Source organism: Anolis sagrei, chromosome 3, assembly GCF_037176765.1.
Source record: "Anolis sagrei isolate rAnoSag1 chromosome 3, rAnoSag1.mat, whole genome shotgun sequence".
In the NCBI taxonomy this organism is placed as follows: domain Eukaryota; kingdom Metazoa; phylum Chordata; class Lepidosauria; order Squamata; family Dactyloidae; genus Anolis; species Anolis sagrei.
Window position 1 is genome coordinate 107,330,146 of NC_090023.1, and position 538,623 is coordinate 107,868,768.

The 538,623-nt window shown below is 39.8% G+C and overlaps 4 protein-coding genes and 1 long non-coding RNA gene across 14 annotated transcripts; 2 read left to right on the forward strand and 3 right to left on the reverse strand.

The window, feature by feature from the left end:
- Positions 1–1,337: 1,337 nt before the first annotated feature.
- On the reverse strand, positions 1,338–87,046 carry EDAR (ectodysplasin A receptor). 3 transcript variants are annotated; one of them, XM_067466843.1, is made up of 13 exons: positions 86,950–87,046; positions 86,725–86,856; positions 24,587–24,655; positions 23,796–23,918; positions 20,622–20,803; positions 18,427–18,512; positions 13,391–13,477; positions 11,393–11,518; positions 11,221–11,295; positions 10,571–10,643; positions 9,168–9,327; positions 7,044–7,104; positions 1,338–5,435 (listed from the first exon to the last, which is right to left on the reverse strand). In XM_067466843.1, exons 3-13 carry the CDS (start codon positions 24,635–24,637, stop codon positions 5,116–5,118), a joined length of 1,344 nt encoding a protein of 447 aa, XP_067322944.1. In that variant the 5' UTR covers positions 24,638–24,655; positions 86,725–86,856; positions 86,950–87,046; the 3' UTR covers positions 1,338–5,115. The 3 variants fall into 3 exon arrangements, with proteins under 3 accessions (XP_067322944.1, XP_067322943.1, XP_060625670.1); XM_067466842.1 differs by having other exon boundaries at positions 86,725–87,044; XM_060769687.2 differs by lacking the exons at positions 86,725–86,856; positions 86,950–87,046 and adding an exon at positions 64,935–65,132.
- Positions 87,047–119,002: 31,956 nt separating this feature from the next.
- Positions 119,003–423,140, forward strand: SH3RF3 (SH3 domain containing ring finger 3). Of its 2 annotated transcripts, XM_060769684.2 has the most exons (10): positions 119,003–120,042; positions 333,964–334,239; positions 347,214–347,309; positions 362,788–363,135; positions 378,931–379,031; positions 384,198–384,368; positions 386,018–386,265; positions 389,602–389,927; positions 408,855–409,192; positions 417,475–423,140. In XM_060769684.2, the coding sequence occupies exons 1-10, from the start codon at positions 119,284–119,286 to the stop codon at positions 417,641–417,643; spliced, it is 2,832 nt and encodes a 943-aa protein (XP_060625667.2). In that variant the 5' UTR covers positions 119,003–119,283; the 3' UTR covers positions 417,644–423,140. The 2 variants fall into 2 exon arrangements, with proteins under 2 accessions (XP_060625667.2, XP_060625668.2); XM_060769685.2 differs by lacking the exon at positions 347,214–347,309 and having other exon boundaries at positions 119,454–120,042.
- Positions 423,141–457,798: 34,658 nt separating this feature from the next.
- Positions 457,799–491,948, reverse strand: SEPTIN10 (septin 10). Of its 7 annotated transcripts, none has more exons than XM_060769678.2 (12): positions 491,572–491,945; positions 484,863–484,931; positions 483,620–483,728; positions 481,977–482,172; positions 480,576–480,762; positions 475,112–475,273; positions 472,176–472,272; positions 471,769–471,937; positions 467,644–467,679; positions 464,702–464,834; positions 461,332–461,522; positions 457,799–459,067 (listed from the first exon to the last, which is right to left on the reverse strand). In XM_060769678.2, the coding sequence occupies exons 1-12, from the start codon at positions 491,599–491,601 to the stop codon at positions 459,052–459,054; spliced, it is 1,395 nt and encodes a 464-aa protein (XP_060625661.1). In that variant the 5' UTR covers positions 491,602–491,945; the 3' UTR covers positions 457,799–459,051. The 7 variants fall into 7 exon arrangements, with proteins under 7 accessions (XP_060625661.1, XP_060625660.1, XP_067322946.1 ...); XM_060769677.2 differs by having other exon boundaries at positions 483,620–483,731; positions 491,572–491,934; XM_060769683.2 differs by lacking the exon at positions 457,799–459,067 and adding an exon at positions 460,812–461,132 and having other exon boundaries at positions 483,620–483,731; positions 491,572–491,948.
- On the forward strand, positions 491,939–500,308 carry SOWAHC (sosondowah ankyrin repeat domain family member C). Its single transcript, XM_067466844.1, has one exon. The coding sequence runs from the start codon at positions 492,133–492,135 to the stop codon at positions 493,627–493,629; it is 1,497 nt and encodes a 498-aa protein (XP_067322945.1). The 5' UTR covers positions 491,939–492,132; the 3' UTR covers positions 493,630–500,308.
- An 11,607-nt stretch (positions 500,309–511,915) lies between these two features.
- Positions 511,916–520,640, reverse strand: LOC132771536 (uncharacterized). Its single transcript, XR_009631082.2, has 5 exons — positions 520,535–520,640; positions 520,328–520,427; positions 514,759–514,908; positions 513,110–513,181; positions 511,916–512,233 (listed from the first exon to the last, which is right to left on the reverse strand). It is a non-coding gene; the product is annotated as an uncharacterized lncRNA (long non-coding RNA).
- Between the last annotated feature and the right edge of the window lie 17,983 nt (positions 520,641–538,623).

The following is a 538,623-nucleotide window of genomic DNA, read 5'->3' on the forward strand; positions in this document are numbered from 1 at the left end:
GTGAGAGAATTACTCTGGTTTCTGAGGCTAGATGTACACTATATCCCAGAATCTGATCTCAGATTATCTGCTTTGAAGTGGATTATATGACTCTACACTGCGAGATAATCTGGGATCAGATTCTGAGATATATGACAGTGGAGAAGGGGCCTGACTCTGCTGAGAGGCAGAGAACTAAGGTGGCTTTCATTTGACTAGCTCTAGGATAGAAAATTAAGATTTCTCATTTTTTTGGCCATGCCCAATAAGGCCTCAGATCTGCCTCATGCTGAGCACTGGAGAAGGATTTCTAATGGTGGTATCACTTCTGTATGACATGCCTCCCATTTCATATTGTATATGGTGAAAATGTAACCATCGTCATCTCTGCTTCTCTCTCCCTCATATGTGAGATTGGAATGGTTCATATTTTTGTTGAATCGACCAGTCGATGTGTGAAGAAAGGAATTTTGAGATTATTTTTTTCTGATTCAAGATCATTTTGTCAAAGGCCATAATGGTTGTTGTGATCAAAGTTCTGCATATGGTATAGATACGTGATGGTTTCTACATGAGTTATGAAACACCATTAAACTAACAGGTGTACAAGTTACAACCAGATGTCATCATACCTCTGCAAGCTAACTTTAAACAGTAACCTATTTTTCAGTGTGAGGATTGACATTTTAAGACATAGGTACACCGGTCTACAGTGGTTTGAATAGTCTACATTAAATGGGGAAATATTTACAGATTCAAACCTTAACATAAAAGAAAGTTCAGACATTAGCTACATAATTCATTTGTAATTTCCAAGGAACTTCTTAGACCCCGGTGGCGCAGTGTGTTAAACCATTAAGCTGCTAAACTTGCTGACCGAAAGGTCGCAGGTTCGAATCTGGGGAGAGGTGTGAGCTCCCACTGGTTAGCTACTGCTGTGAGAGGTTCAAGCTACTTCAAAATGGAGTTTTTGTGTGAATGGATTACATGTTGGTCAGCTGCTGTCCTCACCTTTTTGCCTTGTTTTTTACTCATGTTCTATTTTGAAATAGTCATATGACTGATCAAATAAATAAATATTATTATTATTATAATTCAGCAGGATTACGTGTTGTTCTCTGTTGTTTCAGTCAGACTTGTCCAATCCTAGGACACCTATGAATGTGGCCTGACACAAAATTGTAAACTTACTTAAGTGTAAACATGTACACATACCAGCAAGAAAAGAAAAAAAACATTAGGAGGAGATAGAAGATAATGTACCAGTTTAGTGGTGGGACTAATGGATTTCCAATCCATGTTTTATCATGGAAATTATAAACTGAACTATAGAATTGAAAACAAAAACCTCACCATGCTTTATCGTATTAGATTATTTATTTGTTCATAATGTACAATAATAATAAGTTATATATACAGAATTACACAGAATTGTAACAACAGAAGTAATGCTGGCAAGAAATGAAGAACTAGTCTTGCTTTTTGCCTTTAAAAATGCTTTTGCGCTCTTGGTAACACAACAACAAGCGTATTTATAAGCTAGACAAAATAACATATAAATAGCACAGTCTTCACATTGGTACTATTCACGTCAAGGTCCTGATGCTGCCCATGAATAGAAATAGCTGCTGCATATTTTGCCTCTTAAACTGTATAGCACAAAACTTGGAAGTATGGTAGAGTCTCACTTATCCAACATAAATGGGCCGGCAGAATGTCGGATAAGCAAAAATGTTGGATATTAAGGAGGGATTAAGGAAAAGCCTATTAAACATCAAATTATATTATGATTTCACAAATTTAGCACCAAAACATTATGTTTTACAACAAATTTACAGAAAAGTGCAGTTCAATATATGGTGCCGTTCTGTAGTAAGTACTGTATTTACAAATTTAGCACCAAAACAGACAAGGATTCTTTCTTTCTCCCACCCTGGACATTATTCCACAGATAAATATATACTCCACTTCCCTCACCTGTGGATCTGGGTGGGAGGCAGATTGCATTGGATAATATGGAACGTTGGATAAGCGAGCCTCTACTGTAATATGTTTTTAAAAGGAAGACAACAAATGTTCTTCTTTGACATGAGTTAAGTATACTCATTATTCTTGAGCTACTTTATTAGAATGAATGAGAAGATTTTTTAAAATTTGAGTGTATTTTTAAAATAATAATGAAAAGTACTGTAAAGGTAATCAGCAACTTGAATCACTAAAAATGAATTTCTTTAAGAAAATTACGATCAGTGAACTAAATGACAGATAAACATTTAGTGGTAGAGAAATGTGTAAATAGGACACAGGGATGGGGATGAAAAATTACACCTACAATTGATGCAACGGTGCAAAATGGAAGGACTGAAATTACTGAACATTTTATAGTAACCCCACAGTTATGTTCTGCCAGCAGAAAGCAATCTGTGCTGGTGGATTTCCCCAACCAATAGAACAGAGCAAGAGTGAGAATCCAACCTTGATGTTCAAGACTGTGGACAGGATTAATGTGCTATATTTCCATCACTGACTGTATTTTTCATCTAAATAATTATAAAATTAGAAGGAAGACCTCAGATCACTAGGTGGAGCATCTATGACAGTAGTCCCCAACCTTTGGGCCTCCAGGTGTTTTGGACGTCAGCTCCCACAGTTCCTAACAGTTGGTAAACTAGCTGGGATTTCTGGGAGTTGAAGTCCAAAACAACTGGAGGCCCAAAGGTTGGAAACCACTGATCTATGGCATAACCAACCACTGCATCAGACATTTCTGAATTGGGTCCTTTCTAATCCAAAACTGTCTGGTAGCTTCAGCATTGGTAGATGTTTTTCTCCACACAAAGAGGAGCTGTCACAGCTCAACACAGTGTTCAGATTTGTTCTGCACACAAATGAATACTAAACCTGCACACAGGACCAGAGGGCATGGTTTCAGCTGTTGATCCAAAGGGTGTGTCTAGTTCTTGTATTTATTTAGGATACTGTAAATGGTACTGGAAAGAAACTGAACTGCACTCAAAAGTACCTTTTTCAGATTTCAAACACAGCTATATATACTTTAAGCTTAGAATATAAGAGCTCACAGACTAACAAAGACACACTGAAGGACAATATTAAATATTCATTACATTGACCCTATTAAAGTAGTGACTTTTTAAATTCTCATTTCTTCAGGGCTGAGCAAGTAGGGGGTAGGCCTTTTTATTATCTTCAAGAATATGAGTTATCATTTGCTCAGTCATGCAACATGTAATTAAAATATTATTGCTTTTTAAGTTGTGAAGTTTCTTTTAATAATAATAATTTCTGAGAATTGTCAACCTGGCACTTTGTGACAAACCGAATAATAAATTAACCAGCTTGGTTATTAAGCTAGTCATTGGTCGATGTACTAGTAATTATGGTTTCGCAAGGGCTTTCTGTTTAAAATATAGGTTGCTTATCCTTTTTCTTTTGTAATTTAAAAAACAGGAGCATAAATTATCATATCACTGGCATATGCTTTACATGGGAAGGTATTTGCATAAGGCCCCTCAGTGCAGGAGTAATGATACATAGATCCACTGGTCAAACTACAAAGTATTCAAACTGAGAGAAGAGCAGACACGGTGCCTCCTGTCCTCTTTCTCAGTGTCAATACTGAGGGGCACTGTGCCAACACCAGAATGGATTATGTTCCACAAAAAAGTTCTCAATGCAAGGAAGGATAAAATACATTTGCTTTTCAACAAAGTGTAGCTTCCTGTTTTGTCTCAATTCAGGAAACTAACTTTTTAAATAGTGGGTAATCAGGGCCTGAACACCCTAATGGCACCTGATCCTGTCTAATCTTGGTTAACACTTGGATGCAAGGCTGCCAAAGAATACTAGATGATGTGGGCTCTATTTCCGAGGAAGAAACTGGCAAAGCCACTACTGAGTATTACTTGCCTAAGAAAATGGTACAAAATGCATGGAGTCTCCATAAATTAGTAGGTGAATTGAAAGCCCATACAATTAACAGACGTTCTCACCTTGCTTATTAATTAATTAAAGTAAAAGTAAAGTACAGTTAAGGGGTAACAGGAAAGTGTGATTCCTTCAAAAGTGGATTTGACTCTCCTTGTGCACAGGAGAGAAGGAGGAGAAAAGAGAGTTTAAAGCCTTAGACTTACACTCTTGGCTATATGGTGTACTGATTGGTACTGATGGCCCCATTAATAGTTCCTCTTAGAGTTGCCCATGGAAACTATTATTTTGGTTAAAGAAGATCATAAATGCAGTTGACATCATAACAATCCAACATAGTAGTAATATTTTTGACTATTTTCTATTAATTGAGTTTACTACATTCGAACCTGAAAACTGTGTAAACACCAGTTAGAGATGTTTTATCAACGAATCTCTATAGTTATCTATTTTGGAGAGTTAGCATAATATCCCCAGATATCTTATGATTATTGATGTATAAAATATGGCCACAAGAATATTTTTCTTAAAGCATTGATCATATTAATAGATATATCCTGGTAACCTTATAATTAGTACATATTTGCATTAGTATATATGTATGTGTATAACAAATAGTTCTGAAATGTCTGTGTGGACCACACATGCCAAGAATTTTCATGTCCTGAAAACTGGAGATATAGGCTTATAGGCCAGTCCATATAAGTAAATATAGTTTCAAAGTATTTGTTGCTTTTGTTTAAAAAGTGATGAGAAGAAATTGAGATGGTGTATACAGAAACAGAAATTACATTCCTGTGTGTATCCATGTTATATCTAATAGCAGTTACTAACAGTTGCAGACTGGAAGAGAACAAGCCACAATAAGACAATAAAATTTCTTCAAAACCAGTCATGATATGGGCAGATTGATGTGTATACTTGTCAGCTGAGTAGGAAATGAACCTTAACATCTTTTCTCAGTCCACTTGTCCTAGTTGTTCTCATTCAAGAAGTCTACTGGTTTAGCTCCTTGCATTTGTCTCTAATGACAACCATGGCAAACCTTCAAGCATTTAATTCTCGGAAGTACATCAAATGCTATTGATGTTTGAAGGCCATCTTTGCTTCCAAGATTCTGCCCCATTCTGGGTCCCCTTGCTCTTGGAATCCATTTAAATTCTTTGGAAATGTACATCAGAGCAATGCATGTCACGAAGCCACCACTGGTTCAGGTTTGGGCATAACTTGTGCCCACTCCAAAATATCCGCGCAGAGAGACTCCACAGCATCTAACCGCTCAATTTGCACTAGTTTTGTTAAGAGTTCTGGGATACTGTAGCCTGCTGTGCTGATGCGATCAAAGAGTTGCATGCCATCTGTCATGCCCCCAATTTCATCACGCTTCAGTCCAAAGCTTTCGGCAAGGTGACGCCAAGTCTTCACAATAGCTTTTTCAGTGTTGTATGTAGAGCTGAGCATCCTGCTAGTCTTCTCCAGACAATCAAAAGGCAGCTCTGTGGGACTGAGACCTAGAACAAAAGTTTGAAACTAGATTAACACCAAGATAAATCCACACATTTTGCTTCTAAAGGGTAATACCTTTACATTTAAATCTGGGGTAAAGATGTGAATTACACAGCAATTCAGTTGTTGGAGTGCATCTGTTTGCATTCATTGCAAGTGACTATATTGTCTGTCTGCTGGCAGTCAAAAAATGTCTGGAGGGCTCCATGATTCCCACCCTGACCTATGAAATTATCTTCATTATCATTGTGTGCAGGCAAAATCCAGTGTTTTGTCTAAGGTTGAGTAGATCTACCAAAATCAACGTGGCTCATCTAAATAGTAACTAACAAATATAATGTCTCCACTCAGTGGGACTACTATACTTGGAATGTACACTTGATTTAGCCCTATGCTGAATATTTTTTCACACACACGTACACACACATCCCCCTTCAGTTTGTTTTTGCTTCTTCTTGCAATGAAAATAACAACAAAATGTTGTTTGGTTACACAATGTTCTGCTTGGGCATCAGGTAAAGCCAAAACATTCTTTCTTTCCAAACATATTTGTTTTACCCAAAGCTGTTGATCCATTATTTCTCTCATCCTCAACTTGCTTCCTTCTTTTCTCATCTTCATGTCATTTTTACTACTGGTGTAAGTTTACAGCAAGCCATCATATAAGGCAAGAAAATTTAATTGGAGGCTTTTGCCCAGGGGGAGAGATACAAGTTCCCTCTCCAGTCAAGGCTTGGAGTATCCATTCACAAGCATCAAAAAAGAATCTTTCTTTTAAAATGAATCATTATTTTCTCCTCAGGGGCAACACATATCTCAGGTAAAGGGTGACATTCCTAGTGAGGCCTACTAGCTTTCCCCATCTTATTTGAGGCTAACAACAAATCACACCCTGAGAGAGAGCATTTCTCAAATGCGTCAAAAGGTTATTAAGACAGTATAGCAATTTTGACAGGTGAAAATATATAGTCAAGGTATTCCATCAGGAAATGAGGCATAAAAATTCCATGGAGCTGAACAACGCCCTGTCTCCTATTTAACCCCTTCCAAAAGAAACCCTAACTATTACATGCTAAATGTGCCAACATGACCATTTATTACCCATGGAGAGAGTTGGGGCTGAAGCAGAGAACAGCCAGGCTATGTGCCTGTAGCTTGATGCACAGCACAGAGATCCTGGCGAATCCCATTGTCATTCTGCATCTTGCTGCAGGCCCATAGTTGGATGCTTCTCTGTTGCCCATTCCTCCAAACTATACAGAAACAAACTGATAAATGAAAATCTTGAGAAATGCAGTATGGAAAGGATAGGTTACTGGAGGGGTTTTGTTGGTTACATGAGGGAAAAAGAGAATTCGAGCTTCAACAATAATAAAAAAAATTGGGCCATGCAGATGTCACTAACAATGTCAGATCTATATAACCAAAGTGCCTTTCTAGCTACATTCCCAAAATATGTAAATTATTCCAAAACATTTTTTTTAAAAACTTCCCCTTTGAACTGGCTTTATCAATAATCGATTGATTGAGTCGTATCAGCAGTTTATTATTTCAGAAAGCAGGTGATGAGATGAATAGGGTAATATTTTCAGTTGATACATATTTTCACTTACCTTCTGCAACACTGCATACATTAGCATACAGATCAAGAATCTTTTTCCTCCGGCTTTGTATCTGAAGAAAATAAAAGATAAAAAACATTTATTATTAAAGCGTGGACTTTCAGAACTTCTTTGGAAATGTGTGAAGAGAAAAATAGAGACAGTGTGTTTTGTGTATTCTTCAACTAGGATGGAAGAAAGAAATTAATTTAGTATGAAATGCAAAATGTACTATGCTGTGAATCTTTGATGTGGAGGTTCTTTAAAAGCAGTGTTTAGCTTTTGTAGTTGTGGAGACAGGTTTGTTGTCATTGAAGTGCAAGCAATGCCTATTGAAATATGAAAAAGTAGCTGAATATAATTATTCAGAGAGCTCAAGGCAAGACTTGAAGGTCCTACTTCATTTTTTTCCTTTCCATTGCAAGAAGAAGGAGAATAGATTATGAAGAAGAAGCTAATGTAAAAGTAACTGTGTATTGCAGCATACCATTTTGTAGAGCAGAATATTTATTATGAGTGGATCAAACTTGTAAGCACACAAGGTGCTCCACCAAGAAGTCTACTAAAGTCATCCCATGCCATTCCTTCTATGGCCCACCTCGAAGGTTAAAATAATCGGGGGAGGCCCTGCTCTCGGTCCCACCCCCCTCACAAACGTGGGGACGAGAGACAGTAGTGGCCCCTCATCTATGAAACTCCCTCCCCATTGAAATTAGATTTGCCCCATCCCTCCTGACCTTCAGGAAAAAACTGAAATCATGGCCCTGGGATCAGTAAAGGAAGTAGTGCAATACGACACTACAAATCAACTTAATGACAACTCAGACCAGCCCTGGAATATGATTTGGATCATGCAATTTTAATCAATGTTTTAATTTTGTTTATTTACCAATGTTTAAATATGTGGCATTGAATTGTTGGTTTTGTAAGGCAGCCCTGAGTCTCCTTCGGGGTTGAGAAGGACAGAATATAAATGGGGTAAATAAATAATTAATTAATAAACAAACAATAATTCAGTGCTGCAAAATAGTGCTACATCCTGTCAAGGTGATGTGTAAGATTGCATAACCACTGGTGTCACACAATTGCAATACCTTGGCTATACAAAGATACACTTTTGGGTGAGTGATATAACTTTGCCCTCTCACTGTGCTACTTCCCCCTTGCGTTTTTTTTCTTTTCCTTTTATTTATTTATTTATTTACATTTATAAAAAAACATTTTTAGGCGAGATGAGTGAATGCTGCCATAGAAGCTGGGAACCTCATTGCATGAAATATGCCCTGGCCCTGTGGCACAATCAAGAGTTATTGAGGGGCTCTGGCCCTTCATCAAAAATTGGTTTTTACTGGCCTGTAAATGGGGATAGGGCAAGAAAATCCTGTTTTAAAAGCAGAGTTCCCAATGTGTGTTTAGATCCATCAACCCCTATGTACATATATAGCTATGCATTTTAGTTCAGATACATTTTGTTTTGTTCTTATTCTGAGCATATATGCAGGAGATTTACGGCAAAGAACAATCACAACATTTCTATGAAGATTTATTTTTCTCAGTCAACATGATGGATATAAGTAAAACTAATTGTGCTCATTTTGTTGTTATTTTTCCCTGGTTCAGAATTCTTTCATATCTGTATCCAATTGTGTTAGTATGTGCTTTTGTTATTTTGGCTCTGCTTTAAGCTTCATCTAATCAGCTCATACAAATTCTGGAATAAGGCAGGTTTTCTCAGCCTTGCCTAATTTCATTTTCAATCTACTGTTCAACTCATTATGTTTTAATTTTCCTTCATTGTCTCCAATATATTTTTTATTGTGGTTCTTTTGGTGTTTTGATAACCAACAAGGGTACAGCAGACACATATCTTAAAGGGAGTTTGCATGTCATAGGAATTGTAGTTTTACAAGATCTTTAACTTCTCTACCAAGGAGTGCTGGTGCCTCACCTAGAAGTTCCATAGCATTGGGCCACAGCAGATAAAGTGGAGTCAAATTGCATTAATTCTACAGTGTAGATGCCTGCTCAGACACCAGTGATTATTTTATGTACTGTATTCTTTCCTCCAATATCCTTCAAAAGAGCAGTTCATCACTCTATCTGGCACCATTTTAAAGAATATATCCAAAGACTTACGCCAGTAGATTTGTTGTTTGTAGAAGATTTATCTCGAGCCAGATGGACTAGAGACAACAAGCACAGATCTGGCGTTCCTTGTTTGTCAATTGCAGCTTCTTCATCACTGTCCATGCTTCGACTTAAAAGTCTCTCATTCTCTGAGGAAGCGTCATTTTCACTGGAAAGAAAATATAAAGATAAGGTTCTGTAAATATGACATGAATGACCACCAGTAGTGGCTTTGGCTTGGTTATTGATTTAAGTAAATATTTCAACAGTATTCCTTGTCTTAAACTAAATCATATGGACGTGTCCCCCCAGCTATATCCTAATTTTGAGTGAATAACATTTTCTGGCACAATTCCATAAATTTCTATTGAGAACAAAGTTTTGTTGAGATTATTAGGGGTTTACTCCCAGTTAAATAGGTCCTAGCAAATCCACATTTCAGTTCCCAGGGATTTTATAAATATGATCAAATATACTCTTTGAATGATGCATTTATTTGAACAGACTTTCTATTCCTTTGCACACATGGTTTGGCATCTTCAGTTGAAATTAATTTTCGAGCACCTTATATGCAGCATATTGCTGCTTGCATGTGAGAATGAGTAGGTTGCAATTTTAATTTTAAAGCATTCAAGAATAGAAGTTTAAGTCCTTCCCTTTCTAAGAAAGCTTTGCTAACTCTAAGGACTTTATTGCATGAGGCAGGCAAACAAGCAAACAGCTGGACCATTGGGGATAAGAGGGTGTGTGGAAGTATGATAGGAAGTCCACAAAATGGCAAAGTGACACAATTGCACTCCTGAAGACAGGTGTGATATTGAATGTTCAACCTAGTATTTATCCCTAACCCTACACTAATACGGCTGTAACAGAATGGCAAGTTGTTGTGATAAAGTCCTCAGTTGTTTTGGGAGTAATTACATTTATCCCTTGGCCCCTTGTGGCGCAGCAGGTTAAACCCCTGAGCTGATGAACTGGTTGACTGAAAGGTTGGCAGTTCGAATCTGGGGAGCGGGGTGAGCTCCCCTTGTTAGGCCCCAGTTTCTGCCAACCTAGCAGTTTGAAAACATGCAAATGTGAGTAGATCAATAGGTATGCTTCTGTGGGAAGGTAATAGCACTCCATTCAGTCCTGCTGGCCACATGACCTTGGAGGTGCCTATGGAGAATGCTGGCTTCTCAGCTTAGAAATGGAGATGAGCACCATCCCCAGAGTTGGACATGACTAGACTTAATATCAGGAGAAACCTTTACCTTTACCTTAAGTTCGCAATAGCACACCTATTACAGAGACTCTGAAGTAAATGGGACTGAACTAAATGAGACCTAATTCAGAGTTCAGGATTGGGCTACACAAATTTCTTCACAATTTCTGTAGACAAATTACAGCTAGCATGTTTTTATGTTTCCTACCTCTTGACCACTTTTGCAGGAGTTGCTGTTAGTTTTCCAAATTCATCTTTCTCTGAGAAAATAACTACATTTTCTGCAAAAACAAACAAACAAATACATTACAAAGATAAAAATCACAAGCCCCTCCAAAACATCATAACATTGTAGACACAATTATGGAGGGTCCCCCCCCCCCCCAAAAGGTACCAAAAATTGAAAAATGAGTTACAGGTGGCAGCACATTGTTGGCTAGGAGTAGAATACTATGTACAGATCAACACTATTAAAATATTACAGATCACTTTTGTACAAGGCTTAGAAATGGCATCTTATAGCAAAACAATCCATATCCTCAGCAGGTTGTTTTTGATTCCTCTAAAATTTGTTCAGATGGATTTGGTACCTTTTGGAAACAAACTCCACAGTTGGTTTGTTAGATTTTCTGGGTGACTGTTTCAACAAAACATGATTTTAAGTGTTATTTCGGGAAGTGGGGGCTCTGTTCAATTAGATTCTTGATTGCCTTGATGCCTTTCCAATTATTCTTCTACTAAATGGAATTTGAAACCAGGCAGTTAAAAGAATGACTTTGCATGGGACATTGCACCAGGGCAACATAATCCCTGTGAGATTCAGTGTGTAAAACCCCGAAATGATAGAACATTTCCAACCTTGTACTTCTTTCTTTTCTTCCTGCATAATAGCTGGAGCTTCCACAGTCTTCACAGGATGGCTGGTGCAGCATGCTGGAAGAGGAAAACATGCCTCTTGTTAATACCCTCTCTCAGCAGCAATTGAAGCCTAGCCTCAGGACTGGAATCCTCTTTCCTAACTCCAAGTTACCTTGTGCTGATGTTTTCGTTTTGACAATGTAGAACATGATGATCAGGACAATAGCAATGGCCATGATGAATATAGTTGACATCGCAATGATGAGAGCTGTAGCAAGATGGCCTTGTCCAGTCAGATCTGCAAGGACAATGATAAATCGTTAGGAGCAAGGAAGCAATTCAATTTTAATTTTAAATTATTTGCCATATGGGTTTTTGCCTATTGAATTAGATTAGGGACTCTTGGGGCACTTTTATAGTTTTTTTTTGTGGCACCTTGATTTATTTGGAAAGGAGCATTAGTGACTCACATATTTTGCTTGGTGCACAATTATATAGGCCATGGGCAGGGTTGTCTGATGAAATAAACTTGCCTGTGAAAGATTCCATCCCAAATGCATGAAAATTAGGCTGCAAAATCATATGCATGTATCAGCTACTGCTCCTGATATAGACCTCAGAAATCATTACAATATGCATACATGAAGAATTTCTAGTGACCATGTCTTCATGTGCAAAATTAGAGGCAGTTATCACTTTTCATTGAGATAGTTCTGGTTAATCAGGGCAGAAGCCGGGGGGGGGGGGGGATTATCCCCTCCCCTGGGTTTCAACCACACACACACCCCCGGAAAATTTCAAGTAAAGAAAACCTGGTTTATTTATGAATTTTAACTGGTTAACCAAATCCCCATGCTAAGTTTATGAGAAGCAAAAATTAAATGAGTCCCTCCAGAACTGCAAGCACTATGTCAAGCAAATTTTGACAATTTATTCATAGCCATTACTTGCAGCAATAGCTTATATAGTAAAAGCAACCAAGTTGGCCCAACCATGACTGGGAGGCAAAACCCATTTGAAGCCCCCCCCCCCCATGAAAGAGATGAGAAAATTGATTGAATTAAGTCTATATAAAATATGGAATGAATCATACTATTTAAATTATTTTCTGTTACGGAACTACTTTTCATGATTCTCTTAAACAATTTCAACACCCCCCCCCACCCCATTTTTTTCTGGCTACGGTTCTGCGGTTAATCCTTTGTCATCCAGTTTACAAAAAAAATGCAGTTTCTCTCTCCTCCTCCTTCTCTCTCTCTCCTCCTCTTCCTCCCAATTCCCCCTTTGTTCTTCTGTTTCTGCAAACTGAATTCTCAATGCAATAGTAGTTTACATTCTATGAATTTAGTAATAGGGTCGGAATCTTGCACTTCCCTATAGAACCAGGAAAGAGTAAACTGCTGCAGCATCTCTGAGCTTGTATGCTATTCCTCATGCCTAATTTGTGTCATCTTGACCACTATTTAATGTTGCTTAGCTGCATGTGCCCAATTTTAACTATGAAATTGCATAGGTACCCAATATATACCAATGGCTCATTAAAAACAATAGCTACACAGGGCTTCATTTGGGAACATAAAGTCAATAAATCCTGCTTTGCATACGTAAAGGTTTGGGGCCTTAATGAGCACCAGCAATTAAAAACACTTTTGCCAATTTGTGCTATAAAATTGCAACCTATTTTAGCACACACATATATATACACCAGTATTTGCTCCAATAGTTGTGATGTACTAAATTCCTGTACTCCAAATAATCCATACTGATGATCAAAGAGTCAAATTAACTTCTAATCTAATTTAATATATTTCAGTTTTGCAAAATTAATCACAGAGCCAAAATACCCTGTCTGCTGAGGAACTGTTTTTGAAGATTCCTCATATATGAGAAAATAGAAAAATGAATTCTAAATAGAAAATATATCCTTTTAAACTCAGACATCTTAAAAGAACAACTTTTACACTGTTTAAAAATGACTCATACGTAAGACTCAATTTTCACTGTCATGACAGAGAACAAGCGAACTTTGGTTCCCTGATTCAGATTAGCCAGTTTTTCATTGGGGCTCCATTCTGTCTCTCCTCTTGACCCACATGCCAAAGGCCAAATGTTAATTTAGCTACTATGGTTTTCTAAACAGAAAAATGAAATCTGAAATTACTTGTCTTACCTTTGTGCACAGGCCGGAAAGGAGATTGAGTACTTGTTCCAGAAGTACTTGAGAAACTGACTGATGCACCCGAAGTAATACCTATACCTGTAATCGTAAAAATAAAATTTGTCATACATTTTCCTGTTTTCTTTATAAAATTTCAGCTATGAGTTGACACATTTTGTGCACTGGCTAGAGCTGTTACTTAGCTGCTGTTTAAAAGCTAACTTTACAATTGAAATGTCACCTCAGCTAGTGGTTTGTAAGTTTATGATACCAAGCTATGAAATATGCATTTTGGCACATGGTTATTACCCAACTAGATATTTGCCAGATTTGATTTGAGCATCAGAGTGGAAGAATTAATATTGAAATCCACTGCAGTTTTGTCAGAAAGGAAATCATTAGTTGCAGGGACATGCCAAGGGGACTCTTAGGAATGCCACCACAGATTTTTTTTTGCCTTCTTATAAAAAGCTCAGCTACACCTTTCTCCTCCTATTTTGTTTTCCCAGGAGCCTATCCAGTAAGTTAGAATTATTCTGTAACAACTTTTATTTAACATGGTAACTTTATGTGGACTTAGCTAAGTAGTTGAGATACTAAGAAATTCTGCTAGTGAAGATGCATATCAGAACACCAGTGAATATGAGCCCAATGCACATTTTACATTAGTGCAGATTGTTGATTTTGTTGGCTCTGCTTTGTACTAATTCAGCTGCAGCCCTTTATTGGGTACAAACTGACCATGTCTACTTCCCACATAGTCCAAAAAAACACATAACTCCCATTCAGGATTTTGACCAGAGCTTTTAAGAGTTACGTATGGGGTCAATAAGTCCCAGAATCCCCACGCCAGTATGGTTATATGGTGATTTACAATAAAAGAAAACAACTTTTTCAAGATCTGGTTGCACATGAGAAATCTAGATACCCAATATATACACCAGGGCCCTTCCACACAGTGATGCAACCCGTATTATCAAGGCAAAAAAAATCCCACAATATCTATTTTGAACTGGGATATCTGAGTCCACACTGCCATATATTCCAGTTCCTAGCAGAAAATGTGGGGGGATTTTTTTCAGCTGAGTGGAAGGAGCCTAAGACGCAATTAAGACTGATGCCTTCTTAGCATTTATGCCTTCTTGGTGTACCAGTAGATCTAGAGGGATCCTTGGAATGAAGTTATCTATTTGTCTAGCTTTTTTTGCTTTGTTTTTTTTTGTTGTTGTTATAAAGTTTTAAACATAACAAATGTCATTAGGTTGTTCACTGAGTTTAAAACATCTCTTTTGGTGTTTAAACCCAAGCACTGAATTCCTCAAGGGAACCGCAAAACCATGCCTGCTTTTTCATGTGGCCAGGTATTTTGAACTGTGACCTTAAAGACAGATTAGTATGTTTGGATTCAATTATCTTGAATACGGAGTTCAAAAAGTGAGAAGGCACGTTGGTTGGCATCAAAGCTAAGCAAAAAAAGTGAGTTTTAAATTGCACATATGAAAGGAATTATTGATTATTATTATCAGTGTTTAAAACCTTGAATCTCTAGCAAAATAATATTGTGTTGGGGAATGTGGGACTGGAACATTTGTGTGGATAACATTATGCTACAATGAAAAAAAAACCCTGCTGTTCGTCAGTTCCAGTAAATATAAACCTTTCTTGGCCAAGCTCCGTCAGACAAATTTGACAGGAAATTAAGTTCTCTAGTAGTGCATGAAAAATGCCTCACAGCTTATGAGGTAAAGACATGTGCATGGCCTAAATAAAATGTATTTTAATGAAATAAAACTATTATAAAACATAAAATATTTTAGTCAAAGACAAAGACAAATTTTAAACTTGGCCAGCAAAGTATGCAGTTCAGTGACTTTTCCCCAAAAAACCTAATCGATTTTCCAAGCATTGGTAGCTATTAAGCAAAGTATATATCCTTTAATATATGTCCTTTTAGGCAAAAGCCAAATAGTTATTATTCTTATTATGATTTTTTTAATATGTTGGTTTATTTTACTTGTTCTTTTGAATAAATCCTGCATACATTATGCATAACCTGGCTTTGTCCTCTAAGGCCCCTTCTACACTGCCATATAAAATCCAGATTATCCACTTTGAATTGGATTATATGGCTGTGTAGATTCATATAATCCAGTTCAAAGCAGATAATGTGAATTATATGGCAGTGCAGAAGGGGCCTAACCAATGTTATTGGGGGGGGGGGGAAGCAATATAGGTATTAGCCCAAAAGATTGAAACATTTAATCCTGGTGTACGTGGATGAATCACATGTCTAATTTCAGCAACAAGAATTCATGCATAAAGACACGATCATCATTATTTTCATCATCAGTTAAAGGCTATTTTCAGTTTTTGGGATGTTATGATGTCCAGATTTCCACTCCATTAAGAAGTTCTCGGGTTAAATTAATTATAATCCTAAAATCATAAACCCAAGTCAAATACCTGGTCTTGTGTTTAAACAAAATAATTAAATTGTTAGACAAAGTATATATAGTTGAATTATATATATAAAAAAATACTTCTACATTATAACTGATGAGAATCTGAAGGCCCTTCCACACAGCCATATAACCCAGAATATCAAGGCAGATCATCCACAATATTTGCTTTGAACAGGGTTATCTTGAGTCCACACTGCCATATAATCCAGTTCAATGTGGGTTCCTACAGCTGTGTGGAAGAGGCCTCGGAGCAAACTGGAGCACCAAAAGGGATGGCATCATTTCTCCAACCCACTTGAGTTTCTCAGTTTGCTCTGGGTCTAAATAACAGTCCCCAGATGCTCTGGGTTTTTGTCTCTACTCTTTATCCCTACCACTATGGGCCTTTCCACACAGCCATATAACCCAGAATATCAAGGCAGGTAATCTACAATATCTGCTTCAAACTGGATTATCTAATCCCTCATTGTTATATAATCCAATTCAATATGGATTTCATACAGCTTTGTGGAAGGGGCCTATGAAACCAATCAAACACTAGCAGAGGTTGGTGCCATCCATTTTGACAGCAATGAATGCCTGTTGACAAAGTGACAGCATCAAGTCCAGATTGATCTGTGCAACCCTGCCCAAAAGATACATGGAATGCTTAAAAAAATATCTTTGGGGAATGTACGTCATGTGCAATTCTAGAAGGCTTAACAGATCTTCAACGTTGGATAGTACCATTTTTAGATATAACTTTGAAATTCCTGCCATAATATGCGTTTGTGTCCTCTGCCCCATTGTTATCCCTTTCCCACCACTTTTCAACATGAGCTTGGTGTTTTACAGTGTTTATTGGTCAATGATTTCCATTATTCAGTGGTTTAAACTTTTCAGTTTGGGCTTTGGCTCATCTGTTTGACAACCCATCAACCTTGTGTGGTTTCTCACACTCCAATGGAAGATATGACTTAAGAGATCTGGGATCTCACACCATCATTACAAGTTGCAACAGGTCAATAGCAGTCTGTTCCTTCTCCCTCGTGCTCCCCTCCTCCCTATCCCATTACACTGCATTTCAGTTAATCCAGGCAAACAATGTGGCATATCATTTGCCTACTGATAATCTAACAGGTTGTATCTTGTTTATTTCAAGCAAGCTACTACACTTGTCTTGTTCCATCCATCGTAATTCAAGATATTAAGCAAATCAGCTTTGTTTTGCTACTACTGGTGATGCATTTATATGACACACAATAGCTGAGATCCTAGGCTGGGAGATACATCCCTCTAACTGCCCAAGTTTGGCAGGGACAGTGCTGTTGTCCCATTTTAAGCTGTTTTGAAAATGTCCCAATTTCTTTAGCTTTCCCCCCTCTTTCTTCCTTTGTGCTCAACTTACTTCAGTTGCTGCAAACTAAACTACAACTGTGAAAAAAAGTTTTCATAAGTAGTTTGAACTTAATTAACTCAGGCTGTATCTACATTGCCATATAATCCAGATGACCAAAACAGATAATTATTTGCTATGAACTGGACTAAATGGTAGTGTAGACTCATATAATCCAGTTCAAAGGAGATAATTTGGATTGTATGGCAGTGAGGGCAGAAGAAATAGTGAAACTCAATTTCCACAAATAATGGAATATTGCTCTTTGCAGTAGGTTGAGGCTAAACCTGAAACAGTTTTTCGTTGATCTATTCTTCTTATTCCATCTCTAAGGCACCATCTACAATGCCATAATGCAATTCAATTGCACCGAATTGCAATATATGAGTCCACACTGAACATATAATGCAGTTTCAAACTGCATTCTAGGGCAGTGTGGATGGGGCCTATGATTCTATTATCAAATTTTGACCATAGTGAGATGTCACTTAGCCACAGATATCCTAGTTTTCATCTGTGAAAGGTGGAAGGTACAGAGATGTGTCACATATCTGTCACAGCTGGAACTATGACACATCTCACCACACAACCCACCTTTTCAGCTACTAAAGGTTTCCAATATGGACCTTTATTTGTTGGTGGAGAGTAAGGGATAGAGGAGCAGTGTGCATTTATGTCAGTCAAAAGCCCAACTTTCTTCCTAGTTGAGTCACACATGTAGATCCCAGTTCCAACAACATTTTTCTAATTTGACAGCCATTCCTGAATTACTTTTATCTTATTTTCCTTTACATATCTGTGCAGAGGAGCTTAAAGATATGTTGCTATATATGGAAATGCCTGCATATTAGCCTTTGAAAGCTGATGACTAAAATATAATGATTACCAATAGAAGTTTTTGATTTTGACCATCTGTATGTAATACGAAAAGAACTCTGAAAAAAACTACATTATTGCTATACTCAATGTGTCTTTTTACAATATGATGTACACTGCTTGGGATGATCTTTTTGGAAGAAGTAGAGTAAAAAACCATTGTAACATTGTCAATGTTACACAGAACTTTGTACAAAAATATATGAACACAAGGATGCATTTAGTATACAGACTGACCATGAGAACCTTAAGCACACCTGGTACGTGAGGAAGAAAAGGAAAGAAGCAGATGGAACAGTTTTAGAAACAGAATTCAAACTAAATGGTACACTTACATTCTTTGGTGTTTGGAGGTGCCAGGGAGCATGAGTAGCAAACCATCCCATAGATATTCCGGGGCCGGTTTTCTAACATGTAGTAACTGTAACAAAAACACAAAACAATATAACTCACTCTGTTGCCATTCAATAAGGTTGAGAAGTAATTGATTATCTTGGGAGATAAAAATTGCTGTTTTTAAAACCACATTTATGCCTTTATCTACTCTTTTTCTGGCTAGAAGTGGTTTCTCTTTCACTGCCTTATTCAACTAGTTAAATCAAGCATTAAAGAGGATTTCATTTATTTATTTATTTGGGGGTATTTATACGTTGCAGCCACTCTTTGCTGCAAAGGCTTTCTGAGTAGCTTGAAAATTGTTAATTTCAAATCCCCTGTCCTCAGGCTCACAATCTAAATAAAACATGGCACAAAGGGAAAAGAAAATGGCAGTGGAGGAAGAAGTCCAAGGCAGTAGCAGCTGGGATGGAAGCCTAGGCATGGTGTAGTTGTGCCTACCTCTATTTCAACCTCATTTTCATAATTCACACTATTTTGTACTTAGGATAAGCATGACACATATTGAAAACTAAACACTGGTGCACAGGCACCTGTCTGCTGCTAGAATCAAGTTTTTCAACAGGTTGTTCTTTGAAACTTTCTGTTGCTCTTAGATTGTTCAGTCATGCTCTGTCATGAGTAGGAAAAAAACCTGGTACCAACACTGGTTGATCCAAAGAGCCATTCTATTTTTCTGCAAATTAAACTCTAAATTGCCGTTCCTTTTACAGAATGCACATGGCTTTGGGAGAATTAAGACTATTGAGTATTTGATATGGGCAAATGTTATAAAGATTGGCTTGAATCCAGACTAAAAATGCAATCCTAACTTGCTCTGACAGGTAGGGAGTAGGCTTGTGCATGGCTTTGGTTTGGTCAATTCTCCTTAGACAATCCGGCTTGCTCGGCTTATTAGGATGTCTGTAATGGTAAGGGCTCAACTGTCTTGCTTTTTTGGCCGAAACAGCCCACATGACTGCTGGGTGCACTTTCTTCCCTTCTATTCGGGAATATGTGGTGCATGCTTCCTTAATTCTGTTGCTCAAACCAAGGCTCCCTTGAAGGAAAGAAAGGAAAGGGTCCCAGGAAGGGTGCTTCCTTAACCCCGTTGCTCAAACCCAGACTCCCTTGAAAGGAAGAAAGGAAAGGATCCCAGGAACAGAATGAGGGAACCTTGTAAGTTCCCCATTGCTGCCAATTGGCCAGATCTTCCCAGAACTTTCAAATGACTAGCTGAAAACAGAATTTTCGATTAGCCGATTTCTGGGAGGTTCCCAATAAAATTCCGATACCAAAAACGGATTGCCCTCCAGTCGAATTGCACATTGGGTAGTATATGATGGTGTAGAAAACAGTGCCCCCCCCCCCCAGTGGTGGAGCACTGCTGTACCAGATGTGGAGAACATATATGTAGAGTAATACTGTGTTAATGTAAAAGTATTACTGGCAGCATGCTAAGTTACCACTGAAATCAATGGGACTTAATTTAAGGCATAATTAACTTTTCATATTGATTTCTGTGGGCCTGAAGTGCAACTGACTTTATCTGGATGCAGGCAGTTTTCTTTTTTAAAAGATGCTTTACCTTTATTGTGGAAACAACAGTAAATTTTACTGATCTCATGCCTAGTGATTTATTTAATGTCACCTTAGATAAAAATCTAGTAATGCAATCAAGTTTTTCACTGGAAATGTTTTAAGATTATATTCTGTCCCTGTTGATAAGTCCAATTAATCAGGATGTTAACTCCCCTTTATTTCAGAGGAACCAATGATAACATTGATTTCCTGTTTTGCTTATTTTTATTTTTTAAAAATGTCTTGTATCACAAACTTGGGATTGAGTTTGTACTGGCATTCCCATTTTGAACACATTCTTTTTCTTTTACCCCCTCCATCTGCCATCCAAAACGTTCCTTCGAATTCTGACACTTGTTTCACATTTAATTTGCTTTAATAAGCATCTGCTACTTTCTTTGATTTCAAACATGTTTCTTAAAGCATGCCTATTACTTATTTAGAGCTAATTATCATTCTCTTAATCGCATGCTGAAACAAGTGTGGCCAGCAGCACAAAAGTGACAAATGTGTGTACATCTTCTAGCCTAAGTGATTTTTTGCAGATACCAAAGTCTCCTAATTAAAATCTTACCCGGGGAGACAAGGCCCACATTCTGCATCATTCTCTTGATCTCCAGGTGTCATAACAGTTGCCCGGAAGAAGCCCTCACAGTCCTTGTGCCGCCTGCAGATCTGATAGCCACCTTTAGAAAACTTTTCAGATGGACAAGGGACACAGCCGTAGTCTTCATCTTTAGTCCCATATCCACATGTCTGTGGGAGGAAACAAGTCTCTCATGTCAAAGAGTCACATTTTAAAACAATGCTTTAAAGAAGCTTAACATGAGCAGCTCATTCCCTGCAGTTTTTAAGGCAAAGCTTGAAAAATAAATAAAGGCCTTTCTGGATTCTTGCCTCTAGAAACCTCCCACCAACCAACATGGCTGCGTTGAGGGATAATTTGATTATCCTTTCTTGTAGGATTCCCAGATCTCACAGCCTGACTCCCTCTTTAAAACAGTAAATTGGGGAGATTTGAGTTGCCATGAAAAGTATACATATACCATATGTTCCCCATTACTTAGACTTATTGGTCATAATCTTATATCAGCTTGTACTTTTATAAGTAACTTCTCCTGGCCAGATCCACAAAACCCAAAAACCTGATGGAAACATATTTCAACTATGTTCCAATTGTTGGCAGAATGGACCTCCTTCTCACCATGCAGCTGATGCTTCATAAAGTAAGCTGGGAGGGTGATATGATTGTGGCAACAGTGTCCAAATCATAACTATGTAGCAATTATGAACATGAAACAGTTACACAGTTAAGTAATTGTTCCATATTCATCATCACTATTCACTTACAAAATTAGCATTATTGCCCTGATTGTAATCCAACTCCCAGCATACTGGGCATCAGCTGCATGGGAAGAGGGAGGTCCATTCTGCCAATAATATCTCTGTCAGCTTTGGGGGCCTTGGGCTGGGAGAAGATACTTGGTATAAACTGATACAACATCCCATCCAATATTTTATTTGAATTCTTTGTGTAACTTTGGTTGACATCTAATTTATCCTAGGGTAACATGTATTGTATTTTCATTGAAATCAGAGTATTTGTTCTAAATGTACAGCTACACACGCAAATGTCACTCCTCTTTTTAAGTGGTGTGTCTCCTCTTTTTTTTCACCCTCTCCCCATTTTTGGCAGGCCATAAACTGCTAAATAACAACTGAGACTGTCCACAACTCCATACACTGAGAACAGAAAAGAAGATGCACTCTTTTGAAGCCTGTCCATTAGGCCCCTCTGCCATTTGTTGTGATTCAAGGGCAATGCTAAGCTTGAATTAGCACAAATAGATGTGTAGAGAGAAGACTAGTCGACCCTCAAAGTCCCTTCTACACTGCAATATAAAATCCATATTATCTTATTTGAACTGGATTATATGGTAGTGTAGAAGGGGCCTGAGCAGCAGGGCTGAATGGGGCTATTGCTTCCATCTTGGCTCAAATGGAAGAGCGCAGAGCTAACCTTGTTGGACTTTCAACTCTGTTCAATTTGAAATATGGTACCCATTAAACAGTAAATGCTGAACAGAACAGCAAGAGTGTGGGCTAAATAAAAGTGGTTGTAATTTTTGGAAATGCCTGTGGAGGAGGGAAACTATTTTGACCTGGCTCTTGTCTATGCCAACCTGCTTTGAAATTCCATTTGGAACATAAAGGCTGTTTTCTTGCCTCATAACAATCATGTGGTGGCCATTTTCTTGAGAGTGGGGGAATTCAGAGTAATGATAGCCTGTATCTCATGAGCAATCACTTTGTCCAGCAGTATTTTAGAAGACCGTGCTTTAAAAGAATGTGTATGTTTGAGTCCCAGGCACATGATTCAGTACAGATGCTCTGAGACTTGCATGAGAGCAGAGGAAATGTCTCATTCAAGGTCTTATGTAGTTCTCTTTCATTTATTACTCTTCTGCTAATAAATTCCCATCTCATGGATGGAGGCACTGAAAAATATTGCTCTCCTTTTGACTGCCAGACCAGAAATTTTGTGTGTATTGAATGTCTTCATATTATCCGGTAAAGAAGTCTTCTCACAAGTAAAGATGAGGCATCCCAAAGATAGCTTTTGACAAAAAGCACATCTTAAATTTTTTTTTGAAGGACAACTACTAGAATCCCCCAGCAAATACAATCACAGCTCATATATGACTAGCAGATTCTGAAACGTGGAGTTCCAAAAGTAACTTCCCAAAGCTCTGGTCCAGATGCTATCACCTTCCATTGTAACTTCCCTATGTTTCCTATCATTTCTTTGCTGGGTTCTTCCCACCCCCTTCTTTCCAGAAAAATAAAGAAGAAAGTATTTGATATGTGGTGCTCAAAGCTTTCCATTTGGAGACACTCCAACAGGCTTTCTAGGGACTTTCCCATCACATCACTCTTTGAAATGAAAATGGCAGAAACAGATCCTGAAACCCTTTGCATGCAAAGCATGTATTCCATCACTGAGGTACAGACCCTCCTCTCTTGTAAGGTGGCTTACTGTGTATGTTGTATAGCAAACAACTTCTTCCATTTCAATGGTGAAGGGAGAGAAAGTGATCTGGGTTGTTTTTTTAATTGAATTTTTGAAAGAGTGTGATAGTATTGGGATGGAAAGACAAATCAAAGTGGAGAATAAATAAATGGTATCAGTATATGGTGGACCAAATGGAATTTGAAATTATGGATGTAAAATTAAATGATTCAAAATGTAATGAAAATAGAAGTTGAAGAAAGATGGAACCGGGTCAAGAATTATATTATGAATACATCTAGAGATCAGGCCATAAGAAATAGGATACAAATGTTATACAGTATGTAAATCTAGAAGGATTGTCTTAAAAAGGATTAATATGTAAAAGAAAATAATCCTCATGGTGGTGGGAATTGTAAATGTTGTGTTTGTGTATGCGTATGTCTTAAAATTTATTTATTTATTTACTGTATCTGAATACCGCCTTTCTCAGCCAATTGGCAACTAAAGGCGGTTTCCAACAAATCAGTATACATAAAAGATAATAGACAAAAAACATTGAGCAGTATGAGACATCATAAAAACAATAAAAGCGAAATTAAAAAAAAGATTTTTAGAAGAGTGTCTAAGTATTCTGAGGACCATTACTAATCACTGTTTTGCATGGTGCACATTTCATATGCGCATTTGTAGCAAAAAAAATTGCCACATGACAAGTGCAATATGTGATAAACTCACCATGTATGGTTCTTCTCCTGGCTCACACTGTGGACACTCATGGCACATCCCAGTCGTCTGGTTGTAGTACTCATTTTCACCACAGTTAGAATATTCAGCATTAGCAGAATAAACAAGTGATACCTGTCATCAAAGGGTAAATACAATTTCATTGCCCATTCCTTTCAATATGATCCATTTACTAAAAAGCATACTCTTAATAGTATCAGGCCAGCCCTGGCATTGGCTGCAGAGAGGCAATCACATGAAGCAGATGTTGGGGCAGTTTCTAGCCATTCCTTCTGAAGACCTATCCCCTTAGCCATTTTTCTTTCTTGATGGATAGAGCTATATGTGCCACACAGTCTGTCCTGCACCTCTGAACTGTTGCAAGTGATTCCAGACATAATGGCTTGAATCCTATTGATGAATTATGTGCGTGTAACCCTAATGGCCCCTGCCCACACTCTAATGACTCCTATGGCCACTAAATGGCTGTGGCAGTGTTCTGTGAATGCTTAGAGAGGTGCATGGAAGGTGGAATGGTACACTCTCCCTGCACATTGTATGATGCTGGCCATGATATAGCTGTCATGACTACCAACCAATCCTCCATTAAATTTGAGTAGCCCCTTTAGAGCCATCCAGTTTGGTGGCTATCACTGCATCTTAGAACACATGACTTCATGAATCAATAAGGACCAGCTTTGAAGATACTGTGCAGATAGTTTAGGTCTAGGTTAAACTTTAACATATGCCCATAGTTGAAATTTCTGCTTTAGCAGTCTTAGTTTGACACCTATATTACCTACCATGAGGAATGGAAACATGTGAAGCCATCGGCATTCTCCCAGGCACACCATGTTATCCTGATTATTTCTCTGAAAAAGAAAGATCACTTGTTATTGGACAACAGAGGTCACTGGGACATTGCAAGTGTAACGGCGCGAGTGGCGCCACCTATGTATAGAACTGTTAGTTGTAAGATTTAAACTGTTGTATCATGCTTGATCCTGCCCCTTTTTACCCTGCTTATGTATAGTTGTATGGATTGGTTGCTTGTAGCTGTCAATCAGTACTGTTTGGCTCCACCTCTTCCTGCAAGAGGGGAGAACTTCCTTTTTCTTCTTCATTCTGCCATCAGAGTTCCTGCAACATGGACGTGAGTAAAAGACTTGATTCTAAAGGACCCTGATTTAAGTTACCTCTTAGCACCAGTTCTGAGGTTTTTTACCCCTGGGACTCATGCTTTATGTCCAGATTGTCCTGGACAATTATTGGCACCAAAGGAAGATCCTGAATCTTCAAAACATAGGCCATCTGAACTGGGGTTGTGGTTTGCTCCGGCATTCACAGCCATTGAGGAAGGAGGAAACTTGGTGAGGCTTCTCAGCTTCAAACCCCTTGGACCCAGGACTAATTGAGACTGTAACGTACGTTTTTCTTCACCCCTCTAAAGTTTTCCAGCTCATTGCTTTGAAGAAATGACTTTGTGATAAATAAAACTTATCTTGAGCTATTTACAGCGTTTTGGGTTTTTGGGAGTTCCAGTTTCCTATAGGAGGGCAAGAAGCAAAACCCTGGGGGAAAGATGCCACGTCCATCCCTCCTTTATTGAGAATAATAGCCCCCAGGCACGACGGCACAGCAAGACATGTCTACTTTGAAATCAAATGGGGCATAATCATTTATTAGGGAATACAGTAGCGCTGTAATCACGAAGTCCTCTAAATATTATTTGACTAGAGCTCCAATCTGCCCTAACCACCATTAAGGAATGTTGGGAGTTACAATCAAATATCCAGTGGGCTGTGTTACCATTTCACAATTTCTGTGATCCAGGCTTATAATCAAATGAAATCCTTTCCATTTTATCTTCTATTTTCAAAAATACTCCATGGATTTTTCTTTTTGCAGGGGAGGTCTGCATGGATTAATAAGTTCTATACATTTTGGTTTAAAAGCTTCACTGCTGGAGGCATGGATTAATCAAGACTGTTTCAATTTGTAAAAACATTGCTATGGAGGGAGGAATGGATGAACTGCTATCACTGTTAATTACTTTGGTCTGTACACATGAATCATTACTAGTTCAGTAAAAGGAAGCAATACGGCGCAAAGGAGTGGGAGAAAGTAATAAAAAACTTCGCATCCCAGTGGACAAAACAATGTGTTCCCCTGAAACTTGAAAAAGACAAGGAGGGGGGTGGTCCAATTTTCAGTTGATCTCCACCAATTAGAGCATATTATTCCAGGAAATGAACAAGACTGAGCAAAACTATTTAATACAAGACAGCTTAAGTTATATTTGGTTAGTATTGGTTTGCTTTCTCTCACAATCCATCCCAATCATCACAAAACAGAAGAAGTAGTATTTTTAAAATGTGTTGTTAAATAGTACAATAAAGCATAGTACATTTTCTATGGCTTAGCAGGGGAGCATCAAAGTGCTATTAAAATTGTAATGATGGCAAAGTATTAAGATAATTAAGGTAGAGGAAACCAGTAGGTCCAGGCCCTATTTCCATTCCTGGCTCATTACAAGGAAATGAAAAAGGATTCTTCCCTTTATGTTGTGCTGCACCAAACTTTTTAGAAACCACTCTTTTCAAATGAAGCTTTATTTTTCGGTACAGTTGCACCAAAAATTCTTAATAATGCTTAATACTAGACTGGCTGGGATTTTAAGCAGAGGAAAAACAATAATTTGCATTCACAAAAAAAGTTGGCAATGCTGAAGCCTGAGTTATTCATTAGAGAAATGAATGAGCAAAAGATACAAATCCAGATTTAATTATTTATGGGGAATACTTCATATTTCACTTGATTGCTGAGTTGGTGTATTTTGTAAGGGAGGAGTGAGCAAGCTTGTTTTCTGCTTCCCTGAAGACTAGGAAGTGGAACAATGGCTTCAAACTACAAGAAAGGAGATTCCATCTGAACATGAGGAAGAACTTCCTGACTGTGAGAGCCGTTCAGCAGTGGAACTCTCTGCCCCAGAGTGTGGTGGAGGCTCCTTCTTGGAAGCTTTTAAACAGAGGCCAGATGGCCATCTGTCAGGGGTGATTTGAATGCAATATTCCTGCTTCTTGGCAGAGGGTTGGATTGGATGGCCCATGAGGTCTCTTCCAACTCTTTGATTCTATGATTCTATGTGAGGGTTTTTTTTCCAGGGAGGAGGGCTTTGTAAATCAGCCACTTAATTCTTCTGTACTTTCATTTGTGAATCAGGACCATTTTCACTAGAAGTTACTCTTTTGCAAGTGTGTACATTTTGACTCTTAAGACACTGGGAGACACAGCAGGGGGGGGGGGGAAATCTCATTTGTGCAATGTAACATACGCGAATATATACACAGATCTCTATCAGTAAGTGAGTATAGTAGAGTGTTCTGAATGCATTCATTACATGGAGATCTCTGAGCTTCGAATATGGTTTGCAGTTGGGTACATCATTGCTTCAGTGTCTTGATCACTAGTCTAATTCAACAGAAATTAAACAGAATTTAAATTTCCCATCTTTCTCCATTACTTATCTTTATGCCAGGAACTGCTGTACGAAAGGGCTGCTAATAGCATTGGATTGCAGCCAATGAAAGGATGCCAACCTGACACACAGAAACACACACTTCAACAGTGATGGTGGTCCAAGTAGACAGCCTAGGCTGACTATGGAAGTATATGAGACATAATAGCTGCTTTGTTTCTATGATTAAGTAGAAAAAGATCTGGAATGTAGTGGAAGATAATTCCCCAGTTGTAGTAAATCAAAAGTGGAACCACAGTGAACAATGGTAACGGTTTGACACCACCTTAATTGCCATGGCATGAATTTTTGATTTTGTACCATGGATATCTACTCTAAGTATAACATCCTACTTTCATCCAAGACATGACAGAAAACTGATTACATTCATTAATTGCTTTCCCCTTTCTTTTTTGAAACTGTGTTTGCGGGCTGGGAAGAAGGAGAGAGGAAGACTTTAAAAATCCTTCCCTGTAGCATGATTAAAAGAGAAACAAAACACACCAATGTTAATGATGTTGCTGCTCGAATACAGTACACGCTGCAGGGTCTGAATAAATTAAAAATCTTCTGAAGTTTGAGGTGTGGCTCTTGACAGTGTGGTCTGAGCAGAAAACATTAGTTACCTTTCTGGAGGCTCATTTTGGAACTCCCTGACACAATAAGAGCTTACAGACCCCAAATATGTGTTAATACAGTCTTCAGACAACTTGAATCTCTGTCTCCCCCTCTCTCTTTTATTCTTTCACCCACCCACCCACATACACACACATACACATATTTTCTCACATTTAAATCTGACACACTTTAGGCAATGATTAGAGTGCCTAACCAGCAAGCACAGAACTTGCTGCATATGTTCCTTCCAGCGATTGGACTAGCTCAGACAAGTTACTATATGGATGGGGAGTGGAAAGAGATAGACGCCTCTCTCTCCCCCTCTCTCTCTTTCCCATTCACTCTTTCGCTCTTCCTTTAGAATGCAATCTAACGAATCTTGGGCTCCTTTTGAAGCCCTATTGATTTCCACAGGAAACAGGGAAACAAGCCCTGAACTTTCTTATGGAGATCCATGCCAGTTCAAAGGGCATCACTTTTGCACTGTGACTCTGAAAATCACTCTATTAAAAGATAGAAAATAAAAACCAGAATGAACAGAGAGGAGACACCCTGTTTTCTTTCCTCTTCCGTGTACCTTCCTTTCTCCCCTCTTGCACTTTTTTGAGGATCGAATATGGTCATACTTGTGAGGTTCCTCGCTTGCTGATGTGATAAGGGTTTGACTGTAGTTTGTGTTTCAAACTACACAATCACAGTACTTTGATATCAGAACTTAAATGGTTACATCCTATGAAATGCTAGGATTTGTAGTTTGGCAAGGCATTACAGGTCTCTGGAAGAGAATTTTAAATAGCTTACAAAACATCAAATCAAGGAATTCCATAGAATGGGTTGTGGCAGTTGGTGAGGCATCAAAGTGCTATAACTGTAGTGTGAAACACCTTGAGGCAAATTAATTTTAATTATTTTATCAGTTTCCATCTCCTTGATTGTTCAAAGATTTTCCCTTTTTTGGATTAAATCTCCCCAGCAAGGTCTGATGTATCATTACAAAATCCCTATGTTGCAAAATGATTTCTCTTTCTTCTTATGTGTGAATTGGGGTTATTCGGGAGATTGAAACCACACTAACATGGGTTATGTTTGGAATCTGTTCAGCTGAAAATGTAGCTACTAGCTCTGGTACCTTTGAATTGAGAATATTGGCACAGGTTTTATGCTGTCGTTTTTAAACTTCTGGGGAGAGTGCCTTTCCTCTACCAGCTTGCCACCCTCTCGCTGCAAAGCATACAATTGCTGTGTTTTCTCCATAATTGGATGCACAAATTTAAGTACATGGCAAATTAAATTCAATTAATCTTATTCCCAGACCTAAAGGAATCTTATTCCCAGACCTAAAGGAATCTTATTCCCAGACCTAATGGAATGTTTGGTTTAGTTTTATGAATGATACTGGATACCAATAAAGAGCCGATCTCTTGTGAAAACTTGCTATTGTTACAGAAAGTGTAAGGTTGATTCTTACAGAAAATCCTCTTGTATTCAATCAGTGTGAGAGCTCATTTTGTGCATAACCCCTTTCGCCCCATGTGTGTAGTAAAGGTAACGTTTTCCCTTGACATTAAGTCTAGTCGTGTCCAACTCCAGAGGTGGTGGTGGTGCTCGTTTCTATTTCTAAGCTGAAGAGCCAGTGTTGTAAGTAGACACCTAGTGCCATTACCTTCCCACAGAAGTGGTACCTATTGATCTACTCACATTTGCATGTTTTCAAACTGCTAGGTTGGCAGAAGCTTGGGCTAACAGTGGGAGCTCACTCTGTTCCCTGGATTCAAACCACCAACCTTTCAGTCAGCAAATTCAGCAGCTCAGCAGTTTAATCCACTGCGCCACCAAGGGACCCGGTATACATGCCAAATTCAACCCAATCCTCATAAAATGTTCTACATTATACTTTCTTCCAAATTGCAAATTGCTTCTGTAATTTTGAAATACCAGAGATGGAATTATGAATCTCAAATGCATAGAGAAACCAGCTGAAAACATCTGTGTATAATATTTGGGATTGATCCCAGGACATTTATATTTTGCTTTTCTACCATGGAATTAAAAACAAGAAACCACTTTTTAGGAAAACGTGCTCCCTCAAGTAGTGAAAGACACCTATTTGTTTTAGCTCATGCTTTTCCTTACTTCCATGCTTGCATTTAGTGAGCTTTTGTTTTGTGACTGTATCATTGAAAGATATGCATTATCTAAAAGTCTGATTACTGACGTATATATCTGATGAAATCTTGTTATGGGAAGAGAAAAGGGTAGACTTAGAGTATACATATCTCTTAATTTCTAGTTTGAACAATATTTGAGCATTCTATAACGTTCTAAATCTCATTCAGCAGGTCAAGTTTCAAAGTCATTGGAGAGAGAGGCTAAAAACTAGGCCTGGGTAACAACGGAAAAATTTGTTTCTAAAATCGATTCGTTTTTTGGGGGTTTTTGCATTTTGTTATTTAAAATAATTACAAAATTTTCCTTTTAAAAAGTTCGATATTTACGAAATTTCGTAAATGTGAAAAAATTACAAAACATTAACGAATTGATTTCCGAAACAATAACGAATCGATTCGTTAATGGCGGACGCGACCGCGAAATACGCTAAAAAATCTCCAAAAATTTCTGAAGCTTCCCTCTCCCTCTGTTGTTGACTGTTGGTGTGATATTATAATTTTTTTTCACTAATTAAACAAAAAACTTGCCCCAGACATGCGGAAATAATAACGAAACGACCTCAGAACAATAACGAAACGAATACAATAACGAAATACGAAGCATTTACAAAACGTGTTTAAAAATTCGTTTTTAAAAAAAATTGCTCCAGAATGGTTCGTTATCGTTTTGTAATTAAAAAAATTAACGAATTATTAACGAATTACGAATTAACTAAACGAAACCGCCCAGCCCTACTAAAAACCATTTCTGAACAGCATGGGAACTAGAATGCGGTGTAGAAGTGTCAGCAGCTCTTGAAGAAAGAGGCCAAACATTACAGGTCTGTTTCCTTGAAATTACAACATGGTTGTTTTTGTTTTGTTTTGTTTTTTAGTATTTTTCTGCATTTGGGAAATGTTGTAGAAATGAAAACATACCCATTCCAATGCTTTGCCCTCTCTTCAAAGGATGAACATACAGTGTCATATTACCAATGCTTTCCATTCATCTTTCCATGATAATTCCCCTGTCATTCATCCTTCCAATGTCTCTTCCAGTCCCATCCTTTATATTCCTGAGTGCATTGAAGTGTTTAAGGAAATCCAAGCAGATTCCATTTCCCCTTGAATTAGTCCCATTTCTGCATCACAACTCATTCTTAGAAGTGCTACTTATTGATAACTCTTAGTATAAGCAATCACAGTTTACTACAGGAATACACTAATTTTCTCCTCTCCTACCCTAGAATGTATGTAGAAGTGGGATTCTTTTCCTTATGAAGAGCTACGGACAAAATAGACAGTGTTAGATTTGCCCAAATGAGGGTAACATGTAGCAGTGACTAGCTGAAGAAAATTATCCACCAGGGTCCAAAGAGTTTCAAGGTAGTCACTGCCAAATTGCAGAATGACAAGGTAGTCATTAGACCATTCAAGGCATTATGATTAATGGTGCTAAAGATGGGTATTGCTTCTTATTGACATCACATATTGTTCTTTCCCCCCATTTTTGCAAAGAGATTTTGCAAAGATTCTCACAGTTCTGTGTTGCTTTATTTCAAAGCAAGTGGCAAGGAATTTGAAAGAGCATAGGTAGTTTGAAAAATATTGGATCCGACAACCCTCAGGGGGTCCATTTTCCTGGTTGCATTCCTTGGTTTGAAATGGTCTTCATCAGTTCTGAATCAGATGAACTGTCAGTCTAATCCAATGTTCTGTTTCCAATGAAAGTCAGGAGAAGATCATCATGAGAAGCAGATGGGGGGAAATGACAAAAATAATTAGAAAAATGCCCATCAAAAAGATATAACATCAGCCCTCTGTATCCATGGGTTCTTTTTCTCCTGTTCCTCTAACCTGCTTCTGGTTCAGACTGCAAAGCTGGACAAACAAGTCAAAGGCAAGCTAGGGTTTTGAGTTCAAATGCAACGACAAGCTATGTTTTAAGGAAAACAGAATACGTAAATGAATGATACTGGATACCAATAAAGAGCCGATCTCTTGTGAAAACTTGCTATTGTTACAGAAAGTGGTTTCTAGGTAAATAGCTGGCTAACAAATCATGGTTTGTTTGAAAGGGCAGATTTACTCGCAACAATATAACGTAAGTTCTGCCTGTTTATGAAGGCTCTGGACATTTAGAGTGTGGACTGCACATGATGTAAGAATGAAAAGGAGCCTTGCTTGACCAGCTCAAGTGCTTCATTATTCCAGCTGACAACCAGATACCTACAGGAACCTCACAAGCATGGCATGAACTGCATTTAGTCTAATTTATGTAAGAGAGTTTGAGTACCAAATAAAGAAACAAAAAGAAAGCAGACTTGTTCTGTTGATGTTCATATTTAGCCATCATAACTGGATGCCACTATCTTGAATTATATTATTCATCTCAGCTACAGGAATCCCATTGAATCACTGAGCTTTACCTATGTGTTGACTGACTGTTTCCAGTACGTTTTTATCACTACTGTTTCTAGCTGTTTGCTTTTCAGGACAAACATTTTGTTGTTTCTTCTGATATTTTGTTAATCTGCTTTAAAAATGATTTTTGCCTCCTCACTTCAAAGGAAAAAGTGAGATATAATATTTTTAGCAAATAAAAAGATCACCCTGTTTCTTCTCCACTGTAAATTGGTGCAATTATGATGTACACATTTGGATTATGTCAGGAAGCTGGATCAGTTCTGGGTGGTCCTGCGTCATGTCATAATTCCTCTTCAAATATCACACATGGTGATTTATCCTGTCATGATGCCAGTTGCTGAAATCATGGTCTTTCAAAGGGGATTTTTTCTCTTACTTTTTCCCGAGAATCAGCATTACTCAAAGTCACTGATATGAAAAATAAAATGCCACACAGGCTCAGCTGTTTATACGAACATACATGTGTGAGAAGACAACCAGGAGCCCTGCTGGCTTGCACTAAATGTCTATTAAGTCCAGTATTTTGTTCCCACAGTGACCAAAAGATGCTTTTTGAGAAGCTCAAAAGTTAGGCATTAAGGAAATAGTCCCCATCTACTTTTTTCCCTTCTAGCAGCTGGTATTCAGAAAAAAATCATGAAAAAACATTATTGTCCAAATCGGTGTCCAATACCATATTCTATGCTAGTAATTTTCATGGTTTAACTAAGTGATCTGTGTAAAAGTGTTTTCTTTTCCCCTTGTCTTGAACCTCCTATATTCAGTTTCACTGGGTAACCCCATGTTCTGGGAGATGGGGAAAAAAGTTCTATCTCCTTTCTCCATACCATGGTACATGCTGCAAAGGACAAACTATTTTTAAAATGTTTTAGCAATTCAGAATAAAAGAGAGGAGAAGACTGCAGGAAACACATTGACTTAAACCCACCTGAATGATTCCCTATTTCTTGAAGATGGTTGATGAGACTGGCATAGGGGACCATAGAGCCATGTGGCAATATCTCATGGGTTTTCATCTGCTAGTAGTGAAGTGTCTGTGGATAGCTGTACTGTTTGTCATGAGTATTGAACCTTTTTTGAGAGCATGAACAGCTGTCATTGCAAACTTGGTCAAGAGTCACATTGGTGCACTACACTATCATAATGGTGCCATGAGGAATTCAGCTCTGATCACACACACACCATTCAGAAGAAGGAATAGAGTCTTACCCTCTTGACATCAACTGTGCCTGCCTTCCCTCACTGCTGTTACACCTATGGCCTTTCTCTTCTTACTAATGTGCCACTGGCATAATCCAAGAGGACCTTGATCATAGGATGCCATTAACCATAACATCAACCCATGGCTTATATTAGCCATAATTTGCAATTTGTCCAATAGATAACCAAACATACTACTGTTTTTGCCCCCACCTTGGCTCTGTTTCTTTCCAGTCCCTCTTGTCAGTTTCAGTTTCAGGATGAAGCTGAGAAAAGTTGGAGACATGCCATGATTCTGGGTTCAGACTACACGATTAACTATATTTTAAAGCAGAATGCAGAAGTCAAAAATCATGGCTTTTTAGTATGGTTTGTAGCTAGTGAGAAAAAAAAATTGGCCACAACCAGAATCCACACCTGATTAACTTAGATGCAAATCCTCAGCATGAAGTTATAGAAAGGTTTTCATAGCAGCAGTTATTATGTGCGTGTGTATGCCTGGCAGGAACCCCATAGAAAGTCTAGGTGTGCAATCATAAGGCAGAAGAAGGAACAGCCTTAGGAAGGACTGCTGTGTTTGATCCCCTTCCAGTGCCAACTCACAGGCCTGAGCAGGATCTCTAGGAATCTGAAGCCACACAGGCTGCAGGCAGAATTTGTATCTACCATGAGCTTTGCAAGCAGTTGGCTGTGCTGCTGAGGATGGTCACGTGCCCAGTTCTAATTACTTAAATCAGGCAATATCTTTTCAGTTAAGCAAACTGGGCTGTAAATCAGTGCTGGAAAACACTGAAAAGACTGGTCAAGTGAAGAAAAATTAATCAGAAGCACTAGGCAAAGAACAAAGAGAACAGGCACACCTGGGTACTCATGTATACGTGTGTATTATTATATTATAGATTATATTATAATATTAAATACTTGTATGTTATATATCACACACACACACACACAGAGCAATTTTGAATGCCAGCATTATGGTTATCATATAAGCATCAATTAATTCTTAATTAATTATTTCTAAATAAATATCCAAATGATAATTCTTCCAGATGTTGTTGGGTATCTCCAGATAAAGAGGCAGAGAATGCATCAACATTGTAGAATTAATGCCATGTGGAACCACTTTAACTACCATGATACAATGCTATGGAATCCTGGAATTGTATTCTTACAAGGTCTTTAGCCAAAGAGGGCCGTAAGTAGGAAACTCACTAAATTATAACTCTCAGGATCCCATAGCACTGAACCAGGGTGGTTATAATGGTCTTGAACCACATTAATCAAGTGCTGAACATGCACACAGAGTGAGAATGAGATGACCAGCATGTAAAGTGATTCAGAAAAAGATTCACTACCATATAATTCAGTTTCTGAATCCAGATTATCTGCTTTGAAGTGGATTATATGAGTCTATGTCATATAATCCAGTTCAAATCAGATAATATGGCATTCAGCAACCTGTTTATATTGCAGTGTAGATGAGGCCCCAGAAAAGGAAGAGTTGGACCAGAGCTTCCAGAAGTCCCCCCATCTAACATTATCATAATGAATGGGGGATTCTGCAAATTAGGGTTCCCAACAGCACTTGGAGGTCCTGAAGACAAGGGGCAGTGGGGAAATCCGTCGGGCAGTGGGGCAAAGCCATCAGGCAGTGAGTGAACCAGCGTTAAGTGTCCCGTATCACCCCCTTCCCCATCACATGGGAGGAACAGTTGCTGCCCAACTTCCCCCACACTGTCCCCAGCTTAGGTAGTGAGCACACAGGCGGCCATCGGTATTCTTAGGGCTCCATCCTACAGTGCTGTCAGGACAGAGGCCCCCCTCCCAGAAGTAGTTCTGTGTCATGTGATGGGCTCCTTCAGGCTCCATCCTGGAAGAGTAGAAGGGTGAAGCCAAAGCCCCATGTGGTGAGGTGATAAGATGGAATTTCCTTATTGCTAGAGATACAACACTGAAAAGTTTTTTTGGGATGAAACAGTACAGAGACTCCTCAAGAAATTCAATGTTTTCTGCCTAAGAAAGAGGCAGTGAGGTTTTTTTTTTATATAAAATAGGGACACCGTTGGATCTCAAGTGAACTGATGCTTCTTTTGAAATGTGGCCAATACAACCACTCTCAAATATGATTCCTTTCCACGAGGAAGTAGTAAACTAGCACATGGATTAGCATAACTTCTTTTTGGTCCTGCTTCCTTCTTCTTTACTCCATCAAGCAAAATCTCAGCTCCCTCAAATGCATCTTCTCATACAGCACAGAAAAAGCACAACCATGCTAATAAATGTTGTGAGAACCCATTCTGCTACACAAGCAATAGATGTTAATTTGATAGCGAAAACATCCCCCCCCCCCCAGCAGAGCTGATGTATTGGCACCAGGATCAATAGATTCTAAATTAGCTACAAAGCTGCAGGGAGTAATAAAGCATTCCCCCCCCACCTTTACTTCTTAATATTATGTTTGCTGGGATTTTTTACACTCCCCCTTCCCGCCTCCCCTGGAGGAACCGTGGGAAGGTTTGATGTTCATCTGGAGGGTTGTCAAGACTACTATAGCAATTTAATAGGCTGCCAACATGGGTGGTTGTTGCTGGAAGGCATTCTAATGTGGTGAAGGGTGTTTTTGTGTGTGTCTGCAAACTAAAGATGCATGTCAGTCAAATTTTGTGTAGAACCAGATGAAAAGTGGAAAATATAAAATATCACTACCAACTGTGCATAAGATTTGTGGGGCAGGGAGTGAGCTTAAATCTAGTGTACCTCTTTTGCTAAACATTAAAGAGGCTTTATATGATAGTGCTGTTAAATGAATTAACAGTAACTTGAATTGAAAGGAAAGATTCCATCAGTAAAATGGGCAAGCTGAACATGGATGAAGGAAATGGGCCGAAGCTTGTGGATTATCGGCACGAGAGTGTTCTCGTTTTTGGTTTCACGATCAAAGCTTGAAAACATTACTCTTTGGAGCTTCAGTTCTTAGGAATCCCCAGTCAACATAGGGTTTATCTCCACTGTAGACTCAATGCAATTTGACATAGCTCAATGCTATGGAATCCTGTGAGTTGTAGTTGTACAAGATCTTTAACCTTTTGTGCCAAAGAATGTTGATGCATCACTGAACTACAGCTCCCTGGATTCCATATCGTTAAGCTAGTAAAAGTAACATCACATTGCATGCATTCCACAGTGTAGATGCACTCATAGATGTTAAAAGTTTGAAAAAGAGACTTCTGAGACTTATAGTTCAAGTAAAGGATTCTGGAAGTTGTATTTCTTCTTTAAAAAAAACTGGCACCAAGTTGTAAAACTAAAGAGGATCCTATCTTTCTCTTGGCCTTAGAAGAAAGCAATGACAAAACTCTTAATAAATCTTGCCACAAAGCACACATATCAAACGCAAGGCCCATAGGCTGACTCTGGCCTGTCATGGCATTTATGTGGCCCATGAGGCTTTCAATGCCAGGACAGAACTGAAACCCTCCATAACACAGCGGGTTAAACCATTAGCTGCAGAAAAACTTGCTGACCAGAAGGTAGGCAGTTTGAAGTCGCGTGTTGGAGTGAGCTCCTGCTGTTATCTCTATATTCTGCCAACCTAGCAGTTAAAAACCATGCAATGTGAGTAGATCAATAGGTAGTGTCTTGGCAGGTAGGTAAAGGACGCCCATGCAGCCATGCCAGCAACACAACCAGGAGGTATCTACAGACAACAGGCTCCCTGGCATGGAAAATGGAACAAGAGCAGCTCCAAATGGCCAGAGTTGACCATTGCCTACAGATGCCAGAGATGGAACGGGAAACCTTTCCCTTTATTTGTGTATTGTATGTCATTGTTCACTGTATAAAAAAAACATTGAACGTTTGCCTATATATGTGTATACTGTGATTTTATATGCCTTTATTATTTTAACCTGGATTGTTTTAATATTAATATTTTAATAGTCTTTTAATATTTGTTTATTTGTATACAAATTATATATTTTAAATTATATAGAAATGCTTTTAGTTGTGAGTCGCTTTGAGTCTCCATATGGAGAGAAAAAGTGGGATACAAATAAACATAACAACAACAACAACAACAATTTCAACCTATCTGTGCACAAAATATTTATTCTTTTCACAGCTTATTTTTTACTGAAGCTATTGGTGCAGAATATATAGCAAACTGAATTTTTATATTCTAGTGCAAGCAAACTCTGGATTATATTGTAATCTATATGTGTATGGTGAAATTTATCTTGAATCATTGCAAACCTATACTTGTATAACTCTGTTTTTAAAATCCCTCTATGCATTTAAAATGCTTTGTGGCAACTAACACCATTAGAGACTCAGCATAGGAATAATTTGATTTTCTGCGTACAACACACCCAGGTGGTGACTATAGACAAAGTGTGACCAGTTTCCACTCCCAGAGATTAAAATACTTTGATTTACAGCCTGAGTAATTTGAAAGTATGAATATCTATCTATCTATCTATTATCCATCCATCCATCCATCTTCTTTCCTTTCTCTTGTATCACAGTATTAACACAAAACCCAATTTACTGTCTTTGTGCTGCAGAAGCATTTTGCAGAGTTGTCAAGGGGCTTATTATATATAATTTTAATTATGTGCTGCCTAATGCTAGACATTCAGAAAGACATAGAAATCAGGGAAGAAAGTGCCTGGGAAAATTGCATGCACAAAATTGCAGCACAAAATAATTTATCTAAGTGCCTGAAATTTGAAGATAAATGGACGTGGGAGTGGGATTGACAATTTCAATGGTCAATGTGTATATGCTTCCTTGAGTTCAGTCAAAATGGGTTTAAAATAATTTCAAACTCCTACAGTAGTAAGGATCTGGAAAACAAGTTGCTGAATGAATTGTGTGGGTTACTTTTTCCACCCACAGGATTCAGGAACCATCTGATTTTACATGTATGGACATTGAACTGTTTAGTTGTAAGTGGTATTTGATCATGGAAGTGACTGAGATGTTCAAAAGTTGTAAATAGCCATGTGACGGCCTCTCTTGAAGAAGTCATACTGAAAAATTCAAGTCCAAGCATGAATCAAGGCATAATTTTTCCCCCCTGTCAAACATGATACCTCTTTCTCTGGTTTCAGGAGAAAAGCACCAGAAGATGTTATCAATGTTTTCTCCCCAAGAATAATGTAGATTACAAAAATATCTAAAGATCATTTGGATGAAGACTTGAGCTATCATTTTGTCTGTGCCTTCAGCTGGCAACCCTTTCAGATACTGTTTAGAGAAGAATAGAAGCTAGGAAACATGTGGGTATTATTGGGATTCAAAGTTAATCCTTTTATTAATGTCTTAATTTCAAAAGTAAGGATTACTGCTATTGAAATTCAAGATATAAATGTGTTGCTAAAACCTCCTTTTAAAAAAAAACCCACCAGGTCGTCTCATTCTGTGAAGAGACAGAAGGGTATTAATAGATTCAAAGCTCTTTCAGAATAACATTTAAAGAATTTTTTGAGAGCAGTTGTCAAAATGTCTAGTGAAGTAAGAAATATGCAATATGTGTAAAAGTATGTAACATCTGGAAGAATCAACCATGGAAATATTCCCTTGTCTTCAGGGTATTCTTTTCCTCTTGTATTATATCAAGCATTTTAGCTAATACATTGAGAATTGATATTTTTAAATTTTTTGTCTAGTATGTGACCCAGGAAGTATTGACATCCTTAACGACTTATTTATATCACAATTACCATCGTTACCTTTTGCTTCCCTTCTGTATTATCTAGAGATAAGGGTTGGGCTTTAGCAGAGCTGGTTAATCACCAACAGCAATCCATATTACCAATCAAAAGGTTGGCAGCTCGAAACCCAGGTCTGGGTGAGCACCCGACCTTCAGCCCAGCTTACTGTCCACCTAAGCACTTCAAAAACAGCTGGGAACTATGAATAGAGAAATTAGGCATGGCTTAAGTGGGGAGCTTTTTTATAACACCATAAAAGAAATACCAGAAAATGCTGGCAATCAAAAGGAAGGAGGAAGTCTGTGATCAAGGCTTTTTGCCATAGAGGATGGAGCAACAGCACCCCCTGTGGTTGGAATTTAGCACTACCTCCAGGATTCCAAAGTTGAGAAAAATGCTAACATAATACCTCTATCTGTTGTCTGTCCTGTCTGTTTAACAGCATTGAATATTTGCCATGTATATGTTCTGTGATCTGCCCTGAGTCCCCTTCGGGATGAGAAAGGCAGAAGATAAATGCTGCAAATAAATAAATAATAGAGATGAATGGGAATACATCCTGTTGACCCTTTAAAAATAGTAAGCACTTCATAACCGTGAAACCCATATTCACAGTTCTGACCAAAAAAATTAATTCAATTTTTTGATAATTACTGTTATCTTTTTCTCTTTGAACTGACGTTTTGTTCAATCCCAAGGATCATGCAAACATTGACCAAAGGGCCTGCTAAATGTATAGTCAATGTTTGCATATTTCTTGAACTCAAACAGAGAGCAAAAAACTAGGCCAAATGAATTTTTACATATTTTGAAACTTTTAAGGTAGAGCAAAATGCCAGCACCACTATTATTAACTGCAGGCCCGAGCAAATGCCCCCATACATAAAGTCATAAGTCTTTGAAAATATGTGATTCATTTAATAATAATAAAAGATTGCATGTCTTTAGCAAACAACCATAAACTGTTCCTATTGTAACAATTTTCAAGATAAGTACACTGCACGCAGCCCATCAGTGGAAAGTGTCCAACAATAGTGACTTTTAACCTTGTCAAGAAAAAAATATATAATATGTCCCTGCCGTGCTATTAAATGCAAATTGCCAGTATTTTTCATACCAATACACTTGGAAGCAGAGGTCAGCCTTTGAATATCCCCAAAGCCTGGTGATCCATGACAGATGTGAAAACTGGAATGAGATGGTAATATATCCCCACTCATTTTCCATAAGATTCAATACTGTACAGAAAAACTATTGCAATGCACATAGGAACAAGGGTTGTTGTCCATCTCCCTGATTACCCAGAGCAGTGCAGTGGTTAGAGATACAGGATGAATTTCCCACTAGATTATAAAGCTCCCTGGGGGCCCATTCCCATTACACAGTTATAGTGTGGTGCTCCCACTTTAATCGCCATGGCAAGATCCTATAGAATGCTAAGAATTGCCCTTTATGTAAAGTGACTTTGGATGATCTACAAATATATATCTTCCATCCTTGTCTTCCATTGGGGTATTCTAGGTACTTGAAGGAAACAGTCTGCTTCACAAGGAATTCCCCTTTCTTGTTGTTCATATGACCAACATTTTACATCTCCCCACAAGAAATTAATAACGGATATCCAGCGGAAGAAAAGGATTGTGCTTAGACAGGGACACCAGTGGGATAAGAGCTGAATATCATTTCTGTTCATGGTCACCAAAGCTGGATTGTCAATAGTACAATATCAGCAACTGCTCCATGCTCTCTGTGGCCAGATGCCTTATGCTGCTGTGTGTGGCACACATATGCATTTAAATACCTCTGAGGCTGCCAGATCAGGACTAAACCCAACTCTGAAATGGCAAGACCAGCACCTGAAGCTTCAGGACAATTCCCTGTAATGCCATTGGGAAGTGGAGATAGACCCTAGTGATACTACTAGCAACTGCCTTGAGAATCAACTACAGTTTCACAGGATATGCTAGTCCAATAAACAATACTGAGCTGAATGAATGAGGAATACATACACCCATTTCAAGACAACACTCTTGCCCTGAGTTTCCTTATCCTTGCTCTGCGCACCAGACAACAGTGGACATCCATGAATCCTACTCTAAAGACACAGATCAATACAAGTTTCTCTCCTATTCTTTTCAAGACGTTCTAGAGTTTGCTTGTTGTTGTTGTTGTTGTTGTGTGCCCTCGAATCATTTCCAACTCATTACAACCCTATCAAGGAGCTTTTCTTGGCGATATTTGTTCAGAAAGGAGTTGCCATTGTTTTCCTTTCAGGCTGAGGAACTGTGATTTGTGCAAGGTCACTGAGTGGACTTTCATAGGTGAACAGGGATTTCAACTCTGGTCTCCAGAGCCATAGTCCGGTGTTCAAACCACTAAATCATACTGGCTCTCTAGAGTACATTGCTTATGCCGTTGCCCAACTCTGATACAAGTTACGAAGCAGGTGATACATTGCTATCCTCTGAAATTCTGGCCTAAGTTGCGCCAGATGGTACACAGGCAAGGAAGGATGCCTAGAACTGATCTCCCCATAGAGGAATCCTACTGGCTAATCATGCAAGGACTCTTTGCATACAGATGATGCATCTACACCAGGGGTCCCCAAACTAAGGTCCATGAGCCAGATACGGCCCTCCAAGATCATTTTCCCGGCCCTTACTCAGGGTCAACCTAAGTCTGCAATTACTTGAAAACTCACAACAACAATCCTATCTCATCAGCTAAAAGCAGGCCCACACTTCCCACTGAAATACTAATAAGTTTATATTTGTTAAAATTGTACTTCATTTTAATTATTGCATTGCTTTTAAGTGGGGTTTTTTTTGCACTACAAATAAGATATGTGCAGTGTGCATAGGAATTCATTCTTTTTTTTTCAAATTATAATCTGGCCCTTCAACAGTTTGAGGGATTGTGACCTGGCCCTCTGTTTAAAAAATTTGAGGACCCTTGATCTACACTGTAGAATTACCACATCGATACTACTTTAACTACCATGGCTCAATGCTATGGAATCTTGGGACTCTCATGATTCCATAACATTGAGCTAGAGTGGCATCAAACTGCATTAAATCCACAGTGCAGATGTCTTAAGAATCCACATAATTTTACAAGAACTCCCCTCAGCATTTGCTGATTTCTCTCTTAAGTTCCAGTCTCAGTCTTCAGAACTAAACTGTCCCACAGGTTTATACTACCTAATATATGTACACGCAAACCACAGTGAGTTATGTATCCTTCATCTCCATAGACCCCAGAAACGTGAGCCCCACTGAATATTGGCTGTGTTTTTGAACAAAAACAAAAGAGTGAAGACATGCACCCGTTGAAGATCTGGCCTCTCTCTATAGGATACATGTTTACAATGGCCACGGGGGTATTTCTTATACACTGCTCCAAAGCACTTAACATGCACCTTGCCAACAAAAGAATTACTCAGTACACGCTGGAGGCAGTACAATTGATGATGAGGCCTAGGCAGAGACACTAAAGGAGAATTTTATAGAATGTTTGCCAACTTAGATTTACTGGGAATTATAGCCCTTGGGAACAATATCACAAGGGGAGAAAACCACTGCAGCCATTATATACACTACTATAGGTGCCCTTAAAAATCTGGAAAACCTGTAATTAGCTTAGCATTGTAACATTTTAAAAATAGCCTGCAACAATTCTTTTTTCATTTTCCTTCTACAGCTCCTATCCTCCCTTTGCATGATTAGGAGAGGTGGCAAATACATTATTAACATTTAAATCTCTGCCGAGTACCATGGCTACAATCCTCTACACATTTACTCAGGAGTAAATCCCATTTAAGTGTACAGGATGAATTTCTGAGGAATGCTATTACTGATGGTTGACCAATCTTAGAAGTAGCGCGTTACACAGTTCTGTGAGGAAATACTTTAATATTGGAGCTGTTTTTAGGTAATTTTGGCACTAAATTTGTGAAACACAATACAATTTGATGCCATACATGGTTCTTGGTCCTTTCACAAATTCTACTTCTCTTTAAATAAATATAATTTACAAATAGTATAAATTGTTACACAAAGTTCTCATATTTCCTTTGTGAACAGGACAGTGGATCAATCAGTCAAGGCTGGGGACAAAAACATCAGCCTCTAGAACAGTGGTTGCCAACCTGTGGTCTGCAAGAACTAAAATAGTGGCTGAGAATGTGGGAAAAGGGTTGCCCAGTGAGTTTTCATGGCCAAGCCACTTCTGTTTGACACACCACAAATCACTCACAAGAATGGATGGGAACATTAGTCACAAATCTACCTTTGCAGGTATTTCCCTAATTTATCAGAAGCAAAATTAGAGGAAGATATGTTTATACAATGACTAAAATAGAAAAATAGGCTTGAAGTTCCTTCAAAAGTGTGATTGCTAAAGTCCTTGGGAAAAAATAAGAATCCAATTATGCATTCATTGTTGGAAACATCTTGGAAGAATTCAAAGCTTTGTGAATCTCAGTGAATAGTAAAATTAATTTATTGACTGTGCACTTGGACTTTCCCCCCAGAACTTAGGTGCAATAAATGAGGAGTAGGGTGAATGTTTTCATTAAAACATGAAAGAGATGGAAAAGAGATACCAAGGAGCGTTAATATGATGGGGGATTATTGCTGGATGCCACATCATGAAAACCAGGAAGCAGGACACGAAAAGAAAGGCAACAGATGTAACTTCACTGGCAAAAGAAAAAGGAGCCACTAAGCCTTTTGAATAAGGTTCAGATGCACATAGCCAAGTTTTATAGTTTTTGTAAATCAATATATTCGGAATTGGCCACAAAATAGTTTTCGTGTGGTGATTCTTTCTCTACTAATTTCATTCAGTCACATATTGCAACATTAAAAAGTCAAAGCAAGTTATGAAACATTATCTTTTTGTGATCTGAGGTCATTTTTGGATTTAGAATACCAAATTCCTATGAAGACAGCATACTTTTGTTAATGACCTTCAATTTTGCAGGCCTGTGTTAGAGCTGAAACCAAGTTGGTTACAACCATTGAATTAACTGCCAAATGCTGAGTTGGCACACAGATGCAGTCGTTCTACTCTAGCTGGCAGTGGGATTTAGAATATAAGTAATTATGTTTCTTACAACATATTTAGGGTTTTTAATTTTTTTAATAAAGTGAGTAAACATTGTTACTCTTCTGAAGTTGAAACAATAATGATGGAAAGTTATAATTTTAGCCTAATCAGCAAATGTTCGTCTGTCTGCGAAAAATGTTACTATTGGCCAAATTATATCTCTCCCTTGGAACCTGGCAAGGGATGAAGCTGCTGCTCGCCTCCTGAACTCATTTCTTCCCTCTGAACTCACCCCTCTCCTCCTTCCTTTTATTCTTTACCAAAATACTGCATGGGATCACAAGCCTTCTCTGCAAGTCTAATAACTTTGCAGGAAGCCTCTGAGGAATGCTAATGACCTTGTAAACCAGGGCACAGACCTCATCCATCATCCAACCGCTTTACTCCCAGTGGAATGTCACTTCCAGAAATGTTAGCCTAAAACAACAAAGAATCTTGTGGCGCCTTAAAGATGCAAACATTTAGGCTTTCATGGACGATGTTCCACTTTGCCATATGTTTGAAATAGTCTCTTGAGGCATTACGTATGCACGCACACATACATACAGTCAGAATTGTCTATCACCTACATAGCTACATTAACCACCCTAGTTATATAGCTATGTAGTGCCTGGGCCTGCCCCCACTCCCAACCTCACTTACTGGTTGGCAACCACTGTCACTGATGGGAAGCAGATGACCAATGTTCCATCCATTCTTGTGAGTGATTTGTGGTGTGTCAAACAGAAGTGCCTTGGCCATGAAAACTCACTGGGCAATCCGTTTTCTACATTCTCAGCCACAGAGGAAACCAATGGCAAACCCATTCTGAAAAAGGTTATCCCTATGGGCATCATAAGTCAGAAATGGCTTGAAGGCACACAACAAACAAAGTGTTCCAACACAGGTTTACATGTATTTTTACACATTAAATCAGTGGAATTTGTTTAGATTGGTTTGAAATGAAGTATATGATGACCAAAATTATCCTGATTTCTCAAAGTAGCATTAGGAGTCTGCAGTAAATTAGTATCTTTGGTTAGTTACTGCCATGCTCTCACCATTAGCTACAAGTCGTAACCTTCTGTAGTTCCAGCGTGGACTGTGCATTCTAGCACTAGACACATTTTGAGAGCTGGTATGATGTAGTATACATTCAGTCATTATTGACCACTAACGTGAACTCCTAGCAATTATGAAATCATTAGTCTATCTTATGTTCTCGTAACTGCTAAACAAGATGCCAAACGTTGTGATTTTTTTTAAAGTTAACATTCTTGTTCCAGCCATGGAAGATAGAGTCAAACCCCTTGATTAAGTGTAGCTCAGCTATTTCAGGGTGCTTTGGGTGACAGAAAGAGTACACACACCTAAACATTGTATCTTTCCATTATCTCAATTCATATTATTTTAAAATAATTTGTTCAATCCCTGGCCCAGTTGTATATAAATGAAGCATAGAACACATTGTAGAAAGCTGCCTTGTACTGAGTCCGAAACTGATCCACCTATCCTAGTATTACTGATTTGGTTGACCGTGACTCTTTAGGTTTAAAGCAGGACTTTTCCTAGCTTTCATAGAGATCCTTGGTGGTCTCCCATCCAAATATCATTGAATCTTGCTTAGCTTTGAAATCAGACAAATGCCAATTTAAAGTGTTGTGCTGCAGTGGATCAGTGAGGAATACAGCATAATACAACTGGGATCTGAACTCCACTGTATTCCTTGTCCCAGTCATCACTTCTTCCATAGGGGAAAAATGAAGAGCAGCCAAGATTGAGCACTGGTTCTCCTATGTTCCCCATCACTTGCCATGTCTGTTCTTTCTGTTTAGTGGCTTTACTCTCTGTAGCCTCTGTTCTGAAAGGTTTCAATAGCTGGACCTTCTAAATTTTATTTAATGACATATTTCACATTAGCACATCCTAAATGAAATCAGATGGTTTCTGGACCAGGTAAGAGAACACAGGAGTTTTTATCACCTGCTTTCTGGCACAATTTTTCAGATTTTATTATTAACATTTAGAAGGTGTCAGTTTTGGCTAGGAAAATAGATGTAGCAACATTTATCCTCCAGGAATAATGTCATATGTTGATTCCCAAGAATTTGATGCAATGGCAATATGCATATTCTTTGGCATGTGGCATGTCCCAAGTTGTCTCTGCCAGATGTTTCATGTGGTAAAGCACAAATATGCACATCCTAATCTACAAAGAGGACAAAGATTAAGTATAATTGCACTAGACACATTTTGAGAGCTGGTATGATGTAGTATACATTCAGTCATTATTGACCACTAACGTGAACTCCTTTCATTGCCCCAAACAAAAGTTCTTAAGACAAACTTGTACATTTTTGACTTTCAGGATTGAAAATAAACAGTGTTCGTACTGCACTCCTCTGTGTAATCATTTCTGCTTATTTTTACTCTTGTTTTATATTTTGTTTTAATATTGTTTTATGTTGTTTTAACTTGATTTTATGCATTGTCATGTGCTATAATTTAACTCTGTTGATTGGGCTTGGCCCTATGTAAGCTGCCCTGAGCCCCCTTTTGGGAGATGAAGGTGGGGTATAAAAATAAAGTTGTTGTTGTTGTTATTGTTGTTGTTGTTGTTGTTGTTGTTGTTGTTGTTGTTGTTATTCCTCAGATAGTCATCTAAAAATTGCACTGAAAGGTTGGGTCTTACCAGTGGATGTTCATCCCTGGCAGAAGGCTGTGACTGCAACAGTTTTGTGGTTGGTGTTGGGATTGTAAATGGTTACATCACAAGGGATGAGTTTACAACATACTGTCCAATTCTCCCATGTTTTCAGCAGTGACTGTTACAATTAATCCAGCTCTTATTAAAATGTATTGGTGTCCCTCTCCTCCTCTCACTGTGCCATTGATCCTTGGTTTAGCCCAGCTGCTATAAACTGGGTTCATAGTACAAAAGTAACTTGAACTCACTTGGTTCAGGCAAAAGCAAAGTTCTGCAGCATTTCCTAGCTTGCATGTTTTTCCTCATTAATAATGTTTGCTGTCTTGACCACACTTGTCCTGCGTGCTTGAATATATCATCCTCAGTAAAGAAAATATCTGAAGCTTTCTTCAAAGATTGTCTTATGATATACAACTAATGTTAATTTACACATCTTGAAGTACCCTGGATGGAGTTATCCCTAACAATAGATTTCTTTGACTTTGACTGGAATTCTGGCACACATGAAACCTCAGCTTATGAATTCATAAATACTGGATGATATTAAAATCTGAAATTGGCATTGTCTTGTTAGCCAGCTTCAATTGCACCATGCCTTTATTTGCTAAAAATGAGTTTCCCACTCCCAAACATCCCAGCTGTGAATGCTTTCCTTGAAAAATAACTTAGGCAAGTCATATATATTATTTGAAAAAAATGTATTACTAAGGAAGATGCACACTGCTTGCTGATTTTATGTCTTTATAGAAAGCAATCATTCTAAAACCATGTCAAGGCACTGAAAACACATAAAACTGAATGGAATGGCATGGACTGATAAGTTTCTTATTTCTTTCTCTTCTTAAAATGAAACATAACTTCATAAATATTATGAGCTCACCTCTGGTAGATGCCAATAGAGAAGGTGATGTCAATTTTTTCATATAATGTATCTTCTGGGAAGCTGTTGAAATCTGCTTTTGTTTGCTTTAATTAAGCTTTAGGTAATATAATTTTTCATTCTGTTGCCTCTTATTACATCAGGAATTACAGTGTGTGGATAGGATGTAGTTTTCTCTTATTGTTTTTTTTAAAAAAGTTATTGGGGGAATAACTGATCAACTCCAGTGATTTTAACCTTTTTGTCACAATGAATTTCTTTGAGATTCTGGTTCACAGTTTCTAAAAAAACAAATATAGTACTTATTTTTAAGATAACATGAAAGAAACCAAGGAAAACAAATGTGCCCAATTTCCACGGACCCATCTACATGGTCCAAAGCATTGCTACTTAGGACTGGTTTCAGAGTCAATGGAAGTGTTTTCACACTCTGCTTCCAACCATGGTAGAAATAGGAGTGAAGCCCTGATCATCAAGCCAGGATGAACCTGGTTTGCCGCTGCTGGATGGTCACCTTTTTGTCTTATGTCACTGCAGCAGCAATCACGGACCCCTGGATATCTCTTGGCCATTGCCACATGCCTTTGCTGATGACAGCAAAGGCGTCCGCATAACTTGGGGGAAGAAGGGGACATCTGACAATGGTAAAAGTAGCTGGTGATGGCCAGGAGCTCTTTGGAACTCTGTGGCTGCTGCTGTAGTGACAAGCTTTAGAAGAGGTAAATGCTATCTGCAGGTAAATACCCTGCAGAGCACAAGTAAAACAGGATAATGGCACTGGCTTGTGTGAACAGCGGGCCAGTTTGAATGAGAACTGGCCTAGCAATTAACACCAACTCCAAAGTGCAGGATTGCTCTGGAGTATCAGGGAAGCCACAGAGCATTCCTCAATTTCTGCTAATGCTGAACCTATTCACGGGCTTTGAGATCAGCAGGAGTGGCCCTTCTCTCAGTTCCACTAGCGTCTCAAGCACAGTTGATGGGGAGGAGAGAGAGGACCTTCTCTGTAGTGGCTCCTCGGCTCTGGAATACCCTCCCAAAAGAGATTATGTTAGCCCTCATCCTTGACTCCTTCCAATCCAGCCTAAAAACAAGCAGGTTTTTGGCCTTGAGTAGGCTGAAATGGGCCCATATGAGGCTGACACCTTGGCACTTTAGCTGTGATTTGAAGGCAGCTAGTTTTAACTACAGGTGGTCTGTATTTTAAATTGTGTTTTTATTTCATTTAATGTGTTAATAGTGTGTTAATAGTGGCTGTATATTATGTTATATACTGCACTTGTAGTGCCTTGCAAGCCACTCTGAATCTCTTTTGGGAGATGGTGGTGAGATATAAATAATAATAATAATAATTATTATTATTATTATTATTATTATTATTATTCGTGAAAGCAAAACCTATATTCTCCCTTTCCTTCCAGGAACTTTGCTTGGCAAATGGAAAACATTGTGTTGCCTTTTGTCCAATTTGCAATTATATAACAGAAAATTACCTTAGAAGCATTAAAAAAGCAGCCGAATATTGGAAGGTGACTCCATGAAACTATTAAACAGGATCAAACCACAAGGCTGTTTAACTTATTAATCAGAGCAGGGCTGTCTGTGGAAATGCATCACAATGACTTGAGAGCAAGTTGTTTTGTGAACACTACCTTGAGTTCAAAGTCTGAAGGATCAAGGGAGCTGTATTCCCCCTTCCTGCCTCTGTGAAACAGAATTAAAAGAACAACCTTTTCTGGATCCATTGCAATTTTAAATCTTTTATGTGTTTTGAGCCTAAGCAACAGCTGGCCTTATATTTGCTCCACTGATTTATTGAAGAACCAAACTCTCTTCCTGCAGCTCTTTGAACTGAGGTACATCATCAATCACAATCCCCATGCGTCATTCATTTCACATCCATTTGGGGGGTTCTTTTAAAGTTACTGTTACTGTTATGATGTCAAAGAAAATGGAAATCTGGAGTGACATTTTCAATAGAAAACTGAAGTTTGCAGATTGTTTTGGGTTTATAGGTTCCAAAATATGTTTTGACTTATTATTTCTTATAATTAAACATTATTATAATGATGCCAACTTCATTAAGCAGCAGAGAAAAGATAATCTGCTCTACAAAGTAGCAAAGGCATTTGGGATTTATTCTTTTTGGGGGGAGAAACATGTAAAATCATGAAACTTCACTGCATTCCTTTGAAGTTTTGAGCTATGCATACATTTGCCTGAAAAGTTACCTGAAGGAAATAAATCTGTTTAGGAGTCAAATGAGGGGTGTTCTCTGTTCCCACTTAAGGCAATTGGTTTTGGTACCAACTTACAGATGGTAACCTTTTAAACCACAGTTGTAAAATAGGTGTTTCATTTTCATGGCAGTGAAACAGCCAGAGGCCTGCTGCCCTTTGTGAAGGTCTTGCGAATGCAAAGTATTTGTTTCCAAAGTCTGTAGGTCAGGAAATACTAAGGGATTACATCCATCATTGGAAGTGCAGGCATTGAGACTGAGTCTGTGGGATTCTGAGTACAAAGCAGGTTTGGGGGCCCTATTCAGTTATGCAGCATTAACACATGGACCATGTCTATGTTTGCATGAAAACTGAGGTCTGGATCTAATCTTGGAGTTGTTCTACACTGTACAGTTAATGCATCTTGACACCACTTTAACTGTCATGGTTCAATGCTATGGAAGATGGGTATTGCAGTTTTACAAGGTCTTTAGCCTTCACTTCCAAAACTATAAACCCTAAAATTTCATAGCATTGAGCTATGGAGTTAAAGTGGTGTCAAACCACATTAATTTTACAGTGTAGATGCAGCTTTGGTAAGATTTTAGTGAGATAAAGCACCACTAACACACATTTCAATGGGTCTAAAGGATTGCTAAATCCAAACTACAATTATCACACATAACACTAAGAAGTGTCTTGGAAGCTAAAGTAGTCATCACACCAGGGCTTTAAAGCAGGAAGCATTGCATTTCTGCTGCCTGCAGAATTCTGGGAAATGTAGTTTAGGGTGGGGCCTTTTGAATTCTCAGCTACAGAGGTCCTCGCCGTTCCAAACTACATTTTCCAGAATTCTGCAGGTAACAGAAATGCGGGACTGCCCGCTTTAAAGCCCTGGTGTGATAACGTGATTAGTTGTCCCTCATCCCAAGTTGTCCCCATTCTATAATAAGAACAGTGTTGGAGCCATCAGTCAAGAAACTGAGTTGGATAAGGAGATGGAGTTATAAGAATGTGGTTTCTATTGTAAGATAGCAGTCTCTAATTTTACAGAGAAGAAGAACCAGATATCATGGTCTTGAGAGAGTCTTGAGATGTCTATTCAAATCATAGGGAAATATACATCAAGCCTGTATGTGGTCCTTCAACATTACTGCAAACTGAACTATTCTCTAATAAACATGTACTGTATTCCCATTTTAAAGAAAGATATCATCAACATATAACTTTGAAACTGGCCCCTAAACCCAACGTAAAATATCTTTGCAACAAAGATGTGTGGGAATCAGGGCAGTAACCACATCCCAGTGTTTACCCATCAAATTGTTTGTACATCTCTTTAACTGAGGGGGAAAAAGCAACATAGCTAAGAATACGAAACACTGTGAACTAAATCTGAGTGCTTTTCCGCCTGCGCTTGTTGTAAAAATGTTCTGGTCTGCCTTAGATTGTTAAATGTTTCATCCTTGTAACCATTTTGATCTCCATTAATTATAGGTCAGGGAAGCTTATAGAGGCACCCTGTCTTTTTTAATACACACAAGATTAATTATATGGTTCCTGCATAAAATGAACCACCAGTGGTTTTACAACAACAACAAAAAAATCTGTTTCCTTTGAGAAGCCCCTGGATTTAAAGGGGGGGGGGGGAGAGAAAACTGTACAAAGTTAAACTGTTACAGGAAGCAGAACAGCTGCCAAATTACTTTGCCTGTGAGCTTTACCCTCATTATTAGACTAAATGAATGCCCCCACCCCAACACTTTCATCTTCTTCCAGGCACAAGGAAAAGTAAAGGAAAGAGAGAAAGAGAGAAATCACTTTGCACAAAGAAGTGTCTCTGAAGTTTGGAATGTACAGTGGTTGTTTGAAGGCTTGATTTATACCTGACACCTTTCTTAAAGCTCATTGTTGAGACTCGTCTGTTTGCAAATCAACCGCAGACTGACTGCTTGAGGTACTTCATCTCATGGCGACCACATAAGCTACGATAAAGCGTACAGGGAATGGATAATGCTTTAGCGAAAGGTGTATGTGAGATGCGGTAGAGGAGGATGTGTGTGTATGTGTATGTGTTGAAGAGTCAGATCCCTAATGCAATTCAGAAGCATCATGTAGAGTTCTGAGTGAAAGATGGGTAGATAGGGCATGCAAGGAAAAGAAAGTATCAGGGAAAAGCGAGATGCAATAAGTGTGCTACAAGGAGGTCTAACAGGTTAGGCAAAATGATATACAAGTTGTGACACCTGGGTATGTCACAGAAATATAAAATATACACATAGGTTGGTTCAGAATGATATCAGTTCCTCCACAGGGAATAGCTCAGCAACATGGCTAGAACCTGACCGAATGCATCTAGAGATAGAAATGCTTGTTGTTGTTGATGATGGTGATGATGATGATGATGATGAAAATGATGTGTGCTTTCAAAACATTTCCAGCTTATGGCCATTCTAAGGGCAACCCATCACAAGGTTTTCTTGGCAAGATTTCTTCAAAGGAGGCTTGCCTTTCCCTTTCCATGAGACTGAAAGAGTGTGACCACCTGAGAGAGTGTCATCTAGTGGGTTTCCGTGGCTGAACAGGGATTCAAACATCATAGTCCAATGCTGAAACCATTACATAATACTACTTCTTCTTTTTAAGGGTTCATATAAATCCAAAGGCACAGTTTTGGCAGCCATATTCAAGAACAGAATTACTTCTCCCTTTTGGAAGCAGACCTAGGAAGTGCAACATGAAAGAACTGCCTTATATCCAGTCTGGCAAATGTCAGTCACCAAGACCATTATAAACCTAATGCCTTTAATCTACGTGTAGAAAAACAGTTGCATAAATGGACATAAAATTGCATAGGATTCTACTAACTGAAATGATCTGAAATTGCATAACTGGACTGTCCAGCTAATCAAACTTTCTCTTTCAATGATACAAAGAGTATCTGGCAGAAGGAATACTCAGTTAGAAGAAGTCTTCCTTTAATGGAAGGATGCTTTTCGCTGATGAGAATGTTTGATCGTACTTTATATTTCAAAGCCATTTGAATGAGTTATTGGAGAATGTAGACTTTTATTTCAAGTTACTTGGAGTCAGTTTTGTAGTAGAAAAAAAATCATTTGTTTCTTGTGATTGCAACAGTACTAATGGTAATCCCATGAGGCAAAGTATAATTTTAAAAGACATTTTTAGTGAAACAAAATAGTTTAGCTGTCAAGCACATACAGAAGGGGAAGAGCTTCTGTATGGCAAAATACACCAGCAGATTACGTAAAATACAAGGTAGTAAAGCTTTTACACTTAGGGTGTCAATCAGTTTTGTTTGTCTGCTTCAAATACTAAAACTGTCTGACTTCCACTTAACTTAAATGAAAGTTTTCAAGAAATGTTGCTAAAAGGGCAAGCTGACATCCCACAAGATGACTCTAACTGAGAGCAGTTCATGGTCTCCATATCAGGGATGTAGCAAATCCACTCTGGGTTTTATTCTAGACTTTAATGGAACTATACATGGTACCGGTCTATCTCCGAAAGCAAGTTCAGCATCTTTGTCATTCCTTGAAAAGAGAGATGAAATTCAATGATGATTTATTTCATCATTGACTGTGAGGCATTTCTTTCTGACTCTAAGGACCTCATCACATGGAGGCCAAGAAGTCAGGGGACAACAGGAGAAACCACAGGCCAGTGAAATGCTGTGTTCCCTTAATGTCATGGGGTTCCTTCCCATGATGTTTCCCCGCTGTCCCCTGCCTCCTCCCCAGCTTCTCTTTAAGGTGTTGCATGTACACCTGACTCCTCTAGACTCAATTTCTCAGTGCTGCCATCATGCTCTCAGCATGGAGCTCCACTGGAAGTAGTCCATTTGATGGGCTCCGGGGGACTCCAGCCTAGCAGTGTGCCAACAACTCAGAGAAGTACAGAGAAGATGCTTCTTGATTTCAATGTGATGAGGTCCTAAGTGCCATTCCACACCATAGAATTACAGCTCTATGATTCCCTTTAACTATCCTATAGATCCTTAAATGCAGTTCTTAGGATTTTATAGAACTATTCCTGTTAAAGTGACATCATAGCACTATGACTGTATAGTGTAAAAGGGCACTTAGTGGCTGTAGCAATTCTTCCCCAAGGTACTGAAGATGACCCAAGGCATTTGAATGCAGAGGAAAAGAACAAAATGATGATGATGATATTTTGCCATGTATAACAGCCAATTGGGCTGGCAGTCAAATATTTCCCAAATACTGCCAAAGGAACAGTGATTTCAGCAGTGCCAGAAGGCCCTAGGCTAGCTTAAGGGTGACAGGGCCTGTATGCCTTGAGACATAAAGCTTCACATTTCTTTCAGCCATCCCAAATTTCCTACTGACAAAGGTGGATGCTTTACCCCGGCTTGGCCCACAACTGTAATAAAATTTGCCCTCTGTTATATTCATGGAGAGAAGATGAAGTTAATCCTTTCTTCTTTTTTGTATTTTTGTGTGTCGTATCATCATTTTCAGTAAATATTTACAATTATTATACCATTACAAGGGAGAAAGGGAAAGTGTATGTAGCTAAATTTAGTAGTTTCAAATACTCCACACTTAATATAATTAAGGTGTGTTATCATTTAGGTTGAGACCATATGATGTTAAAATCCTGAGTCTATTGACCCAGAAAATTCCTCTTTTGTCTAAAACGACTGAATGAGATTGCACCTCAATTGCAAATAGGGACAAATCAGAGATTTCCACCTTGGCAATGAGTTTTTATTTTAAGCATTTGCGGAGGATGAAACATTTGGCTTATTAATTGATCTATTAGGTCTTATTTATTAATTACTTTCATATATATGTGTGTGTGTACTACATACACACACACATGTACATATATTTATTTTTGGGGATTATGTGCATCTTACTGTCATCCAAAATAAACTTTAAAAAGTACTGTTTGTTTGTAATTATGTACTGTATATGTGTTTGTGCATGTGTGCATAGTGTGTGTGTATTCAGTTTTCATATTCCGAAAAGGCCTTTGAAGTGAAATGACCTTAATGGCATAATTGGAAAATAGCTTCCAGGGACTTAGAAAAATACAACCCATGATTCTATGGCAAACCAATCTGGAAATGCTAGAGTTTTGTCTGATGAGAGATGTTTCCTCAAGCTGTGAACACTGAATTTTGTCAGTGTTAGAATTCATCACTCATTAGGAAAAGCAACATGGCTTTAAACCAGTGTTTACATTTGATAAGCCCCTTTGGTGGAAGCATTAAGCAGAAAGAGGCAGCCACCTGAGGCAGAACATCCTGAGTGTCAAGTAAAAGCAGTCCATTGTTAGTAGTGTAATTTTTATTGTAATTTTTTCTGTCCTGGGTAAGAAAAGGTACTTGTGGGTACTCATTTGCCAAAACAATTTGACTAGTTCAGAGTAGTATGTATCTACACTTGAGTGGCAGATTAAAGTCTCCATATGTCTTGGTCCAGTCCTTCGTAGAAGACCATGGAGACAACAGGATCAGAAAATGATATTTCACATTATGATGAGTTTTGGGGAATGGATAAATAATTGCTTTACATCCAGAATGAAGCAGATCTAAGGCTGGATCTACACTGCCCAGGATCTGTTCCCAGATTATCTTTTTATTCCATTTTATCTGGTAGTGGACACTCATATAATCCAGTTCAAAGCAGATAATCTGTGATCAGATCCTGGAATATAGGGCAGTGTAGATCCAGCCAGAGAGAGATTTTGAAAAATATTATGCTACTAAGCAAATTTTGGAAAAATACTTTTCTGGATGACATCTTCCAGAATCCCATGGCCTAAACTGAGCTCTCCAAGCTATTCTCTTAATATTTCCCCACCTAGAAAAGACGGCAACATCGGACAGAGCTTGATAAGGTTATTTTTTGGTCTATAACCTTTTGAATATTCCAGATATAATTGCCAGTAATCCATAAAGTAACTTCTACAAGCTCTCCTTTTTAAACACACAAGTAACGAGCTTGCATGCCGTCATACAGGCTGAACAAACAGGATTACAGCGCCAGCAGTTTCACAAACGCCACATCTTTGCTGCCTGTAGGCATAGCAACGATAGTACGTCTTGCAAATTCTGTCTTCAAAAGAGGCGCTAACTTGCAGGAACATATTGTGTTGTCTGCAAAACATCTGAAAATGAATTACACATAATACAGTAATCAGATAAGTATCAGGCTGGGCTCCTATCCAGCCAATTCAAAGAACAGGGACAAATGAGAGGAGCTTGGAAAACAACGAGGCAGAATTGACTGGGAGTATGACAGGACAGAGAGGCAGCATTTGTTACAGGTGTTTTCTCACATTCCTATTGTTCTGAAGTGAATATAGCAGAAGGTATGCTGTGGCAAACCACAAAAAAGTCATAGAAATGAGAAAACAAGGAAGGCAAAAGGACAGAGCACTGCTCTTTTTCAAACAGGTAGCTGCATTAGCCTGTTCCAGTGTATAAAAGTGCTGCAACACTTCTGTTGTTGAATATGTGAACTCGTTTTAATTAAAAACTTGGTTAATAATGTGTTGGCAGTTAAGATTCATATAACAGTTGTCTCTTTTGTGGTTTCATATATAAATCACCCTTACTTGCATTTGTCTATTGTGTGATATAAAAATATAATGGGAAATAAGAATTGCATTTAATAGTGCTCTCACCTGTCTTTCTGAGTACAAATCACTCACATGTTATCAAACACTTTGACTAATCAAAGCATTAAAGCAATTCACAGCACCCAGTAGGGGTTAACTCCCTTTTCCAGAAATCTGAAACCGAAAATCTTTTCGTCACCAGCTTCTGCCCGTGAATCTCATTTATCTCTTAGATCCTCTCTCTTCAGCATTGCATCTCATACACAACATAAGTAGCAAACAAATGAAACATGAGGCTGGGGATAGCAAGGCAAAGGTAATGAAATGTCACATGTATAGACAGTCTCATTATGTATATGCAAACACAGATATTCCCATTTTTTTGTTTAAAAAACCAGCATACCCTGAATATTGAGCACATCTGGTTCCAAGCATTTCATATTAGAGATACTCAACCTGTACTTAAATGAAATAAGAAACAAGAAAGCAGTCAAAGTTAAAGATAAGCAAATTACATTTAACCCAACCTTCCTAATGCTGTGACTCCTTAATAAAGTTCCTCATGTTGTGATGACCCCCAACCATAAATTATTTTTGTTGCTTCTCCATACCTGTAATTTGCTACCTTTATGAACTACTTTTATGTAAATATCTGATATGCAGGATGTATTTTCATTCACTGGATCAAATTTGGCACACATACCCAATACGTCCAAATTTGAGTAATGGTGTGGTTAGGGGGATTGATTTTGTCATTTGGGAATTGCAGTTGTTGGGATATATAGTTAACCTACAATCAAAGAGTATTCTGAACTCCACTAATGATGGAATTGAACCAAAATTGGTGCACAGAACTCCCATGACGAACTGAAAATACTGGAAGGGTTTGGTGGGCATTGACCTTGAGTTTTGGAGTTGTTCATCTACATCAGGAGGACACTGTGGACTCAAACAATGATGGATCTGGACCAAACTTGGTACAAATACTCAATATGTCCAAATGTGAACACTGGTGGAGTTTGGGGAAAACAGACCTTGGCATTTGGAAATTGTAGTTACTGGGGTTTATAGTTCACCAACAATCAAAGAGCATTCTGAACCCCACCAACAATAGAATTGGGCCAAACTTCCCACACAGAACCCCCATGACCATCAGAAAACAGTGTTTTCTGATGGTCTTTGGCAACCTCTCTGACACTCCCTCATGACTCCCCTAAGGGTCACAACCATCAGATTGAGAAATGCTTATTTAACCAAATGCAAACTAAAATAAATGACATATGAGGTCTGGGAGGAAAGTTCAATTTTCCTAATACACACTAACCAGATGTCTTTCTTTCATGACCCCAGGCAAAGAGAATGGGAAGACAATGCTTCAGACAGTTTTCCTGTAAGAGTGACACCAAGCTGCAAAATGGCAACTGAATAGACAATAAAGTTAGAATGAAACCATATGGTTTGATCTGTTTATTCTGTTTCAATGATCGATGGCCTTTACTGAAAGGCAGGAAATTCAAATTCTTAATGCTTTCTGTCTGAGAAATTTCCCTAAGAGGTGAAAAATGTCAAGAGGAAATCTAACTGATTCTGGTTTCCTTTGGATGAGAGATCACTGAAAACATCTAATTTCTGTTTTTATTGTGTGGCTTCAAGTTATTTCTAACCAATGGTGATCCTAAGATGATCCCAAAACACCATTTTCTTGGCAAAATTTGTTCAGAGAAGTTTTACCATTGTGTTCTCTGGAAGCTGAGTGTGACTTGCTCAAGATTACTCAGTGGGATTCATGTCTAAGTGAGAATTTGAAGGTTTATTGGCACGAAATATTATTTGTTTAATTTACAAATATATAAGGACTGAATAGGTGGAGGTGAACAAACGCTCTTAAAAGAAAATGAATCCATATTTCACATCAGATCTCCAGAAGAGATCATCAGACCACAAGTCTCTAGATCATTTTCTCTGCTTGTATTACTTTCCCTTAGATGTGTATTGAGGTGGTTGAGAGTGAGAGAGATCTTTCCCAAGTTCTGAGAGATATGGGATTTCATTAACAGTTTGTGGTATCTCTCAATGCAGCTCAACTACCCCAAGCAAAAAATGAAGTCCACAAATTCACCAATTGGGTTTTAAAAACATTACGGTATATAAACCATATAAAGTATCACACACAAACACAGATAAGAGCATACTAAAACATCAAGTTTATAAAACAGATTGAGTTAAAAATAATATTTTCTGGATTTTTTAAAAAAATGTATATTTCATATTGGATAATAGATTTTACTTCCAGTTATATTCCTAAGAGTTTTAGGGAACAATTTTCATTGCACTAAAACAATTTCTCTGGTGGTTTGTTCTGGGTCCTTGTGTATATTTGTCACTTGGTATCTTGACTGTACTACTCATAGTTGGACAAGCAGGAAAAAATATCAGATTACTTATGCAGCAGCTCACCTTTTGTCTCACAAAGATTTGACAAAACTTAGCAGTTTTTAAGGAAATAATTTTGGCCTGGATATTTCCGTTTCAGTAAACAAAGAGGAGGAACAATGGCATTATTGTTTTAAAATATGACTATCAAAGGTTGCTTATGGGGAAGCAGAGAGAAAAATAGAAATGCTGTTTCTAGCAAATCACCCAACATGGGGGATGGTGGCTTATTAACTCCAAGTCGTTGCCAAAATGCCATGGGAATCTAGATATGAATCTCCAATCCACTCGTTTCCAAGGTGAGGTAAAAGATGGAAGTCTCTCTCTCTCTCACTCACTCACTCTGGCGCCTTTAGCCCTCACAGCAAAATGCTTCATTACAAGGACCCAACCTGTGTGTTTCTCTGAACACCGCACCTCAGCCCCAAGCAACGTTTTAGTGTTGTGCTGAGGTAGTAGTTTAAAGCGCAAATTAGAGTTGATAATAGTATCATCTTGCACAATTCAGTTATACTGGATAATACTTTAGAGAACAACTTCTCCATGGATGATGGCACACCTCTCTTTCCTCAGGGAAGGGGAAGCGATAGTATGCGTGTGCAGTGCAACCAGCCAAATCTGGCACACAATTGTTACATCTCTCTAGTTTTCTCTTTGCCTTCTCAGCCAGGAACATGTCACAGATGGAGTCATCATCCATGGCTATGAATAGCTGTTGCAACTGTACCATTAATGTAGAAAACAGCTGTAAGTCGAGCACAAGGTTTGTGGGGTTTTAAAGCAAGCGAAAATGAGGTGACAGAATATGGCAATGTCTGTAAAATGCAACAGCATCAGTACTTTCTCTTCCTACAAGTCTATAAAGATGCCGCTCTGTGGAGTCCATAACCAGAAACCAATTTCCTCTCTGCTCTCCATATACACAAACACACTGAATGCTTCAAGATGGTGAACTATCAGAATGAAACTGCGCGTATACATTGAAAGAACTAGCAAAGCAACAAGACATTTTGATTTACTCAGCCAAGTAAACTCTAATACACTGAAGTCAGTGTCAACTCTGTTGTAAAACTATATTTTAAATATTCCTGCTTGGATCAAATTCAAAGCCTGTCTTGTCTGCTGCTCTTATTTGACCCCTTACATTTGGTTACCAGGCCCTTCTACTATAGTTACCATTTCCAAAATAACTGCTGACTGCATACAAAAAAAAATCAATTTTATGCCATAATTCTGGAATAAACCCACAAGGCATTGATATCTCACATCCCCAACCTTTGCGTTTGGCAGGCAGGTTACCATATATTTTGTATACACCATCAGAGACACAGCTATCTGTACTTGTATCCCATCTCCAAAAGGGCCCACCCACACCCAGAGGTATCAGCTAAACACAAAGAGATCATGGCGTAATAAAAGATCCTCTTTCATCACTTTGACATTCTCCAACACAGTCCCTTAGGCCTTCATTTAATAGAATAGTACAGGATCCTATATCACTTCCAGATTTCGACAGGATTATTGCCATGGCAGTTGAAGTGGAGTATAGTGCTATAAGAGTGTAATGTGACAAGGCTCTTTCTCTTTCTTGGCTGTTGCACTTCATCCATTCTGGCCACTATGGGATGGATGCATTTCTTTTCCAAGGCGCTTCAACATGTTATCTACCTTGAAGAGTACAGAACTGAACTGGGAAATACAACAGGATGTAGTCTACAGAAAAAGGCTCTTATGTGGTGGCGGTAGTGATTGTTGTGTACATAATTATTGCCACTGAAGAATTATGATGCTTGCGGCTCTATCTCTAAACTAATCTTGTTGGTGCATTTATTTTGGGATGATATTGTGGGAATAACAATTGGTCTGAAGAACATAAAGCTCTGGTACAAAGCAGAACTTCAAAGGCTTATAGTTTGAGAATACAACTCTCCACAGGGATCACCATGGGAGAGGACACACTGCAGAATTACAGCAGTTTGATAACACCTTTAACTTTCATGGTTCATTGCTATAGAATTTTGTACCAGAGCTCTGTGACAGGGAAGGTTAGATACCTCAGAAAACCACAAATCCCAGAATTCTCTAACAGTGAACTGTAGCAATTATGGTAGGGGCTATAATTCTTCAATGTGGCTATATCCTAGCTTCAACACTGAATTGTGAGCATCCACTTATCATAACATGGTGCTGGTGTAAAGCAAATATCTCAAAGTACCTTGAGAGGGTTTTCTTGCACCAGAGCTTGGAGAAGTTAGTATTTGAGACTACAGTTCCTAGAATCCCCTATCCCCAGTGCCACTGATAGCATTGCTTGGCAAATTTCAAGGTTTTGTTTTGCATGAATAGCCAATGTTCTCCAGATCAACTACTATCCCTGTGACACTGAGTGAAAAATACTAGAGATCCATCTAGTCCACATACTGAATGTCTCTCTGCACTTCTTTTATATGCTGACAAGGAATGTGATAGAAGCAGTAACCCTCATATAGTTAGCTCCTTGCATTTGGGCACACTAGGCTATACTACATATTAGTTCTTAAGTGGCTTACTTTTCCTTTAAAAAACAATTTCTATGAATGCATTTTGATGCCAAGCAGATATAACAGTGTATCCTATGAGTACACTCTGCTGCAAGTGAAATTTAATTGAATCCATAAAATTAAAGTGCTTGTCATGACCCAAACATAGTGAACACTGTTATGCTCCGCTAATCCCATCAGTTTAAATTGCTGGTGTCCCAAGAAAGAGTGTTTTCTATGTTGTTAAAACCTGTTCCATATGTTGCTTGAACTTGGTGCTCGGGAACAGAATGCAATGTACATCTTGGTCATGGTGATTTAAAATCTATCAATACTATGCACAGTAATCCAAATGAATGATTTTCTTCTCATTTTCATCCCCACTTCAAAATATTTGAGTAAGTGAAGCAGTTGTGGGTATACTCAAACTGTTACAGAGGTCAAAATATTGGAGAACCTGTTGGTCTCTATGTGATTGAGACTTCAGCCATGATAGCAGGAGATGCCAATGACAAGGCTCTATAGGAGACATCTGAAGAGCAAATGATCTCCCATCTCTGATTTACAGCATACTGTTGATGTGATTTAGTTGATATACATTTTTTATATGTTCAACATCTTGCTAGTGGAGATCTTCTAGGTTTGATCATTGTTGGCATAGGCCATTTTGGTATCCTTCAAAGAGGTTCATTTGAGGGAATGGTTCCGCTATATGATACAGTATATCTAATCCATTGCTGTGCTTCATTATGAATCTTCCCCCCTTCAGGGTGCAAGTCTTCCGCTACTGTGAGGTAACGCTTGAATAATTTGACTCTAGGCCCTAGAAGAACACACATCTTGCTGGAAGCCACTGGGATGAAAGCTCCTGTGTGCTTAAGGAGGTAACCTTAATCCGCGGAAGTCTGTAAGCATTTGGCAATGACTTCAGTGAATCTGGCCATTCTGAAGTTGCGAATTATGCCCTCCAGAGCAAACACACACTTCTGCAAGCATCAACACAAAAGATTTGCTCACTGTTGCTAGATATGCCAGCATATACTTGTATCTTGAAAAAATCATTAAGAGTATATGGCATTTTAACGATATGGCACATTGGCAAATTCTTGCCTCAATCTAAGGACGCCAGCAAAAAGCTAATGAATTTTATTTCCAACAAATGTATTGATGCTGTAGGCAAAAATAATAAAACATTATTTCAGTTCTCTGAAACTAAAAAACGTGAAATGCTAAATATAAACAAGTAATATGTTTTGTAGCTATATTTAACTTTTTTCTCTCTCTGCAGCTAAGTGCAGATGGATTTACCCAAAGGTTAAGATAAATGAATCAGCTCTGACAGCAATATCTGAAAGAAGTTGCCCTTGAAAATACATCTTGGTTCTGTATTCACAACCTGTCATTCACATCATATACCTTCTTTACTATTAACAGTTCCTTGAAAAGCTCATGAAATTCCACTATTTCACCTCCCTGAGAAAAACACCATCAATGTTTAGTGATAACCCTTCTTCAATTATCTTGAGCAGAGTATATAACTGATAACAAAGCAACAAGGTTGTTACAATTCACCAACATAAGGACTTTTTGAAGGATCAACGTTAAGTAGCAAATGCATTTCTCCAGTGTTGTTCTCTCAAACTATCCTTATACTGTGTGGAACAGAGTTTGGAAACATGACAGTAACAATCTGAATGCCACAAACCAGCATGGTGTTATCTGAAGGGAAGAATTTTCAGAGGACATCTTTCCCTGCTGTTCAATCTCAATGAATTTAAAAATGGCTCATTAAAAGATCCTCATGTTGGGTTTATGTAAGTGACTGTCCAACTGCCCAGACAAACTAGCACAATTATGAAAAAGAACCAGGAAGCTCCTATGTTGATGCCTTCTTCTAGATGGTTTTAGGGAGTCTGAAATATCATCCACTATTTCTCTTCTAAGGCTAGAAATAGGGCTATTAATACCTTTGCCCATGATTCTTGCATACAACCACAACTTGTATGAATAAAAATCCTTTCCTCTTTTCCCTCTTTGTTCCCCCTTCTCTCTCTCTCTCTCTCTCTCTCTGCATTTTTCCTGTAGACATACTGATGATGAGTTCAAGGAAGTGGAAAGGTCCATTAGATGGAGGTTCCGCCTCAACAAAGTTTGGGCAACACTGAGTTACCACCATCTATCACACTCTTTCTCACATTCTCTCTCATTCTATCACCTATCAAAATGATAATACATATTTTATACAGTTTTTTTTTCCATTTGTAAAGCTGGAGACAGAAAAAATGAGAGATCTATCAATACTTGCCAATGCTACCTTTTCAATTGTCTCAATTGCTATATTATGTTGAAAAGCAGCTTTTTGCACACACCATGCAGAATCTTACCCCATTTAAGTCATTTCCAAATGAATTGAGATTTTCATAGGACATGAGTAGGGCTTGAGCAATAAGCCCATGAACATAACTTTCACTAATACCTCCATATTAAAATGTCATTTCTTCCTTTGGCAAAATGTTATACAGTATCATTAAGGAAGAATGTTTAATGTGATGATACAAAAGCCTTATTTAAGAGCGAAAAAATCTAAAGACTGAATTGCAGGTCAGAGTGCATCAGTTTGTTTCCACATAAACCCTTCATTTAAGGTCATGTTGTCTGCTTATTGAACAACTGAAAATACACTGGTTACATCATAACATATTACAATATACGAAGCTGCCAATATGACTTCATGCAGTAATACCTACAAGCCAAAATAGGATATCACATTTCTTTCAGGTTATTGTGCCACAAATAAATACCAGTTTTCAAAAGCCATTTTCTTTTACCACTATGAGATTATTTACCTTTGGCTAAAATGCTTATATCAGCATATAATTGTATCCATGTCTAAGATGTAAGACAATAGGGCTTACTCCTCATCATATGATGAATCTACATGGCTGTATAATGTCGTCTGGAACATAATGCAGTTCCAACCAAAGATGCAAGAGTGAAACTTAAACTATGACATCTCTAGAAAAATATCAATTTTATTGTAAAACTATAAAATTAATAAAAGTCTTACCATTGCTTCTCTCTCATCCTTATACTGTTCCATCACAACAGGCAAATAACTCTAAAGTTAAGTAGGTGTTTTCAGACCCTATTTCATTTTAGCATTTGATACTAAGAAGGCGGAGCAGTTCTCTATCTTGGAAAGGTGTGCAAGATGAGAAGAGATAAATCAACTTTTTAATTTGTCTTCTGAAAGGAAACCTGCCGAGTTCAAAAGCCTCAGAGTCTAACCCACGGTTAGACAACTGATTCTGTGCAACTTTAGAACATGCTGAAAGGCCTGGAGGCTTGTAGCATTTTACCTAACATTCTGGTTACATCTAATTACCAATTTTGCATATTTTTATTTAACACCCTGAGTGCCAAGACATAGGCAATGGGCACAGAGGTCTTTGCTTATGTCATTTGTATTTGAAAATTATTAACTTTCATGGGGAAAAGCACAAATTAAAGCCTCAATAATCATCAAATAGGTTTAGGAATGGTGTCTTCCATCTGGGATTTTAAATGGGACAGGAAACAGCAACAAGATAAAACCAGAAGAACGCTACAGAGCTATGTTAAATCCAAGGACGTGCCTTGTCACTCGTACAAGACTCCTCTGGATCCATGTCAATGGATTTTTAACACATTACATGTGGAGTCAATATGGTAGACCAAGGGATTTATTCACCAAATTGTTCTCTTTAGAAGCAGCTCATGAAACGTGTGTTTGGCATGCAGAAAGCCCCTGGTGTTTGCAGGTAGGGCTGAAAAAGGACCCTCTCTCCAAATTCATAGTGAGCCCTTTACTAGTTAGTCTTGGTTATCTAACTTAAAATAAAACTGTTTCCTGCTACAATGTGTGAAACTTACTTTTTTAAAATTACCAAACACAAAATTCTCCAAGCAGCTACACTGGCTGCAGGATTCTGAGATCTGTAGTCCAAAGATTAAGCGCTGGTTAGGGCATGCTTGTTTTAACTACCTGGAAAAACCCTTTTCTCCCACAAATTAGAAGAAAGACATACATATCATGAGCTTCCATTTGCAAGCAATTAAAATAATTACAATGCTTCTTATCTAGACATGGAAAGTAATTCTCTGAAAGACAATATTCTGTACTGGGGTGCTGCTCTCAGAAAATGCATGGTCCTATCCTAAAACTTGTTGAACTAAACAGTAACTTGGTTTACAATTGGGGATTACTAAAAAAAATAATTAAAAAGTGCAGTGATCAAAACTAGCAATAGCTCTCCTTATCCCATACAGCATTCATCACACATAGGTACCCTACTGACAATGAGATAGATGGAAGAGTATACTTCATACCACAGCAGTTTGTAGCATCCCAGTGTTAGAAAAAGTAACTGCTTCAGTTGTTTTTATTAAATGTAAAAGTACAGGTGGTTTCTAAAAATTAACTGCAATTTAGCAGTTCTTGCACCTATCACTGTAACTCAGGCATAAGTCTAAAATACCTGGAGGGCCGAAGTTTTTCCATGCCTACTGTAACTCACTTCAAATGCTATTCCATGTAAGCATTCTGGCACAAAGTTGGCATTCTGGCACACTGAACAAGTATGCCAGAATCCTAACTTTCTAAATTTTGGAAGAAATTTGCAACTAATGCAATCCAGTCTAAAAACAATACCCGATAACATAGCATAGCAGCTAAAACTTGGACCATCCTTACAAAGGATTGGCAAGACTTTATTAGATAAGTTGCATCAATATTTAATCATGCTTAGAACAACCAGTCGAAATCAATGACATGGATTAGTTATGACTATTGTTTTCAATAGTAATACTCCAAGAATGTCCCCTCCAAGGCTCCTGGCATCCTTTTGAAATGCCAGGAGCTCTGCAGGAATCTCATGCCTCTGTTCAGATGCTTTGAAAGTAAGCTATACCCCTGCCAGAAATGTGAAGTTTTGGCCCCCATCCGGCTACAAATCTGAGTGAAATTGGCATTTTAAATGAATTTAGGCCAGAGTTAAAAAAATCCATTGTTCTCAGCTCCACCTGGTTGAGGATGGTAGCTACCTTGCTATCTGGGCTGAACTGCAAAATCAACTAAACATCCAGTTACCAATGGTTCCAGCTCCAAACTTCAATGGGAAGATGATAATGATCATTTATCTACTGCTATGATTCCTGCAAGAAATATTGCACTAAAGTTCTTTTATTCTGGAAGACACTTGAGAACTGACAAATGTTAGAATAGTTTTTAGCTGATATTTTGTAAGAATTGTAATGTTTAATCTCCTCACCATTCCCCAGACAGTCATACGTTATTGTTTTATTGTCTGAGAAACATATGCTGGCTGCCTAAGAGGCACCTCTATCCAATTCTCACCTTTTGTGGTCAGAGATGGTTAAGACTGGTCTACTCAAGGCATGTCGAACTCATTTTCATTGAGGGACGCATCACTTCATGGTTGTCTTCAAAGGACAGTTGAATCCATGGATGGAGAATCCATGTATAAAGGTGCTCTTTAGTTTTTACCCAGTTGGGATCCTCAGATGTTAGTGAATGACAAGCCCCATCACTTTTGATCATCCACCATGTGAACTGGGGATAATGGAAATTACAACCCAACAGCACTGGCGGCTCTGAGGTTGGGGAAAATTTAAAGGAAATTGTAAAGTCAGACATCATAACCACAAGCTTTGATTTAAATTCAAAGCCCATTATCCTGACTAAACCAAACAAACGGCAGCCTTCCAGATGTTACTGTATGACAACACTCATCCGCTTTAGTCATGGCATCTAATAATAAAGGATCCAGCAGTTGTAGTCCAGCATCCAGAGAGCCACATAAAATGACGCAGCAAGCCGGATTTGGCCTGCAGACTTTTGAATTTGACAAATGTGGTCTAACTTTTTAAACATGCTCAGAAGGGGATGTAAAAACTTCGATCCTTACACCTCTGTCTGATCTTGTACTACAATATCCACCTTAAAAATATATCAATGTTCCACTATTATTGTTTGTAGAGCTCAAGCCCTCAGGCAGAAACAAACATCCTACATTGCACATCTTCAAAGCCTTCATTTAAAGTTTTCATTGCTTTTAATCTCCCACCCCCCGTATCTATAGGTGAATAAGCCTACAATGATCCTGCTACAGATGGCTTCCTGTTCTTGCTGCCAAATGTGGAACAGCTATAAAACTTGAAAAGAGCTGGAGGTTGTCACTTCATGAAAAATTACACTTTAAGGGGAAAATTAAATATGAGCCTCATCCTTTAATTGCTTAACTTTCATCTTGTTTCAGAAATGGACTTCTTTACCCTAAACCTTGCCTCAAAGCTTCCGCTAACATCACCTGAAGGGCAAAATATAGCTATGCATTTCAGTCAGGTCTATGTTCTCAAACAGCAGCAGCAACAACAGCAAAATAATAATTACCTATTTCCATTTGAAATTGTACCAAAATGACACTGAAGAAGTGACGTTCCTTTGGCTCAACTTCACAAAGATGTGTAACATCCCAAGTAGGGAAGATATCTTTATTTTTGGTGGAGGGCAAGATATAGATAATTTTAAGAAAAATAAATAATAATAGAAGGTGAGTAAAACAGTAAGGGAAACATTTAGTCCTTTATGCTGCTGAATTGCCTTTTGAGTTCAGTGGGGTTTGATTAATCTTACATACAAACATACTGACACTATGAAGACTACGATTTCGTGCATAAAATTACACAGTCTTATGCATCCTTATCTTTTTGGACTACAACCCGCATGGTCACGGCCATGTTGTCTGTTGAGAATTGAAGTCCAAAAAAGTAATTTTTAAAATTATTGTAAGTCATTTTAATTCCATCTTGGGAGAAAGATAGGATATAAATTAATTAAATAAATAGGACCAGCCCTGCATAGAAAAAAAAGAACAACACTACATAATTACCACAACAAAGATCAGGTGGAGAAACATTACAGATATCAAACAATGCTTTCTCCATCTGCAGCATAGTAATTCTCTAAGCTTTTGAAGTCGAAGTCATATTCTATCAATTTTGATGCTGCCAGTCTCCCAATCAGTTGGCTAAGTGTTGCCTGTCATTACTAAATAATGATAAACTAGAATGGCAACTTGATGCCAGTCTTCCCATTCCCCATCTGATGGCGTCACACCCTATCTGAGCATCAAATGAAATTAGGAAATGAAATGGAGAGAACAGAATTGTTGAGGGAAGTTCTCAAAACTTCATTTCCCTCCTCTGGCAGGGAGAACGATGACATCCATTTAGGAGCTTCTGAGGAGAGCTTTCTTTCTTCATGTAGTTTCCCCCATTCTACGCCCTATTGGCACAGTAAGATACACAGGGAGACCCTAGTTTTTGAAAAGTGTTCATTATGCTCAACCCTTCAGGCTACACATAATGCCAGGGTAGGGGCAGAGAGGTGATTTATTATTAATGATAAGAATCCTTTGCAGGTGAGATCTTTTGTTTTGTTTTCTCACATTTAATGATTTATTTATCTTAAGCAATCTTAAATAGCTGTTTTGGAATTATGCAAGTCGTACATCCCTCTGGCTCTCAATAATCTCCCTAAAGCTATTAGCATCATGATAGGTGTTCACCACAAGAGCTACTTTTGTAAAACACTCATTATATTAGTCAAGAAAAATATTGATTAAAAAACATTTAGCATGGCCCCCTTAAAGAGTTACAGAGGCAAAAAATGCGTGCCTAAACTCATAAGAGGTACCCACTCCAATATACAGAATGAAAAATAATGAAACCATAATCAGTGGTTTAGGTCCTTAAGAAGATGCAGTTAGTTGCAGAACTTTAACTAACAAAGCACCGCTATGAGCATGCCCCCCACCCCCCCAAGGAGGAGAAACAAAAGCCTGTTAAATTTTTAATGAAACTTATGTTCTTAAATGCAGATGCTAGGGTTAATATGATGAAGATCACACCTGCCATGCAAAGACTATAATGTGTGCAAGGAAAACATTAAATTAAATTCAAAATATGTGAAATATATGCAAACCTAGACCATGATGTAGTGAGTTAGTTTTCAGTCTGCATCAGTCATGAACTTTCCAAATGAAAAACAAAGTCTGAGAGAAAGGTAGGCTCTAGGATTTGGAAATCTCTCAAGCTCTGGGAGGCTTGAGCTATTGCTTCTCTCCCTGCCTTTGGCTGAGCTAATGAATTACTTTTGTATTCTCATGAATATTCTGATTACTAGTTGATAAACGTGATCTTGATAATTAATTGTAAAAATGCACAACTAGTAAAGGGTTATGATTATATGGCAGCCACTTCTGTGGATAAAAGTTCTCTTCTACTGGCAGAGGCCTCTTCTGACATTTGGTCTTAGGCACCTGGTTACAGAGTGATCTGTCTAAACAAATTCAGAATTACTGTTGTCTTCAGCTGCTGTTGTTGCTATTATTATTATTCCTCTCCTCCAAGGCATAACTTAAACATCTCTCTACTCCCTCCCTTTTTCTGCCTTTGCTCTCAGCTTACTACAGTTGCTGCAAACTTAATTCAAAGTCCTCCAGTCCAGGGGAACACCCTCAAGTTAGGTAAGGCAAAAAATAATAATTCTAAATGATCCATAGATTGGGTGGCGTTTGGATTCAGCACAGCTCCAGTTAGCTTAGCTCATCCAGCTCTCTGCAATCTTGGCTAATTAGGGCTGCACTTTAAGTTCACAACCACTGTTTAGTCATTATTTTGATACCATTGTCATGATTCTAATTCATCCCCACAACCTGCTTTTTGGACATCAGCTTCAAGAGGAAAAGTAAATCTGTTCTGCCAACGATCAGAGCACAGTTGAATGATCTTTCCATCAGTTTTGGAGGGGTTGTGACTAGAAATGGAAAGTCCTGAAAAAAACCTGAAAAATTTGGAGGGGGCAAAAATGGAAAAATTGGGGGTGGGGGAAACAGAAAAAAAAAACCCTGTGCCCCCCCCCCCCAATTTTTCCCCAGGCCTTCTCATCTCTAGTTCTCACTGAAGAAGTTATTTAGTTCAGGATGATATGGTGATACAGGAGCCTGATTGGTTTAACAGCTTACTCTCGCATACAGTGGAATCTCAACTTAAGAGCACCCCACCTTAAGAGCATTTTACGAGCAATTGCTTGGCCCGGGTTTCACTTTAACATACGAGCAGCATTTTGAGTTAAGAGCTAGCTCCCTCTTAATCAAAAACGCTCTTAAGGTGGGATGCTCTTAAGTTGAGGTTCCACTCTATGTAAAAAAACAAACATAAATATATAAGGAAGGAAATAAGTCTTCCATCAGACTGAGTCTGGAGAAAGAATACGCCAGACCAGATTACATTAAAAAATATTGTGGGAACTTTAGTCAAACACAAACCAAAACTAATATAATCAAAAGTGTATTGTTGATATTAAGTTGTACAAATCAACATTACAAGGTAGCTGGGATTCATCTAAAGCACTTCTACTTACAACACAACCTAATAATTTCAATGCAGCTTGAAAATATCTAGGAAAACATAAATCCATAGACCAGCATATTATCTAGGGGTAAAAAAGCTAAAATTATGTAGACCAACAAGATCATTCCAAGGAAAAATGTCATAAATCAGAATCAGAAATTATGTAAAAGATGGAGCTCTGGGGAGCTAGCCATGTCAAAAAGAATATATATCTAGAATCTATGCCAAAATAGGGTTTATATTTGTATGTATGTTTTTAAAATCATGCCTTTCAATAGGCTCCACAGAGCGCAGCCACTAATATTGGCATATATAATATCTTTATTGTTGTTCAGTATATCCCAGATGTTGTTATTTGTATCCAAGTATCAAATCTCAGAATCCCAATTCTACTGAAAATACAGAACACAAATAGTATGATCTGAGTACAACTGCAGTCTTGTGTGATTCTAGTATATATTTTAATCTATTAAAAGTAGACATGTGGAGACTCAGAGATATGTTCTCTTAAACTCAACAGGCATACACTAAAACAATTGGATATTAGATTGCAGTGCCACAAACAGTATAAGTTTTCAGAATATACTACTCTTTATATTTTATGGTGTTATTAATTTCTTCTAGAGCAGTGGGTCCCCACCTTTTTTTTGACCAGAGACCACTTTGACCAGGGACCACTCTCCAACATTAGTACCAAAAGGGTTACAAATAAGTAATAAAGTTTTGATCAACTTTAGATTTGGTTTGGTTATTTGGGGTGCTGATTCAGAAAATTCCATTGGCTAGACCACATCAGCCCTAGATTCTGATGCAGAACATTTGCCATCCAGTAGTTGCTATCTGCTCACCCACAGAAAACCATATTTAATAAGCCTCGGTATTATAAGAGAGTTTCAGAAGACCAGTCATTCTCATTGCAATGGTGTAGTAACCTTGAGGTCATGGACCATATTTTAGTTCTTGCGGACCACTGGTGGGAACCACTGTTCTAGAATGTCAAAAGATACCCTGCCACTGTAAAAAGGAGTGAGAATTTTCATACCCATAAGCACTCACACAATTTGAACTGTAAAAGGGTAGTTGTATAAGCCTGCGTCCAAGAAAAAGCACCATATCCATACCCCATCACTAATTTTATTTCTTTCAGTACTCAACAATACAATCTTGTACATGATTATTCAGCTGTATCACTGAATGTGGACAAAGTTGTTCAGAGGTACATTTGTTTTTTTTTTTGAAAATAGTCTTTATTAAGCGTTTAAAATTTTATGACATACAGTTAAATACATTTACCCATAAAACATTCGAGCGAGAGAGGTAAGGACTGAGGGGGGAGGGTAACAGAGGAGGGGGAGGGGAAGGAAGAAAGGGGGGAAGGGGGCAGAGGGGGGGTTATAGGAAAGCGGGGGGGGGGGAATGAAAGGAAGTGAAAAAAAACAATGAAATGTATACAGATTAGGAAGGAATCCTACAGTAGAAAACATGCGTACAACAATCAAACAACAACAGGTGAAGGTCGAAAGAGCAGTCGACCACAATTGAACTTCCCAAAGTGGATACAGCAAGGTGTATTGCTTAGAGCAAGCTCAATAAGGAAGGGGATAACTAATGCATATTGCTATGTCCTCCAAGCAGCTTCCCTAGTCTCCTAGGTTAATGTTTTTCCTCTCCTTTAAATAACGCCTAAACGGCTGCCAGTCGATCCTGCGTTTCTTGCTGGTGTCATATGTCATAGTCGCTAGAGTGTCCAGTTCCATTAAGTCTCTGATCTTTAGAAGCCAGGTATCGATTGATGGTATCTCCTTGGTCTTCCACTTACTAGCGAGTACTATTCTTGCAGCTGCGGACAAATGAAACAATAACATGTCTTTATTAGGGTCTAACTGGAAATCTATCAGATGTAGCAAGAAATATTCCGCTCTCAGGTCTATTTTTAACTGTAAGATCGTCTGCACTTCCCTATGAACCTCCCTCCAAAAGCACCTAACTCTTTTACATTGCCACCAGGTGTGGTAGTGGGAACCTAAATGGCGCCCACACTTCCAACAGTCACTGTTGGCTCCTTTATAGAATTTTGCCATCTTTTGAGGTGTCAGGTACCAGCGATGGAAGACTTTTTGCCAATTTTCTGTTATGTTGGCGGATTTTACCAGTTTTAATTTCCTTTTCCATATGGTCTCCCATTCGCTGAGGAGAATGGAGTGTCCAAAGTCGGATGCCCAGTTGATCATATTCTCTTTCACAATTTCCGTTTCAGTCTCCCACTCCAGCAACTTCTGATATAACGTTCTTACCACTTTTTTTTTCTTTTCCCATAATTGTGTCCCAAATTGACTCCTGACAGGAGAAGTCCTTTTTTTTGTCTAACTTATAACAATCGGCTATTTGCATATAAAGAAGCCAGGAGATCTTCTCATCCGTCTTACGCAGAGATTCTAAAGATTTCAGTTTCCAATGTCCTTCTCTTCTTTCCAAGAGGGTTTTATATGTGTGCCATCTTTCATGTGGTATTTCTCTTTTATGTACTGCTTCGATAGGGGAGAGCCAGAGGGGAGTTTTGCAGTATAATTTCTCCTTATGTTTCTCCCAGACCTTCAGCAACGCGGCTCTTATAAAATGGTTGGTAAAATTTTTTTCTATTTTGGCTTTGTCGTGCCACATATACGCGTGCCATCCTCTTCTGATATTGAAGCCTTCTAGGTTTAGGAGTTTTTTCTTTTTTAGCGTTGACCATTCTTTGACCCAGGATAGAGCGCAGGCCTCGTAGTATAATTGGAGGCTGGGGAGGCCAAAGCCTCCTCTCTCACAGGCATCTATCATTATTTTGTATTTGATTCTTGCCTTCTTCCCGCACCAGATGAATTTCATTATGTCTTTTTTCCATTGGATGAAAAGATGATTAGTTCTAATCACCGGAATCGTCTGGAATAGGAAGATCATTCTTGGGAGGAGGTTCATCTTGATGAGGGCTATTCTGCCCAAGAGGCTTAGGTTTAATTGCCTCCATCCTTCCAACTTCTTCCGTAATTCCTTCCAGGTTTTCTCAAAGTTGTTCTTTACTAGTTGGGAATTATTGGATGTTAGGTTAATCCCTAAATATCTTATCTTGTTGGTTGTACTGATGTTTGAGATATTCTCTAATCTGAGCCTCTTCGTCTTTTCCATGTTCTTTGTTAGGAATTTTGTCTTTGACCTGTTAACTTTGAGCCCCGACACCTTTCCGTATTCTTCTATCTTTTCCATCCATTTTTGGATTGTCTCGGAAGGGTTCTCTATTATACACACTATGTCATCCGCATAGACTTTTAGTTTAAATTCATCCTTCCTGATTCTAGTTCCTCGTTCAGAGGTACATTTGTATAGGATTTCACTCACTCATTCACTCTGACAAGACTGGGGCAGAGGAATCAGAAGAGAGGACAGGGGGAATTTTAAATATTGTGACCTAAACTGATTCCCGAGGTGATAGAAGAAGGAAACTCGGGTGAGGGAGCCATCCAGTTGGAGTGCAGGTGTGTGGTAAAATTGACAGAAAGAGAATAAAGGCTATTAGTTGATAGATTTATGTGGAAATACCTACATCCACCTGTATGCAGGGAAGAAGAAAAAAACACAGCTCATGTGAACATGGTAGGAAACTCCCATTTGTACCAATGTGGAGAAAGGGGTGGCTGTCAATACCAAATTGTATTTGGATTATAATGGTGCATACACTATTAGTGGCATTAAATTGGGGCAGAATACTCTCACTGGAGCTGCGATGTAGCTCTGGGGTGGATTCAGTCTAGGATTAAAATAGCAATACAATTACAGTAGAGTCTCGCTTATCCAGCCTTAGCTCATCCAACATTCTGTATTATCCAACACAGTCTGCCCCCCCCCCCCGTCCAGATCCACAGCTGCTTCAATACATTGTAATGTTTTGATGCTAAATTCATAAATACCGTAATTACTACATAATATTACAGTGTATTGAACTGCTTTTTCTGTCGATTTGTTGTAAAACATCATGTTTGGTGCTTAATTTGTAAAATCATAACATTATTTGACGTTTAATAAGCTTTTCCTTAATCCCTCCTTATTATCCAACATTTTCACTTATCCAACGTTCTGCTGGCCTGTTTATGTTGGATAAACAAGACTATTCTGTAACAGCAAAATCACCCATAAACAAAAATCAAGTCAAACTGTTGTGAGCCAACAATACAATACAGTGAAATTGAATCCTTCTGAAAAGAACAAGAAAAGAACCAAAATAAAGGTATTTCAGGGATGTTGAAGCATCACTGAAAAAAGGCTTGAACTTCATGCCAGCTACACTACTCTCTTTCAGCATTAGACCAGGTAACCACAATTCAGGTCAAACTTAAATCTTCAGGTCATCATCAGGTGATCCCTCATGGCTGAGTATAATAGTCTTGCAAAGGTAGAATCTTGACAATGGGTCCATAGATTAGGGCCCTTCCAGACAGGCCCAAATTGCGAAAGGAGACAGGATTTAAATGAGAACCCAAATTCTAGGTTTTCCCTGGAGAGGTGGCTACATGCTTTTCTGGGTTAACTAGCTAGCATCTAGCTAGCCCCCCCCCCCCAATTTCTCCTGTCAAAATGACATGTGAGGAGCTTTGGAGAGGGAGGGAACTCTCCTCCCTCCAAAGCTCCCTACACAACATTTTGACAGGTCAGAAGTTTCTCCAAGGGGCCTGAGAACTACACCAGGCCCCTCCAGTAAGTTTACAGGAGAAACCGGGATGTTTTAAAAATCCAGAATAAATCGGGAAACCACACTTTACTTTGGATTAATCTGGATTAACCTGAGGCATTGTTTGGACATCTCAGGTTAATCTAAAACCCATCACAGGGTTTGGGGCCTGTGTTGGAAGGGCCCTGACTATAAAGACCTATTCTGGATCCACATGGTCTTTCACATAAGATTTCCAGATGGAAGGTAGTCACAACAAAAGTTTGCTTGATATGCCTCTCTCTTTGCCTGTTTCTTCCTTTCACCCTATATTCATGCCTCTTCAAAATACATATCACTGTTGTTAACAGGTAGCTTTTAAACAATTATAAGTTTAAGGGTTTATATCTTGCTTTCTTTATCTGAGACCAGTTGCTTGAGCAGATGACCTGAGGCTAGTCACACTAGAACAACATAACCCTAACAAGCAAGCAGTCAAGGAAGCCTCCACCCAATGCACAGAAGCAGCTTTACCTACAAAAGGCTACAGTCTTAGTTCAACGAACTCTCTGCAATATCTCTCTGGGACAAATTAAAACAATCACAACACCACAAAATGAAGACTTGTGACTTTTTGCCAACTTGTTATTGAGTAATGGCAACCCTAAGGAAAACCTAACATGGAGTCTCCTTGGCAATGGGTTGTTGTAGGTTTTTTTGGGCTATATGGCCATGTTCTAGAGCAGTGGTTCTCAACCTGGGGTTCCCAGATGTTTTTGGCCTTCAAATCCCAGAAATCCTAACAGCTGATAAACTGGCTGGAATTTCTGGGAGTTGTAGACCAAAAACATCTGGGGACCCCAGGTTGAGAACCTGTTCTAGAGGCATATATTCTTGGCAATATTTATTTGGAGGCGGTTGCCTTTCTCTTCCTCCAGTGTAGAGAGAGTGGGAGTTACCCAGATCATCCAGTGGGCTTCCATGGCTGAGCGGGGATTCACAATCTGGTCTCCAAAGCCATTGTCTAATATTGAAACCTCTGCTTCGCCCACTTTATACATCTTTTAAAATGTCAGTTGAAACAGTGAGGTCTCATTATCCACTGGGGTTTACTCAGAGATATTAGAGACACCAAAATCCATGGATGCTCAAGTCCTATTATGTACAATGACATTGCAAAATGTCTTCCCTATATAAAATAGCAAAATCAAGAGTTGCTTTTTAGAATTTTTTTAAAAATCAGCAGTGATTGGTTCAATCCATGGACACAGAATATGTATATATGTAGGACTGACTGTAATTAAAATTGAATATTAAATTTTAAACTCTAAATTAGATTCCAAACGTGTTGGCAGCACTTATTGGCAGTGTTCTTGTCTCAAATCTCATGAGCTGCCAACTGTCAAGGAGTAATTACTGTTTAAAGTTATCTCTCAGATCACACCAGCACACCTGGCATGCTACCATCCCCACTACCACCACCAGTTTATAATGTTCCAGGATATGCCAACACAGAGGTTTTATGAGGACCCCGCTGGGCTGCCTTGTGTGGGCAGGTGGGTCTGTTCAGGAGCTTTCTCACAAAGATCAATAGCATTGTTTTGATGTGAATGCCCAAATCCTGTAACTAGAAAACTGCTATGAAGCTATTCAGCTACATTCAGTGTGCCCCAGGGCATTAGCAAGAGGGCTACAGAAGTAAACACATCTTATTTGCTTCACACCTGTATATTCTGAGTGTGGAAGGGTGTGCTATGACAGTATTATGTCATGATGACTCAGTTGTTTCTCCTAGAGAAGGATTACTCTTATTTTCCCACAAGCCTGCCCATGATCTATAAAGGACTAAAATCAGTGAATTATCTTTATTCCTTCATCAGTTCACTTGTTATATTATAGGCTAATTTGGTGACACACATTTGCTTCTGGACCTCATATGTTTATAACAGTACCATCCTTTTTGGATCACAAACCCTTTAAAAAAAGTAATGAATGGGAGCATTATTTCCCATTTCCATTTTCTTATCTCCCCCTTTTAAAACAGACTTAGGTATTAATTTTGTTTGCCTTCTCCCATGTAATTGGGAAGGAAATATGGGCAAAGAATCCAAAACTTAGCAGCATATGCATTGTGGCTGGCCAAAATGAGATTTACAATAACAAGTAACTTATATTGGGCAAATGTTGTCCCTATCTTCAAGGAGGGAAAAAGGAGGATCCAAACAATTATCATCCAGTCAGCCTGACATCAATACCAGGAAATATTCTGGAGCAGATCATTAAGGAGGCAGTAAGCAATCTCTTAGAAAGGAATGCTATGATTATTAAAAGTCAACATGGATTTCTCAAAAACAAGTCATGCCAGACTAATCTTATCTCTTTTTTCAATAGAGTTACAATGTAGGTGCAGGGAATGCAATGCATGTAGCATATCTTGATTTCAGTAAGACCTTCAACAAGGTTCCCCATGACCTTCTTGCAAACAAACAAGTCAAATGTGGGCTAGGCAATGCTACTATTAAGTGGATCTCTAATTGGTTAAGTGACCAAACCCAAAAAGGTTCACCAATGGTTCTACTTAATCCTGGAAAGAAGTGACTAGAGGAGTGCCACAGGGTTCAGTCCTGGGCCCAGTACTGTTCAACATCTTTATTAATTACTTGGATGAAGGTTTAGAGGGCACACTTATCAAGTTTGCAGATGACACCAAATTAGGAGGAATAGCTAATACTCCAGAGGACAGGCTTAGAAATTAAAATGACCATGGCATATTAGAGAGCTGGGCAAAAACTAACAAAATGAATGTCAACAAGGAAAAATGTAAGATATTACACTTTGACAGAAAAAATGAAATGCAAAAATACAGAATGGGTAATGCCTGGCTCAACAACAGTCCATGTGAAAAAGATCTTGGAGTCTTTGTGGACATCAAGTTGAACATGAGTCAACAGTGTGATACAGCGGCTAAAAAAGCCAATGGGATTTTGGGCTGCATCAAAGTCTAGATCAGTGTTTCTCAACCTTCCTAATGCCGAGACCCTTTAATACAGTTCCTCATGTTGTTCTGACCCCCAACTAGAACATTATTTTGTTGCTACTTCATAACTTTAATTTTGCTATTGTTATGAATTATAATGTAAATATCTGATATGCAGGATGTATTTTCGTTCACTGGGCCAAATTTGGCACAAATACCCAACACACCCAAATTTGAATAATGGTGGGGTTGTGGGAGGGTTGATTTTGTCATTTGGGAGTTGTAGTTGCTGAGATTCATAGTTAACCTACAATCAAAGAGCATTCTGAACTCCACCAACGATTGAATTGAACCAAACTTGGCACACAGGACTCCTATGACCAACAGAAAATACTGGAAAGGTTTGGTGGGCATTGACCTTGAGTTTTGGAGTTGTTGTTCACCTACATCCAGAGAGCACTGTGGACTCAAACAATGATGGATCTGGACCACACTTGGAATGAATACTCAATATGCCCAAATGTGAACATTGGTGGAGTTTAGGGAAAATAAACCTTGACATTTGGGAGTTGTAGTTGCTGGGATTTATAGTTCATCTATAATCAAAGAGCATTCTGAACCTCACCAATAGAATTGGCCCAAACGTCCCACATAGAACCTCCATGACCAACATAAAATACTGTGATTTCTGATGGTCTTTGGTGACCCCTCTGACACTCCCTCGTGACCCCCCAGGGGTCCTGACCCCCAGGTTGAGAAACACTGGTTTAGATCAAGGGAACTCATGGTGCCCTTGAATTCTGCTTTGGTTAGACCTCACCTGGAATACAGAGTCCACTTGTGGGCACCACCATTCAAAAGAGATGACAAGCTCGAAGGTGTCCAGTGGAGGGTGATTAAAATGATCAAAGGTCTGGAGACCATTCCCTATGAGGATTGTCTTAAAGAACTCAGTATGTTTAGCCTGCAGAAGAGAAGGTTGAAAGCCATGTATAAATATCAAAAGGGTATCATAAGGAAGAGGGAGAAGCTTGTTTACTGCTGCCCTCAAAACTAGGATTTGGAGAGAAGAGCCTATTGCCTTTCCCAATAGGCTCAATCAAAAGCAAACTTCAACAATCTTTCCCTGAGACCTCAGAACCCAAGAACAGCTATAGCCAAATTGCACTTCTATGGAAATGTTTTTGTAATGTTTAATCATCTTTTACATTAGAATGTTTTTAAATATTGCACCCTCATCTGCTAGATTATAGAGCATTTCATTATGAAATATGTTCTTCCCCCATAAAGTATTTCTAGCCTGGAGACAAATCATCTCTTCAACATATTTTTGAAATGCTAAACAGCTTGATCATGTTTGGTTGCTCGCTTCTAGGCTTGTCTGACAGAACTTGAAACTTCAAAGCTCTTCTTCAAATACTTTTCAATATTTCTATATTTTTGTACAAGTGAACATAGTCTTAAACTCAAGTTTTCTGCTGTTCGTTCCACAAATAATTATGCTGAAAAGGGAGCACCACCACTTGCCCGGCACATTGCTTCACATTTATTTTACCTTTAGGTTATGGAAATGGGTTTGGCTTATTGAACGCTCAATCTGTGATTGCATTTCTGTGTACACTTACCTAGGATATGTTCACTGAGCATAGGAATACTAAAGTAAAGGTAAAGGTTTCCCCTGACATTAAGTCTAGTCATGTCCAACTCTGGGGGGTGGTACTCGGCTCCATTTCTAAGTCAAAGAACCGGCATTGTCTGTAGACACCTCCAAGGTCATGTGGCCAGCATGACTGCATGGAGTGGCATTACCTTGTCATAGAAGCGGTACTTTTTAATCTACTCATATTTGCATGTTTTCGAACTACTAGGTTGGCAGAAGCTAGGCCTAACAGCAGGAGCTGACCCCTTTCGGTCAGCAACTTCAGCAGCTTAGCAGTTTAACCCACTGTGCCACAAGAGGGCCCATACTATCTTATATAAAATTTTGGGTTATGCGTTTTCATGTTGGCATTCTATTCCCCTTCCCTCAGCTGTGTTCCAGGCTGCCCCAAAATCTGTCCCAGATGATTTTCTAGCCTCCCTCCCCCTCTTTTTTTGAGGCTGTATGGCAGACGGTAGAGTGGAGAGGAAAGAAAATGAAAGCTGAGCTGGATATTGTCTACAGACCTACATTGCATGGTATTTGTACTTCTGCACGTGGTTTAGCCTGCTGTATGATATGCATATTAGCACATGTGATTGCCACTCCAGTGAATTATTGCTTTATTTATTGTGCCCACTGAATTCATTGGAATTAAAAGTAAAGTCCAGATTTCTCTCAGTTTAACTAAGGTCAGAGAGAGCTGACCCTTTAAAAACTACTGCTGGAGCCAGTTTCTTCCTTTTTCTTATGAGTTGGTTTATTTTCTTCTTCTTCTGCATTTATATTTAGACATGGGGAAAATGTCTTGGGGGAATAATTAGAAACATTAGCGTTTAATCATTATTTTCTCCTTGGTGGCTTCTTAAATGAAACATTTGAGAATTTTTCAGCCAAGGAAGATTAAATTAAATGCTTCTGATCTTAGTCATTCAGCTGACTTCCTTTTGCCCACCTGAGCCAATTAACTTCTTAATGTTTATGACGTTTGGCTCTGCTACAGTTCTACTGACTCTGCAGCTGTCCCAAACTCATAATTCAGTTCAGGGTGATATTGGCCAGTTCGGTCTCTCAAAGGAACAGGTGTGGGAGTGAGACTCATGCTATGCCAAATCTTGTAGCCCTTCTTCAATAAATATTACAAGATGAGCCTCATGGTGCATTGGCTGGTTGTCTTTAATGCACAGAATATATCCCAGGAGGAAAACCCAAGGAACTCAAAATTATTTATTTATTTATTTATTTATTTATTTGGGGTTCTTGTACCCCGCCCTTCTCACCCCGGAGGGGACCCAGGGCGGCTTACAGCTGCAAGGCGCACTTAGACACCTGCCACACAAAACAATCATCACAAAAGTACAACAATACAAGTTCCCACAATTCAGCCATTATCCCAATAAAATCAATAAAATGATAAAAACAATAAAACAATACAAACCTAGTTCTTCCTCCTACCCATCAGTGTACACTAACTCAAAGATCTGTTTTGATTCCACTTTGACAATCCTGCTGATCTTACACATCTGATTGTCTTATTTAGTTGTCTTATTTAATTGCCTGGTTGCCCAAAGGCCTGGTTCCACAACCATGTCTTCACCCTCCTCCTGAAGGAGAGGAGGGTTGGTGATGTTCTGATTTCCCCCGGGAGTGAGTTCCACAGGTGGGGGGCCACCACTGAGAAGGCCCTGCTTCTCGTCCCCACCAGCCTCACTTGTGAGAGTGGTGGGGTCGAGAGCAGGGCCTCCCCAGATGATCTCAAATTCCGAGGTGGGACGTAAAGGGAGATACGTTCGGACAGATACACTGGACCAGAACCGTATAGGGTTTTGTAGGTTAAAACCAGCACCTTGAATTGTGCTCGGAATTGAACCGGCAGCCAGTGGAGCTGGCATAACAGGGGGGTGGTGTGCTCCCTGTATGTCGCTCCAGTGAGCAATCTGGCTGCTGCTCGCTGGACTAGTTGGAGTTTCCGAACAGTCTTCAAGGGCAACCCCACGTAGAGCGCGTTACAGTAGTCTATTCGGGATGTAACAAGAGCGTGGACCACCATGGCCAGATCAGACTTCCCAAGGTACGGGCGCAACTGGTGCACAAGTTTTAATTGCGCAAAAGCTCTCCCGGCCACCGCCGAGACCTGGGGTTCCAGGCTCAGCGGCGAGTCCAGGATCACTCCCAAGCTGCGAACCTGCGTCTTCAGGGGGAGTGTAACCCCATCCAGCACAGGCTGTAACCCTATACCCTGTTCGGCCTTACAACTGACCAGTAGGACCTCTGTCTTGTCTGGATTCAATTTCAATTTGTTCGCCCTCATCCAGACCATTACAGCGGCCAGGCACCAGTTCAGGACCTCAACAGCACCCTTAGTAGCAGGTGGAAAGGAGTGACAGATCTGGACATCATCCGCATAGAGATAACACCGCAGTCCGAAACTCCGGATGATCTCCCCCAGCGGCTTCATGTAGATGTTAAACAACATTGGGGACAGAATAGATCCCTGAGGGACTCCACAAAAGCAAATCATGTCCCTATATTCATTTGCTCCACAAAAGCAAATCATGTCCCTATATTCAACATGGCACAACTCATAGCACATGTATAACATCCTTGAATGTTTCATTAGTACACAAGAAGAAATAAGAATAATCATGATTACATATATTGAGAGGCTAGGAAGTAAGCATTCTCCAATATATGGAAGGAAGGAAGGCTGGCATCCAAGAAACACGTGCCGTCTGTATAGAATGTAGCATGATACAGGTTGAGAATTCCTTATCTGAAAAGTTTTGTACCAACAGCACTTTGAATGTTGTGTGTGTGGGGTGGGTGGTGGGGTGGTAGGGTGGTGGGCTTGGATTTTAGAATCCAACCTCATGTCCTCTTGGAGGCATACACATACATTGTGAGATCTCTGGACCCAAAGCTAAACAACACATTCATTTATATTTTATATACACCCTATACAGTTAGCTATCCTTAGGGTAATTCTATACACAACAGTTTTAATACAGTTAGATGTGAAATTTTTTTTGCGTACATTGAATCATCAGAAATCAAAGGTGTCAATATCTCAGCCACACAGGCGGACTAAACTGAATTTTAGAGTAATTTGGATTTGGGCATTCTGGATAAGGGGTGCTCAGCCCAGCCTATAACAATAGAACCTGAAAATCTTATGTTTATCTTTAACTCCCAGAATCCCTAAAATAGCATGGCCATAGGCCAGTGAATTCTGAGAAATATAGTCCAAAAGTAGTAGAATTCCGACTGTTACTCAGAATAATATAGTATTCTGAACAGTGCTGTGAATAATAATAGCAAAATAGGTTCATCTGTAATAGTAAATGATACTCATAGCCACTGCTTTTTCAATATTTTTTTCGGTAATTCAAAATTATTGAAATAAAAGTTAAAGACATAGATATTTATCTTTCATACACTTAGATCCAATGTAGAAGAGTAGTTTGAGTAGTTAATAAGAACCCCAATATTATGAATTGGGGCAGAGAGCATAGAATTGTTGACTTCCTCATGCGCCCAACCCAAAAAAGGTAGTAAACAACATAAGCAAAGGTAAGAATGGTTGTTAGTGGTTGCCTCCGTCCTTTGTTGGGTTCTGTGTGAACTAGGATGATGAAGAACCTTTTCCCTGTGTGTCAGACTGTTAAATGATGCTAGGAAACAACCAGACTGATGCCTGCATTATTTTGTTGGCTTGTTTGCCTCTCCATTTGACTAACTTTAGTAACCAGTGACTACAGTTGTTATGGTTTTTTGGGAGATATAATCTCTAAGCCATTTTTTTTAGTTCTGCTCTGCATTAACATTCAGGTGGTACACTTGTTGTCATTATAGTATTTTTGCATGGCTTGACAGTGGCAGCCAGGTGATTGAAGGACTATTACGTGTAAGTGGTATTTTTGGATTGAAATTCCCAGAATCCCCAATACAGCATGGTTGGTGACAAGGGCTGGATCTAAAATGTCTTGTATCACAGGATCTGATCCCAGATGATCTGATTTGACCTGGATTATATGAGTCTACATTGCCAGATTATCTGGGATAAACAGATTATCTGAGATAAACTCCAGGGATATAGGGCAGCGTAGAAGGGGCCTAGGATAGTGACCAAGATAGCAGGCATCTTGGCTCAAAATGGGATCCTCAGGTTCTATGATATGTATGTTCATATTGCTACCAAATATAGTGAAAGCAATTCCTACAATTGTGTAAAGGTGGGGGTGGGAATAGCAGTTGTTCTGAAAAGTTGGATTGAAGCATGCCAAATCCCTGCTTTTCTATGCTGCATCTTCTGTGCCATCCAAGTTTAATTGCAAGTGCTAAACAGATGGAATTCAAAAGTAAAAGTAAAAGTCTGCCACAGCAGAACAACTTGGACACAGCATATTATTAGAGGACACAGAAATACTGGACCACTCTAACAACCACCTCGTCAGATTACACAAAGAAGCCATTGGAATCCACAAGCATGTGGACAATTTCAACAGAAAGGAGGAAGCCATGAAAATGAACAAAATCTGGCTACCAATATTTAAAATCAGTACAGTAAATAAAGAGCAACACTCAAAACACAGGGTAATTCCAGGATCAATTGGGGCCAGCTAACACCTCTCAACAAAGAAGAAGCCAGGCTTTGAAGCTGCAAGGCCATTAAATGCTTATCAAAGTGGCCAGCTGCAATATTCACATTTACCTCCAACAGACATGAGTTCTTTCTCCCACCCTGGACATTCCACAGATATATAAACCCCACTTGCCTAGTTTCCAACAGATCTCACAACCTCTGAGGATGTCTGCTATAGCTGTGGGCAAAATGTCAGGAGAGAATGCTATAGCTGTGGGCAAAATGTCAGGAGAGAACATGGCCATTCAGTCTGGAAAACTCACAGCAACCCAGTGATTCCGGCCATGAAAGCCTTCGACAATACATCAAAAGTAAAAGTCTCTGGAGTTTGCCCTATCCATTTTCAGTAATGTAGTGACCACTGCTGGCCAAAAGTTGCTCGGCTGAATTGGCTTCATTTTTTCTATGTGTTTGGGCCATGCAAATCAATGGGTTTCAATAGATTAGTGCTGAGAATTTCATCCTTCATCATTCCACTGCTTAATGAAACACCTTCAATTTGCAGTGCTTCTTCTTCTTTCTTTCTTTTTTTTTTAAAAAAGCATTGTCATAAGCTCATAAATGTCCCTACATCCCTTTCCATATTGTTCACTAACTAAATTAAGCAACATTCTCAAAGATATAAGAGGACAGGGTCATTTTCTTGTATCTCCTGTATTCTAGTTCCCTGTCTTTCTTGCCAAGCAATACTGAAGAAGCTTTCTCCTTCAAACAAAACCATGCATGCTCCTAACTTGTATTTACAGGTACGTAATTCCCCACATTCACTCAAACCCATTCCAGCAGGCACTGATGCGTCTTGCAGTAATATTCTTTGTTCTATCCAATGTATGAAATATTATGTATTGCTGAAGGCTTTCATGGCCAGAATCATTGTTGTAGGTTTTTCGGGCTGTATGGCCTTGTTATAGAAGCATTCTCTCCTGACGTTTCACCTGCATCTGTGGCAAGCATCCTCAGAATGTCTGCCAATGATGCAGGCAAAACGTCAGGAGAGAGTGCTTCTAGAACATGGCCATACAGACCGAAAAACCTACAACAACCCTATGAAATATTATATTTGTCTTCCATATATGGGTTGAATAACAAAAGCGGCAGTCTCCCCATACGAAGAATTTAGCTTCTAAACAAATTAAAAAAACAGTCCTCAAGCAAAATCAAATCTGTTATGACCAACCTTTATTAAGTGTCTACTTTAAAGGAAAGACCATACTTGAATCAAACTCTCAAAACAATTGTTTTAGTCAGATACAAGGAGGAAACATGGAGATCTTTCATTGAGTCATCTCTTCAAAAATGGTACTTTCCCACCAGAATATTCAAAGCGACATACTTTTTGCAAAACTTTCTGCACAATTGTTGCCGTGAACAGTATCTTGATTTCCCAAGCATAAATTCCTTATAGGAAAACAATTCCTTTATAGTAAAAGAAAAACAACCTTACCTTTCACGGAATTAAATCACAAAGCTGAAATCCAGCCAAAGAATCAGTATAGCAATAAAGTGTCGACAGTATCCAGTCTCAAGAAGCTCCAGCGGGTTTCACAGTTGCCAAAGGGCATCCCGGTGTCAGGTCCTGCAGTTAGACATATATCAGGAATGTCCCCAGCCCTTGGCTTCTTTTAGAGGGGTCAACAGGTACCCTTGACTCTGCTACTCTTACACTTACTTTGTCCTCTCAGAAAACTAGTTTGCTACTCATGAAACTTTCCTGAGTTGCTTTTCTTCCAGTTTGAAACATCAGAAAACTAGATCATGCAAAAGGGGCTTCCCTTTAGTGGAAACTCTCCTCTGCCACCTAGAGGTCTCCCAAAGACAGCAAAGGCTACGGGAAGATGCACGATATACATTGTGGATATATCACCCCGATTTATACTATGGAAAGGGTCCACGTTACTTCAATTATCGTGTAACTTTCCTGGGGACACACAATTTCTCATCTTTATTTGTTTTCCCCTGGAAATGGTAGTAGTTAGCATATCTCAGATTATTTTCTTATATAATTAAGACTACTAACTGTAATACTTTACAGAGAATTGAGTAGAGTTTAATTCAGGATGTCATTATTAATTAATTTGTTGACTGAAGCATTGACTGGATCCTGTGGTTGAGATCTTGTGGTTTACAGAGAACAACACCAAGGTTGACCTCAAAGAAGCACATTTTGTAACCAACTCCTTCAAAGAAATAAAAACTCTTTTGAAGTTGCTTTTCTCCAATCCCCTCCCCCCAACCTTCACTATTTTTTCTCTGCATGGACTACAAAACCCATAATAGGGCAGTTAGCTTTAAACGATGAACCTGGGACACCATCTACACTGCTTCAATGCAGTTAAACTGGATTATTTGAGTCTATACATGAGTGTAGACTCAGGCCCCTTCTACACTGCCATTTAAAGTCCCTATTATCTGCTTTGAACTGGATTATATGGCAGTGTAGACTCATATGATCCAGTTCAAAGCAGACAAAGTTTCTCCCCCACAAATAACCCGCTCCATTGTTATTTTGCCCCGTGTTTTTAGCTGTGTTTTTAGCCATAGTATTTTATTCTGTACATGCGACCTGCTCACTGTTCTATGTTATGAATGATTTAATTGTAATTTTATTTTGTTTGTTGTGTTTTTATATTTTATGTTTTATGTAATTTATCATGTTGTTACCTGTGTTCTGATTTTATTTATTGTATTGCGTTGTTGGGCTTGGCCTCATGTAAACCGCCCCGAGTCCCCATTGGGGAGATGGTGGCGGGGTATAAATAAAGATGATGATTATTATCTGCTTTGGTAATCTGGATTATATGACAGTGTAGAAGGGGCCCCAGGCTGCATCTATACTTCCATATAATGCACATCAGACACCCCCAACTTGCAGCCCTCCAAGTGTTTGGGCCTCCAACTCCCAGAATTCCTGACTATTGAACAAGATGGCTAGGGCTTCTGGGAGTTAGAGGACTGCAATTTTAGGGTACCTGATTCATATTATCAAAGAAGATAATCCAGATTATCTGCTTTGAACTGGATTATATGAGGCTACACTGCCATATAATCCAGTTCAATGCAGATAATCTGGATTTTATATGGCACATTAGGCCCCATCTACACTGCCATATAAATTACAGATTATCTGCCTTGAACCAGATTATATGTGAGTGTAGACTCATATAATCTACTTCAACCTTGGCCTTCAACCCACGCGATCCCCACCCCCACCCCCTGCCTCCTGGCATGTAACTTCTACACACCAGGAAGCCTGTGGAGATGTACCATGGCACCCAGTAAATTTCTTCTTATTTTAAAGGCTTGAAGGGAGGGGAGCTTTTGGTAACAGCTATTCAATAGTAAAATACTCTCCTCTGGTGAACTTTCCTTCATGACACAGTTCAGCAGGCTACCTGTGGACTTCTGCGCTGGGAGGGGTGGGATTAGGCTACCTTTGTGGTCCTTCCAGTTGCATGATTCCATACTTATATTTCTTCCTATATTGTTACAACACGTGTTTACCTAGTTGTTCTGGTCCTTGTCTATTTACTCAAAAAGTCCCATGTACATTGACAGTCCCTCAATGTATGTTTGTTTAGGTAGGAACATTATCTATACTCATTTATTCAGTAGCAAGTGGGTTTTACTCCCAGCAAAAGTTATGCACAGATGGAGTCCTAATCCTTTTGTGACTGGGCTGCATCAGCTTTAGAAAGTTTTAGAGTTGGAAATTTACATGCTTTTTGGTCTACAGTCCAAACTCCCATAGCCAGATGGCTGCTGTTTCCGTTCTCTAAAGGACTCTAGGAATTGTAGTTTGAAAATTCCATTTTCCAACCACTGCAGCAGCTCATAACATTCCTGTGTTTTGTTGTTGCAACTGATATGCTGTAGCTGCATGTTGTTACTTGTGTCTTGTCAGTGTCACAGTTCTGGATAAGGGACTTCTGGAAGTTAATTCAATAAGAGGGGTTAGGAAAGGCACAGCTGACATTGTTTCTGGGACTGACATCTCTATCCTGGGTGGCACTGGGAATGTCTGCAGAGTGTTCTACCTGCTCAGCTCCAGGGGCTTGACTCAGGTCTTGGCCCAAGCTGAGCTTCAGCAAAGACAGCTCCACCAGGAGGCAGCTTGGCGCCACCTTTGAAGAAAGAGAGCCCAGCAAAGCACCGAACAGGGGTAACCAATATTTCTGCAAGCAAGGACAGAAGTAAGGAAGACTATTCAGAACAAAGGAAAACATGCTGCATTGCAGAAAATAATTTTGAGCAATTATTTTCTGCCCTGTGGGATACACAGGGAAAGTTATGCTCTAGGAACCAGTATTATATCTTTATATTACTCCTGCCCTGATTAGTAGTTGCTTATTGATGTTTAAAATTTTTGTCTTTAGCAAAACAAAAATAAGAATTTGGTCCTGCCTGCAATTATATGGGTTCAATTAAGGGCCATTCATTTCAAACAGAATTCATGTGTGTGACTGCAACATGCTAAGGGAAATATAACATTTCTGCATGTCCTCTCCAGTGTAGCCCATGGTAGATTATCATAAGACTGATATTTTGCATATTAGTAGGTCACAAATTCTGCATAGCAAGTGTAAAATTGTTGTCAATAGACAAAACAGCCTTGCAATTGGGGGTAGATTTCACAGAAAATAAATTGATCATGAATCAGTGCAATCTCATTAATCATTATGCTTTTGCTAAAGATGGAGAAAGTTACTCTTTTGGAATTCTCTAGATAACATGGATGTTGTCCAGGATAGCTGTTAACTTTGATCTAAAATGCAACCTTTTCTCCAAGATCTAGCTTTGGTAGGGAATTTTTAAAAGAACTGCTGGTGTTCTTTCTCATGTGTGTACAGAGAGATGCACTTGGTGAACTGCCTCCAAAAAATAATGAAGAATCTAGTTTTGTGGGAGATCAATATTATTTCCTACTAAGTGGCCTTTCACAATTATTCTTCAGCATAAGGCCATCTAATTTGGTTGGCCACCTAGAAAGAGCATAGAAAATAAATGGAGAATAAGTCTTTATGTGGCTACTAGTCAAGAAGGTTATATCCTGCACGTAGAAGACTGAATACTGAAGGACAATCATGGGACATTGTTATTGTCCTAACATTTTGCTTGTCGATGTCCCAGAGCAATCTGGTTAGCTATTGTGGAAAACAGGATGTTGTTTCTCCAGATAGACTCCTGCTCTGATGTAGCATAGCACTGAAGTTGCTATGTTGTATTCTTAACAAATATTTCCTCAGATATACTTTGACCAATTCCTCTACTGCCCTTTGTCCTCTGATATAAACTTTGGGAGTACCTATCTTTTGTTTGTTCTTAAAACATTTGGCTATAACAAGCATGTTCATTCAGCCAGCAATCAAAAGAACTGCATCCTTTCAAGTTTGCTAAAGAAAAAGTCTTATTGATAGCCTTCTGCTGCCAGAGACAGTAAAGCCATCAGCTAATGGGCATGACCAAATGTTCAAAGTGCTAGATATATGAATTCCAGCAGAAAAGGGGGGAAAAAACCTGTTTTTCTCTTCTGGAATTCATATCTCTAGGATTCATATTTCTGTAAACAGAGCTCAAATAATAAAAAGTTGTAATCACAGAGCATGCAGGAGTATAGGCTGGTTGATAGATAGGGACTATAGACATGCAGATATATGGAAGATAGCCGACCAAATTGTAGTCAAGGCAAACAATTCCTTCCATATAGACCTCAAGTTGTTGTTGGAATGAAACTACTAGCCATCATCAGCATTGACTATGCTAGTTTTGGTTACTGAAATATGCAGTCAATCAACATCTGGAGGGCCATATCTTTGCTACCCCTGCCTTCCCAATACCTGACTAGTAGAAACCAACAGATAGGTTCCCAGGTGGCATTGGGGGGGAGGGGGTGTCACATTTTGTCTTTCCTGCCTCTCTCCTCTCCAAACCTTCCAGATGCTTGGACTCAAACACATACACTCCCTCATGATCAATACTATGTGTTTCTAGTGGTAGTTGTAGGTCAAAACATTTGGAAAGCCTATTTTCCAATGCTGGTTTATAGAACTGAGTACCTTTGGTGCGCTATAATAGAAAATATACCCTCTTCTAGCCTTGGCTGTTTCCATCTCTGTCTGCCCGACAAAAGATATTCTGTCCTGGGAGAAGATTAGATGTCAAATGATAATATATATTATTTAGGCATGTGGAACATTTACCAAATCTACCATTTTTATCTTTGCAATTTCGTTTATAATCCCAACTCTTAGAAAACAATCTGACTAGTTTTGACCAATATTTGAACAATGTGACATATCATTTATAATATTTGAGGCTGGAGCACCAGGGATGTCAAGAAATGTATTGTCAAGTCTCATCTCTTAGCTGGTATGGAAAGACAGGGGAAACAACAAGACAAAAGCGTATTTCTTTTCTAGATGAGCATGAATGCTCTTTGCAATAATGTAGCATCTAAGTATGCTTTTTTTTTTTGTGGAAAGGCATGACCTGTTAAAGACCATAACCTTTTGGGAAACCAGAAATCTCCATAGCCTTTTGGAAATGTGACCCTTTTGGAGATTAATTGGTATCCACACTATTTGAAATAATCATAACCCTTTTGCAAAATATGATCTTCCTAAGAAGAGTTAAATACTCATTTGAGTTAATCTTCTGCACAGTGGTAAATATCCACCAGTATTCATGCAAGGCAAATTAGTCTCTGAACTGTTAGAAACAAAGATATGCCAATGCCCCAAAACAGCAGAGTTTCAGTAGTGTCATTTCAGTTGCCCAAAAAACATCTATTCTCCCATAAAATATATTTGGTTTTAAATCATGCTCTCAAGAGACAAAAATAAGTAGTCTTCATTAAAAGTAACATAGTTGATTTAGTTACAAACTTCATGTATTCAGCATACAGGTATATATCTTATTAGTTGAGAGTTTTAAACAGTAAGTTCTCTAAAGCATTCTGTTTCTAGTCTCTTCTCTGTCTTATGTCTAATGAACCTTTACATTCTGAGTGCAATCAAGTCTCTCTTTCTAAAATGGAGCCTGAGATCTTAATAGTCCCAGATCTGGTCACATGGTCTGTAGTCCCTCCCATAACACAGAGTTAAGGAAAACTGCATACTAAATCCTATACATACAATAAAGTAAGTAATCACAATTGTATACAAAACAAATAACTAGTATAGGAGGCTTGTAGAAGGTTGCTGTTTCCAACATGTTTCCCCTCACTTTGTTTTGTATATAGAATTATGCTTGACAATGAATTAAAATACTCATCTAAGATACTACAGGGTTTTCTCCCCTGAAACAGTGGATGACATAATTAAAATGAGAAGTATTGGTTTTTTGCGTATAATTTACCATTATCCTTATGGTTTCTATATTAATTGCCGATGAGACAGTGAAAATGACTAAAATCAAAATGAACAGCAATTTAAAAAAATCCCCCCATTATTGCTGTCTTGAGCATTTAAATGCTTTGTATAGTTGTCCTGTATGAAGCCAGAGTTATGATTGAGATGTACACCTTGAAATAATTGGCTAGCTCCTTCATTTTGCTGATAAAATAGTGCTCATCTTAATATATTCAGTAAAATGTACAAACAAATATTGACACCCAAATGACTGCTTAGCTGAGCACAGGTTTTTGCAGTGGAACCTTTTTATAATTAGTTCTATGTGTTAGTTAGATGTGACATAAAACCAATCAGGATTGTTACACATTTCTGTTTAATTTCACTAGGGACCATCACACCAACCTGTAGCTGTGTGGCTATAGCGTTGTTTAAGCAAATGGAACCATATAGTTACTTGAATGATTACCTTCACACTTCACTGCAATTGTGCCATGCTGGTGCTTTGGTGATGCAAATTCCAACACTCTTGCTTCCTACTAGAGCACTGGTTCTCAACCTGGGGTCCCCAGATGTTTTTGACGTACAACTCCCAGAAATCCCAGCCAGTTTACGAGCTGTTAGGATTTCTGGGAATTGAAGGCCAAAAACATCTGGGGACCCCAGGTTGAGAACCACTGTACTAGAGTTTCCTCTACCTAGTGCATGTGTGCCCCCTCCCTTATTTTGCCACAACTGCATAATTTCACAGTTTTAGCCTTGTTGTGAGACCTTCTTGAACTTCACAATATTAAGACTGCAGTGGAAGGAAACTATCACACAAGAAATAGTAGTGGAGCAATTATGGATCTGTTGGTGGTTTTTTTTTTCTGTCGACGAAAGTTCAAGTGCAATGCAATGGGGCACAAGGGAAAGACACTGAGAGAGAAACTAAGCATATTTCAGACTAGGTACAAATCAATAAATATGTAGGTTGTGGTTGGAGACACTAAGGCTAATCTTAATGTCACAGAATTTTCTTGGTCAGATGGGGGTTTGCCTGTGCCTTCTTCTGAGGCTAGAGGAGATTCACACTATTATAATTGGGGCTTCTGTAACATCACCCAGTGGGTTTCCCTGGCTGATTGGGCTTTCAGACCCCAATTTTCAATGTCATAGTCCAATGCTCAAACCACCACACCATGCTGGCTCTCAGTTGAATATGCAGCTACAACTGCTCAAAAATAATAAGAAACTCTCAATGCTTTTTCATCAGGCCATTGTTAATAAGAGCTTTAAATTAAACATGCTAATATTTTACCAATTGAATGCAACCACAAATAACGTATCTGAAATTGACTTTGGCCCTTGGGCTGGTAGGCGTTCTGCTTCCTTGCTTTAGAGTACACAGACACAGTTTCTGTACCAAGCAACTTACACTCCGAAGTTTTTCACATTATACAGTTATCATGCACCATTTTAACTGATATGGAAACATGCTATGGAATCATGAGATTTGCTATTTAGGGAGGGACTTTCTTGACTAAATAACTCTCATGCTTTATTTGTTGTTGCTGTGCTCCTTCAAGTCATTCATAACTTATGGCAACCCTAAGTCGGCCCATATCATGGAGTATCCTGAGTCTGAGAGTGTTGAGTCTCATTTAAGAGAGGAAAGGGAATGATGGTGATGGTGGTAGTGGTGATGGTGGTGGTGGTGATGATGATGATAGGCTTCCATGACCTAGTGAGAAATTGAACTCTGATCTCCAGAGTCAATGTGGGGTTCACCAAATTAAAAAGTCAGGAATCTCTAGGATGCAACCATCACAGTTAAAGAAAATCATACTACTATAATTGTCTAGTGTGGAAGGGATGTCAATAGAAGTGGGGAAGTGGGTCAGAGGTAAACAGTTTGCAACAGTTACAGTTATTTAACTATTCATTACAAGCTTAGCTGCAGCATTGCAGCTGTCCCCATCTAGTGGCCTTGGATGTTTTTGGATCACATAAGGAATAGGAAAATACAGTAGAGTCTCGCTTATCCAACCTTCACTCATCCAATGCTCTGTATTATCCAACACAGTCTTCCTCCCATCCAGATCCACAGCTGTTTCAATACATTGCGATGTTTTGGTGCTAAATTTGTAAATAAAGTAATTACTACATAAAGTTAACATGTATTGAACTGCTTTTTCGGTCGATTTGTTGTAAAACATTATTTTTGGTGCTTAATTTGTAAAATCACAGCATAATTTGATGTTTAATAGGTTTTTCCTTAATCCCTCATTATCCAACATTTTCGCTTATCCAACATTCTGCCAGACCATTTATGTTGAATAAGCAAGAGTCTACTGCAGTTCAACACAACTGGATAGGCAATCTCTCCACATCACATCATAACTGCTATAAGTTATATATTTTACAGAATTCTGAAATGTATTTCAATCTCCTCTGCCTGGTGTTAGAGTGGTCTCTTCCAGCTATGTGGTTTTATGTTTTTATACCAGGCAGGGAAGACTGATATGAAATGCAGAATTCTAAATTAAACTTAGACAATTCCCTGCAAATACATCCTAGAGTGCTCAGAGAAGTCCAATTTTTCCAGGTTTACCTGCAGATAAAGTGTAACATGAACAAGTTACTTATCTGGACTGCAACTCCCGGAACAAACTGTGCAGCCATGTATGCTGCACAGTTTGTTGTGAAAGAGAATAATCTTCTATATCTCATTTAACTCCTTTTCATGCCTAGTGCAAGTTATCTGTGCTTTAGAGCATGAGTAATGTTTTCTTTCTTTGCCATAAAATGCACAGGTCACTTTGTGGCTTTTCTGCCCTTTTCGGCTTACGATGATATATTTTACCTCTCCATACAACCTAATCAAATCTTTTCTGTGATATAATTGGTTTGAATTCCTTCCCAGTAGACACAACCTATAAAGTCTGGGGACATAAAACTTAATAATCTCTCATATAATTTCAGAGTGGTACTCATGAAAATTAGGTTAGAGAAGCTGCAAAACATGTGGAATGATGGGGATTTGTTCTTATTACAGCAGTGATGACATAGTATAGAATGATACTTTCTAATATATTTTATTGACCGCCTTTGGATCATAGAAGTAATAGATCCTGTGGCATAGCCACATGCTGATAATTGAATTCTTTCAGAAGGCTGAATGGGGGGAAACATGCTGTTCTCAAATGGCTTTTCCTTTAATACAGCCTAAATCTCCTTTTCATTTCTCTTTTTAGTTAAGGCAAAATGTTATAAATTATTAGATGGATAGACTCCTCTAGCAAAAGAGCGATTTATTCCAAGTTCTGTTTGCCTGGAGGCCAATGAGCAATGCAAGAAATATTCAGTAGACCTTCTGGTCTTATCCTTGAAAATGAAGTCAAAATATCAAATGGGAGGAAATAGAAAAATGTAACTGTGGAAGTTCAAAGTATCCACAGTCTTGCTTCAAAATGGCAGGGCTAGTCTTCGCATTGGAGAGATTGAGGCAAGGATTACAAACAGACAGGTTAGATGGTTGGGAAAGCAATTATAGTAGCTCCATACATTTTTTTTCATTGGAGAACTGAGTTGGCTGTGTCATGTGATCCATGTTACACCCCACCTCACACCCAATAACTAAACTATTGGCCTCAGAAATGATGGAGAACTCCATCCTATTAGCAAAGTTTCAGTAAAATTCAGTTTCTGGTCAGATGTGTTTCTCTGTGTGTGCAGATCTTATCTTTTGAGTCAGCTAGCAATGTTTCTTAGGCCGGCTCTGCACCATGCTTACCTGCCACTTTCCTAACATGCCCATGCCATGTAATATATCTTTTTTTTGTCAGTAACTAAAAAATCACAACAAAAATAAAAAAACACATAATTGCAGGTTAAAACTGCTAATAAACAATGGTAAAGAATGCAGAACAATAATCAGCAGCAGAGCTCCAAATGTTACTTTCCAAAAAGCAATTATTTACAGTTACAGCTTCAACACACACATACCCTAGCTAGTTTCTATTTGAATTACAATGTTTGAAAAGTAGGTCTTTTTTTGCCATTCCTCAAAACAAAAGAGAGACATCACGTTTTGTTGTTGCCATGTGACTTTTTAGACAACTCTTAACACATGGTGACCCTATTGTAGGATTTTCTGGGAAAGGGTCATTCAGAACAAATTTGCCATTGCTTTCCTTTAAGGCTGAGAGAATGTGACTTGCACAAAATCATCCTTTGGTTTTCCGTGGCAGCATGGGGATTTGATACCTTGGTTAAACTGGACTTGCCAACAGTTTAGAATCAGGCAGCCTCAATGACAGCAAGCATGGAGCTCTCCTCAGCCTGAATCAAGCCTGAATCAAGACAGGAAATCTAATTAAAAATTGTTTGTGGGATTAACATAACTCAAAAACCAATTATTATTATTATTATTATTATTATTATTATTATTACTTTATTTGTACCCTGCTAGCATCTCCCGAAGGACTCGATGCGGCTTACACAGGCCAAGGCCTCAAAACACAATACAACAATACAATACCTAAAGCAAATTAAAAACAATTAAGCAGAATTAACAACAAACAGTAAACAATACATCAAGACACTATAAAACTGGGCCGGGCCAGAGTAATGGGTACAAGATTAAAAGTGCTGATGTGGCAGGAGGTATGTAGGATTATAAGTAAGTGCAGTGTGCAGTGTGCGGTAATCTTAGTTCTAGTAAAGTGCTTCTAGGACTTGGTATTGGAGGTTCCTAATCTGAAAAGGTACATCGGAACAGCCAGGTCTTCAAGTTCTTTCTGAAGACTGCCAGTGTAGGGGCCTGTCTGAGATCTCTTGGGAGGGAGTTCCAGAGTCGAGGGGCCACCACAGAAAAGGCCCTGTCTCGAGTCCCCACCAAGTGCGCTTGCGACGCAGGCGGGATCACGAGCAGGGCCTCTCCAGATGACCGAAGTGAACGCATGGGTTCATAGATGGAGATGCGGTCACGCAGGTAGGCTGGTCCCAAACCGTTCAGGACTTTGTAGGTAAGCACCTGCACTTTAAATTGGGCTCGGAAAATAAACGGCAGCCAGTGGAGCTCCTTGAACAGGAGGGTTGACCTCTCTCTGTAATGAGCCCCGGTTAACATCCTGGCTGCTGCCCGTTGGACCAGTTGGAACTTCCGAGCCATTTTCAAGGGAAGCCCTACGTAGAGCACATTGCAGTAATCCAGTCTAGAGGTGACCAAGGCATGGACCACCCCGGCCAGATCAGCCTTTGCGAGGTACGGTCGCAGCTGGCGCACAAGTCTCAATTGTGCAAAAGCCCTCCCAGACACCGCCGACACCTGACCCTCAAGCGTGATGAATTGATGAATTGATGAATTGACACGAAATTTGGACACAATATCAGGCCAACGAGTGACCATCACTCATAAAAACACTGAAAACTCAGTGGAAGGGACTTAAAAAAGCCAAAAAAGCGAAAAGATACTACAGCAAAATGACTCCCCCAGCAAACAAAACACACAATAGCATATCCACACTCACTCTCTTCTGGACTACAGCTCCCAGCATCCCCTAGACTAGGCCCTTTAGGAGAGGAGGATGATCCAAATGCACTGCTTCCAAGCTGCAAGCTTTCTTCTCCTTGGCGTTCTTTGAGAGCACACCAATCCCTGCATCATTCCAATTTCTTTTTCCTGGACTGCAACTCCCAGTAATCTTCCAGATAGATGAGACAGATAGATTAGATAGATAGATAGATAGATAGATAGATAGATAGAGAGATAGGTAGTTAGATTGATCAGGAGGACTGCTGGGAATTGCAGTCCAAGAATAGGTAGAGAAGGAAGAAAGGAGAGAAAGAGGAAGGGAAAGAAAAGAGGGGCAAGGAAGGGAAGAGGAAGAGAAGGAAGGATAGAATGAAAGAAAAAAAGGAAGGAGAGAAAGAAAGAAAGAAAGAAAGAAAGAAAGAAAGAAAGAAAGAAAGAAAGAGAGGGGGGGAGCGGGGAGGTTGCCACAGCAACACGTGACAGGTACAGCTAGTAATAAATAATAAATAAATCTTTATTTGTACCCTGCCACCATCTCCCCAAAGGGACTCGGGGCGGCTCACAGAAGCACTTCAGGTGCCACATACACACAACAATACATAAGTATAAATACAATGACATAAGTACAATCAACAGCACATAAAAGTCTCACCAATAGAATTATAAAAATATAAAATTATAAAATTGCTAAAACGCAGTAGAACCTGCAGGTAAACCAGCTATCTGTCGTAACAGTCAAAGTGCGGGGCAGCACTATCAATTATTCATCACATTGGCCATGAATTATTTAGGATCAAAGGCCTGTCTGAAGAGCCATGTTTTTTAGACTCATCTGGAAGGCCTGAAGGGAGGGGGCTAATCTAATTTTTTTAGGGAGTGTATTCTAGAGCCAGGAGCCACCACCGAGAAGGCCCTCTCTCATTCCCACAAACTGTACTTGAGATGGTGGTAGAACCGAGAGAAGGGTCTCTCCAGCAGATCAATTTGTATACTTTTATTTTGTTTGTTAATCTTATGGTTTTGTTGTTTTTACTTTGTATGTTTTTGTGATGTTACCTGGGAACCACTCTGAGTCCCCTCAGGGAGATGGAGCGGTATATAAATAAAATGTTATTATTATTTATTATTATAATGCTCTCACCGGCTCATAGAAGGAGATGTGGTCTCAAAGATAGGTTGGACCCAAATCGTATGGGGCTTCATAGGTAATCACTTGCACTTTGAATTGGGCCTGGAAACTTACGGGGAGCCAGTGGAGCTGCTTTAAAAGGGGCATTACCAGATAGAGATCAGAGAACTCCAGGACGTATATCTGACCCAGTTTTGGTTTGCTGGTCTAACAGAACATTCCTATAGTTCTGGCAGTACACTTAAAGGTCATCTGGATTTGCATGCACAGCATCATACATTGGGCAAGGAAGCATGCATCATCTAATAGCTAGCAATTGAGCTTATGCCTGGAGAAGGGATTTAAGATCACTTGGCTGGGTTGCAGACATATGTTATGGGATGCTTTGCTGCCAAGCATGCTTAGATAAGCAGAAATATCAAGCTGACTGGATACTTTAATTGTGTAGCTGGGTGACAATAATCTGGAATCATGGAAGGGTCTGGACTTGAACCTGACTATAAGAAAGGCATTAGACACAGGGCACAGTGTATTCCCATTAATGATATTATTCAGGTCAGAGCTGTTGGAGAGGCATGAAAGGGAGCCCAGTATCCTCTTGTTGTAGCCCCATCCCATTTGGGGTCCCTGTAGTGCAGATGAATGGGGTAGAGACCAGCCCCGCTCACAGATGCCCAAAAATAACATGTGTACCCACATGATTCCTGCTGTCATCTTTTGGGTTCTGCCTCCCCAGCAGGCAGAAAAGGAGAGGAGTGTTTCAAAGGAATTGTTTGATGCCTGTATCTGAGTTGCAGGCCATGCCAGCTCTTATTACCTGTAAGCAATAGATGTGTGGTCATTTTCTCTCCGGTTAGGCTTGTCTGTTTTGGCTGGTATCCTTGGCTGTAACCAGGCCAGTGCTCAGTCCAACAATTAATTAGCAATAACTTAACAATTTAAACAACTGAAGCTAGTAGTTTTTATACTAGAGCATTGATTTCCCATTTTTCAAAAATTCAGAACAATCACATTAATTTTCAAAACTTGATGTTTTCACATATCTTAAGCTCATTTCTAGGCCCTCTGGTAGCGGAGCAGGTTCAACCGCTGAGTTGCTGAACTTGCTGACCAAAACATTAGTGGTTCAAATCCGGGGAGCAGGGTAAGCCCCAGCTTCTGCCAACTTAGCAATTTGAAGACATGCAAATGTGAGTAGATCAATAGGTATCACTTCTGTTGGAAGGTAATGGCTCTCCATGCAGTCATGCTGGCCACATGATCTTGGAGGTGTCTACGGACAACGCTGGCTCTTCGGCTTAGAAATGGGGATGAGCACCACCCCCCAGAGTTGGACACAACTAGACTTAATGTCAGGGGAAATCTTTACTTTTTTAAAGATCATTTCTACATACCAAGGATTTGCAAACTAAAAAATATCCAAAGGAAAGGTGGGATCAGCTGATGCCTGAGTAAGAAACAAAATTCTATTGATAATCAATGTCATGTTCAAGTCAAATGGTATATGAGCAATTGACTGCCATACATCCTTTGTTGCCTGTTACTCTTGCTGGTCTATAACAAGCCTACTGCCTCTTAGCTCTATATTAATGCAATGTTAGTGAAAAGTGCAATTTCTTTGCCACCATTAGTGCTGCAGCTTAAGAGCTTTAAGAGGTTTGACCCGGGCTTTATCAAATTTGACTTGAGTCTTCTGCCACAACTGTGAAGCTGACAGATTAATAATGCCTAGGAGGCAATGATACATATGGAGAAATAGTACTATACTCTGATTTATAGAACAAACTATCGTCAGGAAAGAAACAGTGCTAGCAAACTGCTTTTCCCCTCATGTAGAGTTAATAACAATTTTCTGTAGCAGTAAAAGGAAACTTGCAATTGAATACATAGTGGCATCTCCTGCTGGGACATAAATTTAGATAGCTTTCCAATAGGAAACATAGAAGAATTTGATATCTTCTTGCATTCTGAACAATGCTGGTTTGGCGTATGTGTTTCTAAATCTCTCTTTCTGGGTGACATTGTTTTTCTTTTCTTACCTGCTTTTACTTAGCGCTCTTTTGATGCTCTCCAGCTGGGTGTCTCACTTAGCAAAGCTGCTACGCATCTATCCCCAGAACCAATGCCAGGGCCCTATTTCTCCCTATACCACAGAAATTTTAAAAGTATATCTATATATTAGATATGCTGGGGCTTTCACTGCTTTCATCTCATTTCCTCCCCTTTGACATAACATTACTTTGCTTCTTTCAAAGTGATCCTTTAAAAATAGGATAAGGAATACACCGAAAGTCTCTTTCTTTTGAGGCAGTGACTATTCAAACTGATTACAATGTGTAACAGCCATTTGCATGGAAAAGGAGAAAGGTTTGTTTGGTTTGAACATCTCTAGTAAGCGTATTTCTTTCCTTTTTTTCAATGTAGAGTATAGAATCATAGAGTTGGAAGAGACCTTGTGGGCCATCCAGTCCAACCCCCTGCCAAGAAGCAGGAAAATCACATTCAAAGCCCCCCAGACAGATGACCATCCAGCCTCTGTTTAAAAGCTTCCAAAGAAGGAGCCTCCACCACACTCCTCGGCAGAGAGTTCCACTGCTGGACAGCTCTCACAGTCAGGAAGTTCTTCCTAATGTTCAGGTGGAATCTCCTTTCCTGTAGATTGAAGCCATTGTTCTGCATCCTAGTCTCCAGGGCAGCCATTATTTATTTATATGCCATCCTTCAGTCAAAAAAGTCTCCCAAGATGGCTTATAGATCATTAATTCAACAGTTCCCTGCCCTTAGGCCTCATTGTTTTGTGCCTCCAAATCATTTCCAATTTATGACAATCCTAAGACAATTCTGTTTTAGGGAGGAGGGTGATATTTGTTCAGATACAGATCTGACTTACCCAAGATCATGACCCATTAGGGATTCAAACTCTGGGCTCACTTGTCCCAAGGCCCTTCCACACAACCATATAATCCAGAATATCAAGGCATAAAATTGCACAATATTTCTTTGAACTGAGTTATCTGAATCCATATTGCCATATATTCCAATTCAAAGCAGAAAATGTGGGATTTTATTCATCTGTTTAGAAGGAGCCCCAGAGCACATCTACGGTGATCAAAATAAAACATTAGGCACAAGGAATAAGGAATGCCTGTAGAGGGAGAGAATTTGGTCTGGCAATTGCTAACTATTCTTCTTTCTCTCCAAACCCAGAGTCCTGGGAGTTAGAAACTGGAGAGAGGGCTTCTCAACCAGCTGATGCTCCAAGGGATATTGGAGCTGTGTCTGGCTGTCCTTTTCTTCTTCAGAGGTCATTTTTCTCTAGCTTTGGCTTGGAATGAGTGGAGATGACGGGCTAAATCTTACTTTGAGACTACCAGTACCTGTATATATACCCTGCTCATCCTGGTCTTTTAGAATTAAACAATTTATTAGAAAAGACATACCCTTTCATTGTGCTCTTTCCCCAGTGGAATCTGTCCTTGTAAAAGGATCTCCTCAACTCCCCATTGCTCAAGGAATTAAGGAGTGTGAAATCGAACCCTATTCTCTGATGGAGGAAAATATATAGCAGCCTTTCCCAAACTGGTGTCCTTCAGATGTCTTGAACTTAAAGCACCAGCCAGCATGTTAGCAGAGATAATGTGAGTTGAATTCTAATACATTTAAAGCATGTACTGTGTTGAAGAAGGCTGATTAAGTGTACATCTGTACTGTAGAACTAATGCCGTTTGAGACCACTTTAACAGCCATGGCTCAGTGCTCTGGAATCATGGGAGTTGGGATTTTACGAGATCTTTCAGTGTCCTCTGTCAAAGAGTATTGCTGCCTCACTAAACTGCAGCTTCCATAATTCCAGAGCATTGAGCAATGGCAGTTAATGCATTAATTTTAAGTCTAGCTGCATCCTAAGATTATGGCCATTCACCTAGGTTTTTGTAATACGTGAGCAGCTTTCCAGTTCCAGTATACATCATTTCATAAGGTAACACAGTATACACAAAGGGTAAGATACAATCCCTTCACACACTGGAAAGCTCCAAGACTGTAGGAGGCTTGTGCTGTAGCTCCCCTTTGGGGGAGATAAAGCAGGTTATAAATAAATATAGTCAAACAAACAAACAAACAAACAAACAGCTTGCTTTATAATAATGGCTTCCTCATTTCCAATGACAAGAACAAATTCACATTTTAAAACTACCAACCCTGCTGAGATTACTGGTGCTTTTTCGCTCTGTACTCTGCAGGTTGTTTCCAGCAATGCATTTCTCTTCCTTTGGTTGTATCTAAACCAGAAGGAGCACATGATTTCTTGCTTATCTGTTTTTGTTTTTCAATTATCCTACCCTTTGAACCAAAAAGACAGCTCACAATGAAACCAACTGTATATTAAAGCAATATAATAGCATAATGTGATATACAACATAATCAGCTGGCGACACATTAGTTTAATTAAATTCAGCAGGAGAAAGCAAATGAAAAGTACATGAAGAAACAGTCACAGAAGAAATATGGATGCTTTTTCAGAAGATAGAGAGCTTTAAATGCTTTCTGCGAGGAAATATCCATTAGCCACCATGAAAACACCCAGAAGGGAGAAGGTGGAACAAGTTTCTGTAAGACTGTTGGTGCTACTATCTTCAATATTCTCCACCACTATGAGATTTGAAAAGCAGAAGGAACCAAATGAGATATTCCATATATCCATATGAAAGAAGGTAATGCTTTAAAGCTCCAGTCTTTTACAGTGGGCCCTTGGTATCTGCTCAAGTTTTCATAGAATTTTAGAATCATAGTTGGAAGAGATCACATGGGCCAACTAGTCATTTTAGTCACCATCCTCTGGACACATACCATCTTATCAATATCCCTCTTGAATTGGGGTGCCCAGAATTGGACAGTATTCCAAGTTGTTATGGTAAGCCCTTGCAGGACACAAGTTTATGTGTGAAGAAAAACCTTTCTGTTTGTAATTATCTTGTTCAGCTGACTAAGTAGGTCAAGCAACAATCATGTGCCACACCCAAGGGGCTATAAATGTCTGAGGTTTTTTAATACAATGTGGTGGGTGCTTGTTTTTTGGTGGGCTGCTGTTGCAGTTCTGTTTCACCAGTGTGGAGTACCAGCAGGAGATGCTGAGGGTGAAATGGCTATTTACTTCAGATTGTTTTGATTTTCCCATTTGCTGCTTAGAAGATGCTTTATTTTATGCATATTACAAAGACTGTAAATATGTTGCACTGCTAATTTTTGTGTGCAAGCATTGCCAGTTTTGTTTTATCTCTGCAAAGTTAAGAGAGTAAAATTTTTCTGTTTACCTTGACTAATGGTCTAAGACTATTTTGCGTCTGGGTTTTTGGGCGTTAGGTTGCTGGAAAAAAACATGCTGTGTAACACAAGTGAGGTCTGACCAAAGCAGAATAGAGAAACATCATTACTTTTCTTGATCTAGACACTTTTCTCTTGCATCCCAAAATCTCATTGGCCTTTTTAGCTGCCACATCACATTGTTGGCTCATGCTCAACTTGTTGTCCAGTGAAGACCTCATCACATGGAGGTCCTTGATGCAGGGGACAGTGGGGGTAACCATAGGGCAACAGGGCAAATCATGGGGGAGGGAGGGGAGGGAAAGACTTTTAGAGAGAGAAAAACCCAAGGAAGTGAAAGTGGTGAAAAAAGAATGGAGAGGAAAAAGCACACATGTTAAGTTTTCATCACCAGGTAAAGCTTGCACTCTGTCTGTTAATGACAAGTGTCAGTAGCCTTAGACAAGATATTTACAATTTCCTATTATGACTAGTTACTTGGTCATAACAGGAAATTGTAAATATCTTGTCTAAGGGCACTGACGCTTGTCATTAAAGCTTAGCAGAACTCAGCCCATAAGCTGTTTGGAAGCCCTGCGTAAATTCGGTTGAAAGCAGATGTAACATTTGCAGAGCCATAGGACTAGTTTGGAAGGGGCCAAGTTCACAGAGGAAGCCAGTTGTGGACACTACATGTTCCTCTGAAATTACTAAAAAGCTTTGGCAGTTTTAGTGTCTTTTAAAACTGTTTGCGTGCTGCTTCTAATATGGTAAAACATGGGCACATAAGTGGATAAATATAAATGTGGCATTACATTTCTCACCAGAGACATCATTCCTCATGTCACATTGCTATTGGAAGTTTGATTAGCTGAAATATAAGACAAGTTGTTTTCTGTACTAGTGTTCAAATGGTCTTGTGGTTAAGTTATTTTCTAGTGCTTACTCTTACTTTGAAACATCTAAGAGAAAGTCACAAAAGGGATGCATTGCATACCCAAGAATAAAGTTTTAAGAAAAAATGCGATTTCTAACAGATCTTACCATTTGTTCCACTTCTTTCATTTGCCTCAATTTTTGCAAACATCAATTGAGCTATACAGGCAGTCCCCAAGTTACAAACATTCGACTTACAAATGACTCATAGTTAAGAACAGGGTGAAACAACAGGAAGTGAGAGAAATCTACCCCTCAGAAGGGAAATTCACTCCTGAAAGAGTTATCATGGGGGAAAATGTATCTCAACTGAAGCTTTCTCACCAATCCTTCTTTCCACAGTAAACTAAAATTTTCACTATCGAATGATCACAGAGACAGAAAGTGAGGTGAAATCTTCTGATCAGGGAGACAGACAGCAAAACAAACTCCATGGGATGTTAATCCTTCCCTATGCCATCCAAAGCTTTGTGTGTGTGTGTGTGTGTGCATATGGATATGTATGTATGGCTGGAGTTACTCTTTAAAATGTAGCTATTCTGACCTACATACACATTCAACTCAAGAACAAACCTACAGAACCTATCTTGTTTGTAACTTAGGGACTGCCACTACTTCAAATTGTATGTGGAGCTTACAGAATTTAATATTTCTCATACTTTTAAAGAGAAAATCTCCAAGTTAGGATTCTTTTCACTGATTTTTATCAATAAATATTCATCATCTGAAGCAGGATAAAGAATACATACTATCACCTAATGAGGGAGCCCTCCGTGGCGCAGTGGGTTAAAGCCCTGTGCTGGCAGGACTGAAGACCGACAGGTCGCAGGTTCGAATCCCGGGAGAGGCGGATGAGCTCCCTCTATCGGCTCCAGCTCCTCATGCCGGGACATGAGAGAAGCCTCCCACAAGGATGATAAAACATCAGAAATCATCCGGGTGTCCCCTGGGCAACGTCCTTGCAGACGGCCAATTCTCTCACAACAGGAGCAGTTGCTCCTGACACGACCAAAAAAATCACCTAATGATGCCTTTTTTGGTTTTCTGTAGCCCTCAAGATGTTTTTAAACTACAACATCCATCGTCCTCACCATGCCAAGGACAGCTGGTAATTGCAGTCTTGATAGCCTCCTAATTTTTTCTCTGATGCATATAAATTCTTGGTATACCAATGGATAAAGCAACTATATACACCTCTACATTTTCTCTCTGGAATAAAGTGGGGTTTTCTTTAATTTTTGCTGAGAATTAATTGTGCTGCTCTAAAAAGTTGTGTGTTTATGCATATGTTAATAAGTTGGTTGGTAGCTACTCAGTATTCTATTATGAATGTTTTGCCTCTGGCTCTAGATGGTCTAGTAAAGACCCTCCAATAGGACTACTGATAAATATTTCATGCGCATACATACAATTCAAGGAATCTAACTGGACAATCCCAACATAAATTAGTTTAATCCCCTGGTGTACACAATACTGTTGTATGCCTTTGGCAGCTCCTTTGTTACAGGGGTTTAACTTTGATTTCTTCATTCCTAACAAAAATACAGATTAGCCAAACTTTTTTCATATTTCGCTTTTGGAGAGCTGGGCATCATGCATCCCCAAAGACCCAAAAGCTCACAGCTCTTCACTGTCTCATACCATGGTGGTATATAATCTTATTTTGTTGGCTTGCAACATCTGGTGTAGTGGGCTGGAACCAAATTCAGATGCATGCAAGTGAAATGGTAGAGGCAAATTTCCCTAATCCCTCCATCAATTGTCAGTCCTTTCAGTCTCTTGAAAATTCTGCACAGAATAGTCCTGAACCATCTCATAATTTTCATCATATCCTCAACTTCTCTAAGAACTGCTTTAACATGAAAGCAGACTGTAAGGTAAACTTGGACTACCTGAGCACCAAATACATCAAGTAACCTAAATGGTAATTTGCATGTAGAACAGATATTGGAAATACGTTTAAATCAGCAGCTAACTATGAGTAAAGAAGCCTAAGGGACTATTAAAAACACTGTTACCTAGATAAATGAGAGCCAGATACCAGAGCCTTTTTCTTTAGCAATAGTTGTTTTCTGCTATTGGGAATTTAATTGCTTTGTGTTTTTTTTTTTTTAGAACAATGATTAAACTTGGTGCTTTTATAGCAGTTTACAAGTTTCTTTTAAAAACATTATACAAATTTTAATTGGACATTAATCATTGCTATGTATTAAAATGTTTTTCTGGTAGTGTAATATACTTGCTCACAAATTGACCTTACATATACAGGAAATATATTATCGTTGTCCAGTAGATCTTAAACTTTTATTTCCTATGGACCCCTTTAAATATCTTTTGATGCTGTGGACCATCAAGTATAACTTATGTGATATATATATATATATATATATCTGTGTGTGTGTGTGTGTGTGTGTGTGTGATACACACACACACACACACACTTACATACATATACATATAAAATCCCACAGGCTGAGCTGATTAGATGTAATCTGTTCACCCCTTCCAGCCATCAAAGACCTCTCTGATGTATTGTCACTGCTATGTATGTGCCAGTAGAAGTGTCAAGTGATGTAAGGAGCGGGAACTTTGTTTACTGGGTATATCAATGTGTGTATATAAGAGGTGGGAGATTCTCATCCTCCACCCTGTGCACTGCTTTGATGCACACAGGAATGGGAGGGAAGGTCCTGAAGGCAGAGCCACACACTTACATGTGTTTATTAAGTAAAGGTAAAGGTTTCCCCTTGACATTAAGTCTAGTAGTGTCTGACTCTGGGTGGTGGCACTCATCTCCATTTCTAAGCAGAAAAGCCAGCATTGTCCGTAGATGCCTTCAAAGTCATGTGGTCTGCATGACTGCATGGAGTGCCCTTACCTTCCTGATGGAGCGGTACCTATTGATCTACTCACATTTGCATGTTTTCAAACTGATAGGTTGGCAGAAGCTGAGGCTAAAAGCGGGAGCTCACCCCGCTCCCCAGATTTGAACCTCCAACCTTTCAGTCAGCAAATTCAGCATCTCAGTGGGTTTAACCTGCTTCACCACCAGGGGCTCCCATGAGTATATTAGACATGTGTAATCCACCTCCTTGCTCACAGATATCTAGAGCACATTCCCTTTTGAACTGCTGCTAGTGGTGCCACTGCTACCTTTATCACTGGTTATGGCAGTCAACCTGTCTGACTGCCAATTCACCTGCCTGTTGTTGTCTCCCTTCACCTGGTATCCTTAAAACCTGCCATTTTCTATAGCAATTTTTTTCACTCTGGTGAGGGGAAAACACTGAGCACTTGCATGGTAAAAAGAGAATCGTGGAAGTATTGCCTGGGAAGCCAGGCCCTACAGCCAGCCAAGTATGACTTTAGTGGACATTTATGATGTATGCTGCTGGAATTTGACTGCACTTTTTTCGAGGATATTCAGCAAAAGAAGAAGAAGAAGAAGAAGAAGAAGAAGAAGAAGAAGAAGAAGAAGGCGGCGGCAGGCAGGCAGGCAGGCAGGCAGGCAGGAAGGAAGGAAGGAAGTCAGAGAGCCAGCAAGCTTGGAAGGATATTCAGCTGGGGCTGCAGGAACTTCTTTGGCATCTCCTCTTCCTCATCTCTGTCTCTTTCTTTCTCCACTTTTCAGTGTGAGGTTGGGCTCAACAGGCCTTGGGAGAAGTGCCACCACAGGATGGGCACCCATAGGTCAGATAGTACACAGAAAGCGTTCTGGATATCTGTCTTCCTGGCCAGTGCTTTTCTTAGTTGCACTGGGTTGCAGAAATGTATACAAAGTCAGAGGTCCTGCCAGCTGTCTTATTCCACCACATTTCTTCTTTTCTTCTTCCTGCCCCCCCCCCCCCCCCAATGCCAGCACTTTCTAGTCTTCTACCTGAGGGCTGATTAAAGCAGAGGAAGGAGATGCATGCTGGAAGTATTTTCTTATAGCTGTCCTTCCTTCCTTCCTTCTTTTTCTCTTTTTGTAAAAGCTCATAACATTTCTTCAGGCTTCCATGAATCTCCTATAAGAACACTATCTATATCAGTGGTTTTCCACCTGTGGGTCTCCAAGTTTTTGGCCTACAACTCCCAGAAATCCCAGCCAGTTTGCCCGCTGATAGAGTTTCTGGAATTTGAACGCCAAAACATCTGGAGACCCACTGGTTGAGAACCACTGGTCTACATGTTTGTTTAATATGCACATAAAATCTATATATTGTAATAATAATAATAACTTTATTTATACCCCACTACCATCTCCCCGAAGGGACTCGGGATGGCTAACATGAGGCCAAGCCCAAACAATTATAATAAAGTGAAAGTGAATAGAAAACAGACAGTAACATCAAATAAAAATGCTTAACAATAACATAGTAGTGCAATAAAATTACAAAAACACAATAAAAACAAATTATAAAATGCTAAAGAAATTAGACAGAGCAAGCAGGGCCAAATGTGATGGATAAAAATTGCTGTGATTTTGGGAATCCATTGTCTTTTGAGTAAAAATTATAAAACCCATGGGTGAGATAGATAGAAGGTGGTATTGTATAGGGATGGGATGAAGAGCAGTTCATCCATGCAAATTGCTGCTGTTGGAAATATGATACATGTATTGGTTTTACTGCATGAACCAATTATAAATGCCTTTTTTGTTATCTGGTCAGTTAGGATTGCGTAGCATTGCAAATACTATTTTGGGCAGCAATACATCAGCTTGAAAAACAGAACTAGCCAGTTCATAGGAATTATGAGATGAGAAAGCAAATGTCTACGATAATTCCTTAAATTAGGTTGCTTGTGGGAAAAGCTTAAGACAGCAGAAAACACCCCAGTTTATCACCCAGAAATAGCAAAACCTAATATAATTTCACTTAAGCATTCAAAATAATAACATAAACTAATAAAAGAGGACAAAAAGATACATATTTTTAATTGGGGAGGAATCAAACAATCTAAATATGCACCACTCATTTCTTTTTAAAATATGGTACACTCTATTTCTGTTTATCTATGAAAATATCTCCATTTCCATTAATGGAATATGTCAAATTAACCATAACAACTGGGTGTGTAAATAGCTGTTCAAAATGTGTGAACATCTCTTTCCAGGAACACTGTCACATTCCTTAATTGGTTTACAAATAATTGTTTTACACATATAGCGTTTGACACTACGTGTTTTGTCAGGTGAGATAGAGATGCGGTTTTATTTGACACAAATATTTTTAGCCACATATCCTCCAGCCTACCATGTGAACACTCATTTATTTCCTTCCTTTTCTTGTTCACTTCCCAATCTCTCTGCAAGCTTATAAGAGCATTTCTCAAATACTGTATTGCCCAAGCGACAATCAGAGCTCAAAGTAACACCTTATCGGTAATAACGTAACTCATGGGATGTTTCTTTTGGGAATTAACAAAGGCAAAATGCTTTTTAAAATATAAATAATAGCAAAAGAATGGCCTCATTTTTGGCACACGTTGAGGATTTGTCTCTCTCACGCATGGCAGCAGTTACAGTTGGGCAACTCCTCCCATAGCTGCAAAACCTCACATTTTCCCTTCTTTTAAATCAGCATTGAACATGCATGACTTTTTGGCAAGGTCAATAACCTCCTAGATGGGATCACAGGCTTTTAAACAAGGGTTGTTTGCGGGGTTTCCTTCCAGTGAAATTCTACCAGAATAATCAAGCCGTGGTAATTGAATGGTGCTTTGTTTAGAAGCCTTTTAGCATTTCCAGGAGGTCTCTCAGAGTGCTGTTTGCCTTGCTGAAGGAAAAACATACTACTAATGTTGTGGTTTACAACAAAGGAAAGTCATTTATGCCACTGCAATGCTGCTTTGAATGTTAGGGTAGAATAATTGTTCAATAAGGGTTGGAAAGATGCATTTTGTTTTTGCTGATGTTGGGGAGAATCCCAAATAATGCATTATGTGTACCATGTCAAAAATGCATTATTAACTTGTAGTGTTACGCGATGTTCATGGGTAAGAAGTAACCAAAAAAATTAATATTAGTCATAAGAATTAGTGACAAGAGTTGTGTTGACTTATACACTAGTCAATGCTGAGATAGGAACATAAAACGACGGTAGATAGATTTTTACAGTAACCCTCTATTAAGAAAATGGCCACTGTAGACTCCCTGCAGAGGGGCTTACTGCAGTAAGTCCTTGTTATTTGTAGAGTTGTGGACATTTTCAGAACAGCTATGCAATTTAAGTGCTCCCTCTCCTCCTGTCTAATGCCTCTTCTCTTTAACTCTTCCAGAGTAAATTGTATTTTCTCTAGGCATTTTTAAAGGAGTAGAAAATACAGTAGACTCTCAGTTAACCATAGAATCATATAATCATAGAGTTGGAAGAGATCTTGTGGATCATCCAGTCCAAGTCCCTGCCAGGAAGCAGGAAAATCACATTCAAAGCACCCCCAACAGATGGCCATCCAGCCTCTGTTTAAAAGCCTCCAAAGAAGGACCCTCCACCACTCTCTGGGACAGAGAGTTCCACTGCTGAACAGAATATCTCAAAATTATGAAGTTCTTCCTAATGTTCAGGTGGAATCTCCTTTCCTGTAGTTTGAAGCCATTGTTCCACATTCTAGTCTCCAGGACACCAGAAAACAAACCTGCTACCCGCTTCCTCTGACTTCTCCGCACATATTTATTTATACATGGCCATCATGTCTCCCCTCAGCCTTCTCATCTGCAGGATAAACATGCCCAGCTCTTTAAGCTGCTCCTCATAGGGCTTGTTCTCCAGACCCTTGATCATTTTGGTCACCCTCCTCTGGACACATTCCACGTTGTCAACATCTCCCTTCAATTGAGGTGCCCAGAATTGAACACAGTATTCCAGGTGTGGTCTGACCAAGGCAGAATAGAGGGGTAGCATGACTTCCCTGGACCTAGACTCTATACTCCTATTTATGCAAGCCAAATTCCCATTGGCTTTTTTTAGCTGTCACATGACATTGTTAGCTCACGTTTAACTTGTTGTCCACAAGGACTCCAATATCTTTTTCACATGTACTGCTGTCAGGCCAGGCATCCCCCATTCTGTATTTTTGCATTTCATTTTTTCTGCCTAAGTGGAGTATTTTGCATTTGTCCCTGTTGAACTTCGTTTTGTTAGTTTGGGCCCATCTCTCTATTCTGTTAAGACTGTTTTGAATTCTGCTCCTGTCTCCTAGCGTACTGGCTATCCCTCCCAGTTTGGTGTCATCTGTAAACTTAATTATCATGCTTTCTAACCCTTCATATAAGTCATTAATAAAGATACTGAACAGAACCAGGCCCAGAACAGAACCCTGCTTATGGCACTTCTTTCCAGAATGTAGATCAGTGGTTCTCAACCTGGGGTACCCAGATGTTTTTGGCCTTCAACTCCCAGAAATCCTAACAGCAGGTAAACTGGCTGGGATTTCCAGGAGTTGTAGGCCAAAAACATCTTGGTACCCCAGGTTGAGAACCACTGATGTTGCTGAAGCATTGGTGAACACCCTCTGGGTTCGTTCACTTAACCAATTATAGATCTGGGTGTGCCATGAAATGCCAGCAAAGCTTTTGGTTGCTATGATTTTAATTTTGCTGCTGGGGAAGTTTTATCCCTCAGGAGCCAATAATGACTTGGCTGGCTTTAGGTACTGCGTGGGCATCCCTCCATTCATATGGAGGTGCTATTTGCTTCTCCATCTCAGCTGCAAAATGTCTTGGATCTTGAAGACATATTTTGTTCTTTTCCAAGATGTTGATGCAGGAAACAAGTCTCTAGGGAGCCCAGTTTAATGAAAGACGAACTGGTGTCTTTGGGTTGCTTTAAGATCTTAACCTAAATCCATTTTTATAAAACTGGTGAAGGATTCTTCCCTGTCACTCAGACAAGATTAATGATGGTTCACTCCCCAGAGTTGGGCTGTGACCCCTGAATCTTAGGAACTGAAGAGTGATTTCTCTCTGCCAGTGCAGAAGTTATAATTTCACCAGCCAGGGAGCTTCAGAAGCAACCCTATCTTTATCCTGCCGGTGTAACAGAAGGATGGTATACCATCGTAATGCTAGCTTCTTTAGACATATAATGTATCAGAATTAGATCTAGTGAGTTTGACAAAATTTAAAAGTCTGCATCTTTAAAGGAAATGATCTGAAGCACAAGGCTTCCTATATTTCCTTACACTCTTTCCAAAGCAATACACATTATCCTTAAATGTTCTCTTTAAGTCACTGTTATTCCTGAGACTGACAGTTTTACTGAGGTAGTACTTTAAGTCCTTGATGCTTGTATTTCACATTTCTCTGTACACCAGTATTATTTATAGTTTATCTTCTTGGATGGTTTGGTCTTTTTCTACAAGGACACTGCTGAGCATTACTCAGCAACAAAGGAGCATCTGACTTCTAAAGTAGGGGAAGCCTTATCCACAAAGCCATAGGTTAGCTTGAAGCTCATCGACTGAAAAGAGAGACTTTCTCAGAAGGCATGGTTGGAGAGCAGAGCTTCGTGCTCCCTCAATTCTGTGTTTAATGTTTTCCTTGGGGGCAGTGGTTCTCCTGTGACTGAGAAGTGGCCTTATCAATATTATGCTGAGAAGTGGCCTTATCAATATTAGTTATATGTAAGAGGCAGGCAGACAGCAGGACTGTTTGGGTCCGTAATTGCATGCAGGCGGCATTAATGGATGATTTATTAAAAGTGCAGCTCAAGGGACGGGCAGAAGAGTGACTAAAAACCACAAAATGTTTTCATGCACAGGAGGGTGGGATGGCATAAAGCAGTGATTTGCAGTAGGACAAAGACATGAAAGGTTAGTTTTGGATTATGCCCTTAATCTTGTTACTAAATAAATCATGGGCTGTGAAAAAAAATTACATCCCCTGCCTGCTTCTGTTCATTTTCCTCTATATTTCCTCCTTCATCTATGTTTTTGCTTCCTGAGAGGTCTTTGTGTTTTCTCAAAACTTTTGGCAGAGAAAATTATAGGCACAGGGTTACATCAACTCCTTTGAGAATAGTGTGTATGGAGGTAGGAGGGAAGGAAGGAAAGGGGAAAGGTTGACATTGATAGCTGGGACATGTGCAACATTTTTAGTCTGGTTCAATGTTAATAGCATTTAAGCAATTTTAATACATTGAGCAATGCTCTTTTGTTTCTCTTGGCACTTACTTACTTTGGTGATCCCTTGTAGCCTGAGGATGATGGTCCTCCAAGTGTAGTGTCTTAGCGATGAGTCCGTAGGTGGCTGTGGAGCCCTATTCTTGATCTGCATGTTCTCCTGCAATGAGGACATTGGTTTACAGATAAAAAGTAGTCCCGGTCAGGGTTAGCTTGACACACCTTTCTCTTGGTACATTTCTCCCTTTTGCCCTCCATTCATGCCTCTTCGAATTCTGCAGCACTGCTGGTCACAGCTGACCTCCTGCTAGAGCACTCAAGGGCCAGGGCTTCCCAGTTCTCTGTGTCTATGCCACAGTTTTTAAGGTTGGCTTTGAGCCCATCTTTAAATCTCCTTTCCTGTCAGCAACATTATGTTTCCTGTTTTTGAGTCGGGAGTTCCGTTCTTGGCATTGGGACCAGTGTGAAGAATCAGGTCAGAACTTAAAAAGGAGGCTAAAATACCATTGTTATATAAATATATATGTGTTTATATTATATATTAGTTTGGGTACCCGGCAATGCTCAGGTTATTTGCAAAATGCATTGTTTGTTTTTGGATGTTGGGTAATATCAGTTTGGTAATTTGTAAGGTTATTTATTAGAAAAAAAGTTAGTATTTGCTTTTGTTTTTTATGAATGCTGCCATTAGAATATGGGTGAACTGCAATTCCCAAAAATTCAAACTTGCCGATGTTGGGTCTGTGTGGCAAGTATGGTCCAGGTTCGATTCACAGCACTCTCTGGATATAGGTGAACTACAACTCCTATATATCTCCACAAAGACTTCCAGTGTTTTTTGTTGGTCACGGGGGATCTGTGTGCTGAGTTAGTTCCAGGTTCATCACTGGAGGGGTTCAGAGTGCTTTTTGATTGCAGGTGATCTATACATCCCAGTACCTGCAACTCCTATACATCAAGGTCAACGAACCCCCAAGCCTCTCCAGCATTTTTTTTTGTTGGTCATGGGGGTTCCATGTGCCAAAATTGATCCAGGTCCATTGTTTGTGCAGGATGAATTATAACTTCCATCAGCTCACCAAACCCCTCCAGTATGTTCTGTTGCTGATCAGTTTCTCTCGATTTGCTTTGTGCCATAAAGAAGACTAGGAAAGGGTTATGGGAGAGGCAGTGGTGAGAGTAAGAAACACTAAGGTGTCTATGGTAGAGGAAAAATATAAAATCTAGGAGGAAATTGTCCTCAAATGAAAACATTCACTTGGTGATGGCATTTGTGGAGGACATGGGAAGGCTCTTGTACATGTTCATGGCACTCGTTATAACATGCAATGTCACTGGAGGGAGGACCTTTGGTGTCTCCTGTGTAGTGGAAGTTATAGCTGTTTGTGGAGGCAGGAGCTTGTGTGTAAGTGGACATCCCTGCCACATACACACATATTTTCACTTTTATTATGTGTATAGGAGATATACACATATACACCAGAGGTAGTAGTTCAGACAATACTTTTTTCTTGGTGTTTTGGGTTTTAGGCCTATTTCTGGGGGTTCCTTGGGGTGCTGATTCAGAAAAATGGTGTTGGATAGACCACATCAGCTCTAGTTTCTTTGATATGGTTATCATACCTTTTAGTGGGCAAGCAGATGGCAACTGGTATAGGAAGGAAGGGACTTCTCAAAAGAGACTTATTTGGAAGACCAGTCCTCCAGTTGTGTCCACCCCATGTTTTACAGTTGGCATGAGCAACCTTGTGCCCTCCAGGTGCTTTGGACTTCAACTCCCACCATTCCTAACAGCCTCAGGCCCCTTCCTTTTCAGGAAAGGGCCTGAGGCTGTTAGGAATGGTGGGAATTGAAGTCCAAAACACCTGAAGGGCCCAAGTTTGCCCATGCCTGCTTTACAGCAGTGGGATTGTGTGTGTGGCTGCACTGTGGTCAGGCTTTAGTTTGTAAGCGGGTTGGTTTTTCCCAAGATGCACCAACCCAAAGAAGCTATTCCAAATGACCCACATTTGAGACATTAGAATCCAAGATGAGCTGAGAAATGTGTCTGGAGAAATCCGAATGGCAGTCCCAGTGTACCAGCCTGGTGTAGCTGTTTGAAGGTTGGACTATTATGGATGTATTCAAATCCTCACTCAGCCATGGAAATCCTCTGGATGACCTTGGGCCAATTTGTCTCTCTCGGCTTATTGGGCAGCAAGTAGCAAACCTCCTCTGAATAAATCTTGCCAAGCAAGACAAGGCTCCCATATGTCACTGCTGACTTGAAGGCAAATAACACCAACCGCAGCATTTCACATTAAACAAAAAAAAATCTTGGCTAGTGCAAGCTTTTGTTTCACCACAAGATTGTACGTGTAGTGTGTGGCTGCATTTTCTTGATGATAGTCTGAACTGCAAATCAGGAAATCCTTTCTGATGTATTGCTGGAAATCACACAAAGATCTTCCAGCCATGGATTTTATTTACCCTATTTACACCTCTCCCGTGTTCTGACTTACAAGAAGCACTGCTTGACTATCAAGCAAAAACTGGGTGCTAGAAACAATATCATACGAAGCTGACTGGCACAACCTGGGATCACAACCAGACACAGTGAAGACATCTGCCTTTGCCCTTTGCTACTCTGCTGCTGAGTACACATGCCCAGTGGGGAACACATCTCACAATGTTAAAACAGTGGCTGTGGCTCTTAATGAGAAAGGCCGCATAATCACAGGATGCCTATGTCCAACACCATTGGAGAAATTATACTATTTAGCCCAGGCATGAGCAAACTTTGGCCCTCCAGGTGTTTTGGACTCCAACTCCCAGGTTAGGAATTGTGGCAGTTGAAGTCCAAAACATCTGGAGGGCTGAAGTTTGCCCATGCCTGGTTTAGCTGGTATTGCACCACCTGATATCCATCGGGAACTGGCAGCCAATAATGAAAGGACCAAGGCAGTGACAACTCCAGTCCATCCCCTGTTTGGATATCAGCCAGCACACCAATGCCTTAAATCAAGGAATTGTTTCCTAAGATCTACAGAACACCTCAGCAAGCGAGAGTCCAAAAGTGGCAGGCTAAAACCTGGAACCTCAAGCCATGACCAATACCAAATGAGAGACTCTCCCCTGGGCACACAGAATATTTGGAAGGTGCTGAACAGACTGTGCTGCGTCACGAGGAGATGCAGAGCCAACCTTAAGAAATGGCGCTTCAAAGTGGAGTCCTTGACATGTGAATGTGGAGAAGAGCAAACCACAGACCACCTACTGCAATGCAGCCTGAGACCTGCCACATGCCCAATGGAGGACCTTCTCACAGCAACCCCAGAAGCACTCCAAGTGGCCAGCTACTGGTCAAACGACATTTAGTCTAATGTTTGTGTTTTTAAATACATTGCAACGGTACCCTTGGTTCGCTTCTGCTAGGTAAAGGTAAAGGTTTCCCCCTGACCTGGTCCAGTCGTGTCCCACTGTGGGGTGTGGTGCTCACCTCCATTTCTAAGCCGCTTCTGATACGAGAAATAAATAACCCCGCCTTTCTCTACCCCGAAGGGCACTCCTGTCCTGTGTCCCACCAGTCTGCTTCTCGAAAAGTTAAGTAATGAGGCGGAAACCATGAGGAAGCCTGGCCCTTTCCAGGATCAATGGATCCCCCCCCCTCCCGTCCCTCCCTGGCTCATCCAGCCGGCCAGATGTTCTGAGCCTTGGAGGCCACTAGAGGGAAGCCCACGGTAAGGAATGGGACGCTCCCGCCTCCGAAGGGAAGAAACTTCGGCAAACTTCCCCGGCAGCTGCGTCTTCTTCTTCTTCTTCTTCTTCTCGGATTGCTCCTGGGGGAGGTCTTTCCGTTGCTCTGACGTTCGCCGAGAGTGGCGTGGAAGAGGAGAGGAGAGGAGAGAGGAGGAAACGAAGCACCCCTTCTCCCTCTCTCTTCCCATCCCAACCCACCGCCTCCTGGATGGTGAGGCCCGAGGTGAGGGCTCTGGAGCGTCGCGATGGGCTGTGGGGGTCAGGGAGGCGCTCCATGGCGACGATGAAGGGATGAAGACCACCGAGAGGTGTCTCCGGAGGAGTCGGGGGAGGAAGCACCCTTGAGGCGCCTTGGCTTTCGCCTCAGCCTTGAGGGAGGAAGAGTCGGAGGAGGAGGAGAAGCAGGCGCGCGGTCCAAGGCGGAGGAGGAGTGGGCGTCTGCCATCCTTCCGCCCGGAGTTGCCTGCGAGAAGGAATCGCGGGAAGAGCGGTGCCCCTACGCTGGGGGTCTCCGTGCCCTGCCTCTTCCCACTTAGGAGGATTCCTCCCGCGTCGCCACCCCTTTGGAAGGAGGATGCCAGCCCCCGAGGCGGAGTGAGAGCCCTGGCCTTGCCTCGCGGTCTCTGAGGAGGAGGAGGAGGAGGAGGAGGAGGAGGAGGAGGAGGAGGAGGAGGAGGAGGCGAGGCTCCCAGCCCTGAGGGCGCGCAGAGGGATCCTTCGGCTGGAGGGCGACTGAGAAGGAAGGAGAGAGAGAGAGAGAGAGAGAGAGAGAAGGAAGGAAACAGGTGCGCCCAGCCTCCTGCTTGGGGTGTCCCTCTTGGAGCCATGGAGGCGAGGAGGAGGCTACAGTGAAGCCCCTGTGAAGCTGCGGGCGAGGGTCGCCCGGCTCTTGTGGCTGGCTGCCGTCCCCTTGCTGGCCATGCAGCCAGACCCATGCTGCTAGGGGCGTCCTGGCTGTGCTCCTCCAAGGCGGCCGCCGCCGAGAAGCGGGCCGCGGAGGAGAGGCGGCGGCGGCGGGCGGCTTCGGCTCCCGGGGCGGCGGCGGCGGGAGGCGGAGGAGGGGGCGGCGGCGGCGGCGGGGGAGAGGGCGGCTTGGCGGCCCCCCCGTTGTTCTCCTCCTCCGCCGCCGCCGCCTCCTCCTCGGCCTCCTCGGCCGCCCTCGCCTCGGCCATGGACGAGTCCTCCTTGCTGGACCTGCTGGAGTGCTCGGTGTGCCTGGAGCGGCTGGACACCACGGCCAAGGTGCTGCCCTGCCAGCACACCTTCTGCCGCCGCTGCCTCGAGAGCATCGTCAGCTCCCGGCACGAGCTGCGCTGCCCCGAGTGCCGCATCCTGGTGGGCTGCGGCGTGGACGAGCTGCCCGCCAACATCCTCCTCGTCCGGCTCCTGGACGGCATCCGGCAGCGGCCCCGCGGAGGGGGAGGCGGGGGAGGCGGAGGGGCGGGCAACGGCAACGGGGCAGCCCCGCCGGGAAGCCCCTCGCCCCGCGGAAGCAGCAGCAGCAGCAGCCACGCAGGCCCCGCGGGCCCCGCAGCAGCAGCAGCATCGGGAGGAGGAGGAGGAGGAGGAGGGAGCGGCGCGGCCCCTGCCGCCAACCCCGGCGGATCCCCGAGTGTGGCCTTGGCCGCCGCCTCCGCCGCCGCCAGCCTCAGGGAACTGGCCGCCCTCAGCCGCAGCAGCGCCCACCTCAAGGTAAGCCTTTTTCACAGAATGGTCCCCCCCCTCCCTCCCACGGAGCCTTCTTTCCCGCTTCTCCACGTTGGGGTGGCTGCCCTGTCTCCCTTTCCTTTCCCTCTGGCATCACTCTCCGCCTTCAGGTGTCCTGAGCTCTTCCCACTCAGTCAACTTTGAATGTCTAATCCTGAAGGGGTCTTTGGAAGTGTTGTGAGGGGAGAGTCACACCTTGCACCACTCCCTTTCTCCTGAGCTCTTCCCAGTTAGTCAACTTGGGACGTCGAACCGTGACGGGATCTTTGGAACTCTCGTGGGGAGAGAGAGTGGCACCTAACTAGCCTGTCCCCAAAGTCATGAGAAGCATCAAACCCAATTTTCCTAATTTCCAACAAACTTCACAACCTCTGAGGATGCTTGCCACAGATGCTTTTAGAACATGGCCTGAAAAACCTACAACAACCCATCAAAAACATGTTGTTGTATTGAACATCCATGCAATGACAGCTCCTTCCCTCGATTTTCCTTGTTTTCTGCTGCCCTGGAGACTAGTAGTTCATCACACTAGAGAAGGGAACAATGGCTTCAAACTACAGGAAACGAGATTCCACCTGAACATGAGGAAGAACTTCCTAAATGTGAGAGCTGTTCAGCAGTGGGACTCTCTGCTCCAGTGTGTGGTGGAGGCTTCTCCTTTTTAGGCTTTTAAAGAGAGGCTGGGTGGCCATCTGTCAGGGGTGCTTTGAAGGTGATTTTCCTGCTTCCTGGAAGGGGGTTGGATTGGATGGCCCATGAGGTCGCTTCCAAGGCTATCATTCTATGATTCTGTGAAAACAGGCTGCTTGTGATTGATTGCGCAATCAAAGCACCCCCCCCCCCCCCAAGAATGGCCACTAAACTGGGTGGCCATCTGTCAGGAATGCCTTGATGGTGCTTTCCCTGCATGACAGGGGGTTGGACTGGATGCCACCGGTGGTCTCCTCCAACTCTAGATTCCCGGGATTCCAGCCTTGTTGCCACTCTTCTTAACTGTAGCCTTCCTTTGAAGACTTCAAAGCCCTCCTTGCAAAAGAGTCTGGAGCAGCTTTCTTCAGCTTCAAGAAGTTTTTTTTTTTGATGTCAGGAGCGACTTGAGAAACCACAAGTCACTTCTCATAGAATCATAGAGTGGGAAGAGACCATCCAGTCCAGCCCCCTGCCAAGAAGCAGGAAAGTCTCATTCAAAGCACTCCTGACAGTTGAAAGAGAATTGGCTGTCTGCAAGGACCTTGCTCAGCAGACACCCAGATGTTTAATGTTTTGCCATCCCGTGGAAGGCTTCTCTCATGTCCCCACATGGGAAGCTAGAGCTGAGATAGTAGCTCACCGTGCTCCCTGAATTCGAACCGCCAATCTGTTGGTCAGCAGTCTTACTGGCACAAGGGTTTAACCCATTAATCCACTTCAAGAAGTGAGAACAAGGTGGCTCAATGTGTGAAAGCCCTGACTTGGCTCTGTGCAATTTCTCTCCTGAAGCTCAAAACCCACCTCAAAGGACATCATTTTGGGGCAGTTGAAAACGTCCAGGCAGCTGGGAGGTGGGCATTGAGCAACATCTCAAGTGAAGACTGCTGTGTGAAGAGTGGCAACAACACTGGAGTTACTATGTTAAATCACAAGGAGTGCATTTACAAGGGGATAAACTGTGATTGCATAGATGTTCAATAATGTAATAAAAATCATTCTCCTTGCTTTGGGGACAGACCAAGTGCAAGGGCATTTTGTCATCTCAAAGTGTCATTTCGCTCTTGTACAGGTTAGGGCCAGAAGTCCTGTCGATCTGGCATGGGCAAACTAATAGGCACCCGTGTTAGACATTTCATATGCAACTCATGTCTGTTTTTGATTATATATGTTTAATGTTTACACATCCTACTTTATTGTCTAATTAGTTTATCCCCCATCTCAACATTTAATTCTTTCATTATAAGTCTGTGTCTATTATTGTATATTATTTTGTATTATTCCTGATGTTGTTTGTTACTTTCTAAGGCATTGAATGTTTGCCTGTTTTTGTGCTGTCAACTGCCCAGAGTCCCTTTTGGGAGAGAGGTGTGGTCTAGAAAAAAAAGTTATTATTATTATTATTATTCAAAGGGGTTTCAATGTCTAATGACGCCTTTATTTTTTGTTGTTTTAATATACAATACCATAGCAGCAGCATCTACAGCAGGCATGGGCAAACTTCGGCCCTCCAGGTGTTTTGGACTTCAACTCCCACAATTCCTAACAGCCGGTTTAAGTCCAAAATACTCTTGAGAGCCGAAGTTTGCCTTTTCCTAATCTACAGTATATAGGAAATGATATTACATTGTATTACATTATTTTTTTAAAAAAATCAAACATTTTCCCCATAAAGTTATCAAAACATAAGGCACTCTTGTGACTCGTGGCTCCCCCTTAAGGAAAGGTGCACTTGCCATTGATTTCCCTAAATTCCTTGTGATTGGACAGAAGGGTGGAAAACTTAAACACTTGGCTCCTTCAATGCTTTAAAAAAATCCCTTCCAAAATGTGCATGCACTTTTGTGAATCCAAATCCTGGTTAAGATGATATATGACTGATGTGAATTTTGGGTGCAATACTAGTTTTAAGACAGTCCGGTTTGCCAGAGAGCATTTCCTAGAGAAGACAAGCTGCACCTGTCCAAGTCTACCTTGCCAAGCAGTAATTCAAGACTACATGAGACCTAGTCTTTCGTGTGTCTGTTCCCCTGGGATGGTACTTTGTTCATTTAGCTTGTGCATTAGCTAGCTGTGTTTGCATGATTCAGATAAATGGCTTACTGCCTTTTTCCAATAATGGGGGAATGCATTCTTGATCCTGCGTGCTGACTTGTTTCTGTTGGCAATAATGAAAGTATGTTGCAACCTGGGCTTGCATTTTGCACTCTATGTATTCCGTGAAGTGGACCCGAGTTTACGAAAGCTCGTTTCATAATTAATATCTTAGTTCTTAAGGAAGAGCATGATAATGCAAGCCTGCATTGTTTATAGTGAGTTGGGTGCCTTTTCAGAATTACCTCTCCTTCCTTCATATCCATATTTTGATTTCTTGATAGTATTCAGTTCTGCACAATAGTCTTGAAGTAGTATGTTTTCTCGATCTATACATTTCTATTCAGTTTTGCACAATAGTCCTGAAACAGTATGCTATCTCAATCTATATATTTCTATTTAGTTCTGCACAATCGCCCTGAAGCGCTATACTATCTTGATCTATATATTTCTATTACAATGGATTGTCAAATGCTGGATGCTTTTGAAGAAGTAAAGAATGACACTGCTTCTAATGGGAGAGCTTATATGGAGCCAAAAAAGTATTTCTTAAGAACAGATGTGGTTATGTGTCTTTCTTCTGTGCAATTCTTGTGCCTCAGAAAGGTCAGTGGCTAAAATGGGTTCATGTTACCCTCCCAACTACAAACCCAGGTTGACAAAAGGTATGGCTTGACAAAAGGCATGGGAATCATGTGGCTCTCCAGAGGTTGTTTGGCACCAATAGTCCTTCCCCGTATAGCCAGTAGTGAGGATGTTGGGATTTGCAATCCATCACCATGTGGGGAACTATATGATTATTACCCTGGCTTAAAGAAAACCTCAAGATGTTGGATGGTGTTGCCATTATTTATTTAATTGTTTATTTACTGAATGGCCACATGATGAAGGGTACTGGCATTTAGATGTAGAACTAATGCGCTCCATGCACAAGGTGTCATATTCAATCCCTTGACTCCCAGTTAGAAATTTTAGATGTGAAGTCATGGGATGACCTTACTCTGCCTCATACCCAGAGGAGTGCCAACTAATTTAAAACTCCATTAATCTCAGTCAGTTTGGTCCAGGTAGGTCTAATAGTGGATTTAACTCAAGATCCGGCTAGATGAGCCCAGACTGTAATCTAATAAAAGACAGTTTTCTGTGCCCCTGTGAAGTGAAAATGCAGTGGCTACATGCTATAATCTGAAGATATTGACTCAACCTGTTTCTTCTCTGCAGCAGTTGGATTGTTTAAAGTGATGTCAACTCTCTTTTTTTAGAGAGTATTGTGGCTGTGGATAATTAATAATAATAATAATAATAATAATAATAATAATAATAATAATTTTATTTATAACCTGCTCTATCTCCCTGGGGGGACTCAGCATGGTTCCAACAAAGGATGTCAAACACTCAGTGCCATAAAACAATACAAAATGAACAAATATCCCCATGGATAAAAAAAATCTATTACAAACTATAACAGCTACTCACCAAGTTGCTGTTAAATATGGTAGGCATCCTCAGAGATTGTGAGGCCAAAGATGCAGGAGAAATATAAATATATATCTATTAAACTTACAAAGTGAAACAACTAATCAATATAAAAACAATTTAAAACTGTTAAAAGAACCATTGTTATATATTTTATCCGCAGTCAACAAGCCAGAGTAAGGTGCTGTGTTTCAGTCAAAGTTGTCAAACATAATATTCGAATCTTCCTCCTCTCTGTAAGCTAAAGACAAAAATATGTTTTAAGTAGATTTTTTAAAGAGAGAAGTGAAGGGGCTGTTTTTCCTTCTTTAGAAGGGAGTTCCAGAGATGAGGGCAAATCACAGAGAAGTCCCCCTCTCTCATTCCCACCAACCGTGCTTGAGATTGAGGTGGGGCCAAGAGCAGGGCCTCCTCCACCGATCACAGTGCCCAAGCAGGTGTGTATGAGGAGATGTGTCTAGTCAAATAGTCTGGACCTGAACTGTTAGGGCTTTATAGGTAATAATCAGCACTTCGTATTTAGTTCGGAAGCAGACTGGCAGCCAGTGGAACTGCTGCAACATGGGAGTGGTTCTCTCCATGTACGGTGCTCCAGTTAGTAATCTGGCCACCAATCTCTGAAAAAATTGAAGCTTCTGAACTCTCTTCAAAGGCAGCCCCACATAGAGAGTGTTGCAGTAGTCAAGACAGGATGTAACTAAGGTGTGGACTACTGTGCCCAGATCTGGCATCTCAAGGTATGGGTGCAGTTGGTGCACAAGTTTTAATTGTGTGAAGGCACACCTGGCCACCGCCAACACTTTAGGTTCCAGGGCCAGCGATGAGTCCAGGGTCATCCCCAACCTAAACCTTCGAGGGAGTGTAATCCCATCCAGCACAGGCTGCAACCCTATACCTTGATCTGCCTTCCAACTGACCAGGAGTACCTCTGTCTTGACTGGATTTAATTTCAACTTGTTAGCCCTCATCCAGTCCATTACTGATGACGGGTTTAGGACCAGGACAGCATCCTTGGCTTTGGGTGGAAAGGAGTAATAGAATCACTGCAAAATTGCAAGTCATTGCAAACAATGGTGGGTCAATGAGGTCAAGTGGGAAAAGTTGCTAATCTACGAATACATGAATGGCCTAAGAACTACTCTCTATTAATAATATATATTGTATTGGGTTGTTGCGAGTTTTCCAGGCTGTATGGTCATGTTCCAGAAGCATTCTGTCTTGATGTTTCGCCTTCATCTATGGCAGACATGCTCAGAGGTTGTGAGGCCATTGATGCAGGAGAAATGTCAGGAGAGAATGCTTCTGGAACATGGCCATACAGCCCGGAAGACTTACAACAACCCAGTGATTCTGGCCAACAAAGCCTTTGACAAGACATATATTGCATTGTTTTGTAGTGCAATGAGCAGATATCCCCTCTTTTAAAAATAATTAATTTGAATTTTAGGGAAAATTGTGGGTACCATTGTTCCTGCTTCCTTGCTTGAGCAATATCATTTTATTTGTTTTATACACCAGCCCGCTTTGTTTGATGGAACATCTTGCCTAACTTTTAAAGTCACTTCTTTGCTCTCATGATCAATGGTCCCATTTTTATTCCCCTGCTCAGGCTAATGAGTTTGTAGGCACAAATGCTTTTAGAAAACTGTTTGTTTAATCTTTTAAATGACTACAGAGTTTTATCTTTTAAATCAATGCAATGTACCCCCGATCCTAACAAGGCTCATTACTGTGAAAGAAATCTGAACAGATCTGTTTTGCTTTTGCTTTGTAAACAAAAAATAGTGAGAGATAATAATCTTTCTTGGAGCTGCCATTACAGTTGGCCAGCAGATTTCCCTGAGAAAGGAAATGGTAATATATTTGTCTGTTTGCTAAGCAATAAAAAATTGAAGATAACTTTGTTACTGTTGGGTTGCTGTGAGTTTTTCGGGCTGTATGGCCATGTTCCAGAAGCATTTTCCTGATGTTTCACCTGCATCTATGGCAGGCATCCTTGGAGATTGTGAAGTCTCACAACCTCTGAGGATGCCTGCCATAGATGCAGGCAAAACGTCAGGAAGGAATACTTCTGGAACATGGCCATACAGTCCGAAAAACTTACAGCAACCCAGTGATTACAGCCACGGAAGCCTTTGACAATACATTTGTTAGTGTTATTACTTTTTTGTGCCTTCAAGCCAGGCCCGTAGCCAGGATTTCGTTTCGGGTGGGGTGGGGCTGAATTTTTTTCAGGGGGGGTTTTGGGGGGGGGGCTGAGTTTCAGGGGGGCTGAGTCTGAGTGAAAGAGGGTCTAGCCTAGCAAACCTTTTGTATCATTACCCCAATACAACCATGCATATGGAATATATTGAGTATGGTGATCAGATCATGATATGAATAAACATAACAGTTTAAATATTGCACCAGTAAGGCCTTTTCGCAAACCACCATGAGAATTGGGGGGGGGGGGGGGCTGAAGCCCCTCAAGGCCCCCCCCCCCCCCCGGCTACATGCCTGCTTCAAGCCATTTCTGACTTACGATGATCCTAAGCAAACATATTATGGTGTTTTATTGGCAAGATTTGTCTTTACTTTCCTCTGATTCTGAGATAATGTGACTTACCTGAGATCATCCATTGGGTTTCCAAACCCAAATGTGGATCTGAATTCTGTTCTCAGAGTTATAATCCAGCACTCAAACCACGTACCAAGTTGGCTCCAAGAAAACGTGGTCACCATGAAAAGTAGTTGTTAACCCAGTAAAAGCCCTTATTTTAATTCTGGACATATTTTGCTGTGCTTTATAATTGGTGCAATGGGTTAAACCCTTGTGCTGGCAGGATTGCTGACCAAAAGGCTGGCGGTTCGAATCCAGGGAGTGGGGTTAGTACCCGTTTGTCAGCTCCAGCTTCTCATTCAGGGTCATGAGAGAACCCTTCCAGAGGATGGTAAAACATCCAGGCATCCCCTAGGTAACGTCCTTGCAAATGGCCAATTCTCTCACACCAAAAGTGACTTGCAGTTTCTCAAGTTGTTCCTGATACACACACACACACACAAATTTGCAGAGAAAAAATACAGATTGTTCTCACAAAAAACTGAATTCAGAAAGTCACTTCACTTATTCAACATAGAAAAAAATATGTAGTTGTAGCAGTGTGATGTCCAAGTCCAAGATAAGTATTGACACATTTTATTGCAGCTCAAGAAATGATGGTAGTCTTTAAAGTCATGAAGAAATAGGAATTTGATTCCAAAGTGTTGATGCCTGCCATCCCTCCCTTCTGTCTGTAGGAAGGAGAACTAGAACTCAGTAGAATAAGGAACAAACTTTACCAAGTAGCACATTGCAGAAGGAATATGTGTCAACCACCTGCTCTACAAATGGCAGGTACAGGCAAGCTACTGGTACAAGCACTGCATAGTTTGTGTTTTGCTTCTTGCTAGTTTGATCCATGCACCTGTGTCATTCTGTGTGTCTCTTACAGTTTACAGTGAGCAAAGGCATATCTTTGTTACTGACGTAATTAAGAAAATACTGATTTCTGCTGTTGAGATGTACAGCCTTAAGAACATAATAGCTTCCTCTCTTCAACAGTTTTCCAAGGCTAGTAATATTTCATTTTAAAAATAGCTTCCAAATATAATTTTCTTTTATCATTTCACAAATCTTTGCATTTGCTGGAGCTGGAACATTTGATACTTGGCCAAGACTAGCATAATATCTCCTTTAACTGACAATTGATGCATTAGGTTCAACATTTTCTAAACGGCTTGAAATATTTTAGGAGCATATTTTGCATTCATATAACATAGTATGTTTAAAGAACTAGTAGCAGCCCCAGAATTTTATTTGCATTTTATGCTTCATTTTGTTAAAGGAATCAGTGGGAAATGGGAACGTGTTTGAAAAAAGATGCCTAGTGCTTTAAGATGTTAGGCGTTCAAGACATTCTTTAGACATTCTTTAGTTTCTTTTCCATTATGTCTGTTAAAAAAGTTCTGAAATGTCTAATTTTGCTTTGGTTAGTACTTGGATAAGATATCACCAATGAATCCCAGATATTGTAGGTTATATTTCAGAGGATTTTTTTTTGTGTGTGTGTCAGGAGGGACTTGAGAAACTGCAAGTTGCTTCTGGTCTGAGAGATTTGGCTGTCTGCAAGGACATTGCCATGGGGACACCCGGATGTTTTACCATCCTGTGGGAGGCTTCTCTCATGTCCCCGCACAAGAACCTGGAGCTGACAGATGGTAGCTCACCCCATTGTGTCAGAAGCAACTTGGGAAACTGCAAGTGGCTTCTGTTCTGAGAGAACTGGCCATCTGCAAGGACATTGTCCCGGGGGCGCCCAGATGTTTTACCATCCTGTGAGAGGCTTCTTCCATGTCCGCGCATGCAGGCCCGTAGCCAAGATTTTGATGGGGGGGGGGGGGCTGAGTCTGAGTGAAAGAGGGTCTAGCCTAGCAAACCTTTTGCATCGTTACCCCAATACCCCCATGCATATGGGATATATTGAGTATGGTGATCAGATCATGATATGAATAAACATAACTGTTTAAATAATGCACCAGTAAGGCCTTTTCACGAACAACCATGAGAATTTGGGGGGGGGGGGGCTGAAGCCCCTCAAGCCCCCCCCTCGGCTACATGCCTGCCCGCATGAGAAGCTGGAACTGACAGACAGGAGCTTACCCCGCTCCCCGGATTCAAACCGCTGACCTTTCAGTCAGCAGTTCTGCCAGCACAAGGTTTAATCTATTTAACCATCGGGGACTCCTATTTCAGAGGAAGAAACTGGCAAAACTAACTCAAGTATTCCTTGACTAAGAAAATCCTACAGTCCTTGGGGACACCATAAGTCAATAGGGAAGAAAGTGCTTCTCCTGGTATGTTCTACCTGGCAACCAGGATCAAATTGAATTGATCCCTGGAAGATAAGAGTGCTTCTTGTCCAATCTAAAGTTGTGGGATGATAGTAATTATAGGAGGGAGTTAATTGTTCTTGGGGAACAGTAAGAGGACATGTCCACAATTCCAAACATGCTCATGCTCATGAAATATATGGAAATTTAAGCATGTATGAAAATGTTTATACTATAATGAGAAAGTTTAGGCCTGACTATGGTTACTCCTGGTCTTTTGGACAACCTCCTTGCAGTTCCTGTTCTTACCAATGAATGAGCTAGATGTGGGAATTTTGAATCTCATTTGGCCATATCTTTTGTTGATTCAACCAAATTATGTTTGAAGTAGTGCCACAATGAGTAATTTTGTGAAGATTCATGTCCACATGTCTATTATTGGTAATGGCACCAGTAGAGGTTGAGATAAACAGCTATTGTTACTGTAATAAAGGTGACAAGAAATAATTGGTGAGAGAAGGGCGCATCAGGGAGCAGAAATTTATCCCTGGGATTAATAATGCAGTGAAATTTAATTAGGAATGGGTCCATCCAATTACCTATAATATTTAAAGTAATTATAGATGCATAAAGGTTGTGGTGGTTGTGGTGGTTATGTCAAATAAATCAATTGTTTCCATGGGTGATCAAGACACAACAAAATGAACTATAAAATAGGATAAGGAGTAGGGTGGAGTTAGACAAGGCTTCTGGGCCACCAGTGAATCAGGGCTATTGCATGTTTCTTTCTTTACCATCACTCCTCAAATTCCATTATGGATGGAAGAAATGGGCAGACAATGAGAAATATGACAGCAGCAGTTCCCATACACTGCTGAAACAGAATGAACAATTGTGCTGCAAGGGTATATTTGATTTTACCAGCTTCTCCCTCCCATCTTCCCTGCTGCTTGGCTCTGCCAGGGCTCTCTGGAAAACATGTCCTACAAGGAATGACTTAGAAATCTTGGATTTTTTTAGCCCAGAGAATAGAAGGTCAAGAGGTGACTTGATATTCATTTTTAAACATTTGAAGATGGGGATATACAATATCAATGATGAATAAACTGTTATTTGCAGTATTAAGTGAAATACAGTTACTACAGAATTTACAATTACAATTGTATTGCTCTGTACATCTGAATAACTTAAACAATGTGTGTTCTATGCATAAACATGCAGCTTGTTAAATCAATATGTTGAACCTATGAGCACGGAGACCACAACTGGTTTTGACTCTAGGTCTTCCTCAGGTGAATGTATCTGTTTGTTTAAATTAGAAATCATTCAGACGTACAGAGCAATACCATTATAATTGGAAATACTGTACTAATTGTATTTCACTTAATACCAGTATATATTGCAAGTAATATTTTATTCATCGTTGATATTGTATATCTTTGTGTTTGGGGGTAAATGCTGCCTTGGCTATAGTCAGGAACCCATTTACATAATATTGAACACTTGTTTTCTCTTACACCATAGTGTTTAGTATGGAACAATGTACTCAAAACACGTGAAAAGAGATTCCACCTAAACCTTAGGAATAACTTCCTGATGGTAAGAACTGTTCAGCAGTGGGATATGTTGCCTTGGAATCTCATTCATTGGAGATGTTTAAGCAGACTCAACAGTCATTTGTTGGGAGTGCTTTGATTATGTTTCCCTGCATGTTAGGGGTTTAGACTGGACAGCCCTTGTGGTCTCTTCCAATTCTGTGCTTCCCAGCAACCCTTGCAATATTCTCTCTCTTCCCCCCCCACCCCCCCTATGAATGGATGTAAAGGTGCTGCCAACTCCTGCTCTTCCATCTATGGCAGGGAGGAATGAGCAGAACTGGAGAGGGCACATTTGAGGTTGAGTTTTGTCTGGGTAATATTGTAAAGATTTCTTGCCAGTAATATGTATAAATAATACTGTAAGCTATTCCAGCTATTTGTATTATTTCAGAAATATACAAGCCAGGGCAGGTGTTTTGTAGAATAACAAGAAGAGTTAAATACTTTAGTTTCATAAACAAACTGGTGTTCCTATCTGCTTATTCTTTATGGCTGAATGTCTAGTAGCAGGTCTCTGATAGTCAGGACATTCAGGAAAAAAATATAATAACATCTATTTTAGTAATGTAAATGTGCAGGAAAAGCACACAATGAACTGCTGAATAGTCTACATTGTGAGAGCGCCTCTTTGCCATATATATATATATGCCATACAGCAAGCAGAAAAAAATCTTCCCCAGTATTTCACTAAGATAATATAGCCTTAAAATATATTAGCCATTTGTGATAGTTGCATTGTATTAACACTATAGAAATTCATAACAAGATTTTGTTGGGGGAGGTGTCTGGCCACTATAATTCACATATTTCCTATAAGAGAGTGTTGAAAAAAAAATAGGTGAAAAGTAAGATGTGATCCAAAGGAACACAACAACCTCGAATTAATTTCTGTTTTCTGTTAACTCTTATGTGTCCATGTCTCTCTTCTGTGTCAGGTAGGCACTGGCTGCATTGATATGGTTCACAGGATCAGGAATAGGAAAACCTGATCCTTGAGCTTCTACCTGAACCAGAGGGAAAGATTAGAAAACCCACTTCTTGTTTGCAACAAACTATATTTTTTGCGCAGATGACTCGAGTGTTAAACATGTTGGCTTCAGTTTTGAAAAGAAATATAACCAGAATTTGGTTGTTGTTTCTATTATCTCCAAGTGTCCAAGCTGGTGGGTTTTTTAAACTTATGAATAATGCTTTGCTTAGACCAGTGGTTCCCAACCTTTCTTTGACCAAAAGGTTACAAATCAGCTTTTGGTCAACTTTCGATTCAGTTTGATTATTTGGGGTGCTGATTCAGAAAATTGCATTGGATAGACCACATCATCTCTGGTTTCTGATACAGAACATATGCCATCCAGTAGTTGCCATCTGCTCCCCCACAGAAAACCATATTTAATAAGTCTCGACACTATGATAAGAAGGTTTTGCAAGACCAGTCACTCTCGTTGCAACGGTATAACAACTGTGAGGTCACGGACCATATTTTAGTTCTTGTGGACCACTGGTGGTCCATGTATCACAGGTTGGGAACCACCGGCTTAGACATAGTAGCATAGAGTTTAACATGGAAGCTTCAAACCTCCTTGCTTTGCCATGTAGAGAAAGAAAAAGAAGCGATGCATGTCCCAATACTTGCTGCTTATGTTCATTCTTATTTCTCCATACCATAAGTTGGAGAATAATTCCAATTGGCCTATTATCTTCCATTTAATATGTTTACTGGCATTCATAATCATCCATGGCAATACATGTAGATGTACAGCTTCTTGGCAGCAGGGTTGTGTATGCTCTGTTTCATGTAAGGCACCAATCACTGTCAGATTGTAAAGATGGGCCATTACTAACATTTTCTGCATTATTGGATTCCAAATGAAATGCATTTAATTAAACAAAGTGATTGCTGATTTAACATTGATATTGAATTTGTGTGGTTAAAAAATGACATGGGAAGAAGAATCAAGTGCAGAATGTTGTTTGAGCTTGACCCCATATACTCAGAAAAAATGTCTTGAGTATGTAACAAGCAGATCAAAATTATTAGATATTTTTCTTCCATCTGAGATAATACCCAACAAATGTCCTTAGGCAATATGGTTTAACAGTTGCCGGCAAAGTAGGGCGGGAAGGAAATTATGGAGACTGAGTTTTATTGCTACTGAACTTTAATGAAGTCAACTGAGAAAGTGGATATAACTAATTAACTAAATAATAATAATAATAATAATAATAATTAAATGGAAACATAAGCAGTGCCAGATACCAAAACAGAAGAAACAGAAAGTCTCTCAGATATTTTTAACTGGTTCATGTAACCATTTCTCATGGTAACACATTCTGTGTTGCTATTTTAGTGAGAATATATATATATATATATATATATATATATATATATATATATATATATGAGTGTGCCGTTAGAAGTCAAAAGTTCTTGTTTTCATTAACACCTGTAACAGAGATGTAAGCTGCCCAATTCATTTTGCCATTTGAGTTTATATATTTCGTTTGTTTTTCATCCTTCCTCCAAGCTGTTGGAAGTGATTTGTGTTGCTACTTTATTGCTAAGTTTTATTGCTCAGTTTATTGAATGGTTTCTTTTTCTTGCTATGTATTAACAGAAGGCTGCATTGGCAACAAAATTAAAAACATTTAATGAGAGTTTTTTTTTTACAATATAACATTATTACATTTTTCTATTGAAAATGTAAAAGTGATGTAAAATTACTTAATTTTGGCTGGATTATGACTTCTACTCACAAAGTGATCTTGTATATAGATATTACAAAATATGTGTTAAAGGAGAAAAATCAAAAGTTTACTGGGTCGTGTGGTCATTATTGTATTTCTCCCCTTCCCTAATTCAAAAATGGCGAAAATGTGTGTGAAGCATTTAATATTGAAAGAATGTTGCAAAGTGAGTGAACAATGACATTTTTTAAAGATTCGGACTATCTTATTGGGCCAAGGTGGTCCACACCTTAATTATATCTAGACTGGATATCTAGACTGCAATACACTCTATGTGGGGCTGCTTTTGAAGATGGCTCAGAAACGGCAACTGGCACAAAGGTCAGTAGCCAGGCTACTAACTGGAGCTATAGGGAGCACACTATGCCCCTACTAAAGCAGTTCCCCTGGCTGCTGATAAGTTTCCAGGCCCAATTCAAAGTGCAGGTTATCACCTATAAAGCCCTAAACCAGGGGTCCTCAAACTAAGACCCAGGGGCCAGATACACCCCTCCAAAGTCATTTACCTAGCACTCTCTCAGTGTCAACCTAAGTCTGAAACGACTTGAAAGCACACAACAACAACAACAACAACAACAATTCTATCTCATCAGCCAAAAGCAGGCCCACACTTCCCATTCAAATACTAATAAGTTTATATTGTTAAAATTGGTCTTCATTTTAAATATTGTATTGTTTTGAAGTGTTTTTTGCACTACAAATAAGATACGTGCAATGTGCATAGGAATTCATTTATGTTTTTTTCAAATTATAATCCAGCCCTCCAACAGTTTAAGGGACTGTGACCTGTCCCTCTGTTTAAAAAGTTTGAGGACCCCTGCCCTAAACAGTTTGGGTCCTGCCTACCTTCATGACCACATCCCCCCCCCCCCTCTGAACCAGCACGGACTTTAAGTTCTGCTGGGGAGGCCCTTCTCGTGGTCCTGCCACTGTCTCAAGGGTTGTTGGTAGGGTCGAGGGAGAGGGCCTTCTCAGTGGTGGCCCTCCCCAGGGAGAATGCCTTCCCCGGGGAGATTAGCCAAGCCCCCCACACTGTCCTCCTTCCATAGGGACCTGAAGACCTGGCTATTCAAACAAGCTTTTGAGAATGCCTAGTCCCTAGTTGATCTATGAATTTGTTATGCAGACTTCCAATTTATCTCATGCCCTTGTACCATGGTTACAACTCTGCATTTTTCCCATTCTCTGGCCTTATTGTTTACAGCCTGACCATGTTTACATCAGCTATTGCTACTGACAGATGTGCACTGTTTTAATCTGAGTTTTACGTTGTTGTTACATGCTTATATTGTTTATTCAATTGTATTTTATATTGTGTTTTACGTCGTGTCTTGTTTCAAGCACCTTGTGCAAGCCACCCTGAGTCCCTTCGGAGAGATGATGATGGGATACAAGAATAAAGATGATGATGATGATGATGATGATCATCATCATCATCATCATCTTTAGATTTGGAGGTATATCTCAAGTCACAGTATTTTTAGGAGTTTGGTCATTCTGTAGCCCTGACCTTTATCCCAGTAGTAGTTAAAGAGAGTAAAGCATACTAGAATGAAACGAGAAAGCCTTTGCTTTATTGATCTGAGAGAGCACACTTGTAATTTCAGTCAAAGATTCTATTGAGCAGTAAGGTGGATAATATGCAAGCAGAGTGTTTAATCTGTGCATGGGACCATTGTTGTTGCTGCGTGCCTTCAACTCGCTTGTGAATTATCATTATTGTAGGATAAACCTATCATGAGGTTTTCTTATCAAGATTTGTTCAGAGAGGAGTTGCTGTTGCTTCCCTGAGGTCGTGACTTGGCCTAGGTCAACCAGTGGGTTTCCATGGCCAAACGGAGAACCCTAGTCTCCAGGATTATAACGCAACACACAAACATCTATACAACACTGGCTCCATTGCATCAGGTGCACAATATCAGGAGGCTCTTCTCTTAGCTCTCAGCTTTCGTCTCTAACATCTCCAAGACATATCCAATAGGGGAGGAAAGAGAGATTTCTCAGGGATCACTTCCAGGTCCTTGAAACCCCTGCAGTAGATGACTCTTCTCCCAGTTGTATTTCTGTTGGCATGCAAAGATTTATTCATTTAATTTAGGGAAAGTTTTGCTAACTTACTGCCTGCTATAAAAGGGACTTGTTACTATTGGATACTATCCATTCTTCACCGTTTTTTAAAATTCTGTAAAAGTTATTGGCCTTAATGTTCAGTATAATGTAACTTTGCTATAAAAGATAATAATGCCAGTCCATTACTTTCTGAGCTGAAATTCTAGGTGTAAAGCCTATTTCATTTCACCGAAATCTGCCACCTCTTCATTATACTGTATTGAGTGTTGCTCTCTGTACAATGATGGAACGAATGGTTTGTTGAATCCATTAATGAAAAAATGGATAAACATTGTGTTCACTTTGCCTTTTATTGCCTGGCATATTACAGAGAAAAGGGGGGAATGTTTGAAAGTAAATAATAGAAGTTACATAACAAAAGCATTTGGGTTTTGTTTTCTGTGTAAATCTTATAGTAAAATGAAGCTATGTTATGAGTGATTGCATGTGTTTATGATTGTCTCAGAAAAGTCGCTTTGCGTAACCCTTGTGTTGTGCCTGATTGTACTTTGTGGATTTCCCCACAAGGTTTACAATAAATTATCTTCATTTATTTTCGACTATGTCCACTTCTGCTTCAGATTTGGGGGCCAGTTTCACTGTGGGCAGGAAGCAGAAGGGGGAAGCGCTTGCCAAGTCATAATAACATATGTTCCAGATTTCTTCTTCTCCACACCAAGTTTTGATTTGTTAAATATTTATAATACTGAGCAACTGTTGACATCCTTTTCAATCTTATTTTTTAAGATGAGTTCGTTTAAAATGTAAAATGTAATATATATTTTTCAAAAAGTCTCCAAATGTCCCTCGCAACTCTTCTTTGGGGTTCAAATGATGTGACCTCATTGAGGAAAAGCACAGCAGGGCCATATATATGTTCAGTACTCCACAAAATGGATTTGGAGAAGATAGGAAATACAACGTCCTACAATGTACAACTGGAAGATAAGTCCTTTTAAAAACTGTTTTCAAGCCGCTCTTCCAGAAGCCTCAGTAAAAAGAGGTCGGGAGAGACTGCTAGTAGTTTAGTCCTACTCTCAATTTTGAACAATTTGGCTATGTCTTACTTTCAACCTGCATATTCATCACACTCTGCTTTACTCTGTTGTGGCCATTCCTGAATTTCTATTGGCCTGAATCCTTCTAGTGTGCTTACATGTTTCCTACTTAGTTCCTATTCATTTTTCTACTTCTTTCTGACACCTATTGCTTCAGATTTCCGTACTTTTGAATTGCAGCTGGTTTGCTTTTTTGACAGAAGCTCTTGAGTACAAACCGTACTGTGCACCCTCTATTCATTTTACTAGACTTGTGTTCGTGTTTATCAAGGTTGCTTCCTGTTGCCTTTTTTCAAAAAAGGATGATTGGTGACTGATTATTATACTGATATTATGACAACTTTTTTGGATGGTTTAATATAGGCATCATTGTTATTGCTGGATAATGATCTCATCAGTTAGCGCAATGCAGGAGTTAAAAACCTCTGTCATGCTTAGTATGGAATACTGGTCTTTTTTACAAATGTACTTGAGGCCTATGAATTGAAACCTTGTTTTAAATATCTGCATTGTAACTTAGATCTAAATTAAAATATTACAGCAATGGTATTGTGCACATAAATTTGAGAACAAGCCTTACTGAATATAATGCAATTTGACTTGTGTATAAATATGCCTCAGATTGTGTTGTCGAAGGCTTTCATGGCCAGAATCACTGGGTTGCTCAAAAACGGGAATTCCTGACATGAAACAATCAGGGCCACCTAACACCTCCCAACAAAGGACCCCCGCAGGAAACAGCTAGGCTTTGAAGCTGCAAGGCCATTCAATGCTAATCAAGGTAGCCAGTTGCAACATGCACACTTGCCTCAAACAGACACAAGTTCTTTCTGGACATTCCACAGATACATAAACCTCACTTGCCTAGTTTCCAACAGGCCTCACAACCTCTGAGGATGCCTGCTATAAATGTGGGCAAAATGTTAGGAGAGAATGCTTCTGGAACATGACAATTCAGCCCAGAAAACTCACAGCAACCCAATGCATCAGAATGTTCTGGAAGGTTTTTTTTAGATACTATATCTTTATTTTCTTCAGTAACTTGATGGTGTAAAATATAATAAATAATTTAATTATTTTTATCTGGTTTTTTTTTTATCACGGGGCTCTTTCATGCATGCATATTTATTAGTTGTTGACAGTAGCATCAATTTATACCTTGAATCACAGAATATTTAGCATAGAATAGATGTATGAATCTAATCCCATTCTGTCTCAAAAGAGATAGTTCACACATGTATATATTAATTAATACATTGTCTAGGTCAGCGGTCCCCAAACTAAGACCCGTGGGCCAGATGCTGCCCTTCAAGTTCATGTACCCCACCCCCGCTCTAAACCTTAGACTGAAACGACTTGAAGGACACAACAACAACCATCCTCATTAACTTGACTCTCTCATCAGCCAAAAGGAGGCTCACACTTCCCATTGAAATACTGGTAAGTTTATGTTGTTCAAAATTGTTCTTCATTTTAAATATTGAATTGTTCTTACATAGCCCCCCCCCCCCACTACAAATAAAATATGTGCAGTGTGCATAGGGATTCATTCGTATGTTTTTTCCAAACAATAGTCTGTTCCGTGAACGAGCTCTCATCTTAAAAGTTTGGGGATCTTTGGTCTACATCAGGGATCCTCAAACTAAGGCCTGGGGGTTGGATATGGCCCTCCAAGATCATCTACCCAGCCCTCGCTCAGGGTCAACCTAAGTCTGAAATTACTTGAAAGCACACAACAACAACAATCCTATTTCATCAGCCAAAAGCAGACTCATACTTCCCATTGAAATACTAATAATTTTATATTTGTTAAAAAAAACATTTTAATTACTGTATTGCTTTTAAGTGTTTTTTTGCACTACAAATAAGATATGTGCAGTGTGCATAGGAATTCATTCATGTTTTTTTCAAATTATAATCCGTCCCTCCAACAGTTTGAGGGACTGTGACCTGGCCCTCTGTTTAAAAAGTTTGAAGACCCCTGGTCTAGATGTTTATTATTTATTACATCTACACGCTAAAATGTTTCTCAAGCAATTTATGAAACAAAGTAAAACTTAAACAGACAACAATACATTGAAAGCATTCATCATCACCATAGGCGATCATTCGTGGCTGAGTATGAGTGTCTTCCAGCAAGCAGAGTGGGAGTTGATGACCATACTTCTGAGGGAAGTGGGGTCTACATTAGACAAGAAACCTGATGGGATAAATCTCACGATTGCAATGTACCAAGAAAGGACTGTAACCAAATTCTGAGAAATACACCAAGCGGGAAAGGGGGTGAAGTGGCCTTATAAGTCAAGGATGATGACATCTGTGAAGAGGTCCGTGACTGAAATCCTAGAATTCAGATTATCTGGGTAATAACAAAAGGAATATCATTATGGGGGTTTACTATAGACCCCCCAAATCCAGACTGAGGACTTGGATGATGTGTCCTAGAACACATGGCCAAATATTCAGAAAGGAGAGCTATAATAGGCCATCTGTTAGGGGTGCTTTTCCTGCATAGCAGGAGGTTGAACTGGATGGCTCATGTGGTCTCTTCCAGCCTATGATTCTCATAGTAATGGGGATTTCAACTACAGTCTTCTACTATTTGTTGGAAGTTAAACTCTGTCAAGAATATAAATTCCGGCAAATTCCTCACTTGCATTGAAGACAATTTCAGTGTTCGGAAGGTGGAAGAAGCAACAATGGTATCATCTCTTTTTTATGGCTGTCTGTCGGGAGTGCTTTGATTGTGTCTTCCTGCATAGAAGGGGGTTAGACTGGATGGTACATGTGGTCTCTTCCAACTCTATGATTCTGTGAGTTCAGGATTAGACTATTACACATATCAGTGAAATAAGATATCGCTATGTATTTCACTCTTTTTTATTTTTCTGGAAACTTGTCTGTTCTCAAATTTTGCTTTGAAATTTGTTGACCTATTTCTGGCTTATATTTGTGGGTGGTTTTTACTATTGTTATTGCTGTGATAAGAAAATGGAGTGAAGTAGTTTAATAGCTGAGGAAGCTTTTTATTGAACTTGGCAGGCTTCAGCAGAGATAACGTAGCTGCTTTGGCATTGGTGTTGTAGGGGGAGAATAGCGCAAACAACAAGAAGGTCAGAAAGCTGAGCTCAGCTCAGAAGGAGAGCAGGCACAAGAGCTTATGGGCTCACATATGAGTCATTTCTCCTTTTCCTATCTATAGTTTTTGAGCTCTTGATTTTTCTTATACTTGGGATTTTCTTCCTTGAAATGTACAGTGCTGCAAGGTCATAAAAGAGAATAGAAGTTAACAAAGATCAACACCACATATACGCATTCCTAAGGATAAGTGCTCCATATTTTCTGTTTGTTCACAATACAGTGAAAACACAAGGAAGGAAAGCTTATTTTGGAAATCAGATTAACAGTTCTATTGCAAACCTTGATTGTAGCTCTTCCTATGTGGCTCTGTTGTGCAAAAATGTAATATTTGAGAAACTCTCTGCTTCTCCAGCCCATGCTCCAGTTCTTACTTTCTTGTGGAAGAACAAGAAATCTTCCTGTTATCACGTTCTACAGGCAGCACTCCACAAAACAACATATTAATATGTACAGCTGATTTATTTTATTTTGACAGCCTCCCTAATCTTCCCCTTACTTTTATTCTTATGAAAGCTAGTGTGTTTCTTCTAACTTATTAAAATATTTTAAATAAGCAATGTTAGAAAAGCATGGATTTGCTTTATAGAACGAAGTAGAAAACACTATAGAAAACACAAATTCCTGACTGCATGATAGTGGCTTGCCCGAATATGGGCCAGTCTGTTTGCAGATCTGTTTGTGATCTGTTCCTACAAGAAAAAGAAGATAATTTATACTGTATGAAATTCTGACTTCCTTGGATTTTATGCTTCCTTTTCAAAACTTCCACAAAAAGAAGCATTCTTTATCACTATAAGCTATATGTGTATAAGGATGGGAAAGGTGCCTATTGAAAGTACCTAGAGAACTTACTGAGTAAGAATCATAGTTGTTAAGGAAGGGACTTCAGTGCTTTGTGTTTCTCTTTGCCCTTGATTGACAAGTCAGCATGAAGTTATAAAAAAAATGTGAGGATAAAGGAATATATTTCTGGGTTGCTGTGGGTTTTCCAGGCTGTATGGCCATGTTCTAGAACAGTGGTTCTCAACCTGTGGGTCCCCAGATGTTTTGGCCTTTAACTCCCAGAAATCCTAACAGCTGATAAAGTGGCTGGGATTTCTGGGAGTTGTAGGCCAAAACACCTGGGGACCCATAGGTTGAGAACCACTGTTCTAGCAGCATTATCTCCTGATGTATTGCTCACATCTATGGCAGGCATCCTCAAAGGTTGTGAAGTCTGTTGGAAACTAGGCAGGTGGGGTTTATATAGAATCATAGAATCATAGAGTTGTAAGAGACCTTGTGGGCCATCCAGTCCAACTCCCTGCCAAGAAGCAGGAAAATCACACTCAAAGCACCCCCAACAGATGGCCATCCAGACTCTTCCAACTCTATGATTCTATGATTCTATGAGGTATCTGTGACAATATTAATATTTAAGTGTTTAGCTAGGAATAAGACCCACTAAAGAAAATGGGACTTACCTCAGATTGTACAGACACAGAACTTCGATTCTTGCTATCACCTGAATGACTTAATGAAAAAAATCATGTTGGTGGAGTAATTCCTGAAGAAAAATGTTTCTTCTGTCCCACATGTTCCTTGTTGGTACAATGGAAGATCAGAAGGACTAGTTTTGATGTTCTATTGTATGTTCATCAAATTAATAAAATTTAGAAGAATTTTTCTCATCATAACTTTGCACTATCCCTTGCCCAGCCCTTTTATAGTTGGCCACCTTCATTTTGTAATCCTGGCCATTGGTTTGTTGAACCTCTACTGATGGAACAACAACAAAATGGGTTTTTACCATATATTGTCATATTTAATTTTTTTTAGTTTGTTTTAACAGGATTTTGATATTTTATGATTCTTTTAGTAGCTGTTATTTTGTTTGTTAAATTAAGTTGTGTCATATTGTCAAATGTGTTTATTTTATATAATTGTCTGTATGGTTTTCTTTTAGGCAATTGAATGTTTGCCTTATATGTTGGAAACTGCCCGGAGTCCCTTCAGGGAGATAGGGTGGTATACAAATAAAGTTTTAGTATTATTTATTATTGTTCTATACTGAGCCTTTGTACTTGGTTTTCTACCACTTTTTTATTTAGCAAGGGTATAACAAACATAAAGAAAAGATTAAGGTAAAGGCTTTCCCTTGACATAAATTCTAGTCGTGTCTGACTCTGGAAGTTGGTGCTCATCTCCATTTCTAAGCCGAAGAGCTGGCGTTGTTCGTAGACACCTCTAAGGTCATGTGACTGGCATGACTGCATGGAGCACTGTTACCTTTCTGTAAAGAAAAGGGGTTTAAAAGACCCCTTAGAATACTCTAGTTTCTTTATATAAGTAATATGAAATTCCTTTTTTATAGGAATACAGGCATATTTTCACCATCTGCGACTATATATCAAACACAAGTTGAATCTGAAATTTATGTTAGAGATGATAAGCAAAGTTTGTCTCAGCTTTGCCTTATTTTTCTGAAGAAAATAGCTCAGCTTTCTGGTGAATTTACAGTAGAGCCTACAAAAGTGAGAGCTGTCTATTTATATGGTGACAATATTTATTTATATTAATTTATATCCTGCCTTTCTCCCAGCATGGGATTCAAGGTGGTGCTGACCCTATCTGAAAGTGTCACATTACAGAAAATCATTTTTTATCACAAGAGCCTTATGGCATAGATATATAATATTCTCCTGTTATGATCAGGAGCAGAGGTTAGGAGACTGTGGTTTGCCAGAATTACTAAGTAGGTCCAAGGTTGAAAGGTAATTTGAATTCTTTCTGTTCAGTGCCAACTTTGGCTGAACCTTTAAATGTATCTTTTGGTTGACATCATCTTCTATTTCCCATTGTTTTCAAATAACTTCAGACTGTCAGGCTTCAGAAATATGTTCTTATGCTTCATATAAGAGCACTGAAGAGTAAATACATTCTTTTGATATAGGCATGCCGACTCTTAGGGCAAAGTTTCATCTACATTTTCTCAGCCTCAGAGAAAGGCTTGCTAAGGAAACCCAAAGGGCCCTTCCAAACAGCCATATAACCCAGAATATCAAGGCAAATAATCCCCAATATCTGCTTTGAACTGGATTATTTGTGTCCACACTGCCATATAATCCAGTTCAATGTTTTATACAGCTGTGTGGAAGGGGCCTCAGATAAAGTTGCTTGGAAGTAGTGAAGTCAAAGTAAGAAATGGAACAGAAAATTGCCAATCACCGACTGTTCAATGAACATGCCAGTGTTTCCCAGCCCAACATTTTCCAAATATGTAGTACTACAATTCCACTGTCTTTGGCCAACAGTTGGACAGAGGGTTTACATGTCTGGAGTATGCCTAGTTTGGAAAGCCCTGGCCCTTGAGGACTTTGACTGGAGGTCAGCTGTGACCAGCAGTGTTGCAGAATTCAAAAAGGCACAAATGGAGGGTGAAAGGGAGAAATGTGTCAAAGCGAAGGTGCATCGAGCCAACTCTGACTGGGACCACCTTCCACCTGGAAACTGATGCCCTCACTGTGGAAGAACATGCGGGTCAAGAATAGGGCTCCACAGTCACCTACGTATCCATTGCCAAGACACTACACTTGGAAGACCATCATACTCAGACAACAAGGGATCACTTAAGTAAGTTAGGAAAATAATTTACATTCCCCAAAGAACACATTTGGTGGAGTGGAGGCAATAAGATGTAACAGTGTCAACCAATCATATGCCATTCTCTCTTCCAATCCTCTGGCTTCAAATAGTTATTTATTGATTTGATTCACATTTTATCTTTCTCCCAGAATACCCAGACACTGTATACCTTAATGATTAATGTGGCAATTAAAATGGCTTACACCCCTCTACCCAGCAACAGCATAAATACATCCGGTTTTGGCGTTTATTAACACTAGTGGTTAGAAATATGCTAGTGTGTTTCTATGAACATTACCTCCTGAGGTTTTCGCCTTTAGATAAGCCTTATCAGGCTACACATTGTCCTTGAAGACTGTTCAAAACACAAAGGCTCTAGAATCAATTTCATTAAAAAAAAAAAAGAAACATTTCTGACTTGTATGCATGAAATCACTAAGGAGAAAAGTGTATTTGCTAAGCTGGTACAGAACTGTCCTTGATAGAGCAATTCTGGTAATTAATCAAAGACAGAGCAGTTTTCCACATGTGCAGTTCTGATCTGCTTAAGAACTACTTTTATGTTCGGAATGTCGGATTGAACTTTGAAAACACATTTCTTGCTGTCAGGGCATATTCACAGCACAGGATTTGCACGCTCTTCTCTTACACGAACAGAGGTTTTTACTGTTAATTTCTAAGCCCTGGTCTCAGTAGGCAATCCCAATCTATTTCTCATTAGTATATATAGCAATGGTGTCCTGCTATTAAAAACTGGGAAGGCGAATGGAAAGAAAGGCAAATCAGTATGCAGCTGTGGAATTTTTAGGCATGGATGATCTTATAGTATAAAATACAGTCAAGCGAGTGTCTATAAGTGGCTCCTCGGAGCTATCTTTCCAGCACTTTAACCAAACAATTTCCGGTCCATGAATAAAATCAAGACTTTGCAAGGTTGTTTAGTCTGGCCATTGGGGAGTTTGGAGTAGCTAATGTGTTCCAGAAGGTTAACCGCTGAGAACTCCCTTGTCTGGACAACTTCCTCCCCTCGTTCCCATTTTCCCCCTCCAGATGGGTTGCAACTCATACAAATCCCTCCCAGGCAGGTAGCACAAGTTTGGTTGTCTTCAGCATAACATGAAAGCAATCAGTCTTTGGCAGCATGAAAGTTTGAGCACATATATTTTCTGTCTGCACTGTTACCTGGAAAGGAATAGAAGTGGGTGACTCCTTCATAAGTTATGATTTATTTTCACATCATAAAGACATGATATAGCTTCTGGTATTTGGAAAGCTCATTTTTGTTCTCATGCACAGTACAAGCATATATAGTTCACACTTTGAGGAAGGATGAAGGTATTATTTTTTAGCCAATGATGTAAAGTGCAAATTTACTTTCGCAAATTAAAGAAAAATCCAGAAATAACATTAAGTTGCAAATCAAAGGGAATAATGCCTTTGAGAACTGGCAGTGTAGTGTTTTACACCTTTAAAGGGTAAAGTTTTCCCCTGACATTAAGTGTAGTTGTGTCCAACTCTGGGGGTGGTGCTCATCTCCATTTCTATACCAAAGAGCCATCATTGTCCATAGACACCTCCAAGGTCATGTGGCCAGCATGACTGCATGGCGCACCATTACCTTCCTGCAGAAGCAGTACCTATTGGTCTACTCATATTTGCATGTTTTCAAACTGCTAGGTTGGCAGAAGCTGGGGCTAACAGCAGAAGCTCACTGTAACCTTTAAGTTACAGTTGTCCCTCCGCATTTGCAGGTTTCACTTTTGCAGATTTAATTATTTACAGATTTGATTTAAGATGTTATCTCTAGGATTCTCTAGATTCTCCACCGTGACTCTATGATCAACTTTCCCCAGTCATGCTGGGTGAGTGTCCTAGATATTTCTAGAGAGAACAGGAATCTCTGGGTTCTCCAGCTAGAGAAAACAAAGAATCTCTAGGTTCTCCAGCTCAAGTCTGTTGTCAGCTTCCAGCAGAAGTTGAGCATATAGTTGTCCTGGAAGACATAGAAATTCCTAGAGATGTGTTCTCTCAGGTAAAAAAAGTAGCAATTTATTTATTTCTCATTTTTATACAACCATCCAGAACTCAAGACCATGCTTGTATAGGTCACCCTAGTCCTTACATGGCGGGGGTTGGGGGGGTGGGTGTAGGTGGCGGCGACACTGTATTTATTGTACCACAACCAAGAAAGACTTGTTTGGTTGTGATGAATGCCTCTTAGACTGTTGCTCCTATGATTTGAAATTGTCACTTTGTTTGAAATGGATCTCAGTGTTGGATATTTTTGCTATTAAGTGCAAATCTATCTGTTTATCTGGAAATTTTCTTAACTATTAATTCTATCAGTTGCTCTTGATTTTTAATGAATAGTTTACAGTTTGTGCATGTGTATGTCATAATATGTTATCTTTTAAAGCACCGCTTTATTCTGTATGTGTTTATTGTGATCTGTTTTTGGACTTTGGAACAAACAAACAGGATGTGAATGTGTACAGATGCCATAATGCTGCACCACTGGCAATGCTGCCTGAAACGGATGGAAGTTGCAGACTTGAAACATCTGGAAGGCCACATGTTCCCATCCCCGACTTAGAAGGTAGCCTTGCAGCATTGATCATGTGATGGGCATGTTTGCTTAGATCCTCATGAGCAGCATGGTGAATTCAGGATCGTTCTTCTGCCTAGGTCATGACAATTCAATGTGAATTTCTTGTCTATGTGGCAGTCCTGAACTGTGGCTCATGGAAGTGTTATCTGTCCACAGTGAGATTTGTGACATAGTAAGAACTTAAATGTCGGCACAGCAAATCTTAGCACTGAGCTGCATGTTCCTAATCAAGCGTGGAAGAAGCCTGTCAGTGGTTGCCACTAGCTATGGTTCTACATTTGGCTGGTACATTTTAAACATCAGCTCTTCTTGTAGTTTTCTTTATTAACTTCATCTCTGGGCTTACAAAATGTTGTTGTTGTGCTTCTCTTGTTTACTTCTTTTGCTGCCTATTATTTAGCATGTATAGCATGATATAAAAGGGAATATTTATATTTTTTGTTATGGATTTATTCCCTTTTTGTCTGACATTACTTCTAAATTTCTCACAATTGGTCTATACAGAATTTATTAATTAATGAAGTAAGATAAGGGTTTCCAGATTTACTTAGAGTAATGATGTTCCAATCTTATGTTCCAACAGTTTTTGAAGTGACTAATATCATTTCCAACCTCTCACCCAAATTTTATAGTATATCAGTGACATTATTTATTTATCTCCTATATTTATACCTCACCCTTCTCTCTCCCCCCCCCCCATCCCTGTCTTCTCATTTAGTTTTACTTAAAACGAACAGCATTGCATTTATCTGCGAGAAGATTATATTTTGTCAATCTCAGTATCCCTTGTGGCTTACTATATATGGTTTGCAATGACTAATTCTACATAAGGAGAATGTTCATTATTTGCTTTGCTGGAATAGGTCTTGGTTGCTTTTTTTGCTGGAGTAAATGAACAAGATTATGTGTATGAAATCCCCCCCCCCCCCCACACACATATGGTATATTAAAATGTAGCTACATTCAAAAAGGATCTCAATTACAATATCTCAAAAGCAGGAAAATAATAACTTAGGGTGCTTCCAGACAGGGATAAAATCTGCACTGAAGCATGTTTAAAAAACTACTTTGTCATGAGTTTTTGTCCCCACAAGAGCCTCAAATCTGGAACACCCAGAAGCCCCCCAAAACTACCCTTAAAAATTTAGAAATCTTACCTAGCTGCTATTAAAACACTCCTTACTTATTTATATATTTATGACAGTTCTACCCCCCCTTTCTCCGCCCTTGAAGGGACTCAAGATGGCTTAAACATAGGCAACTATTCAATGGCATGAAATAATCTACCATAAAAACAAGCATTTAAATAGAATTATAAAATATATTAAAATGATTAAAAACATTTAAGACAATATCTTCATAATTAATCATGTAATCCTCAAGTGTAATCAGGGCCGTTCCAATCGTCATTGCACATCATTCCATATCTATTTATTGCACAAGTTCCCCAAAGGCTTGTTCACAGAGCCATGTTTTCACTGTCTTACGGAATGTCAGAAGGGAGGGGGCTGATCCCAGGGAGGGAATTCCATAGCCAAGGGGCCACCACTGAGAAGGCCCTGTCACTTGTCTCCACAAGTTGTGCCTGCGAAGGAGGCGGGACTGAGATCAGGGCCTCCCCCGATGATCTGGTTCAGAGGGGGAGATCTGTTCAGACAGGTAAGCTGGACTGGAATTGTTTAGGGCTTTATAGACCTTGAGTCCTCCTGGCACATAGAAAAGGCCGGGGGGGGGGGGGATTGCTCCTTCCCCCTCCCTCAAGTAAGTTTTTTTTTAAAAAAAAATCTAAGGCTTATTTTGGGGTTTTGGGGGAGGGGTGGGAGCCCTCTTGGTTTTCTGTGCTCATGGAGCCCCAAAAAACTCAAGATGGCTGTGTGAATTGGGTCAGGGAATCATGTGACAGAGTCCCCAGGCCCAATCCACACAGGGCCCACACCTGGTAAGGTCTTACCTAAGATCCGGGTCTTACCAGGTGTCTGATTGGTTAAAAAAAAACAGGGAAGCCCTGCTTTTTTCCGAATTTATTCACTTCTACTGGAGGCATTGCTTGAATGCTTCAGTAAAAGCATGACAAGTAGTGCATTTTTGAGTCTGTCTGGAAGAGCCACTTTGAATCCCACTGATGGAAGAAAACAGGATAAAAATAAAGAAATAATACTAGTAATAAGTCAGTTGCTAAATTTCATCTATGCAGTCAGCTCTCCATATCCACAGGTTCTGTGTCCATGCAGTCAACCAACCATAGCTTGAAAATATTTTTTTAATTCCTCTTGATTTTGCCATGTACTGAGCAGCATGTTGATATGTATGCTGCTGTAGCCTCTTATCATTTCTCAGATCCTCAGGTTCTGTTCGATATTCATTTGAGTTTCTTCACATTTTATAGAAGGAATGCCATTTTGCTATGCTATTGTATAGAACGAGACTTGAGCATCCCCAGATATCCTGGAAACCAAACCCCAGCAGAAAGAAAGGCCCATTGTGCATCATTATTTCAAATGTTACATGTGTCATTTCTACTTATGTCATTGGATCCCAGATGCATTAATGAAGTATTAATCTTTAAGCAATCAAAAATCCACTTCCATTGTTCATTTCTTAACTTTCAGAGAAATGGGTATCCAATTCAAAAGAAAATGCACATTCTCTAATATCAATGAACTTTCTAAAACTAAATTTACTCCTTTGACCAATCCTCCAAAAATGAAACAATTATGGGACAACTCCAAAATACACTGATAAGGTAGCATTAGCACTATTGCATTGCTAATAATTTGCTGATTAAGAAAGCAATTTTTTAATAGACATGGAAACAAAAATATCCAAAAGAGCAATTTCTGGTGTATGATAAGTAGTGTAGATTCGTAACCATAATAGTTACAGGTGCTAAAACGGATGGCCATTGATTAGTCAGAATTGGGCATTCCCATTCTCTATTCTATTCCTGCTACAAACCTTATTATTTGTAGATATTAATGTATACACAACAGAAATGTGTGTGTGTATGTGTGGGGAGGGGGTATATAGGACCTCATCACACTAGAGAATGAATCCATTTTCAATCCGGTTGCTGCTTCCTTCAGAATTTTGCAGTTTGTAATTTAGGGAGGAGTCTTTAACAGCCTCAATAAACTACAAGGCCCAGAATTCTGCAAGAGGCAGGAACTAGATATAAAGAGGATTCATTCTCTAGTGTGATGAAGTAGGTAGTCTGTATATTTGGTTGGTTTCAATTAATGTCTCCAATATTAAGGGAACCTCCAATGCACTTAAATCTTCAGGTCCAAACATGGATTGTAACAAATGTTTCAGTTGTAAATAGTGCCATTCTGCAAAATTGAAAAAGGTAAAAAAAATACAGACAAAGTGTCTTATTTAAGGCAATGATCCCATTATTGATTCTGCTTGCTATGGTTGTGGATTCCTTACTGACTTAGTGAATTCTGGCCACACTTTTAAAGAAATCAACTCGTTTAACTTATGATTGAATGCTGACCGCTAAATAAAATAAATGTTTCTTCAAAATGTCTTTATTACTTCAATTTAGTTAACTTAATGCATTCTAATAACTGGTGGCTGTGATGAGATGCTCTGCAGATAAGTGACTTGCTTTGAGCTTGGGGTTTTCCATTTCTTTCCATTCCTCCCAGCGATGTAACCTTAATGAACTTTCTTGGCTTGGGTAGATTTATGGATGGGATGAGCAATGAAGGCAACTTGGCAATAATATTGTGAACATGATTGGCTGCTCTCCTGAAGTCAGCAGAGATTTTTGGTGTGTGTATATGTGTGAATGGGAAAGAAGGGGAAGAGAGAGTGAAAACTCAGAAACAACATCATGGTAGAGCAATCTCCGTGTGCCATTTGACATTACACATTTGACATTGTAACACTGTGACTCCACTTTAAGTACCGTAATTGCATCCTCCAGAGCCCTAGAGTTTGTAGTTTCATCGCAACACTCGAGCTATCTATCTGTCGGAAAATTCTGAATAACTCACAGAACTACAAAACCAACAGTTCCATTGGAGTCATGACAGTTAAAGTGTTATCAAAGTGCTATAATTTTGTAGACTGAAAGAGCTTTAGTTCAAGGTTCAGGTAGCCATTAACGTGAAAGACACTTTTTAACTAGAAAGGCACTGCCACTCATAATTGACAATACTGGGCTAGATGGACAAATAGTACGGCCATGTATAAGGCAATTTCCTGTATTCAAGGACTGCCATTCTCTTATTTTCAGCTTAAACACTTTCTAGCAAAGTAGGGAAGGATTAATAGCTGAAGTAAACTTTCACACTTTCTCCATTCTGGCAGAATTTCAGAAAGGCAGGATTAAATTTGAGAGTTCTGCTACAGAAGGCAACATAAGACACCAGCTTTAGTAGTTTAAAAATGTATATCCACTTACTCAATATGCATAGCTAATGAAGCCATAAATTCAGTGTCAGTCCCAAAATGTAGACCTCCTCCCTGATTGTCAGCAGAGAATTCAGTTACTGTGTTACCATCTGTGAAAAATAACTTTTACTACTGCCTGCAGGTTGTCTTTTTATTACACATGCCATCTGTCCTGCTACTCATGTGAATCCTGAATCTTTGAAATGCTCTGGTTCATTGTTCTTTAAGCATTCTACCTTTCCTGTTTTGCCACATAAAACTGAAGTAGGGCTCTAGTGAATCCTCCTGGAAAGTGTACTTTAAATCACCTCCATATTGTGTATTAATAGCCCTTAGTTCTGGGAATTGCAAAGAACAAACAAGGCAATGATCTTTCCTTACTTTTATTAAGCTTATAGTTCAAAACACTTTGTAACAGAATTGTTCTGGTGTTACTCAAAGGAAAGACATTGGCGATAGCCCTTCAAAGCACAAAATAAGTCATTGGGAGGATCTTAAAAAGAAGATAACAATTTCATAATATTCTTAGCAAACTAAAACTGATTTGTTTTTCATGCCAGGAGCAACTTGAGAAACTGCAAGTCGCTTCTGATGCGAGAGAATTGGCCATTTGCAAGGACGTTGCCCAGGGCATGCCCGGATGTTTTGATGTGTTACCCTCCTTGTGGAAGGCTTCTCTCATGTTGCTGTATGGGGAGCTGGAACTGACAGAGGGAGCTCATCCACACTCTCCCTGGATTTGAACCTGCGACCTGTCAGTCTTCAGTCCTGCTGGCACATTGCACCACCGGGGGCTCCTACTAAATCGGATGCTAAGATTTCATTACCATTGGGTCTTTCTCCCAGCCTTTTATTGTTGAAATTGCAGCAATAAGAAATAAGGAGACTTAAAAAAAGAATAAAAACATTACTTGTAAATTTCAATAAAATCAGACCAGATATATGAAAATAAGAATCTTTGTAAATTACATTGATGCATCACATTCAAATGTCGCAAATATTGTTAAATCTTCTATTAATTTGGTATACATGGGGATATGCTTTATTTCCAATGCTGGAAGATCAGTGTTGTAGCTGTCAAGAAGGCATGAAAGAACCGTTTCTGCTTACCATGTGTTATGCGCCAAGTCATGGATAAATAGTTTAAAAGAATATGGCGATCACTGAATATTAGGCCTGTCAGTTTCGTTTCGTTAATTCGTTATTTCGTATTTAAATCGTTATTTTTTGCATATCCGAAGCGATATCAAAACATATTTTCAAACCCGGAAGGGTTTGAAAATATCGAAGCAGCAGCCCCATTTTTTTTACGAGCTGAAGCTCCGCTCGTTAATGGGATGGAGGCTGCTGTGCTGCAGTGCTGGTGCCTGGGAGCCAATCCGGCGCTCCCAAGCACCCCAGCAGTAAATGGGGCGGGCGGGGCGAAGGGGCGGCGCGAGGAGGAGGAGGGCGCAGGAGCGCGCGCGCGATCCGATCCGCTCCGGCTGCTGCGCCCTCCTCCTCCTCCTCCTCCTCCTCCTCCCACCTGTGTTGCAGGAAGTGCGGGGGGGAGGAGGAGGAGGAGGAGGGCGCAGCAGCCGGAGCGGATCGGATCGCGCGCGCGCTCCTGCGCCCTCTTCCTCCTCCTCCTCCTCCCCCCCGCACTTCCTGCAACACAGGTGGGAGGAGGAGGAGGAGGAGGAAGAGGGCGCAGGAGCGCGCGCGCGATCCGATCCGCTCCGGCTGCTGCGCCCTCCTCCTCCTCCTCCTCCTCCCACCTGTGTTGCAGGAAGTGCGGGGGGGAGGAGGAGGAGGAGGGCGCAGCAGCCGCGCTCCGGCTGCTGCGCCCTCCTCCTCCTCCTCCTCCTCCTCCTCCTCTTCCTGTGTTGCAGGAAGTGCCGGCACTTCCTGCAACACAGCTGGGAGCTGGGAGGAAGGAGGAGGAGGAGGGAGGCGGCGGCGAGGAGGAGGAGGAGAAGCGGGCGAGAGAGGCCGAGCGCGGGGCCACAGGCAGCCCTTCACGGTCCGGGATGCCCTACAAGCTGAAGAAGGAGAAGGTGAGGAGGGGCCCCTCTACCCAGCAGGGAAGGGCTTGGCGCAAATGGGAGGGGAAGCAAGGCTGGCCGGGCCTCACAGGGAGAGAGCCAGGAAGGCAGGCCTCTTCTCTGGGCCTTGGATGGGCCACTGCAGCAGAAGCAATTTGCCTTTCCCATGGCAAGAAACAGGATTTGCTGCGATGCCAGCCCAGTCCCTCCCCAGCACACAAACATTATGTCTATTTGCCCTACATAGGCCTGTTTGATCAAGAAAAAAATTGTTTCTAAAATGTTTTATAAATATTTACGAAAATTCGTAAATAACAAAACATTTTTTTTGAAAGTTTTGTAAATATTTTAAATATCGAAACAAAAAAACACCCCAATTAAGAATCGAATTTAGAAACAAATTTTTTCTTGATCAAACAGGCCTACTGAATATCAAAGAATATTCTAGTACTATATTTGTGCATTTGCTTCCCTCCACTGAACTGCTGAACTTGCAGACAGAAAGGTCGGCAGTTCCAATTCAGGGAACAGGGTGAGCTCCCACTGTTAGCCCTAACTTCTGTCAACCTAGCAGTTCAAAAACATGTAAATGTGAGTAGGTCAATAGGTACCACTCTGGTGGGAAGGTAATGGTGCTTCATGCAGTGTGTCAGCCACATGATCTTGGAGGTGTCTACAGACAACGTTGGCTCTTCGGCTTAGAAATGGAGATGAGCACCCCCCCCCCCCCAAAAGTTGGACACAACTAGACTTAATGTCAAGGGGAAACTTTTACCTTTTCCCTCCAGAATAAGGCAATTACAGTCACTTCCAAAATATAACAATATTACACATACAACAGTTAGCCACTTTATATAATATTTATTAAAATATGTGTTTTCTGGTATACATGGAATAACAGTTTTGGTTTCATAAGATGTAATTGAAGATCGATATTCATACTAAATATAGATGGTAAAGCTGCTGACCACTCATTGGCCAAAATTGAGCATTCACTTCCCTATCCCCTTCCTGCTGTAAATGTTGCATGCCATATATTTTTGGGAATAATAGTTTATATAATATAATATTTTGTACTATTTTAACCCACCCTTGTGCCAGAAAAAAATTCTCAAGTTATAGTCTGTTCAGGCACAGGATCACAAATGTATTAAAATTTAAAATACAAATATTCCCCAGTAAAACTTAGAACATTTTTTTCTTATAAATGGTTGCAACATGTCCTCATTTTTCATGGTGCTTTTCACTGAATGTTTTAGAGAAAAACAATAACAGAAGAAAACACATAAATCCTTTTTTTATTGCTAACAGCAGCTGGTGCTACCTTTTTCTTCTTCTAAGAAGTCCCAGGGTAGTTTACAATATAAATATATGACAAATAAAACATTAAAACCAATTCTGTTCAGTCTGTGAACAAACACAAACAATAAAAGCAGCAGCAACATCAAAACAATAAATAATAATCATGGAAGCACCCGGAACAAGAATGAGATCCACAGCAAGGTCTAACTTACTACAGAATTCTTCTTTTGTGAAATTTAAATAATATTGTTCTCTGCTGGAACAGTATAATGACGGTCCAGTAAGTTTTCTTTGATTTTAAGGGCTATTTGGGGGAGGGTTGAGGTGGCCCCATACCATCCCAGTAGTTACCAGGATGGAATTGGGGGACCCCCCCCCCAACCCCAGGAAAAACTGCGTTTTTGGGAAGGGCTTGGGGACTTAAACCAACACTGAAGCGGGTTTCTGAAACCTGTTTTGGCATAGGTTTAAGCCTGTCTGGAGGCACCCTAAGATTAATCCTTGATTTATGGTGATCTTCAATTTCTTGGAAAGATTGGTTTGAAGGAATCAATTCAGAGTAAACCAAATTTCCAGTTTACTCTGTATTAACCACCAGGAAAAATTGAGACCTTAATGTAGGGTCCAGATCTTTCCAGGTGTGAGCCGTATGGGTATTGACTTCAGGGATCACTTCAGTGGTTTCGGTACTTTGGGCTCCTGGAACCCAGGGTTTGGGATGGAGGTGGGGATTAAATCCTGGGAGGAACTGTGATATAATATCCTAGTTCTTCCCAGGATTTAGTAATGTCTGGAAAGGTCCTGAGAATATGTGAGCAGCAAAACAGAAAAAAGGATAGAATAGATAAGCCTGCCTACCCAGCCTCCCCAGCACATTAAAAAGGTATAGCTCTATAAAGTTAGGTACTGAAATGGAAATCTTAAAAAAATGGAGGCTAGTGATAGAAAATAAATCCCTGGATGCATTTTGGGAGAAGTATTCAAGCTATCTCTAGAATGTTCAAATGTTTTTTTTTATTTATGCAAGGCTTATTTGACCTTTGTTTCATCTCATATGTCCATACTGTTTTGAATAAAGATTTTGCTGAAGCATATTAAGCCTCACTTTTGGTTTTTGGAACACACCTACTTTGTTAATTGAGGTCTAGGAGTGGCGATTTCACCCCCTCCCATTGGATAATTGTGTGGATTGCTCTCAATGGGAAAGAGCAAGTAGATAAACACTGGTCCCTTATATATATGACTGAGTTAAAAATATCACATCTTCACCCTATGGAGCCCTGGACCTTGTAGTTTGTTGAAGCACTAGAGCTTTTGCTTTTTTCTAATTACTTCAGTCCCAGGAATTGATAGCATGAAGTCACATAATTTAAAGCAGTATCAAAGTGCTATAACTGTGCCATGTATAAGAGATCAGTGGGAGCCAGTGTATCTATATGTAGGACTTCCTGAAAGCTAGAGTTGGGGATGAATTGAGAAAATGTTTGGCTTTTAATGTATTTCTCTTTTAGAAAACATATTGGTTGTGCTTTATGGTACATGCATTTTTACTGAGTGTTTTGATATTTTATTTACTACTTGAACCCTAATTTGCCTTTTCAGATATGTCCTCAATAGGGCTGTTAGCACATGAGGAAATATCTCTCCATCCTGTGCCATTTTTAATAGCAAAAAAACAGCAGTTGAAATTTTTCACAATCAGAAATGGACAAACAAGTTACTAATAATATTATACTGATAAAAGCACAGCTGTACATGCTAATTTTGTAAAAGTGACATCCTAGTCCTAAATGTGCTTACACAGACGAAGTTCTATTGAATTAAATTGGGTCTAATGTACTAAAAATATAATTATGAGGGTTGGCTTGATTAGCTTGGAGATTTCTATCCCACTTGGAGTTTATTTAACTCATAGTTGTCAGTCTTACTTCTGGGATTAAGTTGTTTCCAATTTTTTTTAAAAAAAAAAGTTCATTAAAAATGAGCTCAGTGAAGTAAAAGCAGTCTGGTGTGAGATCAAAGTAAAGTGGCTAAGAGTATTATGCCAGGATGCCAATAGTCTTAGAGGCTCTCTCCATTAATACTGGCAACACTCTCATTTTGGCAGTAAGCATAGCCATGCTTTCTGTGATGAGATGAGAGAGGACTAAAAAAATGCAGGTTTTCAATTTGGCACAATGACAGCCACAGAAATTACTAGATGGTGAATGACGCTTCCTGCTGAGCACAGTGTTGTATCACATTTCCAAAGATCTACTTGCAGCATGAATTCAATTGTGCTCTTGGGAAAAGGTATAAATTAAACACTGGTCTGTTTCAATTTTGTACTGTTCCGCTTCTTGGAGCATAAATTCTATCAACACGTTGATGTCTACATGAACTTCCATAGAAGATGAGTTAATTCATGATGTTTATATTTGGATGACAAATTTGTAGGCAGGCTGTCCCATTTATAGATGGTAGACAAGTATCAATTTGATAACATTCAGCCTGCACTCTTACACATATGTGCATGGGAATAAATGCCAGAGAAGAAAGTAAGATTTACTTTAGTAGAAGCAGGGAGCAGGGTGAGCTTCTGCTGTTAGGCCTATCTTCTGCCAACCTAGCAGTTCAAAAACATGCAAATGTGAGTAGATCAATAGGTATTGCTTTGGCAGGAAGGTAATGGCACTCCATGCAGTCATGCCAGCCACATGACCTTGGAGGTGTCTACAGACAATACCGGTTCTTTGGCTTAGAACTAAAGTCCCCAGGGTCAGACATGACTGGACTTTATATCAGGGGAAACCTTTACCTTTACCTAAGCAGGCACCAGGCATGTAGCCGGGGGGGGGGGGGGGGGGCTCGGGGGGCTTCAGCCCCCCCCCCCCGAAATTTTCATGGTGGTTCACGAAAAGGCCTTACTGGTGCATTATTTAAACTGTTATGTTTATTCATATCATGATCTGATCACCATACTCAATACTATATCCCATATGCATGGGGGTATTGGGGTAATGATACAAAAGGTTTGCTAGGCTAGACCCTCTTTCACTCAGACTCAGCCCCCCCGAAACTCAGCCCCCCCCGAAACCCCCCCTGAAAAAAATTTCAGCCCCCCCCCCCCCGAAACGAAATCCTGGCTACGGGCCTGGCAGGCACAAAGACTTATTGGATAAATCTCTATGCCACATGGGGTGCATCTACACTGTAGAATTAAAGCAATTTGATATCACTTTCACTGCTATGATTCAGTGCTTTGGATTCATAGGATTTGTAGTTTGGTGAGGCACCAGGCCATTTTGGCAGAGAAGGCTAAAAACCTTGTAAACCTACATCTCCCATGATTCCATAGCATTGAGCCATGGTAGTTAATGTGAGTTAAAATGTCGATATAGGATTGGATATTCAAAACAGAAATATTAATTAAGCATGAGCTGGGAGGTATCTTTCTTCCTGTGTAATTTAGGAGAGAAAGCTATTTCATAATGAATTAAACTATTATTTATTGAAAGAAGTATCCCACGGTAATTTCTAGCTGATGAAAGACTCGGCAAGTTTTGGAGAAAGAGCTTCCTTTTCTAGGTGGACAATTGTGGGTGATGACACTGGTGTTCTTTTCTTTTTCTGTTTCTCAGACCTAGAAATTCTGCAAAATGGATGCAGAAGACATTTTTGGAAATGTGAAATTTTAAGAATTGACTCCATTCTATAAAGCATACTTTCTCCCTTGAAAGCTCTAATCCCAAATGTGTGGATGAGGTTTGTGGTTGTTTTGTAACAAACAATGGTCACCCTTTGTACAGATACACATTGTATAGATATTATGTTATTTCTGTTTTACTTTAGGTATTTCAGAACAGAGTTCTGCTACATGGAACTTGTTTTGAAGCCAACTCCTGCTGTAACAGGCAATTTTCAGAAGAATTAAAAGACAGTTGCCAACTTTTTTTGGACAAGGTTTTCATTCTTTAAATAGCTGTGTGACTAACCAAAATGAAGCAAGGAAGCTTTTCTTTGCTTCTGTATGCAAAACCTTGCTGCATGATACTCTGTATATCATGCTTACAGTAAACACATAGAAAGGAAGAATGGGGGGGGGGGGAATATTGCAGCACCTTTAAGCATAATGGGTTTTACTTTTGCATGAGCTTTTGTGTATATAAACCCATAACCTTCAGATACAACATGAGCCCTAGCAATTTTTTGGTCAAATTGAAATTTTGTGTGTTTGTATTTTCATCAGAGGGTTTTTAAGATCGTAATATTGTTATTTGCATTCGCAAATAGTTATAGCTGCATCTAATCCTCTGACCTTTACCATACAAATCATGTGTTTTGTTACTGAGGCTGGATCGATATACAGGTCTATCCAGACAGATCCAAAATGAGGGACCTGCCTCAGGTTTACCTCAGGTGTCTAAATGATGCCACAGGTAAACCCAAATTAATCTAGTGCAGTTGTTCTCAACCTGTGGGTCCCCAGATGTTTTGGCCTTCAACTCCTAGAAATCCTAACAGCTGGTAAATTGGCTGGGGTTTCAGGGAGTTGTAGGCCAAAACATCTGGGGAGCCACAGGTTGAGAACCACTGATCTAAAGTAAACTGGGATATCCTAGTTTTCTACAGATTAATAAAACACCTGGAAAGATCTGGACCTTGATGTAAAGTCTGGATCTTTCAAGGTGTGGGCCTTGCGGGGATTGATTCCTGGGATTGCTTTCATGATCCCAAGGATCAGTCCCTACAGTTCTTCAGGCTCCCAGTTCCTCCCAGGATTAAATTATGTCGGGAAAGGCCCTAAACTGCTATAGAAAATCCAGACTGCCTGCTTTGAATTATATGGCATTGTAGACTAAGGCCCCAGCCGTAGATGGGACCTTAGTGAGTCTGGTGTATTAAGGGCCTTGGGCATAAGAGAAGAGAGCTTTAATAATCTAGATTATACGGCAGTGTAAATACATCTGTAGTGTAGCAAACTCTGGAGACTAGGGTTCTAATCCCCACTTAGCCAAGGAAACTCACTGGCTGGTGACTAACACCATCTCAGCCTGAGAGGGAGGCATTGGAAAACAACTCCTCCCCAAACAAATATGGCCAATAAAACCTCAACATATGTTCTTGGTAAATTACAAATGACTTCCAGACACACAACAACATGGGAAGAGAAAACTCAGTATGACACCTGAAGAAATGTTTTATATCCCTGAAAGCTCATGTAAAAAAATAAAAACTGGTCAGTCTTTTGATAAAATAGTGCTGTTCCTGTTTTATACAGTTGCATGGGATTTTGTGTAACTTTAAATAACTTTCTTAAAAAAACAATTCACAAAACACTTCAGAGCACAGAGTTACTAGCAAAAAGTTCCCATGGAGATTAATAGAGATTAATGGAGGAAAGAATAGCAGATGGATTCCATGTCAGTGGGTCAGAGAATTTGATCTATGTTTTAGGATCTCATCACATGGATGTTTGCCACCGTGTTCTCTCTGTTTTTGCATACTGGCAAAATGGAGTCTCACTGAGGCCATCCCATGATGCATGGTGGCCGCCCGTGTTACTCCTTTCTGCCAGGGAGCTACAAGGGAAAGAAGACTCTTACTTCCAGAAAGCAGGGGGAAGCAAGTCAAAGTGAAAAGAAGATGGGGGAAGGTAGTGGGATGGCTGGCCATCTCTGAAGATGGACCCTACTGGGAGAGAACGGGATAAGATGGTTTCCCCACTTTTCCCAATGCTTTCCTCCACTTTCCCTTGCTTCCCTTCTGACTGTCTGATGAAGTCCTACGTCTGGACGTTAAACAACTGATCCAGTATACTGAACCATACACCGAAAAAGACTTCATTTTCCTGTATAGGTAGGTCTCTTAAAGTTTGGATATTCCATTCACTCCTGTATTGTCGAAGAAGCCACAATCAAGCATTGGCTTTACCTGACTGATTGTGAAAAAGATATTTAGTCTTTAGTGGCTTTGGTCAAGTTCAATGGCTTCAAGACACTGTTAGATCCCACATTGCAAAAATGCCATAAACTACTGAAAAGGCAGCAATATTACGATCAAATCGCAATGAGCAATGCTGGCTTGCATTGTCCAAAGCATAGTTCACTACTTTGTACATTGCAGGAAACTGATTTGAGGAATCAATTTTTTTTATTAAAATATATTTTAGTTTCAGGATGGAAATGTACCTTAATGAAAAGTTGGCCTTCTATTTATGGTTCCAATTAACTGCTTGTCTATTTACCTATGCTCAAGGGAACTATGAACATCACACAAAAGTTTTGGAACCTGTGTTTTCATAAAAACTGCCAGAATGCTATTTGTAGGAAGGTTTGTTAAGCAGTAAACAGCCTTCATAAGAACTTTCCAAATAGAGTTTTACAATATACCAATGCACAATTAAATTTAATTGTCATGATTGAACATTACCAAGCAAAATTGCTAATGAGTCTTGGAAGCATCTGTATAGATTTTCCATTGCTGATGCAACACAAAAATGGAGAAGGAAAAAAAAAACTGTGCATGCATTTTTCTGTACCCCCAGAAAGAAAAGGAGTCTTGCTTCAGCCACAGAAATACCTGTCAATGGCTGTTGCCAAGTTAACAAAGGTTGTGTTTAATTGCTATACAATGCCAACGAGTTTTTTTTTTTGCAATGGACTATTTAAAAGAAGTTACAAAGTGAATGCTCCTTTTCTGTTGTGCCAGCATCAATAGTAATTGCTAAATGAAATAAATGTGGTTTCATAAACACTATAATGCTTTCCTCACTTGCCTAAGCACAGAGAAGTCCAGAGGGCAATGATACTGTGTGCTGCTTCATTGGGATGAAAGAGCACTAGAAACTGATAATGGCTGTACAGCATTTGTTTTATGTACCAACAAGCTTGAATAGGTTCATAAGATCTGCTGCCTCTTTTAACCTAAGGAATTTTGTCATCAGTATTTCAGATAGTCCTTTCTTATTTCCTTGCTTCTTCACAAACCTCAGAAACCTTAGCAGCAAAGATATAGCTGACTGAGGTGCTGTAAGTTTTTTGGGCTGTATGGCCATGTTCTGGAAGCATTCTCTCCTGATGTTTCTCCTGCATCTATGGCAGGCATCCTCAGAGGTTATGAGGTACCGCCATAGATGCAGGTGAAATGTCAGGAGGTCATGCTTCCAGAACATGGCCATACACCCAGAGGCGGCCCTAGGTAATTTTCAATGGTAAGCAAACAGTATTTTGGCGCCCCCCCCCTCCCCCAAAACCAATCTCTATCTATCTATCTATCTATCTATCTATCTATCTATCTATGGGGGCATGGACAAATTTTGGCCCTCCAGGTATTTAGGACTTCCTACTGGCTGTTTGGAATTGTGGGAATTGAAGTCCAAAACACATGGAGGGCTGAAGTTGGCCCATGCCAGCCATACATACACACACACACACACACTACTCATCCCCTGCCACGCGTTGCTGTGATCCAGTCTAGTGATCTTGAAAAGAAAGTAATAAGAAAGTTGGTTTCTAATATATGTAATTTCTTAATGCTTGTGGGTAAATAGTATTTCTTGTTGTTTCTTTGTCAGTGTTGATGTAGTTCCAACACAAAATACTGAAGGGATTTGGGGAAAATAGACTCTGATACTGGAGGGGTTTTGGGGGAGCATGTACAATAATTTAGATTTGCAGTACCTTCAGTCACTTCCATTCATGAAGAAACCTCCTTGCCGCCCTGAGAGGGGTGATGGCACAGCTGCCTGGAGAGGCACTTGCAATGCTGCCCCTCTTCACACAGGAGAAGAGGCCCTGTGCTCCATCGGCTCCTGGGTATGCGCTTTGCATTCTCTTCCCCCACACGCTTTGCAACTCCGGGAGAGGGACACGCGCCGGCATTACCAGGCGCACGGAAAAAGAGCCCTCATGCAGGGAGCATGCTCTCCCTCCATCCTTCCCTCACAAGTGCGCACGTTGTCCTCCTCTCCTCCTCCTCCTTGCAGGCCAAGGGAGACAACAACGCCAGTGTGCATCCTTCTCCCAGCGTTAGGAAGTGCATGGAGAAGGAGGGAGATGCAGAGCGCACATTTCCTAATGCCGAGAGAGGGATGCGCAGCAGCATTGCCGGGCACGAGGAAAAAGAGGCCTCGTGCATGCCTCTTTTGTGTTTCATCTTGGGTGCTATCTTTGAAATGTGTCATTGTGTATGTAAACAGCTATCCCATGATCCCAAACATTTTATTTATTTATTTACAGTATTTGTATACTGCTTTTCTCACCCTCAGGAGGACTCAAAGTGATTTACACACTTCTAGTTCAAAGCACTTTGGATCAGGGACACTCAACCTGTATTACATTACAAACTGCTAGACTGGCTGTTAGGTATTGTGGGAGTTGAAGTCCGAAACACCTGGAGGGCTGAAGTTTGCTCTTGCATGTGTTTGACCCAGAAGCAGATGAAGAGCCCTCCTTCCATCCAACTGCCACTGCTTTGGCCTTGGAGAAACAGGTGGCATGTGAAGCCATGGAGCCCTTCCAGACAGGCCCTATGCCGCATTATCACAGGGTGTTTACGCCCTACACCACTGGAAAAATTACACTGTCTAGCCGGTATTGCGCCACCTGACATCCGCCGGGAAGTGGCGGCCAATAGTGAAAGGACCAAGGCAGAGACATCTCCAGCTCATCCCCTGTTTGGGTATCAGCTGGAACACCTCAGCAAGCGAGAGTGGAATCCTCGATGTGCGAGTGTGGAGAAGAGCAAACCACTGACCACCTGCTGCAATGAACCATGAGCCCTGCCACATGCACAAGGGAGGACCTTCTTGCGGCAACACCAGAAGCACTCCAAGTGGCCAGATACAAATGACAAATCAGATAAAGGAATACTGGGGAAATTAATATAAAGCAGTGTGTATAAAGGGACATTACATTTGGTAATCTAATGCAGGCTTTAAAAGGTTTTAAAGATCAAGTCAGGGTCTGCTGCAGTTTTTAGTTTTGGATATGTTTTTTATGGATTTTAACTGAATTTTTAAAATACCAATGATATTTAATTCCATTTTAATGTTTGCATATTTGTGGATTTTAAACTGTACTGAAATGTTTTTAATCTAAGCCAACTTGAGTCTTCGTGGGGAGAGAAAAAGCAGGGTATAAATAAACATAATAATGTGTTGTGGAAGGCTTTCATGGCCAGAATCACTGAGTTGCTGTGAGTTTTCTGGGCTGTATGGCCATGTTCCAGAAGCATTCTCTCCTGACATTTTCCCCACATCTATGGCAGGCAACCTCAGAGGAACAAAATCTGGCTACCAGTACCCTCTAAAATAACCCTCTAAAATCAGAACAATAAATAAAGAGCAACACTAAAAAAAGGGGGGGGGGAATTCCTGACATGAAGCAATTAGGGCCAGTTAACCGCTCCCAACAAAGGATTCCTGGGCAGCAACTAGCTCGGCTTCGAAGCTGCAAGGCCATTAAATGCTCATCAAGATGACCAATTGCAACATTCACACTTACCTCAAGCAGACATGAGTTCTTTTTCCCACCCTGGACATTCCAGATATACAAACCCCACTTGCCTAGTTACAAACAGACCTCACAGCCTCTTGAGGATGCCTGCCATAGATGTGGGTGAAACATCAGGTGAGAATGCTTCACCAAGCACCAAAGAGCATTCTGAACTCCACCAATAGAACTGATCAAACTTGGCATACAGGACTTCCATGACTAACAGAAAATACTGGAGAGGGGGTTGGGAAAAATAGACCCTGACATTGGGAATTGCAGTTTACCAAGCACCAAAGAACATTCTGAGCTCCACCAACAATAGAATTGAACCAAGCTTGGCATATAGGACTTCCATGACCAAATACTAGAGGGGTTTGGGGGAGGCATATACAGAAGATGACATTTGCAGTACCTTTTGACCAGGCCTCCTTGCTGCCCTGAGAGGGGTCCAGGCTCAGCTGCAGCAGGGAAGGAAAGGGAAAGCCAAAGAGCCTGGCAGGCTGCCTCCCTCCCTCCTGGCAGCACGTGGAGGGAGGGAGGACTTCCCTCTCGCCTAGGGGGCGGGGCCTGCGCTTCTCCATTAGAAGGCTGTGCCTCCCGCCCTCAATCCTCTCTCTCTCTCTCTCTCTCTCTCTCTCTCTCTCTCTCTCTCTCCCTCTCTCCCTCTCCCAGGACCCTCCGTGCTTCTCTCTTTCTCCTGCACATGTGGCGAGGCCTCCAGGCTCCTTGCGGCTGCCTGCCTTCCCTTCCTGGCTGGAGGGCCCAAGAAGAGCGAGTGGGAGAAGAGGCCTTGGGAGCATGCACGCAGGAAGGGAGGGAAGGCAGCCGCATGGCGCCAGGAGGCCTCGGCACATGTGTAGGAGAGTCAAGCACGGAGGGCCGGGGTGGGGGGAGGCACAGCCTGCTGCTAATGGAGAAACGCAGGCCCTGCCCATTAGGTGAGAGGGAAGCCCTCCAGGTGCAAGGAGGCCTGCAGCTAGGCTCTTTCTCTCCTCTCTTCCCTTCCCTTCTCTCTTACACGCTGTGGAGGGCGCATGGGGCCTGCAGGAGGAGGCGTGGCCTAAGGACAGAACAGCGCCCCCTGGCAAAAAAAGTATTCCGCCACCGCTTACTTCGCGTAATGGACGGGCCGCCCCTGCATACACCCCGAAAAACTTACAACAACCCAGTGATTCTGGCCATAAAAGTCTTTGACAATATATAGCTAACTCCTGTTTTTCCTCAGTTGTTTTCTGCCTCAGAAATTTTAGCAGCAATATTTCAGAACCCTGACCCTCTATTTTCTACCCATAGTTTTAAAACTATGGGTACCAATCCCAAATGGGATCCCTTTAGCTCAGTAGTTCTTAACCTGTAGGCTGTGGGCTGCAAGGACAAAAGACTGGTTCATGAGCCCCCTTACTCTTTATTTATTTTACTTTTATTTCTGTTCCTTTCATGCTGCCTGCCACTCCTTCCCTGTCACTGACCATGGCATATATTCTGTATCAGAAACTAGAACTGATGTGGTCTATCCAATGCATTTTTCTGAATCAGCACCCCAAACCGAATCTAAAGTTGACCAAAAAACTGTTTCATAACACTTTTGGTACTAATGTTGGAAAGTAGTCCCTAGTCAAGTGGTCCCTGGTCAAAGTGGTCCCTAGTCAAGTGGTCCCTGGTCAAAGTAGTCTCTGGTCAAAGTGGTCTCTGGTCAAAGTGGTCCCTGGTTAAAAAAAAGTTGGGAACCACTGCCAGGGCCAGTCCTAGGTAATTTTCAAGTGTAAGCAAGCAGTATTCCCCCCCCCCCCCAACCAATCATTGAAAAATAAACAGTAGAAGGTAGAGGTGAATAAAAGAGTTATCTTACAAACCAGAAGTTTACTTACAACATAATGTTTTGATTGTGCTTTCCCCACATGGGAAGGGGTTGGACTAGCTGGCCCATGTGACTTCTTCCAACTCTAGGAATCAATTATTCTATCTATCTATCTATCTATCTATCTATCTATCTATCTATCTCCTTTGGAGGCTTTGAAACAGAGGCTGGGTCTACCTATCTTATCTACCTTATCTACCTTATCTACCTATCTATCTGTATCCCAACTCCCATTCGCTCTCATGAGTAGAGCTGTAGTCCCACATCTGGAGAGGATTTCATGTAAGGAGTGCGGACACTGAGGAGCTCTAGTTCCTCCTCCCTTTTGCAAGAGGAAGGGGAGAGAGAGAAAGAGAGAGAGAAAGAGAGGGCTCCCTTGCTTTCCATGGGAGATTAGAAAAGGCGGAGTAAGAGGAAGAGGAGGCAAGAAAGGCAAGCCATGGGTCGGGCGTCTCTCTGTCTCTCTCTTTCACTCTGAATCTCTTACTTGTGTCTCTGCACATTGCAAGGAGGGAAGGCAAGGCAAGGCAAAGGGGGGGATCAATAATCCCATGGCAACTAAAACTATGTCTCTGGCAGCGCGGTGAAGATGTCAAGCCACTTGCTTCTGGAGTGGCGCCTCCTCCTCGAGCTCCTCATGGGTACCTTAGACTCACCTCCGCTGTGGCTTGCCTCGCCTCGGTGTTGCTCTTGCTGGGCTCCGGAGATGCTGGCTGTCAAGAGTCCTGCCTCTCTCTCTCGCCTGTCTTACCTGCTGTGTGTGTGCAGGGGTGCCTCAAGAGTGCCCCTCGGGGATTTGTGCTATATGCAAATGCATATCTTGCCTATTGCTTCTGCCGCCCCTGATCACTGCTTTAGCTCAATATTGGAGTCACAAAAATCTGGCAACAGTAAAAGATTTCTGAATGCCACCTAGTGGCTGCTTTCTGCATTTACTCAACTCTGTTAGCAACAATGTGCAGTGTTTACAGTGGACTCTGCAGAAAATACTTCAGCAGTTGTTGTTGTTGTTGTTCATTCGTTCAGTCGTCTCCGACTCTTCGTGACCTCATGGACCAGCCTACGCCAGAGCTCCCTGTCGGCCGTTACCACCCCCAGCTCCCTCAAGGTCAGTCCAGTCACTTCAAGGATGCCATCCATCCATCTTGCCCTTAGTCGGCCCCTCTTCCTTTTGCCTTCCACTTTCCCCAGCATAATTGTCTTCTCTAGGCTTTCCTGTCTCCTCATGATGTGGCCAAAGTACTTCAACTTTGTCTCTAGTATCTTTCCCTCCAGCAGTAGTCCACAAAAAAGACAACCAGCCTATTTATCTATGAGTTTTTAATCAGTAATTGCTTGATCTAATATCTATTTTATATACCGATATACATGGAGTTACGTAAAAATTTCTCAAGCAAAAACGATAGTGAGTGGGAAAGGTTTAAGAAGCCCTTTTCTAGAGAGTTAAAGGGGAGAGTAGCTTTTGATCAAATTTGTTTTACAAATCTATATTGATTTTCCATTCGCTTAATTATCACACCTTTGACTCAACAATCCTAAGAATTGCTATTTAGCAAAGATTATCACAATGCTTTCTCCCTAAGTCTTTCCACAAAGCTAGTTATAGATCCTTTGAGAGTGGCGATGACAATGAATTGTTTCTAGCAGCCCGGGGCCTCCTGTTTTCCTTACCATCTTTTCCCCACTCTCTTCCAAAATACAGAAGAAGCCAGCAGTAGTAGTAAGGCAAATAAAATTATTTTGTCTCTTCTAGCTGCCACAGTGCCAAGAAATCATAAAGCACACATTCCCTTAAAAAGAGCTAAGGATAAAACCAGGAATTGTAGTGATGTGAGACAGTGTACACAGTCTTATTTAAAAGTCTACCTGTGACATCATTTTTCTAAATGATTTGGTGAGAGAAAATATATAAACACATTTCTTAACTATTTCATTTATCATTATGAAAGAAACGATACCATGATCCACTTTTCCATAAAAAGGTCATTAGAAAAAATGGAGGAACCCCCTGTTTTTTCCTGAAATTTTCAGTTTTCCCCCCTAGTCCATCACCTCTCTACAACCAAAAGCACTGTCATATGTGTAAAACATATGATTTTCTAATAAGTTATGGTAAGTCCCTCCTTTTGGAATTATCTCTTTACAACTTGAAACTGTTCACTGCAGCTTGATCAAAAGTCTGCTTAAATTTTGAGACATCTTATACAATATCCCAATATATTATGGCTGCCGCAGACAGACTTGCAAACAGTCTCAGCACTTTGAATGGCTCTTTTAGACTATCCGGACATCTTGAGTCCCCATGGGGACAAAGTCGGGGTAGAAATAAAGCAGTGGTTCTCAACCTTCCTGATGCCGTGACCCCTTAATACAGTTTCTCATCTTGTGGTGACCCTCACCATAAAATTCTGTTTGTTGTTACTTCATAACTGTAATTTTGCTACTGTTATGTCATTTGGGAGTTGTAGTTGCTGGGATTTATAGTTAAACTACAATCAAAGAGTATTTGGAACTCCATCAACGACGGAATTGAACCAACCTTGGCACACAGAACTCCCATAACAAACAGAAAATACTGGAAGGGTTTGGTGGACATTGACCTTGAGTTTGGAGTTGTAGTTCATCTACATGCAGTGAGCACTGTTAACTCAAACAACGATGGATCTAGATCAAACTTGGCATGAATACTCAATATGCCCGAATGTGAACATTGGTGGAGTTTGGAGAAAATAGATATTGACATTTGAGAGTTGTAGTTGCTGGGATTTATCATTCACCTACAATCAAAGAGCATTCTGAACTCCACCAACGATGGAATTGCGCCAAACTTCCCACACAGAACCCCCATGACCAACAGGTTTTTTGGTGACCCCTCTGATACCCCCCTTCTGACCCGCTTGGGGGTCCCAACCTCAAGGTTGAGAAACACTGAAATAAAGGAAGTAAATAAATAAATAAAATGTTGAGGGGATGATAATACAGGTTCAGTACATTTCTATCTAAGGGTTAATTTTGTCATTAAATCTGAAATCCTTGAGCCAACCTTGAATTAAAATGGTCTAATATGGTTTAAGATAACTCTTGTACTGATAAATGTTTGATGATTTTTGTTGATTACTTCGACTATTTCAACACCTTGTCCTTTTTCAATAAAACCATAGCCAGAGGCATTTCTGCTCCACATAATACTATCTGATTTCTTCTTTTTCATAATGAATTAATCATATCATCTTCACTATACTGGCATTTGTTTCCATTCATTTGTCATCTCAGTTACTGAGGAGATTTGTGGTATAGATTAATAATCAAGATGAGCTTTTTATGTATTTGACTGAGCATATCTGAAAACTTTAAAGTGCTTAATAGATCTAAGGAAATATTAATGGGAATAATATTTGAAATAAGCAAGCTTGTCTCTGCAAATATATAAGTCAAACGTAACCACACTTTCCTGCTTTAGTCCAGTCTTCTGCTCCCCTGGACAGAGGTGGAGTTCAGCTTCCTAAGGCAAACACAGAGGAGTCATGTGAATCAGGGGACCAATTTAAAGCAGAAGCCATGTTTGCACTATCTACTGCAATCTCATAGGTTTTGAAAAGAAGTTTAGCATCTTAATGCAACATTTAGAAGCAACTATGGGAATCGCCAGGAACCAATTTGCAAAGCAATTGAGTCCCATTTCTAGCCCTTTGTTGATACATGGCATTTGCTGACTCCCAAATCAAACCCCATTTCTTCCTATTTCCACGTGTTCGTTTGGGATTTTTTTTTTTTGTCGTGTCAGGAGTGACTTCTGGTGTGAGAGAATTGGTCGTCTGCAAGGACGTTGCCCAGGAGACGCCTGTATGATTTTGATGTTTTTATCATCCTTGTGGGAGGCTTCTCTCATGTCCCTGCATGAGGAGCTGGAGCTGATAGAGGGAGCTCATCCGCCTCTCCCTGGATTCGAACCTGCAACCTGTCGGTCTTCAATCCTGCCAGCACAGGGGTTTAACCCACTGCGCCACTGGGGGCTCCATTTTATCGTTTGGGATAAAAAAGGATTGTCTTTTGATCAAATTTTCTAGAACAAATTGTAACCTGGAGATAGTCAAGTAGGTCATGTTTACAATTAGTCTGTGTCCCAGTTTACTTTTAGTTTTGATTCTGCATCAGAGGTTGGGAATGAGCAGAGTGTTGGTGTTTTCCTTTGAAAAGGAACTGGCTTTTTCCCACTTGGGAGCATGGACTCATACGCACTCACTGCTGCATAGTATTAGTCTTGGACTGGTATGCCATGGGTTTGTGAAGGAGCAAGGGAAGGCATTTTTGCCAATAAGGACAAGGGATGGAGGAAGTATGAAGGTACCGCCTCTTTGGGATGAATCAAAGGGATCTGGGGCTGATTGGCTTGGAGGAGTTTCCTCCGTATCTATAGTGCTGCTTCTTGCTTCTGGCAAACTGTGCCTTCACTTGCTTTCAGTTTAGAAGGATCTTGATGTCTTTGCAAGGCTGCTTCTCACACCCAATGATCAAAGGACAAGTGAAAAAATTTCAGCAGGACCCCTCATACCATTGGGCTGCTGGAAGAAAACTCATCCCCTGCTGATAGAATCAAATAATTATAAGGTTGGAAAAGATCACAAAGGCCATCCAGTCCAACCTCCTGCCATTCAAGACTACATGATCAAAGCACTCCTGGCAAAAGGCCATCCAGCCTCAGCTCTTTTCTCACTAAAACAAAAGGAGGATGAAGATATAGCCTTAACTGAGAGTAAATTCTACTCCAGTATACATTTTTAAAAGAGGCAAAATAGCTTTTACAGGAAATCCCTATTAAAATTGACCACTGCCCCTCTGCTCCTCCTCAAGCCCCCAAATAATGGGTGCACCACTGAATACAATGTGGGGCTGAAAAGTAAGGTTGCTTACCTGTAACCATGTTTCTTCGAGTGGTTATCTGTGGAATTCGCACCTGTGGTATTTCCTTCATCCACGCAGCTGAAGAACCATGTTGAGGAATGAGGAAAGAAGTTGGAACTTCCTTTCTTTCTCTGGTTTGGGCAAAGTAGGGGTAATTGGATAAGAGCATTGCTTCCATACCACACCATGCTAACAGGGGCTTCTCATCTCTCCCTCTTTTCATTGTGTTTGTGCTGGGTCCTAATCCTTGGATAGACCCATGTGTAAATCAACCCAGATTTTTTGAGTTGATTTTTTGTTTGACATTTATGAATACATTCAATATGTTGTATTATTTTAAATTATATTACCATATATATTTGATTCTTCATGTATAAAAATGTGTGTGTGTCACATATTACATTATACTATATATTATAAGCACAAATGTAAGACTATATGAATAATCTTATAAGCACAAATACCGTTCAGTACTGTGTCAGAATGCACTACCCACAATTTCTAAGATGTATCATGAACGACTGCACAGACTGAATGAAAAGATGGCACCAAGTTGATTGAAAGGGGAAAAAGCACACAAGTGAACTGAGAAAAAAGAAGCAGTGCATGATAGCAAAATCATCAAAAGAACAGCTCACAATGTGGTTCAGGTTTTAAATTTTAAAAGGATCGAAAGAGTTGGTCATTGAAAAGCAATTTGTTGAAAAGCAGGGGATGCCCATAAATCAAAGTATTTCCTAGAAAAAAAAACCCTCACATGTGCACGCATGAAGGATTTAATTCTTTTTAAAGCCAGGGCCTGCAACTCAAACCAATCCATGTGGATATTGGCTTTCATGCTAATGAGAAATCCACATGCACACTGGTGACACACCTCCTTGCCCCAGTTTTACACTTGTACATAGCTTACAAAGACTCATTTAGAGTTGGACTGAAACACTTGTGCGAGATGCCAGGGCCTGACTTGATTCAAAAATAAACTAAAGCAGATTCTGAACGGGCTTACACCACATTGCCATGTAGATTGTGCCCTAGTGAAACCTGGTAGTTATTGTGCAATGACAATAATAAAATATCCCTTTCAGCCCTTTGATCTTCAGATTGCAACTTTAGGACTGTAGTCGTGTTGAGAGACAAAGCTGGCATGGCTTTCAACTAAAGATATCAGACTGGATAAAATCTAGGAGAAGGGCAGTGCAAAACTGAAAACTCTGAAATACATGATGATCACTGTCCTAATAATTCTTCCTCATTACATTGTCAGCATATCACATATCCTATATTGGTAATTTCTTGTTAATTTCTTGTTAAAGCAACTTTCTAGATAGGTTAGCAAAATTTACTTTCACTTTTTAAAGCACTACACAGGAGGGAAAGAAGTTGGTGTAGACATGAGGTAATGTGTATACAGAGAAGTATACAGAGAAGGTATGAGAAGTCTGCCTCTGCAAATCTAAAGATTTCACTGAACAGCAAGTTCATGAAGGGTGTGAAGTGGAACTTGTCAAGGGTCACTGAAGGTATGTTCCTGTGCAACAGTAGTTGCCTGAAAGGTCTTGTAGTAGAAGTCTTAAAAAAATTTGACAGGAAAAGAACATATGTGTGTAGGAGTAAATGTTTTCTTCTATTTTTGAGATAAGAATTGGGAATGCTGTTATTGCAATCATATTAACTCCTTACAGACGTTAGCTATGGATTTCTTGTTTGAGCTTGTCCACCTGTAATATAATATTTCTTTTTTTCTTCATCCCACCTTAACAAGCAAGTCTTCTCATGATATGTCCACAAACTATGATAGCTACAGTTTAATCATTTGGGCATCTGTGGAAAAATTAGGCTTCTTCTGCTCTCAATCCAAATATTATTAATAATTTTTGGCAGTCTACATAGAAGCCTCTTGTTGCCCAATACTTCCAATGAGTTGATTCTCCTTCCATTGGCTTTCTTCTCTGACCAGTTTCTACAATCATATAGAAAAGTCAAAAATATTATGATTTAGACTAGCAGTTCTTAAAGTGTGCTCCGCAGAGCCCTTGGGGCCCCACAAAGCATACTGAGGGTCTCTACACATTCCTCCTCCTCCTCTCCTCCAGACTTTCCTTCCCCTTTTCTGCTCCTTCCCGTCCCCCTGCCTCCCTCACCACCAAGAGCCTTCCTCCCTTGCTGCCTAAAGCCTTTTCCCTTCAGCCCCTTTGCCACCAAAAGTCTTCTCCCGCCTCCCTCACCATGAAAAGCCTTTTTTCCTCACCCCCCTTGCCATCAAAGCTCTATTCCTTTGCCTTCATCACCGCCTTTTTCCTTTCCCCCTTGTCTTTCTTTTCAAAATCCTGTTGTTGTTATTGTTATTGTTATTGTTATGTAGGCTGGGTGGCAATCTCTTGGGGGTGTTTTGATTGTGCTTTTCCAGCATGGCAGAAAGGGGTTGGACTCAATGCTTCTGTTGCTATTATTACAAAGGCTGGGTGACCATTTGTTGGAGTGCTTTGATTGTGCTTTTCCTGCATAGCAGAAGGAGGTTGAAATGGATGTTCCCTGGGGTCATTCCTATTACTATTTTAAGTCACTAACTACTTCTCTATACAATTATTTTTATGCCAGCTGAGGGGTGTAGATCACCTTCCACTCTTTGATAAGGAATGGTATGCTGGTGAATGGAAGAAAGTCTATCCTTCTATAAGCAGTGGTGCAATGGGTTAAACCCTTGTGCCAGCAGGACTGCTGATCAAAAGGTTGGCAGTTCGAATCCGGTAAGCGGGATGAACTCCTGTCTGTCAGCTCCAGCTTCCCATGCGGTGACTGTGAGAGAAGCCTCCTACATGACATCCAAGCATCCCCTGGGCAATGGCCTTGCACACGTTCAATTCTCTCACACCAGAAGCGACTTGCAGTTTCTCAAGTTGCTACTGACACAGAAAAAAAGTATCTGACCCTTGTTGTTTATGAGGGAATAGATGAACTAAAGTGTTGCTAGAGTAAAGCAACAGTAAGGGGGAAATCAGAAGTGTTTTCTAATTAGGTAGACAGGCTCCAAGAAATGATGCAGTTAGGGTTGGGAAACCAGAATGTTATCAAATAAATTTAGTTTGGATTCTCATTCAAAATACAGCCTGGAGAAATGTAGTATGAAGCAGAAATTGATTTGAGCTGCAACGGAGATGTGTTGGACACATATTTTCCCATTTATTTGCTTTGAAGAGTGAATGTATAGCAAACTAAATATGTTTCTACCACCCAGAGAGGGAATAGATAAATGCATATAAGTGTTTCTAAATTTCAATTTGCAAAAGAAATATAATCTATTGTAAAAAGAAAAAGAAAAAGAAAAAAGGGATAAATCTGCCACCCTTTTTAAAAATCCCACTAACAACAACAAAATGACAAAGAGAAAGGCAAGGAGAAATCAATCTTCCAATCCTTCAAGCAGTGTTTCATTTTAACTTGAATTGGACTAACACGTTTCATCTAGACATCATTGCTGAAAATACCACCTGTTCAATATGACCCTTATTTCTTGTCTTTTCAGTTGCTATCATTTTATCAGATCAATATTACTTTGATTCTGATTTTGCAGAGACAATTTACTTCAGCTGTTATTAACAGTTCATTTGTCTCAATTTTGTTTTGTTTGCAGTTAACTGAAATTTTAGGACATATGCTACGTGTTGATTTGAATTTGTAGTTGCAGTCAAGACTTGCATGAATTACAAATACTGTGCTTTGGCTTTAGTGAACAATGTATTATTTCAATACAGATATAGCTGTTTTAGAGACCTGCATTATGATGTGCTTTAAATAGCTCCTCTAGAGGCACATGGTTATATCAAAAAACTAAATTCAAACTACTATTGCTGTTAGTGCCTTTAAGACTGAAATCTCTTTCTGACAGAAATTCTCTGCCTTTCCTGCTGCAAGTTTGGAGGAAAATTAGTTCTTGTATCCTGCTCTGACATTGACATGTTGTTCAACAGACTGATCATGTTCACATGTACATCGTTTCACCAATTCTGCAACACCGGATGATCCCAGGCTCAGTTTTAGACCACTGAAGATTTTTGTATGAGTAATAAATGAATATGCAACGGGAGACTACGCAGGCATTACACATTTGTCCTAACAGGTTTATTCATAAGAGCTATGAGTAGTTCTTCACTAGATTTGAATGCTCTTTCTTTTCATCTTCATGTAATTCAAACCATATCTAAGGAGCAGCACCACAATCAGAGTTCTCCTCTATTTTTGGAACAAGACAGTGGTTTTGACAGCTAGATTGGATCCACAAGATACTAAAAAATGGTTTCAAATTACTTACTTTCACTAAGGGCGTATCCACATAGCACCTAAATTGCATGAGTGCCCGCACTTTTAGCTGAGGCATCCAAATGACGTCTCAGGTAAAAGCGAATTAATTCAGGACAAAGCAGGAAAATCCTACTATCTGCTGAATTAATTTGACACCTGGAAAGATCCAGGTCGTTCAAGCTGTGGATGCTGTGTGGATTGGACTCAGGGATCACATTGCATGACTTCTGGTTCCAATCCACACACCTGTCACAAGAGGAGAATTGCTCCTGCCCCCCTTCTTCTGGCGCATAATTTATATGCATCAGGAGAGGGCTGGCTGCAGGGAAATGCCAGCCGAGTAAGTTATTTTCTCTTTTTAAGGCTTTTCTGGGGGAGTTCTTTTGTGTCTGGATTTCTAGACCCCCTCCAGGAAAGCATGGATGTTGGGTCGGTGTGTGGACTGTAATGCAGGCCCAATCAAATTTTTAAAACCCGATTGGGTGTGCATTAAATTCCTGTCTGGAACTGCCCTCTGACACATGTAAGGAACCCTTAGTCTTCCAAATGTTTTGGATTTCAACACACATTTTTTTGCCATTTCCCATTCTAGATGGGATTTGTTGGTCCAATTAACCACACTCCTGCTCTTCTGTAGTCCTCCTCAGTTCTGTGCCACTCTTTTTTTCTGCTTCAATAAACAATGTAGCTTCACTAATTATTCACTTACTTGTAATATGAGTGATCTGACAAGTTTGAGGAAAAACCAGCATGTTGATTTTAATTGGAGAAGAGTGCCTTTTTGTTTCTGAATAAAATATTCAGAATCAGACTGAATCAGCAATATGTGCTATATATGTTAAACTAATTAGGGAGCACTGTAATATGGATTAAATTGATCTTATGCTAATATACTATAAATCCTTATTGGTTGTGATCTTCAACCTGAATTTAGACTACAAAACATGTTCTCTGGTCAAGCGGTATTTGAGGGTGTATCTACACTAAACGATGAGGTTGGATGCTGCTTTAAATTCTGAAATTTGTAGTTTAGTGAGGCACCAACACTCTTTAGCAGGGAAGGCTAAGCACCTTATAAAAATCACAACTCCCATGATTTCATAGCATTGAGCCATGGCAATTAATTTGATGTCAAACTGCATGAATTTTACACTTGAGATTATGCCCTAAAACCACATTTTTGTTTCTGCAGGCTAGAGAAACAAAAACTTGCACAATTCATTGGTCTGCATTCAGTTTGGTGGACTACATCTTGGGCAGGTCTTGCCTAATTTGTTTGTTTTATTACTTTGTTTTAAGGATTATCAGAAAGTTGGTAATTATCGTCATAGTTTAATATAATAAGAGCTCGTTATTTTGGAAAATCCAACCTCAAATGCCTTCTAAATTGTCCTGGTCATAATTTTTTTCTTCTTTGTGTTTCCTCCAAATCTCAGTCAAAGTTTTCACCAAGGCTGTGTTTTTAATTATTTGAACTTTTTTCTTTCTAATCACAATATTGTTGTTTTAAATTAAACTTGACATTTGTGTAATCATCACAGTTCACTACACGATTAAACGTGTAATGGTCACAATCTATCGTACTTTTGCTGCAAACTATACTGAAGTCCAAACAGCAACATGCACCCACCTCTACTGAGGTCTGATGTAAACTGAATACAAAATTCTATATCTGTCCTATATCTGAAGCCCCTCCCACACCAAAGAGACGCAGTCAAACTGGCAAACCAAAATGTACATACAATATAGGTCAACAATTTTACACATTTACAGACAATTAGCGGAGGCTTGGAAGGTTGCTATTTCCAACACTTCATTTTTCTAGTCATTGCCCCACACTTCTTGATTAAAAATTCTATTTCGTGGACATTCATTTTTTTTATGGTGGTAGGTTTTGGAAAGCTGATCCCACCTTTTCCCCATTTTATGTGTGTAATCATACCTGAGTGTGGCCTACATTTGTATGAAATAATTATGGTGGTAACAAAGAAAAAATGTTCACAATGCTGAGTTTTTTTGACAAAGGAGGAAGAAACGGGGGAGGGTTAAATTAAGGCATAGAATCACATTTTCCATATTGTTATCCCTCTTTGTCCCATAATGACAGAAATGCATTGATTTAAGCAAGCAATATTAGGCTTCATCATTTTGTGAAACCCATTTACCTTGTGGTTTCTTTCCATTCATTTGTGAGGCATCATTAGCTTGGAATTAGTAGGAAACTGAATTGTATGTGGCTTGTATGCATTATTGGATTATTCAATTACCTTAAACCACAAACTAGCTTGTGGGATATAAAATACAGAGGGAGACAATATTTGATTTAACAGAAATATTAAATGAAAGAATGATTTTTATATCTGGATTTCCTGTAACCTGTAAGGCTACATCCCTCAGAGACCTCTAAATTGTTTCTTGTAGCTCTCCAAATACGTTGTTGCACCCAATGTTAACATTTTATAGTCTTCAGCTGCAGACTACCTAAGCATACAGTAAATCCTCTTGAAATGAATGGGATTTATTTTATTAGATGTAAACCTGGTCAGTATCAGTCTTTTAGAAATACAGAGTCTCCAATTTTTAATGGTGCATTTGTTCTAGTGAAGTACTCAGTTGAGCCCCCGGTGGTGCAATGGGTTAAACCCTTGTGCCGGCGGGACTGAAGACTGACAGGTTGCAGGCTTAAATCCAGGGAAAGCACGATGAGCTCCCTGTGTTAGCTCCGGCTCCCCATATGGGGACATGAAAGAAGCCTCCCACAAGGATGGTAAAAACATAAAAACATTCGGGCATCCCTTAGATAACATCCTTGCAGTCAGCCAATTCTCTCACACCAAAAGCAACTTGCAGTTTCTCAAGTTACTCCTGACATGGAAAAAAAAACCCTCAGCGGATCTTTTCTTATCTATCAAACAAAGTTTAATCACATCCCCGGTATCAATATCTCCTCATTTTTAGTGTTTTCCTGCTTCCATTGGGGTACTAAACTGAATTGGACAACTGTGTTAGATTTAATTTTGTGAGACCTTTTAACCTTTTGGTTCCCTCTAGTTCAATTGTAAGACATTTAAGCTTAAAATTAGTAAAAGTCAGATATATATGTAGCCATGCTTCAGTCTGCAGATAGTGATATACTGTATATGATGGTTTGGTCCATATTATCTTTACATGGTAAACTAAAAGCTAGACTAGATATCACGGCTACATTTAGTTTTCAATGACAATGGGATTTCATTAATATAGTAGTGAAATATAGTAGTCCACACTCTGGTTACATCCTATATAGATTACTGCAATGCACTCTACGTGGAGTTGCCTTTGAAGACTGGCCGGAAGCTTCAAATAGTCAAACGGACAGCAGCCAGATTGCTAACAGAAGTGCCGCTCAGGGAGCATACAATTCCTCTGTTGCATCAGCTCCACTGGCTGCCAGTTTGCTACCTGGCACAATTCAAAGTGCAGGCTTTAGCCTATAAAGCCCTAAATGATTCTGGCCCAACTTACCTGTCCGAATGCATCTCCCCTTATGAACCATCTAGGACTTTAAGATCGTCTGGGGAGGCCCTGCTCTCGTTACCTCCTTCGTCACAAGTACGTTTAGCGGGGACAAGAGACAGAGCCTTCTCTCTGGTGGCCCCTCAGCCATTGAACGCCCTCCCTAGGGATATCAGATCGTCCCTTTTAACATTCCAGAAAAAAGTCCAGATGTAGCTTTTTGAGCAAGCATTTGCAAATGCAGAGTATCTGACATAGGAAAATGGAACGACTAGACAATGGGACTGGACATGTTTTTACCACGGGCCCTATGGATTTATGTTTTATTGATTTTGTTATGGTTTTTATTATATGTTAATGTTTTTAATTGTATTTATGGTATTGTGGACATTGAAGTTTGTCCTGTAAACTGCCTTGAGTCGGCTACGGGCTGAGAAAGGTGGTATACAAATGCAGTAAATAAATAAATAAAAAATAAAAAATCCTGTTTTAGAGGAATATTCTGTCACAAATTTGCAGCATGATACAGAACAGCTCAGTGAAAACTTGGCCATAGTTTTAGTCAGTGATGATTAATATATATTATATAGTTTGGATATGCCTTCAAATGCAGTGTGTGAGCAGATGAACATCCTAGTACAAGTATAAGCCTCCATATCTCAGTGCTGTTTTTTCTATGTTATTCTTTCTATTGTAAATGTAGCAGTGTGCAAAACACAGGCATGTGTATTGTTGTGATGATACTGAGGTCCATAGACCTTCATGCTTTGTGCAAAAACTTTGACTCATATGACTTGAGACATCATCTATGCAAGAGATTACATACTTACTTAGGCGATCCCTTATTGTCAGAGTATGATGGCCTTCTAAGTGCAGAGGCAGTGTATACATAGGTGGCTGTGCAGACCTATTCTTGACTCTCATATTCTTCCATAGTGAGGACATCAGTCTCCAGATGAAAGGCTTGGTTTGACATTCCTTCCTCTTGGCACGTTTCTCCCTTTCACTCTCTATTCATGCCCCTTTGAATTCTACAGTGATGCTGGTCACAGCTGCCCTCCAATTGGAGTGCTCTAGGGCCAGAGCTTCCCAGTTCTTGGTGTTTATGCCAAAAATTTTAAGGTTAGCTTTAAGCCCATCTTTAAATTTCTTTTCCTGTCCACCAACATTCCATTTTCCATTCTTGAGTTGGGAGTACACTGCTTTGGGAGATGGCGATCGGGCATTCATGCAATGTGGCCAGTCCAATGGAGTTAATGGCGTAGGAGCATCAATTCAATGCTGGTGGTTTTTGCTTCTTCCAGCATGCTGACATTTGTCTACCTGTCTTCCCAAGAGATTTGCAGGATTTTTCAGAGGCAGCACTGATGGAATCATTCTAGGAGTTGAATGTAATGTCTGTTGACAGTCCACGTTTCGCAGGCATATAGCAGGGTTGGGATGATAATAGCTTTATAATTAAGCACCTTGATATCACTATGGATGTCCCAATCCTCAAAAACTCTTTACTTCATTCAAAAAAAAATGCTGCACTCACAGAGCTCAGGCATTGTTGTATTTCAGTTTCAATACTGCCTTTTGTGGAGAGGTGGCTGCCAAGGTAGCAGAAATGGTCAACATTTTCTAACATCACACCATTAAGCTGTATTTCTGGCATTGCAGAGGGACTGGCTGATGACCGCTGGAAGAGCACTTTGGTTTTCTCGATGTTCAGTGAGAAGCAGAGCTTCTCATATGTTTCTACAAAGATGTTTAGAGTAGCTTGTGGTCTTCTTCTGAATCCGGACAGACTACGTTATCATCAGCATATTGGAGTTCTATAACAGATGTTGTTGTTACCTTGGTTTTGGTAAGAGAGGACCTCAGTGAAGAATGATCAGTGATAAATCTATGCCTGGGGAATATACAGCTGGACATATTCCCTCTGTATATTTACAGAGAAAGGTCAACCTTGATGTAGGCCTTTTCTAGCTTTTGTTGTTGTATCCTACATGTGAAATCCAGCTGCCTTGAAGTGAGAGCACACAAACTTCCTTACTGTTCCTTCTGGTATTGTGATGTGAGGTTCGATTTACTTTTATTGCAAGTAATTGAAAAAAATGCTTTTGTTAGTTCTTGGGAAAATGCACACCTTGTGTTGTTAGTTTTGATGTTTATTCTCATCCAGGTAAAAATTAAAGGAAAGACTTCTAAGAGTTCCAAGGTTTTTTATTTTGGTAACTACTGTTACTATCGAGCACTTGGGAGCCCTAACCTAAGACGCTTCAAATGTGTTGTACTATAGTTACCATGATCCCCCACCCAGCATGGCTTAGTGTGCTGGAAGACGTGTGTCAATGGATCTCATGTGCCAGATTGGAAGATGCTGCTCTAGATATTGAGAGTTGAAGGAAATTGTGCCTTGCAGTCATGTGATAATGATAAATGAGACTGGAGAAAGGATTAAAAATATACCTTTCTTCACTTCCTTGCCAGCTGTATTTAGTTAGTCTTTAGTTTACGTAATTAAAATTAAGTTAGCTAAGTTAAGTTTAACTAGCAAAACCAGAAGGAATAGTAAGGAAGTTGGTGTGCTCCGTCATGCAGGCAGCTGGATTTCATAGATTTCACTCCTTTATCTAAGGAGAACACAATTCTTCATTGCTTCCCATTCAGAATTCAGTACTTGTCCAAAAAAATGTGGATTGTTAAGAAATTGCCTTTGTAAAAAAAATCAAGAGAAAGCGTTCTGTATAATTCTCTCTTTTGTTGTTCAGAAGCTTTTACTTTCAAATACCATTATTTAATTCCTCAATGATTTTACTCCCATCGCCACCTTTTGAACATTTCCAGTTGTTTCATCAAGAAACACCAAGACCAATATTTTGGAGGACAACGTGTAATCATCCGATGCTTCTTTATCCATGGTTGCAGTCAGTATTTGTTGTTGTTGTTGTTGTTGTTGTTGTTGTTGTTGTTGTTATTCATTATAGTAACTTCAGGATATTGTATATGTTGGCAGGACAGTTAGACTCCACATATGGAACAAATATTTTCAGTTGATTAATTATGTGCATGATTCCAACAAAAAGTGGGGGTTTCTTCCCTCAAAGCATATTTTTCATTCAAAATAACTTTGCTAGTTCATGGCTATTTCACCATTATTTTTGAAGGATTGAAACCTGAGCTCAACGTCTACTTTCATGACGCCATATCAACAGCAAGCCAATAAGCAGAGCCAAACAAAGTCCAACAGGAACCCAAATGAAACTAATCTTTTTTCCTGTATTGTATCTTTAAAAAATAAAGTAAACAAATGTATACCTAAAATGACTGTTTACACATTTGCTTCAGTGCGTACACTATATGGCATAAATCTCAATACAGAAATAATGAGAAAAAAGATAAATCTGAGATCTTTGGAGATATCATATGTTTTGCATATATGTGAAAGATAGCTGTTGTTTTCATTTTTAGATCAAATAGGCTTAGAATGTGAGCCTTCAAGTTGCCTGCCAATTTATGGTGACTCCATGAATTTCATATGGTTTTTTGAGACCCCCATTCAGAGATGATTTTGCCATTTCTTCCTCTGAAATTCATTGGAATAAAATTCATCCATCCCAGCCATTTCCTAATAGGGTTGATCCTCCTTAAGTCCCCAGACTAAACATGATCTTTAGGCTGCTTTTGCAGTTGTAATTATATATATATTTAATTTGTGCCCGCAAATTGTAAAAAGGGGTTGAAAAAGAAAAAAATGGATGTGGTATTGATCGCAGAAGCATAGGGAGTTTAGATATCTAATTTTTCTGTTTGAAGGATTGTCAGACCTCTGTTTGAAGGTGTCTTCAGACTGAAAGGCTGTACTGTTCTGGACTAGTTTAAAGACAAGGAAATAAGATGTTCCCCATCAAAGTGAGCCGTTTTACAGATAACTAGGACATATTTTAATTCATAATTATTTCTATATTTGTATCTTTTTATTAAATTATACATGCAACTTTTATGAAATTATGCATCTTTTTTGTCTTCTTTTTAGGGTGATGTGATATGCAAGCATGAGAATAACAATACTGTAGAAATCTTGACATTACTATTGTTGTCCCTGACGTTGCTTACATAGCTTGCAACAGTGATCTTCTTTCCTTAGCCATTCAGTTTCTTCCATTTTTTTTTCATAACCTGTTTCTCATGTGCAGCATTTACTCTATGCTGTTCATTTCCAGAGAAGATAATGCATCCAAATCAGCCACATTGCACTGTAAAATTAAGGTACTTTGACACCACTTGAACTGTGGGATCCTTTGGAAGAGAAGGAAAAGACATTATAAAGATTCCATAGCATCGAGCAATGGCAGTTAAAGTGGTGTCATACCACCTTAATTGTATAGTGTAAATACACTCATTCTCTCTGTTATGGGAAAATACTTTACGTGCCCATTTTAAGATGCGTGTCAGTGGTTCAAGCTTCCATTCTCAACCACCGCAGCATCTTTCCCCTATATTTTATTTTTTAATGAAGTTAGAATATTCCAGACATGGCTTCTTTAAGTTTCTTTTCCTATTTCATTTGGCATTTTACACAAAATAAGTTTTGATGTAAAGTCTGTTTCAATGCATAGTTCCATATTTTGACACTCAAATGAGTATTTTATATCATATCATAACATCAGCCTGCAGTTAGAGAAAACAAGTACCTCTGAGGTTGATAGTGCTTAGCCACAGAACATTGACACTAACCGCTCATTTCATATTTTGTGGTCTGCATGGTTAGAAACAAGCATTTGAAGAAAATAAGTATTTCTAAGTACCTTTTGTATCTAGCCATGATTATAATTCATATATTTTAGAGAAGTGTCTGCTAACATTGTGATACTGCATTTTGTTTTTATGTGCGTTCAGGTTGACTCTTGGTAATAGTGACCCTTTGCAAGTTTTATTCAGAGGAGGTATGCCATTGCCTTCCTCTGCCCACTGGATTTCTTTAGCTGAGCAGGGATTCAGACCTTGCCCTCCTAAAGTCCTAGTTCAACACTCAGATTACTACATTTACTGGATGTAAACTGCAAAATGCAGCAAACTTAAAGGTTTCCCCTGACATTAAATCTAGTCGTGTCTGACTCTGGGGGTTGGTGCTATTCTCTATTTCTAAATTGAAGAGCCGGTGTTGTTCATAGATACCTCCTAGATCATGTGGCCCGCATGACTGCATGGAGTGCCATTGCCTTCCTGCTGGAGCAGTACCTATTGATTACTCATATTTGCATGTTTTCAAACTGCTAGGTTGGCCTAACAGTGGGAACTCACCCTGCTTCCTGGATTCGAACGGCCAACCTTTTAGTTAGCAAGTCCAGCAGGTTTAACCTGCTGCACCACCAGAGTCAAAATAGTAATCTAAAACATGGAGCATCGTTGGTGAATTTGTGTGTCTCTTAGAAATAAAAAAAAATATTTTCCCTCAATGGGGCCAGTTTATGAACAACCAAGATATCACTTCTGTCCTGTTGAATCCTGATAATTGAAAAGGTGTTATGGAAAATTTTTATTGCAATACTTCATACTGGCTTGACAGTAATGTTTAACCTCAAGTTTAGCCTAGTTTTGAAAACCTCTGTATCTTTGGCCAAGAAGAGGGCCACCATAGCTTTCGACTCACCATCTCAACAGATGCTGTTTTGGTCTGCTTTTGGAAGAAGGAATAACAGAGGAGACTACTCACCAGTCGAAATAAGGAAGGTAACTGGTAAGAAGGAAAGAATGAAGTTCATAAAGCTGCCTTGTGATGTGTGAAACCATTGACTAGTCCAGCCCAAAAGATCTCTGCTGGGTCAGGCAGTAGTCTTCACCAGCAATTTTACCCACTTAAAAAAAAAAATCTCCAGTCGAACTACGGTTCCTTTCCTCCCACAATAAGAAGCAATATTACTGTGATAATAGGCAGGGAATTGCTATACTGTTTCTTGCCTGAAGGAAGGAAACAAACTTATCTGCAGGGACATTCAGGAATGCTAGGAGATGGGAAAGTGATTCTTTTGGAGTAAAACTCCCAGAAAATGGGTTTACCAACAGGAGGATTCTGAAAGTTGTGGTGCAAAAAGCAACCTTTCCAAATTATTATGGGGCTTCTTTAAGACACCAAGATGTGAATATATCTGTCACCTTTGAGGTCCTATATCAGGAGAATGATGAAAAAGAAAAATGTAAATAGAATAAAATAACTATCTCATTCACCATTTTGATAAATAATGAATAAAGAAATAAGGAATCTCATAGACAAAGCATTTCTTATCTGTAAGGGAGGTGAGAACCTTGTTAACATTATTCTGGAGCCAAATCCCTCACCACATTAAGTCTGTGTTTAAACTTTGTGCCTTAGGACCACCAGTTATGTGTGATTATGCAGGTCTGTTCTCCAAGGGCGTCACAAAGCTTATGAATATCAAGGTAGAATAGAATGCACATTTAGTTATATTTTATTATTCTGTTAAGATCTTGATGAATATGTAATAATTTTGTTTCTATGTAAAATGTTGCATTCATTCCTTTGTTAACCCTGTTTCTCAGGAACCCATGTTTACTATATAGAGGCCATCCAATTGTGGGTACGAAATTCCACCGCACATGATACAGAAAAGGTCAAGCTCATTTGAGATGTAAAAGTTGTGATTAACTGGGCATTGCAGAAATGAGATTCATTACTTGTAATTAATCCTCAAGGTTTCTGAATGTCAGCTTACATAGGCAGCAGTAGATGCAGTTCATAGGAGGTAATTAATATTTGTTATTACTCTCAGTTTAAAAGACTAGTCTGTGTGATTTTATGACTATGAACTTTATTTCTATGATGATGATCACTGTAAAACTCTAAATGGACTTTTTCTTGATAAATGTGCTTGCATTTGCCATAATGTATTGTGTCTTTTCTAATGTTGGTTTGTTATCTCAGTTATTGTTCTTTTTAGATGAAGTGCACCTGCGTATTTTTATATTTGTATCTGTAAAGCTATCTGAATTTATCTTAATGAAAATGCATACTGGGTCTGAACAACCTGACCGGTCAGATTTAAACCTGTGGTGAGCTGGCAAAATATAAAAGACCTCCTGCATCTTTAATACATCTATAGAACCAGAAATAGAAATAGAGGGAGAAAACGTGGAGACAGTGACAGACTTTGTATTTCTAGGTGCAAAAATTACTGTAGATGCAGACTGCAGCCAGGAAATCAGAAGACGCTTACTTCTTGGGAGGAGAACAATAACCAAGCTCGATAAAATACATGGTATATTTTAATATTTTGATAATAATTTTTAATGTTTATGTATGCGTATGTGAATGTGTGTCCCGGCATTGAATGTTTGCCGTGTATATGCTGTGTTCCGCCCTGAGTCCCCTTCAGGGTGAGAAAGAAGGAATATAAATGTTTTAAATAAATAATAATAAATAAAATAGTGAAGAGTAGAGACATCACACTGGCAATGAAGATCCGCATAGTTAAAGCAATGATATTTCCTGTAGTAAACTATGGATGCAAGAGCTGGACCATAAGAAAGGCTGAGTGAAAGGAGAAAGACGCTTTTGAACTGTGGTGTTGGAGGAATATTCTGAGAATGCCTTGGACCGCAAGAGGATCAAACCAGTTCAATAGTTCAAGAAATAAGCCCAATTGCTCACTGGAGGGAAGGATATTAGAGACAAAGATGAAGTACTTTGACTACATAACCTCCTCTAAATAAAACATACCAAGAAAACTCTATGATAGAGTTGCTATAAAATGGAGTTGACTTGAAGACACATAGCAAAAACACAATAATTATCTCTGGACACTATGATGTTTATTTGCTGGTTATACCCAGTAAAATGGAATCATTGACTGAAATCCTATCAAAAGTTGCCTCTCTTTGTAGAGATTTTCAATTTTTAAATACATTCAGCTCTTTAGTATGATCTATAAATACTTTAATTAACAACAGATCATTGTCTTATCAGCAGATAGTTTAAGGAATGTCTTAGTTCTTGTGGTAGCTCCAGATTAAGTACCCCTTATCTGGATTTCCAAAGTCCAAAATAGTCTAAAATCCATATGGGTGTCTGAGATAGTGATATCCTTGCTTTTATAAACTTGAATATTTTACCATTTTAATATCTTTTAACTTAGCCTTTACTATCATTTTAATTATCATTATTTTTACTTGTGTTTTACTTGGTTTTGCCCTGCTTTTTCATAACTTCACCATTTTATACATTTAATAAGAGCCATATTTTTGGAACCCCAAAAGCAATAGTATTAAAAGCGCAAAGCACAGGAGGACTAAACTGTTTCAGTTCTGTTAGCTTGCTAAGCTTTCAACAACTGGGGCAGTTTTTACAAGGGCTCAACTACACAAAGCCTCAGCTCTGAACACTGTGCCTAACTTAGTTCAGAAGTCAATTCTAGAATACTATGATTCAGCAAACACCTAGAAAGAATCAGAAGCAAGTGAGCACCAGCTGGATCATGAATTCCTGAATTTGACTGCATTGGTCAGATCGGGTTCCTCAAAGACCATTCATACAACAGCAGAAGAAGTGGATGATGACGATGAGGTGGTGTCTAGTTCTTGACTTTCCCTTAATGAAGGTGCTACTAATTGGTTCATTGACGCAGGTTTGATGGAACTGACTCCTCCACCTCCATCAAAAAGACAATCTGCTTCATATAAACACTCTTAAAGAGAGGATTGGCAGACTTGACTGAGCAGCACTAGAGAATGTCAACCCTTCATTGCATGACCTCATGCAAGACCAATGTTTCCTAGTAGAGCAGACAGCAGAAAAGTTATTTCAGAGAATGGATATGTTGCAAAGGGAAGTTTCCCGCCTAAGAGCTACTATTGGAGCTTTAGTTGGTCTGGTAGAGCTTGGGATTTTTGACTGCAGCATCTCCAGGAAATTGCCCTAGCCAAGAACGTGAGGTCAGTATTGGGCCAGCAGATTGCCAAGCTGACTCTGAACCAGAAGTAGCCAAAATATCTGCAGAATGAACAGGTAAGCAATTAACCGACATAATGAAGGATTGGAACCTGAACTCCAGGAGTTGTCCCCTAGATGGTAAAAATGAGCTACACCCCAAATGAACTAAATCATCCTCAGTGCTTGGGCTTACTCCCTCAGACCCAAAATTCCAGCTAATAGATGAGTACCTGGATGGCCATTCAGACACTCCCTCTCTGCAACCAAGGGACACACAATGACATGAATAATACCACACTAGATATCGTGTCTAAAAAATCCCAACAGCCCTGCTGTAAAAGTAGTCTGAGACATGAAAGTGAACGTCCTACTCTCTTGGCACCCCGAAAGAGACTCAGAGAAATGGTAGAGGGTAGAGGAGAAATATATCACAAGCTCCCTAAACAGATGAAAAAAATTATCCCCCAAATTTTGTCAACATAGGAAGAGTCACCCGACTAGAGGGCAAGTGATTATACATAATTAACCAGTGAGGATACAGAGTTGGGCAATGATATTGGCAAAAGAACACCTATCAGAAACTACAATCTGCTCTGGAGCACTCATTGGACTTAAACAATGGATATCTTTGGTTTCTGATAGTTCCTTGCACACAAACTTTGTTTCATGCACACAATTATTTTAAAAATTGTGTATAAAAATACCTTATGCTATAAGTTATATTTGAAATAGTGAATTTCATGCTTAAACTTGGTCCCATCTTCAAGATATCTCCTTATGTATTTATATGCAAATACAGTATTAAAAATACATCTTGAAATCCAAAAAACTTTCAGTCCCCTAAGCATTTTAGAAAAAGCTTACTCAACCTGTATTATCATTATTAGAATATTTATACTATGTAACAATGCATGTTAACTGTTTTACTTAGCATTGTTGTTAACTTGGATCAAAGTGTATCTTAAATATGCAAAAGAAGGATATTAACAGAAGTGAAGCCTTTCCATTTAGATTTCCAAATTATTCCCTTACTCTGCATCCATGGTGCCACATCCTATGCTGTGCAGGGATAACCTCACAGGTGCCTCAGTGATTGAAAGCCCTTATTGTGTGATAAAGCTTTACTTGTGGGCCCTTCCACACAGCCAGATAACCAAGAATATCAAGGCAGAAAACCCCACCCTATGTGCTTTGAACTGGGTTATCTGAGTCCACACTGCCATATAACCCAGTTCAAAGCAGATAATGTGGGATTTTATTCAGCTGTGTGGAAGGGGCCCGAGAGTCTTGGAACTAAGCCATTTGACTCATTTTTTGAAAAATGAAAGAAAATTCTCTATCTCAGAGCAAGCAAGCTAAAAGCGTAGCTCTAATGTCTTGGTTTAGCTGGTATGCTGAACCAGACCCCATCCTACCTGCTACTTGAAGATTAAGGATGATGACAGGGAGACACACTCCAACGTGATTTAATTAAGAGTACAATTCAGAAAAACGAACGGCAGCAAGAATTGTAATGTGTGAATCTTTTTTCACTGAAACGAATTGGCATAAAAGGGCATTATGTTCATTGACATTAACCTCAGTAGAATTAAAGCTTCAGCCTTTCGTCCATTACATCAGCCTACTGATAATGCCACTTTACAGCACAATTTCATGTACAAGTTATTTGGCTTTAAGGGTTGCACCTGATAAAATTACTGGAAGTGGAGGTGTCTCCCATTTTCAGTGAAGTCCATCAAGACTTTCCAACCACTATTACTAATATTACTAACACTGGGACAATAGTGACTGTGGGAACCAGGGAACATGAGTTCTTTCCACTTCACACAGATGGAGAGAGAAGATCCTACTTTTGCAGATTGTTGGTTGTACACTCTTACCACAAAGGAGAGGTGAGGAAAATGCAAACCACAGACTGCATGTGGTTCCTAAAGCTGGTAGTCACCCCAACTTTTTTAAATGCTTATAATTTTCAATCAAAAAGCCACCAAGCTCCTCAAAACTGTTTTGCTCTCACCCAATAATGCCTAAGACAATTCCACATACATACTGCCATTAGCAGAAAACCAACTGAAAATGAAAACATCACACCAAGAGTGCTGGTACTTTACTCTGGGATATTGTCATTCTCTTTGAGGGAGATTTCTCTCCCAAGAGAGACCAGGAGGGCACTATCCCTGCTGGACTTCTGCAAGCAGGTCAAGACCTTTCTTTGTCAGCAAGCATTTGGGGAAGCATATGGAGCCCTCAGTGGCACAGTGCATTAAACCGCTGAGCTGCTGAACTTGCTGATCAAAAGGTCGAATATGAGGAGCAGAGTGAGCTCCTGCTGTTAGCTCCAGCTTCTGCCAACCTAGCAGTTCAAAAACATGCAAATGTGAGTAGATGAATAGGTACCACTCTGGCGGGAAGGTAACAGCACTCCACGCAGTCACGCCGGCCACCCACATGACCTTGTAGGTGTCTAAGGACAATGCCGGATCTTCGGCTTAGACATGGAGATGAGCAGCAACCCCCAGAGTTGGACATGACTGGACTTTGTCAGGGGAAAACCTTTACCTTTTAAGGGGCACCTTGCTGCGGAGGTTATGGGAGGAATTTTGCGGGGGGATTTATTTGTGTGTGCTTAAATGCATTTTAACTGTATTTGTTGTATTTTACTGTATTTTAACCTAACACACAATACTGGTTTTTTTGGGGTTTTTTTGTATTTCCTTTGTTTTGAATTGATCAAAGTATGTTGTTGTTAGCCATTTTGAGTCCCCTCAGGGAGAAAGGAGGGATATAAATAATTAAATTAAATTAAATCAGTAAAATATAAAGTGTGAAAAAGAGGCCAACTGAAAAATCAGGGTTCTCAGCTATGTGAAGAGACTACATGTAGTTTACACTCTCTTCTGCAAATTGTTGTTCTCCATATGAAGAGAGTGATGACAGACAGAGAGAGGACTGGCTTTTTCTCTCTGTTCATGGATCTAGGGCCCTTCCACACAGCTCTATATCCAGGAATATCAAGGCAGAAAATCCCACATTATCTGAGTGTGGACTCAGATAACACAGTTCAAAGCACATATTGTGGGATTTTCTGCCTTGATATTCCGGGATATCAAAAGGAATATCAAGGAAACAGTGAAGGAAATATCAAGGAAACAGTGAAAAGGGGAGATATGCCCAGTTAAATGCGCAATTCCAGAGGTTAGCCAGAAGAGATAAGGAACTATTTTTAAATAAGCAATGCATGGAAGTGGAAGAAGACAACAGAATAGGAAGAACAAGAGACCTCTTCCAGAAAATTAGAAACATTGGAGGTAAATTTCAGGCAAAAATTGGTATGATAAGAAACAAAGATGGCAGGGACCTAACAGAAGCTGAAGAGATCAAGAGAAGGTGGCGAGACTATACAGAAGATCTGTATAGGAAGGATAACAATATCGAGGATAGCTTTGACGGTGTGGTGAATGAATTAGAACCAGACATCCTGAGGAGTGAGGTTGAATGTGCCTTAAGAAGCATTGCTAACAACAAGGCAGCAGGAGATGATGGGATCCCAGCTGAACTGTTTAAAATCTTAAAAGATGATGGTGTCAAGGTGATGCATGCCATTTGCCAGCAAATATGGAAAACACAAGAATGGCCATCAGACTGGAAAAAATCAACTTATATCCCCATACCAAAAAAGGGAAATGCGAAAGACTGCTCCAACTTCCGTACAGTGGCCCTTATTTCTCATGCCAGTAAGGTAATGCTCAAGATCCTGCAAGGAAGACTCCAGCAATACATGGAGCGAGAGTTGCCAGATGTTCAAGCTGGGTTTAGAAAAGGCAGAGGAACGAGAGACCAGATTGCCAATATCCCATAATGCTCAGGGATTCTTCAAAGCCACAAAGGTCATCTATGGACCAAGAAACCATGGCATACAGCCTCTACGCTCATCAGATGGAACCAAACTCCTGAAGGACCAAAACTCAATTGCACTACGTTGGAAAGAACACTACCAAAGCCTCCTGAACCGCAGCTCCAATGTGGCCGACGAGGTCCTCTCACAAATCCCACAACAACAAACCAGGGATGAGCTTGCAGCACTGCCTAGTTTGGAAGAAGTCAGCAATGCCATCAGCCAACAGAAGAATAACAAAGCCAGTGGACCAGATGGGATCCCTGCTGAAATCTTTAAAGAGGGAGGACCTGAGCTAACACACCAACTCCACCAGCTCATAGAAAAAGTGTGGGTGACCGAGAAAATCCCAGCAGATTTCAAGGACGCCACCATCATCACCCTCTTCAAAAAAGGGGAAAGAACAGACTGCGGAAACTATCGAGGTATCTCCCTTCTAACCTCCGCTGGGAAAATCCTCACAAGAATCCTTGCAAACCGCCTTCTGCCCCTCTCAGAAGACACCCTCCCAGAATCCCAGAACGGCTTCCGCCCCTCCAGAGGAACCGTGGACATGATCTTCACTGCACGACAACTCCAAGAAAAATGCAGGGAACAAAACCAACCCCTGTACATGGCATTCATCGACCTTGCAAAGGCATTTGACACAGTGAATCGCAGCGCTCTCTGGACCATCCTCCACAAAATCGGGTGCCCTAACAAATTTGTGAACATCCTGCGGCTCCTCCATGATGACATGATGGCAACAGTCTTGGACAGCAGTGGCTCCCAAAGTGACCCATTTAAAGTGGAATCCGGTGTCAAACAGGGATGTGTTATCGCCCCAACTCTATTCTCCATCTTCATCGCTATGATACTTCACCTTGTTGATGGGAAGCTTCCCACCGGAGTGGAAATAATCTATCGGACAGATGGCAAGCTATTCAACCTCAGCAGACTGAAAGCCAAAACCAAGGTTACAACAACATCTGTTATAGAACTCCAGTATGCTGATGACAATGTCGTCTGTGCGCATTCAGAAGAAGATCTACAAGCCACTCTAAACACCTTCGCAGAAGCATACGAGAAGCTCGGCCTGTCACTGAACATTGAGAAAACCAAGGTGCTGTTCCAGCAGTCGCCAGCCAATCCCTCTCCAATGCCAGTAATACAGCTTAATGGTGTCACATTAGAAAATGTGGACCATTTCCGCTACCTTGGCAGCCACCTCTCCACCAAAGTCAACATCGACGCCGAAATACAACACCGCCTGAGCTCTGCAAGTGCAGCATTTTCCAGAATGAAGCAAAGAGTGTTTGAGGACCGGGACATCCGTAGGGAGACCAAGGTGCTCGTCTATAAAGCCATTGTCCTCCCAACCCTGCTATATGCCTGTGAGACGTGGACAGTCTACAGACGTCATATGCAACTCCTGGAACGATTCCATCAGCGCTGCCTCCGGAAAATCCTGCAAATCTCCTGGGAAGACAAGCGGACAAACGTCAGTGTGCTGGAAGAAGCAAAGACCACCAGCATTGAAGCGATGGTCCTCCAACATCAACTCCGCTGGGCCGGCCACGTTGTCCGGATGCCTGACCACCGTCTCCCAAAGCAGTTGCTCTACTCCGAACTTAAGAACGGAAAACGGAACGTTGGTGGACAGGAAAAGAGATTTAAAGATGGGCTGAAAGCCAACCTTAAAAACTCTGGCATAGACACCGAGAACTGGGAAGCCCTGGCCCTTGAGCGCTCCAGCTGGAGGACAGCTGTGACCAGCAGTGCTGCAGAATTCGAGGAGGCACGAGTGGAGGGTGAAAGAGAGAAACGTGCCAGGAGGAAGGCGCGTCAAGCCAACCCCGACCGGGAACGCCTTCCACCTGGAAACCAATGCCCTCACTGCGGAAGAAGATGCAGAGCAAGAATAGGGCTCCACAGCCACCTACGGACCCACAAGGAAATCCATAATGGAAGACCATCTTACTCGTCCAACGAGGGATCGCCTAAGTAAGTAAGTAAGTATCCGCTGGATAATGGAGAAAGGCAGGGAGTTTCAGAAAAACATCTACTTCTGCTTCATTGACTACTCTAAAGCCTTTGACTGTGTGGATCATAATAAATTGTGGCAAGTTCTTCGTGGGATGGGCATCCCAAGCCACCTTGTCTCTCTCCTGAGGAATCTGTACAAGGACCAAGTAGCAACAGTCAGAACTGACCACGGAACAACAGACTGGTTCAAGATTGGGAAAGGCGTACGGCAAGGCTGCATACTCTCACCCAACCTTTTTAACTTGTATGCAGAACACATCATGCGATGTGCGGGGCTTGATGAATGCAAAGCTGGGGTGAAAATTGCTGGAAGAAACATTAACAACCTCAGATATGCAGATGACACCACTCTGATGGCCGAAGGCGAGGAGGAGCTGAGGAGCCTTCTAATCAAGGTGAAAGAAGAAAGCGCAAAAGCCGGGTTGCAGCTAAACGTCAAAAAAACCAAAATTATGGCAACAAGAATGATTGACAACTGGAAAATAGAGGGAGAAACCGTGGAGGCCGTGACAGACTTTGTATTTCTAGGTGCAAAGATTGCTGCAGATGCAGACTGTGGCCAGGAAATCAGAAGACGTTTGCTTCTTGGGAGGAGAGCAATGTCCAGTCTCGATAAAATAGTGAAGAGTGGAGACATCAGACTGGCAACAAAGATCCGCCTAGTCAAAGCCATGGTATTCCCTGTGGTAACCTACGGATGTGAGAGCTGGACCTTGGGGAAGGCTGAGCGAAGGAAGATCGATGCTTTTGAGCTGTGGTGCTGGAGGAAAGTGCTGAGAGTGCCTTGGACTGCGAGAAGATCCAACCAGTCCATCCTCCAGGAAATAAAGCCCGACTGCTCACTGGAGGGAAAGATACTAGAGACAAAGTTGAAGTACTTTGGCCACATCATGAGGAGACAGGAAAGCCTAGAGAAGACAATTATGCTGGGGAAAGTGGAAGGCAAAAGGAAGAGGGGCCGACCAAGGGCAAGATGGATGTTTGGCATCCTTGAAGTGACTGGACTGACCTTGAAGGAGTTGGGGGTGGTGACGGCCGACAGGGAGCTCTGGCGTAGGCTGGTCCATGAGGTCACGAAGAGTCGGAGACGACTGAACGAATGAACAACAAGGGCTGTGTGGAAGGGCCCCCACTTAGCCCTCTCTGTAACATTCAAAAGGGTGTTTTATCTTATCTTTGGCCCCATCTGCACTGCCATATAATGCATTTTCAGAATGCAAATCAGTTGCAAGTTCAAGTGAACGTTGCTGAAATAGTGAGCTCTGTATTTCTCTACTAGGACCAGAGCCATCGTAGCTATTCATATATAATTAAAAAGAGCTTTGTCTAAAATGTTTTTGCCAAACATCCCATAAGCCATCTTTGCCTCCTGTTATACTTTCCTTTCCAATGCTTTGGAAGTGACAGCTAAAAAGGAAGGAAAAGAACATTTGTGGAACGAACAAAAATGCAATCTTGCACATTCCATCTGCACAAATGTTTGTGTGAAGTAATGTATAGATATTCTCTTTTCATTTATAAGCTATTTATTCCAATAGCCTAGCAGCTATTTTTCAAAAGTATTCCTTGCAAGGATGAACACTCATAGTTTGTGTGGCAATTAAAATTTAGTTAATAGTTGCATTTAGCATTTGTGTATGCTGTAAACAAATAATATTTTTATTTATTATCCACATACTATTACTTTTATTGCATTTATTTATCTATAATTTTCCCTTGCTGGAGGTTTTGCTTGAACATTAGTTGGCTGGTCTTTCTCCTTTGGTCAGTGAATGAGTTACTCCTTCTTCTGCAGTTTCAAGTATCATCTCTGGCAAGGAGCAGAGAGAAAGCTCCCTGCAGCTGATCCTTCAGTGACAGATGGATGAGTCAATTTGCTTTCTCTTTTGGTTTTATGCTGCTCCCAGGAGACAAGAGAGGCAGTTTCCAATAGCACTGCACCCCTGGCCGATGGGAAAATAATGCTTCTTCTTTTCCTTTCCAGTCTTAGGGCAACATCAATTGTGCCCTCAATTTCTATAACAATTTCTGGTGATCTTAAGAACTGCAATATAATGTAAACAAGCCCCAAATCACGCCAGTTGCACATGCCAGTTGCAAATTGCTCATGGAGACTTTCAACTTGATTTGTTCTGCAAAGTTTGTGGACTGTCTTCAGCATCATTAGGTAAGGGGTGGAAATAGGACACAACAATAACAGTGACTCTTCAGAGAATGGGGCTATGTTCAGGAGGGTAAAAATGAAGAAGCTGTCCTTTCCTGGGATGAATTGCATAAACTGTTGCTTATTCATGATAGTAATCTCCCATCTTCCTACAACAGTGGGAGATGACACTGAGGATATAACCCAGACTTTCCATTTGTGAGCGACAGCACTAAATCAGTGGGGTCACCAATGCCAAACACACAGTATCAGCCAATAATACACCAATTGTTTCCAAATATAAGGACTCGGGAAGTTGGATTCAACTTCAGAAAGGCAGATTGGTCTAAATTCTCATATTTGATTCATATTAATTTATTAATATTTGTATGTATGTATTTTATCTTGTATAATTTCTGCTATGTAAATCGCCCAGAGCATCTTGGATGGACGGCGATTAGTAAGTAATTAAAGATGGTGATGATGATGATGATGATATATGTTAGATGACAACATGCACAATGGAGGACCTTTTTAAAGCAACACCAGAGGCACTCAGAGTGGCCAGTTTCTGGTCAAAGGAAATTTAGTATAATGCCAAGTGTTTATTTTAAACTCTTGTTTGTGGTTTTTAACTATGTTAGTGGTTTTTAAACATTGTGGTTTTTTATACATTATAACGGTATTCTCAATTTGCTTCTGACATGATAAATACATAAATTCAGATAATCAAAAGAATGTGTAAGGGCTTCAAGTTGGATAGGACAAGGTTGAAAACCCTGTCTTCAATCCCACCATGTAGAGACTCATGTAGCAAACAGGAAGTATGTTTTGTGTCCAAATGGTGGTGGACAATGCCACCCTGCTTGTTTCATAAGCTATCTACTGATGCCTCCTGATTTTCTGAGTTATCCTACACAGGGTGTATCTACACCGTAGAATGAATGTGATTTGATACCACTTTAACTGCCATGGCTTAATGCTATGGATTCATAGAGTTGTAGTTTAGTGTGGCACTATTTGCCTGAAATGCCATTATTCCATAGCAATGAGCCATGCCAGTTAAAGTGGTGCCAAACTACATTTATTCTATTGTGTAGATGTACCCAGAGTGTATAGTGTGTGAATGCTACAGCGGGGAAAAACCAATATTGTTCCTGGGCAGTAATATTTAGTTTTCGGCTTGTCTTACTTGCCCAATGCCATTTGTGTTCATCCCCAACTTGTTTTCCTCCCTGAAACCTCAGAAGCAATAGAATCAATACTTTGCAGAAATTCTGAAACAAGGAGGATCACTCCATGTTCTCAAAGTGACTGCAGAACTTAAGTGATTGATTCCACCTCCTCTGAATGTCAGAAAAGTTGGGGAAAGAATGAGGTTATTTTTCATGCATTCATGTCAAAATTCCTATCCTGCCTTTCTAACAAATGTATTTCAGGCAACACAATATGTGATAAATACAAAAGGAAGATATTTTTCAGTATAAATATATAGCAACCATTTCTCCCACTTCAAGAAATTATAAATATGTTCCACTTTTGTGAATATTAATAGTGATGTAGCTCTAAGAGCAAAGAAAAGGAAGTGCAGGGAGATATTTCCGTCTTTAAATACACCTAAATGAATGAATGACTAGCACTGCAGTTTTTCTGACAGCTGGAACTTCAAAGAAATTGAGGGGAAGAAAGGTTAGTGATTAGAAAAGGGTGGCTTGACCTCTATTCCAGGCTTAAGTAAAAAAGTATGAGAAATACTCCCTAAACTGCCAAACCACCTGTGGATTACAGGCAGTGGTAGCAGTTAAGCTGTCATTCATGGAAAGAGAGGGGAGGCAGAAAGGTGGCTGTTTACTTTAAACATCTTTGAGGGAGAGGGAGAGGAATTTCCATGACAACACATCGCTCAGAGTGAGCAAGCTTTGCAGCTAAATGTAATAAAAACAATTTTTTTAAAAGCCTGTTTCTGGAATGCTTGCCAAGCTTCCTGACTGGGTTTTCAGCTCAGATACTGAAATTTTCCTGTTATATTATATTGCAGTCAGGTATATATGTATTTTTGATCCACTGTTTAAAACAAGTTACAGACACCATAACTTAATCCAGACATCATAGAAATTCCTTTAGCAATCAAACTAAACTGTGCTGAAACTTCATATGCAGCCGAAATGGGTTCGCTGTTTCTTTCTGTGGTATATCCAGAGTAAGACCCCCTTCTACACTGCCCTATATCCCAGGATCTGATTCCAGATTATCTGCTTTGAGCTGGATTATATGAATCTACACTGCCAGATAATCTAGGATAAACAGATTATCTGGGATCAGATCCTAGGATATAGGGTAGTGTAGAAGAGGCCCAAGTTGGTACATTTAACCTGGGACAATTATGATTAGTGTTAATTATGGTTTGCAGACTTATATAATCCAGTTCAAAGCAGATAACGAGGATTATCTGCTTTGATTATTTGCATTATATGGCAGTGTAGAAGAGACCTGAGTTCAATCCACATTATCTGATTTGAACTGGATTATTTGAGTTTACCCAGACAGTTTTAATGACTAATTTTAAACTTCAATTCAATGTCTAATTTTTGTTTTTTTTATTTTAATGTGTATTTTATGGAAATATGTTTTAATATGTATATTTTACAGAGTGTTTTTAAATGGTTATGTGTTTTGGTTATGTGTTTTAGCAATATTGTAACCTGGTTTGAGCCATGAGGAAAGGCGGGTAAGAAAGTAGTATACAGAAGGGAGTCAGACAGGGATGTCCCCTGTCCCCATTATTGTTTATAATGATATTGGAGACTCTACTTGAGGACATAAGGTCAGATAATACTTTAAAGGGAACAAAGATCGCCGCAGAAGAATATAAGGTCCAGGCTTTTGCCGATGACGTCGTGTGCATCATTGAAAACCCGGTCGAACTAACCCCAAAGTGGTTAGCGAAGATCGAAAAATTTGGAAAATTAGCTGGCCTTAAAATAAATAGAAATAAACCCAAAATATTAACTAAAAATGTCAACGCAGAAAAGAAAAGTAAGATCAGTGAAGAAACAGGACTAGAGATAGCCAAAAAGGTTAAATATCTAGGGATAAATATCTCGGGATCAAATGCAAACCTATATAAAGACAATTACGAAAAGACATGGGGAATCATCAAAAAGAAGCTCAAGAACTGGAAACATCTAAAATTATCCTGGGTAGGAAGAATTTCCACCATCAAAATGAGCATACTACCCAGGATGATCTTTCTATTTCAAACAATTCCGATTATAAAGAATAACACAAGCTTTAAAACGTGGAACAAGGAAATCCTGAAATTTGTCTGGGAGGGGAAGAAGCCGAGAGTCAGATTTAAAGACCTGACGGACGCGAAGGAAAGAGGAGGCCTTGCAATGCCGGACCTACAACTATACTTTGAGGCATGCGCTTTATCCTGGATAGTGGCATGGGCCAATCTCGAGCCAAAAAGAATACTCACCATAGAAGGATGGAATATAAGAAGAGGGTGGCACGCATACCTCTGGTATGAGAAGGATCAAATCGAAAAGTCATTTAACAATCATTATATAAGATCCGCCCTACTAAGAGTATGGAAGAAATATAAAACCTATTTCTATTCCAAAACGCCCAGATGGATATCCCCCTCTGAGGCTTTTCATAAAAAAGAACTGCCTAGGAAGAGATGGCTCAACTATAATCAACTGTTAATAAAAGATAACAATCAATGGCGCCTCAAAACAATGGACGAACTTCGCGAGGCAGAAGAAGAACTGGATTGGTTTCACTACCTACAAACAAAGGAATGCTATAAAGAGGACAGTAAAAAAGGATTTTCAGAGACCGAATCAATTTGGGAAAAGATAATGAAAAAGGAAAAGAAAGTAATATCGACAATATATAGTAATTTATTAGAATGGAATAACGAAAAAGACCTGATAAAAGAATGCATGAATAAATGGGCGAGGGACATTGGAAGGACTATATGGCTCAAGGAATGGGAACTAACTTGGAAGAAGAAAACTCAACTCACCAAAGCCACATGTATCATAGAAAACTGCCATAAGATGTTTTACAGATGGCATTTAACGCCGGCCCTACTATCTAGATTAAATAAAAATCATAACAATTTGTGTTGGAAGTGCCAGAAAGAGATAGGATCATACTATCACATGTTTTGGGAATGTAAAAAAATCCAACAATTCTGGTCTAAGGTACACAAACACTCACAAAAAATAAGTAAAACAAAATTTGCAATGAAGCCGGAATACTATCTCCTGAACATGTCTGTCCCTATCAAGAAGAAAAACGAAGAAAAAATCTTTTTTTATCTTGCATCGGCGGCGAGGATACTTGTAGCCCAAAAATGGAGATCACATGAAATTCCCACGGCCGAGGAATGGATAAAAAAGGTGATCGAATTTATGGACCTGGAAAGGCTATCAAGCCTAATGGTGAACCAGAACAAAGAAAGCCAAACAAATTGGAACAGTTGCAAAGAATACATAAAGGGAATCAAGAATTAAAAGTGCAAAAACAGCAACCAATAGATAGTGCTAACAATGGAAAAACAAGAAGGAAAGAAGGAAAAAGAAAACTAAATAAGTAAAATAGAACAAAATAAATATAAAGGGTACTATTTAGTACGTTACCCATCTGTGGACCAAACGGAAGTGTCAAGAACTACCCCTCCCCTTTAACCTCCTTCCCAACCTCTTTTCCCCCACAGCTTCCCCCACACCCCCCCCTGCTCCATCCCTACCCCGTATACCATCCCCATAATCCTATATTCTTCTCATCTTTCAAGCTTTCCTATAAACGGATTGTTCTCCCTCTTTCGATGTCACAATTCAAAGAAAACTCAATAAAATACATATATTAAAAAAAAGAAATAAAAGTATCATTATTATTAATTATTGCACTGCCATAGAATCCAGTTCAAAGCAGATAATCTGTATTTTGTATGGCAGAGAGATCAAGCATGTGCCTAAACTCCTAACCATGTTGATGAGCTTGGCTTTCTATAACATATGAATCAAATTCCTATGTATCGCTCTTCTTACATTTTCAAAATGTTGATCGTTTTCTGCAAGATATAGTGTAAAAGAGGAACTCTCCATCCATGCATGCAGTGTAGCTGGAGAGGGAAATTCACATAAAACAGGAATACCCACATAAACAGTCTTATTTAATTCCCTTGGGTCCCATCTGCCATGTAATGCCGTTTGAAATGCATTATATGTGGTCAGTGTAGACTCAGGGTGCTTCTACACATGCCTTAAATCTGGATTATAAAGAGGGTTCAAAATACCTGTTACCTTCCAGAGACTCCCCACTTGACTCTGTTGCCCCAGAGCAATCCTCCCAGGCTATCTACATTCATCTTGAATGATCCAATCAGTAGAACATCTGTCAAATAATTTATGCTCCATATATGATACCCTTTCAAACTTCATCATATGGCAGTGTAGAAGGTGCCCTGATCATTGAAAGAACCACTTGCTTATCTTTCATAGTCATTACAGAACCTTATCACATTGGACAATACAACCTCCATATCCATTGGAGATATATTCCTGCACTTTGTGTGGATACATGAAAATATGGATAAAAGTGTGCCTACTGAAATGAAGGACTTATGTCTATGGGATAGAACTATGCTAGAGGACATAGAAAAGGATTAGAATATGTATTTTGATGAATGCATATATATGAAATTGTGCATATCAGTCTAGCAGTACAAAACTCGTAGTGTATTGTTAAGCATTCCCCTAAATTCAGTTCTGGTTGAGACCACTTTAAGATGGAGGACAAGGTTTTTGTTGTGTCTCCTGACTTCATGAAACATCTGTTTGATTCCTTAACTGCTGATCACTAAATATTCAGCACCCTTTCTCCCAACTTTGAGATTTAAGATTGGAACAGGAAATAGTTTATTAACAGAATCCCAGATTTTTGGTGAAGATTGTGATGTAAGGTGGAAGTTTCTGATTTCTTTAGATCCAAAACTCACAGAATCCTTGCTGATTAGAACAGAGAATGTCTGCCCTTACTAGAATAAAATCAGTTGTCTCTAATTATACTGACAATTTCATTCCCTTTCAGTATGATTGTAATTAGTGTTAAACATTATTCCTGATCATTGTTTCTATTGAGCTGTTATCATGTTTCCATACACACTAATGTAATTAGACATCAGCAGAATAAACAAATCAATGATTATATTTATTGATATTGCAAATAGAGCAGAGCACATAAGGAAAATTTTCTGAAAATCAATTTATTTCATTATTCCTGTTCTGTTCCACAGAATTTTTTTGATCATTTGGAGCTTATAAGAAATTTACACATAGTACTTTTTGAAAATAACTCCATCCCTATGAATTTGGACCAAGATGCTCCTGTGTTGACATTTTATCCACACTCTTGTCACATCTCGAATAGACTACTGCAACACGCTCTATGTGGGGTTGCCTTTGAAGACTGTTCAGAAGCTCCAAGTGGTTTAATGGGCGGCAGCCAAATTCCTCACTGGAGTGAAATGCAGGGAGCATACAACCCCTCTGTTATGACAGCTCCACTGACTGCCAGTCTGCTAGCGAGCACAATTCAAAGTGCTGATTTTGAAGCCCTAAATGGATCCAGCCCAACTTATCTGTCTGAACATATCTCTCTCTCTATGAACCAGTGAGAGCATTAAGATCTGCCAAGGATGTCCTGCTCTCAGTCTGGCCCCAGTCACAAGCATGACTGGTGGGAATAAGAGATAGGGTCTTCTCAGTGGTGGCCCCTCAGCTGTGGAACTCCCTCCCCAGTGATATCAGACTGGACCCCTCCCTCTTGGTTTTCAGGAAAAGAGTAAAGACCTAGCTGTGTATGCAGGTGTTTGGATAAGTGCAATAGAGAACCAGCTTAACTGCAGTCAACTCAAATGACGACTTGGTTTCATGGCTTTCAACAGTTTTTATAGTATTTATATGTTTATTTGGTGTTTTACTATACAAATTTTACCTGTTTGTATGTGCGGCATTGAATTTTGCCATATTGTGAGCCACTTTGAATCCCCTTTGGGGTGAGAGAAGGTGAGATATAAATATAGTAAAAAAATAAATTATCGTGCTTCTAAGCTTCCTGTAAGCAGTTGGTTGTTCACTGTATTAACAAACATCTGGTCTGGTCTAGCAGGGATTTTGTTCACAACTTGAAAAAGTCCCATTCTTTGATTGAGTCAGTCAAGCTACAAAAGCAATGCTAGTTGTTCTCTACAAGATAAAATTGATCAGCATCAGATGTTGCTGTGTTAGAGACAGGAATATGTGCTCTACAGTTGTTCAGCTGACACTGCTATATGTCCTTTTCAATTTATGTTTGCAACCATGAGTTGTAGAAAATTGTATTTCAGCTCGGGTAGGAAATTCCACATGTACATCACTGTATGGAGTTACCCAGCTGTAACCACCAACTGGAATACAAATATATAGCTAGCAGCAGCCAAACACTGTCACATAGTCATAGCACTGAACATCTGATTGGTGTTACTGTGAATGTCTGGCTGGGGCCAATACGTGAAAATTGATTTCTACCATTTAAAAAGCAGTACTTCTAAGAATTTGATTACTTATTTATATTTTAACTTGATATAACTAGATATGCCTTTCCTCAGAGAAGCTCAAGACAATTCATATTATCCTTTTCCTCGGTTGCAACCTTGCAACCATTCAATGCGATAAGTTGGGATGAGAGTTAGCCACTTGTCCAAATTGGTCACACACTGAACTTCACTGCTAAGTGGGAATTTGAACATGCATATTCGCACTTCTTGTCCATTATTCTAATTACTACACCACACTAGTTAATAATACGTTAATTAATGCATGAGAACCAAACTCAGAAATGAGTGTCTGCTCCTGAGAATGCAATAATGTGGACCATTAACACCATACTGATCTGAGTTATTCGAAGGAAGCTCAGCTAATTGCTTTTGTACCATGGTTAGGTTAGTTGTTGTTATTGTTGATTTTTGTGTTCAAATATTTTCTGATTTTTGGCAACCTTAAGTCAATGACAGGGGCTTGTTAAGATTTGTTCAAAGCAAAGTTGTTGTTTGTTGTTGCCTTCTTCTTTGACTGAAAGAGTGTGACTTGCCCAAGGTTGCCCGGCGGGTTTTCATAACATAATGAGGATTTGAACCTTGCTTTCCTAACATCCTGGATTCAAACCACCACCTCATGCGCACTTTCTCTCTCTCTCTCTCTCTCTCTCTCTTGGTAATGAATAATACAGTTTCATTGCTTGCTCACTTTGTTTACTGGACCGGACTATAGCACAGCTGGTTAATAACCAGCAGCGATAGATCACTGCCGATTGGAAAGTGGCAAGTTTAAAATCCAAGTCAAATTGAGCACCTGACTTTTAAGCCTAGCTTACTGTCCACCTAAGCAAAAACAGCTGAGCTGTGAGTAGAAAAATTAGGGAGGTATTTTACAACACCATAAAAATGATAGTGATCAAAGAGCAAGGAGGAAATGCCATCAAAATGATTCAACGTCATAGTGGGTGAAGTGACGGCACCCTCTGTGGCCGGAATTGAGTATAACGCCCAGGCGCCGAAATTGAAATGCCAAAATACCTCTGTCTGCCTATCTGTCTTGTATGTCTAAAAGCGGCATTGAATATTTGCCGTGTATGTGTGCATTGTGATCTGCACTGAATCCCCTTCGGGGTGAGAAGGGCTGAATATAAATACTGTAAATAAATAAATAAATAAATAAATAAATTTACCATCAGGATCCATATTAGTTAGCATTTATTTGATTGCTGGATATAGTGACTGAGAAGGAAAGGGAGAGAAAAAAGACCTAGTTGGTGTAAGATAGTTTTACTCTTGTATGAACTGCTAATGCTCCCATGCTGTATATTGTCATTTCCCTCCTCACTCCCTTTTTCTCCCTCTTCCCCCATTTTAGATTAAATTTATCTGGCTTAGTCTGCAAAAGTGCTCATTCATCTCCAAAACGTCTCTTTCATTAAAAATTCAATCAGGAAACAGTGCATTCAGCTTGACATTGCTAGATGTATTTCTGATCTTCACATACAGATAAGAATATACAGAGATTTAGAAGGTTCCCAGCATCTGCTTGAAGAGACAGAAATTAGATTCCCCCTCCTTTTTTCTGGGATGCGCTACATTGGATAACAAAAAACTGGCAATGAAACCTCAAATGTTTTCTTTTCCCTTAAAAGCATATAAGTGCAACTGTTGTTATAGCTGAATGCCCATCCTGGGGACATGTCTCATGTTAACGACTTTATAATGCCCCCCCCCCAAAAAAAAGCAAGTAGTAGTCATATACTAGGACAAGCTCTCTTCTGAATGTATATGATACTAACAAATGGAAAGATTTTTCTATGTATCTTTGGAGTTAGTGACTTGCCGGAGGCAAGTGATGATAGCTTCTAGGAGAAGATATTTCCAGCAGTCTTTTCCCCTCCTCCTTAAATCATCTTGTGATACAAGATTATATGCAGTTTGATGTGAGATGGTGGTGTAGAGGCTGTTACAGTATGAGATGGTTGCAAATACAGATGTTTGAAGCATCTATCTCCTGCCTGATGTTTTAATATTTCTATTCAATCTCTCCCCCCTCCCCTTCTCTCTAGCTTGAGACACATTTTCCTGTCGACATTTAACAAAACCTGATACTTAGATCCCCCCAATACACTGACTACACTTCTTTAGCCCCTCATTCTTCTTGGAACTGCTTTTATTACATCAATTCTGGCCTCTCGTTGACTATTACTCTTAAATTATTCCTTAATATTTTGCTGTCATGTCTGTTCTCCATCATCATACCTAATCAATTCTGTTATTCCGCTCTGTGATCAATTGCTGAGTAAGTCAGCAGTGTCCAGTGGTGTCAAGTGAAGTTTAAAGTATGTGGGCAATTCAGATCAAGCATGGAAAGGTCAAGGAAGGTAAAGTCAAACCAAATGCTTTCTTATGCAGAAGTAAAAAAATACAACAGGACCTTGGACAGCTCCAACTGAGCCTTGTAGACTGAGCTTTCTTCCCAATATAATAGGTACAGAGAGGGTTATCCTAGCAAGGAGCTAAAGACCATGGAAAGCTTATATTGACTGACATGACCTGTAGTGTTGTTATTTTTCCTGGAAGAGTTTATTGGTTTGTTCAAAGGCCCATACGTGATTCTGCAGTTTCTTGACATTTCCAGCACTGGACAGAGTGAAGTACTGCCAGAGACTGATTCTGGGGATGGTAACAAAGCTGTGTCCTCTGTCTAGGAAGTGTCCAAATAAAGGACTATTGATTATTTCACCAAGGACGTGGTCAGAGCCTTGTCCTCACCAGAATTCTCTACACATTGTAAGATCTGAGAGCTGGGATCTTAATGCTGGTTGCTCATTTCTAAGCTATTAAGCCAAAGTTGGGTGAACTGTGGCTCCCGAGTACCCTCCAAGGCTGTTTTTGTTACCCTTGAGCCCTTTAGACTCATCAGAGTACTCTTTTTCTGGCCCCAGGAAGATCTGTTGCCTCTCTAGAAACCTATAGGAATAGTAATTTGAATAAGAAGCAGCCATTTCTACACTATGTTTTTTAAAATGGCTATATATTAAAATCAGAAATGAACTTCCAGTACTTCTAGCACTGGGTCCCTTCATGCTCCTGTTTTGGAAATTTGGTGTCTTGCAAGAAAATTGATTTTTAAACCAGGAATAGGCAAACTTTGGCCCTCCAGGTATTTTGGACTTCAACTCCCGTAATTCCCAATGGCTGGTAAGCTGGCTGGGATTTCTGGGAGTTAAAGTCAAAAACACATGGACGGTCGAAGTTTTCCCATGTCCGTACTAAATCCACCACAATTACTCAACCATTAAGGGAGCATTAAAATGTCTAGTGTTATATATACTTTTTAATTTAAATATATTTGATTATAGATTTATGTATTTATTTATTTGATTGTCTAGAGTTGAAGAAGAACTACAACATTTTAAAACTACACTACACTACAATTTTGATAATAATCTTTTAATACAAAAGATAAACACAATTAATCTAAATTTGTATTATAAAACAAAAGTTATGAATTGATGCCTAAAAACCTGATGAAATAAGAACATTATGCCCCCTTCCCCACTGAAAGCTTCCCTACCTTGGTTTCTCTTCACCTAGTCCACTGAGTAGTTTGTTTGTCCTCATCTAGTCCAAATTCACAGTTTGAAATGTTAGAAAATCATTTTGAAGGATAACTGGAATTATATAAACAGTATAAAGTTATAAAAATTATTGCTTTACTTCATAGAACACTGAAACATTTTTTTTAAATTTACAGTATTTATATTCCACCCTTCTCACCCCGCAGGGGACTCAGGGTGGATCACAATGCACATATACATTGCAAACATTCAATGCCATAGACTCACAACATATATAGACAGACACACAGAGGCTATTTAACTTTCCAGCTTCATGAGGGTATGCTTCAAATTCCGGCCACCGGGGGAGCTGTCGCTTCAACGTCCACTTGTGACACTGATGGAGTACTTCCTCATTTTTTGCACACTGCTGGAGATTTTTGTATGGTGTCGTAAATTAGTTAAATTAGCCTCCCTGCATAAGTGGTACCTAAATTTCCTACTTGAGTGATGCAACTGTTTTGTGGGCTGCAAAGGTCGATAGCAAGCTAACAAATGACCGGGAGCTTATTCTGACCTGGGCTGGCTTCAAACTCATGACCTTTCAGTCAGTAGTGATTATTAATGCAGCTGACTCCCAACCAGCTGTGCCACAACCCAGTTAAAAGGTGGAACATCAGTAATGATCAGGAGTAGTGTTTGCGTTCAGTTTGTGCTTTTTCTGCCCAATCTCCTTTCTGCTGCCTTCATCATAGAAAGGTAAATTAAGAAAGACTCAACCGGACCCTATTATTATGAATTCATTCTTCATGTGTGGATCCTCATGTAACCAAAATAGCACCATCTAAGTTAGATATATCAGCAAGTTGTTTGCAGAAGTAAGGGAAAACTTCCTACTTCTTAAAAAAAATTAATGACACTCTAATTGAGGGAAAACCCCAAAAATTCAAAGCCGCAGATAAGTGAAAGACATGCATACTCACGCGTGCACACACACACACACACTACTGTAGATGAATACAGTTATTTAATTCCAGTACATTGATGGCAATTAAGCAAGAATGTTACATGTTAGATAATTTTTTTAATAATTTTCAATTTAGCTATAAAATTATTTCTTTATATAACAAGCTAGTGTGCTGAGTTTAATATTTGATGAGGAGATTAGGCTGAACAAATGAAAATTAAATTGCTGGTAGTCAGGTGAGATAGCATCAGTCCTTTCGAGTCAACCAAACGAACATTTAAATGAAAAGAGTCAATGTCTACACTTCCAATTGACACACAAAATTGTGATTCATCTCATGGCAGGCATACACTCAATATACATAAAATGAAATCATTCCATCAATGTGAATGTGGAGGTAACTAAAGTAGCACCATCTATGCATAAGAAGGATATGTTGGTGGATTTGGGAAATTCAGCAGTTTCCATATGTATTTATATTTACAAAGCATACAAAATATTGGAAAGGAGGGAGAAAGGAAAACCAAAGAAGGAAGGCAATAGAGTATCTTGTGGAAAAACATAGAACCATGAATGGAAGCCCTCCCATTGCAATGTTTTGTTACTTGTTTATAATGTATAGAGGGATTTTATGGCAGTGCTGAAACTTTTGAAAGTGATTAGCTGAATTTTGCAAAAGATGCCATTTTCATGAACAGGGTAAACAGGAACAGATGGAATGCTTTTTGGTAACCATCGTCAAAATTGGTCTGATGTTACACAAAGATGGAAGGTAGCAGACCAAGAGAGGAAAATTGTTTATTCTAAGAAATATTTTGAAACATAACTAGGTGAATATAATTAGGAGCTACAGCGATGGGGAGTCATATGAGCCTAAATCTAGTTTTAGTCCCAAGTAGAGAAAGCCTTTTAAATCAACAGTGAAGTGGCTAAACACTGACATAGGTTCTGCTGATTTCATGGGACTGCTCTAGCTAAAGCTAACAAATAAAATTTAATATTTTCACAAACAAAGTTAAGCTATTTATGTGAATTATTTTGTTCTATATGCTTATTTTGACCACTAGTCAAGATTAATGCAAGATGGCTTCTTCCTTCTCCTTTCTCTCTCATCTTTTCCCTCAGCATTGAGAGCCTGAAATCATCGTTAGTATCAAAATATCTTTCCCAAGAAAAACTTGCCAAAGTGATATAAATTGAATGTAGAAATGAGCCCAGGTGGATGATAGTAAGCACAGCAGCAGAGATGGGCAGGGATATTGAAACCAGTAGTAGCTACACTCTTCATCAGCAATCAGCACAGCATGAGAACGATTTTTCATTTTTTTGGGATACCTCTAGGCCCAAACATAAAAATCACAAAAGTACCCTGTGTTGTGTTCAACTCTTAGAATCGCTGGACATAATGAAGCTGCAGCTACAAAGTCTAATTTATTTTTTTTTAGTTCAGCATTTTCTCAGCTATGCAGAGTGCCATCATCAGTATCCCGGTTCCAGATGTCAATCACAACAGTACTGAATGCTTTGTTTGATTTTCATGTAATGCAACTTTAGGGACTGCAGATTTTATTGTATGTTGAGGTGTGTTTGTAGAATGTTTAACCTTTTTTCTAAAGGTCATTCTTTCCCTTCAAGATCATTCTAATCCACAGAGAAAAAATAATTCCATCCACATGCTCAGATGAGAAACCAAGTGGAAATGCTCAATGCTTTCCCTGGTTTGTAATGTTTTCTGCTCAAAAAGTTTCCTTTCTAAACTACCACAGAAATAATTTGTGTGAATGTGAAACCAACTTTCAGAATATAATTTTCATTTGAAAAATGGCCGGCATTGCCCTTTACACTATTGTATTTCCTGTCTACCACATGGCCATTATAGTCTGCTTTTTTAATGGATAGACTAGTAACTGATGTATTTGTCAGGTCTTTTAAAATTATACACAGAAGAAACAGGCATATTTAAACATGGGAAGGTATATTGTTGCTTGGTTACCCCCATTTGTTATTATCCTGAGATTATTATGAGCCAAGAACACAAATCTTCTTTAAGTCTGTGTAATGAACTTGTTACTAAATCCAGTCTTTCACAAAGACCTTCTGCTGTGAGAGCAATTGCCAAGCTATACCTCTGCACCATTCACAACAGATGGGAGAGAGTGGTTTTCTGGCCTAGCTAACTGTTGGAAATCTGTGCCAAGACATAATTGTGCTGATTTGTGTACAGATTCCAAAATCTGTGTTTGATATGCAGACCGTGACAGTAGGAAGGGTTGAAGTGTTGGCAGTGTCAAGAATGCTAATGCATATGGCAAACAACGTATTCATTCACAAAAAATTACTCTATATGGCTGAGAAGTTAAAGTAATACTTAATCTATCACCCTGCTCCTTATCTTCTAAACACAAGTATACTTTGCCATCTGTCTTGATATTTTAAACCCAGTTATTATTGTGAACAGTTAGATTTCCTCCTGCATTATATGGCTAAATAAATCGAATGATATGAAATCATTTGTTTTCTTAACTATGTATTTATTCTGTACCTTTCCTGAATCACAGTGTGTCCTTGGTATCCATTGCCGTTTGGTTCCATGACTCCCATGGATATAAAAATCTGTGGATGCTCAGGTCCCGTTACAATGTATACAACTGTGTCCCATATATACAATAGCAAAATCAAGGTTTGCCATTTGGTGAGTGTGTGTGTGTGTATCCAAAATTGTGAATGAATGTAAAATCTGCATACAGGGCTGACAGTACAAGGAAATAACAAAATTCAGATCTTAAGTCCCACTGGAAACATACAGCAAGGGTAGGGGAATTGAAGGTAGGGGAATATACCAAGAATGGCCCCTGACATGTGGCAGGTGTCCAATGACACAGAAAAGGTTAATTTACATTTAGTAAGTTCACACTGGCTTGACAGTTTAAGGTTGAAAATGTACCAGAGGAGTTAACTAATTTACCCTCATCTTGTTTCTATTCTTGTCCAATTATAAGGATGGGAGTTAGGTCATTCCTGTGCACTTTGTTTTCCCTTGTTCACTTCTGCACAAGTGTGTAAACCTTGGGAGGCCATTTTCCATTGGCCTTGCTGTAGGAGAGGTTGAATTGCAGCCCAGGGTTCCCATTACCCAAGCACGGAACCAAATTGCTGGCCAGAGCTGAATAAAATTAATTGCACAGGGGTCAAGCATTTTCACTTTCTGCAAAGGGTGTTGAATATCCGTGAAAGGAGTATGAGGCTTCAATATTTTTTGCTGCATCTAGTCAACTATCTGTATCCATGGATTTTACATCCATGAATTCAACCATCTATGGCTTAAAAATATTCCCCATCCTCTCATCTCCAAAATTCCAAGAAGTAAGCATTGAATTTACCATTTAGAGGCATCATTTTATTACCCTGAAGTTTATAATGATACTTGAGCATACATGGATTTAGACGTCCATGGGGATACTGGAACCAAACCCCAATAGATACTAAAGTCCCACTGTATTATCGATATTATCAAAGTTGTGTATGAATTTCTTCTAATGATATCACATTTGTTTCATGTTTCCTTCATTACCTTTTTATTTATTATACTACTCAAATTATTTGTAATTTCTTACTAATTTTACTCAGATATCTAGCTGTCCTTTTGAGGTCTATAATTTCTTTGAATTCTTACTTTCTGGTATGAAAATTTCAGGCTTTCCGCATGCCTTGACTCAGATCAGATCTATCAAATTTCAGATTTTACTGAACAATTTTTAAATGCCCAGAGTCACTGAGCCTGTTGAATGTTGTCAGTGAAGGTTGCCTGCTGTCCACTTATAATTTCCCTTTTATCTACCATATTTTTAAAACAACCTATAATGCATATTTTATTTCAGAGCTCTGATTGAACAATATAAGAACATTACAAAGCATGGCAGAGATATTGCATTGGGAGACATGGCTGTGGCAATGTGGGTTAGGGTTAGGGTTTCCTAATTTTACCCTTTCCCCTACCTTTAAAGCAGTGGTTTCCAACCTTTTTTTTTTTTTTTTTTTTTTTTTTAGTAGGGACCACTTTGACCAGGGACCACTCTCCAACATTAGTACCAAAAAGGTTATGAATCAGTTTTTGGTGAACTTTAGATTCAGTTTGCTTATTTGGGGTGCTGATTCAGATAATTGCAGGAGCCACATGAAACTGCTCCACTTAGGGGGAGGGAGGGGGAGGAGAAGCAGCAGTCAGGAGACTTGTTGTCATGCCTTTCATGGGTAGTCAGCCTCTCCCCTCATGACATCCTCATTGCCTTGGCACTATAAGAGGGTTTCATGAGACCAGTCACTCTCATTGCAACAGTGTAGTAATGGTGAGGCCACAGACCATATTCTAGATCTTGGGGACCACTGGTGGCTGACAGACCACAGGTTGGGAACCACTGCTTTAAAGCCATGCAGCTACCCCGCAATACCCAAGATACTGGCGAACAGGGCAGTTATTACTTATCAGGAGGCTAGCCTCTCTTTTTAAGAATAGGATATTTGTGGGATGAAATGAAATTCTATTTTTTGTAAAAAGAAATTCTCTACATTCCACCCATCTTGCTTACTCACAATGCCATATACACATTATAACAAATGAGGAAATACAATATATGGAATTGTTTTAGATAGAAATATAGCTCAGCTGACCACAGTGAGAAAGACCGTAACATCAATATTCAGCATTTACATAGTAGACAGCCATCCTAATGAATACTGGTACCGACTTTTCCTTATTGCACAATGATACATCTGCCTTTTGTTTCTATTCATCTGAAAAAAGTTGAGTGGTAGACTAAATCAGCTCTTAAATATTTTAACTGAGTACAAAGAAAAAAAATTCAATTATAATTTTCATTTTTGATTTAAGTTTCAGTTGAAAACCAAAGTGTACAGTGCATCAATCTTTATATCATCTATTAGAGAACTTATGAGAAAAATATTAATTATTATAGTAAAGTTGATGAGCTAAATCCAGACATAAGCATAGAGATGTTTTGTTGGGACTCTTCAAAATATGACTCTGTGATCCAGCAAAACTTGACTGTATGATCAGGAAACCAGTGGCCTAAACCCAATTCCTGGTCCTTACTAAAGATGTCCCATTGAATCAACTGATTTAGCTCATGTGCTAATCAGTCATTCAGCAATTGATTCACAAAGTCTCATTAGGATTAGAAATTGGATGTAGGCCAGTGAGAATAAGGTTAATAAAACTGATCTGCAGCAACTTGAAATAGCACTGAGTGCTTTTACTTATTCATTTAAATTCAGTTAGTCCAGATTGACAGATTTTGGTGCAGATGGTTAAAATTAACACAGGAGCCCTATTCTGATTTTTAATAAGGGTATTTTGACAGAAGACTTTGAATTGTATGTTACAAGCATGGCAGCAGTTGCACTGCATTTGCATTTTCTCTTGTCCAATCTGGTAGAATTGAAGAACAAAAGCCCTCTCACCATTGTGATATTTTTCAGTAAATCTGTGCTGCAGAAATCTGATTAATGATTGCTCACAACATTTTTAGTAATCACTGTTTTAAAAACAAACCTCTTAGATCACATGCACCTCAAGCAATAAGTCTTTTCTCTCTTCCAGTTTTTGAGGCTTATTGTCCATTTGGGACTGATGCCACACATTTATATGGAAATCGTGTGCCTATTTATGGCACAGAAAATTTATGCAGCAAGGTTTATTGCATATAGCAGGGACATAAATATAGTCACTGTATGTGATCACATTAAAGAAGGGGAAAACATTTCTAGCAAAACATTAATTGAAATATATGGTTTTTGACTGATCACCTGCAGAATTAGAACATTGGTGATCACGTTTATTGTTCTTCATTTTAAACTGGAGAGGGATGCTTTTGAATACTTTCCAAACAGTCAGTATAATATAGTAACACACCAAAGATCTGAGTCGCCCAGCTGGCAAGTGACCAGACTGTTAATCATGCTGTAAACCCATTTGAGTTCCTCCTTAGACTTAGTTATAATTAAGGTTCTGTGTTCATCCATCTGAAATTCTGGTCCGATTTTTGAACATTTTTAGGATTTTGACACACAAACTGAAAGTGTAGTATTAGAATACATGATTACACCTAGCGCTGCATTCTTCAGTAACAACCATTGACTTCTGTTGCTTATTTAAGAGGAAATGATGACAGGAAAGAAAAAGATAGTAATCCATTATCTATTATCCAATATTAAGAAAAAACATTTTTTATTATATACCACTTTACATCCAATAGAGCAAGGTTTCTTATACTTCTCCCCTGGATACCCTTTCAACCTGAGAAATCAAATGTTTATTGAGAACAAATAAGAATTTGCAAGGGTTACTAATCAGTAGACATGTGCATTTGGGGAAAACTTTGTCCCGTTTCGTGTCCCAGCTTTCATTGGGGGCCCTGATCTGTTTTTTGTAAGCATCCTGAAATTGGAAGGGTTGTTTTTAGTTCTTTCATTTTGGGGCCCGAAAACCAAACCATTATTGGGGAGGGCTTCCCACCCACTGGCTCTCCTTCCCAGTGTGTGTTCTTCTTACCTGGCACCCACTATTTCTACTCTAGAGTAAAAGGAGCTTGGCTGCAAGCACTGTCAGGTGCACACACTTTCCAGGCCTGCCTGCACACCTCATCCCACATTCACACTCCTTGGAAAAAGAGTGCATGTGTGGCAGGGCATGCAGGCAGGCCTGGAAAGCACATACATTTGCCAGTGCCTGCAGCTGAGTCCCTCTTACTCTAGAGTAGAAAGAGGTGCTCAGCTGCAGGCATGTGCAGAGTGTGTGTTTGGTGGGGCGTACAGGCATGTCCAGAGTATGCCTGCTGTTAAGCTCCGGGCCTGCTTGCCTGCATGCCCCACCACATATGCACTCTCTTTCCAAACCAAGGAGGCAAGTTTGGATGCTCATCAAAGCAGGATTTCGTGTCAAGCAGATTTTTATGTGGGAAGGAGGCTTCCCAGTTCATGCTTCTGAAGAAACTGGTAGAAATAGTAGGAATGAATTTTGCACACACGTCTATTAAACTGGCTGATTATCCTTTTTATGAAGTATACCTGAGGGGTCTTCTCCAGAGTCCACTGTAAACACTTCACAACTGATTTGTGTAAACGTCTAAAATAGCCACTAGGTGAAGTACAGAAAACTATTACTGTTGCCAATTTTTTCAGCAATCAAACATTGTGCTAAAGAAACTTTATTTGGGGTCAGGACTCAAAGTTTAAGAAGCAGTGCAATAGAGCACATAGTACGTAGCTTTTCCCTCTGATATTATGCTTATGAACTACAGTCAGCCGTCTGCTTTTGCAGGGAAAGGGGAACAGATCAGACCCATAACATCACAGCCTCTGCTCACAGATGGAGGCAAAACCTAGCCATCAAGAGCTCTCCAGTCTTGACCCAAGAGGACTACCTGCACTCTAAGGGTTTGGGACAATGTGTGTGATCTCCTCAGGGGCCAATCCATGGCATTTCCATTCTGGACTGACTCTAGATTAACTGACCAGTATAGATGAACCCAAAGCAATAAGTAACAAATCCCTTTCATTCCAATGGGTTTACTGTAGTTGGAACAAACATCCATTTTCATTCTATGCTTTACATGTGGTGTAGTGATATTTAGGGAAATAGGTACTGAAATAGGAAATAGAAAGCTATTTCTAGCAAGAAACAGTAAGCTTCTGCTAATTAAAATGACTTTATGACAAACTCTATCTCTTTTTTGTTCAAGACAAGGGTTATTTAATTGATGTCTGCAATGGTTCTTAATATGTGATACTGCTGAAGAAAAACCCATGACACTTCAAATTATACATTGAATATCCCATAGTTATGCCCTGGTGCTGTTATCTGAATACATGGTAAGAAATGAGATCTTGAAATATTTGGTGCAGGGTTTCGTAATAGAATTGCTGCAGCCTTTAGTCTTGGGAGCCTTTTTCCTTCTCTTGTTTTGCCTCTATTTTTCATTAGCATGATGCTTAAGCTCCTGTCAGAGGCTGGTAAGCTAATTTAAGATTACTGTGTGGAGGAACAAAATGATGAAAAGGTCAGTGGGATTAGAATAGAGTATTTTAATACTGTAGCCTAGGATACAATTACTTTTGTATTCAGTAATTTTGCAAGAGTTGGCTTTAGAATTTCTTGAGAAAATGCGGTATCAAATTGGATTGACAAGGAAAACATGCTGTATGCAACAGATTGTAATTTAGACAGCTCTTCAAATAAAGCCAACCCTTGTAATAGCCAATTTTCTAAGAAAACGTCAAATTGTTGATTGCTACTTAAATCATTTTTTTTCATTCTGATGTAAAGCATTTTCACTTCTTTGAACTATTTTCTTCCTCATAGTCTTTCAAAAACAAGCAGAAATGCCTAACTTTATATAAATTAAATAACGGAAGAAGCTATAATTATATTCTTTTCTGTGAATGGTAATTATTGAAAAGGAGAGCTCTTTTGAGGTAGTAGTCTTGAGACTTTTCTTGGGAGTAATTTTTCTTGAATTTATCAGGGTTTATTTCTGAGTAGACATGTGAATAAATATGTTATGAGCTGTCTTCACCATATCAGTTTATGCAGTATATTCCATGGTGGTTTAATAGAAGTAAAATAAATAGAAATAATGAGCTAAAATTGGACAACAGTTTAGAATAGGCTGTGATTAAGTATAATAGTCATTATATTATCTTACATTCCATTGATTTCAATTGAGAGTGTCACCCTAGGCACACAGAAGACTGGGCAACTTGGAAGGTGCTAAACAGACTGTACTCTGGCACCCTCGAGATGCAGAGCCAACCTTAAGAAATGGGGCCCCAAAGTGGAGTCCACAACATGCAAGTGTGGAGAAGAGCAAACCACTGACCACCTGCTGCAATGCAGTCTGAGCCCTGCCACATGCCCAATGGGGGACCTCCTTATAGCAACACCAGAGTCACTCCAAGTGGCTAGCTACTGGTTAGAGAACATTTAGTATAATGCCAATATTTTCAACTTTGTGTTTCTTAAATAGATTACAACTGTACCATTGGTTTGCTTCTGATACAATAAATAAATAAATAAATAAATAAATAAATAAATAAATAAATGGGACTATGTTCTCTCTCAACATAACTAATGTTGGATTTAGCGTTCCCTATCTGAGGAGTAAGATTTTGCTCACCGATTGGAGGTGCCGTGAATGTGATTTTCCAGCCTCTTGGCAGGAGGTTAGACACAAGGTCTCTTCCAACTGTTATTCTATGATTTAATAGCTCTAATGCTAGGAATAACTTTGACAAAAACTGTAAATAAATTAAATCTAATTTGGAATGAATATCTTAATGAACAAACTTATGTCTTGGCAAGATAAATTAGTAATCTTTGTGTTTACTACTATTTTGATACCATACGTGTTGGCTTTGATCATGAAAAAATGGACCCAGTCAGTTAAGAATATACCATTCTTCTCACAGGTGATGTAGATGGGGCTGGTCACCTGGATCCATTTCAGATACACCTTTGTTAGCAGTATGGGACTTCTTTGATTCCTTTGATGGGTAACTTAAATGGGGAGTGATGTGTTCCGATTAGGTCCCCTGGATTTCTCACTAGTTCTTCATACCATTTGCCATGGTATGCCTCTCAGCAGTAGGGCACTATATTGCAGTAGTTCCTCTCAGCTTATTCCTATAAGGCAGTGTTTCTCAAACTCTGCTCCTCTGGGTGTTTCCAAAAATCCCAGACAGCTTCCCAACTGTTAGGAATTGTGGGAACTGAAGTCCAAAATACCCAAAGGAGCAGAATTTGATAAACGTTGCTGTAAGATGTTACTGGAAGACCAATGCTGAATGCCATGGGATTTAGTGTATGGCGTTCTTCAGGGTTCTATTTTGTCCCTTTTGTTATTCACTATTTATATGACTCTACTGGCGGAGGTTATTGAGAGCATCAATATGCTAGTCAAAGTTCATCAGTTTGCTCAGGGATTGCTATCTGATTTATGATTTCATTATCTGACAATGTGAACAAGCAAATGAAAAGAAGAAAAGAATGACATAAAATGAAAAGGCATTTGGCAGAATTGAAGATGGCTCCAAAGGAAGCAAAGACATAAAGGAAAAGGAGTGATAAACATTTTTTTGCCATCTCTTTCATTCATTATTGAGTTATTGCCAGTTCCCATTTGGTATGAAACAAATCTGAATTGGTACTGTTCTAGATCAATAGGAGCAACTCCTAATGCTGTTCTGATCAGTGGCTAATTTGATTTACAGTAGTGATTGGGACCTTCTTCAATCTTTTCTGTTTTCTCAGTAATAGAAAACCTGTACTTATACTTAACTCCGTGCACAGTTTAACACAATTTGTAGTATATTTGCTTTTGGATTCCAAAGTTTTATTTCTCATATTTCCTCATGTTTCATATATTATAATTTTTACACTTTGATGATAAGATTATCCCATTCCTCCCAACTAATAATCATATTGCTCACCCTCTGAATTTCTGGCATTTTGACTTCTACTCATTTCTTGTAACTACAGAAACTTGAAGAGTAGAAGGATAAAATTGAGATAGTCAGTGTTCAATATACAATTTCCCAGCTGAACCATTTTCTTGAGGGATACAGAGTTCTGATTTGTATGTGTAACATCTCTCAACATGATCTTCTCCAACACGCTCACGTCAGTGGCATCAAACAGCTCTTTTTACACAAAGGGAGGTGCACTGAGGGAAAGGAACACAGAAAGCTACATCTGCAAGGGGAGTTTCTGCGTTTACATTTATTCAGTCTTTACTAAGTAACCAGTGTTCAGCTGCATAATAACTAGCAGAATGCTTACACAGAACTGGTTTGTGTACAAAGATTTTTTTATTGCCAAAACAATAGAGATGTGATTAGTAACATAGAAGTTGTTGTTGCATGCATAGCTATATAAGTATCACATGTAAAGGCAGTCCCCAAGTTACAAATAAGATAGGTTCTGTAAGTTTGTTCTTAAATTGAATTTGTATATATCGTCAGTCGGAACAGATACATTTTTAAGCATAACTACAGCCAAAAAATATGTATTTTAAAGCTTTGGATAACATAGGGAAAAGTTAACACCCATGTGGTGTTTGTTTTGTTGTTTGTGCCCCTTTTCAGAAGATTTCACCTCACAGTCCCTGTGATCATTGGATGTTGAAAAATTTGACTTGTTATGGAAACAAGGATTGGTGAGAAAGCTTCAATTGAGACACCTTTTTATTGGGTTTATGTAGATGCTTAGAGCGTGGAAGGGCTCAGTCGTTTGACCAGAGGCAAACTAAATCATATGAAATAGTTATACCTTCCTCTAAAAGCACCACATTAGTAGAGTTAAACACAACAGGATGAGCAGAGGTATGAGATAGGACAGCTTGCCTTTCAAAGGACAGAGTTAAAGCTTTCTGATCACAGCATCCGCATTAACATACGCATTCAGAAATGTCAGAAAAACAAAGAAACTCCACATTAACTGATTGGTGTAATAAAAGTAGTTTTACTCACAAAATCTTGAGTGAAGAATCACACAGGTATGAGATAACTTGGTTGCAGTATATCAAAAGGAACAATCGAAAAATAGAGAGTAAAACGGTAACATTCTCTAGCTTCAGCATGGCCCTCAAAATGACCATGTGGCATGCAAAACTACATAGCTGGTAAGCAGATGATGGTCCCTATGTTCTAGGAGTAAAGGGAAAGACCAAATCAAGAACTAGACAAAGAAGCACCTCTCTTTTATGGTCTCCTGAGTTCGAAGAGCTGTGTCTATGGTACTTGTCCTCAATGAAGAAGCTCCCTGAACCTCATTCAAATTTCTTAAATGAGGGTGCCATAAAACTTAGCAAGGAAAGAGAGTTAGGTTACACAGAAACATAGAGATTGCAAACCTTTTCAATGTGCATGAAAGATTGTTAGTTATCCCAACATTTTCCCCATGCTAACTCTTTCAGGAGTTAATTTCCCTTCCTAGGAGTAGATTTCTCACACTTTTTCTGTTTTCTCACCCCCCCCCCCCCCTTAACTATGAGTCGGATGTTTGTAATTCGGCGACTGTCTGTATATGTTTTGTATTTCATAAGAAGAATAAAAAAGCAATAATGTAGTGAGATGACATGTATACACTTAGATACATCAGAGCTGGGCAACTGCCAAGGATTGGGGGACCACATTGTGACCTCTGGAGTACCTTTGAGAGCTGTACTATTCCTGTTCTCACCATCCCCAATTTTTAAAGTTCCTTTCAGGCTATTTGTTCTCTCAAATTTCTTTTTTGTCTGCCTCGTTTCTTTTAGGCTGTGTAAAACATTTCTGTAAACAAGAAGTTTACCAGAAATAAGTTTTTTTCTGCAGGAGGCTGGGGTTCCCACTAAGGTCTTTGGACCATATGCAACACGCAGCCACATTTTCACCACCCCTGCTTTGCATATACATGTTCAAGCAAGTTCTATTATATTGTCTTAACCTGGGTGTATCAGAGCACATCTATACTGGGCAACTTAGTCCAGTATAATGTTTACTAAAGCAGCTCGAGACCCAGTATGACCAAAAAACGGGCCCATTGTTTATGTAGCTAAAAGCACAACTGGAGTGGCATACATCTTACCTTCTCCATGTCACCTCTGCTGCTGCTCCTAATTGTCTATAGATGTGTGAGCTCCTGGCCATTGTGGATACCTCTGCTCACATCAGAATGGGGAGCCCACATGATCAGAAAGATGATGGGAGCTTGCGTGGTTGAATAGGCACTTCTGCCTATGTTTGACTGAGGTGCCTACACAATCAGGAAAAAGGAGGGGGGATCACATTCATTCTGGTCACAAGGATGCCATGTTCTGATGTCAGCAGAAGTGCCCTCAATAGTCAGGAGTTTGCGCATGTCTCTGTGGTTAGCTAGACGACATGGCAATACAGGCATGATCCATCTCTTTCCTTGTACTGAGGAGTGTCCTGCCTGTACAGTGGAAGAAGCTGAATGGGATCCTCTTTAGCTATCTAGACTGTCTGAAACCTGTGGGATAGTCTAGTTTTCAGCAAACTCCAGACTCCCCTTCAACTTTGCCTGAAACAGGGCAAAGCGAATATAAATCCCAAAGACCTCAAGTATTCACTGGAAGTAGCTAGGTGTCATAGAGACTGTCAGTATTCCATTTAAGATGTGCCTATTACAGAGCTTTCCAAACTGTGTGTCATGACATGTTTGTGTGTTGGTTTGTCGCAGTAGTGTAATGGGACACTTCTGAGTCTATGTAAAACAAGCAATAAATCATATATTTTTTAAAAAGCAAATGAAAGGTTTTCAGTAGATATGTTGTGCCTCCAAACATTCTGTTATTACAATTTATGGGTGAATTTGTATCTCTTCTAAGGGGTTAGTTTAATCTCCTGTTTGTTTATGAAACTTGAATTACTATGTTGCTAAATGATGCATGTCTATAAAATGTGTCACAACAGAAAGCTCTGGTCTAAGGGTTTTGGCTAGTGTAGACATCCTGAGTACGAGTAATGCTTCAATGCTTAGTCATATCTTCAGTTCTATGAGGATAAACCATGTTGCCAGTCATATTCTGACTAGAGACATTTAAGATTATACTGTAAATCTTGATACTTTAAACTTAATTTGTTTATTGTAAAAGCAATTGTTGCTTATTTTTCTCTCTAAGGGAACAATGAGATAGTGAAAAATTGAGACAATAAGCAACAATTATGCTAGCAATCATGATTTCTTAATATAAAATGTAGTGAAAATCATATAATACATTGAATACGGAGGTAAAGGGGGAAACAGTGCTAGAAAACATGAGTATTGTTAAGACTGGCAAAGAAAGCAAGCTACACAATACCTTTGTTAGTGTCAGACATAATAACTTTTGCTTTAAAAATGTTCACCCTTCCATTAATATTCTTCCTTCAACATTTGGAAGAATTTGAACTATAAAGTATGGATAATTTCATTATAAGGAAAAAAGAGCTACACAAATAAAAATGTGCTGTACCACAATTAATCCTGTGGCAGATTGGGCCAGATGTATTATAAAATAAATAATACATTTTTCTTATAGCTGCGTGTTTCTGAGTCTTGGCTGCTATGGCTATGGAAACTTCTATATTAAAAAATAGATATTTCCTTAGCCAGTTCCAGAGGTTGTCTTAAAACAGTTTGCTGCATGCGTTGGAGAAGCAAATAGCTCTTCCAGTGTTTCCCCAATCAGGGTATATAGACCTAAATCCAATTGTTAGTTTCAACAAGAGTCAACACTTATGCGTATTCCATCGATTTGGTGAGTAGTCAAGGTGAGCCAAAATATTTTTACACCTGAGGCAAAACATCGATCAAGCACGCCACTTCATCTACCTAACAAAACAATAAATTAATAACAGTTTGTTGCCTTTTCATTATATGTAAAATAATTTGCCTGAGGTGACAGCGCCACCAAAGCTTATAATAAGGCTAGCCCTAGCAAGTTTTTTTTTAAAAAACCATTTTAATTATTAAAGTTGCCTCACGAATGTCATCCTAATAGAGTTAAAACTGTCTGTGTGTATCAGTTGATCCTACCTTCATATTTTTGACAGATATAAACAATTCTTATAGTCCAGTGGTTCTCAACCTTCCTAATGCTGCGACCCCTTAATACAGTTCCACATGTTGTGATGACCCCCAACAATAAAATTATTTTCGTTGCTACTTCACAACTGTAATTTTGTTACTGTTATGAATCGTAATGTAAATATCTGATATGCAGGATGTATTTTCAAATTTGGCACAAATACCCGATATGCCCAAATTTGAATACTGAAGGAGTTGGAAGCGGGGTTGAGTTTGTCATTTGGGAGTTGTTGGGATTGATAGTTCCTCTACAATCAAAGAGCATTCTGAACTCCACCAATTATGGAATTGAACCAAACTTGGCACACAGAACTCCCATTACCAACAGAAAATACTTGAAGGGTTTGGTGGGCACTGACCTTGAGTTTTGGAGTTGTACTTCACCTACATCCAGAGAGCACTGTGGACTCAAACAATGACAGATCTGGACCAAACTTGGCATGAATACTCAATATGCACAAATGGGAACACTGGTGGAGTTTGGGGGAAACAAGACTTGACATTTGGGAGTTATAGTTGCTGGGATTTATAGTTCACCTACAAAGAGCATTCTGAACCCCAGCAATGATGGGATTCAGCCAAACTTCCCACACAGAACTCCCATGACCGATGGAAAATACTGTGTTTTCTGATAGTCTTTGGTGAATCCTCTGACACCCCCCCTCGCGACCCCTCCAGGGGTCCTGACCTCCAGGTTGAGAAACACTGTTATAGTCAGACATTTTGTTCCTGCTATGGTAAGGGAAGTCTCTTGATGTATTCAAGGATCTCCCTGCAAGATTTTTAAAATTCAACAAAACAGAACATAGTGGCAGTCTAGTTTGTCAAAAATTAAAGAATCAAGCCTGTGAGTATACAGAAATTTAGAATACAGATTTTTATCAACACTTGTGTTGTAGCACATTTCACGAACACTACTAACTAAGTCATTGTTTGGGAAGCATTTCAACTGATTCTATTAAAATAGAGTAACTGTAGTTTTTTTCTTTGTTAGGTTAATTTTATGTTGTTTTTATACATTAGACTGTGGCAGAGTGACTCTCTGTTATATCTAAATACATCACATATGGAGAAAAAATATTCCACAAACAAATCAACATATTTATTTAAATATGTTGATATGTTTGTGAAATATTAAATATGTTGACCCAAAAAAAGCAATTTAATAAATATGGTATTCATTCAACATCACAGGAAAATAATAATAGGATAAGGTGCATGTACACATTTACACAGGAACATCTGACCCAGTTGCTCTCCAGGGGGGCAGCTTAAATATAGTTCTGAGAGGTTTGGGCATTTTCAGAAGAGCAGACGGATCACAGCTGGCTCCCTCATTTACTTCAAAGGAGGAGATGGCAGCACTGGTCTCCTAAAATATAAAGAAACCAACAGTGTTTAGATGGAGTGGGGGAAAATCAAGAAACAGGAGTATGGATAAAAGCTACTCTCCCCTCGGTTCCACTTCTTAGCTTTTTCTCGATTGTGATCCTTGTTCAAATGTTAGATCTCCAACATTCTCATGTGATCCTGCAACTATTACATATGATTTTTTTTTTGCCGTGTCGGGAGCGATTTGAGAAACTGCAAGTCGCTTCTGGTGTGAGAGAATTGGCCATTTGCAAGGACGTTGCCCAGGGGACGCCCAGATGATTTTTGATGTTTTTATCATCCTTGTGGGAGGCTTCCCTCATGTCCCCGCATGAGGAGCTGGAGCTGATAGAGGGAGCTCATCCGCTTCTCCACAGAATCGAACCTGCGACCTGTCGGTCTTCAGTCCTGCCGGCACAGGGCTTTAACCCACTGCGCCACCGGGGGCTCCATTACGTAGGATTGGATGTTATCATTACCAGCTTTAATTACTATCATTCTTCACTGTCATCATTGGGAATTAGATGGAGGTCTACCAGAGGTATAGCTACTTGGACAGTCAAAGAAATAGAGAAGCATATTCCATATGCATTATGTTTAGGTGAGTGTGGTTCCTAGTAATTGAGCAACATTTTTGTTGCCTTTTGTAATAGGAGGTGTACTTAGCTCTTAATTGCTCCTGGTCAACTTAACATGCAAGCAGAACTCACCAAATGTTCAGGGGAATATACATATCAGTCACCATGAGGAATGAAGGCTACTATGTAAACTGAAAATGGACAATCTCTTTTTCTTGTGCTAGATGTAATTACCATCCCATCTCTGGGATCTTTAAATATTAAAGAATTAGGTCCACAAGCCACGGAGTCTATAGCAGGGCACAAGGCACAGCAGAGCATTAGAGGGACTCAAGCTCCCAAACATTAGGCTAGGGAGGGGCTGAGCCTTCTCTGAAAGACTTCTTTGTAGGTAAGCCCCACATGCATGATCAGAAATGTATTGAACTACAAGTGTTATAATTCTGCTTTTGCTTTCATGGTACTCAGATGCTTAGCAGATACATTTGGATAATGAAAATGATGACAACAATGATAATGTCACTTTTAGTGTAACATCTTTTTGTTTTCATTTTGTAAAAACATACCTGCAGGTCATTAGTAGAACAAGTTTACCACTGTTGATCCTTTCAGACATCTCTTGTCTGAAAGAGGTGAACATTGGAATGGCAGATCTGTGCTGTGCACTTCTATTTCCTGAGGGATGCTAATGCACAAGTCAACTGGAAAGATACATCATCCCTTTTCCCCAACTATTGTAGTTCCAGATCAGTCATCTGCTGTTCATTGCTGACATTCTTCTACACTTTCTTGAAAACTCTTAGTATATAATTTCTGAAAACTTTGCATATTTTTAGTACAATGCTTCTGAAGCTATCTGAAGTAGGAAACTGGCATCCACCCCAGCACTCAGTGTGTCAAAACCTGGTGCCATATTATTGCTGTATTATAATTGTATTCACTCTCTTTCATGGAAATTCTCCATGGACTGGCAGCCAATGGCATTAGTCTGTAGACTATAACTTTGGAGAGGTAATCAATATTTCTTCTACTCCAGCTACTAGCTATGACCCCAGTTGAACTCTGCATCTTACTATAAAATAGCACTGAAACAGATCAGCCATACCTGTGCTGTATTTCTTGTTTAGTGGACATAAAAGTTATCCACTTTTTTTGGCTGCCCTAGATAACATTTCACTTGTTATATGCAAGGGAGCAGTTGGATTTTCCTCAGCCTGCTATAAAAAGAATTTCTTAATTAGTAGGTCTTGGTGTGCTGATGTTTGAACACATGCAAATCAGTTGGGACACAAGAGAAGAATCTTCTGATGGAAATATCTTTCACATATTTTTATCATGTATTCCCTTATGGATTCAGTGCTATGTGAAATACTGTAGAAAGAGGGGAAATGCAAAAGAAAGTGAGGGTTTAACATTTTTGCTTTAGCTTCCAGGTCCCATCAATATGAAAATTAACTGAGGCATATTCCCAAAATATGTTAAAAGCCTTTCTATGCTCTTGATTTTGTTAACCTTCCTCAGAATTCTTATCCTTTAAATATTTTATAAAAGAGCAGAAAGAGAAAAACTTTATTAGATAACTCGTATAATTACTTGGGATTCTCAAATTGCTGCAAGGGGTGTTGATGTTTTTTGTTTCATCTCAGCTTATTTACCAGCACACAGTTTCTCTCCAAGGACATAATCAATCATGCTTCTCCTAAACAATGAAACGAGTGAACAAGTTTGCTAAATACACAACACTGTCTCTCTTGTACTTTCATGGCATTTATCACAATGCATTGGTTTGTTCTGGAAACTGGGTATTCTCCAGTAGCTGCAAAAAGGACTGATAAATTATCCAGATTTTCTATTGCTTTCATAACCACTCTTCATCATAATGCAATGTTATCTGTGGAGGACTGAGGGGGCCCACAAGCCCAGATTTGGGGTGAAACATGGGGGGCTGAAGGAGAATGTCAAATCAATTCTGCTATCAGATGGCCAGTACTGCATAAAACCCATCCTCTATGGTTTTTGTTATTGAGTTTAATTTATACCTTTCTCTGTCTCATAAGAAGGCAGGGCACCTCTCTCCATGTGTGTGGTGGTGGGAGGTAGGAATGTAAGTGTGTATTTGGCTTTCCAGACTGAAAGATTTATTTCAGAAAGTGATTAGAGCAGGAGAAATGAAAGAAACATATGTTTTTATACAGCAGCGTATTTCCAGTCTGTAGCAAGTTGGGTCTTTATCACCAGGGAGGCGAGTTTTAGAGTTTTAGTTACCATCATGTCCAAATGTTAACTGCTGTCCAGTGTCACACAAGTATTCATTTTTAGTGACCTTTTAAGATCCTTTTTACATTAGTTTGGCAGTTTGAGGCTCAGAAAAGACATGAAGCCTGGGAATGGACTGAGGGAGTGAATTTTCTTCTGTTGATAACCCACTTATGCCACTCTCCTTGGTATGAGTATTGAGATGGATTGGCACACTTTAATTTTATTCGTTTGCTTCTTTACTGTATAATTATTGGGAGTCCAACTTCCAAGAATTGTGTTCAGTGGATAGAATTTGATTGAGAACCAGATCTACCATTGACTCTTACTGGGCTTAGCACAGCAGGCTACACTGCTGTGCTGCAGAAAAATCCTGCCGATCAGAAGGTCAGCAGTTCAAGCGTGGGCAAGGTGAGCAGCAGACATTAGCCCGAGTTCACCTGTCCAAGTAGCAGGTCAAAAGCAGAAATGCAAGCAGATAAAATAGGTACCACTATTTAGTGGGGAGATAATAAAGGTATCTTTAAAAAGGACCTTGATCGAGAAAGCTCCTTGGCATGGAAGATGGAGCAACAGCACACACACACACACCGGGCTGGAGTCGAGCACAGCCTCCAAGGTGTCGGAAATAAGGTGGAAAAAACTGCCTTTACCTCTGTTTGTGTTTGTCTGTCCTTGTTAATTGTATAATCAGCACTGAATGTTTGCCGTATGTGTGTTCTGTAGGCCACTCTGAGTCCCCTTTGGGGTGAGAAGGGTGGGATATAAATACTGTAAATAAATAATAAATGTGAAAGGGCTGGGATGTTTCTCTGCTGTGGACTATTTCTGCATCGTTTACCACTAATAAAGCTTCTGCTATAACAGTAATTCCTGTCAGTGTTTGGCACTAAAGGGACTCTTGGAGAAGCCTGGTATTATTCCCAGGTCCAGAACAGAAGGCATTTTTCCCTCACTCCCAGTGTTCAGACTGGGGCTTTGAATAAGGTTTGCATTGAAGGGTGTTTGAAAAAGCAGCTGTTGTGGGGCTATGTGGCCAGCGGTTCAATCTTGATACAACTCCCTCACCCTGCACAGCAGCTGCCCACAGTCATGGTTGAAATTGTTGTAGAATGGAGTCATAATTTATTACATTTCTATACCATCTGGTAACTGAAGTTCTCTTTAACAATTTCTCTTCTGAACTGCTTTCCTAATGGAAACCCCTCTCTATCCCAGCTGTTGACTAGAAGAATTAGTGAGCACCAAAACTAGGCCCATTCTTTCATCGTCTTCCTGCCTGAGTGGAAGCATACTAGCAGCAAATGGATCACCAGCATGGTTTAAATTAGCCTTTGGCATCCATTGAGATTTTGTTCTCAGGTCTCCTATGGATGCCAAAAAATTTTGGGTGTTCAAGTCCCATTATATACAAGGGTGTCTCTTATATAAAATGGCAAAATCAAGGTTTACCTTTTGAAATTTTAGAATAAATATTTTCAAGCCAGAGATTATCAAATTCATGGATGCAGAATCAGTGGATACAGAGAACTGATTGTACTAACTTCAAGAGAACAGCTCCACTCTCTGCATTACAACACTGTCTTTTAAAATATGAGCTGAGCCATGCTGTGCTAAATCATTCTCTCTTACAAGTGAAAAAAAAGTTTATTTATTTATTTATTTATTTATTTTGAACATTTATGTCTTGTCCTTCTCAATCCCTGAAGGGGAGCTCCAGCCGGCTTACAACTGGCAATCATTAGATTCCAACAAACAAACAATCACAGTACAAACAATTAACATTAAGTAAACCAACAAGTTTATAAAAACACATTGAAATATTGACCATTAAGTATTAAAACACAACTGAGCCTAAGTCCCCAAATCCAAATCGTAATCCAGAGTTCCAGTCCAAGGTCTATTCTTTGACAGTTCTCATAAGTAATTGCAGTTGCTGCTTGGTCAGCTGCCCGAATGCTTGGTCCCAAAGCCAAGATTTAAGCTTTTTTTCTAAAGGAGAGGAGAGAGGGAGTCGCCCTGATTTCACTGGGGAGTGTGTTCTATAGACGGGGGCCACCACCGAGAAGGCCTTTCTCTCATTCCCAGCAATCATGCTTACGAAGGTGGCAGGATTGAGAGCAGAGCCTCCCCTGACAATTGTAAACTCTGAGGTGGATCATAGAGGGAGATACATTTGGACAAGTAAACTGGGATGGAACCATATAGGGCTTTATAGGTCAACACCAGCACTTTGACTTGTGCTTGGAAATGGACCGGCAGCCATGGAGCTGACGTAGCAGCGGGGTGGTATGCTCTCTGTATGTCACTCCAGTGAGTAATCTGGCTGCCGACCATTGGACTAGTTGCAATTTCCATACAGTCTTCAAAGGCAACCCCACATAGAGTGTGTTGCAATAATCTATTCGGGATGTAACAAGAGCATGGACCACTGTGACCAGATCAGGCTTCCAGATCATCCAGTCCCACACAGCTGTCAAGCACTGGTTCAAGGTCTGGACAGCCTCCTTAGTGACAGATGGGAAGGATTGACAGATTTGTACGTCATCTGCATACAGGTGGCACGGTATTCTGAAACTCCGATTGATTTCTCCCAGCAGCTTCATGTAGATATAAAACAGCATGGGGGACAAAACTGAACCCTGTGGGACCCCACAAGACAAAGGTTGTGGGACCGAACAGGTGTCTCCCAATAACACCTTCTGAGACCATTCCTCCAGGAAGGACCGGAGCCACTGCAGAACAGTGCCTCCAAGTCCCATGGCCACGAAGCGTCCCAGAAGGATATCGTGGTCAACGGTATTGAAGGTTGCTGAGAGGTCCAGCAGAACCAGCATGGACACACTCCCCCTGTAAAGTTCCTGGCATAGATCATCTACTAAGGTGACCGAGGCTGTTTCTGTTCCATGTCCCTGCCTAAAGTCAGAGTGTGCCAGATCTAGATAATCAGTGTCTTCCAAGAATCCCTGGAGTTGCAAAGCCGATACTTGACGAATTGAGTGGGGCCCATTGATGGTTTTTTTCAACAGGGGTTAAATAGCAGCTTGTTTTAAGCTCGCTGGAAACTTACTTTCCTGTAGGGAGGCATTAACCATCACTTTTATCCACTCTGCCAAACCCCCTTTGGCCTCTTTTATCAGCCAAGATGGGTAGGGGTCTAGGATGCATGTGGTATCCCTCGCTTCTCCCAGGATCTTGTCCACATCCTCAAGCTGAACCAATTGAAATGAATCCATCAAAACTGGACAAGCAGATGCTTGTATTGCTCTACAGATATTGCTGTACATGTGGTATCAAAATTGGAATGGATCAGAGCGACTTTGTCCACAAAGAACAGAGCAAATACTTCACAGCGAGCTGCTGATTCCATTCTGAGATGGAGTTAACAGCCATCTGACAACTCAGAACAGCTCAGCTGGATGGTTCTTTGTAAATGCAATATTGGCCACAAAGAAGGATTTCTGTATGGCTTTTATTGTCACATCATAGGTCCTTAAAAGGGCACCCAGCTGTGTTCAGGTCGATCCGCTACGTTTTTGATGCCACACACACTCTAGCCTCCTCTTCTTTTGCTTCATTGTTGCCAGCTCCTTGTTGAACCAAGGTTCTGGTTTAGCTCGGTTACTCAAGAGAGGGTGTTCCGGAGCGATCGTGTCTACTGCCCTGGTCATCTCCCTATTCCAGAGAGGGACCAGAACATCAACAGGTTCACCTATCGAGGAGGGAGGAAAATCCCCAAGAGCCATTAGGAATCCACTGGGATTCATAAGTCTTCTGGGGCAGACCATTTTACCCCTGCAGAGGTTAGGGGATGCCGTGAGTCTAAACCTAAACAGATAGTGCATGGCAACAGAGTGATGGTCAGCTCCTCCACCCCACCACTTTCCTGCCATCCCTGAAAGAAAACCAGATCTAATGTGTGCCCAGCTCTGTGTGTAGGGCTAGATACTAATTGGGACAGGCCCATGGTTGCCATGGAGGCCATGGAATCCTGAGCTGCACCCAACAGAGTGGCCTCCATGTAGACATTGAAATCCCCTAGCACTAGAAGCCATTGGGACTCCAATGGCAGCCCCAAGACCACCCCGGCTAGCTCAGGTAGAGAGACTGTAGTGCAGCGGGGTGGTCGGTACACTAGCAGAATCCCCATCCTTTCCCAGTCACCTGGTCTCAGGCAGACACATTCAAAACAGATTGACTGTGGGATGGGGCACCTGGTCAGGAGATATAATCTTTATAGACCACTGTGATCCCACCTCTCCACCCTCCAGGTCTTGACTGGTGATGTACAGAATAGCCTGGTGGACAAAGCTGGGAGAGATTACCACCCCTCCATCCCAGTCTCGTCCAGTCAGGTCTATGTTAGACCACCAGGTCTGCTTGTTCTTCCACAATAAGATCCTGTATGGTTGATGTTTTCCATTTACTGACCTGGTATTAAAGTTGACAAATAACGTTGTCCATACAAATATCAAACAGTTTTAAAACCTAAGTACAAATCACCACAAGCCATCATCATTCAGATACTTTTTCATCACGCTTTACATCTTCATTTTCACAGTATCCTGTTACTTTTTTACCTTGTATTGATTTATTTCTACAAACACTTGTCAGTTTAAATAAAGGTTTGACCTAAGGCAACCCATTCTAATGATCTTCACAAAAGGCTGGGTTTTGTCTTTTTATCACAAACTGCAGCCTAGGATCCTGAAGTCTATGGAACAGAATGAGGAAAAATATTTTTGTGAAGTCTCCAAGACTCCATATCACAAGTTGATGGCAGATATTTGAAGCAGTATGTATATATTTGTGTATTATCACAATAATGAAATAAAATTGTCAGACCTAATACAAATTTCTCCATACCAAATTATAGGCAGGCCATGTACTGCCTACTGATAAACTGAATAACATTAGGAAGACTTGCCATATTATGTGAATAACAGTACAGCAGTATACTTCAGTGTTTCACAGCAGCTGAACATTCTTTTTTATAAAAGCACCAAATTCAACTCATTTCTGTGCCAATACATAGTTATGTTAAAATACAAAAGTGTGTGGTGTTTCACTGTGTGAAGTGAATGGAGCAAGATATAGCCCACTAAAACTCATGGTGTGTTCTGAAGGTCAGTAATTACAAAAAGGCTGCCATGCTTCCCTCCCACCCCTGGGAACAATGCCATATCATTACTTAGCACCGTTCCCATGGGGCCTTCTATTCCAAATTACAAAGCATATGCCACTCTTCTGCTAAAGACAGCCATGAACTTCCTTTGGGCACTACTTGAAATGGCAGTATGGCGTGGGAGGCATTAAATCCTATTGCACCTCCTCTTCGTTAAGACAAGCTCTCTACTTCCACATGCATAACTTACTGTATTTTACCAGGGCTTCGAAAATAATGCAGTATTGCAGGTATTGTTTTCATCACTTGAAAATAACAAAAAAATATTTGGGAGAATTACTTCAGCTCTGGCCTTCTTAAATATTCTACTCTGCCTTGTTGCATTTATATATGTCCCTAGTAGGGAAAGAGGATGGCAGTGCAATTTTCTGCATGACTTTATGGAAGTAAATCCCACTGAGTTCAATGGGGATTATGTCCCTAGAACAGTCGTTCTCAACCTGTGGGCCTACAACTCCCAGAAATCCCAGCCAGTTTATCAGCTGTTAGGATTTCTGGGAGTTGAAGGCCAAAACATCTGGGGACCTTAAGGTTGAGAACCACTGCCCTAGAAAGTGTGATGACAGTTGCAGTTTCAAAGGATTTTTTTTTATAATGTGCAAATACCGTATCTCAAATCTGAAAAAAATGAATGTTGTTGAATTGCCACAGTACCATACTAGAAAGTATTGTTGAAATTTTTTTTGCAAAACTATAAAATGCATGGGAATAGTCTTCTTCTCCCTGTCAGAGAAGATTGTTTACATCCTTTTAAGCAATTGCTAGTAATTATTTCTTTTAACAAATACATTTGCATCATGATCAGAGTCTGAAAGGGAAAAGAGTCTGATGGCAAAATATTAATGTTTCTGAGGTATCAAGAGACTTGTCTCAAGAAAATTAAGGCATTCAAATACTTATCATAGAATCACAGAATCATAGAATCATAGAATCAAAGAGTTGGAAGAGACCTCATGGGCCATCCAATCCAACCCCCTGCCAAGAAGCAGGAATAGTGCATTCAAATCACCCCTGACAGATGGCCATTCAGCCTCTGTTTAAAAGCTTCCAAAGAAGGAGCCTCCACCACACTCCGAGGCAGAGAGTTCCACAGCTGAATGGCTCTCACGGTCAGGAAGTTCTTCCTCATGTTCAGATGGAATCTCCTTTCTTGTAGTTTGAAGCCATTGTTTTGCGCCCTAGTCTCCGGAGAAGCAGAAAACAAGCTTCCTCCCTCCTACTTAACTATTTCTTCTCAAGCAACCCCATATATAAGAAGTGAAAACATGAATGCAATGACTTTTGTGCTGTCACTTCTCTGACAGATTGAATACATAAATATAGTTGGAGGAAAGCAGATAAGAAAAATCTATTTTGTTATGAATTTTGAGATTTACAATACAGAACTGACAAAAATAGACTTATGACTTACTTTGCATTGTCTGACAATAGATAATAAATTCTTCTGAATTTCTATTTCTATTGAAGAAATATTTTTTTAATGAGTATATGATAATTCGTGTTTTATATATAAATAAAATACCACAGTAAAATATCACAGTGGTTACCATTTTGCATTACAAAATTCACTTTACACCATTTGGTTATTTTGTGTGGATATATATTTCCCAAGAAGAAATAAGGGATTTAATGTGTGGCCAAGTCACTTCTTCCCCTGGGTGCAGGTAAGTAAAACTGTGGATATAGGTTCCAGGGTTTTGGAGTCATACTTACAGGTTAGATATGTAAACAAAATATTGCTGTGAGTTTTCTGGGTTGTATGGCCATGTTCCAGAATTATTCTCTCCTGACATTTTGCCCACATCTATGGTAGGCATCTTCAGAGGTTGCAAGGTCTGTTGGAAAGTAGGCAAGTAGGGTTTATATATCTGAGGAATGTCTGGGGGGGGGGGGGACTCTTGTCTGCTGTGAATGTTGCAATTGGCCACCTTGATTAGCACTGAATGGCTGCTTCCTGCCTTGGGGAATCCTTTGTTGAGAGGTATTAGTTGGCCCTGATGGTTTCATGCCAGGAATTCCTGTTTTTTGAGTGTTGCTGTTTATTTACTGTCCTGATTTATAGGTTTTTTTAAAAAAATACTGGTAGCCAGATTTTGTTCATTTTCATGTTTCCTCCTTTCTGTTGAAATTGTCCACATGCTTGTGGATTTCAATAGTTTCTCTGTGTAGTCTGACATGCTGGTTGTGAGAGTGGTCCAGTATTTCTGTGTTCTCAAATAATATTCTGTGTCCAAGTTGGTTAACCAAGTGCTCAGCCATGGCTGACCTTTCTGGTTGAATTAGTTTGCAGTACCTTTCATGATCCCCCTACCTATTCAACCCGAATGGACTGTTAATTGATTCTTAATTCGACTCTGATAGTGAGATGACACGTTCTACTGAGATCATCAGACAAAACCTAGGGAGTGCAGGGCAGGGTGCTTAGGAGACATAGCAAAATAGAGAGTAATAGCTATGAGGATGATACCACTACCTTCCCACATACTCCGCAATTATTGATCTACCATGGCCGTGGTAGGTCAGTAATTCTTGTCGAGAGGTTTAAATAAGGACAGCCTAGATTGACATTACGAAGCAATTTTATAAAAGTGGAATATGTGATAGTTGCAAGATTGTAGCTACATTTTCTCTCTAATGCCTCACCATTTTACAAATGTGTCTCAGCCTCTGTAATGAGCACAAGTAATGGCTGGTGTCTGGTTTAATTCTCAAGAATTACACAGTGAATGCAATGAGTCCCTTATTCACTGCTGAACCAGATGGATAACAGCTACTGAATTACGGTTGCCATTTTAATCATTTCAGGGGTTCTCATATGTCGGTGAAGGGAAGAACACATGTAGAGATATACTATAAATTCAAGAAATTAGAATTCTTGAAGAACTTCAAGCCATAAAAGTAGGAACAACTACCCCCTCCAGCATACAATATAAAATGCATAAAATATTAATGATGTCAGTAATTTATTTATTGTTTTGAAAGATTGCATCTTCATGTCTTGGGCATATCTTAAATCCATGTGGGTTAACCATTGGTGTATATGCTGTGACTTTTCTGAAACATGAAAGGGGGGGGGGAGTGTTCTCTGTCAATTTGAATAGCATAATACATTGCTCCATGGGATTTTAGACTGCATAATTAGGAGTATAGTGTCTAGATTGAAGGAAGTCATGCCATGGGTAGACCACACCTAGAATACGGTGTCCAATTCTGGGCACCACAATTTAAGGAAGATGGTGAAAAGCTGGAATATGTCCAGAGAAGGGTGATTAAAATGATCAAGCGTCTGGAGAACAAACCCTATGAAGAGCAGCTCCAAGAGCTAGCATGTTTAGCCTGCTGAGAGGAGACATGATGAGGGCCATGTATAAATATGTGAGGGGAAGTCATACAGAGGAGGGAACAAGCTTGTTTTCTGCTGCCCTGGAGACTAAGACACAAAGCAATGGCTTCAAACTACAGGAAAGGAGATTCCAGCTGAACATTAGGAAGAACTTCCTAATTGTGAGAGCCATTCAGCAGTGGAACTCTCTGATTTTAAACAGAGGCTGAATGGCCATCTGTTGGGCATGCTTTGAATGCAATTTTCCTCCTTCTAGGCAGGGGGTTGGACTGGATGGCCCACTTGGTCTCTTCTAACTCTAGGATTCTGTGATTCTATGATTCTAGTGTTATCTTATTTTCCATATATGCCTATGCAGTATAGGACCAGGCTGTGGTGCAGCTAGTTAGTAGCCAGCTGCATTAAATCCCTACTGACTGAGGGGTCATGAGTTTGAAGCCAACCTGGGTCAGAGTAAGCTCCTGACCATTAATAGTCTAACTTGCTGTTGACCTATGCAGCCCAAAAGACAGTTGCATCTGTCAAGTAGGAAATTTGTTGTTGTTCATTCGTTCAGTCGTCTCCGACTCTTCGTGACCTCATGGACCAGCCTACGCCAGAGCTCCCTGTCGGCCGTTACCACCCCCAGCTCCCTCAAGGTCAGTCCAGTCACTTCAAGGATGCCATCCATCCATCTTGCCCTTGGTCGGCCCCTCTTCCTTTTGCCTTCCACTTTCCCCAGCATAATTGTCTTCTCTAGGCTTTCCTGTCTCCTCATGATGTGGCCAAAGTACTTCAGCTTTGTCTCTAGTATCTTTCCCTCCAGTGAGCAGTCGGGCTTTATTTCCTGGAGGATGGACTGGTTGGATCTTCTCGCAGTCCAAGGCACTCTCAGAACTTTCCTCCAACACCACAGCTCAAAAGCATCGATCTTCCTTCGCTCAGCCTTCCCTAAGGTCCAGCTCTCACATCCGTAGGAAATTTAGGTACCGCTTTATGCGGGGAGGCTAATTTAACTAATTTATGAAGCCATACAACTTTCCAGCAGTGTGCAGAAGAATGAGGAAGTACTCCAACAAAGGTCCTGGTTCACAAGTGGACGGTGAAGCGGCAGCTCCCCCTATCGCCAGAACTGAGAATACCCTCATGAAGCCAGAAAAGCTGGAATGTTAAATTGCCTCTGTGTCTGTCTTTATATGTTGTATGTCTAAATGGCACTGAAAGTTTGCCATGCATATGTGCATTGTAATTGGCCTGAGTCCCCTATCCACAATATTAACAGAATTAATATATCTTGCAGCTAAGGTTAAAAAATGTGTATATCATTGAACTTGTGTTTTTAGAAAAATTAAGAAATTAAAAGGAATTAAAAGAAATTTAAAGGAGGACAAATGAAGAAGAAATAGCCCAGGAAAGCAAATAAGTTGTTTTATTTTAACCGTAGCAATAACAACTCCATTCGTTTTTAACATGATTTCCCTACAGTGCAGTTTGGCAATGCAGTTACCCACATTAATCAGCAGTTCCAAATAGTTAAGGTTAATGATTTCAAAGGTTAATGATTTTAAAGTATTCTGCCTTCCTAATATTTGGCAGGGAGCCAGCATGATGTAGTCAGTGGTTTCCATGTTGAGCTATAACTCTCTGAGACCAGAGTCGGAATCCCCACTTGGCCACAGAAACCCACCAGGTGTTTTTGGGCAAGTCACACTTTCTGAACTTCAGGAGAAGGCAAAGGTAAACCCCCTCTGAACACATCTTGCGTGCACACACACTCCCCATAGGTCCACATTAGGGTCGTCATAAGTTGGAAGCTAATTGAAGGCACACAGCAATAATATTTGTCATCCCTCATAGATTGATAAAAACATCTGTTTCTCCTTGTAAGATTATAGAACTGCTTATTTCACATTCTGCTTCAACTCTACCTTTGTCTCTCACAGATTTGTTGTGAAGTAATTCAGATACAGAAGATATAAGGCACTCAAGGCAAAGATAATAAGTTTTGCAGAAATCAGGGGACTTGGCAAGAATAGATATGTGTACAGAATGTAGGGATGAGGGCAGGATGTTTCCTATAAAGCACAACTACCAATTGAGTATTTTAATAAAGATCAGAAAAGAGAGAACATTTCACAGGCAACCCTGCTCCTGGATTTACAGAATGTATGGAAAGAGCAGTGGGATTGAGGTCATTGTATGCTCATAGGCTGCTCAGCATGGTCAGGAAATCCTGCTCTATGTCGGACCACACTCTGGAAGTAGGTGCTCCAAACTGTAAGAGCTTATGTTTCTTGTTCAGACTTCTCCCTAGACTCGAAGAGAGATGGAAACAGTGGACACACCGATATTGGAGGATGGTGAATGTCCATCAGACATTTGATTGGATAGTTCAAATGGCTCCAGAATGGGAATGGGATAGAAGTGATGGAAAGGGATACAGAAAATTAATTGGGAAGTGTCTTGATCAGTCACATATTTCACTTCCCAATTAATTTTCTGTAACCAACTTCACATGGTTTTTGAGTGCTAGAGTGCTTCTTTCCCCCAGTAAATGAGAACAAAACATCTACCTTACACCCATTTTTTTCTGAGCAGTGATGAAGCACAGTGGAGGTGTCATGCTTATTTGTCAGTAGCGTGTCGGGTTTGGAAGAACATTGGCATTCACATTGGAGTCAAGTAAACTTATGGTTAATGGTTGGTTGGTGTTTAGGTTAGGGATTAATATATACTTCTTACACACATTAATCCCTAACCTAAACACCGCCCAGCTGTAACCATTGGAATCTTCAGTGGAATATCCCACAACTCAGAACAAAAAAAAACTTATTACATGAGAGTGAAGTTGAATTCTCTAAGGCTCTAAACCTATTTGGGGCTATTTCTGCCCCAGAAATCTTTTGCTCTTTCCGTTCCTTATGTCACTTTGGAACTCTCTCCCCAGGGAGGCCAGGATGCCTCCCTCTTTGCTCTCCTTTCTCCATCAAGTTCAAATGTTATTCTTCTGTGGGGCTTTTCGAACTGAATGGGATGTTTTTTTAATGATGTGCTGTATTGTTTTATGATCTATTCAGTCTTCTAATGAATGTTGATATTTATAAAATAATTGTTTTTAAAATATATTTTATGTTGATGTTTGTATATAGCCCTTAAAGACTTTATTGTGTTAAAATACATTTATTTATTTATTTATTTACTACATTTATATCCTGCCCTTCTCACTCCAAAGGGGACTCAGAGCAGCCTTACAGATAGGCAGCAATTTGATGCCATAAACATACATACAATGAAAAATAAACAGTTACATTAAAACCCAAAACATTAAAACAACCCAATATATAATCAATTATTAAAATCACACTGTCCAAAATCATGATCCAAGTCCGTTCCATTTGTCATTTCACTATTCCTTATTCTCTTATTGTACTAAACCTTGCTATCCAAAGACTTGGTCTCATAACCACATTTTTACTTTCTTTCTGAAAGGCAGGAGGGAGGGGGCTTATTTAATCTTACTAGGAAGTGAGTTCCACAGTTGAGGGGCCACCACTGAGAAGACCTTGTCTCTTGTTCCCACCAACCACACCTGTGAAGGAGGAGGGACCGAGAGCAAGGCCTTCCCAGAAGATCTTAATCTCTGAGGTGGATCATAGATGGAGATACGTTCGGACAGGTAAAGTGGGCTGGAACCATTTAGGGCTTTATAGGCTAAGGCCAGCACTTTGTGCTCGATAGCAGACAAACTACCGGAGTTCCATTATTGGGAGAAAGGCAAAATATAAATGAATAGCAACAGCAACAATAACAATTCCAAATGATAACACAATTGTTCAGACAAGGATTAAATGAATTTCTCTTCCATGCATGATCAGTACTTTGCTTCACAGCTGTTTTCTGTACCCCGTTGATACATGACTTCCCATTCACTTCTATAGTAGACCTTGCTTCTCTCTTTACTTGAGCTCAAAGGAATATTACATACATATTTATGAGTATTTTGTTCCCCACCTTCTTTCAGTTTTGAAGGTATTGAACAAGAATAGCCTTGGAGCAGAACCTATAGCTGGATTAAAGTGATTTAGCCAAGACCTAAAGTCTGTCTAATGATTGATGTGGACATATTATCCTCCTTCGTACTAAATAAATGGACAAGACAAGGATGTTTCTTTGCTTTTTGATCTTGCTTTAAAACTGTTAGTAAAGGCTATTGGAAACAGTCCCTAGACACTAGAGATGCAGCTAGAAACACACAAAATCTTTCTACATTGCTGTTGTTAATAAATGCCCTGAATACTAAATGCTGAATTTGAGAGCACTATTGATGATTCTAGTACATTTTACAGCCAACTGTAGTAAATCAGATAATGTTTCCCAGTGCAAAAATTTTAACTTCATAACAGTCTATTAAAATCTTTAAAGTTTAATTGAGGCCGTGGAAAACCCCACTGGGAAAGGAAGGAAAAGAAGTCTTGCTTCTACTGGAGTTGGGTACTAAAGTATACCAATGGATCTTGGCTATAACAAGAGGTTGAAAAGACACACTGCTTTTGCTAACTTTGCCATGCGCAAGTGCACACACCTGCATCCTAACTGCCTGGCATACATGATTACCAGTGTCAGTTTTGACAGTTAGTCATCTGATAAATGGTTAGATGGGCCTGTACAAGCTTTGTGTCCATTGCCCTGCTTCCGAGCAGGTGATTATAGCAACTCAGTCTATGTGTCTTCCCAAAGAAACATAAACCTTTTCTTCTGCCAGTGAAGAAAATCAATTAGCATAAAATGGTTGTTGTGTACAATATGCTTTTGTTGGATTAGTGCAAAAATATGATGAATTTTGTTTTTTTCATTTGAAGATGTAGAAAGGGCACTTTGTCATATAAGGTATGTGTTTCGGCACCGCTGGTGGTGCATAGGGTTAAACCACTGAGCTGCTGAATTTCCTGGCCGAAAGGTCAGTGGTTCAAATTTGAGGAGCGGGGTGAGCTCCTGCTGTTAGCCCCAGCTTCTGCCAACTTAGCAGCTCAAAAACATGCAAATGTGAGTAGGTCAATAGGTACTGCTCCAGTGAGAAGGTAATGCCGCTCCATGCAGTAATGCTGGCCACATGACCTGGGAGGTGTTTATGGACAATGCCAGCTCTTGAGCTTAGAAATCAAGATGAGCACCACCCCCAGAGTTGGACACATCTAGACTTAATGTCAAGGAGGAACTGTTACCTTTACCTTTTAAGTGTTTTGAATAAGAGTTTAAAACTAAATATATTTCCAAATCTCATACTGTTTCTCCTGTAATTGGTAATAAGTAGATTTTTTTTTAAAAAAAAATCACATGTGTGGACCTTCCACTTGCAACCTGAAATAGTTGTAGAAATGCAAGCCACCACTACTGCAAGACTGTCCTTCTCCTCCATGGGAATATTGTCTGCTTAGGGAAACTGCAGTGACACATAAACAATAAAATGGCTCCTGTTGCTTCACTATAGTATTAAAACTTGAAACCATGCATTCAGAATAAGTGACAGGTGTAGACTATTTGATTGAGTGAATTTCATTATGGATTGTAATTGACTGAGAGAGTGAGTGGAGAGTACTGTTCAGACGGTATGGTGAGGATGATAAACAGGATGATAAACAATTAAGAATGAATGCAAAGTCTGAGTGAGGAAAAATTGTGTTAGTTACGACATAGGTTGAGGTGGTGGATCTCATGTCTTCCCAAACCTACCTTTTATCTGTTTCAGCCCCCTTCACCCACATCACAGCCAAAATACTCTTAAATCACCAGATCTTGTCTAATCTCGGAGGCTAAGCTTTGGTTAGTACTTGGATGGGACTGCCAATGAATACCAGATGCTGTGGGCTATATTTCAGAGGAAGGACCGGGCCAAACAACATCTGAGGATTCCATGGCTGTGAAACCCCTATGAAATATGTGGGGTCACCATAAGTTGACAGGCAACTTGAAAGCACATAAACAAATATGCACAGAGGGCATGAAGTGGGCATCAGAGAAGCATCCAGCTATATCCCTGTAGCTGGATGCACAGTGATTATGAGATATCATCCAGAGCTCTTTGATGATCTTCCAGAGGTTCTGGAAGCTGACATGCCATATGTCTAGTTATAGGAGTATAGCTGAATACTTTGAAATACACTAAATATAAAATGGTTAGATCTTCAAGGTACTACAATTTGCTCATGTTGTGTGTGCCTGCTGAAACATAGGACCCAATGGAACAGCTTACCAGATGATATTAAACTGGACAGTTTAAGAAAGTGAGTGTGTATCCCAAGGCAAACGTAGAAAGCCAAGTAATAAATAGCTCGTTAAAGAATATGTTGAGCAGAATGTTATGAAACGGTACTTGATTCTCATGACAACTTCATTGCCAGCAGTATTTCTAAATTTCCTAATTTTCCCCGTCATAATAGGAAAAAGCTTTCTTCCGAAGCTGAGGGTTAGCGTGTACCAAAGATTCAGAGAGACTAGTGAAAAATTCAGGCTTTCAAGGGAGATAAACTTTTTCCTTGTACTTATCGTCATATATAAATTATTTGAGAAATAAGATTTATAAAAAGAAACTTAATTTATATGCAACATTAAAAATATTTTAATACAACTTGCCTTTCTCAGTTTAAGTGAGAAAATATCTTAATATTTATCTGAAGCCAGAGGCTTGAGCAAAAACAATCCAGTTGGTGTGCAAAGACACTTAATCAAAACGAATGGCCCTAAACCAAATATATATGCTTTCATATATCTCTATCTAGATTTATAATATCCATTTCTCAGCATCCTACATCTTTGTCACTCCCTGGTTTGTCATATAATGGCTCGTCCTGTCTCCCAAACCAATTATTTGGTTTCAGGAAGGGATGAGAAAAATCTCGTTTACTTATATTTCCCTCTGTTTCTATTGCTTTAGTGTGTTTGAAAATAAAAACCATTTTAAACTGACCCTTTAACAGACCATTTTTAAAAGGGGGAGGGAAGAGGATTCTGTATTGTCAATTTCCAAAACAGACTTTTATTTCAAATATTCAGTTTTACAAAGCCATTTAAAAATAAAGAGATTTAAACCAGTTTACTCTTTCAGTGTCAGCAAACCTAATGAAATTGTTGAAGCCAAATCTGCTAAATTTTGAGTATATTGTCCATCTGTAGATAATAATAAGGAATTATTTTAAATCTCTACAATATTCTGTTCAAATGTTTTGTTGCTTTTATTGATTGAAAGGTTATTTCATTACATAATATTCAGGATACTTTCTGCTCGATAACAACAGAAATTATAAATGACAGAGAATATACATATCATAAAAGTCTGTTTAATAGCTTTACTATCAGACTGCTAATGTACTATTTCCATTTTCATCATAGCCTCAAATCTCAATATCAATGACATATAAATGGACAAAAATGAGAGAAACATGCCTTACAACATAAAAGTCTGGATTAGCTATTGCAATTTTTGGCTGCAGATTTTTAAACTAGCAAGAATAAAGCTGGAAATGAAAAAGAATGATATAAATATTGTAAGTGTCAGGTTGAAATGGCATGAAATGTATCTCATCTTTTGGAAAACAACACTTTTTAATAAACCACCCTTGGCAATATATATTTCTGTATGGCATCAAACACTTTACAGTTTCCCATTGTCATTGCAATGCACTTCAGTCCATTGACTTGTGTATTCCTTTGTTGCAGTCCCTTTTCCCTGCCCCCCCCCCCCCAAGGTGATTGTTTCACCCACAGCACATCAATTATAAATGTGTATTCATCGCTTGAAGTTGATTTGCATGGTTATTACAGAGAGGAGACAAAAGAAGAAGACCTATAATGATGAAGACCTTCTTGGACACTACCTTGATTTATATGGTGGAGTTTAGGAGCAGAAATTCACAATGAAACCTTTGTGACAGAGTTAAAGTAAATGGCACAGCCTTTGGATTGCTTTCTGTGTGCATAGATTCAAAGTGGTGGAGCTTTATCCAAAGACACAGTGAATGTTAATAATCTCTCAATAAAATAATGCATATCTGTATAGTAGAGTCTTAGAAAATTTGTTATAGAAGTAAGTGAGGCTATCTGATATAACCAAGTATTTAGTTAAATTATAATCTTGGACAGTGCATGATATGCTTACTAGGAAGAGGGGTTAAATCTGTATTGGGTACAATAGCATTTTATACAAATTATGTGTCCAGAATTCTTGGAATGAAGCTTTACTTTGGGTAATTACCTCATTGCACGCCGCATAGGACAGAATTTGTTTTAATATAGGCAACTCAATAGAATGTGAAGGGAATGACAGTGATGGATTTATTGAAAGACCTAAGTTGCTATGGTAATAAAAGGAAAGCCTGTTTCAGTGTTATTACTCATGTGACCAGCCCTGGACAGCTTGTATGGATAAGGTCAGATCTGCTCTTGACAGCAGAGTTTATTATGTGAGTAATGCATAGTTGGCTTTCCACTTTTTGATCTAAGATGATACTGCTCTAGGATTTTAGGTGTCTTTCCTGCCCTCATTCTTTAATCCACTGCTAGTTTAATGTTGCACTGATTACACTATTGGTGATGTTAATAAAACAATTTCTGGCTTTAAAAATAAAGTACGATTCAGTCAACAGCTGTTGCTGCTGTGAGTATGCATTGTTTCAAGTCCTTTGCAACAGGTGGCCTCAGAATGCAGTCAGATCCTTCTTATCTCATAATTGCAGCTAGATTAATGTATGGCACAGAAGTAATTCATCACTGTACCATGAAAGAATCAGACCGTAGAGGAGGAGTTTCAGTGCAGCCTTAAAAATCAATATCACTATCCATTCTGGTCACAGGAAACATGCTTTTACTGATGTCGGCAGGTGAGCGTTACCACACATGGGAGCAAGCAGTATTAGTTCCTCTTTTCACAGCTTACTGCCAAGTCCATATAGAAGCCTGTAGGAGACATCTAAGAAAACACTGTGACTAATAAGTGCCCATCTTAAACACTTTTGGCTTTCAGGTGAAAATTAAAAATGGCATTATTTCTCCCTTCTTGTTTTTAAATGACATGTTAGAGGAATGTTATTTTGTTGCCTTCAGTAAAACCACACTATGTACTATTTGTGTGTATGCATGTTTATGTGCCTTCAAGACAACTGTTGACTTATGGCCCTGAATTTCATAAAGTTTTCTTAAGCAACCAATACCCAGAGGTGGTTTTGCTAGTTCCTTTCTCTGAAATATAGCCTATAGCACCTGCTATTCATTGGCGGTCTTCATTGGCAGTCACAGCTTAGCTTCCAAGATCAGACAGGATCTGATGCCTTTAGGGCAGTTATGTGATGTATGATGTGCAGTTTTAAAAGGTGGTAAAATGCCCTCCTCCTTTTAAAATTGCACAAGAGTCATTGTCAGGAAGGGGTTGAGCTTCTGCTTATATGCAGATACACATGTGTTCTTATCTGATAGGTGACCTGTGTTTCAGACATAATTCCCTAGACCAAAAGAGTTTCCATTAAGGTTATTCTATATACAGGCACATATATAGACTCCCTCAAGAATCTGCTTCAGGTCACTTCAGTGTAAGAGTGGTCCTTTTGAAGTTTGTCTTAGAGGGGCTTTGTGTATATGTGCTTTGAAGTCACCTGTCAGCTGATGGTGAATCCATGAATTACATTGTAGTTCCTTAGATAAGGAATGCTCAGAGATGGTTATACCAGTTTCTTTCTCATAAATATAACCTACAGTACCAGGCATTCATCAGGAGTCTCTGCTTATCCTCCAAGACCAAGACAGGATATGGTGGTTTTTAGGGTATTTCGGCCGGTCTTAGATACATTCTAATGTTGCTGAGTTTCTGCATTTCATTACTAGGTTTATAAAACAATCATTAGCACTCGGGCATTAGAATGAAATCTAATATATTATGCTGATTATCACATAACTAAGCCATCCTCTAACCACTGCTTTTAAAACTGTAGGTTCCCATCCCCAAATGGAATCCTTTTTGCACAAATCTTTTAGCAGAGTCCATAGTAAATGTGCAGCATTTACTATGGACTCTGCAGAAAATGCTTTAGCAATATTCCACAAACAGAAAAATCAGCCTGTTTAGCAAGCCTTGCAAATGCTGGTTTATTTCCAGTAAATGTTTAATGTTTATGCCTGTTATATATACCTATATATCTGGGGTCAGGTAAAAATTGATTGGGTGGAAAGAGGTCACGAGTGGAAAAAGTCTAAGAAGCCCTGCTCTAAACAACTAACATTCACAAAAGTGCAACAAAAGTGCAACGAGATCCACAAAACAGTGGTCTAAGGAGAATACTGTATTTACTCAGGTCTAATGCGCCATTGAATCTAATGCGCACCTCAATTTTCAAAATCCTGAAACCCAAAAGAGTATTTACCATATTACGTGAATCTAATGCGCACCCTAATTTTGGGAAGGTAATTTAGTCAAAAAAGGTAAGCATTAGAATCGAGTAAATATGGTGTATAAGATACATTATGCAAGTGCTCAAATTTTCACTGTCTACTCATCAGGCAGAGATTTAAAAACAGGTAAATAAAAGTGTTGATATTAGCTGAACAGTCCTATATTTTGTCTCAGATGACAGGTTTGTCCTGTCATAGTGATACCAAACGTCTGCCTCTTTGCATGTGGCTGTTTCCCCTGAGAGCCAAAGTAGGAAACTTTTACTGAGAGCAAACACAAGACAACCACTGTGCCCGTAATTTTAGCTTCATCCATTTTGCAGGAAAATTCAGTTTCTGGAGCTTTCAAGTGTTCAAGCTTCTGAATAAACAGTCAACATTTTGCCTGCCTTGAATTTGATTGTTTAGACCTATGAAGATTATAGATTGATTTCCTCCTATTTACAGTTTCTACTTGTCAAGGTTGATCTCCTTTTCAAATTATTTTGCTTATGTTACTGTTTGAAGAGATCTCACACTTTTGAGGAAAAAGCTATTACTTGCCAGATGCAGTGTTGCAAATCCTATCATTTCTTAAACATCATATATTTGAACAAGAATTTGTATTATTTACATTTATGCATAGCTGTTATGCAGTGCCTTGCATCTCAATCTGAATGGATCAACTGATGTTATTGCTTTTAACCAGCACTTTTATTTTTGCCTGGAAATGGACTGGTAGCTGATGAAAGTGTTTCAGCAAGGTTATTTATTTATTTATCATGTCAGGAGCAGACCAAACAGTTGCGTTGCATTTTTTTAACAAACAAAGAAACAGACAAAACACAAAGTTTGCAAGCTTGGTAGTTGATTAAATATCTGCAAGGTGTAGTCATGTGAATGTTGAACTATGACATCGGAGACCAAATTCCTGCTTGGTCATGGAATCCCTTCTGAACAAAATTTGCCAAGAAAACCCTGTGATAGGTTTAACAAAGTCTACAATTTTGTTAACACAATTCAAGGTTACAGTAAGTGGCCATTGCCCTTCCTAACCCAAATCCACTCTATGCAAACCATGGAGCTGATTTGCTCCCCCCCCCCCTCCACTTCAAGACAAAGGATCTGTATAGATGTGCCCATAGAGTATGTTACAGTAATCCAAATAGAATGTAATCAAGGCAAGCATTACTGTGGCTGGATCTCATATCTTCAAGAATTGGTGCAATTGGAGCACTGGCTTTGTTGTGCAAATGCACTCTTGGCCATCACCAGACCTGGCCTGGAAAGCATTGTTAGGATAGTAAACCACATATCTTTGAGTTCAGATGTAATTTCTACTTTAATGTGTGTGTGCTCTCCTTGTATATCAAGATCCAGTGTGACATAATGATTAGCATGTTAGACTTGGATACATTTATTTTCTGCCTCCACTGCATCTGCAAGGAGCCAGGCAGCAAAGCTTTATCGAGTGGTTAGGGGTCTTTTACATGTAAGTCCATGTCCTATAAAATGCCCCTTGTGAACAACTTTTTTCCAGATAAAATCACTGAGATCTACTTCAACATGCATACTATAAATGATATAGTTCAGCAGATGTAACTTTAGCTCCTGCCTGCCCAGTGACAATGGATACTTTGTGTAAATCAAGGATGTAGACAGGATTCTTCAAGAGGTAAGAGCTCTCACGTGTGTGTTAGATCCTTTCCCTCCTGTCTTTTTTTTTTAAAGCCAGAAGAAAGGCTTTGAGTTGGTAGAGGGGATAAATAATGTATTTCTAAAACAAGGCAAAATTCCAGCATGCCTAAACTGAAACATAATCCAGACGAGACAGAGGTACTCCTGGTCAGTTTGAAGACAGACCAGAGAATAGAGATTCAACCTGTGCTGGATGGGGTTACACTCCCCCTGAAGATATAGGTTCACAATTTGGGGCCTCCTGGACTTGGCATTGAACCTAGAGGCCTAGGTGTTAGCAATGGCCAGGAGGGGGACCTTTGCACAATTAAAACTTGTGCGCCAACTGCACCCATTCCTTGAGAAGCCAGATCTGGCCGTGGTAGTTACGTGCCATCTGGATTACTGTAACACACTCTGTGTGGGGCTGCCTCTGAAAAGTGCTTGGAAACTACAGATGGTCCAAGAAGCTGCAGCCAGGTTGCTCACTGGGGCTGGCTGCAGGGAGCAGACAATTCCCCTCTTGCAGCAGCTCCACTGGCTGCCAGTCTGTTTCCAGGCACAATTCTAAGTGCTGCTTATGAACATTAAAGCCCTTGATGGTTCCAATCCAGGCTATTCGGCTGACTGCATCTCCTTGTACGAACCTGCCTGGGCCCTTAGATCTTCAGGGGAGGCCCTGCTTTCGGTCCTACCTCCATCTCAAGCTTGGTTGGTGGGAACAAGAGAGCGGGCCTTCCTTCTCGGTGGCTGCCTCTTGACTCTGGAACTCCCTTTTCCCCAGGATGGCTGCCTCCCTGCTGTCATTCCAGTGGCAGGCTTAAACATTTCTATTCAGGCAGGGTTTTGAAGATGAAGGTATCTAAAATCAATTCAGGGGGTATTGTGTTTTAAAACTTTGAATTTGTTTTAATGATTTTTAACTGGGGAATTTTTAATACTGTTTATATTTAATTCCGTTTTAATGTTCATTTATCTGTACATTTTCAATTGTTATGCTGATGCTTTTATGTTAAGCTGCTTTGAGTCGCCTTTGGGGGAGATAAATAGGGGTATGATGATGATGATGATGATGATGATGATGACAGGTCCGAAATTTTTCAGGTTAAAAAAAAAAACCTGGTTTACTCATGAATTTTAACTGGTTATTCAAATCCCCATGCTAAGTCTATGAGACGCAAAAAATTAAGAGTCCCTCCAGAACTGCAAGCACTATCTCAAGCAAATATTGACAATTTATTCACACTGTCATTACTTGCAGCAATAGCCGATGTAGCAAAGCAACCAAGTTGGGGGGGGGGGGGGGGGTATTGAATGCTCTCATTAAGGAGGCCAAACTTGGTAGAGGTGGTTGACAGGGGCGGAGCTGCAGGCTTTTGAAGGCTGCTCTGCCCCCTGCTGTGCTTTTTGCTTCAGGGTGAGCTAGGAGGCAGGTTTCAACCCCCCCTCCCCGTGAAATTTTCAACCCGTCCCGAATTTTTTTTCTGGCTACGGCCCTGTATAAACCTAAGGGAAATTATCTGTCCTGAGTTTATTTAGTTGTACGGTGACAACTGGTGGCAGGTCTTTGAGCATTAAAGACACTTTGCGAGGTCCTTAACCAAGATGCTGAACCTTGAAAGTTTAGGCTAAAATTCAGAGCAGCTTCTTCACTTCACTGAATCCTTTCTAAATAGCAGAGTCTTCACACTATTAAGGGAAAGAGCACTGCAAATCCCTCTGTTCAGGTATGGAAGCAGCCACTGGGGAAGTCAGATAAACTGCTGTTGTTTTAAGGCTCTCACCTGAGCAAGGAGGCCAGACTTGGTGGAGGTGGTTGACAGGGGCAGAGCTGCAGGCTATTGAAGGCTGCTCTGCCCCCTGCTGTGCCCTTTGCTTCAGTGTGAGCTAGGAGGCAGGTTTCAACCCCCCCCCCCAAAATATTCAAGGTCCCCCCCCCCCCAAATTTTCAACCTCGTCCGAATTTTTTTTTTGGCTACGGCCCTGGATGATGTCAGAACTTATAAAATATTAACTTAAACATCCATTCTGGATCCTATTGTACTGGATAATTATCAACCAGTCTCCAGCATTTTATTTTTGGGCAGGGTACTGGAATGTGTAATGACCTCGAAGCACCAGCAGTTTTGGAATGAAATTGATTATTTACATCAGTGGTTCTCAACCTGGGGTCCCCAGATGTTTTTGGCCTACAACTCCCAGAAATCCTAACAGCTGATAAACTGAGATTTCTGGGAGTTGTAGGCCAAAAACATCTGGGGACCCCAGGTTGAGAACCACTGATTTAGATCAATTTCAATCTGGTTTCAAGCTTGGTTTGTGGGAAGGGGATAACTTTGGTCACCTTGATGGATGTTCTACACCAGCAGCTGTTGGTTCTACTGCAGCTCTTAGTGACTTTTCATACCATAGATGATGTCTTTTTTTCTGGATTGCCTTGCTGTGATGGGACTTAGAGTCACTGTTCTGCCTTTGAAGAGTGTTTGGAAACATCAACTGGCCCAAAGATCCACAACATAGAAGGGACCAACAATTCCACTGGTTTGTCATCCTTTTCCAGGCACAGTTCAGAATACTTCTGATTACCCATATTCATAGGGCTGATGAGTATTAAATGGCTCAGGTCTATTAAACTTGAGGAATCATACGATCCCATATGAACCTGCCTGACTTTTGAAATCTTCTGGAGAGGTGCTTATTGGAAATTTTAGTCCTTCAGATAATTTCCATATTGAAAATTTTAGTCCTTCAGATAACACATACCCTGCAATTATTGCACCTCTAAGCCCTGAGGCCCCTTATTTCCCTGTGCTGATATTTATATGCTTTCACATTACCTGCATTTTATTCATTTTTCCTTGGTAGAAATCAAACAAAACTACATAATTTATAGAACTAGGAAGGCTTGTTTGTGTTCTTTGTTTTTATGATTCCCATCCTAATACAGATTTTGAATCCATGTACTCAAAATAACATTGAATCAGTTAGCATTTCATCAGCAAAAAGAGTTATTGTATCCCTTCTCCAAAAATAAAACGTTTAGAGCTAGTGTGTATGTAAAACTACTCCACATTCCCATGTGCAGTAAATTTGGCACAGTGGAACTCGAAGGACTTCGAGGAAAATTGCATAGTTGTTAATCATCATAATCTTGTGAAGGGAGGGGGGTTTACAGAGAGTAAAGGGAAATAGAGCCCACACCTGTTTATAGAGGGGACTTTGGCGGAATAAATAGGCATGCCAGCTGGTTCCTAATCAGCTGTGATCACTCCGACTTGTAATGCAGATTGTTCATGAGCTTGAAAATGAATTTTGGAACTAACTAAGCTTCGTTGTATACCATAGTGTGGAAATCGGCATGAGAAATGGGCCACAGTGTGTTGTTGAACAGATGCTCCTTCATTGAAGTAAGGAGGGAGAAAAGCTAGTCTGCCACGCTGATTCTTTTACATAAATCAGCATCAGAAACTATTATAAATGTATAGGAGTGTTAGTGTAACTATTAGAACCCATGAAAATGTCAATTGATGAGGGTGCTTAATTTTATTTTGGATATCACCAGGTCTCCTATTACAAGGTCTCCTATTACAACTAAAGTTGCTCTAGAGACCTTTCAGCATTATAATGCTATGATTCCACTTAAACTGCTCTGGTTCCATATTGTAGAATCCTGATATTTGCCATTTGGAGAGGAACAAAGGAACTCTAGTTCCTCACCAAAACTGCTAGCTCCAAGGTTCCATAGGATGCAGCCATGGCAGTTCAAGGGGAATCATAGTACTATGATTGGAAAAAAGTTGAAAGAAGTGATGAGTAGAGTGCCATAGGGTTCCATCCTGGGCCCAGTCCTGTTCAACATCTTTATTAATGACTTAGATGAAGGGTTAGAAGGCATGATCTTCAAGTTTGCAGATGACACCAAATGCAAGATACTCCACTTAGACAGAAAAAAATGAAATGCAAAGATACCGCATGGGGGACACCTGACTCAAGAGCAATACATGTAAAAAAGATCTTGGAGTCATCGTGGACAACAAGTTAAACATGAGCCAACAACGTCAGGCAACAGCAACAGGCAACAGCAAAATAAACCAATGGAATCATAGTACTATGATTGGAAAAAAGTTGAAAGAAGTGATGAGTAGAGTGCCATAGGGTTCCATCCTGGGCCCAGTCCTGTTCAACATCTTTATTAATGACTTAGATGAAGGGTTAGAAGGCATGATCTTCAAGTTTGCAATGGAAGTCAAGCTACCCTACTATTTTGCCGTGGTCAGACCACACCTGGAATACTGTTTCCAATTCTGGGCACCGCAATTGAAGGGAATGGGCACAGCTGGAATGGGCACAGAGGAGGGTGACTAAAATGATCAAGGGTCTGGAGAACAAGCCCTATGAGGAGCAGCTCAAAAAGCTGGTCATGTTTAGCCTTCAGAAGAAAAGGCTGAGAGGAGACATGATAAGGACCATGTATAAATATGTGAGGGGAAGTCGTAGAGAGGAGGGAGCAAGCTTTTTTTTCTGCAGCCCCTGGATACTAGGACACGGAACAATGGCTTCAAACTACAGGGAAGGAGATTCCATCTAAACATGAGGAAGAACTTCCTAACTGTGAGAGCTGTTCAGTAGTGGAACTCTCTGCCCCGGAGTGTGATGGAGGCTCCTTCTTTGAAGCCTTTTAAACAGAGGCTGTCAGGGGTGCTTTAAATGTGATTTTCCTGCTTCTTGGCAGGGGATTGGACTGGATGGCCCATGAGGTCTCTTCCAATTTTATGATTCTATGATTATTGTGAGAATGAGTACCAGAAGAGTAGTATTCTTTTTGTGAAGTGGAGCTTTCCCCCTCCTCTTAAAAGCTGTTCCTGATGGTCCACTGTATCTCTTTGGAATGAGGCTGAATAGGACACAGAACTATACAAAAAGAAAGATAACTTAATGCTGCAAAATTAAAAAGAAATGCCTTTCTGGTATCTCAAACCAGCTCATGATCCCATTCTTTGTACACATTTATACAGTACCTTAGTAAACAGAGAAGCCAGTGCAACATACAGTGAAAGCTACAAAGCAGATAGCAAAACTACTTTGCTTTATCTGGATGCATCAATTTGGAAACGGCAACTGATCCAAAATGTGGTTTCCCTAAATGCCTACTCTAGCCAAGGAAAAGTGATTGGACCATATAATTCTGATCTTAACTCGGGCTGTGATGGTTGTCTCCAGGTCAGGTTAAAATCTCTGATGCCTGAACAGACCATCACTAATAGCAATGCTTGAACATACCCTTCTGAATGCTTGTAAAAGAAATTAATGAAAACACAGCTCTGCTTCAGTGGGTTCTGTTTGATCCAATGCTGTAAAACACAATTTTCTTTTTCCTCTGTCCCAAAGCAAAGAAACTTAGCTTACGAAAGGAGAATGGAAATGCAGATACTTGCAACTTTGTATGCTTTCTGAGCACAGCGTTCTTGCTAAGGAAAAGTTTCCTTGGTAAGAAAGCCACACATTCTGTCATTTCTTTCCCCAACAGGCTGAGAAGTAATCTCAGTCTACAGTAAGAAAAAAAGCCCCATCAGGGATTGGGAAAAGCTTCCTGTCACAGCCACCTTTTCTTTCACTTGCCCTAAAGCAGTTTTATTTGAATTTGGCAGGGAAGCAATACTAGCAACTGTGAGCAAAGATTTCTTGAGTATTGAATGCTTTGCAAGGGTTTACATTGTTCATAGTACAATGTTCTTAGTGTAAATGTGAAGATACTTCTGCCTGAGAACAGAATATGCCAAGAACCTCCCTCTCCTGTATGACCCTGCCTGATCCCCAATATTAGTTGCAGAAGTGCGGTTCTCTGTCTGTCAAAATTTGACAGGCAGGTAATAGAGTGACTTTTTTGAGTGGTGGTACTTAAGCCTTTCAGTGTTCTCCCTGGCAGCATCATTCAGGTCTCCTTCCTGCTGAAACTTTTAGATGGACTGACCTAAACATTACACATAGCATCACATGGAAATTGGATCATAAAACTAGTTGTTGTTGTGTTCCTTCAAGTCATTTCTAACTTGTGGTAGCATTACGATGGAACCCCTCCCCCCCGGGGGGGGGGGGCGGCGGCAAAATTTGTTCAGAGAGGGTTTGCCATTGGCGTCTTCTGGACCTAAGAGAGTATGACATGTCCAAGGTCACCCAGTGGGTTTCCATGGCCTGAGGGTAGGATTCACACCCTGGTTTTCCAGTGTCAGTCCAATACACAAACAAGTACAAAACAGTATTAAAGAATAAATACATGTTTGCCTTTTGGTTTACAAATTATACTGCTTGATCTAAGTGCCAGGTAAACAAAGGAATTTTGAATGTGTGAATCTTGGATTATGGCACACATTGTGGGGAAATATGAGAGATCAAACAGATTAATAGCTGGAAAGACAGAAATTGACTAATAACCAGTTTCATACTCACAGCATTTAGCAAAGAACAAACAACTGGTTTGTCTAGCATTAAAACAACATAATTTTCATCATTTTATTTGTTATTGCCTGAGGAGAAGTATTAACTCAATTCTTCAAGGTCTAATTTAACTGTATTACAATGTAGGAAAGATTTCACACTCAGTTTGGCAGGTAAATGTAAGTCTTTTTAATCATTCTTGGTCATATATCTCAACTGTCTCTAGGGGCTCTTCTACACAGGCCCAAATCCCAAGAGGAACTGGAACTTTGTGTCTCAATTCCTCTTGGGACTGACACACCAGCGTCAGACTCTTTGGAGGTGGGGGGGGGGGATGGCTACATGCCCTCTCAGGTCAATCAGAGGTTGACTCAGGAGGGCACCTAGCCAGCCCCCAGTGTCATTTTGACACATCAGAATCTCTCTTTGAGGGGCCAAAGCATGGCCAATAAGTTTAGGGCCAAACAGGGGGGGGGGGGGGGTTGGGAGGGGAGAAGGTGACATCCCACTCCTTTGGGCTCTTAGAGCCAGAAGAACTGGGATGATAATGGGATTGACCCTCAGGATTGTGGAACATATTCCTGGGAATCAATCCCCATAGGCCCAGCACCTCAACAGATAAGGCGGCCATGAGTCCCCATTGGAGTTAGAATGGTGGGATATAAATGTGGTAAATAAATAAATAAATAAATAAATACATACATACATACATACATACATACAAGCCCCCACTAATTTCCAAAACAAATGAGAAGGAGCTGCAGTGGATGCTTCTAATGAAGTGGCTGTCCCTTCACAAACATCCCTTATTCTCCTTTATCAGTCTGCCCTAGAGACCTACACACTGTCCACCTCTCCCCCCACTTCCCAGTCTCATCTCAACTCCCCCTCTTACCAAAGTGAATGAGTGAGCAAGGGACTTCAAATGTCGTGGCCTAAACTGAATAATAGGACTTTAGATTTTACTGTCAAACACATATATGGGATGGTGGGTTTGCAGAGGAAAAAGTGAAGGAAAGGGGTGAAAAGTCCAGTAAGGGGGCCATATATATGCCATCCCAATCCAAAAAGGCTATTGGTTGATACATATATGTAACAATACAGATGTCTGCATGCATGCCTGGGGGAAAAATTGCAGTTGCTGTGGCTTAAAATAAATGGATACAGTTATCATGTGGACATGGTAGAAATGTTTTTTTGTACCAAGGTGACTTCAGCTTGAGGAAACATTATAGCTTCCAAGACCAATTTGAGTTTGTATTAAAACAGGTGTGATGTTAGGGTCAGACCAGGGCAGGATACCCTTACTGGAGCTAGGATATAGTCCTCATGAGGATCTAACCTGAGATATGTTTTACCATTATTTTGACTATACCTTCTGAATTACTCAAAAATGCATCAATGGTAATAAAAGCTGCAAAGTGCAAGCTGAGGATGTGGCTTCAAAAGGAGCATTTTTCTAACTTATGCCTTCTTTTGGACAGCAGTTTAAACACACACATTGATTGCTCCTGGATTATCTAGTCTGAGCGCTTCCAGTATTCACAAAGAATAATTCTTTTAAGGCCTTTGGACTTACAGTGGATTTGCAATCACAGCTGAGATCAGAATCTGGCTCTGAAGCTTTTCCAACTTAGACTCAATCAGCTGCTAAAATTTTCACTACAGTTAATCACCTTGAGGTAAAGAGCTTAAGTACTCATTTCACATTTGGTTAAGCTATGGCTTGTTTTCATGCATTGCTTTATTGTTAGTGTGTTTTTTAGCTCTGTGAATTTTCTTAGAAAAAAAGCTGTTAGTTTAGTGTCCCCCCCCCCTGAATTTAAAAAAGGAAACATTAGATTTTTTCCATTTTTTACGTAATACAAACATGCTTTCATTTGAATGTTTTATGAAACTCTCCACAAATGAGAAGAGTTTTGAGAAAAAATGTTGTATCAGGATAACTGTTAAGAATGCTTTTCGGGTGGGGACTTCCGGTGGGGCGGCATGGCGGCAGGAGCACCTCTCTGAGGCTCTCCGGAGAGGAACCACGTTCCGCGATCGGGTCGAGCCTGTTGCTCCCCTCCTCAGCCGGATCGAGTGCTGAGGGTACGCGGAAACCGGTCAGGATAACCCGACGGCCCTAAAAGCCCCCGTCCCCTCAAGGGTGGGGGTAGAAAGGGTCCGGGGAATACCACCGGTAGCGGATCGCGCCGTGGGAAGCGGGGAATCCCGCAGGAACTGCTGTCTTCCCCCATTTAAACAAAGAAAACAAAGACAAGAAACATCCCCTAGCAAGAGGGGTAAGTAAGAATCGTAAATCTGGACTCTGCAACTGACTAAATTAAGACGGGAAAGACAAGACAAGACGGGAAAGATAAGACTTAAAGAAATGATAAGGGGGTTTTTAACCCCAGGATCTGGTCATAAAAGACCTTAATCGAACGGATCTCAATATTAGGAAAAATTTAATATACTACAAAAAACTCAATTTAAGTAAGAAGATCAGTGGAGCAGAAGAAATTGGATGGGATTGGACTGTTCCGGGAAACGTATAAGATTTTCACTAATTTGACTAAAAATTTGTGCTATCATTTAACTATAACTTTAAACAGACCCTCCTAATTCGGGAAAATCCCCCCCCTTCTTTAAATAAGAAATCCCCCCCCCCTTGAAGAAGCCTCTTCCGGACTCGGACCCAAAAGAAAGATAAACAATTGCTCCGACCTTGGCGCCATGTTGTTTTGTCTACCGCGGAGCTCCTTGTAAATAAAGGTGATCCAAAGCGGAAGAAGAAGTGACGACAGGGAGGAGGAGCTGGCGGAATAAGGAGAACGGAGGAACGAAAGCCAGGCCGGAAGTGAAGAGTTTGACGCGAAGGGCATAGAGAGCGGAAGTGAGGCAAGGGAGAGGGCGGAAATGGAAATCCCGCCATTTTGAAGAAGGGCGGAAGAAAGGAGAAAAAAGAAAAGAGAAAGAAAAATACGGGACAAGCCGAAATCAGACCAAAATTAAGGTAAGAAGGAGGGGGCAGGAGTGGATAAAACTCTAGAAGGAGGGATAACGAATTGGAAATTAAATTAGACGCCTCCGAAAACCGTGGAGGCCTCGGAGGAGGGGACGTCGGGGGACTAGACAGACAATAGTGACAGAAGACGGAGAGAAACAATACAGCGCGCCAGAGACGAAATAATAAGACAACGTGGGACAGGACAACAAGGAACAGGACAACGTGGGACAGGACAACGTGGGACAGGACAATTTAAAGTGCAGAAGAGGAAGAAGACTGGATTAAGTGAAAAAGACAAAGACAAAGGCGAGGGAATCACTTTATTGCACGGAAGAAATTCATTGATTTGATTTAGGAAGGAGAATCAATTGTAGCTTTAAGCTTCAAGTTCACATATTGAATGAATTAAGAATTTAAATAAGGATATTTTAAAGAATTAATGAATTAGTAATTTCATTTATATCCCTACACTTGCCAGACAAATCACGGAAAACTAATCCACTCAAATTATCTACAATTAAGAAATACATTGTAATAAACTTATTAAAAATCTACCAAATTAAGTAAGGGAATCGAAGAATCATGACAACTCCAAAAACCAAACAAGATCCAGCCTCAAAAATAAAACAAGAATTAAAAATAGACCAATCTTTGCTGCAGAGAAGAAACTCACAGGGATCACAAGAACCAAGCCTGAGGGATGTTGTAAAGGAAATTCAAAATTTAGCTATAGCACAAACCAACTTGCAAACATCATTCGAAACAGGGATTAAGGATCTAAAGACAAAGCAAGAAACACACTACAAAGAGATGCAGAACAAATTTGAAGAGCTAAAAATGGAACTAAAAAATGAATTAAAAAAGGAATTCAAAGAAGAAATAGTAAGGGTGGATAAAGATTTAAATACACTTAAAGAAGAATTAAAAGACATAAAGATGAAAACAAAGGAAAAGGAAAAATTTCAGAAGACTGTCCAGGAGAAAATGGCCTCCTGGGATGCACAAAGACAAAAACTAGAAAGAAATCAAGAATTTTTGGAAACGAAAGAAATGGAGACTCAACTTAGATTGAGAAACATACAAGAAAGCCCAAACGAAGACATAAGAGGAATAACACTAGAAATATTGGCCACATCACTACAAAGTACATTAGAAATTATGGATAAAGAGGTGGACCAAATCTATCGTATTGCTACGAACTACTCAAGAAAGAACAAAACATCCAGAGATGTTTTGGTTAGTTTTGTAAGAAAAAGAATTAGAGATGAGGTGCTGCAGGCCAATAGCAAGATCCCACTTCAATATAGGGGGGAAAAAGTGGTGGTGTTAAAAGAATTTCCTCAGATAACTCTAACAAAACGAAGACAGTACTTTTTCCTTACTCAAGAACTGAAGAAAAGGAACATCAGATTTAGATGGGAGAGGACGGAAGGGATTATGACGACGTATAAGGAGCAGAAGTATTGGCTGACATCAATAGACAAGGCAAAAGACTTTTATGAGAAGTTAATAAAAGATGAAGATATAGGGAAATTGGAAATCAAAAAACCTCCGAGACAGGAACGGAAATTCAGTGCCGGAGCAACATCAAGTAACAATGCACCATTATCTCCGAGAAAGGGGAAACAGAGCAAAAGGGCAAGGTTCAACTCACCGGACTATGACACACTGGCAACCGATAACGATGATGATGAATCCTCTAACTCCGATGAAGGGAAAGACGACACAGGCTTGAAATCAGACAACATTAATAATGCTAATTGACAGACAAATAAAGATTTACTCTCTGAATGTCAATGGTCTCAATTCTCCTAATAAACGGAAGAGTCTGTTTAATAATTTGAAGAGGGGGAAATATGATATAATGGCGTTACAGGAAACCCACATCATGCATAAACATGTTGCACACTTAACTAACAAAAAACTGGGCAAATTGTACTACTCCTCTTTTGAAAAGAAAAAAAGAGGAGTTGCATTATATATTAAAGAAGACTTACAATCGGAATTGGCCTTTAAAGATGTGGAAGGAAGATTTGTAGCTGTCAAAACTATTTTTGGAAATCAGAGAATATTAATTTGCAACATATACACACCAAATGGCCCGAAAACGAAATTTGTGGAAAATCTAAAAGGGAAATTGGAGGAAACAGAATTTGATGACTTGATAATTCTGGGAGACTTTAATGGGGTACTTGATAGTCAAATGGATAAAACAAATACAGGGAAAAAAGGCCTAAAAAGCTCAACATCTACACTACCTAAAATATTTCTTGATTTTAAAGAGGAGTACGATCTCAAAGATGTGTGGAGATATAAAAATCCTAAGAAAAAGGACTATACATTCTATTCCCATAGACACCACACATGGTCAAGAATTGATATGTGCTGGGCATCTAATAATATTGTCACAAAGATTTGGGACATAAACATAATGCCAAGAGACATTTCAGATCATGCCCCCATAGAGATAGACTTGAATCAAAAAAAAGTAAAAGGACGATGGAGACTAAATGAAAATTTAATTAAAAAAGAAGAGGACATTATAAGGTATAGAAAGGTGATTGATCAATATGTAAAGACAAACAATACCCCTGAAATGCATCAAAATGTAATATGGGATGCTGGTAAGGCGGTCCTAAGGGGCCATTTCATACAACACAGCGCCAGAAACAATAGAAACAAACAAAAAGATTTAAAAGATGTCATAAGCAAAATTAATATAAAGGAAAAGGAACTAAAGATTAAGCCAGGAAATATAAACTTAATCAAAGAAATTGAATTATTACATCAGCAAAGAACCAATTTGGAACTAGAGGACCAAGCAAAACACTTAAAATTTTTAAATCAATATTATTTTGAAAATGCAAATAAGCCCGGAAAATGGTTAGCCAGACAAGTGCGGAAAAAGAGACAGGCACAAAGAATAGTGAAGATAAAAAAAGGAAACGAGGAGGTTACAACGGATGAAGAGATTTTGCAACAATTTAAAGAATATTATGAAAAGCTTTATGCGAAAGAAGACATTCCAGTTTCCAAGATAGTGGAATACCTAAGTAATTTTAATATACCCAAAATTACAGACACCCAAAGGGAAGAATTAAACAAAGAAATCACAGAGGAGGAGATAGAAGCTGCGATAAAGAAAATGGATGCGAGTAAAGCACCAGGCCCGGATGGCTTTACTGCCGGGTATTATAAAGTATTTAAGAAAGAGCTCATGCCAATGTTAAAGAAAGTAATGAATGGAATCCTCGGGAATCAGGGGATCCCAGAAACATGGAACTTGGCGGAAATAATTGTTATACCTAAAGAGTCATCAGATCATTCAGACGTGCGGAATTACAGACCAATTTCGCTTTTAAACGTGGATTATAAAATTTTCACAAATATTCTGGCGCAGAGACTGAAAACCTTTTTGAGTAAGTGGATTGGGGAAGAACAGGTGGGATTTCTACCAAAAAGAAATATAAAAGATAACATGAGAATAATGATAGATATGATCGAATATTTTGAAGCAAATCCCCAAAAAGAAGTTGCCTTCCTCGCGGTTGATGCGGAGAAGGCATTCGATAATTTGAATTGGGATTTTTTTAAAATCTTAATGAAAGAAATGGACATGGGTTATCAATTTATAACTGCAATAGAAGAAATCTATAAAAACCAAAGTGCCAGAATACAAGTAAATGGACAAACATCGGCGGAATTTAAAATAGGAAAAGGCTCTAGACAAGGATGCCCAATATCCCCCCTAATCTTTATAATGTCATTAGAAATTTTGATGAAAAAGATAAAAGAAGAAGAAACGATTAAGGGGGTAAAAATTGGGAAACAAGAATTCAAAGCTAGAGCCTATGCAGATGACATAATCGGTATAATAGAAAACCCACGTGAGAATGTTAAAAACTGGCTAGAAACAATTGAGGAGTTCGGTAAGCTAGCCGGATTTAAATTAAATAAAAATAAAACCGTCATTTTAACAAAGAACATGACAAAGAATAAACAAGAGGAATTAACGAGAATCTCAGGCTTACGAATAGTAAATAAGATTAAATACTTAGGTATTTGGCTGACAGCCAAGAATGCCCAGCTCCTCCCCAACAACTATGGAAAATTATGGGGCGAAATCAAAGGAGATTTGGAGAAGTGGAAATATCTGAACCTCTCATTGTTAGGAAGAATTGCGTTAATAAAGATGTCTGTCTTACCAAAACTGCTTTACTTATTTCAAAATATTCCAATAATAAGGAACATTACGAAATTTAAGGAATGGACAACAGACCTTCTGAAATTCATATGGAAAGGGAAAAAGGCAAGAATAAAGTATCAAGTGCTGACCGACAAAAAAAAGAGAGGAGGTTTTGGGTTGCCCAATTTTAAGCTATACCACGAAGCATGTGCCTTGACTTGGATTAGAGATTGGATGAAACTGGAGAACGAAAAACTTCTCACATTAGAAGGCCATGATCTTCGGGTTGGATGGCATGCCTATATTTGGTATGGGAAAGAGAAACAGGAAAGAAATTTTGGCAACCATTTTATCCGATCCTCACTACTTAGAATTTGGGAAAGATATAAAAATTATTTTTATTCAAAAACCCCGCTATGGACATCCCCAGTGGAAGCAAAGCAGAGAAGATTGTTGGGCTGGACAAACTGGCCCACTTACAAAGAACTTCTGAAACAAGGCTCAACAGAGCTAAAAACCTATGAAGATATAAAACAGGACTATCCAAGGATAATGTGGCTGAATTATTTACAAATAAAAGAACAATATAATCAAGATAAAAAGATAGGTTTCCAACTCAAGGAAGACTTTTGGGACAAAATGTTAATAACGGAGACAAAATGCATCACAAAATTATATGATAAGCTGCTAGATTGGTCAACTGAAACGGAACTTATAAAAAGCTGTATGATAAAGTGGGCGGAGAATTTTAAAAAACCGATAGCAATGGAGGACTGGGAAAAAATGTGGAACAAAAAATTAAAGTATACCTATGCCACAGATTTAAAAGAGAATTGGTTGAAAATGTTCCACAGATGGTATATGACACCAGTCAAATTAAATCAGATGTATAAAAATGTATCTAAGACGTGCTGGAAATGTAAAGAACATGACGGAAGCTTTTTTCATCTATGGTGGAGCTGCGAAAAATCTCAACAATATTGGAAAGAAATACATGATGAAATGCAGAAAATATTTAGGAAAAAATTTCCTAGAAAAGCGGAATATTACATGTTGGGAATCACAGATGCAAACATAAACTTAGATTTAAATGAAGATATTCTATTTGTCTACCTGACGACAGCTGCCAGAATGGTGTTTGCACAACTTTGGAAACAAACAGAAATACCGGACAAATTCAAATGGATAAAGAAGATAAATGAAATTAAGGACATGGATAATTTAACCTTTTTATTAAGAAAGAATACAGGCAATCCAATAAAACAAACAGATTGGACAATAATTGAAGAATATACCAGAAACTTGGTTCAAAAATAAGTTATTATAGGAACTGGAAAGTATTTTAGCAGTATGAAGCTATTGGACAAGATGAACAGGAGCAGAGCCGGAAGGAAGTCCAATTTTTATAATTTTTTTTTCTTTTTTTGCTATTTTTGTCTTTTTTGGGTCCCTTTTTTTTTTTTTTTTGCCTCTCCTTTTTGCTCTATCCTCTTCCAACTGTGCTATCTTCTTTATATTATTCCCCCTCTTTCGATGTAGTAGTTGTAGTTTATAAAATCTAATAAAATATATCTATAAAAAAAAAAAAAGAATGCTTTTCGGGTGACAGACACAGATTTAAATCTCCGTCCTTCTCTTGTGAGCATGAGTTTCAAATAATATAGTGATACTGCATTCCTTTGAGGCTGAGACTAAATGAGGGCTTGAAATACTGCCTGAAGAAAGGTTAAGCTTCCTTGTTAGTGGAACTCATTTGTATGCACAGAATTGCCATATTCCACTGTGCACTCATTCACTTTGATTCACTTTTCTGTTCTCATGTATTTGAGTGGCAACCTACTAGAAAAGCAGAGTGTCACAGATGATTAGAAATAACAAATATTCCAGGCAGCATTCTAAATTATCTTTTAGCAGGAGTGATGTTTGCTTGGGGTTCTCTCTGGGGCTGTGAAGATGATTCACTGAGCTCTAATTGAAACAAATACGTGGGGAAGAAAAATACACTTTCTGGATTAATAGTGCACAGAGTAATATCCTCAACCTGGTTTCCTTTGGGGCTTTTGTTTTAAGTATATATACACAGCTGATGATGATTCTGCAAAGCAGTTTTCCTTATTCTCTCATGAATTAACAGACGTGAAGCAGCCACTGCGGCATTTGGCAGAAAAGAGAATAGTTAAGATAACGTTTATCTGGCGTAGTTCATTACCTGCATTACATTTTTAAAATCATCATTACAAGATAATTGTAATTATCTTGGATTGTCTACTTTAACATGTATACAAGAAATGACAATTTAGTATGTGTATATGAATTTGAGTAAGAAAGCATGCCAATAAAGCCCCATGATAGGCTCACCTTATAAGCTGGATATGACTTGAAGGCACACAACAGAAACATATATAAATTATATTTATGGGGGATGCTTTGTGGGGGCAAATGCCATGGTGCATGCAACCTTTTCTTTTCTTTTTGTTAATGGAAAGCAGTCTTTGGAAGATGTTTTTGAGGGAAATAATGGCATCAGAGAAAAGTGTAGCAATGCTTCTTTTTTGGTAATCTCGCCATTCCAAATTGCTTTTTGCCCAGCAGGGAGAAAGATACAGATACCTATAACTTTATCTACACTAACATAAGAAATGTGGGAGAAGGTCAGTTTTCCGCAAAAAGAGATGGGATTGAATAATAGTCTTCTCTCCCTACTTCTATTCTTGACCCACAGCCTTCAGGGTCTGATTTCAATGTCTATAACTCTAAGGAATAAAGGATAAGAGTAATTTGTTGTTTTAGTGAAAGCAAACATAGGGATGAGATAATCATTGCATATAGATTCAGCATCCCTTATCCAGAAGTCAGTGGAGCCCCCGGTAGCGCAGTGGGTTAAACCCCTGTGCTGGCAGGACTGAAGACCGACAGGTCACAGGTTTGAATCCAAGGAGAGACAGATGAACTCCCTCTATCAGCTCCAGCTCCTCATGTGGGGACATGAGAGAAGCCTCCCACGAGGATGATAAAACATCGAAAAATCATCCAGGCATCCCCTGGGCAACGTCCTTGTAGATGGTCAATTCTCTCACACCAGAAGCGACTTGCAGTTTCTCAGGTAGCTCCTGACATGACAAAAAAAATCGAAAAGTCTATAATGCAAATTACTGAAAAACCCAAAATTGTCCTCATGGTTGGCTAAGATAATGACACCTTTGTTTCTGATGGTTCAATGTACTCAAATTTTGTTTCATGTTCAAAATTATTTAAAATGTTGTATAAGGTCATCTGCAGGCTATGTGTGTAAGGTATATAAGAAACATAAATATTTTTCTACCTAGACTGGAGTTTAATCTCCAAGATATCTCAGTATGTATTTATATATGTATGTATATGTATACACTAATACAATCATCACACTAGAGAAAAAAACCACTTAAAATCTGGTTTCTGCCTCCTGCAGAATTCTGGAATTTATAGTTTAGTGAGGTTGTTAAAGGCTCCTCCCTAAACGACAAACCCCAGAATTCTGCAGGAGGCAGAAACCAGATTTAAAGTGGATTTTTTCTCTAGTGTAATGAAGTAGTGAGATAGTTTGGAGATGGAACTCAAATTAACACAAATCAAAAATACCAAACACTCATGGATTCATGAATAATGGGTATTCAATGTGTATAATGTGTAGTGTGACTTTATTATAATTTATTAAACAGCTAGCAATGTTCCAGAACCAGCATGGTGTAGTGGTTTAAGCATTGGATAACAACTCTGGAGACTAGGGTTCAAATCCCTGCTCAGTCACAGAAATTCACTGGATGGCTTGGATGATGTGGAAGTTAGCTGTAATACCTTCTGCTGTTCAAAATATTTCTTTCTATGCTTCTAAAATGCTTGGGAAAAGAACATTTCTGTGCCCTCTGATTTACCAGATTGGCACTTAGCTATAATAGATGATTTTTTGTTTCATACACAGTATAAAAGTAATGATCCTTGGTCACAAACCTGGAGAATGATTTGCTGGCTTATTAGAGAGTTAAGTCAATGCAAATATGCTATTTGATTGATTGATGGATTGCATTAGAATGGGTGGTTCTCCTCTGTGCCTGTTTGCATGGCTAGATTTTAGATGAGGCCCAACTTCAGATAGACTGTGGTGTTTTAATGAATGGTGAAATTCTAGTATCATGAACTCCACTAACATGTGCAGTTGTTCAGCTCTTCTGTTCTCCACATTTCCTTTCATTCAGTACTTAGGCTTCAAAACCTTACCTTTTATTATGAATTATGAATCTTGGGGTGTTTGATTGAGTAGGAACAAAAAGGTGTTTTTAGTCTTGGATGGCTTCACATTCCTTTCAAGTCTAGGAAAGTGCTGTCATTGTTCATTCATAGAAAATTACATTATGTTGCCCACTTAGTCCTTGAAACTTTGAAAAAAATATGACTGTAATAAACTGATTTAATACTACCAAAGTTTGAACAAATAGTAGGTAATAGTCACAAAGTGTGATGTAGTGGTTTGAGTGTTGAAGAGCTGAAATCATCATGCAACCATGGAAGCCCCTTGGATGACTTTGAAGAAGTCATATGCTTTCAGTCTCAGAAATAACACTTCACCAAGAAAACCCTGTGATAGGTTCACTTTAGGGTCACTATAAGTTGGAAATAAATGGAAGGAACACAATAAAAACAGCAACAATAATATATAACAAAGATCTAGCCAGACATTTCTATCTCCTTCTAGAATCTGATTTCTATATTTTTTTAATACCTGAAAACTCAGATTTGATCTACTTGGTCTGCAAAAGTTTGACATAAAGCACAATCCTGTAGATGTCTGCTGTGAACTGTCCTATTTATTTCATTAATTGATCATCCAGGTAAGTGTATACAGTCTGACATGCTCATAATCTTCTATAATAAATCTGTAGGAAAAGAGTATTCCATGGTGCTGGTATATATGAGTCATTTTTAAATGGCATCCTAACATCATCCTCACATACCATATTTACTTGAGTCTAATGCTCATCTTTTTGGGCAAAATTTCATTCAATTTTTTAAATGAAATTGCATTAGATTTGATAGCATGGAACCACACACACAAACCCACCAGGGTGAAAAGGCGAGTCTCCTCCCTGATGTGCTTTTGGGCACATTCCATATCTTGACATGAGGTGGGCCCTTGACATATCAGTGAGAAATGCTTGTAATGTCATGCAAGTATGGCAGGGACAGAACTGCTGTAAGATCATCTGACAGTAGAAACAGAAATGATGAAAGTCTTGGTAATGAGTTCATAATCCTGGCAAAATACATCCAACCAAGTAATTTGTCAATGAAGAGCCACAGGGAACATAATTATTCATGAATTATATAAAATATTTTATTCATTATTGCATAATGCACCATCCTATCATGGATCCATGCAAATGGGCTTCCTCTGCTGATCTGAAGATATGAGCATGATTTTTACTCCAAATCTCTGACATACTCTCAAGTGGTTTCATGTACATGAAATTATGCAGGATAAGATGCAAGACAACAGAATTTAACAAGGGATTGGACAGAACTACCTTTATGCCATTGTTGTGTCCCCACACTATCTTTGCTACCTGGAAGGTGAACTGGCTGAACAGGGAACAGATCTATATAGTTGAATCAAGCAGGAATTTTAGACTTTTCCCCCTCCTGAGTCTCACTACAAAGTCTTTATGAGGAGAGGTAAAGTCTTTGAGAGACTGACACAGTTCTGGGCGAACTGAGGCTCTTGAATCTTTATTTCTTCTTATTGTCTCTTTCTTGTATAGTGTTCAACTGCCTCTAAGATGGTTTGAATAATTAATTCTGACTGGATTTGAATACAGCTCATACAGCTCCGACTGGATGTGCTATTTGTAGACCTTCTGGCCTTCCTCCCTCTTCACTTTCCAGTCACAAAAAGGCTGACTCGTACAAGAACCAGAAGTGCTTAGCCTGAGCCTCCACCCCTGAGGGGATTCTTAAAGGGCAGGGTGACAGAGGCTTCAAATACAAAGAGGCTGTCTAGACCCCCAGAAACTGAACATAAAATATTAATCCCTCTAACTAAAAAGGGCTTCTTAACTAGGGGTAAACAGTGAGGGTCTTCATGGGGCACGACAGCCATGGTCTTTTATGCTACTTTACAACAAGCTCTGGAAGAGTTTTACAAGGTACATAATAGTCAAGAAGAATTAATATAGTCATATTCTCCATGCCTGTCTCCATCCTAGGGCTATATTTGTGACAAATGCAGGCCAGACTCTTGATTGAAAAGGACTCAAATAATCTGCTTCCTACAAAGCGATACCTGTTTCTCCTTGGTTCAAAGTGACTTTTCAAGGATCAGTAACCCACAATTACCTTTCACTTCCTATCAGTAGCTCCAACATGCAGCATGGGATCCAGTTTTAATGTACTTTTTATTGGGGAGGTTGGACGGGCATCTTACTTTAGTTGTATATTCCTGCATGACAGAGTGTTGGAGTGGGTGGTGTTTGTGTTCTCTTCCAACGTTTTGGTTCTATGAATTTATGCTCTCCATCATTGATCCTTCATCTCCACCTCCACCTTCTCTCTCTCACACACACACACTCTTAATGGCCCTCCCACTCTGGTCCCCTAGCTCTTACTTTCCTTTCCCCTTTTTCTTCTTGGTTTTCTTCATATTCTTGAAAAAAACCATGCAGAACAAAACAAAAAGGAAATAAAATAATGGTCACAATCTGTGAATGGCCCACCTTAGTTTGTCATTGGGTCTGGCTCATTGGATAAGACCAATATGTAATTTTAATGGTCTTTATCGCTGTTAAGAGTAAATGGGGACTTGATATTAGCTCTCACTGTGACATGTTATAGCACTTGAAAAGTAATCACTGTGCAGAGGCTCTTCAGCCAGCTACTCCACAATAATGAAGACTGACTTAGTGGCTAAAATGTTTTATTAAGAGGTAGGTTCTCTCATCAGAAAAAGTTAAGCTGCCACAATATCTTCTGGTTTCATAACCTGGCTGATTTTGTATCCCCAGATATAGTAAGAGCAGATGGTGCATCTTTCTCTTTGTCATGCAAATTATGGATCAATATGCAGATAGAAACTTAAAAGATGGTCTCAGATCTTCCCTGTAAACACCTCCATGATGCTCTTTCTTTGACTGTCCTGGATTCACACTGAACTGTGCAATAATAATATTTTTCTACAGGTGTGTGCAGTGTAGGGCGACTGGGATCCTGGGATCTGGGGAAGCTGTTTGCCAGTACGAAAAAGGCAGATACATAATTAACACCAAATAGATTTGAATTCCTGCATAGACCCAAGAAGGGAGGCACAAGTAGCAAAACAAAAGAGAGAGATTGCTCTCTTGTGTGAATTATATTTTATTACATCTATTGTATTTCAAAATGAGGGCACTCCCCACTTGTTCAGGGACATTTGCAACATTTGACATTTGAAACAAAATAAATAAAAACACAGAACTAGAATATTGTTGAAAAGGAATTCAAAGTGTACAAAGATAAAGTATCTGTTTAGGACAGTTTACTTGATGACTACTTAGCAAATTCTCCTAGGGACATTATGTGCAAACAAAAACATATGCCAAGTACCTCAGTGAGCATTCCCAGAACATAACAGAAACACTTGAAAATGCAGAGTGTCTCTTATATGCCAGCTTCTGCAGTCTATTCCATAATAATATAGCTGGTACTATAATATAAGCCATCTAATGAACTTACTTACGAGTTACTTGTTTTGTACTTGTGAAATAAATTTGATAACTATAAAAACATTCCTCTTCCCACAATTCTAGAAATTTTATAGGAAAACATTCCTTAAACCTTGACAGTCGTTTCAAAAATCTATTATAGTCTCACTTCCATTTCTTATACCATTGAAGGGAAAATGGAAGCTATTTGACTTTTTATAGTTTCCAGGCTCATTTCTGGTGTAGGAGAATGTTAATAGTATTTTATAAGTACCATGCCTTTATCTCAACTCTGTCTTGCTGGAAAGACACCTCTTGCTCCAAAATGTTACAACAGTAATGAATACTTTACATCTTTGTTCAGCCTCCAGAGAACAAGACTAAGGCCAAAATATCCATGGAAAAAAACTCTTTTGAGAAGGGATTTTACATCTGACCTGTGCAGCCTATCTATTCCTCCAAATGATAAAACATCAACTTTGCAACTTCAAATAGTGACCAAGGGTGCTTTCATCCTTTTGTTTCAAATACCTTTGACATTTCCACAATCTGTATTTTTAATGGTCTTTATGTCTGACCAACACATTCCTTATGAAAAGGGCACCTGATAACATATACTTCAGTGTTAACTTGCTTTTACAAGTTTGGAAAGGCAGGATATAATAATTTAAATATCACAAAGAAGAAGAAGCACAAGTATATTTGAATTAGCAAAGTGGATATGTTCCTGGTCACCACTTCTTTAACAAAAAATGTTGGTACCAGTGGCACAAATAACAGAGAAAGAATAGGAATAGGATAACAAGAGAAGCTTAAACATGTCTCAGTAGGGTTTTTATTCAGAACTAAATATATGCACATGTGAAATGAAACAATAGGTCAGGTGAGCATTTCATGGGTAAACAAATACATTTGGAATCTTCTAGAGACCTAGGCTTCCTCCAGTACCTACCTAGAGATCATTTTTTCTTTCACCTGCTTCCACGTTGTTAATATTTTCTATTTTGGTGAGCAAACATATAGATATATTCTTTTTAAACACATGCTGAGGGTAGCTGGTGAGTCTTATTTACTTTCCTCTTGTCTCTTTATTTTTCTATTCCTGTAAGCTTAGTAAAGGATTCCAAAGGCAGCTGCTTTTTACCTTATTGAAACACACATGACTAGAGTTGGATCAACTGGATTAGAATCCTGTTCTTTCCCTGTTCAAACATTATTGTGTTGCTTACTAGAGAAATGCTTCAGCAACCCCACACCAAAAGTTTGTGTTTTTCCAAACCTCTCTCGCCATCTTTCCAATGTCAAGTTAGACAAACACCAAAGAAGAAAAGATGGCTGGGCAGGTATAGCCTTTAAAAAAACCTTTTCCCTCAAAGACTTTGTTAACTAAGGCCCCTTCCACACAGCTGAATAAAATCCCACATTTCCTGTTTGAACTGGAATATATGGCAGTGTGGACTCAGATAACCCACTTCAAAGCAGATATTGTGGGATTTTCTGTCTTGATGGGCCCTTCCACACAGCCTTAGATCCCAGAATATGGAGGCAGAAAATCCCACAATATTTGCTTTGAACTGGGTTATCTGAGCCCACACCCAGATAATGTGGGATTTTCTGTCTTGATATTCTGGGATATAGGGCTGTGTGGAAGGGCCCTGAGTCCACACTCAGATAATATGGGATTTTCTGCCTTGATATTTCAAGATATAGGGCCACCAACGTATGTGTGAAAATCTAATCTTTTTAGTATACTTTAGGACCCTTCCACACAGCCTTATATCCCATAATATCTACTGTGAGAAGTCCACATGAAGAATAGCTGGCTTTGCAACAGAAGTAGCTACCAGTTGTTAATCCAACACAAGGAGAACCACAATTTCTTCCAGAGCTTTCATGCCATGTGGACACCAAAAGGGCTCCTTCTGGCCAGTATGTGGGACAGCTCAGGAGCACAATACCTCAGATTATTTCAACAACTCTCAATACAGCCCTAGCTTACAAATGTTTTTGCTACCAACTTCATTATTTCAGTTAAGATGTTATCCCATTGGGGGGGGGGGTCATATTACCGTGGCATTATGTCCCGTTCCATTAAAAGTTGCAATGGGACATAATTTATTGTTTCTCAGATCCCATCACATGTTGTTCCATTTCCATATTTATCACATGAGTGAATGCAGTTCCTGTCCACTCAATTACAAAAAACATGGAAAAAACTTTGAGGATAAATGTCAATGTTTGGTAGGGGACCACTCACTGAAGTGATTTAACATGGGCAAAATTGACAGATTCCATCCCAGGTGTGCCCCTTTCCCCCCCCCCCCTTCTCCAGTTTCATAGCAATTTCTGAGCTCAGAAGATGATCACTGGCTGTCCTGTCCTGTCCCCCCCAAATTTCATTACACTTTAGAATCGCCTTTGTGCGCCATGAGATAGGCCCCATCATACATTGTTTCCTTTCTGTTTTAAAAGTGTGTAGAAATGGGGATTGGGGGCTGTGTCGGATAACTTCCTTAGTCTCAAAGTTGCTACAAGATCTCTTTGCAGATTATCCATTTTTCCGTTATATGAACTGTTAGCATTTGGTATCTTCCCCAAATAGATTTTTCACATTGATCATAAAGGTGGTAATGTCCTGTGAAATAAGTGTACCATTTTGCAAGTAATAGATTTGGAACAACCTGTGCATGTTGCACGTGTGAAGCAACTCGTAGTAATCTTTCCCTGTTAAATTCATTGACAAAGGACTTTTTTCAGTAGCTTCCATGGGAGGGCATCACAAACATGGGGTAAATTCTTGATTTGATAGTAGATAGTACAAGATAAGATTGATATTTTTAAAATAGCATGGTTGTTGATAAAATTAGCCAGTGTGTGCACATTTCTGTCATAACAGACAGAAATTTGTATCTAACAGTTCAATGTAAGCTGCTGAATTAATTACTTTTGCCACACTTTTCTCTGCAAAATGTTCTGGGGAAAAGCCATTTATTTAGATGATAAGACTTCTGAGAAGGCAGGCACCTGGACCCGAATGTCTTTCATGTGAACAGGGCTGAAAATTAATCTTCCTGCCACAAGCGCAAGGTGTATGATAACCTAACCTGTGACAACTGCAGCAATATAATAAATGAGACTTTCCTTTTATTTACTGATATTTTGTTCAGATATCAATAGAATCCAACCAAAAAATGTTAAATTAGGTCCATCATGCCCTTCTCTGTCAACAGGCAGTGAATGATTACCAATAAATAACGTACTGAATGGATTCAACTTGCCGAGCTTTCTGTGCTTTGGCTTTGTTCATTTAAAGGAAGGTATTTTGTTGATGTGCTGCTCTTGCATTCTGGGTGGCGGATAAACCAAAATGTCTATAACAGATGTATCTACAGTCAGCCCCCCATATCCAGAGAATCTGTATCCACAGATTCAGCCATCCACTGCTTGAAAAAATACTCCTCCTCCCATAAAAAAATCTGAAAATCAAATCTTGATTTTTGCCATTTTATACAACAGACACAATTCTACTCTGCCATTGTATATAATGGGACTTGAGCGTTCACTGACTTTGCTGTCCATGGGGACAGGTCCTGGATCCAAACAGCAGAATGTACCAAGGGCTCACTGAAAGTATTTAATATCCCAGTTTTCTCCCATAGAACATAACCTGAAACATAGATTAAAATAGAATGCATCTGAAAATTATAACATGGGAGAATAATTAAAACAACAAAATAATAGTCATATTAAAACAGTACTGAATTAAATGTTTTTTTTTATCCCACTTTTCTCCCATATATGATTCATTCACTTACAAGACAGATCAAAACACAATACAGATTAAAGTCAACAATAATATAAGAAAATACTTTTTAAAAAAATCAAATAATCACCAAATTATAAACATTACATAATCTTTAAAGTATTTTAAAAGCATTTAAAACATAACAAACTGTGTGTGTGTGTGTGGGGGGGGGGCAATCAGTTCATTGTGCTCACTGTTCACAGAAACAGTGAGAAGAGAGGTTGACTTCACCTCCTGAGGGAAGGAGTTCCACAGTGGGTTCATCTGCAGCATTATAGATAAGAGTTACCGTACTGGATATGATAAATGTCTTTTAAATATCAGTATTTTACCCTGAAGTGGTCCAGAAGTAAAATCTGGATGTCCAGATGATATCCTGCATCAAGCAAAGTAGTGGAATGATCTGGAGTTTCACCAAAACTCTGGAGCAGCCTTGTGTTTTGGCTGCCTATGGATAACAGACTAGCTCCCAAGCGAACTGGTTGGCAGAACAGGGAAAAAGAAATGAACTGGGTTCATGTCACTCCCGTTACTACAGTAATGAGTCAGAGAGCTACCCCCCTTCTCCTTGGTCACACAAAAATCTTTGCTGATGTCAGGACAGGTAACAATACAGATGGGTTGAATTGGTTTCACACCATCTTGACTTCTCTTCGTGCTGTTGTGGGTTGGGGAGGAGTGTCTAAACAGCTCAGTGGCACCAGGGATCAGTTCAGAGTGTTTCTGCTCCTGACTGGCCCCTGGTTTTTGGGTAGGTATAGATGAGCCCCAAGGTGCTTCTTGCTCAATATTATGTTTGCAGTAGCTAGTGGCTGGGTAATGAGGTAGAAGGTAAGATAAGCAGCAGCATCATATGCAGGGAGATAAACGTCTTCTCCCTGCTTCTCTCCACTGCTGCACGGAGTTTCCTAGATGCAGGGCTACTTCCAATGGGACTTTATGGGCTCCATGCCAGCAGCATTGTGGCAGCAGAGTTAAAAGTGTTCACCCAACTTCTCATAGAAAAAAGACAGAGGAGTTGAAGAGGAAGTAAGGGACAGTAGGGGAATGTGGATAGGATTACCATGGACCCTGATGGTAGGGAACACAGTGAAACAGTTTCTTACATTGCCCAAGATTTCCTTTGGTGTCCCCCGCTTTACAAAGAGCCATCTGATAAGGTCCTTAGACATCATGTATGACTGTATGAGTCTTCCTAGTGCAGGAGCAGAGGGTGGTCCTTATGTAAAAGGTTGGTTCTCCTTCCCCATGTTTTAATCTCCAGATTTTGGCCACAGCATAAAAGATTTTCACCTGAATTTTTCTTTACACTCATTACATGTGAGACACTAGAGAAGGCCCCCCTTCACGGCTAATGTCAAGGAAAAGTTGATGTGTGCTCTGAGCATGACCTTGACCTGTCTGCAATATGCAGGCATATATTATGAAACAGTGAGAAGACTTTAGGCAGAGACATTGAAGTGGAAACTACTCCCTGAAGGTATAAAGTTTGAGAGCCAGTGATGTGTGCAAAACCTAATCTAAAATGTCATAAGATGGCTAAAATATTTAAGGAGAAAAATAGGTCATTAAGGTATCAGAAATAAACTGCATGTTTAAGAGGCAAAGGTCTAAATTCAGCTGCTTAAGCCAATTGGAGTAATCTCACAAATGTATTAATATTTATTTATTGCATTTATTTATCACTTCTCCCAATTATTGTGGGAGATTTTGGGGAATCTGTTTTATAGATTCTGTAAATTGTAACTCAGGGTTCCTCCAGATTGTACAATAGTTCTAGTAAATGTAAAGGCTTTCTGTTTCATGATCTCATGGCTTGTAATGATTGTTTCCTTCATTCTTTCAGTCATGGTCTAAGGACCATGACTTCTACACTGCCATATAATCCAGAATATCAAGGCAAATAATCCAAATTATCTGCTTTGAACTGGATTATCTGAGTCTACACTGTAAAATAATCCACTTCAAAGCAGATAATCTGGATTTTGGAGGTATGGAGAAGGGGTCATAAATATACCAAATTGTTGGTCATGGTTTGTTGCTGATTGTAGCTGAGGGCCCTTCCACACAGCCCTATATCTGAGAATATCAAGACAGAAAATCCCACATTATCTGAGTGTGGACTCAGTTAACCTAGTTCATAGTTCAAAGTAGATGTTGTGGGATTTTCTGCCTTGATATTCTTGGATATAGGCCTGTGTGGAAGGGCCCTGAGTTTAGTACTACCTCCCAACCTGCCTTTTCTTTTCAACAACTGTTTTCTTCCATTTGATGTGTGGCTAAGATCTGGTGTGGGTTTAGTTTACCTGCATCTACCTGCCATCCCTTCCATAAAAGTCCAAGTTTTGAGTAAAAACCAAAAACGTTCCCCTTCCCAGTATCCACAATCCTTTTCTTGCACAGTTGTTGTCATCATAGTGGTATAACTGCACCATTGTTAAGTGTTGTACCATTTTGGGGGGAGAAAAATGTTCTGTGTTGGAACTGGAAATGTAATGAGAGAACAAACATCAGTAAACAAAATTATTGTGGCAAAGAAAGTTTCATTTAGCCCAAACAGTATTGAAAACTCCCTAGAGATGGGGGAAGAAGTACCCTGCAGTGTCTTTAATATGTTGTTAACTCCACACATTCACAAGGAAATACCAGGTCAGGAAGAACAAGAAACGGAAAAAAAAATCTGTATCACTTTAACCCCTGACAAATTCCAAGTATTTTGGGCCATCCAGAGAAGGTCTTACTTAATGAAAGGGAGAGTTCAACAATAACTGCCGCATATACAACAAGAGTTGGGGAAAATACTGATATTGTTGAACAAGAGATAGGTAATTTGTTCAAATAAAATAGGTAAACAGAATATAACTGCATAAAATTGAAAAAAGCAGCCAGAAATTTTTGCAGACAGAAGCAAAGGTAATTTACAGAACTATTTTGGAAGAAAGAAATATGTTCCGATTTCTTTGAGAATTATAACACACATAGATATTAATGTATGTTAATTATTTCCTTCTTTGGTATATAAAATGAAGATAGCATAAAAAGGAAAGAGAAACAGTTTTCAGAGGATCATTAGCATAAATCAAGAATTCAAATCTAGATGGTTCCCAAGTGACCCAATTAAAATATTATTCCATCTTGTCTTCTTGAAATGATTTCAGACCTTGAAAGTTCTTCTTCTCATTTTGAAAGCAAAAAAGAAGAGGAAAAAGAGTGTAGTAGTGGCCACAACTGAAAGAATCTCTGGGCCTTTATGGTCAAAGATCCCACAGTATTTTGATGAAGGTATGTTGACCTTCATAAAAAAACTATTTCTTATTTTTGAAATTAGGTGTAGCTCACAGTAATAGAACAATAGAAGAAGCAAACATTGCACAATTCTGAATGACCTAAGTCAGTAGGAGAGTCAGTATCATAATTGCTTTTAATATAAAGATAACGTCTAACATATACAGTGTAATCCTTGTATGCAGTTATATGCCTTCAAGTCACTTGTCAACTTATGGCAACGGCATGATTTTCATAGTGTTTTTAAGCCAAGGAATACTCAGAGGTGGATTCCTTCCTCTCATATATAGCCTACAGCACCTGGTATATGTCGCAGGGCTGACCCTGCTTGCCTTCCAAAATGAGATGTGTACCTTTAGTGTATTTAGATATAAAACAAGTCTACATCAGTTTAATAGGAATCACTCTCAGGTAAATGTACTTTTTATTTCAACTCTGATATATAAATAGGGGAAATGTTAATTGTAAAACAATGGCTCTTCTCAAACTCAAAGTAGGGTTCAGTGAGGTCTTATTAGGGGGTGCATCTACACTGTAGAATTAATGTAGTTTGACAGCACTTTAACTGTCACAGATGCTAGGAACTCATGGAAGTTGTAGTTTTACAAGGCCATTAGCCTTCTCTACCATATAGCCCCACCAAACTACAATTCTCCTCATTCAATATCATTGAGTCATAATAGTTAGTATAGTGTGAAACTGTGTTAAGTCTACATTACCAATGCACCCTTTGAGAACATTTGGGCCAGCTATGGGGGGGGGGGCTCCCACAGTTTTTAGAAATAGGAGCATTTCCACACAGCCATATAATCCAGAATATCAAGGCAGAAAATCCCACAATATCTGCTTTGAACTGGGTTATCTGAGTCCACACTGCCATATATTCCAGTTCAAAGCAGAAAATGTGGAATTTTATTCAGCTGTGTGGAAGGGGCCTGGGCGTTATGTAAAGGAACTATTCAAGGGACTGCCTGGCTCATGCCCCCTTCTACACTGCCATATATTCCAGATTATCATATCAGATAATCCACATTATCTGCTTCAAAGTGGATTATTTGAGTCTATACTGCCATATAATCCACTTCAAAACAGATAATCTGAATTTTTAAGGCAGTGTAGGAAGGGGCCTCAGGAGAGATGGAATTTCACATCCCCCCCTTTCCAGATATTTTACAGCCTAGGCTGTCCGTGCTTGCTAAGAGTATTCTGACACAGACTTGTCTTCATCATGTAGCTTTTCTTTCAATTTGGACTAGCAAACCTCATTCTTGTTGTTGTAACCTTTGGACGAGACATTTGCTCTGTGGCTTTTGTCTCTGGAGACTTGGTGAGTGTAACTGGTAGCTGCTACCTTTCCTCATAGCCTGAGGTGCTGAAACCACAACACACATAGTTTCAGAATCTGCATCAGCTCCTTTGAAATTTAGAATCATTAATTATTATTTTTTTGGACTATACCTCCCAGAATTCTTGGACTAGCACACTCCATAGTTTAAATTAAAATGTTATGTCATCTATACACTTCTTAAGAGATTTCTTGTGATGAATATCACCTTAAATAGCATACTGGTAGTTTTGCAATTTCTTTCTAGTGGTCCATAACAGCAGCCAGGCATGGGAAAAAATTAAGGTAGTGAAGGATTATGTTTTATCTCTTTTATGCAGAACTGTGTTGATTGGTGGCATTAGATGTAAAAAGTACTTCTCGTATTTTAAAATATCTCAACATGGTGATACAACTCCCTAATTATTATGAGGATCTAACAGCATTTGCTCATGTGTAAATCTTTTCACAGCCATTAAAAATCTGAAATAAGTTAACTATATTATAAAATCTGAAGTCAGATTTCATATGTTTATTTTATGATAAAGGAGCAACAATCTCAGTTTTAAAAAAACGGATCTAAAATGCATCATTGGTTAATAATTCATGCTTAAGGGTTTCTTTCCCCTTTCATCTTCAGGGTCTTAATCTTGTTATAGTCATTTATTAGTTTTGGCTACATTTTTGTTTTGTTTTTTGTATTATACTTTATGTAATCCACCTTGGTTGCTTTTCTTAAAGGCAGAGTAGAAATTAGGGAAGGGGAAATTCAAGCTGTGGGCTGGATTTTGGCCCACACAATCTTCTCCCACTCACTCCACCTACCCAAAGAAAGTGGAGGAGAAGGAAAGGGACTGACCTACAGCCTGGAAGAACACTCCTCAAATCCACAGCTTCAGCAGCTGTTTCCTCCTTTGCTGTTAGTAGCAGCTAGTGCCTTCCATGTCCGTGGAAGGAGAATCCCAAGGTGTTGAATCTTCCCCAAAATCCCATGTCAGTGGAAGAAAAAACCCAAGGTATTGAATCCTAGCCCCAGAGCCTTTAAAATCCAGAACATTGCCATGGAAGCTACCAACCACCACTCCCTGCTCTTCCAAATGTAGGTTTAATCCAAGGGTGTATCCTTCGTAAATGTGTTTGCAGGGGAATTGAAAGCTGCTGGGACAGGAAAAGGAAATAGATTGGCCACTTGGAGTTCTAAACTACTTGGTTGATGTACCGTTTCAACAAAAATATATCATTTTTTTCAATTCTGTGTTCTCTTCCTTCCTGGATAAGTCTCAATCCCCTGGTAGGGCTGCAGTGATGGTAGTGGCACCTTACTAGATGGGAAGACTAGGCGAGGGGGGGGGGGGAGGCAATTCTGACATGAGGACGCAGCAGTCTGGCTTCTAGGAAAGATAAGTAGACGCATTCTTCATGAGCATACCCTCTGGAAACTAGTGCAGCCACATATATTTTGTTCAGAGTTGCCTCTCTCCTCAGTAAGATGCAGCAATACCTGCCCCTTCTAGGGCTTGAAAACTGCCAAGTGGGAAGGTTTTGGACAGTGCACGAAGGGCTTCAGAAAGAATATAGAAGAGCTCTACACCCAAAAGTAGACATATTTGGGCATAAGCCACATTTAAACACACACACATGTATCACTGACAGCTTTCTGGCCATTTTAGCCATCTGTGACATTTGTCACCTTTCAGATGTGAACTGAGTGGAAGAACAGAAGCAGAGAGGAACAGATGGGTAGAGGTTCAGCTTCAGGTTCTGGTAGTGGTAATTATTGTGTGTACAAGTCATTTCTTAGTTATGACAATCCTCGTATAATGGGGTTTTCTTGACAAGATTTATTCAGAAGAGGTTGGCTTTTGTCTTTCTCTGAAGCAGAGAGAATGTGAGTTGTCAAAGTCTACCCAGTGGATTTCCATGGTGAAGCAGGGCTTTGAATCTTGGTCTCCAGAGTCATAATCTAACACACAAATCACCACATCATGCTAGTTCTTCTCAGCACAAGAGCTGGAACAATTTCAGAGAAGTTCTTAGCATGTTTACCTTACTTACTTAGGTGATCATTTGTTGTCCGAGTATGATGGCCTTCCAAGTGTAGTGTCTTGGCAGTGGGTAAGGTGACTATAAAGCCCTATTCTTGACCCACGTGTTCTTACACAGTGAGAACATTGGTTTCCACGTGGGAGGCAGTTATGGTCAGGGTTGGCTTGATGCACCTTCCTCTTGGCACATTTCTCCCTTTTGTGCTCTATTTGTGCCTCTTCAAATTCCACATCAATGTTGGTTACAGCTGACTTCCAGCTAGAGCACTCAAGGACCAGGGCTTCCCAGTTCTTTATGTCTATGCCACAGTTTTTAGAATTAGCTTTAGACCCATCATTGAATCTGTTTTCCTGTTCACTAACATTACGTTTCCTGTTCTTGAGTTGGGACTATAGTAACTGTTTTGGGAGATGGTGATTGGCTGGTGGTCTTTGCTTCTTCCAGAATGCTGCCATTTGTCTGCCTATTTTCCCAAGGGATTTGCAGGATATTTCAGAGGCAACACTGATGGAATCGTTCCAGGAGTTGAATGTGACATCTGTAGACAGTCCACATTTCGCAGGCGTAGAATAGGATTGAGAGCACAAAAGATTTATAAACAAGCACCTTAGTATCTCTATGGATGCCTTGATCCTCAAGCACTCTCTGCTTCATTCAGAAAAATGCTGCACTTGCAAACCTCAGGCAGTGTTGTATTTCAGCATGTTTACTAGGCCAATGGCAACAGAGTACTCTCCTCTCCCCCAAAAAACATTTCTTTCTCTTTGAACTCTTAACCACCAATAATGAATCCTTAGAAGAGACATCTCAGTTTCATTTTAGAATGGAGAAACCCTATACAATTCTAAGAGATGACCAAATAACACAGCATGGCATCTGGACTCTCCAGAGAGTGTTTATGCAACCCCAAAATATCCAATCATCCCAGGGCCTGAGTTCCCTCTACACAGATTTAGACAATGAGCCAAAACAAGGCACAAATCTTAGACACTGACAAAAGGGAAAAAGATGTTGTGGCCTGCATATTTTGAGATATGCCTCATCTCCGGTAGATCAAATCAAATGTTATTTGCATCAGACCAATAGCCATTGCAATGTCATCCCTCGATTATTATTTTCTTGTCGTGTCAGGAGCAACTTGAGAAACTGCAAGTCGCTTCTGGTGTGAGAGAATTGGCCGTCTGCAAGGATGTTGCCCAGGGGACGCCTGGATGATTTGATGTTTTTATCCTTGGATAAAAATTGCTCAGTACTTATAACAGGCTCATAGCAATTGTCAACACAAAACCCAGTTTAGTTGTTAGTCCCACTTAGAGTATTCCCATGGAATCAATTATTCAATAGTAAGTTAACATGTTTGTAAATCCCACTGATTCTGCTCTGGTTGGAATGGGTAATTCCCTATGTCTTGATCATGTTTCCATACAAGGACTGTATTTTTCCTAGTTTATTTTCTGCATGTATCCAGAGTCATGAATTGATCGAAATCATTGCGAAATTGATCAAAGTAGTGTGAAAATTGCCTTCTATGATGCGTCAAGGGAACAGTAAAACAGCTGCTGCTTAACACCGTTGGAACATAATGGTATTTTTCCCACACTTGGGGATAGTTAGTGTTGGTAAAGTGCTTTCTAAGGGCATGATCCCACCAGCATTAAGCAGTGGGAAGTCCCATTTATTTTGGCCAGAGACCGTTAATCACATGCTTTACTACCACCTATTGAAATCAATGGGACTTTAATAAGTGTTTAATTTTGATGGTTCACATGCCCCTGTCTGTTGTGCATACTGATCTGCACATAAAACAAATACAATGTACTGCCACACAGGCCTTTCTGGCCAGATCATTAAATGTTTACTAAAGCAACACATTTTCCTTCTCTTTCCTCCTTTTACCCTCATACAATTAGGCTGAGGGGAAGCTGCAGTTGACATCAATTTAAGTCTTGTTTCTCAGCTTGTTTGCTTTTCATGGAGAATGTACAAAGAGTGGGACAGAATGAGGTGGGTTAACACTTCCCTCTCCAACTGTGTGTCCCCCTTGGAAATCTCTCAAGGTTTAGAACAAAGAAAAATCCTTCCATTAGATCCAGTGAACAGGTTTCCCCTTCTCCTCATAAGCTTAACTGTTATGCCGGAGAGGGTAGCTTGGGGTGATGGAGACACTGCAGCTGCTGCCCTGCCTTGAAAATCACTCCCTATCATGCAGACACCAAATCCCTTTTGATCTGGCAAGTTAAACAAGGTGAGGAAGGGGCCCCTCCATGGAATATCAGGGCTGCATGTTTCAGGGAAAGACAATTAGAAGCCATCTATGACCATCCCTTGCCTAAGAAAACCCTAAGAAATAAATACATGGGTAGCTAACATGAAGACACATGCAGACATGCAATACAGTTGAGATGAGAAAGATGACTTCCCTTGGCATTAATGGAGAAGGAAAATAGGGCTACCATGATCCTGTGGTGAGCGTCAGCTTCACCCAGCTTCATCTTTTACCTCAAGCATTTCTGTCAGTCCCATTTTTTTCTGCTCAGCAGAGAGTCTAGCAACTTTAGGTCCCTCCTTTCTCTGATATGCTTTGGTTTCAACTAATTCATGATAAACAGCCTAGCATCTCCATGACTAGAACTAGTTCATGATAAACAGACTAGCATCTCCATAACTAGAACTATTGTTAGCCATTATAAGAACCATACCACATCTAGAGCTGGTGCCAGATGTTTTGTTTTCCTCTTCCCTCCCCATTCTCATTACCTTTAAAAAAATCTGTCTGTCTATACCAGGGGTCTTCAAACTAATGGTCCTCCAAGGTCATTTACCCGGCCCTTGCTCAGAGTCAACCTAAGTCTGAAATGACTTGAAAGCACACAACAGCAACAACAACAACAGCAACAACAATCCTATCTCATCAGCCAAAATCAGGCCCACACTGCCCATTGAAATACTAATAAGTTTTTATTTGTTAAAATTGTTCTCCATTTTAATTATTGTATATATTTTTTTGCACTACAAATAAGATATGTGCAGTGTGCATAGGAATTCATTCATGTTTTTTTTTTATTGTAATCCGGCCCTCCAACAGTTTAAGGGACTGTGACCTGGCCCTCTGTTTAAAAAGTTTGAGAACCCCTGGTCTAGACTATAAACCTCAAGGAAATTATCTGTCTTGAGTTTATTTAGTTGTACGGTGACAACTGGTGGCAGGTCTTTGAGCGTTAAAGACACTTTGCGAGGTCCTTAACCAAGATGCTGAACCTTGAAAGTTTAGGCTAAAATTCAGAGCAGCTTCTTCACTTCACTGAATCCTTTCTAAATAGCACAGTCTTCACACTATTAAGGGAAAGAGCACTGCAAATCCCTCTGTTCAGGTATGGAAGCAGCCACTGGGGAAGTCAGATAAACTCCTGTTGTTTTAAGGCTCTCATCTGAGCAAGAAGTTCTGGGTATTAAAACTTACTTTTCAGTGTAGGAACTATAAAGCAGAATATTAGTGTTTGACTGCCAAACAGATGGCCAGAATAAGCTCCTGCTACTTGAAGAGATGGGTGTTCAGGTACTAGTAATGATTTGAGATAAGCGAACCACACTTCTATCGTACCATGAAGTTGCTAGCAACCAAAGGTCCGTTTGGTGTCAGCAAAAATCAGTAATGTGAATTGGCCCTTAAAACGGAAACCTGCCCCATTCACCTCACGTCACATTGAGGGGAGACTAATTACGCTGTCAAAAAGCCTGACATTTTCCCATGACTGCTACAAAATGGATTCTTGACATACAAGCTGCAATTCTCAACAGGATGATAAAAATGTTCAGGACAATCATGATCTCTGAATGTGTGTGTGTGCTGGAAGAGAGGATTTTAGAAAAAAAATTCTGTAATGCAAAAGTCATGGTGTGAAGTATAGTTTGGTTAAAGCTGTACAAATAAATTGAATACTGAGTGGCTTATTTCTCTTGACTAGATTTTACTGGATGATAAATCTCTATTTTGCAGTTCCACAGCCGTGGAATGTGATAGTGGGTAAAGAATCTCAGTCACCACGTCTAGAACAAAAATACCCAAGTAAAACAGAGCACTAGCCATTAAGGAGGTAAATATAAGCTTGGATGTATGTTGGCAAGACCCTGTGAAATCTGAGAAGGAAGGGTTAGAAGTGGGGTAGTAGGTGTGTTCGGCAGTATTTCCAGTCTGAATACCCCACATAGCTCTCTATTTATCTCCACATAAATACCTCCAGGAGGTGGATGTGGTGCAATTTAAATAATTTATATAGATCATAGAATCCAGTGTTTCTTGGCCCAGATTAGGAGTTTCCATGGTCCAGAAGCTGGTTTTTAATAGTGTGGCCTTTACAAAGGTCTGGTTACAGGCATTAATTTGGGAGGGTATCACATTTCAGCAGTCTCCTTAATAAACAGTCTATTCATTGTGGGATTGCTGTCAGCTATGACAGGGAAGATGGAAAGAGAATTACTGGCTGTATTTAGAACCAAGACAAATGCACCAAGCTCCGGCTGGCTTCAAGATAAGCAAAAATGGCAACTTGAAAGATAGAAGAGGAGACAGATTTACACCCAGTGTGATTTGCTTTTCTAGAAGGAGTTGCCAAAACTACACAACCCTTCCAAGAATAAGTCATTTGCACAAGGCAAGACAGAGAGGGACTGAAAATATCAGTAGAGAAGGTCTTGTTATGAACAGAGGCTGCTGAAATACAGTATTCAGATGCAAAGGACCATCAATGCTTCTGCCAACAGGGTCCTAGAAATTTTGCAAGCAAATGTTATTGATCTGAAAGAATATAGCAGATAGAACAATCTGAGACTAGTAGAAACCAATAGCACATGGAAGGATGAAACATGATAGAATTTGTAATTACTTTGTTCTTGTCCCAGCAAAATCATGCCAAGCAGTTGTTCCGACCACCCTTTCTAAGTAGCAATGCATAAGGAATATTCTGTATGATTATGTAATGGCACAAACAGGCTGGGAATCAAAAGCTTGTAAAATGTTTACCATTTGTCTGTTCTCTTCACAATTGCTTCTCCACTCCAATGCAAAACACATAGAGTACTTCCATGGGGAAAAATACTTGTCAGCTGCATAAAAAGGTTTTTGGTTACTCTACTGAGTTGCATAAATATTTGATTGACATGTATACTATATCCACCAATTAAAATGCTCTTTCATTTCTGAAATCTCTGATGTACAAATTAGGAACTCTTAATTGAAAAACAACCCCATGTTGGAATTGGCAGCCGCATCAACAGCTGCTACTTGTGGTCTCTGTGGCATCAATGCTTGCTTGGTGTTTCTGGGCGTAGCAGAGCCTGGTGTATATTTGGATGTGTTATTGACTGATGATCTGAAAGGTAAATGACAGGAGCGAAGTGGGCTTCTGAGAACGAGATGTTAATAGATGGAAAACTATTTGTTGGTTATTCATGTATTCACTTCTTTTACAGAGGAAGATTCAGTCTGTGAGTCCTAAGGTGCCTACAAACAATGCTGTCGGCCAGCTTTTACTTATATATGATGATCTGGCCCAGTAACTCTTAGGATTAGGAAGTGTGGATATTTTTTTATGTGTGAAACCTAGAGAAGATTGAGTAGAAATGTTAGATTTTCTAAAACACCTTCATTTTTTTGCTTTAAGATGACATTTTGTTTACTGCAGTTGAACTGAATCTAATATTTCCAACATCATTAGCTAATTTAGTTCAATTGATTCTCCTACTACAGCATCTTGTCTTTGATGGACAGTTGACCTTTTCTCACCCACTTAGACTCAGCATCACAGTGGAGCTAAAGGGGGACTTGAGCACGGCATGGAAAGAGCTGATTCCTTTTTTCTTTCATTTATAAGACTGAACATATCTGATTGCAGATTATATAGTGTTATTTAAATTATAGTAAATCTTTAATTTTGTCATGTGTATCTTTTAGTTTTCAGGCTAATTTTGGGCATCCCTCAATGTATATTTAACTCAATAATTATCCATCTTTTCTTGCCCTTTTTCTGTGAACATTAACCTTTTCGCAAGATGTTCTGTTATAATATACTTGGGAACAACCAGAATATTTACCTGTATTAACAATAATGTTTAGATTCTAGCTAAATTTCTTCAAGTTGGAACCCTTTTTCAGTTGCAAATAATAGCAATATACTTTGCTCATTACAAACAAGAATAGTTTTGCTTCATGCTCATGAAGTATGTTACAATGAAGGAAAGAGAACACATAGGCCAGAATTGCATGCCAAAGAGAAGAGGTTAGAGAGGAAAGCCTTTGACAACACAGGGTAGAGATGATTTCAACTATTCCAGAGTACGGGCTTAGATCTGGCAAACTTTAGTTTCAGAAAGGAAAATTTAGGAAAATTACAATAGTAATTGATTGTAACCATTTGTGGAAAAGAGTGTTGGCAGATAGTGGACAGCCTTGAATGGCATGTGGTCAAGCAGAACTCCCCCAGTACCATCCTCAAGTAACAGGACCTTCAAGTGAGAGTAGCACCACTCACACAATCTGCTTCTTACTTCCAACTCAGGGTGTCTGTCCAGGTGGTTAATTATATCACCTCCTCAGAGATCCATTAGAACTAGGGAAATTGGACTCTCTTCTGGTTGCAGTTTCCTCATCAGAACTAAAAAACCTGCAGATAGCTATGGATTCTGACAATGAATTTTGTTAAAGCTTTCATTTCAGCATCTTGGTCAAAAGGAGAATATTTCTGAATGGCTGTTAGTATATTCTTTAGGGTCCAAGACAGCTTTTTTTGTTGTGCTTGACCTTACAGATGCTGCCTTCAAGGTGATTAGGTGTTTGTTAACTCCTGGATCCATATGTCCAACTCTTTTCTGCTAAATCAAACAAATCACAAAGGGCCTGGCAGATGTCAGCACTTCTGCAATCATATCACATTTACCAACAGGAACTAAGTCAAATACTGCTCTAACTCTAAACCCCTCCTCACGAAGCATAGAATAGCCTTGGTGGTAGTAGAGGCTTGAATGTCCAGGGGGAGGCATATGGCTTAGTCTAGTCTAGTATAGAAGCAGAATGTCTACACTATAGTGAGCCACACAGGACTTCAGCCAAGTAAATGAGTAAGTATGAAATTAGTATCTCACTTAGATCTATTTGTGGGGAAAGTAAAGGATGGGTTTGAACCCTGAGAGACTGGGCAAATTCGTTTTCTCACATCAACCTTATTTTGGAAAACTATATTCACAACTCTGGGCTTAATTGAGACAGGGTGTGGCACAGCTTTGTTGAAGGGATAACATGTTATTGATGTTTTATGATCAGCAATAAATTATGTCAACTGTCTCACCCTCACTGTCTTTTAAATTTTTCAATCACATGTCTATAATCATTCATTCCTTTCCATTGTGTGCATGCGTAAAGCAGCTTCCCTTGGCATTTCTACTGTCTTTCTTTACTGTGTACAAGATTTATGATGAGCTTAATGAAGTTAGTTCTGGCATGACTTTCCCAGCAGGAGAATATTTGAGCAGACAGATTCACACATTTTAAAAGAAGTTCATCAAAACTGAAGCACAGTTTGATTTAAAGACAGACTAAAATTGGTGTGTATGTATGTGTGTGCAGAAGAAAGCACACAGCCAAAATCCAGGCGTAAAGTACACTGTAGATGTCTTAAAATTCTTTGCCAAATGTACATGTTCTTAGAATGAGAAAAGAAAAAATTAAACTAAAGCAAATGCTGTCTTTTGACAGCCTAATAGTGCTCATACATTTGGGCTGCAATATATTCTGAATGTCTTTGGTACCTGCAACCAAATTGCTGATTCTATTCTTCCTTTAGCCACAGAATACTGAACATCAAAAATAATTTTAAGTTATGAACTCATTCAGGTTTCTTCTGTGGTTTCTTCCAAGGAACCTAGGATGGCATCTTGAATTTGCATAAAACACTTTAGATTGTTTGTCCCACATTATGACACCAACATCACAGTAAACTTTCCTTTTGAGATTTGCGAATTGTTGGCTTTTGTCTTTTGCCTCATTATCTTGTCTTTTGATTCATTATCCCTTTTTAAGTACGACAGTTGTTTTTTGAATCTGGTAAATCCGGAGGAATGAAGTAAGAAAATGACCTTTGAGTATCCTTTGCCTAAGACAATGCTATGAAATTAATGAGGTTGCTATAAATTAACAGGCTTCTTGAAAACACAAATACGCATAGGCCTGGATTTCTTTGGAAATTTCTCAGCAGCAGTAATTCAACAAGCAAAACAATTGTGGCAAACAAGCTTCTCTAAAATAACAATTTTCTCCCTCTTTCTTCAATTTGCCATAATGAAAAAAGACATGATTTTTAATTTACTAAGGAAAGTGGACTGGAGACTTTTTGGGCACATATAGTGATATAGACTGCCAATGTAATTGTGGAGAAATTGAGGAAAGTGGTCTCCAATACCACCATTTGCTGTCGCATACTAGCAGGGGCGGCTTGTCCATTACGCGAAGTAAGCGGTCGCAGAACACTTTTTCTTTTGCTAGGGGCGCAGAGGCACCTCTGTAAATGCCACTTGAGGAGCGCCCCCTCAGCTCACAACAGACCTAGCAGTCCGGGGGGAGCCTCGGCTTTCTTGCCTCGCTGCCGGGCGATCCTCTTCCCAAAGGAGCCGGGCCCTTGAGCCTCGCCTCGCCCCTATCGTTCCTGCGCCACCTGGCCACCGGGTGCGCAAGCAGAGCCGGCGCTCAATCGTTCTCCGCGTTCGATCCCTTCCCCATGACCGGCTCCCTTTCCCGATCCCCCAGTGCTCCACCCGCCTGCTATCCTGTCCCCAATCCACGGGTGGGCCAAGGGGTGGAGCAGCCACGCCTGGCCCACTTTGGGTCCGGAGGCGTGTCTGAAGACCCCAGCGTGTGCACCAAAAGTCGCCTCTTCTCCTGACTTTCTCTTCAACCATTGGGACCAAGAGAGAGAGAGAGAGAGAGCCCCTCCGGTTGGAGGTATCTCCCACCTCTGCTCCCTCCTTTGTTTTTGCGCCTACCTTCAGGAAAGGTGGGCATCTCCACCTCTCTCTCTCTCTCTCTCTCTCTTGGTCCCAATGGCTGAGGAGAAAATCAGGAGAAGAGGTGACTTTTGGTGCACACGCCGGGGTCTTCAGGCACGCCTCCGGACCCAAAGCGGGCCAGGCAAGGGAGCAAGTGCGGCAAGTGTAATTACTGGGATGTATAGTTCACCTACAATCAAAGAGCATTCTGAACTCCACCAATGATGGAATTGAACCAAATATGGCACACAGAACTCCCACGACAAACAGAATATATATATATCAATGATTGGTTGGGGGGCGGGGCGGGGCGGGCGCCAAAATACTGTTTGCTTACCGTTGAAAATTACCTAGGGCCGCCTATGCATACTAGGGCTGGAAAGGCACCTCTCAACACTCCAGAGTTCAGTGGAAGCAAAGCAGTTTATTAAAGAATAAACATAGCTTCAGAAAAAAAGAATAAAAGTATTAGAAGTAATATAAAATATAGTCTGTGTAAAAACAGGTACTTAATAAACTTGAAAGCAATAATCCAAAAGACCAAGGTACAGGCAAGACCTTTTAACTGGAGTCTTGGCAAATATAACAATCTTGAGGATCAAATGTACATAACAGGTATAGCAAGGATCCAAAAATACACGAGTCCATGAAACCATTTGATTCTAGGAGCAATACAAGAAACCATGAAAAAACAGTTGATATTCAAAACATGAGGCTATGAAAAACCACATAGGAAAATCCAAGGCTGAAATCCATGAATCTTGAAACAAGAGAGAAGCACCTAGGCATGTTGCCTTTACCTAGACATTGATTCCTCTAAAGGATCACTCCAAATCAATTCTCACTTATATATAAGAACTATGTCTTTTTCCTTGAGAACTCTGAGGAGGGCCTCTTTTGGATAAAAGCCACTGAGAATGGCACCTCCCTTCGGCCACCTGTCTCTGTTGAGAAATCTCTCCTATCTAACTCAGGGGGTCAGAAGAATCTACATCTGCAGTTAACACATTCTGATCAAATTCTGATTTTGGTTCTCTTGGGAAAGCTAGCTCAGGCCTGTCAGCCTCTGAATCTGTTTCTAACTGAACATCCACTGTTGGCCTAACAATCCCAGAATCCTCAGCCCCATCAGGAGCAGCACCAGACTCCTGCCCAGAGTTCCCAGCCCCAGATTCCTGTGGGTCTGCAAAAACTTGTTCACTTTTCTCTGAAACCTCAGACACTGAAATAAGCACAAGCTGATTATTACCTTCCCTAATTGTTATTAATGTTAGCAGCAGTAGCAGCAGCAACAGCAGCAGCACAACATATTTTCTTAGGTCCCACTTTTTCCTAGTTTGAGAATCAATGCCGCTTACAACACAAAAAAAACTGTTCAAAGTACAAAAAGTTCAAAGTACAAAAAAGTGTTAAATGCTATTTTAAAATCTGTAAAAATAAAAATAATTAAAAAGAAAACAACAAATAGGAAATCCAGAAAGTTATGGATGCCTTGCTCCTCCTAAGGAAGCAGTCATCAAATGTTTGTTGAAACCAGGTCTTCACCTGCTTCTGGAAAGATAACAAAGAGGAGTATGCCTGTCTAACCTCTCTGGGAAAGGATTCCCAGAGTCTAGGAGTAGTCACTAGGAAGGCCCTCTTATGTCCCTACCATATGTACCTGTAAGAGTGAGGGGGCAAAGAGAAGAACTTCCCTAGATCTGAAAACACAGGTAGGGGCCCTTCCACACAGGCCCAAGCCCGTGATAGGTTTCGAGTTAACCTGAGACATCCAAACAACGCCTCAGGTTAATCCAGATTAATCCAGAGTAAACTGGGATTTCCCAATTTATTGTGGGTTTTAAAAACACCTAAAAAGACCAGGACCTTACTGCATGGTCTGGGTTTGTTTAGGTGTTAGGCCTGTGGGGATTGATTCCCAGTACTGCATTCTGTGATCCCAGGGGTCAGTACCCACAGCCATCCCAGTTATTTGGGCTCCTGGAGCAGCCAAACAATGTTGGTGCTCTCCACCTTCCTCCAGTCACTAAACTCCTGAGAGGGGGATGCACTCTGTGCAAAGGCAGAAATATGTGAATCAAGGGCACTCATGTCAGTATGTTGCCACTATTGATTATTGCATGGCTGTCATGGAACAGTGGCTTCCTGAAATAAAGTCCTTATTTTAGTATATTTGTAATCATGTTTCATGTCCACAAAAACATATGAAATAATAAAAATGTTAGTCTTTAAGATGCTATGACACTCTTCTTATGACACTTCTTAACATCTTTTACCAGTCTTTACAGTTAAACATAAGTAGCATCTTTACTTATGGTCATCTAGATAACTAGCTAGCCTACAAGATATGAATGATGTTTTAGTAATTTTCAAGAAGGCAATCCTAGATGTTAATACAGAATAGAAGTGGGCCTACAGAAATATTTCTTTTTTGTGGAGCAGTTACAAGTAAATACCCTCCTAATGTTTTCCAATCACTTCAAAGTCATGTCTGAGTCAACCTGTGCCCAGTTCTATAAAAATAAACTACAGTGTTCATTCCTGCTTCTAATCGGGCTGTATGAGTTGTTACTTAAGCTCCAGCAGTTTGTATTCTGGTAAAACACCAAGGTCTGTGCTAGGAGGAATGTTACATAGAGCCTGCCCAGTGTCTGTCATGTTGGAATGTACATAGTGAACATGCTGGATGTTAGCAGTCTTCAAGGCAAGAACTTTACAATCCATTTGATTCTTTTTCTCAGTTGCTTTTAATAAAAAAGAAAAAGAAAAAAATAGGAAAAATTCAAAAACTCTACAGAACTGATCCCCCCCCCCCCTTTAATATTGTGATTCTGGCTGATTTTCTTATTATTTCACCACTCCCTGTAAATCAAAAGGTCTGGTTTTTAAAAAAAGAAACTAGAAGTGAGTTTCGTTTCTCTTCACAATAGAATTTTAATAGAGGACATGGCATTCTCATGAGTAATACAGTTCTTCCCAAGAAAAAAAATACATATGCATGAGACACCATATTCATTTACTTAATATCCTGTGTAAAATATGTACTGAATTGGCTGATAAGCAATATTGCAAATAGAAAGCTTGGAGGACAGTGGCCTGGATCCATACACAGTCTGCTGGAGTCAGAAGACACCCCATAGTTGAGAATAAACCACAAGAAACCATTATGAACACCTATGTCTTATGGACCAGTTCCCTCAATTTTTGAGTTTCGAACAAGATTCTTGTTTTTTGTAGACTTTGGTTTTTTTAGCCTCTGTAGAAGGCATGGTGGTATTGCTGGCACATGAGGGCATCCATCACATTCAAATTGCTGCTGGGAAAATCCTTGCAAGAATCCTTCCAAACCGCCTTCTACCCCTCTCAGAAGACAACCTCCCAGAATCCCAGAACGGCTTCCACCCCTCCAGAGGAACAGTGGACATGATCTTCACTGCATGACAGCTCCAAGAAAAATGCAGGGAACAAAATCAACCTCTGTACATGGCATTCATTGACCTTGCAAAGGCATTCGACACAGTGAATCGCAGCGCTCTCTGGACCATCCTTCAAAAAATCAGGTGCCCAAACAAATTTGTGAACATCCTGCGGCTCCTCCATGATGACATGATGGCAACAGTCTTGGACAGCAGTGGCTCCCAAAGTGACCCATTTAAGGGGTGGAATCAGGCGTCAAACAGGGATGTGTTATTGCCCCAACCTTATTTTCCATCTTCATCGCTAAGATACTTCACCTTGTTGACGGGAAGCTTCCCACTGGAGTGGAAATGGCAAGCTGTTTAACCTCAGCAGACTGAAAGCCCAAACCAAGGTTACAACAACATCTGTTATAGAACTCCAGTATGCTGATGACAATGTTATCTGTGCGCATTCAGAAGAAGATCTACAAGATCTACAACACCTTCGCAGAAGCATACGAGAAGCTCGACCTGTCATTGAACATCGAGAAAAGCAAAGTGCTGTTCCAGCAGTCACCAGTCAACCCCTCTCCAATGCCAGAGATACAGCTTAATGGTGTGACATTAGAAAATGTTGATCATTTCCGCTACCTTGGCAGCCACCTCTCCACCAAAGTCAACATCAACACCAAAATACAACACCACCTGAGCTCTGCGAGTGCAGTGTTTTTCCGAATGAAGCAGAGAGTGTTTGAGGACCAGGACATCCGTAGGGAGACAAAGGTGCTTGTTTATAAAACTATTGTCCTCTCAACCCTGCTATATGCCTGCGAAACATGGACTGTCTACAGAAGTCACATGCAACTCCTGGAACGATTCCATCAGCGCTGCCTCCGGAAAATCCTGCAAATCTCTTGGGAAGACAGGCGGACAAATTCAGTGCACTGGAAGAAGCAAAGACCACCAGCATTGAAGCAATAGTCCTCCGCCATCAACTCCGCTGGACTGGCCACGTTGTCCAGATGCCCGACCACGATCTCCCAAAGCAGTTGCTCTACTTCGAACTCAAGAACGGACAACGGAATGTTGGAGGACAGGAAAAGAGATTTAAAGATGGGCTCAAAGCCAACCTCAAAACCTCTAGCATAGACATTGAGAACTGGGAAGCCCTGGCCCTTGAGTGCTCCAGCTGGAGGTCAGCTGTGACCAGCAGTGCTGCAGAATTCAAAGAGGCATGAATGGAGAGTGAAAGAGAGAAACGTGCCAAGAGGAAGGCGCATCAAGCTAACCTCGACCGAGACCGCCTTTCACCTGGAAGCCAATGCCCTCACTGCAGAAGAAGATGCAGATCAAGAATAGGGCTCCACAGTCACCTACGGACCCACCGCCAGGACACCGAACTTGGGAGACTATCATCCTCGGACCACAAGGGATCACCTAAGTAAGTAATGTGATGTTGAATTGCAGCTACTGTGATAAGAGTGGACTTCACTGGAATTGTAAGACTGATAGTTTTGCTTCGACAGACTGCAGTCCCTACTGTTCTGGAAATTATAAGGCAAAGGCTATTAATGAGCAGCTTTCTTCTTCTTCTTCTTCTTGCCCATACAATGCCATGTATAAATCAGGTAGATGCACATACATCTTGCAAATGTTGTGGGGATGCACGTGTGTGCCCTTTGAATTAGAACGATGCACAACAGGGCACAACTTTCCCCTCAGCTCATAGCAGAACATCTAACCTAATTGTGTGCCTGTTAGTGAGATCCCCTGGAGTTTGAAGAGCTGGATTCATTATCAGTTATCATGTCACCTAGGAACACACTCCAAGTAGCCAGAAATAAGTGCATTGGCTTTGTACTTAAAACTTCTGTAGTCAAATAGCATAATCAACATGCATCACCAAAGCTGGCAGAATTGTAACCAAAGAATTAGCACAAAAAACTGTTAGCAATTATTCTGCTGTTGATGCTGAATTAAATGTGACTTCATGCAAGAAAATGAAACTAGGCTTTTGGTGACAGCATAACAATGTTTTAGGTTTTTTTCTGAACAAATAAAATGAGAATTAACAACAATCTATTTAGTTTTTTGGTAACTGAGCATTTTTATTTTATTAATTTGTTTCCCCTTTGGGGAAGAAAAATGTCTGGTTTTGAACTTTGTGGTGCATTTATAAGCATTTGTTTTCATTTTGTTCTGTTATAAATTGCTTGTCAGGGCAGTAGATTGGCATGTTTTTGTAACTGTAATTGAGTCCCCTTTTTGGAAAATAAGACAACACATACATGTTTGCTTTGTTTGTAACATTGGTTTCCTGCTGTTTGCCTTCCTAATTGGCCAGAACGTGTACACAAAGCCAGCTTTTCCCTTGATGATATTTTAAAATAAGAGAGGGCACTGACATTTGAAAGCTTTGTGGAAAACCTACACTTTGGCTTCTATTATGTAGCTGAGAAGAAAAAGCTGTTAAACAGCAGTAAAGGACAATAAAGTGTTGTTGTTGTTGTTGTTGTTGTTGTTGTTGTTATTATTTTCCCCAAGACACAAAGTAGGTAACACAGTCAAGTAAGTACAGGATTGTTGCTTCTCTGCAACCCTCTAACCCTAACCCTTTCACCCCATTTGTGTCCTAAGTATTATATTCCAAATAATCTTCTGTTGTCCTGCTTTTCCAATTGCCTTTAAGATGTCTCAGTCTCTCTCTCTTTCTCCTTTCCCCCATCATAGACATCCGGTCCAACCCCCTGCCAAGAAGCAGGATCATCACATTCAAGGCACCTCCAACAGATGGCCATCCAGCCTCTGTTTAAAAGCCTCCATAGAAGGAGCCTCCACAACACTTCAGGGTAGAGAGTTCTGTTGCTGAACAGCTCTCACAGTTAGGAAGTTCTTCCTAATGTTCAGGTGGAATCTCCTTTCCTGTATTTTGAAGCCATTGCTCCGTGTCCTAGTTTCCAGGGCAGCATAAAGCAAGCTTGCTCCCTCCTCCCTATGACTTCCCCTCACATATTTATACATGGCCCTCATCATGTCTCCTCTCAGTCTTCTCTTCTGCAGGCTAAACATGTCCAGCTCTTTCAGCCTCTTCCCATAGGGCTTGTTCTCCAGACCCTTGATCATTTTAGTCACCCTCCTATACTTTCTTCATTTGCTCAGCCAAGTTCAACGTTTACATACAATTAATTTTGAGATGAGTGGAAAAGGCAGTCTCTTACTCTTCCCAGTAGCCTCCAGAGAAAGGAAACTATTGCAACCCTTCTTACAACCTCATCACAAGATGGGATGCAAGCATCCTAGGATGCTTGCAGCATAGCTGGTTAACTGAGTCCCACATTGCCCATCACATCCAGGCCAACTTCCAGCAGGGCTCTATGGATGAACTGGGTCACAAGCGTCCTAGGACACTTGGCCCAGAACATGGGAGGCACCCTGTTTTCAGTAAGGGCTAGCGCAGGAACAGGGGGCCTAAAAATGTGATGAAGTCCTTAGCTTAGTGTGCCCTTCCTTATTAACGTTTGCCATTGTGACCTCACATGTGGCCCAGTTTTATTATTATTTATTTCTTGTGATATTTGTATACCACCCTTCTCAACCCTGTAGGGGACTCATGGCAGTTCACAGTGTTGGCAACAATTCAGTGTTTTCATCTCTAAAATGTTGGAGGACATGGCAGGGTAAGCTATGCTAATGGAAGGAAGTGTCCATTTATGTGTCTGTAAGGTGGTGCTTCCTAAATTTTATCTTTATACTCACATCAACACCCAAAATTGGGGATGCAACATGTGATGCTTTCTGTAGTGAGGTTATTATGGTGCAAGTCTGAATCAGGTGTAATATAAGGTAGATACAGCAGCATTAGCTGCTCTAGAAATAAGGCCTTCACAAAGCTCCACAAGAGCTTTTCATTCATTCAAGATGCATTAATGGGAGGCTGATGGAAGTTGGAAGTGACTGCTACAAGAATACAGAATAATAATAGCGAAGTGCAAGCAATGAACTAATTTCTGAATAGTACTTGACGAAGCAAGGACTCCACTCCAGGAGGCTATTGAGGTAGCCTTTTGGCAGACTCCAGCTTTAAAAACCTACCACTTTTGTATTTCTGATATAGGTGAAGATCAGGAGAAGGATGGAGGGAGGGAGGGAGGGAGGGGAAAAACACTTTCTTCTTACCATTCTCAACTTATGCTATCATGCCCATTTCTCTTTCAGATTAGTAAAGGAACAGCATGTGGGTAGAGTAATTTGGGGGACAAAGGGAAGGGAGGGGATTTGGGACCGCCCTCTCTAGCTCAGGTATCATTTCACCCTGGAGAGACATTCATGCAGAGGTGGTCGGGCTTTAAAGCTTATTTGTTCTTGATATCAGCCTTCTAAACTTTCCCAGCTAATTTTTTGTACGCCCCCTTCAAGCAAGCTTTCATGGTGTTTCTGCTGAGAAGCAAGTTTCCATGAGTTTTCTGGGTTAATAGTTCCTTTTTTTTCCTTTGATAAACACACAGTTAAGGTGGTTTATTTTCAACTATTAAAACAACATTTACATGTGTAAGAGAGAAAAACTCCTATAGAATTTTAGCAGTTTTTCCTATGTAACCTCCAAAAGGCTAGCTTACAAATGGAAGTTGCTTTAATGCAGGTCACATTGTAATCCATTATTAAGTTGAACAGAACAGGCTCCAAAGATAACAAAAAATAGGTTTTGTGCACAGTTAGTATGCCCTCAGTCCGGATCCAGCATCTGTTAATATTCTGTTTCTGGCAAAATGTATGGAATATCTATGTGTTCCATTTTTTTATGTAACTAATCTTTTAAAATAACTTTGTTTGATCTCTTTTAAGCAGTATTGTTCCATTTCCTCTGGACATCATTAAACACAATTGTTTTCAGAACATTCTTTTGTAGTCAGCAGATCTCAGGTTTTAATTGAAATAAACTCTGAATCTGCAACTGTCTGGCTGTGATCCAGACAACCCACACAGCAAGCTCCACAAATGCAGCCGGCTTCCTTAATCTGCTCTTTTCCTTGCCACTATTTTATTCCCTTAGCTGCAGCTTCTGGCACTATTTGATAAGCTACATCTGAAACGCGGAGCAGAAGCTTTAAATGTGATTTATGATGGATGTGGGTCTGGTCAAGAGGAGATTGAAGTGTCCTGTTGTAACTCCACAAGCCATCGCTTATGACCAATGGCTCTTGCTTATAGCCTCTGGCAACTTGCTTTTCTGTGCTTTCTACGTAAATACACGAAAGGCGTAAGTTCTCATCTATTGTTGGAAGCAAAGCAGAATCAGCTCTGGTTAGTACTTGGATGGGAGATCGCCAAGAAAACTAGGTGCTGTAGATTGTATTTCAGAGGAAGGGCTGGGATTATCCACATTTGAGGATTATGCGCTAAGAAAATCTAATGAAATTCGTGAAATCACATTGAATGTACACACCCAATGGGGGAATAATCCTACCATTGATACAAATGTAAACTATTTATTAGAACAATAACATTTCATTGTACTGTGTATTTATTTATTTATCATGTCAGGAGCGAACCAAAACAGTTGTATTGCATTAAAAACAAACAAACAAAACACAAAGTTTGCAGACTTGGTACTCTGTTAAATGTCCTTTGACCAGTAGCTGGCCACTTGGAGTGCCTCTGATGTTGCTGCAAAGGTCCTCCATTGTGCATGTGGCAAGGCTCAGGTTGGATTGCAGTAGGTGGTCTGTGGTTTGCTCTTCTCCATACTCGCATGTCATGGATTCCGCTTTGTAGCCCCATTTCTTAAGGTTGGCTCTGCATCTTGTGGTGCCAGAGTGCAGTCTGTTTAGTGCCTTCCAAGTCGCCCAGTTTTCTGTGTGCCCAGGAGGGAGCCTCTCATTTGGTATCAGCCATTGATTGGGGTTCTGGGTTTGAGCCTGCCACTTTTGGACTCTCACTTGCGGAGGTGTTCCAGCGAGTGTCTCTGTAGATCTTAGAAAATTATTTCTTGATTTAAGTCGCTGGCATGCTGGCTGATCCCAAACAGGGGGTGGGCCAGAGATGTCACTGCCTTGGTCCTTTCACTGTTGGTTGCTACTCCCCGGAAGATTTCAGGTGGTGCAATACCGGCTAAACAGTGAAATTTCTCCAGTGGCGTAGGGCACAGACACCATGTGATAATGTGGCATGTCTCATTAAGAGCCACAACAGCGTGGTGAGATGTGTATGATAGCTCAGATTTGGAGAGCATAGTTATCAGATGATCTCTCTATGATTTATATATATATTATGTGTGTTTTCGTGTTTTATATCAGACTTACACTGTCAGGTATTTAGGATAATAGGAAGATGACTTATATTTATACTTTGCCTTATGCTTTGCCAATCCATGGGACCTTCAGTGTTGTTCAATGTTGTCTACACTAGGGATTGCCAAAGTGCAGTACTCCAAAGGTTGTTGGATTGTAACTCCCAGCATTAACTATGCTAGGCAGACTTGATAAATTTGAAATCCAACAATGTCTGGATATCTGCACTTTCCACACCTTTAGTCTACTTAAATTTATTCCAAAGGTTCAAGGAAGAAGTCTTTCCTCATTATATCTAGAGTTTCTAGGTTTGCTCTGCCATTATGTTACCATCCTTTCAGACTGATTCTTCAAGTTCTAGAAAACATACAAGTATGACAAATTGACTCCAAAGTGTGACAAAGCAATAACAGCTCAACAGGGCTACTTTTTGTTCCTATCTGGGGCATTTATCGCTGGAACAAATTTTGGCTTTTGTCCCCAATTATACAGCAGAAACGTATTTTACACGAACCACATCCATTTTGAACCAGGCACCTCTTTGTCATATAAGTTCAAATTCTTAAGCAGTTGGAGGCAGCCCCAAATATATATTTTTAGAACCACCAAGCCTTCGCCACATGTAAGACTTTAAGCTTCTCAAGATACCCTCTTTGTTCTTAGGATATGCACAAGCACTGTTGCATTTACTGCGCTTGAACAACAAGAACTAAAACGCTGTCCTCTCTTCCCAAGATCAGAGACAATATAGCTTGAAATCCTTACACTGCTCATTTCCCTAGAATGACTTCTTCCTTATTTACCAAATGGAAATTTCCTCAATCTTTTACTTCTCTATGGTTTCTGATTAGGTCTAATATGTTAAGTTTTGGGTATACTAAGCAAAGTAGGCACTTTCTTTAATGAAAGTGCCTACATATTTTTGAAAACAAAATCTGTAAAAAAAAATGTGTGTATACTTTGGAAATAGGTATTTCCCATCTGAGAAGAGCTTAATATAGTAATCCAGCATTAGGTCAGGGTAACTCAGGATAATTTAAGAACTCTTGAGTAGTACCAGTTTATCGGAAGACAATGGATGACCAAGTTATGCAATTAGAGTTAGGGCCTTGGCTACATACAGTTAACTCTGACAATGAGGACACCGTATTAGGGTTCAGTGAAACTCTCTCCTATAGCCAAAGACTTCCAACTCCCTTCCTGTCCTCCTTGGCTGTTCTGCCTCTGGAATAGGGATGTACGCCTTTACTTATTTCATTTTGTCACACAAGTAACTTTCTCTCTTTTAAGACATGGTCATGAGAGCCTTTATTCAGTTTGATGATATTTTGCAGTTTGAGACTTTTTTTTTTTTTGGTGAAAATTTATTTGGAAATCGGGAGGGTTCTAGCATTATCAGACTTAAGTATGAATGCCGTCCTCCTAAAATCTGCCTTTTCTATCAAGATGCACCCCAGCTTAAGTGCTTCTGAGGTTTTTAAGATTAGGAAAAACATATTAGGAAATGTCCTTCAGCATTCCTCCAGTAACGAAGCACAGTAAGAACAGATAACTGGGGACCTACCACAACTGCTTCTCTGTAGGACCCTGTGACTGGGACAGTTCTGCAGACATTGTTTTCCAGCAACCTGATCTGCAGTCCTTCAGAAACCCTTTGTGTGGGTTGATGCCTGGGGTCACACAAATATGAATCCCAAAGTTAAAAGATCATAATGCTGGTTTACAACCTTGTAAATATTTAACAGAATGCAAGCAATTGTACTTTGTGCAAACTGTATTTGTGCCTATTATTTTGAGCAAAATACTTTCTTTGGCTCAATGAATTTTTTGCATAAAGTTCTTAAATGAGGAAACCATTGAAAAATGTGGAAAATCCCTATAACCTGTTGATATACCATTTCTTGGTAAGGATAAGAAAAAATGTGAATATTCTTTACTTTCCTACTCCAGAAGCATTTAAGGGATTCTGTTCTTTGCTAACAACAAGCCAATCGCACCTTGTTTTAGCCTTCAAACCAATTTCTGAGAATCTGAAAGTGATCTTTCAACAAATTTCTGTGTCACTAAAGGTGAACTATCTCCAGCAAAGGATCACCGCCTTGTCGGGGCGCTGGAGCTTGAGCACCTCAATGATGTCATGAGCGAAATCGTGAAGGGCCACCCAAGACGGGACGGTCGTGGCAGAGAGGTCAGACCAAGCGTGATCCCTGGGGAAGGCAATGGCAAACCACTCCAGTATCCTTGCCAAGAAAACTAAATGGACCAGTACAACCAGAGATATGTCGGTATGCCATTGGAAGATGGGACTCCCAGGTCGGAAGATGGCCAAAATGCTACTGGGGAGGAGCAGAGGATAAGTTCAACTAGCCCCAGATGTGATGACGCAGCTAGCTCAAAGCCGAAAGGAAGGCTAGCGGCCGACGGTACTGGAGGTGAACGACGAATCCGATGCTCTAAAGATCAACACACCATAGGAACCTGGAATGTAAGATCTATGAACCAGGGCAAATTGGATGTTGTTATTGGTGAGATGTCAAGACTAAAGATAGACATTCTGGGGGTCAGCGAACTGAAATGGACTGGAATGGGCCACTTCACATCAGATGACCACCAGATCTACTACTGCGGACAAGAGGAATACCGAAGAAATGGAGTAGCCTTCATAATTAATAAGAAATTCGCTAAAGCAGTGCTTGGATACAACCCAAAAAATGACAGAATGATCTCAATTCGAGTGCAAGGAAAGCCTTTCAACATCACAGTGATCCAAATATACGCCCCAGCCACAGCTGCTGAAGAAGCAGAAGTAGATCAGTTCTATGAGGATCTACAGGACCTACTGGATAATACACCAAAAAGAGACATTATTTTCATTACAGGACACTGGAATGCCAAGGTGGGAAGTCAAATGACAACTGGGATCACAGGCAAGCATGGTCTGGGAGAACAAAATGAAGCGGGACGCAGGCTGATAGAATTTTGCCAGGAAAACTTGCTGTGTATAATGAATACTCTCTTCCAACAACCTAAAAGACGGCTTTATACATGGACCTCACCAGATGGTCAACACCGAAATCAGATTGACTACATCCTTTGCAGCCAAAGGTGGCGGACATCCATCCAGTCGGTAAAAACAAGACCTGGGGCTGACTGTAGCTCGGATCACGAACTTCTTATTGCACAATTTAGAATAAAACTAAAGCGATCAGGGAAAATACACAGACCAGTTAGATATGATCTCACTAACATTCCTAGCGAATATACAGTGGAAGTGAAGAACAGATTTGAAGGACTAGATTTAGTAAACAGAGTCCCAGAAGAACTATGGACAGAAGTCCGCGACATTGTTCAGGAGGCGGCAACAAAGTACGTTCCAAAGAAAAAGAAAACCAAGAAGGCAAAATGGTTGTCTGCTGAGACACTGGAAGTAGCCCAAGAAAGGAGGAAAGCAAAAGGAAACAGTGAAAAGGGGAGATATGCCCAGTTAAATGCGCAATTCCAGAGGTTAGCCAGAAGAGATAAGGAACTATTTTTAAATAAGCAATGCATGGAAGTGGAAGAAGACAACAGAATAGGAAGGACAAGAGACCTCTTCCAGAAAATTAGAAACATTGGAGGTAAATTTCAGGCAAAAATTGGTATGATAAGAAACAAAGATGGCAGGGACCTAACAGAAGCTGAAGAGATCAAGAGAAGGTGGCGAGACTATACAGAAGATCTGTATAGGAAGGATAATAATATCGAGGATAATTTTGACGGTGTGGTGAATGAATTAGAACCAGACATCCTGAGGAGTGAGGTTGAATGGGCCTTAAGAAGCATTGCTAACAACAAGGCAGCAGGAGACGACGGGATCCCAGCTGAACTGTTTAAAATCTTAAAAGATGATGCTGTCAAGGTGATGCATGCCATATGCCAGCAAATATGGAAAACACAAGAATGGCCATTAGACTGGAAAAAATCAACTTATATCCCCATACCAAAAAAGGGAAATGCAAAAGACTGCTCAAACTTCCGTACAGTGGCCCTTATTTCTCATGCCAGTAAGGTAATGCTCAAGATCCTGCAAGGAAGACTCCAGCAATACATGGAGCGAGAGTTGCCAGATGTTCAAGCTGGGTTTAGAAAAGGCAGAGGAACAAGAGACCAGATTGCCAATATCCGCTGGATAATGGAGAAAGGCAGGGAGTTTCAGAAAAACATCTACTTCTGCTTCATTGACTATTCTAAAGCCTTTGACTGTGTGGATCATAATAAACTGTGGCAAGTTCTTGGTGGGATGGGCATCCCAAGCCACCTTGTCTTTCTCCTGAGGAATCTGTACAAGGACCAAGTAGCAACAGTCAGAACTGACCACGGAACAACAGACTGGTTCAAGATTGGGAAAGGCATACGGCAAGGCTGCATCCTCTCACCCACCTTTTAAACTTGTATGCAGAACACATCATGCGATGTGCGGGGCTTGATGAATGCAAAGCTGGGGTGAAAATTGCTGGAAAAAACATTAACAACCTCAGATATGCAGATGACACCACTCTGATGGCCGAAAGCGAGGAGGAGCTGAGGAGCCTACTAATCGAGATGAAAGAAGAAAGCGCAAAAGCCGGGTTGCAGCTAAACATAAAAAAAACCAAGATTATGGCAACAAGAATGATTGACAACTGGAAAATAGAGGGAGAAAATGTGGAGGCCGTGACAGACTTTGTATTTCTAGGCGCAAAGATTACTGCAGATGCAGACTGTGGCCAGGAAATCAGAAGACGCTTACTTCTTGGGAGGAGAGCAATGTCCAGTCTTGATAAAATAGTAAAGAGTAGAGACATCAGACTGGCAACAAAGATCCGCCTAGTCAAAGCCATGGTATTCCCTGTAGTCACCTACGGATGTGAGAGCTGGACCTTAGGGAAGGCTGAGCGAAGGAAGATCGATGCTTTTGAGCTGTGGTGTTGGAGGAAAGTTCTGAGAGTGCCTTGGACTGCGAGAAGATCCAACCAGTCCATCCTCCAGGAAATAAAGCCCGACTGCTCACTGGAGGGAAGGATACTAGAGACAAAGTTGAAGTACTTTAGCCACATCATGAGGAGACAGGAAAGCCTAGAGAAGACAATTATGCTGGGGAAAGTGGAAGGAGAAAGGAAAAGGGGCCGACCAAGGGCAAGATGGATGGATGGCATCCTTGAAGTAACTGGACTGACCTTGAAGGAGCTGGGGGTGGTGACGGCCGACAGGGAGCTCTGGCGTGGGCTGGTCCATGAGGTCACGAAGAGTCGGAGACGACTGAACGAATGAACAACAACAAAGGTGAACTATATGGTCCTGGAACATATCAAAACACTTGCTGAAACATCCATGACTGGATATTCTTCCCAATTCTGCATCACTCAAAACCTTTTGGAAACATTTTCTCCAGTACTTTAAGACCAATACCTTAGAGGACTTATTGGGTACTTTATTGGGGCTGCTAAACCATTTTCTCCTAGGATTATATCTCTGTTCAAATACAGCCATATGATGATTTAATATAGAAGCATAAAGTAAAACTCTGACCCAGAGTATTTGAGCTTTGTCCCAGAGAAAATCATACTAGAAAAGGGCCATACAGGCTGATAATTGAAGCTGAACTTTTTGTCTTTGCTGAACTGCCTAAAAATACTAGAATACTGGGGGGGGGTTTTTCTGGCCTAGAGGTGAAGGACACAGTAGGATTAGACCCTTACCTTTTTTTTTCTTCTGCAGCTTTTGCTTTGCCAGTTCTGAGATATTCCTGTGGGTTGGTCAACTGTATGGTGACATGGGCATAAGGCAAGGAAGGAACCACTCCCTTCAAACTGAGTTATGAATCCTATACTTTAGGGACATTCCAGAATCTTAACCATGTTCAGGAACATCTTCAGTTTGTGCCTCCAGAATAAAATGGGTTCTTGAGCCAATGTATTTTATCAACCACATGTGTTACACATGATATATATGAATAGCCAAGCAATATGTGTGCATCCTCTCTGTGACAGCAACCAGAATAAGAATGTTATAACAACACACTCTGCATCAGAAGAAGACCTACAAGCCATTCTAAACACCTTTACAGAAGCATACAAAAAGCGTGGCCTCTCATTGTATATGAAGAAAACCAAAGTCCTCTTTCAGCAAGCACCAACCAATTCGTCTGCAATGTCAGAAATACAGCTTAATGGTGTAATGTTAGAAAATGTTGACCATTTCCACTACCTTGGCAGCCACCTCTTCACAAAAATTAACATCAACACTGAAATACAACTCTGTCTGAGCTCTATGAGTGCAGGATTTTTTTCGAATTGATCAGTGTGTGTTTCAGAATAGGGACATTCGTAAGGATACCGAGATGCTTGTTTATAAAGCTATTGTCCTCCCAACCCTGTTATATGCCTGTGAAATGTGGACCATCTACAGACATTGCACCCAACTACTGAAACTATTCCATCAGCATTGCCTCTGAAAAATCCTGCAAATCTCTTGGAAAGACAGGCAGGCAAATGTCAGCATTTTGGAAGAAGGAAAGACTACCAGCATTGCAATAATGATCCTCCATAATCAACTCTGCTGAACTGGCCATGTTGTCTGAATGCCCAATCACCGTCTCCCAAAGCAGTTACTATTTGCTCAACTCAAGAATGGAAAATGGAATGTTAGTGCACAGGAAAAGAGATTTAAAGATGGGCTTAAATCCAACCTTAAATATAGTGCATCGACACTGAGATAGACATTGAGAAATGGGAAGACCTGTCCCTCAAGCATTCTAACTGGAGGTCAACTGTTACTAACAGTGCTGTGGAATTCGAAGAGGCATGAATGGAGGGTAAAAGGGAGAAATGCCTCAAGGGGAAGGCATGTAAACCTCTGTTGGGGTTGCCTTCGATCTAAAAATTGATGTCCTCGCTGTGAAAATGCATGCAGATCAAGAATAGGTCTCTACAGTCACCTACAGAACCACTGCCAAGATCCTACACTGGAAGACAATCATGCTCAGCCACAAGGGATTGCTGCTGCTGCTGATACTCTGCATCAATTGTGATATATATCTCATGAAGCTGTCTTGATATTATAGAGCTAAATGGTCCAACAAATCATCCAGGTACCATGCTTAGCAAGGCTGGCTTACTTTTGAATAAGCAGGTAATGATAGCAGCATGAATTGTTAACATAATTATGTTACTGTGTTGTTTCTAACCATAAGAATGGACATCTTCCCCATTAACCCAACTTGGGCAAGATATTAGAAAAAAGATGGTTTTGATATATACTGGTATTTTCAGGGTTGAATTTAGTCAGTCTGCCTTATGATTCCAGGGACACCAGAATGCCACTCTTCCCATTTTTTATTGTTGATTCTTACTGTGATTGTTCTCTAAGCCACTAATCATGATCAGAAACCAGTTGGGTTGGAATGCTGATGAGCTGCAAGAATATATACATAATAACCCAAGAATGTAACAGTGAAGGAGGCTGCCAGAAAATTTAGTCTGAGTCATATCCCTTTGAGACGTATAAACAGAAGTCACCTTCAGTTTTGCATAAAAATGGTTTGAATCATTCACAGAGAGGTAGTAGACAGTATCGGTTAAATCCCATGATCATGAAGCAGCTGGAAATTGACCTCAAGCAGTGAAGCATTTATTATTTTTCATGTTCTTTTACAGAGATGTATCATGGTCAGATTGTTGCATGCACCAAAAATTCCTGGAACATGTTTAACTAAAATTGCATTGATGAGTAAGCTGCTGTTTGACCCACGTATTGCTAGAATCCAACTTTCCTCTGCCACAAAGAGATCTAGTGAAGTGACATGAAAGGCTCATTTGCATTCTGGATGCTTGTGTCTTCCTGGTGGCTTTTCCAGCTGGTACTCTAAGTACTGTTGCTTTATATGATCAAAAATACAATGATGATAGGGTTTATTCTAGTTGAAGGAACAACCCCCCCCCCCCCCAGCTCTTAATGGGAGCCTTTATCAGCAAAGAGCTCTTCTCTTTTAAAGAACAAGACAATTTGAAATGTGAGAGTGCTTGACCTCTTCAGTATTCAGAGCTTGTTGAACGCACAGGTCAATGTTGTAGCAAGCTGTCTCCTCAACCCACTCAACACTTTTCAAAGGCTGAGCTGATTAAAGACCCTCTGGCAGTAGGCAGGATAATGTTCATGTAGAGAATGTGCCAATCTGTACTGTCAGCAGGATTTAGACTTTCAAGAGGCTCTTAATCGTCTTTATGTAGAGTGCATGTGCCAATGAATTGCAGTTAATGAGTCGCTACATGCAAGAGATCTAGGTGAAAGGATAAAAACAGTGAGGTGCTGGAAATGCCACTTCAGGGCAAAAAGCAAAAAAAAAACCCACACCAGTTCATCTACAACATAAAAGCACTATGCAGCTTGTAAGGAAATATTAATTTTCCTGTAATTTAAATGTTATTGAAGTTCATTGGGTTTGGCCCTTAGATGTTTAACATTTGGATTGTTATGACTGGAACTGTTTAAATAAAAGTGTGTGTTTATGCCAAATAAGAGAGACAGGCGTTGTACTGAATTTATCATGAAAAAAATGTGTATTCCTCAAATGATGTTGATAAAGCATATTTTGGATACATTTTGTTGTTGTTGTTGCTTCTAAACTAGGAATATTTTTGCCCCAGTCATAAACCTGATGTATTGGGAGGAAGCCCTGCTTTGTAAAATAGGACTAACCTCAAATTGCCATACTGAGGACCACAGTGTCAACTGTAAAAGATAAATCTGTCAACCTCTGTGGGATATGCAGTATATCCCTCCCTGAGGAGTAATCTTTGGGAAGGAGGAAGTAAGGCTAAGCAGCTGCCTAGTGGATGCAGCTGTCAACAAGACTCTGCTTCAAGTGTATCAGCAGTTGTAGTTGGTATGCAGTGAGGCTGGTGGAATAGAGGACAAGATTGTCAGAGGCAGACCCTATATAAATGTGCCGTCATGCCTGGGGGCTATAAATCTTAGTGAAAGAAACATGGACGCGGCATCTTTTCCCCCAGGGGATTGCTTCTTGCCCTCCTCTAGAGAACTGGAACTCTCAAGGATCAAGACACTATAGATAATTTGAAATAGTCTTTATTGTTCACAATGAGTTATCTTCCTTAGGCATAAACTTGATATTCAAAAGGGGTAAAGAAAACATACATTACAGTCTTTGGAGTCTTAGGTCCAAGGAGTTTTCCAGCTGAGTAGCTTTCCAAGTTCCCTCTATCTCAATGGTTGTGAAAGTGGGACCTAGGACCGGCAATTACTGACAACGAAATAGGATCATGATTAAATTAAGAGATGCATTGGTCTGTATTGGTGGCCCAATACTGTGAAATGTATATGTTTGTGTTTTATACTTTAATTGGAATATTGTTGTTTTAATGTTGTTGTAAACCGCAATGAGTCGCCGTTTTAGGCTGAGATATTGGCGGTATACAAGCGTACTAAATAAATAAATAAATAAATAAATAAATAAACCCCAGTCCAATGACCTATATTGAAGGCCAAAGTCTTCCTCTCGATGCCAAAGGACTGGTTTGAAGGCGCTTAAGATTCCGCAACGTCATCCAGGGTGAACTGGGCATGACAAATGAATCTTAAGAGTACAAACTTAAGAATTGGTGATAAAAGATGACTTGACTGAGGGCTTTAGAGCCAAGGCATTCTCGCGTCCATCTGCTGAGTTTTTTAATGGTGGAATGAAAAGAAAGCACTGCCCTCTTCCCCAGGAAGGGGTGGAGCCAAACAATTGGGCTTGGGGAGCAATTCAGCCGGTGCAAAACAACATTGATAGAAAGCAGTAGATAGCCAAGCAATGTAGCTATACATTCACATACAAGTGGGGCCAGATGTGCCGTCACATAAAGGTTTCCAGAAGTGAAACCAAAGTTGACCTGGAGATGGAGACAACTGGTTTCAGTTTACTATCCTACATCTTCCCTTACAATGTCTAAAGTATGGTTAAGTACATTCCAACTAACTAAGCCAAAGAACTGAACTTTTGGTTCTGAGAGACTGGGTACTTACCCCAACTTACCCCAACCTTTCAAGTGTCCTTCAAAACTTCTTATTCAATTAGTTTTACAAACTCAACCTTGAAAAGAAATTATTAAGTAAAGAAAGGAGCACAAGAAAAGGAGGGGGTTTTGCACACTTGGGTTCTGTGGTGTGTTGCACCCACAACTTCCATATAGCCACCTCCCCCCCCCCCCAATCCATATTAAACAATGAGTTTGGTCCCACAACTTTCAGCTCTGGAAAAGAAGAAAAATAAAAAGTGTCTATTGGCACTTTGCAGTGCATTGGATTGCAGGACTGTAATTCTCTAGAGATACATATGTGAGAATAGGTCTGGTTGGAAAAAAAGGCAGAATTACTTCTGAGCAAAATGCTTAGGATTTTTAAAAATCCAATGGGAGCATGTCTAACAGCCCAGGAAATTATAAGGATGCGCCCTGGGGTTGGAATGTTCTACTGGAACATTGGAAGTGGGATTAGGCCAGGAATGCATCTCCCTTGATAAAAGCAACACAGACAAACACAGAACATCAAATTCCACTGTACAAAAAAGGATGTTTGCGTGACACCCCTGCTCAGAAATGACAGTGAAAAACAACACTGGACTAGAAAATGAATATACTTTATAAAGCATGCCGTACTGGAGTAACAAAAGTAGCAGGGTAAAAATATCCATCCACTTTATCCAGACCAGTTGCTTTCTGCAGGAATTTATTTCAAATATATGCCATCTTTCTCCTAAGGCAAATTATTTAAAAGGCTTACATAAGGATGCACCCCAATAACAAACTGTGCTCTGAGTCATTACATATTAAAAGCTTGCTTTTTAATAAGTCTTTGCCTTCCAATGAAGAGAGCAGAGAGAGGGCCAGCTGAGTCTCCCGCCTCTTTCTTAGTCTCACCAAGAGAGCCTGGAATAACAGAAAACCAAAAAAACAGAAAAACCTCAGATCTTTAAGTTTTGTCAGTTTCATATAGGGAAATATGGTCTTTCAGGTAGCCTGGCTATAAACTATATAGAGCTTTCTATTGAACAGGTAGCCAATTGAAAGATCAGGGACACCAAACACCTAAACTCCAGATGACCTCTTCCAGCAGTTTCATATAAATTTTAAACAACAAGGGGAACAAAACTAAACCCCAAGGGATCCCAAAATCCAATGGTCAGGGTTGTGAACAGGAAACTTCCAGCACTCCTTCTGACTTTTTGTCCTTTCAACAAGGACAGGAACAACTGTAGAACAGTGCTTTTGTGTCCCATCCCAGAGAAGCAGCTCCAGAAGGATACCATGGGTTATGGTATTGAAAGCCTCTGAGAAAGCCCCACCACCACCACCACCACCCATCTCAACCAAGGCAATCACATCTTCCTTTGTCCTGTATCCAGGCATGAAACCAAATTGAAATCTAGATGCAGATGGCAGGCCTCCACACACTCCAGAAATGTGACCAAAATGAAATGTTAGAGACTGGCCAGAATGGTGAGATCCAGGGAGGATTTTTTAGTTGCCTCACCATGACTTCTTTTAAGCTGTATGGAAACTTCCCTTGTTGTTGTAAGGCATTCACCATTCCTCTTATCTATTCAACTAATTCCCCTTGAACAAGAATTCAGCATATATGTGGTAGCCCTCATGTCTCCAGGGATTCTGACCACTTCCTCAGCTAGCTTTTTGAAGGGATGAGTATTTGTGGCAATGGGATCTTTGTACAGGCACTCTGGATCAGGTATATACCCTTCAGGTGGCAGTTCAAATGAGCACTTCCGAGCATTATTTTCCTCTTGCCTTTCACAGTGGGAATAAATCACAGGGAGAAAGCTATCCACTTCATGTCCTGCCTCTGAGCTTCTCAGCATTTGGGTAGTTACTGCTGTAAATAGACTAGATAGATTGGTATCTCATAACCAAGCCAAATTTTATATTCTAAACAGCTCATTTTCTATGTTATGCATGAATGAAATATTTGCCCATTGACTGAGCCAAGAATCCTTTTGCTGGTGAGCCAAAATAGCATTAGAAGACATTAATGACTAGCTTCATGAAGGAAGAGGTGTTGTCATTTAGAGGAGAGAATGTAGATTTGAGTAGGCTATTTTTTCACTGTTAAATACAAACCAGTTGTAAATATTTAGTCAGTACCGTGGGAATTGATACTTTTTCTTGAGCTGTGCAACCAAACCCCCAAGTAAATAAAGTTTTTGGCTCCACAAAGGAAACCAACTTCTCCTCACTGAGGCTATCGGGCATTCTGGCAGCTTTAGCTAGTGCTCTTTTTGCTAATCTGATCTCAAGGAAAACCATTAATGCTGCTTTATAAAATGCCCAAAGGATACTTTAGGAAGATATCTCATGAATTTCTGGGCAAGAAGACAATGGAGCATACAAGTGTAAAGCTAGATTTGTTTCATAATCATGAGCTGTGAAGGTAATGAAGTCACCTCCCGGGAACCATAATAATTTATTACAAAGCACAAGATAAAACCCTCTAATAAAATCACAAGAAACCCGCAGTGTGCCAAATTATAGATTTTTAACATTTGGCTTATCAGGCTGACTCACTGAACTCTGTAATGCTTTATAATTTTGCTTACAGGCTGTCTCATAAGACTGACTGACAGCTGCTTGTTCTCTGTGAGAAAGTCCAATCATTAATCTTTTGAGATTTTGCTCTGGCAGTGGCACAGTTGTGTCAAGATGGATGCAACACTTTCAGCACAGTGTTAACCTCTACCAGCAAATGTGAAAGTGGGTTGGCATCACCGCACTGGTAACGGCCAGCAGCAGATGAAGTGTAGTGCTGTCAAACAAAACTGTTAAGTGGTTGGGGAAAAGGTATGATACTTGGGAGTATTTGGCCAGGCCAGTTCAAGCTTGATATCTGTCATATCTGAGTCATTTGGATGATGGTAGAGCTAATTGCAATAGCACAGGCTTTAAATTTGAAACATGGTAGACTCCTTCCCTTATAACATTACACTGGAGAATTTGTTCTCTCTGAAAGTAAACCTGCATATGGGCTGTTCTAATTCACATTGCAAGTGAGGGATAATGTGACTGAATGCCACATAATTGCCCAAGCATAAACATCTAAATGTCAGGATTCTAGCTGAGTCTTCTCCCTGACTTGAGTCTTCCTTGTGTTAGTGGTGAAGGGTGAAGATGGGGATTTGGTATTGGCAAAAACATCAGCCACATGAATTTCCAGATGCAGACTGTACTTGTCCTCCTGCATGCCAATATGTAACTGTTGGGGAATCTGAGCTAATAGGCTCAAAAATAACCTCAGATGGGGTGATTCCACCATAAATATAGCAGAGTATCAGAAGCAAACCAGAAGTAACCAGCGGAAACTCACATGGGATGAGCTGGAATAAGTTTCTATTTGTTAGGATGGCACAGGATTGCAGAGTCAGAACTTTAGGTTCAAAATATTTAATGAAGTAAAAGAAATACATTCTTGATAGAAAAGGTCTTGGAGCTAACTAACGTACTATCGTCTTCTAAAGAGGGTAAAAGGTAAAATGATCTATGCAGCTACATTTTGCCTAGAGAGAGGCAAAATGCATCCTTACTGGAAAAAAGAAAAGGCAGAGGAGACTGGAAAATGGTGGAGAGACCGCATGGTCAATCCAGGGCAATAAAACTTAAAGAAGAAGTTCCCTTATAGAATTCCATTACTACAGCATCAAAAGGGGAGGAGACAGTGGCTAGCAGTGAAGAGGAAAGACAAAGCCCTTTTGGGAAACATGCATAGGAATGCGGGGGCAGGAATCCCTCAGCCTAGTCCTATCTCTAGCCTAGCAACTCATTGAGGTCTGGAAACTTGATGACACAAGAAACTTGTGTAGTCCAGGGATGAAACCCAACAGTAGGACTACTCCTCAAAGCAAAGCTAAATAAAAACATTTGTGATGTTTGGATGGTCAATTATTTGAATAGAGTAGTAGTAAATTGCCCATGTACCCAGAGGTGCTGCCATCTAAATGCTAAAATTCATGTTGATTTTTTTACATGATAATTTCAGAGCCCTTGGGCTACTGTTAGCCCATTGAGACCCTGGCAAAAACGGAATGGCATCTTTGTTGTTGTTCATTCGTTCAGTCGCTTCCAACTCTTCGTGACCTCATGGACCAGTCCACGCCAGAGCTCCCTGATGGCTGTCACCACCCCCAGCTCCTTCAAGGTCATCTTACATATCCACTTTTACCCGACTCATATGAATGCCCTATTAATTGTTCTTATATGTGTCAAAGAGTATGGAAGTCAACACCCTCTGACTCTTGGATATTTGCATCAAGTTGTTGAAGGATATCAGTCTTGCACACCGTGATCTATGGAGCATTCAGCTACCACTCCGACCACCTTCTGAAAACATCCTAGGGGTATTATGGTGTGGTAAAATAAAAATAGTCGTTACCTTGCATGTTCCTAAATTGGGATACAAATACCATTATTCTTTATTATTTATATTGTGCCATTTCTGTACATAGAAGTCTGCTGCCTTAGAAAATTACAGTCTTCTTCTGATTTCATAACAATTCATTTTGTCATTATGAAGGTGCACAACAACAAATATATGGGCCAGTTTTGGAAATTAATAAACAACTTTCTAAAGCATTCTCTTTTGTCTTGCCCTGTGGCCTAATGTGATGCATAAAATCCCATGCCTGTAATGCTGCTATGAAGTAGTCTACAGAGAAAAGGCTGTATTAAAAATATATCAGAGGGATATATTTTTCTTTTAATGCCAATACTTGCCTGATCTTAGAAATGGAATTAACACCAACTACACACACACACACACACATACAGGCACAACATTTGTAGATCTTGTTGAAATACTGTCATTAAGGAGTTATCTGGAGAGATTTTATGTGTCTAGAACTAATCAATACTCTAAACTTTAAAGCTGCAAAACTCTTCCCTGTTTTGCCACTGGAACCTGCCTCTCTATGCCAGAATTTGATTCCATTGTTTGTTGCAGGTTTTATGGAGCCCTAAGGGTACTTCTGATCATATATTGAAAAATATCTGTTTTCAGGCATTTGGCACAGTACATCTTTCATACTTTCACGTATCAGGAAATCAGCCAAAAATGAAGCTGCTTTGAATGGATTTGATGTGCTCTGAAATTGCTCTTCCTTTAATCATCATTCAGCAGAATTTCAAAGAAACTGGAGTTGTTAACACAAAAATGTATGGAGGGAGTGCCGAAGATAGCATAGCCATGGGGCATTTCAAGTAATGAAAATATAAGTTGCTCCATTTTAAACAAGATGGAAACTGTGCCGTGGTCCTACATAATGCCTGGAATCCTGCATCAGGAAACATACATCTGACATATGGCTACATTTCCCAGGGTTTTTTCTCATGTCAGGAGTGACTTGAGAAACTGCAAGTCACTTCTGGTGTGAGAAAATTGCTGTTGCAAGGACGTTGCCCAAGGACATTGCCCAGGGAACACCTGGATGTTTGTTTTTTTATGATTTCCCAGTGCTAGATACCAAAACCTCTCATTGAAGTAATCCTCCCCTCAACATGGTCATTTCTATGTTATTGGGGAGCTGTGGGATCACAGAGCCACATTCAGCTATTTTCCCGTAACTGAACGAGCTGTAATAGGAATCCATAAGGGTCCTTGCAATGTGTCCATCCCCAAATAGTTCTCCAATGACATAGAAATAGTTCTCCCAGCTCTCCAATGGCATAGAAATGGCTATGCTATGGAGAAGGGTCCATGTCACTTTAAAGGTGACCTTAAGGGAAAATACTTTCCTAGATGGTCAATAAAGAATTCCAGTCTCTGCAGTGAACAGAAAAAAGTTGGATTTATACTATCGTAACTCACTACTAAGGGATGACAGTACGTGATTGAAAAGGTCAAGGACAAATCCATTTTTAGTCCTTGGCAACCTTGCCAGAATATTTGTTTTTAAGTCTTTTTGGCAATCACTGAAATAAATTAGGCTTTTTCAGTCTGTTATGTAGTCTTACATTGCTCATGGACTGTGTTCAACTAGTACTGACTTGCTGTGATGAACAAATGTGCTCCTATTCAACTTTACTCTCTTTTGTTCAGAGGCTATTTTGGGGGGAGCGGGTTTCTCATAACTACTCAGTTGTTGGTGGAAGGTTCAGGGAGCTGTCATCCCAAAAAAGCCATTTCTCAAGTTCTATGTCTTATTTACTAATAGACCAGAATCATGCAGTGCATTTCTCTACTTAAGAAAGGCTACAACTTTTTCAATTAAATGTTTTGACAGTGAGAGCAATCGCTGCCAAACTTGTGTTCTGTATCCATCCCATCCTTTTCTTGGAACTGCTGGAGTTAAAAACAACAATAACAACAATTGGGTTAGAGAGTGAGCTATCTCCCAGTGGAGAGCGCTCAGCCAAGTTTTAACTGTATCACTGCACAAATATGTAGCTATACTGAAGATAATAAGTAAAAAACCGAAAACCTAATCTGACTCCAAATGCATAGATGGAAGATATGTAGTTGATGATGGAAAACAGCAATACTCTGCTGCGATTCAGGCCAGAATGCTGTAACTCTTTCAGCTAGGAGAAGCATGTCAGAAACCATTCAAAAGACAAATTTGCTTGTGTCTTTCATATTTTTGAATTAAGCAGACATTGTAAGTTACTTTTGGGGGTTACAGTCTCAAAAATCTACCAGACTCTATTGACTAATGTAGTATAAGAATTGGAGTCAGAAAACTTAACTTTTCCAAGCTCTGGAATTAGAAAACTTTGGTATAATTTTTTATGAAGGCGGAGGTCATATTACAATGGGTGGACATAGTGAATCCATTGTGGTGCACACAGTCCTCCCTCAACCACTTTTATTCTCAAAACAACCTGTAAGACAGGCTAGCCTGTGGCAGAGTGTTTAAATAAAGTTTTCCTGAACGTATCTTTGCATTCTCATTGTAAAAGGCTCCAGCTTGGTAACTGATTCTGTAAAAGTAGGTAGACAAAAACTTAAAAAAATCTTGATTTTATGGCCATGAAAGGATTTGTTTGCTTTCAGATATGGCTTCCCGTTATTATTATTTTACTTTCTTCAAGGTATCTCTTCAACCCTTAGACCAAAGAACTTTCTTTTTGTTTCATTTGATTTATAATGGACATTCCCAATTTATAAAATTGAGCCTTTGATGCAGGCTGCATTCAAGTGGGTTTTTTTTTTGGGGGGGGGGGTGCATTTGGCTCATCACCATCCTTCTGTTTAGCCAGGTGGCTTACATTACATATGACTCCTACAAGAAGAGATACTTGTAAATTCATTGTTAGAAAAGTAGCCAAACATGAAGGAGAAGGGAAACATATGTTAAATATTGTATATAAAATCTGAGAACACTTGGAGTTGAAAAATGCATAGTTGGCTCAGAGAAAACCTTGACTATATATCAATAAATACACTAAGTATGCCCAGCGTTTTAAAATTCTGTGATACTTTCTTTTTAAACAAATAATTTTATTAAGAAAAATTAAAACAAAATATACAAACATACAAACAACAACAACAACAGATTAAAATACTTTTTCTAGAATGCTACTATTTCCTAAACATAAAAAAGCAAACTACAAAAAAATCTAGATTATCTAATCCAGGGGTCCCCAAACCTTTTGAACAGAGGGCCGGGTCACAGTCCTTCAAACTGTTGGAGGGCCGGATTATAATTTGAAAAAAACATGAATGAATTCCTATGCACACCACACATATCTTATTTGCAGTGCAAAAAAAACCCCCAACCCCCCCCCCCCCCAAACCCACACTTCTATATAAATAAAAATGTAATGTTCGTTTGTGGGATTATAGAACTCAAAAACCACTGGATGAATTGACACCAATTTTGGACACAAGACACCTAACAACCCAATGTATGTCCTTCACTCAAAAATTGATTTTGTCATTTGGGAGTTGTAGATGCTGGGATTTATAGTTCACCTACAATCAAAGAGTATTCTGAACCCCACCAACGATGGAATTGAACCAAACTTGGCACACAAAACTCCCATGACCAACTGAAAATACTGGAAGGGTTTGGTGGGCAGTGTCCTTTGGTTTTGGAGTTGTAGTTCACCTACATCCCGAGATCATTGCGGACTCAAACAATGATGGATCTGGATCAAACTTGGCACAAATACTCAAAATGCCCAAATGTGAACACTGGTGGAGTTTGGGGAAAATAGAATCTTGACATTTGGGAGTTGTAGTTGCTGGAATTTATAGTTCACCTACAATCAAAGAGAATCCTGAACCCCACCAATGATAGAATTGAGCCAAACCTCCCACACAGAACCCCCATGTGGGCCACAGCAACACGTGGCTAGTAAAATATAAACTTGGGGAGGCAGCGGGCAAAGCGGCCCCAAAACTGCTTTACCCCCCCCCCCGCTTCCCCCCTTCTCCAGCCTTTGGGATAAGGCCAGGCCTTATCCCGGAGGCAGGAGAAGTGAAGGCTGAGGCGGGGGGCGAAGCAGCTTTGGGGCCACTTCGCCCGCCGCCTCCCCAAGGCATTGGGTGGCGACTACCGGGTGGCTCCCCTTTCTCATCTGCAGCCAAAGTAACCTGGCAGATCTCTCTTCCAAAGTCAGGACCCGGCTTGCTGGAAGGAAGAAGGCAAAAGGGCTCTATCTTTGGGGGGGGGGGTTCTTGCTGCTGGTGCTCCTTCTGGCTGCTGCTACTTCTAAGCAGAGGCCCTGTCTGCAGAGCAGGGCATGGAGCAGAGTCCTCTCTCCCGGCCACGGCACGCAGCGCAATCCTGGGGCACCTCCCCGGAGTGTTGATGCTGCAGGGCTCCCCTGGCGCACGCGCCAGCCCCGCACAGGCCTTGGCCTCCGTGCACGAGGACAACGCCTTGCAACCAGAGCCCCGGGCAGCAACAGCAGCTAGAAGCGGGCAAGCAGCCGTTGAGCCCTGGGGAGCAGCAGCAGCAGGAAGAAGAGCAGTACGAGCATGGCGAGGGAGAGAGTGAAGTCCTTGTGCGGCTGCAGCAGCCGCCGCCGCAACAACGGGGCCCTTAAATGCCTGGCCCGGCCCTCACCAGCCAGCCTCCTTCCAGGTGCAGCCCGTTGCTTCGCCCCCAGCCTCCCCCCTTCTCCAGCCTTTGGGATAAGGCCAGGCCTTATCACAGAAGCAGGAGAAGCGAAGGCTGAGGAGGGGGGGCCAAGCGGCTTTGACACCGCTTCGCACCCCACCTCTCAATCTTCTCCACACCCCGTGGGCTGGATAAATGCCCTGGGGGGGGGGCGCGTCCGGCCCGCGGGCCTTAGTTTGGAGACCCCTGATCTAATCTAAGAGCTTTACAGTCCAAAAAAATATAGTGGTGGCGATTTGGCCCCTTCTTTGCTGAAGGAACACAATAAATGGGCCCCAGTCTTTCTTAAAGTTAGTTAGAGATTTCTCATAGTAAGTCTTGCTTCATACGGCTCCACCCTTGAACAGAAGCCCATGTATGCCAAGGACCTTCTGTATTATGAAGGCTCTGAATTGTGCTCTGAAAAAATGAGAGCCAAAGCATCTTTCAAAAGGATAGAATGCCCGAGAAAGGAATGGGATGGGAAGATGAAGACAATGAGTTTATGAACTCCTAGATCTGCAAGAGTAAGAGCAGAAATTGGATCAGCTCTCCTGGACATCTTCATCCCACAAACAGTGCCAGTGCCATCTATTCACCAGTCTTTTCTAAGCACCACAGAGGCTTATTGGGTGGATACTGGTCGCACAAAGCTGGCAGTGAGAGAGCCACCCGAAGGACTGTGAGAGGGCTACCAGAGCCATCTAGTTGCCTACCAGGCAGCCTCCTGGTAGGAACAACTAATCAGCCTGATCAAAATATAACAAGACATTTGACACAATTTACGTTGTGGAAAGTTGGGTGGAAACTCTGTTTGACTTGCTTCAGAAGATACAAAAAGAGCTTCTGAGATCCGAAGTAACCCTCGAATGCTTGCTTGCCTCCAGAGCCTGTACAGACTCATAGTCCGCAAACATCGAATTGATGCCCAGAGAAAGCTTGCCAGACAAAAATCAGCTGTATACATAAATGGACATTGTTCTGAGCCACTCACCTCATCAAGAAACAAGTGGTTTTGAAACAAAGGCTAGCCTGGATTTTGAGAAAAGATAATTTTCAAGAGATTGTTGATGCATTGCAAGCTTTTGAAATGGTGATGGACACTCTTGGATTTTTTTTTTCAACTAATGCTTAATAATCTAAAAAAGAGATGCTATAGTTGCTTATACAACATTGTACTCATCAAATTCCAGCGAAGAAGGCTTTTAAGAATAGGCTAACTTATGCTGTGGATAAGAGGCCTCATTTTCTGTAAATAGGCTTAAATCTAAACCCTTTCTTGTAAAACACTTTCAAGATATGTAATAGAAGATATTACAATACAAGATATGTGCTAAGCATTATCTGGGTAATTTTTCAAATTGTTTTGATCCAAAGTTATGAAAGCCTTAGGATTCTTAAAGAAATGCCATAAACTTGCAAAAATCCTGTGAAAATGCCTCAACATGAGCCTTAGAAAGCCATTGAAAAGTACCGTATATTCCGGCCTATAAGACGACTGGGTGTATAAGACGATCCCCAACTTTTCCAGTTAAAATATAGAGTTTGGGATATACTCATCGTATAAGACCACGCCTCTTCCACCTCCTCCTTTCACCCCGTGAAGGGAGGGAGAGAAGGAGGGCGACCCAAACTAAAGAATTAAAAACATCTAGAAATAATTACATCCATTATTAAAATCACACAAACCAAACCTGTAATTTTGCTACTCTTATAAATTGTAATGTAAACATATGATATGCAGGATGTACTTTCATTGTTACAAATGGAACATAATTAAAGCTTAGTGATTAATCACAAAAACAATGTTTGGGGGAAGATGGACAACGGATGATGGGATTTGCAGTACCTTCAACTGATTCAGCTATGACTTCCACAGACCACTGAGACCTTCACAAATTACAGGCTTGGACCAAAATTGTCACAAAGAACCCCCATACCAACAGAAAATACTGGAAGGGTTTAGGAGGAATTGACAGTTATTAATGGAAGATGTAGTTCACACAGCCAGAGAGCACTGTGAATCCAAACAACTATTGATCTGGACCAAACTTGACATGAACGCTCAATATGCCCAAATTTGAACATTAGTGGAGTTTGGGAAAAATAGACCTTGACATTTGGAAGCTCCTTGGATTTATAGTCCACCTGTAATCAAAGACCACACAGAACTTGCATGAGCAACAGAGAATACTGCAGGGGTCTGGGGAAAACTGGCATTTGGGAGCTGCTGGGATTTATAATTCATGTGCAATCGATGAGCATTCTGAACTCCCAACAGCAATGGAACTGAAGCAAACTTGGCACTCAGAACTCCCAGGAGCAACAGAGAATATTGCAGGGGTCTGGGGAAAACTGACCTTGGCATTTGGAGCTGCTGGGATTTATAGTTCATGTGCAATCAGTGAGCATTCTGAACTCACGCTGCCTTCCTCCCTCTCTTTCCTTCCTCTTTCTCCCCAAAGCCAGGCAGCCAGCCAGCGATGAGCGAGGGGAGGAGGGAGTGTGCATGCGCCTCCTGCTCTGGCAGCTTCTCCCTGGGACTGCCTGGCAGGGCGGAGCCGGGTCCGGTGAAGAAGGAAGGCAGGAAGGAAGGCAGAAAGCTCTCCTCTATCCCTGCCAACCTATACCCAGGGTACTAGATGACTCCCAACTTTTGAAAGGATTTTCCAGGGTCAAAAAGTTGTGTTGTACCCCCGAATATATGGTAACTTTTAAAAATCATTGCACCAATAAAGTAATTCCATTCCCACTTCTTATATTACTTTTCAAATGCATGTCCATTGCAACATGCCTTCCTTTCCCCAAGTTGCCTTCTGACTTATGACAACCTCGTGGATTTTTATAGTGTTTTCTTAGGCAAGGAATCCTTAGAGGTGATTTTGCCAGTTCCATCATCTGAAATATAGCCTACAGCCCCTGGTATTCATTAGTGATTTCACAGTCATGTACTAACCAGGATTGACCCTGAAGTAACTTACTTGTAACCCATTACTTCTAAATTCTGCACTCAGCTTTAGCATGCCACAGATCTGCTTTGGAGACAGATATTGCAGTGCCTTGTTCAGAATACATGCAAATTTATTTATTTATCGTGTCAGGGGCAACCAGACCATTATATTACATTTCTAATAGAACAAAACAAACAAACAGGTTAAAAAAACCACAAAGTTTGCAAACTTGTTAGTTGATTAAATGTCCTTTGACCAGTATCTGGCCACTTGGAGTGCCTCTGGTGTTGCCGCAAGAAGGTCCTCCATCGTGCATGTAGCAGGGTTCAGGTTGCATTGTAGCAGGTGGTCAGTGGTTTGCTCTTCTCCACACTCGCATGTTGTGGACTCCACTTTATAGCCCCATTTCTTAAGATTGGCTCTGCATCTTGTTGTGCCAGAGTGCAGTCTGTTCAGTGCCTTCCAAGTTGCCCAGTCTTCTGTGTGCCCAGGGGGGAGTCTCTCATTTGGTACCAGCCATTGGTTGAGGTTCTGGGTTTGAGCCTGCCACTTTTGGTCTCTCACATGCTGAGGTGTTCCAGCGAGTGTCTCTGGAGATCTTAGAAAACTATTTCTTGATTTAAGTCATTGACGTGCTGGCTGATACCCAAGCAAGGGGCGTGCTGGAGATGTCACTGCCTTGGTCCTTTCACTATTGGTTGCTACTTCCCAGCGGATGTCAGGTGGTGTACATGCATATTGGTGTACATGCATATTGACTGGCACAGATTGTTCACAATGTTTATGGGGTTTTGCCATTGTTGTTTTTGTTATGCGTAGTCAAGTCATTATTATTAGGGAAGAACACACAGACTAGGAGAAACTGCAGTAAAGGCTGTCTGGTTTTGTCAGAAAGGGCAAGACATCTCTTTGTGTCCCTCTGTTTAGGTAATTTTGCACTTTGAATTCCATTTGCAGCCATTAAAGTAAGCTTAGGAGATGATGGGAAAGTGGGAGAGGGAGAAAGGAACTTGAATGCTTTAAAAGCAGCTGAGAAAGTTAACCAGCAGAGGACAAATCAGGACAGCCTATGATAAATTGGGATAGCTGGAGGGTATGGAGTATATATATGTGCATGTAGTGTGAGTGGACCAAGCATAGTGTATTGGCTGCTGCAAGTCGTGTTGCCTTTACTTTGTTTTCTTCCTAGACTCAGGGTATTAAGAGTTCAGAAAAAGGCCCCCATTTTCCTCCTAAGGATCTTTGTAAAACAAGAACCAACACAATAAGTCAATGTTTCTTTCATTCTGTATTTCATATAGAGAAACTAAAACTGTTGATCAGGGCAAGGTCACTGGGCAAACCCTGAGAGCCTTTGAGAAAGCAAAGGCACATCTCCCTTTGGATGGGGATTTCAAAAGAGGAGCAGTATAACCCATTACAATGCCCTGTGCTCAAAGCTTTCAAAGTTAACAAGAAAGAAACCCTTGCCAGTTTATGTATGAACACCAACCTTTTATAGAAGAATGTTGCTGTTCCTGTTTATGGCTAAAAATATATCCCTTGGGCCAGAAACCATTGTTTCAGCTTTCAGTTGTTGTTAGGGAAAATTAAAAACATGCTTTATTCCTCCAACTGGACTGAAATATCCAAGCCTGAAGATATGTAGAAAAAAGAACATGCCCTATAAAAATCTCACTTTCCCTACTAGCTAGAAGTTGGAATGATGTATCTATGATTTTGGCAAGCTTTTTTCCTAAGTTGTCTTGGTGCAATGTATATTTGCACACATTTCTACACAAGGACTTTTTCTTGCAGACATTCCCTGGATTTCATTAGAGTGATCAGTGAATGGAGGGTCTTTTGGGTGGCTGAGTTGAGGCTGATTCTCCCATTCAGTGATGGCATCAGCCCTAGCCCTAGAGATGAAAAATTGAAGGAAGTGCTGCAGAAGGTCCATATACTCTCACTCTCCACAACTGATCAATTACAAATATCAGACTTTGATGAAGTCAGAACAACAACAACAACAACAACAACAACACTTTTTAATATTCCGCCCTTCTCCCCAAGGGGACTCAGAGCGGATTACAATATATAAACAGACTCAGGCAAACATTCAATGCCTTGTTACAATGAAATACAATGAGACACAAATACACAGATGAAGGGAAAGGCTTCTCCTTTCATTTCCCATTCTGGAGGTGGTGCTCATCTCTGGCTCTGGGTGAGATGCTCTTTTCCATTTCCAAGCCAAGGAACCCACAGTTGTCTGTAGTCGCTTTCTGGTTGTGTGACCGGCATGACTGCATGGAGCATCTATTTCCCTTTTCTCACCGAAGTGGTACCTATTGATCTACTCACATTTGCATGTTTTGAACTACTAGGTTGTCATGAGCTAGTGGAAGCTCACCCCCATCCAAACTGCCAACCTTCAGATCAGTAGTTCAGCAGTACAAGGGCTTAGCTCATTGCACCACCCGTGACCTTAATGCTTTATCATTAAGATGCTCTGTGAGATTGCCCATGTTCTCAATGGATCCCATCTATTCTAACTCTCAGAACAAGACAAAGGGCAGGTAGCCACAACATTGTGTGTGTGTGTGTGGCAACAACAAGAGGAGATGCCACACGTTTTCTTTGATTTTAGGTAACACCTTGGATTATCACTGCCTCCTAGAATACTGATATCTCTCTGGAGTTTTCTCTACAATATGTACTTGTTGGGGAGTGTTGTATGTGTCCCCAGATTGGACGAATTGAAAGGTAGATCTCTTGGTAATAACATCCGAATCTCAACAATTTAACAAGAGTAAGTAAAAATCCAAGCCAAATAAATCCAAACCCATCCCATAAAATGGTTTACTGTAAATATCTTTAAGTAGTTGTCTTTCACCAGATCTTCCTGAAGCTCTGTTGACTGTTAATCCAGTCTTTGTGGAGGACTTTGGGGTAGTTGGATGCTGTGGGCAACAGCAAATTATGAGTAACCACCTGATCACATAGAGACCCGAAAGCACCCTAGCACACTGCCAGGATGCTTCCTTGACAGAGCCCGCTAGATGCCATCACATGATGTAATACTACTTCTGATGGGGCTCCATAGAGGAAGTATCCTGGCAGTATGTGAAGATGCTTTTCTGAGAACACAGGAGGCTTCATTAAGAAGAATGGAGGAAAACCGGGTGGAGATGCTTCCCTTGTGGGACAAGGCAAGGGGGGCAGCAGGCAATGCAGGGTTTGGGGCAATGATTTCCCCACCACTGCTTGCCAGATTCTCCATGCTGCATGGCAAACCCCTCCACTTCTGCCCAGCTTATTGACTTCAGTGTGATGAGATCCTAGATGTGTATATATTATGTTATTCCAGTCTATAGCTCTTGCATTGAAGTAGGGAATTAGCCCACTTCCTGGATTAACATTTTTTTATCTAGCTCCTCTCTCTTCCTCCTGTTTTTACAGTATGACCCCAATATCTGCAGAAGCAATAAATGAGGTTTTGTTTATCCATCGTTTCACTTATTCAGTTATACATTTAGTGTCTCCTATGCAAGCAACATCCTCTTCTCCTTACCACCATTGTTCATTCCATTGAAAATGAAGTCCAGGAATGTATCCCTTGTGGATATGGAAGTCATACAGTAGTTTTGCCTGTGTTCATTGATGATTCTTTAATATCTAGTTTTTTAAAAGATCATACAACTTAAATATCTGTCCAAGAGCCTATTTCATGGCAAACATTTTTCCAAAGACAGGTTCACACAGATAAATAATGGTAGCTGAAAACACAGTGCTGTGAGGTGCCTGCCTAATAATAGAAAGAAAGAAAAAACAATCAGTTATTTTCCATTCTTATATAATTTTATAAATTGCAACACTGTATTGTTTTAGTGTTAATTGCTTTGGGTAACTTCTTAGAGAGATAAAACAGGAGACAATAACAACCACCACCACCACCACCAATATCTTGGTAACTTTTGCCAGCATAGGGTTGTGGAAGCTGTTGATCACACAACACAGTTCTCTGCCTGTTGTAAATCTCCTTGTGTAATTCACAGGCAGGAGCCTTTTAACACTAGCATACTATGATTCAATAAAACATCAGGCATTCACTCTGTTATTTATTGCTTAGTTTTAAAGCATCATCATGGCAGGAACCATCTTTGCTAGAACGCTACACTGAATTATTTCATGACCTTTCCGTCAACCTGTCAAAGTTCCCAATTGTTCTGTTGAATATGGGCATGTAACTGAATCTGTCAATTGAGAACTACTTTATCTGCTGAAGCTTCCATCAGTTTCTTCCATCTTTTTGAATTTCAAATAGGTTTCCCCCCTTTTTCTTCACAGAGGTAACTGAATAGTTATCACATGATTGTGCCTTTTAGTTACAGTTGAACTGCTTTAAATTATTGCTCCAGGCGTGAAAGGCTACATATCACTGTGTGAATGCTCCAATTCATCCAGTTTCTCCACCCTGCTGCTCCCTCTCCACTCCACGTCCGCTTGTTGAAATTATTTTAATATATATTTCAATGAGAAAGTCCCTCTCCCTTCTGCATACAGCTGATGTGATTTCCAAGAAGCTGTTACGCATGACAGAAACCATATGCTGAAGCCCTGTCCTGGCTGCCTGTGTGAAGCATCCATCAAAATGCAGAGGAACACCATTGATTTCTGCCACACTTCTTGCACAGAGTGAGAAATTGGTGTGATGCTCTCTGAGTAATGAGCCACAAAATTAGCATTATGGATTTTAATTGTTATTAATGCCTGGTACTGGCATTTGTTGTTTCTTGGCTGCATACCCATCATATTTTGTCTCCTTTTGTCTATTGTACCTCATTGTGATGACCAATGGTGTTTTCAGTGCTTTGTGACTTCTATACACTCACATATGCTAGCCCCAGAATCTGTTCTTCATGCTAATCTACTTCACTTTTTGTGGAGTACAGCTGAAGCGTTTTCTGCAGAGTCCACTGTAAATACTGCATGTTGTTCTCAACTGATTTGTGTAAATGTGTGGCATTCAGAATCCTTTTACTGTTGCCAACTTTTGTGACCCCCAACATAGAATCATGGAACCATAGAATAATATTTATTATTAGTATTATTATTATTATTAAACTTTATTTATATCCCACCACCATCTCCCCAAGGGGACTCGGGGCAGCTCCCATAAGGCCACGTCCATCAGCACAGTAACATAGTAATACACAAAAACACACAAAATTAAAATACAATAACATAAAATACAGAACCAGTACAAATAAACGGCACAACAAAATAAACTCAGAACATTAAACATTAAAAATGATCACAGTGGGCAGGGCCAGTTCTACGATTAAAAATTTAAAAATTTAAAACCACTTGTAATAGGGCAATGTAATATATCAGGACAGGGGATCCGGGGGATAAGACAGAATTTAATAGAGTTGGAAGAGACCACATGAGCCATCTAGTTCAATTTCCATGCAGGAAAAGCACAATCAAAGTATCCCTCACCGATAGCCATCCAGCCTCTGTTTTAAAGTTTGCAAGGAAGGAGCTTCCATCACACTCCGAGGCAGAGTTCCACTGTTGAACAGCTCATGCGGTGAGGAAGTTCTTCCTAATGTTCAGGTGGAATCTCAGAACATTCAGCTAAGTGGACTCCATTTGGGATAGGAACCTACAGTCTTCAAGCCTTGGAGCAGCTTTGAGTATTTTTCCTCCCATTCATGTTAACAGAAAATTAAATTTGAATATAAAAATAGAAAATCTGCAGCTTAGCCTGCTCTATACTAGTGGACATACATGAGCAGGTACTGGGAAGAAGCCATTTTTGCATGACACAACCTCTCTTTCATGATATAATTGCTCTGTTAGTCTTGAGAAGCCTATGTTCAGAACTTTACTCAGTTTGCTGTCAAACCTACTGACTCACGGCCAGAAAATGCATGCCACCAATACATGCAGCAGTGTGCATTTCAGTGTATCCACTGCATTTTAAAAAGTTAGAAGGAAGTCTGAGTTCAACCACATGATGTCCTGCAGAAATCCCAGTGTATTCCAGATCTAGAGCACAACTAGCTCTGCAAAATGCGGAGTGCATTGTAGATACCAGCCCCACTGAAGCGCATTATATACTCTAGAAAAGTGGCCCAGAATCACGAATGGTTAACATGGGGCTAATTGATTCCTGGGAAGGGTAAGTGATTACCCCTAGTCTTAACCTTCACTTTCCCTTTTTTATCAACCCACATGCCTCCAAAGTCCTGATGCACATCTCTGCAGGAAATGGGAGAAAACAGTACAGTGGTTAGAAGCCAGAGTCCATGTTCCATGTAATCATCTTCCTGGGTTCAAACCAGTTTCATACCTGTCAATTTAATCACCCACACAGTGAAACTGATTTATTCTACACTGCATTGTAGTGTCAGTGTCTCAAGTCCCCTGCCGTGTGAAACCTATTGCAGTAGTCTTTGTATCTCAGTTGATAGGCTTTGATCTGTATCATGAAATGTTTACTTTAAAATCCAAACTGATATTCTATCATTTTCCCCCTAGCAACCAGGTCATCTTTATTTAAAGGAATGCACTGAAACTTTAAGAAATGGGCAGAGTTGAACTTGGGAGTAATTTTTAAAAATTGAAATAGCAATTGTCTTTCTGATTTGCCAAGAAAAACATTGACATCCTTCACACTATGGTTGTATTTGAATCTTATTGACAAACCCCTTTTTATTCTACTTCTCTGGAAAAATATATTTAAAGGTTTTGTAGGTATGGTATAAAGTTCTAGAAGTGGGATGATCCACACTTTTCTGGCTTCTTTAATGAAATATTATGTCATAGCTTTTTTGTGTTTTGTGCCCATGAAGCCTCGTATACTGATTGGCCAAATGTTTTCATGATAATTCCATCTACTTAGTGTATAAGGTTCTTTGTAGTTCAGTTTCTGAGAAAGGATAAAATGTCATTTCGACTGGAATAAAAAATTCATGCAGATACTAGGAAAAAATAGCTTTGTTGGGCAGGCTGTCTCATTGTAGGGTTTTCAAGGAGGAAGGTATTCAGGAATGGCTTAAAGTTGCCTTCTTCAGCACACTGCTAATTACTTCAGATTTACCTAAAGTGCTATTGCTGCTATCCCTAAGAGACCCACAACTAGAAACAGTAAATAAATGGGTCCCAGAGAAAATAGTTCTGAAGCTTCCTAGAAGCAAAAATAAACAAACTGTTGTATTTTGGACATATCCTGATATAAGAGACTAATTGAGAAAAAAAATAATGCTTGATAAAGTGGAAAACAGCAGGAAAGAGTAAAATGCATCAACAATGGATTAATTGAGCCAAGGAAAGCACACCTCTGAGTTTGCAACAACTGAATGGGGCAGTCAAATGGCTGGTGCTCTTGGGGTTCTCTCATCCATAGGTTCACCATAAGTCAACCCTGACTTGTCTGCAAATAATAACAGCAAAGCACGCTGTGATCTAAATGGTTCCCTGATCTAGAGAAGACATGAGACAGAGCCCAGAGGTCAGGCAGTCACCTAAAGGAAAGGTATACAGCAAAAGAGTGGACACTGAAACAGAAAGAGGCCAGAAACTGAGACAGGCAGAGAAATCTCATAGGAGTGGGTGGCTGAATGTAGGCCCGTAGCCAGGATTTCGATTTGGGGGGGGGGGGGTGTGAATTTTTTTCAAGGGGGGTTTCGGGGGGGCTGAGTCTGAGTGAAAGAGGGTCTAGCCTAGCAAACCTTTTGTATCATTACCCCAATACCCCCATGCATATGGGATATATTGAATATGGTGATCAGATCATGATATGAATAAACATAACAGTTTAAATAATGTATCAGTAAGGCCTTTTCGCGAACCACCATGAGAATTTGGGGGAGGGGGGCTGCAGCCCTTCAAGCCCCCCCCCCCCCCCCCCCCCCCGCTACATGCCTGGCTGAATGTCTCTTTGGGATATGATACATGATTGCTCCAGAGTCTGAGTAAAAGAAGCAGAATAAAAGAAGCCTGGAACCCCAGGTCTCAACGGTAGCCAGGGGAGCTTTTGCACAATTAAAGTCTGACTTGGCCACGGTGGTCCATGCTCTGGTTACATCCTGTATAGATTATGGCAACACACTTCACATGGGGTTGCCTTTGAAGACTGTTCGTAAGCTCTAACAGGCAACAGCCGGGTTGCTCACCGGAGCAGCGTACAGAGAGCATATTACTTCCCTGTTGTATCAGCTCCACTGGCTGCCAGTCTGTTACTGAGCACAATTCAAAGCACTGGTTTTAGCCTATAACCTCTAAATGATTTTGGCCCAGCCTATCTGTCTGAACATATCTCCCCCATGAACCATCTCAGACATTAAGATGTCTGGGGAAGCCCTGCTCCTGGTCCCACCTTCTTCAGAAGCGCGGCTGGTGGGGACAAGAGAAGAAAACCTTCACAGTGGTGGCCCCTAGGTGGTGGAACTCCCTCCCTAGTGATATCAGGGCAGCCCCTCTCCCTCCTAGTGTTCAGAAGGAGAGTCCAAACCTGACTCTGAGTGCAGGCTTTTGAAAAACAGAGCAGTGCAGGAATGTTAATATGGAAAATGTGCAATTTGCCTATGGAATGGACTTAGACTCTGACTCTGGATGGCGTGATTCATTGAAATGTATGTTAATTATGTTTATTATGTTTTTAAATTTAAAACAATGTTTTTTGTTGGTATTGTATGTTTTAAGGCACTGGGAAGTGTGATTCTAAGCTGCCTTGAGTCCCCCTCAGAGTAGAGAAAGATGGGATATAAATAAGGTAAATAAATAAATAAGAATAAAAGAGAAGACAGGCTTAAGTTGGAATGTTCATTTTGGACATGTGAATGATGAGAAGAAGAAAAATGGTATAAATGATTGACAGGTTATCCACAGTGCATAATTATAGGAGTGTGACACTACTTCAATTGTCATGGCTATACCATATGAAATTTTGATGTTTGAAGTTTGTTGTGGAGTTAGCCCTCCTCATTCACAAGTTTGGCAATTGTGGTTTTGATTATTCAGGGGGTGGGGCAGTGGCAATTTCAGGCACCATCCACTCCCCACTGAAGTCTATGAACCAGCAAACTTTGGTTTGGGAGGGAGAGATGGTGGCTGACGACTCCACTCCTGTTGACTTCTGCAGTGGCAGTCTCATCATTCACCCCCCACTGAACTCTGCTGGTTCATAAACTTTGGTGTGGGGTGGTTGGCCATTGAAATCATCACTACTTTTTCCCTCATAGTTTCGAGGAAGGCATAACTGCAGCACCGTCTACCTCCAGAGATAGTTACGTGTGGTTCTCCACCTCTACCCCTGTGAATGTGAAAAGCAACTATCTCTCACCAAGTTACAAATCCAAGAATGTGGTATCAAATTGTAGTGTGGATACAACCAAAAAGAAATAAGCCAATGCAGCCAGCCACTGAGCAAGAGAAGTCATACAGTACTGCTCAACTGGAACCAGACAAGCAAGAAAACTTTGGAAATCTGGCAGCTATGAAAGCCGCAGCCAAAAGACCATGGGATATGCATAGAGTCTAGGGCTGAACATTATACATTGAATTTGACTAACTAGCCAATTCATTGGTTGCAGACTCCTAGCTACCATTTAATTGCCTCATGGTTGTTGTTCGTCAGCTTGCCAGCTGGTACTTCCTAAGTGCTGTTGTTTGAGTTGGCTGAAACATAAATCTAGAATGATGGATTTGCCAGTATATCATTAGGGCCTCTCTAAAACACCCTTTCTCCCAGTATTAGTGCTTCAGGCTCTCTTGTCAGCAGTGATTGATACAAATAGAAAAGACACCTACTGCAGAATTCAGCTCTGAAGAGAAAACATTTGTGTATACAGAGTGGTACAGTTTCTAAGGCATCCTTCTCAACATTTTCAAGATAGAATTAAATCCATAGTAAATGGACATCCTTGTTTTCATTGTTGATATAAGAAATGCATGAGCAAATCAATATGACTAATCAATTTCTTGGTAGGGGATTTTTGTAAATGATTTTTGCTATGGTGAAATTCCATTTTATGGAAGTTATCAGCTACAGGAAATAGCCAACAACTGTACTCAGTAAATTGAATTGCTATGGAAAAGAAGAAAACGACTTAATAGGCAGAGCCAGGCGAAAAGGAAGTACTGTTATTATTATCCCACCTTCCTCCCAGAATTAGGACTCAAGGCAGCTAACAGTTTGAAAACCTACAAAAAGTAAATATCAAAATAGAATCAAACTAGTCACATCATTGAAACAATTCAAATCTAGTGAAAACAATAACATACAGTTTAAAACTTTAAAGGTAAAGTAAAGGTTTCCCCTTTACATTCAGTTTAGTTGTGCCTGACTCTGAGGGTGGTGTTCATCTCCATTTCTAAGCTGAGGAACGAGTGTTGTCCGTAGATGCCTCCAAGGTCATGTGTCTGGCATGACTGCATGGAGCACCATTCCTCCCCACTGAAGTGGTACACACTGATCTACTCACATTTGCATCTTTTCGAACTGCTAGGTTGGCAGAAGCTGGGATTAACAGTGGGAGCTCACCCTGCTCCTCACATTTGAACCACCAACCTTTTGGTTAGCAAGTTCAGCAGCTCAGCAGTTTATCCCTCTGTCCCACTTTTAAAGGCACTATTAAAATTAAAATCTGTTGAAAGCTTTTGCCCTCTCTTTCACTATTCCCAAAATATTTTCTTTTTAAAAAACACTAGAATTGCAAAATTGCTCTAAAATATAAAAATACAAACATTATGGAACAACTTACTGTGGGAAGTCAGGTTTTGAAGGCATGTAGAAGTACAGTCATGGGACCACAAATTGACAAATCAGTGCAATTGCTTAATGTGATATTGAAGGTGCTCAGTCCAATCTGTATCTGCTACCAATAATAATGCAACTGTACTAGAATAACAAGTTTGTGCAATAAAATCTTAAAACATTAGTGTGACCCCTAACCCATTTTTAAAACTTTCTAATAGTTCCTTCATCTGTTTAGTACTATTTCAAGCATGAGCATAAAAGAGGTTTTGCAATGAATACATACAAATCAAGTGCTCATAAGAGTTCTGCCTCACTAGAAACATGTCGTCACTTCATGCACATTTACACTCTGAAATATATATATTTAAAATCACTTAGATGTACATCCAAAATTTAACATTTGATGTGGCTGTCAGCTATGTGTAAAGCCTTTTTGTAAGACTCTTCTTTCCAGCTTAGCAATCATACCCACTACCACATAGTAGTTTTTCATCAAGTGTGCCAAGGATAGTTCTTGAAATATTCTAAAAGCCACAGTAGATGGAAAAACAGTATTTTATGGTTGTTTGTAGTATCTCAAGCCATGAGAAGTGTTTATGTAAACATTTCTATGTGTTGTGTTATTGCTATTTCAATTTCCTAATTTTTTCTTTTAGCTACCGGTATATTTGAATCTATACTACCTTGGACACTTCTGGTATTGAACTGTAGTACTGCCACCAATTTATCAAGTTCCCACCACTGAACACAATCATTTCTGGACAGTGGGTGCTTGCCTATGGGGTACAATGGAAATACCTTTTACATCTCAGAGTGCTGTTCAAAATATTAAGAGGCACTCTTGAGGCTATGTAATTGCACTCATAGGAAAGTTCAGTCCCACTTGTTAACAGTCCTTACTGAATTATAACTTTAAATATAAAACATCTCAGTTTATTTGCCCCCTTTATACTTTTAGTACCTGTGTTTAGGCCAGCTTAGGAAACAGCTCTGCTTATTACTCTGATGGCATATCACTAGCAAATACCAGGTTCTGTAGGCTATATTTTAGTGGAATGAACTGGCAAAACTACATCAGAGGATTCATTGTCTAAGAAAACCCTGGGCCCTTCTACAGAGGCCTATATCCCAGGGTCCTTCTGCACAGCCCTATATCCCAGTATATCAAGGCAGAAAATCCCACAATATCCGCTTAGAATGGGGTTATTGGAGTCCACACTGCCATATAGTGCAGGTCAAAGCAGATCTTGTGGGATTTTCTGCCTTGATATTCTTGGATATAGGGCTATGTGGAAGGGCCCCCAGTCTTGGGAGTCACCCAATTCTGGCCCAGAACTCAGAGCAAACCATAACCTTGGAGTTGTGCCAATTCCAGGACAAAACTGGCTGCAACTGTTTGCACTATCATCGTATGTTTCAAGATGGGACTTAACGTCCCTTTCTTTTCTCTGCATTGTGGTAGTTTCCAGGCATTACATCAGTCCTGCCCATTGGCTATAATCTGTAGGATGTTAGCCGGGGTAACAGAGATTTTCCCCCTGCCCTCTCCAAAGCTCCTGATGCATAATTTTGATGTTTCAGAAGCTTAGTCCAAGGGGGCTGAGGATGCAGACAGGACCCTCTGGTAAGTTTAGAGGGGAAATGGGGAGCTATGGGTCTGCTGGATGCCCTCCCCAGTTAACCTCTGCTCAACCCAGGAGGGCATGTAGCCACCCCCCTAAGAAAAACCTGGGATTTGGGCCCTCTGTGTAGCCTAAATTTCAAAAAGAAACTGGATTTTAAATGTATTTTTCTTTGAATTCTTCCACATTACTTTGGGAATGTAATAGAAGAAAAAGAGTTGTTCTGAATTCTGTGTCTTCTATTATTCTTCCTAAAGGGCTTTCCAAACTTTTCCCCTTTTTTTGGGAGGGGGGGGGGCGGCGGCAGGGGAGTCAGGTAGAGATATAGGATAGTGGAATTATGCATATGCCATCTTTATTTGAGTGATGGAAGCTGGTCCAAACAAGTTCAGGCATCCACTTTGTGTCTTAAGGATATTTTCAAAAGAAGAAGAAATCTGTGAGAAGACTAAAGTTCTTTTTTGAAAGATATCAGGCACATATTAAGTGTTCTATGTGAGAGAAAGATGAATCAGGGTAGTAAATATGTTTTGGAAGTAGAATTTTTAGCAGGTCAGATATCTAATGCACAGTTTATACCCGTGTTTGATGTTTTATTGAGCAGTGTTATGAAGTGAAAGGGAGAGTGCATACATGCATGATCAAAAGTAGACGGCTAAAAATTTACAAAACTAGGGGATAGAATCTGAAAGTATGAAAGAAAATCTTTAAATATTTTATTAGCACCAAGCATCAGAGGAAACTGCACAGTTTTCATGTGGGGTCATTTTTCTTCTTTGATTCACCCCCCCCCCCCCCCCCAGGGTTTTGATGTGGTTTTTTTCTTAATATGTGTTTGGAATCTGGCACTGAACAATGGAAGATTTGATGAACCATGGAAGGGGGCAATAACACTTGAATATAATACCGCTAATGGTTTTTTTACAATTGGGTCGTATTCTTCATCTATACAGTAAAGAAAACTTCCCCTAAGTGTTATAAAAATCTTTGCAGAACTGATCACCTTTATGGAAGGGTTTATTCCACAGTTGCAAAATTTAGATCATGCAACTACACAATTCAAATTATGGACTATATTATGGATTCTTCTATAAAATATTCTGATTTTTTATTTTGCATAATGTATTCCCCTTTTTCTCATCATAGAAAAAAAAAACTTCGTGCAATCTTATTCAAGTACTTTCCCCAGCTCATGGATTACAGGCAGTTTCCGAATTAGGACATCCAACTCCTAGTTACAAATGGGGTGAGAACACAGAAAGTGAGAAAAATCTACTCCGAGGAAGGGAAATTTACTCCTGAAAGAGTTATCATGCGGAAAAAGTGTCTCCACTGAATCTCTGTCACTAGTCCTTGTTTCCACAACAAGCAATTTTTTTTTTCAAAATCCAATTATCACAAGGACAGAAAGTGAGGTAAAATCTTCTGAACAGGGGCACAGGCACAAAAACAAATGTTACGGGAGTGCTAACCTTTCTATATGCTCCAAAACTAAAAAGAAATTGGCTGTAGTTACACTTTAAAAAGTACCTGTTTTGACTTACATACAAATTCAGAACCTATCTTGTTTGTAACCCGGGGACGACTTGTATTTGGAATAATCTCCTTGAGAAATAACCCTTCTTAATGAAATGTGATGCCCCTTCACTACCTACTGGTCACTCAATGAAGCTGTTTTTATTTAAGCTTATGTAGAGTTCTTGTTTTATTAGGGACTAGCTGTCCCCTGCCATGCGTTGCTGTGGCCCCATCTGGTGATTTGGAAAATAAAGTAATGAGAAAGTGTTGGTTTCTAATATATGTAATTTCTTTATGCTTGTGGATAAACAGTATTTGATTAAGTTTTCTTGCCCTGGTGAAGGGAGTTGGACTGTGTGGCCTTAAGTAGTTTCTGTTGGTCTTAGGGGTTCTGTGTGGGAAGTTTGCCCCAATTCTATCGTTCATGGGGTTCAGAATGCACTTTGATTGTAGGTGAACTATAAATCCCAGTAACTAAAACTCTCAAATGTCAAGGTCTATTTTCCCCAAGCTCCATCTGTGTTCCTAGTTGGGCATATGGAATATTTGTGCCAAGTTTGGTCCAGATCCATCATTGTTTGAGTCCACAGAGCTCTCTGGATGTAGGTGTACTGCAACTCCCAAACTCAACGTCAATGCCCACCAAACCCTTATAGTATTTTCTGTTGGTCATGGGAGTCCTGTGTGCCAGTTTTGGTTCAATTCCATCATTGGTGGAGTTCAGAATGCTCTTTGATTGTAGGTTGACTATAAATCCCATCAACTACAACTTCCAAATGACAAAATCATTTTTAGTGAAGGACATACATTGGTTTGAGAGGTGTCTTGTGTCCAAATTTGGTATCAATTCTTCCAGTGGTTTTTGAGTTCTGTTAATCCCACAAATGAACATTACATTTTTTATTTATATAGGTAATATTTTTACAAATGTTTCTTTTGATTTTGATACAAATGGTTACAATGTTAGGTTGAGTTTTATTTTATTTTTTGCCCTATATTGAGATTTTTGAAAACTGCCTTCTATAATATGATGAAAAAAACTATGAGTAAATAAAAATAAAAATAATATGATTTTTAAAATCAGATATTGTAATTTGTATAATAATCATAGGTGCGGTCTTTCTTTTTTTTGTTGCAGAACCCCTCTCAGCTTCCTTATGGAAAAGCTCTCTATGCTTATGAAGGGAAAGAGCCAGGTGATTTGAAGTTTAACAAAGGAGATATTATTATACTGCGGCGAAAAGTAGATGAAAATTGGTATCATGGAGAACTCAATGGAAATCATGGCTTTTTCCCAGCAAGTTATATCCAGTGTATCAAGCCCCTTCCACCAGCTCCACCTCAAGGCAAAGCACTTTATGACTTTGAAATAAAGGACAAGGATCAAGACAAGGACTGTTTGACCTTCACAAAGGTATACATTCTACTTTGTTTCCCAATTACATTATGTGTGTTTCAAAATGTGTTTATCCTGAAGTCTCCAAGACTATGAGAGTTACCCATGACATGGCTATACTTTACTTATTCAGGAGCACATCAGAGAGTTGAGGATGTATTTTTAAATGAAGAAGGAGAGACAGCCCCACAAAGAAATAGATTCGGTGGATCCAAAAACTGATTTTAGACTGCTGGATCATCATATATCAGAGTTAACATGTTTAAATCCTAGTAGGTGGATTGGGTAGGATAGGAGAAGAATTTCAGAGTTTGAATCTCTCTAGCAGGACTGCTGCAGAACAGAATCTCTCAGATCAACATGTGTCCAGGCCACAGAGCTTGGAGAGAACTTCAGTAACAATAACCATGAAATTATGTATTCTGTGTGTTGGGAATCAGAGCTGTTAGGCTCAAAAATAACCCTCACTTGGGGTGATTCCACCATAAATATATCGGAGTGGTAGAAGTAGACTTCATGATCAGCAACTTACCTATGGTAAGTCAGAATTAGCTTTCATTGAACAGGATGGTACAGGATTGCAAATACAGAACTTTAGGTTCAAAATATTTATTCAAGAAAAGAAATACATTCTAGATAGAAAAGGTCTTGGAGCTAACTAGCTTGGTAAAACCCATATTCTTTGGAGGGTAAAGGGATAAAAAAATATCCATGCAGTGACATTTTGCTTGGAGAAAGACAAAATGTGTCCTCACTGGAAGGGATACAAAGGCAGAGAGTGAGCAATGGTGGATGACCACATGGCCAAAACCCAGGGCAATAAAATACCTTTAAAGAGGAAGTTACCTCATTCCTCACAGAGATTCCCTTGCTACATCTTCAAAGGGGGAGGAGATAGTGGCAAGCAAGAAGAGTAAAGACAAATTCCCTTCTGGGAGAAACACGCATAGGAATGTGGGGGAAGGAATCCCTCACTCTAATCCTATTTCTAGCCTAGCTACTCAATGAGGCCTGTAGACTTGATAACACAATCAACTTGTGCAGTCCAGGGGTGAAACCCAACACTGAGTTCAGTCTTCAGCTTTTATTTGAGCATCAGAGTTTTCACTGAATGCATTTGGCAGGGCTTTCTTGGTGGTAGCTTCCTAAGTTTAGAAATGGCTTCCCTTAGAAATCCAGCTGTTCCCCACACTCTTGCGAGGTTTTGACTTTATGTTTTATGTAAAACTGGTGAGAGACCCAAAGCTTTTGTGAGAGAAGAAAAGGTAGCACATTTTGGTGAATCCAGTGGCACTCAGTGTGATGTGTAGGGAACCCATCACCACACCCTGTATCACCCACCTTGCCTCTCACCCATCCCACAGGGAGAAGCATCTGATCCTTGGCTTCCTCCCGTTGTTGCCTATGCAACATGGGAAGCCTCCTGTGTTGCCACTGCAGCAGGTAACCATTCTTTCATAAAATAATAATAATAATAATAATAGAGTTGGAAGAGACCACATGGGCATCTGGCCCATTTCCCTACCCCCTCCCATGATTGATCTCTACTGCAGCAGATGCAAGGGGAAAGTAATTTCTCCTCACATAAGAGATAGTTCACATTTGTGGTATGTGGAAATATCCCTCAGTTGCTTCCCAAGTGATAGAACCAGTCCCTCCATCAATTCGAGAGGCTGCTTCCTTGGAAGTGGATTTTAGGGGATTTTCTTAAATCCTTAGCATCCCTTACAGTTGGGAAAACATAGGGCTAATAATAATAATAATTAATAATTAATAATAATAATAATAATAATAATAATAATAATACTTTATTTATATTCCACTCTATCTTCCCGAAGGAACTCAGGGCAGATTCCAAGCATAAAAGCCACAAACATTCAATGCCCAAATACAACAGCAATACATCCATACTAACAAATTTTAAACAGCCGAACATATAAACATGAATTACAACTTAACAACTAAAATTAAATTAAATAAAAAACACAGCCTATTATAACAGACATAAAACAAAACATCAAGTATTGAATGGCAGTCAGTAATAAATTTGTAATTCTAGGTTACATTTTCATAACTTCCCAACAGAACTCGGGCATATTATTATTATTATTATTATTATTTGAACTTGGATACTTAGTAACTTGCCTTTATGAAGAAGGGGCTCAATTTGGTGGTCCACCTTAAATGGTCAGTGCTTTGTGCTTTACGTCTTTTTTTAATGTAAATTATAGGTAGACTTGGTGTAGATGCTACTTCTTACAAAAGGCTTTCTCCTGTGTCTATATGCGGTATTTCTTTCAAATGCACGTTTCCTCCCCTGCAGTCAGTGTTATAACTGCTATCTCATCTAACTTTGATCATGTTTCCATCTCTACTCATGCTTCTCCCTTCCTTCACCAGTGGGTATTTTGTCTTGCCTCGGGGACTTTTCTTACTTCACCCCAGCATTTTTATTCCTTGGCTTCCTTCCTCCTATTCGCGCTGTCACCTAGTAACTGTCTCTTTGTCTCCTGTCTGTTGTTTTCTGTGACATTAGATAATCTATTTTTCATCCTGGGACTTCACTCTGTCTTTATTTCATCAGGCTTCCCTATGCTAATTGTCGCTGTCACCTCACTGATGAAGCTCTTCCCGTTCAGACAGATTTCAGATCCCACACACTGCTAAAGTCAGACAGTCGGCTCGGCTTCTCCATGAATGGCCTGCGCTATCAACTGCCATTGATATGATTTACCATGCAGGGGAAATTTATACTTAAAATTTTTCATTTCACCTTGATTGAGTCAGAGAGTGAGCCTATTTGTGAGCCAAAGACCCTGAGCTGGATTTCAATCTCATTTCCATTAATGACTTTCCAGTGAAGTCCATAGGGCTGCAAGTGTCAAATTCTGCATTAATAAGAACAGAATGGGAACCGTTGTGCCATGTATTAAATGGCAACCTGGTTCACTTAAAGTGCTATACGCAGGACTTAGTTTGCCTAAAGTGGCTGTATTAATAAATATATTATAGACTATATTACGGGGACAAATTTATTAGTAATACCATTTACTGCAATATAATCCAACTGTTTGTTCTAGGGTGGAATCCAGGTCAGTCTTTCTTCTAAGGCAGAATTCTGATCAGAGACTTCTTGCAAGAAGTGACAATTTTTGTAATCAGGCATTTATTCTTTTTCTTTTATGTTCTAATTTGTCATATTTCCATATAGCCCTCATATATTCCTTCCAATAATTATGCCAATAGCTATGAATTCCTCTTTTGAGTTCAGAATTCCTTTTGTTTAAAATTTATTTTCCATCTTTCTATGTGGCTCACCATATAGATTAAAGCAAATGCAGCTAAAAACAGACTATAAGAAAAATTTAAAAAGTTGTAAAATAATTAAATCAGCTTTGAAAAGTGTGCTAAGACCAGTTTAAATACATTTGAAACATAACTATAAGTTTAAAATACAACACCCCTCCTTCTTTGAATACCTCTTCTGCTATAACCAGCTCATCACTAAGTGCTTGTTCAAATGAAAAGACCTTGTGACTTCAATTTGCCTGTCAAAGGTATGGAGACCCCATGGATTTCATAGCCATGGACTTGATATCACTTATTGAAATCAATGAGAATTTAGGAGGTGCTTCATTTTAGATGGTTCACACACCTCTATCTGTTGTACATTGTTGTTGTTGTTGTTGGTGGTGGTGGTGTAATACCCCGCTTTATCTCTCCCAAAGAAGACTCAAAATGGCTCAACATAAAAGCATTAGCATACATGAGTGTATGCCTTCAAGTCGCTTGTCAACTTAGGGCAACCCTATGAATTTCATAGGGTTTTCTTAGGTGAGGAATCCTCTGAGGTGGATTTGCTAGTTCCATCCTCTGAAATACCTGGTATTTTTAGAGCACATGGTATTCCTTGGTGGTTTCTCATCTAAGTGCTAACCAGGACTGGCCCTACTTAGCTTCCAAGATAAGTCAGGATCTGTTGTTTTTCAGACATTCAGTAGTTGCTCCTAAAATAAGAGCATTGAGAGATTGAGAGACAGAGAGAGAGAGAGAGAGAGAGAGAGACACACACACACAGCAAAGTCTGGGAGCAGTGACTGGAAAAGCCCTCTCACATGTCTTCACCAGATGTTCTTGTGACTGTTTTGGGGCCAAGAGAAAGCAGGCTCACATGGGAAGACATGGTTTTTCAAATAGTCTAGACCGGAATTTTCCAAACATTCCATGTCGGTGACACATTTTTTAGACATGCATCATTTCACAACACAGTAATTCAGTTTTGTGGTATTAATAAACCATGGCATGGGCAAACTTCAGCCCTCCAGGTGTTTTGAACTTCAAGTCCCACAATTCCTAAGCTGGCAGGGATTTCTGGGAGTTGAAGTCCAAAACATCTAGAGAGCCAAAGTTTGCCCATATCAATATCAGGAAATCCCAATTGGATGCCCCCTCCCCTCATGAGGCTCTGTCTCCAGGTGCAAACCAAGAATGGGAAACTTGGAAGTCCCTGAACAGGAATCCTTTACCTTGTGTGACTGTGGAGCAGAACAAACTCCACATCTGTATCCTTGTCCACAGTGTCCTCCTTCCTGTACACAGGGAGAATTGTTTAAAGCGACAGACAATGCAGTCGCTGTTGCCTGGTTTTGGTCTAAAAATATTTAGCTGCTTGTGCTCCTATTTTTATCAGTTTTATACTTATTTATACAATGCTTTTGACACAAAATAAATAAATAAATAACCCTAAACTATCCTATATGCTTTCTGTGAAACAACTGAAGACCTTCTAGTTTGTCTGTTTGCTTACACATACAGAAAGAGAACAGAGTCAGAAGATGTGTTTGCATCTTGGTTTATTAAGCCAAGATATGTTCCTCTGTCTCATCCATATGGTCACTGATTCCCATTAAGAGATATTTTCAAAACTACACCGAGCCATGAGCCACCTATCTATTTCTCAACAAACATGTTCAAGCATGGATTCCCAACTTCCAGGGATTTTCACTGTCCATTCAGAAGACTATTTAACAACCAAAGAAGGATTAATTCATATAATATGTAAGTTTTATTGTTTATTTGCTTCCGACTCTTCGTGACCTTCTGGACCAGCCCACGCCAAAGCTCTCTGTTGGCCATCACCACACTCAGCTCCCTCAAGATCAAGTCAGTCACTTCAAGGATCCCATCCATCCATCTTGTCCTTGGTCGCCCCCTCTTCCTTTTTCCTTCATTTTTCCCCAGCATCATTGTCTTCTCCAAGCTTTCCTGTCTTCTGATTATGTGGCGAAAAAAACTTAATTTTTGCCTCTAATATCCTTCCCTCCAGTGAGCGGCTGGGCATTATTTTGTGGAATATGGAATCTTCTTGCAGTCCAAGGCACTCTCAGAATTTTCCTCCAACACCACAGTTCAAAAGTGTCTATCTTCCTTCGCTCAGCTTTCCTTATGGTCCAGCTCTCACATCCATAGGTTACTACAGGGAATACCATTGCTTTAACTATATGGATCTTCATTGCCAGTGTGATGTCTCTACTCTTCACTATTTTATTGAGATTGGTCATTGCTCTCCTCCCAGGAAGTAAGCGTCTTCTGATTTCCTGGCTGCAGTCTGCATCTGTAATAATCTTTGCACCTAGAAATATAAAGTCTGTCACTGCCTCCATGTTTTCTCCCTCTATTCGCCAGTTATCAATCATTCTTGTTGCCATAATCTTGGCGTTTTTTTTTTAATGTTTAAGTGCAACCCAGCTTTTGCACTTTCTTCTTTTACCTTGGTTAGAAGGCTCCTCAGCTTCTCCTCACTTTCAACTATCAAAGTAGTATCATCTGCATATCTAAAGTTGTTAATGCTTCTTTCAGAAGTTTTAACTCCAGCCTTAGATTCATCAAGCCCCGCACATCGCATGATGTGTTCTGCATACAAGTTGAATAGGTTCAGTGAGAGTATATAGCCCTGCCATAATCCTTTCCCAATCTTGAACCAGTCTGTTGTTCCGTGATCTGTTCTTACTGTTGCTACTTGGTCCTTATATAGATTCCTGAGGAAACAGACAAGGTGGCTTGGTATCCCCATACTACCAAGAACTTGCCACAATTTTTATGATTCACACAGTCAAAGGCTGTGGAATAGTCAATAAAACAGAAATCAACTTTTTTCTGAAAATCCCTGCCCTTCTCAATTATCCAGCAGATATTAGCAATTTGGTCTCTAATAGAATCAAAGAGTTGGAAGAGACCTCATAGGCCATCCAGTCCAACCCCCTGCCAAGAAGCAGGAATATTGCATTCAAATCACCCCTGACATATGGCCATCCAGCCTCTGTTTAAAAGCTTCCAAAGAAGGAGCCTCCACCACACTCCAGGGCAGAGAGTTCCACTGCTGAACAGCTCTCACAGTCAGGAAGTTCTTCCTCATGTTCAGATGGAATCTCCTCTCTTGAAGTTTGAAGCCATTGTTCCACGTCCTAGTCTCCAGGGAAGCAGAAAACAAGCTTGCTCCCTCCTCCCTGTGGCTTCCTCTCACGTATTTATACATGGCTATCATATCTCCTCTCAGCCTTCTCTTCTTCAGGCTAAACATCTTCAGGCTAAACATCTCCTCTCAGCCTTCTCTTCTTCAGGCTAAACATGCCCAGCTCCTTAAGCCACTCCTCATAGGGCTTGTTCTCCAGACCCTTGATCATTTTAGTCGCCCTCCTCTGGACACATTCCAGCTTGTCAATATCTCTCTTGAATTGTGGTGCCCAGAACTGGACACAATATTACAGGTGTGGTCTTCTCTAAACCCAGCTTGTACATCTGGCAACTCTCTCTCCATTTATTGCTGGAGTCTTCTTTGCAGGATCTTGAGCATTACCTTACTGGCATAAGAAATAAGGGCCATTGTATGAAAGTCTGAGCATTCTTTAGCGTTTCCCTTTTTTGGGAGGGGGATATAAGTTGATTTTTTTCCAATTGCTAGAGACTAATGTTAGATCACTTGAGAGCAAGAATATGTCTTATTCCCATATTACTAAAGTATACTTATTATCCTTTTCTATTCATAATAAGTATGCATGATGAGAATACTAGTTTTAGGTCGTTAGTCATTAATCTAGATGAGAACGCTTATTTCTTTGTAGTTATAAATGGGTATCCATTGTTATAACCAGCTGGCAAATAATGATGATAGTGACAGCAGAACAGTATGTGCCACAATGCCATTCTGCCATCATTGAAATCATTCCATTACTCGACTTGGCTATGCTTTCTCAATAAAATGCCACAAATGATTTTATAAAATGCCATGTCATGTGGCGGAGTTGCATTTCAGACATAATTTCATGTAATTTTTTTCCCAACAAAAGAGCTGTGTTACTCCTTTCTGCCTTTATAAAAGGGGGAAAAAAATCAATCTTGATTGAAATGATTGATCTTTAAAATAGCTTCTGGCAATGGTTTTTAAATGGAATTGCTCATCTTAACAATACTCTTGAAGAGACTGTCAGACAATGACTCATTCTGACTACAAGACACAGAAGAAGGCACATAACATGTCATTGCAAAACAATGGAAGACGGCTTTTGAAGTAACGATTTGCAGGCATTGCTGTATGGAAATCAATGGACTGTGTGTCAAATAGCAGGTAGTACCGAAATAGGAAGTACGAGTTCACCAGATATATAGCAACTTTTTGGGATGAATGAATTGATTTATTTAATAAATTCTTGCCCTGCCATTCAGAGAAAGGAGCCCTGCGAAGGCAGATTACAGCAGTGTGAAAATAAAGGGATCATACCAAAGGTCCATTGAATCTAGAATTCCAAACCAGCTAGGTAGATACTTCCCAGGTGTCCATAAGCAGGGCATGAAAGCAATATGTTTATCTCTTACCAGCAGCTATGCAGAAGTCTGTGACCTCTAAACCTGCTTTATAGCTATTGACTGTTATAGCCATGATTCAGTAGGGATTTTTTGCAGGTGGAGTTTATCAGTCACCAGAATTGGATGAGGGCAATGTTCCCTCTCTCCATAGCCATTTGCTTTCAAAAGCTGCTCAGCAGGCTGAAAATCTTGATGAGAGGTCAGTAGGGGAACAAAATTCTGCCATTCCTCCAATTGGGTATTAGCAGGATATTGGATTTAACCTAGAGATCTGAGTAAATCTCTTTTAATGTTAGTGAGAAAATAAGAAACAAGTTGGAATAGAGAGAATTCACTCATCAGCTTCAGAGTATGGGAAAGTAAACTTTCTGGAGTACAGTGAGCATTTGATATCAGCTGGGGTTTGGTCCCAGGATCCCTATGGATACCAGAATATGTGGATGGATGCTCAAGTTCCACTATATACAATGGTATATTTTATGTAAAGTTGTAAATTCAAGGTTTGCTTTTTAGATTAAAAAAATCATTTTCAGGTCGTGTATGGTGGAATCTATGGTTGCTGAATCTGTAGCTGGGAGCAGCTGGTTGTACACTTTAGAGCAGGCAGAGGCAAACTTCGGCCCTCCTGGTGTTTTGGACTTCAACTCCCACAATTCCTAACAGCTGGTAATCTGGCTGGGATTTCTGGGAGTTGAAGTCCAAAACACCTGGAGGGCCGAAGTTTGCCCAGGAAGCATATTCTCTACATATTCTCCAGGAGTCTGTAGAGTAGATCATGGTCAAGGTTGAGTGTATGCCATCGTTCCCCAACAAATAAAGAATGTAGCATTGGATCAAGCTCCCCATTTTCCTATTTTCCTTTCCTTTTGATTTTTTTAAAAAATGTTTTTGCTTCTGGAACTGTTTTTAAAGAAGTGTTTCTGCCCATAAAGCAAGCATCCTCAAACTGCCCCCTGAGCATTGTACAAGTTGGCTAGGGCTTTTGGGAGTTTGAGGCCCAAATAGCAGGAGGGCTGCAGTTTGAGGATGCCTACCTTAAAGCTTCCAAATACTTGGAATTATGTGGGCAATTCCTATTTTAGTCTCAGAGGGAGGCAGGATCGGATAACTAGAAAATGACTGTTGTTCTTTTTGTGCCCTGTATAGATTCAAGTCCTAAGGAGTTAAATTCTGCAAAATACAAACATTCTTCTATGTGAAAAATAAGGCTAAAGTCCTATCTACATATCTACCTTGAGATCAGTGAGACTTTACACTGATCTCAGTGAGATGACTTCCGAATAAACACAGTCAGGGTGGGAGGGTTGGTGTAAAATCAGCTAGCAATGAGACTGATTTTAAAAAGAGAAAAGAAAACTTTCCATGTCCACAAGAGCATTCTGTAGTAGAGAATATCGATTGCCATATGCATAATTTTAATTCATGTCACTGTGAGATATACTCTGAGAAATTTATGTTAGTCGTTTGCGTATTATGTTATTAGTGTGGAAGGAGAGTGACAAGTGTGCTCACATCTGTTGTCTCACATATAATGTGACAGCCAGATCTGCTCTCAGTCAGAAAAGGCCATGGAGTGATCCATAGAATTTCCCAATCTGATGCTCAAAGGCACATCACAACATTAGCAACAGCTGTGCTTTTCTCCTACAAATTTCCCTTTCTGTGTGCTACTGAATGTCATCCCACTGACTTCTCCTTCTGCATATATATGCAAATCCCCCAGCTGCAATAAGAGTGGAAATGTGGGCAGGTAAAGCTTATTCATTGGACTTAGAGCATTTTAAAAATAATGAAAAAATCTTCCTGCTATTTAGTTTTTTGTTGCATGTTTTATGAGTACATTTATCACAACCAGGCAGCTGAGGCAATAATACTCAGGAAAGGCAGGTCCATAAATTGAAGTTATTCTCTTGTCCTAGTAATTAAGGAATAGGAGAAATAAGTTTGATGGGCTAAGACACAAAGCATGAGCCAACAAGTGATCTTGGCATCTCCTGGTGAGGATTCCTATGTGTACCCTAAGCATCAAAATGAGGTTCACCTCTTTCCAATAGATGGTAAAACAACTGGCCAACACCATTTCTAATTAGCCAGTTGTGATGATAGTTTGGTGCCTACTTCTTCTGTGCTGTGCAATGAGTATTTTCCTCATAATTTTGGATTAATATATTTTAGACATACAACAATTAAACAACCTGACCTATACATTTCCCCCTTCTTCTGTGGCAAGGGAGGAGGGGGGAATGAGATAAAAATGTAACTTTTCTGTGGAATGCAATCACTCTATATTTTCCCCATTTGAGATTTTAGAAATCCTCTGTATTCCCCGGATCTTCTGCGGAGGCCCTGCTCTTGCTTCCACCGGCCTCACAAACGCGGCTGGGGGGAAAAGAGACAGGGCCTTCTCAGCGGTGGTCCCTCAGTTGTGGAACTCCCTCCTTAGCGACATCAGAGCAGCTCCCTATTACCTTTTAGGAAAAGAGTCAAAACCTGCCTTTGTGACCAGGCTTTTGGAAATTAAGGCAATACAGTGTTTTTGAATCGAAGCCTTGTGCTTTGATTCAGACTTAGACTGTGAACAGACTTAGACTGTGAACTTGGATGGCATGTTTTTTAAGTTTTAACTATTTAAATCTGTTTTAACTCTGTTTAATATGTTGCAATTTTTGAAATGTTTAGGTGATTGTGTTGAGGCACGATGTTGTGCCATTATTAGCCACCTTGAGTCCCCTGTTGGGATCATAGAATCATAGAATCATAGAATCATAGAGTTGGAAGAGACCTCATGGGCCATCCAGTCCAACCCCCTGCCAAGAAGCAGGAATATTGCATTCGATAGAGAAGGGTGGGGTACAAGTATGGCAAATAATCCAATCCAATAAGCCTTTATTGGCATATACATAGCAAAGAGGTATAAAATACAGTACAAACCATAGAAAAGGGAACTTTACATTTGCTACACATTCAGTTTACAGGCTTCATTCAGGAATCTTACCACTGAAAGGCAGCAGTTAAAATCTTGACAATTTAAAAGCATAATTACTTTGAGTCACTGTAGTTTTTCAAGGAATCTATAACATGTGGTAGTAAGCTAGATCTTGGATCCTGGTAAAGTGAGCAGTGCAGAAGAGTATGCAGCTGTCCTGTGCTACAGGGACAAAGCGTCTTATTGCTTGGTAGACCATTGAGTCTTCCTGTATGGAGTGGAGATGGCATAATATTAAATCTAGCCAACATGCAGGCTCTCCTATAAGAGGGGTTAGTGAGTGCTGCAATATAAAAGGGTGGGTTTTCCTGTATGAATGGAATTGCCATGTTCATAGGATTTATTGGCCAAGCTCAACAATTGGTTATGGTCCCTTTCTGGCAGCCTCTTTTTAATAAGGGTAAAGATCTCGGTGAAAGTTAGCAAGTTCAGGAAGTCACGATCATAGCCCAATCCCTCAATCTTTGCTAGAGCTGTTCAGCACCATTTTGAGTGGTGGAATTTGCTCAAGGTGAGTTGGGTCAGAGAGTTTACCAAAATTTAATGATGTTTAGCCAGATAGTGGCCTCTATGGAGTATTGGCCAGATTCTAGACATAGAACTGCATACGGTACACAGTTTGGGACACCAAATAATTTGTGGAGGAATTTCAAGTGGAAAGATCTGATGGAACTGTTATCAGGGGTTAACCAAATGGGTGCTCCATAGAGTAGTTGTGACATCGCCTTTGCTTGAAAGACTTGCAGAGCTGTGGGGATATATTGGTTGCCCCTGGAGTGGAAAAACTTCCTGGTAGCACTGCCACTTGATTGGGCCCGAGCCAGTATATATTTTAAGTGAGTGGACCATGACAGGTTGTTACTGAACCAAAGTCTTAGGTATTTGAAATATTTTACTTGCTCAATATAGTGGCCCTTTATCTTTCAGACTTCTTTTTTATTGTATTGTCAAAGGCTTTCATGGCCGGAATCACTGGGTTGTTGTAGGTTTTTTCGGGCTATATGGCCATGTTCTGGAGGCATTCTCTCCTAACGTTTCGCCTGCATCTATGGCAAGCATCCTCAGAGGTTTTTATTGCTTTTCCCAAAAAGCATGATCTTGGTTTTATCATAATTCACCTGCAGTTTATTCATCTCACAGAAATCAACAAATTTGTGCAGGAGTCTTTTTAAACCCACATGAGAGGGGGATAGTAGGGCTGCATCATCCACAAATAGCAAGAGGGGAACATGCTTTGGGCCAATCTTGGGGCTATGTCCGTCCATTTGGGCAAAGGTTATAGGGAGATCATGCAAGAAGATACTGAAGAGGAGTGGGGCTAGTACGCACCCTCGTTTGACTCCCTTTTGGACCACGATCGGATTCGACAGGAATCCCCTGTGGTCTTTTACCTGGCATAGATTTTGGTTGTGCAGTTTCTTAATCAAAAAGAGAAGTCTTGGGTCAGCATTAAGGGCTGCTAGTTTTTCCCAAAGCTTTTCTCTGTTCACAGAGTCAAATGCCCCCTTGAGGTCCAAGAATGGAATGATGAGCTTCCTTTCAATTCACCTTTAATAAAGTAGCCTCTCATGGACTAAAATTCTTTTAGCAATCCACAATCAAGAGAATACATTAACCCTAGGTTGATCCATTCCTTCATTATGGAGAAAGCATTTGATATATATTACATTCTGTAGAGGAGACTCTACAGACTCATCAAGACAGCATGCAGTAGCTTTCCTCAACGTGGCAACACACAACTATGTTGGAGCACAACAATGTCCACAGCCAAGCTAATTCAGTGACCATGCTGGCTAAGCATGATGGGAGCTATAGTCCAACTCTCCTGGATCAGCCAATAAGAATTCAGATTCCCATTTTGTTGTGGCTGAACAGAGTTATGTAATACATCTGTAGTCTTCCCATTGCTTTAGAAATTGGAAAGTAGGTTGGAAAGTATTGCTACTGTCTTTTCATCTGGCAAAAATACCAGAGTGCTACTGAGAGTGATTTCTTTTGTTTTGCTGTGTGGGTGGTTACAGATTGCCTTTCCAAGAAATCAATAGTTTTCACTCCTCATAAAAACAGGAAACAGTAAGATATGCTTGTTTTATTTTTTGCATGTAGTGTGTTATAATTTCTTCATTTGTTCACTTCTTTTTAGGATGAAATTTTGACTGTCATCAGGAGAGTAGATGATAATTGGGCAGAAGGAATGCTGGGAGATAAAATTGGAATATTCCCTATTCTTTATGTGGAGGTAAGCCCGTGCTGCCTTATGTTGGATTCATAGAATTTATAGAGCTGAAAAAGGCTACAAGGGCCATCCAATTCAGCCCTTTCTTGAGAGGCAATGATGTGTAATGCTCTTTTGGTGCCTCTGAATTTAGAATGATGAAATGAACCTTGGCATCCTGTTGAGAAATTACAATATCATCTGCCTGACTTATGACATCCTAATTGCAATAATTCACCTTTATGGTCAGTCCGCCCTAACAATGACCAGATGTGTCTGCAAAAGCCAACATTTTACACCATACAGCCCGCTCCCCCCCCCAAAAAAAACAATTCTGGATGCCAGGAAACAGCATTGTGACCAGTGATCTATATAGCCCTCTCCTAGTAATGGGGCAAGCTGAGCCAAGCAGTATTGGGGATTCTATAGGATCTTGTCACCATTCTTTAACACAGTGCATCCTACTACTGGGAGAAGACTGGATATGCCACTGCTCATTTCCCCACTTGCTTGAGAATTGCTCTGTTGGGAATTACACCCCTTAAAATTTAGCTATAGGGAGATGTAGCTATGGAGATAAAACTACGCTATTGCAAATACACCTCTCAATGCAGGAACTCAACTGTGATGTCTTTGCTGTGGACTAAATTGTAAAGCATACATAGGGTACCACTAAGCCTGCATCAGAAGATGAAAGTCTGGAGTTCTGTCACCTGGAAGCCTCCAAATGTCATTGCCACATATGCCTTTTCTCTAGATAAAGGACACTGAGTTCTGCTAAAAGTGTTTAGCTTAATCTCGTTTCATGTTAATGGGAAATAGGAGACACACATCACACCAAATCTTGGATCTGAAGTTTGATTTGCACTCATTATAGAATAGATGACCCTGAGGTTCCTTGCAATTATCTGTCTTTACCAACCATCCCTTATTGAGTATTTCAACAATACAAAATAGTTGTTTAAGTTCAGCTTAGAATTTTCATTACTTGATATTTCATTTTTTTGTGTGTCCCTAACAAAGCGTGAATGCTTATGGAAATTCATTTTTGAAACCTCATCTGGCACTGGCTTGTTCTGCTGACTCAAAAACACAGGATGGTTCTAAGACCTCTTAATTATAGCCCTGCTTCTGACCTCAACACTTGCAGAGCCTCAGTGGATAAACTTCAGTTGCTCCTGTTTTATGGCTGTTATAACAAAATGAGGTCTCATGGTCACCTAATCCCCCTCAAAGTAAATTCTTTCTAATGTCAAAACCCCCATTAAGAAACTCAAAAATAGCATCCCAGCCTTTTGATCCTTAACCACAGCAGTCCTCAATATTAACTTAAGCACTCCGAATATACATTTCTCTACTGACAAGAGCTGTAATTTTAAAATGAAGATTTAGTAACTGTTGTTGAAATATTGATTGCTTATGGAAACTTAATGGCTGGTGATGTTTTTTCTTGTTATGTTAGATGTAGGCAGTTTATCTGATTAAATGATGCACAGTGGGAATTCTCCTAGTTGTTATATTCATATTCAGTCAATACATGAGGAATGAACTAATTACTATAAAGGAATTTTGAGAGGAACGGGCAGTCAAAGGCATTCTTTGAAGTGAGGCCATACAGTCTTCTACCCATCCTAACTCTTTTTGTCACTTTCTACTAAATACTTTCATAATTGTAAGGTCTGCATCTTTGGTGGCACCCAAGGTTTTGAATGTGTATGTTCTTCACAAAGATCCAATGTGGGATAGTGATTTGAATGCTGGACTAGGACTCTGGGAGATGTTTGAGTCCCCACTCAACCATGGAAACCAACTGTGAAACATTGGGCATGTCATATCCTCCTAGCCTCAGAGAAGGGCAATGACAAGTCACATCTGAACACACCTGAACCCAAATATTGCCAATAAAACTGTGATAGGTTTACCTTAGGGTTGCCATAAGTCAGAAGTGACTGGAAGACACACAACAAACAAAGCCAATGTTCACTACAGTCAGCCCTGCCATTAGGTATGGTGAAATTACTACCTTGAGCTCCTAATATTAGGAGGTAGAAATGGCAGCCTCCCAGTTGGTACTCCTCTATCTCTTCCCCTTTTATAAAGAACAGAGTTGTATATGCTATACAAGCTAGCCTTCTGTCTCAGTTATGTTAGTGAATGCTGAACCATGCCTACCTAGGACTAAAGGAAGTGGAGTCCCCAGTGGCACAATGGGTTAAAACCCTTGTGCCAACAGGACCGCTGACTGACAGGTCAGCGGTTCAAATCCAAGGAGAGCAAGTTGAGCTCCCTCTGTCAGCTCCAGCTCCCCCTTCGGGGACATGAAAGAAGCCTCCCACAAGGATGGTAAAACATCAAAAACTTCTGGGCGTTCCCTGGGCAATGTCCTTGTAGACAGCCAATCCTCTCACACCAGAAGCGAGTTGCAGTTTCTCAAGTCGCTTCTGACCAAAAAAAACCTAAAGGAAGTTGGAATAAAGTATCACCAACTATTCAGCACTCAAAACTAACTGTTCTTTTTCTCCCCCTCCCCTGACGCTTTCCTCCTCTCTAATATGTACAGGCAAAGATAATGGCACCAATGTCCTGTTTGGACAGTGGAACATCTGAATTGACCCAGTCCCACTGTCCACTCTCCTCTGAAACTGAAGGATACTCCTGAGGTTTGAGCAAACTCTGGAGTATTCACAACTTTGCCCCAAGTGGGGCAAGCTGATTTAACACTTTAAAAACTATGATGCATACCAGAAATTAGCAAACATCGTAGATGCAGGCAGCAGTGGATTCAAGATGAATCTATGAATCTTCTTGTTCATATACCATAGTCCCAAATTGTTTGAGGGCTTTATATATTAACACCAAAACCTTAATCTTGCTGAAATAGCATAAGGCAACTACTACAGTTCCTTCAGGAAATCTTATAAGTGCTGTTTTAAAATGTCTTAAGTAGAAATATGAAACAGAGCAACACCAGACATCCATAGAGTGGGAGCTGAGATGTTCATTGCCTGCAGCTTGTGGGTCAGTCTTAAGCATATATTGGGATGCAGTAGTTTGAGCCTTGGGCTACCCTAGAAACCAGTGTTTGTTTTCCCACTCACCTATGGAAATCCATTGGATGATCTTGGCCAAGTCACACACTCTTAGCACCAGAAGACCTGATGATTGGTTCACCTTAGGGTTGGCAACAATTGGAGGCACTCAACAAAACAGTACAACTCATAAAAGTTGAACCCTACTTTTTTGGAAATTATGTGAGAGGGAAGTTACCATAGCCTTCTCTGCTCCACTGTGCTCCCAACTATCAAGAAGCTCTGAGCTAAAAACTGCCAAATTGCATATTCTGGCTGCTGCTAGGACTTGCCATTCAAAACAGACATTCTGGCAGAATAACCCAGTAAATCAAAATCCAAGACATATATCACCGAGCTCTGTCATGGAGCCTTTAACACTGCTAGATTGTGATGCCTGTCAGCAAATCACGGTTGAGGAAAAGCCAGGATGTGTTTTGATGTTGAGTTCTGAGGTGAAGGGATTGAGCAATCTGCTCAAAGATTCCACTCCACCTCCCCACCCACCTACCAAATGTCTTCAAGCTGTCAAATTTGGAATTAAAGGTATCTTTCAAATATTTTGCATTCAGAGCACATACAGTTTCTGATAAACATGGAGGAATTCCTTATTCCAAAGATTCCTGGCTCAGATACAATATAACTGTACTATTTCCTACACAAATACTATAGTTGCTCAGGAAAGAAGAATTTCCCAGTTCACTGCCCTGGGATTAATGCATGCTTGTTTCATTTATTTTCATTTTGCAATCTCATGATGGCATGCTGTCCTAAGCACATATTACTCTAAGGCACCTCATTCCTTTTTGGCTGTCATGTATATTAGAAATAGCATTGCTAGTAAATAAAAACACTTATTTCATTTAAAAATAAAATGTAATATGTAAATTTATGCTGCATATCTGTTGCCAAAAATAACTGAAGAGGAAAAATAATGTTTCAGCCAGCATCTCTACAAAAAATCATGGGTAATTTCAACACTGTTGGGATACAGAAATATGAACTTTGGAGAACTGGACTAGTAGCACTTCTATAGTGGTCCCTCCACATTTGCAGTTTTGACTCTTGTGGGTTTGATTATTCGCATATTTGATTTGAAATGCTCTTTCTAGGAATCTCAAGGTCCTCCAGTGTGGCTCCTGTGGTCAATTTCCTCCTGGCATCCTAGAGAGAACATCTTTCCAGCAATCTCCAATGTGCTGCTATGCTAGAAGACCTAGAAATTTCTAAAGAGGTGTTCTTTCTGGTTAAAAATCCCTAGCTATTTTTTTATTTTCAGTTTTTCATTTTCAGGGATATCATGTGCCCCTAACAACAGTGAATGTGGAGAGATGATTGTATCTCTATCGATGGGGGCATAGGTACATTTTATACACTCTTTAAAGCAGAGGAAGTAAGGAGTGGTACACCTTGGTTGTCAAAATGCTGCATGTTACATACTTGCTAGCAAAGGCTCTTTTCATGTTGATCCATTGCCATAATCTGACAGGATGTTAAGCACACTTAAAGTCATTGGCTGTACTTAACTCTTTACTGAAATGTAGTCTGTAAGCTTGTGTAAGCAGCCACCTGCTGCTTGAAGTCTCCACAAAGTAAATCGTTTCTGAATTGTAGCTAGAAATGCAGGAGGCTCTTTTCCAGGGTGGATGAACCATTGCGAGAAAAATGTGCTCTGTGCCTGTTGATCCCCAACCAGCCTTAAATTAGCAACTGCATAACAATACGAAGAACAGTGCTGAGCACCATTGTGTAATGCTTCATTTTTCATAACAATCTTCATCATTAGTAGAACATCCACTGGAGCCTCATTTGTCCAAATAGCTTGGAAGCCAATTTTTAAAAGTTCAGAATGACATGTAAGAATAAAACAGATGCTGTATCCCCATAGGGTATATACCATGGAGTGGAGCCATATGACAGATAGATATCGGGAGATTTGGTTAATCTCCTTTCTGGCAGCAGAGGTGGGTTTTAGATCTCTTCCCAATGTTGAGACATGCTGCTTTCTGTCCCCCTCCACCCTTTGTCCTCCCACTCCCACCTTTTTCATTTAAGGAACAGAACCATATTCATGAAGGAATGTGCATATGGATTTGTTTTCTTTATGGGAATGATTAGGGAGTTTGCTGGTAGTGGGAAAGATGTGCGCATGTATCTATGTTCCAGTGGACATTATTTTTAAAAATGACCGGATAACTAGAATGATATATAGATTCAATTTTTAAGATGCATTTGGATATAAGTTGTGCAGTTTCTTATACGCAGAAATATTCTTGGCCTGCAAAACAGTTTCCAAAAGGAAAACAAGCATAATTCTTAAGCCACATATACGTTTGCCAAGTCATTTCCCTTAAACCTTGCACATGCATGAGTTGCACATCTTCACAATTGCTCAAATGAAATTGGATTAGTTTTATGCACTACAGACTCTTTACAAGGTTGGATGTTAAATCACACTGGCAATATCTGATGCGCTTTGTAATAGCTGGTTTCCCTGGAATCTTTTGTATGGTTTCTGCTAATATATATTCAGCCAGAATGTTGTACAATAGTCGCCAGCACACCACTATTCTTCTTCTCACTTCATTGACTTTACAGTGGATCTGAGCACTAAGCAAAACAAATGTAGGAATAAAAAAAATTAGGGCCCCTGGAAGGAGTTTCTACTTTCTAGTGGAATTTTTACATGAACAGATGACCACCGTGTTTTTGAGCTCCACGTCATGATTCAGTCTCAGAACAGGTTATTGTGCAGCACAGAATGTGGCATTTTTTGTAAAGGTCAAGAGGTCTAACGCTCATTGTGCTTACTGGATTGCTTCAGTGTCATCCTTTTTCTCTAGAATTACCTCTCTCTCTTTTCCCACTCACAATTTATGAAGAATCCAAACACTTAAATTGACAGTTTACTGCTTTCTAGGCTGCACCATCCTTTTTTCATACCTTGCTAAAGGTTATTTTCCATCAAATATAACATCAATGCTAGCCTGTTTAGTATTAGCAAGCAAAACACTATTGAGATTTCTATGAATAACTACACTCTTTAGTTAACATATCTATCTATCCACATGATATTTTGCTAACTACAGCATTATTTTGGTATGAAGGCATGAGCATGAAAAATCACCAAATGAAATCAGTAATTGAAGCTTTACTCCCCCCTCATAAGGAAAAGAAAATACTTAATCAGTTAGTTACCAGTTTCTGGTCACTTCTGGAGATGTGTGCTTTTTACCTTAAGAACAGACAAGCATCCTGAGCTCTGAGGATTACCTGGGAAGGAATCCCACTGGAGCATTGAAGCACACCCACATACCTGGTAGTTACCCTGGACCATGCTCTGACCTACAAGAATCACTGTTTGAATATCAATAAAAAGTAGGCACTAGAAATAATATCATACAAAAGCCAACTGACACAACCTGGGGATCACAACCAGATTCAGTGAAGACACCTGCCCTTGCGCTTTGCTACTCTGCTGCTGAGTACGCATGCCCAGTGTGGAACACATTTCAACATGCTAAAACAGTGGATGTGGCTCTTATGGAGATATGCCGCATTATCACAGGCTGTCTGTGCCCTACACCACTGGAGAAATTACACTGTCTAGCCGGTATTGCACCACCTGACATCCGCCGGGAAGTAGCAGCCAATAATGAAAGGACCAAGGCACTGACATATCTGGCCCATGCCCTGTTTGGATATCAGCCAGCATGCCAATGCCTTAAGTCAATATATAGTTTTCTAAGATCTACAGAGATACTTTCAGGAACGTCTCAGCAAGCGAGAGTCCAAAAGTGGCAGGCTAAAGCCCAGCACCTCAATCCATGGCTGATATTTTATTTATTTAGAACATCTGTATCCCATCCTATTCTTAGGGCGGCTTCCAACAATATAAAAACACCAATAAAATAAATAATGAGAGATTCCCTTAAGAAATGGGGCCACACAGTGGAGTCCACAATATGTGTGTGTGGAGAAGAACAAACCACAGACCACCTATTACAATGCAGCCTGAGCCCTGCCACATGCACAATGGAGGACTTTCTTATAGCAACACCAGAGGCACTCCAAGTGCCAAGTGTTTTAAACTTCGTGTTTTCTTAAATACAACACAATTGTACCCTTGGTTCTCTCCTGATATGATAAATAAATAGTTACCAGTTTCCCCCCAACAATGAAACAATGTACATGTAAAACTTAGGTTAAATCCATGGAAACAACCAAACTTACATTACTATGTTTATTGTGGAAGTTCCCATTAATTCACTAGTCTAATTTAGCTGGGACTGTTATAAGGGAATCGTCAGGTCCTGTGGTCTATATTTCAGAGAAAGGAATTAGCAAAACCATCTCTAGTTATTCCTTGCCTGCAAAAGCCCTATGAAATTTATTGGGATCACCATACATTGACGGGCACATACTTAAAGACACTACAGAGAGAGGGGGAGGGAGAGGGGGGGCTATATAAACAAACACTATAAACTAGACACTTAAAACATCTTGGCTGTAGGGTAGGGCATTGCAGAATGACATTTTTAATAACTGCCAAGTGGAATTCTTTTAACTCCATTTCCGTCTGCACAAAGTATTGCTCAACCACATTTAAGTGCTTACATGTGGAAACATAATTTTACACTCCTTTTGCTATGTAGTCTTTGAGCAAAAATGTGATTTGTTTTTATTTAGGATTCTATCTCACTACTGTGGATTTTGTCATGCTTATAAGTGAATAATATTACTGGGTATGGTTTCCTTCGAATGAGAGAACACTGCATGCTTACGATACCTTTGCAATATTTGTTTTGTAGAGCGTATTGGAGTAAACAAACACTGCTCTAGCAGCCAATAAATCTACCAGCTCTGCCTCAGATATATAAACTGAATCACCGCACCTGAATGATAATTCCCCTTCAGCCACATTTGTTTTGTCTCTGTCTTCACAAATTCAAATTGCAGTCTATTTTTCTATTTCTGTCCATTAGTTGGAGGTTGTCACATTCTCTTTTCCAAAGCAAGAAGGCTCCTACCTCTCACAAGAACTTGATATTTTTCATTCCTTCTGATTCACTGTTTGTCAGTTAGTATATGCTATTAGCAAACTATCAACTTAAATATGGGTATTTTTCCAGCATTCGTAATATATTAACACTGCTGTGTTGTTTTGGAACCCTACTGTGGTGATAAAATGTCCGTATGTAGTGAGTAGATGATCCTTCAGTGAGTAAAATCTGTTATTTCTAAGAGCCCATCCAGACAGTACCTTTATCCTAGGAGCTCCCACTGCAAAATGGAGGGTGGCCAAACGCTGTTCCCTCAAAATGTGGGGAGAATAGCTAAAAACGGCAAAAAATGCGAGATTTTCAGGCGCGGGAATATCCCGGTTCTGGCCTGAAAATGCAGATCTTGGAATGTCTGTTTGTCCTTGCATTTGGAAAACATAGGATTTTTATCTGGGTTTGTTCCTGGGTTATACATGTCAGTTCCTGATTGGTTGTATCTTAAAAACATGACAACAGTTGACTAGAGGGTGAAAACTTTATCCTGGCAAGAAAAACTTCATCCTCCACATGTTTAATGAAGTTTGTGACACACAAACAAAGGTTTTGTTGTGTGTGTGTGTGTGTTTGTTTGTGTGTGTGTGTGTGTTTTGGACAGCATAGTGAAGGGAGATAGATAGATAGATAGATAGATAGATAGATAGATAGATAGATAGATAGATAGGGGTGGAGTTACTCTTAAAATGTACCTGTTCTGATTCTCAAATTCAATTTAAGAACAAACCTACAGAACTTACCTTGTTTGTAACTTGGGGATTTCCTGTAATATTCAAAATTGAAAAAGCATAATGCTATTGCTATGACAAACAAATGAAGCACATCACAACCTTGTTCTAGCCTTTCTGCAGGACTACAGCATAAATCCTAGAGTATGGGCTGTTAAAGGGATTCACATTTGATTTTAATCCTAGGCATCCAGTCTGCTGTAGATTACTGGAAATAGATTATCACCTCTATTGAGAGTCTCTTCAGAACCTATGATTAAAATGGAACGGGCCCAATGTGTGAACCAACACTGGGGATTTGTCCAGTAGTCATTAGCACCTCTGCTGCCCATCACTTCTGTGGGCTTCTATCTGATATTTGTCTTGTGGACAGGATGTTTCTATCAACAACTTAATGCGCCTTTTCCTATGGATGTTGTGAAGTTGGAAATTGAGCAAACCTGGTTAGAGCCTGCCAACCATTGCTCTTGTAATGCTTCAAAGTGGGGGTTGTAGGGGAAATGATATAACCCAGAAGCTTGCCTGCTAAAGAGAGAAATGGAGGCAGAGTGAAACAGAAATGGGGAATTAGAAAGAGAGTGTGCAGGTTAGTTAAAAGGACAAAGAACTGAATAGAACTTTGGAATCTGAGAATGTGGAAGGAATCCAAAGGAGAAGTGTTACTTGGGTTGAAATAGAAGAGTTATTACATACTGCATGGGTGGAACTGACATAAGACTAAATATTTTATTTTATTTGTAATGTAATAAATTGTAATAAACTCAATCTGTTTTCTGGATGTTTTATTTTAATAATTCACAAGTAAAACTCATCGTGTTTTGCCACTTGTCCAGGTCATCTTGAGGCTTGAGTACTTGAGGCCTGAGTACTGAGTACTTGATCCAGGGCAGGATAGTCATAGTAGCCAACAGTTGGAACTGTGAGGCAACCTCAATAAGGGATTTATCAGAAATGCTTTTTGGATTTCTATGTCTTGGCTATTTTTGCTATGCTTAGCTGCAAGCAAACAAACAAATGAAGGAGTCTTCTTTCTGAGACCTTATTATTTCTATGGAAAGGAGAATGAAGACAGAAAGTTGTAGAGAGATTTACCAAGTTTCCAAATTTTCAGACCTGGGCATGGTAATTATTGTTTTTCTTATGAGGTCACTATCAAGAAGTATCAGTAGTTAAAATATTGGTTTACACTCCTGTAAAATGAGCACTTAAGTATTAAGAGACAATGCAGCTTCTCTCACTGAAATGTCAGTTTTAATTATTATTTTCTCCGTCCTTTGAGGACATTAAATAAACATGATATTTCTGCTAAAGTTCCATATTCATTTTCAATTAATCACAACCTCAGATTTTCATCATGTAGTGCTGTTGCTACAGAGACAGTAAGAAATAACACAAGAGCATTCTTATTATATTGTACAACCTCATAATGGTTGGTATTCAATATATGGAAGTTCAGAAGTCCAGAGTTCAGATCCAGAGACAATCTCAAAACAAACAAGTTCTTTGTTGAAGTTGTTTATCATTTATTATGTTATTTCTTCAACTGAACTTGACTTATGGTGACCCTATCACAAGGTTTTCTTGGCAAGATTTATTCAGTGGAGATTTGTCATTGCCTTATTCTTCAACTGAAAGACTGTAATTGCCTAAGGTCAACCAGTGGGTTTCCGGGTCTGAGCTGAGATCTGAACCCTGCTATCCCAGAGTCTGGTCCAACATTCAAATCACTATGCTAGCACATTTTCTTTACTGAACTGGAAATTCAACATGGAAGGTAAGATAAAATAGTAAGGAAAAATAATTCACATTCAAAAATATTACGTTTTATTTTAACATCATACATAAAGCATGTGTTATTGCCACAGCTCCATTCAGTTTTGGCAATATCCCCCAGGGAGATAGGGCAACCTAGTTTTATATTATGTATTATTTTGTCCCCTCTTAACTCATGTATTGTAACCTTTCTGTTATGGAGCAGTGTCCAATTTGCTTCATTGAATAAGGGAGGCCAATGAGACATGTGAATAAGGGATGTTCGTAGTTGGCCATCTAGTGAACAAAATGCTGGAATAGACAAAATGTATGATATCATCTGACATGAGCTGCCCTTTTGTTTTTACTTCAAAGGTGTTGTTTTTAATTTCAAAGGGCAGTTAATGGAGAAGTTTCATTGACTTGAACTTACGTTGACTCTCAGAATGAGAGACCTCCAAACCACCCTGTTATCAACAGCACTGCTAAGGTCTTCCAGACTCAGGGACAAGACTCTTTTGACAGACAGTGCATATATACTGTAGAATGAATGCAGCTTGACACCACTTTGACTGTCATGGCTCAATGCTGAGAAATTTGTATGAAAGCTAAAGACCTGTAAAACTACAACTCTCATGATTCCATAGCATTGAGCCATAGAATTAAATTTTACACCCTGAGTCTGCTGCTTGGAATGCAATATTTCTCTTTTCTTATTGCCTTCTACTTTACCAAGCATTATTGTGTTTCCACTTACTAGTAATCATGTCTTATCACATTATGTCCAATATACAACAGTCTCAGTTTAGTTATTGTGGTTTCTAGGGAAAATTCAGGCTTGGCTTGCTCTGGGACCCATTTATCATTTTTTTAGAAGTCTGCAGTACCCATAGAACTTTTCTCCAGCTCTCATTGCTTGGTAATATTTATTTTTAAAAAAGAATTTATAAGGCTATCAGCAATTGGACAGCCAAAAAGGTTGGGATCTCCCAGTATGGGTATTTTGATCCTTCTAATATTTTAATTTAAAACTCCTAAAGTTCTTACACAGCACAACTAATAGTAAGGGGATGTGAGATTTAAAAATCAAAACATATGGGGAAGCAAATCTTCCCCAACCCTACAGTAAAGATTACAGTGCCATAGAGCCGCCATACACAACCTGGTGCCCCACATACATTGGATCATGTTCCCATTGGTCCTGTTGGTATAAAAGATTATCATGGATGTTGAAATCCAAAATGGCATCAGATCAAGGAATTCTTGTTTAAAGCATCTTGAATAATAAATGTTTCTTTTAAAAAGGCTGAAGAAGTCATTCTCCTTTCTTTTGTTGCATTGCTCAAGTTCATTCCCTGACCTCATGAGTGAGGTATCACATGAATATGCTCATTTCAGCAACTTCATTGTTGTGTACATATTAGTTTCTGTCTTTTAAAAATATTTAAAAAAATAAAACCAGTTGTTATAATGTCCAAAGTGGAAGTCTGGTATAGAACTTTTATAAAACAGTGCAAGTATTTGTTAATAAAGGATGCAATTCTCACCCATCTAAATAACAACATTCCTCTCTGTGGCCTCAGATTATCTTCTGCTTTCTGCTTTCTGCCACATGCTTGAGACTTTCTTGTCTTGTTCCTTAGTAGTGAATGAGAGCCATAAGAATTATAGAAATTGTTTAGGAGCATCAGGCAAGATTTCTCTTCCTGGGCTTCTTCCTCTCATTCTACTTTCATGGGTTTCTTTAGTTCAGTGACATGCCTTACCTGGGACTCTGGTGCAAGCTAGAACAGTCAGAGTATTTCAAGAAGGGTAAGCTATAAGAAGAAAGCAGCAGAGGCCAAGCAGAGGAAAGTGGCAAAAGCGGACCACTGAAACTCTTGAAAGCTTTGACAACTAAGAATGTTATCACATCACCGGTGGCGCAATGGGTTAAACCCTTGTGTCGGCAGGACTGCTGACTGAAGGTCAATAGTTCGAATCCGGGGAGTGGGGTGAGCTTCTGTTTGTCAACTCCAGCTTCTCATGCGGAGACATGAGAGAAGCCTCCCACAGGATGGGAAAACATCCGGGCACCACCTGGGCAACGTCCTTGCAGATAGCCAATTCTCTCACATCAGAAGCAACTTGCAGTTTCTCAAGTCACTCCTGACACCAGGCATGTAGCCGGGGGGGGAGGGTGCCTTGGGGGGGGGCTTCAGCCCCCCCCCCCCGAAATTCTCATGGTGGTCCACGAGAAGGCCTTATTGGTACATTATTTAAACTGTTATGTTTATTCATATCATGATCTGATCACCATGCTCAATGTATCCCATATGCATGGAGGTATTGGGGTAACAATACAAAAGGTTTGATAAGGTAGACCCTCTTTCACTCAGACTCAGTCCCCCCCCCCCCCAATCAAACTTGCCATCAAGGTGGACAAAAATCCAGTGCAAATTACACACTTGAAGTTTAAATGCAGCAAAGCTGTGATAGAGAACATCAACAATAAATTCACAAGACTGACTGGAGTGATTCAAATGGAATAATGCAGCATAAAGAAGCACTTATGTGCTAAAATATGAATACTGTGGACATATGAAAATCAATGTCATTTTCTACTTTCCGGATTACCTTTGTCTCCCACTGGGCAACCATATATTAGCGTGCAATTCTAATTATTTTCATTTTTAAGCACTTTTCTTGTGTACTGCAATGTTATGAGTGGCTAATCAAAACTGTTTTACTTAATTAAGATTTACTCCCATTCCTATTTCATTTCTGGGTACATTTTTAAAGCAGAGTTTGAATAAACTTATATGAAGTCTCTACATATAATCCACTTTTTTGGAAGGCAAAATTTCTCAACATGGCACTGCTGAATCCTTTTTTGGACGTGCCAAGTCTCAATTTTTTCATTTCCTAATTGAGTTGGATCATGAAGGAATGCTTTGTTTTCTTTCTTATATTCAGATGTTTTTATATTTATATTTATTCTGATGCCAGCTATATGATTTTTCCTCTCTCTTCTGCTAAAACAAAGCTGAAGGATTTGAATTTTTGTATTTGTAAATATTAGGTTTTTCACTGCCTATTTTAGAAGGTTTCACTTATGAAAAAGGAAATAGTAAATTACACACATAAATTTTCTTTATCCCCTGCCTCAGATATTGTTAATGTAGATGCAGTCATAACACATCTTCTAAGAAAATTGAGACTTTGGGTAAAATCAATGTTCACTTTTGTTTAAAATTATGACAACCACAAATTTTATGGCAAGACAAAGCATGATACAAACACCCCAAGCCAAAAAATAGCTCCCAAACAAAGCAAAGGAGCACATAGGGACCACAATAAATCTCTGGTGGAAAAATCCATAGTTTCGTTTTTTCACTTTTTTGCCAAAACAGAATGTTCAATGGGCTCTAATAAAGCTGACTGTGGCTTGCTTGGAGAGTTACTATTCAGTACTTCCATCTACATATAATTACTAGAGTCTTCTTATGAAATGTGTCTGTTCAGTATCAGAGTCTGGAAGATCCTCCATCATTATTTTAAAGGGTTTTCATGAGTATAAATCTAGTTCCTGTGAAGCTATTGAACAATCTAAATTGCAAAGGTTACCCATGATCTGCAGTGACCCACAGTGTCAGCCTTGTGTCTATAGGCATCGTTCCATTTTGAATGAACAATTGATAGATGCAGTATTGAGCCTCAGCAGAATGCTGAATTGCCAGTGTCAGAGCTTGGAAACATTACCTTTTTTGGACTAAATTTTGCAGAATTCCCCAGCAAACATGTCTACAGGCATAATGAGAAAGCTGGAAAGTTCTCCACATTCTGCACTGGACATCATTATAGCATTTGTTTGATATGCTCTTATTGTAATCCCAAAGAATTTTGTTCAGACTCTGCACTATGGGTTGACTTGCTGAGTTATCCATAAGAGAGTTGCATGGATTACTTTCATGCAGTTGCTCATAAGAGGAGTATATTCCTTCTGTATCAGTGGTTCTTAACCTGTGGGCCATGGGCCACCAGTGGGCCATGAGGATAAAAATCTGGTCCGCAAGCCTCCTTCCTCTTCATTTATTTTATTTTATTTTATTTTATTTTATTTTATTTTATTTTATTTCCACTTCTTGGACGCCATCTGCCACTCCTTTCCTGTCGCTGACCATGGCATATGTTCTGTATCAGAAACTAGAGCTGATATGGTCTATCCAATGCAATTTTCTGTATCAGCACCCCAAACTGAATCTAAAGTTGACCAGAAACTGATTTGTAACCCTTTTGGTACTAATCTTGGAGAGTAGTCCCTGGTCAAAGTGGTCCCTGGTTAAAAAAAAAGCTGGGAACCATTGTTCCACGCAGTTACTGGAGTTGTCCCATGGCTGCAAATCTAACACCAAGTCCCAGATTTTCTTGATGCTAGCTTTTTCACCTTTTACAATCTTGAACAGCAGTAATCTGCTGGCTATGGTGCTTTATTTGTCAAATGCCTTCCTTCCTTCGTGGCAACTCATAGTTATGCCACCTACAGGGATCCTTTCACATTACAAACTACAGTTTTATGATCCTGCTATATCAACATCGTATTGTCATGCCAGTTAATGTTGCAGTCATAGCGCTCTAACCTGGCAGAGTGGACACACTCCAGGATACTTGACCAATTTTTTGCACTACTGCCGGCTGTATGCCTTAGTATTGTGACAAAAGATAAGCTTCTCATTGTACAATAATGGTTTGATGTTCAGTATTAGGAAGATGGGCTTCTGTTATTCATTTCTAGAGTTTGTAAATGTGAAGATGTAATAGCTGTAATCTGAGTAAAGAATTTGAACTCTAAGACTATACAGACTTAACAGCTCTGAATTCCCACCTTACCTCTTCTTCTTTTTATTTCTTCATTTAGCTCAACGAATCAGCTAAACAACTTATTGAGACGGACAAGACCAATCTAGCTGCTGGCAGCGATGTCCCCTTGCCAGCAGACACTAACCTGGCAATAAACATGGTCCAGTGCTGTACCCTGAACAATGCTGGAGCAGTCAGTGCCATTCAGCGGCACGTTGACGGCAAGAAGAATGCCAAGAAGCGCCACTCCTTCACGGCCCTGAGCATGACACACAAATCTTCCCAGGCCATGAATAACAGGCATTCCATGGAGATTAGTGCCCCTGTCCTGATCAGCTCAAGTGACCCCCGTGCAGCTGCCAGAATTGGAGATGTGACTCATCTCTCATCCAGCGCTCCAGTCCAGGTAAAACTATGGATTAAATAACTGCAATGCTGAACTATGGAAGGGATGGCACAGATAAAAAATAGCCCTTTCTGCAGCCAGCTCTTCCATAGGACAGTATGAGGCAACTGTGTCAGGCACCAGTTTGAAGTGTCGCGGAAGGGCAATAAATTGTTAGTTAATTAATTTTTGCTGCTGTATTTTACTCCCAGCAAAGGGACGAGCTATATCTATGAAGTTTTCTTCCTCTGTTGCCAAAATAAAGTGGTTGGCTTTGACAATTTTGAGTTGGATTAATGGAAGGCACCATGTTCTGTTCTACCTCAGACAAATAAACATCCTGGCTCAGCTCTGTTAGTGTGCTTTGGTAATGAGATTGCAATCACAAAGCTGCTGTGTGATAAAAAAAATCCCAACAAATACACATTCCATCATCCATCATCAAATGTAGTCAAATTCGGGCAAAATTATTTTGGTGAAAATCCTAAGGGAAAAGCATGATTGTCAACTGACCTTGAAGAAAGGGTTTAGGAGATTTTTTTTCTGAATTATGATATATTGTAGGTGCAATATGTCACTCTTCTGTACTGTGTTCCTATTCTTGTGTCAACCAACTTAAAAGGTATTTGATTTATTATCAGCTTTGCTGAAAGGTTTCTGTCACAAACTCATATTATCAAGACTTTGTATCATGCTGTATGGCTGCTGTACAGCAACCATGGCACTCCACTAAGAGTGCACCCACACTGTAGAATTAATGAACTTTGATGCAATTTTAACTGCAATGGCTCGATATCAAAAGACTTTGGCTTTCTGTGCCAAAAAGTTCTGGTACCTCAGCAAACTACAATTTCTAGTGGATTCAAATTTTAAGAAAAAAGATTCTACCAAGCATTCAAAAGGACTTCCTAACAATAAGTGCTGGTATACTGTGAGAATTGACCATCTTGAAGCATGGAATAAGACTTTACAACTTTTAAATTCTATTATTCTAGTGAGACCTTTGGAGGAAATTTGTACTGGAGTCATATATCCTTACCTCTTAGAAGATCATAGTGAATTCAGTGTGGCTTACATCTAAGCAAACATGAATAGCATTTTGCTTTTGGAATGCTTTGGTAAACAGCCATCTTCTCCAACTTGGCATTTGAGCATTGACCACTTACTCGCTGGCATGCCCTGTTTGTTTACACAACCATTCATTACTTTGTTGTAACTATGATGTCTTAAAAACCTTTTTTTAAAAAAAAATCATAGATGTGTGCAGTAAAGGTAATATTTCTTCCCGTTTCTGTACGTAAAAGATTAGCTACACATTTTGCCAAAGCATAAATACATCAGGAAGACAAGAATTCTTTCTATGCTTTGCCCTTCACATATTGCTATTTCTAAAAAGCAGATGGAAAACACAGATGGGACATGCAAGTCCCCAATGTTATTATCATGAATTTGCACGTTCATTCAGAATTTTGTAATTGCACAGAAAGTAAAATTGACAGAGCAGTTCTAAACATTCAGGTGGGCTTCAGTATACCCCAAATTATCTTAAAACCTACACATACACACACACAGCCTCTGCTAGATGGGATTGCATTCACCCATGAATGCAATCGCATCTAGGTGTAGCTGTGGATTCATCTTTAAGTCTGAAGGAGCAAGTTTCTGCAATGGACCGAACTTCTTGCATAGATTTAAAGCTGATCATACCAACTGTGGACATTCCTTAAAATACTTGGTTTTCATAGCGCATGTCTCAGTTACATCCAGTTTGGATTAGTCTCAATAGGTTCTGTTACTTTACTTCACTTAGGCGATCCCTCATTGTCTGAGTATGATGGCCTTCCAAGTGTAGTGTCTTGGCGACGGATACGTAGGTGACTGTAGAGCCCTATTCTTGACCCGCACGTTCTTCCACAGTGAGGACATTGGTCCCCAGGTGGAAGACAGTCCCGATCAGGGTTGGCTTGATGCACCTTCTTCTTGACCTGTTTCTCCCTTTCTCCCTCCATTCATGCCTCTTCAAATTCTACAGCACTGCTGGTCACGCTGACCTCTAGCAAGAGCGTTCAAGGGCCAAGGCTTCCCAGATCTCAGTGTCTATGCCACAGTTTTTAAGGTTAGCTTTAAGCCCATATTTAAATATCTTTTCCTGTCCACCAGCATTCTGTTTTCCATTCTTGAGTTGGGAGTATAGTAACTGCTTTGGGAGAGGGTGATCAGGCATTTGGACAAAGTGGCCAGTCCAGCAGAGTTAATGGCGTAAGAACATCGCTTCAATGCTGATAATCTTTGTTTCTTCCAGCACTCTGACATTTGCCCACATGTCTGTATGGGACTGCCAGAAGAGTATTCAGACTTCCGTTGGTACAGAGAGCTCCAGCCAGACTGTTAACTAGAATTGGGACCATACATTTCCCTTGTTACAACATGTTCACTGATTGCTAATCCATTTCTGGACACATTTTAAAGTGTTGGTTATGACCTATGAAGTCTTATACGCCTTAGATCCAGATTGTCTGACAGAACCTGTGCCCTCATATTAGCCTGCCCTACTTAGAGACCCTCAGAAAAGGCATTTTTTTCTGAGTTCCACCATCTTCAGTCACAGTAAGTTGAGATATGAGTTAGTGCTTTCTCATCAGCTGCTTCTGGACTCTGGAGGCTGGAATGGAACCCCACTTTTTGTTTGTTTTATTATTCTATTTAAGAGATTTTTACATTCAAATGGGATTTTATTTACATGCAATAATGTTCAAGTATAACAAAAGCAGGAGAAGAAAAACATGAAAGAAGAAAAATAACTGCAATATTCATACATTTCTATAAATTTTGTTTATACATCATTCTTTTAAATGTTTCAAACATTGTTAGGTCTATCCATTGGATTACAGCCAAAAGAAAATCATTCCAAAATTAATATGTTAGCAATCAAAAGAGTGCAAAAAATCCATTTCACTTGGTCAATTGTTAATTTCCAAGAAACAGTGAAATAATTCAATAAAATTCATTTCTCCAAATATCAAGTAACCTTTGATAACCAACTTACTCATGTAATTACTTCCTCCCAAAATGAAAGTACTGTGAGATAACTTGAAAATATATGCATAAAGGAACATTAGCAAATCTCAAGCTATTTACTGATTATTTGTTTATCTACATTGGTCACTTTAGCTCAGTGTAAATATTCTTGCAGCATTCCCAAATCCAGTATGTTCATATCAAATCTGGAACCATTGTTGACATGGACAAGGAACACAGTGGCACTATGGAGTTGGCACACATCTTACCTCCTCCATGCTGCAACCATCTCTAGCTGGCTATGGAGCTTCATGCAGGCTCCTAACCGTTTCAGACACCTCTTCAGACACCTAACCATTTCAGACAATTCCCCCTCCTTCTTCTTGATCACATGATTGCTCTTTTCTGACATCATCAGAGGAGACCTGAGCAGGAAGAAGGAGAGGAGATTTCCTGGTCACATGCATGCCTCTGCCAATGTAAGAATAGGACATTTGTGCAATCAGGGAAAAGGAATGGGGAACTACACCTCCTCCTTCATGGTGGTTGTTTGTGTGCCCTGTTCTGATTTCAGCAAAGATGCCCATGATGGCCAGAAGCTCACATACAGCTCTGTGGCCAGTTGGGAACAGTGGCAGTGGCACAACCATGATCCATCTCTTCCTTTGCACAAATAAGCACAAAGGAAGCATGGTGGCTCTGCTGTCTAGAATGGAGAACTGATTGGACCAAATTGGACTTGATCTAGCTGCCCATCTGCCCTGAAGCCACACAATACTTTGGAATTTAAAGGAAACTCTGGAGTATGTCTCAACTTTAAACAAAAACAAAAAAGCCTACAGGATAATCATCAGAAGTAGCTGTTTGTGATGAAGACAACCAGCTTTCCATTTGAGTGGTTTGTTTGAGGTTTTTACTAGTGTAGGCAAGCCCTTAGAAAGACCTTTCTTGAATAGTTGTTGCGCCAAGCAGTACACTCAAAAGAGCGCAGTTGTAACTCTATAGTAATACTAGTTATGGACGTTAAAATCATTTTAGCAATGGCCACAATCAATAGCCATTACTCAGATTTGGACAGTCATATCCTCTATTTCATTCTTTCTGTAAACCTTGCATGTTGGATTTATTCATAGATGTTGTAATGGTGATAGTGTGGAAAGGATAACTGCCAGTATCACTGTTGATTCATCCTCGGGGCATTCCATGAAGTTGTTATGTTTCAGAATACACAGTCACATATATTACAGCTATTAGTGCTTCATCTTTGAGGTTATGTGCATTCCAGAGAATCTGAGATCTACTTTTATCCCCTGACAAGACCCTCTGCTACTGTGAATAATAGAATTAGGCAGGCCAACAGATATACCTCTATTCCTTCATATAGTCTCATTGTGGGAAGGAGGTTCTAAATACCCTAGATATTAATGTGAATGGGGTGTTGTTAGCTACAAGCTTAAGAATATAGAATAGAGCATAATGTTACAACTGGAGGGCAGAAAAACCTGAGTGTATTCTGGGTGGAGGTAGGTGATGGTTGACTAACTGCAGAAGCAATAAGCTAATGTGAAGCCGGTACCTGTGAAACTATCAAAACATTGGAAAATCAATTTGGTTAATGTTCACTTGATTACAAGCCTCAGTATTCATTCAGAAGATAGTATAGAAAATTGCTGTGAGATGTTTTCTTCCCCACTCCTTCAACAGATAAAGCTATAGTATTTATACGTCTCTTAAAGCTTCCATTTGAAATATCAAAATTATCCTCTTCATAGAAAATGAAACATTTTCTGAATATGTAAAGAAAAGAAAAGATAGTTTAATGTATGCTAATACGCATAAGTGCTAGTGTGGTGTAATTGCTCTGAGTGTTGGACTACATTACAAAACTCACTTAGCCAATGGAATCCTTTGGAAGACCTTGGGCAAGTCAGACTCTCTCAATCTCAGAAATAACCAAAATCATCTCCCCCTGTACAAATTCTGCCAAGAAAGCTTTGTGATGGGTTTATGATACATTGGAAACATTTTGAAAGGCACACAACGACAATATACATAGCTGCCAAAATCTAGCATATAATAAAGCTGATGTCACATCCCTTATCTCTGAACATTTTATAAAATAGAATCTACATTGAACAAAATTGAATAAAACATGACAAAAATAAACCACACACATAGTAACTACCAAATGCATACAAAATAAAGAAAAAACAGGTACAAAAGCCAATACGTAGCCTATAGGCAAACGTAAACTAATTAAATACAGAACTAAGACTAAGACTAATACAAAGAGGTGGCTTCCAACCATTTTTTCTGCAATTGTGTTTTGAATCTTGCTATGACAGCTCTCCCTGCTTTATCTAGAAATTCATTTTCTATTCACTTAACTCATATTAATTAACAAAACCAGCTGTCATCCAATCACCACCATTTTCCCCATATCCACCCTCCCATATACTTTCATAAGATACTCAGCTCATAAAATTTAGATGTGCTAAAAACACATTATCACAGTATGGTGTAAAATCAGATGAAGAATCAGCATTTAGAGATACTGCTGTTCTGATTGCTCAGGACAGATAGACTTGCCTGCTTCTTTTTTCTTGTACATTTCATGATCTTTGCTGCTTTGTGCTAGTTGAGAACAGGCATATGGCTAGTTTGTTCATGTAGGAGAACATTGCAAAATGTACTGGTGACCTTCAATCTTTCATTGTCAAGAAAATTTGACAATAATTTCAAAAATACAATTCTGGCCACAATGGTGACAAGGGTAGCTTCTCACAGAATAATGCAGCAGCTGGAAAGGAGAGGTTTTTGGGAATGATGTGTGTTTGTGTTTTATGGGATACGCCTTGGACACAAGCACCATCTTGATCATTATTTCAAGAGAATTTGCATCTAGAGCATTTGATGCCTGCACACCAAGTGCAGCCCACAAAACATTAAAAATGGCCTTCTAAATTGTGTCTGTCTCTCATGCAGAGTGTTCTTACAGGCTAGTGAAATTGATTTGTACTGAGAATGTAGTACAGCTGCAGGCCAAAGATAAAACGCAGGCTAAGTGAAGTTCGCAGTCGAGCTGTCCGCAAGTGAACCGCCCAGGACAGCTGAGGAAGTCCCACTTGACTCACTAATCTTGCCCAGCCCTCAGATGGCTCATCTTCTCTCCATTTGCACCCCTTATGAATTATTCCTTCTTGCTATTTGGAAAGGTCACAGGTCAGCTGCTCCAAATCCCTTGGTTTTTTCTGACCAAAGACGCATCTCATAAATAATAGAGTGAGGCTGACTGCACCCCACAGCCTGAGCTGAGAAGACAAAGCAAGAGCATAGCCTTTATGTGTTCCACACAAATTCTGATCTTAAACTGGGAAGCAATTCACATAGTTTGTAATAAGAACTAACATATGCTCCCCAACTGTAGGGCACACAATTGGAAAAGAGCAGCAAGGAACTGCCGTGCAGGGTCACCTTCTCTAAATTGGAAGAAATACAAAGTAAACCAAGCTGATCTAAACGGTTTTCCGAAATAAGAAGCAGTTCATAGAAGTCTGACTCTCTGTTCAAGAGAAAATGAGAAAAGACTTCTAAAATATTCAAACTATGGTGTCTTAATATAAAGATGAGCCAAAGGCAAAGATTTTGCTTTCTGCCTGTGCATGAGAGACAAACAGTTCAAATTCCTTCTGGGTTGGGATTTGGACAGAGACTTTATCTGCACATAATCCATTCTGTCTTTGGCTCCAGAGGAATACTGTTTTTATGCATAGTGATAGAGCAACTCAAAACATACCGCATGAGCTCATGAATTTAAAATTCGTTTTGGATCAAATGCAGCCTACTCCTTAGCCCAGCATGTTAATCTGAACTGATTTCGCCAATTTGAGACAAAGCACCGTAAGTAAATTTGGAAAGTAAGGATGGACTTGCCCAAATCTGTAATATGCTGGAGGCCCTTTTGGATTCCCTTCCTCAGGCATGTTATACTCCTTCACGCAATGTGTGTGTGTGTGTGTGTGTGTGTGTGTAACTAATTTCTAGCCATGGTTAGTAGCATGCATAGAAATAACATATCACTGGAGGCACAGGGCAGGTATAAGAATGTAGGGCAGATTGGAGAATGCATGACTCTCCAAATGGTATTGGACTGCACCTCTCATGAACCCCGAGCACTAGGCTAATGGGATTTCCATAGTTTAAGAAAAACTGAAAATATTGCTCTTTGGGCCTGGAGTAATTATGCTGTCTAGGATTCTGGGAGTTGTAATCCAAAAGCCTTTCTAATCTTGGGGACAGGTACTCTAAATGTATGAGTGCACAGGACTTTTGCTATCAGGAATGGATAAGAATGAAGACATCACAACTCTGAATTTTTCCTTCACTCGCAAACTTTCTAGTATTGCAGAGAGTAAGACATTAAAAATAATTGACACCCAGAAGACTTATGTTGACCATGTTCACATTCTCTTAAGTAACTTTGTAGTCCACCCCCCCCCTTTTTTTTTAAACATCTAACTTGTATTTCTAAATGTTTACCAGAAGTTTTAAGTTACTGTAGTGTTAGAAACTTGAGAGCTGGAGAAATGTCTCATTTGAGAACAGTATTCTAATTCGGAGAAACAGTGCCCTCATTCTCCTCCCTGGTCCCCATAACTATGCCCCTGGACATGTTTGACATCTATAGGATGGCAGCTAAATCAGGACTTAGGTACATTAAAATTATATTGACTATCAAATAAATCTTTTTCATTGGTCTTAAATTCAGCTGCTTGGGCTTACCTCAAATTTGGGTTGGGTTTTTAAGCTGAATCGGTTGTACACTGAATGTGTAACCCTCAGGTCAGAATCTTCCGGGGTCAACATGATATAAAATATTAACATGCATATCTGGATTCAGACACAGAGCTATTCAATATGATTCCCAATGCTTTCAAAGGAAGTGGTTTCTATATTCATGAATTAGCCAGATAACAAAAATTTCATTCTCATGAATTTTATTTCTTTAGATAACTGGTTGTGATGACAAATGGAAATTGGTGGATAGCTGAGCCTAAGACACTTTCTGATAGCAAACATCAAAACTAATATGAGAAACAAATTACTAATACACTTCTTATCAATCAAGTTAAATTAGAGCAATAATATTAAGATTCAGGAAGCCAGTGTGCTGTAGTGCTTTGAGAATTGGACTACAAATCTAGAGACCAGGGTTTAAATCCCTACTCAGTCATAAACCAACTGGGAGACCTTGAGCAAGTCACTCTCTTTGTCCCTGAGGAAACCTCTTCTGGAAAAAAAACCTTTCCAAGAAAACCATGTAATAGAGTTGCCTTGGATCACTGTAGTTTGGAAACAAAAACAAATTCTCTAAACCAACGCTACTCAAAGTATTGGTCTCTAGTCCAGTGCCTTTGACTGCTAGTCCCTGGAAGCTTCCTGGAAAGAAAAGAACTCTTATACCTGAAATTAATGCTGGTTTTCTCCCACACTGGAAGAAAATAATTGCATGTCCTGAACAATAACTGTTTGTCCTGGATATCAGTCAAAGGAGCAGTGCTCTAGACAGATTGTAGAGGCCCATAATCACAGCTCACAGGATCATGAGGAGTACCATTGTTTTTGCCTAAATGACATCTTACAGAATTGGAATTGCAACATATAACTGTAAAGCTAGGAAGTGTTCAAATGAAAGATGTGAATATATAGTGCCTTGGGTACTTTTGGTGACTATACCACCTGCTTTAGTCCTTGTGGCCCAAGAGCAACAAAGCATGTTTAACACTGTACCACAGAGTTGTGCTTTTTGTAAAAAATGAAGGTCTCCTCTCACTAAACCTGAGCCATCTTTCCAAGTAGGTAGACATATCATACCAAAATCTGTGGGTTTTATAGCATTTTTAGGCTGTGTACCCTAAAATTATTGACCACCAGGTAAATATTCATGAAGGTAGGATATAAATCTCTTGCTCATCTCCCATTAAAGCCAATGGGTGACAGAGAGCTCTGTGGAAGAAAATCTAAGTGCTCTTTTCCTGGCTCAGATAACCCAGTTTTTACACAGAGGGAGATGAACTGTTTGTTCTTGTGAGTTTGTCAGCCAAGGTAATCCCCACTATTCTGCCCTATGGAGCAAATATTCCTTTTTATTGCTTAACCATTATGACGTCCCTATCCAACTACAATAGAAACAACCCCACATATCTTATTCTCCAATGTTTCAAGCTGTCTTGATGGGAGAGGAATGCAAGTGCCACAGCTGACTCAATAATTTACAGAGCAGATAAATCTATAGGAGAGTTGGCTGCTCGACACCTTCTGCAGTAGATATGTAGTTGGAGGGTGCCCATCTGCAGCTGTAATTACATTTTGCTGTGCATGTAGGGATGTTTTAAATATATTGCTCCATTAAAGGAAAAGCTGTGTTCTAGAGCCACTGGATGTTTTGCCTCCCACTTTGGTTGGTAATTAACATTTGATGAGAATGCATGATCTTGGCTGTAACTCTTTCTTGCCAATATGTAATAGTACAACTATGAATTAAGTGCTTTCACATTATTCCTAAGAGCATTAAGAGCTGGAGCGATTGCATGACCCATTGTTTTATAGAGCCAGTGAATTTGACAGAAATGGGTATCATGAATCTCAAGGACCATTACGTCTGTTTTCTAGCTCCAGTATTCCCCAAGGATGATATATATTTTAACCTGCAGATGTGAAATATCTTGAGCATGCCTCTTTCTTCTTAAAAATAAGTTACAAATATGCAATCAGTGCATTAAAAGGCATATCCCTTTTGTTAATGAACCTGGTGAGTGGTTTGTGGTAAGAGGCTGTTAAACGTGTTTTACAGTTGGAATAAGAAGAGGGATTCACCAAAAATAATTCCTGTCTAATAGCAACAATAGTATCCCCCCAACTTCAGTTGAAAATATTGGTACTTCTATCACTGTCCTTTTGGATTTAGTAATTCCAGCAAAAAGATCACCATGAAAAGTAAAAAGCATTTGGGATTGCTTTTAGTTCCCTTCCACATAATGTGAAAAACAACATTTAGGCAGGAAATGGGAGCTGCTGCTATGCTTTAACTTCTGCTGTTTACTTATTTATAGATACATATTTGTTGCTGTTAAATTCACAGTGGGGCAGAACCACCAAATACTTATATTTGCAAAGAGGGCTAACTGTGTATACACTGTGGGCACCTAAACGGAATAACAGTAGTGCAGAGGAGCCTGTCATTCTGATAAAAAAACAACAGAAAAGTGCCAAGTGAAACATACATACCTTACTTCCTCTTAACAACTATGAAAACCTGTCCTTATTTGTAGACAGTCTATTTTCTCATGCTCAGAGAAAACATTAACATCTGTGTTAAGGAAGGGAGTGTAAAGGTGTCATTCCAGGGCTTGACAAGAGTAGAGGGATTATACTGTATTAGTTGAGCTGAAAGGAAACACAGTCCACTTTTGGTCCAGCCAACACAAAGAATCCATTGAATACAACAGTGCTGAACAAGGCAGTATTTCTGTGAGTAGCTGCCAGGCCTCGGAGTGCCAGCTGAAATTTCAGGAGGTTGCTGTGCCTCTATGGCTCTCCAAATGGTATGAGCAATCTCACGGCAAGTGATACTGCAGAGAGAGAGAACCGATAGTATTGTACAAGGTGGCTTTAAAGCATGGACACCTATCTCCTGCTCACTTGTGCCATAGTTTACTGGATCAGCATCATCTGTATTGCACGTGCACAGCATTGGACATGCCTGTACTCCAGGAGCTGAGAAGAGAGCTGGTGAGCATATACACCATGGCAGTGAAAACCAATAGTCTACCAATAAATACCAGTGGAAAGAATTGGCAAACCACTCCTGAGCACTCCTTGCTTGAGAAAACCCTATAAAATTCAGCAGGTGATTTGAATAGACACACACATAAGCCTTCTTGTTTCATGAGACCTGACAACAGCAGCTTGGGACCTGGGGTTAAAAGCTCCCAGTGAATTGTCCCTCAGATCTCAGGGGATGGGAAACTGACCTGGCAACCACAGGCTGAGAACACACACACATCGGATTTCCTGTAAACTTTGCATATCCCCCTCCATATGAGGCTACTCAGGCCTTGAGATTTTCACGAAATGTATTTCTATCCTTCACTACCTCTCCAGGCAGAGATAGGACCTTCTTGATGGCTTCCCACGGAATCTGCAGATCCCTTTAAGATCTGGTCATATATTTCATCTTTCCCAGTTAAAGTGAAAGAAGCCAAGCAGGGAGAGATATTATTTTGAGGAAATAGGATCTGATGAGTGGAAAATATGGTCTTAATAACATGGTTGTGATCCTGAAAGGTTTGTACAAACAGAGGAATTGTATGCAAACAGGTCTATGCTAGAGTGTAAATACAAATTGCAAAAAAAGAAAAAAATATTGTACGCAAACATTAGGAACTATACCTGACATTAAGAGCAATTTAATAGTGGAAGACTGCCTGGAAGGATGGTAGAGTCTCCTTCTTGGGACATCTTTAAAAAGTGCTCATCTTTCAAGGGCAATTTAGTTATATTTTCTTGCATGCAAGGGGTGAAATAGATGGTCCTTTCTGACTCTGGCTGAATCCACACTAGAGATATATTCAAGCCCTAGTGAGAGTGATTCTGCCCCAAGTGGACCCAGCTTAGGCCACATTCAGACATTTACATTTCAACAAAAAATGGTCTTGAAAGCCACATAGCCTGCCTCCCCAAAATCATTTTGGTATGAAGTGGCATTTCTGGCATGTGTATATATTATTTTAGGTCACACGGCCACAGTGGTTGTCCTTTTTTTTTTCTTCCCCGCATACATAAGCCTATCAACCAATTGTTGTTGTTCATTCGTTCAGTCGTCTCCGACTCTTCGTGACCTCATGGACCAGCCCACGCCAGAGCTCCCTGTTGGCTGTCACCACCCCCAGCTCCTTCAAGGTCAGTCCAGTCACTTCAAGGATGCCATCCATCCATCTTGCCTTGGTCAGCCCCTCTTCCTTTTACCTTCTACTTTCCCCAGCATCATTGTCTTCTCTAGGCTTTGCTGTCTCCTCATGATGTGGCCAAAGTACTTCAACTTTGTCTCTAGTATCCTTCCCTCCAATGAGCAGTCGGGCTTTATTTCCTGGAGGATGGACTGGTTGGATCTTCTCGCAGTCCAAGGCACTCTCAGAACTTTCCTCCAACACCACAGTTCAAAAGCATCGATCTTCCTTCACTCAGCCTTCCCTAAGGTCCAGCTCTCACATCCGTAGGTTACTACAGGGAATACCATGGCTTTGACTAGGCGGATCTTTGTTGCCAGTGTGATGTCTCTGCTCTTTACTATTTTATTGAGATCAACCAATTGCCTTTCTTGATTTTCTGCCAATATTATCACCAACCAAATCCTGCTTCCCCCAAGGAAATTTAAATGTTCTTGCCAAAACATTCCCTCTCCCTCTCCAGTTGCTGGAAGTATTTGTTTAATTTTATTTTACTTATTGAGAAGGGATAGATCCGTTTCATCCTTCCTCCTTCTCCACTTGCAATCTGCTTGTCCGAACCTGCTTTCTTTACATCCCCATTTGCCCCATTGAGGCTCAGTGTTTGACCCTGTCCATGTTCCAGTGAAAGACTCATGCAATAAAATTCAAAATATATTAGCACACATACTCCAGTGAGCACAGAATCGTACACTATTGAAATGAATGCAAAACAAAATGGTGAGACCAGGATTTCTGGACCTTGGGGTAACCAAACTGTCACCTCCCATGACCACAGAAACACACAATTCCACTTCAATCCTGATAGGGAATTTTCTTTAATCTTCAGAGTAAAAATAAGTTTTTAAAATTGCATTAAAGCCTAAAATTGAAAGTGGAGCTTTCACTTTAGAAATGGAGGAATGTGTATATTCCATAAATATGTAATTTTTCACCCATGTGGATAGAGGCTCTGTGCTTCTAGCTTTTTCACACACTGACTCTTCTCTTGTTGTGGATAACAATAGATTTTAAGCTGTTATGTTCAAGATAGAAAAAGGGACACACTTCTCTCCAGCACATGAAGACTAATCCTATCCAACAAAATGTCTGAATTAGTCCACTGCAAAGAATTGAACAATTCCTTTCAATCTAACTGTTGTGCTCAGGATTTTATTTTGCTACCCTGTTTTGGAGGGAGATATGTGTTTATTCTTTACTTTTCTTTTATTGGGCTTCAGATTACTTTAGGTCCATTGTCTCTTTTCTATATATTCTCTAAAGAATTCTGTGTTCTCTCTCTATTGTCTTCAGAAGTACATTGCGTTCAAGTTAGACATCCAAAGCTCAACATCAAAGGCAGCTTCTGTCCCACTGCCCTTCTGCTGGTTCTTGGTGCTGGCATCAGCTAAGTAAATGACAGATAGAAGTTTTAAGATTAGGAAATGGTGAGCTAGAAAGAAGCATTAAAACTTTGTCACACTTCACAGCTTATGAAATGTGCCTCCACTCATGGATTTGAGAAATCCCACAAGACTTTGTAAAGCACAGAAAGGATTTATAAATATATTTAATACCGGGTTCCTTAATAGCTGAATCAGTGAATTCACCACTTTTGAATGGATACAGGATGCTATAAACTCAAATAGTTTTAAAATCATAGAGCCATATTCTACCCAGTGGTGACAGGTTAAATTTGGATGAATGGATGGAATATGGGGTTTCTTCAATAGTTGTAAGTATTTCTAAATCTGTATGATTGAAATGTATGCTTGTCATTGTAATTATCATTATTGTACTTAGGCAAACCTTTTACTTTCTTTCCTGAAGATGCTATTACAACAAAAGGTACATATTCCCCTCAAAAAAAATTGTACTTACCTGGTTATAGGTACACGCCCTATCTTATTGCAGTTATGAACATGCCATGTGAGCTTAGAATGGAAAGCAATATCTATTTCAATAAAAAAAACCTTGATGATAATTATTATTTCATTCCTTTTCACTAAAGAGGTCAACATTGCTGGTCATAAAAAGTAATCTTCAAGCAGAACCAATGCTGGAACAAATTACAATCTGTGTTTTTAACAAACATGTAAGATATTATTATCACACAAAGAGGTAATAAGAAAAATGATGTGGAAGGGAGATGAAGCCATTTATCAAATTCAGCTCTGTTTCAGAGGGCTTAGAATGTAGAGAGCCAAGATTCATATATTATTATACCTGAGCCTAAACCATAACTGTTAATAATCAAGATTTCTCTTGTTTCAAAATCATTCTCTTAGGATGTATAAAGATGAAAAAAATACTTTAGGATAATATAAAATACTGCTAAATTGTAAAAGGAATAAATGTTTATTGTTTGATGTCTTATAGTTTAATTGCACAGTATGATGTATAAGCACATAAATGCTTAGGAAGCATATTTGCTCCTCTGTATTCCACTCAGTTAATTGCTGTACTTCATTGGAACCTCCCAAAAGGAGGGGGTGGGTGAGTACTATGGGGCTTCCAAACCCTTCCCTGCTGAATATAACTCTCTTTTGTGCCCAGAAAACCTCCAACAGCATTAAGACTTGAAACTCCAAAAAGGGGGGGGGGGGAGGAAGAAGAATGTTTGGTTCATTTACTTGTATGTTTCTAAGTTCACTTCCAAAAGTTACAAGGGATTATAATGGCAGGGTGACCAGGAAGCATAAGAGGAAATTCTTCAGTGAATCGGATTAAAATTGTTCTCTTATTTAAAAGACAGAGAAAGAGGGAATTGTAGCCTTCTGTTACATTCAGACTATTTGGGTGACCTGGGCTGAGACATTAACCTAATATTCCAAAAATGCTGCATTTCTGTTTAGGCAATCATGCCACAGCAGATCGTAGGATTAAGGGGAAAAGTATAGAGCACATCTTTGATTCTTCAGATATTTGTAATTAAAACTGTCATTATAGTTAGGGCTCCTGGAATGAGAAGTCCAATGGCTTATCTAAACTGACCAGAAACTCCAAATATGGCCAGAAATCATGCAAGGACTTCCAGTCCGCAATTCGGGTAAAAACCAGATAATCTGATTTTATCCCATGATAGTAGAAGTTGGGAATGCTAATTCAAACCAGACTGTCCACAGAAACCATTGCCTCCATCCCTATTCTCTCTACAACACAGGAAAAAGGCATGGAACTTATCTGAGCTGTCCTTTGTCACTATAGCAGCCAGCCATGAATCTGGGGTGCTCATGACCATCACTGGGCGTTTTTGCTGATATCAGCAATGGTGCCCACAAGACTTCCTAAAGAAAAGTGTGCGTGTGGGGGGGGGGGGATCAACAGCAGTGCTCATGCGACCTGTGGAAATGTGGGGATAATCTCCTCACTGCCCTGAGTCGCCCCGAGTCGCCTCCGGGTAGAGAGGGACGGTATATAAATATAGTAAATAAATAAACAAATTCCCCTAGCATGTGTAGTTGCCTTTACTGATGTCAGCAAAACCACCCAATAACATCCAGGAACACTCTATAGGATAGCCCAGATAAGGGTGACTATCCAATGGGGCTTAACCGAGTTTCCCCCAACCCCACTCCTGCCACTACCATAATTCAGAAGTAGAGCATGTAAGCAGCTCCACTGAATCTGGGGATGGCCCAAACCTGCAATGCTCTTGACTAGTCCTAGATTTAGGTGATTGTGTCATGTAAATGGGCCCCCAAACATCTGGAGAGTCAAATGTTGTATTCAGTTTTAACATTTACCAGTTCTATATAGGTTTTCATTGCTGTATGATTCATTGTGCTCCATTTTTGTATTATTTTTTTAGGATTCTGCCTTAGCTGGATCTGCAACCATGGCTGGACCCAGAATGAGTGCAATCACTGGGGATCAGGGAACACCACCAAAGGTCCAGCTACCTCTCAATATGTAAGCATCCATTTGCCCTGGAAACAGTCCATGGGTCATCTGGCCTTTTTTCTTTGCTGTCATAAAGAACAGGCATTATTTGCAAAGAACACTTTACATGTAATTTCCAGAACCTTGGACATGGCCCAGCCTTCCGTCAGAACTGTTAAATGAGCAATGAAAGGCCAGGTCACCTTTTTTACCTTGTCCATTTATAGCTTCTAGGATATTTATTACAGTTGTATGAATCATTGTAGGGCAGGCTGGGTGCCTATCGGCTAGAGAAAATCTATTTCTGTAAATTAAACCATTTGTGAAATAATGTCCCTGGTACAATTGAACACTTGAGACTAGCTTTGTTAACAGGCATGGTCTGTGGAACTCCGTTTTGTATCACAGTATAGATAAATGAGGATATATACTATGTGATAAGTGTTTTAGCTTAAGTAAAAGATAATATAGGATGATTAAATGCTACTTGGAAAATATCAACACTCAGAGGACATATTGTACATTTGCTTTTATACCAAACAAGATTTATTGCTGAAACAGACCAAGCAAACAGTCTCCAAACTTGAAATGTGAGCCTGGTATATAATGGTTTAGATCCAGCTTTCCCTGCCAGCAAAAGGATTCAGGATGCTCCAGGCATTGGCAGAGGAAAGCTATCTTTGCTAATTCCACCCTACCCATCCCCAGCCTCCAGCACAATCTCTTGTTCTATTTTGGGGAGACTTCCAAACCCTCAGGAGCAGTTATTTGAAAGGAAAAGGAAGTTGAAGAACAAGGGGAAATTAGCAAATAGCATATCTTTCCCCATCCATGAACAGCAGGGCTCTACTGTATCAAAACCCTTTCATGGACGGAAAGATCTTGACTGTTCTTAGATGATATAATCTGGGCCCAGCCCCAAAGATTTGCCAATATGTGTCTGGGTTTAGTCAATTGTTTTACCAAAAAGAAAATAATTCAAAGAACAATAAGTACTCTGTGCGTGGCAGAATTCATTTCATTTGCCTTCCAAAATGAAGAATTATTTTCAAAATCATATTGCTTGCTTCTTGATGCATTTCCCTTTGCAAAATGGTAATCAAAATGTCACACTCTCTCAACCCCAGAAGAAGGAAAAGGCAAACCCCCTTTGAGTAAATCCTGCCAAGAAAACCCAATCATAGGATCGCCACAGAGATGTTAGTAAATGGAAACAAATGGAAGGCACACAATAAGAGAGCATAGTTGGATCTTTAAGGTAATATGTATAACTGTAGGTTCATATAGTGGGTTATTTTATTAATACTGCATTGTCCTTAAGACAGGCTAGGAAAACAATGAACCTAACAGTCACTCCCCCTGGAAAAATTCAAAACAATCAAATGTCAATATTTAAAACTTTGAATAATATTTGCCCTAAGGACATTTCTCACATTTTGGAGTCCCAGAGCTGTTTTATGCCTTAGCAATGCATTCTTTTCTTTCACATTGAAATATCTTGACTGTTCTTAGATGGTATAATCTGGACCCAGCCCAGGCAATGACCTTGCTTATTTGTCAATGTGCTTCACCAACAGGCTTGAAGTTTAATTATTTCTTTTGGCTTCACAATATAAAGCAAGTGTGAATGTGTTCTGAGCCTGCTATCTGAAGGTCAGATTTATATATCGATCCTATCACTGTCTCTCTTCATTGTCAGGAATGTACAAGTCACGGCCTTGGGATGGTTGTCTGAGGTCTCAGCTTCAGAGTCAGTTTGACATTATCACTGCTTTCACTACCAGGCATTCAATGACCTGTGCTCTCTTTTTACTAAAATCAGCAGATTTAATTTGATAGACATCACTAGAAGCCTCTTGTGCCTATGAAACAATATCTAGGAGAACATTTACTCATTTTAATGGTAGGAGCCAAGTGGGAGGAAACAGTAGTTGCTTATATGTTGTGAATCACTGTTGCATCCAAAATAGCAGACTATAGCAGATTACATGTAGTGGTAAGCAAAGCAACATTGAAACGGTGGAGGAGGAAACATCTCATCATATAGGACAGTGGATCGCAACCTGTGGGTCCCCAGATGTTTTGGACTTCAATTCCCAGAAATCATAACAGCTGGTAAACTGGCTGGGATTTCTGGGAGCAAGGCAAAACTCCTGGGGACCTACAGGTTGAGAACCACTGATATAGGATAACAGGAGTGTCCTTTTGTAGATGTAATGCAAACATCAGTTTACATGCTCACTTGATAGTAGACATTTGATTTGGTGTTTTATTAAAATTTAAGGCAAGTGCTTCCTTCCTTTTAGCTGTCAGTTGCCGGCAATGTTTCACCTGACCAACTTATAGAATACTTTTCATGTATGTGGGAGAAAGAAGAAATAAGCACCTTGGTGCTCTTAGTGCCTGGAAGCCAAGCTTCACTTCAAAGCAATTGTATCTCAGACTTATAATAGACCTACAGAGATGACATTAACCACAGCACCGTGAATTCAGCATTATAAATTCAGTCACAGTTGAATCCCTCAGGCCCAAGTTAAAGCTGGAAATTCTGGCAGGCAACTTTTAGTGCTGAATATCATAGATTAAAACTGTGTCAGTTAACTAGTTCCCACCCACAATACTGTGAAATGTCATCTTGTGGCTTTGAAATTGTGAGAGTGATGTTCTTTTTAATAGTATTAGTTCATCACTGTGCATTGGCATGAGTGGGTGACAAGAAGTGATCATGTCCAGAGACTTCATCGCTGGCTAATGCTGTTAATCTCAGTTCTTTGTCAACATCATACTCTGCGGAAAGCTATTTAACTTATCTGGGCAATTTTTACACAATGACATTTCTGTGTTTTTGACAACAGGTGCAAAGCATAGCGGTCTCCTTTCTCCCTCAAGCAAACAAGTATGCACAAAATCCTGAAACGCTATTTACAAACACATTCTTTTAAAAATGAAAATATGTTATCATATTAGGAATTAATAGTTCTTTGCCTGAAGTGCTCATTACACTGATCATCAACTGAGAATCAGGAATGAATGCAAATACTATCCCATAAGCAATTATGGTTAAGCATACAAAATCTAAAGCGATGAACAAATCAAACTGCAACACTTTTACCCTAATCTTAATCAAGGTTAGATACTGTATTGCAAATTTGGACCAAAAGAAGCAAAAGTGATTTTGAGAGTCCAAAAGCCACTTGTTTCTAAATACAGCTGGAAATATTGATGTTTCATCTCCTGTCAACTTGAGCACAGTATTGATATTAGTATAAAGAATCTGCCTGCAACACTGGATTTGTTACAAGGCATGTCTGGCACTCTTCCAGAGTTATGGCACCGTGGTACCATTTAACTGCCATGACAACATCCTATGGACTCCTGGGATTGGTAGCTCAGACAGCTTCCAAATTTAAATTCTCAGCCAAAGTGTTCCAGTTTTTCACCAGACTCCAAATCCCAGGATCCCATAGGATAGAGCCACAGCAGTTAAAGTAAAATCATAGTGCTATAACTGTACAGTGAGAGAGGACCACTGATGACTTGGTGCTCCTTCTCCACCTGAGGCTGCATTTAGGTTTTCATATACCCAGGCAAATTTGTTTTCAGTTCCCCATCTACCCCAAATGTAGCACTAGGGATAGGCGGGCATTATTCCAAAAACTAGCCTATTGACCCCTATAGACCTCAAAATGTGCATATCTGTTAAAAATTGGAAGTTGAAAATATCTGTATTTGATTTTTTTTATTCCCAGTTCTTTCAAATTTTGTGTAATTTCTGTTTCCATAGACCCTAAAATTTCCTTAGTGACGAATATATAAGGTAGACCTGTTTCCACCCTTTCACAGCTTTTCTTCCTTTGCAAAGAAGCCCTTTACATGATTTTTTCTATTTCCTAAACATATCATTCTCCATCATATTAGTGCTACAAATCCTGTTCCTTTGGTGGAAAGTTCAATGCAAAACCCCAGCAACATAGGAGGAGAATTGGATAACCATTTCCATTTAAGCTAGGAGTGCTTGATTCAGACCCTGAGTTTAGTAGCACTAAACAATTGAAAGTGGTTAGGCTGTATGCATGTCAGGCTTCTGCTCAGGATTGTCCAAGAACATGGCCTCAATTCTGCAGTGTTTTTCAAATGTATTGTGTAATAGAGATGCATATGATTTGATGAGCTCATCATTTATTAAGGTACATGATGAAATGACATCTGAGACCAAAACTTTTCCACTGGTAACACCTTTTCACCCCCAAAAGTTTAAGTGACCCTAGGTATATAGACAAATTTATTTATTTATCGTGTCATCCGCAACCAGAACATTGTATTACATTTCTAACAGAACAAAACAAACAAACAGATAAAAAAATACCATAGATATACAGATCAAATATTTATATTGATAATACAGTGCAACATAAATAAATTTCTTTTTAAGCAAATTTGGTATACATCCATCCCTATTCTGCAGCTTCCTTCTATGAAAGCCCAAGAAGACAGTATATTCTGGTTTAAAATTGGTTGCAGGGGTCTTGTGTTGTGTAATATCAAATTGTGCCAATTTAAAAAACCCAGAAGATGACCACAGAAGATCAGAAAATTGACACACACACCCCAGATCTGTCACAGCTTCCTACTTTAAAATCTAATTTTTGCCCCTGAGACTTGGAAGTCCTGCTTAATGTAGACCGCAAAGAGTCATTGTATTTTTCTTATTTTTTATCAGCACTCCTTGTCTTTCTTTTGTTGTTTTAGTGTTATATCTCTAACCTGGGGATAAAAAAAACTGACTGGTATTCTGTTCAGTACTTTTGGGAATATAAGCTATCAGCAATTTAAGCAAAGGCTTTCCAGCACTGCAGATCATGGTGCTGGGTCATAAGTCCTTGGTTGTGCGGATCATTGAGAGAAGCATTTGCAGTAGGACTCCAAGAGAGAGTGCTGCTAGAGTCATTTCCCAGCACTCTGATCTACAGCACCTTGGAAGCCCTTTGGCTGGATTGCTGTGCTGCTTAACAAAACAAGTAGTTTTTTGTGGGGTGGCATTGACGGAAGTAGAGAGTTCCATCTTCATAGCTCCATCTCATAATGCAAGTTCTTGGTCATTGTTTCTGATGAAGAGAGTTTCTTTAGTTAGACCTAATGGCCTTATGTGTGTTTCAGTGACATCTGTTCACTGTGTATGATGTTTCTTTTCTCCAGCTACTTGGCGCTGTATGCATACAAACCCCAGAAGACTGATGAATTGGAACTGCGTAAGGGTGAAATGTATCGTGTTATTGAGAAGTGTCAGGATGGCTGGTTCAAAGGGACATCTTTGAGAAATGGCTCTTCTGGTGTCTTTCCAGGCAATTATGTTACTCCTGTTTCCAGGTGAGAGAGCCTATGATATTTGGCATTAAGGGATCAGAGATCACCTATGTAGAAAGCACGAAAATATATTTAAAATTCAAAGCATCTCTTCTGTTATTTACACTTTAGATATTACCATATGTTTGTTTTTAATGTAAAAATAACTTATGTGATACATACTTAATCTTCAAAATGTATTTGTAAAAGCAGCAGTGAAAAGTTGCATTCCTTTTTAGTGCATGTGACCTCTAAGGTCCCTTCTACACTGCCATATAATCCATATTATCAAAGCAGATAATCTGCACTTCATCCAAAACCCCAACCCTATGTTACGCTGCTTGCACTATCCTATGTGTGGTTCTTTTTATAGCCTGGTCACACCCATTGTAATTCTGGTTATTGGTTTGTTGAGCATTGTTTTGATTGAGTTTCAATGCTGCTGTTTTATATTCTTATGGTTATTTAATTGTGCTTTTATCTGGATTGTTATATTTTACTATGTTCTTATTTTAATGTGTTTTTGCTTTAATGGATTGTTTTGCATTTATGTCTTGTGGGTAATTATATCGCAATAATATTAAATTGTGAGTAAAATATTCAGGCATAAAATAAAATGGTGTTGCTTATATTACCAACAGTACCAGCCATTGTTTCTCTTCTACAATACATTGTATTCTGATTTGATGTAAAATCTACAAAAATGTATTTTAGATAGTCAAAGCATTCTAAAGCTACATGACCTCCAACACAGTCTGCGTCCTGTAAGCAAGTCCCTTAAGCAGTTTTACCAAGAGGTGATCACAAGCCATAATGGATGTGTTCGTGTCACAAATCAAAAAAGGTGAAAAGATTTCTATCCAGGGCCCAGAAAACATTGGTGTGTTGTTTACCCCATACCTTTTAAATGACTGCCTTAGTAGCAAGAACATTCCATAAAGTCTGATAGGAGAAAACACCAGAGATCCTAGTAACCTCCCTGCCACAGCCAAAACCTGGTACATAGTTCTAGCATCTGAAAACTCTTGGCACCTTCCAGGTTCAAAGAATGCCACATCCAAGGAACACTTCCACAAACAGATCCAGACTAGCATCAAGCTACCTGACAACATTGAGGTGCCACACATAACAAAAACTAACTTTGCAGTGTAGATGCCAACAATCATTCTCATTTTTATGCAATCTTTGGAGATATTTACACCAAAGCAAAGAAATGTGCTTGTCCAAGGTTCCTCCATCTAGTGGCTTGTGAATGATGACTGTGCTCATACAACTTTAGATGAGTGGAACAGGAAACATGGCTGAGTAGATAACCAGATATTTATCTCTCATCTCTCTTATAAATATGTATACAACAGTTGTGGGATTACACTATGGCAGGGAGACAACAAAACTTGGAATTCTCAATAATACTGGTCCCAAAAAGGTATCTGTGTAGAAACCTCCAAACTTTGGAGAAACATAGCAATGTGGATGGAAACTGATTAGAAGAGTGTGTTCTATGATTTCTTGGATGCCTATACCACATGTTAACACTCAGCTTCATGTCACAATATACATTGTTTTTTGTATTTATCTCCTTATGTTGGTATTTTCATTGATATGCCAAATACATTAAAAACATTTTTTTTCCAAAATTCACTTTCTCTCCACCTATCCAAACCACTCTCTAGGGTTCCTGCAGGCGCTGGTCAGTCCAGGAATTTACCAGGAGGCTCTCCAACAGCCAAAGGCTCTTCAGGAGTTGTTCACCCAGGAAGCCCGGCTCTTACAAACTGTGTGACCGTTGTCAGGCCAGCCGTTCCAATCACTTCCCCTCCCATGCAGCCCCAAGGATCACCAGCCTCTCCACAGATGAATAACTGCGCTCGGTATTCCCCACAGCAAGCAGTCATCCAATCCCGCAATTCTGCTCAAATGGGTATGTGGAATCCTTCATCCATCCGGTATTTCTGCTCTCCAGATCAGATATTATATCTCTGATGTGCAAGTCCCTGGAAGCCTTTTGTCTCTGCAGGCTTCCTCAGAAATTTTTTTGCTCTATTTGAAACCCAGCATGGCATAAGGACAGGTTTCTATTTGCCTGTAATGTTTAGGGTAGTATTTATTGATTGCGGAGAAGTACATTCTGTTTATCAGGTTGTCCTGTTGGCACAGCTGAAATCAATTACCGCGCTTACCAATATTTACACATATTCCTTTTGTGAGCATAAAACATCCTGCATGCTAAGAAGGGCAACACGTCTAAGTCCACTTAACAAACAGTGCATGGCTTAACATTCTAAAGCACTTTATTAGGCTTTGAAGGATGAAAAGTGTTTACTGTGCAGAGCAAACACAAGCAATCAGTCTAGTCTGTAATAAAGCTCCCCCTTTTCAATATGAGCACGATGTATGCATTCTGGTATATAAGGACCCTCAATATCTGCTCCCAAACTGTGGAACTGCCTTCCACAGGAGGTCCAGTGGGCTCACTTTCTGCTGTCTTTCCTCCGGCAGCCAAGGGCCTTTTCATTTAGGCATTCTTAAGTCACATGGCAGTAGGGTATTTAGAAAGTGGCATGCTGTGCTTGGTTTAACCTATTTTAACCATGTGTTTAAATGGTTTTTAACCATATGTTTAACTGATTTTTGTAAAATATGTTGTAAGCTGAATTTTCATTTGCATCATTTTAAGCCAACTTAAAACTTATGCTGTGAAAAAATGGAGCTATAAAACAAACACCTATTTGAAAAATAGTATTCTTGATTCAGAGAAGATGTTTCCTACATATAAATTTATTTTGCTTCACACCATTGGCTATAACGTGTAGTAAAAGTTAATTGCCTGACTGTACGGCAATTCAGGGCTGTTACAATTATGCTTTCCCGTAATCACAGTATTGCTTTCTGATCCTGTGGAGTTATCTCATTTGCCCTGAGCAATTTAACAAACAACAAAAAATCTGCCAGAGGTTCAGTAATGTGGACTGTTTCTGAGTGCTTCTGTCTTAAGGAAATCATCTTGTACCTTCAGATATTCAAGGAAATTAAGTTATCAGCAATATCTTTCATTTTAAAGCTTTGGTGAGAATTTCCTTTTTAAAAAATGGATAAATTGTGAATGTTATGTTGGAAATAAAAGAAAAATGAGTTTCCATAGAGATCCACATTTTAAAAAATCACACACTTATATTTATTCTAATAAGAGCTCTTATGTGGCATGTGATTGAATTTGAATGTAGTGTTGAGTTGATGATTGGCCCAGATAACCTTGATTGATATTTAGTTGAGCTATGCAGTTTTGTTTTGAACTCTTACTTCCATGTAACAAACAGCATATTACTGTTGATGATTTTGTTTGTAAAATAGCTGTTCCTGGGAGAATAATCTTTAGTACAGCTTTTAAGGGGCAACAGCTGCTTCAGCAATGGGGCTCTGTTCTTTTGTCAGATGACTAATATTTCTTCCCAAGAGCAATCTCTTGTATAAATCATTCATGGGAGGGATGTGGAAACATCATTTCATTGTGCTTCAAACACAAGGAGAACAGACCCCAGCATTTGCATTGCTGCCTAGTAAAGCAGGATTGGGAAGAATCAACTAAGGGCACTTCCAGACATCATTTGAACTTGTGCTGAAGCAGGTTTAAATCTCCATACCTCCCCCTAAAACTTGTGCTTGCCCCAAACCTTTCCCCAAAACTGTTGGAATGCGGTGACACCCCCCCCCCCCCAAAGCCTTTAAAGAGAATAAAACCTTACCATGCCACCATTAGGCTTCTCTGGACTTCCTAGACCCGTGATGGTGAACCTATGACATGTGTGTCAGCACTGACACGCATGGCTATTTTTGATGACACGCAGACACATGCAGCCGCATACAAAGTAGTACACCTTATAAGAACCAATCTAATTCCATCCTTAAATTTGTAAAAGGCTCTAAAAATTTACCATCTGCACGTTTGAGCATTGTTCACTCCATAACTCAGCATGGATTATACATTTTTTTATTTAAACTATAAATATAGCAAAATTATGGTTTTTTTCTTGAAGTGACACCCCCACTCAAGTTATGCACAGGTTTTTGGCAAATGTTGACACACCAAGTTCAAAAGGTGGCCCATCACTGTCCTAGACCATACCAATGATGCACTAGGAAGTTTCGCCTGGGCTGTGGGGACAGACTGCTGGGATTGCAAAAGCCGTCCCAGTAATCTGTCCTCACAGGGCCCATATCACATTCAAACTGGGCCTTTCACAAAGGCCTGAATCTAATAGGGTATTTAATTAATTTGGGACAAAGTGGGGTTTATCTGCTTTATCCTGAATTAATTTGCTTTTACCTGAAGCGTCATTTGGACACCTCCGGTAAAAGTGTAAGACCTCTCACATTTTGGGCCCTGTCTAGATGGGCCCGAAAACCCCTTCCACACAGCTATATAAAATCTGCATTGAATTGGATTATATGGCAGTGTAGACTCAGATAATCCAATTGAAAGCAGATATTGTGGGTTATCTGCTTTGATATTCTGGGTTATATGGCTGTGTGGAAGCGCCCTAAGATCCCATCTACATTGCCATATACTGCAGTTTCACAATGCAAAAATATATTATTATTATTATTATTATATTCTACACTGCCATATAATGCAGTTCAATGCAGTTAAACTGCATTATGAAACCATAATATATGGCAGTGTACATTGGGCCTTAGTTGACTATACTTAGGTAAGTATATTTGATTAAATAACTCACCCAAAATCTCTGGCCTGGAGTGAAATAAGTTTTCTATGTTTATATAAGTGATTAGAACATGGTTTTAAACAAAGCAACCCTTTAAAGCCTGTTGTAACTTCTCTCACTCTTTGGCTACATTTGGCATACATTTGGCCAGAATGACATTTGTTTTGAGTTGAACATACAAAGAGATTTTGCCACACATTGTAATACAAATTTAAAGATGCATGCTATAAACCACAGGTATGCAACTTTTTTGGATCCACAGGCTACAAGTGCACACCCATGTGAGAGCCTTGTATCCTCAGAAGCCCACATCCCAGCATCCCAGAGTCATTTTATACATGAAGCAAAGTTTGTATATGTTGAACCATCAGACAGCAAAGGCGTCACCCTCTCAGCGACCCATGTGGATAATTTCAAAGTATTTCAGATTTCTGAATTATGGATAAGGGATGCTGTATACCTTTTGCTATTTTGACAGTATTTGTGATTAGTAATTTTTCTTCTCTCTCTTTCTCTCTCCGTTTTGCTTTTAGTAGTGCACCCTTCAGTGCAAGCACAGGACCGGCCTACAGCTACTGTTTCACCATTGAGAACACAGAATTCCCCATCACGCCTCCCAACAACCATAGTCAGGCCACACTCTGTAGTATCTCCTCAACACATCCACCACTCCCCTGTTCATGTCATCCCTGGAGCCAGGCCCATAATTCCTCTCACATCAGCAGCAGCAGCCATCACTCCTCCCAATGTCACTGCAGTCAATCTGAATGGAGAAGTAGGAAATGGCCCCATCAGTAGCCTGGTCACTTGCAGTCCAACCAACACAGCCTGCAAAGCAGAAGAGAGAAAAAACGAAAAGGTAATTGAAGCCTCTCTTATAGGAAGTGGATTGGGGGCAGATGTGGGGGAAGTAATGGTTTATGGTTCATAAATGGAGTCTGGTATTGGATTGTACTCAGTGGTTTCTTGGACTCTGACATGGAAGTAATTAAACTTTTTAATTAAAAAAAATGTAAGGACAGCGATTGAGCAACACATTCAGGGCTGGCCTTATTACTAGACAGAATGGGGTAGCCATGAAAAAGAAGCAAATAGTGAATTTATTCAATTTTGAGGTTTGTCTGCTTCGTGGACCAAAATAACTTGACTGATCCTGGAGCTGGAATGCTGCTAGTGCACTCTACTTCTATCACAATTCATAAAGATGGTGGGTAACATCATCAGTTTTTCTTTTTCCTGTGAAAGGTTTCCAGGTGGGGAGTGCTCATGTCAGGAATCCCAGGAAGGCTGCCTTAAACAAAAGTGGTAGCTATGGGTGCTCTTTGTGGGCAGCCTTGACAGGATTTATGCTGATACAGGAGCAGAAGAGTAGACAAAGAACAGCTGATGCTGCAGCATTTGAGTAACAAAATAGCTGCAAGCCTCATAGAAAGATACAGGAATCAAAGAGCAGGGTATGCATTCAGCAAATACATTGTTTTTTCAAATCATCTTATTCATAATCTTATCCTTGTCATTCTCATCAAAATAGTATTGTAATCAAATTGAGTAGTCTGATGGGTAATATGCATTGGCTGGAATTCTGTTATTTGCATATTTACTCCTTGTACCAACACATGTTTGTTTTTGCTAGCTGCACAGTGAAAAATGTCCCTTCCCAACCTACCTTAAAGTCTGTGAGTTATTTGTGCCTGGAGGAGAATGGAGGTTGGGCAGAAATTGCAGGCATGTGTGGCTATCTGAAAGCTGCAGAAGCATCTGGCTCTGCAAAAGCCATGGAATCAGCTCTTTCTAAGACCTCAAGGGCCCTTGAAGACCTCAGGAGCTAATGTTAATCACCTTGCATCTGGTGACAGGGAGATAGATGCTTTGGCATTCCTTCTCCTCCTCCCCTGCTCTCCCTTAGACATGAAGGGGTCTAATGAGGGGCTTTAGTGACTCTGTGGGTACACCTGCAATGTGGAATTCATTTTGACACCACTTTAACCGCCATAAGCCCATGGCCGTGGAATCATGGGATTTATAGTTTTGCCAAAAAGTGCTGATGCCTTGCCAGACTGTAAATCCCAGAATTCCACAGTATTGAGCCATGGCAGTTAAAGTAGTATCAAGCTTCATTAATTCCATAGTGCAGATGCACCCTGTGATAGGTCTTACAGGTGGTAAGTGGTTCAGCATAGTGTTGTTTTATTTGCAGATATCTATACTATGCTGAGCCCTTCAGGCTTGCAGCCGTTATTTTTCCTATCACTTTTCAGGACTATTGCAAGTCTCATTTGCTTCCTGGGCATGCATTAGTTCTTGCCAGCTGTGTGTGGAGGACTAGGAGCCCCTGCAGAAGCATCCATTTACTTTCTCTGCATTTTTAATTGTTGGAAAGAGAAAGTAGAGGCCCTTTTGATTTACCGGGTCATGTCAGCATTAGTAAAAAGAGTTTGTAATGCTGAGCATCTATACCCTACAGCAATTTACACACTCCTTTTATTAATTTAGCTCTGGACCTGCTGGCTGGTTGAGTGCCCACCTGCAACTCGGTCCAGGTCTCCATCTGTTTTTTCTCTGGTCTGGCCCATTAACTTGCTCTTTGTCTAAATCCTACAGATTTGATTCAGAGCAGAAACACATCAGAGAAACATCACAAGCCCAGCCAGCATATGGCTACGTTTGTTGAAACCGGCCTGCCTAGTTACACAGAAGATGTTATGTGATGTTTGGGCCTAAGGGGGCATGGAGTCAGAGGTGTAATAAAAGACTTACTTGTAAATGGGCAAGGCTGTTTTAACAGTGCTGTAAACATCTCCATTTCTTTCAGAAAATTGCATTGCCATGCTTCAGTAAAACAGAGTGAGGGCAGGATTAAATATGACTTGTTGCAATACATGTTTGACACGTTGTAGGTGCTGGTTTTCAAGATTCAGTCTTGGGAGTCATCTTTCAGTGTCAATGCATTTAAACGTGGTATTAATGAATGCTAGCACCAAGCTCCTTTAAACATGTTCTGCCTGTTAGGCCCTCAACAAACGTGGCATTTTGTTTTACGCATTGCTAACAATCCCCATATATCAGGGAGGTAGTAAGTCCCCTGGAAAGCAAGTGTAGCGCTTACTGATTACACTGTATCTATAGATATCAGAGGAGCCTATTTTCATTTGATTTGCTGATTTAATTCTTAGACTAGAGCTGATGATTTCCTGAGTAAAGGGCACCCCCTAGACAACAATCAACTTCAGAATTAGAAACTGAACTTTTATATCAGGGATGGGAAAAAGGCATCTCTCTGGGTGTTACTGTATTGTAACACCAACAATCCCTAATGTTTGACTTTGCTTGTTGAACATGATGGTAGTCATAACCCAGCAACATCTGGAAGACACATTACTCACTGCTGGACACCTACATGGATCACCTAGTTTCCCTTCTATCTGTGACATTTTTAAACATTCAAGTTAAATACTTTGTAATTAATAATGCACGTATAAGACAATTAATGAGTATATCTGACAATCTACATTCAGTGCTAATATTCAGAGATAGTTACTGTAATAGTTTCCAGGTTTCTTCACATTAATATTGTGATGTGGGGAGATGCCTTAGAATCTGGAATCGGCTCAGCTAATGCAAAATTTTATTTCCTCCATATTATTACTGAACCCATTCCAAAGTTTCAGTTCCACCAGCATCTGGAATATTGCAATGACACTGTCCCAGGCACCAGAAATTGGAGGTGTTAATTATCACAATGTGTGTCTTCCAAACTATATGTCCTGAGAAACTTTGATCTATGGGTCCTCCCATTCCAGCATTCACAAAACCATAAAGTTTTCCAGCTTTCTATATTCCCATTACAAGGTCAGACTGCACACTGCTAAATAAGTAGAGCTTCAACTCTCCCCACCCCCAGATCCAAGATGCCAGAAACAATTTTTGGAGCCTGTGAAGTTGTCATAGGTGATTATATGGAATTATGTGGACTGTCTTGTTGGGATTTTTTTTTTTTTGTCGTGTCAGGAGCAACCGCTCCTGTTGTGAGAGAATTGGCCGTCTGCAAGGACGTTGCCCAGGGGACGCCTGAATGATTTTTGATGTTTTATCATCCTTGTGGGAGGCTTCTCTCATGTCCCCGCATGAGGAGCTGGAGTTGATAGAGGGATCTCATCCGCCTCTCCCCGGATTCGAACCTGCGACCTGTTGGTCTTCAGTCCTGCCGGCACAGTGCTTTAACCCACTGCGCCACCGGGGGCTCCGTCTTGTTGGGATAAGGTTGAGGAGTATTGCAATTTTGAAAATGAATAGGTTTTGCTTAATAATATTGGTTGGAAATTACTAAGATAGTTATGAATAATTAATCTAGAGTTACATATTTATAACTGGTTTGTGTTTACCATCCCTTTCGCTAGTATGTGTAGGGAGGGACCATGAAAGTCCCCCAATTCTCTTTCCAGGCAGCAGCCACTGTGAGCAGTGGGGGTCTTTTCCCTGGGTATTGGGAAGCAGCTAGCTGATATTTTAGTCCCCTTTTCACAAACAATCTGCAGTGATAGGGAGAATTATGGCAGGAACCTTGCTTCTGGTTGGAGCACCAGATATGACTCACAGGAGGGTTGGAGACATCACTCATCTGCCTCCTCCTGATCAATAGTGGTGCAGACCTTGTCACTTGCAGCAGCTGCTGCCTGGTAAGTAAAAATGGATGGGATTGTAGCTAAGTAACTAATATGTTTAGACATTCGTAACTGCCTTAGTGAATTTCAGTCACCTGTTTTAGATGAACGCTCAGGGTAATGCCTCTTCCCTTCCAAAAATATGTTCACAGAGATTGAAAATAAGTGGGTTAGATAAGTGAGTTTATAAATATTAGCCCACATGTCTTTACTGTTGTGAAGTGGGATTGAAAAGATGAAATCTGATCAAAGAAGTGGCATGCTGGAAGAATGTGATTAACCTTTCCCTTATCCCTTCTTTTCAGCTTCTGTATTATATACCAAACCTATTTATCCATATCAATCATCTCACGTTCCAAAGCAAAATGTCTTGCAGTGTACTTACTGCTAGAAACCATAAGCTATTAGTGTACGCATGTACATGTCTTGTTCATGTTGATGTTGCTCCAGATGTAGAAAAAGAAATTTGAACTCTGATAGGATTCAGTCCTTCTTCAAGAAAACATTTTCTGTGTTGAGCCATCACAAGGATATTCAAGAATACTAGAAGAAGCAAGCACCTTGAAACTCTTTTTAATGGGAGGGCTAAACATTGGCAGAGAAGGTTATTAAATCCATTTAATTGGTTGTTCAAATTGGTCAGATCATTTGAGGGGGGTTAGGATCTACCCTTGGTTTCCTCAGAAAGTAAATTTCCCTCAGCATTATCAGAGATAATATGTTTTGTGGCAGTTTTTGATCCAATTTTCCCAATCATGCAAAATCACTAGTAATTGGGGCAATTTTGGTTCTGACCTTGGCCAAAAATATTAATATTTTTAAACCTCTGTATTTTTTTAATGTAATGTTATGGTCTAACAGAAAAGGCAAACCCTCCACTTCTCCAGTACATTTCCCACCTCTAATTTAACATATCGCTCAAGTCATATTGAACTCACAGAAACAGACTCCTCGGTAGGCAAGTATAGGATTGTGGATACAGAAGCGTTCCATTTAAGTTCCTTTTCTAGGTGTTCAAAATGTTTAGCAAGACAGAATTACGGAATCGAATTAGAGAATATATTTACCCATGTGTTTTTCATTAGGCTATGACTGTAACTCATTGGTTGTCCATTCTTTTTTATGGTACAAGGACTTGCAATTTCATAAGTGGAGTTATGTCCACAGGAATTAGAATTAGGCAGTTTTGTAATCCATGCTGTTACATTTCTACACGAGGGAGCCAGCAAACTGCCAGATGCATGCTAGACCCAGGCACATCATGCTAGACCCAGGCACATCAGTCCTGTTGTTTATCAGGACATAGGGAACACCAGTGCAGTATCACAAATCACAATTTACTAATACTTCTGTTATGTAGGTAAGGGTGCATCTACATTGTAGAATCAATGCAGTTTGGCACCACTTTTACTGCCATGGTTGAATTCTATGGAATCCTGAGATTTTTAGTTTGATGAAACGCCAGAGCTCCTTGGTATATAAGTCTAGAAACCTTGTAAAATTACAAGTTCCATGATTCCATAGCATTGAGCTTTGATAGTTAAAATAGTATCAAACTGCATGAGTTCTGCAGTGTAAAGGCATCCTAAGTATACAAAAAGGTATGTAACATAGTGATAGATGATCTGGGTCATAAGTATTAGTTCTATTAGCCATGCATATTGACCTGTTCTCTCCCACTTTGTGAAAACATGATACATTTTTATCCATAAAGGTTAGTATTCATAGATGAGAACTTTTACTTTTAACAAAAGAATGTATTTTATTTTCATCATGGTATATAAGAAAAAATGCTAAAATGGGAGAGGATCAACTCTACCCTCTTAAAATCCCTTTAAATGGGATTATTTATTAAATGTAGAGCTGTAAAAGAAAGGAAGGAACTTTTATTGTAATGAATTATAACCAAGGATAGCATAGGCTATAACTAGAGGAATAAAGTGGAAACTTTGCTTTCTTCTCATATATCAACAAAATCATAAAAAAGAACTGTATACAAAACTCATACAAAAAAGAACCACAACCTTGAGCATTAAAACCATGGATGGTAGTGGTTGCTATATATTTATTCCAATGTGAAATGAAAAGTTGGCAAATATCAGGAGATTTCTTTACTACAAGTCCAGATGTCTGGAAAGTATTGTTGTAATATGTATTTTCCAATACTCCTTGTCGGCATTCATTATTACTATCTGTAAAAATATGTAAAAAGGAAAGCTATTTGCTTTGAACATCTTTGTTCAAGAAAAACATTGAATTATTCTCCTTTTATTTCATCATAGAAGAGTTCTTTGAGAACAGTAATCCAAACTGCTCACTCAGATTAACTTGAATCAAAATACCGCTAGGATCATTGTATAACATTATTATTATTGTTTGAAGCACAAAAAGATTAGTACAAAGCAAACAAGTTCACTTTGCTGGCTGTTGTATTGGATCGCACGTCGGACACTTCCCAAGTGTCTAGGACTGTGTGATGTATCGGCGAATAATGTGCGCAGATCCCAGTAGGGTGGCCATCTGCAGCTGACAGATGGTAATTTTATCAGTGCTGATTGTGTTTAAGTGCAGGCCAAGGTCTGTAGGCACTGCACCCAGTGTGCCGATCACCAATGGGGCCACCTTTACTAGCTTGTGCCAGACTCTTTGTAGGACATGGGGAGCGCCTATTATTATTATTGTTGTTGTTGTTGTTGGCACAAAAACACAGTATGTCACAGCAAACGAGATCTATATGCTGAATTTCATATTACAAAATCACAAGTCAAACACTTCCCAAGTGTCTAGGACTGTGTGATGTATTTTCAAATGGTACATTCAGATCCAAGTAAGGTGGCCTTTTGCAGTTGACAGATCATGATTTTGTCAATGTTTATTGTTTCCAAATGCTAGCTAAGATCTTTTGGCATAGCATACAGTGTGCTGATTACCACTGGGACTACCTGTACTGGTTTATGCCAGAGCCTTTGCAGTTCGATGATGATGATGATGATTATTATTATTATTAGTAGTAGTAGTAGTAGTAGTAGTATTTCCATTGTGCCTTTCTCCCCATGGGGACTCAAGGTGGCTAACATGTATCCACACTAGGTAGTTTAAAATGAGCAAAACAAAAGTTATAAAAACAGTTAAATAGTAACAGTGTGGTAAAACCAGAATTAAAATAGAGTAAATACACTTAAATTGCCTTTAAATCTCATATCCCCCGCCCAATCCCACCCAGCATCCCCAGAGCCTGCTCCTTACCCTTCCCCAAAAGCCTGTTGACAGCAGAAGGTCCTGGCCTGTGGTACACTTTTTAAAACCTCACCCTATAGACAGGATTGACTAAGTATTATTTTATGTATTTCAACTATGTTTTGTTCAAAAAGTGCGTTTGTATAGCTGCTCGAAAGAAGACAGTTTTCCGTTCTTGAAATGCATTGAAATTGGCGAACTCTTTGAGAGTTGTATTGTCGAAGGCTTTCATGGCTGGAATCACTGGGTTGTTGTAGGTTTTTCGGGCTATATGGCCATGTTCTAGAAGCATTCTCCCCTGACGTTTCACCTGCATCTATGGCAATAGGGGCAATAGTCTAAGAGGTGCCAATGCTTTGACCTCCCAACCCTGCTCTATGCCTGCGAAACGTGGACTGTCTACAGACGTCACATGCAACTCCTGGAATGATTCCATCAGTGCTGCCTCCGGAAAATCCTGCAAATATCTTGGGAAGACAAGCGGACAAACGTCAGCGTGCTGGAAGAAGCAAAGACCACCATCATTGAAGCGATGGTCCTCTGCCATCAACTCCGCTGGACCGGCCACATTGTCCGGATGCCTGACCACCGTCTCCCAAAGCAGTTGTTCTACTCTGAACTTAAAAACGGAAAACGGAATATTGGTGGACAGGAAAAGAGATTTAAAGATGGCCTCAAAGCCAACCTTAAAAACTCTGGCATAGACACTGAGAACTGGGAAGCCCTGGCCTTGACCGCTCCAGCTGGAGGTCAGCTGTGACCAGCAGTGCTGCAGAATTCAAGGAGGCATGAGTGGAGGGTGAAAGAGAGAAACGTGCCAGGAGGAAGGCGCGTCAAGCCAACCCCAACCGGGACTGCCTTCCACCTGGAAACCAATGCCTTCACTGTGGGAGAAGATGCGGGTCAAGAGTAGGGCTCCACAGCCACCTACAAACCCACAAAAATAGTCATCAAGGAAGACCATCTTACTCGTCCAACGAGGGATCGCCTAAGTAAGTAAGTAAGTATGTCTATGGCAATCATCCTCAGAGGTTGTGAGGTCTGTTGGAAAGTAGGAAAATTGGGTTTATATATCAGTGGAATGTCCAGGGTGGGACAAAGGACTCTTGCCTATTGGAGCTAGGTGTTAATGTTTCAATTGGCCACCTTGATTAGCATTTGATGGCCTGACAGTTTTTTGGGGTGGCTTGTTACTGCCTGGGGGGATCCTTTGTTGAGAGTTGGTGAGTATGTTCAAATCTAAGCTAAGCAGGAAAAGAAAACATTAATTTTGAACCTTGATCATACTTTGAGCACATAAAGTACAATTTGTTTTCAAGAATTCTCCCAAGGTGAATTTAATATTGGGTCTGTCAGTAAATTCTCATGGTAGTTAAGACATAATTGAGGGTTTATTATGTTTAACCTTAAATTATTTCAAGATGGAACTTTATTTCAGTTTGGAACATGATTAAATATTTGACCTTTTTGGCACTAGTGCATGTAAGAAGTCATAACACAAAATTTAAATCCAGAAGATGGTAAAATACATCTAACAAAATAAGATACAGCTGTATATAATGGTTCTCCTCATTTCTAATTTGTTTTAACTATAGAGGTATAGCGCTGCCAAGTTTTGCATTGTAGTGATAAAAGCTCAAGTAAACTTATGTACTGCTAAAGTTCAATTTCCTTTCAATGCACATATGGGGCTGTATCCAGTGCACATGGCCCACAGATTTCACTGCTCCAGAGGATTGTATCTTGGCTTTGAAATAGTTGTGAGATTGGTAAAAAAAAATCTGCTGTATTTGTAGATTTCTTTCCTCCCCACATAAATGATTTTTTTTTTGTTCTCATGGAATAGAAGACACAGAATATTTGTGTTATATTATTTTCCTGGATGAGCTTTTGAAAAGGTGGCAGTAAATTCCTGAAAGCACTTCTTCAGGATTAACAGAAAAGGAATAAACAGCTCTACCTTGAGTCCCTAAATAATAAATAGTAATAAAAAAGACACTACTCTGTGGCCCAAATGATTCACTGGAACTTGTGTCACAAGTACCACCTGCCAGCAGTAAAGAATTGGTGGAATCATAAACCCACAAAGGTCGTGGAAAATGAACATGTAAAAATTCTGTGGGACTTTTGAATCCAGACTGACAACGTTTTGGAACACAATACATCAGACATTATGATTGTAGAAAAGAAAAAAGTCTGAATTATTGATGTTGCCATACCAGGTGACAACCGCATTGAGGGAAAAAAAATAGGAAAAGGTCAGCCATTATCAAGACCTCAAACTCGAACTGCAAAGGCTCCGGCATAAACTGGTACAGATGGTCCCAGTGGTCATTGGCACACTGGGTGCCATGCCAAAAGATCTCAGCCAGCATTTGGAAACAATAAACATTGCCAAAATGATGAGCTGTCAACTGCAAAAGGCCACCTTACTTGGATCTGCACGCATCATTCGAAAATACATCAGACACTCCTAGACATTTGGGAAGTGTTCGACTTTTTTTTGATACAAAATCCAACATATAGATCTCGTTTGCTGTGACATACTGTGTTTTTGTGTCAGTAAAATAATAATAATATCCAACCCTCCCTATGACTTGACAATGATAATGAGAATACTATCTAGACACCACTGGTGATATAACACCAATATAAGTGTTTGTATATTCATGGATGTATTTTTCAAGATGTTGCATCTTCTGATTCTGATCATGCATGTAGACTTTATCAGCAGAATAGGTGACATAACCAGTTTCATTTTAAGTTATTCTATAAATGCATCCCATTGTGCACTTTGAGTGTACTCAAACAACTGCACAATTGGTGAATTCTTTTTTCATTTCCCCTAAATCTTCTGAAATTTATTTCCTCATACTTTGTTGCTGTTCTTGAAACTTATCCTATTTTTCTGCAAGTCTCTGTTGCTGCTCTTGGAGAATGTCTTGTTTTTCTGATAGTCTTTGTAACTCCCATATCATGTCCTTCAGAGTATAATTTTCTTGTCGCTACACTCTTCTTTCTCTGGGTCAGGCTTCCCCATCCGATGCACTCCAGATGTTTTGTAATTTGGTTTCTATCAACCCTAGCCAGCATAACCATTGATCAGAAATTGTAGGTCAAAAGATCTGGAGGCCACCAGCATGGGGGAAAGTCCTCTAGATCCACGGTCATCTAGATTGGATTGTGTATTGGGCTGTGAATGGGGCTGTAAGGTTTCTTTGCCTGTGTGTGTGTGTGTGTTTTGTGATTATGGAGATTCCTGACAATATGTAGAATACATTATGTAGAAGTGGATCTCGTGCTTAGCATCCTTCCCATCATTTTTTTTCAATGTTAAAACATAAGGTTAAGAGTCTTGCAATCAGATGATGAATATTTCTCAGGCTGGCTATTAGCCCAGCCAAACGTATGAATCCCAGCTGTCAAAACATGGTATAGCTCAAATAGTATAATAAAGCAAATCATTCCACACCCACTCTTATTTTTGGCTCTAGCTCGTCTACATATACAGTATGACATTGCTCAAAAATGACTTTCTTTAAGTGTTTTGGATGTTCTTGAATTTTGAATGTTGACAATTCATGTACCACTGTATTGTCAGTTGAGTTAAATGGAATTTAGCTTTACAGGAACTTTGCTTTCTTCAGAAAGTAAATTTTCCTCAATATCATCATCATCATCATGAGATTTCCTCTCAAATCACCACACTGAAATGTCCCCATCATTCCAAATGGTGTTGTGTCATGTTCTTAAGTATTCAGAAAGCACATTTTAAGAATATTTGGGGACCAAACTTCTGAGCTAATTTGACATTACTACATAAGCACTTCTCCACTGAAGTTAGCATGTCACCTGAATGTCTGACAGATACATAGAATTACACAATCTGTCGTATATATGTACAACCCCACTGGTTTCATTGTACACATGGACCAACATTTTACTGGACTGTAAATGCATAAACTGGAAGCTGTGGTCCAGCTGCTGGCTATCTCTCACATCAGAATGCACTGATGTGTAATTATGGAGCGTTTCCCCCAGTGCAGGTAGTTTTACTTTAGAGCCTGCTCAATCATTGTTCATCAACTCTTTTTGCATCATGTACTCAAACATACATTTGATTTTCCTGAATTTTCAATATGTGCTTATGTTTTTATAATAAAGGCTAGCTCTACTGGTCCCTTCCAACCCAAACTAAGGAAGCTGTCTTGGTCCTAAATCAGTGTTTGTCATCAGATTGGATGAAGGCAAACAAATTAAAACTTGATCCAGACAAGACAGATGTGTTCCTGGTCAGTCAGAAGGTAGACCAGGCAATAAGGATCCAGCCTGTTCTGGATGGGGTTACACTCCCCCCTGAAGACAAAGGTCCACAGTTTGGGGGTCCTCCTGGACTTAGTACTGAACCTGGAGACCCAGGTATCTGCAGTGGCCAGGAGGGTTTTTGCACAATTAAAATCTGTGTGCCAACTGTGCCCAGTTCTTGAGATGCCAAATCTGGCCATGATGGTATATGCCTTAGTTACATCCTGTTTGGATTACTATAATGCACTCCTTGTGGAGCTGCTTCAGAAACTTCAGCTGGTCCAAAGAGCTGTGGTCAGATTGCTAATGGGGCTGGCTACCAGGATCACACATCTCTCCACTTTGCAGGGTGGGGGGCAATTAAAAATGCTGCTGATGACCTATAAAGCCCTATACGGCTTGGGTCCAAGCAGATCATATTTGCATATACAAACCTGCCCAGGCTCTGAGATCATCAGAAGAAGCCCTTCTCTTGGTCCTACCTCCATTGCAAGCTCGGTTGGTAGCTGGCATGTAGCCAGGAGGGGAGGGCTTTGGGGGCTTCAGCCCCCTCCCCCCAAAATTCTCATGGTGGTCTGTGAAAAGGCCTTACTGGTACCTTATTTAAACTGTTATGTTTATTCATATCATGATCTGCTCACCATGCTCAATATATCTCATATGCATGGGGGTATTGGGGTAACGATACAAAAGGTTTGCTAGGGTAGACCCTCTTTCACTCAGACTCAGCCCCCTCCCCCCCCCCCGAATCAAAATCCTGGCTACGGGCCTGGTTGGTAGAAACAAGAGAGAGAGGGCCTTCTCGGTGACTACCCCTTGACTGATAGCCAGAATGGCCCTCTTCCTGCTGCCCTCTTGGCAGCAGACTAAAACCTTTCTTTTCAAGTAAGTTTTTAAAGAAGAAAGATTTTAAGAATGAGGCAGGGGTTGTTGTATGGTATTTGATTATTTTAACAGTTTTTAAGTGTCATCCGTGCTTTAACTGATTTTAATTGTATGTTTAATTCTGTTTTAATATCTGTATATTTTGGGTGATAAATTGATTTTGTTTTTTAATGTGCTGCTTTGCATCTCAAACAAGAAATAAAAGCAGGAAACAGCAACAGCAGCAGCAACAACAACAATGGAATATTTCCTCCTTAGTGCAGAAATAAATGCTGGCCATAGGTCACAGACTTGACATCTGAATTAGAGTAATTACACATTGCCACAAGACTGCTGAATATATAAGCCCATTTCAAAATCCAGGTGTAGATGCTGAATATTAATAGGTTACTCCTTCTCAGATTCCTCTTCTAGTAAAGAGAACACTGGTTTTGGTTTTACGTATTCTAATATTTTTCTTTACAGGCTTTTCGAATAATGGCAGTGTCTACAGCTAGGAAGTACTTGTTTTTTTAATGAACAATATTGACATCTAGTTACTTTTGGTAGTAAGTAGCTGAAATTGAGTTATGTTTATGCCTCTAATGGTCATGACTCTAATTCACTACATCTCAGTGGAGCAGTTGTGGGTTGCATTCCTGTTATTCATCAGTGGATGTGTGTCTCATTCGGTCTGAGAAATGGCAAGGGGAGGAGGAAGGACTACATGAGTGGCCTCCTTCTGCTGCAGTTGTGAAGGATTGCTTTGTAATATATTTCACATTTTTCTCAGAATTTTTGGATAGTGGATGAATTGATTGGTCATGTGGAGGAACCTGGGCACATTTTCCCTATAGCAGGATAGTAATAGCAGTAGGAATTTGTTAGAAAGAAGTAACTCAATGAGTTACCATCGTTGTTTTTAATGGCAGTAACTAGTAGTCACTTTTTGGATGATAAGAGTAATGAATAAAGGAACTAGTAACATTACAATCTCTGGCTGCATGCTCTTACACTTCTTATGATTTTTAACACACCATTAGGATAAGAAATTTACCAAACAGAGTTTTATTCCAAAAATCATGGATGCTGGAGTATTACAAACAGAATAAGTTAGGTGGGAGACTGGAGCTCTTTCTGAAAAGAACATGCAGCGACTTGAAGTAAAATAATATTTAATGCATGTTCTTCTTGTGTAACCATTAATAAGAACATAACAATTCTAAAAGCATCGGCCAACATTTTACAAATATTTGAGAATTCATAATATAAGGAACTTGGACAGGAATGGCTGCCACAATTTTATTAGCTAGTTCTCAAATTCGTGTCCCTCTTCCTCCACAAAAAAAAAAATACATACCAACTTTCTGACATTTAATGAGATTAAAGAATGCAAGACTAAGTTGTTTTATCTGTTTTGCTTCCAAAATAAAAATGCAATTCTGCTGAAAGCCAAAAAATTGAACTTAGCTTGTAAGTATAATGTTAAAGTATTATCAAGCCTGAAGCTGAATTTCATCGCATCAAGTTCTTATTAGCCTTCCAGAATATGCAGCACATTAGCTAGCTTTGTTCTTTTCTCTGTGTGTGGGTGTTTAAATCCCAGTGGCCAATAACCCATTTTCCTCCATATGCACAATGGGAGAACCTGAGAATACCAGTCAATAATCTAACCAATATAGTGCTCATTTTATTACTATTGCCTAGAAATCCTTATTTATCAATGCAGTGATGCAGTAAATTTGTGGTAGTGGTTTCCCCAGTGTTCCTAATAAACCCTTTTCTGGCCATTTCATTGAATTTAAAAAAAATCATCTCATCTGTTTCAGTATTTATGCATCATTCAAACATTCAGAAGTATGGCAGTATTTCACAGAGACTTCCTAATTAATATAAAATTGATTATATGGCTGTGCTCATGCTTTTAAAATCATGCCCTGTGACTGCTTGAAAACCAAGCGTAGGATGTGACTGTTCCACAGGGATGTGCTTTTAAAAGACTGGAAGCTTTATCACACTAAATTTATCACTATCATCTTTCTGCGAAAAAATTCTTTGAACGTCTTCAGAACTTTTGTCACAGCGTTTTGCTACAAAAGTTCTGATCATTTAGCGTGGGAATGCCCATGTCACGCCACACGCCTGAGATGCCTTCATGCAACCATTTATCAAAGAGAAAAGCTGCCACATTAAACTTCCCATTTTCCCAGTCTTCCTACAATAAACCTGGTCAGATAATAAGTGGAAAACATTATCAGCTTAACAGAAACTGGGGACCCATCAACACTGCACTAAAATACAATATGAGATGTCAAAATGATAATTTTCACCACCATGGTAGAGGTCTAGGATCATGAAAATGTGTAAGGACATGTTGAATTTGAAAGGCAGTGGTTCTCAACCTGTGGGTTCCCAGGTGTTTTGGCCTACAACTCCCAGAAATCCCAGCCAGTTTACCAGCTGTTAGGATTTCTGGGAGTTGAAGGCCAAAACATCTGAGGACCCACAGGTTGAGAACCACTGCAGTAGAGGATCTTCATGTAACGTTTCATCAAAATATGTGAGAATCAGGAATTGAAGTTTATAAAACAAACAGTATAGTAGTGCTTCCCCTTCAAACATCATGCGTGCCATGGTTCATTGACCTTGTTGAAAGTAACCCAAGGCAATAAAATACAAATTAAGGCTGGATGAGTTCTGTTTTGATCAGTTTTGACTGTAGTTTGGAAGTGTTGAATGAGCTCTGTCCAACTGTAGTAGCATTACCTTAAGAAACACTGCAGTATTGTTAAACCTTTTCTGCAGCCTAGATCATTATGTGGGAATTCGATGTAACAATACAGTGGAGATCAGGCCTTCCGGTTCTGCTTGCCATTCCCCCAATATTTCACAGATGATAACCAGAACATATGGCTGAGCAACATCAGAGTATGGTCAAGATGGCAATAGATATTAATGAGGAAGAACATAAGAACGAGAAAAGGCTACAGCTATTTGGCTTTCCCAGAGCCTGCTGAGAAACTCTCCTCTTCTACTCTCACTCTTCCTGACTTAATCACTTTGAACTTATTTTGCAGCAATTGAAGAAAGCTGAGGACCAAGTAGGAAAAACTGGGATATTTTAAAAGGAGCTGAAAAAGTAAGATAGCTGAGGATTAATCAGGATTGTCCCTGTGACATTGGGATAGTTGCGGGGTATGTCAAGCTTTATGGGTAGTGCTGACATTACCAGGGAAAGTGATCCAAACCAGTGCCAACTCTGCCATCAAACACAGTGGGACAACTACTTCAGGTATCAGGTGCTAATTCTGGTGTTAGAGAACAGAGCCATGTCTGCTCATAGCCTACCTGCTCCCTCAAGGTATCTTGGCCATAACAAAATGGTAGCTGTCTGACTGTTTCTCAGAAAAACTAAAAATTCAGGACATCCCAGTGCCTCTAGGTAGAGCTGGGGGGACAGCCTACTCAGAGCACTAAAGAGCTAACCAGTGAAGAGAGCAATGACTTCAGTGGGCCAATAGTCTGACTTAATATAAATGCAATAATCAATGACTACACATCTGCAACTGCTTCCCTTCATATTTAGGTGATATGAAGATGTCATGAAAATTCCTAGTTCCCTTACCAGTCCGCAGCTGCTATGATCAATAGGGATCTGATCTCTTGTCATTCAAAAACTGGCTGACTGTGACGCACACACACACACAGAGTGATCTCTAGCACAAGGAGTGATTGCGTATTTGCAATGGAGATTTCACACTCACACACACACAAGAGAGAGAGAGAGAGAGAGAGAGAGAGAGAGAGAGTGAATGTTAGCCACTTCCAGGTGAGAGGAGAAAGATCCCTGTCAATCACAGGGGCTGCTGACTGGTGAGGATGGGATGAAGGGATTCACAATGTAGCAATATAGTGCATAGACTAGAATTCCAAAGAGCCTTGTTGAATTTGGAGTCTGAATTTGAATATGTATTTCTCATGTCAGAAGCGAATTGAGAATACAGTTGTAATGTATTTAAAAACACAAACAATAGTTTTAAAACTTGGCATTATACTAAATGTCTTTGACCAGTAGCTGGCCACTTGGAGTGCCTCTGGTGTTGCTATAAAAAGATCCTCCATTGTGCATATGGCAGGGCTCAGGCTGCATTTAATAGATGGTCTGTGGTTGTGAACTCCACTTTGTAGTCTCATTTCTTAAGGTTGGCTCTGCATTTCATGGTGTCAGAGTGCAGTCTGTTCAGCGCCTTCCAAAGTCACCCAGTTTCTGTGTGCCCTTCCTAGTCACCCAGTCTTCTGAGAGGGAGTCTCTCATTCGGTATCAGCCATGGATTGGGGTTCTGAGTTTTAGCCTGCCACTTTTGGACTCTCACTTGCTGAGGTGTTCCTGCAAGTATTTCTGTAGATCTTAGAAAGATATTTCTTGATTTAAGGCATTGGCATGCTGGTTGATATCCAAACAGGGGATGGGCCGGAGATGTCACTTCCTTGGTCCTTTCATTGCTGGTTGCTACTTTCTGGAGGATGTCGGATGGTACAATACTGGTTAAAGAGTATAATTTCTCCAGTGGTCTGGGACGTAGACATCCTGTGATAATGTGGCATGCCTCATTAAGAGCCACTTCCACTGTTTTAAGGTGGTGGGAGGTGTTCCACACTGGGCCTGTGTATTCAGCAGCAGAGTAGCAAAGCAAGGGTGTCTTCCCTGTGTCTGGTGGTGATCCCTAAGTTGTGCCTGTCAGCTTTCGTATGATATTATTTCTAGCACCCACTTTTGTCTTGATGTTCAAGCAGTGCTTCTTATACGTCAAAGCACGGTCCAGTTTGAATGAAAATCATAAATATAGTAATTTCGGAAATACTAGAGAATCCATGGGAAATGTGCATATGTTCATTTCACAAAGGTATGGGCATGGAGGTTCATGTTCTTTCAGGATTAATGCTTTAATTTGAAAGACAGCTGATATGACATTTTATCAGTAGCATATAGCCTCTGCAGCACATAGGTATGTATAATACATATGTACTCAGTTAACTCCTACTGATATAATCACTTGGGTAAATATGATTCACATTTGCTGGTAATGTTTTGACAATCCAAGTATACTAGAAAGCAGTAATTTAGATATGACTTTTCTTGAATTGCTATTAGTTTTTCTTTAGCTTATGTTTTTGGGATCTAAAGGGAGAGCTTAAGTGTAAGTGTCCTTGAATTAACTATAAATTGTCTGTGTGTTCTTTTAGATTAATTTAGCAGAAAATGGAAAAGAGGCTGCTTCCCAAGCTTAAAGGCTATTTGGAAAAGGCCTAGCAATAGTGTTTAAAGAAAAAACGGATAAAATTTTAAAAGGTTAGAGAAGGAGGCCAGTTAGATACGTTTGTGAAACACTGTGGATTGCATGTTCAGTCTTACAATATTGTCACGGAATGATAATATTCAGCCATATGTTCTTTGCTATTTGTTTTGTGGTGTCTAGCCTGATAGTATCCCACCCCAGCCCCCCCCCCCCCCAATATTCTGTAACTTAAAAATATTTGAGCTGAGAAATATTAAACATAAAACCCTTACAAGTACCGATAGTCATCTAGATTCCCAAAAACAAGTCAAGGTCTTAAAAATCTTTTATTGCTTACAGAAGGCAGGTCTGGCATTGCAAGAGCACATAAGAAGCACAATAAAAGTAACAAATAGCATAATATTGATTTCTTATGTTGTTTCCTTTTATCATGTAATGATTAACTTTTACTCCTCACATAGGGAAGGGTTAAAATGGTTGGGGATGGCATTTTAAAAGTTATTTTTCAAATCTTAAGCTATTCCCTGGAAGTAAAAAGAACCTATGAAACAATAGCTTCCATCATGTTAGTCACACAATGCATCTGCAACCGAAAACCATGCCCGTCTATGTTACATAGATGGGTGCAAACAGAGTGCAAACAGTCTGCCAATGCTATCCTACCTCCATTCCACTATAAACCAGGGATACACAGACTCGAAACAGAGTAATCTTGAACCAGACCAGCTTTGCTGAGTTGATGTAAGGGGAAAATGAGGGAGGGGAGAACAACATAAAAACGTAAAATAATATATTTATGGTGAAACATTGTCTAGTTAGAACTTAGATGATCTAGCAAAAGAGTATGCCTCTTGCAAGGTTTTATGTTCTGATGTAGAAACTCTCCTCTTCTCAAATACTGGGATTTATTCAGCAAGAAAGAAGAAAGCAAGAAAAATAGACAGTGAAGAAGTAATTCTGACACTACATCCAATTTATTGTTGCAGGGATGCATTCAACATTTACTTGTCACTGTGGAATTATAAAATAAAATAGTGTTCTGTTTCTCCCATGGGTAGAGTCAAATAATATTGCCTTTTCAAATTCCAGCTGTTTAGAGTTGCATTTTCTCTTTCTGGTTGAGTCATTTATGTTTATTACAGTGGAGATTCAATTTGAACTCCGCTGTGCATCACCTTTACAACACGTAACAATGTAGCTCTCCTAGCTAAGAAGATTTGCAAATGATGCTTCGTGTTCTTGTTTATTTTTCCACTTAAGTAAATCCTCCCTTTGCAGCTTTAGCAAAATACAGGTTGAAAAGGGCCCACCCCTTATTTGCACTGGAGATGACTTGGATTTTGATTGGTGCAAATACAAATCAGTGGATACTTGTTTGATCATAATGGCTCACATTGAATGTTTTGTTTGACCTCTATCCAGAAAGAAAAGAAAAGCGGACTGCTAAAACTTCTAGCAGGAGCATCAACAAAAAAGAAATCACGTTCCCCTCCATCAATGTCACCAACACATGACCCTTTGGCCATGGTGGAAGGCATGCTACAGGGTGCTATTGGACCAGAACTGTCTTCTCTCTCTAGCCATGGAAGGGCCGGCTCATGCCCAATCGAAAGCGAAATGCAAGGAGCGATGGAGATGGAACCTCTGCACAGAAAGACAGGCTCCTTGGATTTGAATTTTTCTATTCCTTCTCCCATAAGGCAGCTGCCACCCTCCATGGCTGCCATCCGTCCAGAACCTAAGCCATTGTTTCGGGAAAGGTATGTTGATTATGTACAAAAATGCCTCACAGCAATACCCCTTCTATGTTTGTGTGTTTTTTGCATGTATTTGTACTTGATGCCAGTGTTCTGTCTGTGTTCATTGTTGTTGTTGTTGTTGTTGTTGTTGTTTTGCAAAGGAGAACTTTTTTATTCTTGTGAAAAAGATATGCTAAGATATGGAAACATTGTTTCACTATCAACATAATCTTCTTTACATATTCTCAAAAGCCCCATGGAATTCAGTGGATCTTTGTTGGAATTAAATGTGAATAAGGTTGTTGCCCTGCTAGAGCATAGCTCTGTCACTTTCTCATGCACACAAATATACACACCGTGGCTGGAATCCTGCTGGGGTTTACATATGTGTAAACACTGTAGTTAGAGGGTTGTGCAGTGAGTTTTTGCCCAGTCTCCTCATTTGCCAGGTGTCAGCCAAGACCTCCATGCATAAAGCAAAATCATACGCAGGTGTCTTACAAGCAAACCAAAACCAAGAAAAGTCCCATTGAGATCAGCGAGTGGCAGTAGGCCAGGACTATAAAATCTGGAAGCCCCTAGCAATGAATGGCATATGGAAAGTGGATATTATTTATTTATTCATTCATTCATTCCCCACTTTATCTCTCCTGAAGGAGACTCAAAGTGACTTACATTAGAAGCATTAGCATACAATTTAAATTATATCAATAATCAAACATTAAAAGGGGATTAAATATAAACAATATTTTAAAATTCACAGTTAAAATCCATTAAAACACATTCAAAGTTAAAAACCACAGCACTCCCTGAATTGATCTTAAAAACCTTCTTCTTTAAAAGCCTATCTTAATAAAAAGGTTTTAGCCTACTGCTGGAAGGACAGCAGGAAGGGAGCCATTCTGGCTTCCCTGGGAAGAAGGGAGCTCCAGAGTCGAAGGGCAGCCACCGAGAAAGATGGCCCGCTCTCTCATTCCTACCAACCAAACTTAAGATAGAGGTAGGACCAAAAAAAAGGGCCTCTCCTGAAGGGCAGGTTCATACAAGGGAATGTGGTCTGCCAAATAGCCTGGACCTGAATTATCTAGTGATTTAAAGGTCATAACCAGCACTTTGAATTGTGCCTTGAAACAGACTGGCAGCCAGTGGAACTGCTGCAACAAGGGGGTTGTCCATTCCCTGTAGCCAGCCCCAGTTAGAAACCTGGCTGCAGCTCTTTGGACCAGCTGAAGTTTTCAAGCACTCTTAAGAGGCAACCCCACATACAGTGTGTTATAGTAATCCAGACGGGATGTAACTAAGGCATGCACCACCATGACTAGATATGGCTTCTCAAGGAACAGGCACAGTTGGTGCACAAGTTTTAATTGTGCAAAGGCCCTCCTGGCCACTGCTGACACCTGAGACTCCAGGTTCAACGCTGAGTCCAGGAAGACCTCCAAACTGTGTCTTGAGGGGAGTGTAACCCCATCAAACACAGACTAGATCCCTATTACCTGATCTACCTTCCAACTAATTAGGATTATCTCTGTCTTGTTTGAATTAAGTTTCAATTTCTTTGGCTTCATCCAGTTCATTACTGATGACAGGCACTGGTTTAGGATCAGGACAGCTTCCTTGGCTTTAGGTAGGAAAGAGTGGTAGAGTTGGCCACCATCTGGATATAGGTGGCAGCGTACTCCAAAACTCCAGTTGACCTCTCCCAGTAGTTTCATGTATATGTTGAACAGCACAGGGACAAAATGGAACCACGAGAAACCCCACAGGTCAATGGCCAGGGGTTTGAACAGGAGTCCTCAAGCACCACCTTCTGGGTACAGCCTTCCAGGAAAGACCAGAGGCACTTTAAGATGGTTCCTTCCAGTCCTATCCTAGTGAGACGGCCCAGAAGGATAACATGGTGAATAGTATCAAAAGCTGCTGAGAGATCCAGGAGAATTAACATGGACACACTCCCCCCGTCTAGCTGTCTTTGTAGGTCATCCACCAAGTCAAAGCTGTATCTGTTCCATAACCAGGCTGAAATGGATCTTGATAATCCATTTCATCCAGAAATCCCTGGAGTTGGGAGGTCGCCACACGCTCCAAAACTTTGCTCAGAAAGATATGGCTTCAGTAAGAGGGAGGTATGTCAAGCAAATCCTTGCTGTGACTGCCTTCCAGCTGGAAATCTATGTCCTCAGTGTGAAAGATCATATGGATCCAGAATAGGTCTTCACAGTTACTTATGGACCCACCACCATGACTCTGCCTTTGGAAGACAATAATCCTCAGACACGAGTGATTGCCTATGATGATGACAACTATGATCAATGGAGTTCTGTTCTCCTATTAATCACAGTGACTGTCCTATCTCATCCCTTTAATAACTTCTGGTGTGACCAGCAGAAGTAGGACACCATCACAGTTCTTCCTGCTAGAGATTGCTCTTACAAGGTAGTGGGACCCTTGGTCAAGTGGTTCCTGATCAACAGCAGAACAGACACCCATCAATTGCAGCTGCTGCTTCCCATTATGCGAAGATTGAGTGATTTATGCATTTCCTATTCTCACAGCAAAATAGGTTGTACATTCTGTGTCAAGATCAAGGTAGCTACAAGGTGAACACCATGTAAACAAGCAATATGACTCTGAAGACCAAGGTTGAAATTTCCACTTGGCCATGGAAACACATTGGGTGACCTTTGGCAAGTCAAAATCTCTTAGGGCCCTTCTACACAGCCATATAACCCAGAATATCAAGGCAGAAAACCCCACAATATCTGCTTTGAACTGAGTCCACACTGCAATATATTCCAGTTCAAAGCAGATATTGTGGGTTTTTATTCAGATGTGTGGAAGGGGCCTCGGTCTCCAAGGGGAGTGAAAGTAAACTCACTCTGAAGAAATCTGACTGTGTTATGTTAGAGTCACCATAAGTTAGGAACAACTTGAAGGCACAGAACAACAAAACCACAAAGGGAAGAAAGATTTAAACATCACTTTCACATTTGCTATGATCTTAGTAATTAGCACTAATACCCCAATAGCTGGCATTGCATTTCAGTGAACATTCACATTCAATCCAGGCATACTGTGATTTGGCCCTTGGAGACTATGCAAATAGATTGGCTTCTACAATTGCCAACTCTCTCTTTCTTTTAAGTCAATTTAAACTGAGGCAGATGTATTTATAAGGCAAAACCAGAAGGCTTATGTTTATTGCTAGTGTTCATTTTTCTTTTACCCAAGCATGAGAATAGCACTACTTCTCTACACTACCTACATGACAAGAGAAGTTAAGCAAAGCAGGATTGTCAAGTTATGAGATGAAACATGAACCCAACCAGAAAGCCTTTTTGCGTGGCTCATGGTTTAAGATTATTCCCATGAACTGCAACTAGATTTCAACGGACAGATCCCTAAATCATTACAGAAATGTGGCAGCTCTGAGATGTAGTAATAGAAAATTTGATTCTCATTTGTAGGCATTTTGCTTTCCACAGTCTTAAACCCAAGAATAACCTCTAATTGAAATAACCTTAATTATACTCAGCAGGCAAGATTGTCTAATTGATTTGTGAATTAACTTCCATATCGCTGGTTTATCTCCATTCCCTAACAGATCATATGGTTCTTTATGCTCATAAATGAGGTATATTAATTACCTTTACACACTAAGAAGGCTAATGCCTAACTTTGGAACCAGCTGAACAGCTACATTAAGCACTTGTCTAGAAGTTCGTTCCACATCCATTTCTGCTCATTAAATTACAAAATTGCAAAGAAGTGCCATTGTAAAAAAAATTACATATGTGAAGCTGCATTTCACATCTGGCAGTACAAGGAGTTTTACTTCTTCAAACTTCTCTCACCACTTGCACGCATAGGGAACTATTGCCAGTTTTAAACCTCTGGCATGTGTTTGGTCTACACCATCTGTACTCAGATAGTCCCCATTCCAAACCTTTGTACTTCACCCATAGGTGCAATAGTGAAGTCACAAATTACACATGGCAGTAGCATGCTTGTGTCTTTAATAACAAGTCAGGGACCATCATGCTCTGGTTTTGTTCTTCTTTAGGCTTAGTGTACATTCTACCAATCTTGCAGTAGTTAGTAATAGAAGTCTTCACTTAGTTTGGTCTTGCTTATGAGAGTACAGAATTTCAAAAGCTTGCTTCCTTCTTGATCAGATTGCCAGAGTTTTACTCATTTTTTTCTAAGATCTTTTGCATTGAGGGATATTTTATGAAGTCTTTTTGATTTTGCATTTTGGGGAAAAAAGGAAGTTGTGTTTTGCACACAATGCAGATAGGCACCTTATTAGTGTGCTATGATTATGTAAGTTGATCTTATTACTGCAGTTGTATGCCTTCAAGTCATTTTCGACTTCTGATGTCCCTAAGTCAAACATATTATGGATGTTTTGTGGCAAAAAAAATTCAGAGAGGGTTTGCCTTTGCTTTCCTCAGAAGTTGAGAGAATGACTTGCTCAAGGTGACCCACTGGAGTTTAATGGCTGAGTGGGGATTTGAACGCAGGTCTCCAGAGTCCTAGTGTAATACTCAAATCACTAAACCACGCTGGTTTAAGCCAAATGTGTGTCCCCACAAGTCTTGTTTTTGGTTGTTGTGGAAACTGGAACTCTGCTCCAACCACACAAGAACCCAAATCCCTCCAAGCAGCCCAGACACTTTTCCAAATCAAGCCATTTTTGTGTTGTTGGACAGGAGGAAGTTGGGTAAGAACATGTCCAACTATTTCCCAGTAGCTGGATGGACTGCAGACACATCCCAGAGACCCGTTTATGTTTTTGTGAGAAAGCACTGCAGGCTTGGCAAGAATAGAAATATGCCGCAGAAACTCCTGAAGAATACTAGCAGGGCTCAATATTTTCCTCCTCTTGCCTTCATCTCCAAAATCTGCCCACCTTGCTGTTTGTCCACCCCAGTGCAAACTACTGAGTGGGTTTCTCCATTGAAGGAAAACACTTCTCACTTTGATTTAGGCCCCCTCTCCAAACCCATGTCACTCCTCCAAAGTGTTTTCATGTCCTCAGGTAAAATAATGGATCAAAGCATCCCCACTAGCTTTTATTCAGGCTGGAGGGAAGCAGGGCTGCTATAGCACTTCTTTCCTAATGATTTGCACTCAACAAACAATTTGCACTCAAGCAATGGATGGAAAGTATGTTCATTTTTTTTAAAAAAATGTTCTTTTGTCAAGCACTAAGGAAACCCTAATAGGTAGAATAACAACATCTGCAACTTTTCTGGTGATTCACAAAGTCCCTTTTGAAGTATGGATCTGCACAAAATATGCTGTCCCCTGTACAGAAAATATTTTTATGCAAAAGAAATAGCCCTCAAATGTTACCCTAAAATATTCATATTCTTGCAATGTGGGAGTAAGGGGATTATTAATGTATGAACATACATCCTTGGAAGGCTTGAACCCAATTTGGGAACTGTGATACCAAGTCTGCCTGGTTCCAGAGAAACTAAGGCCTGCTTACTGTTTATTGCCAAATGAAAACAAATCTTTAGTGGATTCAAGTCTTTTATGAGTGTGATCTTTATTTATTGACATCCCTATTGATTAATTGGGGTAAGTTTTAGCCTGTGATATAATTTTAATGAATTGTCTACACTGAGGAATTGATTGCAGGTTGAAACTGTAGTTCCGAGTCTACTGTGTTTTCGATATTTCATGTAAGATGTATCACATGAAACTAACCATCCATTGGGATTCAAGTCTCCTTCGTTCAAGTGAATTCCTAGACAGCATTTGTTTCCATGATTTTATCCTAAAACCTGCTTCTTTCCAATGCTACCTGCTTGAATAGATAACCTTTGCTATCACAACACCTGAAATAAGTCAATTTCAGCACCAAACGAACTGTTAGAAGTTGTCTAAGAAGTGTCAGTTTGCTTAAAGGCTTTTTAAGAAAATGCTGCCAGCCCTTGATGCTGCATCTATCCGTCTGGCTGATCAATGAAGCAGGAGCTCTGAGACTGAATGCACACAAAGAGACATTTATCCCCTTACAAGATTTGCCATTTGTGCACTGAACTTAAGAACAGCTCCTTCTGGGACAAGCAGTTATGAGAACAGTTCATTGCACATAAATACAAAGACTTCTGATTGGGATGAAACTTTGCTCTTTCTCTATTGTTATGTCCTAGTAAACTATGCCCTGCTTTCCTTCTACACAATCATACCAGTTTTGGGATTTGAAAGTGGCATCCTTTTAGCTAAAATTACTCTAATCTGATAATATAATCTAAAATAATGTGAATATTTAATTGCATAATTGCTGAAAAAGGCAGAGCTTCTTCAAAGCCAAGTAGCAGCAATACCACATTGACACCCAGCAGCTCATATTTCATGAGGAGCCGATAAATCTTTTCACCCAGGGAGGACTGATGCTCTTGCATTTTAGAAAGCAGATGAGTGGGCAAATGGGCTTGATCCTTTTCCATACAAGAGAGTGATTCACTAGGATCTACTCTGAGCTTCTGGAAGGGACAGTGAAATATGTATATGCCAGGACTTCTGGTGAGGCACGCTTGTGGCTGGTGATTCTATGATTCTATGATTCTATGATTCTACGGCGTCTCAGAGGTGTCAGCCCTGTCGAGCAATTGGGTAGAGCATATAACTCCCTTCATTCAATGGACTGAGGTCAAAAGGACAACAGAGCCCAAAGGCGCTGAACTGATGGTCCAAGAGTTGTTTTCCCCTCAAGGGAGGCATCTCATTGAACCAGATGAGTTGTCCAGAGGGCATAGCAAATCACAACAAGGCAAGTCAGAATCCGATATGACTTGTTACATTACACATCTTTGCATATACTTAGCCTTCCACATTCTCTCAGGAAAGGAGCATGAAGCCCCCATGAAAATGAAAAACTGTGAATATTAAAATTTTGTTTTTAACCTGAAATAAGACCTCTCTGGGAGTTTATAGGTTCTTCAGCATGATTCTGTGGTCAACTCCTGTTAGAGGCTGACCATAGAAGTGCACAAGAGAACCTAGGGAAACATTTTACTCAAATTTGTGAATAATCAAATCTGCAGAAGCCAAACCTGCAAATGTGGAGGACTGAGCGTACTTTATTGAAACTTTCTGTTGAACTTCCGAGATGCAAAATGAGACAAAGGCTAGAGTGCCTGATGCACATTGGTGTTCGATGTTCATTGGGACCAATGCAATGCATCATTCTGCATTGGTTCATTGTGCATCAGACACCAATGTGCATCAATTAAATGTCCATTTGCCATGCTGTGTATCAGGCATCAGAACACAGCAATCATTTTGTCACCACAACTCTCTACTAGATATGGACGCAACTACACAATACTAATTCCTGCATATGTAAGTTTTATAACAAAGACACAATGCCCCAATAGGATTACAACTTCTGTAAAAACAATGTCCTTTTGCTTGAAAAACATAATACAAGTATAGTCAATAAATACAACTGTACCTCAGTTAGCAAATTCTTTGATAGTGAAGCGCATTTTACAAAGTCTTTGTGGGAGAGCAATATCGTTGTTGGAACAATGGTGAAGAAGGGTTAGAGAAGACAGACTTTCCATGCTGGTTTGCAGCATCATTTCTGCAGTAAATAATGCAATAAAGCTTGACCTGAGGAAGAATGGGATGCTACTCTAGGTGACCCTACTATAGCTATGTGTGCTTACCGACAAAGTAAACAGCTGCCTCCAGAATCAATTATTGACCATGTGTGAAGAGCAAAATGGAAAGAACGGGGTAAATCAGATTCGCCTGCCTCAACAGCTATCCTGGCATATTGAAAAAACATATATCTGTAGGTTTTGCCATCAAAATGGAAATTGTGAGAATGCAAAGGCTGTTGAAAGGAGAGGGGAAAGCATTTTAAATTATGCTTTCACAATTCAAAGTGTTTTTGTTTACTTACATAAGGCTTCCCTGACCATTCCATATGAGCATAATGTTAGTTCTGAATAAAAGGTTTGATGCGACATACTGAACTGCCTCTGGTTCCAAAGATCTTTAAAAAGTAATGCCCAGGGAAACATCAACTTTGTTAACTGAAGTACTGTAAATAACTACATGTATACATGTGTACAGGAAGGAAAATGTCTGTGTCACCATGGAATGGTAACTTTCCAAACCACATCAACCCCTACAGTTGTGATTTCAGTGCCTTACTATTTACCATGTAGCTCTCTAACAATGCAACCAGATGATAGTTAGAGGTACATACGAACTATATGAATTGTTACATCAGTGCATCTCTTGCGATAATAAGGGATCTTCTCATTTCTTTATAGGTATCGTGTTGTGGTTCCCTATCCCCCACAAAGCGAAGCTGAGATTGAACTGAAAGAAGGCGACATTGTTTTTGTCCACAAGAAGAGGGAAGATGGTTGGTACAAAGGGACATTGCAGAGGAATGGTAGGTCAGGCCTCTTTCCTGGAAGCTTTGTGGAGAGCTTCTAAAGGCCTTCCATTTGGGACCTTGAGAGACCTTTCAGAAGGAATTCCATAGCACAAAACAAAGCCAACAGCAAAAGGAAACTTCTCTGAATTTCCACTGCCATAATAAGAACTGTAATTATTATTTCCAAAGACTCTCTGGGCTCTTTGATATTCAGCCCTGGAGACGAGGTCTCTTGCTGTGCTTTCAAACCCACATACAGTACATACAGCAGTATGTTGGAGCAGTGCCTTCTACTTGGAATCTAAGACTAAGAGGACGCACGTTCGGGTTGTTATCTAAACTGAAATCCAGCCGCTATACTTTGTGTAAATGATAGAGAAAATATGTTTTTAAAAGAATTACAAAAACGCATTATATTGTTGTAATTTATTTGTCTGAGCTGCAGTGTTCTTATTACTGGCCTATGCAAGTGTTCTTATTACTGGCCTATGAGGGGAGCAAGGGGACTCTTGAGGAATTAACTCATTTGTTTTCCTAGGCGAGGGAAAGGAAACAAGCAGAGGACACAAAACCCAATTAAATCCACACAATTTATAGCTAGACAGAATTAGCTCAAATCATCCCTAGCATTCCTTCCTGTCGATACCTCAACAGTATTCTGCTTATGACAACCAGAGAAGAGGCTGGGAGATGACAGATCCTAACCTTAAAGAACCCAGTCATGTCAACAGTGTTCTTACATAGGATTCAGCTTGCTAGCATTAGGAGAGGAATTCTGCATTTCCCAACCCTTCCTGAAAGCTAAATCTGATGCTAAGTAAAGGATCCTATGACTAACTCAGACTAACCAGGGGGCGTTCAGCCATGCTTTTTCTGTGGCCCCCATATCTCTAATACTTGTCCTCCATCTTTCCAAGATATCCCTTGGAGGGCACACTCATGCCAGATGAACATTCAGCAAATATATGAATTTCAGTTTTCTGAGGGAACCTTTTTTTTCTTTATATCCATCTTCTTGCAGCACATTGCATTTTGCTTATTGCTTTACTATATCAGGATTTCAGCTAGAAGGGCACTTTCCTGGCAATCTAATTTTCTAATGCAAAGAATGAAGTTCATTATATATCCCATATAAATAAGGAAAATGTTACTTTGTAGACATATGGAACTGCTTTTCCTTTTAAGGACATTTATAGCATTAGCTGTTTCACTCTCGATCTATATCTGATTTTTTTGTGTCAGGAGCGACTTGAAAAACTACAGGTTGCTTCTGGTATGAGAAAATTGGCTGTCTGCAAAGATGTTGCCCAGGGGACACCCAGATGTTTTGATGTTTTACCATCCTTGTGGGAGGCTTCTCTCTTGTCCCTGCATGGGGAGTGGGAGCTGGAGTTGACAGAGGGAGCTTATCTGCGCTCTCCCTGGATTTGAACCTCTGGCCTGTCAGTCTTCAGTCCTACCAGCACAAGGGTTTAACCCATTGCGTATGAAAGCTTATGCTGCAAACCTCTTTCACTTAGTCTCAGAGATGCTACTAGATCCCTTAGTATTCTAGCAGAAGAACATCTCAACGCCTTTTTTGTTTGCCATCTCTCATGCAAGACCATAGTGTGGGCTGTGAAACAGCTTTAACATGAGAGGAAGACACCTTTTGCATAGAAAGGGACATTTTTGGACTTAACCCTGCATCATTTGCTGAACAAACTTCTGTTGGTAAACTCAAAATACCAACATACTTCTTTACCAACCGAGTAAACGGTATTGTTATATTTATTCTCTATCACTTACTTTAGCAAATATCAGACTCCTGGATTTTGCTGCTTGCTACATGCAACTAGATAGAGAGAAAAGTTTTGCGGGATACTATTAAATATAGTGTGTTCCTCATGCACAAAAATATTGTGTCAGAACAAAACCTCTTCAAAGCACAAGACTTTGTCTAGACTGTGATAATTGCTGGAGATTTGGGAACTATTCCAAGAGGATTCATGTTAATTGACTTATACGCGGCAATAAAAAGAACACTGCAGGTTCCAACAAGCACAGAACATTGGGATTTTTATTTCTCGTTGTCTTAATCTCAAAAAAGAAATGGTTGTAATTACCACTACCTGTATTAACTTGTAATTTGTTACTGTAGAAATGTATATTTCTGAACTGTTTGGTTTTCTAACCTTGGTCAAGCTACATAATATAAAAAAATATTTCAGGCAATAGAAACTTCCAGATACCAGGAACTCAACAATGCAATAAATAGGAAGTCAGAAAATTATCCTTTAATGAATCAACTTGTGACATCCATTAACATTTTTATAGGAGGTGAAAGGGTATGTAGTTTTAGCCATGTCTGCACTCGGCCTCATTCAGGTACTGTGCACTAGAGATGTCACCCCAAATATAGAAATGTATGATTGCTCTGCACAAGATATGATTTTTTCCAAGTCACATGAAAAAGGCAGCTACTAAATACACACACCATTGCTTCTTCAGAAGGCAGAGAGTCATTATTTTAGGCTCAACATTTGTCAATGCCACCAAAGTAACAGTCTCAGCAAGCTTTTTCTGATGGCACTGACTCTGCAGGTAGATCCTTGTACATGAACGTCTATTGCGGTGTTGTTGGCTGCATGCCGGGGAGGCAATGATTCAGTAGCTAAAATGCTCAGAAGTGGGATTTTGCAGGCAATTCATTTAATTATTTTTGCAAAAAGAAATGAATGCAAGAATGCACTACATATTTAAGTAACCCAGGAGTTTGTGTGGTACAAAGGTTAATACAGTGATGTGTGCAAGACGTAAAAGTGAGTTCAATGGTATTTTAGCTGTCATTCTCGTATCTCATTTATATAATCATAATACCACCCCATGTATAAAATCCAACTCTAGCCAGAACATTTTAGAGCTTTTTCCAAGGAGGTGGTGCTTATCCCAGTCTTACTCTAAAGAGGCAATTCCAGCTCTTTTAAAGTGGATTCTCTTATTTTCATTACCTCCAAGTCCTGCAACATGGAAGTACCTGATTATCATCCCTGTATATAACGGTTCTGAGGAATTTTAGAATAGCATTTACCTGAGAGGAGTGAATCTGACACCAATCCTGTTAGGCGTCCTTTGCAATATCGAAACTAATTTTCCCTTAATTTGACCTGAAGCACTGACTATGGGGCATCAGGCAATGTCAATATTCCTATATTCAGTCTCTTTCTGTGTGTGCTCATCCTTCCAAAAGCTCTAACATGTTCTTGCCAAAGCATTTTTTTAAATGACATTGATTTCAGTACAGTTGTTTAAAGTACCTGAGGCAAACCACACACAGCACACTGTTGCATGCAAGAGTGCCATACCTTAAAAAATAAAAAGAAAGGCATTCTAGGAAGGGCAGCTTTAAAGGGGAGACATGGGATTGACCCACCTTTCTTGTTGTCTAGCTCCCCTTCCAAGAACTCAAATGCATTTACATGAACTTGGGGCCCCTTTGAGGGGAGGGGAGGGGCAGAAAAAGCAGCTTAGGAGACTGATTTGGAACAGAGAAACTGGAGAAAGGTTAAAGGTTGAAGGCTTCTTCTCTTTCTACTTCCTTTAAAGTCCTCTTCCTGGATTTTTACTTTTTATTTTAATGCATAGAATTACTTTTTGCATATCGTTGCATGTGACATAATTTGAACTGCACCATGTCTTGAGGAAATCCCCTGGACTTTTTTCCCTTCCAGGATGGAAATCTCTATGATTAGCATTATAAAATCATTTCCCTCCTGGGGAGATAAAAGGGAGATGGATGTCAAACAATCCCACTAGCAAGGAACCTCCTGTCTCCTCCTGGCCTCATATTAGATAAGACACAAAGAGAGGAGGCAGAGGAAGGGGAATTCTTGCTTCTTATTGTTTGGACCACACCAGAGGTGGCATTTCTGCAGCATGAGCTAGAAAACATTCATCTGCTAAGTTAACACTGAGAACAATTATTCGACCAACTCATCTGATTATTTCTTTTAATTGAGGTTTTAATTTTACACTTTATATTGATGTTCTCTCCCGTGAGTCCATTTGCCATAGCTGCAATCACCACCAATCAGTAAGAAATGTACACCAAGGTGTCCAACATAATTTATTACACAGGATGACAGAGGTCCAGAGCTTAACTACAGTTAATATCAGACTTGTATTTTCTGGATGATTACATAGGTAAAGGTAAAGGTTTTCCCCTGACATTAAGTCTAGTCATGTCCAAGTCTGGGGGTTGGTGCTCATTTCCATTTCCAAGCCGAAGAGCCAGCGTTGTCCATAGAAACCTCCAAGGTCATGTGACCAGCATAACTGCATGGAGCGCTGTTACCTTCCCACCGGAGCGGTACCTATTGATCTACTCACATTTGCATTTTTTCGAACTGCTAGGCTGGCAGAAGCTGGTGCTAAAAGTGGGAGCTCGCCCTGCTCCCTGGATTCGAACCAGCGACCTTTCTGTCCGCAAGTTTAACAGCTCAATGGTTTAACCCACTGTGCCACCAGGGGCTCTGGATGAGTCCCTCTACAGAGGTAGAGAAGATCAGGATATAAAAGTTTTTAAATAAATACATACCCATACAAAAATGGCAAAATACTTTTTGATTACATACACATACAAAAATGACAGAATACTTTTTGAAACTGAGTTGAGTATCAAAAGAAACTCCAGTTTATGACAAGACAGCAGAGGGTAAGGGTCAACCAAAAGGATACAAAGCCTACCTGTTATACCTGTAGCGCTTTGATGAACTAGATGACAGCTCTTTTTCTTGAAATGGTTTCTTCACTGTTCTCAGAATATGTAACAGCAAGGAATCATTGTTCTTGTATAGTGCATTTAATTGGGTGTAAAAGCAGCACTCACATAATCACCGCACACAACAGGTTATCATTTGCCAGAAACATTATTGCTAGTTTTGTCTGGTGAGCATCTCTGTATCACAGTGTTAATCCATGAGCTCTACAAGGACAAAGTTTAAAACGCATAGAATTATTTCGATACCTGTTATAAAGTCAGTATTGAAAGGCAATCAGGATCCCCCACCTCCCACATTAGGTGCTATCAGTCACACTTGATAAAGAGTTTCTATTGGATGCTCTGAAGACATTTGTTGTTCTCATTCATCATGGCAGCTTGGAGTAGTTTCCTGTGGTTGATCAGCCCCACATAAGTAGCACAAATCCAGAAAGCAAAGATAAGGCAACAACTCCAGAGAGGGACCCCTGGCCATACAAGAGGCCATGGGAATGATCCATTGGTAAAGTGCATTCAAAGGACAGAAAGGAAGGGGGGAGTGTGTGTGCATGTGTGCATTTCTTATGACAGAAAACTGCAAAGGAATTGTCCTGGCAGCCTTGTTTTGTAAAATGCCAGATTTATTGTACTGGAAAAGGTTTCTGCTAACCCTTTGTACTTTGCACAGTTCAGAGAAAGGTTTTGTTACACATGAATGTTAACGTATCGTTTAAAAAACGTCAATGGTTATTATGAATACAAATGAACTTCAGTGACTGTGTTTTCTCATTCTTTCAATAAAATAACCATCAATGTAATCTGTGTGGAAAGAAATTTCATTTAATTTGGATGGAAACTGGTCAAAGAAAAAGGCAAATTAAAATTTCTTTGGGTCAGCTAAGGACAAACCGTGGTTCACTGTTAATGGGCTCTTATTCTCCCTTGTTATAAAATGTACTTTGCTGGCTTGAGGAAAATAACCTGTGTTATGTTTCTTCTAAATTGGAAGGTAAGCATTTCTCTTCCAAGCCAAGAGTGTGAACCAGGATAAAATCTGGTTTGCAATTCCTATTCACAGGGCAAACTTAAACCATAATGTTCCATTTCTGATGGACTGGAACACTATAGTGGGCTACAAACCAATAAGTAACTAATTAAGTGATATATGTCAAGCCTAAACTGAGCTATATAATGCCAAAAGATGGGAACTAATTGGGTTAATTTGCAAAAAGAACCAACATGTTCAGATGTTCTGAAAACAGGTGGTAATGCTCTTTTCTCTCAGGGAGCCATATTCTGCAATAATTGAAACTGTTATAAATACTTCATCCATATACTTGAGGTACCATAAAGATATATCATTCATCAACTATCACTCGTGTCAAAGTATGATTGTCTTTCAAGTGTAGTGTCATGGCAGTGGCTCTGTAGTTGGCTCTAGAGACCCATCCTTAATCCACATGTTGTTCCACAGTGATGACATCAATTTCCAGGTGGAAGGCAGTCCCAGTCAGGGTTGGCTTGATGTGCCTTCCTCTTGACACATTTCTCCCTTTCACCCTCCATTCATGACTCTTCAAATCCCACAGCACTGTTGGTGACAGCTGACCTCCAGTTAGAACCATAAAGATACAAAGTAGGTGGTACTGTGACTTCATGTCCTATAGTAGGATGTGGCATGAAACTGTCTGTAAAAGCCAGTTGGAAAAGTTGAGCAGACTTGAGAAACAATGCTCTAACAGTTGATTTGAATCAACCAAATTCAGAAAAGGTAGTCCATATTTTGACAGCCAGTAGGAAATTGCTTTATAATAGATTAGACCATTTCTCTCTTTAATCCAGTGTTGCCTACTCTGACTTCCATTGGCTCTACGAGTCTCTGACAATGAACTTCTGCATTACCAACTACCTGATCCATTTTAACTAGAGATAAGTCTAAATTTTCTATGCAATAGCATTTTAGCTTGTACTACAAGCAATTTCATCAGGGGTAGACAGATATGCACAAGGGAAGACGGCAGCTTTGCAGCTCCACTTCCACAATCTTGACATGAGCTCAAGCATTGCATATTAGACAATAATGTCCAATCAGTTTGATAGAGGAACAAATGCATGTGTTGGACACCAAGTGGAGGTGCATCTACACTGTAGAATTAACACAATTTGACACCACTTTAACTGCTATGGCTTAGTGCTATGGAATCATTGGAGCTGTAGTTCAGTGAGGCATCAGCACTTTTTGGAAGTGATAACTCAAACTAAAACTTCCAGAATTCCATAGGATTTTTTGTATAGACTTTTATTGTGGTATATAAAAGGGAAAAATACAAACTTCAAAATTCAACAATGTTCCAGGATTCCATAGGACTGAGTCATGGCAGTTAAAGTGGTCTCAAATTGCACTACTTCTGCAGTGTAGATGCACCCAATATGCTGGCCTTAGCACTCTCAGGATAGCACAGCTGAAGAAGGTGTTAACCTGAATAAATTGTCCAATTGGAAATACTAGTTTGTAAGAACAGTCCCCATGAAGGGATAAGCTCTCTGGCATCATCTACTAGACATCTGTAATTTCACATGTCTGGATCCATGGGAATTATTCTTGGAAACATCATGACTGGGTGTATTACGTGCTACACTGGGAAACAAGGTCACAGAATTATACAAGAGGTTTTTTAAAGAAAACCTCACAAGGAACAGTCTAACCACCAGAACTAGATACTGTGCTGCCTGGATTGTTTTTCTTCTAGGAAGGGCCTTGGCTTTTGTTTGCAACAACATTCCTATTTGTTTTCAGAAATCCGTGCTATGCCTATTTCTAAACTCTCCTGGAAAAGAGATTCAGCATTTGTGGTATTTACATAGTTCCAAGAGTGCAGCCTGACCTCAGCAGCTCTTTCCAACATGGCTGACCTAATGCTAGGTTAGACAGTGCCAAGAGAAATATATGATCTATAACAGCAAGAAAGCCAGCTCACGGGCAGAAAATATATAAATCTCTCATCCTTACGTTGTACTTTCTAGTCTAGCCTAAAATTATATTCAAAGTACTAACAAACGGATTTGCAGCTTCTGTGTAAAGTGAATGGATAGCTACTTATTTTTAACCATGAAGCATTGAAAATAGTGAAGAATAAAGACAGCTAGCTATTCAAACATGATGAGTAAAGATGGGGCAAAGGTCAGGAGACTTTTACAACCAGCCCTAGGACTTGGTGGAATAGTTTAAGGATAGAAAACACAATAACTTCAACCGATGTGCTTCCAAAAATGTGGAAAGTGCCTCTAGCACTGAATATGTCGCCCACTTCCCACCTCACATGCTATTTTCCCCAAACCCAGTCCCAGTAACCTTTGTGGGGGAAATTGACATTCATATATCAAAGTAGATGATTTTAGGGATTAATACTAGTGATTGAGAACATTGTTATACATGAGATAGGCCAACTTTGGGCCTTTCCAGACAGGTCGTTATCCCAGGAGCATCCACGTTTAAAAAACATGGATGTGCCTGGGGGCATGTCTACACACACCCCAGAAAGGACACACTTTCTGGGGTGGGTGTCCAGACGTCCTTCTGGAACTAGCCCAGGAGGACACCTGGAAACTCTACCCCCCTCCCCAAAATCCCTAAAAACCCCTTTTAAAAATAAAAGTATTTACCTGGCCTGCATAGGAGAGCTGCAGCAGCTCTCCTGGCACGTAGAAATGATGCATCAGGAAAAAAGGGGGGCAGGAGCAATTCCCCCCCCCCCCTTCTCCTGGTGCATCATTTTTACACACCAGGGGAGCTGCCGCAGCTCTCCTATGAAAGCTGGTAAGAATTTTTATTTTTAAGTGGGATTTTTTTTCAGACTTTGGGGGGAGGGTATTCCCACAGTTTTCTGGGTTAATTTAGCCTGGGAAATTGTGGGACAGACACCAGAAGAAGAGGTTTTGTCTTGCACCTTCCAAGAAGGCACAAAATAAACCCACTATCAAATTAATTCACCACAAACCAGGGTTTTCCTGGTTTGTGGCGAATTAATTCGGGATTGTCCAGAACGTTGTCTGGACAACCCCCTTTTTATTGCGGAAGTTTCTGCAATAAATGAGCTGTCTAGATTCGCCCTTTGGCTAACTCTAATATGTGCAACCATTTACAATCATTGTGCTATTATTTTTTTAAAAAAAATGCTGCTTCCGACCATTAATCTGGTACAAGGAGAACTTCAAGCTATTCTGGACCTTCTAAAGCTTCCTGAGTGTCACCAGTGTTTTTGATACCTGGACAACTGGATCCAGCTGGGTCTGGGGCAATCCAAGGTCCACATATCACAAAGACCCACTGCTGTTTGGCTGAACAGATGCAACTCCCTTGGTAACAATGTCACTTCTGATAATCCCCATGACTGGACGCCCTGTTGTGACTAACCAGAAGGTGTTTGAGGCCCCAGGAAGACAGAGCACCCATGTCAATATGATATTTGCGCAGCCAGCTGTCTGGACTGCAAAAGAGCCTTGACACACTTCCATGCTGACAAGTGAGGGCTCCCCGTGGTACATCAGGATAGACTACTTCAGAGTATTTCACCTTGTGTAGACACAACCATATCTTCAGTTCAGGGGGAAAGAGGTAAGAGATGAGAGAAGCTGGGACAGCCAGAATGTGGAACATGGAGAATTATCCTCTTACCTGCTTGCTCCAAACACCTTGCTCCTATCATCATTCCAATAGCGGTTTCACAATGTCATGCTCTTTGAAGCTGCACTCACAGTTCTTGGCCCAGACTATAGGCACTGGCCTGTGATTGCCAGCCCACTTCTCCTGCTGGCTGATGCCCATCTGTAAAGGAGGATTTCTGTGTATATTCTCAATTTTCAATCTTGCTCAAATCCTTCCATTCACAGGAACCTTGTGTCATTTTTCCCCACTGCTAACCATGATAAGATGGTTTCTTTATCAACTTCTGGGCTTCATAAGAATTGCAAGCAGAAAGCTGGCTTTATTCGATTCTTTTTCTTTTTTATTTCCTTCGATAATTGTCTGGGATCTACGTTAATGGAAATGTAAATTGACTGCCACTGTGCTAAATGACAATCAGGTTTTGTTTGACAGAGCTGAAAAGTATCTTATTGAGAATGTTGGCACCAAACAATCTAAATGCAAATTTAGGTGGGGCGGAGAGGAGGCTGTTTTAAGTTCTGATGAGGTTATTCGATAATGTGGGGAGGTGGAATTGGCTTCCAGTTCATAAAAATCATCAATGTGTGTAACAGTTCAACTATGGAGTCCAGCAGTTCTGCATTATTTTGTATAGATCACTAAAACTAAACAAGTCTGTTTTCCTTTCCTATTAAACATCCTCTCTTGCCCTCCCTCCCACCAAAAAAGTATCGAAAAGAGGCCTGTAGTATAGAATTTCAGCTATCTCCTCTCAATTTACATATTTAGAAGGTAAGCTTGAGAAACTACATGGCAGCCATCGATTTAATCCTGTTATATCTAAAGCCTGTTCTGTCATCTGTTTTGATTGTATGCAGGGAAGGAGGTGGGAGCCAGGAGAGGAAGGCACCCCGCCCCCCCTTGTTCTCAATATCTGTTCCACATCTCAGATTAGCAGGTGCTTATTTGCAGAGGCATTGTCAAATTAGCAGCTGGTGAAAACAAATGTTGACTTGCCGGCTTCCAAAATCATCACAGGGTCGCCAGAGCAATTCTCGTTACTCTCTGTGCTAAAGATCTGACCTCATCATACAAATCACAATGCAATTAGCACATTCCTAAGAACCATTGCAGCTATATCTAAAAAATTTAAATGGGATAAAAATCTCTCTGCATCTGTAAGTTACAAGTTTTCCAGTCAGGAAAGATACACAGCAAACTAGATGCCTAGAGGCTGTTGAGCAGGGGTCCTCAAACTTTTTAAGACGAGGACCAGTTCATGGTCTTCAGACTGTTGGGGGGCTGGACTATAGTTTGGGGAAAAAACATGAATTAATTCCTATGCACACTGCACATGTCTTATTTTTGTGCAAAAAAAGATGAAAAAACAATAAGGTAAAGGTAAAGGTTTCCCCTAGTTGTGTCTGTTTTGGGGGTGGTGCTTATCTCCATTACCTTCCTGGGGAAATAGTACCTATTGATCTACTCACATTTGCATGTTTTCAAACTGCTAGGTTGGCAGAAGCTAGGGCTAACAGCAGGAGCACACCCCGCTCCCAGGATGTGAACTGTTGACCTTTCAGTCAGCAAGTTCAGCAGCTCAGCAGTTTAACCCTCTGTGCCAAAGAACAATACAATGTTTAAAATAAAGAGCAATTTAAACCAACATAAAATTACCAGTATTTCAGTGGGAAGTTTCAGATTCCATCTGAACATGAGGAGGAACTTCCTGACTGTGAGAGCCGTTCAGCAGTGGAACTCTCTGCCCCAGAGTGTGGTGGAGGCTCCTTCATTGGAAGCTTTTAAACAGGGGCTGGATGGCCATCTGTCAGGGGTGATTTGAATGCAATATTCCTGCTTCTTGGCAGGGGGTTGGACTGGATGGCCCATGAGGTCTCTTCCAACTCTTTGATTCTATGATTCTATGATAAGCATGGGCCTGCTTTTGGCTGATGAAATAGTCACGTTAATTAGGGTTGTTGTTGTTGTTGTGTGCCTTCAAGTCGTTTTGGACTTAGGGCAACCTTAAGTATAAAGTTTGGCGGGGAGGAGAATGACCTTGGAGGCCACATCTGTCCTGTGGGCATTCATTTGGAGGCCTCTGCTGTACAGCATGAGTGGAGAATATGCACCCCTCCAGATGTTGTTCAACTACAAGTCCTAGAATCATTACCATTATCTATACCAATTAAGGCTAATGGAATATGCAATCCAACAATATCTGGAGGGCTAAAAGTTGCCTAGCTTTACTGCAGAGTATTGATGTTCATCTTATGTATTGACATCAGTGTAGATTTTGTTGGTTTCATCAATGGCACAATTGAGGATTCAACCATCCATATCTTTAAAATACCTTTATAAAAATTCCCAAAAATATATATTCATTCTTATGAATATAATTACTTGCCATAAAATGTCACTTTATGAATTGTTGGTGCCAACCTAGATGCATTGGTTACTTTAGACCAGCCTTTCTCAACCTGGGGGTTGGAATCCCCGGGGGGGGGGGGGTCAATTGTGGGTCAGAGGGGTCACCAAAGACCATCAGAAAACAAAGTATTTTCTGTTGGTCATGTGGGTTTTGTGAGGGAAGTTTGGCCCAATTCTTTGAGTGTAGGTGAACTATAAATCCTAGCAACTACAACTCTCAAATGACAAGGTCGATTTTTACCAAACTCTACCAGTGTACACATTTGGACATATGGAGTATTCGTGCCAAGTTTGGTCCAGACCCATCATTGTTTGAGTCCACAGTGCTCTCTGGATGTAGGTGAGCTACAACTCCAAAACTCAAGGTCAATGCCCACCAAGCCCTTCCATTATTTTCTGTTGGTCATGGGAGTGTGCCAAGTTTGGTTCACTTCCATTGTTGGTGGAGTTCAGAATGCTCTTTGATTGTAGGTTAACGATAAAGCCCAGCAACTACAACTCACAAATGACAAAATCAATCCCCCCCCCCTCTACAACCCCACCAGTATTCAAATTTGAGCGTATCAGGCATTTGTGAATGAAAATGCATCCTGCATGTCATATATTTACATTATGATTCATAACAGTAGCAAAATTACAGTTATGAAGTAGCAACAAAAATAATTTTATGGTTGGGGGTCACTACAACATGCAGAACTGAGTTAAGGGGTTGCGGCATTAGGAAGGTTGAGAAACACTACTTTATACTATATGTGTCAAACGTAAGGCCCCTAGGCTAAATCTGGCCCACCACATTACATTACGTGATCTGCAAGGCTTACAATTGTAAACGACACTAGAAAACAGGGAAGAGACTTGTGAGGCTAGAGAAAGACCATTGGATTTTGAGACTTGAGTTAGGAAATTATGACATTGTCCCTCTTTGTGGTGGTTTTGATAACTCTATTTGTCATATGAAGCTTTTTGTTGAGGGGCATTTTAATGCTAGAATAAGGCTTTGAAGGCAACCATAAGGCTAATGTGGCCCTTGGCGAAAATGTGTTTGACAAGCCTGCTTTAGACATTCTGAACAGGAAATAGTGCTATGTAATAAATTTGTAACCGTGTCTGGTATTTAACTGTATATATTGGTTGTATAACAGAATGTAATATAAATGGATGTTCCAGGGATTCGTTATATATTGGATTATGTTAAGGGATGAGATGTGGAAAGAAAGCAATAAAAATAATTTATTCGTAAAGTAAAACTTGTAGACAGCCACAGTCAGGTTGTCAAAAAGATTCTTTCAGCTTCCATTCACTATAAAATTAGAATACAGCCATTGTTCATTTTTCTTTAGATCATTCTATAGCAGTCTCTAGAACACCAAGCTTGTAAACACAGAAACAGAAAGGGAGGAAGATTCTCATCTTCCATAGTGAATAAATGGTTCAAGCCAACCGCATTCAAAATGTTAAACCATTTTGATTGCTAACCTTGAACAGCTAACCTTGCCCAGCAATTGCAACTGGTATTGGTGCATGCGTTTTGACACATGTTCATATTTTGAATATTTGGTGCATATAGGCTCAACCAATAGGTTGAGCCTTATTCTAGTCTTAAAATGCCCCTGAACAAAAAGCTTCAGATAACAAATTGTGAGTTATCAAAACCACCATAAGGAGGGGCAATGCTATAATTTCTTGACTCAAGTCTCAAAATTCAGTGGTCTTTCTCTAGCCTCACAAGTCTCTTCCCTGTTTTCTTGTGTCCTTGTGTACCAGTCTTAGCTGCCTCTCCCCTTTGTGGTAATTAGTTTTCTCCTCCAATACTTAATGCACATGTCCTGTAATTAAGAATATGTTTAACAAACCTGCAAGCCTCTAGTACAGCATTTCTCAACCTGGGGGTCAGGACCCTTGGGAGGGTCACGAGAGGGTGTTGTCAGAGGGGTTGCCAAAGACCATCAGAAAACATAGTATTTGCTGTCAGTCATGGGGGTTCTGTGTGGGAAGTTTGGCCCAATTCTATCATCGGTGGGGTTCAGGATGCTCTTTGATTGAGGGTGAACTATAAATCCCAGCAACTACAACTCCCAAATGTCAAATCTATTTTCCCCAAACTCCACCAGTGTTCAAATTTGGGCATATTGAGTATTCATGCCAAGTTTGGTCTAGAACCATCATTGTTTGAGTCCACAGTGCTCTCTGGATGTAGGTGAGCTACAACTCCAAAACTCAAGGTCAATGCCCACCAAGCCCTTCCATTATTTTCTGTTGGTCATGGGAGTGTGCCAAGTTTGGTTCACTTCCATTGTTGGTGGAGTTCAGAATGCTCTTTGATTGTAGGTTAACGATAAAGCCCAGCAACTACAACTCACAAATGACAAAATCAATCCCCCCCCCCTCTACAACCCCACCAGTATTCAAATTTGAGCGTATCAGGCATTTGTGAATGAAAATGCATCCTGCATGTCATATATTTACATTATGATTCATAACAGTAGCAAAATTACAGTTATGAAGTAGCAACAAAAATAATTTTATGGTTGGGGGTCACTACAACATGCAGAACTGAGTTAAGGGGTTGCGGCATTAGGAAGGTTGAGAAACACTACTTTATACTATATGTGTCAAACGTAAGGCCCCTAGGCTAAATCTGGCCCACCACATTACATTACGTGATCTGCAAGGCTTACAATTGTAAACGACACTAGAAAACAGGGAAGAGACTTGTGAGGCTAGAGAAAGACCATTGGATTTTGAGACTTGAGTTAGGAAATTATGACATTGTCCCTCTTTGTGGTGGTTTTGATAACTCTATTTGTCATATGAAGCTTTTTGTTGAGGGGCATTTTAATGCTAGAATAAGGCTTTGAAGGCAACCATAAGGCTAATGTGGCCCTTGGCGAAAATGTGTTTGACAAGCCTGCTTTAGACATTCTGAACAGGAAATAGTGCTATGTAATAAATTTGTAACCGTGTCTGGTATTTAACTGTATATATTGGTTGTATAACAGAATGTAATATAAATGGATGTTCCAGGGATTCGTTATATATTGGATTATGTTAAGGGATGAGATGTGGAAAGAAAGCAATAAAAATAATTTATTCGTAAAGTAAAACTTGTAGACAGCCACAGTCAGGTTGTCAAAAAGATTCTTTCAGCTTCCATTCACTATAAAATTAGAATACAGCCATTGTTCATTTTTCTTTAGATCATTCTATAGCAGTCTCTAGAACACCAAGCTTGTAAACACAGAAACAGAAAGGGAGGAAGATTCTCATCTTCCATAGTGAATAAATGGTTCAAGCCAACCGCATTCAAAATGTTAAACCATTTTGATTGCTAACCTTGAACAGCTAACCTTGCCCAGCAATTGCAACTGGTATTGGTGCATGCGTTTTGACACATGTTCATATTTTGAATATTTGGTGCATATAGGCTCAACCAATAGGTTGAGCCTTATTCTAGTCTTAAAATGCCCCTGAACAAAAAGCTTCAGATAACAAATTGTGAGTTATCAAAACCACCATAAGGAGGGGCAATGCTATAATTTCTTGACTCAAGTCTCAAAATTCAGTGGTCTTTCTCTAGCCTCACAAGTCTCTTCCCTGTTTTCTTGTGTCCTTGTGTACCAGTCTTAGCTGCCTCTCCCCTTTGTGGTAATTAGTTTTCTCCTCCAATACTTAATGCACATGTCCTGTAATTAAGAATATGTTTAACAAACCTGCAAGCCTCTAGTACAGCATTTCTCAACCTGGGGGTCAGGACCCTTGGGAGGGTCACGAGAGGGTGTTGTCAGAGGGGTTGCCAAAGACCATCAGAAAACATAGTATTTGCTGTCAGTCATGGGGGTTCTGTGTGGGAAGTTTGGCCCAATTCTATCATCGGTGGGGTTCAGGATGCTCTTTGATTGAGGGTGAACTATAAATCCCAGCAACTACAACTCCCAAATGTCAAATCTATTTTCCCCAAACTCCACCAGTGTTCAAATTTGGGCATATTGAGTATTCATGCCAAGTTTGGTCTAGAACCATCATTGTTTGAGTCCACAGTGCTCTCTGGATGTAGGTGAACTACAACTCCACAGTGCTTTCTGGATGTAGGTGAACTACAAACCCCTTCCAGTATTTTCTGTTGGTCATTGGAGTTCTATGTGCCAAGTTTGGTTCAATTCTATCATTGGTGGAATTCAGTATGCTCTTTGATTGTAGGGTAACTATAAATCCCAGCAACTACAACTCCCAAATAAGAAAATCATAGAATCATAGAATCAATCCCCCACTCTCCATCCCAGAAGTATTCAAATTTGGGCATATCGGGCATTTGTGCCAAATTTGGTCCACTGAATGAAAATACATCCTGTATATAAGATATTTACATTATGACTCATAACAGTAGCAAAATTACAGTTATGAAGTAGCAAAATAATGTTATGGTTGGAGGTCACTGCAACATAAGGAACTGTATTAAGGGGTCATGGAATTAGGAAGGTTAAGAACCACTGCTTTAGTACCTTCTATTAGTTGAGGGCAGAGACATCAGTCAATAAGACATCAGTCAATATTGCTCATAAAACACCAAGAGAAAAAAAGCATTGCCATGGCAGGAAAGGAGCTTGTATTTGAACTGATTCATTTCCTCCTTTTGCTATTTTGTTTTTTATCTATAGAAAAAAATGTGGAAGGGAATCAAAGCTATTGCCAGTTTCACTTCATTAAAATATGTACTGCTGGTTCCAAGCAGTTTACATGACCTTTGAAGATGTGCAGATAAAATAAAACTTAATCAACTAGTCAATAGAGTAGCATTCAGCAATATAGAGTAAGAACAGCAGCACATCACTGAAATTCCCAATATATTAAGGGTTAAGCTAGATGGTACATTTAGCACATTTAAGATGTGATGCTCCCTCAAGTGGCAAAAGATGTCTATAATACAACATGATTTTCCTCAAATGGATATCTTCAGTTTTGTATAATGTGTTTTGTTTTGTGATTTGGTCACTAAAAGGTTTAATTTGGACATCTAATAGCTGAGGAAGTTAGGAGAGGAAATGGATTAACTACAGAGAATGAATATTTATTGTACGTCTAGTTAGAACCAAAGTCAGCTTTCCTACGGAATCTGAATGAAAGTCATGAAGCCAGATTTCCTGAGAATGTTTTATAAGTACCACCGCAGCTTCTGCTCCATGTGAATAAGGAATGGATTCTGCTAGTTGCTTTTGCCCCAATGTCCACACATCTGTAGGGGTTGTTGTTGTTGTTATTAATTCATTTAGTTGGTTCCAACTCTTTGTGACCTCCTGGACCAGCCCACGCCAGAGCTCCCTGTCAGCCATCGCCACCTCCAGCTCCTTAAGTAGAGCCAGTCACTTCAAGGATAGTATCCATCCATCTTGCCCTTGGTCAGCCCCTCTTCCTTTTTCCTTCCATTTTCTCCAGCATCATTGTCTTCTCCAAAATTTCCTGTCTCCTCATGATGTGGCCAAAGTACTTCATCTTTGCCTCTAATATCCTTCCCTCCAGTGAGCAGTCGGGCTTTATTTCCTGAAGTATGGACTGGTTCAATCTTCTTGCAGTCCAAGGCACTCTCAGAATTTTCCTCCAGCACCACACATCTGTAGGAGATCCTTCCCTTATCCCCTACACATTGGCGAGATGTTGAGAAAGAAGCCAGTGGGGTTCCCTATACAAGTCCACAACTGGACTCTATGTCAAGTGGTGTGATCTTGCATGTCCACCACATCATGAGCAGCAGGTTGGTGGAAGAAGAAATGTAAATAGCTCCAGAGACACTCATGCATCCAGTTGCTATCAACGTAATCTCTAAAAGTCGAAGAATCAGTTTCTAAACAGAAAACACTATGCTTTCTACAATCTAAACCAAAGGCATTTGTCACTCTTTACAGTTTTCCTCCCAAAGTAAATAGAAGCTTTGGAAGAATAATTTTATTAAGTCTCTAGCACGAAAAGAAATGATTCATTAACCCTCACCTTCTGAAATTGCAATAAGAAACTGCAACTGCTATTTGTATTTTTAAGTGCATAATAAATGGTGATCTGTTCTTCAAAACAGCAAGCCAAAGAAGATGTTTGAGCTTTGGAACCAACACACCACAATGACTCAATTGTTCATTCCCCATTTTTAAGATACAGTATATGTTTTGACTACTATCCAGCATAGTGTAGTGGTTTGAAAATTGGACTAGGACTCTGAAAAACAGTGTTTGAATTCCTGCTTGGCTGTGAAAACCCACTGAGCGACTTTGGGAAGATCACATGTTCTTAGCTTCAGAGAAAGACAAAGGTAAATATGCTCTGAATAAATCTTGCACATACGTGAAAGCATGGTAGTGTCCTGCTTAAGTTTGCCATAGATCCAAAACATCAAGAGCCACACAACAGCAAACAGATTTGTTTGTTATCACGCAGATGTAATTACAAATTATTTCTAATGAGAGAGTACTAATTCCCAGTTGCTAAAATACAACTACATTGGGTTGTTGTAGGTTTTTCTAGAACATGGTCATATAGCCCAAAAAACCTGCAACAATCTAGTGATTCCAGCCATGAAAGCCTTCGACAGTACCTACAACTACATTACTTGATAACTTGCACCTCTTCCCCATAACTTTGATGAAGGGCACAAAGGGACAGTCTCCCATCTCTCTAGAATGGGGGAGCAGGTGTCTGTAATGAGTTTCCTGCCCTTGTTAGTGAACCAGAAAAGACAATGCAATTTGCAGACCACTCAATCCATCCACCCAGGCACCTTCTCTGCCCAGAGAATAACCCCAGATAACCTGCCATTAAACAATCTCATTCTTCTTTGCATCTCATCTTCCATTGGTGAGTGATGCAGAGATTATAAATAACAAACATTAGTATTTCCAAATGGAAGATATCTCTGTGGTCATGAAATATTATTCTCACTATGTTTTTTTTAAAAAAAAAATGAGAAATGTCATCAAGAAAATGATACAGGTATGAATAAACACATATCTTTCCAAAACAGAGGACTATTCGCCTATATTATTCTAAACTATCATTCTGATATGTTTAAAAAAATAATTCATGGGTGAAATTCTTGGACTGCTTTTACACTACACAGTTGCAAAACTATGATTCCATTTTAACTACTATGGCTGCATCCAGGCCTGTAGCGAAGGGGGGGGGGGGTTAGGGGTTCAACCCCCACCCCCCCCCACGAAATGTTTCAGATTTTTTAAATAACCTGGTTTACTCATGAATTTTAACTGGTTAACCAAATCCCCATGCTAAGTCTATGAGATGCAAAAAATTAAGAGTCCCTCTAGAACTGCAGGCACGATCTCAGGCAAATATTGACAATTCATTCACACTGTCATTAATTGCAGCAATAGCCAATGTAGTGAAGCAACCAAGTTGGGGGTGTGTGTGTTGAATGTTCTCATTAAGGAGGCCAGACTTAGTGGAGGTGGTTGACAGGGGCGGAGCTGCAGGCCATTGACGGCTGCTCTGCCCCTGCTGTGCTCTTTGCTTCAGCGTGAGCTAGGAGGCAGGTTTCAACCCCCCCCCCCCCCACCTCCCGTGAAATTTTCAACCCCCCCCCCCCCCCCCCGAAATTTTCAACCTCTCCCGAAATTTTTTTCTGGCTACGGCCCTGGCTGCATCCTATGGGATTTTGAGATTGGCAGTTAAAAAGAGACACTGAGAATTCTCAGCCAGAGAGCTCCTTTAGTTTCCCATCTAACTACGAGCCCCATGAGCTTATAGGATGCAACACTAGCAGCTTAAATGGAATCATGGTGTCATAATTGTGCAGTGCAAAATTGACCTTAGATTTTGCACTTTTCCAGTCTCACTATCAGTGATAGTGGATGCACCTTCAACATCTCACCTCTTTAATTGTGCAATAGCACCAGTTCAACAATTCGTGGTCCTAGGATTTTACTTCTGCATACCCTCATAATCCTGCCTTCCCACAATACTACTTCTCCATTGTGAGGACTGGAACAATCACAGGGAGGAGAAAGACCAGCAGTGGGATCATGCAATAGAAACAGTTGCCAAAAGTGAAGGTCTAGTGGCAATATCCATTTGCCTGGCTTGTGTGATAGATACCTTGATATGCAGTAAAAATTCTGCAGCCTTCCAGAGATTGCTAGTTTGCAGATCCCAGCATTATTCACCACTGGCTATGGTTGCTGGGAGTTGTAGTTCAAAAACATTTGATAAGATGCATGACTCCCACCTAGATTATTGAAATTTTTATTCCCAGGCTGTGACTAATATTTTTATAAATAAGATTACATACAAAAAATAACACTGTGCTATAGACATGCTTTGTGACAATTTAGAATACTTCTGAACGAGATAAGTTGGAAACCAATTACATCAAAACATCTCGCCTTATTAGAGTAAGCAAGCTGTTATCTCCAGTTACATCTAATGCCTTACCTTAGTATAATATTCGCCCATCTTCTGTAATGATTCCCTTCAAGGAGCATGTGATTGTGATGCATGGTCTGGACCCAACAGACCCCTGTGAGCTGCATACGATTATTGAAAATTGTCCTTTCAAGCAAGCTCTGTGAATTATCCATTTATATCAACCATCAAAATATGCAAAATATACCAAACTCATGATAACTGTCAACAATTTACTCCGGAATGCCAAGAAAACAAACAACATATCAAGGGGTGTGGGAAACATTATGCAAATAAATATTTTATGGGTTTTGTGTTTCTTTTTGGACAGATCTCCAGTTGAAGCCCAATGTGCCTCCCAGACACATTGGGCTTCAACACCATCATTTCCAACCCCACAGAAATTGGTCTGTTGGGTGAGAATGAAGAAAATGATCACTCAAAATATTTGGAAAATTGGTGAAAGTGGCAACAGACAATGCGTGGATTAACTGGAGCAGAGCTCTCTGATAAGGAAGTATCCAATTACTGAGCCACCACATGGAGAGAAAAAGAGGTGTGCCTGTGGTAATGAAGGGTAGACCAACACTCATATTTTTCTGAATGACAAATAGCACTTTCCCTACACTCAAGTCAAAAGTCTTGGTGCCCGATGCCAGTCAAATTATCTCAGATTCAAGTGAACTTGAACTTATTTATTTTATTTATTGTATGAGGAGCAAACCAAACAGTTGTATTGTATTTTAAAACAATAAAAACAGAACAAAAAATCCACAAAGTTTGTAAACTTGGCATTCTATTAAATGTTCTTTGACCAGTAGCTGGCCACTTCAAATGCCTCTGGTGTTGCTATAAGAAGGTCCTCCATTGTGCATGTGGCAGGGCTCAGGTTGCCTTGTAATAGTTGGTCTGTGGTTTGCTCTTCTCCACACTCACATGTCATGGACTCCACTTTGTAGCCTCATTTCTTAAGGCTGGCTCTGCATCTTGTGGGGCCAGAGTGCAGTCTGTTCAATGCCTTCCAAGTTGCCCAGTTTTCCATGTGCCCAGGAGGGAGTCTCTCATTTGGTATCAGCCATTGATGGAGGTGCTGGGTTTTAGCCTGTCACTTTTGGACTCTCACTTGCTGAGGTGCTCCAACAAGTGTCTCTGTAGATCTTAGAAAACTATTTCTTTATTTAAGTCGTTGGCGTGCTGGCTGATATCCAAACTATCTTAACATATGAGGAAGCAGAAAGCCTCACAAGCTTTCTTGTGTTGTGTTTTCATGGCCCCATTGCTGGCCATGAAAACACAACACTGATAAATCAAGGCCATGTTCTCTCTACCATATATAGTCCTGCTCTGAAGCATTTCTCAGCCCAGTATAGCTATGTGGTGGTACGCAGAGGAGGTACAATAGGCAAAAGAGATGATCCCATTTCAGCATTCACTGTTAAGGTACCCCATCATTGGACACTGACATAAGTAACTAACAATTTGACACCCACACTCTGATGCTTCACTCAACCTAAGAGTTGACATCACCCAGCTGTTGGAAATTCTTCTTTGTAAAAAAGACTTCACATGTTCAGTCAGTGAATTAGTTCGGGGACAGGAATCAAGCATGTATTGATCTGTGTGTACAGAGCCTCTGCCGTTCCTACGCTACCTCCATGGGAGCTTGCTTCTGCTGTACTCTATGTCTATAACATGGTAGTGTTATTATATGATAATATTAATCATACAATTATAATGTCAAAGTAATCCTATGATTTTAATTATAGTTCATCCTCTATATGCATGGATTCTGCATGCTAACATTTCACCATTTGTGGCTGGAAAATATTCAAAACAAATTCCAGAAAGCAAACTGAATTTGCCATTTTATAGAAGGGATGCCCTCTTACTACCCCATTGTATATAATGGAACTTAAGCATCCACAGATTTTTTGTATCCATAGGGGTCTTGGAATCAAATCCTAAAAGATACCATGAGACCAGTATATATAATAACAGCCAGACATAACATTTCCCTCCTTCCACAGGAAGGTGTGCCCAATATTGCATTTCGAAATGCAGCATGCATTTCTTATTTTGGTTATTTTGATTAGACAAAAAGCAAGGATCTCATTGCCTTCATACAGCTCATCCTCACAAAATATATGGGGGTTCAGATGTTTATATCACTGCTAATGGAGAGTTTTCATCCACTGTGAAAGAGTCAAGCAATGTTGTGGTGTTAGCCAACCACTGCTCCAGCAAGACTATAGCTTAGTAAAGGTCACCCCCACACTTCCCTACAGTTCATTAGCCATAAAGTGCCATCACTAAATGGATACAAAGTGATTTATTTTACCATTAGTCTTATCTGGCTTTCTAAAGCAAAGTCCATAATGAATATGCAAAACCTCATATATTTTATAATCTTCTCCATTTGATAAATGAACCCCTCAGACAGCTGCTTTGAGAAAATTATGCCTATTTCGGCTTATTTCACAAAGAACTTTTCACCCTTTCAAATGCACCATTAGTGGAAATGCATTTTTCCCCTTTGCTGACAACTTTACTAGAAGAATTGCATGTATTTCTGGCTTCCGACATTGAAATCGTCACCTTGTTTGCCCATCCCCGCCCCCACAAATAAAAACATTTCAAGAGAAACACTTGAGCAATGTATTCTCTCCCAGCTTTGGAGGAAAGCAAATTGAACCAATCTTCAAAATAAAATGCCAAGAGAACCTTAGGATTACCATAAGTTGGAAATAATGTGAAGTCACACAACTACAGCTTCAAGGATGCAGGACTGTTTCCCTTATCAATAAAAGCCATGGTCTTTTCCAGAGTAATAGCTAAGAGATGGAGGTCTCAATAAAAAGCTTCCCTGCACCTCCTAGCTATCCGGGGAGTGATCAGTTTCAATTAAGCACGCAGGCTGTGGCACACAATGAAAGCAACTGAAGCACACCATTTAGTTTCATTATGGTCTCATCCAGATGAGCTTTTCCCTTTCCCCTTTCGCATCAAGACATCCTCTGTCATCATAAAAGATTGTGCTTTATAGCCAAACCTCTTTACTGCAGCTGAGATCCAACTGTAATTGGACAGGGTGTAAATCCTTAGTTTTGTTTTTCAAGGCACTCCGTAATGTTCACGAAAAGGGCTTTTGAGCTCAGTTGGATAATTTACATCCTGCCTACTCACAATCGCGTAATGTAAACAAAAGATATTTCTTAAGAGGAAAGCTCCAAATCTCGGCATGTTTCTGCTTTGAGCTATTTTGCACGTTTCTTTTCAGCCTAGTTAAACATATCTGTGGCCATGTTCTGTATTAAAAATGCCTTCTTACATGTCAATTGTCAGCAAAGAAATAATCATACAGTCCAGTTTGCAAATGAAAGGATGGCATGCTTCCAGGTCTGCCTTTTGATTAGTAAAATTATAGCAAATCCAATATATTACCCTGAACTTTTAAAAATGTCTTACATAAACATTCATCACAGCCTAATAAACATAATTCAATTTTCCCATGTATTTTTAGAATATACTCTAGAAAGTACATCTTTATACTCCAGGAAGGGCAGATTCATGTCAGATTCATCCTGTATTAAAATTATTACTCATAAGTCTCCAATTTCATTCTTAATGGTGTAATAATAATAATAATAATAATAATAATAATAAATATTTTTAACAGAATAAAATCACAGAATCACAGAGCTGGAAGGACCATCCCGTCCATCCAATAACAATGAGCCTCCCAATTCCGCTAAGAAATGAACGGCATTTTCTTATAAAAACAAACCAATTAAAATAAAATATTTGGATAAAGGACGGAGATTCAAAAAATGACAGACCAAAATGCACCTACATTGTAGAATTAATCAAATTCAACATCACTTTTATTGCCATGATTCAGTTCTATACAACCCTGTGATTTGTACTTTGGTTTATTTATTTATCATGTCCGAAGCGAATTGAGGGTACAATTGAAATGTATTTAAAAACACAAACAAAATTTAAATCTTGGCATTATGCTAAACCAGTATCTGGCCATTTGGAGTGCCTCTAGTGTTGCTGTGAGAAAGTCCTCTATTGTGCATGTGGCAGGGCTCAGACTGCATTGTAATAGGTGGTCTGTGGTTTGCTCTTCTCTACACTTACATGTCGTGGACTCCACTTTGCATCCCCATTTCTTAAGGTTGGTTCTGCATCTCGTGGTGCCATAGCACAGTCTGTTTTCAGTGCCTTACAAATCACCCAATCTTCCGTGTGCCCAGGATAGAGTCTCGTATTCAGTATCAGCCATGGATTGAGGTTCCAGGTTTTAGCCTGCCACTTTGGGACTCTTGTTTGCTGAGGTGTTCCTGCAAGTATCTCTATAGATCTTATTTAAGGCGTTGGCTGTCTGATATCCAAACAGGGGATGGGGCCAGAGATGTCACTGCCTTGGTCCTTTCATTATTGACTGCTACTTCCCAGCGGATGTCAGATGGTACAATACCAACTAAGCAGTATAATTTCTCCACTGGTGTGGCGTGTAGACATGCTGTGATAATGTGGCATGTCTCATGAAGAGCCACATCCACTGTTTTAAGGTGGTGAGGTGCGTTCCACACTGGGCATGCATATTCAGCAGTAGAGTAGCAAAACACAAGGGCAGATGTCTTCACTATGTCTGGTTGTGATCATGCCAGCACTCTTTGGTAGAGAAGGTTAAGGACCTTATAAAACTACAACTCCCCATATGCTATAGCTTTGAGCCATGACAGTTAACGTTGTGTTGAACTGTATAAATTCTGTATAAATTCTGTTGTGTTGAACTGTAGATGCACCCCCAGACAGCATTTGGATCTTTCTTATGTCCATTTGGCCTTTTTTATTGATGCCTCCCACTGCTGAACAGAAAGATTCCCCAAGAACAAATGAATTACAACAAAACAGCATCGAATACAAAATGTAGACCCATGACTCTACCAACATCACCTTTCCTCTTCTATATGAATTTTTGAACATGCTTTGCCTGGTGAAGTGGAACTTTGAAAGTACCACTCTTTTTGTGGATTTTGGATTTTGTTGTAATTAGTTGAGAGCATGTAATCCGTTTTGCTCATCTTTTTCACACAGTAACTGCTGGGAAGATATAATTACTAACAACTGAGTAACTTCACTATCATGGGTTACTTTAGAAAACACATTTCTCCTATTACCATGTAATTGTAGTACATCTCAAGTTTCATCTTCTGGTTTTGAGGGATGTGGAGTTTGCAACTTCATAAAACATTTGCAATTCATAAAATTGATTTTTATTTTCCAGTTGGCTGATTAACAATAACTGGAACTTTCTCCAGTCTAAACCAACAGTACTGTTGATTTTGCTTTGCAGGGAATGCTTTGCTTTTTCTTACTCCACCAAAAGAAAGGATATTGACTTCTCATTTTTTAATATATTTAACTTTTTCTTCATGTAACAATTGTTTCTCACAGTATATGTGTGGTTTATCTTTGGACTGGAAGCCTTTTCTTTTCAAAATAAGGGAACATTAAAACATTTACATTTCCCTGAAATGGCAACAACATTCCTTCCAGAAACAAACTATCATTCAGATATCAATTTCAGCTCTGAACATCATTCAGCCAACAGTTTAACATATCCAAATTTTTCGTTCATTCAGACATCTGAGAAACTGGAAGGGCTATTTCACAGAGAAAAACAAGAGTTTGAGGAATGCCTGTTGAACAAAGGTAGCCATGAACTATTTCATTATAGATGAAGCATTCCTTGCTATAAATAAGTTTATACATTTACCCCAGAAAACAACGTGTTACTAAAATTTTCTACCTTGACCTCTTCTAAATTTCTTTCAATTCTGTTAATGATTTAACAGAAATGTAAGGGTGTTTGTTTAAGCTAAATTATTTAAGCTAAAGTAAAATAAAGTGATCACAAACTCTGTACAGTTCCTTCTGTGCTTTGAAAGGATTTGTTCTTTTTCACATCCAGGAACTGATGTAAATAAGCATAGGGCACATCAGAATGGTCCAAGGAATCAGATCCCTTAAAATGTCCCCACTTTGCATTCTGTGTTCATTCTCCTTTTGTACCACGGGATACAACATCCATATTTTAGAGTTGTTTTATTGTGGCCTTGCTTAGCTGGGAGGCAAAGCAAAAAAAAAAAAGTCAATTAGATCAACCACTGAACTGGGACACACTGTTTGAGTAATGGTCCAAAACGGCAACATGTACAGCAGGGATGCTCACGAAATAGCATGGTTTGCTGCCACCATTGGCCTGTGGCCCATCTATTAGCATCAATTCAGCATTACAAGGGGTGAAGGGGAATCAAGGAAAATGCAGTAGGATAGGAAATAAAAATATCTTGGGTTAAATATGTATCAGAAAATTGGACTTTTACTACCGCTTCAATGTAATTTGCTTTGGATTCTTCACTGCTGCTGAATGCCTACTTAGAATACGAACAACAAATCCTACAAGAAATGGAGCAGCTGGTAATACTCTGGTTTGCATGGAACCATAAACACATGAAGGAAATTGTGCTCCAGAGAGCCTTCAGGTTGTTTGGGCATTTACCAGACCTTCTCCAAGATCAGTAATAATCAGCTGTTGGGAAAGTTAACTTTTGGGCTACATGTCCCCAAATACCCCAATCAGTATAGCTTTAAAATCAGTTTGCAGGTTTAACTGTAATGACACAGGCAAAGGCGTACGGAAATAAACAGGCAACAGGTAAGAAAAGAAAGTGGCCATAATTTATGATTTATATATTATTATACAACTGATGCTTCATCCTGGCTCAAGATGAGGCAGCAGCCTGCCTGCTATTCTGCAAGCATTGCCCCCACTTCACTCTGCCTGCTCAAGGGAGCCTTGGAGTGGCAACTGGACTTTCCCTACCAGTTGGAAGTGATGCAAGCCAACAGCTACTGATCTGGGTCTGCCCTTGTGAGCTTGTACCCTGCTTCAGGCAAAGTCAAGTGATGCTTTAGGCCGGGTCTTCTCAAAACAACAAAGTCTCACAGCTTTGGAGCAGTTTAGACAACTGGATTGAGTCTGGTTTGGATTGGTCCCATATGAAGACAGGACACTGGCATCGTTATCCTTTCTCTATGTTCATCATGATATCGAGCTAGAATTTAGAGGCTCCCACCCAGGAGAGAGGAGCCCTTAGACCCACCAAAGAGGATCCAGAACTCTGGCGATCAAAGGAAAGAGCCAATGGAATTTTTCCCAAATTTTTCCCAATAAAATCTCACCAAAGTTGAAGCAAAGCCACCGAGTTGTATTTATTTTGTCCAGCTGGTACAGATGTCAAACTGTGATAGTTCGTCAGGAGAGACATACATTCAATACATTATAGTACATTTTTATAGAAAAACAGAGCTGTCAAAGTTCAAATTTCCCACCCCCCGCCCCTCAGCTGGCATTCTCCTGATTGGCTATTGTCATCAGCTGGAGGGGAGGCGCGGCCAGCTTACCTGTGCCTTAGCCAATCAGAGAGCCAGCACTGCTTCGAGCTCTCAACCAATGGGAGCGGAGGAGGCGGTCCTTGGGATGAACAATGAAATGAATGTCCAGATGATTTAATTAGAATGACTTAATGTGTCCTAATGGCTGGCGATAAATCAAAGAAAAGATTCCTCAAGCTGGTTGGGTCTCTTGAAAGGTTGAGATATGTAGAAATGGCTGGCACAATCGCCAAGCCCTGGTTTTTTCTTGTCTCAGATATTAGATCATCTTTTATTCTTATGGATTTTCTCAGTCCATGGGGAAATGACAAAAGGGAGGGAAGCTCGGACCTCCTGACTTCCCTTGAGAGCAGGATGTCTCTTTGTTGGCTCACTTCACCCTGATTAGGGGAGGCACCGGTGACTTGGTCAGGGATCTCATTCCAGCTGGCCAAGGAAGCCCAGAAGCTCCCAATCAGCTGGTGGAGGGAAGGAGCTCCAAGGGCCATGCCAGCCCCCTGAGTGTGTAGTTTAGGAATGCAATGAACAAAGAAAAAGTCCAAAGCTAATCTGACAGGATTATATAAATGTATGGCCCTGCCAGATGGCATAATGGGGGTTGTTGATCCAGATGGGTTTCCAAGTTCAGAGGCAAAGGGAGAGTCCAGAAATTGCTCAAGGGGACTTCATAATTTTGAGTTCAGGAACATTTGCCTTCCTTTTAGAGTATTTAATAATAAAATGATTATGTTGTTGTTGTTCATTCGTTCAGTCGTCTCCGACTCTTCGTGACCTCATGGACCAGCCCACGCCAGAGCTCCCTGTCGGCCGTTACCACCCCCAGCTCCCTCAAGGTCAGTCCAGTCACTTCAAGGATGCCATCCATCCATCTTGCCCTTGGTCGACCCCTCTTCCTTTTGCCTTCCACTTTCCCCAGCATAATTGTCTTCTCTAGGCTTTCCTGTCTCCTCATGATGTGACCAAAGTACTTCAACTTTGTCTCTAGTATCTTTCCCTCCAGTGAGCAGTCGGGCTTTATTTCCTGGAGGATGGACTGGTTGGATCTTCTCGCAGTCCAAGGCACTCTCAGCACTTTCCTCCAACACCACAGCTCAAAAGCATCGATCTTCCTTCGCTCAGCCTTCCCTAAGGTCCAGCTCTCACATCCGTAGGTGACTACAGGAAATACCATGGCTTTGACTAGGCGGATCTTTGTTGCCAGTCTGATGTCTCTACTCTTTACTATTTTATCGAGATTGGACATTGCTCTCCTCCCAAGAAGTAAGCGTCTTCTGATTTCCTGGCCACAGTCTGCATCTGCAGTAATCTTTGCACCTAGAAATACAAAGTCTGTCACAGCCTCCACGGTTTCTCCCTCTATTTTCCAGTTGTCAATCATTCTTGTTGCCATAATCTTGGTTTTTTTGACGTTTAGCTGCAACCCGGCTTTTGCGCTTTCTTCTTTCACCTTGATTAGAAGGCTCCTCAGTTCCTCCTCGCTTTCGGCCATCAGAGTGGTGTCATCTGCATATCTGAGGTTGTTAATGTGTCTTCCAAAAATGATTATAAAAGTTATGAAAATAATAAAAATAGAAGAGAGACAGTCTTTGGATGATGTTTAGTAAGGGTGGGGGAGAGAAATAGAGAGATGTGAGAGAACGGGAAAGAGTGGGGTCCTTCCCAGAGCTGAGCAGCAGCTGAGGAGGTCATTTGTAGCATTTTATTACATTTTAGCTTATTTGATTATGCGAATGTTCGGAGAAGAATGAAAATAGATTTTTTTAAAATAAGGAGAGAAGTGAAGGGGGAGACATAGTAGCTAGGGAAGGAATGGAGAAGATACAAAGTGGCTGGGGGTGGGAAATGGATGTGCTTTGGCTACTGTGTGGCCACCAGCTGACTTCCTGGTGGAATGGGGAAGATAATCAGCTGGTGAATTTCTTTCACAGCTGCAGAAAGTCACCAGCATAGACTGGCCCAAGCCAAGCTGCCACACTGTGGGGTCTGGGAGTCTGGACGGGTAGGTTGCTTCTGGTCTTGGGGGGGGGGGGGTGTCCCTAGGGTCCATGGGGAACTGAGGCTGTTTCGAATTTATTATGGCCTCCATTCTTTGGAGAACTACAGATCATGGATTTTTTATGGGGAGGGTGCTTGGGGTCCTTGATAACAACATGCATCAGCATGGGGCAACAGCAATGGCCAGAAACTCATCCTTGGTTCTTCCTGGTTGGGAGGAAAAGCAATGATACAGAGAGTGAACTCACAGTCTAATGGGTTTGATGTCTAGTCCCAGGTTGACAATGTGGTACCTCAGCAGGTTCAGCTGGCTGCTTCTGATTGCCTCTGGCATCGGGTTCTGCTCTGGACTGTTCAGAGATTTAGCAGTCAGTGTACATTTGCCATAAAAAAGGTAGCAATGAAGGACTAGGTAAGTATAAAGATATATTTTCTAGTGAGTTATATAACTCAGTAACAAACACCAAAATCACTACAAATGCCAAAATTAAAATCACCCATTGCATTGCATTTCCAGTTTCTATGTCTGTATTATGCAAGCTTGACAGTAGAGAAAGCTAGCAGGAAGAGAATGAACGCCTTTGAAATGTCATGCTAGAGGAGAGTTCTGCAAATTCACAGGACTGCCAAAAAGACAAATAATTGGGCCTAAGAGCAAATCAAGCCTGAATGTTCACTAGAAGCCCAAATGCAGACTCTGATGACTCATTAGATAAGACTAATGCTTGGTAAAGTGAAAGTCAGTAGGACAAGAGGAAAAACCTCATTATAGATAGATTGACTCTATCAAGGAAGTCATGACCCTGGTTTTGTTGGACCTGAGTAAGTATAAGGTCTCTCATTGCCTTAAGCAGATGTCAACTTGAGAGCAATTAATAGCAACAAACTTGATAGGGAAGCCACAGGGTAATCCTTCAAAATGGAAAGAGGGGAATACTGAGCAGCCCATCTTTCCTCAAATTAAAGTCGGGGTTGTAAAAGCTGAAATGACTGGAAAACCTATAATATCCAACAAAAACAGAGTGAGTGGGAGGAGGAGAAAGCAAGCAGAAAGCTTTAAGGTTATTTTGGCTTGTGGCTTGATGCTTACCTTGTGGCTAAACAAAAGCTGCATACAAAGCCCTTGAGTTTAATGTTACCCTTACCGCCTGTGTGCTGGTCTTTTGAAAGATGAACAATGAATCAATCCTGCTTTCAAGGGTTCCTTAGAGGAGCAAGGAGTTAATCCTGTTGTATAATACAAGCCTTTTGTGCATGAAATATGTATACTGAGAGCTGTTTGTTTGTTTGTTTGTTTGTTTGTAGGTTATCTTACAACATAGAGCTCTGTGACAACAGAAGCTAAATCTTCAAATACAATTATTTCAAATAATTGCATTTTCTTCCTCCGATAATGCTTCTAAAGGGTTTGCTTAATACGAAAACCACGGCGGCATTGTTGGAAGGCATTATTTTCTTAGCAAATGAGTTGGCAATCATGATTTCCACTTCAGAAGATTTTTCCATTTGTGTATTCTGTGGAATGCGATTTCCACTTTCCCTCAAAATTTCTTAGGGAAGATTACCAGGCACAAGAAATTTCATTGACAGATTATAAATTGGAGCAGACCTCGCCAAATATGATAGATTAAAAAAATCAGTCTCCTTTTGAGAAGAACTTTGGAGAACTTAATTTGTCTTGTCATCGCATCAAAATAACTTAGGTTAGAATATATGTATTTCTTTCTTTCTTTTTTTACTCCCTTACTTTTATCTAGTTCTCTTGATGAGGAGCAAGCTGCATGGAAAATGTTGCCTAGCAACCCAACATCTATTCCAAAATGGAGCAAGAAAAAATGACTTAGTGGTAGCCTCCATTACCTCATCATGATCACCACATGGAAGGCAAGTCTTCCTCCTTGGATTGCCAGACACACACTGGGCAGAACAGACCTGTCTTCATTGGAATGGGACTCGTTTTCTTGTTCTATGTCTCGGTGCAGTTTTTAAAAAAAATATGAGCAAGTGATTGTAATTTGAATGCCAGTTTATTGCACTGCAGAAATAAAGCTATCTGACACCATTTTAATTGCCGTGGCTCAATGCTATGAAACCCTGGGATTTGTGGTTTGGTGAGACACCAGCATTCTTTTGGCAGAGAAGGCTCAAGATCTGATGTAACTGGAACAGTGCTCAAAGACATATATGTAAGCATGTGTAAAAAATATTTAAGTGACAAAGAGATTAACATATAAGTGAAATAAGAGGTGTCAATATTTCTATGAAAATGAATAAAGTTTATACAAAATCCAGTTTTCTGTTTGTTTTTGTCAGCAGTCGTACAAAACCAGACAACTAGATCTAAAAACTACTGTGCTACTTACCTTCAAAGAGTGTACGAGGGGCGTTCATTAAAGATTTCCCCTGACCCACTTCTCTTTATCACAGGACGCTGAAACTACACTGTGTAGTGATATAAGCCTCTATAGATTACATGCCAATTTACAACTCAGAACTGATAGCGGCCTTGATTTTACAGGTGCTGAAGCGATGTGAGGTTTTATAATGGACGCAGTGGAATACAGAGCAGGCATCAAGTACCTTTACTTGAAAGGCCGCACACCAAAGGAGATGTTCAATGAGATGAAACAGGTTTATGGTGATGATTCCCCATCATATGATATAGTCAAAGACTGGCATCATAAATTCAAATGTGGTTGGACTTCTGTGCAAACAGCTACAATTCCAGGGCGACCCCACTCGGCTATAGATGAACACACCATCCAGCAAGTGGACATCGCCATTTTGGAAAATCATCATGTAACCATTCTCAACCAAGCCCAAAATGTCAAGATTAGTGACAATCTTCGCATGCATAAGGTATCTGCTCACTGGGTCCCCCAGCTACTCACACCTTTCCAGAAGCAGGAACGAGTTGGCTCTATTGACTATGTGCCATGGAAACCAGGAGGACTTTTTCAATAGACTGATCATACAGGATGAAAGCTGGGTACATCAATATGATCCTGAACTAAAGTCCAGTCGATACAATGGAAGCTTCATGATTCTCCACCACCAAAGAAGGCACGTGCCCAACTCTCAGGAGGCAAGGTCATGCTCGCAGTATTTTGGTACCAGCACCGAGTAGCACTGATAGATTTCCTAGCAAAGGATACCATGATCACTGGGGCATATTATGCTTCACTGCTGTGGAAGTTGTGGGAGGCCATTGAAACCAAGAGACGTGGCATGCTCACCAAAGCCGTTTGCCTTCTGCAAGACAATGCACCAGTTCACAACTCACATGTTGCCCAAACGGAAGCAATCTTCTGTGGCTTTGGAATTCTACCGCATCCCCCTTATTCACCCAACCAAGTTATTTTTGTAGGGCAAACATATTTCAGATGATGAGACTCTGATTTCCGAAGTTACAATGTGGCTTTTGGAGCAAACTGTCAATTTCTACAAGCGAGGTGTCTACAGTTGCTTAAAAAGATGGGAAAGTGTGTGTTCCTAGGTGGCACCTATGTAGAGAAGGACTAATAACTGTGCCAAGCTTCATTGCTCTCAGTCCACAGGAAGTAGGTCAAGGGAAATCTTTAATGAACGTCCCTCATATTTCTAAAGCAAAAAGATACTCCCCTTCTCTTGGTTTTCTCTATGATAGTCATTGAAACATGTTCTCTCTTTCTATGTTTACTAGACAGATCAGAGCTTTTAAAACTACAACCCCCATGATTCCACTGCACCGAGCCACAATAATTCAATTGGTGTCAAAATCCATTAACCCTACAGTGGAGATGCAACCTCGGTGTCCTTGGATTTTGCACTTAAGAGGGAAAGGTGGACAAATAGATGGAGAGTGTTCATTTGTGTAATGTGTGGGCACACATACACTGTTACAAAGTTGATGGAGGTGGCAAGGGAATCTTAGCCTGGTCACCAAGATCACATTTAATCATTCCAAATCACTTTTAATCCTCAATAGCAAGAGAAAATCTGAATGAAAAGAAGCTGGCCATGGCAGGCACGGATTCAGAGTTCTGAGTTTATACCCACTTTCAATTTGTAGGCAAAGAAACCATGTCTCAGTGCCACAGTCTTCCTATCTGTGCTGCACTGACTTGGAGAACAGTTCAATGTGGTGCTTTGACTTCAAAAGTCATTTTTACATTTGGATCTATGCATCTTCACAAATCCATTCCCAAATCTACCCAGATATTGAGATCTTCCATAGTTATGGGTCTGCAGGTTTCAATCGGTCAGTGGGAAGTGAGGTGATGACTTGAGAAATTGATTATTCTCCAGCAATGTTTCTTTGGAGAGCCTTTTTCTGTACAAGGTAGTTTGGTCACATCAGTCTTCACCACCTTAAGCCTTTGTAATTGTTGCATACTTTCAAGTAATTTCCAACTTACAGTGACCCTAAGGCAAACCTATAATAGGGTTTTCTGAGGCTAGAGAGAGTAACCTGCCCACCCAGTGAATTTTCATGGCCAAGTGGGGATTCCAACCCTTTTCTCCATAGTCATAGTCCAATGCTCAAACTACTACACCACACTAGCTCCTTTTTCATTCAGACTTTTTGAGATGTTGATTTAATAATGCACAATTTGAATATTATCTAGCTCTGATTTTACTAATTTGCTTCTTCATTTTTATTGTCTGTGTGGTTTTTTATCTATTGCAGATGTTTAGCTTTACGTTGGAAAGGCAATGATAATTATTTCTGCTAGTGTGTGTCAAATCTGCCCCCGATAGAAATGCTTCTTGCACGATTCTTACAAAATCTTGCTTAATAGTGTTGTAGCTCAGTCAGCTGAGGATGTTGATGAGGGTTCTGGGGGTGCAGGGCCTGTTCAGACAGAGGGGATGTTGGAACAGGAAGGCAATTCCCCAGTTAGGAGAACGGAGGACTCTGTGTGAAAATGAAAGTGTTTTGCAGAATGACAGGCTGGAAGGGAGATTAGATAGAGAGGCAAAACTGCTTCTCCATGGGAAGAATTCCAGGTGTAAGTCAGGTGATGGGAAAAAGCGGCCAAAGGGCCGAAGGAATGCTTTCATACATTGCTGTCCTTATTAAGGGGGAAACTGCTTTCGGTTTTTCAGATCAAGCAACTTTGCAATTAGAGCAAGGATATTTTGCCTTGGTTCTCACTTCAAGTCATGTCCTGGTCAAGTTTTGCTTTAAGTCTTGGGGATTTTACCATGAACTCAAGCTAATGTGTTGTTCTTTGATTCTTGGATCACTTAAGTGGATGTTTTATTCTTCATCTCTGGATTATTCAAGCTCATGAGTTAACCCTGCTCCTTGGATTTATATTCACGTTTTTGTTTTGTTTTTTGCATTGGAGTTTTGACTCTGGTTTTGTGATACTATTTTTATCTTACCTATATGGCTTTTTACTCTTTTACTGTGTGTGTTTTTTCAATAGTTTATTTCTACGTGGGCTTCCAAGTGAGTGCTTGAGCTGAGATGCAACAAATAGCTATAGGATATTTCTTGCAATGTGTAGTCCTTTAACATGGGTGAACAACGGGTGGCTATCTAGATGCCATTGAATCCACAGCTCCTAGCATTCTTCATTGTGGGCTATGCTGCAGGCTGATGGGAACTGCAGTAGAACAACTGAAACACTGCACTATAATGTTCAAAATCATGGAATAAAAGATATTTTTAAGCATTCTAAGCCAAGGAAGCTTAGTAGTACAGATGTAAATACAAGGTTGGTAGCTGCCCTCCTAGTCATTCATGGAATGTATACCCAATGGGAGCAAAATGCAAATCTTTCTGGCCTAGTTAATCCTGTACTATCCTAAATAAATGTTTTTCTTATCTGTCTTTATACACATCTTCAATCTTATTCTTTTGGTGAGCACACCTGTGATTGTGCTGAATGCCAAAATGCATTCACTGGATCAGTGTGTTTACTCACACCCAGGGAAACCCAGAGCTTTAAAAGCCAAGACTCCCTAGGGTTTTTAAAGTCAACTTCCGTATCTCCCCTATCTACCTGGCAGTGACAGAAGATAGATGTACACATTTTCTGTCTTTGTACTACTGCTTCAGAACATTTACTTCCATGGATTCTAAGAGGATGAATGAAGTATGCCTTCAGACTCCCAAGTAGTCTGAATATCTAGTGCAAGTGGAATATTTGCTCCTTGCCACACTCATCCCATCAGCTCAATACAGATTCTCATGTAGCTTCAGGCTAGAGAAATGAGATAAGCAATCTCACAAACCTCTTTCCTGTCGCTGCCATTTCACTGAACACAGCCACTTTAAAGTATACTTTTATCAACAAGACGATCTTGATTCTCTGAATGTAACTACATCAGCTGCAGCTAACATAACCAGTAGTTTGGGATGGTAAAATATGGAATTCAAAATATCAATCTGAAGGATACCAAGTTGGGGGATAGCTGCCTTACATTCTGTGCTTCAAACCTAGAGTATACTGATAATTGCAGCAGCTGCTGCACAAGGCCATGGATACAAGCTCTGGGAGACCAGTTTCCCTGCGTAAATCCAGTACAGGTTATGAGACAGTTCCAAACCTGCAACTGGGCAATCAGTGCTAACAAGTAAAATCTGCTAACAAATTCAGGCTGCTCTGTGTAGTACACCTTAGTAGACCCCACTAAATTAGTCAACTATTGGCCGGTTTCCAATCTCCCCGACTTGGGCAAAGTCTGATCTGGTCACAGTTGTCCATGGCCTTGTTACATCGCAAATAGATTACTGCAACACACTCTACATGGGGTTGCCTTTGAAGACTGTTCCAATAGGGGGCAGTCAGATTACTCACTGGAGCAATATACAGGGATCATATCACCCCACTGTTATGTCAGCTCTACTAGCTGCCGGTCCACTTCCAAGCACCATTCAAAGTGCTGGTCTTGACCTATAAAGCCCTATATGGTTCCAGCCCAGCTTACTTGTCTGAACGTATCAGAATTTAAGATCATCCGGGGAGGCCCTGCTCTCAAACCCGCCTTCTTTGCAAACACGTTTGGTGGGGACGAGAGACAGGGCCTTCTTGGTGGTGGCCCCCCACCTATGGAACATGCTCCCCAGCAAAATTAGGTCAGCTCCAGCCCTCCATTCCTTTAGGAAGAAGCTCAAAACATGGTTTTGGGACCAGGCATTTGGGTAATAGGCTTAACAGCAATTCAATGTTTTAGAACAGACTATGAGCAGGCTTTGGACTGGGTTGTTGGTCGCTGACTCAGACTCAGATATGGCAATATGGTTGATAATAATGTTGTAAATGGATTTAAACCTAATGTTTTTATGTACTGTTATGTCATGGCATCGAACTGTGGCCATTTTAAGCCACCCTGAGTCCCCCCTCGGGGGTTGAGAAGGACGGGGTACAAATCTTTGAAATAAATAATAAATAAATAAGTTCAAACAAGAGCAGGGGTCAAACATTCGCTGAAACACAGTTAACAATTTGCACTACGCTATTTTAATTTAACACTCTTTCAATGCACAAAATCATTACAGACTTGCCAGATGGACAATGGGACAGGGATGTTATACCTGTAATAGTTGTATAGGAAGAGGAAGCTGTTCAGCAATGGTTGCTTGTGACCTGTTTTTATGACAACCCTAACTACCAAGCATAACAAGAAGCAGATCCAAAATAACAGATTCTGCGAAAAGCAGTGTAAAAAAAGAACATTTCCCAAAATTATTTGTTCTCTGGAAGGTGCATTCCCCAAAATAGTTTCCAAAGAAGCAAACAAAGACCAACAAAAAGGAAGGCCCTAGAATCACAATGCAAAGGAAAGCAGCTGGAGCAGAGGAAGCATTAATTTGTAGTTCCAAAGCTCTTGGAATGAGCACTGTATCTGGAATAGAAAACAGTTCAAAGACAAGGGAGGCCAGTCAGCAAAATGAATAGAGCAGCCTTGATGCATCATGAGGTGGTAGCAACTGCCAGGTGATGACTAATGGGACCAGAAGCATAATGGAGATGGTTTCTTATCAGAGTAGACAGCCCTCCCCCCCCCCCCCACCACCACTCCTTCTACTATATATGAAGCACTATGCTGAACAAAGCATAACAGTGCCTTTGTTCAGCTATCCTTCACATTCTACCAACCCAATGTATGTTTGGTTGGGATACAGATTGTTCAAGTGACCCCACTTGGGCCTTGGAATACCTTACTAGTGATCCTTTTTTCTTGAACAGTGAAACAAAGCATTTGGCCTTTCAGCATGATTGCTCTTCAACTCCTATATGACCTTCTTGTTGGATCATTTCTACTAATTTTTTTCCAAAACTTACTTGCAAGTTAGGTTAAAGTAAACAATGACTACCATTCAGTATTTATTTATTTTTTTTGGTCGTGTCAGGAGCGACTTGAGAAACTGCAAGTTGCTTCTGGTGTGAGAGAATTGGCCGTCTGCAAGGACGTTGCCCAGGGAACACCCGGATGTTTTGATGTTTTATCATCATTGTGGGAGGCTTCTCTCAAGTCCCCGCATGAGGAGCTGATAGAGGGAGCTCATCCATGCTCTCCCCGGATTCGAACCTGTGACCTGTCGGTCTTCAGTCCTGCTGGCACAGGGGTTTAACCCACTGCGCCACCGGTGGCTCTAACATTCAGGATGGCTATGCATCACCTTCCTCACCAGAGGCAGCTCATCTCTGCATATCAGTTGCTAAGGAACAACAGCAGGAAGGTGCTTTTGTGCTCATTTTGTTGGCAGGCTGCCCACAGGAAAAGTGCTTGGTCATGATATCTACACTGCTAGACCAACTTCAGTCCGATGCAGCATGGATTTTCTAATAGTCTTAGCTCTAGCCTGTTTGTGCCATTATGATATGTACTGTATATCTGTTTCTGTTTTATCAGCTTCCTTGAGAATGGAATATGAGGAAAGGCAGATCAAAGCTTTTAATGATAAATACCTTACCTGCAAATAGCCCTCCAAAACATCAGGCAGCAATCTTCTTCAAAGTTCTCCTACCACTTCCTGTTAATTATACATGTTGGGGACTGAACAAAGGACCTCCTGCATACAAATATGTACTTTACCAGTTTGTCCCCGTTATGGGCAGGTTTGTGTATATAAAGATCTCTCTGGAGTGATTTACTATCCTCCCTCTTTCTTCTTACTTACATATTGATCCTGAAGAGAAGCTTGAAAAAAATGATTTATTTAATCTACTATATTTCCCTAGCTCTATAGGATGCAACAGATTTTGACATTTTGTCAAAATAATCTACAATGTACATATTTTTGTCTGATTACCTAAATCTGTTAAATTAAGAAAGATTATGTAGGGCATTTGATTAAGAGTTTTTACCAACTGTCAAACACTGAGCTGCAAACAGACTATGGCTATTGAGCAGCATCTGCTGGTGAATTCGATGTATTCCAACATCCACCACTTTGAAAACCAGAGTCAGACATTATAATGGAATCACTGAAGAGAATATTCTTTGAAAACAAGATAGCATCTCAGTGGAACATATTAACAGAGTAAGGCATGTAGGGGGGGGGGGGCTTGGGGGGCTTGGGGGGCTTGAGGGGCTTCAGCCCCCCCCTCCCCCCGTTAAACCCACAGAATAAGTTTTTGTGAGAGCATAGAAGCAACACACAAAGTTTGGTACAAGGCTTCTAAATTTGAGTGAGAAAGTTGAACAGATCTAGTAAAATGAAATTCCGAAGAGAAATAGCACTTGGAAGTACAAATGCAGAAAATAAACCAATGAAATATTGCTGGGGGCATAACAGGGTCAGGGTATAGAGCTCTGAACAATCATTAAACAACAGCAACAAAATATAGAGAGCAATTCTCTTTTCTGCCTCCTGATGTGTTTTCATCTACTAATATGCATAATATCGTAATAATCTCATTTTAAGCTCAATAGTACATCTATGAAATTATGTACACATTTCTTTCAGCTACTCAAAAACACATTGTCTTCAATTAGAAACAAAAGTTATAAAGTCTTTTTTTTATTAGTTTATACTCTTATATGTCAAAAAGAGAAACAAGAAAGCTGAACTACTGTATATAGAATGTCCACTTTCTATATACTGCTGGTTTCCTCTCACATTCCAAAATGTTCATGTAATGAGTATAAAATGAACACTCACAGGAAAATAATATATAGAAATTGCTGGAACCTTGATGTCAGTAGACCTCTCTATGAGCAAAAGAAACTAACCAAGACAGCAAAAGTTGTGAAACGGCCTGAAAGTATTAATTTAGAAACAGCAAGGGAACTGTTAAACTCTAGTTCCAACAAGTGATTATCTGTATTAGAGCTAAAGGACCACTAATAAAGCAATGTAATGGGTTAGAACAGTAAGGTCAAACTTGTGCCCCTCCACGTGTTTTGTACTTCAGCTCCCAGAATTCCTGACCATTGGACAACTTGGCTAGGGCTTCTGGGAGCTGGAGTCTGAAACATGTGGAGGGATACAAGTTTGACGCCTCTGAGTTAGAACAGTTAGAACAGTACACTACTTTGTTAGAACAGTACACTACTTTGTAAGACCAAAACATATTAGTAATATAGCAACATCAATGATTACAATTTAACCAATTTCATTTTATTTTTCATGTTATATGTTTTCAGCATTTCTGTAAAAAAGAGAGAGACAGCAGGTATCTTTGAGGATTACACATTTTGAGGCGTATAAAAAATTAGTAAATAAGAACTCCATAAAATTGGCAACCATATGTTGTCCCAAGAAATATGATAACTTTAGAATTAGTTATACTTACATTTAGAAGCAAAACGTTATACATTTAATTGTGAAGTATGTAAAAGTGAGCTGTTAAGATGCAATCCTATATACTCTGGTCTACAGAATATGCAAATTGTATAGTGTACAGACTTACTTTGAGTGAGCACTTTTGAACACAGTGGGATTTACTTCCATGTAAATAAAACAGTTTGGAAATAATTTACAGTAGCTTTCATGCAAGCTGATACAATACTGTTTTAAGTTCACAAAGCATTAAAACTGAAAGAACTCCTCACTGCAAGAATTGTGATGCATCGGGGGTACAAGTAAATTTGAACTTGCCAATGGTATGATTAAACAAACTCAATTTTATTTTATTTAGTTTTAATACCCCAGTCTTTACACAAAAGGATGATATGGAAGGTAGCTGGAAACCAAGAAAGAGTATTCAAGTAAAAGGCGTCTCTTAACCAAATGATCTTTCAATGTCTGTTTTCTCGTGGCACTCATGCTTGCATGAATACTGCAATGGTAAAAGCGACCATGATCCATTTTAATTCAAAAAGCTGATTATAATAATAAAACAAGAAAGTGCATGTATAAAAACTTCTTTAGAAAAGGAAATAGTTGCTTTAGTAAGTTTACACTTTTATACAGTTCAATAAATGTTTCAAAAGGAGATATTGAATGGCATATATCGTTGACATATCGAAAAAGCACCTTAAATCAGTTACAATACATATTCACCAAATACTTCTGTACTACAGTATTAGTAAGTGACTGGAATGAAAACTGTCTTATGGCACAGCATCTTTGGTGCATCACCTGAAAGTGTGGGCAACTTGGCCAGTAGTACGCAGTTCCCATTTTTAGGTACATGTCAACAGTTGCTTCAAAGAAATGTCCATTTAAATATATTACGGCAACAGCAACCTAAAGCACATATGCAATACTGATTGATTATACATTTTAATATACTTTTCCAATGTTAAGTAGTGGTCAAGTTTTCAAGTTATCTTGCACCTGAAGGGGAGAAGGGCAACCAAATTTCCTCAAAGAGAAATGCAAATAATTTCTTCTTGTCTCCTCAATTTCACATAAAGCCAGAGCTGAAACAAAATAAAAACCATTAGCACATTTCTCTACAGAAAGCAAAGATTATTTGTAGTACTGAAACCCATGCTTACATTGATAAAAACCAGATGGATAAAATTCTGAATGCTTAGAGAACTAGCAAGTAACACATATTTCTCCTGGTTTCATACTAAAAAAAAGCATGTCATATAAAAATTATTCTACTTGCTAACTTTCCATGAAGGGAGTAAAAATTCCAGTATAGAGTGGTGTATTTCAGAAACAGCAGCACAATCTGCAGTATCTACATAGCTAAATCAAACCACCCCCTGCATTCTGCCAATTAATGAGTTTTTAATATTTGTGAAATATACATACTATATTAATAATGTAACAGATAACAACATTATAGTTATATCACTAATGTTTTATACTTCTTTAAAAAACAGGACTCCTTTAATACAAAAATAAAAATAATTATGTATAACAGAAAATGGATGCTGTTGTTGTGTGCCTTCAAGTTGTTTTTGACTTACTGTGACCCTAAGAGAAACCGAACATGGGGTTTCTTCACAAGATTTGTCCCAAAAAGTTTGTCTTTGCCTTTCTCTAAAGGTCCTTCCAGACAGGCCCATATTCCGGGATCTGTCTCAGTTTTACCTGAGGCAAAACTGAATGAATTCAGATAAAAGTGGGATTTGGTTGACCTGGGATGGCATCTAGCCGCCACCCCCCCCCCCCCAAGGGAAAGCCTGGGGTTTGGGTTGGACGGTAAGGACAGAAATCCAGGAGGAACTGGGTTAAAATAACCCAGTTCCTCCCAGATTTATAGCTTGTCTGGAAGGGCCCTAAATCTGAGAAAGCCTCACTTTCTCAAGGTCACCCAGTGGATTTCTATGGCTGAGCAGAGAGCAGAACCCTGATTTCCAGAGTCATAAGCCTGCACTCAAACCACTACACCATGCTGGCTAATGAAAATAGATGTACATTATCATTATGTTGCTTGTTCCAAGACTACATAGAAACGACCAAGTTTTTCTCAAATCTATTTCTCTCTCTTTCAAATCAATGGGCAAAGAGCTGAGGCCAAAATTAAATTACAATAAGTACATTTTTGCTAAATCCAAATCCAAGTATAATTTGTCATTTAATTATCTATCTTAAGATATGCTTTCAAACAACTAATTCAGATATGGATTTCAAAACTACTATTCCCCATTCTATTTGGCCAAACCTCAAACTTCAAATAATTAAACATACTTTCAAGTTGCAATAAATTGTAATTACTACTGCTTAATGAGGAAGTGTTGTTCCTTGTATTTTAGGCACCATATTATAAAATCAAAGGATGTATTTGCCATTAACGTATTTTGTTTCCATTGTGTGCTTAAAGTTCACATCTGGATCTTTGAGTGTTCCATACAATAATACTAATGTGTGGTTCTGTATGTTAAACTTAAAATGAAATTGTCAAATCACTGTAGTTGCTAAACACAGAAGTACTCTGTTCCCAAAAAGGAGCTGAATTCAGGGCCATTATCTATTCCTGGTTTTCCAGGTGACAAAGAAAAATGTCATTTAACTGTGAACAAAAAGGAAAGGGGAAAAAAAACCTTGTTTGACACCACTAGTCCCATTCAGGGTCATTCTGCCCAGAATTCTAATTTGAGGCAGATTTCTAGTTTGAAAGTAATCAAAATTGTTAATATGCAACTATTCTATACTGCATATATAACTGCATTCTTATTACAGTTCATGGACATATTACACTGCATTTCATAATACATATTTTGTTGATAATTCCACAATATCTTCTATTATCACTTACAGGCTGCTGTGAGTTTTGGTACTTCTTTTTTTTTTAGAAAGACAGCCAATGAGATTTAAAGAAACCGCAAACTTCTGGATTTTTCTCTCTACAATTTTGAAAACTGACATACCCTAACCACATAGTATTGTCAAACTGCTACCAAATACTATTGGTGGTATTCCCTGGGGTGCATTCTGTCCCTTTCTAACTTCTCTCTCTCTTCCTGCATATTCATAACTTCCTGATCTCTGACATCAAAACAGAGGAGCTCAAGACGAAAACCTGGATCCCTTCAGAAGAAAAGATAAAAAGAAGAGTTCTTAACAAAGTGTCTCATTATATTGGCAAGAAAGGTTTCAAACAGTATAAAACATAACTGCTGCTCTACATATGTCATCTTTATTCATCTACAGTGTTAAAACAAAATTTGTCAGAAGTGAAAAGTATTAACTATCCAAATCCCAAAATCATCTGAAATTAACTACTTACTTTTTCCTATCTTTATCTTTTTTTAAGCCAACGGTGGGGGTAGCCGGAAGAGGCCTCCCTTGGAGTATGTCTGAAGCAGCCTTTCTTTTATTGAATGCCATAATTTCATCTTCCAAGAGCTTCCTTTTTTCCTCCACTCTTATCCGCTCTTCTTGATGAAGCCGTTTCAAGTGTTCGAATTTCACTTGTAGCTAAAGTCAAGTGCAAAAAAAGAAGAAGAAATTCAGCCACAAGGTGGTAGCCTAGCATTTAGCCTATGATGTTCACTAATCACATGGTAGGAACATAGAGACTAGTTTTCTAAACTAATACAAGACATTCACATTTGTTGATTCTCACATTCTAGTAAACACAAAACATTATTCAAAGGCTAATATCTTACAATTAAATCATACAATAACTTTTAAGTAGAAAATATGATCCTTTAGGAAATACTCCATACACAACCTCTTGTTTCTTATTAAATTGAGTACAATGCATTGCAAAGGACACGGCAATGATTTCTACCTTTAAAATTCCACCTTTCAAAGAGTACTGAGAGAGAAAGAGTGATGACAAAGGCTTTTGGTCAACAGTTCACATCAGAATTTTATATCTTGCTAGGTTACCTTTTGATAATTACTCATGAAATGCTGGTTTATATGATTTTCTGTATCCCTTTTTAAAATAAAGAAAAACTTATCATAGCACATGCTAAAGTTAGATTTCATATTTTACTCTTTGCCTGTTAGCTGAGTATCAAAATCAAGCCTACTAAAGAAAGGATTATGATTTCTGCATACTCAGGGCAGATGAGGATGATGATGGTGGTAGTGGTGGTGGTGATGATGATGATGATGATGATGATTATTATTATTATTATTTATACCCCACTTTATCTCTCCTGAAGGAGACTCAAAGCAGGTCACAATATGAAAAAAATAGCTTGTATCTGTGTACGTGTGTGTGAAAGAGAATATGTATGTGTGTATATATATACACACACACATACAGAGAGAGAGAGAGAGAGAGAGAGAGAGAGAGAGAGAGAGATCTGCCCTCAAATCAGTTTGATATCAAATAAGGGTATCTGCTGTTTTCCAAGAACCACCAAACACAGAGGCAGTTACAGATCAATTTTTAAACATGATGAAACAGAAGGAACAAAAAATGGATCATCTTAACCCTCACTACAGAATAAAATGGAGTGGGAATTTGGCAGTTTATTTGCAGGGGGAGATTTTGTACACTTGAGCACCTATTAGTTTACAGTATTGAGATTAAGAGAAATCTTGCCATTTGACATGCCACTGTTCTCTGGCAACTCCTAATCTAATGGTGGTATAAAACTGTAAGAACTCTATCCCATTTCAAACACACAGCTGATCTAAAAACATTCCTATGTTAAAAGGACTTTGTCTTTTGAAGGAAAGAGAAACATGTACAGCCATTAAGCATAAGAGGGGATAAAACACCAATATTTGGGGAAAGTACACTGTATGGTTTACATCCAGCAAATCCAAATTTCAATTACCTCAGTGCTGCCATTATGTCTAAAAAGTGCCAATCTGAGTTATGATGTTTTAAGAACTCACACTGATACACTGTAGAGTAGACTCAAGGGCAGCTGAATCATTTTCTTTTGCCAAACTTTGTACCTAATCATCATCATCATCACCATCACCATTATCAACTTTATTTCTATCCCACCATATCTCCCAAAGGGACTCTGGGCAGTGTACAGAAAAAATCGGCAAACATTCAATGCCAAAAAAATAACATAAACACTTCAAATAATAGACAATCAATTAGACAACATAAAAATATACTTGTAAAACAACTCAAAATAACAAGTGAGAAATTTAAATACACCAAAATAAAAAAAAAACTGAGCCACATTTCTCTAATGACTTTAACAGAATGTGCTATAAGATCATTAGTGCGTAAAGTGATATAGTGCCAACAGCCAGGTTTAGATCAACAAGCCCAGAGTTCAGCAATCTTATTCTATTGCACTCCAGAAGGTATTTTCCAAATGTTTTATTTTCATCATATATCTAACAATTCTCTACAATTTTCCCACTGCCTAATTAACATAAAGTTCCTTCACATTGGCTGTACCACGAGCCTTTGAAGGGGAAAATGGTCTCAAAGCTAATTGACCTTCATTTGTCAGAAATGACTCTAATACTATAATTACACATTTCCTTATTTGTATATTTCTAGCCCTATGGAACTCAGTGAAGCTTCCCTCCTTGCATTAAACAAGTGCACTGTCTGTAAGACTCGGTCTCTGTCTTTACCTAATTTTCACACCTTGTAGAAATAGACTTCAAAAATTGATAGCTATTTTGCCTCCATTTGCTTACGGGGCGCTCAATCAGTGTGTAGGTTTCCAACTATCAAAAGCCAGCATTACTGCAGCAAATGGGGCTGAAAATAAAACTGATAAACTCACAGCAATATTACAGAATAGACAGACTGTTGCCCATGAGGGGAGCTCATCCTTGGCATAACATATCAGAACAGACTCCAAATCTGAGCATTATTCCTTCTCATACCAAATGTGATGGTCTTATGCTGAATCTGGGGGCCTCATGCCAATCATATTAAAAGAATAAAGGAAATATTCAGAAACAAAAATGAGGTTTGGGACTTGTAAAAATAGCTTAAACTAAGAAAAAAATAAATCAGAAACCAGAAGACTGCATCTATAATGCAAGTTTTCATATGCAAGGAAGTGTATATGTGCAGTTGCACTGAGGAAAAGTAAGGGGGATGAGGTGAACACATATTAGCCCAGAAAGATGGCTAGCCAGTGTCTGTGAGTTTGCTGTTTCCTCCTTTCCTAGTGCCCCTGTTCCCCATCTCACTTCATGTGCTTCAATAAAGCCTAGGGAGAAATTAAAGAGAGCAAAAACACACAGCCCTACACACAATATTAAGTAAAACAATAAGGGGAAAGGGAAGAAGGAAAGCCTGCCACTCCTGACAAGGCAGAGGATGAGAAAGGAACTACTGTATATGCAATGAAATTCAATCTTTTAGGAGTGGGACATTTAAGAGAACAATATTTTGTGCTGACTTAATCCCAACCTTGGGTAATAACCCAATGCAGCCAAAGGACTTCTTTCCACAACAGTTTTTGCTGGAAAAGAAAATGCCCACTGCTCAGTTTAAAATTTGTCTCTTCAACAGTGGAAATTCAAAAAGCAGAAACAATAGGTAACAGCTATGTAGGAGATTCCTCTGAGCATGCTATTTCATTGGGTCCTTACCAACATATGTTAATTTTTTCTAAAACAGACTTTTCATTAAATACTGGATACTTTGTGCAAGCTGTTCAAGCCACCACAAGTACCAGATTGCAATCAAAGACAGACACACTTACCTCTCGCTCAGCTTCTTTTAGCAGTGCTTCTTTCTCCTTGACTCTCTGAACAAACATTTGCCTCATTTCTTCTTCTTTCTGCTGTAATTCACCCAGGAATTCGTGACGTTTAGCTTCGTATGTCTCTTGTAAACTAAGGACCATAAAATGTAAAACAGTCACCATAATATATAGGAGGCAACAAACATGCAACTCCTATTCCAGTCCATTTGTGCACAATTTTAAAAATACATTTTATCTTAACCTACATTTGGGTAGACTTTAATCTTTTCAAGAAAACGTAAACATTTTTTTAAATGAAAAGGCATTACTCCATTTGATCTTAATCTTAATAGCAAGGACGCAGTCCAGCTGTGTCACACAACTCTGCAGTTCTGAGGAACAATTAAAGGAGATGGCAACACAAATTACGCAAGCTGTTACAAGAAATGCACTGCCTTTGAAAATCTTCATTTGAGATGTTATGCGACTTATGCCATTTGTAGCAAGTTAATGGTCTCTAGTAAAAAGAAAACATTTAAAGCCAAACTGCCATGTGCAAAAGACCACACCTGATAGTCATATTACTTTCTTCCAAAATATGGGAGTCAAGATCAATTTTGATTTTCCCCCCAAACTCTAAATAGCGGGTTTCAGATATTCCTCTTTTTTCATATTGAGGATTTAAAAATAATAATAATAATAACATATGGTATCTGGGTATGGTTACTAGGGACTATATAATTATGACGAAAGATTACAAGGAAGGGCATTAACTGCAACTAACTGGTATTGAAATGTTGAGAGCATTTCTCTTCAATTTTAAAACAGCTGCACCTATTCTCTGAATACAGGTTTCTGAAACTACAGTTGCACAAAACTAACAGAAAAAAATTCAATCAACCAATAGTGGACCCAAGTTTGTAATTATCAACATATGTAAAAGGTATTACAGATATAGTTGTTTACCCAAGGCCTCAGTCTGGTGATTCCTCAATCCACAGATAAAGGTACTATCATACGTAACACAGAATGTATAGCAAGTAAAATATGTGTAGCTTTTTTTCCTTTACTATACTATTGACTGAAAAAAAATCAAAAGCTAATAGTCACATGACTGTTTCGAACTTGTGAAGGAACACCTACCTGCCAGAAGGCTTTAGAGAATAAAATCATGTTAGCAATGAACATAACATAAATTAGAGAAAAACCAAATTATCTTTAAAATTAGTGTTTTTGGGGACAACCTAACCAATCTGCTTATATCACTTGACTGAGATATCTATTCAACAGAATTACTGTGACATTTCAATGCTAAAATGCTTTCTGAGGTTGACATTTTCTCCTTGTTTGCGGAGCTTTTCAGTACTTTTCTCTTCTTCAACTGTCAAGTTAGAATCGCTTCTGCTTTAAAAAGCAACAATTGAAAGCTTTCTGCCAGATTGCTAGAAGTGTCTCTCATTTCTGACATACTTATATCCTCTGAGTTTTGTTCCCTATAAAAACCCTTGCCAGTAAAGACACTGTTCTGAATCAGGCAGATCTTAAAAGAAGAAAGAAGTCCAAAGTTGATTTCCATCCCTTTGCAACCAAATACAATGGCAAAAGTTGGAGGTTTTCCAAACCCAGCACTTGCATGATCCATTAATGGACAATTGGGAGTTTTCATTGAGATTTTATTTTTATCATTTAAAAAAGAAAGAAAACAAAAGCAACCTTTGTGTTGCTAGTGCATTTCTTTATATCACATCTAGGAAGCATCACTTTTCCTATCTCTCTCTCTCTATCTATCTATCTATCTATCTAAAAACATCTCTTTTTCTCCAAGCCTCCTTTTATGTGGGGATTATAAAGTCAGCTACTGAGTCTTCAGTACCCATTTTAGGCTGCATCTAAAAATTGATTGCACATATTGTGAATCTGCCTTCACTTCAGTTTGGTCAGACAGACATCCTTCCTTAGATAATCATGTTTAGGAACGACTGGCTCTTCTTGTTTTCAAGAGAAGTAGGCTATTTAGAGTGCCACTTAGCTGACTATTGTGGCAATTATGGAGCCACATTACACCTCTCACCAAATAAACTTTAACCAGATTGATTCCATGCTTTGCCAAGTTTAAGGGGGAGGAAAAATGCCCTCTGTAGCATGGGAGAGATCAGGAAGAAGGGTCAAAAATGGATGCTGGATTCAAAATGGCACATATGTATCATCTGAAGAATGCTGCACAGTTTGAAAGATGCATCAACTCTGGCAGAAAGCTACTTCTATACACACTGTGGAAGATTAACTTCATACCGGCAGCATCAGATTCTTGAATAGGCAAAAACACAAACAAACAAAAAACCAAGATCATCCTTCCAGATATGCTACATCAGAGGTAATAGTTTCCATTCCCTCCAATGACCTGAACAAATTCTTCTCCAGAGACAAGAAAGCTAACTGCCAACTATTATAGACTATTATGTCTTCTAGCCTCACATACTAGATTCTGTAATGAAAGCTGTATGTTAATATGACAACTGCTGCTACAAATAAGACATTTACATTGGACTCTCATTAAGAAAGAAAAGATGCCACATTAACTGGTTTTTATGAACACAGGAGGCTACATTATACCAGATCAGACAAATACTGTCTGCTCTGACAGAATGTGGGTCTCCAGGGGTCTCAGGCCAAGGTCCGTCTCATCAGCTGCTACTGATCCTTTAACTGGAGTTTCAACTTGGGATATGCAAAGCATCTTTTCCCTTACTGAGCTATGAGTGCTTCTCATATCTGCAAGGTAGTATGTGAGTACACACTTGAGAATATTTTTAATATCATCATCTATTGGCCAAAACCAGTAGTGGTATAATGTCTTTATTAACTCATACTCATCTCTTTCTGAAAGACAAAAAATAATAGTTTATTTATCCATATCCCTAAAACTGAAATCAAGCACACTACACTATAAAGCTACATACCTTTCTCTACGAGACGTCTTTTTGCTATCTGGCATCCTAAAAACAAAGGTGTAAATCGATCAAGTTCTGTTTCTGTCTAAAGAGCCTAACATCAAAACTTAATCTACATTTATTCAAACTATTACTGAGTTCAATGGAACTTCAAGAAATTTCTGTATTGCATTACAACATTATTTTATTTTATTCTTACTTGGAGAAGGATATCAATATGGATGCCATTCAGATTATAAGATTTACAGATTAATTATATATATTTTTCTTTCAGAAATACAGAAATAACATTTATTATTTGGAGTTTTAAATTCGTGCTTACTAATAAAATGTATTCATATATGTCTGTAAAGTTCCCATGTATGAGGACCTCTATGATTAAATACTGTTGCCTTCTTACCAAGGATTAATGGACCAAAGTTTCCAAGTAGAGTTTTCCCTCCATATTTGTGGGTTTAACTTATGCAGATCTTATTATTTAGAGATTTGATTTATATGCTCTCTCTAGCAATCTTTAGGTCCTCTAACATGATCATTCAGTCACCCTGGAAAACCTAGAGATTTCTAGAGAAATGTTCTCCCAGGTTTAAAAAAAGTGGTTTTATGCATGGTTTCCCCCTTTTGCAAGGGTAATGTGCACCTAACCTCTGTAAAAGTGGAAAGCCTACTGTTGTGCAGTTCCTCAAAGTTGAATGACAAATATCACATGACTAGTAAGAAGATAGAGTTAGACTTCCAATGGAGGAACATGGGACAGGTATTTAAGATGCATACAAAAACCAGTTAAGAGTAAAAATTGAGCTTTAAATCTGAGACCCTAGATAATATCTTGTACTTCTGTCAGCATTACCTGGTACTCATTTTAAATTATGCACCCAATGCATAAGACTGCTCCAGGTAAATAGTTATAAGAGTTACCTTGGCAACTAAATTCTACACCAAAAGTAGTTCTAAGTAGCTACTCCCCTTCCTTTAAGCACCAAAGCTGAAAGACCTTTCTTATGAAAATTTAAAACGTTTAATCAAGATGCTGCATGATATGAACTATAATAACAACTTTCTCCACACATAATTAACAGCAAGTATTAATTAAAAATCTACCAATGTATACCTACCTTATTTTAACCCAATAAAAAAGGAAAAGCATGTTGCCTGTAGCACATTTAATACATCAAACCAATATATTTGAGGGCCTGTTAAACACATATACTTTAAGCTAGTCATTAGTAAACATGTGGAATAGCCTAGCACACCAACTATACCCACCAAAAAAAGAAATTGCTCAGCAATTGCAAGATGCCACGTGTCTATACAGGCAATTAGTTATATAGTATAAATAAAGAGCTATGGGTTTTCTTCAGTCACGGCTGTAGAACTGCTGTAGTAGTACATTGACTGGTATGAATTCCCTCTTGCATTGGTTACTGCTGTTTCATTTCATTTTTTATTTATCATTTTCAAAGCAGAACAGCTGTTTTAGGCACCTTTTTCTCTATGCACACTCTATTTCACTCTAAACTAGGCTATCTGATGTAAGGGACTGGCAATTCCATCCCCCCACATACACACATCCATGATCAAATGTGTTAAGAGACTAGCAGGAAATCTGAACTCACTGGATACATCTGTTTCTTTCCTTCCTGGAAACTTTCAGGGACTGGCATCAGTCCATGGACTGCCACTGGCACTGAAATATCAGCAAACTTTTCCCTACAGTATTGGTCTGTTCCTAATGTATCTTAAGAACAATTTAGTCATATGGCGTTATCAGTTTTACTCATTTCAAGCTGTGCCCTTTGAAGATTGAATATACAACTATTCAAATGTCAGCAGCTCATTGAAATAAAACATGTATCTAAACCTGCTAACAGAATCTACTTAACAGTTATCAGAACTTTCCATTCATATTATCTGTTCAGCTTCATATTATCTGTTCATTCAATCTCATTACTTCCCACTATTACATCCCCACAAATCTTTCAAGGCTGTTAGCTCTGTTATGTAAAAAGATGCAGTCTTAAATTTAAATTGTCATCAGTTTTATCAAGAGAAGATAAAGCCTATGAAGAGTAGATCTACTTGTTTACTTTCTCCTGATGCAGCCTTTTAGTTCAGAATTCTTTGTAACCGTATTTACAGCCAACAAAGCAGAAGGCTGCAATGCTTTAGCTTACATATATTGGATGTAAATTTTAAGGAAAATGTTGATTTTTCCTTTCCAGATCTAATTACATCATTTAGTAACTTGACAATTAGTTATATCCTTTTTTGCATACTATCCTTTTTATACACAATTCTTTCAGCTGGTCTTTCAGCCTGGTGCCAATATGCTAAATTTTAAAATAAATTAATTAGACAATTGAATTTAAAAAGTGCCACTGTAATTTAAACAATCCCAGATTTCTTGTTCTAAATTAATTACATTTTCAAATGATATTCTGAGATGATCTAAGTAAAATCTGCAGCATTTTCAATGTCAGACTTGATTTATAACAGCCAGCCATCATGATCCACAAGATTAAAAAAACCCACAAGGAAGCAATTAAAGTTGTGCCACAAGTTCTAATCTATTCTATAGTGACAGTACAGCAACCTTTTCACACTCAAAGTCCACCGGCCGCATAGATTCTATTTCAGACATTAGTAATAATAGAAGAAGAACAGTAAGAAGGAAATATAATGGAGAAAGGTTATATAGTAGAGAATGTACTTACATTAGTTGCAAAGATAAAAGAAAAAGAAAAGAGGATAGCGAACATGAATGAAGAACTGGCACTGCCAAAAAGGAGTTCTGAAAGAAATCAAAAAACATCTTAGGTCCATCTTCCTGACCTCCAAATGCAATTAATGTTGAACAATTTAACAAAGAACAACTCTTCCTATTCTCTGCTGAAAATATCATTACAATGTCTGCCAGCAATTTTCACAGTTCATAGGAGGCAGACTCTATTTTAATGTATGACCACAAAAGCCAACAGGGTACTTTCTGACACAACTTCCAGCAGCTCAACTGCATATCCAATAGACTATTCATATGATTAGAACTGTTAACATGATGGCAAGTTTCCTTTGCCATTAACTCGCTTTCTTAACTGGCACATAATCCCCAACTGACTTTTTAATAATACTAACTCCACTTCAACTTCTTCCATGACTGCAACTTTCACATGATTAAACTCTCAATGAATTAGGGTAGCCTCATCAAATATCCTAATCCATATGATAACTAGGTTTGCAGTTTAAATAAAATATAGAAAAATAGATACAGAAATAAAATAGACACTTATCTCTCAATCACCATTTCAAATGCTAGACTTCTATATGGATGTGTATGTATCTTCAAATCATCTGTTGACTTACAATGATTCCATAAATTTCATAGGGTTTTCTTAGACAATTAATACTTAAAGGTGGTTTTGCCAGTTCCTTCTTCTGAAATATAGCCTACAGCACCTGGTATTCATTGGCAGTCTCCCATCCAGGCATTAACCAGGGCCCCTGTGTAGCTTTCAAGATCATACAAGATCTGATGACTTTAGGGTATTTAGGTTTCGACAGATAATTTTAAAGGTGATTCACTTTTTGTGTCGAGAGAAGCTGGCCAAGCCTGATTGATGCCAACTAATCACACCTCGGGGAATGATGTGAACAGGGGATAGGGGGGTGAAGTATACAAAACTAAGGCTTTTTTCTAACAGAAGACAGAGAAGGGAAAGATTACCTAGGAAGAAGGAAAAGCTGTAATAGGACAGTCAGCCAAGAGAAAAGAATTCAATTGGTTCTGAGAAGCTGTGAATGATTAAATAGTTCAGAGATATGATCAAATTCTACATTAATAATTTTTTACTTTTTTATTCTTGTTTCTTTTTTTTCAGCTCTGTCTGACTGTTCCTGTTAAGTTTGGATAGAAAGTGAAATCATGCTTATCACAATGAGCCTACTGGACAGCACAAGCTCAAGTACCCTATCTAAGCTCAAGTACCCAATCTAGGGGGTGATTTTGTGAGGGAAAGGGTCAAGATCGGTGATCAGGGTCCAAGGGATTGGACCTCTTCCCACTCTTGTTGCTGCATGTAACATATCAGAAGATGGAAATGCTTTTACCCTTGATACAAATAGGCTTCACTCCTTTACCTTACAGGTTTGTTTTCTGGACCAGTGTCTCGGAAACCCATCTGTTCCAATTTGCAACGCCGGTACAGTTCATAGTGGCTCATGTGAGTCTGCTCTCTCAGATCTTCCATGTTTGTACAAATCAGCATTTCCCGGAGCTTCACAAAATCACAGTGGTGCTCATTCTCCACTAATGAAATAAAATGGATTGAAAAATTATAAGTATACTATTAGCATAGGATGCATCCAAAATACATTGCTCTCACTCAGAAACCTCTATAAAATAGGAGGAAGGGAGGATATTAGATTGTTGCAAAATCAGTAAAAAATGAATTAAATCAGTTGACAACCAAATGATTAAACAAGTGAAAGAACTTTTATCTGCTGACATTAACTCTTGACAAGTAAGAATTCAAACTTTCATTTACCTTGTACAATGCCCCAAGGATACTGCCGAGCTTTTACAGTTTTGTTTCCAATCTTTATCTCTTCCATACTCCCCACTACAGCAAAAGGCAAGTATCCCTAAGACACATACATAAGAATAAATAAAATTTGTTTTAATAGATCAAACATTTGCAATACATATTTTGTCAGTACTGTCTATCTCGAAAATACAGGAATTTCAAAATGCTGCAGTTACAGGGAACATATAATTTGCTTTTTTTTTCATGTCAGGAGCGACTTGAGAAACTCCAAGTTGCTTCTGGTGTGAGAAATTCTCTCTCAAGGACCGCCTGTAAAGACATTGCCCAGGGGACGCCCGGATGTTTCGATGTTTTACCATCCTTGTGGGAGACTTCTCTCATGTCCCCTCATTGGGAGCTGGAGCTGACAGAGAGCTCATCCGTGCTCTCCCTGGATTCGAACCTGCGACCTGTCGGGCTTCAGTCCTGCCGGCACAAGGGTTTAACCCACTGCGCCACCACGGACTCCTATATAATTTGCTTATTGAATAGCTTCACAATCTACTGATTCATATCTTTGTGTTTTTTATCCTAATACCAGTCTACAGATTGATATTTAGAAGCAAGAGTAGAAGAGGTTGGATTCAATTTAAACTGTGTAATGTTTACAGCAAGAGTCAGGATAATGTCGTGATTCGAATGTTGCAGGATGATTCTGGAGACCAGGGTTTAATTTCCTGTTTAACTTTGGAGGCCCACAGGCTAACTACACATTATCAGCCTCAGAAAATTCTGAGGTAAAGTTGTCTTAGGGCTGTCATAAGTAGAAAACCACTTCAAGGAGCACAACAACAGAAGAGGAATCTATAATAGCTTTATGTAAGGCTTGGAGAAAGACAATACAGAGGCAATCTAAGTGGCAGCAATATCCTAGGAAAGTAGAGGAATTTCAAGTGAGATTCCCACAGATTGTGACTAATATTATGATCACCAACTGGATTTTTCCCTACTGTTCTGTAAATTTCCTCTATTAACTTTTAGTCATCTACAGAAAGGCGCTACAGTCACACACTCTCAGTCTCAGAACCCCTACCAAAGAATTCTTAATTTCTAAAAGTTAGATAAATTAGAATCAGGTGGTTCCTTGTATATGCCATTCCTCCCCACATCTTTTCCCCTGAATGTACTGAGAATACAAAAATCTAGCAGAAACAATTATGGACACTTGGGTACCCTCTCAAGCACTAGGTAACAAGTGTTCCACATTCAAACACTTACATGCTATGGGGATAGCTACTGACAGTCTATCTTCAGCATAAGCACTCAAAGAAAAAGACCTAAGAGCCTAGGAATAGCTCTTGCTCAGCTTTACAAAGAAGTACTGTATATTTGCTGTTGGCATAAACTCCTATAATACACATTCCACATAGGATTTATTGCCCTCTATGAATATCTGGGAAAGAAAAAAATACAACATAAAATGCCCCTCATAAACTAGCATTTGAATGTATCTTTCTAAAATTAGGTAGAATGCCAAAGAGGCACCAAGTAACTCCAGGAATATTTGGTTTCTATATCAAGCAGATTGTAGTCAATGCAATATTAGTTTATGGTTAAAAAAATATCCAAAATGCTTTGTAATGTTGAACAAGAAAAACTGACATTTCTTGTCACACATGTCCTCTACAAGTAGGAAGTGAGTCCTACTGCCATATACTCCAGTTCAAAGCAGATAATGTGGGATTTTATTCAGCTGTGTGGAAGGAGCCTAAGAAAGAAACAGAGGTAAAACAAAAGTGCAGGTATGATCTCTAGGGCCCCTTCTACGCTGTCCTATATAATAATAATAATTAATAATAATAATAATAATAATAATAATAATAATTGTTGTGTTTCAAATAATAATAATAATGTTACCCGCCTCTCCCTGCGGCTCAATTCCAGATTATCTGTTTTAAACTGGATTATATGAGTTTCCACTGTCAGATAATCTGGGATAAGGAGATAATCTGGAATCAGATCCTGGGATATAAGGAGAGTGTGGAAGGAGCCTGGGACTCCTTCTGTCACTAATTAGTTTATACTAGGGCTTCTTAAACTTTTTACACTTGAAGCCTCTTTTGGCTCAGAGATTTTTTATGTGACCCTAAGTATATAGGTATATAGAATGGGCATAAAAATCAAACATTTACAGGTAATAAATCAGCATTTGCAAAGCTTCCTAAACAGGCTGATTTCCCTTTATGTAGGGTATAGCTACATAACAGCTCCCGCTGGCGCAGTGGGTTAAAGCGCTGAGCTGCTGAGCTTGTTGACCGAAAGGCCGCAGGTTTGATTCCGGGGAGCGGCGTGAGCTTCCGCTGTCAGCCCTAACTTCTGCCAACCTAGCAGTTTGAAAACATGCAAATGTGAGTAAATCAATAGGTACCGCTCCGGCAGGAAGGTAACGGCGCTCCATGCAGTCATGCCAGCCACATGTCCTTGGATGTGTCTATGGACAATCTCTGCTCTTCGGCTTAGAAATGGAGATGAGCACCACACCCCAGAGTGACTGGACTTAATGTCAGGGAACAACCTTTACCTTTAACCTAGGGTACAGCTGAAGTAGTTTATGCACAGCCCACTGTAAACACTGCACATTGTTGCTAACAGATTTGTATAAATGGATAGCATTCAGAAACCTTTTACTGTTGCCAAATTTTTCGTGACCCCAACACTGAACTAGGGGAACCCCATTTAGGGTTGGGATCCACAGTTTTAGAAGCAGTGTTCTTTACAAATGTTGATACCTCTTAGCTTGAACAGCAACAGCATAGAATCCTTGAAAAAGAATGAATTAAAAAAAAGAAACACTTAGCAGGAATGTTCAGTTATGAATTCTACTTTTATATAACTTTGGGGAAAACCATAATGACAAATAATGACCACTCAAATTGTGGAATCACTAAAGTACTTACATTCATGGTGGCATTAACTTTAGCAACAGTCTCATCGTCTGTTGGAAACTGGTATATTTGGACTCCGTTACTAACCAGTTCACTCATGATTTTACTCTTAAATCTCTGTAGTTCAGATTTAGAAACTGTATCTGCTTTGGCAATAATTGGAATAATATTCACCTATTAAAGAAAGAAGTATCAATAATATTGTAATATTTTGGAAACCTGCAGTATGAGGCTATGAAGAAAGACATAATAATAATAGTTATAATTATAATAACAATAATAATCTTTATTTGTATTCCACCCTATCTCCCTGAGGGGACTCAGGGTGAAGTGGTAGTCATATATGTCAAACATAAGCATATAAAGCTAACCTTTTTATACAAAAGTTCCTTCCACAAAAAGGCAAATTACATTTTAACTTGAACAGAAATTTGCCTTTCCCGAGTAAAAGCTTATACAATAAATCCATTCATGTGTGTAGTTCATCTGAGTCTTCATGCATACTAGCTAAATGAATATATACTATGTTCTGAGGTTTCTTAAAAGTATCAATTCTAAAAGAGAAGATTTAAAACTAGATTCCAAAATAAATAGAAGCAACAAGTTATCAAAGTATGTACTGGTATACATGTTTATATCTCTGTGCAGTCCATCTAATTTCCCCAAAAAGGAAAAGGAAACATGAACAGAAAGTACTTTCCTAGGGTAATTCCAGACAATGGTAAATTCTGCTATGTCCTGGGTTTAAAAGCTCGTGCTTTCCGTGGGCGTTGTCTACATGTCCTCCCAGTACCTACTGGGAGGATAGGGAGAAAACCCCCCTCCCCAACCCCCCCAAAAAACCCTTTTAAAATTAAAGAATTTATCCAGCTGCCATTACCATGGTGCCGGAGCTCTCCTGGCACATAGGAATGGCACACCAGGAAAAAGGGGGCCAGGAGCAATTTTCCTCCTCCCCCCGCCCCCTTTCTCCTGGGACGTCATTGCTATGTGCCAGGAACCTCTGGCACCATGCTAATGGTGGACAAATATTTTTATTTTATTTTTAAAAGGGGAGGTTGGGGAGGGGGTTGGTACCCTTGCCATTTTCCGGGCTGATTTAGCCCAGTAAAACGCATGACTGCTGTCTGGACTACCCGCTCCAAAGTCCGGAACTTCTGAAAGAGCAGACCAGACATCTGGAATAGTGGGTTTGACCCACACCTTTCTGTCTGCTTCTCATCCTGCCTAAAGAGAAGATTGTTTATACTGCTACTTGGAGTAAAATGTCTCTTTATAATCCACAAATGCTTATTAATTTTTTTTGCTTCACTCAGCTCTGAACTCAAGAAACAAATCTGTCAAACCATTTTGAAAAACACAGATTTCCAGTTAATTATCAGTCTTCACCACTGGAGATTCACCAACTATACCATTTGAAAAATGCAAGTGAAAGAATTAAGTAATGTACACAAGGTAAGTGAAGTTTGTAGGACATTACTAAAAGTGAAAATGTGACGAAGAGACAGTAACAATGAAATTGACCATGCCCATGCCCCAACCCTTTGTTTGTTTGTGATCTGTTCTATTATTTCATTGCTTACGAATAACAAACATTCTCCTGCCAATTTAGGCTAAGAATAAACCATGTGAGACTATTTTTACTATATTAAAGCCTGATTCAAAGTTGTTAAATCATATTCTTATAAAGCGACCTACTGCTTTGAAAAACCTTACTACAGAATACGCAAGTTTCCTAACAGAAATAAAAATGAAAGACAGAACTGGAAGAAAAGCTGTCATGATTGAAGGAAAAGACACTGAGAGCTCTGTTAGCTGGTAGTGGAACACAGAGAAAAAAAACGGAGGAAGAAACAGAGGAGTCATAATAAAAAGCTGGAAATGGTACAAGAGAATACAACCTATGTGATTGTAGACAGTTCACCTACAACATTTAGAGAATTTTTGTTTCCTGTCCACAGCGTCTTCTTGTTGCCATTTGCTTGAAAATACTGAGTATAACTGGTATACAAAATTGTCAAGAAACCCAATTCAATAACATCTGACTCGTATTTGAGAAAATTTGAATCAAGGCCTCAGGCATAGAGTAAACTGGGGTCCTTTACACACACCCATATAATCCAGAATATCAAGGAAGTTGCATGTGCAAGTGCGATACACCTCCCACAGCCAACCCAAGAAGTACGCTCACACATGTTGTTGGGATAAACAATGGCCACAACTCATTTATTGATAACAGGAACAAGGGTTGGCACCCAAGCATGGGTCCTGGATCACAATCGGGCAGCCCAATACTGCCTGATCCTACACACACCGGGGTGCCGCCGGCACAACACCGGGCAAATGCAACTCGGCACCCCTGGGACCACCGGGCATCCCCCCTTTCCGCTAGGGGGGATACCAAACCAGATCCAGGGCCCGTGCCCCACGCCAACAAGGAGTTGTGACAAGGAGCATAAAACAAACAAGTAACTGTTAACAGGTAACCATGACAAGGTAAACACCAACAAAAGTTAACTGCCAATGAAAACATGAACCGCCTGCAGGGTGGGTGGGATGGCTCAGCTGTTGCAGGCCCAATGCCTGCTGGGGAGCCTGGGACAGTCTTATGAAGGCTGCCCACAAAGGAGGGAGAGGCCAGCTCAGGCCTCTTCCACGGCGGGCGTGGTCAGTTGGCCATTGGCCCATTGACCTGCCGACGGGAACCTTCCCGCCAATAGAGGGGGCTTCTGGGAAGAAGAAGCCCCCCCTAAGGCAAGAATGGCAGTGGGGGACACCCTGCACCGCAACTTCCTGGCCCAGTAAGTCGGGCCATGCCTTATAATCCACAATATCTGCTTTGAACTGAGGATCTGATCCCAAGTTTTCTATTTATTCCAGATTAACTGGCAGTGTGGACGCATATAATCCAGTTTAAAGCAGAAAACCTGCAATTAGATCCTGGGATATAGGGCTTTTGTGGAAGGGCCCCGAGTGTAGAAAAGGCAAAGCCACACACTAAGGAGCAGTAGAAGCCCAAGCCTCTGTCCCCCTAGCTGTGAGTACCCTTGCTGAAAAGTCAGAATAAAGTTTGGAGCTGGAAGAAAAAGAACATAATGCTGCCATCAAAGAATAAAAGGCATTCAAGTTCTCCACTTTGATATCACCACTGCTACTGTCGAAACTTCAATCCCTGAGAGAAACTGCACTGCCTTTGTGTTTCTCCTACTAAAGTGAAGTGGGGGATCCTGTGGCTCCACTGGCTAGCCATCTGAGGGAAGTTCTCGGCCAGGAGTTTTGTGTGGGTACAGGGCTGGCACATGCCTTCCCTCTTTTGAGCTACTTGTTTCCCTTTTCTCCTCCTTGCTGCCCTGCCACTGCCTCCTTTTTCTTCTTCTCCTCCACACGTCATCAATCCTGCCCTTCATGCTACCAACGGTGAAGTGGCTGTTGGGCTAGAAGTATGAGCAGAACACAGACTGTTGTGGGGCTCTTGCTTGTTCATCCATAGGAGATTGCTTGTACAGTATTGTATCTTAGGTACATGCAAATACAGGTATTCAAAAATCCAAAACATAAAATGCTTCTGCTCTCAAGTATTTTAGGTAAGGGATACTCAACCTGTAATTACTTTTTAACTATTAAATTTGATATATATTTAATGAACGGTGATAAAATCTAGATGTATGTGACCCAGCATGCAAGTCTTCCTCAATGATGGCAACAGTAGAGAAGCACACCACTGCTGGCAATCAAACATCTACGCACATAGGGATGTTTACTTGGCAGTCATAACCAAAAATGTAGATCAGATAACCCAGACCCAGTGACTCATATAAGGATAATAAAACTCAAATCACTATAAATAATGTATGTCAACCATGCAAAAAGAAAAAAGAAAAAAAAGGGGGAGACAAAACAAAAAAAGATGGGACTTGCATCTTTTGCTTTCATGGAAAGTTGACAGACATATTATCTTATAGCATCTTTTAGCATTTCTATCTGCTTAGTTCTGTTGCTTTACAAATTTTACTCCCTAATGTATTGTTTCTTTTAATCTCATGAATGCATGAGATTACTACCTCTGAGGATGCTTGCCACAGATGCAGGCGAAACATCAGGAGAGAATGCCTCTAGAACATGGCCATATAGCCCAAAAAAACCTACAACAACCCAGTGATTCTGGCCATGAAAGCCTTCGACAATACAATGCATTTTTATGTTACATGTTAAAAGGGGACGTTGGGGAGGGGGTTGGTACCTTGCCATTTTCTGGGCTGATTTAGCCCAGTAAAACGCATGACTGCTGTCAGAAAGATTTTTATCCTGCAAAGCATGATATAAATAAGAAATAAACAAGATGCACCATTTCAGCTGCAACTCCATTTACTTCACTTTTCCTTATGGAATTTCATTCATCTTAACCACAGACTTCACTATTGAGTAAAACCCCTGTGCCAGCAGGACTGAAGACCGACAGGTCGCAGGTTCGAGTCCGGGGAGAGGCGGATGAGCTCCCTCTATCAGCTCCAGCTCCTCATGCGGGGACATGAGAGAAGCCTCCCACAAGGATGATAAAAACATCAAATCATCCTGGCATCCCCTGGGCAATGTCCTTGCAGACGGCCAATTCTCTCACACCAGCAGCGACTTGCAGTTTCTCAAGTCGCTCCTGACACGACAAAAAAAAACACCAAACTATTGAATAAGTTGTCATTGGCCCATTTTTCTTTGTAATGTGTGACCTTTTCCTCCTTTCTCATGTGACACACATATTATCCAGCAAACTCCTGAAAAGGAGACTGGATATGAAAAGACATTGATAGCTTTTCTTCTGCAAAATATTCTAAAGCCTGCCTCTCCTGCTTCCTGCTTAGGAGTTAGAGGGAAAAAAAACTATGCCTGGCAGAGTTATTAGCCTAGAGCTGACTGTGTTAAAGACAATCTCATAAATATATAGAAACCTAAAATCAGTTAAAAGCAGTTCAATTTTCTCCCTTCTTCACTGCCAAAAGGCTCACTCTAGACTAGTCCTTTCTCCAGAACGAAATTGTTGACAACAGACTTAAGACAAGCTCCAAATTCCCAATCACACTGGAAATCCCATTGGCAGAAGAATACTAATTCCACTGCAGGTGTCAACTGTCTTGTTGGCAATCTTGTTAAAACACAAAATTAGATATTATTTTATTATTCCTTTCTTGTTCCATGGCAAACAATTTTCATTTCAAGTTCTGTTCAAAGCAACAAATGTCTTTAGAACTGCAAATGTGACTATGTTCAAATTAATGTAAGATGGGAGAAGGCTATACAATATAAAAAGAATGCTTTAAACTCTTACTTCAAATACAACAAAAAGAATTGGACTACACTGTTGGCATTTCAATTTGAATTGGCTTTGCTAAAGATACCACATTTAAAAAGACCCTCGTTGTACCGTAACAGAACAGAAGAAAGAATGCTGACATTTTTGTAAGAGTTAGTTTTCACATCTTACCTTGCTATCCAATATTTTCATGGTTAATAAATCAAGAGTTTTAAGAGAATGACCTGTCGGTGATATAAAATACAGGCACACGTGGATGCGAGTGTCATGGTAATTATATAAAGCACGTTTAATCTTCAGCTCTTCTTGGAGGTAGGCCTCAAATTGTGCATCTATGTAATCCACTATTGGTTGATAGCTGGAAATGAGGACACGGAGAGAATGTTAGAATGCATATTTCCTTCTAATATACTTCTCTACACAAGTAGTCATAGGACCACAGAAGCAACATTGGCCCAACTTCATTTTTATAACAGTATTAGTTGTTCAGAAAAGTCCATCAGTTGTCTTTCTGGTTATCATCATCACTACCTCCCTTCCAGCCCCCCCCCCCCCCCCGCTCCATTTAAAAACTCAGTTCCTCTCAGAATTTTGGCATGTCTGGAAGGGCCCTAAAACAATGCTCAACACCAGTTGCTACTGGGAACATAACGAATGGATAAAAAAGAGGCAACAATAACACAATGTTGGAGTTGAGTGGAGCTGACAATTTATCATGCTGCAGTTTGTGGATTTATGAATGGCCAACAATGATCAAATGCTTTCAAATTGCTTTTCCATCACCATTACAGTTGCATTTTACTTTATATAACCTAATAACAAGTGTCCATCTCCAGTAGACTATGACAGCTAGTTTTAGGAAAAGAGTCAGCATCTAAAGAGAGCCAGCATCTTTGGTCCCTTCTACAGAGCTGCATGCAATCCAGATTATCTGCTTTGAACTGGATAATCTAGCAGTATAGATTCATATAATCCAGTTCAAAGAAGATGTGGATTATCTTCTTTGATAATCTGGATTATATGGCAGTGTAGGAGGGGCCTTTGCCTTTCTTTAAACGGCTGCTCCCCATGATAGACTGCAGCATGCATGTTGTTCATAGACAAGGAATTAAAAATTGCCCTAAGAATATGCAAGCTTTTGGGCGAACATCAAGTAGCTTTTTGGCTCCTAACCAATGCATTCAATATTAGGTTGTTAAATTTTTTATTAATATAATGACAGTTTTTTGCTCTGTTTTCAAACTACAAGAAATCAGTTTCCTGAGTCTGAATGGACAATGTTTCCAACAACAATCAACAGTCTGGAAAAGAAGTTATCTGTAAATGGGTTCATTGTTATAGTAATAACAACATTAACTATATCAACACCACTATAATCATGTATATGAACAGAAAGACTCAATCAACACAGCCACAGTTCTGAATTTGCAATATCTGGAGGTTCATTGATGTCAGGGTGAATTGGAGGTCTCTCACTCATAGAGCTGCCTAAAGTTGATGGGTTAATAACAACGACAATGATATAAAGGTCAGCTTAGATTGCATATCACTGGTCAATGATAAAGTACTAACCTATCATCTTTGTTTATCTGGTCACCAAATCCGACAGTATTTACAACTGTCAACTTCAATCGAACATTGCTTTCCTGGAGTTCATAAGTCTCAGCTTTAAGTCTTACATTAGGCTGAAAATGTGTTGACATACAGTCATCAAAGCAGGTATTAAACAAGCTATCCATCAAAGTTGATTTTCCAATTCCTGTCTCACCTGAAATTGAAATAAAATGTATGTTTATTTTACATATCAGTCACATAAATTACACTTAATATAAAGAGAATAAGCAATTCTCACATTGAAAATTATGTAGAATAACAAGTGTTGCAACTTACTAATGCATGTAATCTAAAAACCAAACAACTGATCATTACACCAAGTTATTTCCTCAAATGACACATACACAGGTACCTTCACTTATTAGCTTCATTTCTCAAGCTGCAACAGTTGTTCCCTTGCATATAATTTATATATTTTTTTCTGCTTCATGCTCCCAATAACTCAGTTTCACAACTTCTCATTGTAGAGAAATGAGCATGAGGCTACAATGATAAATAGCAAGTACTTTTGATGATCTCTCGTTCTATGATTTTTCTTCTTTTAAACATCATTATAATTGCATTTCTTAAATGGAAATACTTTGAATTTCTTTTCAGTCAAAATTGTTGAAGCTAAAGAAATTTGACAAAAATGCAGAGAGGTCTGTTTAAAAAAATGTTGATATTTCTCTTTTATTCAAGAACTGATGCAAAAAGGTTCACAATCTTTGGTTCAATGCTAAGCAATACATTTTCCTCTATCACCAAACTGTCAGCAATTCAAACAGAGTGATGAATTATTTATTTGGGGCTGTGGACAATTTAATAATATTCATTCCAAAACCACAGAGCAACCTTCTGGCATAATTCTTGATGACTGGTCATGTTGTTTAGAGTGATGGTAACTGGAGTTCAAAACTTGCATCATGCTGTGGAAGGTTGTTATAGAGGTTTATAGAAAAATAACATATTGGCAAAACCATTCTGCAAAACCAGACTAGCTAGCGCTGTGATATCAGCACCTGGCTTCAGATCAGTGATGAACCAAGCTTCATTTCTCCAGAAACAAGACATCTAAAACAAGATATTCCCATGGTATTTTTTTTCTCAATGAAACTGGAGAGTAGGGGTGGATAAACCAATGACACTCTCCCAGGTGCACTGTTTCTTCTGGCATGACTGGAAGAGATGGCATGTCAAGGTCTAAGATTTAATTGAATGGTAACTTTTTAATAGAAGATTTTCTAAGGTTTTGAGAGGTCCTCCTGGAAACTAAGTGGTCCCAAATATTCAGTTTTTTTGTAATGTTTTAGAACAAGAAGTTTGTTTTGTGTGTGTGTGTGTGTTTTCCACTTGAAGATTTAGAAGGGGTGGCCCAAAGGCCAAAGAACTGGGGACTATATATGAATCAGTGTACGAATACTTCTTAATGTAAAAGATAAGGAATTAATTGATCACTGAAAAGGTAAAAACAGTTAATGCAAATTACTCATTTATCCCATTTATGTCCCGTATCTTTAGACAATATCCAATGGAAAACATTAACAATCAACAAATGACAGTGGAAAAGAGAGACTCATTTCAAAGAAGTGAGGCACGTTGCTAACCGCTATATTACTCACCAATACAGAGAATATTGAAGCAAAATCCCTGATGGATAGATTTGTTCACCAACTGATCTGGTAAACTATCAAAACCAACATGACCAGCCAAGGGTAAGGCTCGGCAACTCTGCTGCATAAAGAGAAACGAAAATAAATACTTGAAATCCCATTTCTATTTTACAAGTGGCCAAACACTGCCACTTCTAAACATGATAACAGACAATATCGTAACAGCTTGCTGAATGGGCCTTGTGTGTTCATTTGTTTTCATCCAAATAAAATTCTGTATATTGGTATTATGTGTTATGCATTTATATGGCTTTTTAATTAATGTGTTGCATTTGTATGCTGCCTGTCTCCCAGAGTGGAACACGACATTACTTGATGTTGCAAAGGCTATGTATCAAAGAGGAGTGATGCTCAACTGATTTGAGTCCTTTAGTACAATGCTAAAGTGGTACATGGATCAGAGGCAGTCATTGAGCCAGTAGCTGTCAATCTCTCGCAAGTTTATAAAGGAAAAAAGGAAATTTTACCCACTGGACACAACTATAGAAACAGTTTCCTACATCAGATAACCTCAACACTGTTTTGACAGGCAACTGAAAGTCTTGCATATCTTGTATGATCGAGTAATACTAGGAATTTACAGACTGGCATGTTACATTTATAGCAGGATAGCTCTCAGTTCTTTCCTCTCGTTTTCATATTTCCATCCTTCAACTTCATTCGTTAAAAGCTCTTCCTTTTAAAAATCTCTCACTATCTTTCTATCCTTTGACCTTCTTCTCATCTCAAATCCTACTTTTATTTCTAACTAGAACAGACTTACTGAATCAAATGAACTCGCATATCTCTTGACTTTCCAAGTTTTCAAAGATTCAATGGACAAACAACCAGACTCAGGTCTTTTCTTATATATATTGTTCTTTGTTTTTGACACTGAGAGGCCTTTTATTTATTAATGTTAACTTTAGTATGAAACAGCTACTCTTGTCACATTTTATGCAAGTCTTCAAAAGACAAAAGAAACTTTATGCATCTCTAATTCATCCTTACTCAGATTAGATACTTATGTTTTCATAATAATTTCCAGAGTTAGTCTGTTGCAGGATATCTAACAAACCTGAGGCACCTGAAAGATTTCCACATTTATTTTGAAATATGTTTCAGCACATGATGCAAATAAAAAGGAAGTAAAAAGAAAATAAAACTGTGATGACACAGGACTATAATGGCAACATAAAAGTCATTTACTCACCCTCTTTGCATCATGGTTATCAACTGGTGGATTAGAGGGTGCCCTCATTCCAGTATCAGTTTGAAAGCGCTAGAAAAAGGGGGAAAAAACATAATTTGGAGGGGAGGGGGAATGAGGAGCATTGGTAATTTTAAAAAAAAAATGAATATTTTGCTAACAATTTATGAAGAGATTAAAGCTGAAGTTCTAGATCCAGTAATTGAGGAGAAGCAAGTTGCTTTAAATTGGAAATATTATTATTGAATTAACAACTATTCTATTAAATTGGGTTGTGCTCTACCTACTCATGTATAAGTCTAGAAATTTTAGTTTAAAATGGCCCTTGGTTGACTTATTCATGAGTCACTGTAAGTACAGGCAGTCCCCAAAGTTACAAACAAGATAGGTTCTGTAGGTTTGTTCTTAAGTTGAATTTGTATGCAAGTTGGAAAAGGTACATTTTTAGTTTATCTCCAGACACACGCACATGCACACACACACACACACACACAAGCTTTGGATAGCACAGAGAAGGGTTAGCACCTTTGTGGAGCTTGTTTTGCTGTCTGTGCCCCTATTCAGATTTCATATAACTTTCTGTCTCTAATAATTGGATTTTGAAAAATTGGCCATGTTATAGAAACAAGGAATGGTGATAAAACTTCAATGGAGACATCTAGGAATTTCCCTTCCTAGAGGTAGATTTCCCACTTCCTGTTGTTTCACTTGCATTTTAATTATGAGTTGTTTGTAAGTTGGATGTCTGTAACTCGGGAACTGCCCGTACTCTATCTTTACTGTTATCAGAAAAGGAAAATTGTGGCAAAAAAGCACAAACTTTGTTTGTCGTGGGACAATATAAAAGAAACATAGAACCTTTCTACACTCATTGCCACAATACCATGCATGGGTGGAAAAATGACAATGGCAGGGGCCAGAGTGGCTGAGCCCTTAAGGAAGCACCAATGCTTTGGAACCCTCAACTTAAGCTGCCCTGAGTACCTTGAGAAGGGCAGGGTACAAATATTTGAAATGAAATAAATAAACTTACCTACAATTCATATATGAATTTATAAACTTAGCCCTCAAACCTGTCCTCGATTTAAACATGATTCGACCTATACATGAATATACACGATAATGGGTTATAGCTTGCAAGATTATACTGATACAGGATGACTCACACTATAATGAATTTCATAGCTCAGTAGCGACTTAACCCTAGATCTCTCAAGTCCCAGCTGAACACCAAGGATGAGAACCGTCAAGAACTATTGTATCAACAAGCCTATTTTGCCCTCAAAAGGCTATTTCATAATAGAACACATGACATTTAGATGTTAGGTTATGTAGAAAATACACTCATTTTTATTTCATATCAACTGTAAAAAGAAATCTAAAATATTACCTTTTGCCAGAACAAAGTTTGATAAGGTTAATTATTTTTGCAAGAATGAGAATGTAACTGAAACAAACATATCTGTAAACAGGATGCTATAACATTACTAATTGTCTTGATGGAAGATTTCTTCAGTCAGTAACAATGCTTGCCTGGCAAAAGTACCAAAAAGTTTGTTTCACTATGTCCTTGAACTTCTGCCAAAGAGGATACTGTACTTGAATATGTACGTTTTAATCTGGAAACGAAGTGGCTCAAGTGTCTGCTAGAGATAGTGAAATGTACAAGTCTGACTCCTTACAACAAATAATTTATATTTTTAATGTTTTGAGTATTATGGGTGGAAATATTAGCAGTTTATTTTTCTATTTTCTTATTGTTTTGAAATTATAATCCTATTTTACATTCACTTACAGAATATATAAATTACAAAGTACATTCTGCAGTCATCATGTAAGTACTTATAAAACACCCCCCCTGCCCCCCCCAAAAAACCCCATGGACCAAGACCATCATTTCTTTGGACAGCTATTTCTACTAATGGATAAAAGTGCATTTACACTGCAATGCCCATTGTAATGCCTCAAAATTATAGAATAGAAATTACATTCTGATTATATGCTGCTGGTACCATAAAATGCTGCTCGTACTAGATGTTTGAAATTCTGCATTGTCTTGTTATTAAAGGGTGTCCTTTTCAAACTGGCACCAATTAGTCATCTCATGGGTGGAGTGGCTACAAAGAGCCAGTACAACTGAATCAGCTCCAAATCTATGCAAAGAGCAGCTCAATTTAAGCATTCTAATGCTGTCAGAATTCCAGAACTAAAATGCCATCATTGTTTTTATCTTCTTGTAATTTACTAAATGATCCCAACTTTGTTTTCAATACAAAAAATGGCCAGTTCAGACATTATAATTTTACTTATTTTAACATAAATGTGAATTCCAAACTCCTCTGTTCAATCTTGCATTACATTTCTTCATATAAAATAATATGATATAGTTCACTACTTTTAAAACTGAAATTACATTCACTCCAACATTTGGAGGACATAAAGAGGAATACAGTTTCATTGCCAGGGACTTAATATTATCCCAGTATGAAATACAGAATAATACTTCTTCAATCACTGGTTCAGTACAAGTAGAAATGCATAACAATACACTGCATTTTAAGTGTAGTAGCTTTAAAAAACTATTATTTCAAAGAAGCTCATGTTTTCCTAAGTATTTTTGGCAGAGGTCTAAACTAATCACAAAATCTGAGGGTTGCCTACATCAAAAAAATCTGTTCCTATCTGTATTCCAGTGCTGTTGAAACACATGATGTATGACCATTTTAAAAGTGAAAAACTTCCTTTTTGATTAAAGTGCATTTAAAAAAAGTCTCTTCAATTCGCAGGGAAAAATATTTTTTTCTAGTGTGTCTGTCTGGATTGGGGAGGCATTAATGTTATGGAACAGATTGGTGGGTGGCAAGCATCACCCTTTTTTAATGTGCAGTGGAGGGCCCTCACTGTTGAAAAGGCAAAATAAACAGTGGTTGCTTCCAAACTGAAGTTCATTTATATTTGCTATATTTCATCTTCTAAGTATGTGAATCACATACAATATTTTCTTTTTCCTTTCTCCTTATTTCCACGGGATAATTGTGAGCATTTTATATGGGGCGGTGGGAGAAACAATTCAAGTGCCACTTTAGAAAAGGGCCTCATGGACAGACTTTGGAGAACGACTATGCTACCCTGTAGCTGGGTTATGCAGTCAGGTTTTCTTTCAACAAAAACAAGAAGCCTGTTTGCACTGAAATCAAAGGAATACTGTGTCTTTCTCCTCGGGGTCGCAGAAGCACTTCCATTGTCTTCTCTGCCAAGCACCTCCCTGGCAAGCCATGCTAGTGATCTCACTGGCTTTGAGGTCAAAAAGAGGTGCTCAGCTATGAGTTCTCATCAAAATGAAGCATCCAACTTTGAGATCAATGGTGAGGGGGGGGGGGTCAATTGGGCTATCCCCTCACCACTGATGTTTTAGCTGAGTTCGTCATTCTGACCTCAACAAAAGTTATCTGGTCTTAAAGCAAGCTTCAGATTGTGGCTAAATCAGACTGAATGTTTCCTCCATACAAAAGGATTCATATACACAGTGTGATTTAGTTCTTTCAGTATATTGTTTTAATTGGATGAACTGGCCCTGAAAAAAAAACACAATAAAGTCACAAGAATAAGAATGGAAGAACAAAACGTGTGTGCTCTCAGAGGTAATATAAAATAGAAAGAAGGCAGCAGGCATTTCATAAAGAACTAATAACAGGTGGAAATCCCAAATATCTGTAAGAGAGTTCAAACACCAAACTTCAGCGGGTAAATTATCCCTCAAATACCAAAGAAAAGCAAACATTCACATCTGATCACCCTACTGCTATGGGCTCCTGACAAAATCGTAATGTTATTTTTTGATGCAATATATCTTGATTTATTTTAATATTTTGATTGGTGTGTGTGTATCATGTTAATATTTTTTCACCAGGGAAACAGAAGGCTTCATATGTTCTTACTTGTTACCTGGAGTATCTCTTCAAACCAAGTGGGAAACAAGTGTTTTAAAAAATAAATAAGACCTTTGAAAGAACCAATATGCCAGTGATTTACTAATTCAAATACTACTTGGACTTCTCAATATCACTCTGTGACAGCCTTTCTGTATATTTTACACAACGAAGCCCACAAAACCTCTCAATTCATAAGGTAATGCGCTTCAGAGAGATCTGGTGAATTCAAGAAAGTATGTGAAGAACACATAGTTTATTTGCTTTAGGGAAGGCACACTTTGCCTCTAATCTTGTTAGAGGTAAAGTCTAAAGTTTTATTGGCTAAGAGTGTTTATGTTTTCTGGAATGGTAGAAGGAAAACTGTGGTATAAAGGAAGAAACTCAGACAAGTTCTGCCAAAAGAGAAAGCATATGAAATTATTTATATGTCACCTCTGAAGGCCACTTCACATAAATTAGAGACCATACACCCCTCCATACGTGGTTGCACTGCAATTCCCAGCATTACTTCCCATTAGCTATGCCAGGTTGAACTGACGGAAGTTACAGTCCAAAAATATCCGCAGGGGCACATGATCCCACAAGCTGAATGCAAGCTGAAGCCATTCATTAGGGTCTGGCATGCACTGTAGATGCCCTGTAGCTGTTTTCAGCAATGACTAACACAACACACCTCTACTACATCATCACAAAGTTCCTACATGAATTTTGCTATGAAGTAGATTCAACACATAAAATAAGATAATTCAGCACTAACTGGTGTCTAGTTCTAGGAGATGAAGAGATAAATCCTTTTTTAAAAATGTGTGCTTCAGATTGTGAAATCAGATTGAATGTTCCTCCATACAAAAGGCTTTGTACACAGAGTGTGCTTTAGTTCTCCCAACAGGTTCAATATACCTGTTTAATTGGGTGAACTTCTTGCGGCAACACCAGAGGCACTCCAAGTGGCCAGATACTGGTCAAAGGACATTTAATCAACTACCAAGCTTGCAAACTTTGTGTTTTGTCTGTCTGTTTGTTTGTTTGTTTGTTTGTTTTGTTCTGTTAGAAATGTAATACAATAGTCTGGTTGCCCCTGACACGATAAATAAATAAATTGGGTGAACTGCCCCTGGAAAAAAACCCATCATACAATTACAAAACAATGACAAAAAAGCAGAAGCTGACAATATCTCAAAGGCAATATTAATAAATTATTCCTCAAATACCAAAGAGAATCAAACATTTACATCTGATGGCATATATGAGTCCATGAATGCCAACTCCTTAATAAATCCAGTAGCCCTCTGCTTGCTACATACCTAATTTTGGAAAAACTTGTTGGGGAAGCTGTGACTGCTGCGTGTACAATATTAAGAAAATGAGCACCTATGAATACAACATGCCGTTGGTGTTAGTTATTAATGTGACCAACACTTCTACCATAATAAGACTATGATTTAAAAATAAACCCATGCACAACTTATTTTGGAAGAGAGTCTAGCAAACTCAGTAGGACTTTTGAATAAATACTGCCAAAGTGACACCTGTTTGTGATTGTGCTTTTCAGTAACAAGATCTTTATATGAGTATGTGAAACATATTTGAGGCTATCATTTTAAGCAGTAGTTCCCAACCTGTGATCCATAGATCACCAGTGGTACGCGTTACTACACCATTGCAACAAGAGCAACTGGTCTCACGAAACTCTCTTATACTGTTGAGATTTATTAAATGCTAGCTGTCCTCTGCCACATGTTGCTGTAGCCCAGTCTGTGTATGTGTTTTGTGTGCATGTATATATGCATATGTGTGTGTGTGTGTGTATGTGTGTTTATGTATATATGTGGTTTTGTGCATCCGTTGTAATTTTTGTTGGGTTTTTTTTTTTTTTGCTTTTTAAGTATCTTCTGCTGTGTTTTTCAGTGTTTTTATGAGTGATGGTCACTTGTTGGCCTGATATGTGTATTGTGTCCAAATTTGGTGTCAATTCATCCAGTGGTTTTTGAGTTATGTTAATCCCACAAACGAACATTACATTTTTATTTATATAGATGGTTTTCTGTGAGTGAACAGATCGCGACTACTGGATGGTACACGTTCTGTATCAGAAACTAGAGCTGATGTGGTCTACCCAATTCAATTTTCTGAATCAGTCCCCCAAATAACCAAACCGAATCTAAAGTTGACAAAACTGATTTGTAACCCTTTTGGTATTAATGCTGTAGAGTGGTCCCTGGTCAAAAAAAGATTGGGAATCACTGATTTCGACGGAAAGAACCACTTTTTTCTTTGATGAAGAAACCTTACACATTTGTCCTAAGAAACAAGCAAAGCAGCCCAGAAAAGATGAACCCAAGACAAACAAAACGCTCAATGAACAAACTTCCCAATCTGATCGTATCCTGAGTAAAGGTGCATCTACACTGTAGAATGGCATGAGTTTAACTGCCATGGCACAATGCTATGGAGTCATATTTTGGTCAGAGCACAGCACTCTTTGGCAGTCAAGGCCACAATTCCCAGGATGACACTGCATTGAGCCAGTTGGAAAGAAGCCCTTCAGTTGATAGAGAGGATACTATTAAACTATTCTATATTTATATCCCTCTTTCCCTCTAAAATGACTCCCGAGTAGTTCACAGTTCAAAAGAACGATACAATGAAAGGCATACAAAACGAGAAGGCGTTAGGCTGAGTGTGAGGCCGGCTCCCCAAGGAGGCAGGAATCGTGGACCACCCCGCCCCAACAGAACCGTTGAGGGCTCCCCAACCGCCCCACCTCGCGCGGGACTCACCAGCGGCCGGGCCACATCGGAGGAGGCCATGACAGGCGAGACAGCAGGGAGGGAGGGAAGGAGGGGTCGCCGCGCGGCGGAGAGGACGGGCGGAGGAGCGCGAGCGCAGCCCTGCTCCAATCCCTGCGGCTGGAATGCCACACCACAACGCCGGGGAGGGAGGAAGGGAGGGAGCGCGAGAGAGAGAGAGAGGCCTCGCGGACAGGGAGGACGCGCGCTCAGCCAATCACATTCCGAACAGGCGGGGGATGCTGTCGCAGCCAGGGCACCCGAATCCAACGGGCGCGTGGGAAGGGGAGGGCGGTGTTCGAGCGGGGAAAGGGGCGTGGCCTCCAGGAAAGGGCGGAGCCAGAGCGACGGGAAAGTTGGGACGGAGCCGGAGAGGCCACGCCCTCTTTGCCGTCGCGGGTGTCACGTGGGGGAGGAGCGTAATGACGGAGAAGGAGTGGCGGGAGGGGGAGCGAAGAGGGAGCCGTGATTTGGTTTGTGCGAAGAGGAGGAGGAGGAGGAGGGCTTTAAGCCGGGGATGAGGAGGCGCAGCGCCACCAGGAGAGGCGGGAGATGGAGCCGGCGGCGGCGGCCGAGGAGGAGGAGGACGACTCCGCGGTGGGGTTGAAGGCGGCGGGCGACCCCGGGATGGAGCTGAGCCAGGAGGCGGTGCTGGGCTTTTTGGCGGAGCGGGGCGGGCGGGCGCGCAACGCGGAGCTGCTGGAGCACTTCCGCGGCTGCCTCAACTCCCCGGAGCCCGCGCGCCGCGCCCAGGCCCGCCAGCGCTTCAAGGAGATGGTCAACGCCGTGGCCGTGGTCAAGCAGGAGCCGCGCGACGGCGGCGCCAAGTACGTGCAGCTGAGGAAGAAGCACTGGAGGAGGAGCGGCGGGAGCGGCGCCAGCACCAGCAGCAGCACCAGCAGCATCGCCCAGGGCGCCTCCGAGCCCGCCGGAGGAGGAGATGAGAGAAGCAACAGGAGGAGCGCGGAGGAGGAGGAGGAGGAAGAAGATGCTCCTGCGGGTGGAAGAGCAGGCCTGGAGCCCGAGGGGGGGAAGCCTGAGGAGGAGGATCCGGGAGCCCCTTCTCGGCTCTCCTCCTCGTCGTCGTCGTCGTCTTCCTCGGGCCTGGCGCTCAAGAAGAGCCGCCGCCTGGGCAGCTCTCCTCAGATGAAGCGCGGCGGGAGCGGGGTGTTTCCCCGCGCGGGTGAGTGGGAGGAAGAGGAGGAGAGCGGCTCGAGCGGCCCCTCGTCGGTGGCGCTGGACCCGGTGGAGCACGCGTGGATGCTGCTGTGCGCCTCGTGGGAGGGCCGCTGGGAGAGCCTGGAGGCGGTGCTGAGCGGCGAGCCGGCGCTGCTGGGCCGGCGGGACTTCGTGACGGGCTTCAGCTGCCTCCACTGGGCCGCTAAGCACGGGCGGGCGGAGCTGCTGGCGCGGCTGGTGGGCTTCGCGCGGCGGCGCGGGCTGGCCGTGGACGTGAACGCGCGCACGGCCGGCGGCTACACGGCGCTCCACCTGGCCGCCATGCACGGCCGCCTCGAGGTGGTCAAGCTCCTGGTGGGCGCCTACGACGCCGACGTCGAGCTGCGCGACTACAGCGGGAGGAAGGCCGCCCACTACCTCAGCGCCGGCGCCGCCGGACTCCGCAGTCTCATGGGCTCCCTCCACGACGGGGGAGGCGGAGAGGAAGGGGAAGCCGGGAGCGGGGCCGGCAGCCGCAGCGGAACAGGAGGAGGAGGAGGGGGGCGGTGGCGGCTCTCCAAGGTGCTCCCCACTCACCTGCTCGCCCACCGGCCCGCCCACCACGAGGACAGCGAGCTCACCGTCGCCTCCTTGCCCGCCGCCGCCGCCGCCGAAGGCGCCCTGTCCGCCGGGAAGCTCAGCAGGAAGAGCTCCAGCGGGAGGGCCAAGGCCCGGCTCCACAAGGTCCGATTCCGCACCCAGATCGTCCACACCACGCCGTCGTTCCGCGTGGAAGCCGAGGCGAACGAGGAGGAGGGGGGAGGCGCGCCCGAAGAGAGGCCCCTCAAGGGCTCCTTCAAGCTCCGGCCCAAGTCCAACGTCTTCGGGTAGACTTTCTTTGGTCGTGTCAGGAGCCTCAAGTCGCTTCTGGTGTGAGGGAATTGGCCGTCTGCAAGGACGTTGCCCAGGGGACGCCCGGATGTTTTGATGTTTTACCATCCTTGTGGGAGGCTTCTCTCATGTCCCTGCATGGGGAGCTGGAGCTGATAGAAGGAGCTCATCTGCGCTCTCAGCGGATTCAAACCGGCACAAGGGTTTAACCCACCTCGCCACCGGGTAGACTGAAGGAGCAGGAATGGTGTGTTATCCCCAAGGAGGTTCGCCTGGCCACCCCTGACACTGCCTCCCCCGGGCCTTGGCACAGAATAGCCAAACAGGAGGGAGAAGTATTCTAAATAGGAAAGTTCAGTGGTGCAAGAGAAGGCCGCTGCACTGCTCCTTAAGGGCTTTGGAAGAAGGGAGACTGGCAGGTATTCCTGAGTAGGTGAACTACTTATACCTGCTGGCACCCCCCCCCCCTCCCCACACACACACATACACACACACAAACTACCCAAATTCAGTTTTGGGGGAGCTTGGCCATGCAGAACCAAACAGGAGGGAGAACAGTTCTGAATAGGAAAGTGCCAGAGATTGGACAGGGTCCTGTGGTGCTACAGAACGTCATTGAGCTGCACAGGAACAGTACAATGGCCACCTTTGGCACCACTGGACTTCCCAGTCAGAATATGTCTCCCACCAGTTTAGCAATTCATCATGATCTTCCTCCAAAGCCCCATCTGGGAAGAAAACTTGGCCAAGGTAAGAATTTGGGACTCTGAACACTGACATTTCAAAACAATGTGCAACTGAGTGTGTTGTCAAAGGCTTTCATGGCCGGAATCACTGAGATGCTGTGAGTTTTCCAGGCTGTCTGGCCATGTTCCAGAATTATTGTTTATTTATTTACAGTATTTATATTCTGCCCTTCTCACCCCACAGGGGACTCAGGACGAATTACAATGCACATATACATGGCAAACATTCAATGCCATAGACATGCAACATATATAGACAGACACACAGGCAATTTAACATTCCAGTTTTCCAGTCTATGCTCGATTCCGGCCACAGGGGGAGCTGATGCTTCACCATCCACTTGTGACACCAAGTCCTTGATGGAGTACTTCCTATTCTTACACACAAAGGTTTTATGGTGTCATTAATTAGTTAATTTAGCCTTCCCGCATAAAGTGGTACGGAAATTTCCTACTTGACAGATGTAACTGTCTTTTGGGCTGCATAGGTCAACAGCAAACTAGACTATTAATGGTCGGGAGCTCACTCCGAACCGGGCTGGCTTCAAACTCATTACCTCTCAGTCAGTAGGGATTTAATGCAGCTGGCTACTAACTAGCTGAGCCACAGCCCAGTTTCTCCTAACGTTTTGCACACATATATGGCAGGCATCCTTAGAGGTTGTGAGGTATGTTGGAAACTAAGCAAGTGAGGTTTACCATGAAAATGAACAAAATCTGGCTGCCAGTATTTTTTTTAAAGACTCTAAATTCAGGACAGTTAATAAAGAACAACACTTTGAAAACGGGAATTCCTGACAAGAAACAATCAGGGCCAGCTAACACTTCCCAACAAAGGATTTCCCCAAACAGGAACAGAAAGGCTTTGAAGCTGCAAGGCCATTCAATGCTAGCCAATAATAATATTGCATTATATTGGTATAATACAATATAGTAATATATAATACTAATATTGTGCTATGCTAATAATTATAATATATGCACATATAACTTGTAAGCTGCTCTGAGTCCCCTTTGGGGTGAGAAGAGTGGCATATAAATGTCGTAAATAAATAAATAATAAATAAATAACTAAGGTGATTAATTGTAACATTCACACTTGTCTCAAGCAGTCAAAAGTTCTTTCTCTCACCCTGGACTTTCCACAGATATATAAACCCCGCTTGCCTAATTTCCAACAGACCTCACAACCTCTGAGGATGCCTGCCATAGATGCAGGCAAAACATCAGGAGAGAATGCTTCAGGAACATGGCCATACAGCCCAGAAAACTCACAGTAACCCAGTAATTCTGGCCATGAAAGCCTTCGACAACACACTGAGCTCCACATTGTTTTGAAATGTCAGTGTTTGGGGTCCTCAATTCTTACCTTGGTCAAGTTTTCTTCCCAGATGTGGCTTTGGGGGAAGATTGTGATGAATTGATAAATGTGTGGGAGAAATGTTCTGACTGTGATGCCGAAGAAGGCCATTGAACGGTTCCTGTGTTTGTTTGTTTGTTTGTTTTAACAAGGGGGATTATGGGTTATACTATTCCTGATACCCTTTGAAATGTCCAGATGGGACTTTTGGGGAAGATGATCATGGACGTTAAACCTGCAGGAGAAATATTCTGAATAGGAAAGTCCCAGAAATTGGACATGATCCAATGGTGCTAGAGAAGGCCATTCATGCTTTTAAAATGTTGGTGTTCAGGGTCCTAAATTTACCTTGATCAAGTTTTCTTCCTGATTACCCATAGGCTAAGGAGTGCTATTTCTAAAGTGTTTCTTTTCACATGGAAGCAATGAATATAGGTGTATGATTGACAAAACTTGTAGCCTTTGATGTGGTGAGAGTTCACGTGATGGAATGCCTTTACACGTGGTGAAACGTATTGCACATGGAAAACAAACAGTTTTAACTTCCACATAAAATCATGCCTTCTGCATGTACGTGTTTTACAGTCTTTTGTTTAGCTTTTTGTCACTACAGTGTAAATATGTGGAAGAGGCTTTCCACATAAAGAGCACCAGGCCAGTCAGGGCAAACTATACATTCATAGGAAATGTATACTCCATATTTGAAGAGAGAAATGCAGAGGTGAATGGCATATATAGAGGTAGCTATGAGATCAGGTAGCGCTGACACAGCTATCAGCTCTCTTTTGCAAGTACCTGGCTGGGAAAGCTGAGTTCACCTAGAACTGAGGCTTAAAAGGCAAATATTTGTATAGAAAAGTTAGAGAGCAGGGAAATGGTCAAGCATTTATTCCAACATCACAACCACTGAGGATGCCTGCCATAGATGTGGATGAAACATCAAGAGAGAATGCTTCTGGAACATGGACTTACAGCCTGGAAAACTCACAGCAACCCATCTTAGACCTTTCCTCACCTGTCCTCTCTCCCTGTGTTAGCAATTCAACAAAAACATAATAGTCCTAAGAGGCATGTTTTCAAGCATACCGTTCGGAAACCAGGGTTTATGAATCACTGTCTTGTGAATGGTTACAACAGAGCAGTGCTAATTTGTGTGCAGTAGGAGCTTATATAAATATTATCGAGGAAGGGCTTTTCCCCATTTTTTTCCCCAGTGCTAGAGTTAATCATTGATTTTTCAGTGTGGATATGTTTCACTCAGAAGGTCAAGCATAAGACAGTCACAGATTTGTAAAAAAAAAGTTCTGAATAATGTTAAATGATTCAGCACTATGAAATACATTTATGCCCATAGACACTATGTATCTAGTACACAGAAGTGTGAATGAGGATCACTGTGGAGTACAATGTAGGAGTTCTACATGCATTATTGTGTTGGGTGTTCAATCTTGTCTTGGCTTATGCATGCAGAGTACAATTAGCAACACATGGAAATCTAAAAGCACACAGATAATTTGCTGCCATCTGTTACATAACATTGTAGAAATTGTTTTTGCTTTTTTCATACTTGGCAAGCAAGGTACTCAACATTTTTAATGAATATATATTAGAAAAGTACAGTGTATCTTGACAATTAATATATTTCTATTTTACTTTTGAAAAATAATGTACTAAGAATCGTTTTTGGGAAGAAGTCACCAAAATCAAAGTCTTCATTTCATGGTCAACCAGTTCTATAAAGCATACATGATTGATTTGTTATTAGCACTTTTTCTTCATAGAATAAGGAAATGGGGGGCTGGTTCCTCCACTGCTGCTGGTACGATTTTAAAAATCAAATGTTGCCAAATAAAAGCAAGAATTGCTAAAACATGTTTCTGAATTAGTTCATTGGCTACTTTTTATGCTTATTAAGAACCATGGATATAAATACAGTAGTTACTGTTTCTGAAAATAACTTTGGACATTATTGTATGAGGCTGCATAAACTGCAAGGTAGATTTTGTGTGCCCTCTTACATAATAATAATAATAATAATAATAAACCTTATTTGTATCCCGCCCTATCTTCCCAATGGGGACTCCGGGCGGCCAACAACATATAACATAAATACTCAATGTGATATAATACAGCCACTAATAAACCAGAAATACCATAATTTTTTAAAAAACACATTAAACATTGACATCAAACAATAGTGAGACCTCACCACCTAGTTAGGCAACACACTAAAATTACATTTTAACTCAGCTATTATAACTTTAAAAATATTCAATTAATAAAAAAAATTAAAAACATTACAATTTAAAGGATAGAAAACCAAGGTAGTACCCATTTTCATGTTCCAAGTCAAGCTGAATATTTCATATTTCCTTTTCATTATATGCTTGCAAGCATAGGAAAGTTTTTAATTCTTTTTCAAACAGGAGAAGGGAAGGGGCCATTTTAATTTCCTTAGGGAGGGAGTTCCAGAGGTGGGGGGGCAACCACGGAGAAGGCCCTTTCTTTCGTTCCCATCAGCCGTATCCGAGACGGGGGTGGGACAGAGAGCAGGGCCTCCTCCACTGATCGCAATGCCCAAACAAGCTTATATACAGAGATGCGGTCAGCTAAGTAGTCTGGACCCAAACTGTTTAGAGCTTTAAGGTAATAACCAGCACTTTGTATTTCACTCGGAAACACACTGGTAGCCAGTAGAGCTGCTGTAACGTGGGAGTAATTCTCTCCCTATATGTAGCCCAAGTTAGTAATCTGGCCGCTGATCTTTGGACCAGCTGAAGTTTCCGAAGTTTAACTTGTGTTACAGAAATAGTAGGTATCCCCATCAACCCCTTCTTCACAGTTTGCTTTTGGAGCATTATGACACAAGCATGGCAGGATAACTGTCAATTAACCTAAAAGGAATACCCCAGATATTTCCATGTAAACAACCAGTTATTGCATGTTTTCATGCTTGTAGATCACCACCAAGCAGCACACAGATGCTCCTTTATAAATGATAGAAAAACCTTGTATTGTTAATACTTTTTAAAAACACTGGCAAAAATATATTGATAAGAGCCTGGCAAATGCTATTAAGTTGTATTGTATGCATACAACTGATATTTTCTAAAATCCTGAGTGAAATAAAGGAAATCATAAAGCAGAACTTGATACAAAATCGAATACACTACATTGATGCTTCTTCGTGTATACAAGGTAGACAAACTATAAAATCATACTTCATTTTAATTTATAAGTTGTAATTATATGTGCCTTTTGTTAAATATTACAAACTACCAAGAAAGAAGTGTGTCGAGTATTTCTGCTCACATTTCAATGGGGTAAGGCCAGTGGTCTGTCATCTCTTTCTGCCAACATGGAATTTGTAGCAAAGTAAATGTTCCTCTACAGTACTAGAAGTTTAATCTTGTAGCAAAAAGTAGAGTCTGGCATTTCTGCAGTGCAGGATACTGTCTGATATATAGAATATCTTTATTAATTTTGATAAAACCTCAATAGTACTGACTTCAAGTAGGTGGTATCCAAGAAGGTTATGTTTCACACCATTATGTTTTAAAAATTGGTTGTCGGACGTACTTAAACGACTGGTATAGTTAACAAAAGGCTGTATTTTTATAAGTTCTGTCTATTTAAAATTTGATCCAAGGGTTACTGTAGTCTAGGTGATAATTCCAGAGAGGATTTTGAAGTTTAGTTTATTTGAACAGTTGAACCTTGTGAGGCTGTAGCAATTACAATTGTTTTCACTAGGTAAGGGCTCTGTTGTAGACTAGTGATACAAGACTTGGTTGTTCTTATGTGAGTTCACATCACAATATACAGTTCCAAAAGATGTCTCCATAGTCTACATTTATATTTTGAGTGGAGTGTAATGCAAGTGGGGGAACTTCTTCCACAACTTCAAGTGTGTATATTTGCATAAAAATAAGGACTAGTTGGCTGTAACTGCACATGGTGAACAAGTCTTAGTGATAATACATTCCATAGAAGTAAGTCAGAAAGATTAATTATATTGCACAGGTAACACTGAAGGCTAGCAATGGTCTTCTTTAGCCACAATCTGCATTTACAGATAACTATAACGTAACTTACTTCCTCATAATGGGGAAATATTTTTGTTTAACCTGTTAATTTTACATTTTGTGTAATCATGTCAAATGTTTGCCTGAAGTAAACTATTTTTCATTGGTACTTGTAACTTAACTGGTATGTTAACATTATGTGAAAACATGTGACTTAGTACAATGATACAAAACTGGATTATGTGTATCTAATTTTATAATTAAAACTAAAGACTTTAGTATCTGTTTTTAAAGAAATGTGAAACAAAATTAAAGCTAAAATCATATGTTTGCTAACTTGAGAACAGACCCCACAGAAATGAGGAGGGATATTTCTAAATACATGTGCTAGTAAATTGTAGTTTTTTGTTATTTTTATAACAGAATGAGGTATACCTACCCACAGCTGTATTGGCAAACACTTTAATATGTGCCTGAGTGAATGTTTAAATGAAGAATCACTTTAAAAAACATCATCCTTTTAAGAAATAAAGTGTCTTTGTTGTTAACTTATGCTTGCCTGGTGTCTTTGTGTCTTGTGTTCTAACAGTGGCCTGCAAAACTCCTTTTTAGAGACTGGAGTGATACTGGGTCCAATTTAAATTGTGTAATGCTCATAGTGAACTCATTGAAAGCATAAACAAGTCTGGTTCCGGCCCATTCAATTTTTAATGGAGTAATAAACCAGACATTTGTCTCAGATAATTGGTATGAAGCCACATATTAAGCTTTTTAAATTTTGCATCAGTCTTTACCTGTTGACCATTTAGAAGCCTGGAGAAATGTGGTACACAATCCTGCTATATGCACGTGCATCAGAGGATGAGTAAATCACTTTAAGTCATGAAACATAATCAGATAACACACACACACACCCCTACACACACACACACACATACACAATATCTCTATTTTGAGGTTTTGTTTATGGAGCCTTTTGCTATTTATTGTTTAATCTGGCAAGTCTACTTATGTAGTCAGTCCCCACCTCATTTCCTAAAGTCATTTCTATTTTTGAAATATTGTCCATTGAGCACAATTAATAATGTACTCCTGTTCTGTGTTCTCAAACAAATGTTTTATAATTAATATACTTATTAATATACTTTATTGCAATGAATGCCAGGGTGCTGGGAAAACAATATTTTGTGTGCTTTTGACAGTCTTAAAGGTATCAAACTTTTTTTTGCATATATAATTTTATACATAGAATCATAGATTTGAAAAATACCAAATGAGCTATTTAGTCCAATGCAGGAAAAGCACAATCAAAGTACCCCTGACAGATGGCCATCCAGCCTCTGTTTGGAAGTCTCCAAAGTAGGAGCTTCCACCACATTCCGAGGCAGAGAGTTCCACTGTTGAATAGCTCTCACAGTCATTAAGTTCTTCCTAGTATTCAGGTGGAATCTCCTTTCCTGTAATTTGAACTCATTGTTCCAAGTCCTAGTCTCCAAGGCAGCAGAAAACAACCCTGCTCCCTCTTCCTTATGACATCATTTCAAATATGTAAACATGGTTATCATGTCTCCTCTCAAACCTTCTCTTTTGCAGGCTGAACATATCCAGCTCTTTAAGCAGCTCCTTAAAGGACATGGTCTCCAGACCTTGGATCATTTTAATCACTATCCTCTGGACAGGTTCAAGCTTGTCAATATCCTTCTTGAATTGAAACTTCAGTTAAATACATTATATATGTGTAATGTGCAATGTGTCTTGCTGAGTAAACATATAAGGGATTAAACATATGACTGTATCTGGGTGTGTTTAGGATTAGCCCATGTATGTACTAGAAAGCTAGCCTAAAAATCAAGTCAACCTCAAGGAAAGGGGAGGAATTTCTAGTCCTCTCCCTTTTTATTTTTCTTCAGAAATTAATACATAGGTTTCATGCATTGTCATGGCTAAAGTGTCTAAAACTGTATCTGCCATTATACCAGATCATTTCAAACAAATGTAATATTGAGGGTTTCCTTGAAAGCCAAGTTTGCACTAAATACTGTATTACAAACGACAAGATCTATGTTGATTAAAGTGAAATCCTAGGTAGTCTTTTTTCTGTATAGTTTTGTAAAAATAGCACTAATCTCATATTTAGAAGTTCTTTGTTTTTCAGACTTTTTCGAATCTATGTTACTGCTGACCCTTGATTATGGGTAAACACCACTAACTTTTACAAGCATTTGGTTTAACAAGATTCAAGTATATATCTGAATATGTGAGACATTTCCCCCCTAAAATGTAGATGTTGAATAAGGCAATAATGGGCCTTAATACCCTAAAGGCACCAGATGGACCTGAAAAGCCTAAAGTATTTAGGTCCCATCTGCTCTTCGAAGCTATGCAGGGTCAGCTATGGTTATATTTAAATGGAAGACTGCCAGTGAATACCAGGTGCTGTGTGCTGTATCTCAGAAGAAGGAACTGGTGAAACCACCTCTGAGTATTCCTTGCCTAAGAAATCTTTATAAAATTCATGGGGTAATCATAAGTCAAAATGCACACACATACAATACAGCTGAATCTCTGCCTAGTGTGTTGAATGTAAAGGTGCTAAAGAACATGAAGCAGTGCTCTTGGAACTATAATTCATTTTAATATAATGTAATCTTTTACTGGGGAAAAATCACCATTTTATTTCATGTTTTCTCTAGTAAAACTATATCCTGTCCAAGAAACTGGAAATGAATCGGTGTGCTCTGAAATGTGGTAAATACAAAATAAAGTCCTGAAAGTCTTGCACCCACATCTTGCAGGACCAGCTCTACCATTTGGAAGAATGAGAAGGCTGCTTTAGGCAGCTAATTATTCCATATTATTATTGTATGTTTACTGCTAAAAAGATATGCTTGAGAGATTTCTCTACGTCAGATCCTATTATAACTCCCCTAGCCTAGATTACTGACCTACTTAACAGTGGAAGTAGTATTATATACCAAATAAAGATGCTTGCTACAATTTCTCTGTCCAACCAGCTTTCTGGATCTTCCATCAAACTTGAGCATCATGTTTCCCAGCTTTTTCCTTCCCCTTCCCCTCTAAAAGCCTTTTATTTTGCTCTATTTCCTGTGATACACATTTGTGGATGTTGGTAAATTAAGAGGCAGGAAATGTAAGCAGGAGATGGTGTTGGAGAATGAAAGTAAATGCAAATATTTCCCCAAGCAGTTATAAAATACCCAGTGCATGCCCCACATAAACTTGTTTTCAGTTCATAGGGAGGGTTTTTATGGTTTTTCTCCTGGAGGTGTCACATGTTTTTCCATGCAGCCTTAATGAGAAAGGGAAATGGCTTGAAGGCTTTCTCATAAATTGCTATCAAGCTATTTGAAGAAGAAATTATTTTCTTTCCTTCACCTGTCTGGCTTCAGCTCCATAACTTGCTGGTACAGTGGTTAGGAGACTGAGCAGCAGGTCAACGAGTCCTTAGTTCTAATGTTACCTTTACCTTGAATATGGCAGTCCCCTCGGCATTTTTGGTCCCTCCCTCACCCCAAGTACAGTGCCAGGTGGGGGGTGGGGAAGATAATTATTTATAGCAAAGATTAAGAACCTGAAGTCCTGGGGCTGAATCTAATTCTCTTGTGGCTCCAATCCAGTCCTCTGGTATTTCCCACAATCACTTCCTCATGACATCATTTTTGCCAGATTTCCAACATTCCTCCCCTTTTCCAGAGTTGTAAATGCACTCAAGCCATAACCTAAAAACCTGCTGCTATTTTTGACCACCACTTGAATGGTTCCCCACCCTTGCTCTTTGTGGTGATGATAAACAGGTAAAGATTATGGGTAAAAATGTATATCTCCTATCATTAACTTCCAGTCTAATTTTGTGATCAGCTTTATTTCAAGCTCTGGAAAGGGAATAATCTCTTATGTCAGTAACTGAGTGGTTAAAAAAAAAAAGAACGAAACCAGAAGGATGGGGCTCATGTTAAATTACAAACCGAAAGCATTTACTGAAGTGTTGCGAGAATGAGCTGGAACAGAGATAAACCAATTCCTGGAATGTGGAAGATCGCTACCGGCTTGTTGGAAATGTTCATGAAGAGGAATTTTGTACACTCAGCATTGTAGAGGTTGACTTTCTTTCAAAGGAGCCTAGAACATGATGCATGTTTTTACTTCTTGCCACCTAATCTTTATTACCGACCTTTCTATTCTCTAATGGCAGCTTCCGCTATGGAATATGTCAACAAATATATCTAAGGTAGACTCCACAGTGTATCCACTGTGATACACCATGGTGTATCAGCTCTCAGTGCCTTCAGATAACAGCATTGGACATGTCTCAGATAGAAGGTAGGCCTCTGACCCTCCACATAGTCACCATTTTCTCCTGTATGGTTTTTAACATATTTGTCTGATGAATAAGCCAGTGAAACTTCAAAAACTTGCAAAACATAATTTACGATTTGGAGTTGGCCCAGAGGTTTTGATTTTGTTGTATTTTGCTTTACAGTCAACATTGGTACGCCTGAAAACAGATTGACTGAATTATTGATTGATTCTTCAAGTGGCTTATATAAATGAATTATCTTCATCTACACAGTGCATCATTCAGGACATAACAACTCTTACATTAGCATTTTGGTGGTTAACCTGTCCACCCTTCAAACTACTACCCAGTACACTTCCACCTAAATCTCAGTCCCTTTTGTTCTGCCACAAATAACCTCATGGGTTGATTTAATTTTGGATTCTCCTACTGCATTTTAGTTTATCTTTGGTTTTTGTGTTTACCTCTTGACTCAGTTCTTCTCTTGACTCTTGATTTGTCTGAAGTTCTTGGTTCAGCCTTCTCTTGGCCATTCCTTTTCTGAGAGGTTCTTTTATGGCTTCCTCAACTTTGTTTGAGAAGTGCACTAAATTCAGTGGAAAAATCCAGAAAAAAAACACCAAAGTGTCTGCTTTGTTCAGGTGAGGGTCACAGGATTGGTATCCATCCTCAACTGCTAGGCCTTTACACCTCAGGCCAGGTATAATTGTGATTTGTGCCTTAAGGAACTTCTTTATGAGCATGCCTTGTTAGTGACTATAAAATCTCAGGCTGAGATTTTATCACGGACACTATGGCATTGGATGAGCACGTCACTTAATAGCATTTGGTCTCTGCCCCCAAAGTTTCAAGCTCCTCTGTTAGGTTAACTCTTAAAAGATCCTTTTGGCAGGACTCTTCTTAGTATGTGGTCATAGACTGTAGCCTTTCAGAGTCAGCAGTTCAAAGTGTCATTGATTCCAGGTCACTCGCTTGATCTCGAAGCTATGCTGTCTCGATCTTGTTCTGATATTGAGTCAGTGAGGTCTAGGAATCAATATAGGCCAAGTTTTAAGCACTGCAAAAAGAAGGATGTAAATAAGGACTCCCATCAGTTCCTATAGTATTTGGAAATGGGATCTGGGCCTCCACTGGACCATGCTCCTCCTGAGATGTAGAAAGCTACTCTCCAACCATATTGATTAATACAGTCCTCAGCCAGGGGAAGTAGTGATACTATTTCTGCAGTCAGGAATGTATCCCCTCCTCTATTGATTGCCAATGGCAACATTCTTAAGGAGCAATTCATGATCTCAGACACAGATTCAAGACACCCATTCTACTCCTAATTATATTCATACTCCCAACCTGATGACATGGAGGCTGCTCTAGATTCTCTTGTTGTTGTAGTCCGTCAGGGCGGCTCATAGACCATACATGACATTTTACTCATCAGGATTGTATCTTATTACACAATTAAAGCACGAACTTTAATTGGTACGAACTACATTTCAATATTTGGAAAGCCAAACAGTCCCCACTTTTGATAGAAATTATTTCTCTATGCTTCACAGATTATGTAAATATGTATAAACCCAAGTCACATATTTATACCTAAGTTGTTTAGACAAAAGTGTGTATAAATGAAATCCATTGTCTTCCTTGACATCAGGAAATGGCAGCCAAGGTGCAATTTGTTTAGTGATGAATAACCAGAGGGAAATAGAGTATGTATGTCCCTCTAAAATTAAATTAGGTTCCTCTGGGGTGGAAAGCCACACTGAATTTTTAAAGAGAATTCTAGTAAGGAGCACTGGAAAGAACAGGATTTGACTCAATGCAACCCCCTCTCAGCAGTTACGGTTGCCTTATGCTCTTCTTCAGTTTAAACTGTAATTAAACACACCCTCGATGACAACACTGGGTGAAAATCCAAAGCATGACCTGTTGGAATCAGTCATAATCCCCAGTTATTTAAAGGGAAATGAACAGGGAGACAAAGAGATAGTATTCCTTTGAAAAGGTTTTGCATGTGGCAGCAATTCAGACTGTCTGTGTGGACTTAATAGCTTTTTAAAAAAAATGCTAAGTAGACAGCTGATTGGTCATAAGTCTAAAAAGCTAAAACAGATCTGGCATCCTCCCAACATCTTTTAAATTAGACCAGCAAGTAAATCTGACCACTGCTTAACTCTAATCCATTGCTAATAATGCACTGCCAAGGAGGAGAATGCCATTTCCGTATTTCATATTATGTGGCAGGAGAGAGTCCCAGTGAGGTCTGGTATGCATGCACATGTGCACACACAAACACAAACTTCAAGAAGTAAAATAACAGCCTTTCTGTTGCATTTGACTGCAGTTTCTTTTCTGCCTGCTGTTACGTCACTATAACCAGATTTATGAGTCTCTGAAAAGCAGTCCTGTAATCTGAAACGCAACTTTTTACAAAATGATTTCCTTCTGATTATACTCATGCTCGCATAGTTGTAAAAGTCAGGAGTAGGCAGTCTTATGTGGTTGCTTTGTGTTAAAAAAACCCCCACACAGTTATGTTCCATTAACTGAAGCCAAGTGTTTGCACACAGAAAGGAATCTGCAAAGGGAAGTGTACCAGGCCAGTTTTCTTCAATAAAATAGCCATTAGGTTCCTGTGGGTTTTTTCGGGCTGTAGGGCCATGTTCTAGTGGCATTTCTCCTGACGTTTCGCCTGCATCTATGGCAAGCATCCTCAGAGGTAGTGAGGTCAATGAAAATAGCCAATGATAATCAGAAAAAAGCCCTGAAATTACCGTACTTCCAGCCTGTAGTTTTGGCAGGTTTATGCTTTGTGAGGTGCTTGCTATTTTGGCCAAATTTGAATGATTCCACGCAAATGTATTTATTTATCATGTCAGAAGTGAATTGGGTACAGCTATAATGTATTTAAAAACACAAACAAGGTTTAAAAACTTGGCATTATACTAAATGGTGCAACACTGGCTAAACAGTATAATTTCTCCAGCAGTGTTGGATGTAGACATCCTGTGATAATGCAGCATGTTTCATTAAGAGCCACATCCATAGTTTTAAAGTGGTGAGATGTATTCCACACAGGGCAGGCATAGTCAGCATGTGATTTGCAGCATTCACTCAAATTGATTCACCCCTTTTATTTTGGGGGGTGGTACAGAGGCATGAGGGGTCAGGATGTCTGGCATTAGGCTGAAGAGGTACAAAAACACATTGGATGACTCCAGGGAGACTGTGGGCCTCAGTCTATAGATGAGCATATAAAATAAAGAAATGTAACTATCATGGTGTAGTGGTTTGAATGTTGGACTACAATTCTGGAGACCTGAGTTCAAATCTCACACAATAACCCACTAGGTGACCTCGAGCACATCAAACTTTATCATCCTCAAAGGAAGGCAAAAGCAACCCCTTTGAAGAAAACCCCATGATAGAGTTACCCCAACCAGAAAATGATTTGAAGGGACACAACAGCACTAGCAGTAGGAGCAGCAACAAGGAATTGAAGTTGTAAAAGTCATTTGTTTGATCTATGGCTCAAAGAATACTCCAACCAGCACGATCACATTAAAAAGTTTAAAACAATACCAACAACAGCTTTCCAAGCTCTGATAAGGGGGTCTTTGAATAAGCACTTAGTTCTGGAATTTGTCTTCATTACCAAGGTACCAGATTCCATAGAATCTTAGAAGCTCAGCAGGGTCAGCCCTGGTTAATGTTTAGATGAGAGATGAATCCCAGGTGCTGTATATATTTGATAAGAAGGAACTGCAAAACTATCTCTGAGGATTCCTTGCCTAAGAAAACTGTGGAATTAATGAAGTTGACAGGAGACTTGACACAATAAAACTGAACAGCCAGTCTTTTTACACATTCCTAGTGAACCCAGAGAAAAACATTAAACAGGTGAAATCCAGTCATCTTGCCTATTTACTGCAAGTCATCCTGAGACCCATCTGTTTGCGTTAGTTTTTGTTGTGTTATGCTCTCTAGTTTGTGCAGCACCCCATTTCTTAATCTAGGGAGCTCAAGCCTGTGAGGTCCTGCTACCCCAGTTTTTGTTCACAAAAAATGTAGGAGTACAGAAACAACAACAACAACTTTATTCTTATATCCTGCCACCATCTCCCCAAAGGTACTCTGGACAGCTTACAGATGGCACAGAATGCCTAAAAACAAAACTTAAGAATGAGCACAATATAAAATGCAGTCAAATAAAACACATGTTCATATGAAAGCATCACCTCTGACCAGGCATGTAGCCGGCGGGGGGGGGGGGGGAGGGCTTGAGGGGCTTCAACCCCCCCCCCCCCCGAAATTCTCATGGTGTTCTGCGAGAAGGCCTTACTGGTGCATTATTTAAACTGTTATGTTTATTCATATCATGATCTGATCACCATACTCAATATATCCCATATGCATGGGGGTACTAGGGTAGACCCTCCTTCAGTCAGACTCAGCTCCCCCCCCCCCCCGAATCAAGCTCAGCCCCTCCCGAATCAAAATCCTGGCTACGGGCCTGCCTCTGACCCAATTGAACTGCGGTCCTCGAACTATGGTGGTAAATTGCTGTAAAGATGGCTAAGCTGTAAACATTAGGAATAAAATAGTGTCAAACACATACAAAACATGTCACATTATTCCTGAATTGGAAAAGAAGCCTAGATTAAAAGAAAACAATCCTTGTAATGAAGACGATCCTTTTAGTGTGTGTTTTAAATAATACTTAGTATAGTCTTGTATATGTTCAGACATGTTATTTACAAAGCTTGGAAAATTTTACTTTTTTACTATAGTTCCCAGATCCTCTGACTGGGAGGGTTTCTGGCAGCTGTAGTTCAAAGAATAACTCCAATTACATGCTATTTTGGAATGGAGAAGTGTTTCCGTTGCTATCACCTGTCCTTCCTTTCTATTCATCCTCCTCACAAACTCTTCGTAGAGATCACAAGTTGTTATGTTCCTACAAAAGAGAAGCTGGAGAGAATGCTTGGAGAACTCACACTTTACCTTTTCAGTATAAATTAAACATCAATGCTGAAAAGAGGTGTGTGTGAGCAAAATGTGCATCCAGAACCTGCACAATTGTCCATCATAATGTCAATTTTCACATTTGCTGGTTCAAGATATTAAATTGGAAACATATCAAATAGATGAAAATTGTCTCTGTCAACACACATAAAGGCTAAACATGCCAAGCTCTTTAAGCCACTCCTCATAGGGCTTGTTCTCCAGACCCTTGATCACTCTCCACCCAATGCTTCCCTGCTCTGCAATTAATATACTTTAAGTCCTCAAGAGATTGGATGGCCGTCTGTTGGGGGTGCTTTGAAAACAATTTTCCTGCTTCTTGGAAGGGGGTTGCACTGGATGGTCCATAAGGTCTCTTCCAACTCTATGATTCTATGAGTGGAAGGGCTACTCTCTGCTTCACACCCAGAATTCATAGGAAAGTTAAACTGGCCAGAGAGCATTTTCCATCATTTATTCTCAGCAATCTTTTTTAATTTGCTTAGTTCCAAGTATGTATTTGAGAATGAAGCAGTATTCATTACAGAAAGGGGTTACCACGGAATCTGTAAACAATGAAATCAGGAAAATGCTTATTACAATTCACTCATTCTTGCTCATGTCCCGGGAAATACTAGTACACCTACATCCTAAACAAAGGAATCATTTTCATCATACTTGGTGTGGGAGAGCTCTGGTATGAGAGCTTTTTTTTTTTTTGTCACAGAACAAAATTTCAAAAGATGTCTCCTGTAGAGATCAGCCCGCCTTTTAGCAAAACATTTGATTTGTATATCCCTTAAAAAACAAGTTCTTCTTCCCTCCACATTTTGAAAATGAGATGTCTCTTTACAAATGAAGCTTTGCAAATGCCTATTTTCTATGTTGTTCTATATGTCTTCAGATCAACTCCTATTGTGACCTTCCCAAGGGCTTTCTTGGTAAGATACTTGTATATTCAGAAGAGGTTTGCCCTTATTTTTCTCTCAGGCTGAGAGAGTGTGACTTGCACAGGGGCATCCAGTGGGTTTCTATGCCTGAGCAGAGATTCAAACCCTGATCCCACAGAGTCCAACCCCTGTTCCATAACTGGCACAGCTCTTTTGCTATAAATTACGCTAAATTTGATGACAACCAGACCAATTTATTTTGCTTGTAGGAGGGGTCAAAATGGCACCAACATCCCCATTTTGCCCCTTTGTGGAGGAGCACATTGCACAAAAGGACTGACATTTGAATCTTACTTCAGCAATGGGAGCATGGCAGCTTTCTCTCCTCCATGAACAGAGGAGGTGGATGGCTCCAGGATCAGAAATGATGGTGAATCTGTTCTGGATTTTAATCCAATCTTCAAGGGAGTTATCCAGTGTGCAAACTTTATTCCTCCAATACATTGTATTGGTATTATGCATCGTTATTATACTATATCCCCTTATCTATGGAGGATATGTTCCTGGACTTCACATGAACAAGCAAAAAACCCTATTATTTTCAGAGGTTAATAACAGCAGTATCAAGAGGGTGCAGCTTGTGCAAGAGCCCCTAAGTGAATAAATGAATGCATGGATAAGGGAAACAGCTTATATTGGTTCCATGGATATGGAGGCTGTACTATACGTATTGTTATTTAAATGTATTATTACCTCACTTTTATGCTACTCTCTTACTCGGGGCATTTCTCTCATATTTTTAAATTAGGAAAACAATATCTCGGGTGTTGAAGAGTGGCAAGATAAGGAGAGGACAGGTTCAACTGCCTCGCCTATGTAAACCTTTTACCGTACAAACCTGATGATCCGTCGTCCCTTGCTTAGAGGCATGAATGGAGCAGGCACATGAATAAACAAGTGTGGCTTTGCCTGTCACATCTGCTTTGATTCTACAATGAGCAGGAAGTTTGTGATGGAGAAAGGAAGCTTGAATATCGGAAAGGAATAATCTCTTCACAAAAGTGATGGGATTTTAAGGTACAGTTGACAGAATAGTTTGTTACTGTTACAAAAATTGTATTAAACAATGTTATTTGATCCTAGATGAATTAATACAGAATGTTTACATTATCGTACTGCTACAGGAAGTTAGACTTTGTCTGATTTTCTAGTCTATCCCATTGTAGAGTATACTGTGGGATACAACATTTCTTTTGTACACTCCTACTTTTTTTGTGTATCAGGAACAACTTGAGAAATTGCAAGTTGCTTCTGGTGTGAGAGAATTGGCCATCTCTAAGGACATTGCCCAAGAGATGCCTGTGTGGGAGGCTTCTCTCATGTTCCCACATTTGGAACTGGAGCTGACAGAGGGAGCTCAACCCCCCGATTCAAACTGTCCTGCCTGCACAAGGATTTAACCCATTGTGCCACTGGGGACTCCTAGGTAAAGGTATATGTTTCCCCTTGACATAAAGTCTAGTTGTGTCCGACTCTGGGGGGTGGTGCTCATCTCCAATTCTAAGCTGAAAAGCCAGTGTGGTCCGTAGACACCTCCAAGATCATGTAGCTGGCATGACTGCACGGAGCACCATTACTGAAGCAGTACCTATTCATCTACTCACATTTGCATGTTTTCAAACCGCTAGGTTGGCAGAAGCGGGAGCTAATGGCAGGAGCTCACCTCGCTCCCCGGATTTGAACCGCTGACCTTTTGGTCAGCAAGTTCAACAGCTGAGCAGTTTAACCTGCTGCATCACTGGGGACTCCTATGTTCCTACTAAAAATAACCCACAAAGCCCGAAGTCTTCCCACCTCTGTCTTACACTAGATTTTTATTGATCAGGGTGGAAGAACATTTCCAGATCACTGTAAAACAACAAAAAAAAAAGTCCTGAGTCAAAATGTGTTGTTACCACAGTAACCTTTTATGTGCTCCACCCTGTACATAACTTCTGATGCATGAACAAACCACTGGTGTTTCTGACATGATTCTACTTGATTGCTTGCTTTCCTGTCAAGATTAGTTATATGAACTTCCCAAACATGCAGTGAACTTCCACCCAAAGCAATGCTGGAATTAACTTGCTTGGATCCAGTATCTGTATTTTCTGGGCAAATGGGCTCTTCTCACAGATGTTATCTCCTCCTGAGTTGTAGAATTCCTCCTCTGGGCATGTGTTCTCAGACCCCCAGTACAGCATTTTCCAGAGGTAGGAGAGGTGCTATGAGGAAGACAGAGAAGTTGTTTTCAATCAATCCCATTGCATCTACCAAAACATATATTTCATCCACCGCCTTTTCATGTCTTCACATACAAGAACAAAATCACTACCAGATTTTGGTGAAATATGGAGTTTTGCACCATGGCTACCAGAATCTATACAGTTTGTGGAATTGTAATTAAAAATAGACTTCCCAAGCTCTAACCAAAATACTTTTTTTAAAAAAACTTATTCTGACCTCTACATTTGTTTGTAGTGCAATCCGATATGCAACTACTCAGCATAAAACTCCGCTCCGTTTAATATGCTTTGCACTCAGGTAAATGTATATAATCTTACATAACAATTACATACTTGGATATTATGAAGTTTCACCAAAGGCACTATCTTTCTACAGTGGTGGGAGAACATGCTCCTGTGATGCAAGAGGCTATGCTGATGGCAGCAGTGCTCTTAGTATGGTTTCTTTGCTGAGATGCCTGACTGCATGCAACAAATGAAGCTATTGAGCAAAAGCAATAATGGGGGGGGGGGGGGGAAGGGGGGATGACTAACGCTGGTGGAAGATCTCATAGACAACAATAATGGCACCATAGTATTTGTTAGTACAATACAGAAGAAGCTATGGTTAACAAGATCCGGATGTGTAAATTTAGGGGTGTCCATGCCATATCCTAATGCCATGTATGATTGTAAAACTTGGAGAGTGATGGAAGCTAAAAGAAAGAAAATAAACTCATTTGAATCATGGTGCTGGAGAAGACTTCTATAGATTCTGTTGACTGCAAAAAAAAAAAAAGATAAATAAATGGATCCTAGGTAAAATCCTAGGCCCTGATGGTGCAGCAGTTTAAACTGCTGAGCTGCTGAACTTACTGAAAGAAAGGTTGGCGGTTCGAATCCAGGAAGTGGGGTGAGTTCTTGCTGTTAGGCCCAGCTTCTGCCAACCTAGCAGTTTGAAAACACGCAAATGTGAGTAGATCAATAGCTACCATTTCTGCAGGAAGGTAACGGCACTCCATGCAGTCATGATGGCCACATGATTTTGGAGGTGTCTATGGGCAACGCTCTTCAGCTTAGAAATTTAGATGAGCCCCATCCCCCAGAGTCAGACACAATTAGACTTAATGTCAGAGGAAACCTTTACCTTTACCTTAGGTCAAATCAAGTCTGAATCTACCTAGAAGCCAAAATGACTAGACCAGTGGTTCTCAACCTGTGGGTCCCCTGGTGTTTTGGTCTACAACTCCCAAAAAACCCAGCCAGTTTACCAGCTGTTAGGATTTCTGGGAGTTGAAAGCCAAAGCATCTGGGGCCCCACAGGTTGAGAACCACTGGACTAGACTGAGGATGCATCCACATTGTAAATTAATTCAGTTTTACACCACTTGAATTGCCATGGCTCAGTGCTATGGAAACATAGGAATTATACCTTGGTGAGGCACCAGCATTCTTTGGCAGATACAGCTGAAGGCCTTGTAGAACTACCAACTCCTATGATCCCATAGTATTGAGACATTACACTTAAAGTGATGTCAAACGGCATTAATATTGCAGTGCAGATGCACCTGGAGGGCGTTGTACTTTAGATATATTATGAGAAGACATGACTCACTAGAAAGGACTATAATGCTTGGTAAAATAGAAGGCAGGAGGAAAAGAGGAAGGCCACATTAGAAAGTGATACAAATGAACATTATAAATTGATAGTTATCAGTCAAGGAGTCCATGGCCCTCTGTCTGTATGACCCAAGCAATGCTGATGATGATAGGGCGACTTGGAGGTCTCTCATTCATAGGGTTGCCATAGGTCAAAGTCAACGATGTTAACAACAATATTCTGAAATATATTTTCTTGGCTTCATTTCAATTTGTTCCCAGAATTATGTACAGAATTGTGTCCTTAGTCACATTTCAGTGTAATTCACTAGCAATGAAAATGAGCTGAGGAGCACTAGATACATTTTAATACAAAGCCTTCATAAAATACCAACCAAATCATTTTAAGATTTTTAAAGATTTTTTTTGTTTTGTTTTCTAAGAGCAATTTTTGAGAAGCTGTCATCTACAAATTTCAACCTTGCACATAATAAATGTACTGTACTTTACTTTCTAACTTCTTAATTTTAAAGATTCTTGTTCCTCAGCAAACCTTCTATTGTAGAGGAAACGCCTAAAGTAGTCTATAGAAATGTGACTAATTGCATTCAAGTGCCTCAGATTTTTCTGGGTGGCAGATTTTTCTGGGTGTGTGTATTTTATTCATAAGCCTGTTAGCTAGAGTTTTCTCAGTATAAGTACCTTCTTTTCAACGTCTGACTCCAATACGTTCAGCTGCCAAAAAAGATATTTATGAATAGGAGGTTGGGCATATTTGTTCATTTATAAGAATTATATCAAATTAAATTTCAGGTGATTTATAAGGAACCAGAAATAAACCTCTAAAATTAACCCATTTATCCACCCACGCACCAACATTTCTGAGATTTGTGAAATCAATGGAACTTACTCAAGGCCTGACTTACCAAACTCTCATTCATGCAGTTGGCTTCCTCTAGGTGGAATTAATAACTGAATGCGGGCCAGAACACGCTGTTTTCTGTTACTTAGGGCATCTGACCATTGGAAACAAATATTATTTTGGGCAAACTTCCTGCAGCTGCTCCTTCTCTGCCCTAGTAGATAAGACAAAGGGTTCTTTCACTATACGCAAATATTACAGCACTATGATTCCATTTTAATTGCTGTGGCTACTTCCTATGGAATCTATGATTCTGAAGTTTGGTGAAAGTAGCTCCCTGGCTGGGAATTCTCAAGATCTCTCCTTAAACTGCAAATCCCAGTGTTCCATAGGGTGAAACCACAGGAGTTAAAGCCAAATCATAGTGTTATAATTCTGTAGTAGGAATATGTCCTGTGATGGGCTTCTCCTTGCAAATAAATTCTTCCTGTGGAGTAAATTAATTCTTCCTGTGTAATCTTCCCTGGTGATTATTGTTCCTTTGATCCGAAGCCACAACCAGAATATTTTTCTTGCAGTCTCCTCTCTTAGGGCAAGTGGAGGTAGGATAAAAATGCCCCAGCAGTGACTTCCATATCAGTGAGTATTAGTCTGAGCTCTAAAAAGTAGTCAAGGATCTGAACTTATTTGGGGGAAACTGTTAAGCACTCTGGATAGCTCCTTTAAATGGATTCACAATCTCACTGAGAGGTTTCACTAACCACCACTGAGCCATCCTTGTCCAGAAAGTGAATTTGACAGCAGTTCATCCCTGTTCTATCAGGTTCAGGAAACATTATCACTTCCTGAACATTAGGAAGAACTTTCTGACTGTGAGAGCTGTTCAGCAGTGGAATTCTCTGTCCTGGAGTGTGGTGGAGGCTCCTTCTTTGGAGGCTTTTAAAAAGAGGCTGGGTGGCATCTGTCGGGAGTGCTTTGAATGTGATTTTCCGCTTCTTGGCAGGGGGTTGGACTGGATGGCCCAGGAGACCTCTTCCAACTCTATGATTCCATAATTCTATCCTAATTCAGATGAATCCATATTCATATTTCTTGGAAACCAGTTCTTATGTGCCTATAAAACATTGGTTCCCACCGAATCAGAACTAGACAAATAGTTATCATTAAGGCAAATGCATTCCACCAGCTGTGCATGGTGTCTAAAACTCATAGCAATACAATTAATCTATAGCTTAACATCTATCTGGCCATTTTACTTGAAAGTTGAGCTAATTTGACTTCATTCGGCCACAGTGGTAGACACCTGCATATATTCTTTGTGATCGAAGTGGTATCTTAGAGTTTTAAAACAATCTAACATTGCAGGAAGACAGGCTTGACAAAAAGCAGTGATAGGACCGCATTCCTGAAGCTGGAGAACATATGCAATGGATCAGGCATCAGGAGGAACACATTCTTAAAGTTCAGGAATGTATGAAGTGCATGGATTTGCTGCTGATTAAAACAAGTCAGAAAATGTTCCCTTCTATTCCGTGATTCCTCTGGATAAGATTCAACTGGAACATGCCTACTTTTCCCCTACATTTTTTTCTTTTTCACATTCCACAACTTGTTTGTTAATGTTTTGATGCATACAAATAAAGTGAAACTTCATGCATGCAAGTCTTGAGACAATGTGAATTAGAATAAAACATCTTGATTTTTCTAGCTTTGGGTCAGCATGTGCCTCAGGCAGCTAAAGTAAACAACTGACACAGCTATATCCTTTATGAGTTTTTTCTTCAGCACCCTTGATTGTGTAAACAGTGGAGTTCTTCACTCGAGTATTGTTGCTTCACAATAGTACAAAAACTATGTTTTGCTTTTTCATTGTGTTATGCATTGTGTAGCCTCCTTTGACTCAGCAATGAGCAGAGGGATGGGAGAGACAGAACAATTCTTTTGGGTTTTTTTTCTTACATTTTGTTTCTCTTTGTGGACCAAAGATACCATTATCATCTTTATTAAAATAAGCGTTCATTTCCTTCCTTCTCTTTTTTTCCTTCGGTGTTAATCTATATTCTTTGAGAACCACAATAGAATCTTGCCTAACCAAACAAAATCCATTTACCAGGCAGGTTGTATCAGGAGGTTCAGATAAATCCAAGATTTGCAAAAGTATGCAATATCCTTCGGAGGGGAGGATCAAAACAGCCCCAATAGTATGGCCATGCTATTTGGCCCCCGTTGGTACAGCGAGTTTAACCTTGGGTAAGTCACTCCCTTGCAGCCTCAGAGAAAGACAATGGCAGGCCACCTCTGAACAAATCCTACCATGAAAACCCTGTGACAGGATTGGCTTAGGATCCTATGAGTCAGAAATGACTAGATTCAACCTGAAGGAAAAATTCCAGTATTTCTCATAGTTCTGATCATAGCATCCTATTATTTACTGCAGACAGATATCATTTTTGGTGAAGGAATTTGCATATTGATAACATATATACACACAATGCATGATTAATGTACATGTGTCTGTTTGATTTTTGAGATAATTGTGTTTCTGATATGTGATGATAGGTATAAATGGGTTTTGTGCAGATGTAATGGCCATACAGAATATTTTTATGTCCGGAGTAGTGTTAATTTCTGAAGGTTTTCCTCATGCACTTGGATAAGTAAGGGAAATATAATATGGTGCTTCACTGCATCCTATCCCACCGACCCAAAGCTCTTGAGTAAACAAGCCATCCTTGTCAATTTGATGGGTTTTGTTATCTTATTGAATTATGCATGACAAAAGGTCATGCATTCTTATAGCAATGCCAAGTGTATATTGTTGGCAAATTTGGTTTGGATGAAGATTCAGCTTCTTCCGAAATACTAGAATGATTAAAAAGCTTCTATTTCCTGGAATTTAATCACATTGACTCAGCTTTTTTGTCATGCTTGAACATATTTAGTTTAAGAAAACGAATCTTTCTTAATAGTCAGTGTGGTGCTGTGGTTTGAATTTGGACAAGGGCTCTGGGAGACTGCAGTTCAAACCTGCACTCTATAGAAATCCACCAAATGACCTTGGGGGATACATTGAGACAAAAAATTAAAAGGGATTTGTTATTAACTAGATAGGCTGAGGATATAAGGTAGTGGTCTCAACCAGTGGTTCATGGACCACCAATGGTCCCCAAAAACTAGAATATGGTCTGCGGCTTCATCTTCATCCTGAAAATAAGTAATGAGTGGAATGCCGCAGGGTTCAGTCCTGGGCCCAGTTCTGTTCAACATCTTTATTAATGACTTAGATGGAGGTTTAATGGGGTATGCTTACCAAGTTTGCAGATGACACCAAATTAGGAGGGATAGCTAATACTCCAGAGGATAGGATCAGAATTCAAAATTACCTCAATCATGACAGAGTTGACTTGAAGATATGTAACAACAGCACTGATATTCTGTTGTTGGAGACTATATTGCATTTCCCTGGAGATCCTGTGCAATGGTAAATTCCCTTCTTTCTTAAAACTGTGGAAAATGTGATGCTAGAAGCCACTTTTCTAGGCAGCTGGCAAGCGATCACTAACATAATACTTTGGAAGGGCCGTTGACCTTCTTGTTTCTAAAAAGACAGGATGTTGTTAAGTAGAAATAAGTATTTTCCAAGGACATTTACCAGTTGCCAATATAGCCAAAACACCGCTGCTTTAATTTTACATAACTATCTGTATGAAATTATTTCCTCTAAAGTTTCTGAGAGAAGAGGAAGTCCTCCTTTAATTGTATGTATACCTTCTAGAACATAAGTACAAAACAAATATTAATATATCAAAAAGTAAAGTTAAGGTCAGGTCATATGAATGGAAATAAACTGAACTATGTCCATAGCTTTGAAACAGCTGTTTTCATTTTTGAATTATACCTCATAAGTTAGGCCCCTTGCAAAATTCAAAAACATTAAAAAAAGATACTTAACAAAAGAAATAAAATTATAACTTTACCAAGTGAACATATAAAAGAACCATTAAACAGGATTTGTAAATATAATACCAGGATCTTCAGAGTAATCATATTCAAGTATGGGCCTCCTTCCTACTTCACAAATACAAAAAGTGTCTGATTGATACATTAAATATATGCCAGCAGAATCTTCTTCCAAACATTAAAAATGTCCTCCAAGGAAAATGCATACATTTTCAATAAATGACAGTCAGTATCAAATCAGATGTTTAAATGTATGAATAAATATAAATATTGATTCCTGTTACATGCTACGATGGATTGGAATAGTGGTTCTCAAACTTTTTCAGCCACCGAGCCCTTTTTGAAGGAAATGTTTCTCGTGGAGCCCCAAGAAATGTTTATATATTATATGATATATTATATGTTATATATTATACATTATATTATATATAATGTATATATATCAGGAATGGGCAAACTTTTGGACACCGGGGCCACACTGTGTTTCAAAATATGACAGACAGGTAGATGTGTGGAAAATGTTTGTGTGAACTAGTTGAAAAAAAATGAACAAATTCCTATGCATACTGAACATATCTTGTTTGTAGTGCAAAAAATAAAGAAAGAACAATACAATATTTAAAATGAAGGACAATTTTACCAACATAAACTTAACAGTATTTCAGTAGAAGACCCCAGTCTTCCTTATTGAAATAAATAAGTAATTAGTTACAATTTTACAGTTTAAGAAATCAGCAATTTATAATTTTTCACAGTAGGCACAACTCAGGAAAAGCATACTTCTAAGTCCTACTGATTTCTACTGAGGAAAATTGAACACATGTTTAATAAGTATTTACTTTGGCTGAATCATGCCCACGCTTATCAGTGTAATAGGAAAGGTTTTGGTGAAATCACCTTTTTAATACTTTGAAAGGGTGGTTCAGTTCTCAGTTGAAAAGAAGAACTATGTTTTCATATGCATTGTCGAAGACTTTCATGGCTAGAATCAGTGAGTTGTTGTGAGCTTTCCGGGCTATAGGGCCATGTTCCAGAAGCATTTTCTCCTGACGTTTCACCTGCATCTATGGCAGGCATACCCAGAGGTTGCGAGGTCTGTTGGAAACTAGGAAAATTGATTTATATATCTGAAATATTCAGGGTGAGAGAAAGAATGTTACAATTGGCTACCTTGATTAGCATTTAATCGCCTTCTATTTCCAGATAAGAAACAATCAGGGCCAGCTAATCATCTTCCAACAAAGGATTCCCCCAGGCAGTAAGAAAAGACCTTGAAAATGCTAGGCCATTAAATGCTAATCAAGGTGGCCAATTGCAACATTCACACTTGCCTCAAACAGACAAGAATTCTTTCTCGCACCCTGGGCATTCCACAGATATATAAACCCCACTTGCCTAGTTTCCAACAGACAACCCCTGAAGATGCCTCCCATAGATGCAGGTGAAATGTCAGGAGAGAATGCTTCTGGAATATGGCCATACAGCCTGGAAAACTCACAACAACCCTATGTTTTCATATTTTTCAAAAACAATCTTGTAATTTCAGAGCACTTAGGGTGTATTAGATTTTCTCAGAAAGGGTTTAGTTCCAATGCTTTTATTTTGGAACTTCCATAGGAGATGGTAATCCATAAGTGCACATCAATCAATTTATGATTTCCAGTGTACTGTACCTCAGATATTATTCATATTTCTCTTCCAGGTGAATATGCAATCTGCATGACATGTCAAGCTGTTTTTTACTTTGGCAAATTATTCATCTTAAATTATGTACTGTTTAAAAAAAATAAAAAGGTAAGAGTTAGTCAGCACGACACACCTACAGTTTCCCGTTATTGCACGTGTTTACTTTAGGTTAGGTGCCTGATTAAAATGATTACCTGGAATCATATAATTTGATGTCTCTCAAAATTGAAACTAGGCAGATGAAGAGTAATTTTTCCAGTACCATTTTCTTTATGAATTGTTATCATCCTTTACATTTGGCCTTTCTTGCAAAGAGATCAGGCAGCTGGAAGAAAATTTTCCTGTGTCAAGTGCATCAGGACATCAATTCAGCATTTATCATGGCATGGTCCAGCAGGGTTAAGCATGGTCTCATCTTGTAATTTAAAAATATAAGAGGAGAGAGCAGGGAAGGACTTTTATAGATATGGCCCCAGATTTTTTTACCATATTTTACCAGATTTTTTCATCCAATGACTTCATTCAGATGTTTGACAAAAGCAGAAGTAAAAAACAAATGCTATGTTAAGTGATATAGCAGCCAGATGACAGCAAAGGATTAGAAGGCAGGGATTATTCTATGAATAGGAATTGGCAATCTTGCCAATATAAATACATATGGCTCTCACCTTCCTCCAGTTTGCTACTGTTGGGGATTAAGGGCTGGAATTTAACTTGAAATTCCTGTCTTAAGGCTGAGCTACTGGCACTAAGATCATGAAGCTAAAATACAGTGGGAATTGGGTGGGTTCCCTGCTCTTGTGGTCTTTGGCCCTGCCCACTACTACAATGTAACTCCTGAGAATTTATCCGAAGATTAAACCTGACCCCTCATGTTACAAGAAGTCTCCCCACTCCAATTTACACAGTTAAACAGAACAGCACATCTCTCCTTTGGCTGTCTGAAGCTGAACAGCAAATGCGGCACCAGGCAATTATTGAAGTCAAGCTGTACAGTACTTAATGCCAGACAAGTTATTGTAACACGTGAGACAGAAAATCCCACCGGTGTTGAGTACAGGCACTCCCAAAGTTATAAACAAGATAGGTTCTATAGGTTTGTTCTTAAGTTGAATTTTACGTAAGTTGGAATAGATATTTTTATAGTGTAACTCTAGCCAAAAATATATTGTTTTTAGCTTTGGATAACATTAGGAAGAATTTACAGCCCTGTGGTGTTTGTTTTGCTGTTTGTGCCTCTGTTCAGAAGATTTCACCTCACTTTCTGTCCCTGTGATAATTGGATTCTGAAAAATTGAGCTTGTTGTTGAAACAAGGATTGGTGTTAAAACCTCAGTGGAGACACTTTTGCTTTGTTTGTAAACTTCCTCCTTGTTCAAATCACTGGCATTTTTCTGGCATTTCCTGATGGGTGTCTTAAATATCTCTCCACTTAAGCGGGACCTATTTATCTATGCAAATTGCTGTTTTTGAAACTGCTAGTTAGGCAGAAGCTGGGCCCAAGGCCAGGAGCTCACCCTGACCCAGGCTTCAAACTGTCAACCTTTCAGTTGGCAAGATTTACTGCAGCTGGTGGTTAACTTGCTGTGTTAAAGCTCGGCCCTAACTTTGCAGATTGCCAATGAATGTCATGTGCTGTAGGCTACATTTCAGAGGAAGGAACTGGTAAAACCACCTTTAAGTATTTCTGGCCTAAGAAAACCCTATGGAAATCATGAGGTCACTATATATCTCTCATAAGGAATTAAAACTGCAAAGGAGGTTTTTGCCACCAGCCCTTATATCTCTGCTAAGACTGAGCCAGAGGGAAAATCTGATCTCCACCAATCTAAGACTGAAAGGACCATGGGCCAAAACAACACCCAATAGTTCAAAGCCTTAGGCAACAATCAGAAACAGCGTGTGACTACAGGTTAAATATTCCTTATCTGAAATTTTGGAAAACCTGCATATACATAATGCGTTATCTTAGAGATGGAAGCTACATATCTAAACACAGATTTCATTTATATTTCACATACCCCTTATACACATAGCCTGAAGGTAATTTTATAGACATAATAGTTTAAATAACTTTGTGCAAGAAACTAAACAAGTTTGTATACATGCAACAACCAGAAAGCAAAATTTCTCTATCTCTGCCACTCATGTCGACAATTCTGGAATATTTCCAATTTCAAAATTCTGTATGAGATATGCTCAACCTGTAGTTAGTTATGGCTGAACATATCCCAGAAGAATATACAGGCTGTCCTCAAGTTACAAACATGTGACTTACAAACAACTCATAGTTAGGAATGGGGCGAGACAATAGAAAGTGAGAGAAATCAACCTCTAGGAGGGGAAATTCACTCCTAAAAGAGTTATCAGGGGGGAAAGGTCTCTCCACTGAAGCTTTATCACCAATTCTTGTTTCTACAAGACACATTTTTCAAAATCCAATTATTACAGGGACAAAAAGTGAGGTGACTTTTCTGAACGGGCACAGACAGCAACACAAACACCACAGGGGTGTTAATCCTTCCCTATGCTAGCCTAAGTTTTAAAATTAAAACTTTTGACTGGAGGTACACTTAAAAAATATATCTGTTCCGACTTGAATGCAAATTCAAATTAAGAACAAACCTACAGAACGTATCTTGTTCATAACTTAGAGACTCCCTGTAATGCAGTTTCATAATGCAGTCTAACTGCATTGAACTGCATTATATGGCAGTGAATGAAAGTAAAGGTTTCCCCTTGACATTAAGTGTAGCTGTGTCCGACTCTGTGGGGAGGTGCTCATCTCCATTTCTAAGCCGAAGAGCTGGCATTGTCTGTAGATGTCTCCAAGTTCATGTGGCCAGCATGACTGCATGGAGCACCACCGGAGCGGTACCTATTGATCTACTGACATTTGCGTGTTTTTGAACTGCTAGGTTGGCAAAAGCTGGGACTATCAATGGGAGCTCACCTTGATCCCTGGATTCAGCAAGTTCAGCAGCTCAGCAGTTTAACCCACTGTGCCACCGGGGGTTCCTATATGGCAGTGTAGATTCATATAATGTAGTCAAACTGCATTATGAAACTGCTTTTTATAGCAGTGTTGATAGGGCCTAAGATCAGATGGGGTTTGGTAGAAGTCTCATACTGGTTGGATGGAAACCGAGAACATTGACCTGCTCAACCAGTCTCAAACAATACAGCAACAAGAAAGAAATTAAGGTTGCAATCATTATGGCCTTACCTCAAGGCAGAGACAATTGATTAACTTCTGTGCAACTTGCCTAATATTGCATTAGAAGTGGTGTGGTATGCATGCCTAAATCATTATGACGATAACTATTGATTTACTTCAGCTCTTGTGAATGTCAGGCTGTCAAAACTAAACAAATGATAATCCTATTAAAGATGTCTGCTAGTTTTACTGTCCTTGCAAAACTCCAATGGAAAAAAATGCTATTTGTTGTTGTTTTTTAAAATTCTTTAACTCAGATTTTTACACTTGTATTTTTTTTATTAGCACTAATTATTTTTTACATCTTTAAGTTCTGGTGTGTTGTTCCATTTTTCAGCCTGGAAAGCATCTGCCTTTATCCTGAGTCAGGGCCCAACCCAAGAAAGCAAGGCTGTGCTTGTTTTGCATAGCAGATGGAAGCTGTCACGCTCGAAATTCCATTATGGCAGGATTTATTGAAAACGAAACTCATAACAACTGGCTGCTATGCCAGCAAATAAATACAATGACACATCCATGTTCTGTATTAGCTATAAATACAATGAAAAATAAAGAGGGTATTTAAATAAAGGATGGAGCCAGCACGTCCAATGTTTGACATCAAATCTTTTAAAATGAACATTTTATTCTCTTGGGGTTCCACTTAATTTTGCATCTCTGCCCCCACAGTTTCCCTAGACTGCAGCAACTCATCTGCTCTGTGCAAAGCGTTTTGTTTAAATATTCTTCCTCCCTTAAATATCCTCTCATATTTAGCATCTTGGGCTGAGTCGACACAAAGGCTATATCCCAGCTCCAGCGGATAGTGTCCCCATTTGACTCCTTGAACATCACACTCATTTATTTTAATTACAAATCAAAGTGGTCTTGAAATCCACACAGTTCTCCCACTTTGATGTCACCTCGGTACAAAAGGGCATTTCTACTATGTTCACATATTCATTGTATCAGGTTATTTTAGGCCACACAACTGCAGCAGCTGTGTGTTTTTTCGTTCTGGCATACATGTGAATGTGTATTTGCATATCCATATTAATTAACAGGCTCTTGTTTTTGTGTCATTCTTACTGCACACTTGCATTCCCATTGGCTCACTTGTATACAGCTCCCTCACCAGGGTTCATCCCTCTCCTCTCATCTTTCTCCTCTGCAATCCCATTATATAGAACCTCCTCACAAAGGTCCATGGATTTGCATCATGGCTAATCCATTGAGTCCCAGTTGGGAGCATGGAGAACCTGTCACTCCACACCCTACATCACATGACTTACTAGGGACTGCATTACATGGGGGAAGCACTGCTGCCCGGATTCCCCCCATTGTCCTGAAGAAAACATGGGAAAATTCCCATGTTGCGGCGGCAGCGGCATACACTGCTTGCTTTCCCCTTTCCTGACAGAGCCTGGCTGAAAGTACACGTGCATTGTGTAACAGGCTCCATCGAAAAGAGGAGAGCAAATGGCATACAACAGGGAATGGAGTCTGTCTGATGAGGTAGTATGTCTCTATGTCCATGTGTATGTTTGTGTCTGCTGGGAGAATTAAAAACTCCTAATTAAGTTTAGGCCACCATATTAACAGGATCTTCCCTCAATATTAACAGATTTTTTTTAAAAAAAAATCCAACATTATTGAGTATCTAGTTTGTAATCCTTTTGGCCCCAATCTGGCAAATATTATAACCCAGTTCAAAACTATACGTATATGCCTGCTGGTCCACTTCCAAGCACAATTCAAAGTGCTGGTCTTGACCTATAAAGCCCTATATGTTTCCAGCCCAGCTTACCTGTCCAAACGTATCTCCCTCTATGTCCCGCCTTGCAGGTTAAGATCATCTGGGTAAGCCCTACTCTCAGTCCTGCCAGCCTCATAAGTGCGCTTGGCAAGGACAAGGGACAGGGCCTTCTCGGCGGTGGCCCCACGCCTGTGGAAACCGCTCCCCAGCGAGATCAGGTCGGCGTCTTCCCTCCTTTCTTTCAGAATTGGAATTGGCTATATGGATTGATGACAATGTTTTTAACATGTTTTTAACCCAATGTTCTATTTACTGTTTTAAACTGTTTTTATATTTGTTTATATTTGTATTATCTTGTGGTATCGAATTGTTTCCAGTGTAAGCCGCCCTGAGTCCCCCCTCGGGGGTTGAGAAGGGTGGGTCAGAAATGTGGGAAATAATAAAATAATATTAATAATAAAAAATAATAGTAATAATAATAATACATATATGCTGATTTGTACAAAATAACTAGGTTCCAAAGACTTTAGTAAAAACCTGTTTTTAAAAAAGTAGCACAGGAATGACACCAACATTGGTGCCAGTTGGCCTTCTAAAGAGAGGGTATTCCATAACCAAGGTGCCTGTCCTGCCTCTAGAAGCTAGAATTTACTGCCTGTGCCTTTAAGAATCTGGGTGGAGCCACTGCTTTCATTGGAATGACAGTTATATTTTGTTAATTAGGGATTGTCAGTTGGAGTCTAGTATTGGAAGGAAGCAGAGAGAGGTAGAAGCTGCACAAGAATTCACATCACGTCAGGACTGTATTAAGTCACAAGTTACATCGGAGTTGTAGAGAACATAGTAAAACAACACGTCACATTAGAGTTGTAGATAGCATAGTAAACAAGTTACAAGTTATTTCAAAGTCATATACAGCATAGTAAAATAACAGCAGTCATAGCTGAACTTTATAATATCCATCAGAAACAAGATGATTAAGAACAGGATTGCATAAGCTTATGGGGTTTCCTTTTCCCACAGAGACTTTACAGTGGCAACCAAGGGAAAGGAAATTCAGTTTGTTTATCAATAAAACATTGTTTTTAATTCAAATATAGCCTCCGATCTGTACTTTGTGTCACAATATCTTCCAATTCAACTTCAGCAAGCACTCTCCCATGCCCTCCCATACTGAATTGCACAAACTAATGGGATACAAAGGAAAGTCCCTCCAGCAGCCCTCAGACTTCAGGAAGCCTTCAAGTATTCCCATGCCATTTAGTCCTTTGGATGTCATTGCAGCACTTTAAATTTAGAACAGAACTGTATAGGGAACCAGTGCAACTGGCTTTAAACTGGTGCCTTACAGTTTCTATGCAGTGTTCCGATCAACAGTCTATGTGTTTGGCACTTCTTTCAGCTTCCAAGTTGTTTGTATATCATCTTCCATGTACTGAACAAATGAGTCTACAAGTTTTGGAGTCATAATGCATAGGAAGAACCTTGCTGGTTTCTTATTCATGCCTTCTGCAAAGATGTTTCCCTGTTTAGACCAGCACTGTGTTTCTCATAGTAGCCAAACATCAATAATTTATGGAAAATATTGCAGCCACTTGTTTTCTGTCCATTTCAAAGAAATACATAATTTAAAAAAGAGGACAAATGAGGGCTGTATTTGCACTTAATCTGCATTTACTAATTTATATGCATAGAATTAACTGTAGAAATAACCACTGGAAATTCATCAAAAATAATGTTTCACTGTAGTGAATAAATTGAATATTCAGACTTTGATCTGAAGCTAGTTACATTTATTCTGAATTTTCCATAGTGCTATTCCCCTAAACTAGACCTGTTCTGTTTACTGATTATTCTTAGCTCAGTTGCTATGGAACATAGTCTGGCTAAAGCCTTGGTTGAATGAAATACAAGCTCTCTTTCTAATCCTGTTGCCATACCCTTTTATCAAACTGCTGAACCAGCACTTTCACATACTATGGTAGGCACAAGATTTCCAGAGAGCTCTCAATTCAGTATTGTTGTTCTTATTGTTTATATCTGAATGAGTATATTACAGTGTGGTGATAATTTTGAACGAAGCTCTGTAACGTCTTCCTCAGTCAACCACTACTGGTTAAAAAAAAAAAATCTAAACTTTGAAAAATATGTCACTCTCTAAGGCAGTGATTCTCAACCTGAAATTCCCCAGGTGTTTTGGCTTACAACTCCCTGAAATCCCAGCCAGTTTACCAGATGTTAGTATTTCTGGGAGTTGAAGGCCAAAACATCTGGGGACCCACAAGTTGAGAACCACTGCTCTAAGGCCTCATAAACTGACCACTGTGTGATTCAACCAGTCACGTGTCAGCTAAATGCCACACAGGGCTGATCCACATGAACCCAGGACAAAGCCATTTAACACTGCTTTACCCCAGGTTAAATTAAATGGGTGTGGGGTGCTGAATTCTGAAGCAGGATTCATGTTCTTGCCTGAGTTAAGGAAGGTCTTAAGCATAACTGGCTGCAGCTATCTCAACAGCCATCCCATACGTCTCCTGCTCAGGCGGCCCAGGCACTCGGGATGTCTCTCCCCCCATTCCCTCCCTTTATCTCTTGGTGGTGCAGCAGTTTTCTGATTCCACTGCCCTGCCTCCTTTGCGAGTCACAGGACCCGCCAGAAGCCTTGTGGACCCCCAAGTGTAAGGTGAGTATCCATGTCATTACTGTAGCTAGCAACAGCATGGGGAAGGGGGTTGGGCAGATAGAGCACCTGCCAAGTAGTGCTGAACTGCCTCTTGGATACTGGGTCAAGCCCACTTTTAGTATCTATGTAGAACTGCCCTAAGTTTTCTGGTTTCTTGTAGGATAGAAACAAGTACAGTACAACCCATTATCTGCATAGTTTCGCATTCCCAGACTTCAAAAAACGATTCCTTCCCAGAAGTGCCTTTGGGCCTCTCTAGGTCCTTCAGGACAATTGTATGATATGCATCATGACCATATATAGTCAAAATATAGGATTCGTTATTATCCATGGTTTCAAATATACACAAGAGATCTTGGAATGCATTCCTAGCAGAAGTTAAAACTACAGTTAAAAATAATTTACTGTTATGCATCTTCAAGTTGACTTCAATATAGGATTTTTTGGCAGGAATTAGGTATATAAGGTTGCCTTCCTTTGATGCCGATAGAGTGTGCCTTGTCTAAGGTCACTCAGGGCCCATCTACATTAATTGATGAATGGACTCCATGGCACCCATACAATGAACAGGGTCCATTTATCTTAATGTAGCCTTCTCCAACTTAAAAAATTTCATGGGATGCTCTAAAGCACTGCTTCTCAACCTGTGTGTACTCAGCTGTTTTGACCTTCAACTCTTTGAAATCACAACAGCTGGTAAACTAGCTGGGATTTCTGGGAGTTGTAGGCCAAAACACCTGGGGACCCACAGACTGAGAACCCTCTCTAGAGCTTCCCTAGTGTTCTGGAGCTTGCCTGTGTTTTGACCAGTGTAAATTTGTGTTTCGGCCACCACCTATTCAGAAGCAGTTGCAATACAGTCATCCTGCTTTCCCCCGGCTCAGGCAATTGCAGAATCACTTCATCACTCCAGCTGTTGTCTTCTATTAGTGCTAAGCTGCAATCACTGCTATTTTCATACCTCGTGGTTGCCACTAAGGCCAGAATGATGTAGAAAAGGTAAAGGTGTAGGTCCAACTGCAGCAAACTGCAGCTGAGCTCTTTTCATGCCAACCAGCAACTGGGCTGACTTGGGGGTGTGCAGACATCTGTGGATCACAGCAACAGTAATTTGGAGTTCCCTGTTCTGGATCAGTGTCACCATTTGTGGCACATATGAATGTCCTCCAATTGGATTTTTGTGGCTCAAGGTGTGAAGCCCTGTTCTCCACTAGTTGATTCACCCCTAGGGCAACTCATATCACCCTTGTAGATGGACCCTAGAGCTCAGTAGTCAAACCAACAAGCCACACTTGCTGAGTTAAAAACTGCAATAAAATACAAATTGGATCCAAACTTTATTTTTTAACAAGAAAAGGGTTCCTACCATCTACAGAAATGATTCCACTGTTGGAGGGGAGTGGGCACAGCCCTTCCGTCATGGTTGCAAATCCTCATCCACTCTACAAAATAGTCTCTCAACTTCATGAAACAGGAGGAAAGGGGGAAATTGGCAGGATTCTGTTCAGTGTCTGAATTCAAGCCAATAAAATTCAGATAAGATCAAAACAAATCAGAACAAACATTTAATTATATGAGGATTTTGGACTAAAGCAACAATTACAATAACTAGGCCAATTTAAAACTATGAATCAAAGGAAACTATGCTCATTTTTCCTCTCAGGCTACTTTGGTTCTGTTTTGCTGGTATGTATTCCAGGTGTTATAACTTTCATTTAGTTTTCTTTCGGATTTTCAAACTGCATTTTCTATTAAGATTTTGGCAACAAAATAATGTAAATGTATTTTTAAAAAGCATTATTTTATCAGTAAAACTTGTTTTTCCTATATAGAAAGTATTTTATTAAGTCTAGTACAATAAAAATAGAGAATATATACAAACGAAAATATACAAACAATGGGAAGAAAGAAAGAACAGCAAAGGACAGAAAAAAAGGAATTTACATTTAATGTTCAACTTTTCTAATGATGTGAAATAATTTCTCCAACTAGATTTGATATCCCTATACTTCTTCAGCTTAATCAAACCTTTTAATTATAAAAACTTAAAGTTGGCACTTATAGTATCTTGGGAAGTCTGATCTGGCCATGGTGGTCCACACTCTGGTTACATCCCGAATAGATTACTGCAACGCGCTCTACGAGGGGCTGCCTTTGAAGACGGTTCAGAAACTTCAGCTAGTTCAACGGGCGGCAGCCAGATTACTAACTGGGGCAGCATACAGGGAACATACCACCCCCCTGCTATGCCAGCTCCACTGGCTGCCAGTCCATCTCCAAGCCCAATTCAAAGTGCTGGTTTTGACCTATAAAGCTCTATACGGTTCCTGCCCATCTTACTCATCCACCCCTACGTCCACCTCGTAATCTAAGATCTTGCTCCCGTCAGCAGCACAGATGCGCCTGCTCTTCCTCCCATCAACAGCACAGATGCGCCTGGCGGAGGAGACAGGGCCTTCTCGGCTGTGGCCCCCCGCCTATGGAACACACTCCCAAATGAGGTAAGATCTGCTCCCTCCCTCCTGGCTTTTAGAAAAAACTTTAAATCATGGTTTTGGGACCAGGCCTTCGAGCAGTAGAAGTAAACGTATGCAGCATCTCGGAAAGACAATGACTGGAATGGCGATTTGACGGAAGAGACTGTTTTATGGTTTTAATGATTGTTTTATTGCTTATGGATGTATTGTTTTAATTTGATTTATGTCTAACTGTCGTGTATAATTGTAATTGCTTGTACTGGCATTGAATTTTGCCATTACTTATATGTAAACCACTTTGAGTCCCCCTTGGGGTTAGAAAAGTGGTATACAAATACTGTAAATAAATAAATAAACAAATAAACAAATAAATAAATATATTTTCCCCCACAAAAAGACAATCAAAGGTGCCCAGTCTTTTTAAAATGACCTTTCTCTAATCAACATTAATATTTGTCCATTTAAGCTAGGTCAGTTAGTTTCTAAAGCCAGCCCTCATTCATCTTTTTTTCTTCCTTTTCATTTTGGGGCATACTTCTTTCTGCTGTGGTCAGAGTTATTTCTAATTGTTTTTTCTCCATTCATCATTCATCAATCGTAGTAAAAACAATTCTGGTTTCAAATGAATATTAACATTCAAAATTTTCTGATTCAAATTATGCATTTGACTCCAAAATTTCTTAACTTTCACATATGATAAAATGCCCAAATTGCTACTTGCATTTCCAATATATATTAGAAACCCCTTTATGCATGTTGGCCATTTTCTTTGGAATCAAATATCAAGAATAAACATAAGAAGAAGGAGGAGGAGGAGGATAAAGCGTTTCAGAAATTCATAAGATCATAATGTAATGTATATTTCAATCCTTTTGACCACATTTCCCCTTTGTTCCATCTAATACAATACATACAAATTTCTGAGCCCACTTTATTGTAGTCTTTGACTTGTTTCTCTATCAACTCAATGTTAACAAAGGTTTATTCATTTTGCTAATGAAAGTTCAGTTTCAAATATGATCTTTTCTAAACCATGCTTTTAAAGCCATTTAAATTTTTCAAATATTTGTCTATAAAAGTGACATTTAAAACTACTATCTTCTAACAATAATTCTTCTATTGACTTAATTGTATAATGCTCATGGTCAAATGACAAAAGATTGCAGGAATTTATGTGCTTCTATTTTGCTACTATTTCCTTCCTATACAAGACATCTTGGAGCATAACATTGGTTTTCTTAATCGCTTCAGTTATGTCTCATAGGAACATTCAACACATTTCCAAGAGTCTGAAATCACAGGTGAATTTCAGTAAAACAGCCACAAATCTATCCAACCTGCTGAAAAAAGTCAGAGTTCACAGTGTAATGAAAATTAGTGGAAAGGATAGAAGAGTCTTCAGGAATCACCAAAAGTTGCACATATCCATGCTTTTGCCATACTGTCAACGCATACTGCTAGAAACAAAGCAATCCACTTGGGCAAGAAACCTATAATGAAGAAACAGAGAATTGGATGTGCACATCGAGGATGTATCTACAGTGATGTATGCTTTCAGTGCCCAGTGTGATTTCCAAAAGGATACCTTCCTCGGTGAAGAGGAAAGTATCCTGTTCCTTTGCCTGTTCCTCATAAATAGAAAGGAAGCTGTGATTTGTGGATGATTTTGGACCAATTTACCACATAAACAAAGGAGACAGACTACTAGTTACTATAAGACTAGGAGATGGTAAAAGTTGGGACCAATGACAATGGTGAAGATACTCATCATATTCTCAATAACGAGGTGAATAGAAGAAAATGTTGAAAAGGGGAATCTTCAAGATTGTATATTCAGAAATGTTATCCATTTCACATAAAAACAGAGCTGTGGGAGTTTCAATGTCTGGATGAAAATATGGCATATCAAGAGAAAGGGATCAGATTTGTTAAGTACTAGAAAACATCTGGGGACAAGCTACGTATGAACTATAGTAATATCAGAATGCCAGTGCATGATAACATACCCTCCAAACACTTCACAAATATAAACCAAGAGACATGTGGCCAACCAACCTCAGAGTGTGGTCAAGATGGCAGCATTTATCAGAGAGGAAGAGCATTCAAAATAGGAGAGGCTGCAGCAGCTTGCTTTTTTCTGAGCCTAGTGGGCAGGGCAACATCCTTTCCCTCGTCTTTCTCCTCTCCTTCCTGTATCTTCTGAATTAATTGTGTGTGAATTAAATTTGCACTTTGAACTCAGTTTGCAGCAATTGAAGCCAGCTGAGGACTAAAAGCAAAAGGGGGAAAGAAAAGCTGGAGCATTAAAAAAAAACAAACCCTGGAAACAGTGATAACACAAGATTTATCAGGACTGTCCCTGCTAAAATAACAGGATATGCAATAACAAAAGGATTTTATTAAACTGATTTCTGGAGGCAAATTAACAGGAGCCAAAAAGCAGCATGATTTAGAGATGGGAATGGTGTAAATGTTCAGATCTTCAAAGGGGAGTTAAGGGGAAAACCTGGCAGAAGTCATACCTGAAACAGATGGCCTGAAGAAAATCTGCACATGAAAGGGTATTTGGATATTAAAGGGTTATATGCTAAATAATAACTGCCTCAAGAACTAAGTTTGGAGAACTGTAATGCTTTGTACAAAAAGAGAAGACTAGTAGAATACCATATCTCTCAAGGCACTGAGTCAGTGACTCAACAGCATAGGCAGGCAGACACAGAAATACTCTCTTTAATCCTTACAGCAACAGAGAATCCCAAGACAGAATGGGGGACGCATGGCTCGAGAGCAGTACGTGTGAAAAAGATCTTGGGGTCCTCATGGACAACAAGTTAAACATGAGCCAACAATTGATGCGGTGGCAAAAAAAAGCCAATGGGATTTTGGCCTGCATCAATAGGAGTATAGTGCCTAGATCCAGGGAAGTCATGCTACTCCTCTATTCTGCCTTGGCTAGACCATACCTGGAATATTGTGTCTAATTCTGGACACCACAATTGAAGAGAGATATTGACAAGCTGGAATGTGTCCAGAGGAGGACAACTAAAATGATCAAGGGTCTGGAGAATAAGCCCTATGAGAAGCGGCTTAAAGAGCTGGGCATGTTTAACCTGAAGGAGAGAAGGCTGAGAGGAGACAGGATAGCCATGTATAAATATGTGAGAGGAAGTCACAGGGAGCAAGCTTGTTTTCTGCTTCCCTGGAGACTAGGGCACAATGGAAGAATGGCTTCAAACTACAAGAAAGGAGATTCCATCTGAACATTAAGAAGAACATCCTGACTGTGAAAGCCGTTCATCAGTGGAACTCTCTGTCCCAGAGTGTGGTGTAGGCTCCTTCTTTGGAAGCTTTTAAACAGAGGCTGGATGGCCATCTGTCGGGGATGCTTTGAATGCAATTTTCCTGCTTCTTGGCAGGGGGTTGGACTGGATGGCCCATGAGGTCTCTTCCAACTCTATGGTTCTATGATTCTAAGACCAGTCCAAGTTAAATACAAACAGCTCACCAACACATCCAAAACAGTCCAAGGTCATACACAAACATTAGTCCAAGCACAGCAACAGGTGTCATCCAAGTATTCAGTCCAAGGTCAAAACACAGCTCACCAAAACTCCACATAACTTAATGCAGATCCACAAATCCAACTCACTGATGACAACATCCAGTACAACAATTGCTTCCAACATAGCTCTGTTCTCACTCAACAGCTGCTCTTCCTTCTGTTGTGCCAATCTTTTTGACTGGTGCAGCTGGATCGAGTCTACTCTTATTTGCCCTCCCTCCTGAAGATCTTAATTCTGTTCTAACTTACTTGCCCCCTCAGAGACCTGCTCCTGCAAAGCAATATCGTTCTCAAGCAGGTTCAATTGTTCCACCTCCATAGTTTCTTCTTCAGCCGCTACGAGGCAAACTCCTTCCTCCTCCTCCGCACCCATGGCCCTAACAATATCAGAAATATGAATGAATGGAGAACATTTGGGGGGGGGGGGGGTTGATTATTTCTCAGTAAACAATATATATGGGAAGGAGGGAGGACCAAATGTTTGGCCTGGTGTTGCTGTACAGTGTTCAAGACTAAATGAAAACCAAGCATGATCAATTACTGTAATATTGAATAGATAAAAACAAAGCCAACTACCTCTGAGGATGCTTGCCATAGATGCAGGCGAAACATCAGGAGAGAATGCCTATAGAACATGGCCATATAGCCCAAAAAAACCTACAACAACCCAGTGATTCCGGCCATGAAAGCCTTCAACAATACATTGAAATGAAGTTTATTTCACCCTGACTGGTATCTAGAAAAAGATGTAAGATATTTAGGACTTCATCCCATGAGCTGCGGGAAAGCATCTTCTGAGATGGCCAGCCATCTTATGTCTTTTCCCTGTTGAGGTCCGTCTTTCCCCTGCTTTCTCTCCTTGGAAGGCATTTTGTGTTCCATTTCTCTATGCTGCGAAAACGGAGTCCCATAGAGTCCCACTGGAAGTGGCCTTGTGTCATATGATGGCCTCCATGGGACTTTGTTTCGAGAGTGCAGAGAAACAGAGAGAAGAGAAGGTTGCATCTGATTAGGTCTTTAGACAATGTAAAACTCCTTCTAGGAGAATACACAGAGCAGAGAGTCAAAGCACTGAAGACCTGTTCGCTTAAGTACCATACCAAGAAAATACGTGCCAAGCTTTATTGAAGCAACAATGTTTTAAACATACAAAAAATTAAGCTTGCTGAAGGGAGATTAGACGATCTAAATATCTACATCAAATAATTATTAAAGCAAGTTTTTCATTTACAGAGGAAAATGCTGTTTCACCCAGCTTTTCAAATTGTTTGAGTGTTTCAGCAAAACTGAAAATTGCAACCTCATTTATCAACCTACAGTTGGGTTTCTAAGAAGGCTTTATCAGCAAAGGTTTCTGAGGAAACATAATGGTCACATGTCGAGAGAATAGGTTCTATTATGCATTCGTAATAGATTCAAAGGGAGCTTTTGTGTGTGTGTGTGTGTTTGTGTGTAGGTACATGTGGAATGAGCCAGAAAGCAGAAAAATAGGATGGTTCCAGCAGAAAGAGAAAAGCAATACCCCTCACCCCACCCAGAGGTATCCCACACTGCATTACATAAACTTACTAAACTGTTGCAATTGACTCTTATTCAACTACGAGTGACAACTCACAAGCATCATTTGAGAAATACAGTCGGAGCAGATTTCACTTCCACATCCATATGTATGATATACAAGCCCATTGCTTGTTTTTGCCATCAAGAGAAATGTATATCTCATTCAATTAATGAATTAATTTGGAGGAAAATGAAAGGATATAGACAAGTACAGTGGAACCTCTACTTAAGCGCATACCAACTCAAAAGCATTTTGAATTGAGAGCTGTCACTCAGCCCAGGTTTGACTCTGGCATAAGAGCAGCACTTTGAGTTAAGAGCTAGCTCCAGAGGGAGTGCTTATGTGAGTGTACAGGGTTTTAAAGCTTCAATGGAACAGCCTCCGTGCCTTGTGTCTCCGTGCCTCATGCTCCTACCCGCTTTGGGAGATTGCTTGTCTGCTTTGCTCTTGTTCACTTTGAAGAACTTGTGTTAGTCGATTGTGTGTGTGTTTTGTTTAGCTTCATGAAGAGAGAGAGGGAGAGAGGGAGGGAGGCTTTTGCCTCTTCAATTTGTGTTTCCTTACCACAAGTTTGTGCTTATACCATTGTACCACAACTCGGTGATTCTACCATTTTAAAGATGATATTTTTTATTGTTCTATGTGGATGTGCAGGTTTTGCCTTGCTGTTACACTGTCCAAAACATATTTTGTTGCCTCAAATATGCTTCCTTGCCACAACTTTGTGCTTCTAACATTTTAAAGTTGATATTTCTTTTTTTATTGTTCTATGTGGATATGCATTTATACATTATTTGTTGTTTGTAAAGTACATTTTCTTATTTTAGAACATGTAACAAAATAAATTGGGGGTGTTTGTGGGGTGTCGGAATTAATAGCATTTCAATGGCAAATTTGCTTTGAGATAAGAGTGTTTTGAGTTAAGAGAACAGTCATGCAACAAATTAAACTCTTAAGTCAAGGTATCACTGTATATTGTTGGTTTTGGGAAAAACTAGCTCCTTGCTCCTGGTGACCTAAGTAATCTTTGAATCTATGTAAAGTCCCATTCACATCTGATCCCACACAGAACATGACAGAATGCTTGGGAGTGGATTTGTTGTCTTTCGGTCATTCAGGGAAAAGTTGACATCCATGTATTTCCTCTATTAACACTCGTAAGTTTTTCATTACAAACTATATCCCTGCTAAAAATGTAAGCTGTTCCATTAACATTTTAGGTCCCGCTTAGTAACAGGAAAAAAAATATTCCAACAGGCTCATTGTTTTAAAAATGTTTATTGGAGTACAAAAAATTAAATGCGCTTGTTTGGAAAAGACTAAAAAACTATGACTCCTTTAGATAAGAGCTCTAGAAATGCAGAGGAACTACTGGTGACTAGAGAAGTAACCAAGCATTTTAAAGTGCTCTGGCGCTGTCTGCCCAGAAATTCCTTTGCAGCAAATCCCCACGTCCTGGCAGAAAGATCACTTATTTTGGACTTTAGTACGCAGGGGTGGAAATGCTAATATTTAAATGGCAACAAAAGAGGAATTTTCTATGTTTGTAAAGAATAGTTCTAAGACTGTTATCTAGTTAAATCAACTATATAGTGCCTAACTTCCCATTCAAATATGTGATAAAACCTTTGCAGTCTTTTAACACAGGGAGATTATTATACACTTAAACATTTGGTTTAAACAATTTGGTTTAAACAAATCCTAGGTTATTAAGATCCATTACTTGTAGTTGTAGTAAAGATGCATGCCTGTAGTTATCACAGCACTGTTCCCTGAGCTGCAAAAAACAAACGGTGAGATGCTAATACATGGATGCCTTTCAAAGAGAAAACAGGTGTGTTACTACAGTAATCCCAGAATTCACAGGACTTGAAATTTATAAAATGATCATCCAAAACTAAACCTCCTGACACTGTATTTTTGTGTAGTTTTAGATACACATATGCCTCATGAGATCATATACAGGTTGAAATGCGACTCAAGTCCAAACATGAAATAGATGGATGTTTCATGTACATTTTCCACTTAGCCTAAAGTTAATTTTAAATATGGTATTTTAATACTATTGTGCATGAAACAAAGATTATGTCACTTATTTCAGACAACCATGTAAACAATCACGGATTTTGGAGTATTTCCAATTTTGGAATTCTGGATGCTCATCGTGTATTAGTTTTGGTTGTTAAAGTAGCTGGAAAGTCATAGCTCCACTTCCCTAAAACAGACCTGCAAAATAAAGCACGAATAAAAAGAAAACTGCAAAATGTATTGACATATGCATGCCTAGCAAGATTGCATGCTTTTAAATCAAATGTTGAAATGCCACCTTTAGCAGAACTATGAAAAAATGTCTTGATTTCTAACATGGTAGCTGCTATTAGCAGAACTATGATTTTTGTTATATCTAAGGGCCCCCTGTTGGCACACTGGGTTAAACCACTGAGCTGCTGAACTTGCTGACCGAAAAGTTGGCAGTTCAAATCTGAGCAGCGGGGTGAGCTCCAGCTGTTAGCCCCAGCTTCTGCCAAGCTAGCAATTCAAAAACATGCAAATGTGAGTAGATCAATAGGTAACACTCCATTGGAAAGGTAACGGTGCTCCATGCAGTCATACTGGCCACATGACCTTGGAGGTGTCTACAAACACTGCTGGCCCTTTGGCTTAGAAATGGAGATGAGCACCACACCCCAGAGTCGAACACGACTAGACTTAATGTCAGGGGAAACCTTTCCCTTTTACCATTAAGGTCTAATATGGCAGAGTATAAGCTAAATGGCCCAAAGACTAGCTTATATGTTGAATGGTAGAACATATCACCATTAGATGTTGTGATGGTTTTGCCTGTGTCAAAGAAACCTCACAGATAACTTTGATACATTTTCTATCACTTTAAAGATCTGATTGGAGCCTGGCTAGCTGATAAGCACGACCAGACATAGAAATACAATATTTTTTTCTCTTTCTAGTAATAATATATCAATTTTCCTATTAATTATATGGAAAATGTGAGGACGCAGCTCAGTTCAGATCAACTGCTAAATAACA

Excerpts from the sequence above, each read along its gene's own strand:
- EDAR (XM_060769687.2), bottom strand. The coding sequence starts at position 64,967 with ATGGAACAGTATAAGGATGAGAGAGAAGCAATG. Across the intron at positions 13,478-18,426 it reads ACCTCCAAACACCAAAGAAT|GTATAGGTATTACTTCGGGT; the intron begins GTAAGTGTACCA and ends TTACGATTACAG. Across the intron at positions 10,644-11,220 it reads AGAAAAGAAAGAAGTACAAG|AAAATGTAGTTATTTTCTCA; the intron begins GTTGGAAATGTT and ends TTGTTTTTGCAG.
- SH3RF3 (XM_060769684.2), top strand. The coding sequence starts at position 119,284 with ATGCTGCTAGGGGCGTCCTGGCTGTGCTCCTCCAAGGCGGCCGCCGCC. Across the intron at positions 334,240-347,213 it reads ACTGTTTGACCTTCACAAAG|GATGAAATTTTGACTGTCAT; the intron begins GTATACATTCTA and ends ACTTCTTTTTAG. Across the intron at positions 409,193-417,474 it reads AAGCCATTGTTTCGGGAAAG|GTATCGTGTTGTGGTTCCCT; the intron begins GTATGTTGATTA and ends ATTTCTTTATAG.
- SEPTIN10 (XM_060769683.2), bottom strand. The coding sequence starts at position 491,601 with ATGGCCTCCTCCGATGTGGCCCGGCCGCTG. Across the intron at positions 482,173-483,619 it reads CTTCAATATTCTCTGTATTG|GTGAGACAGGAATTGGAAAA; the intron begins GTGAGTAATATA and ends TTTCAATTTCAG. Across the intron at positions 461,133-461,331 it reads AAAGATAAAGATAGGAAAAA|GGATCCAGGTTTTCGTCTTG; the intron begins GTAAGTAGTTAA and ends TTTCTTCTGAAG.
- SOWAHC (XM_067466844.1), top strand. The coding sequence starts at position 492,133 with ATGGAGCCGGCGGCGGCGGCCGAGGAGGAGGAGGACGACTCCGCGGTG.